The sequence below is a fragment of the Bos indicus genome, chromosome 17, assembly GCF_029378745.1.
Source record: "Bos indicus isolate NIAB-ARS_2022 breed Sahiwal x Tharparkar chromosome 17, NIAB-ARS_B.indTharparkar_mat_pri_1.0, whole genome shotgun sequence".
In the NCBI taxonomy this organism is placed as follows: domain Eukaryota; kingdom Metazoa; phylum Chordata; class Mammalia; order Artiodactyla; family Bovidae; genus Bos; species Bos indicus.
Genome location: NC_091776.1, coordinates 11611031 through 12187746, shown reverse-complemented (window position 1 = coordinate 12187746; position 576716 = coordinate 11611031). Strand labels below are relative to the sequence as shown.

Sequence of the window (576716 nt, the reverse complement as noted above, 5' to 3'; positions counted from 1 at the left end):
AATCCATGTGCTTGACACAAGGGGTTGTTGTTGTTGTTCAGTGGCTAAGTCATGTCCGACTCTTAAGTGACCCCATGGGCTGTACTCTGCCAGGCTCCTCTATCCATGGGCTTTCCCAGGCAAGAATACTGGAATGGGTAGCCATTTCTTTCTCCAAGAGCTCTTCCCGACTCAGGGATTGAACACGTGTCTCCTGCACTGGCAGGTGGATTCTTTACCACCTGAGCCACAAGGGAAGCTCTGACATAAGGGGTGTGAGAAGGAAATGGCAACCCACTCCAGTGTTCTTGCCTGGAAAATTCTAGGGATGGAGGAGCCTGGTGGGCTGCCGTCTATGGGGTCGCACAGAGTCGAACACGACTGAAGCGACTTAGCAGCAGCAGCAGCAGGCTTATTTTGAGTACCAGTGGCATTAAATCACTCATACTAAAATATGATAAAAGCTTTGGTGATTATTTGTTGAATTTAGAGTAGGAAATAATGTCAAGGAAAGCTAAAATTAGTATAAAAAACTCTGTGTTAAGGCCCACATGTCAATTCTGGCTCTAGCCAACTTGTTGCCAGAATTTAATTATCAAAAATCTCTACATTATAAATTTGGCCTTTAGAGATATTTAAAACAGCATCTTTGACTATTCTCTTCTGTTTTTACCAAAGTCTATTTTTTAAAATAATTTTATCTCTTTATGGCTGTGCTGGGTGTCTGTTGCTGCTCCGGTTTTTCTCTAATTGTGGCCAGTGTGGGCTGCTCTCCAGTGGCAGTGCATGGGCTTCTTATTGTGGTAACTTCTCTTGCTGCAGAGCTTGGGCTCCAGAGTACAAGCTCAGTAGTTGTGGCTCACAGGCTGAGCTGCTCCGCGGCATGTGGGATCTTCCTGGATCAGTGATCGAACTTCCTGCATTGGCAGGCAGACTCCTCACCCCTGAGCCATCAGGGAAGCCCTTCTAAAGTCCATTTGAAGATTCCAGTCTTCACTGGGCCAAGGAAGAAAGGGAAAGGGACTTGAATTGCTACTCACTGAGCGTGTTTTCCTTTGTGAAAGAAAAGAACAGCCATGTCTGGGGTCAGGTTCTTAATTCCACTCACCTCTAAAGAATTCTTCTTAGTCTTTCCTCTGCCTGTTTGGGAGGTGCTTTGTCCATGCCTACAGTAGGGGAAATGGGGGCCACATGCCCCAGGGGTGATGAGACAGAATGTAAGGACTCTAAAGAAAGGGGGAGATTCAGGAGACACAGTCAGAGTCTCCTCGTGCACTTTATCCCCCCCCAAGTCCCCCTGGAGTGGCTTGTCCCTAAAAGTTACCTGCTTGTTCCCTTGATGATTTTCTGCCCTGTCATGGCTCTCCGTGGAGCTCGATCTGCTCTATTGCTAAACACCCGACTGCTGCTGCCTGGCGAGATGATCTGGGCTGGGGAGGGTCAACTGAGAACAGTGTGAGCTCCTGACACACCATGTCCCAATAACTGATGCAGACCAGCCCCGGAAGCCGGCGAGCACTGCAGCCCTGAAGGGTGCTTGTCCCCAAGGAGGGCTGCCACATAGCGAACCACTTGAGCTAGAGCAGAGACCAGAGGGTTTGAGGGTGGGGAGAGGATGCCAGCCGCTGTGGCAAGCCAATATGGAAATAAGCAGTTATCCTTTGGAAACGATGCTCACAATTTATCTGTATCTATTATCTTTCTTTCCATCATATATCTATCTGTTGCTGCTGTGGGCATGGTCAGTCATGTCTGACTGTTTGCAACCTCATGGACTGTAGCCTGCCAGGCTCCTCTGTGCATGGGGATTCTCCAGGCAAGAATACTGGAGTGGGTTGCCATGCCCTTCTCCAGGGGATTTTCCCGACCCAGGTATCGCGTCTCTTGCGTCTCCTTCATTGGCAGGCGGATTATTTACCACTGTACCACCTATGGAGCCCTAATCTAGGGTCACTCATCTATCTACCTATGATCTATTTATTATCTATCAATCATCTACCTACCTACATATCTATATATGTGTGTATGTTTGGAGGTGGGATGGTGTAAGGTTAAGTTTGGAGACACTGCTACTTTTTAAATTGAAGTATAGTTGACTTAACAATGTTGTGTTAGTATTTGGTGTACAGCTAAGTGATTCCACTTCATATATATAATATATACATATATATAATATATACATATATATAATATATACATATATATAATTTATATATATTCTTTTTCAGATACTTTTTATAATAAATTATACTATAAATTATGGTTTATTATAAGCTATTGAATAGAGTTCCCTATGCTATACAGTAGGACCTTGATGTTTATCTATTTTATATATAGCAATGTGTATCTGCTAATCCAAAACTCCTAATTCCCAACCTCCCTCCCCCCCACCTTTCCCCTTTGGTAGCTATAAGTTTATTTTCTAGAAACACTGCTGTTTTAAAACCTACCTATAATTTGCACCCATTTGTTCTTGCCTGGAGAATCCCAGGGACGGGGGAGCCTGGTGGGTTGCCGTCTATGGGGTCGCACAGGGTTGGACAAGACTGAAGCGACTTAGCAGCAGCAGCAGCAGCAGTCTAGAGGTGGAGACAGACTTCATCTTCAGAGAAATCATCCTTATGATTGGGAAAACACTGTAAAATAGGCTTTTTGGTAAAACAAAGACAGGAGCATGCTTCTATTCTGGAAGAGACAGATTAAAACAGGGAAAAGCTAAACTGCTCTCCAGAGGGTTTTTTTTTTTTTCTCTAATAGATTTGGTGACTTCTTTAGAGGAAAGAGAGGTAGGGCAAAGCAGAGAGAGGGAAGGGAGCTCCCAGAGGGCAGGGAAGTAGAGTCTAACGCCACAGTGGCCGGCAGGGGTTCAGAATGGAGTTTAATTGTAAGGGATTCCTTTGAGAGGACTATGACCAATGGGCTTAATAAGCGATGGTATCGTTTTCTGTCTACTTTGTGGTGTGACTCTTCAGGCTGTCCTGGACTTTTGGTAAAGTTTTGTCACCCTCTATATCTGGTGTCCCCCTTCCCAGATCACTTGTCATGTCAAAGGAGCTTGCATAACTCGATGAAGCTGTGAACCATGCCATGTAGGGCCACCCAAGACAGACGGGTCATAGAAGAGAGTTCTGACAAAACATGATCCACTGGAGGAGGGAACAGCAAACACCCCAGTATACTTGCTGTGAGGACCTCATGAACTGTATAAAATGACAAAAAGACATGACATCAAAAGATGATTCCCCCAGGTTGGAAGGTGTCTAATATGCTGGTGGGGAAGAGCAGAGGAGAACCACTAATAGTCCCAGGAAAAATGAGGCAGCTGGGCCAAAGCAGAAATGTGACCACTTGTGAATGTGTCTGGTGATGAAAGTAAAATCTGATGCTGCAAAGAACAGTGTTGCATAGGAAACTGGAATGTTAGGTCCATGAATCAAGGTAAAATTGGATATGGTCAAACAGGAGGTGGTAAGGATAAACATCAACATCCTAGGAATCAGTGAACTAAAATGGATGGGAAGGGCTAATTTTATTCAGATGACCATTCTATCCACTACTGTGGGAAAGAACCCCAGAGAAGAAATGGAGTAGCCATCATGGTCAACAAAAGAATCCAAAATGCAGTACCTGGGTTGCAACCTCAAAAATGACAAAATGATCTTGGTTCGTTTCCAAGGCAAGTCATTCAACATCATGGTAATCCAAGTCTATGCCCCTTACCACCCATGCCAAAGAAGCTGAATTTGATCAGTTCTTTGAAGAAGTAGAAGACCTCCTAGAACTAACATGAAAAAAAAATGATGTTCTATTCAAAATTGGGGATTGGAATGCAAAACTAGGAAGTAAAGAGATACCTGGAGTAACAGGCAAGTTTGGCCTTGGATAACAAAATGAAGCAGGGCAAAGGCTTTAATTCTGCCAAGAGGATGCATTGGTCATAGCAAATACCCCTTTTCAATGACACAAGAGATGACTTTACCCATGGACATCAACAAATGGTCAATACTGAAATCAAATTGATTACATTCTTTGTAGCCGAAGATGGAGAGGCTGTATACAGTCAGCAAAAATCAGACCTGGAGCTGACTGTGGCTCAGATCATCAACAGCTCAGCAAAATTCAGGCTTTAACTAATGAAATCAGGGAAAACCACTAGGGCAGCCAGGTATGACTTCAATCAAATCCCGTAAGAATATGCAATGGAGGTAAAGAATAGATTCAAGGCATTAGAACTTATAAACACTGTGCCTGAAGAACTATGGATGGAGGTCCATAATATTGTACAGGAGGCAGCGAACAAAACCATCCCAGAGAAAAGAAAAGCAAGAAGGCAAGGTGGTTATCTGAGGAGGACTTACAAATAGCTAAAGAAAGAAGGAAAGCAAAAGTCAAGGGAGAAAGGGAAAGGCATATCATCTAAACGCAGATTTCCAAAGAAGAGCCTGGAGAGACAAGAAGGCCTTCTTCAATGAACAGTGTATAAAACTAGAAGAAGACAACAGAAGGGGAAAGACTAGAGATCTCTTCAGGAAAATTGGAAAATCGAGGGAACATTTTGCCCAAAGATGAGTACAATAAAGGATATACATGGTAGAGACCTCGTAGACTTTGAAGAGATCAAGAAGAGATGGAAAGAATACACAAAAGAACTGTACAGAAAAGATCCAAATGAACTGGATAACTACGATAGTGTGGTCAGCCACCCAGAGCCAGACATTCCGGAGAGCAAAGTCAAGTGGGCCTTAGGAAGCACTGCTGTTAATAGAGCTAGTAAATATGATGGAATTGCTGTAGAACTATTCAGATCCCTAAAGGACGATGCCCTCAAGGTGTTTCATTGAATATGTCAGCAAATCTAGAAGACCCAGCAGTGGCCACAGGACTGGAAAAGGTCAATCCTCATTCTAATTTCCAAGAAAGGTAGTACTAAAGAATGTGCTGACCATTGGACAATTGCACTCATCTCCCATGCTAGTAAAGTCATGCTTAAAATCTTGTATGCTAGACTTCAGCATTACGTGAACCAAGAACTCCCAGATGTACAAGCTGGGTTTAGAAAAGTACAAGGAACCAGAGATCAAATTGCCAACATTCGATGGATCATAGAGAAAGCTAGGGAATTCCAGATAAACATCTACCTCTGTTTCATCAACTACACCAAAGCCTTTGACTGTGTGGATCATAATAAACTGTGGAAACCTCTTGCTGCTGCTGCTGCTGCTGCTAAGTCGCTTCAGTCGTGTTCGACTCTGTGTGACCCCATAGACAGCAGCCCACCAGGCTCCCCCATCCCTGGGATTCTCCAGGCAAGAACACTGGAGTGGGTTGCCATTTCCTTCTCCAATGCATGAAAGTGAAAAGTGAAAGTGAGGTCGCTCAGTCATGTCCGACTCTTAGTGACCCCATGGACTGAAGCCTACTAGGCTCCTCCACCCATGGGATTTTCCAGGTAAGAGTACTAGAGTGGGTTGCCATTGCCTTCTGCAGTGGAAAGCTCTTAAAGAGATAGGAATATTAGACCACCTTACCTGTCTCCTGAGAAACCAGTATGTGGGTCAGGGAGCAACAGTTAAAACCCTGACGGAAAAACTGATTGGTTCCAAATTCAGAAAGGAGTACCACAGGCTGTCTGCAGTCACCCTGTTTGTTTAACCTATATGCTGAGCACATCATGAGAAATGTTGGGCTGGATGAGTTACAAGCTGGAATCAAGACAGATGGGAGAAACATCAACAACCTCAAATATATAGATGATACCACTCTAATGGCAGAAAAGAAGAGGAACTAACGAGCCTCTTGATGAGAGTGAAAGAGGAGAATGAAAGAGCCAGCTTAAAACTAAATATTAAAAAAACTAAGATCATGGCATCTGGTCCCACTACTCCGTGGCAAATAGAAGGGGAAAAGGTAGAAGTAGTGACAGATTTCCTCTTTTAGGCTCTAAAATCACTGCAAATGGTGACTGCAGCCATGAAATCAGAAGACGTTTGCTTCTTGGCAGGAAAGCTATGATAAACCTAGGCAGAGTGTTGAACAGCAGAGACGTTACTCTGCCGACAAAAGTCCAGATAGTCAAGGCTATGGTCTTCCTAGTGGTCACATATGGCTGTAAGAGCTGGACTGTAAAGAAGGCAGAATGTCAAAGAATTGATGCCTTCAAACTGTGGTGCTGGAGAAGACTCCTGAGAGTCCCTTGGACTGCAAGGAGATCCAACCAGTCCATCCTAAAGGAAATCAGTCCTGAATATTCATTGGAAAGACTGATGCTGAAGCTGAAACTCCAATATTTTGGCCATCTGATGCAAACAGCTGACTCATTGGAAAAGTCCCTGATGCTGGGAAAGATTGAGGGCAGAAAGAGAAGAGGGCATCAGAGGATGAGATGGCTGGATGGCATCACTGATGCAATGGACACGAACTTGGGCCAATTTGGGGAGATGGTGAAGGACAGAGAGGCCTGGCGTGCTGCAGCCTATGGGTTGCAAAGAGTCGGAAACAACTGGGTGACTGAACAACAACAACATGGCTGGTGCCAGTTGAGCTGGAAGAAAGGGAGGAGCCGCTGTCCGCACAGGACAGACAAGTGACAGGGAACTGCAGTCAGATGACAACAGTTGATAGGTAGAGATAACCAAGCAAAAGAAATCCTTGGGAAAGAAGACTGGGCATCTCTTGGTCACACCAAATGGGTTCAGATTATTTGAAGGAGGATATTGTCGTGGATATTTACTGTGTGATTCATGAGCACACTTTTAATGTTTACAGAAGCCCCCAGCCACACCCCCAATGAGCCTTGATGAGACTTAGAGCCCAGCTCTCCCGTGGCCCTCAGGCAGCTCAGAGACTGCATACTCAGCCCCCTAAGCCCAGATGGGCAAATGTGACCTAGGCTTGGCCAATCAGGCACCCACTCAGGACCCTGAGTTACAGGCTTATGAGCCAAAGAAGGACTTCCTAGGTGAATCAGTGGTAAAGAATCCACCTGCCAATTCAGGAGACACAGGTCTGATCCTGGGTTGGAAAGATCCCCTGGAGGAGGAAATGGCAACCCACTCCAGTATTTCTGCTGGGATAATCTTATCGACAGAGGAGCCTGGCAGGCTGCAGTCCTTGGGGTCATAATGAATCAGACATGACTGAGCAAACACGTGTAGCCAAAAAGGAGCAGTGAAAAATCTATTCTGGGAAGTGGGGTTGGGGATGAGGGACAGATAAAATCTCCAGTTTCCTGGGGCAGGAGAGAGAAGGGGCTGGTACCATTTATCAGTTCAGGTTCTTCAATAAGCAGATATTAAGATGAGATTAGAGGTGCAAGAGATTTATTAGAGAAAGCAGCTCTGTAAGATAAAGGAGTGAGTGGAAGGTGGTGGAGAGAGCCTTGGACTGAGATGCAGGTATGACCACTGTGAAAGGAGAAAGGGAAGAAAAGATTTGTGGGAAGAGTCACAGACAGCAGCACAATTCTGCAAAAATCTTAGCTTGGCCAGTGTAGAGTCCCAAGTAAAAGCTCTGTATGAGTTTCCTATTGCTATTTAAAACAACACAAATTCATTACCTAACAGTTCTGGAGGTCGTGAGTCTAGAATGCATCTTATAGGGCTAAACTCAAGCTGTTGATGGTGTGAGGTCTTCTGAGCACTCTAGGAGAGAAGATGCTCCTTGTCTCTTTCAAGAGACTGCCAACATTCCTTGGTTGTGGCTGCATCATTCCAACCTCTGCTTCTGTCATTATGTCTCTTCCTTGCTATGATCTCATCTTCTCTCTTATAAGGACCCTCGTGATTACATCAGGTCCATCCAGATAATCCATGATAATCTCATTTCTCAAGATCACATGTCTTTTGCCATATAAAGTAACATTCACAGATTCTGCAAATTAAGATGCAGACATTTGGGAGGAGACCATTTTTCAGCTGACCACAATGGCCCTGTAGAAGAGCCCTGCATTGGGCAGGAATGGGCCAGCACTGGTATCCCTGAGAGGCTCAGCCGCTGGCTGGGAGCAGCTCGGGGGGAAGTATGGTCTCAGTGATGACAGGTTAGCAGCTGGACGCTCGCAGTCAGCTCCCACCCCTTGTGCAGGTTCTATTGAAAGGGAATCTGAGCAGCATCACTCTATGGATGCCTCAAGCTGCTGCTAAGTCACTTCAGTCGTGTCCGACTCTGTGTGACCCCATGGACTGCAACCTACCAGGCTCCCCCGTCCCTGGGATTCTCCAGGCAAGAACACTGGAGTGGGTTGCCATTTCCTCCTCCAATGCATGAAAGTGGAAAGTGAAATTGAAGTCACTCAGTTGTGTCCGACTCTTAGCGACCCCATGGACAGCAGCCTACCAAGTTCCTCTGTCCATTGGATTTTCCAGGCAGCAGTACTGGAGTGGGGTGCCATTGCCTTCTCCATGGATGCCTCATAGTAGATCTGATTTCCTGAGTTGTGGCAAGAGTGAAAACTCTGGTGTCCCGTGTTCAGCGGCACTAGAAGCAGAGTCCTCTGCTTATAATCCTGGGGCATGATTTTCTCTCTGGTTCTAAATACCTCAACTCTCGTCTACTTGTTTTCTGAGCTTTCTTCTCAACCCTTCCTTGTGTTTCTGTGGGCTTCTTTATCACCTTTCTAAAAATAAATATTTTATTTAAAAATTTAATATTGGAATATAGTTGATTTACAAAGTTGTGTTAGTTTCAGGTGTACCGCAAAGTGATTTAGTTATACATACACACGTATCTATTTGCTTTCGAATTCTTTTCCCATCCAGGTCATTACAGAGTATTGAGGATAGTTCCCTGTACTATACAATAGGTCCCTGTTGGTTATCAATCTTCTATATAGTAGTGTGTGTATGTTCATCTCAAGCCCCTGATTTATCCCTCCCCATCTACCTTTTCCCTTTGGTAATCCTAAACTTTGTTTCTGATTTCTATTTCGGTTCACCTTTAAAAAAAAATAAATTTATTTATTTCCCTTTTGACTATGCTGGATCTTTGTTGTTGTGCAGGCTTTTTTTTAGTTGTTGTTTCCCAAAATTTATTTTCCCCTTTTTCTTTTAATAATTAGAACCTCTTCCCCAAAGCTCACCTGGGCAAATAGTCACAGGGCTAGCACCTAAATTTTCCTTTCTCCTTGTGACTAGGCATGACCAAGTGGCTAAATTGTCTTCAAGGGAATGTAAACAGAAGGCCTGCGTATAACTCCCAAATGACTTCCTCCAAAGGGACTTTTTTTGACTCCCCTTCCTCATTTTCCCTCTCCTTTGTGGGTTAGATGCATGGGTGGTACTGGTGAGTTGGCTTTGATTCAGTGAATTAAGAGCAACATTGGGGAGATGATTGCGCAGGTAGAGAGAAGGAACCAGGATCCCTGGGTGACTTCAGAGTTCAGCGACTTGCCCACCTCAGATTGCCTGTTTTCTGGACTGCTAGGGACAAAGAAATAAGCCTTGTATTGATCAAGCCACTGCATTTCAAGTTCTCTTCTGAAAGCCACCACGTCTATTACAGGTGGCGTGAAAAGAGTGAAAGTAATATATTAATGAAAACAGGCAACTCCTGTCTCATAACCCTGACTAGTTCAGAAACAGAAACCTAGAGTAATCCCAGTATCTCAGGGAAGGGGAGAGGAAAGAATTCTGGCATTAATTATCTGGAAAGTTGGGACTAAGGCATTAAAATTCCAGTCACAGTATATAAGAATGGGACTTTGTTAGGCTATGGCACACAGCAGTGAAACAACCAGGTGTTGGGGATCCACACAGCCAGTGCCATCAAATAGGACGGATGGGAACAGGCACACAGGACGGTGGGGCAGGGCTGTTGCTGTTCAGCCACTCAGTTGTGTCCAACTCTTTGAGACCCCATGGACTGCAGCACACCAGGCTTCCCTGTCCTTCACTATCTCCCGGAGCTTGTTCAAACTTATGCGCACTGAGTCGATGATGCCGTCTAACCATCTCCTCCTCTGTCACCCCCTTCTCCTTTTGCCTTCAATCTTTCCCAGCATCAAGATCTTTTTCAATGAGCTGGCTCTTCACATGAGATGGCCAGAGTTTTGGAACTTCAGCATCTGTCCTTCCAATGAATATTCAGGATTGATTTCTTTTAGGATTGACTGGTTTGATCTCCTTGCTGTCCAAGGGTGGGGTGATTGCTACTAACAATAAAAAGTAGCTTAAAAAAATAAGATAACAGATTTGAATCACTGAATTCTAATAATATAATCTCCTGCAATGGAGCCAATTGACTGCAGACCAAAGGCAATGGCTAATTCTGAAGTTTGCTTTGATCTGTTGAATCCTTGGCCTTATGAGTAGAACACTGCACATCAATGTGTAGGATCTTGAGAATTGAAACAGGGGGATGGATAGGACAATGGAGAGGCCTCAGACTATTCTGATCCCCCAGTGGCCACTGGGCCTCTGCAGGTCACCAAGGAACGTATACCCATAGGTAACAAACCATAAGACACTGCAGAAATCAGCTGTTGGAAGTTCTACTGAATTTTAACAAATCAACAGTCTACATCCTGATGAGCATCAACTCTCTGAAGAGGTTGTTCTTGCTTATTTGAAAACCCTGTAATAACCTTTATGAGGATTTACTCTACAAGGAAATGTCAATTGTTTATTTCCACACTCTCAACATCCTTCATTGTCTACAGACCTATAATTAAAATGCCAGCATGCCTTGTGGAGGGAGAGGAAAGCAATTACAAAGTCAAGTAGCAAGGGAAAAGACTTTCTAGAACAAAAGAGTATTTTTTTCCGATTTTGTAATATCAGAAATATTTTTGGAATATGATTGGGAAATGGATTCTGGGGTGCTAGGTCAAGGAGGGGGAAACATACATTTAAATTAAAGATTTTTATCTTTATCTTGGTAGGATTGGTTTTTCAGGGCTTCCTCTAGGTTCTAAAAAGAATTCATCAAGCCAACCTAACATTCATGAGGGAATTGCTGATTAATGATGAAATTAGGTATTAAAAGCATAAAATGTTTTAGTTATCCATTTAACTTTCTGGTTTGACTGGAGTGGAACATGGATGGATCTTAGACAGTACAGTGGATTGTTGTAAGCTCAATTAGGCGATGACTCTAATTGCAGCTTCTGCTCCAGATGTCATCTTTTTAATGGAGGCAGTTATTAGAGCCCACATGGGCAGGTACTACTTATTCTTTTTTCTCTGTCCCAGGGTTTGGAAGACTTTTTCCAGACAGTATATATTACAGGCTTTGCAGACCACATGCTTTCTGTTGCAACTATTCAGCTCTGCCAGGGCAGCATGAAAACAGCCATAAAGCATGCATAAATAACTGGGTGTGGCTGAGTTCCAACAAAGTTTTATTTACAAAAATAAGCCAGCTGTAAGTGCCCATAGCAACAACCTATGCCCAGATCTTGATTTCTCTTTAAAAAAAAAATTAGCTAATTAATTGACTAGTTTATTTTTGGCTGTGCTGGGTCTTCATTGCTGCACCCGGGCTTTCTCCAGTTAGTTGTGAAATCTTCCCCAACCAGGGATTGAATCTGTGTCCCCTGTGTTGGCAGGTGGATTTCTAACTACCGGACCACCAGGGAAGTCCCAGGTCTCTCCAGTAAAAGGAACTAGGGCTCCTCAGGGAGATGTCTGATTCTAGGACTGGGATAAGAAATATATAAGATGAACCACAAAGTAAGAAAGCACTCAAAAAAAATAAATCTCATTAATGGAGATATGTCAAAGAGCCAACAAAAAGAGCTTCCACTGGCCAAAGCTGGAACAAAGATAGCAAGAAGTTAAACTAGTACTGAATTATAGCCCAAAAGATACAGTAAATATCCATGAACTGATACTGATAAAAATAAATGATTGAATAAATTAGTAAATGGAGAGAAGAGACAAATTCCTCATGCGGGAGAATTCTAGATAAATTATGTAACACTCCATCCTGAGGAAGGAGGCGCGTAAGTGCCGGTTCTTCAAGTGTGGGCTGTGCACGGTGACTTCTTTCCAAAGAGTGCCATGGAAGGTGGGAAAGTGACTTCACAGTGGAGAAACCTGACGGACATGGCTTCATCAGGTGACTGAGGCCAACATCAGCAGTTATAAATCAGGGTGACCGTACGGACTCTTGATGTGATGAGTACGGGCACTTTGCATCTGTGGTACTCTTCTCCAAATCCATAACCTCAGTCTCTGAGAAAATCATCAGATTCCAATAGAGGGACGTTTTACAGTATTCCTGACCACAACTTCTTAAAACTGTCAAGGTCATCAAAACTGGGGAAAGTTTAAGAAACTGTCACAGCTATGAGCAGCCTAAGGAGACATGACAACCATATGGAATGTTGTATCCTGGATAAGATCCTGGCACAGAGAAAGAAAAACAGTAGGTAAAAAATGAGGGAAGTCTGAAAAAACTGTGAACTTTAGTAACAGTGTATCGATGTTGCGTCATTAACTGGGACGAATGAAACCTAAGATCTTATTAACAGGAGAAACCATGGAGAGGAAGGATTTATAAGGGAGCTCTCTGTACTATCTGCTCAATTTTTCTCTAAATCTAAAACTCTTTTTAAAAATTAAGTCTATTTCATAGAAAACAAACTCATGATTACCAAAAGGGAAAGGAGGAGGAGAGATAAATTAGGAGTATAAGATTAGCAGACATAAGCTACTATATATAAAATAGATGAACAGCAAGGACTTACTCTATAGCCCAGGGAACTATAGTCAAAAGAATTGGAAAAAAAAAGACCTCTATCTACATCACTTTGCTGCACATCAGAAATTAACATAACACTGTAAATCAACTCTACTTCAATAAAAAAGAATTTAAAAATTAAGTCTGTTAATAAACTTTAAAAAAGGTGACAAGCTGGATTTTACCTTCAGACTCTACTTCGCTGACTCCTGCTCTATGCCGTGAAGTGGAGAAAACAGTCAAGTTTGCGTTCACCTGGCAGGAATAGGGGAACATCTTCACTGTTTTGCCTCAGGGATATGCCAGTTTGGGGGCTCTACACAACAATACATACAACAGTACCTTGACCACCCCATTACTCCATAGGACAGCATTGTGGTCCAGTAGATGGGTGACATCCTGCTGTCAGAGTTGAAGAGCAGAAATTGAGAGGTAACCTGGATACTTTAATAAGTTACATGTCTGCAGATGGGAAGGAAATATACACCCCATAAAAACAGAAGAGACCTACCATTTCCATGAAGTTTCCAACACTTTTCGAGTCCAGGGCATAGTGGGATATCTTCTTTAAAGGGAATGATAGATTGAAACATATGGTAGCACCTGCTTATCACAACAGGTACAATCTGGGGGTCCTTGAATTTTATTGCATTTGATTGGGTTGCCCTGAGCCATTTAAAGACAACCTGAAGAATTTCGAGGATCTTGGAGAAGGAAATGGCAACCCACTCCAGTACTCTTACCTGGAAAATTCTATGGATGGAGGAGCCTGGTGGGCTACAGTCCATGGGATCACAAAGAGTCAGACGTGACTGAGTATTCACTATAGGATGCAAGGAATACACAGTGGCCTACTATCTCAGTTAACAGGGTTTATTGTTAGGTTACAAGGAAAGTAAGAAAGACCAGAAAAAGTCACAATAACCCAGGCTAAGACCCTAGAGAATTAAAACATTATTGCTATTTAAGATGCACTGAAAGCTCTCATCCTATGTCTACTGACTTAACAGTTATCCCTCGCCATCAGACACGCTCCTGACTCAGATCTTCTGCTTCACTTGGAAGAAAAGCTACGACCAGGCTAGATAGCATATTAAAAAGCAGAGACATTACTTTGCTAACAAAGGTCCATCTAGTCAAAGCCATGGTTTTTCCAGTAGTCATGTATGGATGTGAGAGCTGGGCTATAAAGAAAGTTGAGCACCAAAAAATTGATGCTTTTGAACAGTGGTGTCGGAGAAGATTCTTAAGAGTCCCTTGGACTGTAAGGAGATCCAATCAGTCCATCCCAAAGGAGATCAGTCCTGAATATTCATTGGAAGGACTGATGTTGAAGGTGCAACTCCAATATTTTGGCCACCTGATGTGAAGAACTGACTCATTGGAAAAGACCCTGATGCTGGGAAAGATTGAAGGTGGGAGGAGAAGGGGACGACAGAGGATGAGATGGTTGGATGGCATCACCGACTCGATAGACATGAGTTTGAGCAAGCTCTGGAAGTTGGTGATGGACAGGGAAACCTGGCTTGCTGCAGTCCATGGGGTCGCAAAGAGTTGGACACGACTGAGCGACTGAACTGACTTCACTTATTGCTTTTCCTAGAATTAATTCTCTACTCTCTCTTGGCTTCTGTTTCTGTTCCTGTAACTACTATAGTTTAATAGCAATTTTTAATCTCCTCTATTTATCTCAAGATTTCTGTTTACTCAGAGCTTTTGCTACCACCCAGCTCTCGCTTACTGCCTTCTTTTTGTGCCTGTGTCTCTTGGCCTCTCCTGACTACTGACTCTCTCTGAGTGCTTTGCACTTAATCTCTCAAAAAGGTTTCTGGTTGGACCCTTAACTCCCATCCAATGCCCTTTTATGGCAGAGCTCTTGTGCCAGATGCTTTCACAGGCCGCTAGCTAAGTTATAGATGGCTTACCAATACCAAGCCCTTGGTCCAATCGGCTTTGGCCATGGCTGTGATGTCACCCGATACACACAGGAACCCACTGACCTATGCAGAAGAGGCTGTCTCTGTGACGGGCACACTAAAGCTTCTCAAAATGAGGACATTGTATCCAGCAGGCACTTTCTCTGGCCTGGCCAGACAATTTACTTTGCCATTTTGATCCCAAATTTTAACACCTTAAAGAATTAGTCCTGTGGCTAAGACTTTGCACCCCTGAGTGCAGGGACCCTGGATTGGATCCCTGATCAGGGAACTAGTTCCCAACTAAGAGTTTGCACGCCACACCTAAATAGCCTGCATGTCTCAACTAAGATCTGGTGCAGCCAAATAAATAAAATATTTTTAGAAAAGAATTCAGGGAAAAAATTAAAACTCTTATTTCAAATTGGCAGGTGAGTTAGAAAGTTTTGATTGAGAGGAAGGTGCCCTGGGAGGTGGCCAGTCACCGGCACACTCTCTGTTTCCTTATGGAAGGGTTTCCTCCCAGTGGGTGCTCTTGGTTTATGGTGGGAATATGAGTAGGGCTGTGGAAGAAAGGAGCACAGTGGCTCCAAACTCAGAGGTCTAGTGGTCACCATACCATCACTCATACAGTTAGATCTCAGCGGGTACCTTGTTAGTCCCTGCCTGGGTTGGGTGCTGGGTACAATGATCAGCTTACTCACTTGTCTTCATTTTTCCTTTACAAAAATTAACCTGAACTTGGTGACTGTGTTTTTGCTCATGGAAACCTGTTCATCAAAACCCTCAGCACAGTCGGTTTGATATTTGAGTTGCAGCCCTCAGCCTCCCGCACTCCTCAGACCGTCTCTGGCACAGCCTCTAGGGCTCTGCAAGCTGTGGGTGATGAAGTGGATCACTGAGATTCTCTCTCTGGCTGCCTGTCACAGCCACTGTCACCAACCCCTGGATTCTTCTCTCTTTAATTCTCTGAAACTCTCTCCTTAGTCAGTCAACGTAAAAAGAAGAAAAATTCTTTTTCCTCATCTAGGTTCCCCCCCAACCCCTTAGAGGTGAGAGGTTTATTGATTATCTTTTTAACAACAAATGAATTTCACCAATATTTTTCATTATACCTGGAACCACTCATTACCTGTCATGCCCTTATTCCTGTCATTTTTCATATAAAAGTTAAGAGAACATTGAATGGAATCATCTTTCAATCACCACTCACATTAGCACTTATTTTGTTTGCAACTTTGAAACTAAAGATCTATAAAATTTTAGATATAAACTCCCTAGACATGAGGTTCTCAAACACTCATGAGTGACTGAATTAAGTGTTGAACTTATACTTGAGAGAGAGAAAGACTGTGTGAAGTACACCTCAGAGACTCAGAAATCATATCTTGGAAAAGCAATCATGTTGTATTTGTTTCAAATCAAAGTAGCATCATTACAGTATTAATTCAAGTTATTGTCTGAGAAGATATTAACCTATGTATGGTACATAGATTCAACACTCACTTTCATTTTGCTGCATGAATATTAGCATAGTCGCTTAGTGGAGTCTGACTCTTCGCGATCCCATGGACTGTAGCCTGCCACTCTCCTCTGTCCATGGAATATTCCAGGTAAGAATACTAGAGTGGGTTTCCATTTCCTACTCCAGGAGAAGTCTTCCCAAATCCAGGGATTGAATCCACATCTCCTGCATCTCCAGCATTGGCAGATGGATTCTTTACTGCTGTGCCACCTGGGAAGCAAAAAACTATAAATTGTACTGGACAAGCACACAAAAAGCCTGTCATATTATTCGTCACCCCTAGAAGCAGGTCATACAACAGCAAGGTAATGTCACTAACAAGAAGAGCAGTTTTCTGTAGTAGACAGCAATTTTTACACTGTCATGAATTTATCTTACTAGTGACAGCAGGTTTGGCTGGCACTGACCAGAACTGGTACTTTCACCAGTCCCATACCAGAGTTCGAATATGAGATAAGCTTAAACCATGTTCAATGGTGGTCACATATTTCCTCCACTCAAAGTCCCATCCCCCTTCTGATCTAAATGATTAAGGAGGATGTTTAGGAACTGACATTTCTATGGTTTGTTATAGAGTGGTTGGTAAGCACTATTTTGCAATGCCAACACTTGTAAGAGAAGACAGCAACTACTTTAATATGATTAAAGGTAGCAAATTCACTACAACAGATGAGACCTTTCATTGGCCACCATACGTTTCTTTGTAGCTGGCTAACTCTCTATTTACTTTGTTCAGGAAAATGCCAGGTCAATTAGTACAAGAATTTGCTGGGCTCACAAATAACCCTGTAAGGAGTTGGCATTCTATTTTTCTAGCTCTATTATTTCTGTTGTCTTCTTAAGACATGCTGTATGGTAAAGCTTAACGTGACTCTCATTTCTTTAAAGTCACTTGAGGGATGAGATAGCAATGAGAACCTGGGGAGGTATACAGAGGCAGGAACCAATAAAGCTTACTTAAGTAACTGGGTTCAGGGTATGCACATTAGTAGGGAGAGGGATGTGCCTCTCAGTCAGCAAGTGTCTTGGTGAAAGCTGCTGAGGTGGGGAACCTTCTAGGGGTCAGTGGAGGGACTGAGGAAGCAGAGATGGCCTCAGGAAAAGTGATACCTGCCTCTCAACAATACCCATTTCCCCTTTACAGAGCTAGTAGGAGGGTTAAAAGATAGAAATAGTGAAATCATTCATATCCACAATAAGTAGTTAAGAGATACACAAGACAAAAAGATGTAAAATATAATGTCAAAAGCATTAAATATTGTGAGCAGGGGAGTAAAAACACTGGATTGTTAGAATGTGTTTGAACTTAAGAGAACATCAACTTAAAATAATCATGAAAAGTGAAAGTGAAAGTCACTCAGTTGTGTCTGATTCTTTGTGACCCGAATTCTCTAGGCCAAAATACTGGAGTGGGTAGCCTTTTCCTTCTCCAGGGGATCTTCCCAACCCAGAGATCAAACCCAGGAGTTGAACCCAGGTCTCCCATATTGCAGGCGGATTCTTTACCAACTGAGCCGCAAGGGAAGCCCAAGAATATTGGAGTGGGTAGCCTATCCCTTCTCCAGCAGATCTTCCCAACCCAGGAAATGAACCAGGGTCTCCTGCATTGTAGGTGGATTCTTTACCAACTGAGCTATCAGGGAAGCCCAGTACAAGATACAAAAAGAAATTACAGGCTAATATCATTGATAAACATAGATACAAAAATCATCAACAAAATATTAGCTAACAGATATTATTAATATATTTCGAGGATCATATATCATGCCAAATGGGATTAATCCTAGGGATTCAAGGATGGTTTAATGTCCATGAATCAATCCATGTGATCTAGCAGAGTAGCAAATTAAAGAATGAAAATCATATGATCATTTCAATAGGTGTAGAAAAATTTTTTGACAAAATTCAACATTCATGTATGATAAATACTCTCAAGAGAGTGAGTATAGAGCAAACACCTCAACATAATAAAGTCAATATATGGCAAACCTATAGCTAACATCATAGACAATGGTAAAAAGTGGAAAACATTTCCTCTAAGATTAGGAACAACCCAAGGATAGTCACTCTTGCTAATTTTATCCAACATAATATTTGAACTCCTACCTAGCCACAGCAATCAGACAAGAAAAAGAAATAAAAGGAATCCAAATTAGAAAGGAAAAGGCAAACCTGTCACAGTTGCAGATGACACTATACTATATACAGAAAATCTTAAACGTGCCACCAAAAACTACGGGAACTAATAAATGAGTTTAGTAAAATTGCAAGATACAAAATTAATATAGAGAAATACCTTGCATTTCTATACATGAACAACAAACTATCAGAGAAATTTTAAAAATCATTCCATTTACAACTGCATCAAAAAGAATAAAATACCTAGGAATAAATCTAACCAGGGAGGTACTAGGAAAGCTCTCATAGGATGAAATTCAAGATGACACAAACAAATGGAAATGTACATCATGCTCATGGACTGAAAGAATTAATATTGTTAAAATGATGATGCTCTTCAAGGCAAGCTACAGATTCAATGTAATCCCTAAAAAAATACCAAAGGTATTTTTCACAGAACTGGAACAAATAATTCTAAAACTTTTATGGAAACACAGAAGGCCCTGAGTAGCCAAAGTAATCTTGAGAACAAAGAACAAAGCTGGAGGTATCATGCTCCCTAATTTCAAACTATATGACAAAGCTATAGGAATCACAATAGTATGGTACCGGCACAAAAATAGATCAATGGAACACTGAACATAGATCGATGGAACAAAATAGAGCCCAGAAATGAATGCAAATTTATAGGGGCAATTAATCTATGACAAAGGAAGTAAGAATATGCAGTGGGGGAAAAAAGAATATGCAATGGGGAAAAGATAGCTTCTTCAATAATGGTGCTGTGACAACTGAAAAGTTGTATGCAAAAGAATAAAACTGAACTACTTTCTCATGCCATATACAAAAGTAAACTCAAAATGGATTAATGACTTAAATGTAACACTTGAAAACATAAGACTTCTTCTAGAAGAAAGCATAAGCAGTTTTTAGAAAACAAAGACATGCTCTTTGACATCAGTCTTGGCAATATTTTTTGTATATGTCTCCTCAAGCAAGGGAAACAAATGCAAAAATAAACAAATGGGACTATGGCAAGCTAAAAAACCTTTTTCATGGCAAAGGAAACTCAAAAAAGAACCAAAGAGGTTGCCTACTGTATGGCATGTATACTGGTATTGTTCAGACAGTCACTTGTGTCTGACTGTTTGCGACCCCATGAACTGTAGCCCACCAGGCTCCTCTGTGCATGGTATTCTTCCAGCAAGAATACTGGAGTGAAGTGCCATTTCCTCCTCCAGGAGATCTTCCAGGGATCAAACCCACATCTCTTATGTTTCCTTGCATTGACAGGCAGATTCTTTACCACTAGCGCCACTTGAGAATATGCAATACCAATGCATAATATTTGCCAATATACAAAATACACAAAGGGCTCATACAACTCAACATCAAGAAACAAACAACCCAATTTATAAGTGAGCAAAGAATCTAAATAGACTTTTTTCCAAAGAAGACATAGAGATGACCAATAGACACACGAAAAAATATTCAATATCTCTAGTCATCAAGGAAATGCAAATCAAAACCAGTGAGATATTATCTCACACTTATCAGAGTGCCTATTATAAAAAGACAACAAATAACAAGTGTTGGAGAAAAGGGATCCCTCATGCACTGTTGATGGGAATTCAAATTGGTAGAGCCATTGTGTGGGTTTTCCTCAGAAGAATTAAAAGAAAAACTGCTATAAATTCTGCTCCTACATATTTTCCCACAGAAAACAAAAACAGAAAAATTGAAAAGATATATGCATCTCTATATTCATTAAAGCATTATTTACAATAGCCAAGATATGGAAGCAATCTAAGTATCCATTGATAGATGAACAGATAAAGATGTGACACACACACATATATATATATGTATGAACATTACTCAGCCATAAAAAAGAATGAAATCTTAACATTTGCAAGAACATAGATGGACCTAGAGGGTATTATGCTAAGTGCAATAAGTCACAAAGAGAAAAACAGATGTTGCATGATTTCTCTTATATGTGGAAAATAAAAAACAAAACAAATGGACAAATAATAGAACTGAAACTGACTCATGATACAGAGAACAAGCTGGTGATTGTCAGAGAAACACGTCGGTCTGTTGGTGGGGGGATGAGTGAAATAGGCGAGGGAGATTAAGAGGGACAACTTCCCATTATAAAATAAATGTCTCAGGGATGCGATGTATATAGCATAAGGAATAGAGTCAATGGTATTGTAATAACTCTGTATGGTGACAGATGGTAACTTATTGCATTGATCATTTTGTAATGTATACCAAAATGGAATCACTATGTTGTACACCTGAAACTAATATTGCAAGAAAGAAAAAATGTGTTTTGCACAGTTAAAGAAAATATCCACCCCTTATTTTATATAATACTATCTTGTTTTCTGGAGAGTTTTCCCATCCGCATGTCACTCTGTTGGCTACTCTCAGTTACCTGAGTGATGAAGGCTGGAACCAAATCCATTGAATCTGTCTCCTATAACACTTACAAGGCTACTATGAAGCTGTCACAATTAAGGTTACTATTAACAGGATTTCAAGCAGCAGGATGAGGGCAACCTGCAGTGCTGACTTTAGCCACGCTGCCCAGAGTTCTGGGCCAACCAGCTTAACGAATGTCATAAACCATCAGATTCTACCTTAGAAATCTGGGTGTCTTCCTCCTTAAGTTTCAGCATTGACCTTTCTACCTGGCCCTGGCATTACTCCAAGTACAGAAGACCATATTAGCGATTGCACAGATTTCTCCTTGACCCGTGAGGAGGAAGTTTACAGCAATTCTATCATCCATAACAGGTCTGACCTACATGTCTTCCAGACCCTGGGTGGTGTCATTGAAGATTTCAGCTAAAGTAAAGGGCAAATTTTATACTACCTTTTCTAATTGTACCACTCTTATCTCCTATCCTAGATATATTGCCTACAAAGTGTGCACAGATGTGAAGACATCTATCTACCTTAGAAGCAACCCCAAGTAACCAGGGGTCTCTGCAGCCATCTGAGGGTGGTATGATCTACTCATGGTGTTTTCTTAAACACTCGAAGATCTCTGTGATACGCTTCTGCCCCCAAAGTGCAAGTCGTCATATTTTGAGAAGGGAGGCAAATTAATGCTTGACTCCCACACAAAAAGTACAATCCTGAGGGAGTACGTGGTGTGCTGGAAAAAACAGTTTTGTTTACAATTGTTGGGGACCCCCAAGGAGACCTACATCATTTGGGGGCACAAGTTGATAATGCTTCTAATGTGGCCTGCTAGCCAAATGGTAAAGCTTAGAGGTCCCAGGTCAGTTCAAATAGCTGAATGTAGTCCTTGTTTTTGGAGGAAAGAAATCTGTATCTATTATCTATTCTACAGATGAACAGATAAGAGTTATCCATCTATGCTTTGTTAAGAATCTTGTTTTGCCCAGAATGTATTTGAACTTGACCAAATGTTTTGAGTAACTATAGAGATAACTATATGGTTCATCTCCTTATCTGTAATAGTATGGGAAAGTACATAAAAAGTTTCTAAATATTGGAGTATTCTTATGTTCTTGAAACAAACCTTATTTACTCATGCATCCTAATTTCAGTATGATGTTGTATTTTGTGTGTTAATATTTTATTTAGGATATTTTAATTGATACTGACAAGTCTATTTGGTCTGTAGTTTTATGTCCAGTCTTGGTTAGACTCTCTCTGTTATACTAACTTCATTTTAAAAATGTGGTCTGTATATAGTATTTGGAATTTATTAAGTTTTTCTTCATGGCCTGCTATGTAATAAAGTTTAAAAAATATTCACCAGGGATTTGGAAAGATTGTGTAATTTTGTATATTGGGTAGCTTGTTAATTGTGTGTCGTTTCAATTCTCTAAAATGTTCCCCTGCCTGCCTCTGACCTATATCCCCTTTCTCTTAAGATAGCCAATGTCAACAGTTTCTAGGGCATAATTTCAGAAAAATATTTATGTATTTAATATCATATATGTGAATATCTTTTAAATATAAAAATTAAATTGCTTTATATAATGTTTTATGACCTATATTATTTTAATTTCACTTAACTTGGATATGTATTTAAAGCCACACACATAGATGTAGCTCATTGTCAATAGTTCTTTCTATTTTCTTTTAAAGAATAACTAAAAGTCTTTTCCTCCCATGTATTTTGATTTATTTTAAATGCATTTTGTCCCTAACATCTAGTTTTCTTGCATAATGATCAGAGAATGTAGCTGTATATAATATTTGGGGTTTATTGAGAATTTACGATCTGATACATAATAAAATTTGTAAATATCCCATGAGGATTTGGAAAAAATGTGTAGTTTTTGTATCTTGCCTGGCTTATTAATGGTTTGTGATTCAAATTCTCTATGTTTTAGATTTTGATTACTCAATCTGCCAAATTTTGGAGGTCTGATTCTCCCATTATGATTGTGGTTTTGACAATTCTTATATTTCTAACTTTTTGATTTTTACATATATTTTGATTACCATTGCTTAGAATAAAATAGTTCTTGGCTCTTTTCTTTGTATATTGTATTTTTAAATTAATATAAAATATCTCCCATTGCATTGATTTCTGCACTAAAATCCATATTTGGGACAGACAGATATGCTTTTACATGCCATTTAGTTTACATTTGGCTGACATTGCCTGCTTTTTATGTCCAAGCAGTGACAGTCTGCTTTGAGTGTGTTTCATAGAAATAGCATATAGGTGAGTCTAACAGCTATAAGAAGACTACAGAGCATGTAATGAAATTTTTTGGCATCTCCCAGATCTAAACCTCGGCTCCATTTACTGACCACGTGACCTCATGTGAATTATTTAACTCCTCCGAGACTCAGTTTCCTCATCAGTAAAATGGGACAACACACTCATAGTAGTTCGTATTTTGGATTGTAATAAAAAGGCAGCTCAAATGAGATTATGTGCAAAGGAAAATTTATGTGGTTTCTCATAAGAAGCAATAAATACCAGACCATGAGGAAAGACTGATCTACCCCTGGCCTTCATTCACTCCATCTCTAAAGCAGCCTCTCCTCATGCCTTTGTTATTTCCAATCAGAAACCCTGTTTATTCATAGACTTTCCCTCACGTGGCAGTTTGTTTATGTCTGCCTTGGCCTTACGATGTAAGTCATATGAGGGCAATGGACACACTGATCTTCACTGCATTACTATGTGGCACACACTGCCTTACCACCATGTGGCACATAGTAGGTATGCAATTAAGCATGTTTGTAGAACAAAAACAGATGAACTGGACCAGCATGGTGGAGGGTCAAGGGGGAGACTTATAGGCTGAGTTGTGTTCCCAAAACAAGATATGTCCAAGTATTAATGCCCAATACCTCAGAATGTGATCTTGTGTTCTGACAGGATCTTTGCAGACAAAGTTAAGATGCGTGTGTGCTAAATCACTTCAGTCCTGTTTGACTCTTTGCGATCCTATGGACTGTGTAGCCCGCCAAGCTCTTCTGTCCATGGGATCCTCCAGCCAAGAATACTGGAGTGGGTTGCCATGGCCTCCTGCAGAGGATCTTCCTGATCCAGGGATCAAACCTGCTTCTCTTTATGTTTCCTGCATTGCAGACTGATTCTTTACCAGTAACACCACCTGGGAAGCCCAAGTTGGGAGGAGGTGACCCCTAACGCAATATGACTGGTGTCCTTCTAAAATGGGCAAAACCGGACACAAGCAGAAACATGCACAGAGGATTATGTGATGACACATAAGAACTCCAGGTGTAAATTACATGCTACGAGCCAAGGAACATCAGGGGTTACCAGAGCTGGAAGAGGCAAGCAAACACCCTTTCCCTGTATGTTTCAGAGAAGGCATGCCCTTGTCGATAACTTGATTTGGGGGTTTTAGCCTACAGAACTATGAGACAGTAAATTTACGTTGGTCTAAGGTACCTAGTTTGTGGCACTTTGTTACGGCAGCCCTAAGAAACTGACACAGGAAGGAGGCCGCCCACTCAGTGGGTCTCAGGTACCAGAGATCCACAGTTCACCCCGAGTATTGTGGTAAAGAATCTTCATGCCAGTGCAGAAGACACAGGTTCGATCCCTGGGTCAGGAAGATCCTCTGGAGAAGGAAGTGGCAACCCACTCCAGTATTCTTGCCTGGGAAATCCCAAGGACAGAGGAGCCTGGCAGGCTACAGTCCACGGGGCTGCGAAAGAGTTGAACACAATGACTAAACAACAACAGTATTCCAGATGGTGCATGTCTACAAGATAATCATGGACCCCACAGCGGGTGGCCTCGGCGGCTCCTGAGTCAAGACAGACTCAGGAACTGCAAGCATAAAACTGCAGGTAAGAGACACAGGGGAACCCAAGGTGCTCTGCCTGGAAAACACCCTGCCTGACCACTGACCACTGAGTTCAGCACCGCAGAGGATGGCGCCTTCAAGGGAAAAAGAAAGTTTTTTACTCTGCACAGACTGGCTGCTGAGTATCTGAGAAGTCAGGATTGTGAAGGAAAACACCCAGATCTGAATGTGTAATCAACCACACACTGCCCGTTTCAGATGTAGAAATGATCAAAGAAAAAGGCAACCAATGCATTCTTCTGAACAGCATCTGCCGTGTCAGAGATGATTGTGGAATTAGGATTTTCAAGGGTATTTCGGCAGAATAAATTAAATAGATTACTTGAGGAAAATGACCTGTTTCCCCTACCTCTGATCTTAATTAGCCATGAATAGACGCTTGAAAAAAATCCCATATTTTTCCCACCAAACTGGGACTTTTCAAAGCACCCCATGAATGGTGCTGTTTGTGTGGAGAGATTCTCAGTGATGGGTAGTTTATTTTTATTTATTTATTATTATTATTATTTTGGCTGTGCCTGGATCCCACTAAGATCCATGTGGGATCTTAGTTCCCCAACCAGGGATTGAACCCATACTTTCTGCAGTTGGAATCCTAACCACTGGATCACCAGGGAATTCCCTGACAGTCAGTTTAGAAAGTTGATTGGACTGATCAAAATTTATGTGATTTGAATCCCAGATAAGGAAATATCCATATACATAAGTCATTCTAATGAGCACCACTGGGAATTATGGACGCACAGTTTTATGCAAGAAGCTTAGAATACTTCCACCATTAGAAGACATTAGAAGTAGAATCATTCAATTCAAATGGTTTTGTTTACCTTTCAATAAATGCAGTCGAAGCCTGTTCTTCAGTACCGTCTCCAAGTATAATCTCCAGGTATAATCCAAAGAGCTTTCTTTTGGTTTTTGTTTCCAAATTCAATCCTTTCCATTGCTTACAAATGAATAATTGGGGAGAAAAAGTAAACTTAGTTTCAATAATTTTAATTTAGCTGAGGTTAAGAAGCTTTTGGTTTTATTCCCATCACCCTGTCCTGGTTTTGTTCTTTCTAGGTTGACGTTTAAAAAATATTATACAAAAAAAAGTAAGGGATGCTAAAAGTGAGTTAATAGAAATAAATTAGAAGCAAACTTCACGCTACTATATATTTAGGGGTTTCCCTAGTGGCTCAGATGGTAAAGAATCAGTGCTATCTATAAAATAAACAATAAGGATTTACTGTGTATTACAGGGAATCAGACTCAATATTTCAAAATAACCTATAATGGGACAGAATCTGAAAAAGAATATATATACATATAACTGAATCACTTTGCTGTATACATGAAAGCAAGAGGACATTGTAAATCAAAAACTACACTTCAGTAAAAAAAAATAAGTAAAAAAAAACTCTGCTACTCACTTTGCATGGAGAAAGCACACACTCAGGAGAAAAAAATGTGAGTTAAACATGATCACATTTTTTTTGACTACGACGAAATTTTTCATCTTAACTTCGTGAATTAAATACTAAAAAAGCATGGAGCATTTTTATAGTCGGAAAGAGAGAGATGATATAAAATCGGGCTCAGAGTGATGGCTTCCTCTTCTCTTGCTCTGTGCAGAAAACTCAGTTGTTACTAAAGTGGGGTCAGTTCAAAAACTGAGGGAGGCTCAACTGATGGGTCCATATTCTGGTTTGTTGTCAATGAATTCAAATAATGATGCGACAGTTCGAAGCGTGCATTTTTAAAGTCTTTAGACAGGCGCTTTCTTGGCTTTGAATCCGAGCTCTGTGTTTGACTTTGCTTGTTATCCTGGGACACACAGCTACGCTAAGGCACAAATCTTATCTTCACCAGTGTGCTGTGTGGCTGTCACCAAGGTCCTGCATCCGATGACCCACCAACTCTCTTACCACGTGTTGCGGCTCTTCACCTTAAGTTTCTCCTAGGCTATTTGTGTGCTGTGGCTAAGTCGCTTCAGCTGTGGCCGACTCTCTGTGACCCCATGGACTGTTACCCCGCCAGGCTCCTCTGTCCATTGGGATTCTCCAGGCAAGAATACCGGAGTGGGTTGCCTCCTTCAGGAGATCTTCTCGAGCCAGGGATTAAAACTTTGTCTCATAAGTCTTCTGCATGGGCAGGCATGTTCTTTATCATTAGTGCCAGCTGGGAAGCCCCCTATTTTGTTTGTCACCAAGTAATTTGAAGAAGGTCGTTGCCAGCTGTAGAGAGAAACAGGTAACCTTTAGAAACTTTCCCAAAGTCTTGGAAAGTTTCTCTTTTATATACTAAAATTGGGTTGTTACTGAGCTGCCTTTCCACTGGAGGGACCCTTCTGTATCAAACATGCAATTAACACGAGGACAGGATTCATGGCTATGCTCTGAGGGCTGGCCCGCTGGCTGGACCTACTTGCTGGGGAGACAGTGGATCCCACAGGACAGACAAGCAGGAAGAGTCACTCCCTAGGTGGTTATCTGCATCCATCTGCAGCGGTTCTCACTGCAATCAACCCAGAAACCCTCCATACAGTGGCTCTGATTCCTTAAAGCTGACCAAAGTACTCAGCTAGAAAGTTAGCTGCTATCGAGAACTCCTGCTTGCCTTTAAAAAAACCCTTCTTGCATCCCAGCTGGCAGATAATAGCTGTATCTTTTGAAAGTCAATAACCTTGCCCCTTCCTGCTGCCTCTCAGGCCCACACTTTCATTGTTTTGTCAGCTATTTGGGGGCATTTAGAAATAAATCTAACTCTGGACTGCTGCCGTCACATTGATACCATCTTTTCCCTTTCTCCAGCACAGGAACTCAGCACAACTGACTGTTTTGATGTTTCTGGCCTGAAATCCTCCTCCTATCCCGATCTGATGTTCATTCTGGTTCTCTGACATGTCTGCACTCATACCCATCAATTAGTATGGCGGGATGCCCACTTCAACAAGGTGTGGAGCCAATTTCAACAAGGCGATGTGCCAATCCCATCCTGGCTCAGACAGGGACTGAAGCAAATGACACAGCATGTCCATGGAGATCCTTCCTGCTGGACAGAGCTGCCAAAGTGGGACCTCATGTTTCTCTCCAGGGAACCATCGCCATGGAAATTTTTAATCACTGTACATCATTCTCAGATTATTCTCTGTCTTGTTAGGGAAGAAATCTGCATTCTTGGATACTGTGGATCCAGGATTCTTCCTTTAAAGTGAAAAATTCTCTTGTTGAAGCAGATGTCAGCTTCCCTAGTGGCTCAGATGGTAAAGAATCTGCCTGCCATTCAGGAGACCCAGGTTTGATCCCTAGGTCAGGAAGGCCTCCTGGAGAAGGGAATGGCTACCCCCTCCAGAATTCTTACCAGAATTCCATGGACAGAGCAGTCCGTGGGGGTGGCAAAGAGTCGGACACGACTGAGTGACTAACGCCTTCACTTTACAAGCAGAAGATAGACATGTGAGTGTTATCAAGCATGGAAGGCTGCAATAAGGAGCTTGGAGCTGTCTTTCTGCCCAAATCTGAGAACTGCCCCGACAGAAAGACATGATCGCAGAGAGCAAAATCCTCTGTGAGCTCGTGTTGTTACCTAGGAAAGGTGACTCTGGTGGTGTTAGAGAACAGAGAAACACCATTGTAAAAACGCTGTAGAATTGTCCTTTCCCAAGAAGTTCCCTCTGGCTCATGGAGAAAAGCCTTGAATGAATTAGGACGCTGGAAGAGTGGGAAACACAGGTAGAATCCAGCAGTAGAATGAGCAAGGTAAACTCTCATGAGTTTAAGTAATGTTTAAAGAAAAAAAACCTGTGAACAAAAATTTGCTCTGACTGCCCCCCACTTCTCCCCCAAAGACAAAAAAGGGCCCACCCACATGAGAACTGCCCTCAAGATGGAATGAACTTTTTTTTTAGTAGTGAGACTAGTTCAGATAAGTGACCAGAGACATCTGGATGCAGGAAAACAAGGGTAATAATATAACTAGTGCTTTCAATTTTAGTGAAGAGGTTTGCTTTATAAATTTTTCATTTAAGTCTATATTCCTGTTTTACCCTGAAATAAATGCACTATTTTTTTCACTATTTTTTTTTTAACAAGGAAAAAAGTACAAAAAATATCACATAGGAAAATTAAGACTGCAAGATATAAAAGTGAGACAAACTACAGTCAAAGGAATTTGGAAGGTAGGAGCAAAGGTCACAAGGCATTTTTGGTAAGAAAAGGAATTCAGATAAAAGGAAGATTGGCAAAGAGGAGGGATCACCAATGAGACTTTTCTAGAACTTGCTGCTTGCTGTCTGTCATAGAATAGAGATAACGGAGCTCTTGTTCACAGAGGTGAATGAGAATCAGGGACTTATGGCCACTGACCCAGCTCAGGAGTATTTCTGGCTATCCTTAGGAAATATTTGCCAATGCAAACCTTGTGCATCGGGAGCTCTCTGCGCCCCAATTCTGGATGCTCCTGATGCTGTGGCACCCTGATGCCCCAAGTGGGCTGTGCCCTGGGGCCCTGAGTTAGCGGTGTGCTGGAGCAGGGTAGCCTGACAATAGCTGGTGGTGACATATTCAGGAATTTGGCCTGTGGTCATCAAACACAGACATTACCAAAATCTGAGTTACATAAACTATAATTAAATAAATAATATTGAAAACAAAAGCAATTCATTCTCAAAAGTCATCAGTTCCTCATTATTTTACTATGATCATAACATTTACCTGCCTCTGTTGAATCTGTAAATGACAACCCACTCCAGTATTCTTGCTTGGAAAATCCCATGGACAAGGAGCCTGGTAGGTTACAGTCCATAGGGTTGCAAAGAGTTGGACATGACTGAGCATGATGGATGGATGGATGGATCAAATCTGTGACTGATATTATGTGTGGGGAGTGGGGAGGGGGTGTTTCTGCATCTTCTCCTGGCTCTGTGTTTAACGACATCACATTTGCAGCTTGAAACTGGCCACGATGGGAATGTTTACACCCTAAGAATTAGCAAGTTCTGCACATTGTGGCTTTTGTTTTTTTATTTTCCAGTGAGCTGGTTGTTCAAATATATTTATTAGCACATCATTGCTTGAAGTCCACACAAGCTGAGCTTCTGTGTGCTATAACCAAGTGGCCAGCCTTGATTCATACCACTTTCTACATTCTTTGACTGCATTTTCCCAAAGCTGAGGTTTGCTTTGGATTTCCAGAGCCTCAAAAGGGTGGTGGAAAAGACCTTTGCAGTCTTTTCTCTCTCCTGAGGACTCGGGCACCAGTGTGATGATGGGGGGGAAATGACACCAAAATGTCCTCGGAGCTCCCTCTGTCTGAAGCCGAGGCGCTGACCCTGAGCCCCTCTGCATTGCTGTCTCCTCCCTTAGAGCCATTTTCCCCAAGAGGTTCTTCAGGTCCCCGTGGGTACCCACGCTGTCCCCCAGCGCTCAAGTTCTGCTTAGCCTCAAAGCTTCGGAGGCGAGGGGTGAAGGTAAGGTCGAACCAGTCATGCCAATGGGAGCAAAAGCGAAAAAGACAAAGCAAGACAGATCTGAGCAAGAAGGAGGAAATGGTGACTCTATATCTCGCTAGTTACAGGTGGTGAAAGAGAAGATCGTGTCCAAGATAACTCTGTTTCACAATCTTTGACCTTACTAAGAACTATCAGGATTACAGAGAAGAATAACTCCTGTCAGGAACACATACCCGGGAGTACAGCATTTCCATTTGCCATCCTAAGAACAAGACGTGACAATGATCAAAGTGTGAAGGTGTTAATATTGGCTTGAAATACTTCTCCAAAAAAACCCTCTATTAATACTATAGGGAATATGAATACGTATAAGCTGTTCACTTTGCTGTACAGTAGAAACTAACACAATATTATAAAGCTATACTATACCCTAATGAAAAATTTTTTAAAAATAAATAATCTGATTTTCTTTATCCATGCTGCATGTGTGCTAAATTACTTCAGTTGTGTCTGACTCTTTGCAACTCCTATGAACTGTAGCCTGCCAGGCTCCTCTGTCCATGGAATTCTCCAGATAAGAATATTGGGGTGGGGTGCCATTTCCTACTCCAGGGGAAATCATCCCAAATCCAGGATTGAACCCTCGTCTCGTATGTCTCCTGCACTGGCACGCAGTATCCCACCTCCAAAAAAAAAAAAACACACACACACAGGAAAAATTTAAACGTCCGTTCAGTTGGATGACGTTTCTTTTGTTCCTTATCTTGACTTCATAAGGCATCAGACAGTTGGACAGTGCTGATCATAACCTCTTTGAAATATTCTCCTCACTCAGCTTCTGTATCAGTCAGGGAAGGAAGAAGGGAAGAATTTATTTTAAGGAGTCGGCTCGCAGGACTGTGGGGCTGGCAAGCCTGAAATTTGTAGGACAGGCAAACTGGAAACTCAGGCAGGACTTCTTATTTAAGAAATGTTAGTCTTTGCTTTTAAGGAAGGCCTTAAAAAAACTGATTGAGAACTATTTATGTTATCCAGGGTGATCGCCTTTGCTTAAGGATTGTAAAGATAAATCACATCTACAGAATGTCTTTTTGGCAACATTTAGACTAGCGTTTGACCAAATAATGGCATCACAGCCTTGCCAAGTTGACTTAAAATCAACCATCACAGCTTCCAAGCAAGACCTCCCTCCTGACTCTTGGGGTTCTTCCCCACAAGTCTCTTGCCAGTCTCTTCTTCTGCTGGATCCCTTTTAAATGTTGATGTTCTCCAGTATCCATCTGAATCTGGGGTACAGTTTTTAAGAGTTAAAAGAAATTTTATAAATGTATGAATGGGCACAGAACTGTGAAAAGCACATAATATACCTATGAAATGGTGAAACTTTAGACATAATGTCTTGTTCTGAGGCAGCGTAGCTTTCATTGGAATAGAAAACTAAAATAAGGAATCAAAATGCAGCACTGCTTGTCCTCCTTGCGCTCTTTGGACATGGCATGTCTTAGAGGCTCCCAAGTCTCATCTTCAGCCCTCTTTTCTTCCTGTGCAACACTGTCTCTTTGGCGATCTGATCGATGCCTAGCCTTCAGTGACACCAGTACACCCATGCCTCCAAAATAATGTTTCAATGAACACTAGATTCCATGTACAAATAAGGTAGAGAAATGTCAGCTATAGATCGCTTGTTCTTGGAGATTTGCAAGCTGTATTGTCAAACTAAAGACTCTGTGAAGTCCCGCAGAAACAGGGAAAACACAGCCCTAAATCTGCATTCTGAGCCCAAAGCCCAAGTTTCAGAATGGTGTTTCCAACTGTATATTACACTGAGATATGTCCCATGCAATTCAGAGGTAACATGATCAAAACTGACATTATTTCGCTTGATCCAAAGTGTTTCCTCTTATGTTATTTTTCTTATCTTCTTTCATGGCTGGTACCTGAGTTGTCAAAAAAAAAAAAAAAAAAAAAAGACCTACAAGGCCACGTGGACGCTCTCTCCCCCATGACTCTCCATTTACCAGTTTACTTACTTCTACCTTCTCAGAAGGTCCTGCGTGCTGCACCGCCCCCGGCCCCATCTTCACCCAAGTGGCTTCCGCCTCCCCCCTGCCCGCCACGTTCCCTTTGTCTGTAACAATAGCCTCCTCACGGCTTCCACTGCCTCCAGAAAGACGGCTTCCACTGCCTCCTCTTCAAACACAAAATGATGACATGACTCTTGGTCCACGCCGACCAGTGGCTCCTTGCTGACTCCTAGTAACATCACAACTCTCGTCTTGGACGATGTTACACATTTAAGATGAAGCGCTAAAGCTTTCTTAGTTGCTCCGGAGTAACTTAAAGAAAACTCCTCTACCTTCCTTGGATGTGTCCCTGTTGGATTCGAAAAGGCATTTGACAGTCTTCAAGAGAGGTTTGGGAAGCAGAAAAGTAGGGAGTATTATTGATGTAAAAAAAATATTTTTTTTTGGTCGTTTGTTTCTGATCATGGAAAACAGAGCTGACTGTTTAGCGAATCACTAAATCAAATCGTCTGAATCAGGCAGTTGACTGACCTGGGGAAATGGGATACTTAATACTACTAATTCACAGATCAGAAAAATTCCTGCTGCTCTCAAAAAAAAAAAAAAACCCAAAAACCAAAAAAAACGGTGTTTTAAAAATTTCCAATGATACAAGATGTTGTAATACGAAAAAGAACAGATTACAAATTAAAAGTTTCACCTTGACACCCTCAAGTGGTGAAACTAGTATATTTTTCCATACAAGGAATCACGAATTCTGGAAGGATGCATCCCAAACTATTAATAGAGTTTATCTCTAGGGAGAATAAATTGGTCATTGTCATATTCTTCTATCTGCTTAATTGTGTTTTCTAACATGTCTACAATGAGTATGAATTATCTTGGTAATAAGAAAAAAAAAGTGTGGCTTAAAAAAATTCTTTGCCAATCTTGGCAACTTTCTAAACTGACCGATCTGAGTCTACTTATGGCCAAGATGACCTAAATTTACCTTTTTTCCACGTCCCTCAGTTTTGTTTTTCTTCCAGCAGAACAGCATGCCAATTTAAAATAGTCAATAGCGTACTTTCAGTGCTCATCTATGTGGTCTGGCATTTAACATATTTTCCAGGAGAAGGTAGTACAACCCAACCATGATGACAACTCTTCTAAGAAAACCCTGGCTACTCTGAGAATTTGAAAGTAAAAATTGCAAGCTGGCTTTATCTCAAAATATATAAAGGATGAACACTGACATGCATAAAAAAATAATTTAAAGACCTTTTATCTAAGCTCTGCTTACTATTTATTTGGATTTATTTGTCTACCCAACCCATTCTAATATCCTAGATATTGTAGATCTTATTATGGCTGGAATGCTTCATAATTAATTTTGTCTTTTTTTTTTTTTCCAAATAGATTTCAAGAGTAAGTACCCAAAATGTTAATTTTTCTTTACCTTACTTGGAGGAAGTGGGTGTATGTCTTTTTAATTTCTTTTCACATTTTTATTTAATAAGTACTTTCGTTTTCAATATGTTAAAACCAAAAATAATTCTGAATCTTTTATACAAGGCTTGTAAGGTTTTTTATTTTAAAATCAATTAAGTTGCTGTAATGCTGATCCCAGTATCTGAGGAAAAGAAAGCACACATATTTTATTCAATTAGGATGAATATATTATTTCACTATTTTGTTTAATAAATTTAACAGAATTAAAATGCATCCTTTAAAAATTTCTGAAGTAACTCAAAGTCTTTTCTCCTCAAAAGGTTCACAACTCTTTTTACTTCTCCAAGTAATATAATACACACTTAATAAAGTTCTCAGGTTCTCAGGCATCTGATGACTGAGTGCCCCCTAGGTTGAATAAATATGGTAGTTAAAAAAAAAATGCAACAGAGAGAAGGTAGGCTTAGTTCTTAAGAGCATGCTATTCACACAGTGTGCTGAGATGGTGGAAAAGTTCTGTATCTGTGCTGTCAGTACTGTAGCCCTGGTCATCCAGGACTGCTGAGCACTTTCAGTGTGGCTAGGGTGACCGAGAAGCTGATTTTAAATTTTATTTAACCTTAGTGAATTCACATTCAAATGGCCATGCATGGCAAGTAGCCACTGATTGAGCTCGCAGCTCTAAAGTTATAATGGGTTGAATCATATTCAGACAAAAGTATTCATGGATATTTGCCACTTAGTAACATTCCTTTTGCCTAAATAAAATCAATGTTGGGCCTTGCCTAAATTCCCAAAAAGAGTAAATTAGCTGTTTTCATTAGCTCTCTACTTCCAATTCTTATCTGGCAGATGGTAGGAAATGAGAGCTTCATCTATTTCTCCCGAGAATGGGCTGGCATTTCACTCCATCCCAGTAATAGTCTGGTTGAGCCCTAGGGGCTCTCTTGATAAGCCTCAGACTGATTAAAAACTGAAGTCCTTTATTTGCTACTTACAGGAGCACAATGAACCAATAATAAAACTTTTATTTTTATATATAACTACAGAGTATTTACTAGCGATCTACTAACCATTAGTAGGGCTTACTTTGTGGATTGTGGATCTAGGCGTGATAATTAACTACACTCCTGTCCCCACCTGTATTAGTTAGGATACCCATAGGAAACAGAAGACACACTCAAGGCTTTAATTAAAGACAGTTTTAAAAAGGACACTTTGGGCTTCCCTGGTGGTCCAGTGATTGGGAGGGCACCTGCCAATGCAGGGCACATGGGTTGGATCCCTGGTCCCAGAGGATCCCACATGCTGTAGAGCGACTAAGCCCATGCACAAGTCCTGTGCCCATGCTCTAGAACTCATGCTCTGCCATAAGAGAAGCCACTGCAATGAAAAGCCCATGCACCACTGCTAGAGAGCAGTTCCCACTTGCTGCAACTAGAGAAAGCTCACAGCAACGAATACCAGTGCACCCCAAAATAAATTAAAGCAGACACTTTACAAATGTGTGAAGACGTGAAGTGAAAGTTGCTCGGTTGTGTCTGACTCTTTGCAACCCCCGTAGACCGTACCCAGCTAGGCTCCCTTGTCCATGGAATTCTCCAAGCAGGAATACTGGAGTGGCTTGCCATTCCCTTTTCCAGGGGATCGTCTGGACACAAGGATCAAACCCAGGTCTCCAAACGTGTGGGCTGTGTTAAAGGAAACCTACAAAGAGTGGTGGGTATCCCAGGATCAGCAGCAGAGGTGAGCTCCTGGACCAAACAGGACAAGGGAGGAGGTGGCTTTGGAGTCACATGAGAGTTGTAGGAGAAGATTGTTTGGTATGAGCTGCGCTCTTTGTTAAAGGGACACAGCCAGCAGTGCAACCTTACTCCAGTCTTATCCTCTCACCTGACCTTTGGTGCATCCTATTGGCTAAACCAACTGAAAGCCAGAAACTTCTATAGAGAGTCTATAAAGGCAGCCTCCCAGAGCTCAGACAGGTGGATGAATGTGGGTAGGAGATCTGGAGAGGCAACAGAAAATATCCAACTACCCCTCCCAAGTTTGGAACCAGTTGAGAGAGGCACAGGTGGTTCTAAATCAATCACGAGAGACCTTAGATGGATAGAAAAGCATCTCTTTTATTACTTGATTACTTGCGAAAGTTGCACTGAATGGCAATGTTTAAATGTGTGCACTGGACCAGATTTATGCATTTCCCCAGACTCACTCAGCCTCATTTGCTGTCTTTGGAGAGTCTTACTTACCATCACTGTCACCTAAGTTAACCAGCACCAATTTCTAAACACCGCTAGTTATCTTTCCACTTCCCCCCTCCCCGCCCCCCAACCCCGCACACACACACCGGTTAAGGTCTGGCTATAGAGTGACCCAGCCTACCTACCATTGCCAGGAGCTACAGCAGCTTTCCCACCGAGGATTGGAGGTGCTGAGTCAATCATGCCACTTACTTCCAGAGTCAGATGAAGGGCCACATAGTGGGTTATGGAACATGGCTTCCCCAGCAGCCACCTGGGAAGAAGAAGGGCAAGTGACACAACTCGGGAATGTAGGAGTTGCCGACGTATATGGCAAACGTTGACAGTGAAAGGCCACACACAGCACGGGCGTGAGGAACTAGCAGATGCGTCTTCTTTCTTCTCAATAGACCATTCTGAGGTGGTTTTTTCCTAACATCCTACTTGGGACTGAAATGTTCTGGCTGTGCTTTCTTGTATAATGCTGGCCCACTCAGTCACGTAGCATCTTATATTTGCTGGCCCTCTTTCCTGGCCTGTGGATTGTGGTAAATTAAAGATGGCGGCATATTCCTGTTACTCTTTCCATTGAGAGGTAGAGTTTAATTTCCTCTCCCCTTGAATTGACACTGCTCTTGGGGACTTGCTTAATTAATGGAATGTAGTGGAAGCAGCCATACTTGGACTTCGTAAGAAGTCTTACAACTCCTGCCTTGTTCCCCTGGAGTGCCTTTTCTTGAGATGGTCACTCTGAATACTGAGCCCAAACCACATGGAGAATCCATGTGCCAGTAGCCCCAAAGGAGCTCTCAGCCAAGAGCTCACATCAACTACCAGCTATCCCAGCCCTGAGTGGAGACGCCATCTTGACAATGGATTGTTTATCCCAACCACCAGAGCTGATGTCACATGGACTAGAGATGAACCACTCAGTCCCATTCTTCCCAGATGCCTCATAAAAGTGGGGGAAAACAAAACGATTAATTTAAGTCAGTAGGTTGTCTCACTAGCCTGTTACATAGCAATAGAAAACTGGAACATTCCCCTCAATGGACTGCTCTTAGAAGGTGTTTCCTAACGTGGATATTTCTCATAAGATCAAATAATTGGCTATGTTTTCCTACAAAGCTGTGGCCAGTTCACTTATGGACCACCTTCCATGTATCTGCTGTTCTTCCTTCTCTGCTTCACTTCACTTTTTTGACTCTCGCTGTCTTGGGATTACAGTACCAATAAATAAAGCATTCACACACAAGCTTTGCCTCAGGCTTTGTTTACAGAGAAAGTTAGCAGAAGTGTCCTTGAAAGACCCTCAGAGTGAGATTTTGGAATTGATTCTGTATTTGATTGTCTGAAATCAATCAGGTAAGTGAAATGGTAAGAGCCTTGTGAAGTGGCATTACAGTAACCAACTCATTCTCCCATGGTTAATTGGGATGAAGTACAGGCAAATGGCCAAACTTGGGAATACCATGGTGCTACCATATTTGATAAGGAAGCGGCAACAACCGTGGTGTAGGGGTGGCTGATTTCAAGGAATCTGAGGTTTTGATAAAATGATAGGCTCGGGGCACCTATTACCAACTTAAGTCATGCTCTTAAAGTCAAAGGATCTTGAGAGTTGCTTTAAATGAGGCTCGCATGTCCTGCCATTGAAAGATGTCTGTACTGAAAATCAGTTCCGGGTGGCAGCGCTGTAAAGAAAATTAAGAGTATAGGCTCAACATGCCTCTAGGTCAAGGTCAGGACCTTGATAAGGAAAGAGTGGGAAACTGAACCCTAGCATGGAGACATTGATGCACACAACCCTGACTCTCCCTGGCTGGCAGAAACAGCCTGTTTCTCCCAGTCAGAGGGGAAGAATCCCCCTCGCCTGGAGGGCATGCAATGCCTTCACCAGAAGCAGGTGCCTCCCCAAATGATGCTCATTCTCAAGTTTTCCCCAAGACCCACTCTGACCCACTTCCCTGCCCCCAAGCAATTAATTATACAAGAGGAAGTACAAACCCTGCTGGGGAAGAAATAGCCTGTTTGCTCAAGGAAAGGTCAAGCCTGATGATGCAACCTGGCAGGAACTGTGGGAACACCGTGGATGTGTGTCTTGAGATGCTTTGACCAGAGGAGGTAGACAGAGGCTGGATGGGTGAGAATGGACTGCGACAGGCACTTACCCTGATTCAGGATTCAGGGTTCTGGTGAGGACACCTAGAGCTGGTTCTTATTTGCTGCTGCAACAGCTCCTTCCAGCCTAGTCACCGCAATGGCCAGGAGAGGATGGGGCGATGCTGGAACTTCCTTGACATAGTTTAGATAAAGGAGTCAGAAACCTCAGGAAGGTGGGCATGTAACAGTGGATTCACTTTCTAAGACTTACCCCCTGACCATGTTCCCCAGGCCTGAAGGGAGATGGTAGGAATGATGGGGAATCTTTGAGAAGCTCAGTGGTGGCTGCCTTCTGTAGGCCAGGGATCACAGTGGAAGATGCTACTGTGGAATTGGGCTCCCTCTAATCCACGGTGGTAAAAGGTATCCGGACTTTCAAAACCCAAGTGGTGGTGCTTTACCATCAAAGGAAAGCGAGCCCCAAGTAACATTAAGAGCAGAAAGGCCTTTGTATGAGCGAAGGTGCCTACTTTCAGAGATACACGGCCTAGGGAAGCTGACTAGGGTGATATTTGATTTAAATAATTAAAAAAAATCAAGAATTGTTGAGGAAAATGCCATCATTGCCTCCCATGATGGAAAACTACTCTATCACTGAGTTTCTAGATCTAAGTCAGGTGACAAACCCAGAGCCCATTGCTTAAAGGATTGATGGATGGATCCCCTTGAGGAAGGACCCTCTAATGCCATGAAAATACAAACAATAATTTTTCCTCTGATCCTTCCCTGGAAGGGAACTGAGGCAATTTGCCTGGGTAACTGTACGCCAGGGTAGGAGTCAAACCCAGGCTTTTCAAGGGCTGTTAGTTACAGTGTATGAGATGTTACTGATAGCAGGAGGTCTGAATCACCAACACAGTCTTCTGGTTAGAAACAGAGGCTTACAGAGACCAAGTCCATCCAATTGTGGGTCAGTGGTTTTGGATACTTGCTTTGTGATTACTTCCTTGGTTCTTGAATATATAATCAAGACAGAGGTACTTAGCTTCTGGCAGTATCCTCAGATCCATTACCTGTCCTGTGGATTGGAGTCACTGTGGTAGGAAGGTCTAAACTCAGCCCTATTGCCATTTGGAACCAGACAGTTCCCTGCTTCGGGGCATTTCCTGGGCATTTAGGATGCTCAGCAGCATCTCTTTCCTCCCCCCACTAGATGCCGGTAACACCGTCTAGTTGTGACAACCTAAACCATTTCCTGCTGCTGCTGCTGCTGCTGCTAAGTCGCTTCAGTTGTGTCCAACTCTGTGCGACCCCATAGACAGCAGCCCACCAGGCCCCACCGCCCCTGGATTCTCCAGACAAGAACACTGGAGTGGGTTGCCATTTCCTACTCCAATGCATGAAAGTGAAAAGTGAAAGTGAAGTCGATCAGTCATGTCCAACTCTTAGCGACCCCATGGACTGCAAGCCTACCAGGCTCCTCCGTCCATGGGATTTTCCAGGCAAGAGTACTGGAGTGGGGTGCCATTGCCTTTCCAGATATTACCAAATATCCCCTTGTTGCTGTTGTTGTCTAGTTGCAAAGTTGTGTCTGACTCTTTGGGACCCCCATGGACTGTAGCCCGCCAGGCTCCTCTGTCCTTGAAATTTCCAGGGCAAGTATACTGGTGCAGGTTGCCGTTTTCTTCTCCAAGGGATCTTCCTTATTCACTAGGAGGGCAAAATCACCCCTAATTAACAACCACTGGCTATGTGTTAGCTCCTGAAACTCCCTGATCTCTTTCCATTTGCAGAAGTAATACCACCCTCCTTGAAGATGACCGAGATTAACACCATTGTTAAAGTTGAAGAGGTTCCCGTAATATTCTCTTTTGAGTCAACTCTCTGGCTTCTGTGAACATCAGAGAGATCACAGGGCAGGGTAGTGAGCCACTGCACATCTAACTATAGAGCACAGCTACTGTGCCAGATGTGGTGTCTTCCATAGCTGCATGCCTCTAAGGCTCTGACACTACTCCTTGAACATCACAGTGAAAGCCATAGCAGCTCTGGTCCCTGGGACTAAGGGATAGGACTCAGTGAATGAGCTGACTTTTCTCACCCAGTGGGTGTGGGATCTGATTTCCCCATCAGCTGCCTGGAAATTTGAGTGATACAACCCGGAAGTGTAAGGGAGCACACGCCATCTGGAGCAAACTTTGACCAATACGAAATAGTATACAGAATGGAAGGGGTTAACTGGTAAATCATTTTTATCCCTTCTCCCACCAAAGAGCTTTTCTGAGACAATGGGTCCATACAGCTTGTGACAAGTGACAAGGTAACTAATTATGCTTTAATTTTTGAAGTCGCTCAGTCATGTCCGAATCTAAGCAATCCCATGGACTGCAGCCTACCAGGCTCCTCCATGCATGGGATTTTCCAGGCGAGAGTACTGGAGTGGGGTGCCATCGCCTTCTCCGAGAGCCACGGCCAGTTTGGTAATACACCCACCACTTTACGTTGTTCTCCACTCTTCCCTTCCTCACATTTTCCCTCATTCCATTTGCTCTGGGGTTTTATCCCTTCCCAGTAGAAGTTAACATGTAGGTTTCATCTCAGGTTCTGTTTGTTAGGAAACTTATGCTAAAACAAAGTGCAACAAAAAATAAGTGTCTGGATAATTCTATCAGGATAAAATTTACCCACCTAGCAAAAGTGGGAAGATATGGTATTGCCAACTGAGACAGGCCATCTTTTTGCACGGTAGAAAAGTGTAGAACATGGAAAGAACTGGTGTACTTAACTCCTTCCCCCAAACTCACCATGTAATTAATTACTTCTATTCTTTTGGGAGACGTGAGCAAGGGGGCAATTACAGCCCAGGAGGGATGTTACCTTAAGGACACATGAGGTCATGGGAGTTTATTCTCCTTTCACCATGGTGACTAATGCTTGAGGTTCACACCTTTTGTAATCATCCCACAGCTTTTAGATATTCTGTTCTTTTCCACTATTTTCCCTTCTTGTATTTCCGTTTTAGAAGTTTCTACTAACATGTCTTCAAGCTCACTGATTCTTTCCTTGGCTGTGGCCAATGTATTGCTAAGCCTAAGGCATTCTTCATATCTGTTACTATGTTTTTGATTTGTAACATTTCCTTTTGCTTCTTTCTTAGAATGTCTATCTCTCTGCTTATATTTCTCACCTCATTTTGCATATTGTCCACTTTTCCATCAGAGCTCTTAGAATATTAATTATAGTTGTTCAGAAAAAATGGTCGATAATTCCAAAGTTTCTGCCATAGTAGAATGTAGATATGCTTGTTTTGTATCTTTATGGTGTGCTATCTTTTAGTATACCTTGTAATTTTTTTGTTTAAAGAAGAACATAATTTACTGGATAAAATGGACTGAAATAAATATGTCTTTAGTATAAAGCTTTATGTTTTTCTGGCTAAGAGTAAGGCTTTGCTTACTGTTTGCTATCCTGTAGGTGTTAGAAGCTAAAATTTCCTCTTATTTATTTTTTTTCTTTCTTTCCTTACTGATGTCATTGTGCTTCCCTAGAGACTTCTTCTTAAATAAAGTCTGAGGTGTGCAGTTATTTCTGATGTAATCCCCTGATATTACACCAGAGTCCTATTGATGTGTTGGTAAGATGTGGGGGAAGGAAAAGCATTTTATGGTCTTAGGATTAGATCTTGGTCTTTTTGAAAATAGGAGTATAATTGTGTACAATGTTGTGATGATTTCTGCCGTACAACAAAATAAATCAGCAATGTACATACATATATCCCCTCTCTCTGAGTCTCCCTCCCACACCACCCTCATCCCAGCCCTCTAGGTCATCACAGACCACTGAGGTGAGCAACCTGTGCTGTACAGCAGCCCCCCACATGGCAGTAGGTACCTGTCAGCGCTACTTTCCCAGCTCGTCCCACCCTCCCTTTCCCCTTCTGTGTCCACAGAGCCTCTGTTCCTGCTCTAAGGTCTTAGTCTTTTAACGAGTCCATACCCCTGGGCTGTGACCTTCTCAGTTTTGATTTGTTTTCTCCCTCTTAGACGAAACAGGAAGGCTAAGTGAGTGTTTCTTTACTCCAAGGTCATTCAGTTCAGTTCAGTTCAGTCGCTCAGTCGTGTCCGACTCTTTGCGACCCCATGAATCTCAGCACACCAGGCCTCCCTGTCCATAACCATCTCCTGGAGTTCACTCAGACTCATGTCCATCGAGTCGGTGATGCCATCCAGCCATCTCATCCTCTTCGTCCCCTTCTGCTCCTGCCCTCAATCCATCTCAGCATCAGAGTCCTTTCCAATGAGTCAACTCTTTGCATGAGGTGGCCAAAGTAGTGGAATTTCAGCTTTAGCATCATTCCTTCCAAAGAAATCCCAGGACTGATCTCCTTCAGAATGGACTGGTTGGATCTCCTCGCAGTCCAAGGGACTCTCAAGAGTCTTCTCCAACACCACAGTTCAAAAGCATCAATTCTTCAGCGCTCAGCTTTCTTCACAGTCCAACTCTCACATCCATACATGACCACTGGAAAAACCATAGCCTTGACTAGACGGACCTTTGTTGGCAAAGTAATGTCTCTGCTTTTCAATATGCTATCTAGGTTGGTCAAAACTTTCCTTCCAAGGAGCAAGCGTCTTTCAATTTCATGGCTGCAGTCACCATCTGCAGTGATTTTGGAGCCCAGAAAAATAAAGTCTGACACTGTTTCCACTGTTTCCCCATCTATTTCCCATGAAGTGATGGGACCGGATGCCATGATCTTCGTTTTCTGAATGTTGAGCTTTAAGCCAACTTTTTCACTCTCCTCTTTCACTTTCATCAAGAGGCTTTTGAGTTCCTCTTCACTTTCTGCCATAAGGGTGGTGTCATCTGCATATCTGAGGTTATTGATATTTCTCCCGGCTATCTTGATTCCTGCTTGTGTTTCTTCCAGTCCAGCGTTTCTCATGATGTACTCTGCATATAAGTTAAATAAACAGGGTGACAATATACAGCCTTGATGTACTTCTTTTCCTATTTGGAACCAGTCTGTTGTTCCATGTCCAGTTCTAACTGTTGCTTCCTGACCTGCATACAAATTTCTCAAGAGGTAGATCAGGTGGTCTGGTATTCCCATCTCTTTCAGAATTTTCCACAGTTTATTGTGATCCACACAGTCAAAGACTTTGGCATAGTCAATAAAGCAGAAATAGATGTTTTTCTGGAACTGTCTTGCTTTTTCCATGATCCAGCGGATGTTGGCAATTTGATCTCTGCTTTCTCTGCCTTTTCTAAAACCAGCTTGAACATCAGGAAGTTCATGGTTCACATATTGCTGAAGCCTGGCTTGGAGAATTTTGAGCATTACTTTCCTAGCATGTGAGATGAGTGCAATTGTGCGGTAGTCTGAGCATTCTTTGGCATTGCCTTTCTTTGGGATTGGAATGAAAACTGACCTTTTCCAGTCCTGTGGCCACTGCTGAGTTTTCCAAATTTTCTGGCATATTGAGTGCAGCACTTTCACAGCATCATCTTTCAAGATTTGAAATAGCTCAACTGGAATGCCATCACCTCCACTAGCTTTGTTCATAGTGATGCTTTCTAAGGCCCACTTGACTTCACATTCCAGGATGTCTGTGGCTCTAGGTCAGTGATCACACCATCGTGATTATCTGGGTCGTGAAGATCTTTTTTGTATAGTTCTTCTGTGTATTCTTGCCACCTCTTAATATCTTCTGCTTCTGTTAGGTCCATACCATTTCTGTCCTTTATCAAGCCCATCTTTGCATGAAATGTTCTCTTGTTATCTCTAATTTTCTTGAGAGATCTCTAGTCTTTCCCATTCTGTTGTTTTCCTCTATTTCTTTGCATTGATCACTGAAGAAGGCCTTCTTATCTCTTCTTGCTATTCTTTGGAACTCTGCATTCAGATGTTTATATCTTTCCTTTTCTCCTTTGCTTTTTGCTTCTCTTCTTTTCCCAGCTATTTGTAAGGCCTCCCCAGACAGCCGTTTTGCTTTTTTGCATTTCTTTTCCGTGGGGATGGTCTTGATCCCTGTCTCATGTACAATGTCACGAACCTCAGTCCATAGTTCATCAGGCACTCTATCTACCAGAAGTAGTCCCTTAAATCTATTTCTCACTTCCACTGTATAATCATAAGGGATTTGATTTAGGTCACACCTGAATGGTCTAGTGGTTTCCCTACTTGCTTCAATTTAAGTCTAAATTTGGTAATAAGGAGTTAATGATCTGAGCCACAGTCAGCTCCTGGTCTTGTTTTTGTTGACTGTGTGGAGCTTCTCCATCTTTGGCTGCAAAGAATATAATCAATCTGATTTCAGTGTTGACCGTCTGGTGATGTCCATGTGTAGAGTCTTCTCTTTTGTTATTGGAAGAGGGTGTTTGCTATGACCAGTGCATTTTCTTGGCAAAACTCTATTAGTCTTTGCCCTGCTTCATTCTGTATTCCAAGGCCAAATTTGCCTGTTACTCCAGGTGTTTCTTGACTTCCTACTTTTGCATTCGAGTCCCCTATAATGAAAAGGACATCTTTTTTGGGTGTTAGTTCTAAAAGGTCTTGTAGGTATTCATAGAACCGTTAGCTTTTTCAGCGTTACTGGTTGGGGCATAGACTTGGATTACTGTAATATTGTATGGTTTGCCTTGGAAACGAACAGAGATCATTCTGTCGTTTTTGAGATTGCATCCAAGTACTGCATTTCGGACTCTTTTGTTGACCAAGGTCATTAGGCTCTGGTAAAACCTATGTTGTTTAGGCTTTCCCTGAGGCCAGGTCTTATCAAGAACAAGGAGTTCTGGACAGTTTCAAAATGGCTACATTGCCCTCCCACTGGCAGAAGCAGAAAGGGATTTTTCTCTGCTCTTCAGTGTGAGAACTGGTAGGTCTCCCACAGGTGAAACTCACCAAAGAATAGAGACCACCTAAGAAGGGGCACCCCAGGCAATTTTTAACTCTCAAATTTGTCCACACTGAGACTCCAGCAATTATTTAATTACAGTTTAGGTTCTCTGACTCTGCCACTGGTTCCACAAATCCTTCTGCTCCAGTAAGCTGTGATTCTCTGTATCTACCTGTCTGTCTTTTCCAACTTTGGGGGCAGAGGTATACCATGTGACCTCAATTCTCTGATGGATCTAAGAACAGTTGTTGACTTTCTGTTTGGTCAGACTTTTTCTTGTTTTCTGGATAGGTATGATGACATCTCGGAGAAGGCAATGGCACCCCACTCCAGTACTCTTGCCTGGAAAATCCCTTGGATGGAGGAGCCTGGTGGGCTGCAGTCCATGGGGTCGCGAAGAGTCAGACACGACTGAGCGACTTCACTTTCACTTTTCACTTTCATGCATTGGAGAAGGAAATGGCAACCCACTCCAGTGTTCTTGCCTGGAGAATCCCAGGGACGGGGGAGCCTGGTGGGCTACCGTCTATGGGGTTGCGCAGAGTCGGACATGACTGAAACGACTTAGCAGCAGTAGCAGCATGATGACATCTGCTTTATTTATGTTAATAAAGTTTAATGAAAGTTTTGACTCGATATTTTACTAATAAAGGCTGCCAACCATGCCTGGCAATATTGCAAAATACTTCCGGTGTGTATATACACATATACGGCGGATAAAAAAAAGACAAATGGAACTGATAAGCATGAAAGGTAAGAACTGGTATGGTATGTGTGCCATGAGCTCTTGCGTTCTGCTAGAGTGAACCAGGTCCAAATTTGAGAGCTCCTGTAGTACAGTATGACCTTGCTGCCCCAGAGATATTGTTTGCTTCTCATGCCTTGACCAAATCTGAAATCTTACCCACTATCTCCCATCCTACTTAAAAACTAAGAGACAACAACAAAAGATGCTCCAGCCGTATGCACAGCCATGAATATTGTGCCAAGGTTCCAGCCACGTCCTCATTTCTTCTCCTACTTCAGTGAAACATCAAGAACTCATTTCTCTCTTTCCCGTAGATCACAGGCAAGAGGTGGCCTGAGAAATCATCTGCCTTGTCTCTTTTCTCTTGGCCTTCACCTGGCCCACTTCAATTCTCTAGAGTCGAAGTTACCTCCTAAGCAGAAGACAATATAAGTCTTACCAAGAAAGAGTGAGCAAACTACACATCCTTCCAAAAATCCATTCTCTCATTCGTGACAAGTGGGAGGCAGGGCATCATTCTCTGGCGAGCTATTAGGATCCCTGGGTACCATGCTTCAGAATCAGTAGGCTACCTGTTAAAATTGTGCATGCCTAGATCTTTGTCCAAGTTTACCAAACCAGAGATTAATAATACACTCCTTTGACTCTCTTCTGCACATCAGATTTTGAGAGCCACAGGGTTAGAGGAGCATGTGGGTAGGAGGTCAGGTATATGCTGTAGCAGCCACCATTAATATTTAAATGGGTGCACATGTTTACGTCAAATTTGTCATTCAAGGATCAGTAGTCCATGGACCTACAGTCATGCGCAGTTATTTAGAGGTCAAAGAAGAAGATGTGAAGAAGAAAATTTCCATTACAAACTATACAAATAAGTTAATTTTATATATTCTGAAGTATCACAAATCAGATTCTAGTTCAAGACACATGACTAATATGGATATTAATCTTATTTTAATTAAGATAAATATTATATTTATCTTATTTTAATTGTGATAAATAGTTAAGCAATTTAACGTATTTCATTATCTAACAATCAAATAAAATTGATTAGAACTAATATTTAATTTAATTATTTAATAATAGTAGTAGTGATGGAGGTTAGCATTTATTGAGTGTTTAACCATGCTTTAGACATAGTGGCAAGTGGTTTTCATTGACTATCTCAATTAATTCTTATAGAAACTGTGAGGTAGGTAAAACAATCATTCCCATTTCACATGTAATGAAACTGAGGCCAAAAGTAATTCGGTACATTTTCCAAATCATAGAACTTGCAAGTGGCAGAGACAGAACCCAGCCCAGGACTGCCTGCCCAGGCTCATAACCACTGCTTCACTGCAGTAAAATTAATTAGATAATAACATATTTTTAAAAATTATAGTCCTTTGTGATATTGGTCAATTCTGACCCTTGCCTTTACTATTTGGCTCTTTTACACGATAAATCTTTGGTACTTAATTTTGAGAGTGTAGATGGCTGAAGGTGCCTATGTTTAATTAAAAAGAGGTACGTTTTAATTGCACTGGCAAATTTTAAATGCTCAGCTACCCTCTGAGCTGGCAAAACCTTCCAAGTTCTTTAGTTAACCCTCAGACTTCCAGAAATTTTGCTTGACGGATGAAAGCTTATTTGAATAGTGAGAGCCTCCCCATTTGGGGATTATTAGGATTTTCCCAGATACAACACAGCAGCTTCTTCTCTGATGTGGTGGAGGGTGCTTTTGGAATTACACAGGAAGCAGCTTGCAGGAGGCCTCTTCCCCTCTTTCCCAGGCATGTTGGATGTAGCAATGTAGCAGTTCTCAGATGACTTGATAAAAATCCTTCTGGCTCAGTCGGGAGAGGGGAGCAGTGTTCATTAGAGCAGTGGTCCCCTACATTTTTGGTACCAGGGACCAATTTCATGGAAGGCAATTTTTCCACGGATGGTGGGAGTGGAGGGCTGGGAGGTGGTTTGGGGGTGATTCAGGAACATTACATTTATTGGGCACTTTATTCTATTACATCAGCTCCACCTCAGATCATCAGGCATTAGATCCTGGAGGTTGGGGACCCTGGCCTTCGAGGACTTAAGACAAGGACATCTGAATATCAGCCTCTGAGACCGCAAAGCTCTTCGCAAAACCATAACCAGTCTTTTCTACACCAAATGCTGCACCTTTAAGGCCTCATTTGCAAATAAAAGATTGAAAGTTTCTGGCATTTGCTTACTATCATTCCTCCAGGCACGATAAGCAGGCAGCCTCCTAAGGACAGAGGGGCTGTCAATATCACTTCCAAGCAATGAGACCTCTGCCGGGTAGGAGAGAGGGGGGAGAAGACGGTCAACAGGCAATTCAGCTTTCACGCTAACGCTCCCCGGAGGATTTTCATTACCCTTTCAGCATCAGGCCTTACCTTTTCCCTTCTCAAGGTCAGCTCTGTCTAGACAGTTCAACTTCTGGCAGCGAAAGCACACTCACAATAGGCTTGTGCCCAGGACCTCACAGGGCGCCCTTCCACCTAAATCGGGAGAGTCCCCTCCTTCTGTCTTCTTTGTGACCTTTCTCTAGGTGAGAAGGTCCCCTGCGAGGCAGCCAGGTCGGCCTTGTTATGGTGATGGTGCTGCAGAAAGCAGCTTCTCCCTTGTTAGAAGTGACATCACTGTACATTAAAGACATCATATCTCCTTTCATATTAAAATGCCTGTCAGCTCTCCTGCTCAAAGGTTGTAAATCTGCCAGAGTGGCCTGAGCTTGGGGAGTTTTCATTATGAAAATATGAAGATAAGCACTCTGTTTCCCTGTCAAAGGGAAAGACATAAGTCTTCTGGTAATGACATTACTTAAAAAAAATAAATATATATTTTCCTAGCTGAGTGTTATAGCAGCACATTACGACAAGATAGCTCCCCCAATTATTTTAAGTATTAAAAATTCAGGCTTGAAAAGCAGACTGGCACAACTCAGATAGGAAATACAGCTGGAGTAAGATTTATTAATGCATCCTTTTCACACTTGCTCTTAGAGTGAATCATTAGAAGTTTTCAATGATTTTAGCCCTTCGTTTTTTTTTGTTGTCCAGTCTAGAAAATGACAAAAAAAAAAATACTTAACCCGCCATTCACTTATAATTTACAAATAAACTAGCTGTTGTGTTGGATTTGTTTTTTCTTAACATTTTTAAAGACTCACCACATCATCTCTTGCTAACAGAACTTGTTTGATGACAACCTCTCACCAACACTGGGATAAAACAGGTGCCGACTTCAAGATGGCACTTGCCATCTACCTCTACCAGGATTAAATCATGCGGTACTGCAGCTGCTGACCTTCAACACTCCCTGAAAGGAGTTCAGGGCAGAGATCAGGAGCAAGGCACTCTGCTCTGGGAAGAACTGGCAAAAAACAGTTCTTTATGTAGTTAGACATTTACAGGAGAAGATTTTAAGAGCCCAGTTCCTGTATCTCTCTGTATCTAGAAAAGCACTTAAATCCTTCATGGTGAAGTCTGCTTTTTATGACAAGCACCAACCTTCTGCAAAAAATATGTGTTTGATTGCATGTTTGATTCCCCCTTCACCAGAACCACATGTATACCGAACCGCATGTCCCACCCCTACCTGCACCGTCCCCCTCTTTGGAGCAATTTCTCAGAGCTGTCTCCCAGACTATAGTCCTCATTTTGTCCCAAATAAAACTTAGCTCATTACTCTCATGTTGTGCTTTTTTTTTTTTTTAATTGTCAAAGGTGAGTCTAAGGAGTCTTATTCGTGGAAGATGGGATTTCCTTTCTACTTAACCACATAAAAATAGAGAAAGATGATTGAAGAAACCACAACATAGCTCATTGCCTCTGTGAGGCGTCAGGTTTTCAATTAACCCTTTCCCGACAGAGACATTGGGCTTTTCTAAAAAGTCTTGCAGTCAAAGATATAAATTAAACTCTCAAATACTGCTGCACTCAAGGAGTGGGGCTTGTGAAGCAAACTTGTCATCATAGTTTTTAAGTTGCTAAGTCATATAAAACTCTTTTTGAGATCCCATGGACTGTAGACAGCCTGGCTCCCCTGTCCATGGGATTCTCCAGGCAGGAGTACTAGAGCTGGTTGCCAATTCTTTCTCCAGGGGATCTTCCAACCCAGGGATCAAACCTGAATCTTCTGCATTGGCAAGCATGTTCTTCCCCACTGAGCTACCAGGGAAGCCCCAAGTTTTTACATTCATCTCAAGTTTATTCTTACTTGGTAATTGTGAAGAGGAACTAAGATTTCAGATACCATTATTTCTTTCTGCAGAAATGATCATGAAGATCAATGTGGGTTATTCAGGGCATCCCATTAAGTGAAAGAAAAAAAAAAAGTGGCTCAGCTGTCTTTGGTAGTCGGCTTACTCTGTGGATTTGTAAAGACTCAGATAACTCAGCTTACAAAGCTGACAAAACAAGAACTTTTCATAGGATGGAATTAACTCCTCTTTCATTCATAAGAGGCTAAAATATCGACATCTCTATATTCATCCCACTGACAAATGAATAGAAATACCACAGTGCTTCCTCTCTCTGGTTTTGACACATTGCTATGGACTGTACATTATCACTTTCCAAGGTAAGCTGTGAAATGATTTTTTTGGATGGTGTTTATCTGTAATTCAGTAAGTGTAGGCCCGAGACTGGTGACTTTCTATAGATTCACTCGAATGAGAATAACCACACTCAACAATCCCAGGAAAGGTCTGGATATGAGACAAACTATCCAATTACCATGAGCAAAAAAGAAAACCTCCAGGGAAGTGGCTGAAGCCTAGACATCCTGCTGTACTCCTGCTTGCTGTGCTCCGTGGAGGGTGGCTCAGCTCCAGCCTTGCTTGCTGGGGCCTGCTCTGTGGCTTTCTCAGTAGAGAAGGAAATCTAGGTGAGGTGAATCAGCGATCGTAAATACCTAGAATAAAGCTAAGCCAGGTTCTGGAGCTCCTTGTTTTTAGTCACTAAGTTGTGTAAAAACTTTTGCAACTCCATGAGCTGTAGCCAGCCAGGCTCCTTTGTCCCTGGGATTTCCCAGGCAAGAATTCTGGAGTGGGTGGCCATTTCCTCCTCCAGAGGATCTTCCTGACCCAGGGATCGAATTTGTGTCTCCTGTATTAGCAGGCAGATTCTTATCACTGAGCCACCAGGGAAGCCCCTGGAGTTCCTAGCATCAAAGAATTGACTTTGGCAATGTTATAAGCTAAGAAATTAGGGGTACTCAACTGTACAATTTTAACTTATCAACAAAATTCTCAAGGGCAGCCCTGTCCTTTCTCTACCCCTCAGCTCCCACTCTTAGAAAATTTAAACTTTGTTTCAGAAGTTAACAATTACAACTAATAGCTAATAGTGGGAGGAAGCTGATGGCAGGTGCCCTCAGGTTCAAAAGGTCAGTTCAGACTCCACTGCCTGGAAGATTACCTGATGGGGGCCTTGGGCCAGGGTAAGGTTGCAATTCAAAATGAAACCTAATCTTCACTCATCATCAGACCCAATGAGGTTTTAAGGGAGTATCTGACTTTATGATCCTTCTGTTGAAGGAGGACAGGAAAGATTTTGGTCTTTTGGGGATTTCTGGCATGCCTTTCTTCCTGGTTGTGCTAAGGGTACTCTGTACTCACAGACGTTGGTTGCTGGTTCCTTCTGAAGTCACAGTCACACACTCACACAGGATGGGCCAGGGCCTAAGCCACTGTGTGCCACCTAACATCGTCAGGCACTAGAGTGATTTTAGACATATCCAAGACACGGGGGACCACTTAGCCCAGACAGCCAGTCGTGACTTATCTGCCAGAGACACTAACCTACCCAGAAGTGCAGTGTCCTTGGACTCCATGAGTTTGAACTTAATGGCAGGCTTTATAAAACAAACAAACAGTAAGAATCCAACGTCCTCAAAGCCATGAAGAACTGACCTAATCACTCTGAGTTGGTATCCCTGTTGGAGACCTTTATCTTCTTTACCTACAACCAAAAAGTAAAAAGGACTGAAACCTCTAGCAGTCATTGCTTGGCCCTCCAAATGTCTTCCTAAATCAGCCTTGTTTGGTAAGTGAAATCGCAGCTGAAAGGGGTCAAGCCAATGCAGTGGGCATCACAGCATGGGGAGGAGGTCGAATTACTTTTGCGCTTCTGCTCCCAGCCCTTTACTGCTGGCCTGCTGCCAGAGTCCAGCCCTTGACCGAATACCAGTGACTCTATACAGAAAGCCCCGCACAGTAAATTCACCTACAGTGAATCTAATTTGGGTATGTAATAAAAATCAGTTTTGCAATAAGGATAATTTTTTTAGAAGCAGAAAAAGGGTATCTTTTTCATTTAGTTGCATTTCTTGCAGACTGCTTTGAAACCCTGAGCATGGAGGCCAAGGTCCCAGGCTCAATTTATATATAAAGGCTGGTCAGTTTACTTTGGTCCAGAGCCATAAACTGTACCTCCATTCTGTAAATATACTCTGTCCATGTGCCATTTTATAAGCACATTTTACAAATCAGAAGGGGCTTCCCAGGTGGCTCAGAATCCACCTGCAATCCAGGAGACATGGGTTTGATCCCTAGGTTGGGAAGATGCCCTGGAGAAGGGAGGGCATAGCAACCCACTTCAGTATTCTTGCCTGGAGAATCCAGTGGACAGAGGAGCCTGGCAGGCTACAGTCCACTGGGTTGCAAAGAGTTGGACACAACTGCAGTTACTGAGCAGGCATGCCCTCACGCATCAATCAGAAGAGTGAGTTGGCCTTCCCTGGTGGCACAGTGGTAAGAATTTGTCTGCTAATGCAGGAGACACGTGTTCGATTTCTGGTTCGGGAAGATTCCACATGCCGAGGAGCAACTAAGCCCGAGCGCCACAGTTAGAGCCCGTGCTTTAGAGTCTGCGAGATGCAGTTACTGAAGCCTGTGTACCTGCAGCCCGTGCTCTGTAACAAGAAAAGCCACCTCAATGAGAAGCTAATGCATTGCAACTAGAGAGTAGCTTCTGCTTACTGTGTCTAAGAAAGCTTGAATGCAACAACGAAGACCCAGTGCAGCCAAAAATAAATAAATACGTCAACTTAAAAAATAGTCACAGTCTAAAAATTGAGAGTTATGTTTTATTTGGTGGGAATTTTGAGGACTTCAAGCCCAAAAGACAGCAATATCAAGTAACCCTGAGAGAACTGCTCTGAGGATGCGGGCAGTGGGGTGGGCATGCAGAGGGAGGGATTCAGGTTACGGAGAAGTTTGCAACAAGGGGCAGGTAGGCTAAACATCAAAAGACTATTGTTAACTAAGGAGAATCAACAAGCTCAGACGTGCAGATGATACAACCCTTATGGCAGAAAGCGAAGAGGAACTAAAGAGCCTCTTGATGAGGGTGAGAGAGGAGAGTGAAAAAGCTGGCTTGAAACTCATTCACAAAACTAAAATCATGGCATTCAGTCCCATCACTTCATGGCAAATAGAAGGAGAAAAAGTGAAAACGGTGACAGATTTTCTTTTCTTGGGCTCCAAAATCACTGTGGGCAGTGACTGCATTCATGAAATTAAAAGATGCTTGCTTCTTGGAAGGAAAGATATGACAGTCCTAGACAGTGTTTTAAAAAGCAGAGACTTTGTCAGCACTTTGCTGACAAAGGTCCATATAGTTGAAGCCATGGTTTTTCTAGTAGTAGGGATGTGAGAGAGCTGGACCATAAAGAACTGATGCTTTCTAATTGTGGTGCTGGAAAAGACTCTTGAGAGTCCCTTGGACAGCAAGATCAAACCAGTCAATCCTAAAGGAAGACAGCCCTGAATATTCATTGGAAGGACTGATGCTGAAGCTGAAGCTCCAATACTTTAGCTAGCCACCTGTCCATGGGATTGAAGACCCAACTTATTGGAAAAGATCCTGATGCTGGAAAAGATTCAAGGCAGGAGGTGAAGGGGACGACAGAGGATGAGATGAGTGGATGGCATCACTGACATCATGGACATGAGTTTGAGCAAACTCCAGGAGATACTGAAGGACAGGGAAGCCTGGTGTGCTGCAGTCCATGAGGTCACAGAGAGTCGGACACAACTTAGAGACTGGACAACAGCAAGGAAAATCAGATATCTCAAGTTAAGGAATTTAGCGCTCTTCTATGAGTGGGAAGATGCAAGAGCCTGGGCTCACTGAAATCATTCCTTTCATATTCATCTCGGCTATCTGGGGCCAGTACCCTGCGTTTTTCACGTCCCCCCTCTGCCAGATCCTCGGTGATTGCTGTAGGGAGCAGCTGCAGCCTAATGGCTGCCGGATAGCAGGTATTGTTCTCCTTTGGGCCGGAATCGCTGATGGCTGTGATATCCTTGTTTATTGATATGGCAGGAAATACTCCATTTCTCAAATAGTTAGGTAAATAAAGAGTGGGTTGCTGACAAATAAGAATGCGTTGGCACACACATTATCAGCTCCATATGAAGTATGAGTTTTAAAGCACCTTTTATGGGTAAAGAAATGTTTTGGTATGTGACAGATTGTATTTTTGAAAGAGGGCAGCAACAAGATTTCCCATCCCATGTGTTCTTGCGGTGTAACTTTGACACATGTCGCACTGAGGGAAGGAGTCTGGGATCTTAGTTCCCTGACCAGGGATCAAACCTGAGTCTCCTGCACGGGAGGTGCAGAGTCTTAACCACTCGATCACCAGGGAATTCCCTACTCTGTGACTGTTTTGACCAATAGACTGTAGTAGAAGTGGCCCCGAGTTCTAAGGCTGGTTCATAAAAGTCTTCAGCCTTGCTTGCTGGGCTACTCACTCAAAAAGTCTTTAACCACCCTATAAGGAGTCTGCCACGCTGTGAGGAAGCACAGCTCACCCATGTAGAGTGGAGAGACCATTAGAGAGTGGTCCTGTGACTATCCAGAGAGAGAGAGACAGAGGAGGGATGCCTAGCTGATTGCTAGCTGCATAAGCCCACTGTGGTTTGTTCTAGCTCTAGTCACGATCAGACTCCAAACTTGAGGGAGACCCTGAATGAGAAACAACCAGGTCCATGCCAAATTCTCACCTACATAGACTGCAGAAGATAAAATGATTGTTATTTAAATAAACGAGGTTTTGGGGTGATTCGTTTAGGAATCAATAGATAATGAAAAAAAAGTTAGCGATTTGTCTCGTGACTACTGTAGTGCACAGATTGGGTATCTGTGCAACTGAAAAGAAATCAAGGTGGTTAAAAGACCTTGAACTCTAGGCTCAAATCCCAGACCTGCAACCATATGATGTTGAGCAAATTATTTTCCTGAGCCTCAGTCAACTCATTTACAGATTGGCGATCACAACGGTAGTAACTTCACACAAGGTCTGTGGAAGGATTAAATTAATTCATATTCATAAAATGCATAGAAGAGTACCTGGCAGAGAGTAAGTGTTAGGAGGAGGATTCCAGGTTAAATAGGGGCCTGAAGCATATATAATTTAGTTTCTCTTAAACCCCAATATGGGCTTCCCTGGTGACTCAGCAGTAAAAAATACTAGGGACATAATAGTAACCAGGCATTCTCCCTGTCTTCCAGGAGCTTGTACACCACAAAGGAAGGCAGGGAATAAACAGAAATTTACAAATGAGTCAGATTATTTTCAGAAACACCAGTCTTTAGGATACTCTCATTCATTGAGTAAGGAATATAAACTGGTATTCCTGGAGAGACATCTGGCAACGGCTATACCAAAATATCCTTTAAAATTTGCAAATTGTTGGAAATAGTGATTCTACATTGGGCGATTTATCTAAAGAAACACATAAGCATTCAGAAAACACACACATTTAGATATATGTTATTATTGTAGCAAATAATTTAAAATACAAAGTTGTTTAATAATGAGCTGCTGCTGCTAAGTCGCTTCAGTCATGTCTGACTCTGTGCAATCCCATAGACAGCAGCCCACCAGGATCCCCCATCCCTGGGATTCTCCAGGAAAGAACACTGGAGTGGGTTGCCATTAGCTAAATTGTGGCTAAGTATTATGCTGTTATTAAAATGATCTCATATTCACTACCATGTAAACGTCTTCTCCAAGTCTAGTTAAATGAGAAAAAGAGATCATACAAGAGTGAGTATCGAACTTCCCTGGTGGTACAGTGGATAAGAATCTGCCTGCATCAGGAGACATGGGTTCTATCCTTGGTCTGGGAAGATCCCACCTGCGGCAGAGCAGCTAAGCCGGTGCACCACAATACTGAAGTCCGTGCACTCCAGAGTCCATGCTCCCCAACAAGAGAAGCCACCCCAATGGGAAGCCCACACTCGAGGCAACTAGAGAGTAGCCCTGCTTGCTGTAACTAGAAAAAGCCCCCCCGAAAAAGAATGGGTAACTACGTGAGTGAGAGAGAGAGCACACCACGTCCTGGCACGTTGTTTTTCTGAGTGGTGAAACAACAGTCAAATTTTGAGGAGTTTTTCTTCCCCTGTCATCTGAATTTTTTACAGAAAATGTCATATTTGTGCTTTTTTAAAAGAACAACTACATTTCACTCAGGACTTGCCATTTTCTTGAAGAGTAATAAGCCCGTCTCATTAGATGTTTCTATTTGCCCTCACTTCTTGGTGCACCTTCAATAAAACACGTATTTGACAAAGCACCCGCTTTTGCCGACTTGGAATCGCCTTCTGGTTTGGATGGAGTTGTGTGGGAAGAGCAGGTGAAGTGCAAGTTTGTCCACCAGGACGGGACACGAGCTAAGGTGACACATGCTCTTCCTAGAAGACCCCTGACCTTCCACAACCAGATCCATGGATGGAGCATAACCACCACTGAAGTGGTATAAAATGCCAGATCGATAGAGAATAACACATCAGCTCTGTGGTTTGGGTGGCTGGATTTCCTTGGAAGTCACAGTGTCCACCCCAGTCATCTTTGCAGCTCTCACCCTTGTGACACATGCCACTATTCCAATTGATGGGGTGGCGGGTGGGATAGAAGCTTTTCGTTCTTCAGGGATGGAATAAGAAGCTTAACTTTTGGGGCTTATAAGTATTGAAAGTGTTCAAGTTAAGTAGATTATGTCACATGTCCTTCCTCTTTTCTTCCTCTACCTCTCTCTCATTTCAAACAGGTACTGTTTTCTTGACTTGGCTTTATTCCTTGGCTTGAATGAGATGGACAGAATCCAGTGTTGTCCACTCTTAGCCCTCTCCAACAGGAAGGCTAGGCGATCAGGCTGCTTTGCACCTCTGGGCAAGTGGGCGCATATCTGGCTTATCTGGAAAGGCCATTTGCACCTGTAAATACCTGCACTCTCTCTCCATACCTGGCACTGATGCCAGCATTTCATAAGAGATTAATGACTTTAAGCTATTCAAGAACTCCACCTTATTAAAAATGCACATGAGCAAAATCACACATTGGATCTGCTCTGATCACTTTATCAGAAAGGAGTTTATAAGGTCTTTGCCATGATCACCTTTAGCTGAAAAACTGGACAAGAGACCCAAAGTATCAGATTTACTGTGAGGAACCTTTAGCAGGTAGAAGTACAAATTCAGAGCCAAGGTCAGTTCCTGTGGACACCTGAGAGAAACAGTCTGTCTCAGGGAGAATTCCAGTGTTATCAAGGGATGACCTCGGAGAGCAGAATGAGGAGCATCTTGGCAAGGAAACTTTGGAAAGATGTCAAAGACAACTACGTTCTTCAGACTGCCCTCCCCTCGGCGCTCACTCTCCACATTGGAGGCTGAGGGTGCCATTTTAAAGAATTTTTTCTATGCGAACCATTTTTAAAGCTTTTATTGGATTTGTTACAATATTGCTTCTGTTTTATATTTTGGTTTCTTGACTGCAAGACATGTGGGATCTTAGCTTCCCACCCAGGGATTGAACACTCAGCCCCTGCGTTGGAAGGCAAATTCCCAAGGGCGCTGTTTTAGAGGCTTATTTCCATAGCTGAGAGGCAAGGCTCTCACCCCTTCCTCATACCCTTCTCTACAGAAACCTTGCTTCTAGGGTACCCTTCAGTGGATGTTCTTGTTCTGTGGAGCAGTATCTGACCGGCCGTGTCCCTCTCACATTAAGGGGTGGTGAGCTATGGCAGCCTACTTAACCATTGCCACCGTTTTAGCGATCCTTGCAAATCCATGTCAGATGTAAATATTCAGCTTTAGTTCTGGGATAAGTCTTGCAAATGGTCAAAGAAGGAAAATAATCTCTGCTTGAGTTTTGTCCAGCAGCTGCTTCTAGGCAAAAGGTTTCACTGTTTCTAATATGACACATGGTGCAAGTTTGTATGAAATCCATGATCTGGTACTGTGTCAATCATACCCCAAAGTTAGGCTAGGGCTCTTGGGCCAATGGCAAGTTGCCAGAGGTTTAGGAATGAAGGAACTTCAAAGATGGAAAAAGGCCATGCACAGAGCTTTGCCAAGCCTTCCTTCGCTCCAGCTAGTAGAGACTAAGAAAATATTATTTTTAAAAGCACATGCATACACCCTAAGAATACAAAAGTCATCTGCCTTTCTATTCTGAAAGAGCAATCAATTTTCCTCCAGAATCTCTTTCTGTCTTGACTTTTGAATTTTTATGAGTGTTCTGTTGAATTTTGCTCACACTGAGTTATTCTAGAAAATCATTTTTAAGTTATTTGGGGGTGGGTGAGTTGGCATCCATAAAACTCTAGTTTTCCTTCACTTGTGATTAGGGAATAATTTATGTGCTGAAGGAGGCACTGATGTGGATTTTGTCCAGGTAGAAAAGTGAAAAGTAAGCTTCACTGAAGGTTCCGAGAGCTTTGTTGCCCCTGAAGGGGCATGGATGCAAAAAGTCAGATTTGAAAGCAATTACCCTTTTCAGTACTTTGGCTATCTACTGAGAAGAACCATCTCATTAGAAAAGACCCTGATGCTAGGAAAGATTGCAGGCAGGAGGAGAAGAGGACGACAGAGGATGAGATGGTTGGATGGCATCACTGACTCAACGGACATGAGTTAGAGCAGGCTCTGGGAGATGGTGATGGATAGGGAAGCTTGGCGTGCTGCAGTCCATGCGGTTGCAAAGAGTCAGACGTGACTGAGCGACTGAACAACAACCCATTTCAGGCACTTAATAATGGATGAAGAAATGTTTATTAATTAACTGCAAGATTGGAGATGGAGAATAAGGCTCAAGAAGTGTAGAAATTCTAACTCCTATAGAGTTCACATCAAAGAACTTCGTTGTCTTTTATATTCTGCATGCATGCTAAGTTGCTTCAGTCCTGGCCAACTCTTTGTGACCCTGTGGACTGTAGCCTGCCAGGCTCCTCTGTCCACGGGATTCTCCAGGCAAGAATCCTGTAGTGGGTTGCCATTGCCCTCTTGCAGGGACTCTGACCCAGGTATCGAACTCGAATCTTTTACATCTCCTGTATTGGCAGGCGGGTTCTTTAACACTAGCACCACTGGAAAGCCCCTTTTATATTTTATTTAGGATTTATTTGAGCTGTGGTTCTCAGAGGATCTTATTCTGGGACTGACTTTGGATGCGTCCATGTACTCATTTATTCATCCATGTATATTTAAGAGTACCTTTCCTAGCCTGGCACTGAACAAATACATAAAACTTTAAAAGGGAACAAGTTGTCATTTGGATATAATGTTAGGTGGATCCTAAGCCAGCAAATGACTATATTTTTCTGTCCCTCCCCAACTCAGTGTGAGTACAGCAACTGTAGCATCTATCCTGGCTTTTGACTAAATTGGAAGCCGTGATTGTCCTCACCATGCTTCGTGCCCTCTGCAACATATTTGTTTCAATTCTTCAGCATAAATCAGAAGGCCTTGCTTCTCCTTCTAACAAGCAGAAAGGATTTGTCTCAATTGAGTCTGTATAACAGAATACCCTCAAGCCTGGCATGCTGCAGTCCATGGGTTCCCAAATAGTCGGACACGACTTAGTGATTGAGCAACAGCAACAAGGAAAGAGGGTATCATTCTTTGCTTTAGTTACAATTTATGAAGATGGCTGCCAGTTCCCCCAAATTTTTTTGGGGGGGACAGCTACAAAAAGGGGAAAGGGACTTCCCCGGTGGTCCAGTGGTTAAGAATGCTGGGGACATGGGTTCGATACCTTGTCGGGGAACTAAGATCCCACATGGTGTGGCACATCTAAGCCCTCGAGCCACAACTGCTGAGCCCGTGTGCCACAACTGGAGCATCTGTGCACTGCAACAAAAGATCCCATACGACACAGTGAAGATTCCACGTGCGGCAACTAAGATGCAACAAGACCAAATAAATAATTTTTTTTTTTTTAAAGAGAAGACAGTGTTGTGTTTTTGAGCATCTTATCACCTTCTATGTGTGGGTGACCATTTAGAAATGCGTCCAGACATTAGTGCTGGTTTTGTCACAAGAGAAAGAACTAGATAGTCTCTGCTCTTGAGAAATCTGTGTGCAGGTCAGGAAGCAACAGTTAGAACTGGACATGGAACAACAGACTGGTTCCAAATAGGAAAAGGAGTACATCAAGGCTATATATTGTCACCCTGCTTATTTAACTTATATGCAGAGTACATCATGAGAAACGCTGGACTGGAAGAAACACAAGCTGGAATCAAGATTGCCAGGAGAAATATCAATAACCTCAGATATGCAGATGACACCACCCTTATGGCAGAAAGTGAAGAGGAACTCAAAAGCCTCTTGATGAAAGTGAAAGTGGAGAGTGAAAAAGTTGGCTTAAAGCTCAACATTCAGAAAACGAAGATCATGGCATCCAATCCATCACTTCATGGGAAATAGATGGGGAAACAGTGGAAACAGTGTCAGACTTTATTTTTCTGGGCTCCAAAATCACTGCAGATGGTGACTGCAGCCATGAAATTAAAAGACGCTTACTCCTTGGAAGGAAAGTTATGACCAACCTAGATAGCATATTAAAAAGCAGAGACATTACTTTGCCGACAAAGGTCTGTCTAGTCAAGGCTATGGTTTTTCCTGTGGTCATGTATGGCTGTGATAGTTGGACTGTGAAGAAGGCTGAGTGCCGAAGAATTGATATTTTTGAACTGTGGTGTTGGAGAAGACTCTTGAGAGTCCCTTGGACTGCAAGGAGATCCAACCAGTCCATTCTGAAGGAGATCAGCCCTGGGATTTCTTTGGAAGGAACGATGCTAAAGCTGAAACTCCAGTACTTTGGCCACCTCATGCGAAGAGTTGACTCATTGGAAAAGACTCTGATGCTGGGAGGGATTGGGGGCAGGAGGAGAAGGGGACGACAGAGGATGAGATGGCTGGATGGCATCACTGACTCGATGGACGTGAGTCTGTGTGAACTCCGGGAGTTGGTGATGGACAGGGAGGCCTGGCGTGCTGCGCTTCATGGGGTCGCAAAGAGTCGGACACAACTGAGCGACTGAACTGAACTGAGAGTTTTAGGTAACAATTGATGTGCGTTTTTTAAATTAATTTATTTATTTTTGGCTGTACTGGATCTTCATTGCTGTGAGGCCTTTCTGGGGGCGGGACTACTCTCCAGGTGTGGTGTGTGGCCTTCTCACCACAGCGGCTTCTCTTGTTGCAAAGCACGGGCTCCAGGGCCCTTGGACTTCAGTAGCTGCAGCATGTGAGCTCAGTAGTTGCTGCTCCCAGGCTCCAGAGCACAGGCTCAATAGTTGTGGTGTGCGGGCTTAGTTGCTCTGTGGCATGGGATCTTCCTGAATTAGGGATCGAACCCATGTCTCCTGCATTGGCAGGCGGATTCTTTATCACTGAGCCACTAGGGAAGTCCCAGATGTGTTTCTTATTGTAATGACTTCAGTGAAAGAAAAAGACAACTGCTTAAGAAAAACAAAATTGAAAAGAAAGAGTTTGTGCTACCCTATTGGTAATTTCCAGCTATATTATGTTCACGAATCCAGAATTGGGAAAAATATCTTCTAAAAACTACAAGTTACTGAGAAGTAGCGTTGGTCTTAAACTTTTCCTTTCTTCCTGGATTGAAGGCTGGAGATTCTGAAGTTGTTCTCGAAATTTACCCTGCTAGTTTATAAAATGCTCTATTTTAACTACGCCACAGGGCTGGTGAAAGAAACCGTTCAACCAAAAAAGCATATGGATTTGATAACCCACCCTGGAAAATCAAGGACATCTGTTTTTTTGCTGTAAACATTTTCCTGAAAGTCTAAATATAAAGCATGGCCCAATTCATTAATATTTTGGAATGAATTGAGTTATGTCGCAATAGAAATGGGTGGTGGGTGGGGTTTTTTTTGTAGTTGAAAAGATAAAAATTTTCACATTATCAGTTAAAACCACATTAGTAAGAAACATTTTGAAACTTGAATTTATTTGAAATAAATATGGTGGCAAGAATTCAAGCAGAGAAAACTCCTCAAAGATGGAGATGTGCATTTTTAAGAATGAAAAGAACCACGTACGTTGGAGATCATTTGCTGATATCTAAAGTATTCCTAGATTTTTATAGACTGTACTTTATTTATTAGAAGTGACTGTACAGTTTTAATTAGTTTCACTATGGTAGAATTAGCTTCATTGACGTAGATTCACTCCACTGCAAGATGAACAGCAGCCTTATGGCCACAGATTTCCAACATAAACTGTAATTCATCAAAGGCCAATACAACTCTTTTCTTTGTAGCTGGGTAACCATTTATGTTTGAGGTGAAGATGTTAATATGGAAATTTTGTGAGCAAGGAAAGAGGACGAACACTATCATTCTAATTTATGACCTTTCATATAAGGCCAAATGTAAAGGCAACTTCAATTGTTTTATATCTCAGGGCCAGCACATAGCAGATGTATGAAATTTGGAGTGTTAGACATAAACTTTTATTACCAAATTATAAATAATTTCTCCCACTTATACGGTTCACCTTTCAAGTTCATCTTGATTAAAACACAAGGGCAGCATCACACCGATTTCACTGAATTTTACAGCTGAGAGAGGTTTTCTAGAGTTCACAGTGAAGCATAAAGCGTAACAGCATTTGGAAGACTTTCCTCATAGGAGTTCAGCTCCTGAGCCCATCTCCTCTGAAATTCAAGTTATATCAAAATGATGGCTGATGACGCAGGAACATTTATTTAAACATCTCAAATGTTATATCTGAAACCAAGTTCCCATGATGTAGCATACTTCCTATCATTGGGTAAAAATAAAAGGCACACTGCCTTTCCTGAGAAATTTTCCCATCAGTCAATATGCTTCTATTACTTCTCAGAAGATACTCAACAACTAGCATATTTTTCTTCTTGTTGATTTAACAATTTTCATATCCCATGACAAGAGGTAGATAACAGTGGTCCAAATACCCCACACTAGGATGTGACAGGTGTTTTCATTGTCCACCCTGAAGCTGCAGGTGGAAGCCAGCACCTGATAAAGTTAATGTATCTCTGGAACAAAGATGGTCAACATTACTAGAAGCAGAATGCTAACGTAGATATTAAAATCTGCTCTGGAGACTGTCAACCACCCCAGTTTCACGTTTGCATCTCTCGAAATCCCTCTCATCAACATAATATACAATCAACCACACGTCCACAGGGCTGTCGGGTGTTTCATAAAATAAGTTAGATATGATATTGTTACTCGACTGGGTTGGTTTGCCCAAGGCACAGCGAGCCAAATGCAGAGATGCTGAGGTTTCCAGCAGAGAAAAGGTCTATTCACAAGGCAGCCAAGAAGGGAGAACAAATGTTGAAACTGCCTTCCTCAAAGGTGAGGAACTCAGGGTATTTATGGGATAAAGTGGAGGCATGGGGACCCTGGGGAGAGGTGATCAGAGATAAGAACAAGGGGAGATGACCGTTATTCTCCACAGGTGCAGCTACTCTACAGACTTCATGAACCACTTGTTCAGAGAATGGCAGCGCCGCATGCTTGGAGGGTGGAGATTAGGGTCCTCTGATGTCCAAAGAGCACCTATCAGAAACTTTCGTTGTTGTTCTTCAGTTGCTACGTTGAGTTCCACTCACTTCGACCCCATGGAATGTAGCCCACCAGCCTCCTCCGTCCGTGGGATCTTCCAGGCGAGAATACTGGAGTGAGTTGCCATTTCCTTCTCCAGTTGGAAACTTGTGCATGCCTAATGGGAAGGTCAGTGGTCCTAACCAGTCTTAATTTACTTGAACTGAACACAGCTGACTCTGAGTTTCTGAAAAAACAACTGGGCTAAACATCTTATCATTTAGGCTACCTGACATCTGGAGGACACGCAAGTTTTAAAAACACAGCAAGCTTGACCGATGAAGGCAGGTGACATTTTATTATTTATTAATGGCTAACTGGTGACTGACTTTGATTTCCATACTTTCTTTGATGCACATAGAACACTGAAGAACATAATCTTTCAAAGGCATAGGTACAAAGAACTATAGAAGTCTGGAACAAAAAAGGTGGCCAAAGTTCATCTCAGTATTTTTATCCTAGCATTTGCCTATTTTAAGACTAATAACTTTAAGACTTCCCTGAAGTCCAGTGATTAAGACTTCACCTTCCAAAGGGCTGAAGGTTTGCTCCCTGGTTGGGGAACTAAGATCCCACAGAGCATGCAGTGTGGCAAAAAAAAAAAAAAAAAAGAATAATAACATCAGGAAAATGAGAAGACAAGCTATAGTTTGGGAGAAAATTCTTGCAAAAGACATATCTGATAAAGGACTGTTAGCTAAAATACACAAAGAACTCTAAAACAATCTTTAAAAATGAACAATCTGAATGAAAATTTGGCAAAAGATCTGAAAAGACACCTCCCCAAAGAAATTGTACAAATGACAAATAAGCATGTGATGATACGTCATTAGATGCAAATTAAAGGTCCGTCTAGTCAAGGCTATGGGTTTTCCAGTGGTCATGTATGGATGTGAGAGTTGGACTGTAAAGAAAGCTGAGCACTAAAGAAGGCTGAATGCTGAAGAATTGATGCTTTTGAACTGTGGTGTTGGAGAAGACTCTTGAGAGTCCCTTGGATTGCAAGGAGATCCAACCAGTCCATCCCAAAGGAGATCAGTCCTGGGTGTTCATTGGAAGGACTGATGCTGAAACTGAAACTCCAATACTTTGGCCACCTCTTGTGAAGAACTGACTCATTGGAAAAGACCTTGATGCTGGGAAAGATTGAAGGCAGGAGAAGGGGACAACAGAGGATGAGATGGTTGGATGGCCTCACTGACTCAATGGACATGAGTTTGAGTAAACTCTGGGAGTTGGTGATGGACAGGGAGGCCTGGCGTGCTACAGTCCATGGAGTCGCAAAGAGTCGGACACGACTGAGTGACTGAACTGAACTGAACTGGAAAACTGCAAAGAGATACTGCTGCTGCCGCTAAGTCACTTCAGTCGTGTCCAACTCTGTGCGACCCCATAGACGGCAGCCCACCAGCTTCCCCCATCCCTGGGATTCTCCAGGCAAGAACACTGGAGTGGGTGCCATTGCCTTCTCCTACTATATACCTATTAGAAGGGTCCAAATCCAAAATACTGGGTACAGCAAATACTGACAGAGGTGTGGAGCAACAGGAACTCTGAGTCATCCCTGGGGGGAATGTAAAGTACAGGCGCTTTGGAGGACAGTTTGGCTGCTTCTTACAGAAGCAGACAGACTCTTATCAGACAGTTCAGCGATCGCACCCCTTTGTATTTACTCAAGTGAATTGAAAACTTATGTCTATACAAAACCCCACACAGACGTTTAATAATAACTTTATTCATAACTGCCAAAACTTGGGAGCAACCAAGATGTCCTTCAATAAGTGAACGAATAAACTGTGATATATCTAGACAATGGAATGTGGTCCAGAGCTAAAAAGAAATGAGTCATCAAGCCATGAAAAGACATGGAGGAACCCTAAATACATACTACTAAGTCAAAGAAGCCAATCTGAAAAGGCTACATACTATTTGATTCCAACTTTATGATACTTTGGAAAAGACAAAACCATGAAGACAGTAAAAAAAATCAGTGGTTGCCAGGTGTCAGTAAGGAGAGAGGGATGAATACATAGACAAGGCATGGATGATAAGAGATGTGAAACTGCTCTGTATAATACCATAATGGTGGATGCCCGTTATTACATGTTTCTCAAAATCCACAAAATAGGGACTTCTCTGATGGAGGAGCTAAGATCCCATATGCCTCATGGCCAAAAAACCACAAGCAACATTGTGACAAATTCAATAAAGACTTTAAAAATGGTGCACATCCAAAAAAAAAAAAAGCCCACGGAGTGTACACCACCAAAGTGAACCCTAATATAAACTTGGGGTGAATATGATGTGTCAATGTAGGTTCATCAATTCTTGCAACTAAACTCTATGAGCTAAAATAAATCATATTATGTTTACGACTTTAAAGCTCCTTAATAAATTAATGTTTGTATTCAGGGTTTTGAAGACTTGTTCTACTGGATTCAGTCAGTTCAGTTGCTCAGTCATGTCCAACTCTTTGCGACCCCATGGACTGTAGCACGCCAGGCCTCCCTGTCCATCACCAACTCCCAGAGTTTACTCAAACTCATGTTCCTTGAGTCGGTGATGCCATCCAATCATCTCATCCTCTGTCGTCCCCTTCTCCTCCTGCCTCCAATCCCTCCCAGCATCAAGGTCTTTTCCAATGAGTCAGTTCTTCGCATCAGGTGGCCAAAGTATTGGAGTTTCAGCTTTAGCATCAGTCCTTCCAATGAATATTCAGGACTGATCTCCTTTGGGATGGACTAGTTGGATTTCCTTGTAGTCCAAGGAACTCTCAAGAGTCTTTTCCAATACCACAGTTCAAAAGCATCAATTCTTTGGTGCTCAGCTTTCTTTATAGTCCAACTCTCATAATCATACATGACTACTGGCAAAACCATAGCTTTGACTAGACGGACCTTTGTTGGCAAAGTAATGTCTCTGCTTTTTAATAAGCTGTTTAAAATAGCTTTGGACATAGCTTTTCTTCTAAGGAGTAAGTGTCTTTTAATTTCATGGCTGCAGTCACCATCTGCAGTGATTTTGGAGCCCAAAAAAATAAAGTCAGCCACTGTTCCCACTGTTTCCACATCTATTTGCTATGAAGTGATAGGACCGGATGCATGATCTTAGTTTTCTGAATGTTGAGTTTTAAGCCAACTTTTTCACTCTCCTCTTTCATTTTCATCAAGAGGTTCTTTAGTTGTTCTTTGCTTTCTGCCATAAGGGTGGTGTCATCTGCATATCTGAGTTTATTGGTATTTTTCCTGGCAATCTTGATTCCAGCTTGTACTTCATTCAGCCCAGCATTTCTCATGATGTTCTCTGCATATAAGTTAAATAAGCAGGGTGACAATAAACAGCCTTGATGTACTTACTCCTTTCCCTAATCTTACTGGATTAGTATTCCAAAAAAGTCTTAGACATGTTTTTTTTTGTTCAGTAAAAGATTCTAGCTGAGTGGGTGGGGGTACTTGTAAAATATGGAAAGTTACTCTGTGGGTTAAGGAAGCCAGTTCTAAGCTGCTGAGGGAGTTCTGGGTGCAGCCACATTTTGGTAAACCTTTTGGGCTTGTGAACTAATTCATGGTGTCCAGCCTGTTTGTCTCATGGAGCCCTTACAGATCTATGCCCCTTGGAGAAGGTTACAGTCTCTCTGCGGATGAAATATGTCCTTAAAATTCTTCCTTATCCCCTGCCCATCACCAGTCATGATGACTCTGTGAAGGCTCTTTGGTAAAGGGAAAGAGGCTATGAATAAAAATTCTTTTTTGAATAACTGAAATGATCAGTGGAAGATATAGTACAATTTGATGCCTTTTGTGAAGGCTTTTGGGGACAGGACTGGTTTTATATCCTACTATGTTGTGGATATTTCTGGCAGCTAATCAACATATTTAAATGATATTTTACTTACATTTTAAAATTATATTTTATATTGCAAATACAGTTCTTTTCAACAAATCTGCAATTACTTGGTCTTTACCCAAAGTGAGCACTTACAAAAGCATATAATAAAGTCCATCTATTCTACCAAATCACACGTTGTCATTCTCTGTCCCCAATGTCAATCAAAGGTTCATTTATTCTGCCTTTAGCTAACAGAAGCTTACAGGAGGGTGAACTCATTTTTGTCTAAGAAAAGATGTCTGTGTCTTAGATCCTGTAACACTTAAACAGAGTTAAAGATCTATTTAAACCTATCATCACTTTATTTGTAGCATCACAAATTTGGAATAGAATTGAAGTGTAAGTTTTAATTTGATGAGGGTATGTGTGTAGCGAAAAAAGGAATCAAGTCTTGGCATAACAATTTTCTTCTTTTTCCTTTCCCTCAAATAGCAAGACTATTGAGAATTCACGCGAAGTTCCAAACCGGTATCCCATAGCAGCACTTAAATAATGTCCGTACACCATTTTCAGTTAGAACCAGTCGGTAACACAATGCACTTTATATTATAAAATACGAGTTACTTTCGTGATTTTAATTTTTTGTGTCAATTAACGTCGCTATGGAGACAATCTCTTGCTTATAACGACTTCGTCTTCACACATTTAAGCAAAATCCAAAAGTGGATTTAAAGATTCGAGGTTGCTTGCTTTATTTATTTATTTGCATTTAGTTATCCAATTTCAGGACATCTCTAAGTGTGCATAGTCATTACTTTAGCAGTGAATTCCAGTTTCCTATAACGTCAAGTTTTTTTTTTTTTTTTTTAACATATCAGCCTATAAGAAATCCTGATTAAAAGATCACTTCCAGTGTTGCTTTTTTTTCTTCGAGGGAGTGGGGGAGGGAGGGGTAGTGGCATTTGCTTTCTGTTAAAAGAGAGAAACAGTGCTTTCCGCTTTGACTCCAAGCACCAACTTCATCTTCGGATTCTGGGATTTGCGCACTTCGGCGCGGTGCGGTTTTCGGTCCTCGCGGGCTGCCGTAGTCACGGAAAGCAATGATTGGCTGAGTCCGAAAAGTGCCGCCGCCTCGGCTATTTCAGTTTCGGTTTCGCCCGGTGGATCGGCGGAGGCTGGGCTTGTGGGGTGACCGGAGTAAGGGTTCGGATCCCGGCCGCGAGGTGAGCTGTGCGGCCGCGCGGGCCATCGGAGGCCTTAGTGTTCCCTCGCCCCGGGTGGAGTTCGGGAGCGGCAGGTGGCGGGTCCGCGCGAGGTGCGGCGCTCAGGCTCGGTCCTCGGCGCCTGCCGTTGCCGGGAGATCGGGGATCGCTGGCGCCGGGATTCCCGATCCCCACCCCGAGAAGCCCTCCCCGAGGGCCGCCTAGATCGCGCGGGGAGGAACGGCAGCGGCCGGGCTTCACCAAGTCGGCTCCCGAGACCGCTCCTGGTGGTTAAGATTCCGCAGGCAGTCCCGATCTGCGCCCGGGGATTCGGCGGGAAGGTGGTACGCGGGGCCAGGCTTCGCCCGGAATTGCCTGGCCTCCGCTGCATCGGCGTGGCTGCGCCTGACCCCCGGGAATTAAAGGCTGCGCTGGCCCAGCTTCCGGAGTTGTCAGATTGGGGATGCCCACGGCTGCATGGTGTTCAGTCCTATCGCGGCGGCATTCCTGTGCAGTGGTGTGCCTGCGTGGTCAGCATGTATTACCGTGTCTGGAATTGCGATGATGCAGATAATATTGAGAGCGATTTGTTCTGTTCTTTCCCCACCCCTTATTAGAGAAAAATGTAAATACAGAAGAGTTTACTGAAGAAAATAGTGTTCACGACACGACAGTCTCAGAATTTTATTCTTGCGTGGGATGGTTTGTACTTGAGCTAAGGCTGTACCCATTGTGTCACTTAATCGTATGTTTAGTTTTTCATTTTCACTTAGAAATCATTCCTAAATATAATTTCTATTTTTTGTTTCTTTTTATTTGCTGCCTAAACCATCGTTGTGTAGGTCCTGTAAATTACTTAACTATTACCGATAACGAGACGTTTAGAGTGTTTGTGGATTTTTGCTTCATTTTAATGTTCCAAACAATACTTTGATAAACCTTTCTTTAAAAAAATATTTAAGTTGATTGCATGGTGCTTAGTCGCTAGGTCGAGTCAGACCCTTTGCGAACCCCTCCCTGCTCCTCTGTCCTTGGGGTTTTCCAGACAAGAATACTGGAGTGGGTTGCCGTTTTCTTCTCTTGGACTAATTCTGAGAAGTGAAGTTATTAGAATAGATGCTGTGATCTTTTGGGGTCTTTTTAAGTCTTCATACACATGGCCAAATTGTTTTGCCAAAAAAGTTTTAGTAATTTCCATCATTTTGACTGTGCCTTTTTCACCAAAAGTAATTCTTTTTTACGATATCAACCGGCAAGGTTGAGCCTCTTTGGATTTGTGTGTGTGTGTGTGTGTGTGTGTGTGTGATAGTGATATGTGATGATTGCACTTGCTTGACTTTGAGCACGTCAGAGGATGTTAGAATGTGTGTATGTGTGTTGTTGGAGTTACTGCATCGGCCTTGACTGAATGTTAGAGCCGGATGATCCCTTAAGCGATAGTCTGTCTTAAGTGATCTTCTGGCATAACTCCCTTATTTTACAAATGAAGAACCCCAGGGCCTGGAGAGGTGGAATGGTGAATAATCCAAGCACACTGCTAATTAAGTACGGAGCTGGGATTAGAACTCAGGTTTCCCGCATCCCAAGTGTGTAGTCTTTACACATGTGGTCTCGCACTGCGCAGTGACATTCTCAGGATTAGAATTTAGAGATACTTATGCCCCTGGATTACTCGGTTGTTTTATTTACTTCTTTTTATTGTAGTTGATTTACAATATTGTGTTAGTTTCAGTTGTATAGCAAAGTAATTCGGCTGTATACATGTATGTATGTAATAGGTGTATATATATATATATAAGTGTAATATTTTACATGTATGTATATATTTCCATAGTCTACTGTTTTAGAATTGTGCCACATAACAGAGATTGTAATCCTGAGTGATCTGTAGCACTAAAAAGTGGGAAAAGTGATGTTTTCATGGCCAGGACTAGAAATTCATTATTTAGAGTCACCGTCCCTTCAAGGTTTTTTTGACGGTTGTTTTCAGATTCTTTATATGTTGGAATAAAATATCTAATAAGTTACAATTTATACTCTGACACATGGTTAATACTTCATTGTTGGTTTTCATCTGTTAACCCTTGAAGATGTTTTAAAACTTTTTGTTGCTTTAAGATCAGAGAACAATGGTGGGAATGGCAATCCATTCCAGTATTCTTGCCCGGGAAATCCCATGGACAGGGAAACCTGATGGACTACAATCCATGGGGTTGCAAAAGAGTTGGACACGAGTTAGAGACTGAACAGCAAGGACAGCTCTCCACAACAGAGGCAGGGGCTGGGTGTGCTAGACACCCCAGGATGGAGCTGAAAGTGGGGCCCTTTCCCTAGCCAATAAAATTCCAGGTGTTCACAGAGCCAGACAATCAGTATGTTGCAAATACACAACTTTTTTTCTTTTTTTTTTGGCGAGAGGCGCTCTGGATGTGCAGAGGGCCAAGTCAGCGTAGCACCCAGGAGAGCAGGGAGGAAGGTAGCCCCTTGTGGGTGGGAAGGAGGGGTTGGTTTGAAGCCTTCAGAGAGGGTCATGTATCCACTGTCTGGAAAGGGAAATCCATGGAGAGCTGTTTTTCACCGTGTCTCGTGCCCTCCCTGACACTCACGTATTAGCCTACAGCTGTGTTTACTTGGGTTGTAGTACTAGGTTTCACTGCAGTTTTTTCCTTTGCAATCTTTTTTCCACCCTAAACTGTAAATGGGGGAAAGTTTACAGTGAACATTGCCAAGAAACAAGGAGTTGGATGTCTTTGCTCAATGACATAACTCAGTCATATTAAATATATATATATATTTTTCCATTTGACCATTTTTATATATTTCCACAGGCTTAATTTATAATCCTTTGTCACTTTAGGTATCCACCCTCCCCCCAACCCAGTGCTGTGTGTGTGTTAGTTGCTCAGTCGTGTCCAACTCTTTGTGACCCCACGGACTGTAGCCTTCTAGGTTCCTCTGTCCATGAAATTCTCCAGGCAAGAATACTGGAGTGGGTTGCCATTCCCTTCTCCAGGGGATCATCCCAACCCAGGGATCAAACCCAGATTCTTTATCATCTGAGCCACCATGGAAGGCCCCACCCCTAAATAGACCTCTCACTGTGTCTCTGGCCATTCCCCAGGTTTAATGAGAGCATCTTGACTTATTCAGAAGGGCAGCTGTACCTCTGAAAGTGCCCCGGCTTTAGGATCAAGCCTTAGCTCTGCTCACCACCTCCCAGGGTTACTCTATGAATTGCTCAGGAATCTCACGTGGCCTGACACCTAGTGGGATGAATATAGTTTGGTTCTTCACCCCGCTCCCCTTTCTTCTACCTGAAAAAACCTCTGCCAGGGCAGTCAGCAGATGTTCTCATACCAGACCTCTCAGGAGCTTCTGTCGGGAAATATACTGCTTTTGATTTAATAGCCATTTATGAGAGTAGGTCGTTTAAAACAAGCCTGAGTAGGAGTCGGGAGGGAGAGGAGGCCTAGAGGGTGATTACGGCTTTAATTTTGAACAGAAATTTTATCAAGGTGACCCTGAAGCAAGGAAGCCTTTTTCCTCTTACGTGTTTATGGTTCAAGAGGCTTTTTCTTCCTTCAGAAACAGAACTGTTCCTTCTGCCTTATCCAATTTAAAAGATGAAAACTTAAAATTACGTGAGCCAAGTCATGGGAAAAATTGTGGTGTCGAGACCAATTTACTCACACAAAATGGATTTATGGGCGAGTCGTTAAGTAACCAAGAGTACCACGGAAGCCTAATGAAGACGAATGTAAAAGATACACTTTCCTAAAGTGATGGATAAAATGTGTTTGAAGCAACCATCCTCTTTACAAAGAACTTAAAAAAATATTTTTTTTTCTAAAAGATTTAGCACAATATTGATGTTCTGGGGAGTAGATGAGTACTAGTCTCTTCTTTTACATGACTTCCAGTCTTTTGAGGGAGAAAAGATTCATAAAAAAAAAAAAAATAAGGTATATGAAAGAGAACAAATAATGACAGGTAACCAAGTAGGGGGAGGAAATGGCAACCCACTCCAGTATTCTTGCCTGGGAAATCCCATGGGCAGAGGAGCCTGGTGGGCTACAGTCCACGGGGTCACAAAAGAGCTGGACACAATATAGCGACTAGATAACAACCGCCAGATGGTAAACTGTGATGCCAGGACTCAGTGAGAGGGCCTGTCTGCAATCTGTAGTCGATCAGATCTCTGCTTCAGAGCTTCCCAGGGTCCCCGTCACTGACACAAGTATTTCCCACGCTGCCCAGTTTAGAAGAGTCCCCTAGGCTTTGGCACAGATTCCTGGGTCCCGCCCCAGCACTACTGAGTCAGGATATCCAAGTGATGTAGGTGATCCACGTGTGGCCCTGACCTGCAGGCTCGGGGCCACGCGGTCAGCCTGACTTGCCCTGCTCCTGCATTGGTGGCCCTGCTCCCGTCTGCAGCTGCTGCTTGTCCTCCAGGCATAGGGAAGCATTTTCCCTTCAAACTCAAACACTGTCCAATGCCTTCGCTCAGATTTCTCTCCTTTTAGGCTGCTGCTGCTAAGTCGCTTCAGTCGTGTCCAACTCTGTGCAACCCCATAGACGGCAGCCCACCAGGCTCCACCGCCCCTGGGATTCTCCAGGCAAGAACACTGGAGTGGGTTGCCATTTCCTTCTCCAATGCATGAAAGTGAAAAGTGAAAGTGAAGTCGCTCAGTCGTGTCCGACTCTTAGCCACCCTATGGACTTCAGCCCACCAGGCTCCTCTGTCCATGGCATTTTCCAGGCAAGAGTACTGGAGTGGGGTGCCATTGCCTTCTCTGCCTTTTAGGCTGGTAGACTCCTTTTACTCCATACTCAGCTCAGGTTCACCCCCAGGAATCTTTCTTTGATCTGCCAGGCCTGGGCTAAATGAGTCTCCTCTATGTGCTATTCCCTGGATAATTTTATCCAAATGCGTACGACTTTGAAAAGCTTCTCCAGTACTTCCCAGGTGGTCCAGCAGTTAAGACTCTGGGCTCCCAGTGCAGGTGGCTAGGATTCCATCCCAGGTCAGGGAACTAAATTGCACATACTTCAACTAAAGGTCCCGCATGCCACAGCTAAGACCCAGATCAACCAAATAAATACATAAATAAAAAGAAATAAATATTAAAAAAAACCACCAGCAACCCTCCTTTTGCATGTTTCTGCCCCTTTTGGAGTGTCAACTCTTATTGGTATTATATCCCCAGTTGGTGCTGCATAAAGATCTCAAGTGTTGAATGCCTTCAGGAAGTGATCAGTGTTAATTGGGGTAAAGATGAGGCTTAATGGCAGAACTTAGAAGAATGTATCTGCTTTTTTAAAAGGCAAGGAAAGACAGTAACATTTTAAAAATAACTAATATCAGTTGGGCAAACTATCAGTCTAGGTTAAAATTTATCTTTAACTTTTTTTTTTAAGAAATGAAAAATTTTATTTGAGTCAAATTTGAGGGTCATAACCCAAGAAGAGGGTCTCAGAAAGCAATGAGAACTTTTCTCTATTGACTTTTAACTTCAGACAAGGTAGTTAATAGATTTTCATGTCAGAATGCATCTTAGTGAGGTTTTTAAGCAGAAAATGAACAGCTAGTTTTCTGTCAATATTGTAGATGAAGAAGCTGGCATAATGGGATTTAGCATCTGACAGGAAATGAGCTTAAGATTCAATGAGTGAGTCTCTATGGGGCCTTCAGCCCCTCAGCCACAGAACAATGCATGTTCTATAGAGAAATAAGGCACTTTATAGATAAATGGGAAGATTTATTTCTTTTTACTAAACTCACTAAAGGTACTGAATCTGCTACAGTATTTACTTTGTAATTTTTTTTTTCTTGGGCTCAAAACAGCATAAATAACTTTGTTATGTGGCCTGAGTCATGAATGAATAGTGATTGTCCTGAATAGTAATTGAAATGTCAGTTATCTGTTGAACCTGTGTAGCTAAAAAAATAAACTGGCAATTGAATGGAAAAGGTAAGATTTACAGAGCAAAATAATTAGTTGATCACATTAAAAAAAAAAATCCTTCACCCTTGAGGAGGTGGAATGGATGATGGATGGGCCAAGTACCAGCCCCAAATTCAAGAATAGTTTTTGAAATTTGTATTTTATTTAATTTTGATATGTTTTTTTTTTTTTTTTTTTCTTGGTTAAAGAAAATTATTTTACTTCGGTTACAGTAACTTTTTGCTCACACTCTTAAACAAGAGGGTTTCCCTGGTAGCTCAGCTGGTAAGGAATCTGCTTGCAATGCAGGAGATCTTGATTCCTGGGTCAGGAAGAACCCCTGGAGAAGGAATAGGCTACCCATTCCAGTATTCTTGGACTTCCCTGGTGGCTCAGATGGTAAAGGATCTGCCTGCAATGTGGGAAACTGGGTTCAATCCCTGGGTTGGGAAGATTCCCCTGGAGGAGGGCATGGCAACCCACTTCAGTATTCTTGCCTGGAGAACCCCCAGAGACAGAGGAGCCTGGCGGGCCACCATCCATGAGGTTGCAGAGTCAGACGCAACTGAGAACTAAGCAAAATCACTTTGTGCTTATGCTCTTAAACAAGAGTCTAAGTTCTTCTAGATTCTAAAATCTGTAAGGTGAGAGCCTGTGTGTACGGTTTTTGAATTCTTTTGCAGAGTGTGTCCATAAACATTGTTAAACAAGGAAGAGTCAATAAAATCTAGCATTCTAGCTTGCCCAGACTGCTGCTGAGTCTACATAGATTCATGCTGAAAAAACCTCCATACAGTGATCTTCAGCCTGAATTCAGATCATTTGAGTGGAGAAACTTGGAGTGAAATAAGTAGTGCTATTAATGGAAGAATGGTTAATGAAAAGTTTTGATTGAAAACACAAAACCCAACGCAAGTTCTGGAGGCAAGTCCTTCACGTCTTGTACCCATGCTTTTTTCAGGGTGATGCTGTATGGCTGCTGAATACAAGTGATATTGAATATGACTGAAACAGAAGAATCAGTTTCCCACGTTTTGCTTAAGTAACTGCAGCTTTGTTATATTTGTTTACTGAAGTATTTTGAAAGCACGAACTTATAAAACAGGATGAATTTTTATTAAAAAATATATTAAAGGCACGATGGGTAGCTATGTATGTCTGTGATTGATTTGGGTGTATAATGCTGTTTCCCTACTTCAGACCCCTATTATACTGGATTTTTTTTTTTGTCATAGAGTTTATTTGCCATAATAGGATAAATAAAAATCTGGCTACATTACCAGCTTTCAGGAGGCAACATAAAGATGTGATTAAGACATGGGCTGGCCATCTACTTACTGGCTATGTGACCTTGAACAGGCTGTTTAGCCCTTTCTGTCTCTAGTCATCTGTAAAATGAGGTTAAAACAACACCTACCTCTGAGCGCTAAGTGGATTAATACATGGGAAGTGCTTACATAAGTGCTGGCCTGTAGTACATTCAAATATTAGCTTTCAATTATGATTATAATTCTCTCTAGAGATACTGTTTTGACATCAGTTGTTGTAAATACTGCATAAACAGTGGCTTTAAAACATGACTGATTCAAACTTGGACGTTGATTTTGCCACATTTGGGGCACTTTTATTTCATCTTTCTGGGCCTTTATTTTCATCAGCAAAATGGGGATTTTAAAACCTTCCCAGGGTTCTTATAAAGATGACATTTGGTAGGTTCTGAAGGATCGTAGCAGAGCACTCAGCATAAAACAAGTGTTGGGTGAGTGGTGGGAATGGGTATATTGACTGTGCGGGGAACCGTGGTGACAAGTGATTAGGAACAGGGACTCCGGAAACCCGGGGCTGTTCTGTGATGAGGCTGTGGATGAGGTAATGTGTATAAACGCTTAGTTTAGGGTCTGGCTTCTGGAAGGTACTGGAATCTGGTTAGCGGTTAAGGCCGTGGTGGTGGAGTACTGTTGATTCTGTGCATGTGGCCCTCTGACACTTGATTTCCTATAAACACCCTAAGGGCTTCCTGGTTTTTTTGCTGACTACCTTTGGCATTGCCTTCATTGCCCTTTCCAGGTTTCTGATCAGGATTGCTACAATGAGTCTGCGGAAGCAAACGCCCAGTGACTTCCTGAAGCAGATCATTGGGCGACCAGTTGTGGTGAAGCTAAATTCGGGAGTGGATTATCGAGGTAAGACTTCCGGGCTTTATCCCTACTGCTGTTTGCTAAAGAAGTAACAAAGTACCCAGTAGACCAAAAAAGCCTTGGTTGTCAACAGATTTTACGCCCACTTCTTTTCCTACCCCGGAGACAGTTCATTTTAGAAAGGTAACTGACCACAGAGCGTGTGTCTGTGATTTCTGGCCGGATCTGGGGCTCCTGTCTCTGCTTTGGGATTCGTGTGCCTGCATGCCTGGTGATAGCCAGGCTTGAGTAACTGGATTCTGAAGAACTCCTTGGCCCAGTCACATTTGTTTTTGTGGAAGTAGTCAAGATTGGCGAGCAGCTATTTAGGCAGTATCATTTCACAGCGTGAACTTCCCACTCACGTAATGTGTGGGGTGTCCAAAGACATCTTGTTCTTGGAGAGAATGAAGTGCCCCTTTTAAGAGGCTCTGACACTGCTGAAACTAACTTTGTGGAAGAAAGGTATCCAGTTTCACTTTCCGAAATAACTAAATTCCTAACCTTCCAAAATTAAGATATGTTAAATTACTGGGAATATTTCACAATTGTAGATAGCTAATTCATTAGCAGAGTTGTAAAGCTTTTTCTTGCTCACTCTCCTGAATAATGATTCTAGTCTCTTGAGATTTTTCCACTTTCCACACATGCAAAACTTAATTTTATTGAGAGATTACTATGGGTCCAGTGTGCATGAATCACTTTAATTTTTATCTTGTCATCACGTAAATCCTTTTGAGATCTCTGTTGATTATCCCCACCTAGTAAGGGAGGACCTAGGACTCAGACTTAAGCTTGACTCAAAAGCCTTGTTAAGAAATACTTTGCTGTCTATGTATTAGTTTCTGAACATTAATAACATATCTCCAGTGTAATTTGATTTTTGTAATGGAATTAGAGACTTTATACTGAATGGTGGTGGTTTAGTCACTAAGTTGTATCTGACTCTTGGGACCCTATGGACTGTAGCCCTCCAGGCCCCTCTGTCCGTGGGACTCTCCAGGCAAGAATACTGGAGTGAGTTGCCATTTCCTTCTTCAGGAGATCTTCCTGACCCAGGGATCAAACCTGCGTCCCCTGCATTGGTAGGCAGGTTCTTTACCCTGATCCACCAGGGAAGTCTGTACATAGAAGAAAGCTGCTGCTGCTGAGTCGCTTCAATCATGTCCAACTCTGTGCGACCCCATAGACGGCAGTCCACCAGGCTCCCCCATCCCTGGGATTCTCCAGGCAAGAACACTGGAGTGGGTTGCCATTTCCTTCTCCATTGCATGAAAGTGAAAAGTGAAAGTGAAGTCTCTCAGTCACGTCCGACTCCTAGTGACCCCATGGACTGCAGCCTACCAGGCTCTTCCATCCATGGGATTTTCCAGGCAAGAGTACTGGAGTGGGTTGCCATTGCCTTCTCTGAGAAGAAAGCTAAATCTCCCCAAATTCCACCATCCAGAGATAATCAGCCTTACCCACTTGGATCTGTCTCCATAGAAGCATAGTTTTACATAAGTGGGATCAGTTGTATGTGCATTCTGGTTTTTTTTTTTTTTAACATTAGAAAAATGCCTTCAGTTCTCTCATGATACAGACAGTTGAATGGCTGCAGAGGAGTACCATGAGTGTATGGACCACGGTTTTATTTTTGTGGGCTAGGGCTAGGATCTCAGAGTCAGAGAGGGTACCAACTGGCCCCTATCAGGGCAGATGGTTTGTTCTTGTCTGTGTTTTTCTCAATTCTTGGGTTAGCCTTGCTTTCGACTTTTCCATTCTAGTTCCACAAGTAATAACTCCTTTCATTTGTATTTCTTTGATTAGTAAGTTACAGCAACCTTTCATATGGGTATTAACTGTAATTTTTCTCCTTTTATGAATGTCTGGCCATGGCTTCTATATATTAGAAGAATATGTACACTATTGAGGGCATCCTATAAAGAATGTGGTTAAATAAAAATACTGGGGGGGAAAAGCCAGCTCTCTGTATCAATTTCCCTTCAACCTTGTTAGATTAAAATACAGGAGAGGATCATATTTACAACCTCTAGGAACCTTTTTCTTAAAAAAAAAAACAACCCTTTGCTGTGAGAATATTTTTATTAGAAGGGAAGATTTTATTTTAAATGCTTTTAATTAATTTTCAAACATTTATGTAGCTTGTCTCAGAAGTTTCTTGCTCACTTATGGCTGTGGTTTAGATATAGCAGGAAAGAAACCATAAAGTTGTAGCTTCAGCTTTTCTTCTGATAGGAAATAATTATTAATTATTCCCAATCCATGCTGATGTTTTGAAAGTTCGCAGCCTGTAGGAGGGTTTGTTAGCTTACTGTCTTGGGCTCTTATCACAGACACACACAGTTTTGAAAAGAAACTTTTTGTTGAGAGGATAATGGGGGCAAAGGCAGAGAGTGAGGAGCATATTAACGAAATTGAGACTAAATGGAACTGTCGACTTGGTTAATCGAATCAAGTTTGTAGTATTTGTTTTTACTTAAATTGTCTTTCTGGAAAATGCCACTTGAAATTAGAAACTCAGAAGTCAGTGGTTTACATATCTTAGTCTTTTTAAATGAAGGATCATCAGATCAAATCTTGCAAAATTGATGCCATGTTAACACAATTGAAAAGATTCACTTGAACAATTTCCTAAAAAGCCTGGGATGTTTTGGCAGTTTTTCTGTATCTGTCCGGATTGGGAAAGATTCTGCGTGGAGCGACAGGGAGAGGGGTGTGCTGTGAAGCAGCCTGGGGCCTGCGCGCTCACGTCTCGCTTCACCGGGAGTCCCAGCGTGAAGATGTTCTTTCAGGACACCTGTTGTCTCCTCTTCTCCATTATTTTAACACGTTGTGGAGACTTCCTTTTAACCCTGGACCACATTCATCTGCTGCACGGGATGTTGTGACAGAACGAGATAAACCGGCCAGAGCCATATTTCCCTTAGTGGCCGAAGTCAGAAATGCCATGCCGGGGGCGTGAGGAGGCGTGGCTCGTGCTCATTTGTTCGCGCCTAACTGCCTGCTCCTGTCTTTAGCTGTCAAAGAATGGGATTTTACTTGGAATATTCTTTCTGTGTTGCTTTTGTGAAGGTTTTAAAAGTTTGCCATTGTTGCCACGCATCCATTGAGGAAGGCAGCAGCTCCTTGTTTTTGCTGCCATCAGTTGTGGGTATGCGATGGCCTTGGTGCTGTATGGGCCTTGACCTCCATTCAGACGGAGAGAAAGCAAAGACTTTTTGTGCTTCCCTCTATTGAGTTGCATTTACAGTGTGAATTTTTATATTAAGCATGTAAGAGCTAATGAATGAAGAGATTGTCAGCTCTCAGGTATACCCTGTAATTTTCAACTCTTTTGCTTTGTGTGTCTCCTCTTTGAATCCGTCTGCAGGGGTCCTGGCTTGCCTGGATGGCTACATGAATATAGCCTTGGAGCAGACAGAGGAGTATGTAAATGGACAGCTGAAGAATAAGTATGGGGATGCATTTATCCGAGGAAACAATGGTAACAGCCCTTCACTCTACAGTTATATAGCATCCACAATAGGCCTCTTTCTTTATAATCAGATCACCAGCAGGTTTACTGGATAATTCAGTTTTAGTTTTGCTTTGTTGGTTTTTAAATTCTAATTTCCTGTAAAATCTTTGCTGTGGCCAGTTTTTCTTTTAGGTGCTTCACGGCATTTTGGAACTAGAAATTCTCTTTTTCCCTCCCTGTGCTTGACGAGGGCCTTGGTACACTGGCGCTGAGCTCTGTTCTCGGATACAATGTGTTATATTCCCCCAACGCCGTCTTTCACCTGGCAGTTGGAACTCTGGCTCTGAGAATGGCCAGTATTTCCCTGCTACCTTTGGTTTGCATCATTTGACAGTTAACTTGTCCTGTTTCTCTGTCAAGCTTTGAAATGCTTTTCTTGTGGGAGATTTGAATCCCTTAGTTTGGCAAAGATGACCAAAGAGGAAATATGGCTCTGAAGGTACTCAAGGGAAGACCTCAAAACTGTGGGGATTTATCCTTTGACCCATCCCTGCTTTTTGGTCTCATCTCCCAAATGGAGTTCTGCGACTCTAGATTTCTGTTTTTTTATTATTGTGCATCCTCCAGTTCTGGATAAGTTCTTCCACCTCCTTACAATTAGATCTCTTTGCTGTGAACTAAACATCCTGACTTTTATGGTAGATATTCTATCTCCTGTCTATACAGTACCATATTGCTTCACATTATGTCTTCATTTTATTTTATTTAAAAATTTGTTATTAAAGTAGTTGACTTACAGTATTGTGTTTCTGGTGTATAGCAAAGTGATTCAGTTATATACACATACACACACATATACACACACACACACATATATAACTGAATGTATATATATTATTTTAAGATTTTTTTCCATTATAGTTTATAAAATTGAATATAATTCCCTGTCCTCTACAGTAGGACCTTGTGGTTTATCTGCATTTGTTGTTGTTGTTCAGTGGCTCAGTTGTGTCTTTTTTGCAACTTCATGGACTGCAACACACCAGGCTTCCCTGTCCTTCACCATCTCCTGGAGTTTGCTTAAACTCATGTCCATTGAGTTGGGGATGCTATCTAATCATCTTGTCCTCTGCATCCCCCCTCTCCTTTTGCCTTCAATCTTTCCCAGCATCAGGGTCTTTTCCAATGACTCGGCTCTTCCCATCAGGTGGCCAGAGTTTTGGAGCTTCAGCTTCAGCATCAGTCCCTCCAATGAGTATTCAGGGTTGATTTCCTTTAGAATTGATTGGTTTGATCTCCTTGCAGTCCAAGGGACTCTCAAGAGTCTCCTCCAACACCACAGTTCAAAAGCATCAGTTCTTTGGTGCTCAGCCTTATTAATGGTCCCACTCTTAAGTCTGTTCATGACTACTGGAAAAACATAGCTTTGACTATACGGACCTTTATATAAATAAAAACTATATAGAGAGATATCTACATAAAGATAAAACTATATGTCTCTCTTTATAGTTTTTATCTATGTATAGTAGTTTATATCTGCTATTCCTAAACTCCTAATTTATCTGTTCCCACTTCCTCTGTGGTAATCATGAGCTTGTTTTCGGTATCTGCTTCAGTTTTGTAAATAAGTTCATTTGTATCATTTTTTTAGATTCCACATATAAGTGATACCATATGATATTTCTTTTTCTCTATCTGACTTACTTCACTTAGTATGATAATTTCTGGGTCCATGCATGTTGCTGCAAGTGGCATTATTTTGTTCTTTTTTATGGCTGAGTAATACTCCATTGTATAATATTCCATGTACCCTTCTTTATCCATCTGTCTGTCATCTGTCAGTGGACACTTAATGTTGCTTTTATGTCTTGACTCTAGTAAATAGTGTTGCTATAAACATTTGGGTCACATCGTATCTTCCCTTTTTAGTTCTTCCAGTGTGAAGAAGAATAGGCCTCCTATCTTTAATATTGTTTTTATTTGACTCTTTCCACTCACGGAGAAATGTTAATGATCTTTCCTCATCTCAAGACAGCTGATAACAGCAGTCAGCTATGGGTTCTGTGAGAGGTGATAAGGTGGATCCTTTCACATAACACTCAACATCTCAAACTTGGCCAGTTTCCTTGGGGTGTTTCCACTGTCCTTCTGATGCTTTCCTTTATATAACCTTTTCCATGGGGTAATTAGTGGTGGTTAGTTATCTTTAGACTCCATAATTCACATCCTAGCCTCTTAAAGAGGATCCTGGCTTATCTGATTAATCTGTACCATATCCTTTGATCAAGATATCTGTCAGTGTTCACTTTGTACAAAGCTGTCAGAATCGGGGTAGGCGCCGGGGTGGAAGGGGTGGTAACCCCTGCTGGAAATTTGCCTCCCGTGAGCCGGTCGACCAGTGTGGTCTGGTTCAGATGTGCCACACATACCCTGAAGAGTTTGTGTGGGTGGTCATGAGAGGACTAGCTGAGTAAGACTTTGGATAACACCAAAGGTTGACCCTTTACAGGGAACTCAGAAGAAGGACTTTGGTGTCTTTAACAAAAATTTAAAACTCCTCAGCTGTTGTTTACCCTGATGTAACTTTAAAAAAGTAAACAAGAAGTTTAGTGATTATATTGAAGAGACGGATGCAACTAACTGTTTTTAGTCTGAAGTCTGGCCTGGTAGATTTACTAATATGCTTTGACTATAAGTGTAATTGTTATACCTGCAATTTATAAACCATTCTAAGATTCCAGAGACTTTCACATACATGTTATTTTATCCCCTTGTTCATGATTTGCAAGTCTAGCCAGATGTATGGCTAAGACCAGAACACAGTCCTCTGAGACATCAAACCCAGGTCTCAAATCATAAAATTAGCCTTACAGTAGTTCTAGAACTTATTGTGTGGTTTGAAGATTACTCTGAAATTTGCAGAGGTATCAGGCTGAAGTCTGTATGTCGTTAAAACTGGCTGTTATGATACTTAAGAGCAGTTTGTTTCAGTTTGTTCATTTTTTTCTTTTCAGTGTTGTATATAAGTACACAGAAGAGGAGGATGTGAAGACACCAAGACACAGTACTTTTCATACCGAGATATATTTTTTATCAAGTTTTTTGTTTCTTCTGTCATATAATTTTTCCTCTTTTGAAATAGTTGGTGATTTTTCACTGACACATGATTGAGATACATGTGTAAACTTGTGGATTTAATTGTAAAGAATTCTTTCATATTTAAGTTGCAGTCATTTTCTTTTACCTCTATGTCAGTGTGCAGAAAGCAAAAAGATTTTTTTTTTTTTTTTAAAGTGGCAAGAAAATTTTTTTCTCCCTACATGGAAGTTTTCAAGCAACGCCATTTGATCTGACTGCTTTGTCTGTGGGACTGACTGAAATGATGGGCGTGAGGCTAATAAAACTCTGTAGAGACGGCCTTCTCGTGTCCTCTCGTGTTTGCCATGCAGGTTGCTCTAAGGAAGACGTGCCACCAGGCGTCCAGTCTCAGGTCTGAGGCTGCGTAGCTTCCCCAAGACCAGACGCTCAGCCTCTGCTCCACCACCTTGATAGGAAATAGAATTGGGGGTCTCGTAGGTGGTGCTTCCACAAAAGGAGTGGGGCGGTTCTGAGGGCTGCAGCCTGCCAGGCAGGTGGAAACACTCCTGTGATGCCAAGCCTGTGCACAGTCATTTTGCATCTTTTGGATGCAGTTCACCGGGTGGGTTTTCTTGCTCCCTTTTCGGAAGCTGGACTCCCACGCCGTCCTCTCATTTTGGGAACGTGGCGGGGAGGAGCCAGTCCTGTGCAGTCTGACCCATCACTTGCATGAAAGGGAGGCCTGGAGTTTGTAAACTCATTTCAGGTTCCAGTTGCTCGTCTGTGACGGGCAGAATTTCTCGGAGCCCTTGCTTAGGGAGGGGCTCCTGGAAAGCCTTTCTCTCCAGCTCCAGCTGAGTACCTCGTCTGGGAGCAGAGCTCCAGCAACCACGTCACTTGGCACAGGGCGGCTCCTCTTCATGTGGCTCCCGCGAGGAGGGTTTCCCACTCTGTTTACGCACTTCCCTCAATCCTGCTGTATTCCCTGAACCGTTTACGCTGGCTCTCAGAGCAACAAATACATCTGGGCACTGCGGCTGAAGGAACCTGAGACAATGGTGTGGCCATCATGTTGGTCTTCCGCCTGCAGCCGTCTGCCTTCTGCACTGCAGGCCTGTGCCAGGAGCCCCCCTGTGAAGCTGCACCCGTTTCCTGGCCGAAGGATGTGGGGGCAGGATGAGGAAGGAGAGGAGAGAAGAGTCTGGAGAGGCATGTGTGATATTTTGTCTGGTTTTAGCTTAAAGATCACAGAGTGATTGGAAACAATTATTTTTTAATTAATAACCCCGGGAAAACGAACAGCAGTGTTTCACAAGGTCTTACTGTGTGCACACCAAAAATAAAACCATGCTTCAATAATTTATCACTCCCTGACGGGCTTGAAAAGGGTTCGGTCTCTTAAGTACAAACCACCAATTTGCTCTTTTATAAATGACGTCGTCTAAGGGGAAAATGAATGTCCTTCCAAGTGGAGCACACGTGTTCTCATTTGTTTTGTAGAAGATGGGGCTGCCAGGTTCCCGCACCCCTTCATTCGCTCACATCAGCTGCTTCTAAAAGCAATTCTGTTGTTATCGCCCACCAGTCTGTAGCATCCTGTTTTTACTAACTTCTCCCCTGACCTCCCTTTTGGTATTATGTCTTTATTTCCCCCTTGCCATCTCTCTCTGTTCTAATAGCTCTATGGTGGAGTAGTGTTTTCAACCATGGAACTACTTTTAATCAAGATCAACTTCAGGAAATGCTGCCGTTTTTATGGTAACAAAGGACTGTATTATTCACTTGTACCAATGCGAGTTGTCCCCTGTGGATACCTTCATATCGTAGAACCGTGAAACAAAGTGTAAATGCTGAAATGACTTTTTTCTTGACTGCAGTCTCCTAGAGGTCAGTGAATGATTTCCAGTTACATTGTAGCAAAGACATTTGTTCCGAGTTGAAGAATTTTTCACTTGAGCAAATACATTTTTCCCTGTCTCTCTGCCCCCAAATTCCAGCAACCAGCTCTTTATCTTGGGTTGTGACAAAAGTGTTTAGTGAGAAACAGAAAATTGTGCTTGACTTTTTTTTTTTTTTAAAGGCTTTCTGACTTCATGTTCTGTTTTGGTCTTGTGAGCTGTTCCTCGGCTAATCTTCCAACAAGTTGAATTGATTCTTACTTCAAAACTGTTTATCCCCAAACAGAGCTGTTGACAAGTACAAATACAGATGGCAGGCATGTGCTGCGATCTCCACGTTCACGTCTCAGCATTCAGGAAGGGAATGCTATTGAGATGCTTTGCGTCTTCAGCCTTTTTATGCAGGGCGATGTGGAGAGCTTCATTATGTGACAAACAGTCCATGTTGAAGGGACTCGCGTGAGGTCTGAGAATGCAGCAGTGATGACTTGCTGTGTGTGGTTTATCACCGTGGCGGTCGTAACAGTCTATAAGAATAGAAGCAGCCTCTGAGGGGAAACACCGTCCTTGATAATCACACTGACTCATGAGTGACCCCAGTACAGCATTCCAGGCCACAGGGCCAGTCTGTCCTCTTACTGTGGGCTGGCGCTGACCTTTGTCTTCAGGAAATGATCCTCAAAGTATGGGCCAGCTCTCCTATTCAGAGGCAAACCCCAGCTCGTTCTGTGGCCAGGACCGTTCTCTACTGCATTAACCCATCTTCTCTCTGCTAAAATAAATTTTTGGGAAAAGGAAGACAAACTACAGTCTTTGTCTCCCGTGACCTTGTTTCTGGAGCTCCTGCACTCCACAGCCTGTCTCTGACTGCCTTTACTAAGATGGCCCCATTCGTTGTTGAGCCAGACTCCATCTAAGAGCTAATAGCCTTGAGGGACCTCCCTGGTGGTCCAGTGGTGAAGAATTCGCCTTCCAGTGCAGGGGATGTGGGTTCAATCCCTGGTCACAGAACTAAGATCTCCCATGCCCCGGGGCAACAGAGCCTGCGAGCTGCAACTAAGTCCTGACACAGCTATAGCTAAATAAGTAAATATTTTTTAAAAGTTGGAGTTAGGCTTAACCTCCAGGGTCTGAATATCCGGCAGCTAGTTTTATCCAGTTTGTGCAAGGACAGGGCAGCGCACCCAGGCATGTCTCTCTAAACTGAGCAGCTTCAACTCCCCCGTTGCAGTCCCGTTAGCCACAGTGGGGGTGAGACCACAGAAGTGGTGCGCAAGAAGGCACAGGCCAAGTGCTGGGACACTGGCTGTGACCCCCCTCTCTCAGCCTGATTCCCTCATTTAGGAGATGGGAGAAGGGGCCAGGCAGTGGGTTAGGAGGAAGTGGTAGAAGTCACGTGTATTGAACGGTAAGTGTGGGCTGGCACTGTGCTAGGCCCTGTGGGGATAGTGAAGTATCAATAAACGTGACCCTGTTCATGCTCTCCATACTAAGTTTGTAGGTTTAGGTGTTTATGGGAGAAAAATGGCACTCTCCTTTCTTTTAATTGAACCAAGTGTTTGAGAATTCTTTTAAAATCTGAGCACTTTAGATGGATTTGATCATCTCAACTATATGTTCATATCTTGAATTCCAGATAACCTCAGGACTAGATAATTTTGAAATCTGATTATCTCCATCTGTTCATCCCGTTTCCTCACAGGCCCATATGGTTCAAATTCCTGTCTTCATACTCTTTTTTTTTTTTTTCATCTAGTGAAAGCCAGATTTTCAGTTTTGAGTCATCTGTCTCACTAAAAGATTGTCTCTTCTTAGTAGTAATTTGGGAGTTATAGCAGATAGAAGGTGGATATATTCTAGGATCTTCATAAAATCATAAAACATTGGTGCAGTTGGAATAGACTAGTTTTCGAGGTCTTGTTTACAAAATTGTCAAATCCATATGGACTCCATTTATTCCAAGTTTTATAATGGAGTGGATGCCCGTGGGTTTGGCAAAATATTCTACCAATAATTTGGATTAAAGAAGAGGCCAGTTGGTGAAAAGTTTACATAAAATAATTTTAGAGAGACGGCTTTACTACCATTATGTGCATACAACATTCCAAATCACTATTCAGTGTTTACTGAAGTCCTACTGAACTTGTAATAATGAAGAAAATAAAAAATTGTAATCAGCTGGTTGAGTGGATAATGCTAGGATACTGGACAACTTTTTTTTTTTTTTTTCCAGGCGGTGTGTCAATCATAAACAACCCTCAAATTCCAGTGGTTTGAAACAAATAAATGATTTCCACTCGTGCTGTGCAACCACAGGGGCTCGCAGGTGAGACTCCGCTCATGAGGTCACCTGGGGGCCCAGGCATAGGGTGCACATCTTATGTTTCCGCCACCTCAACATGACTCAAGGCTCTGTGCCCTGGGGGAAGAGTGGATAGCATGATGCCTGGCTCTTAAATGCTTCTGCTTGGGAGTCACAGGTCACTCCCACTCCCATCTCATTAGTCAAAGCAAGTTACGTGACCACGGTTTGCCTTACTTTTTCAGGAAAGTGTAATCATGGACCTTGAAGAAGAAGAAACCAGAAATACTGGTGAAGAGTGTTAATATTACCACTGCTGCTGCTGCCTGCTGCCAAGTCACTTCAGTCGTGTCCGACTCTGTGCGACCCCATGGACTGCAGCCTACCAGGCTTCTCCGTCCATGGGATTCTCCAGGCAAGAACACTGGAGTGGGTTGCCATTTCCTTCTCCAAATATTACCACAGTATGGGTATTAGGGTTCTCCAGAGAAACAGAGCCAAGAGGGTGTGTGTGTGTGTGCATGTCAGTCTGTCTGTCTATGGGAAAGTGGGGGGCTTTTATTTTAAAGAACTGGGTAACAGAATTGTGGAGGCTGCCAAGACCAAAATTTACAGGGTTGGCTGATGAAGACCTGGGGGAAGAATTGTAATTTGAATCCAAAGGCAGTCTCCAGCGGAATTTTTCCTCCTGGGCAGGTCAGTTTTCTCCTAATGAAGTTTTCAACTGATTGCATGAAATCCAGCCACATTATTGGAGAGTAATTTTGCCTTACTCGAAATCTGCTGGTTTAAATGTTAATCTCATCTTACAAATACCCTTGCAGAAGCATCTAGAATGTTTGACCAAAAACCTCAGTACTGTGGCCTAGCCAAGCTGCTTCACAGAATTAGCCTTCACAGTATGTTAAACTGTATTTTTTTGCATTATGAATTTGTCTTACAGAAAGGAAGAAGTAGACCAAATTCAAAACTGCAAAATCTCAGATTTTTATTGCATTGAAAAAAAGCATTTCTTCTTTAAGACACATTGAGGGACCTGTGTTCCTGATGCCTTCACCACTTCTTCGTGAGATTCCAAAGGAAAATGGTGATTGCTCTGTAGTTTCTAAAGCTGGGTCTGGATCAATTGCTTTGCAGGATACCTTAAAAATTCCCAATTACTATATTTCTAGATTTAAGAGAAAAAGCAGAAGATAAGAAAATCTTTTTCCATAGAGCAGGTCTGCATGATTCCAAACCAGACAAATAGGTATTCTGTCCATATATTGTGGAGAGGCGTGGATCTTTTAGTATATACGTCACAGCCATGCTCTGTGTCTGCTGTGTCTCAGAGGCACAGGGTATATTTCATCTAAAACTAGCCTCTTCACTTTTCAGACATTAGGTTTGTATGGCTCTCACTTTCAGTGGGGCTTCCCAGGTGGCGCTTACATGCCTGCCAATTTAGGAGAACTAAGAGACGTGGGTTTGATCCCTGGTCAGGAAGATCCCCTGGAGAGGGGCATGGCAACCCACTCCAGTATTCTTGCCTGGAGAATCCCATGGACAGAGGAGCCTGGCAGGCTACAGTTCATAGGGTCGTGAAGAGTCAGACACGACTGAAGCGACTGAGCACAGACACACTTTCAGTGTACTTGAGACCCCTTGAGGTATCTGTATTCTGAGAAAGGGAACATGCTGCCTACTTGTTAAAGACGTCTCGTTAGGAGGACCTAATCTTTGAACTGGGCCAAGCCTGCCTCACATCCTCTCCTGAGTCCCTCTGGGATGAGCACAGATGCAAAGATTTCTGGGATCATTTCCTCTCCCGTAGGATCACACTCGGAGAAGGTAATGGCAGCCCACTCCAGTACTCTTGCCTGGAAAATCCCATGGACAGAGAAGCCTGGTAGGCTGCAGTCCATGGGGTCGCTAAGAGTCGGACACGACTGAGCGAGTTCACTTTCACTTTTCACTTTCATGTAATGGAGAAGGGAATGGCAACCCTCTCCAGTATTCTTGCCTGGAAAATCCCAAGGACGGGGGAGCCTGGTGGGCTGCCGTCTATGGGGTTGCACAGAGTCGGACACTGAAGCAACTTAGCAGCAGCAGCAGCAGGATCACACTTCCGCCTTGATTTCCCTTTGTGGTCACTGAACAAGGCAGTGCCCTTTTGCAGATGCTGAAGCCTGAGACGAAGAAGTTCTGTGATTTGCCCGGGTGACTCGGGGAGTGGCTGCAACCAGAATAACCGTTCCCACTGCTATTTGATCAGGCTCTTAAGTGCTGAGCTCCATTGACTCCTCCGTTGATTATGCCTTTAATCAATAAATCAGTGTTCTCTTCCACTCATCCTCCCAGTAGTCGCAGGAAGAAGGTCCCAAGGTGCGAGCACAGACTGCTGTCCTCTGCGTTCAAAGATGCTGCTGCTGACAGTGATTTGTTGGCGCTGTGCTCGGGTGTGACAGGAGAGATCAATAGGCGGCTGGCAGCCCTTTACACCCCGGCCGAGGTACAAGCTGCCCTTTGGCTGTGTCTGCAGCCACTGCATCTTGAGTTTTTTGAGATGACTGTCGCTTAGAATTTGTTTTCCCCACCCAAGTCTCCTGAATCCTAATTACTACATGACAGGCGGTTTTCCCAGCAGACCTTCACTGCTTCTTCATGTTAGAAGCAGCAGCTTCAAACCCAGTTAAGTGCAGGAGAGAGATGGAGACGGGCTGTGTGTGAGTCAGGATCTCCAGTGCTTCCCTGGCCCAACTCTAGCTGCATCCACTGTCCTTGATCACAGGCCGGGGTGCTCAGATGTCTGATAAAGACTGACGCATCTGGTGCCGTGCCCCTTCTAGAGGAAGACTTACCATGCCACTCCTCTGCATGCCCCCACCCCCACAGCGTGTGCTCAGGGTTTCCCTACCCCCACTCACTGAAGCAGGACCCACCCCCGTGAAACCGCTACACCCAGCCCTGAGCACAGGTGGGGCTCAAAATCCAACCAGGCCACGTCCTGTTTCCTGTTAGATATATTGTATTCGACAAGTTTTACTTATGACTCCTCTTTGGCTCTTCTCCTTACCATCTCCTTTCATTATATAACATAAAAATTTTTAAAAACCTTTTCATCAAAACTGATCATTGTGAGAACTGTGAGAAAAAAATACAAGGTGTCAAGATATTAATATCTTAATATGTCTTAATATTATCCAACTCTTAATATTCCCTTTGTTATCGTCATTCATTTGTCTTTAACCCGCCAGCTTCCTCTGTCCATGGAAGTCTCCAGGCAAGAAGACTGGAGTGGGTAACCATTCCCTTCTCCAGGGGAATCTTCCTGACCCAGGGATCGAACCCAGGTCTCCTGCGTTGCAGGCAAGTTCTTTACCACCGGAGCTGCCAGGGAAGCCCTTAATGGACTAAAACCTTCCCCAAACTAAGGCCTTCTCTCCTTGCACCATCTCTTCTTTTGTGTGCTGTGGGAGAGACCAGCCTTTAGACGCTACAATTCCTGTTCCCAGCACAACCCCTCCCAACTTGTACAGACTTCACTTCTCTCAAAGTTGCCCTTCCTCTCTAGGGGGAGGGGATAGTTAGGGAGTTTGGGATGGACAAGTACATACCCCACGGTGCGTACGCGTGTTTGCAATGGATAACCAGTAGGGACCTACTGTGTAGCACATGGAACTCTGCCCCATGTTATGTGGCAGCCTGGACTGGGAGGGGAATTTGGGGGAGAACGGATACATGTCTATGTTTGGCTGAGTCTCTTCACTGTTCACCTGAAAGTATCACAACACTGTTAATCAGCTATACCCCAACACAAAATAAAAAGTTAAAAGCAATTTTTTTTTTTAAGTTGCCCTTCTTTTGAATGTCATGTCAGTTTCTGATGATTGGAACAAGCTAACCCTTCCTTGAGTTTTGTGTGTGGGGGTGGAGGAGATGTGCCGAAGTCACATGCGTGCTTTAGGAATTTAACAAAACATGGAGAAAGAAGTTCCTCTCTAGAGTGTCTGCGTGCATGAGAGACACGTCACTCCAGTTTAGATGGAAAACATGAGGAGACTAGATGGATTTTAGAGCCATTGTTGACTGGAGGCTCCTTGCAGGTAGGGTTGTGTTTGGCTTTGTATTTCCAGTGCCTGGTGTTTGGCATCCCACTCCAGTCCTCCTGCCTGGAAAATCCCATGGACGGAGGAGCCTGGAAGGCTGTAGTCCGTGGGGTCGCTGAGGGTCGGACACGACTGAGCAACTTCACTTTCACTTTTCACTTTCATGCATTGGAGAAGGAAATCGCAACCCACTCCAGCGTTCTTGCCTGGAGAATCCCAGGGACAGGGGAGCCTGGTGGGCTGCTGTCTATGGGGTCACACAGAGTCGGACACGACTGAAGTGACTTAGCACCAGCAGCAGCAGCAGACAGTAAAGAATCTGCCTGCAATGCTGGAGACCTGAGTTTGACCCCTGGGTAGGGAAGATCCCCTGGAGAAGGGAATGCCAACCCACTCCAGTAAACTTGCCTGGAGAATTCCAGGGACAGAGGAGCCTTGTGGGCTACAGTCCATGAAGTTGCAAAGAGCTGGATATGACTGAGCAACTAACACTTCTTTTTCTTTCCAGTGCTGAAAGGTGTCTGGCTCTTTGATGTTCATTTGCTGTCTTCCTGATTATGAGTAACCACACAGAAACACCATCTTGATGCTCTTAAATAACTCACCTGGGTCATTGGCAAGCATTTTTGCTTCCAGATAGACCTGCTCTTATTCTCAGCATCAGATGCATTATTATTATTAGAAAGTTTGAAAACATGGCAAGGAGGAAGGTTACAGTGCTGTGGGACCCTGACTTTCTAACATCTGCTGACAGTTTATCCCACTACAAGGAGGCCACCTGACACATTTTTGGCTTGCCTGGCTGACAGTTTCAAAGCTTAGAAATAGAAGATAGGCCATCGAGGCTTGATACTGGTCTCAGAGGAGGAAATGCTCACCTACAGAGAAGGGCTGGGAATTGCGGAAAGTGACTTTGTCTCCCTGGCACGAGTACCACTGACTAAAATAAACATGAATATGGTCAGGCACGTATCCCAGGCTTTAGGAAGGCAGATACTCAAAAGTTCAGAGAAAGCATCATCTTGTGCGAAGAGACTTCAGAAGATTAGAAGCACATGTAAAATTCCTTCCTGTGTAGAAACTCCAAAGAGGAGGTGAAGGGTTGGCCTTCAGAGTTCCACGTGATAAGGATGCCAATAGCAGCTGACGTTACATTGGTCACTGGTCTAAGCTCCTCAGGACAATCCCGTGAGATAGGTATTATTCTTCCTTTTGCAAACAAGGAAGTTGAATCACAAAGAGGGACTCACTTGGCATCACCCAGCTAGTAAGTGGCAGGGGTTGGATTTCCACCCAGGAGTTCGTTTTCAACAACCCTAAACCACCCCCTGAATATGTCAAGAAGCCCAAACCCCACATGAATTGAGGCTTTTCTGAATACGAACAACCAAGGAACGGGCCACTTGTTAATGGTTGGCTACCAGGGGGCAAGAAGACTGGGTTGCTCAGGTCTCATTTAATTTTCTTCATTTTTTAAGGAAAAAAAAGTCTGCAAGCTGAAAACATTCCCAGGAGAGAAACAGAATCCTCCAAAATTCTGTAGCTTGTCCAACGTAACTCACTGAATTACATCCCCTGCAGAAAACAACTTGCTGGAGCCCTTGAGGAAACAACGTTAAGAGCCCTTGAGATCCAGGAAAATGAGAGGCAGAAAAAAGGAAGAAAAGGTTAGGAAAGCAACAGATCCATGACTTGAGGTCAAAACCTTGAAATACTCAAAAGAACTTTAAAAAGAGTTGGGAAAAAAAGGGGTGATTTCTAGAAGGCAGGTTTGGTTCACTTGAAGACCTGTCAAGGTCATGTAGTGTTTTAGTGGGTGTGGTTTTGAGACCTTGCTCTAGAGGAAGGTCATTGTATCACCACTGCCTTGTCACCAATGTCATCCAGCCAGGTGCTGGCTTGAGCACTCGGCTTATAGAGCTGCGTTCCATCCTCAGAACCAACCATCCTATGGCATAACTATTGTCTCTCTCTCTTTCTGTAATAGATATTTTACTGATGTGTAGTTGTTTTGTTGTAGTTCAGTCACTCAGTTATATCTGACTCTTTGCAACCCCACGGACTGCAGCATTCCAGGCTTCGTAATATGTTAATGTCTACTATACAGCAAATCTACTCAGTTATATGTGTGTGTGTGTATATATATATATATCTATATACACATATTTGCATTTTCCCCTATTCTTTTCTATTATAGGTTATTATTCAGGTATGACCTAAATCAAATCCCTTATGATTATACCATATAGTGGAAGTGAGAAATAGATTTAAGGAACTAGATCTGATAGACAAAGTGCCTGATGAACTATGGACTGAGGTTCGTGACATTGTACAGAAGACAGGAATCAAGACCATCCCCATGGAAAAGAAATGCAAAAAAAGCAAAATGGCCTGACAAGTAGCTGTGAAAAGAAGAGAAGTGAAAAGCAAAGGAGAAAAGGAAAGATATAAGCATCTGAATGCAGAGTTGCAAAGAATAGCAAGGAGAGATGAGAAAGCCTTTCTCAGCAATCAGTGCAAAGAAATAGAGGAAACCAACAGAATGGGAAAGACTAGAGATCTCTTCAAGAAAATTAGAGATACCAAGGGAATATTTCATGCAAAGATGGGCTCGATAGAGGACAGAAATGGTGTGGACCTAACAGAAGCAGAAGATATTAAAAAGAGGTGGCAAGAATACACAGGAGAACTGTACAAAAAAGATCTTCACGACCCAGATAATCACAATGGTGTGATCACTCACCTAGAGCCAGAGATCCTGGAATGTGAAGTCAAGTGGGCCTTAGAAAGCATCACTACCAACAAAGCTAGTGGAGGTGATGGAATTCCAGTTGAGCTATTCCAAATCCTGAAAGATGATGCTGTGAAAGTGCTGCATTCAATATGCCAGCAAATTTGGAAAACTCAGCAGTGGCCACAGGACTGGAAAAGGTCAGTTTTCATTCCAATCCCAAAGAAAGGCAATGCCAAAGAATACTCAAACTACTGCACAATTGCACTCATCTCACACGCTAGTAAAGTAATGCTCAAAATTCTCTGAGCCAGGCTTCCAGCAATATGTGAACCGTGAACTTCCAGATATTCAAGCTGGTTTTAGAAAAGGCAGAGAAAGCAGAGATCAAATTGCCAACATCCGCTGGATCATTGAAAAGGCAAGAGAGTTCCAGAAAAACATCTATTTCTGCTTTATTGACTATGCCAAAGCCTTTGACTGTGTGGATCACAATAAACTGGAAAATTCTGAAAGAGATGGGAATACCAGACCACCTGACCTGCCTCTTGAGAAACCTATATGCAGGTCAGGAAGCAACAGTTAGAACTGGACATGGAACAACAGACTGGTTCCAAATAGGAAAAGGAGTACGTCAAGGCTATGTATTGTCACCCTGCTTATTTAACTTATATTCAGTGTACATCATGAGAAACGCTGGGCTGGAAGAAGTACAAGCTGGAATCAAGATTGCTGGGAGAAATATCAATAACCTCAGATATGCAGATGACACCACCCTTATGGCAGAAAGTGAAGAGGAACTCAAAAGCCTCTTGATGAAAGTGAAAGAGGAGAGTGAAAAAGTTGGCTTAAAGCTCAACATTTAGAAAATTAAGATCATGGCATCTGGTCCCATCACTTCATGGGAAATAGATGGGGAAACAGTGGAAACAGTGTCAGACTTTATTTTTTAGACTCCAGATTCACTGCAGATGGTGATTGCAGCCATGAAATTAAAAGACTCTTACTCCTTGGAAGGAAAGTTATGACCGACCTAGATAGCATATTGAAAAGCAGAGACATTACTTTGCCAACAAAGGTCCGTCTAGTCAAGACTATGGTTTTTCCATTGGTCGTGTATGGATGTGAGAGTTGGACTGTGAAGAAAACTGAGTGCCAAAGAATTGATGCTTTTGAACTGTGGTGTTGGAGAAGACTCTTGAGAGTCCCTTGAACTGCAAAGAGATCCAACCAGTCCATCCTAAAGGAGACCAGTTCTGGGTATTCACTGGAAGGACTGATGCTGAGACTGAAACTCCAATACTTTGGCCACCTCATGTGAAGAGTTGACTCATTGGAAAAGACCCTGATGCTGGGAGGGATTGGGGGCAGGAGGAGAAAGGGACAACAGAGGATGAGATGGCTGGATGGCATCACTGACTCGATGGACATGAGTTTGGGTGAACTCCAGGAGTTGGTGATGGACAGGGAGGCCTGGCGTGCTGCGATTCATGGGGTCGCAAAGAGTCAGACACGACTGAGCGACTGAACTGAACTGATAGTGTATTGAATATAGTTCCGTATGCTGTATAGTAGGACCTTGTTGCTTATGCATTCTATATATAACACTCGCATCTGCTAATCCCAAACTCCCAATCCTTCCATTACCAACCCACCCTCCTCCTTGGCAACCACAAGTCTGTCTGTGAATCTGTTTCTGTTTCCTAGATATACATTCACTTGTGCCCTATTTTAGAGTCCTCATGTAAGTGATATCGTATGGTATTTGTCTTTCCATGGTCTCTCAATCTTAACACACTGATCAAAACTTCTCAACTTTGTGGACAAAAATAAAACAGAGAAGTCGTTGGTATGATTGGAGGCTGTGTAGCTGATTCTTGGAAAAGAGACTGTACCTAAATAAACACAGCTGGGTGAGCAACTACACTTAAAAAGAGTTGCAACCTTCTGTTCTCATTACTATATACAGTTTCATATTTTCATCAGTTACTCAAAGGAATCAAAGATTTTTCAGATGTAGTATAATAGCAGGGACGATAATATTATAATCGAGTGAAAAAGCTCAATAATCTAGAGCGAGAGAAGGAAAGCAATAAACTAGAAACAAAAAGCACTTCAATTAGGGATTGGGTGTTTTTTTGAAGCTACATAACACAGTTTGCATTATCGAGTTACTGAAACTCATTGTAAGAAGGACTTTCTGGCTCTCTAGCTCATCTAAGCAGTCCCACTCAGTAGTTCTCTAGGCCAATGTTTTTCCATCCTCACGATATGGCACTGGAGATGAAATCAATTTAGTGGATAAAGTTCTTCATTTTAAAAAAGCAAAATTAAAAAAAAAAACCCAAGTGCACCATTTATAGCAGTTATTAACAGTAGTAGTTAGACTTTTATTTCCATTTTATTCTCAATCATGTTTACATCTGTATGGTGGTGATATAAAATATATTTTCTATTGGCTATACACACTATATGTAGTATATATTATATAATTATACTATATATGATTACACAGTGTAATATACATACTATATATGATACTATTGGCTTTTCCAATGACTAAGCAGTAAAGAATCCACCTGCAGTGCAGCAGAGGCAGGAGATGTGGGTTCAATCCCTGGGTCAGAAAGATCGCCTAGAGGAGGAATGGCTACTTTCTCCAGTATTCTTGCCTGAAAAATCCCATGGACAGAAGAGCCTGGCAGACCTCAGTCCATAGGGTCGCAAAGAATCAGACCCGACTGAGACACAGACATACATGCTACTATATAATCATTTAGTATAATGTACTATATATATTTATAGAGTATATGTAATTATTTATACTTGTATTAATATAATCACTTATATTAATAGAATTGTTTATAATATATAAGTATATATTTCTATAGTATATATAAATAGTATAATATGTTGTTGATTAGTTGCTAAGTTGTTATCTGACTCTTTGCAACCCCATGGACTGCAGCATACTAGGCTTCCCTGTCCTTCAGTATCTCCTGGAGCTTGCTCAAACTCATGTCTATTGAGTCGGTGGTGCCATCCAACCATCTCATCCTCTGTCACCTCCCTCTCCTCCTGGCCTCAATATTTCCCATCATCAAGGTCTTTTCCAATGAGTTGGCTCTTCACATCAGGTGGCCAAAGTATTAGAGCTTCAGCATCAGTCCTTCCAATGAATATTCAGGGTTGATTTCCTTTAGGATTGACTGGTTTGATCTCCTTGCTGTCCAAGGGACTCTCCAGCACCACAACTAAAAAGTACCAATTCTTCAGCTTTCAGCCTTCTTTATGGTCCAACTCTCACATCCATACATAACCACTGGAAAAACCATAGCCTTGACTAGATGGACCTTTGTTGGCCAAGTAATGTCTCTGCTTTTTAACAGGCTCATCATAGCTTTCCTTTCAAGGAGCAAGTGTCTTTGAATTTCATGGCTGCAGTCACCATCTGAAGTGATTTTGGAGCCCAAGAAAGTAAAGTCTGTTACTGTTTTCATTGTTTCCCCATCTATTTGCCATGAAGTGATGGGACTAGATGCCATGATCTTAGCTTCTTGAATGTTGAGTTTTAAACCAACTTTTCACTCTCCTCTTTTACTTTCATCAAGAGGCTTCTTAGTTCCTCTTCACTTTCTACCATAAGGGTGGTGTCATCTGCATATCTGAGGTTATTGATATTTCTCCCGGCAATCTTGATTCCAGCTTGTGCTTCATCCAGCCTGCCGTTTTGCATGATGTACACTGCTTATAAGTTAAATAAACAGGTTGACAATATACAGCCTTTCTGTACTCCTTTCCCAATTTTGAACCAGTCTGTTGTTCCATGTCCGGTTCTAACTGCTGTTTGTTGACCTGCATATAGGAGACAGGTAAGGTGGTCTGGTATTCCCATTACTTGAAGAATTTTCCAGTTTGTTGTGATCCACACAGTCCAAGGCTTTAGTATAGTCAATGAAGCAGTAGATGTTTTTTCTGGAATTCTCTTGCTTTTTCTATGATCCAACAGATGTTGACAATTTGATCTCTGGTTCCTCTGCTTTTTCTAAATCCAGCTTGAACATCTGGATTTCATGTACTATTGAAGCCTGGCTTAGAGGATTTGAGCATTACTTTGCTAACATGTGAAATGTGTGCACTTGTGTGATAGTTTGAACCTTCTTTGGCATTGCCCTTCTTTGGAATTGGAATGAAAACTGACCTTTTCCAATCCTGTGGCCACTACTGAGTTTTCCAAATTTGCTGGCATAATGAGTGCAGCACTTTTACAGTATCATCTTTTAAGATTTGAAATAGCTCGACTGAAATTCCATCATCTCCACTATCTTTGGTTGTAGTGATGCTTCCTCAGGCCCACTTGACTTCACACTCCAAGATGTCTGGCTCCAGGTGAGTGATCACCCAGATTTTGGTTATCTGGGTCATTAAGATCTTTTTTGTATAGTTCTTCAGTGTATTCTTGCCACCTCTTCTTAATATCTTCTGCTTCTATTAAGCCCATACCATTTCTGTCCTTTATTGTGCCCATCTTTGTATGAAATTTTCCTTGGTGTCTCTAATTTTCTTGAAGAGATCTCTAGTCTTTCACATTCTATTGTTTTCCTCTGTTTTTTTGCATTGTTCATTTAGAAAGGCTTTCTTGTCTCTCCTGGTTATTCTTTGGAACTCTGCATTCAGATGGGTGTATCTTTCTTTTTCTCCTTTGCCTTTCGCTTCTCTTCTTTTTTCCAGCTATTTGTAAGGCCTCCTCAGACAACCCTTTTGCCTTTTTGCATTTCTTATTCTTGGGAATGGTTTTATATATATATATATAAAATTTTCTATAGATTGTGGTTGAAAACTTTGAAAGCCACTACTATGGCCCATTCTTAAATAACTTTTTTTCATTGCTTCATTAATAAGACCTAATCTGCAAAAACACAAATAATCACTACTAATAAAGCAATAATGCTTTCCAGATGTAATGTGACAGTCAAATCTTTTTTAATTTTTTATTCTAGAGAAGGCACTTTTAAAACCGCAAGATTTCACAAATGTTATTCTTCTTCATAATTCTTAAATTCACTTTGGACAAACTTAATCTTTTCTTGTCAACACCTCAGCTATTCGGAGATAGCTCTCATGAACCCTCTCCCCAGGCTGTGCAACTACTCTTCAGAAACTCACGGTTCAGAGTCCACAAGCCTCTCCAGCCACTCTCTTCTAAATGCACTCCAGTCGTTATATGCTTGTTCTGCTTCCCTGGTGCCTCTGATGGTAAAGACTCTGCCTCCAATGCAGGAGACCTGGGTTCGATCCATGGGTCAGGAAGATCCTGTGGAGAAGGGAATGGCTACGCACTCCAGTATTCGTGCTTGGGAAATCCCACAGACAGAGGAGCCTTACAGGCTTCAGTCCACAGGGTTGCAGAGTCAGACACGACTGAGCGACTAATACTTGATTTTTTCATTATTCTGCTTTATTTGTTTTCTCCTGGATACGCTCATCGTACTCTCCTGGATTCTCATTTTAAAGTGAGTATGCAACATGAAAAATGACATGCAAGCAATATAAACAGCTGTGTAGGGTAAAGGAGCTTAATGGCAATTAATTTCTGTTTCAAAGTTGCTTTTAATGTTAGTGTAGACCCATCTTCCCTAGAAATAAAGCAGACTGCCCAGAATCCAATCCCAGATTTAAACTAGTAATCTCAGAATGTGATAGAACAATTGTATCCCTTGTTCAAAAGATAAAATGGCCCTAAAAATTTTGTTTTTAGTGATATGCTTGTAATGGAAAGCTCCCACGTTGTCTGTTTCACGTTTTTGTGCCTGCTGGTGAGCTGTATCTCTGCCATCCTGGGTTTTTGCCATTCGTTTTTTCTGACCTCAGAAAAAAAAAATGTTAGCACTTAACATTTGTCCTTGTTTAATTTCATCTTGTTAGATTCAGCTCATTGCTCCGGCCTGTCAAGATTGTTTTTCATCATTATTCTGCCATATAGTCGTCTGCCTGCTCCTCCCAGCGCTGGTCGCTCACAGGCCAGAGTCACGTGCCCTCCACACCTTCCTCCCATAGCCTCGGAGGGAAGGCAGCCCCTGGCCAGGCAACACGAAGGAGCTAATGATCAGCATCATTTTGGGGGCGATCCTTCCGCCAGTTTATCATCCTTCTAGTTATACTTGTGTTATTTTAGCCCATTTTCCTCCCTATGTTTCATAAAGATAATGAGATGTAAGATCTTATGGAAAAACCCAAATGAAGTTTTTGGCCAAACCAGTATCTACCTTTCTTACTTAGCTGTCAGGAAGCTCAGGGCCTAGGCCCATCATCCCTTTTTAATGGGTTTGTATACTAAGTCGCTTCAGTTGTGTCTAACTATGTGTGACTCTATGGACTGTAACCCACCAGTCTCCTCTGTTCATAGGATTCTCCAGGCAAGAATACTGGAGTGGGTTGCCATTTCCTACTCCAGGGGATCTTCCCAACCCAGGGATCAAACTAGCATCTCTCTCTTAAATCTCCTGCACTGGAAAGCAAGTTATGGTTAAAAAAAAAAAAAAAAAAAAAACTTAAAAAATGTATTTATTTATTTTTGGCTAAGCTGAGTCTTTGCTGCTGTGCCCAGGCTTCTCAGCAAGGTGGTTTCTCTTGTTGTGGGACATGGACTGTAGTGCCTGCAGGCTTCAGCAGCTGCAGCTCGCAGGCTCTAGGGCTCAGGCTTCCGTAGTCGTGGTGCATGGGCTCAGCTGCCCCGTGACATGTGGAGTCTTCCTAGAACAGGGAACGAACCCATGTCTCCTACATTGGCGGGTGGATTCTTAACCATTGGGCCACCAGGGAAGTCCATAAAAAACTTTAAGAATTACGTATTTCTATAACATATGTAATTTGAAATTTTGGCTATATAAATTTTACTTGGGACTGTTCTGTATCTTGCATATTTCACATTGGGTTATTGCTATATACATGGCCACAGAAAAGCAAAACACCAGGGAGCTGCCGTATTTGAATTTGTTTCAACTAAAATTATGTTCAAATCATTAATATATTCTGCTTAACTATCAGACGAGATCAGTTGCTCAGTCGTGTCCGACTCTTTGCAATCCCATGAATCGCAGCACGCCAGGCCTCCCTGTCCATCACCAACTCCTGGAGTTCACTCAGACTCATGTGCATCGAGTCAGTGATGCCATCCAGCCATCTCATCCTCTGTCGTCCCCTTCTCCTCTTGCCCCCAATCCCTCCCAGCATCAGAGTCTTTTCCAGTGAGTCAAATCTTCGCATGAGGTGGCCAAAGTACTGGAGTTTCAGCTTTAGCATCATTCCTTCCAAAGAAATCCCAGGGCTGATCTCCTTTAGAATGGACTGGTTGGATCTCCTTGCAGTCCAAGGGACTCTCAACAGTCTTCTCCAACACCACAGTTCAAAAGCATCAATTCTTCAGCTCTCAGCCTTCTTCACAGTCAAACTCTCACATCCATACATGACCACAGGAAAAACCATAGCCTTGACTAGACGGACCTTTGTTGGCAAAGTAATATCTCTGCTTTTGAATATGCTATCTAGGTTGGTCATAACTTTCCTTCTAAGGAGTAAGCATCTTTTAATTTCATGGCTGCAGTCACCATCTGCAGTGATTTTGGAGCCCAGAAAAATAAAGTCTGACACTGTTTCCACTGTTTCCCCATCTATTTCCCATGAAGTGATGGACCGGATGCCATGATCTTCGTTTTCTGAATGTTGAGCTTTAAGCCAACTTTTTCACTCTCCACTTTCACCTTCATCAAGAGGCTTTTGAGTTCCTCTTCACTTTCTGCCATAAGGGTGGTATCATCTGCATATCTGAGGTTATTGATATTTCTCCCAGCAATCTTGATTCCAGTTTGTGCTTCTTCCAGCCCAGCATTTCTCATGATGTACTCTGCATATAAGTTAAATAAACAGGGTGACAATATACAGCCTTGACGTACTTCTTTTCCTATTTGGAACCAGTCTGTTGTTCCATGTCCAGTTCTAACTGTTGCTTCCTGACCTGCATACAAATTTCTCAAGAGGCAGATCAGGTGGTCTGGTATTCCCATCTCTTGAAGAATTTTCCACAGTTTCTTGTGATCCACACAGTCAAAGGCTTTGGCATAGTCAATAAAGCAGAAATAGATGTTTTTCTGGAACTGTCTTGCTTTTTCCATGATCCAGCGGATGTTGGCAATTTGATCTCTGGTTCCTCTGCCTTTTCTAAAACCAGCTTGAACATCAGGAAGTTCACGGTTCACATATTGCTGAAACCTGGCTTGGAGAATTTTAAGCATTACCTTACTAGAGTGTGAGATGAGTGCAATTGTGCAGTAGTTTGAGCATTCTTTGGCATTGCCTTTCTTTGGGATTGGAATGAAAACTGACCTTTTCCAGTCCTGTGGCCACTGCTGAGTTTTCCAAATTTGCTGGCATATTGAGTGCAGCACTTTCATAGCATCATCTTTCAGGATTTGAAATAGCTTAACTGGAATTCCATCACCTGCACTAGCTTTGTTCGTAGTGATGCTTTCTAAGGCCCACTTGACTTCACATTCCAGGATGTCTGGCTCTAGGTGAGTGATCACACCATTGTGATTATCTGGGTTGTGAAGATCTTTTTTGTACAGTTCTTCTGTTTATTCTTGCCACCTCTTTTTAATATCTTCTGCTTCTGTTAGGTCCATACCATTTCTGTCCTTTATCGAGCCCATCTTTGCATGAAATGTTCCTTTGGTATCTCTGATTTTCTTGAAGAGATCTCTAGTCTTTCCCATTCTGTTGTTTTCCTCTATTTCTTTGCATTGATCGCTGAAGAAGGCTTTCTTATCTCTTCTTGCTATTCTTTGGAACTCTACATTCAGATGTTTATATCTTTCCTTTACTTCTTTGCTTTTCGCTTCTCTTCTTTTCACAGCTATTTGTAAGGCCTCCCCAGACAGCCATTTTGCTTTTTTGCATTTCTTTTCCATGGGGATGGTCTTGATCCCTGTCTCATGTACAATGTCACGAACCTCATTCCATAGCTCATCAGGCACTCTATCTATCAGATCTAGGCCCTTAAACCTATTTCTCACTTGCACTGTATAATCATAAGGGATTTGATTTAGGTCATACCTGAATGGTCTAGTGGTTTTCCCTACTTTCTTCAATTTAAGTCTGAATTTGGCAATAAGGAGTTCATGGTCTGAGCCACAGTCAGCTCCTGGTCTTGTTTTTGTTGACTGTATAGAGCTTCTCCATCTTTGGCTGCAAAGAATATAATCAATCTGATTTTGGTGTTGACCATCTGGTGATGTCCATGTGTAGAGTCTTCTCTTGTGTTGTTGGAAGAGGGTGTTTGTTTTGACCAGTGCATTTTCTTGGCAAAACTCTATTAGTCTTTGCCCTGCTTCATTCCATATTCCAAGGCCAAATTTGCCTGTTACTCCAGCTGTTTCTTGACTTCCTACTTTTGCATTCCAGTCCCCTATAATGAAAAGGACATCTTTTTTGGGCGTTAGTTCTAAAAGGTCTTGTAGGTCTTCATAGAACCGTTCAACTTCAGCTTCTTCAGCATTACTGGTTGGGGCATAGACTTGGATTACTGTGATAGTGAATGGTTTGCCTTGGAAACGAACAGAGATCATTCTGTCATTTTTGAGATTGCATCCAAGTACTGCATTTTGGACTCTTTTGTTGACCATGGTGGCTACTCCATTTCTTCTGAGGGATTCCTGCCCACAGTAGTAGATATAATGGTCATCTGAGTTAAATTCACCCATTCCAGTCCATTTCAGTTCGCTGATTCCTAGAATGTCGACATTCAGTCTTGCCATCTCTTGTTTGACCACTTCCAATTTGCCTTGATTCATGGACCTGACATTCCAGGTTCCTATGCAATATTGCTCTTTACAGCATCGGACCTTGCTTCTATCACCAGTCACATCCACAGCTGGGTATTGTTTTTGCTTTGGCTCCATCCCTTCATTCTTTCTGGAGTTATTTCTCCACTGATCTCCAGTAGCATATTGGGCACCTACTGACCTGGGGAGTTTCTCTTTCAGTATCCTATCATTTTGCCTTTTCATACTTTTCATGGGGTTCTCAAGGCAAGAATACTGAAGTGGTTTGCCATTCCCTTCTCCAGTGGACCACATTCTGTCAGATCTCTCCACCATGACCCGCCCGTCTTGGGTTGCCCCACGGGCATGGCTTAGTTTCATTGAGTTAGACAAGGCTGTGGTCCTAGTATGATCAGATTGACTAGTTTTCTGTGAGTATGGTTTCAGTGTGTCTGCCCTCTGATGCCCTCTTGCAACACCTACCGTCTTACTTGGGTTTCTCTTACCTTGGGCGTGGGGTATCTCTTCACGGCTGCTCCAGCAAAGCGCAGCCATTGCTCCTTAGCTTGGACAAGGGGTATCTCCTCACCCCTGCTTAACTATAGATCCTTCAATAACACAGGTGTACATTTGGCTTTGGGAGTAAGACAGAGGTGCTTTGGTGGAGAAATTGGTACTGGTGCTCCATCTTACCATGGAAGATAAACACAGACGCCAACAGAAGTTTTCGTGAATGATGGAGTTAAAGTGGTATTTTGGTTCAGCCCGTGGTAGACTTTTTAAAATATATTTATTTGTTTATTTGGCTGAATGGGGTCTTAGTTGCAGCACGCAGGATCTTTGTGGGGGATCTCACATGTGAAAGATCTCATGGGGGATCTTTCTTGAGGCCTGTGGGTGTTCTAGTTTTGGTGCATGGGCTTCGTTGTTCCGTGGTGTGTGGGATATTAGTTCCCTGACCAGGCATGGAAACCACATACCCTGTATTGATTGCAAGGTGGATCCTTAACCAATGGACCACCAGGGAAGTCCCACTTTGATAGACCTTTGATTAAACATTTAAAGGTGCTGTCACCACATGGATCTTGCCCCCTTCACTGTGATGTTGTTATGTGAAGGGAGAATTAAGCACTGGCCTTGGGGGTTCTCTTTCTAGCTTCCTGGCCGGAAGCAAATGAATATATTTCTCTGAGGTGCCGCAGACTCACACAGGCCTGGGCCCCCTCACATGTTACAGGTGTGTGCCAAGGGCTTTAATACTTTGGTAGGAAGGCTGGGCCCGCCTCCAGGGTGAGGGGCACTGCCCACGAGGTGGACTTCTCCTGTGATGTAACCAGAAGCAGTGGACGAGGCTTGTCAGTTTCAGGGGCCCGTTTACTGGGAGAAAGGGCAGTTTTAACAGATTGTGACAGAACTCTGTGGATCTGGGAGGAATGTGGGCCCAACTCTGGAGTTGAGGGTCATAAAGCAAAAGAAGGAATTTGTTCTACAAAAGTGGTCTATAAAAAGTGAGCCAGAGATCATCTTTGGCTTTGGTCTTTGTAGGTGCCATGAAACATATTTTTTAAAAAACTCTAATTTGTTTTCAATTTATTAGAAACATTTATTGCCATAATGACATTTTTTTTAAAATTTGAGGATAATTGCTTTACAATGATGTATTAGTTTCCGCTGTACAACAAAATGAATCAGCTGTATGTATACATATATTGCCTTCCTCTTGAGCTTTTCTCCGCCCGCATCCCATCCCTCTAGGTCATCACAGCTGAGCTCCCTGTGCTACACAGTACCTGCCCACTAGCTGTCTACTTTACCCGTGGTGCTGTATTTGTGTCAATGCGATTCTGTCAGTCTGTCCTGCCCTCTCCTCTCCACTCTGTGTCCACAGGTTTGTTCTCTACATCTCCATCTCTATTTCTTCCCTGCAAATAGGTTCATCAGTATAAAAAAAAGTCTAAATCTTGAGGAAGGGGCTTCACGTACAAGGGTTCTGGTATTCTCCATCATCAAGGGAGGGTGGGGTTGGGGTGCTAAGAAAACAATCCACTTGTTTTTGATGCAGATAGGATAAGAGGTTTGGATCGGTTCTATAAGGGAAAAAGTACAGAACTCTACTAATTGTGACTGCCTCCGTGATGGGACAGAAAAAGACAGTGTGAAGGGTAAAAATGTGAAGGATGCTATTTAGGTACGCAAATAAACATACTCTTCATTTTTAAATCTTTTGGCCGTGCAGAGGGGCATGTGGGATCTCAGTTCCCCGACCAGGAATCAAACCTGGGTCCCCTGCAGTGGAAGTGTGGTGTCTTAACTACTGGACTGCAAGGAAGTCCCACTTTCTTCATTTTCAAAAGGGAGAGAGAAAAGGGAAGAAGAAAATACAACCTTAGGATTTTAAAATGTTCTTTAATTTGGAAAATAGTCTACCATGGATGGAAGGGAGATGTTTGACAGGGTTCAGTAGTGAGGCACCCTTTCTTGATCTTCCTTAGCATCTGTCTGCTAAATTATTTAACAGATAGCCTAACAGAAAGCATGGTACTGTGCTATGCATCAGAGCTTAGCAAATATAAGATGAATCCTACCCTCCAGGGGTTTAGAGCTGGGTCGGTAGAGAAGACAGGATGCGCAAAGTTGATCAGTTGCAATGCTGGACAGTGGGGGGACCAAGTGGCCACATAAGGATAAGGAGTATACGTGGTGCAGAATCCTAAGCAAAGGCTACAAAACAGTCCTAAATGAATTATTTGAAGACTGATCTTTGAGACTAATTCTTGGCTTCCAATCACAAGATAGGAATGTTTGTGTTTTTTGAAAAGGAAGAAGGAGATTTTTAACCAACCCCCAGATACTCCTTCTCTGTACTTCTGTGACTCTGTCTCTGCTAATCATTTTCTCATAGTTTTGTAATTACCTGCTCACGCTTTAGTTTCCAGTTCCAGCTTTATGAAAGTAGACGCTATGTGTTACTCATCTTCATAGCCCAGCCCTGTGCATGGTGGCACTTGGCATATAGAAAAGATTGGCTAAGGAGCGGATGATGCTAAGAGGGCATTTCCAACATGTCTAAGACTGATCGCTAGCTTCCCTGTTTTTTTTTTTAAATTTTATTTTATTTTTAAACTTTACATAATTGTATTAGTTTTGCCAAATATCAAAATGAATCCACCACAGGTATACATGTGTTCCCCATCCTGAACCCTCCTCCCTCTTCCCTCCCCATACCATCCCTCTGGGTCGTCCCAGTGCACTAGCCCCAAGCATCCAGTATCGTGCATCGAACCTGGACTGGCATCTCGTTTCATACATGATATTTTACATGTTTCAATGCCATTCTCCTAAATCTTCCCACCCTCTCCCTCTCCCACAGAGTCCATAAGACTTTAGAAAGATGGTAACAGTAACCCTGTGTACGAGACAGCAAAAGAGACACTGATGTATAGCTTCCCTGTTTTAGATACAGGTTATATTTTTCATTGCTGCTGCTGCTGCTAAGTCGCTTTAGTCGTGTCCAACTCTGTGCGACCCCATAGATGGCAGCCCACCAGGCTCCCCCGTCCTTGGGATTCTCCAGGCAAGAACACTGGAGTGGGTTGCCATTTCCTTCTCCAATGCATGAAAGTGAAAAGTGAAAGTGAAGTTGCTTAGTTGTGTCCGACTCTTAGCGACCCCATGGACTGCAGCCCACCAGGCTCCTCTGTCCATGGGAGTTTCCAGGCAAGAGTACTGGAGTGGGGTGCAGTTGCTTTTATTAAGTCTTTCTAAATACCTTTAGAAAGTCTTTAAAAACTCCTCTTTTGCCTCCATACAAACAGCTTCCACATCTTATTGACTCTTCCTTTTACTTCTATTTCCTCCCATCAACATCACTGGTTCCATCACCCTCCTTCAGGCATACTTCATTTTATTTCTGGATTATTACAACATAGTTATTCGTACTTCCACACCGTTTTCAATCTGTCTCTCTAGTTTTAGATGTTCTGCTGTCCCTCTCTATCTGCCCAAAGTACACATAACCTCTAAAATCGACCAGTTTTTCTTTCTTCTAGTTGAAATACCTCTCTCTGCCCTAAATTCTAGTAGCCTAGCTTTAATCTCCCTTCTGAAAATAGCTGTGATTTATTGCTATGCATCATTATACATACATACATTATACATTATACATGGGCTTCCATGGTGGCTCAGATGGTAAAGAATCTGCCGGCAATGTAAGAGAGCCAGGTTTGATCCTTGGGTTGGGAAGAGTCCTTGAAGAAGGAAATGGTTATCCACTCTGGTATTGTTGCCTGGAGAATTCCATGGACAGAGGGGCCTGGTGGGCTATAGTCAATGGGATCACAGAGAGTCAGACATGACTGAGTAACATATACATACATGATTATACAAAGACACCAGTCCTTACAATATCCTTGTGAGAAATCCAGTCATCTCCCCATTTCATAGATGGGAAAACTGAGGCTCATCAACATTTAATTAACTTGCCAAGGCTGTACAACTTATTTGCTGACTTCTTTCTTCTACCACCTGCCACCTCACCCCAAGTATTAAATAAAATGTTAACTCCTAGAGAAGAGAGATCCTGCTGATATTTTCTTGCATCAGCCAACTCTCTATAAGCACTTTTTTTTTTTTGCTAATAGTAACTATTCAACTATTTGTTTTAAAGTCCTGTTTTTCTGTACTGTTCTTTAATGGGAGAATACAGGGAAGTGTAATTGGGAAGGAAAAAAAGCACCAGTGCATTCTATTTTTCTAATGGAAGAAAGTACATGGCAGCACAGAGAAGGAAGCAGGTCAGCAAGCCTGCTATGTGTACATAAATGTTTATCAATGTCCCATTTTAAAAGTTGATTTCAAACTTAATTTAATAAAATTAATAAAATATTTAATTAATTAAAATTAAAAATTAAAATTTAAAATATTTAATTAATTCAAAATTAAATTTTAAAGTTGAATTCAAAATTAAAGTTGAATTCAAAGAAAATTGTGCAAATGTTCTCTTCCCTTCTACTGATTGTCCCAGAACTCTGTAGATATTTTAATAAATTTTTTGTCTCTGCGGTATTACAATGCTCACTACAATAACCATTTTGGTATAGCCAATGCCTACCTACAAACACCAGTCAGTGTCAACTGAAATTTGTGACCAAGGCATAAAAAAGGGACAAAAGTTATTAATAAGGTACCAAGGACACATTCTCCACATCTCCCTTTCAGAGACCTCTAAAAATGAAGAAATGTCCCGGGACGGACTGGGCTGGTGAACCCGGCCGATGCTTCCTCTCTGAGGATTCCGTGGAGGTTGAGAAGCACTCTTCGAAGGTGGCTCTAGACCCTGGAGGGATGAGGCGGTGTGGCTGTGGTCACCACCTCGTGCTGGGCTTGGTCCACGTCGTCCCAAGACGGTTGTCATCCTAACTAGCCCATTCTATGCCTTCATGGCTAAAATAAAACTAAACGTATCTATAATTTTCTACTTGGAAGAAATCTGAGGGACCATTTAATTCAAGGCTTTTATTTTATACCAGCAGCAACCCAGAGAAATGAAGTGAATTGCCAAAGGACACAGAGCTGTTGATTTAAAACCATAAGACCCACATGAAAGAGACTCTTCCTGTGTGTAACATTAATGTAACTGTTCTAGTTGGAGAGTCAGGGGATGTCAACGTAACTATTTAGTCACTTAATGTATCAAGTCCAGCCAAATTGCTAGTGTGAAATGACTCCAGTAGATTTAAGCAAAAAGCAATGTTTTCTCGGTTTCCTTGCGCACCCAGATCAAAATGGGGATTAGAATGCCCATGGAGCCTGGGATGCTAGATACCCTCTTTCTCACCTCCACTTTGGTTCTTATTTCTTCGCAATCACGTCCTCTCGAGCCCCCGCCGCCCCAGGGCCACCTGGCAGCAAATCGCCCCTCTCTGTGAACCAGCTCCGTCCTCTCTGCAGCTCAGCCCACTTTTCTCCTTTCCCAAACAGGCTTTGAGCCCTTCCTTTGGGTTCGACCCCACTTACTCTCTATCACCTCGTTGAAATCTCGCAAGAGGACTTGCCTGAAAGTCTAGTGGATAAGACTCTGAGCTCCCAATGCAGTTCGATCCCTGATCAGGGAACTAGGATCCCTCACATTGCAACTAAGTCCCCGTGACACACCTGGTGAGCCCGGAGGCCAGAACTAAAGAAGCCTGCAATGAAGAGCCTCCGTGCCGCCAGGAAGACTCGGTGCAACCCCCACAAAAGAAACCTCACAAGAACATGGCGATACGGGTACAAGAATGATGTACATGCTAAGTTGCTTCAGTCGAGTCTGACTCTTAGTGACCCTATGGACTGTAGCCCACCAGGCTCCTCTCTCCAGGCAAGAATACTGGAGTGGGTTGCCATTGCCTTCTCCAGGGAATCTTCCCAACCCAGGGATTGAACCCGTGTCTCCTGCAGCTCCTGCACTGCAAGCGGATTCTTTACCGCTGGGCCACCCTGGTGTCACAAAAATAACAGCTGTCCTCATATTTAAATGAAGCTACACAGGCAGTCGGTGCAGAGCTGTGGGGAGAAACCACTTCCATCACTGCTGGGAAGCTTTGGGGCCTTTAGCAAGTTAGACACACGAGCTCAGTTTCCCAAGATAAAATGCGGTAACAGTGGTACTCCTGGTGGCTTCAGTACTGATTTGCCGACTGTCCAGAGTGGCACAGGGAATGTGGGTGTGGCAGGCAAGGAAGGTCATGCCTCCTGGTTTCCAACAACAGGATCAGCCTGGATGAAGAGCAGGATTATTTGTGGAGCCACCTGTGTGCTCTTCAGCTGTTTCCCTCCCCTTCTCTAACCGGGGTGGAGAAGGAAATGGCAACTCACTCCAGTGTTCTTGCTTGGAGAATCCCAGGGACGGGGGAGCCTGGTGGGCTTCCCTCTATGGGGTCGCACAGAATCGGACACAACTGAAGCGACTTAGCAGCAGCAGCAGCAGCTCTAACCAGGGGAGTGGTCTCTTGAGAATCACACATCATCAGCGTTTTCATTATGGGGCCGAAGCAGAAGTGTTGGCACATGACCCCTCTCTCTGTGGTGGGTAGATTATGCCAGGTGACCTGAGCGGGTGCAGGGGTGGGAGGCTATGGCGGGGAGAGGGGAGAGCCGGTTGTCCCCAAGACTAGGAAGGGAGCAGAGAGGGGTGGGGAAGAGAGTGGCCACCCTCTCTCTTTCCTAGCATCAGACACCTGTGACCCACTCATGTGGGACCTGGTGAAGCCGGGAGAACTTCAAAGGGCAAAAGCCACGCAATGTGTCGGGGGAGGTCCAGGCCCAGCCTGGCTGGAGACTTGTGACTTTCTCTGCACCAAAGCATCTGAGCCACAGCCCTCAGGTGACCTTGTGAGCTCGGAAAACCAGGATAATGAAGGCGATGGGAGACCCTCACCCTAGTTTTCTGGGCCCCCCAGCTTCTTTTCTCACTTAACGGAAGATTGAGTTAAGGAAGATTGATTCCTGGTCAGACGGAGGCTCGGAGGAGCCAGAGTCAACGAGTGTGGTTTCCCCAGCACGGGGAACATGGGAGTCCTGGCCAAGAAAGCCAGCCTCCCCTGCTGTCTGCAGAGCAGAGGGTCTGACTTAGACTTGCTGAGACCACTTGAGCAACTTGGACCCCAAACCGACATGATGGGGCTGGACCTGCAGTCTCTGAATTGATGCTTTGCCCACTGAGTCACTCATTTCATTTGGACTGGCTGGAGTGGAGATGAGGCCTCTAATGGTCCACCTGCTACTCTCTCCGGAGCCCCCGCCCCATGTTGCCCTGCACTGTCCATGCTTGGAGTCTCTCTAGGAGTCTCTCTAGGACATCCTGCATTTATTTTTTTAATTAAAATTTTTATTGAAATATAATTTATATATTGCAGTATAGTTGATTTTCTGCTGTACAACAAAGTGATTCAGTTGTATGTTCTCCAGGCAAGAATATACTGCAGTGGCTTCATATATATATTCATGGATGGGCCTCCCAGATAGCTCAGTGGTAAAGAATCTGCCTGCCAAAGCAGAGACTAAGGTTTAATCCCTGGGTGCGGAAGATCCTCTGGAGAAGGAAATGGCAACCCACTCCAGACTCTTGCCTGGAAAAATCCCGTGGACAGAGGAACCCGTAGGCTCCATAGGGTCCATATAGTCCATAGGGTCGCAAGGAGTTGGATACGACTGAGCACACAGGCACGCATATACATATATGTGTGTGTGTGTGTATATATATGTTCTTTTTCATATTCTTTTCTATTATGGTTTATTATAGGATATTGAGGGCTGCCCAGGTGGTGCTAGTGATAAAGAACCTGCCTGCCAATGCAGGAGACATGTAAACTCCAGAAAGATATTGAGTTCCCACAGAATGGAGCTCATAATTCCTTTATGGTATCCCACTTGTCATTTGCCTAATAGTTACTTACGTATATTGGGCTTCTCTGGTGGCTCCAATGTAAAGAATCTGCTGGCACTGCAGGAGACCCAAGTTTGATCCCTGGGTCATGAAGATCCCTGGAGAAGGGAATGGCTACCCACTCCAGTATTCTTGTCTGGAGAATTCCATGTACAGAGGAGCCTGGCAGGCTAGAGTCGGACATGATTAAGTGACTAACACTTCACTACTTGTGTATGTTAGTCATGTCATTTTTTGCTTATTCTCTCTTTTTTAGTGTATATACAGTAAAATGCACTTTTTGGTGCACAGTCTGTGGGTTTAAACCAGCTCCTATGGTTGTATAACTATGACCATGATCCATTCAGGTTCACATATTTTCATCCCCCAAAAGGTTCTCTGGTGCCTCCCTTTGGAGTCATTTCTCCCCACAACCCCAGCCTCTGGCAACAACTGACCCATTCCTCGTCTATAATTTTGCCTTTTTCAGGATGTTATATAAATAGAATCATACACTCTGCAGCCTTGTGAGTCGCCTCCATTTTGCTGTATCTATTGCTCTGGATTCGTGTCTGAGCCATCTTTGTTTTTGCCTGTAAATGTGTGGAGATGCAAGTTTGATCCCTGTGTTGGAAAGGTTCCCTGGAGGAGGGCATGGAAACCCACTCCAGTGTTCTTGCCTGGAGAATCCCACGGACAGAGGAGCCTGGCGGGGTACAGTCCATGGGGTCACAAAGAGTTGGACACGACTGAGTGTGCGCACACAGAGTGCCTAACACAAAGGGGGCATTCACATACCCATGTTCATGACACTCGTAGTGAGTCCAGAGTCCTTTCAGAAGCCTGATTCTATTAACAAACTTCCAGGTGGGCTGGGTCCTCTCAGAGGCTTGGTGGTGATTTTTCAACTCAGTGTTTCCCTAACTTGCCTGGTCACAAGAATCTCCTGTCTCTTGGGTGTGTAATAAAAATACAGGTTTCCAGAACTCCCTCTTGTACAGTTCTATTCACAGGTCTGGAAAGAAACCTGGGGAATCTGTATCAGTGTTTCTCAAACTATGCTCATGTCAGAACCACCTCAGCCATAGATCGCTCAATTCCACCCCAGAGCTGCTTTTTCAGTGGGTCTGGAGTGAGGTCCAGGAACCTACACTTCCAGCAGGCTCCCAGGTGATGCTCTGGGAACCCCACATTGAGAACCACTGATCCACGGCTCTGCGCTGTTATCAAGGGTCTTGGTTGATTCTTGTTTGCGTGCGCCGGGGTGAATCCCAGCTTCAGTGCAATTGATGGGAAGGGAGTATGCTATGTGGGATTTCTTGGTCCAAACATTGCACTCTGATCATGGCCTCAACCCCATTTCCCCGGGACACCTTCTTCAGCCTATGTTGACTCAGAAGCAGAGATCTCTGAGGTTTGTTTGATTGGATCATTGTCCCCTAGGCAAGGGGCTCCTGCTGAGGATTTCAAAGGAAGTTGTGTGCAAAACCAGTCCCAGCTCTTTCCAGATCTTCACACAGGCTTGAGCAATGTTGACGTGGAAACTGTACCTGAGGATGCGTATGTGACCTTAGGGGAAAACCAATGCGATTAAGGCTGGATTTGGACTCCAAGGGACAGTTCCTGGGGACGCTGAGGATTAGCAGTAACAGCTGTTGTCCTGCCCATTCGAGGAGAAACTGAAGGGAGAAGAATGAACTTGTTTAAAGGATGTGTCTGTGCAGCTCTGGGAGGGGAAACTGTTCCATCAAGCCTCAAGGAAAATGTGTTCCTAGGTAAGTGGATGCTTTTCTGGTTCAGATAGACAAGGTGCTGATGGGCAAGACATTTTAAGATCAAAGGAGGAGAAGGATGAAGTGTATGGTTTTGGCCTTGATCTGAGGGACCTGGTACTCACCCTGCCTCCTCCATAATCTGTGTTTGGTCTGCCTCTGTGGGGACGAGACCACCTTCCGCCAACAACAGTCTCCTAGGGAGTTGTCTATGTAAAGCCTTGCTGTCTTTCAGAAGGGCCCCGAGTCCCCTCAGCTGAGAAGATGCTTTTACAGCTCCTTGTTCATCATTTTCCAATGTATCTGGAAATCTGTAGGAATGGCCCTTGGTGGTGCAGGGATTTTGACTCTTATTTCTTGTGGAGAACAAACCTAGCATAGAAAGGCATTGTCTTAAGGACTCTTAGGAAAATTCTAAGAAAGTCACCTTCTATACAGACCATACTCTAGGCCCCCTGTGTCTGCTCAGTGTAAAGGATGGTGATGCTGATGGTTTAAAGAAAGGATGGTAGGAGATGACACTTGATGATTTGGTTGTTTGGGTTACCTCCTAGTCTCCTGATTTCATAGCTAAACATTCCATTAAATGTGTACATTTTATTTTTACCTTTTAGAGCCAGCCTATTCAAGAGCAGAACTGTTGTTGCTTTGCATTGCTCCTTAGATCACAGTATTAAAAGAACTTTTATGTGCATAGAACTATAAAAACAAGCAGCTGTATTTTAAAAAATGCCTGCTAGCCCTGAATCTTTATTCAGAGAGCTTTTCATCTGTCTTACTTGCTGTTCTTCACTTTAGTTTCATCTGTGAACTTCTTTGACAGTCAACTTTTAATTCTTTCTGTTGAAGGGCATTCATGGTATAAACAAAAATATTTACTCTATAAATGTTATTTTTGCCCCAATATTTCATTCTACTCCTGAGCTAATTTTGTGTGTGTGTGTGTGTGTGTGTTTCCTCACTATATTTAGCAAGGCATAAAATGGACGGGCTTGGGTATAACTTTTTTTGCTCATCTTCTCTGTGAAAAAGGAGTGAAATATCCAAAACTTGTCAATAGGAGAAAAGACAGGCGCTATCAAAGCATTGCAAATTTAACAATCTCCCTAAATAATTGATAGTTGGCAGAAGATTTGTAGCATTTAACTCTGTAATTTGCAATTAGAGAGAGAAGATGCTAAACCAAGCCACCATATGCCAGGCTGCCTGCCCATATTGGAACATCGGGAGTCTCACTTCAGCTATAATATATTACAGCTCACATTGTCCTTGGATATCAGGCAGTTTGTAAGGAGTTCACGTTAGGATTCAAACATTTTCTGGTCTTATTTCTTTGGTGTAATTAGCATAGCCTCTCTTTAAAAAGAGGCATTCTTACAAAAAAATTATAAGAAGAGAGTTTAAAAAAAAGGGTTTAAAAATGAAGCACTTCCTCTAGTCTGGCACATACTTTTTTTCTTTTTTCTTGCAGTTTCCTTTTTTCACATTTAAACTTTAATTTAGTTGATTTTTTTTTTTAGTTAACAAGTTGCTCTAACTATATTTATTGGTCGTTTCCACATTGATTTTTTAAATGCTATTTTAAAGAGATATTCTTTTTTTTAAAGAATGAAGTATAATTGATTTACAGTGTTGTGTTAGTTTCGGGTATACAGCAGAATGATTCAGATATATGTATGTATTCTTATTCAGATTATTTTCCCTTATAGGTTATTACAAAAAGTTGAGTACAATTCCCTGTGTTATTGTAGTAGGCCCTTGTTGGTCATCTCTTTTCTATGTAGTAATGTGGCACATCTTTTTTTGATCTTGAGCACTTGCAGTCTGGGAAGTGGGCACCAAAGGTGTCTCAGGGATAAAGGCAGTGTGGGATTCAGTGAGGTCAGGCACAGTCAGAGAGACATCACCTCCTTTTCCTAAATAGCATCTGGATTGAAGCTGCTGTTCCCCGGGACGCGGGAGAGGGCAGGATGGGGGTGCCCGCCGCCCTCACAGGCTGGGCCTGTGCCGCCCTCTGCCTGGTGCCCGGCTCCTCCGCCTTTTCCCACGGGGCTGGCGCGGTGGCCTGTGCGGACATGCGACCCAAGCACATTCCAGCCCGGACTCAGAGCCCCGGGACCCACCACATCACCATCCTCACCGGGAGCTCCTCCTACTCAGCGGGTGCCACGGTTTCAGGTAGGTGTGGAAGAGGCTTTGAGAGACCCCCGACTCCCACCGGGAGCCCCAAGGTCCTAGTGACAAATTCCAAGTTGTGTTTGTCCAAAGCAGGAGTTTCCTGGGCTATAGTTTGGTTTAATCCTAAGAAGAAATTATGTACCCAAGAAAACATGAAATATTTATGGTCTTTTTTTTAGTTTATTTTTTTACTGAAGTATGGTTGATTTACAATGTGATATTAATTTATGCTGTACAGTAAAGTGACTCAGTTCTATATGTATACACATTCTTTTTAATATTCTTTTCCATTATGGTTTATCTCAGGCTACTGAATACAGCTCCCTGTGCTACATGGCAGGACCTGGTCGTTTATCCATTCCGTGTGTACTAGCTTGCACCTGCTAACCCCAACTCCCAGCCCAGCCCTCCTCTACCCGCCCTCCCTTGGCAGCCACAAGTCTGATCTCTACGTCTGTGAGTCTGTTTGACAGTTTCTTTCGTTCCCTCTTTTAGATTCTGCATATAAGTGATATCATATGGTATTTGTCTTTCTCTTTCTGACTTACTGCTGGAGAAGGGGTAGGCTACCCACTCTGGTATTTTTGGGCTTCCCTGTAGCTCAGGTCGGAGAAGGCAATGGCACCCCACTCCAGTACTCTTGCCCGGAAAATCCCATGGATGGAGGAGCCTGGTGGGCCGCAGTCCATGGGGTCGCTAAGAGTCCCACAAGACTCAGCGACTTCACTTTCACTTTCCTGCATTGGAGAAGGAAATGGCAACCCACTCCAGTGTTCTTGCCTGGAGAATCCCAGGGACAGGGGAGCCTGGTGGGCTGCCGTCTATGGGGTCGCACAGAGTCAGACATGACTGAAGCGACTTAGCAGCAGCAGCAGCAGTAGCAGCAGCAGTAGCTCAGGTGGTAAAGAATCTGCCTGCAATGTGGGAGACGTAGGTTTGATCCCTGGGTTGGGAAGATCCCCTAGAGAAGGGAAAGGCTACCCACTCCAGTATTCTGGCCTGGAGAGTTCCACGGACTGTATAGATCATGGGGTCAGAAAAAAGTGACATGACTGATCAACTTTCACTTTCACTTATTCAGTATGATGGTCTCTAGTTGCAGCCATAAATCATGATATACTTGCATCATTAAAATCACATAATGAATCTTTTATTGATATTAATCTTTATAGTAGAAGAGGGTACAAATGGCCTTATAAAATTTTTTTGTCTTTATTGTAAGATATAAATATAGTTACCCTGAACAAACACCCCGTATCAAATATGTGTGAGAAACAGACTGTATACCTCCTTATTTAAAACTAAAGTTATTTGAGGGGTGAAAAGAGCATTTCCTGCTGTTTTAGTTCAGGTGCCTAGAAAAGCAGAGTGAGGACTTGTGTGCAGGTGGTTTATTTGGGAAATGACCCAAGAAGCACTGATGAAAAAGAGAGAATGGGTGAAAGGGGCGTGAAAGAGTGGGTTACTGCTGTGGGAAGTACACTGGGATCCAAGCCCATGATGGCCCTTTGAGAAACCACATGACACACGGTTCTGAATCGTCCCTCAGGAGGATGGAGGAAGGGTAGTCAGTGACTGAGGATCGTCCCCCAGGGGTCCCCTTCCCACCATCCCCCCCACCCCCCCCAACGCACACACACACACTTCAGAATCACTCCTGCTTACCTTGGGCCAAGCTCCCAAGGTGCCAGCTGGAAGAAAGCAGCAAAGAAAGTCACTGGTGTTGAAGATGGTAGCTCAGCGTAGCAGCACACCATCTATTTAGCCACAGGGAACTCAAGCACAGCAGAGCTGCTGGCTCCACTCTCTTTTGATGGATGCTGCCTCTTTAGATGGGAATTAGAGGTGATAAATGGAAATAAAATGGATTCTCTCTCTATGGTTTTGTCCAGTCACGTTGTTCTGTTGGTTAGTGTGGGGATTAAAAAAAACACATAAAATATTATCAAGGTACTCCCTCAAAGAGTTGCATGGTTTACAGTCCTAGCACTTCTGAATGAGTGTCCTAGTTTTTCTGTTGTGCTATCAATACTGGTTATACTTACATGTTTTGAAATTTCTTAATAAGATAGGTATAAAGTAGTGTCTCATTTATAGTTGTTTTAACCATTGTGATTGAGCCTGTTTTATTTTCTGTCTCTGTTGGTGATTTTCAGTTTGGTCATCTCTTTTGTTAATTCACTATAACTCTCTGTATAGTTGCCTGTTGTATCTTGCAGATATCTTTCTCCGTTTATCCCTTGTGTTCTGATTTCTTCTATGCTAAGAATTTTAAGAAATCATTTTTTTCCCATTATGGCTACTGAGGTTTGCTTAGAGAGACACTCCTAACTCCAATATTAAAAGCAAAAACCAAAAAAAAAAAAAACCAGTAAAAAGCCAAACCATTGTTTCTAGTTCTTTCGTGTTTCGTTTTTACATGTCTTTGTTCCAAACAGAATTTATTTGGGGTGTGAAATAGCCCTTCAACCTTTTTTCCCCCTAATGAATTGTTTACTTTCTGGGCACTGGACTGGTTCTAAGCTTTTTGTTTTGAAAAATACTCATATGAAGTTCCCTAGTGCTGCTCCTTCCAGGATGTTGGCCTTGATGGACGTTTTCTGTTGCAGTGGCCGTGAGGAGCAGTCGTGATTTCATGGGCTTCCTACTCCAGGCCCGAAGAGTGTCTGATCATCAGATAGCTGGCACTTTTGTCTCCATTCCTCCTCATTCCAAACTGATAACTTGCTTTGAAGAGGCTGACACAGTCACCCACGCGGACAAGTCCCGGAAGAGAAACCTGTCGTTCGAGTGGCGGGCCCCTGCCCAGCCCGTGGGGAACATCAGGTTCTTGTAAGAGAGTTAAGTTCTGGGTCTTGGTAACTGAACTTCCACTATGAAGGGAGGGGACTTCACACACTTCCTTGGTTCCTGCCTACCCCCCGACCCTGCCCTGCACCTTATAATAAGGACAGGGTCACTGGGACTGCCCTTACTAGAGAGTCTATATAGGTGATGAGTTTTTTAAAAAATTGCCCCCAACTCCATTCTGTGTGATTATTCACGGTCTAGGAGTGTGTGATGTCCCTTGTCCCCGGGCATAGATGCACCTTGGCCAGTCTCTCCAGAAAATTCTCACTAGGGGACAAAAGAGCTGTAGGTGGCAAAGTCCAGAGAGAGCCCAGAGACAGAGGCAGGCAGACAGTGGACACTTGCCGGGCCCGGGAGAACTGCTGACAGCTCTGTGCCGCAGCTTCTTGTCTATCACGTGGGTGTGATCATGACAACGCCCGCCTCATGGGCTTGTGTAAAGTCGAAGAGCCAGTGTGTGCCACGTGCGTGAACCAGTTCCTGGCAACCATCAGCTTTATACAAACAGCATCATTCCTCAATGGCATTGTCCTTACTGGCATTGTCCTTCTTTTCAAACATTCACAGGTACCAAGAAAGTGAATTTGTTTGGTTTGGTTTGGTTTTTAGGGAAGGGTTTGTGTCTCCGTGGTAAGGAATCGCTGCCAATGCAGAAGACACAGGTTCGATCCTTGGGTTGGGTGGATTCCTTGGAGGAGGAAATGGCGACCCACTCCAGTATTCTTGCCAAGAAAATCCCATGGACAGAGGAGCCTGACGGGCTGCAGTCCTTGGGGTCACAGTCCATGGTCAGACACGGCAGAGCACACACCGGCGGTGGTGGTTGTCCTCCTTAGGTTCTTTCCCCCACACCCTCATGTGCAGAAGAGGAGGACGTGCCCAAGGGTGGGGGCATCCAGACCCCAGGCTTCCCCTGCAGGCTGTCCCCTCGGCACTAGGGAATGTGAGCGATGAGGTGTGTGGCCCCCACACATCATGGTCCCTTTTCCATCTCTTCCTGGTGCCCTAACACAGCAAGCAGGACAAGCAAGGAGGAAAACACCCATGCCCTGATGACTCTGACCGCCTGGAAAGGCCAGAACCCACCTGATTGTTGGTGTAACTGGCCCCTGCCAGGACTTTGGTTCCAGTTCAAGGTGGTATATGAAACCCTTGGGTCTGTACAATTACTTGTATTTCTCAAAGCTCTTCCATTTCTAGTTTTTAAATTTTCTTTTTTTGCTTTTCATGTATTACTTTATTTTTTTAATTAATTTTTATTGGAGTATAGTTGCTTTACAATGTTGTGTTATTTTCTGCTCTATAGGAAACTGAATCAGCTACATGTATCAGTCAGTTCAGTTCGGTTCAGTCGCTCAGTCGTGTCCGACTCTTTGCGACCCCATGAATCACAGCACGCCAGGCCTCCCTGTCCATCACCAACTCCCGGAGTTCACTCAGACTCATGTCCATCGAGTCGGTGATGCTATCCAGCCATCACATCCTCTGTCGTCCCCTTCTCCTCCTGCCCCCAATCCCTCCCAGCATCAGAGTCTTTTCCAATAAGTCAACTCTTTGCATGAGGTGGCCAAAGTACTGGAGTTTCAGCTTTACATATATACATATGTATATTTTGGATTTTTGTCTCTTTTGCAGATTTTCTTCCCATTTAGGTGACCACAGAGCATGGAGTAGAGTTCCCTGTGCTGTACAGTAGGTTCTCATTAGTTCTCTATTTTATACACAGTACCAATAGTGTATACATGTCAATCCCAATCTTCCTCTGTTTTTAGACTTACCATAGTAGCTTCTCTGTGCAGCAGTGGAAGTAGATCAGAAGCCATGATCTCCACTGACAGGAAAAGGAGCTGCATCACTTATCAGATGCATCTCTGGGTCCTCACATGCCGTCACCCCAGGATCCTTCCCCACCGTAACATCAACATGTTGATGACCCTTTTACCTGCCCACTCTCTGGGTGACTTCAGCTAAATTCATCACATTTTTATGATTGTCTTCTGAATACTTACAGTGAGAAAAATGGTACTTGCCCCAAATCCCTGCTTTGGTGAAATTTGGGGAAGGATGAATAAGATCAAGTCGGTACAGATGGTTTTTACTGAAGAGAGGCATTATGTATTCAAAATATTGTTTAGACTATGAATGATTTATCTCTCATTTTCAATAGCATTTACAACCCCAATAGGATTATACCATTGTACAACAGAATTTTATAAAATTTTCAGTGAACAGTGTAATTCAATTCACGACACACCAGTAATGGTGAATGAGCACAGCTGAAGATGAAACCTTTGGAGTGGACAGTTCTCAGTCAGTTCAGTTCAGTCACTCAGTCATGTCCTACCTCTTTGTGACCCCATGGACTGCACCACGCCAGGCTTCCCTGTCTATCACCAACTCCCAGAATTTGCTCAAACTCATGGCCGTTGAGTCAGTGATGCCATCCAACCATCTCATCATCCTCTGATGTCCCCTTCTCCTCCTGCCTTCGATCTTTCCCAGCATCAGGGTCTTTTCCAATGAGTCAGTTCTTTGCATCAGGTGGCCACAGTATTGGAGTTTCAGCTTCAGCATCATTCCTTCCAATGAATATTCAGGACTGATTTCCTTTAGGATGGACTGCTTGGATCTCCTTGCAGTCCAAGGGACTCTCAAGAGTCTTCTCCAACACCACAGTTCACAAGCATCAATTCTTCAGTGCTCAGCTTTCTTTATAGTGTAACTCTCACACCCATACATGACTACTGGAAAAACCACAGCTTTGACTAGATGGACCTTTGTGGGCAAAATAATGTCTCAGCTTTTTAATATGCTGTCTAGGTTTGTTATAGGTTTTCTTCCAGGGAGCAAGCATCTTTTAATTTCAGTTCTAGACCGAAATTCTAGAAGTTCTAGAAGGGCAGTTCTAGAAGACACTTTTTAGTCAAAATGATTCTTAATGATTATATTTATTCAGGAGAGTAATTGATTTGTACCTGTTGTCTCCTATTTTAATTATTTGCTGCTGTTGAGCTTTTGTTTCTAAAAAGAATGAAGTTGCCCAAGGGAGTAACACGATCATGTACTTCTTTAACTTTATCATGTACTTCTTTAACTTTTCGTTCGTTCTCTCCTTTTTATTAGGATGGCGCGAGGTATGACTTAAGGAAGACCAAATCCTCCCATCACTCTGCTTTCTTTTTCTACAGTTTGTCTGTAGTTCAGTCATATTTCGTTTACTGGGTGAAGATCGAATCATCTGTCGTGTATCAACAGACACACAGCAGAGCCCATTCTGACAGCCATGTGGAGCCTGGCTCGCCAATGCCAGCCTCTGGGCAAAGGCTGGATAACATGGAAGGAGCCATCCCAGGTACCACTTCCCGCCACACTCACCAGCCTGGTTGGCAGTGTTATTTTCACTGTGCCTTACTTTCACTTAAAAGTGACTCCTGCCAGTTTCCAGTTCCAGGGGCACAAGCTATAGACCGCTGTCTTGGGAGTGTCAACAGTTCCTGGGGACGTGATCGCACAGCTGTGGGTGGGGGCTGGGGGGATTGCTTGCAAGTTCAGAATTCACGGCAATGAACACACTCTGTCCCGCTCAACCTCACAGATGAAGCTGGGCCCTGGAGCGCGGCACTTGAGCTGCAAAATCAAAAAATAGCCACACGCCTCCTCCCACCACCCCCCTCCACCTAATCAATTTCCACAGTATTTTACCCATTTTTCCTGGACCTCTGAGACTAAATGGGGAGCACCAGAAATAATCCTTTCTTTTTCTTTTTAAAATAAAAGCTCATCCAATTTTGATTGTTACTTTCTGAGGTAGGTAGATGGCTCTTTGCAGCTTGGGTTGGAGAACAGAATCAGGCTGTTGTAATGGCAATGGATTTTTTTCCAGGCTCACCACGTGACTTTAGATTCGATTGGTCCATGAACTTCTGAAAAAACAAATAAAAATAGACAATGAAAAAAAACAAACACCTAAGCAGCTAGAGAATGTCTGACCTATCTGAAGATTCGTGGTGAAGTGGAACTTATTTTCATTATTTATTTCTATTTAAGTGCTCTGAACAGGTGCCTTCATAAAGGCATCCAATCACTTGTACAGAAGAGCCAAACTTTAAACCATTTGATCCCATCTTCCTGTATTCTTTCTTTTATTCCAAGCTAACATGATAAGGCCAGCACATGATTTGAATCCCTGACTTTGCTAGTCCAGCAGATCCAGGATCAGAGCCAACCCAGGGCCACCCTCTGCCTATGACCAAAACCTTTGTCTTCTCCCCACTGCCCGGCACAGCTCCTCCAACCTCTCCGCCTAGATGCTCCTAAAAGCAGAGAAAAGCTCTCAGGATCTGAGAGGGTGGCCTTAAGAAGACCTGCAAACCAACATGGGTTTGAAGTCTCCTGTATCACGTTATCAATCATGCAAATGTTGCATTTGGATCCCAAGCATGGGTGGGGATCCCTGGTGGCTCAGATGGTCAAGAATCTGCCTGCAGTGCAGGAGACCCGGGTTCAATCCCTGGCGCAGGAAGACCCCCTGGAGAAGGGAATGGCTACCCACTCCAGTATTCTTACATGGAGAATTCCATGGACAGAGGAGCTTGACGGGTTACAGTCCTTGGGGTCGCAGAGAGTCAGACATGACGGAGTGTTTGAAGATGAACAGGAGTGAAAGTGAGGCTTCAGGAAGACGGGTCCTGTTGATTCTGCAAAGTCTCTCTGATGGGCGACCCTGCTGGGCACCTTGTCCCCCGGGGCTGGCAGACTCCAGTCTGAGCAGCTGCAGGGTCAACACTTGATCAAGTTGCTCATACTCCTTCCTCTGCTCCTGCCTGTCATCCAACCCATTCCTCTACACAAATCCCAGTGCTTCCCAGAGGAAAAACATGTGTGTGTACACGCACATGCATTGGGAGAGGTGTCATTTAACAAATTGGAGTGAATTGCTTTAACTGTAAGAGGACTTCAGTAGGTAAATGGGAATGATGAGTTTTCCCATGGGAAAATAGCATATTGTATTTCTCAAACTTATTTTCCAACAGAGCTCTGGGACTCTTTAGGGTCCTATCTGACCCCACTGGGCATGACATACTTTTATGTCTCCATGTTTGCCTCCTGACATTTCCTTAGACGGAACTGCTCCTTCTGATGAACTGTTTACCTTCCAAGCGGCAGTTCCGATGTCTCCTTTGATCCTTTGTGAACCTCTGCCCCTTGCTTCTTGGTAGGCAAATGTAATTGCTTTCTTTAGCTCTGGTATTAAAGCTCTGACCACACTGTGATTTATAAGGTTGGGCAGGCAGGAGTCTGTCCTCCTAGGTTTTGAGTTCAGAAGCAACCGTTCACAACCTGCATCATCACTTCTGCATCCCCAGCACCCGGGACAAGGCCCAGCACGCAGTGGGTCTGCAGGAAGCATCTGAATGCATTCAGAGTTCAGGCAGGAGTTAAAAGGGTCATGATTTTTGCTAAATTCTGTGTGTCTGTGTACGCTTTCTTTATTTTTCACTTCAGTCTCCCTATTTTTGAGTAATAAAGGCGTAAGAACAAAGTGTCACAGTTTTTTGTTATCATTGTTCAATGCAACCCAGTTAGAGCCCTGGCCACAGAAACTTCTGCCAGCACTGTCTTTGTGAACAGCGTGGTCGCCCTGCTGACCACCGTGGTGAGCACTTAGCGCACTTTGCATCTGAACCAGGCCCTGTGCTCCACGCACCTACATCAGTGATTGCACAGTCCTGCTCTCAGCAGTTCTACGCCCCACAGGCTATTATTGGTCTCATTTTGCAAAGAAGAAACTGACACTCTGGAGGCCTCCGCCTGGACAGGGTATTCAGGAATTGGCAGAGTAAAGAGCTGAAGCCAGACGATGACTCCAAACCTGTGGCTGGCTGTTTGCTGCCCTGTTTCCAATGCTCTGGGCCGTCATGTCTGCTCATCACAGATGGGAGAGGAGACAGGGGAGGGCAGTGATCCCGCCTCTGTCCATAGCAGGGATCAGAGTCCCTGTCATCACGGGGGAAACTTTTAGCATTAATCCCATGGCAAGAAAGACCTAGAGCTTCAAAAAGAAATCTGGTTTTTGTAGGATCCCACCCTTTTTCTTAGCAAGAAGCAGTTTGGGGCAGAAGTAAGAAAACAGAGTGGTCACAGTGGTTTCTATTTTCTCTGGTTGGTGACTGTTAAGAATGCACAAGCCCAGGGACTTCCCTGATGGTCTAGGGGCTGACTCCAGGCTCCCAGTCCTGGGGGTCTGGGTTTGACCCCTCGTCGGGGAACTAGATCCCACATACCGCAACTAAGTGTTTGAATGCTGCAACTAAGACCCGAAGCAGTTAAATAAATAAATCTTTTTTTTTTTTTTAAAAAGGATGCACAAGCCCAGAAGGGCTAGGAGCTTACTCTTTAAGAAAAAAAACAAACAAACAAGAAAAGCTGGGTGCTTAGTCAGGGATTTCTATTGCTGCTTAGTCAGGGGTTTCTATTACTGAGCAGATGATCATTTTGTGAGTGCTAAGTCGCTTCAGTTGTGTCCAACTCTTTGTTACCCTGGACTGTAGCCCGCCAGGCTCCTCTGTCCATGGGATTCTCCAGGCAAGAACACTGGAGTGGATCGCCATGTCTTTCTCCAGGAGACCTTCTTGACCTGGGGATCGAAGCCCCATCTCTTACGTCTCCTGCATTGGCAGGCAGGTTCTTTACCACTAAGGCTATCTGGGGATGCTCCAGACAATCTTTAATTGGTGCTTCTGAGTGGTTCACACTTGACGGTCTGTCCTCAGGCACCTCAAAGACTCGGGCATTCAGCCCATGGTCCTAGCTGTGTGCTAATCAACACAAGGATGATTTCTCCCTCTTTCTTTGCAGTGTCTCTGGGCCTCCACTTGGCTCCCAGTCTCCCCATCACCCTTCTTCAGCAGCGCACAGATGTCTCTGCTACAGCCGTAACTGGAGCTGGAGAAGAGGACAGTTTAGATCCTGTTCCCATCAGTGTTGGGGTGACAGAGTTCCTCGGGGCTGCAGAGACTCCATTCCAAGCATCTTCACACACAGCTGCTGTAGTCAGCGATGGCCATCACCCCAGCAGGGACAGCAGCCCAACCCTGGAACCATCCCTGGAACCATCCCTGGGTGTCCGGGGTCTGGAGAGGCTTGTGGCCCTCAGGGGCTTCTCCGCAGAGAGCTTCGCTTCCGGCTTCAGCACCTGCCACAGGTGATTGATCAGGGGGTAGGCCATTAGGGACAGGTGGTGGGGTGAAGCCAAACACAAGGGTGCCAAGGAAATGTAACCTTCCTGCTATCAGACGGAAAAAGATCTCAACCGTATTTGCTCTTAAGTGCATGAGAAGCACTCATTGCAGAAGGGCTGGGTAGGTAGATTATCTTGGGAAACTGCTGTTTTGGCTGAGGTCTCTGAGATGCTGCTATAAATAAAATATAAATGTAGGTTACATATTTAGATAAGTAAAATTATAAGTATATACTATATAAGGTATATAAATCAATACAAGGATTCAGTGGGTCTTTGCTGCCATCCTCACTCGCCTCCCTCTCCATTCCCTCTGCAGCCCCGGACTGCAAACTCCAGTATTTCCAAGAAATATAATGTTATCAGTATACACAACAGTGATAGGAAGCATAGCCTTTTGATTATCATACTAAGGGAATTAAGTCAGACAGAGGAAGACAAATATCATATGATATTGCTTATATGTGGAATCTAAAAAAACTGATATAAACAAACTTATTTACAAAACAGAAACAAATTCACAGACTTAGAAAATGAATTTATGGTTACCAGGGGTGAGGGGTGAGGAGAGGGACAGATTGGGATTTGGGGATTGACATGTACACACTGCTGTATTTAAAATAGATAACCAACAAGGACCTGTTGTATAGCACAGGGAATTCTACTCAATATTTTGTAATAATCTAAATGGGGAAAGAATTTGAAAAGGAATAGATAGGTGTATAACTGAATCACTTTGTTGCATACCTGAAGCTAACACAACATTGTTGATAGACTCTGTGTGCTGTGCTGTGGTTAATTGCTCAGTCATGTCTAACTCTTTGGGACCCCATGGACTGTAGCTTGCCAGGCTCCTGGGGATTCTCCAGGCAAGAATACTGGAGTGGATTGCCATGCCCTCTTCTGGGGGATCTTCCCAACCCAGAGATAGAACCCAGGTGTCCCACATTGCAGGTGGATTCTTTACGGTCTGAGTCAACAGGAATACTGGACCGAGTAGCCTATCCCTTCTCCAGGGGATCTTCCCGACCCAGGAATTGAACCGGAGTCTCCTGTATTGCAGGCGGATTCTTTACCAGCTGAGCTACCAGGGAAGCCTGTTAATGGACTCTACTCCAATACAAAATAAAAGTTAAAATAAACAAGTAAAGAAATTCCTAAAGGAAAAAACAAACAATAAAACATGGAGGCAAAGTAGGTAGGCAGGGAGAGAGATAAAATAAGATTAGTCATGAAGTGATAATTTTTGAACCTGGGTGGTACATATCTGGGGGTTCATTACATTATTCTACATTTTTATTCTGAAGATTTTTATAATAAAAGGTAAGGAAAAAACCCAAATACTCAGTGACTCCTTCTCGGCTTTTTTTCTCTTCCTTTTAGGACTCAGAATGATCCAAGCTTTGATTCACTGGAAACTTGTCTGCCCTCGGATAGGGATGAACAGGTAACAGCCACGCTGTACACAGGCAGTGGGTATGATATTTTTGATCCCAGAGTGGGAAGTTCCACACTAGGTGATCATAGCTATTAGACTAGTAACCAAAATCGGTGAGAAGGAGGCCAGGGTGTGATGTATACACAGCATTTTTTTCTCAATCAATACCAGCCTTTCCATTATCCACAGTGTCTCTGAAGTTATTGGCAATTACAGAAACTGGTGGTTTTCCCAATTACAGATCACTGGTGGTGATATGTTTTCCCACTTAGCTTTGGTTAATAATTCCTCTCTCCTCTTCCCCCACCATCTCCTTTATAACATTGGCCTCAAAATACCATGTATGGTCCCAGAGGTTAGATCAATGGGCAGTATAAAATATACATGGTCAATGATTTACTGTTTCTTTGAAGTCTTAAAAGGAACACAAAATAAAACATGGTATAATATCCTTACTCAAATTTATAGGAGCCTATAGCAAGCTTCAGTGGTCCTTTTTGCGGGGGTCTTAGCATCAAAAGACACACTCAGAGCTTTCAGCCGTTGGAGATGACGGTCACCTATATCGTCCTGGACCCTCTAATAGGACCTTGTGTTTATGGGACCTCCATGCTGTCTTGGGGGGGTTTCCATTAGTCTCCTTGTCCCCATCAATAACAAGTGCATATTTATCTGCTTGGATGTTTTCCTCTGAGCTCTTTTAAGAGCAGGCATGAGGCTGGGTTTTCAGCTGCTGCCTGGGGTTCTTTAAGGAAGTTGGGGTAGTTGCAAAGTTCAACAGCTGCTTGGAGGGAAGACTAGCTTCTTTGATTTTTCTTTTTCCCTTTGCTTTTCTAGGACAAGATGAAGGCCTCTAATAGGACAGTGATGAGGCCTCCTTCTTACACTGTCCATCTCCCCCATCCTCACCTCTGGTCCTCCAGGGCACTCACTGGACATGGGGCCGGGGCAGCCCAGCCAACTCCTGCCCTCCACACCTCTGCCACCTCCAGGCCCACCACTGCTGATGGCCAGTTAGAGGCATCAAGACCCTCTGCCAGCTTCCTGCCTCGGTCAAAGCACAAGGAGCTCGGAGTGGAGGAGGGCAATGGAGCGGCTGGGGTGGGGGACCCCAGGAAGACCAACCTAAGACCTGAGCTCGGGCAGGATGGAGCCAGGGCCCCATGGGGGATCCAGCTCAGGACTCCGCAGCTGGGTATCCTGCTCTGCCTCTTGGCCGTGCTGGGCATGGCCGTGGTTGTTGGCTTTCGTTACCTGCACGCCCAGTCTTGCCGCAGGCAGATGGAGGTGTCCTTTTGTGAGCCTGCCGGGGATGCGGTTGCCACGGTTGACGGTGGTGAGACCGTGCACGTCCGGAGAATTGGAGACAACAGTTTTGTTTTGGTCGAAGGGGAATGCAACTGGGTTGCTCCCTCTGTGGGCAGCAAGAAAACAGTCCTCTGAGAAAATCGTGGTCCCAGGCCTCTCTGGGTTCCCCCTGCATCCTGTAGAGAGTCTCAGCCAGAACAGACCTACTGAGAATAGTTGATGCGAACAGCGATTCACTGTGCACCCACCCCCCACCCCTGTCAGGGAGCAGTTAGTAGAGGAAGCAGCACAAGGACCGTTCTATCATCAGAGGGAATTCTTCCCCAGCTTTGTTGTCTTAACATCTGTAATTTAGCTGCCTTTTTTTTTCTTCTCGCAATTAGACGTTCTGTTTGAAGACTTAAACCCAACACAATGAATATTGTATAACCTGCTCATTAACTAGACTCCTGTGGCCGCCGAGCTTCCTCCGTTGCCTTAAGGAACCTGCAGAAATAGAACTTCTGTCCCTCCTCAGCGTTATCAGCCTCATCCCTCTAACTCTTTGAAAAAAACAGCAACGGCGGAGTTGTGTCTCCTTCAGCCCTCCCTTTGCCTCGCCAAGCCACCCCCCAGAGAAGTCTTGTTTTTCCAAACCAGAGTTCAAAGTTGGCTCTGATGTGGTCGACTGGGTGAGTGCAAAGGTATTTTGCCTTCCAGGAAACTCAGACATGTGGCAAATCTGCCATGGAAATTGGTCAAAGGCAAGGAAGATTTTAGAGAGTTTGATTGGCACATCTGTGGAGAAATGTACATGCAGCACGAGGCCTTAAACCCGAGAGAGGGGTAAGCAAACCTCCTTTTCAGGTGTAAATGGATCTGAGATCTCCCATCCATTTACACTTGATGAGAGACTAAGTAGCCCACCAACTAGCAGACTTCTTGCCTTTGCCAAAGGTCAGGCTGAAAAATAAATGATAATACCAGCACAGTTTTAAGAGCCTTTATCTGTTTAAGAAAGCATGATGGATGGAGACCATTGTGACTTTATGAAGATCACTTTGATTTAGCAAGAGTTCCATAGATACCAAATGGGTTCGAATAAAACTCTTGAATATGGTCACCTAATATAACACATGAGAATTAGCTGCCTTTTCAGAGGTAAACCTACTAGAGAGTCAAGGTCCATTTTAATGTGGAAACAAAAGCACTATAAATTTGGAAATGATATTTCCTGATTGAGTAGCTAAATTGTGTAGGTTGTGCCAAGAACTGTACATATATCCTCACATTGAGCTCCTAAAAGAACTTCATGAGGAATAAGTTCAGTAATTTGTCAAAGAGAAAGAGACATTCGTGACATTGCAACTCAATAACAACAACAAAAAAAATCAGGTGTGTAGGAAAGGGCTACTTCTGTTTCCAGCCTGTTAGCTCGCTGGGCATCAGCTCCAAGACTCCATCCTCCCAGATTCTAGCGTAGACACATCTGTCCCTTGGCTTCAGGCAAGTACCTCAACGGGCACACAGAGACCTCGGAGCATGTGCGTGTGCTAAGTTGCTCCATCCTGTCTGACTCTTTGCGACCCCATGGACTGTAGCTGGCCAGGCTCCTCTGTCCATGGGATTCTCCAGGCCAGAACAGTAGGGTGGGTAGCCATTCCCTTCTCCAGAAGATCTTCGCAACCCAGAAACTGAACCCTTGTCTCCTGCATTGCAGGCAGATTCTTTACTGTCAGAGCCACCAGGGAAGAGACCTAGATGATTGTGTTCATAAATGGAGGTATTCTAGAAATGCTGTGGAGAGAGACACCTGTACTGCACTCCTATGGGGACCACAGAAATCCATCCCACATACCCCACCCTCCCCAGAGATGCCCTCTCCCCAAGATTCAGACAAGACATCTCACTAGTGGGGAACTCCCATCTGGCCACGTCACATCAGACCTGGGTGCATCACATATACACTCCCTTCCAGATCTTTCCTGTCCAAGAGGATATCATCCTGTGGGAAAAGGCTGTTTTGCTTATCCCTTACTATGAAATGAACTATCCCTTAACTCAGTGCTTTGAAACTGCCTACTGCTGATGGTCTCATGTGGTGCTGGGGTTGCCTGGGCTCAGTTGGGCAGTTCTTCTGCTCGGCATGTGGTCCAATGGGCTGGAATATCCCAGGTGACTCACGCAGGGTGCTGGCAGTTCGTGCTGGCTGCCAGCTGGGCACTCACTGGGTCCATTGATGAATATGAGAAACAGTTTGCATCTCTGTTTTGTGGCTTCCTACTACCTGGTGGCTGGGTTCCCAGAGAGCGTGTCCCAGGCTGACAAAATCAGAAGCTGGGCTCTTGGAAGGCCTGGCCTGGGAAGTAACATGGTTGCACTCCTGTCATGTTCTGGTGGTCACACAGCAGGTCACAGTGATTCACAGACCTCATTCTTCCAAGGGAAGGGCAACAGATTCCCACTTTTCAAAGAAAGAAGTGAAAAAAGGAGTTGAAGATGTGTTTAACTCACTGCACCGCCGATTAGACTGCTGACCTGCCACAGGGCTGGCATAGGAGGACAGTCTGCTCATCTCCAGGATATGCCGTGGGTCACCCTCCCGTCAAAGCCTCAAAGGGGCTAAGGGAAGCGTCCAGGTTTTAGGATTCGTTTTTTGGCTGTGCCTTGAGGTTTGCAGGATCTTCGTTTCCTGAGCAGGTATTAAACCCAGGCCACCAGTGAAAGTGCAGAATCCTAACCGCTGGATTGCCAGGAATTCCCCAGGCTCTAGGGTTTAGGCACCTCTTCCCCTGGCTGGGAACCCCACGTCAGGCACGCTAGTGAATGTGCGCAAGAGCCAGCCAGGCCTCTGAGCCTCCGCTTCCTCGTCAGAGATCAATGGATCACAGAACGATTTACCTCTTCTGGCTGTTGTGAAGATTAAACACATGTTAAGTACTTAGCAGTCTCTAACTAATCGACTTGTTATTGTTATCAAGGTCATTCTGCAGCTGCAGCACTATCTTTAAATCTAGTCCATTTAAAGAAATCCTGTGGCCACCCAAACCAAGATCCAATCCACGACAACTCCTCCCGCTGCGGCCCCACTGCCCCAGCACAGCTGATGGTGGTACCACTTCTTTGGTTGTCATGGCAGCCACTGGCCACAGTTCCTGCGGGGGGTCAGACATTATTGCTGAGACATTCTGAGTAAACTCTTTTTTGGCAAAGGTGGCTGGAGTCTCCAGGCCTGAAGTCAGGACACATAAAACCCCTCTGTCACAGTGATCTTTAAGGTCCTCTAAGCCTGACTTCAGAGAAACCCTAGAGAGGAGCGAGTAGGAAGTGTTGACTTAACCTGAAGCTACTAACTAGAGCACAAAGCCCTGAGAAGTTAGGCAGAGGACTCCAATGCAGCATCTTAAAAAGAGCCGTTTTTGTTTTGTGGAAGCAGCTACAGAATTGTTCAGCCAACCACTTCTTGGAGGGGAAGGCGGTTTGGGGCTAAACACACATTTCAGGGATAATAACAGAAAAACAATTGCTGAAAACTCTATTTTAAACAAATGGTTTAACATCTATTGTGCTAATTTCATAATCACAGATCAGGAGTAGGGGTGGATCTTAACCTTTTTACATCCACAAACTATTTCTGATATCTCTAATTAATTTCTCCCCTTGGATACAATGATTTTGGAAAATCACAACTTAACGTTTAACCGTAGCCTGGCTGAGCTTGCTCACTGTCAAGGCTGTCTGGATTAATTTGCTGTTACAATGTTTGTTTTCTTTTTTAGAAAAATTCTAATTAACAACAACAAAAAAAATGGGTCAACAAGCCAGTAAATATTTAAACAAGTGTCACGTTTCATTTGAAAAGTTGTCTGAAAAGAGCTGGCAATTTATGAATAAATTATAGATAGCATACCCTCTTCCAGTCTTGGACTTCCGGTATTAAAAAGAGATCCCAGTCTTTCTGGAACGCAGGCTCTGTGATTTGACTTCACACCACTCCAAACTACCCCCCCCTTCTAAAAATGGTGCGTGGCAAGGAATTTCTCCTATCCAAGTGAAATGAACTTGCATCCATTTGCTTTATTAAGCTTGAGAATTTCTCCCTGCTTTCAGGGAGCTATTCAGAACTCAGCTCCATCTGGCCTTTGCTATGCTATGCTATGCTAAGTCACTTCAGTCGTGTCCAACTCTGTGTGACCCCATAGACGGCAGCCCACCAGGCTCCCCCGTCCCTGGGATTCTCCAGGCAAGAACACTGGAGTGGGTTGCCATTTCCTTCTCCAATGCATGAAAGTGAAAAGAGAAAGTGAAGTCGCTCAGTCGTGTCCGACTCTTAGCGACCCCATGGACTGCAGCCTACCAGGCTCCTCTGTCCGTGGGAGTTTCCAGGCAAGAGTACTGGAGTGGGGTGCCATTGCCTTCTCTGGTTTGCAAAACCAGCCATAATCATCTCTGACTTAGAATGTCAGGAAGGCCTTGATGAAAAAAAGTAGGCTGATGTTTTTTGAGTTTGTTCTGTTCTGTTTTGTGGGTCACACCATGTGGCATGCGGGATCTTAGTTCCCCCACCAGGGATGGAGCCTGCGCTCCCTGCGTTGGAAGTGTGGAGTCTTAACTAGTGGACCGCCAGGGAAGCCCCTTTGTTCCGTTCTTTAAATGCAAAAACAAAATGTGAACATTTTGAGACTCTGCTCCTTTGAGCAGATGGGTGGAGTGGCCAAGACAACTGAAATCTGGGAAATGCTTTTTGGTTTCTGCATTTCACTTTTAAAACATAAATCCTTTTTTGCTGTGCTGTCTCTGCGTTCCCTAATGGCTCTCCATCTTACTCAGAATAAAACCTCTACAGCCGAACTGGGTTGACCAGGTACTATGAGACCTGGGACCACCTTCTTGCACATTCCCAGAGTTTTCAAGAATGGTCCAGGGATGCAGCACAGCCCCATCCACCTCCCCTGGCCGGGCGTCTCTTGTGGTTTGAAGCCCCGTTCCCTCCAGACATCCGCGGCCTTCAGCATCGTGCTCCCACGTCCTCTCATGACCACTGTCCCCTTCCCCACTCTCTGCGCCCCTCCCTGCTTCCTAATATTGACATCACTTCTTACCTCCCAAGTGTATGCCTTCATTCACTTGTGTGTTTTCTGACTCTCCTCAACGAGGATGCTTCATAAAGGCAGAGAAAATTGCTCTGTTCCTTGTTATTTCCCCAGCACCTAGAATTGTTCGCAGTCTGCAGTAAGTCATCAATAACTAATGAGGGAGTGAAAATTTCAATGTCTGTATTACCGTCACCACTGGCTGGTCTAGACTGAACTTGAATGTGCTGCACCCTGGGCTCCTGCAGCCGCCTGAGTGTCAGGCAGTATGAATCTCCCTCCAAAGGTGCAGTACGAGTACCACTGTCCCCAGGTGAGGACCTTCTGTGTCTCAGAGCCACAGCTCGTGGAGTTCTTGGGAGGAGTTGAGAATGGACTTGACTTCTCCGTCTGGGCTGAACAGAAGGAAAGCTGAACAGTTTTCCAGATTCACCTGTGAGCACACTTAGTCTCTGTGGTCTGGCCCAGGGTTTCTCATCCTTCATGCCATCCACACTGGGGGTTGGATCATTCTTTTCTGTGGGGGACTGTCCCATGCATTGTACGGTATTGAGCAGCATCCTTGGTCTCTTACAGGGCTTCCCTGGTAGCTCAGCTGGGAAAGAATCTGCTTGCAATGCAGGAGACCCCAGTTCGGCTCCTGGGTTGGGAAGATCCCCTGGAGAAGGGAAAGGCTACCCACTCCAGTGTTCTGGCCTGGAGAATTCCATGGACTGTATAGTCCGTGGGGTTGCAAGGAGTTGGCCACGACCGAGTAAATTTCACTTTCACTTTTTGGTCTTGGTACTCTCTAGATGACAGTGGCACCCCCTGGTGTGACAACCAAAAACATTCCCAGACATTGCCAGATGTCACCTGTGCAGGGTGGAGTCGGGGTGGGTGGGTAGAGTCATTCGCAATGGAGAACCACTGGCCTAGCAACTAAGAGGTGTAAGGACAGGCCCTAAGATGAAGCTGCTGCTGCTGCTACTGCTGCTGCTGCTGCTGCTAAGTCGCTTCAGTCGTGTCCGACTCTGTGCGACCCCATAGACGGCAGCCCACGAGGCTCCCCCGTCCCTGGGATTCTCCAGGCAAGAACACTGGAGTGGGTTGCCATGTCCTTCTCCAATGCATGAAAGTGAAAAGTGAAAGTGAAGTTGCTCAGTCGTGTCCGACTCTTATCGACCCCATGGACTGCAGCCTACCAGGCTCCTCTGCCCATGGGATTTTCCAGGCAAGAGTACTGGAGTGGGGTGTCATTGCCTTCTCCGAGATGAAGCAGCCGCTCCTAAACCATTCCCACATTCAGCGACGGCATGGACAGCCTTGGGACAGAGAACTACAAGATGCAAAAATAGGAAATGGCTTTAAAGATCATCTGACTCACTGGGTTTAGATTTTTCCTTTTATTAGGTACAGCAATAAAAGCTGAATGCTGTAGTTGAAGTCTGTGTATATTTCCCTTTCCTCCTGTCCCGGCTCCTTCTCCCTCACCCTGGGGCACTGCCTCAGAAACTCAGGGCTCCAAGAAGCATGGACTGAAAGTATTAACAACACCCCCTCCATGCAGATGAGGACAGCCAGGCCTCTGAGCCATTAGAGACAAATAAGGGAGGGTCTAGGTGGTCCTTCGACTCCTGCCTTCCATCCTAATTTCCAACATACTTTTCTTTCCACCGCACTTGGCAGATCATTTATCTTCTTGGAGTATGTTGGGTGCTGTAAATATTTCAATAGATCCAGAGAGAGCCTGGAATCAAACAGAAAAACGGCCTAGAAAGATTAATCTACAGTTGCCGTTAGAACCAGAAGGATGACGGGACTTTGGAGACTGGCCACTGTGATGGGCCAGACCAAGCCATGACCTGTGACAGGGCCCGGCAGTGGGCCAGGGGACGAGACGTGCTGGAGGAGAAAGGACCAATGGACCCGGATGGGGGCATGCTGGCTGTCCCCGCCCACTACCCACCTAGGAGCCACCAGGTAAGACGTAGCTTTAATTTACAACCACCGTCTTGAACTCACTCCCTCCCTTCCTCTGGGTTCTGCATTTTCTGCCCTTCAAACAGCACCTGGAGACAATCTTCCCCCATCAGCCAGAGAGAGACGGTTTCTGCCAAGTGTTCTGTTAGTTACTTTGTGGAGGAAAGAAGCTGCCTGGAAATGCATTCCACTAGATATTAAAGAATGTATTTTCCTGATTTATAGTCAGGCTAGGCAGGGTTGTCTGAGAGGCAAGGAACCAATGGGGATATCCACTTGGACTTATGATTAATTATTATATATAAAGTGATGTTTTCCTATCAACCGACAGGCTAGAAAAAGAGACTACAGCTTGCCAGGTTAGCATCACGGGTCACAGATGTTGCCTCTGCATTTTCAGATTGTCTTATCCATTACAGACGGCATCTTCTCATTTAGAAACATAATTTGTTGTTATCGCAGATAAAAAAAAAAAGCTGACATTTCACTTGCAAGCCAAAGATTAGCATCAAGGCACAGGACTGCATGTGAGAGTACATTAAGATGGGGCTGTGCTGTCCCTGAATCAAGGACACCAGCCTTGAGCCGACAGAGCTGTAGATGGCGGCTGACTTCTGATCTTTATTATGCAAATGTGCAGCCCCGCAGCCCCGAGAGCCAGGCTGTTTAACCTCATCAGGGGAAATGTCACTGATCATTTCGGGTTCCAAATGTAGCACAAGCATTAGTACTATTATGTTATGATTATTATTATTTGTAGGGCATGATGTAAGCCTGAGCCCTCTGATTAAGCTGAGTTTCTACTTACTCAGGCCCTCTGGGGTCGAAAACCAAAGTCTTCTTGATATTAAACAAATAAACAAATGTATTTCGTTCTCTCTCTTTAATGCTAGCGGAGGGGGTGCTTCCCAGGGCTGGTGTCCTCCAGGCATGAGGAAGATGGTGAGAGTTTCACAGTGTCTAATTTCCACCCCCCAGCTGCCACCTCTTCTCCTGTCTCCTCCAGGACTTCTGCCTCGGGGACAGAAGTGTTTAGAGAAGCTGGGGCAGGAGAGGGGGGCAGATGTAAAGCTGGAAAATGGTGAGGAGGATGGAAAAGAGAGAGAGATACTTACTGCATGAGATTAGAGAAGAAAGGGCCTAAGGAGGGGAAAAGATCCTTCAGCCCTGGGCATGAGTCCCTGCTATCTAACTGAGCCATAAAGCAAACCGAGAAGGCTCCCGGATCTAAGAGGTGGAGACAAAAAGAGCTTGGAATCAAGCAACAAAGAAAAGGAAGTCAGCAAGAAGGGGAAAAGTCAGAGGCAGCTGATCTGCTGCCCAGGGTGACAGAAGGCGAAGGCTATGCCTCTCTGAATCCAGATTTCGGGACCTGAACCAGCAAGGTCCTACTTTCAGAAGAAAAGACTCTTGATGCGGGAAACTAGGAAAGAGAAGAACAACACACAGCTATAGTGAAATTCTGGAGCAGAAAATACAGCCCGAGTGTGTTCCCAGCCTGGCGCTAGGGAAAAGGTCCGGCTTTAACAAGGAGCCCAGGAGGGAGGCTGGTTCACTGCACAAATGGAGGCTCTAGATGCTTCTCTGAAGACCCCGAGAGACTCTCCACCTAGCCCCGAATCCTTCAGGTGTAAACGCTGACATCAGGGTCTCAGTCCAATTAAATCAGACTTCTTAGGAGTGGGGTCCATGCCCTTATTGTTTAAAGCACTCTGGGTGACTCCATTGGGCCGCCAGGGCCGAGAACTGCTGCCTTAGATTCGGATGGACATAAACTCCACAAACTCTTGCGTGTTTATTTTCTGCTGTATCCTCTGGCATTTAGGATAGCGCCTGACAGAGAGAAGAAGTTGAATATAGATTTACTACAAAAAAGTGGGTGAAAAGAGGCATTTCTGTGCTAGAAACAAGTATGGGTTTCGCTGGTAGCTCCATAGTATAAAGAATCCACCTGCAATGAGGGAGGCACAGGTTCAATCCCTGGGTTGGCAAGATCCCCTGGAGAAGGACCCACTCCAGTATTCTTGCCTGAGAAATTTCATGGATAGAGGAGTCTGGCGGGCTAAAGTCCATGGAGTCACAAAAGAGTCAGACACGACTGAGCAATTAAACAATAACAATAACCACAGCTGTATATAAGTAGGTCATTCAGGGCACCGTGCAGAGGTGGTACCTCCCAGCCCTCCAAGAGCCCTGCTGTCAGGGGTACGTTTGTCCCTTGTTGTCCCAGCACAAGCAGACACACAGATGTTGCACCCTAGATGTGGGTTCTTTAGTTGACATGAGATCAACAACCCTCCCACCCAAGGAGTTGGTCCAGTTGTCTTCCTCTGTTCTCCTGGGAGTGCTGGTGTGACCACACGGCTTTCAGAGAAGGGGCTCAAACTGCCACCCCACCATCGGCTTGCAGCCCACTATGGGCCATCATCTTTCTCCACCAGCAACTGAGAAAGAGTCAAGGATCACTTCTGGTGGCCTTTTCTTCCTTACTGTTCCTGATCAGGGTCTGGTCCTAAAGAGTTTGACAGAAGTGTTGGGTGACCTTTCCCTGGAGTCAGGAGACCTGTACCTTTGGCTGCTGGATGAGAGGATCCTCACGAAGCGAAGCGAAGGAGGAGCCCTGCATGTGGACTTGGATCTGAGTTATTTGGTGGAGGAGTGTCTCAGCAGCCTGTCTGCGGGATGGAAGCCAAGGGACTCTGACATCAGCTGCCAGACTTGTGTACCACTGACAAGAGCTGCAGAAGCGACATGTTGGAGCAGTGTGTGGTCCTTCCGCTAATTCCTGAGAGTCCTTCAGCAGATGCTTCGAGAGAGTGGCGTTACTGTGAGCCCACTTCAGACCGTGCATGACGCCCTGTGAAACGTTTGGGCTGGGGGAGAGGTTAGGATCGCATTGTTTATCTCCCTGTTTCCACCAAGAAACAAGGCGTAGGAAAAGAAAGACAATATTGGGGAGCAAGATGGGCCTCCATTTCAAACTTGACGTCACTACTGATGAACCCTAAAACTTCTGGCAAGTCTTTTGACTCAGTTGTCATGTTTAAAAAATGAAGATGATGCAATTTACTGGACCGATTTATCGTGAGCAATAGATCTTAGGGCAATTATGAAATCCTCTATTTTTTGAATCCTATGCAATTATTATTCCAATATTGGGCTCTGAGCTCTTTGAAGGCTTAGACAGCATTATTTTTTTTTTTCCTTTCCAGACTGAGTAGGTTTAATGGTGAACCCCAAAGGTACGTCCAAGTTGTAACCTCCAGAACCTGCAAAGGTGACTATGTGGAAAAATAATCTTTGCACATGTAATTGTGGATTTTGAGATGAGATCATCCTGGATTTAGGGTGGGCCCTGGCTTATTTGTTTGTGCTCAGTCACTCAGTCATGTCCAACTTTTCGTGACCCCATGGACTGTAGCCCGCCAGGCTCCTCTGTCCAAGGGATTTCCCAGGCACGAATGCTGGAATGGGTTGCCTACTCCAAGCATTGTCTTTTATCTTTGTGTCATTAACCTCTAACACAGTAAACAACTGGCACATAATAGATGCTTAAATGTAACCTTCTCAGAGCATTCTGCCCAAACACCTCCTCTCAGGACTTCCCAAGTTATTCATTACACTCTCTTGGTTTCCTTCAGAGCCTCAGAATGATATATCTGCTTGTGTACCATTTATCTCAGAATTAGATTGCAGTTTCCATGAGATGCGGACCTGGTCTGTCTGGATGGTCAGAATCTAGAGCAGTGCCGGGTGAAAAGTGGGTGCTCAAATACATTTGTCTAGTGGGGAAAGGGGGCTTTCCTCCTGGCTTAGATGGTAAAGAATCTACCTGAAATGACGGGGACCTGGGTTCGATTCTTGGGTTGGGAAGATCCTCTGGCAAAGGGAATGGTAACCCACTCCAGTATTCTTACCTTGGAGAATTGCATGGACAGAGGAGCCTGGTGGGTTACAGTCCATGCGGTCGCTCAGACACGACTGAGCGACTCACACACACACACACACACACACACAGGAGAAAGGAAGGAACGGCGTCTATTTTATTACTATTCGTGATAGGAGTGGTTGCAAGATGAACTGGAATCCATCCAAACTGAGAAAAGTTATTTGGCTCTGACCAGAAAGGTCAGAAGCAGGTTGAGTTTCCTCCTCAGAGTTCTGCGTGAGAACCTTTCTTCAGGGCCGGCGATTCCTAGGGCTTCCGCCAGGGGGCCCTTCCTGCTAAACTGAGCAGCGTGAGTGGTTTTCTGACGTGGACACAGGGCTGTCTCGGAGCCTGAACTGGGGCCTCTGGGGGGAGCCGGCGGGGGCCACACCCTCTCCTGGGCTCGGCACCAGGGGAAGGCTCCAGACGGCTCGGGCTGTGCGCCAGGCTGCTCGGTTCCAGTGGGAAAGCTGACCTTGGCCAGGAAGAACCAGGAAGAGGCACAAATGACTCATTGTCCCACATCCTCCAAGGTAAAAACCCAGCAGTGTGTGTGGCCTTTGGGGCTGGACGTTACTGCAGCCTTGGCTCACTTCGCAGCCAAAATAAAAGCCGTCGGCCAGCAACCCAGGCGCAGCCTAGGAATACAACCCATGGCTCGCTCCTCTTGTCCCCTTCCACACACTTCCCTGCCTTGAAAGTTCTTAAAACAACCTGTGTGATTTCCAGTTCTTAAAGTGGAGCACTATTTCCTTTTAAAGACTTAAGGCAGCCTGCATTTCCAGTCAGGGCCATGTGACACTTTTATGGCCTCGTGGAAGAAACTGGATCTGTTTTCAAGTCACGTGTGAAGAAGGTCTGGGTGAAAGGTGCTTTATTTTTATTCCGAAGTTTGGAGGCCAAGTCACTGCCATTTGTCAAACGTGCCGGTGCCTTCAGATTTCCACTAGAGGGCACTCTTGGAAAATATTTATATATTTTATTGCTCAGTCTAGGAAGTGCTGTTTTTTAAAAAGAAGGGGGCGGGGGACACCGGCAGCCCAGTGTAAATTTCAGAGCAAGCCCTTTGCCTTCTTCACCTGGAGCTATTCCTGATTCTTCCAGAAGCACAGCTAGAGAAGAAAGCTGGAGAACCCACAGGCAGCTGCTTCCCTCCTCGGTCGTTTTGTCCACAGGGGATGTAGCTGCCCGCTCCCCTCACCCCAAACCCCCTCCACGCCATAGGGGGGCAGCCCTGGCCTGCCTGGAGAATCCCCTTGGAAAGAGGCTTTAGAGATGCTAAATCTGGGGGCCTTTGGTTTGGTTGGGTGCCTTCCCTCACAAGCCAGCAGTGGCCGGAAATCCTCAGAAAAGTGCCAGGAAGGGTCAGAGGGGTGGCTGGGGCGTCAAACAATTAAAAATAGGGCTTCCGGGCAGGCAGCCATGGAGATCTGGCTCGATATGTAAATAAGTGTAAATAAGAGCAAGCCTCGGTGCTTGGGAGGACGCTGTGCACATTTTGTGCAGCTAGGGCCGTCTGGGGTGGTGGTAGGCTGTCTTTATTCAGTACAGAGCCCAATTTATTAAAAAAGTGTTTTTCCACCCAAAAAGAAAATAGTTCTATTGAGTTCCCTTGGTGGGGTGGGGGGTGGGGAAGCAGGAGATTCTTACAACATAGATTTCTCACTCGATGAATATGAGTGTCAGTGAATAAATTAGAGCTGATTTTCAGCCACTATAACCTTATTTCTGGAGCATGTTCGATATACAGTACTCAACTTTGCCATTCCTGAGATTTGTGCCACCTTTTAGGGTTGACCTTATTATTCCTGTGAGTGACCTCATTTCATTCTGGGATCAGCTCTGTGAGGTGGGTATTACCATCAACATCCCATTTTACAGAAGGAAACTAAACTCAGGGAGGAGCAGGGACACACAGGAACGGTCCACAGCCGGGGGTTGAGGTAGTTCAGTATCAGGTCCGTTTCAGCAGGAACGTTTTAATGAGCATGCGCCGTGTGCCAGGCTCAGCGCTAGGCGTGAACCGGATGCTGCTTCCTGCTGTTCCTCAGAAACAGGTTCTCCAAATGTCAGGGCAAACCTCTGACTTCACTTGGAACTGGTCCTCATTCTTCCAGAAACACAGCTAGAGAAGGAAGGGGGCAGTACAAAGGCAGCTGCTTTCTTTGTCCACGTGGGCATCTTCTTGGTTGTCGGAGCTCCTGTGGTTCCGGGTGGAGCCAGAAGGGGGCGCCCTTCCTTCGGGGTATGCCAGGTCAATCCGAGTAGACCAGGTGCCCGAGACCACAGCTTGCTCTAGGCTGTTCCAGGTAGGCAGGCATCTGTCCATTCCTCCTGGGACCCATCCCCCCTGCTGACCTTGGCCCCCTCTCTGCACACCCAAAGGTACAAACGACAAGGCAATCCGTAGAAGGCTCTGTCCAGGGTTTTGCCGTGCAGACTTCTTGTTCACTAATTCCTCTGTCTGGAGATTGGCTGAATTTGAAATAGCCCTGAGGCTCTCAAGAAGCAAGGTGACCATGGTGACTCCCAAAGAGTGCCCCTGTGGCCTAGGGCCTAGGGTTGTAGAGAAAACGGGAGAGCAAAGAGCCAAGAAGGGCTCTGGGTAGTGGTTCCCAAAGAGGTGCTTGGCAGATCAGCTTTTCCTTGAGCCCGTTCTGAACTTCTTTCTGGGAGCACGTATGAGTTTATAACTAAACACACAAGTGCACATGTGTGAACATACACACACACACACACACACATACATGAATGCATCTTTAAAACCCAGCTCCTTAGGTTCTCATTTGTTATTGTTTGCTAAGTCGTGCCCAACTCTTGCAACCTCACGGGCCGTAGCCTGCCAGGCTCCTCTGTCCAAGGGATTTTCCAGGCAAAAATAACCGGACTGGCTAACCATTCCCTTCTCCAGGGGATCTTCTCAACCCAGGGAGTGCACCTGTGTCTCTTGCATTGGCAGGCAGGTTATTTACCACTGTACTACCAGGGAAGTCCAAGTTCTCATTACTTATCTATTTTATACATAGTCGTGTATATGGTGTGGGGCTTCCCGGGTGGCCCAGTGATAATCAGCCTGTAATGCAGGAGACACCGGTTCTATCCCTGGGTCAGGAAGGTCTCTTGGAGGAGAGCATGGCAACCCACTCCAATATTCTTGCCTGGAGAATCCCCATGGACAGAGGAGCCTGATGGGCTACAGTCCATGGGGTCTCAAAGAGTCTGAAGCGACTGAGCACACACGCAGTGTATACAGTACAGACAAATACTGTTTGACTCCACATGTATGAGGTACCTGTGTCTGTGTGTGCCTAGTCGCTTCAGTCGTGTATGGCTCTTTGCGACCCTATGGGCTGTAGCCCACCAGGCTCCTCTGTCCATGGGGATTTTCCTGGCAAGAATACTGGAATGGGTTGCCATGCTCTCCTCCAGGGGATCTTCCTGACCCAAGGATCCAACCCATGTCTCCTGTGGCTCCTGCATTACAGGCAGATTCTTTACCGCTGACCCATGGGGAAAGGCCTAGGAGGTACCTAGAACAGTCAAACTCATGGAGTCAGAAAGTACTTTGATGGATGCCAGGGGTGGTGGCGGTGGGAGGGGGAATGGAGACTTAGTGTTTAACAGGGACCGAGTTTCTGTTTAGAAAGGTGGTGAAAAATCTGGGAGATGGATAATATGAGAGTTGCACAACAATATGAATGTACTTAGTGCCACTGAACTGTATAGTTAAATATGGTTAAAATAGTGTTTTATATTATGCAACTTTCACTGTGCACACACACAAAACCCCGGCTTGTCCGGGCAAACAACATAGGCTGAAACGGTGACTGCTCATACAGATATAGATTCTTCCCACTCCCCACACACACTTGGATGCAGCAGAGAATCTCTATCAAAACTGTTGATACCCGTGAACAGAAATGGATACAATAGAAAGTCTCCATTTGATCGTACCAAGGTGTCTAAAAGAGTGGCAACAGTGCGGATGCAAATTGGGGTACCTGGGGGGCTACTTTCTGCTTCAGAACCCTGTGAGGAGATGGCAGGAGAATGGGGGAGCGCAGAGTGAGAGAGGCAGGAGCAGCGGCTCCGGCCTGCTGCCAGTGGTCCGCAGCTTCGGTCTCTTCTCCCGGATTCATCCCAACAAGGGGTGGGGTCAAGCTCAGGTCTGGACACCACAGGCCCCTGTCCTAACAGGCAGGGCTGGGGAGTGGACCCAGAGAGGAGGAAGAAATGGCTTTCCCCAGACACATAAGTGCGGCAGTCGATTTCTTGATTCAGGGCTCTGATCGGTGGCTCAGAAAGGCCCTCCACACATCTTGGCCGGCTTTTCCCCAAAGCCAGCTGAGCCCCGGAGGCGCGGGATCCGGGATTCACGCTCGCAAGCCCGTCTCCGGCGCTGCAGCCGACGCGGGTCGTCAGAAGGGGCAGTGGGTACGGCCCGCCCCCTGCTGGCCGAGGGGATGCGGCCGCGGACCGGGAGGATGCTCTCCCACGGCCCCGGGGGCGCCTTCTGCCCAGAGTCGCCGAGTCTCGGGAGGGATGACCCAGGAGGCGTTGGAGGAAGTACACCCCGGACCAGGGCACTCTCCGCGGCTCAGACTCGGGACACTCGCCGCTGTAGCTTTCACCACCCGGCAAGGGGAGGGGTTTTGAAGTTCGCAGCTGAGGCCGACCACCCTGTGCGTTTGCCAGAACAATCCAGGGTGGTGGGAATTCCTCCCCCTTGGTGTGGTGAGGAGAGCCCAGTCTACTGCTGCTGCTGCTAAGTCGCGTCAGTCGTGTCCGACTCTGTGCGACCCCACAGACGGCAGCGCACCAGGCTCCTCTGTCCCTGGGATTCTCCAGGCAAGAATACTGGAGTGGGTTGCCATTTTCTTCTCCAATGCATGCACGCATGCTAAGTCGTTTCAGTTGTGTCCGACTCTGTGCGACCCCATGGACAGCAGCCCACCGGGCTCCCCTGTCCACAGGATTCTTCAGGCAAGAGTACTGGAGTGGGTTGCCATTTCCTTCTCCAGAGCCCAGTCTGGGGTGGGGCGGGGTGTTCAATAAGCACTCTAAGGAGGGTCTGTGCTCAGAAAGAGGAAGCGTCTTTCTTAGCTTCGGATGCCTTTCGGCTGATGCCTTAGATGGTTCTAAAAGGGAAGAAGGGAGGCGAAATGAAAATACCCTTAGAGGGGATTGTCCCCAGTGCCCCTTAGCTGGAGAGCTAGTGGTGGAGCCGCGCTACCTACACCTTCCCGGGAGGCGTTTGGCCCTCACCCCAAGCTCCACACCGCCCCCCCGCCCCCCCACCGCCCCCCCGCCCCCCCACCGCCCCCTGCAGCCTCCTCCTGCGCTGCCGCGGAGGATAAAATGGTCTAATGGCTTTTTATTCTGTTGTGATTTTTGGCCGCTCTTCTTTTGATGCTGCAGACTCAGGTTTTCTCAGTTGTTCCATGACTTCAGACTACTTGCTAAACAATGTCCTCAGAGGGAAAAACAAACCTCGATTAATAAAGTGCTCATGAAAGGGCAGCGATGAGGGAGCTGTCAGGCCTCCCAAGCGGAGAACGCTGAGATGCGGGCTGGCCTGGCCTCAGAGACCCTGGCGGCCGTCGCGTGACTTCTACTCCGTCTCCACGGAGTCCGGGGCCGCTGAGCGCCAAGTGTGAGGTGGACACTTGCCTGCTGCATGGAGACAGAAACTCATTTGCCGTCTGTCAGGCAGCCTGACACGGAGCTGCTAATGATTTTCTGTCAGCCCAGGCCTGGCTGGATTTGAACCAGTGACCCAGAGGTAAAAGGCCCCGATGTGCAGGGCTCCCTTTACAATAACTGGCCTGCCTCGGCCTCCTTTTGCCTGGCCACTGTGCTGTGGTTCCTCTTCCCCCGTGTTCTTCTCATCCAATTGAGTTTTGGTTGGACCCTAGCTTAGCATTGGGGGTTCCCTGGTGGCTTAGTTGGTACAGAATCTGCTTGTAACGCAGGAGACCCAGGTTTGATTCCTGGGTCAGGAAGATACCCTGGAGAAGGAAATGGCAACCCACTCCAGTATTTTTGCCTGGAGAATCCCATGGACAGAAGAGCCTGGCGGGTTGCAGTTCATGGGGTCACAAAGAGTCCTCCCCCACTCAGTGACCAACACTTCAGCTTAACATTTGGGGCTGAGTGGTTAATGTCCTAGGAGGGCAAGCTGGGGTGCGTTTTTGTCCTGAGGGGAGGGGAGATGGAACGCAGTTGAAGGGCAGAGGGGCAGGGCCTGCTTGATTGGCCTGGGACCAAAAACCACCTGCTCCTCCCAGGCTCTGCCTGGCCCTGACCTCAGGACTTTGCATGCATATAGAGATGGCCCCCACAGTAAAGATGACAGCAAGAAGTGTACCTCTGGAGGGGTTCCGAGGCCTAGGTGCTCTCGGTCTCAACTACTCTGAGGTTGACATTGTCAACAGTTTTTTTTTTGCTGGTAGTTTTCATGAAAAAAAAAAAAACAACAACAACCAAACAAACTCTCAAGAGCCATAAATGGAATCAAACAGCATTTGTCTGCACTTAATGCATCAGTGCTGGAGACATAAGGGATGTGGGTTCGATCCCTGGGTCAAGAAGATCCCCTGGAAGAGGAAATGGCAACCCACTCCAGGATTCTTGCCTGGAGAATCCCATGGACAGAGGAGCCTGGTGGGCTACAGTTCATAGAGTTGCAAAGGGTCAGACATGAATGAAGCGACGTAGCATAGCACACACAATAGATAAATAAACAATTGAAGAAATTCAGTAGACAAATGAAAACTAAGGGCGGTGTCTCACGGTGCTGGGAGAGGGGTGGGTGATGGTGGGAGCCTGCGGATCAGGAGTCAGCAGTGTAGAGGGGGAGGGAAGCGCAGGTGCTGGCCAGGTCAGTGCTCCAGGTGGAAATGCAGGCTTTGCCACTTACAAGCTATGATATGGGAGCCTCCACTTTCCTATCTATGAAATGGGAGTAATTGTGTGTGTGTGTGCACTCAGTTGTGTCCGACTCTTTTGAAGCTGCATGAACTGTAGCCTGCCAGGCTCCTCTGTCCATAGAATTCTCCAGGCAAGAATACTGGAATGGGTAGCCATTCCCTTCTCCAGGGGATCTTCCTGACGCAGGGATCCAACTCGTGTCTCCTGAATCTCCTGTATTGGCAGGTGAATTCTTTACCACTGCGCCACTTGGGGAGCCTGAGAATAATTATACCAGTATAAAAAATCTTCATAGGATTGCATGGGACCTTTCCTGTAAAGCGCTGAGCAGAGCACCCAGCACATGATAGATGATTGATAAATGTCAGCAAGGGGCTCCTGAAAGGGAGAAGGGGTTATGGGAGGAAAAAAGAACAGTGGATAACAGCGGCAGTGGGATGAAGAAGGTCGAGATTAAGGAGAGGTTTTTGCAGATAGAAGCAAAGGAATTTGATCATCAGCTGAATAGGAAAAGTGAAATGGAAAGGCCAAGGGGAGGACCCCTGGACCTGGTTGCTATGACAACTCAGGAAGCTGGTTGGGGAGGATGGTGTGTAGGGGAAAGAGGTTCCTGACTTCCTTCAGGATGTGTGCCTTAAGGATACCCATGGGTGGGGGATGTCCAAAGATGAGCTCAGGGTTACCGGGCTGGGAGCACTGGCTGACTCAGAGTCGTGGCTGGTGCTGCAGGAGTGGCTCCCAGTGGGAGTGCATGGGGGTGGGAAGAAAGATCGGAGACCGGGGTGCCTGGAAGGGTCCACGTGAAAGGGTGAGAGGGAAGGGGGCCTGTGAACAGGACAGCCAGATGCTCCAGGAGCATCCAGAGAGGTGAAGCTGAGCATCCCCCTGAGAGGTCACAAGAGGACAGCCCCAGAGCAGCCGTGCAGTCAGCTCTGGTCGGCCGGGCGTTAGCAAACTAGAATGCATACGGGGCAGCTCTGTGAGCTGCATTCTCAGGGGCTTGTCAGCCAGACTCAGCACTGCTGGAGGAGTTGGCCAAAATTTCTGTGTGGAGTTTTTTGGAGTAAGTAGAAACAAGCAAGATCCAGGCAGCAATGGTGGGCTGGAAAGGCCTTTCGGTTCCTGCTGGAGGCCAGGGAGGGCTGTAGCCAACTTACAATTGAGAATCAGGCGTCTTCATTAACTGACCGAGGGATTCGCGTCCAGGTCACGTCCTGACTGGACTGGGGACTCTTGATGGACTGCCTAATAGAACATTTGCATAGATTAGAAGTCACGTGGAATAGACCCTGACACTGGACCCCACATGTTCGATATAGTTTACCCAGGTCCCATCGTGTGGAACCATAATAATAGCTTGTCACTGAATGGTTCTTACCAAGTGCCAGGCACCATGACAAGCCCTGTGCATCTGCCATGCTGTCCTAGTAACACACCTATGACCTTACGCAGTTCTCTCTTTGGCTTCGTGAGCAGAGAAGTGATACACGTGGTATTTTGCTAGTGAAATAAACAGAGAGAGACAAACGCTGCATGGTATCAGTTATGCTAAGCTGCTTCAGTCGTGTCTGACTCTGTGTGACCCAGTGAACTGCAGCCCTCCAGGTTCCTCTGTCCATGGGTGAACTCGAAAAAGTAGAACTCATAGAAGCACACAGTAGAAAAGTGGTTGTCAGGGGCTGAGGGAGTAGGGTTGAGGAGGTTGGTAAAGCAGTTGCTGTTGTTGTTCAGTCGCTAAGTTGTATTTGACTCTTTTCTACCCCATAGACTGCAGCCCACCAGGCTCCCCTGTCTTTCTCTATCTCTGGAATTTGCTCAAATTCATGTCCACTGAATCATGGACAATGGTTCGCATCAATGGTTAGTGATGCTATCTAACCATTCCATCCTCTGACACCTCGTTCTCCTTTTGCCCTCAATCTTTCCCTGCATCAGGGTCTTTTCCAATGATCTTTTCACAGCAGGTGGCCAAAGTATTGCAAGGAGATCTGCAAAGAGATCCAACCAGTCCATCCTGAAGGAAGTCAACCCTGAATATTCATTTGAATATTCATTGAAAGGACTAATGCTGAAGCTGAAGCTCCAATACTTTGGTAGAAGGGTACAGACTTTCTATTATAGGATGAACACGGTCTGAGGATCTAATGGACAGCTTGTTGTAGTTGATAATACTGTGTTGTGTAACTGAATTTGCTAAGAGACTAGATATTAAGCAACCTATGTGAAGTGAAGGATATGTTAATGAACTTAATTGTGGGAATTCTTTCACAAACGCTTCAGATAGCTTACAGTTTTGTCAATTATACCTCAGTAAAGCTGGAAAAAACGTAAAAAGGGTGACAGTGATGTTAACAAGAATAACCACCACCACTATCACTATCCCTGGTGGCTCAGACAGTAAAGAATCCGTATGCAATTCAGGAGACCTGGGTTCAATCCCTGGGTTGGGAAGATCCCATGGAGGAGGGCATCCCACTGTGGTAGTCTTGCCTGGAGAATCCCCAAGGAAAGAGGAGCCTGGTGGGCTGCAGTCCTTAGGGTTGCAAAGAGACACGACTGGATGACTAAGCACAGCACAGCACATCACTATCACTTGGGCCATCAGATATCCCGCTGGGCTGTCTTTTCTCTTTGGCCTGTAGCCAGGTGCTGGGCCCTCTTCCTCTCGTTTGTTCCTCTTCTCCCAATTCTTGGACCTCTCAGTCCCCTTCCTCATACTGTCGACTCTGGCTCAAAATTCCTCTCATGTCAATGAGGGGCCAGTCAGATTCCCTGATCTCCCCCCTAGGATGTCCTTAGAGACGCTTCTCAGCCAGAAGCTGTTTTGCTTGTCAAGTGTACCAAGGTTCAGAAATGAATTATGCTGTCTGCTCAAGATGTGGAAGAGGTAGCCGTGGCTCGTGCCTCATGCATGTTAGAACTTCCAAGTGTGATTAAAATCAAATGGACAGGGCTTCCGTGGTGGTTCAGTGGTTAAGAATCCACCTTGCAATGCAAGGGACATCAGTTTGATTCCGAGTCCGGGAGGATCCCACATTTCTGGGAGCAGCTAAGCCTGGGTGCCACAACTCCTGAACTACCTTAGTGCCCAGGTGCCACAAGTACTGAAGCCTGTGCTCCTGCAGCCAGTGCCCTGCAGCAAGACAGACCACCGCAGTGAGAAGCCGGTGCTCGGAACGAGGAGGAGCCCACACTCGCTGCAGCTAGAGAAAGCCCCAGCGCAGAGACAAAGACCCACCACAACCAAAACATTAAAAAAAAAATCTTAAAAAAAAAAAAGTACAGTTAAAAGTATGAACAGCGCTGCATTCCTGGTCCCAGGAGTCACCACTGTTAAGTGGACTACAAATGGTTAAAATGTGCCCACTTAATTTTGTGACCTTACCAAGCCACTTAGTCTGGAACTGTTTCTCATCTATACAATGGGGATAATGCTACCTACCTAACCCTACCTGGAATAGTGCCCGGCCTAAAGAAAAAGCTCAATAATGTTACTTAATCACCCTTCTGAACACTTTGTGTAGTGTCCCTACACATCTGTAATATATATTTTAACTAATGAAAAAGAATAGAACCTATGAAACTAGGATGACAAAACTATTTTTTCCTGAAATTTATTCTTCCTCCTACTCAATAATATATCGTCATTACACAGTAATCTACCCTTATTTCTTTGAATGCCTAAATCATGTTCTATAGTAAGAACATACCATTGAGTATTTAAACATTTCCTTGAGTTGGGGAATTGGGGTGACCTATTAGCATTATCAATGCTCTGAAAACATCTTTGTCAACAGATCCTTGGGCTCTTACCTGTTTCTGGATTCACAGAAAGGAAGGAGCTGAACTGAAGAACATGTATATTTAAACTTCTGATCGTATGACTGAATAGCCCTCCATAAAATTCCATCCCCACTTATGCTCCCCCTAGGAGGGCATGAGGTCCCTCTCTCCAAACCCTTCTCAATATTTGAATATTATCAAGATTTAAACTTTTTGTCAATCCCATAGGTGAAAACTAGTATCTCATTTAAATGAATACTTCTAGTCTCTGGTAAGACTGAATATTTAAAAATGTCTGTTATGCAATTTGTATAAATTGCCCACTCACAAAGGTTGCCTGTTTTGTTAGCATAGAAAGAAGAGTCACGACTCCCTGATGTTTCGGCTACAGCTCGTTCAGGACACACCTGAACCCTCATATTGCCTGGCTCCAATGTCCCGTGTAGGAATGTGAGCTAGCTCAACAAGAGGAAAGTCACAGCCGTCAGCCCCAAGCAAGTTCAGGAAGTCAGAGAATGAGCAAACATCTGAACATCTGTGAACTTGAATGTAGAGGGGAGAAGGGAGGAGAAGGTGGCGGCGGGGCGGGGGGAAGAGGGAGAGATGGTAACAGGGCAGGTTGGTGGGGGGGGGGGGGGGCGGTTACCAGGAAGGGAGAGTGAGAAATTCCAGGTTGGAGGGTGACTGGGAGATGGGTGGGAACAGGATGTCTAATCTTCTTTTTGTTTCCCTAACATCCCATTTTAAGTTTGTGTACTGTGCCCTGCCCCCCCCAACCCCGCCCTGCAAACTCAGTGTATCCAAGGTTCCGTAGAAATCAAGGAACTGGAACAATTCCATGTGTGGGTGAGGAGTCTGAGATGCTGGAGGCCTCAGTGGGGTGGGGGGGTCTGGGATATTCTAGGGGACCCCCCCACCCCGTGACTCGGCTCAGCCCTACGACTTTAGGGCTCTTGCCTGCATCTGTGTTTATAGGCACATTGGCACTGACCCATGGTTAGAGTGACATTTAATGTTTAATACAGTTTCTCATTGTTTGCTCTACAGATAAGTTCTCCAGGGTCTATGAGAAACTGTTTTCCCTTTAAGTGATGTTAATATTTTACTCACATTTGAGAAACTGCTCTGTAGTATAAATAAGATTAGTTGCTTTGCTGAAGAGAATAAACTCTTATAAGACCTTTCGTATATATCTGCATAAACCAATACTATGACAGTTATAATTTGTATCTAGCCTTTATAGTAAGTATGTCAGAATTCTGATAAGGAAAACCCTTTATTTTTATGCATATTAAGTATTCACTAATTCAGATCAATCTGAGCTGATTTAGCCTGAATTGTTGAGGGTTTATTGTTCTGTCAAAATATAAAAGATGAAAGCTGTTTGTGTATCACACTGCAGTCTCAACTTGGAGAGCTGGTATTTACACAGCTCTGAAGCCATGCCTTTCTCTTAGCTGCACTCAGGAAAGCAGTGCTTCTTGGCCTCTCGGTGAAGATCAAGTGTAGTGTGGGGGGCTGCCCAGGTGGCACAGTGGTAAAGAATCCACCTGCCAATGCAAGAGATGCAAGAGACACAGGTTTGATCTCTGGGTGGGGAAGATCCCCTGGAGTAGGAAATGGCAACCCACTGCAGTATTGCATGAAAAATTCCATGGACAGAGGAGCCTGGTGGACTATACAGTCCATGGTGTTGCAGAGTCGGACACGACTGAGTGACTGAGCACAGAATAGGAACAGTAGCAAAAAAAGGACAGTTTTCCTTGTAACTTAGTAATGATCTATGTGTAGGTAAGAGCTCTCATAATTATGAAAGTTCTTGTCCTACCTCGTAAGGTCACAGTTTGGAAAATGATATTTTTGGGGGTTATAAATCTGAGTCAGGCACTGTGTTAGGCACAGGAGAAAAACAAACAAGGCCCGCGTTGGAGGAGACAGAAATGTAAAGTGATGATTAGACCAGCAAAGGTTTTAGAAGACTTGAGGGACTCCTTCTAAGGGCATGTCAACAGGGAGTAAGTCTAGCACTGGTTGGGCAAGAAGGAAAGCTTCCTGGAGGAGGTGGCATTTCCGCCAGCCTTATAGGGAAGCCAAGACAGCAAAACAAGAGCACAAAGATATGGAATTCTGCACAAGGTGCGTGCGTGCTAAGTCGCTTCAGTCGTGTCAGGTTCTGTGCGACCCTGTGGACTGTAGCCCCCCCTTGCTCTTCTGTTCATGGGATTCTCGAGGCAGGAATACTCTCGAGGGTTGCCATGCCCACCTCCAGCAGATCTTCCTGACCCAGAGATTGAACCCAGGTCTCTTATGTCTACTGCACTGGCAGGTGGATTCTTTACCACTAGTGCCAACTGGGAAGGCCTATCTATACCAGGTACTCACCCATACAGATACTCCAGGTTTGGAAAGGGCATTCTGCGTTCTAGGGGTCTACCTTTCTTACCCTTGAAAAAATTGACAAGGCTGGAAAAAACTCAGATCACCTATATTCTGTCCCTTCTGTTGAGTATGTTTCTCTTGGTTCTCAACCCCGATGCTGAGAAAATCTCTAACTAGCAAGGGCTAACTTCTGGATTTTAACAGTATGGCATGGTGGGGGGTTACTGAGATGGATACATGGGAAGACTATGGAACTTATATCCATTTTACTACAGATAATATAAGAGGATTGGAATGAATTAAAAAAAAATCAACAGATAACTTGAAAGGCATTATGAGTGTACTTGAAACCAGGTCAAAAATAAGCCACAGGTTCTCTTGTGATTTCTGAAACATCTTTGTTTAATCATAGAATTATTTTCATCTTCCATTCATCATAAATAATCCACTTCATTACTTCACCAATCCTTTTAAAAAAATTTGGTATTTAGCATAAACACTGAACATTAGCCAGAGGTGTGTTAGTTTTAACCAGAAGAGGGAAGAATAAAAAGAACCCACAAAATTTGAAAACTTAGAAAAGAGCACAGGAAAAGATGAATATTCTCACCCATTTAAAAAATAGAATTTCATAAGAGCCATTAAAAAAATCCAGGTGGAAAAATGAGCAAACATAAATATAATGTAGTTCTTTCATAAATACACTTAGACAAAACAAATGTGTAAACCAGTGCGTGGACATATTTCAAGATATGAATAATTAAATCCCAGTAAGCAGGAATTAAAAATAAAATCTGATTTTATTTTTTTGTCCTTTATGGAAAAATATGCACAGCATTTGTGTAAAAAAAGAAATAGGCATAAACATATCAATAAAGCCACCAAAACTCACTATGTAAAGATTATTTGAAAACAGAAGACACTTTTTTAAAGCAAAAGATAAAATGTTATAGCATTTTTAGTCGAATTTTATCCCATAGTCACACCTACTATAGGTGAAAGACAACAGAGGTAGATCAGTTGAGGGAAAAAAATCAGAATTCTAATACTAGGCTGAAGACTTTTATGATAGCTCAGACAGACAATTCCATTTACTCTGAAATTCAAAGAAGTTTGTAGGAAAAAAACATAAAAACCTTTCTGTGCTGCATATGTAAGCATCAAAAATACCAAGCAAAATTGCTGTAGTTTTAGACACAAGTGAATTTCTTGACAACAGGAATTCTTGACAAATAGCCTGTTTAGCATAGATTTTTGCAGGGTCTGGCACTAGCCTTAAAACTTACACCGAGGCTAACTCTTGTGAAATTTATGAGTTTCAATGACATTGAAATGACTCAGAAGTAACACAAGATAAGAGCTGGCAGTAACAGTAATGTACATTTATGATATTGGTAAACACGGTGAGCTTCTAAGGAATGACTCTCTGTTATTGATAAAATAACAACAAAACAGCTGCTAAAGATATGATGTGGCCTCAGTGCAACTCCGGATGCCAGTGTCATCTGTTAAATCATGAAAAGTAGAGAGGTGTGACAGAATGGTGTGCCGGAAGCAGAGAAAAAGTGTTCCCTCATTTCTACAAAGCAATGACTTTATTCTCTAACTGGGTCGTGAAAGCTCTTCCAGCCACAGCAGAAGCAACTACTGGCTAGTCCATGGCAAGCTGATGCCAATTTGGGAACTAATTGTACTTGCTGTTTTGCTTAATGAATGGTTTTGCATCTTCTGTGTCTGTTTTTCTTTCCACATAGCTAGACACAATGTGTATATGTAACATTTGTTTGCCTCTGTGACCTTTATATTTTCATTTATTCATAACAGCAATGTGATTTAATTTTTTTTAAAAATGTTGCAAACATTTGTCAAATCTGCCAAGGAAAATTCTCATTAATAACGTTTCAAATGCCTTAAGTGTACTTGATTCAAAGATGTAACAGGCTGCTTCTGGCTAAAAGGGGAAATTTGTGCTCAGCACATCAGTGTAACAGGAAGACAATTTTGGTCTCAGTTATGGAATGTGGAATAATCCATCATTAATTTTGCCAGTCAAGCTAATTGTAACATTTTGGTGTCTCACATTTGGCTTTTGGGAGTTGCCAAGTGTGCTGGAAAACAGGTAAGAAAGAAATGATGGAAGAAAAAGGGAAAACATTTGAAATATAATTTGAAAAAATCCTGAAACCCAAATCCTGTAGTTTAATCTCAAAACCTCATGTACTTTGACTCATAACTCAAACATCAGGCCCTTTCTTTGAAGCAGCTTATAATAAATTTAAGACACAGAACACCACAGTCTCTTATAATGGAACTGAGGAATTTCTGTGTGGAAACTATTTGAAGGAATGTCTTAAAAAATGATATCAAGAAATGCAGATGACTTATATGCTTTTCAGCAGCTATTCAATCTATGACCCCTGCTGAGTTGATAAGGAAGAGGCATGTCACAGTTGCAGAAAAAGAAAGAATCATGTGGTAAATCAAATAAGATTTTGGAAATATTCACTGTCACGGGAAGGGCATTTTCCTGATGATGTGACCTCATTTCAAACAGTACAGTAACTAGGAGAGAGCTGTAGTGCACGAAGATGGTACGAGGAAAACGTGTTTGTTTTTTTGTCACTTTCAACGGCCGTTTTCTGCGTTAGGAAAAAAGGAAATTAAACAACTCCAAAATACTGTACCACCCCTGGCAGTAACCAACTAAGTAGGTTTTGGAAATAATGCTCTCGTCAAATACATTTTAAGGCACTTTAAACAGTTATATCATATTTTTTGTGTGTAAAAAAATAAAATATGCATCGCAGCAACGTTCACAAATACAAGTCTTCAGAACTGTTAAGTACAATCCTGTACATATATACATGGCTGCGGAACGACCGCCTCCTCTGTTATACTGTTGGCCTCATCAATTTCACTCCCTGCAAGAAAGGAAAACATGACATTTAGAGCTGGACTGTATCCACGAACAATGTGAGATCATCAATTAACACCAGATAATTTATGCTACAAGGAAGAACAAGAGGCCCGCCTAGACAGCATTATACAACCCATGATCCAAACTCCTGGATCCAAACAAATTTACCCGCCCACCTCACTGGCCACAGCCTCTGGCATGTCCCCTTGCCTGGCATGGCTGCTCATCTCATCTGCTGTGTGCTAGATGGTCCCTGTGGGTCTTAGTATTATCAGCAAAGCGGAGGAGACACTCGTGGATACCCTTACGATGGACACTTTCTATTTATTTTTGTGGCCAGATGGGATGGCTAAATAATTTTCAAGACTTCTGGATGACTCCACATTAGCCGGTGACCTCCTGGTTTGGAGTGGTTTCTGTACAAATGGGAAAAATGAGTGGCGTTGTCCAGTTTAGTCTCCCTTTTGGACATGCTTCTGTTACTCTGTAGGGTAAATCCCAGAGCTTTTACACGTTTAGAAGAAAACTTCATCCTGATTAATTTGCAGTTTACTAGGGGTGCATATTATTGATGGAATACTGGGAATTTCAAAAAATTTTCTTCATTCTTTGTCAAAATTGATATCTATAAATTCTAGAGTATTGTGTACATACACATTGTTAGCCATGAGCATGAATACAAGTGGAAGTTTTCAAAGGGGAAAAAGTAAAAGAAAAAAAGGTTATTAAACCACTCCTCTAGCAACTCTGAGTGGGAAGCGCCCAGCCTGGCGTGGCCCCAGCACAGAATGCTGTTTGCTTACGTTTTGTTCAGTAACAAGACAAGTGAAGGTGCTGGACGCTACTCTCTCAGAATCCTGGGGACCTAGGGCTCACCTTCTAAAAGCAGTCTTGTAGTGGGGGAGAGCAGTTATGACAGCTTGGGATTTATATATACACACTGCTGCTGCTGCTAAGTCACCTCAGTCGTGTCCGACTCTGTGTGACCCCATAGACGGCAGCCCACCAGGCTTCCCCGTCCCTGGGAGTCTCCAGGCAAGAACACTGGAGTGGGTTGTCATTTCCTTCTCCAATGTATGAAAGTGAAAAGGGAAAGTGAAGTCGTTCAGTGATGTCCGACTCTTCGTGACCCCATGGACTGCAGCCCACCAGGCTCCTCCGTCCATGGGATTTTCCAGGCAAGAGTACTGGAGTGGGGTGCCATTGCCTTCTCATATACACACTACTATATATAAAATGGATAAACAACAAGAACCTAGCTGTATAGCACAGGGAGCCTATAGTGAATATCTTGTAATAACCACAGGGAGGCCTGGCGTGCTGCAATTCATGGGGTCGCAAAGAGTCGGACACGACTGAGTGAGTGAACTGAACTGAACTGAACCTATAATGGCAAAGAATCTGAAAAAGACTACATATTCTTATTCTTATATGTAATCGAATCGTGTTGCTGTACACTTGAAACTAACACAGCATTGTAAATGAACTGCAATAAATTAAATAAAACAATCTTGTGTTTTTGTTTGGAGCATCATCGTGGTGGACAAATAGACCAAGGTTCAAGTCCTAACTCTTGCTGACTACACTACCCATATAACTCTGGGCCAGTTGCTCAGCTCTCTGGGCCTAGTTCCCATGTGTTCCGTGGGGATGACGGAGCTTGCTACAAACAGTTGTAGAGAATCCCAGACTTCAGGGATGATGACAGTGACCGTATCAGCTGGCTTTTGTCAAACACCTGCCACGTAATCCTCCATAACGGTAAAGAGCAGGTGTTATCATGAGTCTTAGAGTGGCAGAGCCAGGTACAGAGAAGTGAAGAAGCACGGCCAGGGTCACGGGGGCAAGGGGGCAGAACGGGCAGCCGGGCTCGAGGGTCCACACTCTGAACCTGGTGAAGGCTGGACGTGCTTAGCATACGTGGAGCTTAACAGGTGGTGGCGGGGCTGTTCTGTTTTCAGGACACTTAGGACATGAAACTGAGAGACTTTATTTTCCTGGGCTTCAAAATCACTGCAGATGGTGACTGCAGCCATGAAATTAAAGGACGCTTGCTCCTTGAAAAAGAAAAGCTACGACCAAACTAGACAGTATATTAAAAAGCAGACTCATTGCTGACAAAGGTCTGTCTAGTCAAAGCTATGGTTTTTCCAGTAGTCATGTATGGATGTGAGAGTTGGACTATAAAGAAAGCTGAGCGCCGAAGAATTGATGCTTTTGAACTGTGGTGTTGGAGAAGACTCTTGAGAGTCCCTTGGCCAGCAAGGAGAGCCAACCAATCAATCCTAAAGGAAATCAGTCCTGAATATTCATTGGAAGAACTGATGCTGAAACTCCAGTACTTTGGCCACCTGATGAGAAGAACTGACTCATTGGAAAAGACTCTGATGCTGGGAAAGATTGAAGGCAGGAGGAGAAGGGGATGACAGAGGATAAGATGGTTGGATGGCATCACTGACTTGAAGGACACGAGTTTGAGCAAGCTCTGGGTGTTGGTGATGGACAGGGAAGTCTGGCGTGCTGCAGTGCATGGGGTCGCAAAGAGTTGGACGTGGCTGAGTGAGTGAACTGAACTGAACTGAAGGACATGACGCAGGGGCTCTGTCACTGGCTGTCTCCTTCTCCTAGTCATCTCCTGTGACAGCTGCCACCTTGTAAGTGGGCGGAAAGTAGTCTTGCAAAGTCTGAGCCGCTGGGAAGGAGTCAGCTCTATGGGTGCTTCTGCAGCAGGTGCTGCCTCTCCATTTTGTATGAGTCACTCACTTTGTTTTATTTTGGTTTTTAATTTGATATATAGTTTGGGGCTTCCTGGGTGGTGCTAGAGGTAAAGAACCCTGGCCTGCCAACACAGGAGATGTAAGAGATGTGGGTTCAATCCCTGGGTTGGGAAGATCCCCTGGAGGAGGAAATGACAACCCACTCCAGTATTATTGCCTGGAGAATCCCATGGACAGAGGAGCCTGGAGGGCTACAGTCTATAGGGTCATAAAGAATTGGGCATGACTGAAGTGACTTAGCACACATAATTTTATAAATCCACAAATATCAAATAAGTAAGAAGGCTTCTGAGCTGAGTGTGGTGAAACTGACATTGCTGTGTGGCCTCGTTTGCTACTGAACTCTTATTTAATTCCCAAACACATATTTTGGCAATACAAAGAAGTTGTGAAGAGTCTGGAAAATTAAAGAGAAAGCGACATTCTAGATAAATCCAAGTGCTGTTATGTTTAGAAAAACGTGAAATCAGGACACATGTGAATGAAGAGGCGAGGCAAAGACGGTGGGCATCTGAGTGGTGGGCATGTATATTTTGAGTATATTTACTGAACCTTTACTCCACTGTAATATGCCCTTCAACATGAGCAAATTAAAAACAGTTTTAAAGACTGCATTTTAAGTATCATTGTGCTTTTATATTGATGTAGAACAATTGGTCCTCAACTCTCTTGTTCAAATTGAAATGGACTAATGCATCATTATTACTGAATTTAGTTAAGAAAATGTGTACTTGAGAATAAGGTTATATGTGCAAATGCTAACACGTTTGAATGGCTAAGATTCAGAAATAGCACTTCAATGTGACTTGGATCCAAAGAAGATCCTTCTAGAGTCTCACCTTCTGCCTTGACACCATCCAGGACTTTATCGTCGGCACGAGCACGCTTCCCAGGAGGATTTGCACCGGGTGGTAGATGAGCAAGGGGACGGATATTAAAGAGAGGTACTCGTGGCCTGCAAACACGATCTTCAGCATTGGGATTCCTGATGAACAAAGAAGACAGAAAACCCAGAGGCAAATTCAGTTTGTCGTCAAACTAGACACGGGCCGTTAAAACTGGACATTGGCATGCACCATCTTTCTCCTGTGGATATTCACAGAACCAAACGGAATGTCTCAAATGAATCACCAAATCTTTCCATCTTCCTTTTACTATGTAAAGCTGTAAGCTCTAGAACAGATTAAAACTGAAAACGGGGTCAATTCAAGGGCACGGGTAACTCTCACTGCCTAACAGAGAGGAGAGAAGACAGTGTGGAAGACAGTTGCTTTGAGAAGACTGAGGCGTACCACTAGAGGTTAAAAATGGATCATTTGCTTAGTAGTAAAACACTCCACTGGTCTTTAGGGGGGCCTGCTAGACACCATTTCAAAGCACCTAAGTTCACTTCGGGGCTGAAAGGATTTGATAAGATAAAGAGGAGGGTACTTTAGCCAAAGAGACAGTCATAAAGGCTTTGCCCACTCTTTTGGCCAAGAAGCTCAAAGCGCTTTAAGCAGTATTGTGTATGGCAGATGAAAATTCTAAAATCTGTGCTGAGTGATTAAACCCCACAGTGAAGGTCTTACCGGAACTTAGGTAAATGCATACTACTTCTAAATGAGTCTGCGGCTCTATTGCACCATGGCAAAGCATGCAGAGTTTGTAAGTACCTACCTAGCAGGTGTACCTATTAAGCTTCTATAACAGAATTCAGACTCCGGTGATTTGACTGTTATCACCAATTGCTTTAATGTGGCCCAGTCATCAGAAGACTGTGTATGCACATCAGTTCTGTCATCTGAACAGCTTTAAGAGCTGAGCTTTCTGTTTCTTTGAGACCAGCCACTGAAAAGGAACCAAGCTCCTAAACACATGCAGTGATGGCCCATAAATAACGTTTTATCATAACCCGGTGAGGAAAGCTCTGCTTTTCCAATTATTTTTACCTTCTAATAAATTTCAAACCTTTATGCAAAAATGTATTTCATGGCTGCTTTCTTTTTCATAGCCTCACATATCATTGCCATAAACTGCAAACACTTAACTCTTCCCAAACAATGTCTCTCTCCACGCTCCAAATGTTTAGTCTTGCACAGTTTCTGTCTTCTCACTAATATAAAGAACAGAGGAGCTTTGTTTTTGAATGTAATATGCTTACTCCATTTATTGGATTTGAATTAGCAACATCCAATATTACGGTTCCAGAAAGTTATTACAATGAGAAACGAAGAAGATCTAAACATATATTCTTCCTATTTTCAGAAAAGACTATTACTTTTTTTTTTTTTGGCTGCTCTGGATCTTTGTTGTCGTGCTGAGGCATGTAGGATCTTAGTTTCCTAGCCAGGGATCAAACTTGCGTCCCTGGCATTAGAAGGTGGATTCTTAACCACTGGACCACCAGGGAAATTCTCAGGTTATTTGGCCCAAAAGGATGATGTGAATGAGTTGGAGGGTGGGGTGGAGTAACAGCAGGGCATAAAGGGAGCAAATGATATAAATACGGAAGTATTTGTTTCTAAAAGTGATCAGAGCAGGGAGTTCTTACTCAAAATTCAAGGCCCATGGCTGCTGGGCTAAATCACCTGAGTTCCATTTTCTTGGCTACACCCGGCAGGCTCTGTGTCGTTCTTCAGTAAGCCAAAGCAAGTTCACAGCTACAGTCGCAGAGCTACCTCTCCAATAAGCAAGATACACAAGGTATCGTAATGGAAAGGACCTCAGCAGCTCACTGTAGCGTGATGAAAAGATAACAGTAATGATGACAATAATGTTTCTGAGTGCAGTGGGCGCTTAACTAGATGCCAGGTGCTGTCAAGGGCTCTCCTGTATGAATGAAATGCCTAGAAGCTGTAACTTTCCCAAGAGGTGGGATCTTTACTGCAATCCAGGTCCCCTGCGTTTCCAGTTCTCTGTGTCAGGCTGGGGTCAAGGCCTCTGAGGTCTTCAAGACGTCCTGGGGATGGTGGCTCCATGAAGCAGAAGAGGACCTGGGCTGCAAAGAGCTCTCTGATCCAGAGTCTTTTTGGGACTCTCTCCCCTCGGGTTCCTCCCAGTAGTGCACCCGGGGCAGCAGACCTTGGACTCCCCTGCTTCTCACAGGGGTGTTCCTGTGATTTCACATCAGCCAGGAGCTCAGTAACCGTGAGGCCTATTCTCATAGCTGCAAGGGAACTCCAGACGGAAGCTGACTTCCAGAAGCTTCCAGCACACGACTGACCTTCTACCTCCTGTGGTCCCTAGTACCATGCATGTGAAGTTCTCTTCTGGCCCCGGGCTGGTTCTTCAGCTCTTTCATTTCATCTTCCAATATACTCCTCTGTACATATTTGCTGACGGGGTTGGGACTCTGCAAACATCCTCCTCCTCATCAGTTCATGGCTCCGTGCATGGTTCTGCCTGGAGAGGGCACCACAGGAAGTCTGGAGAAGGGGCAGGTGCCTGGGGGTTAGCCCCACTGGATACCCTTACGCCCCTCCTAGGAAGTCTGACCTTCATTTCCTCTCCAGACTTATACTGATAGGTTCTGAGATCTCCAACTTCTTCCTTTATTCCCCCAGCTCCGGCTATTCATTGTCCCCTCTCCACTTTCCAGTTTTCCAGCTGTTTAAGTGTCCCTGGGTTGATGGGCTGGTGCGTTTGCCTGACTCACCCTGGAGACACAGACCTTCTCTCACTCAGCCTGGCACCACAGTCATCCACCTCAAGAGACAGTTCTACCATGACTGGCAGCTGCTGTAGCCATTTGTCAAACAAAGCAGGGATTTCCCTTCACCACTTTGTGAGCCTGCAATACTTTCTGGTTCACTGTTTATTTATTTGGCTGTGCCCAGGTCTCACTTGTAACACATGGGATCTACAATCTTCATTGCAGCTTGCAGGATCTTTAGATGAGGTATGTGAGATCTAGTTCCCTAAAGGGATCAAACTCAGCCTCCCTGCATTGGAAGCATGGAGTCTTAGCCACTGGGCCACCAGTGAAGTCTCTTATTCTTGTTCATTGTTAATCAGATTTCCTATCGCCACTCTTCCTGGTGACTGTTAAAAATATGATTGAAAATAAAATCAGAGAGGAGAACTTGGCTTCCAAAGATGAGGGTCAGGTCCCTCTGCTGTGTCTTGTTACCCTCTCAGGGTGGATTCACGACACGCTAGTCCCTGCATGAGGGAACCGAGACTCCAGAGTCCAGCTCTTTGTTTTGGGAACCTTTCTGTCCCCTTGGTCTGGAATGCTCCCTTCCTTCTCAGTCATCCAATGAGTCACTTTCCTTTTCAATCATTAGTGTCTTTGCAGGCCCCTCTGGGTCTGTCTTTCTTTCCCATGCCTTCCTTCAGTTTCTCCCTGTCTGCCCTTCTGGCCCCAAATCAGTAGCTTCTGCTTAGCGCCTTTTCATTTTCTCAAGAGTCAGAGTAGAAAGAGAAGCTGGGAGAAGTGAGTGAGGGAGGAGAATTAACTTCTCCACACCTGAGTGGTCCAGGCAGTGGCCACGATCGCTTGGAAGCAGTGAGTTTATGACCTCTGTCCTAGGGCCTCCTGGCTGGGTTTCCAGCACCGTCAGGATGAACACTGGAAATGCAATAGAGAGATTCCCAGCACCTGCCACTGCATTTCCCACCCTGCGACTTCTGTCACCCGGCCATGAATTTGGCAAAACCTGATCTTCAAGTCAAATCAGAGAACATGGGCTAGATCTCGTTTTCCAGAAGCCCATGTAATGCACCGCCCTTTCATCCTCTTCACCCAGCCTTTTAATAGTTCACCCCATCACTCACTCATTCATTCAACGAGCACTCGCTGAACAGATTAACTACAGCATGTGACAAAGCCTCACCAAGGAGGCTCAGCAGCCCCGGGGTGACCACTCATACCTCCTACCCGTAACCTTCCTTCAGGGCACGGTGGGCCTCACCTGTGCCCCGGCACTCTCCCCAACCGCGCTCTCTGCCTTCAGGCTTGTCTTGTGCAGGGTATTTTCCAGTCAGGAGCCAGACTGAGTGCAAACCCCTCTACGGCTCACCACCCCGCCCCTCGACTCCCCCTGTGCTCCAGCCACCGAGAGCGCAGTACCCTCTCCTTCTAGCTCTGCCCCTCCTCCAGGCTCAAGAGGTCTCGCCCCTTGATCTTTGCCAATGAGCTCTCTTTTTGCCCAGAATTCTTGTCACACTTCTTGACCTGCTCAATCTTTAAGCCCTCAGTTCCCAAACTTGCCTCCTCAGGGAAGTCATCCTTATTGTCTCAAGCCTCCTTTCTGCTCTAGGCTTACCTAACTGAGGTGCATTCCAGCCTAGCATTTGCTGCACTTATTATTACTGCTTGCTTCGTGTGTGTGTGTGTGTGTGTGTGTGTGTGTGTGTGTGTGTGTCTGATCCTTACTAAGCTGTGGGCTTTTTAGGGTCAGCTACTGTTTCGCCTTCATCTCTGAGCATCTTAGTCCTCAGAAGGAGAATGCTGAAGCATTAGAATTGTGCTAATCCAGACCCTATCATCAAGTTACTGTGTAGACTATCACTCCATTTTCACTCCATTCATTAACTAGGGAGAAAAGAAGGGGCAATAATTTCAAAAAAACCAAACAAACTTACTCGAAAGAGTTTTCTTTTTCAAGTAAAATTTAAATATAGGACTCTTTTCATCTTGCGATCACTGCAGTAATATAAATGAAGCAAATTAATTTTAATGCTCCCAGGTACTGATTCTGTGTCACTGTGGTTGACAGGATCCGACTAGACTATATGAGATGGCGTTTGACTTTATGGAAGTGAACACCACGCGCGCATTTACAATTTTACAGGGACTTTAAGCTGTCATGCTGAAAAATGTTTATAAAACATTAATCAAAAAATGCCTCTTTAATACAATGCATTGTCTGAAAGATGTTAGAAGGCGCATATTGTAAATGGATTCTTTTTCTGACTAAAGTAATTTCCACCAAAAGCATTTCCCCACTGCTCTACAAGTACACTGTGTGGAGAGATAAAGAGCACTTTCTCAGCACATTACTACCTGCTCCAAACACTTGGGAAATCACTAATGTAGAGCATGCCATATTTCCATGTCACACATGACACATTCGTCTAAAATTATCCAACAGACTTTGACACTGCGGCATATTCCATAAGCAGAGCTTTCAACTGACATCTGCCAAGTAAGAACTTCAAGTGCGAGCTTTCTTCTTCTAACAAGCAAGTAAGGGGTTTCTTTTATCCTATACCCAGGATGGGAAGGATAATACATACCAGAACAAGTGGGGTTTTCTTTCCCCTATTTTGAACATGTTTATTTTATGTTCTCTGAATTAGAAAATTCCCTTTGTATCAGTTTTCTAAGTTTTAACAGTTACCTCTTTCTATTGGATGGATGGTTTTTAAATTTTTCCTGAGAAATACTTTTTTTTTTCCCCTCTAGGTTAAATATGGACCTTTATATAGAAGGCTGCTCTATACTCAAAATATAAAAACCATTTACGGGGACTTCCCTGGTGGCCCAGTGGCTAGGATCCCCTGCTCCACTGCAGGGGGCCTGGGTTCTATCCCTGGTGGGTGAGCTAGGTTCCATATGTTTCAATTAACAGTTCACATGCCACAGCTAAAAACTGGCATGGCCAAATAAGTAAAAAATAAAAACCATCTACTTTACATAATTGTTCAGATTTTTCTTGTAGATGCATGACGCTCTCACCATCTATTCATTCTTTCATTCCATCCATCCATCATTCATTCAAAAAATACTTTGTGGGCTTCTGCTATATGTGAGTTACTATTTCTAGTGCTGAGGACATAAAGAGAAATAACACAGACCAGATCCCTGCCTTCTTGGGACCTGCTTTCTGTAGCTTCTGCCCCGATCACCTTGGCTTCCCTTCTGAGTGCAGGGCTGGCACATGCTTACTTGGTTTCTACAGCTCAGAGTTTGGGGCTCATCTTTGACTAACTCCATCTGTCTGTTGACTTGTAGATCAAGTCACCAAGTTCTGGACAGTCTTTTTTCCATCTAGTGCTGTCCTTCTCCCTCAGTCTTCACGGCCACCTTCCTAATTCAGTTCCTTATAAAATCAAGCCAAATGACTCTGGGCCTCCTGACAGAACCCCCTGTCTTCAGACTCTTCCTTTCATCAATCCTACAAACCACAGCCAGATTAATCTTCCTAAGACCCACATTAATTAAAGCCAAGACCCTGCTCAAGAATTACAATGACTTTCCAGCGCCCATTCATCAAGTCCTCTATCCTTTAACGTCAATAGAGAAGGATTATGACACTGCCATTTTGTAAGGGCTTTGCTTGCATTATCTCATTTAATCCTTACAACAGCCCTAAGAAGCAAGTGGCGATTTCCCTGATGAAACGCAAGGCAACTGAGGGTTAGAATGACCTGCCTAACATCATACATTGGTTAGGCGGTAGAGGCAGAGTTAGACAATGGTTCACTTTTTATTTTTAACCTTATTTTTTTTTATTGGAGTATAATTGCTTTCCAATGTTGTGTTGGTTTCTGCTGTACAACAAAGTGAATCAACTCTATGAGTACATAGATCCCCTCCCTCTTGGGCCTCTCTCCTACCCCCTCACCCCACCACTCTGGGGCATCACTGGGCACTGAGCTGAGCTCCCTGTGCTGCATGGCAGCTTCCCACTAGCTAGCTATTTTACACACGGTAGCGCATATATGTCAACGCTCCTCTCTATTTCGTCCACCCTCCTTCCCCGCTGTGTCTGCATGTTTGCTCTCTACATCAACTCCCAGTTGCCAATTGCTGTCACTGGCTCAGGCCTAGCACGTGTCTTTGTGAATGCTGAGCCCCCGCCTAGATCTTGTCCTTTCTTTCTGGGTGACTAAATTCTACGGGTTCTTGCAGGCTCATCTTTACATTTTCCTCCACTGTGAAGGTGGGCTTCCTACTGATTTCTTCTTTTGAAGAATGAAGCCTCTCTTCTGAGTTGTGTTAGGGGACCCATTGACTGACACCACCCATCCTGGCCAGGCAAGATAGTAACCACTTACATGAGTTATTTTACAACAGGAGTTCCTGGAACTAACAAACCACCACCTACCAGAAGAATTCAGGAAAGGTCAAAAGGAGAGAAGAGACTCCAGTCCATATGTTCTAACAATCCTCCAGAATCCTCCTCACTGCAATCCATCTTGGCTAAGCCATACGTGGACCACCAGGAAGGACCCTGAGTCAGAATGATCGGCTACAGACAACCCAGAAACTAACCACATCACCATAAAACCCGAGACTCTGAGCCATGTGGCAGAGCAGTCACCCTGGGTTCCCTTACCCTCCTGCTCTCTGCCTGGGCACCCCTACCCAGTAAAGTCTTTGCTCTGTTGGCATGTGTGTCTCACTGGACAACTCACTTCTGAGTGTTAGACAAGAGCCCACTCTTGGGCCCTGGAAGGGGTCCCCTTTCTTGCAACAATTGCATCCCATAAATTTAGCATTTGCTTATGATCCCATGACTTTCTTTTGTACAAATTTTGTTTCCCTCTGAACATCGGCAAAGTCCTTTAATCTCCTGCAGTGTTTGAGCACAGGTGCGTGTGTGTGTGCTCAGTCATGTCCAGCTCTTTGCAACCCTATGGACGGTATACTGCAAGGCTCCTCTGTCCATGGGATTCTCTAGGCAAGAACCCTGGAGTGTGGTGCCATGTCCTTCTCCCGGGGATTTTCCCGACCCAGGGATTGAACCAGCATCTCCTGCCTCTCCTGTATTGCAGGCAGATTCTTTACTGCTGAGCCCCCACTCAATACACGAATGATCGATTATTTAAGAACAGAGGATGAAGCAATGTTTCCCATCAAAAAAGCCTGAACAAGAATAAATACTAGTTGCTTTACTGAACTATAAAGAGAATCATTTACACATTCCTCCAGGAGGAGGTTGTATTTCACAGGAGAAATATATATTCGATATGGTAGGAAGGAGAGAAACTGAACTGACCACAGAACCCAAACTTTGAAATGAGCATTGAGTTGTGGAGTAGGACAGGAAATATATTGAAAAATGTCCTTTGTGTCTTTTGAACTTATTTCACTTACTATCCCACTTCCCTAAGAGAGAGTATACTCCAATCACCTGGATCATTTCCTATCTCTCAGAGATTCATTCGTCTGAATTCACTTGACTTGTTTTCCATTTAAATGCTTTCTCAGACTTTCCAAGGAGTCTTGAAGACAGTTGCAGGCGAATCTGGAATCCAGTTGCTTTGCTCTCTAGTTGTCATGGAGATTTCCCACTTTTGTTCACTTTGTTCTTAGTTAGAAACATCCATAATTTTACTCTTCAAATGTCCTACACATTGTTATTTGAATTCTATCTCTTCCTTCTTTGTGAATCTCTCAGCTTAAAAGCCCATGTTTGCCTTTAAGAGTCACTGGGATACATGGTCTCCCCATCATAATGTAATCCAAGAAGGCCACTCTTTTTCCAGCATCACTAAATGCTAGTCTGGGTCCCCCTCTCCAACACACACACCACACACACACACACACACACACATTTTCTCTTCAGAGACAAATGCTCACAGAAAGTTAAACTTGTTGATGCTGATTTATTCCAACCACTAAAATGAAAGTGAAAGTGAAGTCACTCAGTTGTGTCCGACTCTTTGCAACCCCATGGACTATCTCCTCCATCCACGGAATCTTCCAGGCAAGAGTACTGGAATGGGTTGCCATTTCCTTCTCCAGGGCATCTTCCTGACCCAGGGATCGAACCTGGGTCTCCTGCATTAAAGCCAGATGCTTTACCATCTGAGCCACCAACAAAGGGGCAATTACGTGCCACTTATAGAACATGAAATGATGATTCCAAAACACAATAGTTTTAGAATTTGATTAGAAAAGACTTTCAGGATTATCCTAAAGCAAGCTAATTTTCAGTTAACATAGCTGTTGCTTCATACAGAGGTTTATAATTTATTATGTCCAGTAGCCTACAGGAGGCGGTACAGTGTAAGCTGTTAGGAAGGCCAATACAAGACACAAGAGAGCCCTGGGTGGAATCCCACGCCTACCACTTATCACCCTGTTACTCTCATCGGGCAAGTGACTGAACCTCTGTTTTCACGTCTGTAAAATATACCTACTTTGTAGGTTTTTTCCCCCTTAATAACCAGAAATGAAACAGTACACAATGTCTGGTAAACAGTAAGTCTTCGGACACTATTCCAGGTGCGGTAAATAATTCTTGCCTAGAAAATCCCATGGACAGAGAAGCCTTGAACCAGCCCCACCTGGAGCCCCTGCCTTCACGGAGCTCGTGTTCTTACTCACTGACCCAGGAGAGACGACAGAGCGCTGGGCCAGAGCAAACACCACGCAACCAGAGTCACGGCACAGGGCAGTGAGGAAGCACAGCACTGCCATCTAGGAAAAAAGCTGACGGGCAAAATGGATGCAGTAAGCATCTGGGTTATTCTAATTTTTGTCTCTCTTTTAGAGTGAGTAAAAAGAATGGCAACCCACTTCCAGGTTGGTGGGTATGGCTTGGCCTGCCGTCCGTCAGAGAGAGGCTCACCAGATTAGTCAAGAGTCGTCCTGAGCTGTGGCCTGTGGGAGCAGGTGGGGTTTAGTCTGCACAGCCCTCAGCATTACATTATGCTCCTACTTCTGGCTTGCCTAGGGTGTCCCCTGAAACTCATTCTGGAACATTCTAAAGGCTAGCAAGTCCACCTCCTGCAGATTCCCTTAGGAAGGCAGACAGGATGTCATGGATTATGTGACTTGCTCTCATTCACGCCCATCTAAATGACTGGTCTTTTGCTCAAATTCTCCAAAGTATTTTATTTTGGTATTTATTCATTTTTATTTATTTGGCTACACTGGGTTTTAGTTGTGGCACTTGGGATCTTCAATCTTCGTTGCAGGATCTTTGGTTGTGGCATGTGGGATCTAGTTCCTGACCAGGGATCAAACTCGGGCTCCCTGCATTAGGAGCATGGAATCTTAGCCACTGGACCACCAGGCAAGTCCCTTTTAGGTATTTCGACACTGGGTTGCCCTTCCCTTGCTGATGATTTACATTTTATGTGCTTCCCTGTTCTTTTCCTATCATTCCATCTGTAACTGAAAACTGCCATTTAACTGGTGTGACTTCACCATCAGGACTTCCTTAAGGTTTCTTTTTTTAATGTGGACCATAGCTAAAGTCTTTATTGAATTTGTTACAATCTTGCTTATATTGTTTATGTCATGGTGTTTTGGCTCTGAGGCATGTGGGATCTTAACTCCCTGGTCAGAGATGGAACCCATGTCCCTGCATTGGAGGGCGAGGTCTTCATCACTGGATGACCAGGGAAGTCCCATCACCATCAGGACTTCTGTTGTTGCTTTCTGAACCATAGAAGAAAAGATTTTTGTCCTTCAAGTAGAAGGAGACATCTAAAATGACGTACAACTAAATAATATATGCAAATAAGAGCTTTCTAGTTTTCTCAGCGTCCCAGAGATGGGTTCAGGGAATCCACGTAGATGAGGGCATTTCCAAATCACTGAACACAAATGCGACATCAGCAGCAGCCAGGGGATGGCTAACAACCCCCTTGGCTAGACCTTTGACCGAAAAACAGGACAATCTTATACCAGTTTCACAGGTAAGTACAAGTGGAATTTTAATTCCCAACCTCTGAGGCCTGAAAAGCATCTTATGGTTATCTCTGTAGATGGCATACAAGACCGAAAGGGACATGTGGAAATCCACACAGGGAGTTTTGGCCACGTGCTTCAACCGACTGGACCCAAACATCCCGTCTACAGTCTTTACAGGGCTCTCCTACCACCCTCCCCTTGACACTTAGGAAGACTCAGAGTTCTGTTTCTTTTCATCTAGTCAGCTGTTATTTAGCTATGCAAAGTGTAAGTTGATGTTTTTGTTAAACTTTCCTAGCTCCTTTACTGAACTATAAAGAGAATCATTTACATATTCCTCCAGGAGAAGGTTGTATTTCATAGGAGAAATATATATTTGGTATGTTCATTGGAAGGACTGATGTTGAAGCTGAAACTCCAATACTTTGGCCACCTGATGCGAAGAACTGACTCATTTGAAAAGACCCTGATGCTGGGAAAGAGTGAAGGCAGGAGGAGAAGGGGACAGACGACAGAGGATGAGACGGTTGGATGGCATCACCGACTCAATGGACATGAGTTTGACTAAACTCTGGGAGTTGGTGATGGGCAGGGAGGCCTGGCGTGCTGCAGTCCTTGGGTCTGCAAAAGAGTCAGACACGACTGAGTGACTGAACTGAACTGAACTGAAGTGTAAGTTGACGTGTAAGTGTAAGTTTTTGTTAAACTTTCCTAGTTGCTTTACTGAACTATAAAGAGAATCATTTACACATTCCTCCAGGTGAAGGTTGTAATTCATAGGAAAAATATATATTTGGTATGGTAGGAAGGAGAGAAACTGGACTAACCATGGAACTCAAACTTTGAAATGAGTATTGAGTTGTGGAGTAGGAGAGGAAATATATTGAAAAATGTCCTTTGTGTCTTTTGAACTTATTTCACTTAATTTCCTACTTCCCTGTAGATGGCGTACAAGAGATCTATCCTTCACATTTCAAAACCAGAATTCAAACATATAACATTTTATATATTATAAAACATACACTATGTAAGTGTTAGTTGCTCAGTCGTGTCTGACTCTTTGTGACCCAATGGACTGTAGCCCACCAGGCTCCTGTGTCCATGGGATTCTCCAGGCAAGAAGAATACTGTGTGGGTTGCCATTCCCCTCCCCAGGGGATCTTCCTGACCCAGGGATCGAACCTGATCTCCTGCATTGAGGATGGATTCTTTACTGTCTGAGCCACCAGGGAAGCCCTATAAAATATATACTATAATAATATATAAAAATACACCTCCCTTTATCCAGAAGGGAGACTTAGGCCTAGAAGAACAGGAAAATGACCAAATACAAGGGTACAAACGGAAAGTCCGAGGCCATTACTAAGAGAGAGGAACAATCTCTCCAGTAATTTTAGTCATCCCGTCTCTGGGAGGACTTCAGAAGCTGTATCTGGAGCTCACGGACTTTTTGGCCTTTATTTGTATGTTGGCAGGTGGAATACAGACTGCAGAAAAATCATTTTTGGGTTGGCCAAGAAAGTTTGTTCAGTTTTTTCCGTTACATTATATGGAAAAACCCAAATGACTATTTTGGCCAACCCAATACACAGGGCTTACTCTGGGTCAGGCAGACGATATTCTGCGTGTGCCAACATCAGCTTATTCACTCTTCATATCCATCACTTCATGGGAAATAGATGGGGAAACAGTGGAAACAGTGTCAGACTTTATTTTTGGGGGCTCCAAAGTCACTGCAGATGGTGATTGCAGCCATGAAATTAAAAGACGCTTACTCCTTGGAAGGAAAGTTATTACCAACCCAGATAGCATACTCAAAAGCAGAGACATGACTTTGCCAACAAAGGTCCGTCTAGTCAAGGCTATGGTTTTTCCAGTGGTCATGTATGGATGTGAGAGTTGGACTGTGAAGAAAGCTGAGTGCCGAAGAATTGATGCTTTTGAACTGTGGTGTTGGAGAAGACTCTTGAGAGTCTCTTGGATTGCAAGGAGATCCAACCAGTCCAATCTAAAGGAGATCGGTCCTGGGTGTTCTTTGGAAGGAATGATGCTAAAGCTGAAACTCCAGTACTTTGGCCACCTCATGTGAAGAGTTGACTCATTGGAAAAGACTGATGCTGGAAGGGATTGGAGGCAGGAGGAGAAGGGGACAACAGAGGATGAGATGGCTGGATGGCATCACCGACTCGACGGACATGAGTTTGAGTGAACTCTGGGAGTTGGTGATGGACAGGGAGGCCTGGTGTGCTGCAATTCATGGGGTCGCAAAGAGTTGGACACGACTGGGTGACTGAACTGAACTGAACTGAATATCTATAATGTGAGTAAGGCTACTGTTATTATCTCCACTTTTCAGATGAGAAAACAGAGGCCACAGATGAGTAAAAATCTTCCCAAGGCTATGCACAGCGAGCAACAGGGTATAGTTGGGATGTGAACACAGGCAGACTGGTCCCCAGCTCTGTGTCCTCCACCAAGCTACATGCCTAAAATGGTGATCTGGAAGAGCACCCAGGAACCGGGAAGAAAGAGATGTTTGATGATGTTAACACAGAATAATGGAAGGTGAAAAACCCAAGGAAAAGAGTATTTACAAAAGAAAGGTCTGCAAAGAAAAGAGAGATTCCTTTTGACAGAGGAGCTTAGAGAACCAGCCTTTACTCACTTTGAATAAAAGTTGGTCGATGACCATTTCCCAGCCCAATCAGAAAAGGAAAGACTGTATTTTAGCCTTCAATCACCTGGGCTGTAATCCTACCCCTTTGCTGAAAGTTTTATGTAAATAAAGATGCAAGAAAAGACCCAAATGAGCAGCTGGTGTTATTTCTGTTTTGAAACGGGTATGTTCTGATTGGAAAAGATGTTTAATGAATGGCCTGAGCCGGCTCACCAGATGCTGACAATGAAACATTTAACTCTACCAATAGAAGGTTTCAGCCTCGGAAGATTAGGTACACCCTCACCTGTCTGACAGCATTGTAGGAGTAATTAGCAGACAGGGAATTCAAGAATGTATTAAAGAGCTGAAGCCGTGGAGGCTTCATTCAGATGCCGGCGATAGCTTCCAGGAGGGGTCACCATATTCATGGAGACAGGTGGGAAGAAGTGGTGGGAGCTTACTTTTTTCCCTTTCTGGGCTGTGAAGGAAGAGCCATTTGTCTTCTAAAGAGAAAAATGTGCCTAATATTCACAATCACAGGATGTGAAACCTCAAAAATAGAATGAGAATTTCACAGGACAAAAATAACATAGGGTCCTCGGAAGAGATGTAACATGGTCACCAACATAGAACTGGCCCCATCTGATTGGCTCTGGGAAGCTATGCCTAGTTTTACAGATTTTTTAATATATGTTTTTATATAATGAAGAAAAACACTTGGAACATTTTAAGTGTGAGCCAATGAGAAGGCAATGGCACCCCACTCCAGTACTCTTGCCTGGCAAATCCCATGGACGGAGGAGCCTGGTGGGCTGCAGTCCATGGTCACTGAGGGTCGGCCATGACTGAGCGACTTCACTTTCACTTTTCACTTTCATGCATTGGAGAAGGAAAGGGCAACCCACTCCAGTGTTCTTGCCTGAAGAATCCCAGGGACGGGGGAGCCTGGTGGGCTGCCGTCTATGGGGTCGCACAGAGTCAGACACGACTGAAGCGACTTAGCAGCAGCAGCAATGAGAGGTTGATGTATATGACAGGCACCTTCCCATTCTGCCACAGCTTCCAACACCCTAAATTTAGTTTTCCCTAAGATCTCGCATTGATAATCTTTTTAATGGACAGAGGAACTTCCAGAAGGCATCCAAATCGTAGTTAAGCAGTAAATGTGAGCAAACAGCGACCCAAATGCACCCACACTTTTTGTTTTGTCAACATGGCTATTAATCACCCTCTGCTGGTAATTTCCTTTTTGACGGTACCATGTTTATGATAAACATAGGCCTCAGAAGAGACGTCTTCTGACACAAAAGAACAAGGCAGTTCTGATTGGGATGAGAAATCAGAGTTATTTACCTGCTGACTCACATTTCTGTAGTTAAACTTGGCTAGAAAATTTTTTGCTAACCTAAACCTTCTTCTGCCCTTCATCTGTTTCAATGATTGGGGAGCCAAGACGTCATTCACAAGACTTTTAGGCAGAGGAAGAAAACCCTGGAAACCATTTCTGGAAATAATGTTTTTTTTAATCCCCTCAGTTTTCTTTAAACTTTGAATGCTCAACTTAGATATCTAATCACAGCACAAAGAATTGTGGTTTTCACAGATCAGCATAAACACATGGTCAGTTTTATTAGCAAATGAACAGGTGAAATCCTTTCTGGAACACAGTGGAGCATACCTGTGCACAAATAGAGGAAGTGGTCAAAGGCAGTGGTTTTCAGTGCCAGCTGCTCATTAGAATCTCCCAGGTAGCTGTAAAACCTGTGATACCCGGGTCTATCCTGAGAGATTCGGAGGAAATAGGTCTGGGGAGGGTCCGGGCAGTTTTGCAATGATCCCAGGTGATTCCCTGGTGGCTCAGATGGTTCAGAATCTGCCTATAAGAGACCCAGGTTTGATCCTTGGGTCAGGAAAACCTCATGGAGGAGGGAATGGTAACCCACTCCGGTGTTCTCGCCTGGAGAATCCCACAGAGGAGCCTAGCGGGCTACAGTCCATGGAGTTGCAAAGAGTCGGACACGACTGAGCAACCAACAGGTGATTCTGATGTGAGTCAGGCTGAGAAGCCAGGTCTGGTAATAAGGGAGAGCCAGAGGATTCTAGGGGTGTCTGGAGACAGACTGGTGGTCGCTGTGTGCTGGCTTTGCCATTTTCTTCACTGTGTAAACTGAAGTGAGTTGCTTGACCTCTCTGAGGCTTGGTTTTCTACCTTGGGCAATGGGATCAACAATAACTACTGTGCAGGGCTTTTGTGAAGATCCAATGAGATAATAAGGCAATTCATGTGCCTGATTCAGTGCCTGGTCTGCAGGGGGTGTCATATGACTTCATGCCTACTTTCTGATTTAATGGTGACCTCAACCTTATGAAATGCAAGGAAGATAGAGGCTAGCCAGTTTGGACGTCTATATGTCTGGTTGATTTTGAATTACATATCATTTTACTCTCCAAGTAATTTCATAGCCTCCCTAACCTCTGGAGTACCTCAGGGGCCAGTGCTCAGAGCCCTTTTCTGCTCTATCTACCCTTTCTGTAGTGATCTCATTCAGCCTGCTGGCTTACTTTAAGCTGAACACTCCAGCCTGGACCAGAATTCTAGGCTCACAAAGACGGCTCTCCTTTGGATGTTGAAAAGACATCTCAAACTTAGCACGTTCAAGATGGAACTCTTGATCTGCCCCACATCCCTCTTCCATGGGTAAAATCTGTATCTCATCCAGTCTGCTGCTGCTAAGTCGCTTCAGTTGTGTCCGACTCTGTGTGACCCCATAGAAGGCAGCCCACCAGGCTCCCCCGTCCCTGGGATTCTCCAGGCAAGAGTACTGGAGTGGGGTGCCATTGCCTTCTCCACTTATCCAGTCTAGTAAATGGCAATTCCACCCTTCTAGTCCCCTCGAGGCCAAATCCCTCGGAATCATCTTTAATTTCCTTCTCTTACATACACATCCAATTCGTCAGCAGATTCCAGTCGTTTGGCATTCAAAATACCACCAGAGCTTTTCAACACTCCTCCACTATTACCTTTAATCACTCCACCCTGAGCCTTCATCTGGATGAAAGGCTCTTGACTGGCTTTCCTGTTTCTTGCTGGTGCACCCTGGCCCCCGGCCAAGCCCAGTCCTTATTTAACACAGCAGCCAAAGTGGGAGCTGCATCGTGTCACTCAAACCTCTCAAGGATCCCCTTTGCCTTCTGTGTAGAAGGCAGTTTTCACGACAGGTCGAGGAGGTCTCACACATATCACCCATCCTCCCTTTCAGCATCCTCCCCTTTCTTCTCACACTTTCCACCCCCCGAACTCCGGCCTCTTCATCCTCTGCCTCCCACTTGCTGAGCCCCTTGTGGCTTCAGGTCCTTGCCCTCACCATTCCCTCTGGTTGGAGCCTCCTTCCTCTACACATCGTGTGGCTTGCTCCCCCTTTCCTACAGGTCTTTGACCCAAAGCCCCCTGTAAGTCTAACATGTCCCCGCCTCCATCTCGCCCTTATTCTCCTTTCTGGTTTTATTTCTCCACACACCTCCCATCATGTGATGCACCATATGTCTGAGTGTTTGCTTGCTCAGCTCCGCTAGAAAGGAAGATGGATAAGGGGGAGTACGTCTTCGTATTTCGTTCACTGCTGTGGACAGAATAGGGCCCAGAATGGTGCCTGCTGCAAACCAGGTATGAAATAAACACTTGTTGAATGAATGCATGCATTGAGCAAGTGATATTTTAAAAGCTTCTTTTCACTGGCATTATTTATTCCTGCACACCCCTGCACTTGCTGTCAGCTGCAGAGGAGTTGGTTTTTATTATTATTGAAAAAGCTTCTTCTAGCAGTACTAGAGTACAGTAACGGTAGCATGAAGAGCAGGGTTCTAGTATGGAGATCAAACCTGGGAAACGTCACTGCTCCAAAACCATGGGTGTGCTCAGCTTCAGGACAGGTGACTTTCCAAATGAACTGGCTTCCTGGGGCCCAGGAATCTTTTATGTACGATTTTACATCTCTTCCTGCCTCCAGGGTAATCTGTCAAAAACCTACAGCATCCCCCACGGCTTTAACAAATGGGCAGCTGACTCTACTATCTGGCTGGCGTTTTTTGCATGGGCTGCAGATGGGGACAAGGAGTAAGTGGGTGTCACCTCGTTCTGTAGCCTTGGAGTCCTTTATTATTTACTGTAAAGAAGCAAGGAGCCGGCTGTCATCAAATCCACGCAAACTGGTTTATAGTGTCTGGTTCAATTAAGGGGGTTTCTGGGAAGAGACACGACCAAATAAATAATGGGAGAGAGGCAATTCTGAAACAATCATTGTTATTCATCAATCTCTGTTTGCAAGTGGAGATGGGGAGAGAGAAACTTCAAGTGAAGGTGCTCTCCTGGGTGTGATGCTCCACTTCAAACGCGCAAACAACTGTTGTTCTGTGATGCACATTTTAGTTCTGCTAGAGGCAACCTTTCTAAATATTAATAATAATAAACAATCCCCTCTGCAACTGACGGCGGGTGCAGAGATGAACAGGGAGCCCTGGAAGGGGGGCCGTGGTCGGTCCTCCTGGATGTGGCAAAGGCCCCCGCAGAAGGGACGGGCCCTGAATTCTCGTGGAGGTTTCCCGCTCGGAAGCACAGGGTGCATTGGCTTCAGGCATGGGAGTTGATTATCAATGTGTAAAACAAAACTCTAAAGAGCTCCTTCTAACTAGGACTCGGTGGTGTTTCTTTTGAAAGAAATGTGAAACTGTGGAATGAAAAGCTTCTACCAGGAACAACTGACATGAAGAGGCCCAGAGGAATAGAGATTCGGTACCCAGGTGGAGGTGCCGCTGTGCAATATGTGGGGAGTTCTGTCTCCTTGCTGTTGAGCTGTAGTAGCAACTGTGAGTTGGGCTTGGTTACAGTGAAGCTGCTGCAAGTAAGCGCTGACCTCTCTTGCTGCTCCATCCCTGAGACCGGAGAACCTGAGTGGGTGAGTTAGCTTCTCTAGAAGCTGGGATGTGATTATGGATGTACATGATATGGTGGCTCTCACACTTTTGTATAAACACTCTACTTTTTAGAATATGTTTGAAAAATCAGGCTCCGAGGTCTTATTCTTAAAAATTCTGAATCCCTCAAATAAGGCCCAGTAATCTACATTTTTTTTTTAAGGGACCAATTTGCTATATTTTTAAGTGCCACCTTTCAGGAAATGCTGATCTTATGGTGTTTCTCTGAATAACTCAATATTCTAAAGCTACACCTAAGTCTTTCAAAATCAGAGCGAATTATTGACTGTTAGAACCAGAAGGGTCCCAGAGATCATCCAGCCTAGACTTTTCACACCAGTGACCAAGGGATAAGCCTCGAGCTGAGCTTCACAGCACAGGACCTTCCTGGAGCCCTCACTGCAGCTTGGCACAGGGGCTGAGTCCAACCTGGCTTTATATCTGGCTCTGCCACTTGGGGTCACATGACCTGTGCAAGCTTTTTGTGCCCCTGGGAGCTCACTTCCCTTGTGGCGGTGACTGTGAGAGTGATGTGAGCTGGGGTGTGGAAAGGGATTTGGGGACATCCTGCGCCAAGCTGGTCAGGCGTAAGTTCCAGATTCTTCCGGCAGGTAGTAGACAGTGGCTACAGAAATTTGGAAGGTAGGTGAAAATTTTCTCCACCCCCAAAGTTTCGCCAGCAGTTCTGAATGAAAGTAAGCTCTACAGATACAGATATTTTTAACTTAGCACATATTAGCAGTAAATGTGTTCCGTGAAGTCCCAGCTCTGACCTCTCCGGGCTTCTCACCAGCACGTGGCATAAGAGGGCTCTCAACGCAGGGTTCAGTCACCCCAGTGGTCAGCCTCAGGGGCCTACACGGCCTCTGTGTGTGCTCAGGTTCTCAGTTGTGTCCGACTCTTGTGACCCCATGGACTGTACCCCACCAGACTGCCCTGTCCATGGGATTTCCCAGGCAAGAATATTGGAGTGGGTTGCCATTTCCTATTCCAGGGGATCTTCCTGACCTAGGGATCAAACCTGTATCTACTGTGGCTCCTGCATTGGATGGCAGATTCTTTACCACTGAGCCACCAGGGAAGTCCCTGGTGTACTTTCTTTCTGATAACATAGTAGCTGAATATTCCAGTGAGAATTTTCCATGAGAACAGTGGGCTCTCCTGGGCACTGAAGTCTACAGGAACCATTGGCATAAAATATTTTCAAGTAAATTACTTCTTGTAACAAGCATTTAGCCTATTAAGTACCCAATTAATCTTTGTTATTACTATTACTAATCAAAAACATGTTGAATAGAGAAATTATTTAAAAAACATACTAACAAAAGGCATAGAAACTCTGTTATGTAAACTGGATTAACAAAAACTAAATGGAGGTGATCTTACTGCAAATCAAGAAACATTCCAAGTCTTAATTCAGCTCTGGTTCCCATGTGGTATCAGAAATTTGGGTTAAGGTTCAGTGAAAAAGGCATAGCAATAGCCAAAGCTGACATGGTAAGTATTTGAGAAAGGGTGTAAAGTTTCACCAAGCAAGATGTAAAGTGGTAGTTTTCAGACCTTGCATTATGATCCATTAACGAGTTACAGAATCAATGCAATGGGTTTTAATCTAGCACTTGGCTGGAATATGGAATATATCACAGAAAGTGAGACTGAATGTTATTTGGTAAAACTTTTTAATGCAAATGTTTCCTGGATCACACTGTAAAATGTATTTCTAACTGCAGGTTGTGGTTTAAAATGTCTGGCAGTCCCTGGCACAGGAAACATGGAGAAGGAGCAGAAATGGGAGGGCATCGGGGCTTTGGTCCTGGCGAACATTGAACATAACGAACATCTGCTGTATCATTAAGAAGAATGGCACTTGAGCATCAGGTTAGGGAACCTCAGAGAGGTTTAAATGTCTTCAACTGGATATTTATGCAGAACCTGGGGACTTTCTAAAATTTTATTACAGTCTGGATACACCAGTGATTAAGTTCAGACACCATTTCAGAATCAAAAATTTAAAGTAAAGTAGGATCACAATAAACTGTGGAAAATTCTGAGAGATGGGAATGCCAGACCACCTGACCTACCTCCTGAGAAACCTATATGCAGGTCAGGAAGCAACAGTTAGAACTAGACATGGAACAACAGACTGGTTCCAAATAGGAAAAGGAGTACATCAAGGCTGTATATTGTCACCCTGCTTATTTAACTTATATGCAGAGTACATCATGAGAAACGTTGGGCTGGAAGAAGCACAAGCTGGAATCAAGATTGCTGGGAGAAATATCAATAACCTCAGATATGCAGATGATACCACCCTTATGGCAAAAAGTGAAGAGGAACTAAAAAGCCTCTTGAAGAAAGTGAAAGAGGAGAGTGAAAAAGTTGGCTTAAAGCTCAATATTCAGAAAACTAAGATCATGGCATCTGGTCCCATCACTTCATGGCAAACAGATGGGGAAACAGTGGAAACAGTGTCAGACTTTATTTTTGGGGGCTCCAAAATCACTGCAAATGATGATTGCAGCCATGAAATTAAAAGACGCTTACTCCTTGGAAGGAAAGTTATGACCAACCTAGATAGCATATTCAAAAGCAGAGACATAACTTTGCCAACAAAGATCTGTCTAGTCAAGGCTATGGTTTTTCCAGTGGTCATGTATGGATGTGAGAGTTGGACTGTGAAGAAAGCTGAGCGCCGAAGAATTGATGCATTTGAACTGTGGTGTTGGAGAAGACTCTTGAGAGTCCCTTGGACTGCAAGGAGATCCAACCAGTCCATTCTAGAGGAGATCAGCCCTGGGTGTTCTTTAGAAGGAATGATGCTAAAACTGAAACTCCAGTACTTTGGCCACCTCATGCGAAGAGTTGACTCATTGGAAAAGACTCTGATGCTGGGAGGGATTGGGGGCAGGAGGAGAAGGGGACGACAGAGGATGAGATGGCTGGATGGCATCCCCGACTCAATGGATGTGAGTTTGAGTGAACTCTGGAAGTTGGTGATGGACAGGGAGGCCTGGCGTGCTGCAATTCATGGGGTTGCAAAGAGTCAGACACAACTGAGCAACTGAACTGAATCTTCAAACCTCTGAACATAAGTGTATCACTTTGTTCAAGAATCTGCATTTTTCTCTTTGTTTATGTGGATCAGAAAACAATACAGAAGGACAGATACTCCCCCTAAATTGTCTTAAGCATGGTGGTAAAACCTGCTGGGCCTTTAATTTCAGTGGCATCTTTAAGAATCTGGCAGATGCTAGAAGAATGTATAAAGATGTGATATATATATCTATATACATACACACACACACACACACACACACACACACGCACAACAGAATATTACTCAGCCATAAGAGAGAATGAAATAATGCCATTTGTAATCTAGCAATGTAATCAGAAGTAGTTTTTAAACAATTAATTAAATGATTCAAACCCACACTGCCAGTATATACTTATAATACTCAGAACCAGTTTGGCACTTTTGGGTCTTTGAAAAACTTTTCTATCCTGTTGTCCAATGCAGTTCTGGAAGTTAGGAGACCTGGAATCTAGTCTCTGTTAATTATATGACCTGGGATACATTTCTAGATTTTTTCCTATGCTTTCACTTCTTATGAAAAATAATAATTATTGATTTGCCAACACTAAGGTTGTTTAGGTAACATGACTTAATGGTTAAAGGCTTTAAAAAAGTGCTTCCCAACTGTAGGGTAGCTTCATCAAGATAATAGTCTTTATATGCCAGATAGAATCGCAGAGAAGCCTTATGGGAAAAGAAAAACAAATGCAAACTTTCAGATTTCAGTTCCATTTCCCCTGGAGAAATGGAATGATGTTATTAAATGATGTTACTAAATGATCATTATTTAGTAAATGTTATTTATTTACTATTAAATAAATGTTATTTATTTAATAACTAAAGAGATGTTATTAAATGATCTTTTCAGCCCAAGTTGCGGGGTAATCCTTTAGCACTCTTGAAAAGCTTTCAAAGAAAATTGAAAGCAAGATCCTTCTCAGATTTTGTTTCTCCTATGAAACCCTGAGGTGGCTCAGTGGTAAAGAATTCGACTGCCAACGCAGGAGATGCAAGAGATGCAGATTCGATTCCTGGGTTGGGAAGATCCACTGGAAAAGGGAATGGCTATCCACTGCGGAATTCTTGTCTGTAGAATCCCATGGACAGAGGACGGCGGAGGGCTACAGTCCATGGGGTGCAGGGGCGGAAATGACTAAGCACCACGACCAGCGCTGTGAAGCTCTTTGCAGAGTATAAAGACATTTTTTAGCCTCTATAGGAAGATGTAACAGCCATATTTCCTTTCTTGCAATATTATAACATTATCTACATAAACGTTCCTTTAAAACACTCTCTTCCTTTTTACATATAGCAGGGAAACTGTTGTAGAATGGTGGTATTATCTGTCAAGTAGTCACTGAGCGCCTGACTCATAGGAACTTAAAACTAGAAGGAATCTCAAGGATCATCTTACCCATCTTCTCATTTTACAGATTTGGAAATTGAGGCTGACACCAGTTGAGTGATTTGTTCCAGCCTTGTGGCTCAGCTGGTAAAGAATCCACCTGCAATGCGGGAGACCTGGGTTTGATCCCTGGGTTGGGAAGATCCCCTGGAGAAGGGAAAGACTGCCAACTCCAGCATTCTGGCCTAGAGAATTCCAAGGACTGTATAGTCCATGGGGTCGCAAAGAGTCAGAACGACTGAGTGACTTTCACTCACTCACTCACACTTGATGAGAGAAATGGAATTCAGACCAGAATCAGGTTTGTATTCCTTCCACTCTCTCCGGAATCCCATGTCTCCCAAAAAGCTGTATTCCTTCTGCTTTAATGCATAGTTTCTTCTCACAGCCCAGCTGTGTGACTGACTCATAATGAAGTTCAATATGAGGAACAGCTGCCTTGATTGGTCTTTGTACACAAATGTCTAGAAATGGTAAGCCCCACAGTGGACTTTTAATACACATTGATCACGACACTGTATTTAAATTTTAAACAGCATTCCTTCAATTCAGAAAAGCTTTTGGAAATAGCAAACGACTTGGAGTCTCACAATTGAGTGCCATTTGTCAGTTGACACACTCTAGGAGTATATGCTTTCATTTTGCTATTTGAAAACATGAAAAACTAACCTAAACATACACTTAAGGATCTCAAACATCTTTAAACATCCTCTTTCTAGGAACAGTGAGAACTTTCTACATGCATTAGAACTCTAGATAAGCAAAGTGATTTGAACACTCAAGAGAAAAAGATCAATAAAGTAAAAGTTAAATACTAATTCCACAGGATCCCCCAGATTGAATTTCTGTACTGATGAGCTCTATTGACTGACTGGGCACTGAACCATTGGTAACTAGGGTGCGAGCTGTTCCCCCAACTCTGCTCTGTAAAATACCTTCTCATTATTATACAAATATCACCATCAGACTAGAAAATAATTTGGGAGAGTTCATGGCTTTTGGAGCAACCCACAGCAAGTGAGGCTCTCTTGACAAAATATAATTACCTCCAACCCTGAGCTGCAACTATAGGAGAGCAGTAAACAAGCCCCGTAGAATTGTCTTAGATGAAGCACACTGAAAGCTCTGCACTTCCTCCAGGCCTCCTCTTTCTTCCTGAACGAACTCCAGGGAATGGCATCATGTCAGGCTTTCCAGATGGATTATGTGGAGCCATAGCTCAATGTCATTTTCAATAGGAAGCCTCATAATTAAAGGTCAAATAGTCACTTCATCTGCAATCAATCAATAGAAAAAGTACTAATACGAAGAACTAATCAATCAATGGCAGAGGCACTAATAAAAGCAATGAATCAAATTCAGCATGTGTGTAGATGCAAGTACATCGAAGAGATGGAGACAGGGCAAAAGCAAGAAGAATAAAATAAACTGCAAGCATATGTACAAGAGAATACTCAGCAGGCTGCCAAAACCAGAGTTTCCATCTTTGGTTCATTAGTTACCTGGGTATTACTTGGCCTGCAATAATTTATTCTTAAATACAAATACTGGATATACTAATAATGTTATTTCATAGCACTTTCCTAATGTATTCTATTTGAGATATTATGTGTATGTGTGTGTATGCACATGTGTGTGTGTGTAAAATCACAAGAAGAAATATTTTGACAGTGATCACAAAAGGGACAAATATATTTCCTACACGCCAAATAGATATATTTTAATCTGCTATCTTTCATCTTGGTGAGAAATAAGAGAAAGTATCACTCTGAGTGATAGATCCTACCTGAAATGTGCCCCCTGCTTTCTGAAACATGAATTCTTCACACTTATTGTGATGCTTTATCATTGCCATGCAGATGAGAAGTCCATTAGGATAATTATCGGCTGTAGCTTGGGTGACTGCCATGCATCTCCTCTGTACCAGAGACATCAGGTCACCAGTAGAGGGAAATATGCTTTGGACCTTGTGAAACTGATTCACTAAATTTATAGGGCTCAACAAGGCCATTCAAGCAATAGAACCCAAACATCCCTTGCTGCGTGTAGAAATAAGGGCGCTCTGTGGCTTCTTACTGAGATAAGAAAGCAGCAAAGAGGTCTTCTTTATAAATGCGGCCTAGGAAACTGCAGGCAGAGAGCCAGGTGTGATCAAGGTGTAATAGAATATCCTAGCTGCAAGTAAAATTCCCTAATCCAGGAGCTATGGGAATGAAGGCCTGGGGATGTTTCAATGGAAGAGTCAGGATGAGTCTTTAGGACTTGCAATTCCAAGAGAGAGTAGGTCTACCATCTTATGGGAATAACTAAGGATTTACACAACCATGGTTACTTAGTTATCATACTAGAATATTATTGCAGGATCCAAGTATCTATTTCATGGGAGAATATTGCAAAACCAAAAGTCCAAGTTAACCCCAATGTTTTCAGTAAAATAGCTACTTTTGATTGGTGTTCATCTAATTTTTCAGATGACTGAAAATCAGGACACATCAAGAACAGAACGATATGGCTTTGAGGTTAAAAAATGAAAAAAAAAAAACAGCATGAATATTTTGCTTACAGAGAAGAATATTGATCAGGTTGCAGTATGCTTCTTGGGTAGAGCTTTGCTCATCATGGCCAGCTCCAGCACAGGAGACAAATATGGAGAAAAAAATAAACATGGGCTTTCCTGGTGGTCCAGGGTTAAGAATCTGCCTGCCAGTGTAGGGGACAGGGGTTCAATCCATGGTCTGGAAACTAAGATCCCACACGCTGTGGGGCAACTAAGCCTGTGCACCTAACTCTTGAGCCAATGTTCTAGAGCCTGCGAGCCACAACTACTGAAGCCCACAGGCCCTAGAACCCAAGCTCCACCACAAGAGAAGCCGCCTCAGTGAGAAACCCACACACAGCCACTACAGGAGCCCCCGCTAGCTGTGACTAGAGAAAACCCACGCGCAGCAACGAAGACCCAGCACAGCCAAAAATAAATACAAATCAATTTTAAAAACCCACGATCCATCTAGGTTTTCCTGACAGAAGCAAATCCTAAGGGCGGGGCAGGTTTCAGAGGCAGAGATGCGGAAGCATACTGGACGCAACCAGGGCTCAGCACCTGCTCTAACCACACAGGTTCCTTTGGTCCCTGACTCATGACTGCTGAGGGGTCTGGAGGCACCCAGTCTTTGGCCTCCCTATCTTTATAGAAGCCCCTTCCTTTTCAGGAGACCTGGAGCACTGGCGTCACATTATAACAGCGACATGGGGGGAAAAGTGCAGGTGGATTCTTTCTGAGGTCAACAATTAAACCATATCTGTTATATGAACATCAACAGGACCCAGGGCAGAGGACTGAAACCCTGGAAACAGTAACACATTCATGAGCAAGACAGTTAACAATAACTAATCATAGCTGCTGCGCTCAGGGTGTGTGTCACGTGCCAGGCAGCACACCAAGCTCTCTCGGTGTGGCTCCACCCACAGCAACTCTGGCTCCACCCACAGCAACCCACACACAGCACCATCACGGAACACGTTTTCTCACGGACTGACTTGTATTATGGACAAGTCCTGTGTTGGATACTCAACGAGTTTTACCTTCAGTCTTTACAACACCCTTACAATGTAGAAAAAAGCCTTACAAAGTGAGAAAGCTAAGGTTCAGGGAGCTTAAGTGTTTTGTCCAGGTTCACAAAATCTGGAACCAGAAAGTAGCTTCCAAAGCTCTCGCAGCTTCCTTTTGGCAACGATTCTAAGGAAAACCTAATAGACACATTGCACTGAAGGGACGGTACACATATAATTGATTCAAATAAGCTGAAGTCCTAGATAGCAATTGCTTAAGAGTATGTCCAATTTCTAAATCATTTCCCCAACTTTGCAAGACTGAAAATAATTCTATCAGACAGAAATGTCTGGGGCTAGTAAAACCATTATGAAATGTCTTTGTTTTCTAGTTTACAGACTGAACTTTAATATAAACAGACTTTGAGAAATGTTAAGTCAGTTATACACCAAAAGGTAAAGGAAGTTTTAATACGAGTTTAACCACAATGTGCCTACTACCCCAAGGAGTGTGTGAATGATGTTTCCATAAAGTTTCTCATTCCTTAATGCTCTTTAATGACTAAAAGCATGGATTCCAGATAACTAGATAGGTTATCGGGATAATGCCTTTAAACTGGGTAAAGGGAAGGAAGGAATAGCACTTTTCTTGATCTATTTTTATCCATTAAATATATACTTATTTCACTTTGACTTCCCTGGTGGCTCAGACGGTAAAGCGTCTGTCTATAATGTGGAAGACCTGGGTTGGATCCCTGGGTCAGGGAAGTTCCCTGGAGGAGGAAATGGCAACCCATTCCAGTACTCTTGCCAAGAAAATCCCATGGACAGAGGAGCCTGGTGTCCATGGGGTTGCAAAGAGTCGGACACGACTGAGCGACTTCACTCATTTATTTCACTTTAGGTACTAATGAGACAGAGTTCACGATAACTAAATATATTGTTGCTTCTTTATAGACATAACGTTCTGAAACAAACTTCAGACCAATGTCAGTTATTTTCACCCTGCTCCAAGCTTCCAGAAAATATGTTAACATCTTCCGGGGTCACTCTAGGGCCTTCCAAAGCTAAGTTTGTGCTCACTGCACCCTGACAACTACCCCACTCCCCAACTTTTAACATGAACATTCGACCCTGAAAACCTTCTATGAGAATGGAAAACATGATTACAAGTAAAGCTAAACTCTACACTATTACATTTAGGCTCACAAAAATGAGTTTAATTCATGACGGTATTTCATAGTCATGACTGATCCCCACTTTGCTACCGTTCTTTAGGTGACAAAGTAGACAATACCCGCATCCCATTTAATTTGAAAAGTTGTTTGAATTTCAAAATCATAAGATGCAATTATCTGAAGGTAACATTAAGCTGGTGTTTCAGTCTGTGGATTACTTACCCAACGTGAGGGATTTGTGTGTAGAACAGAACATGACAGCTACAGTGTCTGCTGGTGTGAAACCCGAATTATTCCTGAGGGCAAAAAAAAAAGCTTTACAAATACTGTTATAAAAAAGCCTATTCAACACATCCTCAATCAAATGTAGTACCTATCTTCATGCAAACATCCTTTTGATCAATCCTGGAGACAGCAGTAATTCTATACCCAAACGCGCAGAAATATCCAAATTTCTTTTTAGAGAGTAATTTCTAGTTTATGCATGAAAAAGAGACAGTCTTAAAAATGTGGTGGGTGGTGGGGGAGGTCTCCTAAGATCATATGCATCATCAATCTGTGGCACAGGACTTTATAAAAATCCTGCAGCAAGAAACTCCATTAGTGCACTCACTGGGCTGTCACTTGATTTTAATGCAGTGGCTTGAAAGAGTTAATGTGTCTCCAAAAAGGCTTCCCTCAAGGAGCAACGCATCCTTTAGGCAGCACACCTTGTCCAGGTTCGATGCACGATACTGGATGCTTGGGGCTAGTGCACTGGGACAACCCAGAGGGATGGTATGGGGAGGGAGGAGGGAGGAGGGTTCAGGAAGGGGAACACATGTATACCTGTGGCAGATTCATTTTGATATTTGGCAAAACTAATACAATTATGTAAAGTTTAAAAATAAAATAAAATTAAAAAAAATAAATAAAAAAAGAGAGAACTACATGGTGTGAACAAAGATTTAACATCATATGTTTCAGTAAAAATAACAAATTACCAATTTTTAGCAATCATCATGTACCAAGTATTCCTTTAAGACCTTTGCATGTAAAGACAAAAATCCTATCAGGTAGCCAGTATGATATTCCTATTGACAGATGAGAAAACTGAGGCACACAGAAATTATGTAAGCCACCCAGGACCTCAGAGCTAGGGAGTGGGTGACAGTCAGGATTTAAACCACGTCCAGCTCCTGTGTCTATTCTTAACTGCTAAATAATATGTTAGAAGGCTTCCCTGGTGGCTCAGACGGTAAAGGATCTGCCTGCAATGCAGGATACCTGGGTTTGATCCCTAGGTTGGGAGGATCCCCTGGAGAAGGGAATGGAACCTGCTCCAGTGTTCTTACCTGAAGAATCCCATGGACAGAGGAACCTGGCGAGCTACAGTCCATGGGGTCACAAAGAGTCGGACATGACTGACTGACTTTCCCGCAAGAATACTGGAGTGGGTTGCCATTTCCTTCTCCAGGGGATCTTCCTGACCCAGGGATCGAACCTGCATCTCCTACATTGGCCGGCGAATTCTTTACCACTGAGCCACCTGGGAAGCCCTTGACTTTCACTTCACTTCACTAATGCTAAAGATAAAAAAATCTTGCTTAGTCAAAATCCCATTAAATGTTAGAGCTAAAATTTTTGTCGTGTAATCTTTTTTTTTCTTTTGAACTTTTAATTTTGTGTAGGAGTACAGCCAGTTAACAACGTTGTGATAGTTTCAGTCAAACAGTGAAGGGACTCAGCCATACATATGCATGTATCCATTCTCCCTCTAACAGATCATCAAAACTGCACAATCATTTGTGCCTGTGTTGGGAGTGGGACATTCAAATACTAGAATTCAATAAAGAAATAATATGGAACTTTTAAAAATCCATTGAATGTTATGGGGATCGGTACTAGTGAATATCATATTGAAATTTCCTATTTTAGATCACAAAGATTTAGAGAACCAAAAAGGTTAGAAATGCAATTATTATTATTGCATCTTTGATATGTTAGAAACTATTCCTTCCTTCAGAATCAGTGTTTGAAGACATAGTGAGTCTATATGAGTCTATTCATTCCCCACCCTGAACTCAGACAAGAGAGTGAGCAAAAGGAACAATGTTTTAAAGCCTGACTTTGTACAGTTGCAGATACAACAATCTATCCAACTGTCAATGATCTCAAAAGAAAGTGACTCCACCATTTCCCCTAGTAACCTTATCCTTTAAAAAAATTTTATTTTTATTTGTTTTTGGCTGTGCTGGGTCTTTGTTGCTGTGCAGGCTTTCTCTAGTTATGGCAAGCTGGGGCTACCCTCTGGTCGAGGTGCATAGACTTCTCACTGTGGTGGCCTCCCTCGTTGCGGAGCATGGGTTCTGGGTGTTTGGGCTTCAGCAGTTGCAGCACGTGAGTTCAGCAGTTGCGGCTCTCTGGCTCTAGCGCACAGGCTCAACAGTTGTGGTGCATGAGCTTAATTGCTCTGAGGTATGTGGCAATCTTCCCACATGAGGTGTGTGGGATCTTCCTGCATGTCTCCTGCATTGGCAGGCAGAATCTTTACCACTGAGACCCTAGGGAAGCCCCAAAGTGAATCTTATAAATAATTTTCACTGGGAGAAAAGACTTCCCTCGAAAGATCCCTCATCCTGCTTCTTCGTTACATTCTCACTGGAGGGGAAAAGGACCCTCTCTTTTACCACCTCCTTCTCTCTGCATAATGGTTCCTATATACAGTGGAATATTAGTCATAAAAAGGAATGAAACTGGGTCATTTGTAGAGATGTGGATGGACCTAGAGATAGTCATACAAAGTGAAGTGAGTCAGAAAAACAAACATCGTACATGAATCCCTATGTGTGGAATCTAGAAAAACAGTACAGATGAACCTATTTCCAGGGCAGGAATACAGATGCAGACACAGAGAATGGATGTGTGGACACAGGGCTGCGGGGGGAGGGGGGGTGGTGGGACGAACGGGGAGAACAGGATTGACATATATACACTACCACGTATAAAGCAGATAGCTAGTGGGAAGCTGCTGTGTGGCACAAGGGGCTCAGGGCTTGGACGGGAGGGCATGGAGGGAAGCTCAAGACAGAGGGGATACATGTGTACTTCTGGCTGGTTCATGTTGCTGCTGCCGCTAAGTCGCTTCAGTCGTGTCCGACTCTGTGCGACCCCATAGACGGCAGCCCACCAGGTTCCCTTGTCCCTGGGATTCTCCAGGCAAGAACACTGGAGTGGGTTGCCATTTCCTTCTCCAATGCATGAAAGTGAAAAGTGAAAGTGAAGTCGATCTGCTCCATCCATGGGATTTTCCAGGCAAGAGTCCTGGAGTGGGTTGCCATTGCCTTCTCCTGATTCACGGTGAAGAATAGCAAAAACTAACACAATATCCTAAAGCAATTATAAGCCAGTGAAAAAAAAAAAGAATATTTAAATTGCCTTTTAGTCTCATCTCCTTTGAAAAGGAATGTAAGCTCATGCTTTCTAACTAGTCTTACTTGCAACTTTTTTGCCTTTTTAATAACATCTTTCTGAACGGAATTTTTGGTGTCTCTCAGGTGAGAGAAAAGGAGGGAAGGAGAAAGAGAAAGAGAGGGAAAGTGAGAGGCAGAGGGTTAGGGTTTAAGTTTACTGAATTCATAGTAGTGCGAGGGGCTGTGCTTTCAAGAAATCTGATGAAGAGAAGAAAAGGGACATGGAGACGAGTGTGATTATATAGAAATAATGGATGAAACCATGTCCTCAAAGGAGCCTGAGAGGAGGAGCCTGAGATTAGCCTGAGAGCGTCCTACGGTCTGAGAGTCTGTGAGCCGGAAGAACGAGGCAAGGTGAGTGAAAAACACAAGAAATTTTTCCGGTAGAGAATAAGAAAGTGGAGGTAATTCATGTCAGGGATTTTACTCTCTTTGTAAAGTGTAAGGTGCTTCATTCGTCCTCAGAGAGGTAACCCTATGACCTGGAAATAAGAGAAACTTGACATAAGCAGATGGAGGAACATGATCTAGTCAATTCCCAATGGACAAAAAACGTCTCCAGGGACGAATGCCCAGCTGTGCCGGTGGAACACGTGGGCGGGACGTGCCCAGCCGGCCTGCCCTGGGGCTGTCCCCAGCCACGCTCCGGTGAGGGTAACACTAAGACCTTTGAGGCATTTGGCTGACCTTGTTTGTTACCCATTCTCACTGTTTCTGGATTTATGTGATTTGGTTTTCTATCCAACCGGCAATACGGTTCTTTGGTGAACGCTATTCTGCTTGATATTTGTTCTTTTCCAGATTATAGTATATTTCTGATGTGTCTAAATCTCTCTGGCCAAGAAAGCTCTGATTTAATCTGGTGCTGGCTGTGCTGTCTGCCATGCTGGAGCAGAATTTCCAATGTGGCTAAGGAGAATGTCTCTAAGATATGCTTACTTGTCCTCTGCGTTTAGGTAGGGAGATCCAAGGTAAGCCCACACGAGGTGGTGTCTGGCCCTGATGTGGGCTGAACACTGCCCTAGGTTTCTACTGACACAAAGCCCTTCAGTGCGGAGGGAGAGTCAGGATATAAAAATGGAATGTTTGGGGTTAAAACAATATTCCACCTAAATAGGGCTGACATACTCTATCTCTGATTATAATCAACCCTGAATATTCATTGGAAGGACTGGGATGCTAAAGTTGAAGCTCCCAGACTTTAGCCCCCTGATGCGAAAAGACCCTGATGCTAGGAAAGACGGAAGGCAAAGAGAAGAGGGAGGCAGAGGATGAGATGGTTAGATAGCATCACCGACCCAATGGACAGGAACTTGAGCAAACTCCAGGAGATAGTGGAGGACTGGGAGGCCTGGTGTGCTGCAGTCTGTGGGGTCACAAAGAGCTGGACACGACTTAGTGACTGAACAACAACAACATACTCTCTCTCTACAGTAACAGATTGTTCTATATCGTGGATCTTGGGGAAGCCAGTGGAGCACGTACTCACTTAACGGTCCATCCGAGATGGGGGGTGGGGAGGGGGAGGATGGTGAGTAACCACAGCAGCAAATTTAAAAAAATTCTATCACACATATACGTATTTACTTGAACTACAGTCGATTTGCAGTAAATATTTATTGAGCACTTTAAGCACTTTGCATCCAGTGTTTCTTTCTTCACAGAACAGCCTTATGCAGTAACAGTATTCCTGTCTTTGCTTTTTCCAAAAAGGGATCTTAAAGCAGAGTTAGTTGCATCAAGTCACATAGATAAGGAGGCTGTCCCAGACTGTGAAGACAAGTTTACTTTCTGAGAAGAATATTATAAAAAACCAAAACCACCACACAATTTAGTGGATGAGAGCAGCTAAGTAGGCTTCCTTCACCCATGCTCTGGGGTTAAATAGCAGAAAGTCAAGATAACACAAAATAACAGTGTCCTGTACATTATACTAAGTAGTAACGACTGTAATTATTTTCAGTGATCATCATCTCTATTGTGCCTGCTCACATTCTTGAAAAGGAACGGCATTACTATTTATTTTCCGATTCTACCTTATCTCTTTTTAATATTGATTTCCTTTTTATCTCGTTCTTATAATTCTTTTGATTACTTTGGCTTCCCTCGAGATGTTTATTTCCTTTGCCTCCCAACTGGTCTTTTTATTCTCTCACAAAGCTTTCAATCAGTGTTTTCCCCGTAATATTTATTTTGCCTGCCTTTGCAGTACCCACAAAGGAAAACATGTCAGAAGGTTTTACTAGCAGAATTACAGAATGTGGAGCAGAAAGGGTCCTCTGAGATAGTCCCATCTGAGCCCACTGTTTTTACAGGGGGAAGGTTCCATGCGAAAACTTTCCTTTGTTAACCTCTGTACCAGTGTTTTGTCTTCACCGGTTTTAGGAGACCTCGTCTGTCCCCAGCTCTGTGGCACTAAACAAGTTAAGCAGAACTCTGGCTTAAGCGCCCCATCTCTGAATAGTAAGGAGACTTCCCATTAATGTGAAACAGATCGCCAGTCCAGGTTCGATGCATGAGGCAGGGCACTCAGGGCTGGTGCACTGGGATGACCCAGAGGGATGCGATGGGGAGGGAGGTGGGAGGGGGTTCAGGATGGGGAACACGTGTACACCCATGGCTGATTCATGTCAATGTATGGCAAAACCCACCACAATATTGTAAAGTAATTAGCCTCCAGTTAAAATAAATTAATTAAAAAAATAAATAAAACACAAAAACTGAAAAAAAAATAAGGTTCATCTTCCCTTCCTCCCTGCCTGCCTCTCCCCTTCTCCTACTCTTCAGGCGACCCCCCTTCCCTCCCTGGGTTGTGGCCTGAGGCTGAATGAGACATCTCATAGAAAATGTACTGATAAGGACCAAAGCACCCAGTACAAACATTTAAATGTTTGTTTTCTCCCTTTTCCTTTCTTTATGGTTTCTTCTGTCACTCTAGAGACATTCTTTGCTTCCATTACTCTAGTTGTCAACCTACCCAACTGTCTTATTTTGAAAAGGTTTCCCATTACTGCTTTCTTTTTCTAAGCTTTTTCAACATTTTTCTTCTAACTTTGAAGCTTCCAATAGTCACAGAAAGCTTAGGTCACTGTGGACAAAGGACTCTTGGTTTGATGAATGAACTCCCCATTCCTAGCAACTGTGACAGAGAAGTGTCAAAAAGAATGTATTACAAAACTAGAAACGGTGATTCTCTCTCTTCCATAATTAGCTTTAGAAATAATATAAACTACTGCGATATAACAAATATTTTACAGTAGCTAACCTTTCCAGAGCACTTACTGTATACTGGGTATTACACTGAGGGCTTTATGTACATATTATTTAATTCTCCAAATGACCCTATGAGATAGGTATTACTACTGTCTTCATTTTACAAATGAGGACACTGACAAAAGTTATAAAGTTATTAAACAGAATGAAAACTCAAGTCCATCTGACTCCAGAGTTGGAATTTTTAACCCTGATGCTATTCTGTGAACTGATAATTGAGGATACAGAATGTACTCTCAAATGTACTTTAAATACTCAGAGTATTAACAGAAGAGGCTCCCATGTCACACACTACAGAGGTAATAGGTCAAGTTTGTAAACCTAAGAAATATTAACCAGGTAAGCAGAATGTTGAAGGGAAGCTGAATTTTCTTGGCTGGGTCTCTCCTGGTTTATGCTAAACTTCCACCATCAGAGGTCAGTGGCATACTGTACAAAAAAAGGCTGATTTCTCTGCTGAGATTTCTGTCTCTGATTTACTTTTATTGGACTGTTAAGTCAAAGAAAAGAAAAAACCTGCTACAGGCCAATTTTATTAACTTTAAGAAGGAAGGAACAAAAAGTAGGAAAAGCAAAGAACTCAATGACGTATAAACCAATGGGTTCTTGTTCTAACTCTTGGTATTGTTCACTAATCTGTGTGTGTGTGTGTGTGAACTTGAAGAATCCAGTCACATACCCACTACAAATTCCCCAATCAAAACAAGTATTAGGAATTTTAAAAGTAACTGAAGTAGCTTAGTGTGGTGGCAGCAGCAAGGGTAAATACTTCTGGAAATGTCAAATGGAGATGACACGCAATTCCAAGTGTAGCATCTGCCATCTGATTTGGGGTAAGTCGCTAAACTACTAAAATCTGATTTCAGGCCAGTTCCTAAACTACTGTAAGCGTGGGTCATCATCTGCAAAATAGCAACCAAACACACAGTATCCTGGCCTTCTGGTGTCAGACTTACACAAAATAGCATATGCAGAAACCGTAGCATGGTGCCTGACACAGAGTAGGGTTCAATAAATGCTGGTATTTTTCATCTCTCCAATAAAATCCTCAGGTGCGGGGCGGAGGGCTGCCGTGGCGTCGGGCCCCGGGCCGAGCCGGGGGTGGGGGCTCGGGGAGGCCGTGCGCCCGCGGCCGTGGGCGAGCGTCCGTGCGGCCTGGTCCGGGCCATGTCCGCGTGAGGACGCTACCCATTTTATTAAAAAAAAAAAAAAAAAATCCTCAGGTGCTATGGGGTCTTCCAACGTGAAAACAGAACGTGAAGATCATGAATTTTGTCTAATTGAAACATGTCCAAATTTTAATGGCGTGTTTCGGGGCTATACAGCCAGTACCGAGGAGCAGAATTATAGCTACTCCACATTCTGTTGTTTACCGAAGAACATGCATGTCTGGCAGGGGGCCAAGCAAGTTCAAAACACAACAGAACTTCAGTGAAGGCAGAACAGAAGGGCCTCAAAACCACAAGGCTTTATGAAATCCGGCCTCCTTCATGAGGAATATCCTCACTTCTAATTTGACTGGTTGGGATATGCCCCATCACCTACCACCCCCACCCCCGACCTCAGCAATAATCCCAATAGTGGCTGTTCTGTGGTCCTTCAAGGCATTTTTCAGTCACTGATGGGGTATCTGTATTCCACCTACCCTCAGAGGATGGATGAGTGAGTCTGATGATTACTTTTGCCACAAAGACCAGCAAGCAAACAACCAGCAAAAGGCAAACATCTTTTTGAGGATGACGTAACGAGCCATTTACAAAAGGAACTTTAAAATAGCTTCTACTCTCAGACTTACCCAATTAAGTCACATTTTCTCTGTAACTTAATGGCTCTGGGCTTTATTCTTACTTCATAAATCACAAGCACAGGCTTGGAAAAATGTTTCCAATTACACCAATCAATACATTTTTATTGACTGTTTACAACTGGCCTCCAGCCGCACCAAGTGCTCTAAGAGCCAAGTGCTTATGCGAGGCCTGAACCATCCACGCTCTGACACCACTCCAGGCTTCGTAAACAAGCTGGGTTCCTCCCCTTGTGGCAACTCACCGCCAGGAACTGGCATTCCAGGGCCCAGCAATCTGGCCCAAGCTTACCTTCCCAGTTACTAGGATCACTTCCCATTTTCCTTTACTCCTGTTGTTCCACCAGGTCGTGTGAGTGTCTGTGTATGTCTACATGTGCATTACTATTTCTTCTCCCAAAATCCCCTCTTTGCGCCCGCATTTGCTAAATAGCTAGCTATTCTCTATGACTCATGTCAAATCCCATCTCTTCCATGGAGTCTTGTTCTCCCACTCTCTTTGAAAGTGCCTTCTTCTTTGAATTGTCTATGGGTTGTGTTATCGCAGCACTAACAGAACACTCAGCTATCAGTACATATGTATCTAGTCTGTAAAGTCCTACAGGATCAAAATCATTACGTGTAGTATTCACTATGGTAACTTTTCTCATATCCGTTGAACATATAATACTGGTGGAAGACGTTTCACTGGAGGTGAGCCTTTAAGAATAAGAAAGATGAAGTAGGACACAGGACCAAGTTTGACATGGAGCCAGCCTAAGCAAGGGACAGAAATGAGAATGTTCGAGATTCCTCTAGGGAGCAGCAAAGATGTTACCTCTACCTACAGCTTAGACAGTGTGAACTCTAGTAGCGGTTCACTCAGCCCCTCAAACCAACCCCATTCTGTAGGCACTGCATAACCACTGAAGATCTCTGAACAAGACAGCTATTATCAGAACTCCGAGCCACTGGAAACAGTATGAAATGCACAAGAAAAATCCAGTCTGCAAATGAAGAATACCAGAAAGTCACCCATGGCAATAGTCTAGGGAGAAAGGCAATGAGAGCCCGAATTGGGGAACCAGCTTTGGAAGCACAAGAAATATGACCAAGGCAGGATCAAGACATTTAAACAAGAATTATGTGAAGGATTCCAGTCTGAGCAACTCTGTGGATGACAGCTTCATTCATACAGAGTGCAGTAAGTCAGAAAGAGAAAAACAAATATCATATATCAATACATATATATGGAATCTAGAAAAATGGTAGAGAAGAGCCTAGTTTTGGGAATAGAGATGCAGACAGAGAATGGACACGTGGGCACAGGGTGGCAGTGGGAGGGTGGGACGAGCTGGGAGAGTTGGCACTGGCATATATACGCCACCATATGTAAAATTTACCCTGGTGGCTCAGCTGGTAAAGAATCCGCCTGCAATGTGGGAGACCTGGGTTCGATTCCTGGAGAAGGGAATGGCTACACACTCCAGTTATTCTTGCCTGGAGAATTCAATAGATAGAGGAGTCTGGCAGGCTACAGTCCATGGGGTTGCAGAGTTGGACACGACTTTCAGTTTCACTTTCACGCATAAAATAGCTAGCTAGTGGGAAGCTGCTGTATAGCACAGGGAGCTCAGCTCCGTGCTCTGTGATGACCTAGTAGGCTGGGATGGGTCGAGGGGGAAGTCCAAGAGGGAGGGGAGATATATATATATATATATATATATATATATATATATATATATATATATATATATATATATACTTAGAGCTGATTCACTTAGTTGTATTGTAAAGCAGTTATACTCCAAAAAAAGAGAAAAGAATACATGCTCCAGTAAATCAACTCCCTGGGTTCAAATCCCAGCTCTACCATGTAAGAGTTGTGTGATTTTTAGACAAGTAGGTTTACCCTCATCTGTAAAGTGGAAAGAATGATTTCATTTAGTTATATGGTTGTAAGACTGAAATATGCTAATACATTTAAAGAGCTTGGAAAAACTAGTACATATAAACTCAATATATACCAGTACCATTCTCATTAAAAAAAGAGAGAGAGACAAAGTATTAGGGCAAAAGGTTAATTCCATTTGAAGGTGTTGAGTCTGAGGTCTTGTTAAGACAGTCAGGTGAAGACATCCAAAAGTGAAGTGGGAAGCAGAGCAGGAGCTCCGGGAAAACACTGCAGTGGAAGGCCCACTGCTCATCAGCAGGAAGCTGAGAGCTGGAGCCAGGGAAGCAGAGAAGGCTGCCTGAGCACACAGTGGGAGTGGTGAAACGAGGGCCAAGAACAGGTCGTTTGGTAACGCCTACAACTTGCTGGTGGCGAGAGCAAGATGGAACAGCCAGGAGACAGAAAAGACTAGGAAAGGGTGTAGGGGCCAGGAAGTCAAGTACAGAGCATGATTCTTAGAAAGTGGCGCTAGTGGTAAAGAATCCACCTGTCAATGCAGGAGACGCAAGAGAATCGGGTTTGATCCTTGGGTGGGGAAGATCCACTAGAGGAGGAAATGGCAACCCACTCTAGTATTCTTGCCTGGGAATTTCCATGAACTGAGGACTCTGGCAGGCTATATCCATAGGGTGGCAAAGAGTCATACATGACTGAGTGCATGTGTGTGCACACACACACACACAAACAAATCTAATCACTTACCTTGTGGAATAGATGAAGGTTAAAAGCATAAAGCTCAGTTGAATAGAACATACTGAAAAAAAAAAAGATTATAAATCTAAATTAGCACTGCAAAAACAGTATTTGCAGCCTACTTATTGGTATGCTTAGTTTTATCTGAAAGTTATGGGAACTCAAGTACAAAAACAAATAAATAAGCCAAACAAACACACATTGCTAAACTGACAGAATCATTTAAACTAGTAGGACTTGATCTGTTCTTAATGAAAGATACTCCCAGAGATAAGCTATGATATTTGCTACTCAAGGTAGATCTAAGACCTTCTTTGATTTAAAATTTGGTTATTTAATTTGTTCAGTTTAGGAAAAACTGGTTTGTCCAATGAATATTAGCAAAGAGCACAAATGCAGTAGCATGTAACATATATTTTGGAATAACTCATGTTGATTTTAATAACAAAAGATTCTTTGATATTACAATTACCAAAAGTTGTCTTTGGTATTACAGGGTATGGAACAAAAGCTTAGTTTTTGAGCCTAGCAGTTATTTGCATTGTATAGTCTGCTGCTTCTTAAAATGAAATGATATTACTTTGGGTTTATTTTATTAATAATAGAAAAAAGTGACCTAAATAGTCACATTTTAACCAATGCAGCCAATTACTATACTCAGAAAACAACAGTACCATATATTATAAATCCCAGTTTTAATTCACAATAAAGGGTAAAATGAACTTCAAGTTAAAATTTTTTAAATGGGCAAGAAAGGGGTCACTTTAACATTTGAATTTGATAGCTGTCTCGGCTTCTTTCATCAACTATTATGAATCAGACATAAATAAACAAAGGAGATTAAGTCATAAGTGGATGCTGATGTCTTTTTAAAGAAGAGATACACACGGTCACTACATATAATATGAAACGAAATATTCTTTTCTAATCAAATGAACATTGGCGATGAATTTAGGGACCCCAAATAGTTATGCTTTGCTAGTGGGGAGGCTGAGGAGAGAGCCAGGACAGCCCGCCCTCCGACTTACTTATGAACAGTACAAGGAGGAGACTGAATTTATCCAGGTCGATACTTGGGTTCGAGAACGTGTCGCAGAAGGTTGTGTAGATGATCATGAGGAGCACGCTGCTGCTGACAGCACCAAAAGGAGGCTGCTTTCTCTCCAGCCAGTCCTTGATGTATCTTCGGACAATCTGAAACACAGAGACCAACAGGTCGCCTTTTTTCAGAGGGAGTCGGGTTGGGCATCGCAAAGTGATTCTGACAGCGAAAGATGGGAAGGAAAGAGAACAATTTGGATGAGGGCCACAGTGGATTTCAAAGCTTCCCTGCCACCCTGTTCTTCTTCTGGGGAATTTCACATTTGTAGTGCAGCTTCCACTAGTGTCCATAATGACAGTATATTTTCAACTGCATTCAAATCCATCCTTAATCATGCCAAATGCTCTTTGCTGGCTGTCAGTGAGACATGCCCAGTAAGCCTCCCCAAAGTTTATCTCCTCTGCTGATCCTAATGGATGTGTGTAATTATCACAGTCCCCTTTGCCTCAACAGACAACGCCAAGTGTAACTTTGGGAATCTTAAAAATCTGACATCTTCAAGAATTTCAAGACGGTAGATAATCGAAAGTGATCCATGGAACATATTAATATTTAAAATGCCAGCAATGCACCAGAAGTTTTTAATTAAATTATAACTCATGCTTGAAAAGCAAAAGTGCATGTGTTGTGGGAGTTTAAATAATTCAGATGCTGAATATCTAGAGTTTTTGTGAATCCAAAGACAAATGCCATTTGCATGCTTTTAGAATTCTAGAATTAACACTTAAAAATGAATAAACCTGTCCTAACTTTCCTACAAAAAGGTGAGTGAAACATGAAGTTATATGGCAATCCCCTCATATTTTAAAATCAAATCAGATATTTCAACTCAGGACAGCCTGAACACTGGTGATAACTTTAAGTTTGGATCTAAAAGTGAGCCACTCTATTTAAAACCTTTGGCTTTTGAAAGAAGCTGAACAAACCCGATAATGAGGACTAGAGTTGAGACACATTAAGTTCTGAGTCACTCATTATCCTGCATAATTGAACATGAGATTTCACAACAGGCTGAATTACCATGATCCATTAGCAATAATGAGGTCAGGGAACTTCTCCTGACAAGGCTGATGGGGTTCTGTCATCTTCCACTCTGTCACTAAAAAGGCTTAATTCACAATGAGGCATGCCTTCACAGATCCTCAAGAACAAATAAACGACTCTCCAGAGAACCTGCGGGCCTACGGACGGCTATTGGATCAATTTCCTCCCACCTCAAGGACTCAGTAGGTGAAAGAAGTGTTGAAGAAGGTGTTCTGGCAGAAAGCTGACCCGTTGGTAAGAGAAGCAGGGGCAGCACCTTGAAGGGTGGGTGGGACGGGAGGAGAAAGAGGGCTTTATATAGAAATGTCTGTGTTTGTGAAAGTCACTCAGTTGTGTCTGACTCTTTGCGAACCCATGGACTATACAGTCCATGGAATTCTCCAGGCCAGAATACTGGAGTAGGTAGCCTTTCCCTTCTCCAGGGGATCTTCCCAACCCAGGGATCGAACCCAGCTCTCCCACATTGCAGGTGGATTCTTTACCATCTGAGCCACAATAGTGTTAAATATTTTTAAAAAGTACAACTTGGAATTAAAGTTATAGCTGCATTTATTAAAAAATTGTGTTTTGTTTCGTAAAAGCAATTGCAAACCATAAATAACCATAGTAATTTATCTAGTGTTCATTTCTTTCTTTACAATGAAACTATAGTGAGGTATAGAGAAACAGTTCTATTATACAGCATTACAGACTGATGTATCAGAACACACATTTTGGTGCCTGAGGGACTCAGAAAAGCTATGATCAACTTCGATAGCACATTAAAAAGCAGAGACATTACTTTGCCAACAAAGGTCCATCTAGTCAAAGCTATGGTTTTTCCAGTAGTTATGTATGGATGTGAGAGTTGGACTATAAAGAAAGCTGAGCACTGAAGAATTGATGCTTTTGAACTGTGGTGTTGGAGAAGACTTGAGAGTCCCATGGACTCTAAGGAGATCAAACCAGTCCATCCTCAAGGAAATCAGTCCTGAATATTCACTTGAAGGACTGATGCTGAAGCTGAAATTCCAATACTGTGGTCACCTGATGCAAAGAACTGACTCACTGGAAAAGACCCTGATGCTGGGCAAGATTGAGGGCAGGAGGAGAAGGGGCTGACAGAGGATGAGATGGTTGGATGGCATCATTGACTCAATGGACATGAGTTTGAGAAAGCTCTGGGAGTTGGTGATGGACAGGGAGGCCTGGTGTGGTGCAGTCCACGGGGTCGCAAAGAGTCAGACACAACTGAGCAACTGAACTGAACTGAACTGAACTGTGGGACTCAGACGGCCCCATGTTCAGATATATCGCCATGGGGCATGTGTGCCCAGTTGTGTCTGACTCTTTGAGACCCCATGGACAATAATCCACCAGCCTCCCCTATCCATGGGATTTCTCAGGCAAGAATACTGGAGTGGATTGCCATTTCCTTCTCCAGGCACCATGGGGGTAGCTGCTTAATGGAAGGTCACAGACGTTTCACTTAAAAGGTCATTCTATAACTTATTGTTCCTACTAGCATTAATGCTGATAACTGCTCTAATCAATGCAACTCAACATCTTTAGGAAATAAAACATGGAAATTACACGGAGTTATTGAAATTAATAGTCTCCACTTTTGTTTTAATATATAATGGTTAAAAACACAGAAGTCCTCTCTCTGCAACAGATTATAGAATGTAGGATCCCAATTCCGAAAGTAAAAGCGTCTTCCCCCACCACCTCTGACAAAATAAACAAATAAATATGAATGAGATGTAACTCACCAATTTAAAAACCAAGACAAACCTGTAATCGTCAATCAACTTTTTAAGTTTTAATCTGACTTTAGTCAACCAAATTAGTACCTCTTTCTTCATTACAAAGTACTCAGAGTCTCATAGTATATTACGATTCTTCTAATATGGCAAGAAACGGGGACGCCAAATTCTGCATCCTCCTCGCTAACACGCCTTTCCTCTCAACTCTTCATGTTGGACCCTGAATCTCAAAATAGAAAACCACTAGAAGGTTGGAAACTGTACAGACTCACAAGTGAAACGATAACCCTAGTGGAAAATAGATTGTTCTTTACTGTTTTCAGTGTTACAGAGATATTTGTCTGTGTTTCTATTCCTTGCCAGCCTCCATAGGGCGTTTTCATCTTCTAAAATTAAAATCACAAAACACCTTCTTTTGCACTGTGTAGCTGGAAAAGTGTTAAAATATTTCACAAACTACTGGGTGAAGTCGTGTTGATATGCCTCAAATACGGGCTTCGGATATAAACTCCAGGAAACCCAACTTCTCTTACACTTTTGACACAAACATTCTCCACTTGTCAAGAATTCATGTCATTTTAAAATTCTCCAAACCTGTTTGCCTTACACCAGTGTTTAATAACCTTATAGGAAACAAGGCTTTGCTAGAGATAGATGAATGCAACCTGATATAAACCATTCAGAATTCTCTTTTGGGGGGAAAAAAGTCAAAATGAAGTGGAAAAACGCATTCTGGTGAGGTGGCTTGTGGTAACTTTCTTCGGAATCTATACTAATTCATTTTCCCTCATAGCTCACAGAGATGCATTCGCTCAAAATTAAATGATAAATCCTCACTGACTTGCTTGCTTTTCACTATGGAGATAGAAGGGGAAAAAAACTCTTCCATCAGAAGCCTTTTGCTTTTATTGTCTCACCCTCTGCATTTTGATTTTCTTTACTTTAAATTAAGCACCAGGAAAGGTTAAAACGAAACTTAAATTTTTGAATCCTTGTATTTCTAATAAGCTGAACTGCATGCCAATTACTGCATGATCTCCAAGGTGAACCCCTGGAAAAATAACAGTCTTGGGTGAAGAAGGTTGATATGCAGAGGTAAGTGAGAAGTATAATAGCCATCATTTTGTTTTCTTCATTTTTTTTCCAGGGCATTTTCTTGTGTTTTTCTTTCTATTCTGTCTTTACACTTATAAATTGATTTTTGAGTGGGGATGGATGATGGCTGATTTTTCAGGTTAAGTTTGATTTTAAAATTCATTTTTTTTCCAGGTAGTTTTAGATTGTTTCTTCAATTTTTTAGAAGTTTTTTTTGTGTGTCTTTTATTTAAAAATTTTTTTAAGAGTTCATACAATTAAAAAAAATAATTTATTTATTTTAAATGGAGGCTAATTACTTTACAATACTGTAGTGGTTGAGGTTGCTTTCCACTTAGTTACTACAAAATATTGACTCTATTTCCCATGTTGTACAGGACATCCTTGAGCCCGTCTTATACCCAATAGTTTGTGCGGTCCACTCCTCAATCTCTGTACTGCTCCGTCCCCCTCCCCACTGTAACCTCTTATTTGTTCTCTATATCCTGAGTCTGCCTTTTTTTTTTTTAATCTTCAATTTTTAATCCTCTATTCCACTGAATATATATATTTTCAGAAAGTGATTTGTTTCTTCATTAATGTTCTTTTGAAATGTACAGTCAGGGATGTGACATCAAATCCAATTATGTAACATTTATTAAATATTGAGTAGATTCAAACTAATATTACACTTTCTTTAAACAAAAGTGGAAACAGTAATAATAAATGGATTATTTATTTTAAATAGAAGCACCCATCTATTTAAAAGAAGCACCGATCATCGACTTTACTCTCTGAAATTCTTTCCCTCTGCTAACATTTACTTCCATTCTCAGGAACAAGGTTATGCAGATTCTATCCTGCTCGGGTTACAGCTGAAAACAAAGGCACCTGAGAGCCCAAACGGCTTGCATCAAATGCTAAAAAGCTAGTCACATGGATTATTAGAACTCTCACCTCTCTCTCTTGAGTGAACAATAGTGCAGGGTTTCAAGGTATAGACTTTGGAGCTTCTTACTTTGTGATCTTGGGCAAATTCCTTAACTTCCCTGTGCTGCATCTCTAAAATGAATAGGCTAGTAATTGTAGCGAGGACTAAGTGATTAAATAAATATAAAATGCTTTAGAACTAGGGACTGTACATGGTAAATAAGTTCGATGCACGACACTGGATGCTTGGGGCTAGAGCACTGGGACAACCCAGAGGGATGGTATGGGGAGGGAGGAGGGAGGAGGGTTCAGGATGGGGAACACATGTATACCGGTGGCGGATTCATTTTGATATTTGGCAAAACTAATACAATTATGTAAAGTTTAAAAATAAAATAAAATTAAAAAAAAAAACAACACACTTTTATAGACCAAGGTTAAAAAAAAAGAAAATAATATTAAAAAAAAAGAACTATTCTTATTCCCAAGTCCCAGTTTGCTGATGTTCCTATCACAACACTCTTCACCTATATATCCCATTGCATGATATATTAATAAAAGACACTCTTCTCCCAGAGCAATTCAAGTGAAGCAATGAAAACCTAGTATAATTTATAAGTGCAAAATTTTACTAGCGTTAATGACATTAACTGCAGCTTCAGCTGGAGATTATTTAATATGAAAAGTCAATCTCAAACTAAGAAACAAAGCATGAATGAGGGACTAGAAAATGCATAAGTGATAAATAATATGCTTTTTTACTATTAACTTATTGAAGTGGGGTTTAGTGTGCTGTTTTAAAATAATATTTTTCAAAGGTAGTGGAAATTCTATTTCATTAGCATTGATTCATAAATCTCTCAAATCTAATGCATAAAATAAGTATTTGTCACAGGCACTTAGATATATTGAAGGCTTTATCAGAAAAGAAGAAACATTACAATAACACACTTAATTTCTTTCTAGAACTGATGGAAGCAAGCAATCTCCCAACCATCTATGGAAAGACTAATCTTATCTCACACACTCATGGCATCTCTGAGCTGGAAGATATTAAACTCTTCGCTCTACAAATGAGGTAAGTGAGACCTAGAAAGCATGTGTATAGCCAGGCAATGGCAAAGACTGAATTAGACCACACGCGTCAGCGTGTCAGACTGTGCATTGGTGTGTCACACGTCAGACCGCCTGTGACTAATGTGTCAGTCATTCAATAATGATTTCAGTCCAAAAGAAGTATTGTCTGGAGCAAACACGTACACTCAAAAAGCAAACAAAGTCCACTCTAAGAAATGTAAATAAAAAACAGAATGATAAAAGTTTTATCATCATTAAAAGATTAAGGAAAATATTTTCAACTCACCCTTCCTAGTCTTTTGCTTCTCTCTCTAGTTCCCAACATTTATTTAACAGGTAATAATAAAATCTCATTTAAAATGCATATAGAAATCTATGGAAATGTTTACTTTAATATATGGCAACTCTGGTTATAATTGAGAAATGAGGCTGCATTGCCAGGAACCAGTTCCTCTGAAGTAGGATGCTGAGCACTTCTGACGAGGCCCTCAAAGACCATATCTCGAAGGTTAGGTTGGTCAGTGAGCAAATGAACAGAGATTAAACAGCAAGCAAGATCCCTGGTCTCATGGAGCTCATGTTTGAGGAAATAAATAAAGCAAAAATGACAAATAAACAAGAAGCAGATAATGATCCATACCAAGCAGAGGTTCAAACTGGATAACACGCTAGGGACTGAATGGGTTAGCCTGTGGAGGAAGGGCCTTTCTGAGGAGGTGACAGGTAGGAAGGTGTCCCAAACAGAGGGACAGGCAGGACAGAGGCTGACAGGTTTCAGAAACGGAAGTAAAGTCAGTGAGACCCAAGGGTAATGGCAAGTGGGAGAGTGTCAGGGGAAGTAAAAGGGATTTGAAAGTAGAGGACAGGCTAAAATGATCTCATAAGGAAGCCGAGTAGGATGTCTGGAAAGTGCTGAATGACATTTTAAACGTGGGGTCATGAATTTAAAACAAGATGGGAACCAATGATATATTTCTCTCTAGCAAAGCTGGCTGTTGTTCAGTTGCTCAGTCATGTCCGACTCTTTGTGACCCCATGGACTGCAGCACGCCAGGCTTCCCTGTCCTTCATTATCTCCTGGATTTGCTCAAACGCATGTCCACTGAGTCGGTGATGCCTGGGAAATCCCAGAGGAGCCTAGTGGGCTACAGCCCATGGAATGCAAAAGAGTCCCAAAGAGTTGGACAGGACTGAGTGAAGCCAGAGATCTTGGGAAAATGGCTGGCGGGGCTACTGAGAGGATAAATTCAAAGTTTTCTTCAGCCAAAGTTTTAATACAGTGTACATCCGATTCCTGAAAGGAAGTCAAAGTGAAAGTCACTCAGTTGTGTCCAACTCTTTGCAAGCCCACAGTCCACAGAATTCTCCAGGCCAGAATACTGGAGTGGGTAGCCTTTCCTTTCTCCAGCAGATCTTCCCAACCCAGGGATTGAACCCAGCCCTTCTGCACTGCAGGCGGATTCTTCACCAGCTGAGTGTGCTACTAAATACACTTATGCTAGAGCCTCTGCTTCTGGGAAGCTCACGGGTGCTACCTTATTGTCGCTCCTAATACATATGATGAGTCAAGTACGATGGGAGAACCGGAATTTAATCTAGGGCCGGGGTGTCAGAGTGCTTCAGAGGACACCTCTGTCCTGAGTCTTTAGGGGTGAGCAGGAGTTTTCTGCCAGAAAGGAAGGAAACAAGGAGGTAAAGGCATGGAGCAGAGAAGGGGCACACCGCGGGGCAGAAGAGAAGCTGTGAGGCAGATGGTGAAGGCAGATGTGAAGGACACTGACAAGAAGGCTGGGGTCAGACGGGAGGGCTTCGTGGGCCACGCGAGGAGCAGGTGACAGGGAGCTGCACGGGCAGTTTCTGGGGAGAGGAATAACAGAACATGGCTTGTTTTTAGGACTACCCTGGAGACAGTGAAGACACTGGCTGGAGATTGGAAGAGAGTCCCAGCACAGAGAGCAGTCTGACTGACAGAACCAGCTCAGCTGAGGTCCTCTTCGGGAACTGCTGCTAAGACAGCAGACTCAGGCCAGGGTAGACCTCTCCCGGGCGAGGCGGTGGGTGGGAGTGGGAGGCAGCATGTGACGACTGCTCTTTGCGAGAGGAGAAAAACCGGGCACTCATGTCTCGGGGAGGACCTCTCTGAGGGGTGGGTCTGGCCTGAGATCCCCCTGGGGCAGCACCACAGACAACCCCTCCCTCATCCCACTTGTCTCAGGCTCCCTGCTGTTGATCCCAAGGTTCCCTCCCATTCAACTTCCTGCATGGAAACCTCGGTCTCAGACTTGATTTCCCGGAGAACCTAAGACAGCAGGTCAAGACTACATGTCTATACATGCACCGTTTTTAAATAGCTAGTGCCTCAAAGAATTACTTCCTGTTTCGTATCTACAGGGAATTTGAAAATGATGATGAAACTACAGAACACTTACCTGTATCAGGCTGCATGAGGGAAAGAACTTAAGATGCATCATATTTCATGTGACCCTCACAATAACCCTTTAAGATAGGTACCATTATTACACAATTTGATAAATTATGAACCTGGAGCTAAGGAGATTAAATGACTTGCCCAAGGTCACACAGCAAAGAAAAGGCAGGGCTAAGAACCAGAGTCTAGTTGCTCTTAACCCAAGGTCTGGGCTCTTCACCATTCTAATGTATTATTTTGCTAAGACTCACTAGCTTTAGCAGTACATTAAATTCTGTATGCTGTTACCGTGGCTACCTAGGATTAAAACAACAACCTTGTTTTTAAATTTGTATGCTCATAATTGAATTATATACTCATTATCAACCTGTTATAAGAAGTTAGGAATTTCTTCTATGAGTCTAATTCAGTAAGAATAATAAAGGAAACTACATTTTCTAAGATCGAATTTAAAGAGCTAATAGAATTAAATGTGTGTTTTATCAATTACAGCATCACAAGCATGATTACTGCTATCAGAGAAGGCTAAGAAGGTGGTCAAATGCAGGTGCCTGTTCCTCAAATGGTCCTAAATGCTGACACCTTATTGGAAATCAAGGTAATGATTTACTAGATGTTTTCAAGCTAGCAACATAGCTACAATAAGGGATGATAAATTAAAAAATCAAGACTGTATGCAGGTGTCCCTATATATATCTATCTGCAAAGCAGACTGATGTTCATTAAAAAAATAAAAAGATAGGACTATCGTGATTGAGGAAACTTGTGTTTCACAGTCTTAGATTTTTATTTAACCATCTCTTCCCCTGACTAGCTTTTCTCTCAACTGTCCTGACACTACATAAGAATTCACAATTTGATCTATAAAGAAAAAGCTGAGAGAACTGGAGACCTTACCTGTCCAATAACGAGGGGAACCACAACAGTCATAAAAAGCTGAGAAAAAATAGACGTAAAAGGCACAGAAGACGATGAGCCAAGCTGCAAAACAAGAATATAAGAGGAGCTAGAATTACTTTCAATCAGTTATCAAGAATGCTGTTTATTAGTGTAATAAATGAATTCTCTCACATGTACCAAAAACTTGGTAGCTATAGACAAAAAGCAAGTGAAGTTACTTTTATTTTCGAAATTTAGCACAAGATAAACTGAGTAGCTTAATATATAATTTTGTATTGTGAGACTAAGATTGAAGAAAAATAACTACTGTTTTGCAATTAATGTATATGGTTTATTACATGTCCGACTCTTTGCGACCCTATGGACTGTAACCTGCCAGTCTCCTCTGTTCATGGGATTCCCCAGGCAAGAATACTGGAGTGGGTTGCCATGCCCTCCTCCAGGGCATCTTTCCCACCCAAGGATCGACCCTTATATCTCCTGCTTTGGCAGGTAGGTTCTTTACCACCAGTGCCACCTGGGAAGCCCTGTTATTAAATACATTTCTGATTGTAAAGTCATTCTGTGTCCACACTGTCTATATTCACATGGCATGATATTTCATCTGTAATCATAGTTTACGTGATTTCTATTTTACCCATCTGCAGATACCTAAGCCAAATAAGTATGTCTCATTATTATCAAGATAACATTTTTATTTATGTAAATGAAATAGTTTGTAACTCCCCTGATCCTCCAAAACAAAGGCAATGAATCTCATATCCTTAAAAATTTATTCTTACACAAAACATTGGAAATGGGAAATCCTGAGACAACTTATTTTTCAACTTAAAATTTCAATGTACCGCTCCTAAACTGGTATGCCTGAACATTGTTAATAATTCTTGTTTTGACTCCATCCTCGTTTTCTGGTTCCTGCTTTGCTAATGATTGCAGTCTCAGCTTCATAAACATGTTACTGCCGGACCATAAGGCAGCGTTTCTCTGTGAACACAGTCACACGCTCGCATTAACCTCTACTGCCAAGAATTGCTGCCTTCCTATTAACTTTCTTTTTTTAAAAAAAGTCTTTATTGAAGCTTTTCCAATACTGCTTCTGTTTTACATCTTGGTTTTTTGGCCCCAAGGCATTTGGGAGCTTAGCTCCCCGATCAGGGATTGAACCTGCACCCTGCATTAGAAGAGCAGGGTCTTAACCACTGGACTGACAGGGAAGTCCGCCTGCTAACTTTCTCATAACTTTCAAACCTGCTTTCTGACAAATAGTAGCTGTTTCATAGACGTTCATCTCTTTCATGAGTCCCTTCTGCAACATCTCCCTGGCCCTTGGAACTTTCTTTCACCTTCCTCTGCAGACCAAACCTCAATTTTCATATTTATCTCAGTTTAGTTAACCTCAGAAATATCTTTTGGAAAACAATTTTTGTGACAGATGTGGAGGCAGTGATGACGGAGGAAAGAGAATGTTAAATAACATAACAAATATTTAGCTAACTGAAGTCAATAGCTCAGAATGAAGTTACCTGGGAACAGTGTTTGCACTGATTTCTGCATGAACCAGCCCACCAAGATCCTTTCTACACCCTGGTTGGTGCATTTTATGCCTCTGCCCCCCTATCCTTGGCCCCAGTCTATATGCACTCTAGAGACCAAGAATATATGCCTTGTCCCCCGGCGGCCTGCATTCACTTAATACTGCCTCCAACACTCACCACTGGCTGTCAGCTTAACTTACAAAAAGTGTAGCCTCCAGCCTTTTCCTCCAGAACCAATATAAACTAAAAAAAAAGCAACCAGAGAAAGTGAAACTGGTGAAGATCACAAAGGATTTGTGGTGTGTTAAATGTTATTGAACTCATGTCTCCTTTGGCTCCTGCGTTGCAGGTGGATTCCTTAACACTAGGGCCACCTGGGAAGCCCCAAATGTTACACAGCTATTAGATGTTTCTTTTTGGGCAAAGCCAAAGTATTAAAAGCTAATGACTCTACCCTATTTTAAAGCAACTATGTCCTTGAAGTGCAAGGTACATAGCAAATAAATATATATTCTCTCCACAAATATTAACCCTAAGGATGCTCCGAGGGCAAGGATTAAAATAAGGAAAAATATATTTTACAAAGAAGTTGAGGCACTGGATAAATAGGAAAATAAATTTTAAAGAACAAAGTTTTCAAGTTCAAAGACATTCTGCTCAATCAATGCTTTATCCAGAGGGTTCACAATCTTTGAAGATAGGCAGTGGGGTAGAGGGTGATAACCTGCAAGTAAAAAGTCTCCATTCTTGCCTGGAATCTCATGGGTGATCTCTCTGTTCCTCTTTCTAGAGCAACTTTATTAAGTTATGTAATGTATTTTTAAAATGTTTTCATGAATAATCATACGAAGTTATATTCCCTCTGTCAGCCCAGTGCTTATCCCAGGAACTGGCACAGTGAATATGTTTACAGAAGCAAAAACCCATGCAGAACGAACAGATGAAGTAGTCTGTAAACACGGGGTACTAAAAAGGGACAAACCCTTATTCAAAATCACATCCCACACACACACAAAACTAAAGGACATCTAAAAACTCATTATCCTGCAGCATTACAAAATCAGTTGGTATTATTTTTTTTTCACTTCTTATCATTAGTAATACAACGAATCCTAATGTGCATCAAGTAACTAAGGGCATCTATTCATGACAAGAACCAAGGGAAGAGAGGATCAGCTCACGCAGGCGTGCACATACACAGCAATGATCATGGTGGGCTGTCTTCAATTCTCCTCCACCTTGTCCTTAGCTCCTCAATGCTGCTGTGGAGAGAAGACCTAAAATTGACAGGATCCCTGCAAGCGACTTGTAGTCCTGTTCACTCTTTTTAAAGATTGAAAACTGAGGTCCAGAGAGAAAGTGAAGTCGCTCAGTCATGTTTGACTCTTTGCGACCCCATGGACTGTAGCCCCCAGGCTCCTCCGTCCATGGGATTCTCCAGGCAAGAATACTGAGAAGTCACTTGTAATTAACACTTCTAATACCTGCATTATGATGTGAAATTGGCAGTGCTTCTCAAACACATGCAGGCGACTCCAGCCAAATCTGCTCTGTGACAGCAGCCAGATCCACAGTGGGAGGGCTTGTTAGTTTAACCATAAAGCATTACTGCAGAGCAGCAAAAGATCAAATGAAGAGAAAAGTTAAAAGCTGATTTCATGTACTGAGTCCATTTGGGGGGCGGTTCTTTTTAATCCCAATTCAATCTAAAAGGGAAGTAGAGGAAAACCCATTTCACCTTGGGTGTTGAAGAATATTGTGTGTGTTATTCTCTAGCTCCATCACGTGATAGACCACCTGCATGTTCAGTGTTTGGAAGCCTCTTGTTTCCGGAAGACAGTGGGAAAGGCTTTGGGGTGAGGGGGAGGGTGGGAGGTTGTCCACGATCCCCAAGGTCCCTTTGTCCTCAAAAACACCCTTGATCTCTGATCCACTTGGTTAGGAACATAGGTTAGAGCAGCCCTCCTCTGGGGCCTTGTCAGATCAGAGGCTAGAGCAAGCTAGCCAGGGATGTAATTAACAGGGTATACGAAACCAGACGAAGTACGGTGGGGATGCTGGGGAGGAAATCCCGCAGGGTGGCTCCCTTTAGAAGTGGCTCTGACAGGAAGGAAACCTCAGTCCTGGGGTCTACCTTGGCATAAGTCCTTTCTTTTGAATCGGCCACCAGACCTGTCGCTGTGGTCAGTGTGAAGGTGCAGTGGTCCCCGTGGGGAAGCTCTGGGTCTATGAAGTACACCCTGGCAGCCAGAAGAAAGAGTGGGCACCTGCATTTGAGAGCAACACCAGGAAACTACAAGACCCAATCATTTTACATGCAGAGTCGATTTTAACTAAAGCAGAAGGAAATACGTTGTCGGGGCTAGCTGGTTCTTCACATTTTAATGAGGAAACCTCATGTGGTTTCTATTTCAGAGACCAATGTGTTTATAAGAAGCATCAATAATTTTCACGTTTGGATAAGGGCTCGGGATAAGCTTGGGCCAAGCAAGTCTTCTTGGCTTTGCTAAGCCACCTGGCAGGCTTAAAGTTCCTATGTCTCACATTGCCAACGTGTGCTTTGAAATACCGCATGTGAAATAAACAACCCAGACATTGGCTAATTTCTTTCAGGACTATAGTTTTTTTAAAACAGGGAACTCACAATTAGCTTTATTTGTTTTAACTTCATGCTGCAAAGAAACATTTCAGTGAAAATGAAATATGTAGGAATTTAAGACCTTCGTGTTCAATCCTGCAAATAGTTACTGCTGCTTCCTGTGAACCAGAGGCATGTTCTAGGTCCAGGGGCTCCAACAGTGAACAAAAGACCAAACCCGTCCTCTCTCCAGGAGCTGCTTTTTCAAAGCTGAGGTCTGTATGTGGATCCACACACACTCCTTTCTATAGGATATCTTCCCCTCACTTACAACTGGAAAAGTTCTAGTCTTTTTTCTAAAAATTATTTCAACCATGACGTCTTTGGAAGTTATTTGCAAACCCTCCTCCCCAAATGCAGACGTGGCTCCTCGTTCTTCGGGGGCTCTGTGTTGCCAATGTATTGCTCAGAATCCTTGGTTGGTCTTGTTTACACATCTGCCTCTCCCAGTAGACCATGTGTTCCTGAAGGTCAGAGACATGGTCTTTTTCATGTTTATATTCTAGGTGCCCAGCAGTGTGACTACTTCTTACATCTAGGGTGGTGGTTTTCAAATGTTAACACACGAGATTCCTTAGCCTCACCTACCAGTTCAGAGTTTCTAATTCAGCAGACCTGGGGGAAGGATGAAAGGAGGATGGTGAGAACTTTTCTAACCAGCCCCCCGGTGCTGCTGTGGAGCTGGGGTTCACATGTGAGAACCACCACAAGTTAGTACAGCACGTCGTGCGTGCGATGTGCTCAGTCGTGTCAGACTCTCTGAGACCCCACAGTTGTAGCTTGCCAGCCTCTTCTGTCCATGGGATTCTCCAGGCAAGGATACTGGAGTGGGTATAGACCACAGCCTGCCAGGGCTCCTCTGTCTGTGGGATTCTCCCAGCAAGAACACTGGAGTCGGTTGCCATGCCCTCCTCCATGGGATCTCCCGACCCAGGGATGGAACTTGCATCTCCTGCATTGGCAGGCAGATTTTTTTTTTTTTAACCACTGAGCCACCTGGGAAGCCACATCGACTGTGCATGGCGCTGAAGCTTAGGGCTGAATGACTTAATACAGCGACCCCTTGAGGTGGGTTTTGTTAGTACCCCCATTTTCACAAGAGGAAACAGTGGGGCAGGACAGTCCAACAGCTTGGTCACCATATCTCCAAAGTGGCAGAGCAGTGATCTCAACCGAGACCACAGCCTCACACTTAATCCTTAGCTTCTACAGCACAATACTTTGGCCACCTGATGCGAAGAGCTGTCTCGTTTGAAAAGACCCTGATGCTAAAAGATTGAGGCGGGAGGAGAAGGGGACGACAGAGGATGAGATGGTTGGATGGCATCACTGACTTGATGGACATGAGTTTGAGTGAACTCCGGGAGTTGGTGACGCACAGGGAGGCCTGGTGTGCTGCAGTCCACGGGGTCACAAAGAGTCAGACACGACTGAGCCACTGAACTGAACTGAATGACCGAAGAACAGAGCACTGAGGTGGGAGGGGACAAGAATGGAGACCAAAGTTGGGCTCCCCTTGTCCATGTGAGAGAGAGAAGGGTGTGAGAGTGTGTGTGTGTGTGTGTGTGTGTGTGTGTGTGTGTGTTGGGGGGCTTCATGGAGAGGGACATAGGCAGAAGCAAGAAGAGGGAGGGAAAAAAGATAAAGGGGGGTGGCAGGAATCTGATAAGCAGTGGATGGTGGTGCAGCCTTTCTCAACTAGGTTTCTGGATTTGAACCAGAGGACTCAGAAAATTATTTGAGTGACTTTTTATTAACTCTCTCAAGGATGGTACATGATTAGTACTGAGGTATATGTATCAGTCCCTTGGACTGCAAGGAGATCCAACCAGTCCATTCTGAAGGAGATCAGCCCTGGGATTTCTTTGGAAGGAATGATGCTAAAGCTGAAACTCCAGTACTTTGGCCACCTCATGCGAAGAGTTGACTCATTGGAAAAGACTCTGATGCTGGGAGGGATTGGGGGAAAGAGGAGAAGGGGACGACAGAGGATGACATGGCTGGATGGCATCACTGACTCAATGGATGTGAGTCTGAGTGAACTCCGGGAGTTGGTGATGGACAGGGAGGCCTGGCGTGCTGCGATTCATGGGGTCGCAAAGAGTCGGACATGACTGAGTGACTGATCGGATCGATCTGATATGTATCAGAAAGAAGTTAATCCGGCCCAGGTTCAATCCCTGCTCAGGAAGCTAGATCCCACAGGCCACAGCTAAGAGCCCATGTGCCACAATGAAGATCAAATATCCTGTGTGCTTAAACAAAGACCCAGTGCAGCCAAATAAATAAATAAGTATTTTTTTTAAAAAAAGAGAGAGAAGGAAGAAGCTAATCAGGTACATACAAGGGCTGCTTTAGGGCATTAGCATTTAATTTTCTAACCTGGCAGAGGAAGGCTGAGTCGAATGAAGCAAGATTGGCTGCTGTCAATCCATTCAACTTAGAAACTGTTTGATTTGGAAGGAATCTGGATGGACCAGTCAGTGAAATTTTATGGGGCCCGACTAACCAGACTCAGAAAGACAAATAAGTTCTTGGTGAAGAGACGCCGGCTGTCTGTAAAATCATAGTTATCAACCTACAGTTAGAAAACAGATGGTGCGTTTAAATCACTCCTGTAAGTGAGCTGACCTGTAAATTGTCATTAACGCACCAGGCCCTCACTTGCTCTGCTGTGTAATCAGCCTTTTATCTCCTACCAGGGAAATCCATTAGCCACAGGCACTGCGACTATTTGTGTCTCCTCTCAGCTATTAAAACATTATTGTATTAAATAATTCACCCCTGATGACTGGTCTTTGCTCTCATGAGTGCCACATTCAGAGAAAAAGAAGAATAGATACTTACAGTTCAGACTGTAGGGGAAGGAATGCTCAACCTCTTCCATGAGAAATCAGGAAGAAGGCACTGCAGACCGACACAGAGGGCAGGATGGGTTCCCTCCCTGCCCAGTTCTGGTCCCTCCCCGGCCCCCCACCACCCAAGCCCAGCCCCAAGGGACAGAAAGAGGAGGAGGCCTGCTTACCAGTGGATCCCCATCTTTTGTTACTTTTTTTGATATGGACCATTTTTAAAGTTTTCATTGAATTTGCTACAATATTGCTTCTGATTTATGTTTTGTTTTTTTGACCACCAGGCATGTAGGATCTCAGCTCCCCAACCAAGGATTGAACCAGCACCCACTTCACTGGAAGCACTGATTCTTAACCACTGGACCACCAGAGAAGTCCCCGGATCTAACTCTTGTACCCACACACAGATATGCTCATAAACACTGTCCCCTTCCCGTCACAAAGACAAGGCATGCACACAGGAGATGAGAGAGAGTCCCTGGCTTCCGTCCCCCAAGCTTTCTAGATTCCCATCTTTCCCTAAAACTACAGTCCAGCCTTCTTTCATTCCTGCTGCCCCTAATCACACAGGGATACATGCAAACTGCACTGATAACTTACTCAAAATCAGTGGCTGAAATGTATAACAGCTGACAGGCTCAATGGAAAATGACTATCATTTTTATCAAAGTTAAGAATACAGTTGTTAAAAAGCTGTACTGATTCAGCTGCATTTATCAAACTAAAGATGGTTTATGGGCATGGAAGATGTATAGTTTGTGGAGAAAATGATCCTTTTTATATCTAGATGCATGGTCTTTTTCCTTTCCTGAGCAACAAAGAAAAAAACAGGCTTTAAATGATTTTTTTAAAGATGAAAAATAGGTAAAACATTTCTTTGGGTTATATGCTAATTTAAAACATTAGATCAAAAGATTATCTTCCAATAATTGATAGAAACTACATACAACTGTAGGTTCTGGTTATTCAAACCACACAGAGATCATAGTGAAATGTGCCCCCCAGTAAACTGTAAATCAGCTTTTCATTGTCCACAGAGGAAAGCTGTGGGGAGATGGGCTTCCAGGACTGTGTAGATCACAACCAACTGTGGAAAATTATTCAAGAGATGGGAATACAAGACCACCTGACCTGCTTCCTGAGAAATCTGCATGCAGGTCAAGAAGCAACAGTTAGAACTAGACATCGAACAACAGACTGGTTCCAAATCAGGAAAGGAGTACGTCAAGGCTGTATATTGTCACTCTGCTTATTTAACTTATATGCAGAGTACATCATGTGAAATGCCAGGCTGGATGAAGCACAAGCTGGAATCAAGAATGCCAGGAGAAATATCAATAACCTCAGATACACAGATGACACCACCCTTATGGTAGAAAGTGAAGAGGAACTAAAGAGCCTCTTGATGAAAGTGAAAGAGGAGAGTAAAAAGCTGGCTTAACACTCAACATTCAAAAAACTAAGATCATGGCATTCGGTCCCATCACTTCATGGCAAATAGATGGGGAAACAATGGAAACAGTGACAGACTTTCTTTTCTTGGATTCCAAAATCACTGCAGATGGTGAGAGCAGCCATGAAATTAAAAGATGCTTGCTCCTTGGAAGAAAAACTATGACAAACCTAGACAGCATATTAAAAAGCAGAGACATTACTTTGCTGACAAAGGTCCGTCTAATCAAAGCTATGGTTTTTCCAGTAGTCATGTATAGATGTGAAAGTTGGACTATAAAGAAAGCTGACCACTCAAGAATTGATGCTTTTGAACTGTGGTGTTGGAGAAGACTCTTGAGAGTCCCTTGGACAGCAAGGAGATCCAACCAGTCCATCCTAAAGGAAATCAGTCCTGGGTGTTCACTGGAAGGACTGATGTTGAAGCTGAAACTCCAATACTTTGGCCATCTGATGTGGAGAGCTGACTCGTTTGAAAAGACCCTGATGCTGGGCAAGATTGAGGGCAGGAGGAGAAGGGGATGACAGAGGATGAGATGGTTGGATGGCATCACTGACTCAATGGATATGAGTTTGAGCAAGCTCCGGGAATTGGTGATGGACAAGGAAGCCTGGCGTGCTGCAGTCCATAGGGGTCAAAAAGAGTTGGATACAATTGAGCGAATGAACTGAACTGAACTGGTCGTTCAAACCACACAGAAATTGTAGTGAAATGTGCCCCCCAGTGGACTGTAAATCGACTTTTCATTGCTCAGGGAGGAAAGCTGTGGGGAGATGGGCTTCCAGGACATGGTGGGCTTCTTGAGCCCAAGCTGCTTCTTGAGCAAGGGTCCCCAAACTCCAGGATCTAATGCCTGATAATCTGAGGTGATGCTGATATAATAATAATAGAAATAAAATGCACAATAACCATAATGTGTTTGAATCATCCCAAAACCATCCTCCTTGTCCGTGGTCCATGGAAAAACTGTCTTCCATGAAACTGGTCCCTGGTGCCAAAAAGGTTGGGGGCCACCATTCAAGAGCATTGGAAAATGACTTCTGAGGTGCTCTCCCTTCCCCATTATCTCAACAAGGTCTGGGGGAGCCCTGGGGTGAGCACCTTTTGCTTCATAAGATTCTCCCTGTGTGAAAACATCTCTTTGTGGTTTACACCCACAGTCGGAAGGTAAGGGGCTCTCAAGCTCAATGGGAGGGGATCCATCTCACTTGGTTCAGGAACAAATTAGGCAGGAACAAATTAGGATAAGTGTGGAGCTACTGGGTTTATCAGAGGGTAATTTCTCTTCAAGTGCTTTATGCTTTTTTATCATTTTCTCCAGGCTTCCCTGGTGGTTCAGGCTGGTGGTAAAGAATCTGCCTGCAAGGCAGGAGACCCAGGTTTGATTCCTGTGTCAGGAAGATCCTCTGGAGAAGCAGGTACCCACTCCAGTACTCTTGCCTGGAGAATCCCATGGACAGAGGAGCCTGGCAGGCTAAAGTCCATAGGGTTTCAGAGTCAGACACGACTGAGCGACTAACACCCAAACACACACACACATTTTCTTCATCACACACAAGTGACCCCTCGGAGATGCCCCCATCGTTGAGCATACACTACAAAAAAATAAAAGTACTGTGCGTGACATTAATGACTGGATTTTTTGTTTACATTGATGGGATCAAAAGTTGGGGGATTTTCTATCACAGGTGCCAATTACTAGAGAAGCTAATGATGACCGTGGCCTCTGATGTCTCTTGCCCACGCTAACACTGCTCCTCTGTGAACTCCCATGAAATTCAGTCTGAATCACAGAACCGTAGTTTATTTTTCCTGTCAATTGCTCCATAATCTTTATTCTTATTTACTCACATAAGGTTTAAGCTTTTTCAAGGCAATAATTATACCTTACTCTGTTTATCCTCCCTATGCTACTTAGAATATACATGTCTAGGAAGTAGTAACTGAATGCTGATAACATGTCTTAAAACCACCTGTCTGAGACTTTCTTGGTGGTCCAGTGGTTAAGATTTCGCCTTCCAATGCAGGGGGTGTGGGTTTAATCCCTCTTCATGGAGATAAGATCCCACATCCCTTGAGGCCAAAAAACCAAAACATAATACAGAAGGAACAGCATAACAAATTTAATAAAGACTTTAAAAATGGCCCACATCAAAAAAATCTTAAAAACAATAAAATAAATAAAACCACCTATCTCCAAGGAGGCATGTTTTGTAAGCACAACCTGGAAAGAATGCTGTCTGAAAGCGCCTTGTGTTCTCAACCAGTCGTGCGATCTCAAGAACCACAAAACCTCTTTGAACTTTTCTCATATGAGTGAGGATAATACCTGCTTCTAAAGGTGCTCATGCTACTCATATGTAATTATGTAGAAAGTACTATGTGCTGTTCTATGCTCAGTTGCTCAGTCTGACTCTTTGCGACCCCACGGACTGTAGCCAGCCAGGCTCCTCTGTCCAGGGGGATTCTCCAGGCAAGAATACTGGAGTCGGTTGCCATGCTCTCCTCCAGGGGATCTTCCTGACCCAGGAATTGAACCGGGGTCTCCTTCATTGCATGTAGATTCTTCACCAGCTGAGCTACCCAGGAAGCCCCACAAAGTACCATATAGCAACTAACACACAACACAACAGCTACTCAATAAAGATTTTTCTACCTCTCCCTCCGCCAGTTCAGTTCAGTTCAGTCGCTCAGTCATGTCTGACTCTTTGCGACCCCATGAATCGCAGCACGCCAGGCCTCCCTGTCCATCACCAACTCCCGGAGTTCATGCAAACTCATGTCCATCAAGTCAGTGATGCCATCCAGCCATTCATCCTCTGTCATCCCCTTCTCCTCCTGCCTCCAATCCCTCCCAGCATCAGAGTCTTTTCCAATGAGTCAACTCTTCGCATGAGGTGGCCAAAGTACTTCTCTGGAAAAATAAGGTTTCCTATATAGTGTAGTGAGAATTCAAGCCTATTGGGTTTAAAAACTGCTGAGACAGAAAGTGACAGAAGAGACAGTCAGACTAATGGGACATACAGTCAGCCTAGAAACAGGGCGTGGTGTGCATCGTGGGGTCGTGCGTACATGTTTGTGTGTGTGCACACGTGTGTATATATGTCCAGTTATCACAAGGGCATTGAAATATCTGCTTGATGAAGGGCCAGATTTCTAAGAAATCAAGTCATAAGTCAAGTCATAGAAAATCAATTGATATAATAACAGAGCTGGTGGTGTTTCCATTTACTCAAGGGGAACCTCCATGCTAATGAATGGGTAAGCATGTGGGTAAATGTTTATTAAATATCCTCAGGTATTGACCTGGTGGCTCAGATGGTAAAGAACATGCCTGCAAAGCAGGAGACCCAGGTTCGATCCCTGGATCAGGAAAATCCTCTGGAGGAGGGAATGGCAACCCAATCCAGTATTGTTGCCTTGGAGAATTCCATGGACAAAGGCGTCTAGGGGGCTACAGTCCATAGTATTGCAAAGTGTCAGACACAACTGAGCAACTAACACACACACACACACACACACACACACACACCCCAAGGTATTGATGTGACCACCCCCCATGTGGGAATAGTCTGATCTATCTCTGAGGATGTGACTTTCAGCAGAGTTTCCACTCTACACGTTTCTAGAGCTCTTGATGGTCAGTTCGCTTCTGCAGCTAGGGTGGAAATGAGGTCTTGATCTGCAATTCTAATGGCACAAATTCAGAGTGCTACTGACCTTTCCCTGACAAGCATGAACTTACTTAATAAACTGATGGTCTACAAAATCATGGGGCTTGAGATATGGCAACACCATCCCATATCTGGTCTCCTTATATCGCAACTGTGTAGAATTAGACTGACGGGTTCTATAGTATGAACACAGTTATTTCTGACCTTCTTTGTTTTTACTTTAGAGGCAGGAAGACAGAAGTTTGGACATGCTTCCCTTCATTTCTCAGTCACCTAGATGAGGCTGGGAAGAAGGTGTGAGGGAGCTGCTAAGGAGACTCAGGGGAACAGGAGTCCAGGGAGGCAGGAGCTTCATGCTGCCTGCTGGCTGGTCCTGACCCCACAGCCTAAGCCTTCGACTCAGCACCAGGGCCTCGTCATCTTCATCACCCACAACACTGTGTTTCAAGCTTTCAAAGCTCTCTCCTCTGTTCTTCTCTGTTATTTGCTGTTGAAAAAAAAACTATAATCATGGCTGGTAAACATAGTGTTAGTGAAAAACCACATCAAAAGAAAGGAAAAATTTGCAAGTTTCAAGTGATGTTAGGCATACCCGAGAATCAGAACCATGCACATGAAAAGACCCTGAAGTAGGACATCCCTGGAGAAATATTAGAAGTTTCCATCTACCTCTTTCTCTCCTCAAATCAGGAGTTTTCTTTCAAAAAGGGAACTGATGCAGCCACTATGGAAAACAATATGGAGTTTCTTCAAAAAACTAAAAATAGAGCTACCATATGACTCCAGCAATTCCACTCCTGGGTATATATCCAGACAAAATATTAATTCAAAAAGATACAAGCACCCATATGTTCACAGCAGCACTATTTACAATAGTCAGCACATAGAAACAACCTAAATGCCCACTGACAAATGAATGGATAAAGATGTGGTGTGTATATATATATATATATATATATATATAGAATGGAATATTACTCAGCCATGAAAAGAACGAAATAATGCCATCTGCAGCAAAATGGACTGAACTACAAATTATCACGGGTGAAGTAAGTCAAAAAGAGAAATACAGATGCCATAGGATATCATTTCTATGTGGAATTTAAAATATGATACAAATGAACTTATTTACAAAACAGAAACAGATTCCCAGACACAGAGCACAGATTTGCGGTTGCCAAGCGGGTGGAGAGGTGGGGGAGATACGGACTGGGAGCTTGGGATTAGCAGATGCGAGCTATTATATACAGGACAGACAAACAACAAGGTCCTACTGTGTAGCACAGGGAGCTACATTCAATGTCTTGTGATAAATCATCATGAAAAAAAAGAAAAATAATATATATATAACTGAATCACTTTGCTGTACAGTAGATATTAACACAACATTGTACATCAACTATACTTCAATAAAATCAAGTTAAAAAGTTAAAGTTGTTGCTCAGTAAAAAATTCATTGTAAAAAGGACACTTCTATTGAATAACATGTTTTCTTTCTTAGTAATCTCCCTTGAAATATTATACTTGTGATATAATTTTTACTTTGGATTTTAATCATCTGTGAATACATTCTATTTTCTTTATTAAATCATAAATTCTTTGAGGGAAGGATCAATGTCAGGTTGGTGTTTGCAATATTCACAGTGCACAGTAGGCATTCAAACACTGAATAAAAGAATGGGTGTTTTGTTGAACATTATTTAAAAAACTGTACATTATTTTTCACGGCAAATACAAAGTAAGGTTTCATGAATCAGCCTGAGATCCTCACCTTTGAACCACTTATTTATCATTTGAATCACTCTAATCACTACTCCCTGGCGTGCTGCAGTCCATGGGGTCGCAAAGAGTCCGACACAACTGAGCAACTGAACTGAACTGAACTGAATCACTACTCACCTATCTTTCTATTTCCCTCCTTTCAACAAATATTGAATATTCAGCATCAGAGATAAGTTAATGAATAAAATAGTCATAGTTCCTGGCCCAGGAGAACAAAATCTAGTGGATGCTTACCATGTGAAATACTGTTTCAGAAGGACAATTCATGTAGAACTGCAAGTAACGAACTCCTGTAAGTGTAGTTTTAAGCTAGTTTGTGCACTCGGTTTCTCAGTGGTGTCTGACCTTTGTGACCCCATGGACTGTAGCCTGCCAGGCTCCTCTGTCCATGGAATTTTCCAGGCAAGAGTGCTGAAGCGGGTTGCTATTTCCTTCTCTAGGGCATCTTCCCCACCCAGGGATCAAACCTGTGTCTCCTGCATTGGCAGGTGGATTCTTCATCACTGAGCCACCTGGGAAACCGATAAAGCCTTTATTTATCCCCACAAATTTGAAATCCACGGTTTGATACACATCCACTGACAAAATAAAGACAACAATTTCTGCCTCTGCCAACATCAGAGGTGTGTCATCAAGAAAACTGAGGTGATATATGTAAAAAAAAAAAAACAAACAAAACTAACTTTGAATCTTAGGAGTGAACAGTGCCATTTCAGGAAGTTTCACTGTGCTCACTGCCAGCCACGGTAAACACTGGATTCATTTACACACAAGTTTATAAGATTATAGGCTACAGATAGTTAAAGAATCTTAAAGTTTTAAGTTTTAAGACACAGCCCATCACCGAGGTCTGGACTAAGCGGACCACTGGGGCATTTCATCAGATACATGCTTTTGCAGAAGCTTAACATCCTTCTTGGCATTATTTTCTATTTTCTTTTATAAAGTGTCAAATTTAAATAACTAGCATTGGACTTTCCTGGTGGTTCAGTGGTTAAGAATCTGCCTGCCGGTGCAGGGGACATGGGTTTGATCCCTGGTCTGGGAAGATCCCACATGCTGAGGAGCAGCTGAGCCCATGTGCCACAGCTCCTGAAGCCTGAGCACCCTCCAGCCTGTGCCCAGCAACAAGAGAAGCCGCTGCAGTGAGAATCCTGAGCACCACAGCCAGAGAGTAGCACCCACTTGCTGCAACCAGAGAAAGCCCACACGAGCAGCAAAAGACCCAGCACAGCCAAAATAATAATAATAATAATAATAATAATAATAATAAAATAAATGACTAGCATCTGATGATTCTTTACAGTTTACAACATGCTTTCCCATAAACACTCATTTCATCTTATCGAAATTCTTACTTTACAGAGGTGAAAGCTGAGGCTGACAAGAGTTACAGAAAATTCACTGTTCTCAACAGAAGCTGACTGTGGATTGAACCAAAATAAGATGCCTTCTCCCCATACCACGCTGCCTCCCCACAACAGACAGTGAGGGAAGTGAAATTAGTTCCTTCAAAATGGCTTTACTGCAAGAAATGTGGCCCTGAAGGTAGAGCATGTAACCAGGAAATAGTCGCCCTAAAAGTCACCCTAGCCTGATTCTTTGAATAGAGACACCCATCAACCTGTACAACCGTGATGTAGTGATATGGTAAGAAAAATATATTTGCTTTTTGTCCCCTAGCACAGAAGTTCTGAAACCCTCATAATTTCCTGAGTGATGGGGTGATAAGAGCATGTTTTGTTACATTATTTGGGTTTTGTTCTCAGTACCTGGCACAGAAGCGTTCCGAGAACTCCCAGCTTGGGGAATGCATCCATTTGCAGGGAGTAGATGACTCAGCCCAAACTCCACGGGACACAAGATTCTGCACCTGGGGCCCTTCTGGTACTGCTCTATGTACCTGTTCATCGGGCTATTAGTTTGTTTCCTTTATAAATAACCAGTGATAGTAAATACAGTGTTTCTCTGGCTTCTGTGAACAGTGGGAGCAAATTACTGAACCCGAGGATGGGGTTGTGGGACCCCCTGACTTGTAGCTAAGTTGCACCAAAGTGTGGGTGACCCGGGAACCACTACTTCAGATTGGCAGCTGAAGTGACAGGCAGTCTCGTGGGGCTGGGCCCTTCACTTGTGAGGGATATGTATGAAATCTGTGTAGTCAGTGTCAAAATGAATTACACTGTAGAATACCCAGGTGGTGTTCCAAGAGGACTGGAAGATTGGTTGTTGTGGAAAACCTGTACCTTTGGCATTAGAAGTACTCTGAACACAGTGTACTCAGTTTTCCTTTACCAAGCAGCCATTCAAAAGTGCTTGTGGGGATTTCCCTGGTGGTCCAGTGGATAAGACTGCACTTCCAATGCAAGGGGTGAGGTTCAGATTCTTCGTCAAGGTGCTAAGAATCTACATGCTGCATAGCTCGGCCAAGAAAATACATTGAAAAAAAAGAAAAGCTTGTGAGTGACTTCCACAGCCAGGCATTATTTTGAGCACAGGGTCACAGCAGTGACCAAAACATCAAGCCTCTCCTATCTTGAGATGCTTTGCTCTCCTTAGGGAAGAGAGGTAATAAACACATTACCTGGGGATTAAGATGTTACAGGATAGTAAGTACTAAGAGCAACAGTAAAGCATGGTGGGTGGGGAGGGAGTGAGGGATGTAATAATATGATATATTCTTTCACATGAAGTAGTGAGGAAAGACCTCTCTTCTAAAATGACATTTGACCAGAGACGTGATGAAAGTGAGGGAGGGAGCCTTGGGGGTGGATTTCTGGGAGTGGGGAAGTGGGGAGATTTAGGCTGAGCCAATGCCAAGTGTAGAGATTGTGAGGATGGTCCCTGGGGCTGCTGGGCCATCGCATTGCATCTGTGCATCCCATTCTCTCTCCCACATGACTATTTCATGTCCTCTTCTTTGTCATCAAATCTCCACCCCCTCCTTGCCTTTTCTTATCTCCTACCCCTAACCTAATTTGCCACTCCACTGAGAAAATAGAGCCAGAGGAGAACTTAACAAGCTTTTACACTTGCATCCACCAATTTGGAGAAGGCAATGGCACCCCACTCCAGCACTCTTGCCTGGAAAATCCCATGGATGGAGGAGCCTGGTAGGCTGCCATCTATGGGGTCACTAACAGTCGGGCAAGACTGAGAGACTTCACTTTCACTTTCAAGCATTGGAGAAAGAAATGGCAACCCACTCCAGTGTTCTTGCCTGGAGAATCCCAGGGACGGGGGAGCCTGGTGGACTGCCGTCTATGGGGTTGCAAAGAGTCGGACACGACTGAAGCGACTTAGCAGCAGCAGCTGCTGCTCATATCTCCTGGTTTCCCTCTCATTACGCTGATGAACTAATTGTGCTTAAGAGGCCATACTCCCTCTACACACTAGAACTCATTCCCCTTCTCCTACTTGTGGACAGGGATCCATGAATTATCCCCTCTTTTTTTTCTGTATCAATTTTTCCTTCTTTAACTGGATTAATCTATCAATACAAATGAACCTCTCAACACATATATGCTAATAATTTTCCCAATTTCAAAAAGAATCCTCTCTGGATCCTTCACTAACTTTGTTGCTGTCCTATTTTCTGCACACTTTAGAGCAAAATGAATTCTGTCTTTAACTTTTTTTTTCTTCATCCATTCTTGAACCTATGTCAATCAGGCTTTCACCTCCACAACTCTGCTGAAATAGGTCTTATTAAGGTTGCCAGGGGCCTCCATCTTATTAAAAATCAATCGCCAGTTGAATTTTATTTTATCTGAAGTATTACTAGCATTTGAAGTAGTTGGCCCCTTTCTCCCTTCTGAAACACATTCGCTGCTAGATTTTTAGGACCCTGGCATCTTTTGGTGTTCTTCCTAAGCAAACTGGATATCCTTGGTCTTCTTTGCAGACCTCCTAACATTAGAATGCTCCAAATGCAGTCTGCTGATACTTTCTCTCTCTAGTCTTTTTTAGTGATCTCATCCAATCTAACGCAAAATCCATTTCTGTGCTGACATTTCCCACATGTGTATCTCTAGTCTAGACTTTCCTCCTGAATTCCAGACACATAGCCAACTGCTTACTTGACTTCCCTCCTTAGATGTCTGAAAGGCATCTCAATCCAGACATGTCCAAGGCTGAATTTGTTCAACCCTATAATCTTCCCTATCTTCAGTTCAGTTCAGTTCAGTTGCTCAGTCGTGTCCGACTCTTTGCGACCCCATGAATTGCAGCATGCCAGGCCTCCCTGTCCATCACCAACTCCCAGAGTTCACTCAGACTCACGTCCATCGAGTCAGTGATGCCATCCAGCCATCTCATCCTCTGTCATCCCCTTCTCCTCCTGCCCCCAATCCCTCCCAGCATCAGAGTCTTTTCCAAAGAGTCAACTCTTCACATGAGGTGGCCAAACTATTGGACTTTCAGCTTTAGCATCATTCCTTCCAAAGAAATCCCAGGGCTGATCTCCTTCAGAATGGACTGGTTGGATCTCCTTGCAGTCCAAGGGACTCTCAAGAGTCTTCTCCAACACCACAGTTCAAAAGCATCAATTCTTCGGTGCTCAGCCTTCCTCACAGTCCAACTCTCACATCCATACATGACCACAGGAAAAACCATAGCCTTGACTAGACGGACCTTTGTTGGCAAAGTTATGTTTCTGCTTTTGAATATGCTATCTAGGTTGGTCATAACTTTCCTTCCAAGGAGTAAGCGTCTTTTAATTTCATGGCTGCAGTCACCATCTTCAGTGATTTTGGAGCCCCCCAAAATAAAGTCTGACACTGTTTCCACTGTTTCCCCATCTATTTTCCTATCTTAATCAATGGCAATTCCATAGTTCCAGTTGCACAGGGGTGTAGTTACCCTTGATTCATATCTTTCCCTCATGATTTTTATTCAATCTCTCAGTTCTTTCTAGAAATTAAAAAACTACTTTCTACCAGATTTTTTCAACTACCCCAAGTTAACATCCTCTCTTGTACTAGCTTTCTAACTGGGTCTTCCTGTCTCCACCATGATCCCCTTAACAATCTACTCAACCCAGCATCCAGAATCACCATTTTAAAGAGAATGTCAAAACATGCCATTCCCTTGATCAAAACTCTTTCCATGGTCTCCGGCCTCTCTTGAATAACAATTCAAAGGCCTTATGGGGATTTTAAGGTCCTCTCTCATTTGGCCTCTACTACACCTCTGACCTCACCTCCATGTACTTACCACCTTGCTCACTCCATTCCAGCCACACTGGCCTCCCTACTGTTTCCTAGACACCAGGCACACTCTCAGGACCTCTGCACTTGCTGTTCCTTCCACCTGAAACATTCTACCACCAGAAAACCCACTCTGTTATCTCCTGTAGGTCTTTGCTCAGTGAGTCTAACCATGACCAGCCAGTTTAAAATAGCAAACACCAACCCACTCCCCTTACTTACTTTATTTTTTCTTTAGCACCCACCTTATACAATATATTATTACTTATTTGTTGGTTCTTTCTTTCCACTAGTATATACTCTAGTAGTAAGAAGTAGTAGTAGGGCTTGGTCATGTCTGACTCTGTGCGACCCCAAGGACTGTAGCCCCCCAGGCTTCTCTGTCTGTGGGATTCTCCAGGCAAGAATACTGGAATGGGTTGCTATTTCGTGCTCCAGGGAATCTGGATGACCCAAGGATAAAACCTGTGTCTCTTAGGTTTCCAGTATTGGAAGGAGGGTTCTTTACCACTAGCACCACCTGGCAAACCCAGTATGTATCCTCTATTAGAGCAAAGATATATCTGTTTTGCTCATTGCTATATCCTTGGCACCCAGGAAAGTGTCTGGTATATTGGAAGAACTCAATACATGCTACTGAATGAGTGATGAATAAGTTTAAGTAGCTTTTTGGAGGAACTGGGTTATAAAAGAGGGCACAGAAGTGGAGTGCACACAGGAGACAGTGAAATTTAATTTTTGAGATGTGTAGTCCTTTAGAATGCTTACATGCGCATAGAAATGATCCAGTGGAGACAGGAACCTTAACGACACTGGAGAATGAGGAAATCTGTGCAGCTCCTGTTGTCAAGCAGGAAAAGGGATGCCACAAGTGGAGGGAGTAGCCTTAGATGGGAGCCAAGATCATGTATCCACAGAAAGAGGAGAGAAGGTGAAGAATATAGACACAAATAGATGGGATCTTATAAACTTATCTGATTGCTTTTGACTTCTTCATCAGTTAATTTCCTTTCTGCATCAGTTGAGATGAAAAAAGAAAAAAAGAGGCAATGGAGATTTGAGAAGGTGTGAAATGATTCTCTAGAGAGTGGGAACATCTGTTGATCAGGGGAAGGGAGTAGGACTACCAGGCTCATTTACAATTAGGTGTCATGAATTTCCAATGAGACCGTCAGCATGAGAGTGGGTGCTGCAGTGTGTTCAGGTATAAGTACAAAAACGGTGTAGAGATGGGTTTAAGCAGACTTGGCACTGGCCAGGCGAACAGGAAGCTCTAAGAGATGAGCAAGGCTGTTGATGGATGTACCAAAGTACTTACAGTGATGAACCATGAGATCCAAGCTTGGTCAGACGGGATGTGAGGATAAGAGGGTGAGGTAGGGTGGATTTGCTAGAAGCATTGTGGAGGTGATAAGGTAAATAAACTGGCCCTTCTGGCAAGTCTGAAGAATTCTTAACTTGTGGAATAAGTTACAAAGATAGGAGATGTCAGTAGGAGAAGATGTTTGAAAATGGGATTATGGAAGGACGCTGTTATTGGAATAAGCCAAGGGTCTGACTGCAGAGATGACTGGCTGAGATTAAATGGAAGGCAATCTAATTGGAGAAGGGGTCAAGAATTTCGAGGCCAAGGTATTGGAAAGGTCAACCACGTGAATACTGAAAACACCAAGAGTCAATCCAAGTGTATTGTTAAAAGGACAATGGAAAGGTGCAAATGTTTTTCTGGACTCTTAGAGCATGACCTAGCATTCCACTGACAATTACAAGCAGCAGCAGCAGGTAATATAGGTGTATGGCATTACCTTTTAAGGTAACAGGGGATTTTATGGAGAAGGCATGAGAAGTGATCTGGAATTGGTAATGAGGTGCAAGAAAGACACCTTGTCCCCTTTAAGGCTCAGTAATATGAAATGTGCCAGCAGCAGAAACATGAATCAGAAGACAGCATTCAATTGGAGCAAGGTAGTAACAGGAACACTCTGAGAAGATGTTGAGAATACAGACAACTGAGATTCAATCAGCGAAAATGGCTTTTACTAGCTACTGTGCCTGACTATCTGGAAATTCCCATTTTTAAGATATTATAACAAAAAGACAATTCAATTTTCACGGGCTGTACTTTGACTTTTGTTAACAAAATACCACAAACTGGGGGACTTAAAAAAACAGAAATGTATTGCTTCACAGTTGTGGAAACTGTAGGTCTGAAATCAAGCAAGACTGTGATCCCTCTTAAATCCCTAGAGAATTTTTCCTTGTCCCTTCTAGCTTCTGATGTTTGCTGGCAACCCCTGGTGCTCCTTGGCTTGCAGATGCATCACTCTACTCTCTGCCTCCATCATGACACGACATTCCCCCTGTGGGTCTCTGACTCGTCTCCTTTAAGGACACCAGTCATGTTGGCTTCCCTGGTGGCTCAGATGGTAAAGCGTCTGCCTGCAATGTGGCAGACCTGGGTTCAATCCCTGGGTCAGGAAGATCCCCTGGAAAAGGAAATGGCAACCCACTCCAGTACTCTTGCCTGGAAAATTCCACAGATGGAGGAGACTGGTAGGCTACAGTCCATGGGATCACAAACAGTCAGACACGACTGAGCAACTTCACTGGTTCACTGGTCATGTTGGATTAAGGACCCACCCTATGCCAGTTTGACATCATCTTAACTAATTACAACTGCAACACCCCTATTTCAAATGAGGTCACATTCTGATGCACCAGAGATTAGAGGGGTTTCCCAGGCGGTGCTGGTGGTAAAGAAACCACCTGTCAATGCAAGAGACATAAGGATGCTGGTTTGATCCCTGGGTCAGGAAGGGCCCCTGGAGGTAGGCATGGCAACTCACTCCAGTATTCTTTCCTGGGAAATCCCATGGACAGAGGAGCCTGGTGAGCTACAGTCCATAGGGACCCAAAGAGTCAGACACAACTTAGCAACTTAACACACACACACACACACACACATACATACACACACACAAGGATTAGAACTTCAACCTATCTTTCAGGGAAACACAACATATCATTTGGGTTAACCACAGCAGAACTGTTGATAAAAAACACTACATTTTTAATGAAATGTAAGTCACTCAGATTTTTGTCCTATGCAGTAAGTGAAGCCTGGTCACTCAAGTGTTCAAGCAATTCCCATTGTTTGTAAAAATGCACACCAACCTAAACAGATAAAAAGTGTTATATACTGTGTATGCGATTTTAAGTGATATAATGTAGAAGTAGCCATTGAGGCCGTATGATGGTGCCATTGAACCCAGTGGAACAGCCCAGTTAGCTCAAAAGGGAGGCATTAGACTTTTGAGTTGAGGGTCTTGGGGTCTCTTTCACTATTCTTGTAGCTCGATGATTTAAAAATGTTGAACCAACTAAAGCTCACAAGTCTATGGGTCTAAGAGTGGGGCAAACTTGCAATAGCGTGACACCATTAATACTAACCAGCTGGGCAGGTCTTGCTCTAGCATGGCAATAAGTAGAAAAGGGAGAACGGTACTCGCTTGGTTCTTTGGTCACAAGTTGAAACAGTGTCTAAAAAGACTCCAGGCTCTGAGATACTCAAAAGTGCTACCTAGGTCTCAGCCCCACAGCTGTGACTGTGATCGTTCTCAAAGGGTTGTGGAGTAAGAGATGCTACTCTTCAGCAATGGAGAAAACCTAGGCTACATACCCATACTACTGAGAAAACCTAGGCTACATACCACTGGACATTCTGTATATGCCCAGCTCTACACTACTTCTCTGGCTCACTGCCACTGGGGACCCCAGGCTGGCCTGCATCCTGTGGCCACTGAGGGCTGTTCCTGGTAAATTATTGTCCCAGGTCCTGGAAAAAACACTGAGGGATGATCCTAGCTCTCACATTTAGTGAGCAGGTAGATACATACCAAGTCTTTTCTTCCCAATGAATGCAAATAACATTCACTTCAGTTTCAGTGTAACTCATGGCAGATTCTGAACTGGTGATTCTAAATAAATGAGGTCTGTTATGCTGTGGGAAGTGATCTGATTATTGACACTCCTTACCTTCTAAGGATAGAGGTAGCATTTCAAATGGCATGGTAAAGCTGAGGATTATTACTAGCAGGTAATGTCTTTCATGAAAGATGCAAAATCCAACTGTTTAGTAAGGCATCTTTTCCTCTCCACTTCCCACACAGCTTGTAAGAAATGAAGTCCCTCACTCTATTACTTTAATTGAATTCCAACTTGGGTAATTACACTATAATTAAATAAATTTTCCCCACAGTTTTAATTCACTGACAAATAGTGCTAGTCAAACAGCTACATTTCACTTCTAGAAACGCATCCCCACTCTACTTCAGTGATGAGTGGAGTGATTTATATTTGGGAGATGTTGTGTATGAAAAATGCACAGTTCATAAAATATTTTAGGTATCATTCATGATTACATATGCTTTTCTCAGCATGAGATAACATTAATTTCATTATAATCTCTCATCTAATTTCTCATATGCTTAGTGCCAAAAAAGAAATAAGCTAGGTAATTAGCATTTCTTATTTTCAGAACAAGTTTTGCTACTGGTGTACCAGTAGCTTATATTAGTTTTTCTTTTCCTAAAGCACATCCCTGCGAGCAGACTGGGGTAGGTGTTACTGTTTCCCATTCTACAGATGAAAAAATCGAGGCAGTGTTCCCCAGAGTGAGGAAGCCTTTTCCTATTCATACCAGCACTCGGAACTATAATTAAGCTTTGACTCTTCCCTGGACCAAGGCTCTTTCTATCAACCTAGATCATTAGTAATCACTTTAGTCTTACTAATGTGAAAATAAAGTGCAGCACATTTTTGACCTATGTCACAGGGTGCTAATTTGTAATAATTAATGATTTAGCCAGGAGTCAGAGGCCTTATAAATGGGTCCTGCTGCTGTCCGTGGTCATGAGACTACAGAGATTCTGACTTTGTACAGCTCACCCAGAACAGCAGTTCAAAATACGATGCCAAGTGGTGTAAAAAGATTTCAATTTCAGTTTTTTTCCCTAAATATCTTTCTTAAAGGATTGTAGATGGCTTTTAATGAAAGATATTAAAAACAATATCAAAATACTCACAAAAAGCAGCAGTAGCAGGGGTGTGACCACGATGCCCTGAAAGAAATAAAAGAGAATGATGATCATCTATCAGCCTGGAGAGCAGGATATTTTCTTTGCCATTTTAAACCTTGATGCACAGAAATGCTTATCCTTCTCATTTCTGTTTAATAAAATCTAGGAGATAAAGAAGAGGGAGCCCCACTCTTGGCTCTCCTGACCACAAGGCCTTAGCATCTCATATCTCATATCATTTAAAATACAACTACCAATCTTCCTTCAACTTGTCTTCCCTTTTTCAAGCCTAAGTTCCCTTCCATGTTGCATATGCATCACTTGGGTGAAAGCTGGCAAGCTTTCTCACTCCAAGGCTTTCAACTCTAACTTGGATAAAGTGCCCCCTTTCAAGAGGAGACAGGTGGTTTAGTCCCAGTTGGGGTCCTCTCCTGAGCAAAGACCACGTCAGCTGTGATGAACGAGATGTCGTGATTTTGTAATGTGAACTGATCTCCCCGAGGAAACGAGCTGAGATCTCAAAACTCATTTCACTTGATTAGACTCCATGTCTCCATGGTGGAAGGCAAGTCTTTCATCTAATTCAGCCACCGAGGACCACCTCGGTCCCTCTGTCTCCCCGAGGCAGGAAGGAGCAAAAGATTTGTTTTCTTCGATGACAGGGAACAGTTTGAGGCTGTTGTTGATGAGGCAGGATACAAGCTTTTAGGTTTCTTAAAGGTAAATCTTTAAAACTAGGTGTTTGAGTTGGGAGTTAACATGACAGGTCTCGGTTTTCGAGCAGCAACCGATGATTTGCAACCTTAGTTGTTCCTTTATCTCTCAACATTTTATTATGATTTATAGAAGAAAAAGCATTTCATCCTTTTATTAATGAAGTCTACTTGGACCTTTAAAATTCCAAACAGTTTGTGAGTCTGTGTGTGTGAGTGTGTGAGAGAGAGACAGAGACAGGGACGATACTGTGACCAGGATCCAGTTTGGGGACCTCTTCATTACTTTTGGGAAAAAGGCCTTTTGGTATTACTATATGGAAGCCCTTTTGTCATTACAGTAACTAAACTCTTTTGACTGTGGCCCAAAGGAACGGCTTACCTTATATGAACATTGCTATCATAACTTTCTTAGGCATATACACATGTGAATATCCACACACCGACTTGCTTTATTGTTAAATAATAGAATAAATGCTTCTTTATTGTGCAAACTCTTGCAATTGGCGATAGGGAATACTGCATTTTAAGTGCTATATTTTAAAATCTATTTATTAAAACATGTATTGTGACTTCTCAGCTCCATCGGTGTCTAGGAAGCAAGTTCTCATCAGCACCATTTAGAAGAGTGTCATGTACAAAATACTGGAGAAGGAAATGGTAACCCACTCCAGTGTTCTTGCCTGGAGAATCCCAGGGATGGGGGAGCCTGGTGGGCTGCCGTCTATAGGGTCGCACAGAGTCGGACACGACTGAAGCGACTTAGCAGCAGCAGCAGCAGCAGCAGTATGTACACAATGCCAAAACAATTTTTAAGAGCTACTGTCCTTCAATGACATGGAATCTATTCAGGCTCTAGGAATAATTCTGAACTTTGCAAGGCCATGTGGAAATGGAAATATCTGGTTATTTTAGTCTATGTGGGAGCCATCTGATTTCAAGTCAATTTGTTTAAATGTTTATTGAACGTCCACTTATACATGCCAGGCATGGTTCCAATTAATTAGAAGAATTAACGAAAACTGATTCGGCAGAAAGGGGGTTAGGGTATTCCAGGAAGAGTGAAGGACCCTTGCAAAACTCTAAAAACTTGAGCAGGGAGGGAAGAAAAGTATCAAGTGGAGGAATTCAGAGACCAGATCATCAAAGGTCTTGGGGGCCAGGAGAGGGAGCTTCAAGTTGATCCTTTTAACACTGGCAAACTATTAAAGAACTTAAGGGAGGGAGGTGGTATAATGAGGTAGTAAATAATTTGGTATATGGAGAATGGATTTGACTTTACTTATTAACTGAGCCAGTTTTACCCTTGTTATCTATCAGTTCACCTAAATTTAGGTAAAAGAAAATAGAAACATGTTAATGTTAATTATGGAATTTCAATAGTACTAATGATGTTTTTGAGAAACAGTATGATATCTATGATAGGATAAAAACGCCCAAGAAGAAGGCTGAGCCTTGTCACCACCCTGGAGACATCTGTCTTGTGTTAGAGGAGTAGAAGTTACACTGGTGTTGTCTAACACGGGGGCACCGAGGTTCTTCCTGGTGCCCTTTCATTTTCTTTGCAATAATGGACTAGTAATAGTATTTGTAATACTATCAGTACTATTAATGGTATTTTGCTTCAGTACTTTTATGCATATTTTAAAATTTGACCTTCCTCTATTGATGGGGTTGGGTTCATAACAGCCCCACTTTATGGATGAGGAGAAGACCCTTCAGTGTCCCTTGGACTGCAAGGAGATCAAACCAGTCAATCCTACAGGAAATCACCTCTGAATATTCACTGGAAGGACTGATGCTGAAGCTGAAGCTCCAATACTCTGGCCACCTGCTGCAAAGAACTGACTCATTGGAAAAGACCCTGATGCTGGGAAAGATTGAAGGCAGGAAGAGAAGGGGATGACAGAGGAAGAGATGGTTGGATGGCATCACCGACTCAATGGACATGAGTTTGAGCGAGCTCTGGGAGTTGGTGATGGGCAGGGAAGCCTGGCGTGCTGCAGTCCATGGGGTCGCAAAGAGTTGGACACAACTTAGCAACTGAACAACAACAACGACAAGGGATGAAGAAACTGAGATTCAGAATAGCCAAGCAACTGACCCCAAGCCACACAGCAAATTAAATGGCAAAGACTGGACTAGAGCCTGTTGTCCAGCTCCAAACCCTGAACTGACTCTACTATAGCACTGTTCTCTGAGTTGCAGATTAACAAACAATACAGTTTCCTACAGGTTTCTGCTGCGACATATATGTAGTAATTAGTTGAGGTATGATCTTGGCCTCCATTGATTACCAAGTCTTAGAAATGGCCTCATTCTGGAAGGCAGAGCACTATTATCTGCAGATTTTCCTGCTTGAATATTTCAAGTATATGGTCACTAATACACAATAGCTCTTACAAGGACTTCAGATATATGTTCCTAAGATGTGAAAAAATTTTTCTAGCGAATAGAATGAATCTTATAATTCTGCATTCAGAATTCCTCATTATTTTCTCAAGAATGGCTGTTCACGTTCATTAGCTGTTACACCATGCTGAAATTTGTTTTTCAGTTGTATTAGGCAATGAGTCAGCCATGGTGCCATTAATTCTGACAACAACAGTAATTTTACATTTTGGTGAAGTTGTTCTAATTCTTTTCTTTTTTTTTTTAGCCTCGCTGTGCTAGCATGTGGGATCTTACACTCCCCAAGCAGGGATCAAAGCCGCACCCTCCGAAGTGGAAGCACAGAGACTTTAACCACTGGATCACCAGGGAAGTCCCACCGTTCCAATTAGTATAAAACAAAATCGCTGATATTTATGGAATAGTTGTACCAGATGAAGCACTAAGAAGTTTATGTATGTTATCTTATGGAACCCTCACAACAATCCTATGAAGCAGGTACTAAGCTTCTCTGGTGGTTCAGTGGTAAAGAATCGCTCGCTAATGCAGGAGATGCAGGTTTGATCTCTGGATCTGGAACATCTCCTGGAGAAGGAAATGGCAACCCACTCTAGTATTCTTGCCTGGGAAATCCCACAGACAGAGGAGCCTGGGAGGCTACAGTCCATGGGGTCGCAAAGAGTCAGACATAACTTAGTGACTGAACAACAGCTAGGGAAGAAAACTGAGCCTCAGAGACACTGAGTGAAATAGGAAAAGGCAATGTCAGGCACTGAATCTCTGACTCCAAATTGGCCTGACTCCAAAGCCTGTGATCCTGAATGCTATAAATAAAACCTTTGCAGTCTTACACTATTTCCCTGGGTTTATATTTTAAGAATAAATTTGAAAGGAGCTTCAAACTCAGTATGTCTTTTTAATGACATGAAACAAATCGAGATATAAGCCTTTGTGTGACATGGCTGATATATATATTTTTAAGTTTGGATTTTGCAAATATCAATGGTGAAAAGGGTAAACTAAAAAGTTTAAACTGTGAATGTAACCATCATTAGAAGCTGGAAAATCAAATAAACATGCTCTTTTCTCTCGAATATATCTGATTCCTTCTCTTTTCTCTTTCCCAAGTAAATCCTATACAGATGGATAAAGCAAAGAGGTGGTGAATGGGCCACTTCTAGCAAAAGATTGTGCCCATCTCTTTGCAGAGTCAAGGTCAAACATAGTTTTAGCATCCTTGCAATTGAGATGGTGTGCTTAGTGGTGTGCTAAGCTTTCTTTTTGCAACACCTGAAGAAGTCAAGTCACAAAGCGACTGACTTTGTCTCTGAAAAACCTTTAGAAAATCCATTTACACCTCTGATGTGAATGAAAGGGTGAATATATTTCAATGACTTCAGTGGAAAGGAGAGAAAAAACAAAAAACCAAAACACTGTCAAACCTGAGACACTGAGATTGAGCCACATTAAAATACAAGCCAACCCCCCTACCTCTGCAAATAACAACAAAAACAACACCACTGTGACTACACTTCTCTCAGGAGTAAGACTTGCACAAAAGGCAAAACTGAAGTAAATTCTCATTTTTTAAAAGTATGAAAAATTATCAAAAGGCTTTGTGGCAACAACTATCATGATCACACAGCTGCTAAAACTAACATAAGGCTTCTGTCTCCAGGATATGAAATGTTAAGCCTTGGAAGAGGTGCTTTTTATTTTTTAATAAAAGGGCAATAACTCAATTTTCACAAAAACACAGATTCAAGGTTTTGTAAGGGATCTTAGATGAGACTGGTCCAGTCCTCATCTGAAACGTGACCCTCCTCTGCTGCTTACTTGCTTCTGATATAACGCTGTGATAGCCAAGCTCTTGCCCGAGAATGTGCAGACAGACAGCTATTCCTGCTCTCAAGGCACACAGGCCCCAGCTGACGCTTTCATGATGAGGAAGTCTTAGTCTGAGCCCAAACCACCTGCACTGCTGCGCTGTCATCCCCTTGGAGGAACTTAGGGCACGTCGACCCCCTTCTTTCTTGTGACGGCCTTGTGGCTGCTGCTTTTGAATGCTGTACATAAAATCTCTGCACTCTTAAACTATTTCCTCGGGGCTGTATGTTAAGAATGCTGCACTGAGCATTTGGGTCTTCATACTAGGTCTTGTCCAGGCTAAAAGTCCCCAGGTCCTCCTGGCCATTCCTCCTGGTGGGGAGGGGTGGGGAGAGTCCTCTTTTAGACATCATCTCATCCAGGTGAACTTAAGAGTCCACAGCACTCGCTTCCTAAAAATTGACCACAACTTGGAGACAAGGTGAAAAGAGGACCGGGCGTCCTTTCACTGTCACCCTGGAGCACTGTCTAACAGATCAATCCAAGGATTACTTAATTACCTAGAAGGATATACCTTTGACCGATTTTTGTAAGTAAGTAAGTGAAAGTCGCTCAGTCATGTATGAGTCTTTGCAACCCCATGGGCTGTAGCCTGCCAGGCTCCTCTGTCCATGGAATTCTCCAGGCCAGAATACTGGGAGTGGGTTGCCCTTCCCTTTTCCAAGGGATCTTCTCAACCCAGGGATCGAACCCAGGTCTCCCGTATTGCAAGTGGATTCTTTACTGTCTGAACCACCAGGGAAGCCACTTTTGATTTACTTCTACCTACTATTGATTAGGGCCCAGACTGTAAGATTACACGTTAACTTACAAAGGTTTGTCTACTAGAGATCGAAATAATTTCTATCTTGTAGAAAAACAACTACAACAGGTAATCACTATTACTCTGTAATAGGAATTAGCTGGGCTTCCTAGGTGGCGCTAGTGGTAAAGAATCTTCCTGCCAATGCAGGAAATGTAAGAGACTTGGGTTCGATCCCTGGGTCAGGAAGATTCCCTGGAGGAGATCATGGCAACCCACTCCAGTGTTCATGCCTGGAGAATCCCATGGACAGAGGAGCCTGGTGGGCTACAGTCCACAGGGCCGCAAACAGCTGGACACGACTGAAGTGACTTAGCACAGCACACAGCATAGGAATTAGCTGGTTTTGTCTGTAACTCAGCAAACTTATTTCAGTCTGCTTTTCTCATGGACTACATAGCCCCTATGTCTATCACTTCCTCAAAGCCAACTTTACCAGCCTGCTGGCTCCCTCATTATTCAGATAAATAAATGTTTGGCACGTATCCATTACACATCTCTAAGAAAGCTGTGGTTTCAACTTTTGAAAATTGTCCTCTAACAACTCCTTTACTCTGAACCTTTATATTAATGCACTTTTTAAAAAACAAGATTGCCTGGAGACAAGGATTGAGAAGATGCAAGAAAGGTTTAATAAGGACCTAGAAGAAATAAAAAAGAGTCAATATATAATGAATAATGCAATAAATGAAATTAAAAACACTCTGGAGGCAACAAATAGTAGAATAACAGAGGCAGAAGATAGGATTAGTGAATTAGAAGATAGAATGGTAGAAATAAATGAATCAGAGAGGATAAAAGAAAAACGAATTAAAAGAAATGAGGACAATCTCAGAGACCTCCAGGACAATATTAAACGCTACAACATTCGAATCATAGGGGTTCCAGAAGAAGAAGACAAAAAGAAAGACCATGAGAAAATACTTGAGGAGATAATAGTTGAAAACTTCCCTAAAATGGGGAAGGAAATAATCACCCAAGTCCAAGAAACCCAGAGAGTCCCAAACAGGATAAACCCAAGGCAAAACACCCCAAGACACATATTAATCAAATTAACAAAGATCAAACACAAAGAACAAATATTAAAAGCAGCAAGGGAAAAACAACAAATAACACACAAGGGAATTCCCATAAGGATAACAGCTGATCTTTCAATAGAAACTCTTCAAGCCAGGAGGGAATGGCAAGACATACTTAAAATGATGAAAGAAAATAACCTACAGCCCAGATTATTGTACCCAGCAAGGATTTCATTCAAGTATGAAGGAGAAATCAAAAGCTTTTCAGACAAGCAAAAGCTGAGAGAATTCTGCACCACCAAACCAGCTCCCCAACAAATACTAAAGGATATTCTCTAGACAGGAAACACAAAAACAGTGTATAAACTCGAACCCAAAACAATAAAGTAAATGGCAATGGGATCATACTTATCAGTAATTACCTTAAACGTAAATGGGTTGAATGCCCCAACCAAAAGACAAAGACTGGCTGAATGGATACAAAAACAAGACCCCTACATATGTTGTCTACAGGAGACCCACCTCAAAACAGGGGACACATACAGACTGAAAGTGAAGGGCTGGAAAAAGATTTTCCATGCAAATAGGGACCAAAAGAAAGCAGGAGTAGCAATACTCATATCAGATAAAATAGACTTTAAAACAAAGGCTGTGAAAAGAGACAAAGAAGGTCACTACATAATGATCAAAGGATCAATCCAAGAAGAAGATATAACAATTATAAATATATATGCACCCAACACAGGAGCACTGCAGTATGTAAGACAAATGCTAACAAGTGTGAAAGGAGAAATTAACAATAACACAATAATAGTGGGAGACTTGAATACCCCACTCACACCTATGGATAGATCAACTAAACAGAAAATTAACAAGGAAACACAAACTTTAAATGATACAATAGACCAGTTAGACCTAATTGATATCTATAGGACATTTCATCCCAAAACAATGAATTTCACCTTTTTCTCAAGCACACATGGAACCTTCTCCAGGATAGATCACATCCTGGGCCATAAAGCTAGCCTTGGTAAACTCAAAACAATAGAAATCATTCCAAGCATCTCTTCTGACCACAATGCAGTAAGATTAGATCTCAATTACAGGAGAAAAACTATTAAAAATTCCAACATATGGAGGCTGAACAACACGCTGCTGAATAACCAACAAATCACAGAAGAAATCAAAAAAGAAATCAAAATTTGCATAGAAATGAATGAAAATGAAAACACAACAACCCAAAACCTGTGGGACATTGTAAAAGCAGTCCTAAGGGGAAAGTTCATAGCAATACAGGCACACCTCAAGAAACAAGAAAAAAGTCAAATAAATAACCTAACTCTACACCGAAAGCAACTAGAAAAGGAAGAAATGAAGAACCCCAGGGTTAGTAGAAGGAAAGAAATCTTAAAAATTAGTGCAGAAATAAATGCAAAAGAAACAAAAGAGACCATAGCAAAAATCAACAAAACCAAAAGCTGGTTCTTTGAAAGGATAAATAAAATTGACAAACCATTAGCCAGACTCATCAAGAAACAAAGGGAGAAAAATCAAATCAATAAAATTAGAAACGAAAATGGAGAGATCACAACAGACAACACAGAAATACAAAGGATCATAAGAGACTACTATCAACAATTATATTGCAATAAAATGGACAACGAGGAAGAAATGGACAAATTCTTAGAAAAGTACAAGTTTCCAAAACTTGACCAGGAAGAAATAGAAAACCTTAACAGACCCATCACAAGCACGGAAATTGAAACTGTAATCAAAAATCTTCCAGCAAACAAAAGCCCAGGTCCAGACGGCTTCACAGCTGAATTCTACCAAAAATTTAGAGAAGAGCTAACACCTATCCTGCTCAAACTCTTCCAGAAAATTGCAGAGGAAGGTAAACTTCCAAACTCATTCTATGAGGCCACCATCACCCTAATAGCAAAACCTGACAAAGATCCCACAAAAAAAAGAAAACTACAGGCCAATATCACTGATGAACATAGATGCAAAAATCCTTAACAAAATTCTAGCAATCAGAATCCAACAACACATTAAAAAGATCATACACCATGACCAAGTGGGCTTTATCCCAGGGATGCAAGGATTCTTCAATATTCGCAAATCAATCAATGTAATACACCACATTAACAAATTGAAAAATAAAAACCATATGATTATCTCAATAGATGCAGAGAAAGCCTTTGACAAAATTCAACACCCATTTATGATAAAAACTCTCCAGAAAGCAGGAATAGAAGGAACATAGCTCAACATAATAAAAGCTATATATGCAAACCCACAGCAAACATTATTCTCAATGGTGAAAAATTGAAAGCATTTCCTCTAAAGTCAGGAACAAGACAAGGGTGCCCACTTTCACCATTACTATTCAACACAGTTTTGGAAGTTTTGGCCACAGCAATCAGAGCAGAAAAAGAAATAAAAGGAATCCAAATTGGAAAAGAAGAAGTAAAACTCTCACTATTTGCAGATGACATGATCCTCTACATAGAAAACCCTAAAGACTCCACCAGAAAACTACTAGAGCTAATCAATGACTATAGTAAAGTTGCAGGATATAAAATCAACACACAGAAATCCCTTGCATTCCTATACACTAATAATGAGAAAACAGAAAGAGAAATTAAGGAAACAATTCCATTCACCATTGCAATGGAAAGAATAAAATACTTAGGAATATATCTACCTAAAGAAACTAAAGACCTATATATAGAAAACTATAAAACACTGGTGAAAGAAATCAAAGAGGACACTAATAGATGGAGAAATATACCATGTTCATGGATTGGAAGAATCAATATAGTGAAAATGAGTATACTACCCAAAGCAATTTATAGATTCAATGCAATCCCTATCAAGCTACCAACAGTATTCTTCACAGAGCTAGAACAAATAATTTCACAATTTGTATGGAAATACAAAAAACCTCGAATAGCCAAAGCGATCTTGATAAAGAAGAATGGAACTGGAGGAATCAACCTACCTGACTTCAGGCTCTATTACAAAGCCACAGTTATCAAGACAGTATGGTACTGGCACAAAGACAGAAATATAGATCAATGGAACAAAATAGAAAGCCCAGAGATAAATCCACGCACATATGGACACCTTATCTTTGACAAAGGAGGCAAGAATATATAATGGATTAAAGACAATCTCTTTAAAAAGTGGTGCTGGGAAATCTGGTCAACCACTTGTAAAAGAATGAAACTAGAAAACTTTCTAACACCATACACAAAAACAAACTCAAAATGGATTAAAGATCTCAATGTAAGACCAGAAACTATAAAACTCCTAGAGGAGAACACAGGCAAAACACTCTCTGACATACATCACAGCAGGATCCTCTATGACCCACCTCCCAGAATATTGGAAATAAAAGCAAAAATAAACAAATGGGACCTAATTAACCTTAAAAGCTTCTGCACATCAAAGGAAACTATTAGTAAGGTGAAAAGACAGCCTTCAGAATGGGAGAAAATAATAGCAAATGAAGCAACCGACAAACAACTAATCTCAAAAATATACAAGCAACTCCTACAGCTCAACTCCAGAAAAATAAATGACCCAATCAAAAAATGGGCCAAAGATCTAAACAGACATTTCTCCAAAGACATACAGATGGCTAACAAACACATGAAAAGATGCTCAACATCACTCATTATCAGAGAAATGCAAATCAAAACCACTATGAGGTACCATTTCACACCAGTCAGAATGGCTGCGATCCAAAAGTCTACAAATAATAAATGCTGGAGAGGGTGTGGAGAAAAGGGAACCCTCTTACACTGTTGGTGGGAATGCAAACTAGTACAGCCACTATGGAGAACAGTGTGGAGATTCCTTAAAAAACTGGAAATAGAACTGCCTTATGATCCAGCAATCCCACTGCTGGGCATACACACTGTGGAAACCAGAAGGGAAAGAGACACGTGTACCCCAATGTTCATCGCAGCCCTGTTTATAATAGCCAGGACATGGAAGCAACCTAGATGTCCATCAGCAGATGAATGGATAAGAAAGCTATGGTACATATACACAATGGAGTATTAGCCATTAAAAAGAATATATTTGAATCAATTCTAATGAGGTGGATGAAACTGGAGCCTATTATACAGAGTGAAGTATGCCAGAAGGAAAGACACTAATACAGTATACTAACGCATATATATGGAATTTAGAAAGATGGTAACAATAACCCTGTGTACGAGACAGCAAAAGAGACACTGATGTATAGAACAGTCTTATGGACTCTATGGGAGAGGGAGAGGGTGGGAAGATTTGGGAGAATGGCATTGAAACATGTAAAATATCATGTATGAAATGAGATGCCAGTCCAGGTTCGATGCATGATACTGGATGCTTGGGGCTAGTGCACTGGGACAACCCAGAGGGATGGTATGGGGAGGGAGGAGGGAGGAGGGTTCAGGATGGGGAACACATGTATACCTGTGGCAGATTCATTTTGATATTTGGCAAAACTAATACAATTATGTAAAGTTTAAAAATAAAATAAAATTAGATTTAGTAAAAAACAAACAAAAAAAACCACATAGATCCAAGGTTCTTAAGGTTTGAAGTCCAACTTCTCTATGCCCAGCCATTCTTCCAAATCCTTCTGTATTGCACATAGAAAGTCAATTAAAATATTAAAGCATAAAAAAAATAAAAAATAAAAAACAAGATTAATGCCAACTAAAACTTGCAGTTTGTATCTTGTTCTGTGGGCAGTATCGTAGTGATAGCTTAAAAAATAGGAGGGAAGTTTAATCTTCAAGAATGAAATGTAATGAAATCAAATCGATATGTAATGACTGACATTGGCCAACATATTCTAAGCAGTAAATTATAAAGCAGTAGGATGGGGAATTTTGGAGACACCAGAAATTTTTTAAAATTTTGGCAATGGCTTTATTTATATTTTTGGCCACGCCATGTGGGGTCTTAGTTCCCAGATTAGGGATCGGCTCTGTGCTGCTGCAGTGGAATCTCAGAGTCTTAACCATTTACCACAAGGGAAGTCCCCAGAGACAATGAAATTTAAATGAAATGGTCTGGGTATATGGTCTCCAGAGAATATGACCATTATATACATGGATGTCAAAATACATAGTTGAATAAACTTTATAGAGGAAAGAAAGAGGCATTAAGAGCCTAGGGAAGGGCAACTGGAAAGAAAGTAGTGGTTGGTTGGTAGGTGAGGGCCTATTTCCTCTCCTCTGTCTGTACTTTCCTCTTTAAAACTGGGCTTTCACAGGGTCAGTGCCTTAAAATGCCCAACTAAGCATTTCTGAGTTTGTTCACAGCTCTGTCCGGGGACAGGGGTGCCTTAGGAGCTGATATGAGCCTTCTGCTGTGTTCACTAGGTACAGTGCACTACAGCAAAGGCAGCTGCATCAGACTATCTGAGCTGGATAACACCAGCCACAGAAAACATCCAGCTAATTCTCTCTAGTCGGAGTCCATGCTTTCCAAGAAAATGCTGAATAGTAATTTTATTTTCCATGTAGTATTAATATTTCTGATAGGAAGAGAAGACACTCATTAGTTGACATCAGTCCTCTAGAACACAACCACACTGGGATGTGTTGATTACAGTTGAGCTTCTGGGCCCACAAAGCTAAGGGTCTATTCCTTGATTGTGGGGATCACATAAAGCAATGCCACCCCGTGAGGCCTCCCAGGAATAGCTGCTGACTTGTCTCAATGTGCTGTGTGCTCGGTCGCTTCAGTCGTGTCTGACTCTTAGAACCCTATAGCTGTAGCCCACCAGGTTGCTCTGTCCTGGGATTCTCCAGGCAAGAATACTGGAGTGGGTTGCCATTTCCTCCTCCAGGGGATCTTCCAGACCCAGGGGTTGAACCTGCATCTCCTGCATTACAGGCAGATTCTTTACTGCTGAGCCACCAGAGAAGATGCCATTGAGAAGGCTTGTCTCAATGACATTCATTTAATTAAACAGACATTTATTGAGTGCCAACTACGTACAGGGGGAAAAGATTCCAAGCATCCTAGGTACATAGAACTTTAGCCATTTTGAAGTGAACTTTTACATAAAGCTCTAAAAAGTGGTTTCTTTCAAGTCCCGGGAGTAATCTTTGAGGACTGTCTTCACAGATCTTTGTTCTTTCTTTCCTGTTTTTCTTGTCCTACAACTACTGTTGATTCTCACTAATGCACTTAGAGTGATTTTTAGTTTTTCAAGCCAAGTCTCTGACAGGATATGTATTTATTTGATTTTTCATTTCTGTTATGCTCCATGCCCATAAAGAAAGCTCCATTATAGAAAGCACTTCTACCTTGTCTTTCTGTAACTGCAATGCTTCTGTTGAGAAACCTCTATCTTCTTTGGAGAAATGTCTGTTTAGGTCTTCTGCCCATTTTTTGACTGGGTTGTTTGCTTTTCTGGTATTGAGCTACACAAGCTCAATGAGCTTGTGAGCTACACATGAGCTACACCAGGCTCTGCCGTCCCTGGGATTCTCCAGGCAAGAACACTGGAGTGGGTTGCCATTTCCTTCTCCAATGCATGAAAGTGAAAAGTGAAAGTGAAGTCACTCAGTCGTGTCCAACTCTTCGCAACACCATGGACTGCAGCCCTACCAGCCTCCTCCATCCATGAGATTTTCCAGGCAAGAGTACTGGAGTGGGGTGCCATTGCCTTCTCTGAGCTCATTATTAGAGAAACGCAAATCTAAATTACAGTGAGGCATCACCTTACACTGGTCAGAATGGCCATTATTAAAATATCTACAAACTAAAATATCTATAAATGCTGGAGAGGATGTGGAGAAAAGGGAACATTCTTGTACCGTTGGTGGGAATGTAAATTGATATAGCCACTATGGAAGACAGTATGGAGACTCCTTGGAAAACTAGAAGTAGAACTACCATATGACCCAATAGTCCCACTACTGGGCATATACCCTGAGAAAACCATAATTGAAAGAGACACACGTACCCTAATATTCATGGCAGCACTTTTTACAATAGCTAGGACATGGAAACAACGTAGATGTCCACTGACAGAAGAATGGATACAGAAATTGTGGTGCATATACACAATGGAATATTACTCAGCCATAAAAAGAACACATTTGAGTCAGTCCTAATGAGGTGGATGAACCTAGGACTACTATAAAGACGAATTCAGAAAGAGAAAGACAAATATTGTGTATTTATATTGTACATACACGTGCTAAATCACTTCAGTTGTGTCCGACTCTTTGCGATGCCATGGACTGTAGCCCAACAGGCTCCTCTGTCCATGGGATTCTCCCGGCAAGAATACTGGAGTGGGCTGCCATTTCCTTCTCTGGTACATACACATGCGTATGTAACTTAGACAGACGGTACTGATGAACATATTTGCAGTGAAGCAATGAAGCTGAGCGCCGAAGAATTGATGCTTTTGAACTGTGGTGTTGGAGAAGACTCTTGAGAGTCCCTTGGACTGCAAGGAGATCCAACCCGTCCATCCTAAAAGAGATCAGCCCTGGGTGTTCATTGGAAGGACTGATGCTAACGCTGAAACTCCAATACTTTGGCCACCTCATGCGAGGAGTTGACTCATTGGAAAAGACTCTGATGCTGGGAGGGATTGGGGGCAGGAGGAAAAGGGGACGACAGAGGATGAGATGGCTGGATGGCATCACTGACTTGATGGACGTGAGTTCGAGTGAACTCCAGGAGTTGGTGATGGACAGGGAGGCCTGGTGTGCTTCGATTCATGGGGTCGCAAAGAGTCGGACACGACTGAGCGACTGAACTGAACTGAATGAAGATGCAGATGTGGAGGACAGACTCGCGGACACGGTGGGGGAAAGGGAGGGTGGGATGATTGAGAGAATGGTATGGGAACATATACATTACCATGTGAAGGACAAATGGCAAGTGGGAATTTGCTGGGTGACATGGGGAGCTCTGCCCAGTGCTCTGTGACAACCTGGAGGGGTGGGATGGGGCTGGGAGATGGGAGGTGGTTCAGGAGAGAGGGGAAATATATATACCTGTGGCTGATCTATGCTGATGTGTGGCAGAGGCCAGCACAATATTATAATGCAATTATCCTCTAATTAAAAAAAAAAAGAAATGCCTCTATCATCTTATTCTCAAAAAATGTATCTACATATATCTATCTATATCTATATCTCACTCTGGGTATAGTTTAGAGAAGAGATTAAAGTGATGAAAAGTTAAAGGGAGGGAGGCTAACTAGGAGATTGTTCAGTAATCCAGGCAGGAGTTGATTTGTGCTAAGGAGAGAGAAACTTAGAGAACTCTGCTAAGGAAAATGATCAAAATTAAGAGATTCAACACATTCAAGATGCATTTGAAATGCAGACTGGTAGATTAAATATTAGACGAATCCTGATAAAAAGAAAGGGAGGATAGTTTCTTAGTCTTCTGAATAAAGGGATTTTTGACCATATAGGTAGACTGCAGATCCAATTACAGGGCTAGGAAAAAATTGGGATGTATAGATTAACTTTTTCTTAGGGAAGGTGAGTTTGAGGTGTTTACAAGAAGGCCTCTACTGTTAGAGATTTTGGATGTAGTTGGATACATGGGACTCAGGCTCTGGGTAGTGTGGACAGTGGCTACAGGTAAGTGAGTCCTTAGCATCTGGTAGGTGGTTTACTCTTACAGAGAAGATAAACAGTTAAGGAATATAGTATATAGGGATATATATACTATAACTATACGGAAAAGGTCAGTTTTCATTCCTATCCCAAAGAAGCACAATACCAAAGAATATTCAAATTACTGGACAACTGCACTCATTTCACATGCTAGCAAGGTAATGCTCAAAATCCTTCAAGTTAAGCTTCAGCAGTATGTGAACAAAGAATTTCCAGATGTACAAGATGGATTTAGAAAAGGCAGAGGAACCAGAGATCAAATTGCCAAAACCTGCTGGATCATAGAAAAAGCAAGGGATTTCCAGAAAAACATCTACTTCTGCTTCATTGACTATGCTAAAGCATTTGACTGTGTGAATCACAACAAATTGTGAAAAATTCTTAAACACATGGGAATACCAGACTACCTTACCTGCCTCCTGAGAAACCTGTATGGAGGGAAAACTGGCTGCAAATTGGGAAAGGAGTATGTCAGAGCTATATATCGTCACCCTGCTTATTTGACTTCCATGCAGAGTACATCATGCAAAATGCCGGGCTGGATGAAGCTCAAGGTGGAATCAAGACTGCAGGGAAAAACATCAGTAATCTCAGATATGCAGCTGACACCACTCTTATGGCAGAAAGTGAAGAAGAACTAAAGAACTTCTTGATAAGGGTGAAAGAGGAGAGTGAAAAAGCTGGCTTAAAACTCAACATTCAAAAAACTAAGATCATGGAATCCTGTCCCATCACTTCACAGCAAATAGTTGGGGAAACAATGGAAACAGTGACAGGCTTTCTTTTCATGGGCTCTAAAATCACTGCAGACAGCAACTGCAGTCATGAAATTAAAAGATGCTTGCTCCTTGGAAGAAAAGCTATGATAAACCTAGACAGTGTATTACAGAGCAGAGACATTATTTTGCCAACAAAGGTCCATCTAGTCAAAGCTATGTTTTTTCCAGTGGTCATGTATGGATGTGAGAATTGGACCATAAAGAAGTCTGGGGACCAAAGAATTGATGCTTTTGAACTGTGGTATTGGAGAAGACTCTTGAGAGTCCCTTGGACTGCAAGGAGATCCAATCAGTCCTCCTAAAGGAAATCAACTCTGAATATTCATTGGAAGGACTGATGCTGAAGCTCCAATACTTTGGCCACCTGATGAGAAGAACTGGCTCCTTGGAAAAGACCCTGATGCTAGAAAAGATTGAGATCAGGAGGAGAAGAGGACGACAGAGGATGAGATGGTTGGATGGCATCAGTGACTCAATGGACATGAGTTGGAGCAAGCTCCGGGAGTTGGTGATGGACAGGGCAGCCTGGCAAGCTGCAGTCCATGGGGTCACAACTGTGAGCAACTGAACTGACTGACTGACTGACCGACCAGTATTCTTGTCTGAAAAATCCCATGGACAGAGGACCCTGGTGAGCTACAGTCCTCGGGGTTGCAAAGAGTTGGACATGGCTGAGCCACTGAGCATAGCACATTTCCTATATTAAGTAGAAGGTGAAAAGTTTTACTGAAATGAGGTGAAGACAGGTAAGTTACCGATTGAAAACCTGGGCTGTTACTTGTGGGAGAGGGTGCCTAAAACTGAAGGGGGTGAGATTTTTACCATACTTGAAGATAACAAGTTATCCTGCCATAGCTTCATGGATGCTGGAAGCAGACACAAGACTGCTGAGTCAGAGCCAAAGACTGAATCACTTACACATAGCACAGCAAGCAGCCTAGCGTGATGTTAGCATCGGTTCCCCTGGCCCTCAAGTCAAGGGGCGAGTGCACATGGGCTCGGGTGGATGCCTGCACCCACGGTGGGTTACATTACAAGAAATGAATACTGAGTTTCAGTTCAGTTCAGTTGCTCAGTCGTGTCCAACTCTTTGCGACCCCATGAACTGCAGCACGCCAGGCCTCCCTGTCCATCACCAACTCCCGGAGTCCACCCAAACTCATGTCCATTGAGTCGGTGATGCAATCCAACTATCTCATCCTCTGTCGCCCCCTTCTCCTCCTGCCCTCAATCTTTCCCAGCATCAGGGTCTTTTCAAATACTGAATTTAGGGAACCCAGGTCTTTTTAAATTGGCGGTTAGCAAACTTGCTATTTGCTCCAAAGGGAGATACTATTTGTGTCTTTCAAGGTAATTCACTATACAAACATCCTTGGAAGGAGAATGGGTAACAAAGAGCAGTCAGGGGCACAAGATGGTCAGAAACATAGGCAAAACATGGAGAGCTGTCTTCCAGCAGAGGAAATGTCCAGCAGACCAATCCAGTTGATACTGGCCACCTAAACATTTGAGCTATCAAGCTCATTATTGCTCCCTTCAAATGTCATCACTGAGCCAAAGTCCTTATACAGGGAAATTGACCTTCTCTCCAAGATAAACACTGATCCTTTAATACTTCTTGGGCACTATCATTCAAATAAGAGTTGAAGCAACTGAATTGACTTCCAGCTCACAATTCATTCTCTTGATTTTTCTTTAAATGGAGGAATTTTAAATCTCTTTGAAATCTAGATCCCAGCTAGACTATACTATGATCTATAGAGCCGCAGCACTAGCCTCACCAGGAAGCTTGCCAGGAATTGCTGAAAGGCAGATCCCACCGGATCTACTGTATCATTTTCTGCATTTTAAAGAAGATTTCCAGGTAATCTGCAGACACATAAAATTCAAAAAGAACTGATTTAGGTTCCAGAGCAGAGGTAGATAGACCTTTTCTGTATAAGATCAGATAATAATTGTTTCAAGCACTGCTGTCCATACAGACTTTCTTAAAAATTACTCAACTCTGGAGCTTCCCTGGTAGTCCAGTGGCTAAGACTTCAAGCTCCCAATGCAGGGGACCTGGGTTCGATCCCTGGTTGGGGAACTAAATCTCACATGTTGCAACTAAAGATCCCACATGTTGCAACTAATACCTGGTACAGCCAAATAAGTACAGTTTAAAAAAATTACTCAACTCCACAATCATAGCTGGGAAGCAGTGCAAAGGATGAGTAAACAGATAGACATGGTCAAATTTGGCCCAAGGGCTGTAACTTGGACCAATGCTGTAAGTATTGTTTTGGATTGGCAATCACATTTAAAAAAGAAATAAATTAGTGTAACATGCTTTTATTTTTAATGCCTTTGTTTTTAGTGAACCCAAGCTGGCTTCTAAACATCACAGCAGTTCTTTTGTAAAAGCTTATAACATGCTATTTAATTATTTAGTCTTCCAACTTTTCTTCAGACTGAAAACAAAATTATCAGTTAATAGTGTGTAAAATCTACCTTTTCCCTCTTTTTGATATTTGCAGTGACATTTGCTCAAGCCCAGCTGCTGCTTCTACTCCTTTTCTTTTTGATCTGTCAAAAATACAGATTCAGTGGTCTCAAATGTTAGTTTTCTCAGAACCTTACAAAGTAATTTGTCTGAGCCGGCAGATAGAGTTCACTTATCTTGAGCCACTTTCCTTTTACCAGTATTTACCTTACCATTTCTACTCTGGAGATGGTTCTTTGCCAGAGATGATGGAAGCAAAGGGAAAAGCCAGCAGGGAGGGAGACATTAAGGATGCTGAATGGCAGGCAGAATGTGTGGCATTTAGGGTCTAAGATCCAGAGCTGTAGAAGAGAAAAACACCACACACAAGAACACAAAAGAGGAATAACACGTACATTGCCTGTTAAAACTGTATAGAGATATACGTTACAGCTGGAAAGCAGTGTTCAAATTCATGATTTTTCATCTTACTTTTTAACTGAAAAAGCCAGTCTTCTTCTCAGACTATATAAACTCATGGGCCTGTATTAGACCTGTTAAATATTAAGCTGGATTTTTCTATCCAGATTAAGAGTGATAAGAACAATCTGAAATTCAGCTAAACCTCACAGCAAGATGGATGTGGGAACTTACTGTACTGTCCAAGAATTTTCATATGAATGACTTCTAAGTGTATAGACTTAATATGCAATAAGTAATTCTCCAAAAGAGTTTCTTAAAAATGCATATCTGAAGAGTACCTATTAGACCAAAAATGCAGCAAGACAAAAGTAAGTCAAGTTTTGTGTTCGATGACATCAGCTTTTGTAGCTAAAAAAGGACTTGCCTGGGCTCACTTTGGCATGCAAGCCTCCACTGTGGGCACGCAGCCTTAAGCCAACATGGCTGCAGTTTTATTTCCTCTGGGAATGCACATGGCAGCCTATTAAGGATCATTAATGGCAAAACAAACATTTTATGCAACAAGCACAACTCTCACAAAAGGTTAGAAGGATGGTCCCATTTTCCTAACATCGCCAGAGCTCCTATGGTCTGAATCTTATACACAGGAGCTTGTAGTATCTCTTACTTTGGAATCACTGCTTTAATGACATCAAATACCACCATCTTAACAAGGGCCAACATTTATTAAGGTGCATTATATAATGGGAACTCTGCTAAGAGCTTTACAAGCATTATCTAGTAAGTAAATTGATTATCCTGGTTTAATAGGTAAACAAACAAACAACAAAAAAACCGGAGGTGTATAGAGACTAGGGAATACCAAGAGGCACAGCCCTACCCAAAGGAATAAAAACAAAAGTTGAGAGTCAAGAGATTGGCCAAGTGGAAGAACAATAGTTAACAAAGAAAAACGAAAGAGGAAAGGAAGAAGGAGTTAACTTTAAAGAAAAACATATATAGGAAATGGATGGGCAGAAACCAATACAAAATACGTAATATAGATTTAAAATAGGATTGATGATCACACCAGTGGCATATGCATATATGAAAAGAACGCACCAAGTAACTCTCTCAGGTCACTAGGGGGACAGTGAATACTTACTACTCATTGGCTTAAAAGATTTAATGTATGTCTACCATTACGTTTGTTGATGTCTATAGAGAATAGCACTTGACGTATACTAGGTGCTCAATACATTATTTTTTGCTGAACAAATGAACGAATGCATGCATGTCCGCAAGTGTTTCTTTCAGGCAGCAGCATAAACATTTGAAGAGGACTTCCCTGGTGGTTCAGAGGTTGGGAATCTGCCTGCTAATACAGGGGACAAGGGGTCAAGCCCCGTTCCAGGAAGATTTCAGGGCTGATGAGTAACTGAGCCTATGTGCATCTGAGCCCACAAACTCTAGAGCTTGTGCTCTGCAACAAGAGACGCCACCACAATGAGAAGCTCATGTGCCACAACTAGAGAGAAGCCCCTGCTCCCCAAAACGAGAGAAAGCCTGCACGCAGCAACAAAACCAGTGCAGTCCAAAATAAGTGAATAAATCAATAAAATACTTCTTAAAAACTAAACATTTGATGAGAAGGATTTTATGAAATGCTTTAATATCACATTTGTAAATAATGAGATTAGTTGACATTTATTGAATGCCTACTTTGTATGTGTCAGGAACTGTTCTATGGCTCATCGGGTATACTAACTCATTCAGGCCTCACAGCAAACCAATGATTCCCATATTACAGAGGAGAAAGCTGAAGTGTACAGACAGAAGAATATGAAATTCCCAAACAATAAGTGGAAGAATGAGGAAGTAAGCCATCCATCTGGCCCCAGAATCCAGTCTCGACCATTGCATGCTTGCACAGCAGTTTAGAGTTCACTGAAAATTTAGAGAGCAGAGAATTCTAGCTGAAAGGAATAGTAGAGATAATTTGCTATTTCACTTAACAAACTGCAAATCTGAGGCCCAAAGAGTCAGGGTTTCTTACTCATAGGTTCAGGGTTAGTGGAAACACCAGGACTGGAACAGGAAGTGTTTCAAATTCCGTGTCCAGTTCTTTATTTCTGACACCAGACTGTCTCCTACAAACTAGCTGAATAGAGTAAAACTCAAAAATGGAAGACTTGAAGGCTATTGCATGCATGCTCAGTTGCTTCAGTCATGTCTGACTCATTGCAACCCTATGGACTGTAGCCTGCCAGGCTCCTGTCCATGCAATTCTCCAGGCAAGAACACTGGTGTAGGTTGCCATTTCCTCCTCCAGGGGAATCACGAATCAAAATTGCGTCTCTTGTGTCTCTTGCATTGGCAGGTGGTTTCTTTACTACTAGTACCACTTAGGAAGCCCTAAGAAAGCTATTACTTATGTTATGAAATATGACTAATTATTTATGATTTTATTTATCATATGCATTATCAAAAAAGACACAATAAAACGAGAACTGACTATCGAGGGGTTTTTTGAAGGAAATTAAACCTTGAACAGATGTTCAAGCTGATTTTAGAGAAGGCAGAGGAACCTGAGATCAAATTGCCAACATCCGCTGGATCATTGAAAAAGCAAGAGACTTCCAGAAAAACACCTATTTCTGCTTTATTGACTATGCCAAAGACTTTGACTGTGTGGATCACAATAAACTGTGGAAAATTCTGAAAGAGATGGGAATACCAGACCACCTGACCTGCCTCTTGAGAAACCTATATGCAGGTCAGGAAGCAACAGTTAGAACTGGACATGGAACAGACTGGTTCCAAATAGGAAAAGGAGTACTTCAAGGCTGCATATTGTCACCCTGCTTATTTAACTTAGAGAGTACATCATGAGAAATGCTGGGCTGGAAGAAGCACAAGCTGAAATCAAGATTGCCGGGAGAAATATCAACAACCTCAGATATGCAGATGACACCACCCTTATGGCAGAAAGTGAAGAGGAACTAAAAAGCCTCTTGATGAAAATGAAAGAGGAGAGTGAAAAAGTTGGCTTAAAACTCAACATTCAGAAAATGAGTCTGGGTGAACTCCGGGAGTTGGTCATGGACAGGGAGGCCTGGCGTGCTGCAATTCATGGGTTGCAAAGACTTGGACACGACTGAGCGACTGAACTGAAGTGAACTGAAACCTTGAAAAAGGTGCTGTCCCTGCCTTCCCAAAAGGAGAGCTCCTCCTTTGTCAGCAAGGCTATGGGAGAACATTTTTGAAAAATGTTGCAAAAGCAAGGTAGCATCATGGAAGATGGATGGGAGGGAGAGTATGAGGATGGAGAAGGAAGGCAATGAAAGAGGATTTATAGGAGATTTGGGAAAAGGGTTTTTAGTGCAGACCTCTGGATGTTAAAATAAACTTTCAGATCAATGGTAAATTGACTTTCTTCTAGATAAAATATTCAAAATAACTATGTAGTCAAAATCAGTGTTCACACTTATAACAGACCTTCATAACAAACAAACAAGTCTACAAACAATAAATACTGGAGAGGGTGTAGAGAAAATAGAATCCTGCTACACTGTTAGTAGGAATGTAAATTGGTGCAGCCACTAAAGGAAAACAGTACCCAGGTTCCTTATAAAAGTAAACAGAACTCCCCTATGACCAAGCAATCCTACTCCAGAACAAAATTCTTAATTCAAAAAGAATCCATGGACCCTAATGTTCGTAGCAGTACTATTTACAATAGCCAGGATATGGAAGCAACTTAATGTCCATCAACAGATGACTAGATAAAGAAGATGTGGTACATATATACAACAGAATGCTACTCAGTCATAAAAAAGAATGAAATAATGCCATTTGCAGCAACATGGATGAGCCTAGAGATTATCATACTAAGTAAGTCAGACAGAAAGACAAATATATGATGTTGCTTATATGTGGAATAAAAAACAATGATACAAAGAACTTATTCACAAAAGAGAAATAGAGTCACAGATATAGAAAACAAACCTATAGTTCAGTTCAGTTCAGTTCAGTTGCTCAGTCGTGTCCGACTCTTTGCGACCCCATGAATCGCAGCACGCCAGGCCTCCCTGTCCATTACCAACTCCCGGAGTTCACTCAGACTCACGTCCATCGAGTCAGTGATGCCATCCAGCCATCTCATCCTCTGTCGTCCCCTTCTCCTTCTGCCCCCAATCCCTCCCAGCATCAGAGTCTTTTCCAATGAGTCAGCTCTTCCCATGAGGTGGCCAAAGTATTGGAGTTTCAGCTTTAGCATCATTCCTTCCAAAGAAATCCCAGGGTTGATCTCCTCTAGAATGGACTGGTTGGATCTCCTTGCAGTCCAAGGGACTCTCAAGAGTCTTCTCCAACACCACAGTTCAAAAGCATCAATTCTTTGGCACTCAGCTTTCTTCACAGTCCAACTCTCACATCCATACATGACCACTGGAAAAACCATAGCCTTGACTAGACGGACCTTTGTTGGCAAAGTAATGTCTCTGCTTTTCAATATGCTATCTAGGCTGGTCACAACTTTCCTTCCAAGGAGTAAGTGTCTTTTAATTTCATGGCTGCAATCACCATCTGCAGTGATTTTGGAGCCCCCAAAAATAAAGTCTGACACTGTTTCCACTGTTTCCCCATCTATTTGCCATGAAGTGATGGGACCAGATGCGATGATCTTCGTTTTCTGAATGTTGAGTTTTAAGCCAGCTTTTTCACTCTCCTCTTTCAACTTCAACAATAGGCTTGTTTTGGGGGAAAAGGATGTGGGGATAAATTGGGAGATTGGAATATACATATACTCATTACTATATGTATCAACCACACTTTTCATTGTGCTTTGAAGTTGCAGTCCATCTGGAACAATACATAAAATCATTTACCACTTTAGCTGGGTTCCTGTTCTTGTGATGAAACATAACATTTTGGGCCTAGATTAATTTTTTTCATTTTTGTATTCTATTTTTTAAGCTGGAATTTATCGGTTAATACATGCAAAAATATTTTAGAGACAAATGGTTCTAAAATGCTTAAAATAAAAATTTGCAGTTTCTTATATCCTGCAAAATAGCCTCTTTCTCAAGGTAAGTGTTTTCAACTGTTTAAGATGAGTACTTGGTATAAAAAAAACACCCCCTACCATGACATAGCATCATACAATTTTATTTAAAACTCAATATTAAAACAACAACAAAAAAACCAAGATAATGGCATCTAGTCCTATCACTGCATGGCAAACAGAAGGGGAAAAAGTAGAAACAATGACAGATTTTATTTTCTTGGTTTCCAAAATCACTGTGGATGGTGACCGCAGCCACGAAATTAAAAGACACTTGTTCCTTGGAAGGAAAGCTATGACAAGCCTAGACAGTATATTAAAAAGCACAGACATCACTTTGCAGACAAAGGTCCATTAGTCAAAGTTATGGTTTTTCCAGTAGTTATGTACCAATGTGAGAGCTGGACCATAAGGAAGACTAAGTGCTGAAGAACGATGCTTTTGAACTGTGGTCTTGGAGAAGAGTCTTGAGAGTCCCTTGGACAGCAAGGAGATCAAACCAGTCAATCCTAAAGGAGATCAGTCCTGAATATTCACTGGAAGGACTGATGCTGAAGCTAAAGCTCTAATACGTTGGCCACCTGATGTGAAGAGCCAACTCGTTGGAAAAGACCATGATGCTGCAAAAAATTGAAGGCAAAAGGAGAAGGGGGCAGCAAAGGATGAGATGGTTGGATGCTATAATCGACTCAACATGTACATCAATTTGAGCAAACTTCAGGAGATAGTGAGGGCTTCCCTGATAGCTCAGTTGGTAAAGAATCCGCCTGTATTGTAGGAGACTGGTTCAATTCCTGGGTTGGGAAATCTGCTGGAGAAGGGATAAGCTACCCATTCCAGTATTCTTGGGCTTCCCTTGTGGCTCAGCTGGCAAAGAATCCCCCTGCAATGCAGGAGACCTAGGTTTGATCCCTGGGCTGGGAAAAACCCCTGGAGAAGGGAAAGGCTACCCAGTCCAGTATTTTGGCCTAGAGAATTCCATAGACTGTATAGTTCACAGGGTGGCAAAGAGTCAGACACGACTGAGAAACTTTCACTTCACTTCACTTCAGGAGATAGTAAAGGACAAGGAAGCTTGGCATGCTACAGTCCCTGGGTTCTCAGAGTGGGACACGACTTAGCGACAAAACAACAACAATTTATTTTTTAAAGATTTTTTAAAAATGTGAGCCATTTTTAAAGTCTTTATTGAATTTGTTATAATATCGCTTCTGTTTTATGTTTTGGTTTTTGGCTATGAGGCATGTAGGATCTTAGCTCCCTGACCAGGGACTGAACCTGAGTCCCTTGCATTGGAAGGAGCAGTTGTAACCACTGGACCACTAGGAAGTCCCAGCCTCATACAATTTTAGAACACTCAAGTCAGAAAGATTCTACAAGTGTCTAGAAAGAAAAAAAAAAACATATTATATACAGACCGTTGACTAAAATATTTTGATTCAATTACTTTGCACAAAGATAAAAAGGGAGGTTGTAGAGATGTGTATGTTCTTTGATGTATATGGTCAAACATTAGAATTAGGCCAGCAGCTCTTGCCATTTTATACTTTCATCTTGAATTAAGTACCAATGATTTGTGAGTGAAGATCAGAGTTCAGGAGTCAGAGCCTTATTTTTGCCTTCAATATAGTAGGAATTTAGTGCTTTTATTATATTTTAAATGATGGAAATCTGCATTTTTTCCTTCCCGTGGTGTATTAGGTTTAAATGAAGTAGGCTTGCATTGAACTGTCATGGTGAACGTGGCTTTGTGCCACTGCTCAGCTGTGGAGTTTCCATTCTTTGCATTTTCAAACTCCTCATCAAATGAGCACTAATCTGTAGTGGACATAATGGGAGCATCTTAGCTCTGATCCTGGAGTGAGGCAGGAGTCGGTAAGCCCTGTGGATCAATATCCACATCCCAGAATGAATGAATTCACTTCCCCTTGGCCAGTGGTAAAGAACCTGCCTGCCAATGCAGGGAGATGTGGGTTAATCCCTGGGTGGGGAGGATCTCCTCGAGAAGGAAATGGCAACCCACTTGAGTATTCTTGCCTGGGAAATCCCATGGACAGAGGAGCCTAGTAGGCTATTATTCATGGGGTCGCAGAGTTGGATATGACTTAGCAACGAAACAACGACATATATAAAAGAGATAACTAATATGGACATACTGTATATAGCACAAGGAACTCTAATCAATATTCTGTAATGAACTATACAGGAAAAGAATCTATAAAAGAGTGGAGATATATATATATATATATATATATATGAATAGCTGAATCACTTGTTGTATAGCAGAGACTAACACAACATTGTAAACCAATTATACTCCAATAAAAGCAAACGAACAACAAACAAAAACTCAGGCCATGTGTACACATGTGAAATGAATGGGTTTGGCACAGCTCATCCATTTCTTTTGGATGTGTCTAAATGACAGCACACGCTGCCACTAGATTTAGCTGTGACGATCAATACCAAGTGTGAAGATGGACAAAATGAATGGAGACAGCTGCACTCCACTTGCCTTGTCTCATATATCAATGGTCTGATTTACTCTAGTTTTTATAATACCCCTAAGCCAGGGCCAAGTGTTCCTGAACTTTATGACTCAGAGAGGCTTCAGCCAGGGGAAGAGGCAGAGGAACCAGTGACCCCTAATAAAGGCTATTCCTCCTGTGAGTGTACTTAGTCCACAAACCCTCCTGCCATCACCAAGGCAGAGGCTGTAGGATCCTATAGCCAGGCTGAATTTGGGCAGTCTTTTTTTCCTAACCCAAGCCCCACCATTGATGTCTATTTTAAACAGGCTTCTCCTCAATAACACATTTGGATTTATTAAATACAAGCAGGTGGGAGAATAAAAACATAGAATGTGATTCTGGGGTCAGAAGAAGACAGAATCTATATATTGAACCTCTCTAGGGCAGTGCTACCCAAAGTCTGACAGGATTAGTAGAAGCAGAGGGAAAAGTACAGATGAGGTGAGGAGGAACACTGTCTTTACCAGGTTTTAAGAACTGGTAAACAGACTATGCCAAAGCCTTTGACTGTGTGGATCACAATAAACTGTGGAAAATGCTTAAAGAGCTAGAAATACCAGACCATCTGACCTGCCTTTTGAGAAATCTGTATGCAGGTCAGGAAGCAACAGTTAGAACTGGACATGGAACAACAGACTGGTTCCAAATAGGGAAAGGAGTACGTCAAGGCTGTATATTGTCATCCTGCTCATTTAACTTATATGCAGAGTCCATCATGAGAAATTCTGGGCTGGAAGAAGCACAAGCTGGAATCAAGATTGCTGGGAGAAATATCAATAACCTCAGATATACAGATGACACCGCCCTTATGGCAGAAAGTGAAGAAGAACTAAAGAACCTCTTGATGAAAGTAAAAGAGGAGAGTGGAAAAAGTTGGCTTAAAGCTCAACATTCAGAAAACTAAGATCATGGCGTCTGGTCCCATCACTTCATGGCAAATAGATGCGGAAACAGTGAAAGACCTTAATTTTTTAGGCTCCAAAATCACTGTAGATGGTGACTGCAGTCATGAAATTAAAAGACGCTTGGTTGTTGGAAGGAAAGTTATGACCAACCTAGACAGCATATTAAAAAGCAGAGACATTACTTTGCCAACAAAGGTCCACCTAGTCAAAGCTATGGTTTTTCAAGTGGTCATGTATGGATGTGAGAGCTGGACTACAAAGAAAGCTGAGCACCGAAGAATTGATGCTTTTGAACTGTGGTGTTGGAGAAGACTCTTGAGAGTCCCTTGGACTGCAAGGAGATCCAACCAGTCCATCCTAAAGGAAATCAGACCTGAATATTCATTGGAAGGACGGATGCTGAAGCTGAAACTCCAATACTTCGGCCACCTGATGTGAAGAACTGACTGATTAGGAAAGACCCTGATGCTGGGAACGAGTGAAGGTTCGAGGAGAAGGGGACAACAGAGGATGAGATGGTTGGATGGTATCACTGACTCAATGGACAGGAGTTTGAGTAAACTCTGGTAGTTTATGGACAGGAAACTCTGATGATGGACAGAAAAGCCTGGTGTGCTGCAGTCCATGGGGTTGCAAAGAGTTGGACACTACTGAGCAACTGAACTGAACTAAACTGAAACAGACTATGCCATTTTATGGTCATGTGATTTTACTTTTGGTATAAAAAGGTAGATAATTAATACAACAAGTAAATCACTACTGCATAATTAAATTTCACTTTATGACCTAGGAAAATACAAATGAGCTAGCTACATTTTTTTTAGAGTGCTTAGACTTTTATCCTCAAAATTCCTATGGTGAGTTGCTAAAACAGTCCTAACTCAGTTTTGATTATGTAACTGCTGCTGCTGCTGCTGCTGCTGCTGCTAAGTTGCTTCAGTCGTGTCCGACTCTGTGCGACCCCAGAGACGACAGCCCACCAGGCTCCCCCGTCCCTGGGATTCTCCAGGCAAGAACACTGGAGTGGGTTGCCATTTCCTTCTCCAATGTGTGAAAGTGAAAAGTCAAAGTGAAGTTGCTCAGTTGTGTCCAACTCTTAGCAACCCCGTGGACTGCAGCCTACCAGGCTCCTCCGTCCATGGGATTTTCCAGGCAAGAGTACTGGAGTGGGGTGCCATTGCCTTCTCCAGATTATGTAACTAACTACAGCTGATTCCCCTTAATGTTTCAGAAAAGACTCATCCCTAAACAGTGATTTCTGGAGCTATGGTATCAGGTGCCGTCACTAAGAAGGAATAGGCAATGTTTTCATTAAAAGATGTCCGTAGGTACCCTTTTTGTTGTTTAGTCGCTGAGTCGTGTCTGACTCTTTGTGACCCCATGGACTGTAGCCCACCAGGTTCCTCTGTTCATGGAATTCTCCAGGTAAAAATACTGGAGTGGGTTGCCAGTTCCTTCTCCAGGGGATCTTCCTGTCCCAGGGATCGAACCTGTGTCTCCTGCATTGGCAGGTGGATTATTTACCACATCAGATATTTATTTTGATATGTACTCTGATAATCATTTCAATATCTTTGAAACTTAAAGTGCCAGAGAGCAAGAAGTGATCATTAAGTAAATCATGTCAATAAATTTAACTAAGAGTCTTTAAGAAAACTGGAAATCTATGTCAATATAATTTTTCTAGTTCCCCAGTAGAGGGCAACTTTTATACATTTTAACGGTCAAAAAAAAAAAATCTATGCACACTGCATCAGTAAGAACCACTGTACATTTAAATAATACGATTTATGTCTATGAATGGATTTTCACTAACAGGTAGCTATAAAATGTCATGAAATTTTAAGTATGTAATTAGAAATTGAATATACTTAATAATGAGTAATTAGCATTTTATGATTAATATAAGTACTATTGCAGGAAGTAGTAACCATTTGGGTAACTTTGAAGTAGCAACCATTTAGGTCACTATGATAGTATGAAATATAAACTGTAAGTGATGAGAGTTCTGTTCTTTAGTAAACATTTTGATTGAATTTCATTATGACTGAGTTCCAAATATAGCTAACATGAATACATAAAATCTAATTAAGAACAGCAAAAAAAGCCATAAGCATCTCAAAATATAATTAACTACCTTTGTGATTATAAACTTTGAAGCAATAATTATCAATGTTCATGTTTTAAATGGTGTCAGATATAACTATGCAACTAAACATGTGTATGTATATATTTGTAAACAGAGTAAAATTCTACTATAACAGCTCATTACTATTAGACATTTGGACATAATGTGTTATGTTCACATTCATTCACTCTTTCAGCATTTATTTACTGAGCACTTACTATGTCCCATAGACCATTCTAGAAGTCAAAGATACAGTGTGATTAATCTGACAGAATTTCTTGCCTTCTTGGAGCTTATATCCCTGCTCATAAAAAAATATATCATGAAGCCTTCTGAAAAGATAAGTTTATAAGATAGATACTTACAATGTCTCATAACACTAGTTTCTTTTTCTAATTAAAAAATTATACTTTGTTTTTAATTTAGAAAAATATTACAAGGAAAAATTAAATGCTTCATGATCTTAATATTCAAAGAACCCTTATTGACCTTAAAGTAATATATAAATTTGATTAGAAAAATATTAATTGTATGGAAAAGTGAAATTTTCTAGCACTCTACTCTTCCCAGAGATGTTAACAGTTTCTTGTGACTCTTTCCAGAAAAATATACCAGTATTTATCCATCCTCTTCCCATTCATCCAGTCTTCTTAAATTATTCAAACGTACACATTTGAGACAGTCATATTTTACACAGTATTCTGTACATAGCTTTGTTTTTTCCTGTTTCACTATGTTTCTTGAGGTGCTTTCCATAAAGTAATATATATGTGTATCTCCTTTTATTTGACTCATTTTATTTTTTAATATAGAAGTATTTTATAACATTCTATCTCCAAAATCCTCAAAATTCTAGTTTTAAAACTGGTTACATAATTTTGCCTGGAATTGATAAGAGCTGTGGAATATGTCATTAATTGGTGTGTTTTAATTTAGGAAGACCAGGAATTTACAGATTTCAAAAAGAAACCTGGAAAAATTACCTTTCCTCTAGAGCAGTACATTTAAAAAAAGGAATCACCATCTGCTTTGGATAAAAAACTTATCAATAACTTCATTAGATCGCATACAATGTAAGTGTGTCTTTGGTTGTGAATTAGAAATGATTTTTTTTTCTAGTCAATTTTTATAATGGTTTTGTGTTATATAATAATTTTTCATGTTCTACTCAAAATTCTTCAAGTAAACATGTAAGAATTACTTTATCTCATCTTATTTATAATACTGCTTTAAACCATGTATTTATTTCAGTGTCAGATTTGATATTAAAATGTGATCATAAGAATTTTTTACTTTATCAAGATATTATGCAAAATAAAATACAGGGCGCTAGGTGGCGCTGTGGGACCTTCCAGATAAACCCACACTGCAACGTTCCGCACTTCGTAAGTTAGTTGTGTGGCTGATCCTACATATTTAAATGTATATTACATATTTTTCTAGATAAATTAGTGACATACAAATAATAAAAATGACATAAAAGTAAAGGTTTGACAGATGACCTCCTTCAGAAAGACATGACTCCCTTTCACAGAACATATTTTCATAGTAACATACTCTAGCTTCTATGTTAAGCTATTTAAAATATCTCTGTATTATAAATGTCATTTTGAGGCATGCTTCTTAATCGGTTATTAGTTTTCACTTATCTCTAATGTTACGTTTTCATATGAATCCAAGAATTTAAAAACCAGCAATCACATATTCTTAAATCATTTTCTATTAGGCGACTTCTTATTTCACAGTACCTATTGTGTTCTTGGGTTCTACAGTATTTTCCTCTCCCCCTAGACGTGACTGCTTGTAGAGCTGTTAATTCCAATACTGACAGTGGCGTGGACCCACAAGGTGAACGTCTGAGTCAGGCCACTTTTTTTTTTTTTTTTTTTTAAACTTTACAATATTGTATTGGCCACTTTTAAGATAATAAGGAGTGAGGGCAACCTAGGGAAAAACAGAGTATATGTATTCAAATCCAGATGAAAAACAAAACCAACACGTACACACAGCCAGACATCCTGCTATGCAGGCCAAAGAAAGCGCATCTGGGGTCTGTGTGAAGCCTGTGGGCCACTTATCCAGGATCTCCAACCAAGCCCAACACATCCCTAACCATCAATCTAGGAACGACACAATTTACAAGAAAAGCCAGGAACTTCAGTTCAAATGAAGGTGTGCACATGGTTTTTGAGCTGTCCTCCTAGACTGTTTACATCATTTATAATATATATTTAATATAAAATGACGTCATTTCTGAACTAGAAGAGATCACAGAGATGAAAAATCCTCTTGTTACTTTAGCTACCCATCACAAATCAGTTCTTCCTGAAAGATAAAACTGGTGAAGCTGTGGTCTCCAGGTGAGGCTGTGCTGTAGAAAGCTAAGTGACCTGATGCTCAGAGGAAGTCGAGAGGGAGTCACAATTTGCTCTGTATGGGGAATAAGCCTTACACCCGAAACCGAGGCAAAATCAGCATGTTTCAGGTACTTCAAGTACTGTCTAAATATCCACAAGAGTCTCTAATAACACTAAAAATCATTTGGAATTTTTAGAGAATTTAATATAGTCAAACACAGATGTATGGAAGAATAGAAGTTACTAACAATTCAGCAGATAAACTCTAGTGGTCAAGAGACTTAAATTCTCCATAATGAGTTACTGGCTCAAGAAAAACGTAAGATTTAGCGGTCTTCCTCCATTGGCAGGGGCTTCTCTCCCTGCAGCCACTTGTATGCCTGGGGGCTGGGCGGTGGGGTGGTATGAAACATTTAATATTGAATGGGTAGAAATATATGATAAACCTACATTTTGAAAGGGCATTTGGTAATGGTGGAACTTATGGTACAAGGTGTGATTAAAGGAAATGAGAATAAATTTTTGACAAACGCAACAAAATTCATCTAAAGGAATGCAGTCCTTTTGAGTTTGTCATGGACAGAAGCCAAACTCATTTGAAATGATATATCATTCCAAATATTTTTAGCTGTCTTCAGAAAGAATGTATGTGCCTCCAAAGAAAATAATATAAAACCACACCATTTCTGAACTAGAAGAGATCACAGAGATGAAAAATCCTCTTGTTACTTTAGCTACCCATCACAAATCAGTTCTTCCTGAAAGATAAAACTGGTGAAGCTGTGGTCTCCAGGTGAGGCTGTGCTGTAGAAAGCTAAGTGACCTGATGCTCAGAGGAAGTCGAGAGGGAATCACAATTTGCTCTGTATGGGGAATAAGCCTTACACCCGAAACCGAGGCAAAATCAGCATGTTTCAGGTACTTCAAGTACTGTCTAAACATCCACAAGAGTCCCTAACAACACTAAAAACCATTTGGAATTTTTAGAGAATTTAATACAGTCAGAGATGTATGGAAGAGGTGATGAAAGGCAGAAGCAGATTAGAGCCGCACTGCTGAATTCTTTTAATTCACTTTTTAGATTGCCTGAAATGCCATCTCAGATGAGCATATTTTTTTTTTGAGCATCCTTTGATTTAATAAGCATCTTGGGTTTTTTAATTACATATCTTCTTCTAGAGCAGCAGTTCCTACAGTGTGGTCTAGGGACCCAGGGGTCCCTAAGACCATTTTGGGGGGACAGTGAGACAAGAAACTACTTTCTACTAAGTAAGACACTATCTGCCTTTTCACCTTCCTTCTTTCACAGTTGCACACTAAAGTCTTCCAGAGGCTACCCAACATGTGAGATTGGAAGGTTTTATACAGAAACAGATATGAGACGATGGCTGTCTTGTGCTAAGCCAGACATTGAAGAGATTTGCAAAATGGTTAAACAGTGGTATTCTTCTCATTAACTTTTCTTTTTGTTTTGGAAAATAAAGTCACTTTTCATAAAAATATGTATGCTTACATACCACAGGCATTTATTGCTATTTTTAAATCAATTGATTTCCCAGCTTTAATTTCAAACATGATAAATACAGATAGAACTAAATGAAAGCGCCTTGAGGTTTTCAACAAATTTTAAGAATATAAAAGGGGTTGGGGAGGATAAATTGGAAGATTGGGATTGACACACACACACTACTAGATATAAAGAGATAACTATTGAGGATCTACTTACAGCACGAGGAACTCTACTTAATACTCTGTGATGACCTATATGGGAAAAGAGTCTGAAAAAGAGTGGATATATGTATTTGTATAACAGATTTGCTTTGCTGTACACCTGAAACTAAGACAACATTGTAAATCAACTATACTTCAATTTAAAATTTTTGTGGAGGCTTCTTCATGTAGACATCCTCCATCAACTCAGTCTCCGGCCCCTCTCTCCTTCCCAGAGGGCACAGGTAGAGCTGAAAGTTCCAAGCTTCTAACCATGGTTTGCTCTTTCTGGTGACCAGCCCTCATCCAGGAGCCCACAAGAGTCGCCTCATTAGAACAAAAGACACTCCTGTCACCTGGGAAATCCAAAGAGCTCTAGGAACTCTGTTGGGAACTGGGATCAAAGACCAAACATTTTAAGATGCTTCTAGCACACCTATCACTTGGGAAATTCCAAGGGTTTTTAGGAACTGGTGTCAGGAACGGAGGACCGGTGTATATTTTTTTTTCTGTTATTTCACTACAGTATAAAAGGTCTCCCTGGTGTCCCTGATGGGTTAAGTATCCTGGGAGCTGCTCCTAGCCTTGGAGGGAAAGGATGTTGCAATGGTTTGGGGAAGTCTTGGTAGTTTGAAGAGGTTTATTCTGAATTACTTACATGGAGAACACTTAGCAGTTCAGAGAATTTTACCACCCACATTCTGGTTTAAATCTTGCCATAGCCCAAAAGAGCACCCATTGAGCATTATGACCCTCTTTTTACAAGAAACTAAGCCTCTGAGAGAATAGTTGGACTCAAAATACTGAAGAGGCGGCCTGGAACAGTGGTCCCCAGCCTTTTTGGCCTAGTGACCGGTTTCGTGGAAGACGATTTTTTCACAGACTGGGAAGTGGTGGGGGTGGTTTCAGGGTGATTCACGCATGTTATATTTATAGTGCACTTTAAGCTAATGCTGTTACTGATCCGACAGGAGGTACTGGGGACCAGAGGCTGGGGACCCCTGGCCTAGACACTGAGGTCTGGCATCTGAAAACAAAGATTCCCTGAGGAGGTACTCTCTAAGCCACTCCAGATAAGCAGAGGTGAGCCTGGACAAGCTGATGGTACATGGCGTTTAGAGCTAGAGGTGTTAGACTTTGAATCTTTGCTCTGCTACACACTAGCTGTGTGACCTTGGCCAAGTCACTAAATTTCCCTGAGTCCCATTTTCTAAATTTAGAAAATGGGAACAAGAACCCCTGCTTTATAGAACTATTATATGTATTAAGTAATAAATGTGAAACACTTAACACAGTGCCTGAAATATGACAGAAATTCAATAAAGAGTTATCATGAATAATTAAAAAAAAAAAAAGAATGTAAAAAGGTCCCCAAAGTTTGAGAATGCTATAATTGAGGTAAGCTATTCCCATCTTGAAAGTGTTAGTCACTCAGTCAGCATCTGATTCTCTGCGGCCTCATGGACTATAGCCCGCCAGGCTCCTCTATCCATGGAATTCTCCAGGCAAGAATACCCAGAGTAGGTAGCCATTTCCTTCTCCAGGGGATATTCCCCACCCAGGAATCGCACCCACGTTACCTGCACTGCATGCAGATTCTTTACCATCTAAGCCACCAGGGAAGCCCCTACTCACAGCTTAGTCTAAATCAATTCTATCCGGGGGCTTTCCTACGAATACTACTGCGAATATAAAACATCTACCACAATGAACTTTGCTGTAAATCAGGAACGGTAGAGCATTAGGGGGCACGTATCTCTCACCTGGGCAAGGCAGGTCTGTCAAGCTTGATACAGGGGGTCAATAGTGGTAGGAGAGCTAGGGGGCCAGGTGAAATGACTCAGATAGGAGAGGGAGCAGAGAGGGAGTCAGGAGGGTACAATGGCAAATATTTGGATTTCAAAATGTGGCCTGTGACCAGCGCTACATCTAGAGAGTGGTTGCTGTTCTCGACCTTTGCTTAACTCTTAGACTTCGGGAGATTCCAATCCAGCCTCCGCAATGAAATGCCAGCCTTCATGGGTTCCAACTTGTCTTTCAAGACCAGTAGTGGCCTACAACATCCCGTATGATCTATTTCATCCTACATCTCCATCTCTCCTCATTCTCCACCAGGCTCTCCATGCTCCAGTCCTGGGTCCAGTCCTTGGTCATTTCCTTGACTGAGCTTTGTTCCCTTTCACCTGCAGACTTTGAATTCCTTGAGTCATCAAGGACATCTTCCTGCCAACATCAATTTCCCCTGAACATGTACTCTCATAGTACCATGGATCTCCTTTGTAGAACTTAGTACAGTAAAAAATTTACTGTTATTTGTATGATTTTTAAATTATTTTCTGCGTGTCTTCCTCTAGGCTATAAGCTTTGTGAGGAACAGGATCGGTCTTATTTTTACTACATCTTGTATTTCCTATACTTTGTAAAATGCTCAGGGCATAGTTCAGTTCAGTCACTCAGTCAGGTCAAACTCTGTGACCCCATGGACTTCAGCATGCCAGGCCTCCCTGTCCATCACCAACTCCTGGAGCTTGCTCAAATTCATGTCCATTGAGTCGGTGATGCCATCCAACCATCTCATCCTCTGTTGTCCCCTTCTCCTCCTGCCTTCAGTCTTTCCCAGCATCAGGGTGTTTCCCAATGAGTCAGTTCTTCATATCAGGTGGCCAAAGTATTGGAGCTTCAGCTTCAGCATCAGTGCTTCTGATGAAAATTCAGGACTGATTTCCTTTTGGATGAACTGGTTGGATCTCCTTGCAGTTCAAGGGACTCTCGAGTTTTCTCCAACACCACAGTTCAAATGCATCAATTCTTTGGCACTGAGCTTTCCTTATAGTCCAACTCTCACATCTATACATGACTACTGGAAAAACCATAGCTTTGACTAGATGGACCTTTGTTGGCAAAGTAATGTCTCTGCTTTTTAATATGCTGACTAGGTTGGTCATAGCTTTTCTTCCAGGGAGCAAGTGTCTTTTAATTTCATGGCTGCAGTCACCATCTGCAGTGATTTTGGAGGCAAGAAAATAAAGTCTTCATTGTTTCCATTGTTTCCCAGTCTATTTCCCATGAAGTGATGGGACTGGATGCCATGATCTTAGTTTTCCGAATGTTGAGTTTTAAGCCAGCTTTTTCACTCTCCTCTTTTACTTTCAGGGAGAGGTTCTTTAGTTCTTCTTCACTTTCTGCCATAAGGGTGGTGTCATATACATATCTGAGGTTATTGACATTTCTCCCAGCAATCTTGATTCCAGCTTGTGCTTCATCCAGCCTGGCATTTCGCATGATGTACTCTGCATATAAGTTAAATAAACAGGGTGACAATATACAGCCTTGACATACTCTCCTGATTTGGAACCAGTCTGTTGTTCCATGTCCAGTTCTAACTGTTGCTTCTTGACTTGCATACAGAATTTTCAGAAGGCAGATCAGGTGGTCTGGTATTCCCATCTCTTGAAGAATTTTCCACAGTTTGTCGTGATCTACACAGTCAAAGCCTTTAGCATAGCCAATGAAGCAAAAATAGATGTTTTTCTTGAATTCTCTTGTTTCTTTGACGATCCAAAAGATGTTGGCAATTCACACCTGGAAGTTTGCAGTTCATGTATTGTTGAAGCCTCACTTGGAGAATTTTGAGAATTATTTTGCTAGTGTGTGAGATGAGAGCAATTGTGCGGTAGTTTGAACATTCTTTGGCATTACCTTTCTTTGAGATTGGAATGAAAACTGACCTTTACCAGTCCTGTGGCCACTGCTGAGTTTTCCAAATTTGCTGGCGTATTGAGTGCAGCACTTTCACAGTATCATCTTTTAGGATTTGAAATAGCTCAACTGGAATTCCATCACCTCTACTAACTTTGTTCATAGGTATGTTTCCTAAGGCCCACTTGACTTCGCACTCCAGGATGTCTGGCTTTAGGTGAGTGATCACACCATCATGATTATCTGGGTCATGGAGATCTTTTTTGTGTAGTGCTGTGTATTCTTGCCACCTCTTTTTAATATCTTCTGCTTCTGTTATGTCCATACCATTTCAGTCCTTTATTGTGCCCATGTTTGTTTGAAATGTCCCTTGGTATCTCTAATTTTCTTGAAGAGATCCCTAGTCTTTCCCATTCTATTGTTTTCCTTTATTTCTTATTGATCACTGGGGAAGATTTTCTTGCTATTCCTTGCTATTCTTTGGAACTCTGCATTCAAATGGGTATAATTTTTCTTTTCTCCTTTGCCTTTTGCTCCTCTTCTTTTCTCAGCTATTTGTAAGGCTTCCTCAGACAACCATTTTGCCTTTTTGCATTTCTTTTTCTTGGGGATGGTCTTGATCACCGCCTCCTGTAATGTCACCAACCTCCATCCATAGTTTTTCAGGTACTCTGTCTATCAGATCTAATCCCTTGAATCTGTTTGTTGCTTCCACTGTAAGGGATTTGATTTAGGTCATACCTGAATGGTCTAGTGGTTTTCCCTACTTCCTTCAACTTAAGTCTGAATTTTGCAATAAAGAGTTCATGATCTGAGCCACAGTCAGCTCCTGGTCTTGTTTTTGCTGACTGTATAGAGCTTCTCCATCTGCTGCAAAGAATATAATCAATCTGATTTCAGTGTTGGCCATCTGGTGATGTCCACGTGTAGTGTCTTTTCTTGTGGTGTTGGAAGAGGGGGTTTGCTATGACCAGTGCATTCTCTTGGCAAAACTCTGTTAACTTTTGCCCTGCTTCATTTTGTACTCCAAGGCCAAACTTGCCTGTTACTCCAGGCATCTCTTGAGTTCCTACTTTTGCATTCCAGTCCTCTATAATGAAAAGGACATCTTTTGGGGTGTTAGTTTTAGAAGGTCTTGTAGGTCATCATAGAACCATTCAACTTCAGCTTCTTCAGCATTACTGGTTGGAGCATAGACTTAGATTACTGTGATATTGAATGGTTTGCCTTGGAAACAGAGATCATTCTGTCGTTTTTGAGACTGCATCCAAGTACTGCATTTGGGACTCTTTTGTTTACTATGAGGCCTACTTCATTTCTTCTAAGGGATTCTTGCCCACAGTAGTAGACATAATGGTCATAAATTCACCCATTTCAGTCCATTTTAGTTCACTGATTCCTAAAACATCTATGTTCACTCTTACCATCTCCTGTTTGACCACTTCCAGTTTACCGTGATTCATGGACCTAACATTCCAGCTGCCTATGCAATACTGCTCTTTACAGCATCAGACTTTACTACTATCACCAGTCACATCCACGAGTGGGCGTTGTTTTTGCTTTGGCTCCATCTCTTCATTCTTTCTGGAGTTATTTCTCCACTGATCTCCAGTAGCATACTGGGCACCTACAACCTGGGGAGTTCATCTTTCAGTGCCCTATCTTTTTGCCTTTTCATACTGTTCATGGGGTTCTCAAGGCAAGAATACTGAATTGGTTTGCCATTCCCTTCTCCAGTGCACCATATTTTGTCATGACATAGTAGGAGTGCAATTGATATTTTTGAATGGAGGAATAAATAATTTCTTGCTTCTAGGACTGATGAATTATAGTAACAATAATAGTATTCTTTGAGCACAGACACTGTTCTATGTACTTTGCCAGGGTCATATAATTCTGAAAACAAACCAAATGATTATCCCCACTTATTGAAGAAGAAATCAAGGGACACAGAAGGTAAAACAGTAATTTTTGAGGTCAAGATATGAACTCAAACAGTTTAATTCTAGAGCCTATAATACAAAAACAGTAATTTGTGAGCTTAATCTTCACTTATAAGCTTGGAACTCAAAACTATTTCTCAGAGAATCAACAAAAGATTGACAAAGTTTAGGAAGCTAGCTAGCAGTTGATGAGTGACCCTGATGGAGAACTGTGGAATATGTTCTGGAATAAAAGGTGTTTAAAAAAACAAGAGAAAGTCATTTTTGTATTGTAGCTTTAGTAGCTTTCTATTTTTCACTGATTAAAAGAGAAATAGACATCTGTACATTCTGTGTTCCAAAAGCATAAGGGCAGTCCAAGATATGATGACAAAAATGATATTCTGTTTTAGACATCTAGAACTAGATAGTATACAAGTTAAGATTTAGAAAAAAATAAAAAACTTTGCTCTTTAAGAAATTATGTATACCTGTGGCGGATTCATTTTGATATTTGGCAAAACTAGTACAATTTGTAAAGTTTAAAAATAAAATAAAATTTAAAAAAAAAAATAAAAAGGAAATGAACCCAGATAAAGCAATAAGCCTAAACTCTCCAAATTAAATAGATACATGGCCTCTTCCCCAATTTGGTTTTATACAAAATTTTCAGTGTGTTTATTTCATAACAAACACAGGTTTTATTTATATTAACCTAGCCATTTGAAATTACAAGCTAGTCTTATGAGTCTTTAAAGACAAAACATGGTTGTAGTTTGAATCTATTTTTTTTCGGTTATCACAGCATTCTTAAGAATAAATATTACATAAGTAAAGCTAAGTGTAAATCTAGGAATACTACAGATTCGGACAATTTATCATCTAAAACCTAATACTCTGTATCATCCCTTTTATGTTTAAGTTCAATTTTATATTGTCAGTATCTCTGTAGTTCCGTTCAACAAATTCAACTATCAGACACAATTCTATGGCAGGCATATCCTAGAAGCTGGGGAAACAATGTTAGAGGTGGCCTGGTCTCTACCAAATAAGATATGATATCCAGTTGTGGCAAAGTAAACAGGTAGAGGCCAAGTAACGGGAGAGAAAGGACTGCTCACCTTATCTAACTGAATGTGGAATTCCGAAAGACGTGACATCTAAACTGAGGTCAGAATGATGAGCAGGAAGAGTCAAGAGAAGGGTGGAGGTGGAAGGTTCTGGAAATGGTCTGGGCAGTGGAGGGACAGCATATGCACCAAGGACTAAACACCAGGAAGTGCGCTCATGGTGTTTCGAGGGAACAGAGGACAGATAGGATGAACAGAATGTAACCAACACCTCCGTGGAGGCAAGAACCTCACAGGTTGCTCATGAAAAGATGACCAGCAGTGGGGACTTCCATGGTGGTCCAGGGATTAAGAATCCACCTTCCAGTGCAGGGAATGCAGATTCAGTCTCTGGTCAGGGAACTAAGATCCCCCCAGCCACAACTAGAGAAGCCCCCACGCTGCAACCAAAATCCCGCATGCCGTAACTAAGACCCGATGCAACCAAAAATAAATAAATACTTTTTTCAAAAAGGCGACCAGTATCTACTAGCCTTCTCACCTTCTAGTAAAGAACCAGAAAGGGCAACTAGGTTAAGGGATGACCTCAAAAAGTGCCATCTGGAGCTTTAACTTTCCTTGAAGGCAATGGCATTCCACTCCAGTACTATTGCCTGGAAAATCGCATGGATGGAGGAGCCAGGTAGGCTGCAGTCCATGGGGTCACTGAGGGTCGGGCACGACTGAGTGACTTCACTTTCACTTTTCACTTTCATGCATTGGAGGAGGAAATGGCAGCCCACTCCAGTGTTCTTGCCTGGAGAATCCCAGGGGCGGGGGAGCCTGGTGGGCTGTCGTCTCTGGGGTCGCACAGAGTCGGACACGACTGAAGCGACTTAGCAGCTTAGCAGCAGCACTAAACTTAAAAATATATATACAATACCAAAATGGCAGCCAAACCAAACATTTCCAGAGCTGCTAGGTTGAGAGATGGTTGGAGTGGAGAGGAGGGTAATAAAGTTAGGATATTAAGACTGTCAGAGTCTTCTGATGCTGGCAAAGGCTTTGTTCTCTGAAGAATATTTATTATTATGGTAAACTTACTCCTTCTGGAATTTTTGTTACTTGGCAAGGAGTTATTTCTATTCAAAAATGGAAAATTCAAAGACCTAAGACCCCTCACAGTATGGTAATCTATATGGCTTGTGCACCGGTGCTGTCTGCGGGCCCCACACCATCAATTATGTATAGACATGTACAGCTACAGCAGTAGCCAGTGTCGTGGGCCTGTCAGGGTTTTCTTAAGAGGAACAAAAACATCTGACTGTGTCTTCTGTTAGAAAACACACGCTAGGTGAAAAGAGGAAGATCTTTGAGAGCAAATATGAGTAATCCTCAATATATAAATTAACTTCTTGTAATAACTGGAAAATGAATTTTTAAAAAGTACTTGAAACCAGAAATATGACTAGAGGGAAAAAAAAGACCTCAAAAATAGATATATGATAGGGTGAGATTAGTTCATCAAAGCCAAATACTTTAGAATACGCAGCATTCATTCTTTATTTATTTGAGGAAAATAACTAAATGGGGGTCACCCAGCTCTGGCCTTACTGAACCAAATTCAAAGGATTCAATGTTTACAACAAGGAGTAGTCACGGTATTTGAAATAAAATGTCTTGTAATCCCCAAACCTGGCTAACTTCTGACGTATGAGTTTTCATTCTAAATGAATGAAGCATTTTCAGACACTGACCAGAGAGTACAAGGACTATGATTGAAAATGCAATCCAAGATATCATATGGAATTTTCCCCATTACCCAAAACACAAAAGCTTTCCCTGGGATTTCAGTAAATGTAGTTCTACACATGGCTGCAGAAATTTAGTTATTCTCCCTTTCTCTAGTGGGTAGCTGAGGTAGCAGCTGGTATGTTTTGAATTTAAAACGTGAAAAAGAATTCTCTTGATCTCTCTCAGTACCTACATAAATGTGCTCAAGAAAATTTGGAGAAATTATTTACTTGGAGTAAAATGACTTTATTTCCTTCCCTGTAAGGTATCTGACAAGCTTTTAAACATCTAAAAGTGAGTTGTACTTTCAAAAAGCATACAGATTTCTTCTGCTGGAAACTCTAATGCATAAAAACATATCATTTACATTTAAGTAGATTTAAAAGCACCCACTTGAATGTATATCTTTGTTCTTCAACACTTTTTGGTAGAATTTTTAATGCCTGATTTTATAAAAATAATTTAGGTGACAATATGGTGAAGTAGCCAGACAAAGATATCATAATTTTCTATTACTTTAAAGAGTCTGTAACAGTCTCATTTTGTCATTCCTGTAGAGGTTAGATCAAATGTCATATTATTCAGCCATTCTATAAAATTGAAAGCATGTTTAAAAATCAATGCTAAGTCATTAGGGAATGCCTGAAACAGATAGGAACCAAATCAATTTCCTTATTTCTTAGATTTAAAATGGAAATAATTTGCTGATCATTCATAGAAGCTGTAATTTAGCAAGACAGATTCCTATAAATGCTGAAATATCTGATTTTCTTAGCTCTTATTCTCTTAACAAGTGATCTCTTCCAGTTTGAAAGTGAAAAATTCCGACATATTTAAACACATGACAGTTCACACACGTGATACGAAACACATGACTTGACACGTCGAGTTAACCGCTTGTTACTAACATAGTCTGTTAAAAGAGACAAAGCTACAGTCCCACTATGATTATGCTTTAACTTCCTGACTTCCGTATTTTGGCTTATGTGCAATTAATTGAAGATACTGCAAATTCAGTGAGAAATGGAATGGAGACCATTTAAAAAATATCTTTCACTGTGAATTTTTAAGTTTGTGTTTTATTACACACATGAAATGTGAAAAAAAAATCTTCAGTTACTGGTCTACTAAGTGACAGGTGATTTACAGAATTATCTCAATGCTCAGAAATGGCAATCCAGTCCAGCACTCTTGCCTGGAAAATCCCACGGACGGAGGAGCCTAATAGGCTACAGTCCATGGGGTCGAAAAGAGTCGGACACGACTGAGCGACTTCACTTCACTCACTTCACTTCAGAAAGTTATCACGGACTATTATTGCTTCAATAAGGTACATAACTAGTCTAGGGGTCACATGGCTACTGACAGCCCTCCCAGCATCTGACTTCCTCCTCCTTTTTTTATTCTTGACTTCCTCCTTCTTGAAACACTTTGGTCTTTGGTTTGTGGAATATTGCTCCTCTTCTACCTTCTTCTTCCTCCTTTCCTTAATTCATGTCTCTTAGAAGATGTTCCCTGACCACCCACTAAGTACATTGTGTTAACACCGCTTGATTGATATTTAGTTATTTGCCCATTATTTGTTACTCTTACTATTCACTCACCCTCCACCCGCCGGTGAAGGTCCCCAAGGTGGAGATCTTGCCTATTCTGCCTATATTTGCAGTGCCTACAAAGGTCCCTGGCACACAGGAAGCCCTAAATAAATATGCTGACTGAATGCATGCCTAGAACTGTGAAGCTGGGATGCAGATCCAGGCCTTTCTAAACTCTAGGGCTATGAGTATTTTACCATACCTGGTTTAATTTGTCCAACTCTGTGCGACCCCATGGACTGCAGCCCACCAGGCTCCTCTGTCCATGGGATTTTCCAGGCAAGAGTACTGGAGTGGGGTGTCATTGCCTTCTCCGAATTTCAAATATAGCGCACCTTTATTAAAAGTTGCTAAAAAGTAAACTCCAAGGAGTTTACTCTTCAGCATCTCAACAATGGATCCTAAACCCTGTCCTCTCTGCTCTCCCCAAAGCCTGTAACTAAAGAAAGATGCTTTACTGAAAGAAAGGCAGTAAAGGGTCACTTAGTCCAGGAAGAAAGAAGCTAACACTTGGCACACTTACTTTTGTACTGAATAATATGTGTATAACACGTGTGTATGTGTATGTGTATATTTATATGCATCTACTTCTGTATGTGTATAATTATTTCCATTTTATCCTCATGGCAAAAATATACAGCAAGAGAGTGGGCCCTGGTTCACTCCTTGGGAAGCTTAAAGCTGAGAGGCTGAGGGGAAGAGAGGCTACAGAGGGAGTGAGTGAAAGTTCTCCACTGGCCAGGCAAAGACATGTTGGTTTTCCTCTGGGTCAGTGATCTAAGGAAGAGATGGACTTGAGTCCTTTTGACTAGGACTCCACCCAGAGGAGTAGATCCATAAAGGCCAAGGGCTGCAGCTGGAGTAGGAAAATGATCATTGCTCGTGTCAGTTAATGTTGTATTGGGAGGTTCCTAGAGAAGAAGCAGGATCATTGAAAAACCCACAGAAGCATCTTGACAAGAGAAAGAGTTGACCTTTGAAGATGCGCTACACTCAGCATCTGAACCTGATTACAAGCCAAGACACATCACTGTATCCATTCATCTCTGACCCCTCCTTCCTCCATCTACCTAATTCTAGAGGGGATAAAAACAATGGCTCAGGAATGAGAAAGGAGGTGGGCCAAGGATGAGAGAGGAAACCTATTAGAACTCTCCCTTCTCACTGTAGATTATTGACCATGAGTTAATGGGGAGGGGAAAGGGGAAAAGCTTCCAACTGGATAGGAGATTGAAGTTTTGACAGTACACTGGATGAGGTTTTTTCTCTATTTATTGAAGTAGAGCAAAGATAGTCTAAGTTTTTCTATATATATCTCATACACATATATACATACCTGGGTAATCACCACATAGACCTAAACATGAACCATTTCTAGTAATCGAGAAAGATTCCTCATGCTTCCTCCTGGCCAAGGCCCACCCAGCTAATGTCACCACTATTCCCACTTTTACCACCATAGGTTAATTTTTCTCACCTTAAACTTCATATACATTAAATCATACATATTCACTCTCTTGTGTCTGGATTCATCAGCTCAGTCTTATGTCTGTAAGAGTTAACTATGTATTTGGGAGGAGTAGTAGCTCATCTCTTCCATTCACATTTTGTGTTCTATTGTACGAATACATCACAACTTATTTATCTATTCCCTGATGATCAACATTTGAAGTTTTTCCATTTTTGTTTATTTAAAAAAAATGTTGCTACAGAACATGTCTTCCAGTGGATGTGTGCACTCATCTGCTGGGCGTGTATGTGATGGCACAATTGCTAAGTCAGAGGGTAGCATGCATATACCAGTCACAGGTATCGCCAAACAATTTCCCAAAAGATTAATATTTGAACCATTTTCCACTACTATCAGTATTACATGAGAATTTCAGTCCCTAGGCATCTGCATTAATATCTATTATTGACCATCTTTTTAAATTTTAGCCATTCTGCATTTTCCTGATGACAATGTTGAATTCTTTTTTATATGCTTCTTAAAGATTTGGATATCATCTTTAACAAAATGTCTATTCAAGTATTTGCCCATGTCTTACTATGTCACCTATATTTTTTACTGATTTGTATCCAGATGTTCAAGCTGGTTTTAGAAAAGGCAGAGGAACCACAGATCAAATTGCCAACATCCGCTGGATCATGGAAAAAGCAAGAGAGTTCCAGAAAAACATCTATTTCTGCTTTATTGACTATGCCAAAGCCTTTGACTGTGTGGATCACAATAAACTGTGGAAAATTCTTCAAGAGATGGGAATACCAGACCTCCTGACCTGCCTCTTGAGAAATCTGTATGCAGGTCAGGAAGCAACAGTTAGAACTGGACATGGAACAACAGACTGGTTCCAAATAGGAAAAGGAGTACGTCAAGGCTGTATATTGTCTCCCTGCTTATTTAACTTATATGCAGAGTACATCATGAGAAATGCTGGACTGGAAGAAGCACAAGCTGGAATCAAGATTGCCGGGAGAAATATCAATAACCTCAGATATGCAGATGACACCACCCTTATGGCAGAAAGTGAAGAGGAACTCAAAAGCCTCTTGATGAACATGAAAGTGGAGAGTGAAAAAGTTGGCTTAAAGCTCAACATTCAGAAAACAAAGATCATGGCATCCAGTCCCATCACTTCATGGGAAATAGATGGGGAAACAGTGGAAACAGTGTCAGACTTTATTTTTCTGGGCTCCAAAATCACTGCAGATGGTGACTGCAGCCATGAAATTAAAAGACGCTTACTCCTTGGAAGGAAAGTTATGACCAACCTAAACAGCATATTGAAAAGCAGAGACATTACTTTGCCAACACAGTTCTGTCTAGTCAAGGCTATGGTTTTTCCTGTGGTCATGTATGGATGTGAGAGTTGGACTGTGAAGAAAGCTGAGCGCTGAAGAATTGATGCATTTGAACTGTGGTGTTGGAGAAGACTCTTGAGAGTCCCTTGGACTGCAAGGAGATCCAACCAGTCCATTCTGAAGATCAGCCCTGGGTGTTCATTGGAAGGACTGATGCTAAAGCTGAAACTCCAATACTTTGGTCATCTCATGAGAAGAGTTGACTCATTGGAAAAGACTCTGATGCTGGGAGGGATTGGAGGCAGGAGGAGAAGGGGACGACAGAGGATGAGATGGCTGGATGGCATCACCGACTCGATGGACGTGAGTTTGGGTGAACTCTGGGAGTTGGTGATGGACAGGGAGGCCTGGTGTGCTGCGATTCATGGGGTCGAAAAGAGTCGGACACGACTGAGTGACTGAACTGAACTGATGAGCTATTTACATAGTCTTGATATAAATCTCTTGCTGGATACCTGACAAATGATGTGTGTATTCTAAATACCTTCTCTGACTTGTGGCTTGCCTTTTATTCTCTAAATGGTGGCTTTTGTTGAACAAATGTTAATTTTAACAAAGTCTGTTTGATCAATCTTTTCATATATAGTTATGATTTTGTGACTTAAGATATTCTCATATGTTTTCTCCTAGTAGACAGGGCGTTTAATACCTGAAAATGACTGGAAAAACTATGGGTTTATTCTGAAATTTTAATCAAAAGGGGGGAAAAATAACGTTTAAAATTACTGAGTGACAGTAATTTTGCTCTGTGTTTGTACCCAGTCGAGTCTAGATCTTCAATAAGACGGTTATACCTGACTTGATTATGAAGATTCATTTGAGAAGGAAGCATAGCATCTCCTTTTGGCAAATGAACACCCTCCTAGTGAGCATAAGAGACACTTATTTTTTAGTTAAGTATATTTTAGATACGACCTAACTAAACAGAATCAAGACTTTTCATTGTTGAATATGTATCAACTGCCCTAGGGCACTCCATGCAAAGATATGCTTCTTCTCTTATAATTTGGTTTTCACAGAAATGGTATTTGCTATGAGTTACTGTGTGTCATGCTGAAAAGATGCTGGGAAGGAAGTCAGAAGTGTTTTCTATCTATTCTGTCACTGACTACGTAAGAATAGCTCATCTACAGCCATAGAGTTAATTCTCCAAAATTGTACATTACAAGGTTGGATTTGGGTTTCTAACCTGTCTGTCCCTAGCTGGTAACCCAAAACTAGAAATCTAGGAGTCAACCTTAACGCCTTTCTCTCTCACCTGCTGTATCTACAGTCACCAAGGACTCTGTTCTGCCTCTAAAATAGCACTGCCTTTCGTCATTCCCCGTGCTGCTCTCCTCTACGCCAAGGTTCTTTTACTCCTGAATTACTGTACCAGCCTCCTAATTGGTCTCCACACCTCTGGTCTAGCCCTGCTGCTGCTGCTGCTAAGTCGCTTCAGTCATGTGTGACTGTGCGACCCCAGAGACGGCAGCCCACCAGGCTCCCCCGTCCCTGGGATTCTCCAGGCAAGAACACCAGAGTGGGTTGCCATTTCCTTCCCCAATGCATGAAAGTGAAAAGTGAAAGTGAAGTCGCTCAGACGTGTCCGACTCATAGCGACTCCATGGACTGCAGCCCACCAGGCTCTAACCCAATTTCCACATGCAGTCAAGGTGGCCCCTCCAAGTTAATAATGATGAAGTCTCCTATAGCATCTGCTCTGGGCTTGGTCCTTTGTAAGCACGATCTCATTTGATGTTTCTAAAACCTGAAGAGGGAGGTACTGTATTTCTCTTTCTTTAAATGGAGTCACTGAAGCTTAAAGAGTAAAAGCAACTTCCCCAAGATGATTCAGAGAAGGAAGGCATCTGCAAGATGAGGTTGCTCACCCTACTTGCCCTTAAGTTCATCGGATGAACCAGGTTCTTCCTCTGTACTGGGCCCCTGAGCGTGCTGTTCCCTGTGCCTGGAATATGTGTTTTCTACTGTCTGCTCCTGAAACCCCTTTTTCCTCAGATGAGATGACACCTCATCTTTCAGGCATCAGCACTCCTGAGGTCCTTGACAGTTAAGGTCTCTATTTAACCCTCTCATATCTTCACCTCTCAGAGCATTTTTCACACTTTATTTGATACTTGTTTAATCATCTTCACTAACTGCATATTCTGTGAGGGAAGGGATGATCTATCTCACTTATTATTGTTTCTGAGGCCCCCATACACTGCCAAAGTTTTACTTGGCACTTGATAAAAGTTAAAAGAAAAAAAAAAGTGTCAGCAAAATATTTAGTGATTGGTGGATTGTTCAGTGAGAAATACAATGGATCACAAAAAGGCAAAATAAACCATCAGATAGAAATTATACTCTTTTCTCAAACAGCCCCCAAATAGATCATTAGCAAGGATGTAAACTTGCTATAAATTCCTTGAGTGCAGTGTCTATATCTTATTCACATCTAGAGTGCTTTCCACACAATGGGCATTTATTAAGTGACTACTGAGCAGAATTGCTTGTCGTGCCTCTCTTTGAATGATCTTCCCTATCTATTACTAAAGACACACTCAAGAATCCCCTCATTTGAAAATACAGACTAGTATGAATTCTGGAGCCAAACCAGTAGTGGTAGTGGTTTAGTTGCTAACTCGTGTCTGAGTCTTGTGACCCCATGGACTGTAGCCCGCCAGGCTCCTCTGTCCATGGGATTTCCCAAGCAAGAACACTAGAGTGGGTAGCCATTTCTTCTCCAGGGGAGCTTCCTGACTCAGGGATTGGACCCGAGTCTCCTGAACTGCAGGCAGATTCTTTACGCTGAGCCACCAGGGAAGCCCTTTGAAGTATATTGTTTAATAATCATCAGGATCAGGTGGGTTCTGTGCTTTGATAGGTCTCAAACAATGATTAAAGCAATGATTAAAACACTGACAAATGCCCAGTGCCCACAAGTTTAGTTACGTATTCGTGAGTCTTAGGAATGCACATCCTATTTCCCGACACCTACTCCACGCCCTAGGTTAACTATTAGTATGATTGTCTCCACGGCCCTTTGGCAGTGTGGAGTACAGATGTGAATGCTTCCGGATCATTGTCCACCAGATCCCAGCCTGTAAGTTACTTTATAATAAACCGAACAACTGATCACATGGAGTTGACTGTCTCATTTTTTGGTCTAAAGATGCCTTCTCAGTTCAGTGGGCACTTTTTGTTCCCTCCACTCTCCAAAATACCTACTTCCTAGGGTTGATACAAGGATTATATGAGTTAGTATAAAATATTAGAATGGTGCCAAACACAGACAAAATGCCATGATACTGCTGCTACTATTTCTACGACTACTACTGCTATCTATCTGCTAGCTGCTTCAGTCATGTCTGACTCTTTGCGACCGCCAGGCTCCTCTGTCCATGGGATTCTTCCGACAAGAATACTGGTATGGATTGCCATTTCCTTCTCCAAGGGATCTTCCTAATGTGGGGATCGAACCCACATCTCTCTCCAGCATTGACAGGCAGATTCTTTACCACTGAGCCACCAGGGAAGCCTACCTGGCATTATGGATGGAGGGGAAAAGATAACTAACACATTTGCCTTCAAGAAGTTCACAGAAGAGAAGAATTTGTTTCAGTGGCAGTTGTAGTAGTAGACTTCCCAGGTGGTGCTAGCAGTAAAGAATCCACCTGCCAATGCAGGAGACATAAGAGATAAGGATTTGCTTACTGGAGAAAGAAATGTCTACCCACTCCAGTATTCTTGCCTGGGAATCCCAAGGACAGAGGAGCCTGGTGGCCCAAGAGTTGGACATGACTTAGCGCGTAAACAACAACAAATAATACCAGGTATAAAGCCTTACACGTTGTTGGTCCATAATAAGTGTCAGTTGGGTGGATTGAGAGATTATTGCATTTCTAAAAAGAGCCAATGCCACAGTCAGATCCAAGTTTTTCTTTAGGTGGATCAAATGCTCACTATTTATTTGAAGGCAAGTTAAAACTGTGCTTTGTAGGTGAATGGGAAGAATGGACTTGGAAAGATTTAGAAGAGTTATTTTGATGGAGCCAATTAATATGAGGCTGCCAGAGCAAAATCACAAAGAGGATTTAGGTCACTGATTCTTACTTGCTTATCCAAGATTCTAACAAATACATGGTTTAAGAAAAACAACAGCAACAACAATACACACAGTAGAAGCCTCTTCCATTTCCTTTTAATACTGCTTTCATTGGAGCGTTCAACGAGGTAAATCGCTAACTTTGCTTATTAGATTAAGATCATATTATTATAGCTTAAGATCAGCAAATAGGGCTTTCCTTGTGGCTCCGTGGTAAAGAATCTACCTACCAATGCAGGAGACACGGGTTTGATCCCTGATCCGGAAAGATCCCATATGCCGAGAAGCAGCTATGGCCTGTACCACAACTATTGAGCCTGTGCTCTAGAGCCTGGGAACCGCAACTACTGAAGCCTGTGCCCCAGAGCCCATGCTCCACGACAAGAGAAACCACTGCAGTGAGAAGTCTGTGTACAGCAACTAGAGAAAAGCACGTGCAGCAACAAAGACACAGCACAGCCAAAAAGCAATCAGTAAATCAATAAAATTATTTTTAAAATCCAGTAAATATAGAAAATAAAAAACTTTGCCTGCAAATTATGGTTCATTAATATCTTTTGTACTCCTAGAAATCACAAGAAAAATACTATATTTAGACAAACATTGAATTTAATCAATAGCAAGTCAGAAATTTGCTTCCTTTTCTCAAATATTTCCATATGTATTCTAACAGACATTTTAAATTAAATCATTAAACTGAAACATTAAACCTCAGAAGTTTAACAAAATTTTTTTTTCTTCTTGTTGACGAATAATGCTTCAAAATTATAGGGATGGTTACCAAGTTATCAATATCTGAAAGTTCTGCTGGGTCTCCAAAAGGTGGGTAGGTGTTTGTTTACTGTTTCTCAATACACAGTAATTTTGCTAAAATTAAACAATGTTTTAGGCACTCAAATTCTGGAGTCAGAGGGAGCTCTGTTTCCCACTAACCAGGAGGACTGCAGGAGTTTTTTTTTTTTTTCTTTCTTTTTTTAAAGTTACAGTTTTAAGGATCATAATGCAGAGAATCTGTGTAACCTTCATTCAGTTTTCCTCAGTGCTAACATCCTGCACAACTTTAGTACAATATCACAACCAGGCAACTGGCAGTGATACAGTTCACCCGTCTTATCCAGAGTTCACCAGGGTTTTTGTGTGGGTGTGTGTGTTTGTTTATATTTTCTACATTTCCCTTTTATTTATTTATTTTCAATTCTTTTTTTTTTTTTTTTAATTGGAGTACCTGTCTGACAATGCAGGAAACATGAGATGTGGGTTCAATCTCTGGGTCAAGAAGATCCCCTAGAGGAGGGTATGGCAACTCACTCTATTAGGGGAAGCATACTGACTGAAACCACCTACCCTGGCCAGGCACCATCGTAACCATTTGCATGAGGACAGGAGGTCCTGGTAAGGAACACGGAACTAATAAGCCACCACCAACCGGAAGAGTTCGGAAAAGGTCAAAAGGAGATACCACGTTTCCGACCACCTCCCAGAATCCTTCTTGCTGGCATCCATCTTGGCTGAACAAGGCGTGCACCACCAGGAAGGACTCTGAGTCAGAATGATTGGCTAAGGACAACCCAGGAATTAATCCCATTGCCATAAAACCCAAGAGTGTGAGCCACATGGCAGAGCTGTTCTCCTGGGTTCCCTTACCCTACTGCTCTCCACCCTGGTGCCCCTTCCCAATAAAATCTTTTGCTTTGTCAGCACATGTGTCTCCTTGGACAATTCATTTCTGAGTGTTAGACAAGAGCCCAGTTTTGGGCCCTGGAAGGGGTCCCCCTTCCTGTAACAACTCCAGTATTCTTGCCTGGAGAATCCCATGGACAGAGGAGCCTGGCCGGTTGTAGTCCATACGGTTGCAATTCAGCATACATATAGTGTATATATATTTTAAGTAAACATTCCAGTAAGCTCTAGGGAAGAATTCTATAATTAAGTACACTACCTATTTCTCCAGCAAAATATATTAGTATTCATATTTAATGAGATAAATAAAGTGGGAAAACAATCTCGTATCATTTCAGGTCAGACTGCCCTGACCCAGACTCTTTCTGTTTTGTTCTTGGTTTTCAGAGCTTTTCTGGTACTGGATGTGGTCAAGGAGTGAAAGCTCTGTGATTCTCCCTTTGTGGGGCTGCAGTGAGTTTTAAATAATAACACATAGAGAGCACAACCCACACTTAACCATACTCAGTTGTCAATGACCCCTCTGTCATCAATATTATTATAATTTTGCCAGACCAGAAAATATATTAAGTCATTACAAGAGTTGATTGCTGTTTGATAGAATTCCAAGTGAATTTTACCTTGTTAAGTATCCTTTTCTCTACTGTATAAATTCTTTATAATGGACCTTTACTATTATGAAATAGTTTTATACAGCTTAAGAAAATACTTTTTTCCTTTCATTTAAAAGGATTTACTTTCTTAAGTATTTCCTTCTTAATCTTGCCTTTTATTACACAGACAAAAATTCTTCTGAGTTCCCTGTGTTGAAATGTTCTTGGGTTATAAATTCGTTAGAGGCAAAGAAACCATATTCTTTGGCTCTGTAATCAGATGATTTTTTTTCCTCTTCTGAGCAACCTATAAGCAAAGCTATTTTTTTTTTTTTTTTTTGCTATGAATACTAAAAAAAACATGGGTTGGCCAATCTACAAGGTATTTCTTTAGTTCCTGAGATACTGGAATGTATTTATAGATCTGTGAGCTGTTTAATACCATAACATACCAACATGAGATACCAAGATGAACCCCAACATTCTCACACTAAACAGTTACAGTCTTTGCCTCCATAAAAAAATATTTAAAAACTGTAACTAAAAACCCAAACCAGAAATAATACAAGACAAAAGAAATAAGCAAAAACGTATTTGGCTTTCCCTAGCATTGCGCAGTGCACTGCTGTCTGCTAGAACTTTCTACAATGATGGAAAAGTTCCAATCTGCTCTGTTCAACACAATAGCCAGTAGCCACATGTAGTTATTTACACACTTGAAATGTGGCTTTTGCAACCAGGGGCCTGATTTCCAATTAATTTAAACTTAAATTTAATTAGCCACATGCGTTTAGTTACTCGTGTATTAAGCAATGCAGGTCAACAAAACACCAATTGTTTACGAATTCTTCTTCAATGGAGACACGGAATGCCACTTCTATTTTTAAAGGATTTGGAATGTTTTCCACGGGATGAAACTTGGGAGCTCTTTTCTACAATTTCACTTGAAAAGAATCACTGAAACTCAAATTGTCAGGACCTGCATGAATAAAGTTTCTGTTTTGTTGTGCTATATTGGTGGGAGATGGCTAAAGAAATCATTGCTTTATCCAACATTTGTGTTTGTCTCTTATCTATTATTCTCTGGTTCTAGAGGCTGTTCTATCCATCCTGCACTCCCAAGTATTTCTAATAAATAAATATCCCCAAAGTGGCTCCAGGCAGATCAACATTAAATACAAAACAACAACACACATAGTGAATAACAAATGAGCCTGCAGTCAGAGAACAAGTGTGGCAAATGGCAAAAGCCAAGTCTCTACTCAATATTCGGTAATAACCTATATGGGAAAAGAATCTAAAAAAGAATGTGTGTGTGTGTATATGTATATATACATATTTAAGGATAACTGAATCACTTTGCTCTACACCTGAAACGAGGACAACACTCTAAATAAACCATACTCTTAAAAAAAAAGCCTATTACTGTAAGAAAAATGACTTTAAATTCCACCTCAGTACATTGACTCTACTGCTCAGTATTTAAAACTTTCCCCAAGTTTTGAAAACCTCCAGAAAGCTTTGGTTTCACACCCAGCTCACAATTAACACCGCCAGTCTACTTGCTGATCAATTATTCACTCAGACGTCCAGCATTTCTTTGGAGCCCCTTCCTTCCACATCACCATAGTTAAGGAGATGACACATGCCCGTGTACTTTTCAGAATGAAGGGTAGACTTTAAGTGGGTTTTAACACTAAATGAGAACAAGGGTTAGAGAAGAGAAATCAGCCCTTTTAGTCAAAGTACAGCTTTGGGCGAGCTGCAGGCAGTGCACAGCATGAGAGAATCTGGTTCCAGAAAGTGCCCATGTGTTGACAGCTGAGTAAGAGTTTGAAGGCTTAATGGTACAAATGTTCTGTCACTGGGATTTGCTTTACCAGAACTGCCCAAAACTCCAAACTTGTTGACAAACAAAGAAGGAAAATTAATTCACTCTAGACTTTGACATTAAATTAGCGAGTTATTTTTACCTAAGTAGTCACCCTGCACTGACTTAACTGAAGAAAACGAAGGATCATTTTGCCCAGCCAGAAACTTTAAAGGAGTAAGACCAGAGACCATGAAAGAACACAATCAGAACTACTTCCTTCTTTCTTGAACAAACCCGCTAGACAATAAGGTGGCGTTGTAGAACATATTTATCAAGTGTAGATTCACTTTATTTCACAGGTAAGAGATTTGCAAGTGCAAAGCTCCCCCCAAAGGAAGAATATTCAAAATAATCTGGGAGTACATTAAAATCACAGAGACGCTCCTACCAGTATCTAGAATCACAAGTAGAAAATAAAGATACTGTAGTCTAGCAATCACTTTGACCATCAACACTCAGTGTTTGAGAATTTTGAAGTTTTACTGACCATTTCGGTTTTAAGTACATGATGACAAGCTGTTTTGAATGCCACCCAGCCTATGCTAGTCCTTGTCTCTTCTTTAATTCTTGCAGCAACAGGAGTTGCTGATCTTTTATTCTGGTATACTATCATGATTATCATCACCAAAATGGGAAAGAAAGCCACTGAGGACAGGGGCATCTCTCACACATCCCTCCGGCAGGGCTGCTCTGTTGGTTAGGAACATGCGCCCTGGGGCCAGGCAGCCTAGGTTCAAATCCAACTCTGCCATTGACTATCTGTGTGATGCTAGGCAAGTTATCTAACCTCTCTGGGCCTAGGTTTCTTTAGTTAACTGGGAATAAACACAGTGTCTACATGTCTTTGTGTTACTGTAAGGATTTTTTATTATGTAATTATAAGGACCATTTGTGTTATCATAAAGATCAAATAAATTTATCCATGCTAAATTCATGGTACCATTCTTAGTACTTGGTTCGTATTCAAAAGATGTTGGTTTACACTATTATGAGTAGGGTTTTTTTTAGACAAGTATGGTTAAAAAATAACAAAACAGGTTTTCTTTTTGCTGGATTGGGGGATGAATAATGGAAGCCCTGATGTGAAGCATAAGACAGCTTCATTTTTAAACATCCAGTATTGGGTAAATAGAAAGAAAGGCTGATAAAGGAAATGAAGTTATCCTTTGGAATACAGCTTTGCCAGTAATATTGACAGGTAAATTCTACCATCCTCAGTGATGTTTCTATGAATAGTCACCTTGTGATTTGTATGAGGGCTCTCCAGCAGACAAATGAGGCTTATTCCTAAGGCCTGATTACTGCTAGAACATAAAATGAGTAATGTTAGAGGCATTATCTTTGTTATTACAGGGAATGATTTATTCTACACCAGAGCTCAGGAATCCTAATATTAACATATCTTGCAGCAATCAATCATATTCAATTTTGACTTTCAAATCTTTGCAAAACATCAAATGATACTGCTAAGCATACAGCTTAATTGTGGAGACTGCTGATGTGGACGGCAATGCCATTAGTGAGCCCAAAAAGCGAAATCAGCAGTATTGAGCCTGAAAATCAAAGAGCTTGGAATTCTGAAGAAAGAGAGTTAACCCACAGAGTTAAACAAGGTAAACACACTAAAAATAATTTGCAAAGCAATTTTCTTCCTGCATTTAATAAACATGTGTCAGAAGAAACAAAAATCACAGAAGCCAAAAGTAAAAAAAAAAAAAAAAATCAATTAAAATAAAGTCACAGGCCATGGTAGAGAATTGTTCCTGGCAGTTATTTGATATAATGTGGTTAATATTTCTAGTCAGTCAAATTAACGCAATTTTGTCACTGTAGATTTACAGTCACAAAATGCACACACCCAGGAGGCTTATTTTATTCCAAGAATCAGAGAAACAAATTCCTTTCAGGCATAAAACAACTTGACCATTTTCTCCTGAATGTAAGGAATGAAAGAAAAGTCATCCTTCAGAAAACAATGAATTTGCTATACATTCACATCTGGCCATCATCTCATCCCTCTGTGATTTCCCCTTCAAAGTCCTTGGACAAAAACTAGTCCATTTATAGCTCCATTTGTATCAACAGATATGCTTTTATTTCTTATCGGTCTGCCTATTCGTATCATGTGTACCCTGCCATGTTATTGATTGAAAGAAGCTCAGGCAAGGTGGTGTCAGCTCATATTCCTAAAGGGAGTCCCCTGAGTAGATCGGTGAGGCACTTAAGGTCAAGTCAGAATTGCCTCTTTCTACATTAAAACTGCAGGGCACAGTGACAAGAAGGATGTCGACTTCTCAAGCATGCCAAGTAAATACCAACAGTCAACCTTTATGGGTTTATCTTCCCCCCACGGAGCTCAGAGGTACTTTTCATGGAAGGAAGTTTGGCTTTGTAAAAACAAAAATTACTTCAAGCCCTTCTTTCCACTTTCCAGGCTTTCTTCTTTATCTTTTTTATCTCTCAAATGGTACTCCTTACAGACAGAAATCAGAAGGCAAATAAAGTCACTAAATCATACCATGCCCGGAGAGAAAGAAACTAGTAACCCTCCTAACAGATTAATTTGGCATTTTCCTGATGATTCGTGAGATAATCTGTACACTTTGAATGAGGAGAAAGTAAAGTTAACCACGTTTGCCAACTGTATGCTTAGCACCATAAACATTTCCGAGATATGAATTATTGGAAGAACCTCTAAATTCATTCATCAAATACTATCCAGAGCTCATATTATATGCACAGCACTTTTTCTGGAGTGTGGGTTTCAAAGGTGGATATAATGTGCCTGCCCTCAGGGACTTCACAATTCATTATTTTACAGCTTGAAATGTGCTGCGATGGGACATGAACAAAGTGTCAAAAGATAGAACCACGCACATATCATGGCATAAAGAGCTAGAGTGAGACAGACAGGGGTTCAGATCTGTCTTTTTCCACACACAGAGCGGGGCTCCTGGAAAACGCATCTACCTTCTTGAACTTCATTTTGCCGAACGTAACACAGATGTAGTATTATTAGTACTCTTGGTAGATGGTTAAACATTAGTTGGCTTTCCTCCTTGGATACAAAGTCAAGGACAATTGATTTGCTCTAAGGGCAGAGAAGATAATGGGACAAGGGGTCAAAGAAAGAGCAGTTAAGGTTGGCTTTATAGAAAAAGCAGGATGTCAATAGACAAGAATGAGAAGTAAGGGATTTTTGGCAAAAAAGGATCATGAGGGAGAAAAGTGGAACTGTAAAAAGAACACTGAAAAAAAAAAGCACAAGGTGTGTTTAGGGGGAGCAGAGGACAGTGGTTACAAATGGGGGTGTAGGGATTAATCTGCCTGAGCTGGGATCATGTTGTCTACTTGGGATCCCCTGGGGTAACTTGCTTATCCATTTTCCTCATTTATTACCCACATATAACAATATCTATATCATAGGGTATACTGAAGATTAAGTGGAGAATATATGTATATATCCTCCATATACCTGTGGACTGTTGTCATTCAGTCACTCGGTCACGTCCAACTCTTTGTAGTCCCAAGGACTGTAGCCCGCCAGGTTCCTCTGTCTATGGGATTATCCAGGCAAGAATACTGGAGTGGGTTGCCATGCCTTCCTTTAGGGGATCTTCCAAACCCAGGAATTGAACCAGCATCTTAGGTCTCCTGCATTGGCAGGCAGGTTCTTTGCCACTAGCGCCACCAGAGAAGCTTATATATATATATGTAAATCAGTTCAGTTTAGTCACTCAGTCGTGTCTGACTCTGTGATGCCATGGACTGCAGCACGCCAGGCCTCCCTGTCCATCACCAACTCCCGGAGTTTACTCAAACCCACATCCACTGAGTCCATGATGCCATCCAACCAGCTCATCCTCTGTCGTCCCCTTCTCCTCCCACCTTCAATCTTTCCCAGCATCAGTCTTTTCAAATGAGTCAGCTCTTCACATCAGGTGGCCAAAGTATTGGAGTTTCAGCTTCAGCATCAGTCTTTCTGATGAATATTCAGGACTGATTTCCTTTAGGAAGGACTGGTTGGATCTGCTTGCAGTCCAAGGGACTCTCAAGAGTCTTCTTCAACACCACAGTTCAAAAGCATATATATACGTGGAGAAGGCAATGGCAACCCACTCCAGTACTCTCGCCTGGAAAATCCCATGGACGGAGGAGCCTGATGGGCTGCCGTCTGTGGGGTTGCACAGAGTCGGACATGACTGAGGTGACTTAGCAGCAGCAGCATATATATACTAGACCTATTATTATTAGAAAGTGAAAAGTGAAAGTTGATCCGTGTGTCTGACTCATTGCGACCCCATGGACTATACATTCCATGGACTTCTCCAGGCTAGAATACTGGAGTGGGTAGCCCTTCCCTTCTCCAGGGGATCTTCCCAACCCAGGGATCAAACCCAGGTCTCCCACATTGCAGGTGGGTTCTTTACCAGCTGAGTCACCAGGGAAGCCCATCATTATGAGTAAAGTCTCACTCAATAGGTTGGGGATGACTCAAGTGTAAGGGAAACAGAAGTATGGGTGATCATTCTGCTTTTTGACTCCCAGGCATCTAATTACTTAGTACTCTAAAAGCGATATTTTATCACAAATGGGTGAACAGGTTACTTTTATCAGGCAACTCTATGTCTCCTCCCATTACTAAATATGTTTTGGTCCAGTGGTTTGTAAACCTGGCTGTGCATCAGACTCTCTTGGGAATCTGATTTTTAAGAAAACAAAAAGCAAAACGAACAAACAAAAAACAGACACTCTTAGGTCTAAACCTAGAAATTCTTATTGAATAAATTTAAGGCGGAACTGAGGAAACTGTATTTTTAACAAAGTCTCCCTGGTGACTCTGATAAATAGCTAAATGTGGAGACCTTCACTGCAGTGTACTCGTAAGCCAGGTCAATAGGTTTTACTCTTATTGCCCATTGAATCAAATAACATTTAGCTTATCTAACGATAAGAGATTCATAAAAGTGCTGGCCTCCAATTTAATCTTACAGAAAACACTCTCATTAATTGATAGAAGGCATTAATGAGAATATAACTTCTTTGTTAATTAGTTACTGAAGCATTCCGAAAGGATGATGGCATGAAAGAGCTTGAAGTGACAGGCAAGTTAACTTTTCATCAATCATTAAAAAAGAAAATAAACTTTTCTCAGATTAAATATCACAATGCTGCCAAATTAAGTTGTTTCACCGATATTTACTCTATTCTCAGATACATTTAAGAGTATAAATTATGAAACGAGAAGTCCAAGGAATTCATGTTGGTTTCAACACTACTATAAGGAAGATTCAAATTCTGATCGTCTGTGTGTTCTTTGAATGGATTTGTCAGAAAGAATATCAATCAGCTATATCAGAGAGCCCTATTAGCTTCACAAAATAATTATTTATTTTAAAAGATCACTTATAGCTTCTTAGTGCCCCTAAGGGTTTGCTGATTGTCACTGGACAGGAAGTCCTAGAAGAAGAACATTTTAAACAAAATGTTGATTCAAAATACAAAAACACATTCCTGGTATTATAATTTTAATGTAATTTTATGTGATCTACAAATAAACCTCAAGGGCAAGGCAAGATACAAAGGCTGGCAGGGTAAGCCCAGGGACCAGGTCAAGAATGGCCATATTAAGCCCAGATTTTATCCTGAGAGGAAAAAGGAGCTACTCAGGGATTTTAGTGGTAAAATATACATTGTAAAAGAGTCTAATATAGTAGTTATCAACACGAAAACATTTAGAATCAAACAGGAGCTTTAAAAAAATATCCGTGTCTAAACTCCCTACATTTCTAATTTAATTGGTCTGGAGTGGGGCCCACACAGCAGCAATTAAAACAACACCACCACCCAAGTTATTTTACTGTATGGCCAGGGTTGAGAACTACTGCTCAGACTGGAAGCCTGGAGACCAGCAGGGCCTTGGAGGGAACATGTCTGAAAAAGGGCCTTGGTGATGGAGATGGAGAAATGTGAATAAACTTGACAGATAACTCAGGTGCTAGAATGAACAGGATGTATTGATTGGTTACCTGTGAAAAATGAGGGGAAAATGTGAATCAAAAATTACCTCCAGGTTCCAATCATGGGGTTGCAAAGAGTCGGACATGACTGAGCGACTGATCTGACCTGATCCCCCAGGAAAGGGCTTCCCTGGAGCTTCAGATGGCAAAGAATCCACCTGCAATGCAGGAGACCTGGGTTCAACCCCTGGGTCTTCAATCCACCAGAAGATCCCCTGGAGAAGGGAATGGCTTCCCACTCCAGTAGTCTTGTCTGGAGAATCCCATGGACAGAGAAGCCTGGCGGGCTATGGACCATAGCATCCCAAAGAGTCGAACATGACTGAGTGGCTAACATTTCCCTGGGAAAATGAGCCAACAGTGGTGCTATTCATTGGCCTTAAATTCTACTGGATCCGGGTTTTGATCTGGCTTGTCCAGTTTCTATTTTGAGCCTTTGGCCCAATTATTTAAAAGGTCCTTTAATCCTATACAAAATGGAGTCAATAGCACTTACTTCACAATAGTAAAGATTATGCAAGATAACGCAGGTCCTTTTAGGACCTAACAGTGTCTATCACATAAGAGGCGCTTAATAAATGGTTTTCTCTTCCGTATTATAACACAGCTACTCCAAGTGTACTCATTTAAATTCCTAAAGGAACTAAATTTCTTTCAATATGTGAAATTATTTTGGGCTTCCCAGGTGGTGCTGGTGGTAAAGAACCTGCCTCCCAATGCAGGAGTTGCAGGTTCGATCCCCTGGGTCAGGAAGATTCCCTGGAGAAGGAAATGGCTACCCATTCCAGTATTCATGCCTGGAGAATCCCATGGACAGAGGAGCCTGGCAGGCTATGGTCGCAAAGAGTCGGACATGACTGAAGCAACCGAGCATACACGCACACACATGACTTCTCCTTCTCAGAAGATGCAAGACACTTAAAAAGGATGTCTTGGATGTTGGGAGAGAGTTTACTATCATTTCGAGAAACAAAGATACATTGAGGGAAACCACCTGCTTCTAATTTTGTTAAATTACTTCAAAACAAACAATAAGGATAGACATGGAACAGTGGACTGGTTCCAAATTGGGAAAGGAGTACATCAAGGCTGTATATTGTCACCCTGCTTATTTAACTTATATGCAGAGTACATCATGTGAAATGCCAGGCTGGATGAAGCACAAGCTGGAATCAATTCCTTGGGAGGAATATCAATAATCTCGGATATGCAGATGACACCACCATTATGGCAGAAACCAAAGAGGAACTAAAGGGCCTCTTGATGAAGGTGAAATAGGAGAATGAGAAAGCTGGCTTAAAACTCAACATTCAAAAAACGAAGATCATGGCATCCAGTCCCATCACTTCATGGCAAATAGATGGGGAAACAATGGAAACGGTGGCTGACTTTATTTTCTTAGGCTCCAAAATCAATACAGACGGTGACTGCAGCCATGAAATTAAAAGATGCTTGCTCCTTGGAAGAAAAGCTATGGTGAACCTAGACAGTCTATTAAAAAGCAAGAAGATTACTTTGTCAACAAAGGTCCGTATAGTCAAAGCTCTGGTTTTTCCAGTAGTCATGTATGGATGTGAGAGTTGGACCATAAAGAAGGCTGAGCACCAAAGAACTGATGCTTTCGAACTTTTGGAGAAGCCTCTTGAGAGTCCCTTGGACTGCAAGGAGAGCAAACTAGTCAGTTCTAAAGGAAATTAGCCCTGAAGATTCATTGGAAGAACTGATGCTGAAGCTGAACCTCTGATATTTTGGCCACCTGATGCAAAGAGTCGACTCATTGGAAAACACCCCGATGCTGGGAAAGGTTGAAGGCAGGAGGAGAAGGGGGTGACAGAGTATGAGATGGTTGGATGGCATCACCAAATCAACGGACATGAGTTTGAGCAAACTCCAGGAGATGGTGAAGGACAGGGAAGCCTGGTGTGCTGCAGTCCATGGGGTGGCAATGAGGTGGACGTGACTGAGCAACTGAACAACAACAACAAAAGCATAGACAAGAGTACTTGATAACGAAAGGCTGATTTGAGAAAAAGCATTCTAGTTTCAGTTTATCAAAACAGGGTGTCTGAACACCTGGAGGAATGCTCTCACCTCCTGGCCTTCGCACTGGCTGTTCCCTTTGCTTGGACTTTTCTTGACTACAAACGTTCATAACTCACTCCCATGACAGCCCTCAGGTTTTTGCTGTTTCTCAATGAGGTCAACTTGATCACCCCACTTCAATCACAACCTCCCCATCTCTGCCTCAACATATCTCACTTCTTTAACCTATTAAACTCTTCTTTTTGTTTTTCTGTAGCTCTTATCTCTTTTCAACAAACTGCATGATTTACTTATTTATTTTTTTATTGCTGGTCTATTCTCTATAGGCTGTGAACTCCACGAGGGCAGAAATAAGTTGTTTTGTTGTGAAATTATTATTATTATACCAAAGACCTAGAATAGTGCCTGGCACAAAGTAGGTATAGAATGAACATCTGTTGACTAATAAGAGTTATAAATTGCCCACAAAATTCACAAGTCATTGATGTACGTGCCAGTATCATAAGTGAGCATGCCAAGTCATCAAAACTGGTTATAAAAAGAAAAGGATATGCGAAAGCTTCGCTGAAACTAGAAATTTTTATTAACTAATACCAATCAGTGCTCTGTTATTTGAGTATTTGTACCAGGACTAGTAGAAAACAGGAAAGACTATGCGTTTTAGGGGGAAAACTAGTTTTGGAAGCACTGCTTTGGGAGTGATGCACGATCAAGTGGTGAAAACAGAGATTAGGATTGAAGAGTTTTTTCTTTTTTTTTTTTTTTGGCTGCACCACAGCATGCAGGATCTTAGTTTCCAGACCAGGGATCAAACCCATGCCCCCTGCAGTGGAAGTATGAAGTATAAACCACTATACTACTAGGGACGTCCCAAGAGTTTGCCATTTTGCTTGTAAGCATGTGGGGATGCTTTCTTGTGCCAAAGGAGGGCATAAAATACACTTTCTTAACAAAAACTTATCAAGAATACTACCTGTCTAGCCATGCTGTGCTCAGACTGTGCTCAGACGCAGTCATGTCTGACTCTTTGTGACCCCACAGACCGTATTCCACCAGGCTTCTTTGTCCATGGGATTTTCCAAGCAAGATTACTACAGTGGGTTGCCATTTCCTCTTCCAGGGGATCTTCAGACCTAGGGATCAAACCTGCGTCTCTTACATCTCCTGCATTAGCAAGCAGATTCTCTACCATTAGTGCCAGAACCATAAAAAATACTATAACTTATATCAGACTCTCTCCCTCCCTCTGTCTTTTTCTCTCTTTGTTTCTAAAAATAGGAGAATGATGATAATATTCTGGTCTTTGATAAAAACATAATTCACAATCCAGCCCTGATTTCCTAATCCACAGAAAACTTTGACTTACAGAAAGGACTACTCTTTCTTTTAAGTGAACCATAACTGCCTTGAAGGGCACAATCAAGCAAGATTACCAGGGCACCAAGGACTGCCTAGGTGGGAACAACTTAATGAATTTCCACAGAAGAAATTAAATTACTTTGTAATGCTCTGCCTACATTATAGAGAACATGAAAAAAGGAAAGGTGTTGGAGTCATTCCATTTGGCAAGGATTTCATGATATGTCTGTTTTCTAAAGATTTCTAGGAGGTAAGAGTAAAATAAATGGGGCTTAGGCAACTCTAGAGAATATAGATTAAGACAGAGAAAATGCCAAACCAAATAAGCCTGAAGTCATTTAACAAAGCAGTGCCTGTTGATTGATTTATATTTGGTTTTGTAATGGGATTGCACACAGACTCCACTCTGCCCAACTTCCTGTACTTCACATTTGAGCCCCATCCTTGGCAACTGAAAGCCCAATGGGGAGCCTGATGATAGAAGATCAGATAATCTGCAAAGCAGATAATCTGTTTCTCACAATTGAGTATTAGAACAGCCTAGTGGGCCACCTGAGCCCCTACAATATACCCTTTCCAGTCCCACAAACAGAGCCTCTCAGGTTATTGACCTGAGCCCAGAGGCATCGTGGAGGTTCACAATTAAAAGGCTTTGACCCAACTTCTGACCTCAATGTCTGCTTCCTGTGGAGAGAGTCTGAACTGGCCTAACAAAATTGCAGACTTAGGAATGCTACCGAAATTACTTTCATTCTGTCTTCCAGTTCACAGAACCATTAGGAACATATTTGTTCAGATAAATGCTGGCCCACCAGCTCAAAACAGTTCGTATTAGTCTTTGTTATAGAGGGCTGTAGTGTTCTCAACATTACTTACCCTTATTCCTATCAAAAGTGACAATCTTTGCTTTACCACGTGTAATATGTTGTTTGCAGCTTCAGCTCTATGCTTGAACATTTGATAGATGAATACGACATCATTTATTGATGCAGATTTATCAGAAACCTCAGCAAGATCATCAGTTCAAACAGGTCTTGGAAGAACAAGACCTCCAAAACCAAAGTTATTTGTTATCTTACTATTGTAATTGCTGTTGCTGGTAGGAAAAAAACGTATATTCAAATCTAGGACAGCTGGTCTAAAATGAAACAAATATTTAATCTCATTTAATTTTCCTGAAATTGCCTGATAACTAAGAGGATCAGAAAACTGAGAAATGAGCATTTTCAGAGATGAAACCCCAATGTTGACAACCTCTCAGGCAGAAGAAAAATTTTAAACGGACTATGTTGACACTAGCAAGCATTTTGTTCTAAATCATTATACTCTTTCTATATTGTTAATTCTCTTCAAAGAACATGGACATCAGAGACTATAATCTTTCACTGTGTGTTTCTAGACCATCTCACTGTTTGCATATTGAACCAGATATATCACTCCAGGCATCTCTTGTGGCTCAGATGGTAAAGAATCTGCCTGCAATTCAGGAGAGCTAGGTTCAATCCCTGGGTCAGGAAGATCTCCTGGAGAAGGGAATGGCAACCCATTCCAGTATTCTTGCCTGGCAATTCTACAGACACAGGAGTTTGGTGGGCTACAGTCGATGGAATCGCAGAGTTGGACATGACTGAGTGACTATCATCACTTCACTTCATATCACTCCAAGCTGAAAGACAGAAAATTCCTGATAAATTGAAGAATGGCCCCAGATCTTGTCAAATTACATAGTTCAGAGATCATTCAGTGATTCAAACTACACAAATATCAGCTTGTCAAAAAATTATTGATGTGTGTGTATTGCTTGTGTGTGTGTATACAAGAATATGAGTGAGTCATCAAAAGAGACCAAAGCTCCTCTGTTTTAGAAAGGGGTTGGAGCAAAATTTGATATCCACAGAAGAAAACTACCCAAAGTATATGTTTCAGATATCTGGTGGCTCAGGAATAAAGAATCTGCCTGCCAAGCCAGGAGATGAAAGTTTGATCCTTGGGTCAGGAAGACCCCCTAGGCAAGGAAATGGCAACCCACTCCAGGATTCTTGCCTGGGAAATCCCATGGACAGAGGAGCCCAGCAGGCTACAGTCCATGGGGTAGCAAAAAGCTGGACACAACTTAGCGACTAAATAACAGCAACAAAAATATATAACAAGTCAAATAAAACTCTGTCTAAACCTAAATGTACTCCATTAGTGATAATTTCTCCAGGTCAATTTACAACCCTATCAAAAGCAAGAAAAAATCAATAACAATAACAAAAAATAAGAAGAAGAAAAAAAGATCCCCAGATCACATACCTTGGGGCATATGTGAATTTTCAGAGGAGTCCCATAGGACGTCTGAGTGTTAACCATGGACTTCAGTTCAGTTCAGTTGCTCAGTCGTGTCTGACTCTTTGCGACCCCATGAACTGCAGCACGCCAGGCCTCCCTGTCCATCACCAACTCCCGGAGTTCACTCAGACTCACGTCTATCAAGTCGGTGATGCCATCCAGCCATCCCATCCTCTGTCGTCCCCTTCTCCTCCTGCCCCCAATCCCTCCCAGCATCAGGGTCTTTTCCAATGAGTCAACTCTTCACATGAGGTGGCCAAAGTATTGGAGTTTCAGCTTTAGCATCAGTCCTTCCAATGAACACCCAGGACTGGTCTCCTTTAGGATGGACATGGACTTACTTATCAAATAAAAATGTAGTAGCAAGTCTGTGATATCATGTGAATTATACTTGCCAAAGGATGATTATGTAATTTTTGGTAAGTAGAGAGGTTGTTTTTTTTTTTTTTTTCTTTAATTGGAGGATAATTACTTTACAGCATTGGGTTGTAATAATGATGATGGGTTTTAACATATATCAACATGAATTGGCCACAGGTATACATGTGTCCCTTCCCTCCTGAATCCCCTTCCAACCTCCCTCCTCACCTCACCTTTCCAGGTATTTGAGAGAATAGCATTGAAACATATATGTTACCATATGTAAAACAGATAGCCAGTCAAAGCTTGATGTGTGATGCAGGGAACCCAAAGCCAGTGCTCTGTGAAGTAGAGTTTTGCTCTATAAAAGTTACTTGCCATCAATGTGCATGCTGCTGCTCAGTCACTTCAGTCGTGTCCGACTCTGTGCGACCCCATAGATGGCAGCCCACCAGGCTTTGCTATCCTTGGGGTTCTCCAGGCAAGAACACTGCAGTGGGTTGCCATTTCCTTCTCCAATGCATGAAAGTGAAAAGTGAAAGTGAAGTCGCTCAGTCATGTCCAACTCTTAGCGACCCCCTGGACTGCAGCCTGCCAGGATCCTCCGTCCATGGGATTTTCCAGGCAAGAGTACTGGAGTGGGGGTGCCATTGCCTTCTCCGGTGCATACCACTACACTTAGGTTAAGTGTTTTATGTTTTCAAATCAGCCAGATTCTGCCAACACTTCTTTTTCACAACGTACACCTAGTTTCAATTCAACAAATGCTCTTTGACCACCTACTGTATACAGGGCATTAGATTAGATACTGCTAAAAGTAGAAGGATAAACTGCCTCACAATTCAGAATACAGGAAATCTGAGGATCTTTTAAAAATTAACCTATTTGATCTGTATTTAGAATTACTAAATATATTAACAATCGTATATATAAACACATCATATGATTTTTTTCCCCCTACTTTTCCTTTTTTAACATTACTAACACTCTATTTAGGGAATAAAGTAATCAGTATACTCACAGAAACATCTAATTAATTAGGATGTCATTCATGGACATTCCCATAATTTCAAAAACTCGATAATTTAGAGTAAATATATTTAGGTCTTTTTATGAAATGTAAACAGCTCCAGAATCCCTAAGGAGTGAAGAAATGCTGGCCTTCATTTTGGCAAACTTTTCAATTCATGCCAGATCACTCATTCAACTGGAATTTTATCAGCAAGAACAGATCCAGTTTTTGTGGGATCCAAAGCTGATACAATCTGGGGGCTTTTCTTTAAGAAAGGAATACAAAATTAGTTCCAGGGAGAGGGGCTAAAAAGTTTAAGCTTCATTAGCTTCTGAGCAAATCTGTCTCTGGTTTTCAGCTATCAGTAATGAGCTTTTGCTAATGACATGATGTAAAACAGAGCAACAAGTATCTGAAACTTAAGTTGGGGCGGAAACATATTTCTCTGAAATTGAATTATAGGAGCTATGTAGACTTTTGTGAAAATGAGCTCCTGAGATACTCGCCTCTCCCACAAACCTCTAATGTTACCATGCACAGCATCAGGAGAAGGCTCAATGTTAATCACTCATTTCCCCTTTCAATCTGTCTCAATTACTGTTACGGGATGCTTCAATTAGTCATTCTCCTCTCCAGGGATAGGGAGAGATCACAGATAACTCATCCCAAATAGACTTCACAATTTGAATGCCTCCATCCTGCTAAAGAAAAATCTTCACTGGAGACAAGCGAGATTTGCTGTCATCCACTCTGTACTCTGTCAATGCCACTCTTTCATCAGACAAAGAGAAGCCATATGTCTTCTGGGATGGTGAACCTTCTTTTCCCTTCCCCCAGAGGAGTGAGTTCTGTTTCTCTCACACATTCAGCCCAAGACAGCCACAGGCAATTGTTTTTAAAACTTAAAACTGCCCTTGGATGGCCCTTTCCAGAAGGTAGCCCCTGAGACAGACAACCATGTTATCAGTCATCTAGACAGCATTTATCCCTTTTTTTTATGCCTGTTCTCCACCTGTTACAAGAAGACTATTTAGCCCTAGAGTCTAAAATCTGTGAAACAAGGTATTCAATATCTCTTTAAGAAGTATATATGGTATTAGTGACAGAATAATCTCTCTTTATTTCCAAGGCAAATCATTCATATGATAGTTATCCAAGTCTATGCCCCAAGCACTAATGCTGAAGAAGCTGAAGTTGAATGGTTCTGTGAGGAACTACAAGACCTTCTAGAACTAACACCAAAAAAAAGAAGTCCTTTTCATCATAGGGAACTGGAATGCAAAAGTAGGAACTCAAAAGATACCTAAGTAACAGGCAAGTTTGGCCTTGGTGTACAAAATTAAGTAGGGAAAAGGCTATCAGAGTTTTGCCAAGAGAATGCACTGGTCATAGCAAACACCCTCTTCCAACACCACAAGAGATGACTCTATACATGGACATCACCATACGGTCAATACCAAAATCAGATTGATTAAATTCTTTGCAGCCAATGATGGAGAAGCTCTATACAGTCAGCAAAAACAGGACTGGGAGCTGACTGTGGCTCAGATCATGAACTCCTTATTGCAAAATTCAGACTGAAGTTGAAGAAAGTAGGGAAACCACTAGACCATTCAGGTATGACTTAAATCAAATCTCTTAGGATTATACAGTGGAAGTGACAAATGAAGAACTATGGATGGAGGTTCGGGACATTCTATAGGAGGCAGTGATCAAGATCACCCCCAAGGAAAAGAAATGCAAAAAAGCAAAATGGTTGTCTTAGGAGGGCTTACAAATAGCTGAGAAAAGAAGAGACACAAAAGGCAAAGGAGAAAAGGAAAGATATACCCATTGAATGCAGAGTTCCAAAGAACAGCAAGGAGAGATAAGAAAGCCTTCCTTAGTGATCAATGCAAAGAAATAGAGGAAAACAATAGAATGGGAAAGACTAGAGATCCCTTCAAGAAAATTAGAGATACCAAGGGAACATTCCATGCAAAAACGAGCACAATAAAGGACAGAAACAGTATGGACCTAACAGAAGCAGAAGTTATTAAGAAGAGGTGGCAAGAACACACAGAAGAACTATTAAAAAAAAATCATAATGACCCAGATAACCACGAAGGTGTGATCACTCACCTAGAGCCAGACATCCTGGAGTCCAAAAACAAGTGAGCCTTAGGAAGCATCTCTATGAACAAAGCTAGTAGCTACTTCAAATCCTAAAAGATGATGCTGTGAAAGTGCTGCACTCAATATGCCAGCAAATTTGGAAAACTCAGCAGTGGCCACAGAACTGGAAAAGGTCAGTTTTCATTCCAATCTCAAAGAAAGGCAATGCCAAAGAATGTTCAAACTACTGCACAATTGCACTTATCTCACATGCTAGCAAAGTAAGGCTCAAAATTCTGCAAGCCAGGCTTCAGCAGTTTGTGAACCAAGAACTTTCAGATGTTCAAGCTGGATTTAGAAAAGGCAGAGGAACCAGAGATCAAATGACCAACATCATTTGGATCGTAGAAAAAGCGAGAGAGTTCTAGAGAAACATCTACTTCTACTTTATCAACTATGCTAAAGCCTTTGACTGTGTATATCCCCATAAACTGGAAAATTCTAAAAGAGATGGGAATACCACATCACCTTACCTGCCTCATGAGAAATCTGTATACAGGTCAAGAAGCAACAGTTAGAACTGGACATACAATGGACTGGTTCAAAATTGGAAAAGGAGTACGTCAAGGCTGTATAGTGTCACCCTGCTTATTTAACTTATATGTAGAGTACATCATGCGAAATGTCAGGCTGGATGAAGCACAAGTTGGAATCAAGATTGCCGGGAGAAACATTAATAACCTCAGATATACAGATGCTGCTGCTGCTGCTAAGTTGCTTCAGTCGTGTCCGACTCTGTGTGACCCCATAGACAGCAGCCCACCAGGCTCTCCCATCCCTGGGATTCTCCAGGTAAGAACACTGGAGTGGGTTGCTATTTCCTTCTCCAATGCATGAGAGTGAAAAGTGAAAGTGAAGTCTCTCCGTGGTGTCCTACTCTTAGCGACCCCATGGACCACAGCCTATGGGATTTTCCAGGCAAGAGTACTGGAGTGGGTTGTCATTGCCTTCTCCGGATATACAGATGACACCACCCTTATGGCAGAAAGCGAAGAGAAACTAAAAAGCCTACTGATGAAAGTTAAAGAGGAGAGTGAAGAAATTGGTTTAAAATTAAACATTCAAAAAACTAGGATCATGGCATTTGGTCCCATCACTTCTTGGCAAATACATGGGGAAACAATGGAAACAGTGAAAGAATTTATTCTTTGGGCTCCAAAATCACTCTAGATAGTGACTGCAGCCATGAAATTAAAAGATGTTTGCTTCTTGAAAAAAAAAAGCTATGACCAACCTAGAGAGCATATTAAAAAGCAGAGAAACAACTTTGCCAACAGAGGTCTGTTTAGTCAAAGCTATGGTTTTTCCTGTAGTCGTGTATAGATGTGAGAGTTGGATCATAAAAAGCTGAGTGCTGAAGAATTGATGCTTTTGAACTGTGGTGTTGGGGAAGACTCTGGAGACTCCCTTGGACTGCAAGGAGATCAAACCAGGAAATCGTTAAGGAAATCTGTCCTGAATATTCATTGCAAGGAGTGATGCTGAAGCTGAAGCTCCAATACTTTGGCCACCTGATGTGAAGAACTGACTTATTGGGAAAGACCCTGATGTTGGGAAAGATTGAAGGCAGGAGGAGAAGGAGATGATAGAGGATAAGATGGTTGGATGGTATCACCGACTCGATGGACATGAGTTTGAGCAAGCTCTGAGAGGTGGTGATGGACAGGGAAGCCTGGTGTGCTACAGTCCATGGGGTCGCAGAGAGTCAGGCACAACTGAGCGACTGGACTGACTGACGGTAGCAGTAGTCTACAGATGATTACATAGAAAATAATGATTTCTAAATCCAGAAAGAGGAATGACTCCTGTCATTAGACAAAGCATTAGTGAAGTTGCTCAGTTGTGTCTGACTCTTTGCAACCCCATGGATTGTAGCCTACCAGGCTCCTCCATCCATGAGATTTTTGAGGCAAGAGTACTGGAGCAGGTTGTTATTTCCTTCACCAGGACAAAGCATTGGATCTATCTAAAAATAAATGATTACCAAAATGTCTACATAACTAGAAGTCTTTTATCCATTCATAAGTGTCATTTTGTCTGATTGCTGTAGTTATACAATGTGTGTAATCTCCATATCATAATCATAAGAAAAAAGAAAAAAATCAACTTTTTGTAAAAAAAAACAATAAGACACAACTAAGTTGTTTGGGTTCTATGATTATGATATGGAGATTACAAACTGTATAACTATAGCAATCAGATAAAATGACATTTATGAATGGATAAAAGACTTCTAGTTATGTAGACATTTTGGTAATCATTTATTTTCCTGGAGAAGGACTAAATGAGCTCAAGGACTGTGTGTGAAATGGTCTATTTCTGATAATCATTTCTTCTTTTGTGCTATCACTGGATTTACACTATTACAGTACTCGTGTCATGTGTAATTATTGGGATGGTCAAAAAGTTTGATCGGGTTTTCCTATGCTGCTAAGTCACTTCAGTCGTGTCCGACTCTGTGCGACCCCATAGATGGCAGCCCACTAGGCTCCCCCGTCCCTGGGATTCTCCAGGCAAATCCACTGGAGTGGGTTTCCATTTCCTACCCCAAACAAGTTTTCGACCAATCCAATACTTTTTCTCATGACTGTTACACCCACAGACTATAAACTCCCAAAGCTGGGGTGCAGGGGGGGCACTGGGACTGTTTTCATTATGTCTCCTTAGTGATGAGTACAGTGCTGACACATGGCAAGCACTCAATGAGCAGGAATGGATCATAGTAGATGGGGAGATTTCAATATTTTAAAATTGGAATTGGAATTTTGCTCTTCAATTAAACATGAATGGCAGGGAGCCCAATATTTTAGGAATCAATGTGGCATTTTGAAAATCAAATAATGAGGCTACTATATAAAAAGCAACCACAAAAGATGTTCTCTACAGAACTGAGCAATGCTAAGTATGGAATGATTCTTTTTCAATACATAGTAAAGTTTCTTTCTAGAAAAACTTTTCAAAACCTAGAGAGTAAACATATTCCAGCTGTTTTTAAAAAATTATATCATTTATTTCAAATTTCTTATAAGAATGATACCTTGAGTCCTGACCTGCCTTTTCATAACATTTATATTTTCACACACAAGAAAAATAGAAAACTAGGGCTTATGAAACTCTTCCCTATTATGAGCCAAGATACCTCAGGACAGAATTATATCAATATTGAGAGGATGGAAAGAGCAGGATTAAATCTAATCAATATCAATGACACTTTCCCTGATGTCTTCTCACTTCTTCTTGGCATCATCTCCTCTTTGCATGGCTCTAATTTCTTTTTGCAAACAGGCCTCGAAAACAATTCAATGTTCAGTTTGTCTCCTTATCTAGTTTGTGCTCCACTCTCTCATCATGCAACTTAAGTATTTTTACTGTATTAGTGACCATTGTAGCACATGCTTACCATCATGACTTTAGAAGGTAGAGGGAAGCAATTAGACAAGATTGGCAAGTTGGTTCAAGCTGACTCTAGGAGACTATATGATTCTATAATATTATTATTTTATATAATATTTACATACTTATCATTTTGATCCAGGTACTGCTTCAAGTGCTCTGCATGTTAAAAAATAAAAAACTACATGAGGCTCAGAAGGACTAACAACTGACAGCTAACTTCACTAAGATTCAATCTCAATCTGCTTTCAGAATCTGTTCTCTATGAATAATGATGATCATACTGAAGACAACAGCAAAGTCACAATAATAGTGAATACTTAGGCAGTGTTCTTGCCTGGAGAATCCCAGGGACGGGGGAGCCTGGTGGGCTGCCGTCTATGGGGTCGCACAGAGTCGGACACGACTGAAGCGACTTAGCAGCAGCAGCAGCAGGGAGTAATTATTAGGTGCCAGGCATGTTCTAAGTACTCATATGTATTTATTCACTATTGAAGAGTCAACATTAGACTGAAAGTCAGAGAGACCAGAATCCCAGTCTAAGTCCTGGTGCTGATTGACTCTGAAACTTGGGGGAAGTCACCTCAGTCTCTCTGGGTCTCATTTTCCACAGATACACATTGAAGCTATTGTACAGATGATCTCTGAGGACTAGCATCAAATTTATAGTTGGCCCACTCAGAATAGGACAGAAGAGGCCTTTGAGATGAGTGTTGGGGGTACTAGAATGAAATTATATTCTTGCTCTCAAAAAAGTTGTATACTAAGTTAAACAATATCAATGACTTAAGACCCCAAAGATCTCACAAGGTTCTCAAAACTGCCATTTGGTGGATGAACACAGAATGCAGTACTCCATTCGGCAGTTGCTATGACTGAACTGTGTTCTCCCCCACCCCAAGTTGATATGTTGGGTCCCTAATTCCCACTGTGACAGCATTTGGTGATAGGGACTTTAGGATGTAATAAAGGTTGAATGAGGTCATATACAGTCTTAATAGTGCTGGTGCCTTGCAACAGAGGAAGAGACAGCAGAGATCGCTACACCTCTCTCTCCACCTTGTGTGGACACAGTGAGAACGTGGCCATACACACAAGCAAGAAGCAGATTCTTCTCAAGGAGCTGAATCAGTCAACACCCTGATTTTTAACTTCCTATCCACTGTGAGGAACAAATTTATGTTGTTTAAGCCACCTAGTCTGCTTTTGTTAAAAGCAGCCTGAGCACACTGAGTAATAAAATAAAATTCCCAGAAGCTATAAAGGAAGAGATGGCTAAATCTAACTGCATATTATACAACAAATTTATATGAAAAAATACAGTCAAAAGATAAATGAATAAAAAAATTTGCCACACATTCTTATTATATAAATAGCTTATGAAATCAATACAAATGATTAATGGTTAAATTGGTTAAAAAAAAAAGATACGAACATTTTTGTCTTTTGATGCCTAGCACGATTCCTTGAGAGAAACTCATGATAAAGAAGCTAATGATTGAAACAAATAACAAACTAATAATAAACTCTTAGGTTTTTTAAAGCACATAATATACAGATAGATATACATATATGGATGTATATAGTGATTTAAAGTTAATTTTACATACAGAATTTTAAGGAATATAAAATCAGAATACTGCGTTAAAAAAAAAAAAGGTTAGGCAAAAGTTAATGAACAGTTTATAAATGGCTCAACATCACTTATAATTAATAACAAATAAGCAATGCCATAATAAAGAATGGATAAATACCCGTGTAAACAAGATACTTTCTCTTAACAAACTTACAAGTTGGTAACACCCACTATTGGTGAGCATGTGGTGAACTCCCTCTCAGACTGTTGAAAGGAAGGTAAATGATAGAACCTTTTAAGAGGAAAATTTTCAAAATTAAAAATATAAACACTTTTTGGCCTAGCAATTCTACTTCTAGGAATTGTTGATAATAATATGCTCCAAAACCAACCAACCAACCAACAAGATAAATGCATACTAATGTTCATGATCAGTTATTCATAACGGTAAATAACTAAAAACAACTTTACATATTCATTCAGGGAGAATTATTTAAAGCCATTATGATATACCTTGTCAATGGACTCTTAGGCAGATGTTTAACAGAACATAGGAAGACTGGATTAAGTTAAGGGGAAAAAAAGCAAGGCTCCTTCCTATTTTTATATATTACCATTTGTGTGAACTTTTGAAAGTCTACATGTACACACATGTGAGTACACACAGATATTATTCTGGTATTGTCATAAATATCTTTCTGGTAGGCAACATGAAGAACTTAACAATGGCTACCCCGGAGGAAGACAATATGGCGGAGAAGCAGGTGGAGGGGGAGAACTCCTCTCTCCACGGATGCATCAGGAACACCTCTTCAGGTGCAGAGGATCTCACAGAGCACCAGCTGAGAAGGGGCAGGAGCCCCTGACCACCCAAAAGGAATATACAGATCCACACAAAACTCAGTCTTCCCTGCTGATGTGGAAGCATGAGATGACATGGGACTTGCTCAGTAACACATGTGTACCACCTGGAAGTTTAGGGGAATTTTCCCTGTGTTGGGTAATCCTTTGCCCCTTGAGAGAAGCGGCAGATAAATGCTCTTTCCTTCTGTCTGGAAGGCCAATCCTGAGATATAAATGTGTCTGTAACCTCTTGGTGAGTCAAGTGTACAAAAAAAGTCAAGCAATCAGTGACGCTTGATACCAAGCAAAAGTCAGCTCGATAATTGACGCTTCCTCCATTGCTGCTTCACTCTCATTTTCCCTCACTCCTGCTTCTCCTCGGTTATGTTTTCTAATATAATGGTAGCACATAGCCTTTGCTTTCTGGGGGTTAAGATAAGAGGGTTTGCAGATATGAAACCTTGACCTACTGTATTCATCTTCCCAACACCAGAGGAATTTGTTAAAGGATAAAGCCAACATAGGTGGGCGAGGATATACTAATCACAAAGAAAAGGAGCTGGGCTCACTGGATTATGTCAATGCTTGGCAATTCCAGACTCCAGTTTCATGAAACAATACAATTTCTTACTGTCTAAGTCAAGTAAGTAATTGTATATGCTGTCAATTTCAACAGAAAGTATACTACCTATGTCTTGTTTAATGTTTCAATCATTATTTGTGATTTCTTCCATTACTTTTAATTCCATTTAATTCCACAATGGGAAATAAATGTGGGATTAAACAAATATCTACCTTTTTTTCTTGGTTTCAGAAAAAAAAGAAAAGAAAAAGCAATGTCTTTCTATAAGAAGAGGCTGGGGAAGGATACTTTTAATAATGGTTTTATTTTGTGTGTGCCAGTAATATATATTTAAGAATATAATTCTTACAAACAGAGCATTTAGTTAAGAAGCCTTTAAACTATGGGTGTATCTTTAATAATTTCTAGGGATCAACCACCCTTCCTGAAAAGACTCCCTTGACGTGTTTAACAATCTGTGTGGCAAACAACTCAATTAAGCTAGCATTTTCTCCTTTCCGCAGCAATTTTTCTTCTACAGACAAACAACATCTGGATCTTTTCTTGCACGCTGTCCTTCTCCTTGTTCCCTCAAATGCCATCAGTTGCACGGCCTGTGGATTCTCTCCCACACTGCTGCTGATCCTCTAGTTCAAGTGTTCATGACCTCTCACTGGATCACGGCAGTGGCAGGAGGAGATGCTGTTCATTTACTTTCCTGGATTCCTTGTTATTGTGTTTACTTAGTTGTGGCACTTCTCACATGTCTTTATTTCAAGCAGCCTGTGCACTCGGTTATCTTCTAGTTAAGACAGGTTAGAAGAAGGTTTAAGTGATATGTGTGCGTATGTATATACGCATGTTGTGAAGAAATGAATAGGACCAAAGACATTTAAAGGCATAACCTTTATATGAGAAATTATTATCTGCTGGCTCTTGAAGGCAAAAGAACAAATTCTGTGAATATCTGTAATTGAATCTTGCTACCGTTTTCTTCCTTTTTCAGAGTGTTTACTTACTGATTCTTCAAATGATTTTTTTTTATATAGTTTCAAAACTAAAAGGTTATAAGTCTTAAAAACTATAAATGTTTAGAGCTTTGCTGAACTTTTAAATGTTATAATCTCTAAAGCATTTAATAAATTCTCTCATTAGTGTACATGAAATACATTTGTTTGACCCGTCAATTGACTTAAGTGTATTATATGTATTGTATGAACAAGGCAGATAAAGGAGACAAAACACTCCAAAAAAAAAAAAAGAGAGAGAGAGAGAGAGATGTTGTTCCTGAGTTCTTTTAGTGCCAGATACCTCATATACTCTGCTCTTAGACTCCTATAGAGATCACAGGTCAGTATTCACATCTCTTTTTTTCAGATTCATACAATGTGACTACACTCTAAAAATGGGGTGAGCAGGTGGGTGAAAAGTAACCTCGTTTTGCTTTGAATTAAATTTCTCTTCTAAGAGATTGAACATATTTTTACTATTTACTGGCCATTCCTATAATCTCCTGGGGCATTTCCTGTCGCGTTGTCCACATTTGTTTAACTAGGTAGTGTGTTCTTTGTTTACTGATTATAGGCGTTTCCTATGTATTTTTTCCCCCTCAACTTTAAAAAAAATTCAAATCTCCAGAAAGGTTCCCGAGAATAGTATAATGAACACTCATATACTCTTCACTTCTATTCACCAACGAGTGATTATTAACACTTTGTCAGCTCTCTGTCTCTCAAACCTCCATCCCCTAAGTTCTTTCTCTTTTACTTGGGGACTTTGAGACACTGCGACACTTCTCATGGAAACACTACAGCATCTAGTCTGTGCCTATTAATACCTTCCACTATCCTGCTCCCTCAAAGAACTTCATTCAAGCACCACGAACTTTCACCACTTCCTGCATCAGGCATTTCCCGTTTTCTTTCCTTGGAATGTCCAAATCTATCCATCCCTGAAGGCCCAACCCAAATGTCCTGTAGTCCACCTAGCTTTCCCTTCCCAAATTTCCTTGCCTGGGCCTCTTTTGTATCACTTTCTGCTTTCTTCTTGGCTCCACAATTGTTTACGTATGTGTCGTATATGCCTCGCATCCTCGAATAGCTCAGAAGCACTTGAGGCCAAAAAGCGTGTCCAAGAGTAACTGGTGTTTTCACAGAGCTTAGCACAGCTCCTTGCTGATAGGAGGCACTCAACAAATACCTGCAAAATCAACCAGCAAACCCACTGAACAGATGTTTGTGTATAAGAGAATCAGAGGGGGATCCTAATCCTGTCAGCAACTCGTGCTGATTTTCTACAAGTCACTTAACTTTAGTAGGGAGAATACTGATGATAAAATAATAACTTTCTTTTTCAAGAGGAGGCACTTTACATACACTATATCATTTAGTACTTACAACAGCTTTATGAAGTAGACATTATTACCATATTACAAGTGGGAAGAGAAGTGTATAGAGTATGTCCAAGGATGCATAGATGACATGTGGGCTCAATGATTCTTTTGTCTTATTGATCTTTGTACAACCCCGTCATCTTACCTATTATATATGTTCAAAACATGTTTGCAAAATAACTTGCTTAAAATTGGGGTAATTCTTCAAGGAGAAAACATCTTTCTTTCTTTTCTCTTTATTGCATCTATATGAGAGGATGGATGTTAGCTGGATCTACATCACTTATAACTTGTGCACATCAAACCATCAGCCGGCATGCCTTAAATGTATACAGTGATATCTGTCAATTATTTTTCAATAAAACTAGGGTGAAAAAAAAACTAAAATAAATAAATAAATTAGGTGTTTCTTTGTGCCTGCTTGGACTTTTAGAAATTCAATTATTAATGCTATTTAGCCACAAAAAAACAAAACAAAACAAAAAAACCCAAACAGATAATTAAAGAAAAGCTGAAACTTTCTGTTACACACAGGAAGTGACACATTAATCTTTGGGACTCTATAATTGGTTTGGCTTTAACTTCCTGATTTATCATGAACAGCAGCAACACATAAAGAGGTGCATGCTTGAAACATATGCAACATTAAGGGGCTTTTTCTTTGGGGTCTGTGATGAGCTAGGCAATTTTAGCTCTGCTTTTATACTTGGCAGTTCCACCAAAATGCCTCACCTGGGCATCTGTGATTTCTCTATTAAACTGTCTTAGAAGCTGGTCCCCTGACCTTGGACAACGCTCAGGCCAAGAGTCCAGTGTCAGATCCTTCTGTCATCAAACAGGGGATATGGTGCTATTTTTCATAGGACTGAGAGTCAGTGGCCAGGTACAACCTTTCTGGGTGATTAGGGATGTGGAACCTCAAATAACTGGACTATAGTTCTCTTAAATTCTGATGCTAAAAACTGATAGGCTTTGCTCTTCAAATGAAAAAAGAAAAGAAGTTAGTGCATAGAACAATTTGTGTCAAATTTTATTTCCCTGAATTATACAGACAGTCTTTGAAACTACATTTATGTTTTAGTTTTGAATATATTTACAGACTTAATAAACTCTATTAACTCTTTTAAGAGCAGTAAGTAGCCAAGACAAACAGCAGACCAACACCTTCAGAGAAAACTTCAGTGTCCTTTTCCTGCCTCACAGTCTTTATGGCCAAGGTCAGAGGATCAGCTTCTAACACAGTGGAGGGCAGGAAAGGCCAGGCAGGAAAGGCAGGAAAAGCCAATGGCTGATGTATAGATACCAACTCCAGATTTGGAATTAGGAAGCCTGCTGTGATGGCCTCCTGGCTCTGAGAGCCCGGGCACGTCACTTACTTGGTCTCTCTAACACTTGGAATCCTTAGCAAAAAATTCAGATTACCATTCCTTCCTGGGCCGGCTGATAGGATTTCTGACTGTGGGTGTAGAAGCACGTAGCACCATTGCCTAGCTTAATAAACGCTTGATAAATGTTAGTTTTAATCTTTTATACAATTTGTTATAGGTATCTTAGATTCTCTGTTTGAAGGATGACTTGTACTTTGTACCTTGTCTAGAGCAACCAATCAATGAAAGTGTGTCCACTGAATGAATAAATGAATGCATGTGTGTGTGCTAAACACCTTCAGTTGCATCTGACTCTGCGATCCTCTGGACAGTAGCCCACCATGCTCCTCTGTGCATGGGATTCTCCAGACAAGAATAATGGAGTGGGTTTCCATGCCCTCCTCCAAAGGATCTTCCCGACCCAGGGATTAAACCCACATCTCTTATGTTTCCTGTATTAACATGCGGGTTCTTTACCAGTAGCACCACCCGGGAAGCTCATGATTGAAAAATACAATCTTTGGTTATAAACATACCCATTCACAAGAAATTGTATTAAAACTGATGAAAGGCAATTGGAATGTTTCATGGTTTCAAAATCTGACAATATTGCTAAAGCTAGCACTTATTAAGGGCTTAAAGTATGTTAGCTTTGGGGAGTTGTAGGGTAAGGATTTAGCATATGTGAAAGACAGTCATTTAAATCAGAATCCTACAGCTGGGAATGTTCTGAGTAGAAAGCGCCAAGAAAACATGAGTCATTTTCCCTTTCAACTTTATCAGTTATATTACTTGTAAGTTATTTAAATTTACTGGGTTTAAACTTGTGTGCATTGCAAATACTTTTTGCTTTTAATTCTAGCTTCAGATTTAGCAGACATCAAGATAGAAAATTCAAAATGCAAAAAACTGGAAACAATGGAAATGGTATACAATATAGAATATAAAAGCAAGAAGAGTTGTGGGAGAAACTAATGCTCAGAACAACTTGAAAGGGTAAAAGAAATAGACAAAACCTGATGTATCGTCATTAAGGAGAGAGACAGAAACTGAAGCTAGAAAGGCAGTATCATTCTACTAGCTAAATGTTGATGTGTTATGTAATTTAAATTTCTAATTGTTTGCAAAAGATGACATACATAAAATATGTCATCCTGCCTTGTAAAGAAAAATTCTGCCTTGCTCAAAAATGGGCAAGTAGACCATATAAACTCATGTCCTTAGTACAATTAGTAATTATCTCAATTTTTATCTTTATTATAATTGTCATATCCATAGTAATATAAAGGATACCGGAGCTTTTAAATACTAGTCCCTCCAATTTGAACACTGCAAATGTGTAAAGAGGAAAACAATGTCAGGTATCCATTTGTGACTGTGCAAATCAATGTGTCTAAAAAGAGCAGTCTGGACTATGGGTTATTCTTGTTACCAAAAAGGAAACAGCCAGTGTGACCATCACCAAGGAAAAAAGCGCAAAGTAAAAACACTGCTAAAAGCAAACAGAATCTTGAACTCTTTGACCTAATTTCAGTTGAGAAAGAAAAGTGTCCCTCGGTTTAGAGCCCACTTACATCTTTGGGGCCACGGAGTTGAGTTTCATTGAGTAACTGGTCAGTGGTTGGGGCTGAGCTACACAAAAGGCAGATGAAGTCTTTCCTTCTGAAAGTCAATACATCTTCCCTTAAGGTCCCCAAACATCCCTAACTCTAACCAGTAATTGTCATTAAAAGCTCTCATTATGCGAAGTGAGTGTAATTAGAGCGTCTTGCCCTCACAAGGTGTACCGCACAGAGGTTGGAAAGGTTCATAAATTAGTGCCAATTCACTCTGCCTGTGTCTACTGTGCATTCTGCTGTGAGAGAGAGAAAAAAATCGTACTTACACACATTAAGGCAAAAGCCCACCGGCCCTTACAAAATTAGTCTCAACTAATGGTTTTTTGAGGGACTCCCTATTTCATTATGTGTCTCAGAAATAAAAGAGATAAAGTTTGCTGCCATCAATAATGCTGAACATAACTGCTGAATCCTGCAAATTCCAGGAAATTAATTATTCAGAATCTTGTGGGAATTTTGTCATGGTGGAGAAACGACTTGTCTGCAAATGGAGCTCAGGGAATGCTCAGTATGATCGAGTCCTATATATGTGCACAACTGCAGTGTTCATCATGATGCGGAAAACACAGCATTCTTCTGTATGTCTACGATTTCTGAAAACTTGGAATCTACGTTATAAAATTGTTATGCACAACATAACACACTCGCAGTCTCTTATGGAGAATAATCGTAACACGTCATTATATCTTATAGATTAAAGGCATTGGTAATTATATTTTCTCTTCCCCATCCCTTAAACATGTATGTCACAACTGAAAAACATTAAAATTGAATGGTTAGAGGCAGAAGATAGAGAAAAAATACACTGGGATCTCTTTATTTTGGGAGACAGAATGTATGTGTGCATACACAGATGTGTGTGTGTCTGAATATGTGTCTGTATGTATATATATATACACACACACACACACACAGGCACACACAGTGGCACTGAGGAAGACTCTCGAGAGTCCCTTGGATGGCAAGGAGAGCCAACCAGTCCATCCTAAAGGAAATCAACCTTGAATATTCACTGGCAGGACTGATGCTGAAACTGAAGCTCCAATACTTTGGCCACCTGATGCAAAGAGCTGACTCATTGGAAAAGACCCTGATGCTGGGAAAGAGTGAAGGCAAAAGGAGAAGGGGGTGGCAGAGAATTGAGATGGTTAGACAGCATCATCGATGCAATGGACATGAATTTTAGAAAGCTCCAGGAGATCGTGGAGGACAGAGGACTCTAATGTGCTACAGTCCACGGGGTTGCAAAGAGTTGGACACAACTTAGCGACTGAACAACAACATACATATACACACATACATAATATGCTCATATGTATATAGTCATACATGTACACACTCAAATAACCATGAACCCCAGATTTACTGGAAACCTAGAAATTGACAATGCCAATTTTATCACTGACTTTTATCCCAGGGACCAATACCCAAGAAAGGAAGTGAAGTGAAGTGAAGTTGCTCAGTCGTGTCCGACTCTGCGATGCCATGGACTGTAGCCCACCAGGCTCCTCCATCCATGGGATTCTCCAGGCAAGAATACTAGAGTGGGTTGCCATTTCCTTCTCCAGGGGATCTTCCTGACCCAGGCATCGAACCCTGGTCTCCTGCATTGCAGGAAGACTCTTTAACCTCTGAGCCACCAGGGAAGCCCAAGGAATACTAGCGTAAATATTCAGTGTTTCCCCCAAAAAGGTCCCTTTAGAGATGAGCCAAACTCCCAATCCTTGATGAAAGATTTCAAAGCATTCTCAATACTTGAGCCAGAACAATCTTTCTAAAACTCAAATCTAATTATGTCATTCCCCTGTGGAAATTCTTCCTATTGCCCTTAGAAGAAAGCCCTAAATCCTCTTTAACAAGGCCCATGAGACCCTGTGTGATCCAGCGACCCCAGCCTACCTCAGCCTCATCACAAACCATTCTTCACTTCACTTTCTGAGTTCCGGCACAATGACTTTCTTTTGGCTCTTTGGAACTACTGCACAATTTGGGGGAAATACAGCTAATATTTTACAATAACTATAAATGGAGTATAACCTTTAGAAATTATAAATCACTATACTGTATACCTATAACTTACATAATATTGTACAGCAACTACAGGTCAATAAAAACAGGTAAATACATAAATCACATTAAAAAGTTGTGTACGATTACAGTAAAATTGTCTCAAAGACCCACAGAAGATCTACCTCGATGAACATAACTAATCCTAGCATCTAAACATGCGCTTCCCAGGTGGCTCAGTGTGCCAACGCAGGAGACTAAACAGTCAGTATTACTCATGCTATGCCTGAAAATCTATTCAGAATAACTGCAAATTTTCTTGAACTTAATATAAAAGGCCAGTATCAATGACTATGGGTCTGTGTCAAGGTCAGTCCCAGATTCCAAATTCTCATAATCCATGGTTATGACATGAACGAAAACCTGACTTAAATATTAATCTCAATATCTTTCCTCATTAAGCCTTTCATCTACCAGCATTGCAGCTGAAAAGCAAAATAAATAGGTCTTCTTTCATAGTCTTCCTTTCTACCTTTCTGTAACAAAGTGTTAATGATTATTGACATGGCCAAAGCTGTGAGACAGTTTGCCATAAGAAAAAAATTCAAGGAGTACAAACATCATACCTTAAATCACACATTATAAAGGCTAATTATACTAGGCCAGCATTTATATGGGGACATCAAGACAGAAAACTGTCACTATGCCTTTAACAATATGCCCACTTAGAGAGCCTGCATCGGCTCACAGAGTAAACACAAACCACATGAGCAAATGAAAATACGGAGGATCTGGGAAAGATGCAAAGACATCTCCCTTCTGCATCCTTTTTTGCATCCGTGTTTCTGTGGGATCACATGCCTTCATATTCTCCTTCCTATGAGTATAAAATGAACAATCTATATTTTTAAAAAACATATGTCTTTTTAGGCATACATGAACTTCGTTCAGCTATCAGAATTGTTTAAAGCGAATACCCTTTTCTTAGGAAGACTTCCCTGACTATTTCTATCCCACCCACAAAATCTCTGAGCTCTCACCCCTCGTTACCATGTCACATGTTCCTCAGTTACATGCTTCCCTGTTAAGCTGTACAGTTTCTACTCTCTCGATCTTCATATATTTATGTGTACATGTATTCTCCTTTACAGTGGAAGCTCATTCCGGGTAGGTTTTTCACATGATTAAAATCGGCCCGGCTTTCCCCAGGCACTAGTCATAATGAATGCACAAAAATGATAGAACAATTCACTTCACAAGTAAATGCACGTGGCTGCTGTGTGCCCTGGATTCAGGTGCTAATATGCATCTGCTCCAACATACACTAACATCAGATATGATGTTACAACCTACTAAAATGTTGTGACTAAACATGAAACACAAAACAATGTGTATATGGATAGCTGCTGCTGCTAAGTCACTTCAGTCATGCCCGACTCTGTGCGACCCCATAGACGGCAGCCCACCAGGCTCCCCCGTCCCTGGGATTCTCCAGGCAAGAACACTGGAGTGGGCTGCCATTTCCTTCTCCAATGCATGAAAGTGAAAAGTGAAAGTGAAGTCGCTCAGTCGTGCCCGACTCTTAGCGAACCCATGGACTGCAGCCCACCAGGCTTCTCCGTCCATGGGATTTTCCAGGCAAGAGTACGGGAGTGGGGTGCCATTGCCTTCTCCGATATGGATAGCTAGGGAGCTAGTTAGAGGACTACCCTGCTAAAGGAGCATTTCTACTTTGGTTATTCAATATTTCAACGTATTTTCTGTCCCCAAAGGTTGCCCCACATTGTATGTGTAGATAACCATATATGCCATTTGTTTTTCTTTGCTCAATTTGGACTTTATAGAACTTAATATTCACAAAAATATATAAGATATCCTCATAAAAGTAAGCCAAGTTGGCCCTGAATTCCAGATACAGATCATACTCTTTGCCTCATGTCATGGATTCTTCTTATCATAGCTCAATTTGCAGGCTTTTTTCCCCTCTCTACATCCTTTCAATATTCATTATTCTTTCTTCTCTCTAGTCCAGATCTACTAGCCAACAGGTTGGTTAATCATGTCTATCTGAAGAGAACTGATAAGGCAAGTAGACTTTGGCATCATTTGATATTTTATTCCCCAGTTTATTCACCCTGTTTAATCCAATTCTTTGAAGGCAAAAGGGGGACCATTATATTGTTTTAAATAAAGAGATAACTAATTAATCCAAAGTAATTCAAAGGGCTGAGAATATTGAAAGACACACAGACAGTGGTAGAAAAGCCTGTTTCAATGGAGGGGGTGAATGAAGTATAAAATTTCTCTCCAGTGATGGATATTCTACCCAAAGCTTTAAATAAAATGCAATATTTCATGCATTATGGTATGAAAGTCAAAAGCTCATGAAAGTAGAAAAGGTTGATAGTTTTAGATTACATTACTCTAAATAAAGAAGGAATTGGTGCTGACACCACCTTAAATATACTGCATATTGACATGTTTTTGAAGGAATTATAGTTGTGTGGCACAAGTCAAAATCAAATTATGTTCAATCAGCTGCAGCATATTTTTTAAAAATAAAAACATATTAGGAGACGAATATATGAAAAGGTCTTTGTCAACTGTGCTTTTTATGTACCGAAGTTTTAAATCCTTTCTTATTTGCAAGCAAAAAATATGTACATTGGTGAAATTGTGGGATTATGCATATATTCATAGAAAAAGTACTTTCACACACACACACATTTCAGTCCACCGCCTTTTCAAAAGTTCACCAAAAGTAAAAAAGCAGGGAGGGATCTGCTCCTTTAGAATTCAATACTAAATGTTTAAACCCATAAAAGGAAAAGTCCCTGAGATTTACACATAAAGAACAATGGGAAAAGTGAGAAAAATAAGAGAATTAAGTCAAACATTCTGTAAAATGAATTCAGACTTTAGGGTTTTACAGGGCATTAATCTAATATATGCCAAATTAGATTTTCAAATTCCATAATATTTTATTTCTTTTCTAAAACTGGTTTACCCTTAATCCCAGAAGTTTTTCTTTCAAAGATAAACTACAACTCTGAGCTTTCTATTCAACTAGGAGCTCTACTGTTGATTTTTTAAGTATTTATGAATCATATTTATGATTTTACCTTCTCTAAACATTATTTTTGACTTTAATAAAGTTAAGACAGATGTAAGAACTAAAAGACGGCTTAATGTGGATCAAATAACATTCATTTGAAAACCAGGCGACCTGTACACTATTTGTCAATTGAAATAATGTCACAAAAGTTTTCAGACATCTGGGAATTTCTTCCAACTTAACACTACCAGCAACAACAAAGAAATCCAAGAATTTCAGGATAAGATAGAGCTGCTTTCAGAACACAATTCCCCAAATATATACAAATCGACCACAGGTAACTTTTCTGCTTTTGCTGTGGGACTATAACCTTTAGCTTGAAAAATCCATGACTATGTTCTTTTCTGCACCAGGAAGAATTTGCACAGCAGGCAGAGATTTTTAGCAACTGGGCATCTTGAGCTTTCCTTCACATTCCGCTTAACAGGGTTTTCCACTAATATCACTCCTCAACAGCAAGTCTCAAAGTGAGATTGTCCAATAGAAGTTCTTCAATTTGGCCTGGCCTCTCATGCTGATGTGGTATTGAGATGTAAATCTGTGGGTTGTTCAAGGGCAAATGAGGACTTCCCTGGTGGTCCAGTGGCTAAGACTCCGGGCTCCCAAATTAGGGATCTCGGGTTCGATTCCTGGTTCTGGTCCGGGAACTAAATCCCGCATGCCACAACTAAAGAACCTGCACACTGCAACAAAGATCCCATCTGCGGCAACTCAGAGCCATTACAGCCAAAGAGATAAAATTTTTTTTTTTTTTTTTAAGAGCAAATAAAAGATTGCAGCAGGATACTCAAGGATGTTATCACTGTACAGTTGAATAATCTGGTGTAAACAGAAGAGTGAAGAAACACCTTTACGGATTCTCTGGAGTATGATTTAAGGATACAAACCAGAGTGGAATCTAAAGCTGAAAGAAAAAACTGGATAAAGCAATAACAAAAGAAGTTGTTCACTTGGGATAGGGGCTCTGGGGACCGAGTTTAAGAGGCAGAGCTGTACAGCACAGTGAGCTCTTCAGGCAGTCCACATGTGTATAATGGCACAGCTGTTCAAAGCATTATTGACAGAACATTGGCATTTTCTACAATATCATGTAATCAGAACACTTTGAGATTTCTGAAGATATGTGGAAATGTGTGGGCATAAGCAAACATCTGCGAACAACTCTCTTGGAGTCTTCTGCTAGACCCCTTCGATCAAAAAAAGAAAAAGATTCTGAACTGAAAAAAGAAAAAAGTTAAATCTCTTTAACGTAAGTCAGTGTCCTTACAATTTCATGTTTATTTCAGTGATGAAATATCAAGATATAAGAACGAGCTATATGAAAACTGGTCATAGTTTAATTATACTTATACACATACACAATGAGCACACAGAATGAATGTGTGACATCTACCACAGCTTGCCTATTTGGTTGTCTTTCTAGTTCAAGTACAGTAAGAGAAGGACTATCAAAAAGATTCTTCATCACAAAAGAAGTCAAAGAAGACAAATGAAGATCAAGAAAATCAGAAACTCCAAAGGAGAATCTACATGAGATTACATTGTGGAACAGTGGAACATTCCTTTTAAGAAAAGTAGACAAGTCTTAGACCAGAGATCAGGAAGCCCTTTAATGTGATGTAATAAGAAGACATACAGATGGCTAACAAACACATGAAAAGATGCTCAACATCACTCATTATCAGAGAAATGCAAATCCAAACCACTGTGAGGTACCATTTCACACCAGTCAGAATGGCTGCAATCCAAAAGTCTACAAATAATAAATGCTGGAGAGGGTGTGGAGAAAAGGGAACCCTCTTACACTGTTGGTGGGAATGCAAACTAGTACAGCCACTATGGAGAACAGTGTGGAGATTCCTTAAAAAACTGGAAATAGAACTGCCTTATGATCCAGCAATCCCACTGCTGGGCATACACACTGAGGAAACCAGAAGGGAAAGAGACACGTGTACCCCAATGTTCATCGCAGCACTGTTTATAATAGCCAGGACATGGAAGCAACCTAGATGTCCATCAGCAGATGAATGGATAAGAAAGCTGTGGTACATATACACAATGGAGTATTACTCAGCCATTAAAAAGAATACAGTTGAATCAGTTCTAATGAGGTGGATGAAACTGGAGCCTATTATACAGAGTGAAGTAAGCCAGAAGGAAAAACATCAATATAGTATACTAACACATGTATATGGAATTTAGAAAGATGGTAACAATAACCCGGTGTACGAGACAGCAAAAGAGACACTGATGTATAGAACAGTCTTATGGACTCTGTGGGAGAGGGAGAGGGTGGGAAGATTTGGGAGAATGACATTGAAACATGTAAAATATCATGTAAGACACAAGTTGCCAGTCCAGGTTCGATGCACGATACTGGATGCTTGGGGCTAGTGCACTGGGACGACCCAGAGGGATGGTATGGGGAGGGAGGAGGGAGGAGGGTTCAGGATGGGGAACGCATGTATACCTGTGGCGGATTCATTTTGATGTTTGGCAGAACTAATGCAATTATGTAAAGTTTAAAAATAAAATAAAATTTAAAAGAAAAAGAAAAAAAAGAATCAGCTTTTATGGACCACTGCATGCTGGACTTACTCTCCTTCAGAAACAAATCTCTGGGTGATGTCAAAAAACAAGAAGGATGAATTCTGGCCTTAGAAAGCGTTTTTTATGGACAGAAACAGGACAAGTCCATCCTGAAGGAGAAAAGAAGGGAGAGAAAAAATAGCCAAGGTGGGAAAAGGGAAAACTTGCCTGTGAATATGTATCACAGATTACCAACTAGTAAAACTTGCAAATCCCCAGACTTTTTGTTCTACCCTGAGTCCAGGAAAATGGTTCATTTATTCTACAGCTATTTAACACAGTCTAGGTGCCAGGTACTATATGCTAACTGCTGCTAAGTGGCTTCAGTCATGTCCGACTCTGTGCAACCCCACAGACGGCAGCCCACCAGGCTCCCCCGTCCCTGGGATTCTCCAGGCAAGAACACTGGAGTGGGTTGCCATTTTAGACAGTAGCAATATTAGAATGAAAAAGGCAGACAAGGGCACTCCTCTCTCAGAGCTTATACTTTAATGGGGATTGTCACACAACAGATAAATGAACAAAATCACTTTGATAATGATAACAGCTTTGAAGAAAACAGCACAGGTTGGTGTGATAGAAAGTACTGGGGAGGCACTCAGGGGAGGTCACAGAGGAGGTGCCATGTGAAGTGACATCCGAGTGACAAGAAGGATACAATCCAGTGAACACTGGAGGAAAGGATGATCCAGAGAGAGGACATGGCTAACATTAATAATACTAAGTATCACTAATATTAATAATACAAAGGCCCTAAGGAGAAACAGGTTTGATATGCTGTGTTGCTGAAGTGTGGTGAGCATGGGGTATGGTATAAGATGGGGCTGAGGAAGAAGGCAGGGCTAGGTATATAGGACTTTATGGCTGCAATAAGGTGTCTAGCTTTTATCCTACGGGCAACAGAAGACACCAGAGACGTCTTAAAAACAGGGAAGAGCTAGGAAAGAGCATGGTGACACAATGTGAATTTCATATTCTGAAAAGATTACTTTAGCTGATACGTGAAATAAAAACTTTAAGGAGATTAGAGAAGAAGCAGGGGGATCAATTAGGGCATAACTGCAGCATTAACAGGCAAAAGTTGATGGCATCTTGCATTTGGGTAGTGACAGTGAAGACAAAGAGAAGATAATGAATTCAAGATATATTTAGAAGGTAGATCCAATAGGATATGCTGATGACTTAGATAGAGAGAGAAGGAAGTGGTGACAAGAGAGAACTCTAGAAAAACTTTTAAATTCAAATAATGGTTAGAGCAGCTTCACAGGTGGCTCAGTGGTAAAGAATCCACCTGCCAATGCAGGAGACGCAGGTTCCCTACAGTCCATGGGATTGTAGTCGGACATGACTGAGCGACTGAACATGCAATGCTGCTGCTGAGTTGCTTCAGTCGTGTCCAACTCTGTGTGACCCCAAGGGCTGCAGCCTGCCAGGCTCCTCTCTCCATGGGATTCTCTAGGCAAGAGTACTGGAGTGGGTTGCCAAGCCCTCCTCCAGGGCATCTTCCCAATCTAGGGATTGAACCCAGGTCTCCCGCACTGCAGGCAGATTATTTACCATCTGAGCCACCAGGTAAGCAGCATACAATGGTTAGAGCCATTTACTGAAATGAGAAAGATTAGGGGAGAAGCACTTTAAGGATGGGGGGAGATCAAGAATTTTATTTTGCATATGGTCACTTGAGATATTTATTAGACATCCAAGATATGACACCAAATAGACATTTTGATATATGAGTCTGGCATTTGAGGAAGAAGTTGGTGCTGAAGATATCAATTTGGTAGCAGATGCATTTTGATGTCCCATAAAACCATGGGATTGGATAACTTTCCAAGGGAGACAAAGCAAAAAGCAGAACCTGCTACAAAGCCCTGAGACACTCTAATATTCAGAAGTTAAGCAGAGCAGAGAACCCACATAAAAGGAGCACAAAATATCTGGGATGGGAAGCAGGATCTTGAGTCATTTTTTGAGTGACTGATACAAAAAATACTTGTTGAAACATTTATTAAACATCTACTAGATGCAGAATGCCTACTGTGGCAGGAATCAAAAGAGAACGAAGGACATGGGCTTGAAATCAAAACTATTCATACAATGAGGTAACACCTCACAACTGTCAGGATGGCCATCAACAAAAAGTCTACAAATGATAAATGCTGGAAAGGGTGTGGGGAAAAGGGAACCTTGCTCCACCGTTGGTGGGAATATAAATTGGTACTGCCACTATGGAGAACAGTATGGAGGTTCCTTAAGAAACTAAAAATAGAGCTACCACATGATCCAACACTCCCACTCCTGGGCATATATCCAGAGAAGATTCTAATTTAAAAAGATACATGCACCCCCGTGTTCACAGCAGCACTATTTACAATAACCAAGACATGGAAGCAACCTAAATATCCAACAGATGAATGGATAAAGATGTGGCACATATATATAATGAGTATTAGCCATTTAAAAAAAGAATGAAATAAGGCCATTTGCAGAAACATGGATGGACCTAGAGATTATCATACTAAATAAAGCATATCAAAGACAAATGCCATATGATATCACTTATGTGTGGAATCTAAGAAAATGATATAAATGAACTTATTTACAAAACAGAAACACTCACAGACATAGAAAATAAACTTATGATTTGCTTTCAAACAAACAAAGGGGAAAGGTAAATAGGAAAGAAACATTAGGAGTTTGGGATTAACAGATACAATCTACTATAAAATAAAATAGATCAACAACAAGGATTTACTGTACAGCACAGGCAACTATATTCAATATTTTGTAATATAATAGAAAAGAATCTAAAAAATTATATATATATACACAATACACACATATCTGAATCACTTTGCTGTATAACTGAAACTAACACAATATTGTAAAGAAATTATGCCTCATTTTTTTTAAAGATATGGGCTTGGAATTTCAGCACTTGAGCTCTTTGATAGGGAGCAGAACCCTAACCCTTGACTTGTGGAAATTGGTTAAAAAAAAAAAACAAACAGGCTAAGCTTAAGGTCCCACTAGACTTACTGTCCTTTATGTCTGATGACAGACAGATGAACAGACAGGCTGTCAAGAAGAGTTCCTATTCTCCACGCACATTACAACAGTTATCAGTCTGACCTTGCAGATATTTAGATTTTTTTTCTTAAGATTTTTCAAGTGGATGTTTGTACTTTTTGACCATCTTTACCCAGTTCATTTCCCACCCCCAAAAATATTAAAAACAGAAGTGAAAGAATACCAAGGAAACAGAAATGAACTAACATGTAATAAAGACTGTGTAAAATGTATGTTGACACTTAGGGAATATATATTTACATATAGGCCATGTAAAGAGGGTGAGAAATAAGAAAAATACCCTAAGGAAAACAAAGGAAAAATGAAAGTCCCATTGAAAGGAAAGAAATTATAAACACTGAAGGTCCCCAAGACTAGAAACAGCTAAAATTGGCTTGCTGAGTAAGAAGCCAGAGAGGAAAATCAGACAGTCATTTGGTCACGATCAATCAGTATTTTTCTTGGGGATCGTAAGCTGCTGTAACAGCAGAGCTAACAGTCCCCGTACTGGAAAGACTGCACTCCGTCTGATCGCCCTCACAAGACTGGCTGCTGGCCCCCAGTAACCCGAGGTGCTCGGCAATCCCCTCACCCTCTCTGTGCTGTTCCCATCCTCCCCCCAACCTGTGGTCACCGTCTGGCTTGATTCATCTTCCGGATGATGATGGATGACTTAATTACGGAAATAAAGGCAAGAATCAGCTACAGGAGAGAAGCCAAATATGAACAAAAGGGCAAGGACGGAGCCCTTTCCTATGGTCTCTTAATAAGCTTTGTATTTCCCTATGCCCGAGAGGCTTGTGTGGATGCTTTTGGTGAGAGAAAAGAATGAATTAAGGGAAGACAATGCTTAGTTTGCACTCCTCTTACATGCCAGCAGCTCTGCTTAGACTTTTCATGTTTCCATATCTGTTCCTGACAACAATCCTGAGCTGCCTACCGATGAGGAAACTGTGACCCCCAAAAAGATGAGAATTTTGCCCACATTCAAGCAGCTAGATAGAAGCACAATTGCTACATGAAGCCAAATTTTTCTGACTCTAAATATCATTATTTTCTCATTATAAAACACCATGGAGTGGATTACACATGCTTAAAATATATTAATTAGAAACTAGGGACTTATACATCAACTATATTTCAATTAAAAGTTAGAAACAAAATTACAAAGTGAATAAATCAAAAGAAATTACATGAAAATAATCAGTAAAAACTGTATAATGAAGTTGTGATTTGGGGTGCTGTGAATCACCATTTTTTGTTGAGATTGCAAAAGTCAAGTAGCTAAAACTAGATCAATGGACTTTTCTGGTGGTCCAGTGGTTAAAAATCTGCCTTCCAGTGCAAGGGACACAAATTCAATCCCTGGTTGGGGAACTAAGATCTCACATGGCAAGCCACGACTAGAGGGCGGGCACACTGCAGCTTGAGAAGTCTTCCAGCCACAACTGCAGAGCTCGTGTGCTCTGGAGCCCACGCTCCACAACTAGAGAAGCTTGCACTGCGACAAAGACCCAATGTAGTCCAGAAAATGCAACAACCACCAACAAAAAACTAGGTCAAGAGAAATTTTGTGAACCATTGTTAGAAACCAGGTTAAAGGGTAATAATTACACAGCATGTTGGCCTGTTTGTGTGTGTGTGTTACGCACTCAGTCATGTCCGACTCTTTTGTGACCCCCCCATGGACTGTAGACCGCCAGGCTCCTCTGTACATGGAATTTCTGAGGCAAAAATACTGGGGCAGGGGTTGCCATTTCCTTGTCTAGGAGATCTATCTTCCTGACCCTGGGATCAAACCTGGATTTCCTGCATTACACACAGTTTCTTTACCAGATGAGCCACCAGGGAAGCCTGTAGGCCTGTTTAGAATGAAATAAAAATTTACATCTACAAAACTACACAAAAGAAGAATGAACACACACACACGTGGGTGCGCAAGCACAGCCCACAATCATTATACTGAGAGTAAGTTGAAGGTGTGATACACCATTAATACTTTAGCGTGTGAGTTGAGTGAAAGTTGCTCAGTCCTGTCCGACTCTCTGTGACCCCATAGACTATACAGTCCATGGAATTCTCTAGGCCAGAATACTGGAGTGATCTTCCCAACCCAGGGATGGAATCCAGGTCTCCCGCATTGCAGGCAGACTCTTTACCAGCTGAGCCACAAGGGAAGCCCACTTCAGTGTGCACCTCCTAAAAAACAAGGACTCTCCCCTATATAACTACAGTGCGTGTGTGTGCGTGCTTAGCCGCTTCATTTGTGTCCGACTCTCTGTGACCCTATGGACCATGGCCCGCCAGGCTCCTCTGTCCATGGGATTCTCCAGGCAAGAATACTGCAGTGGGTTGCCATTTCCTTCTCCAGGGATATAACTACAGTAAAACATGCTAAATCAGGAAATTATCTTGATAATAATATTACCATCTACCATCAAATCCAGTCCCATCAAATCTCACCAACTATCCCAGTCTAGAATTCTATATTTGTACTTGGCTGCTTATCTGGAACTATTCCTTAATCTTCCCATGCTTTTTCATAACCTTGGTATTTTTTGAAGCATACAGCCCAGTTATTTCCGTTTGCCTCCGTTTGGGTTTGTCTGTGTCATTCTCGTGATTAAACACAGGTGAGGCATTTTCACAGGGATGTGTCCCAAGTGAGCTACACTCTTCCCAGTATACCACGCCCAGCAGCAATGATGTCTATTTGCCCCATGACTGGGGATGTTCACTTTGCTCATTTGGTTTAAAGGTGGTGTCTTCTAGGCTTCTCATCAGTGAAGTTACCATTCCCTTGTTAATTAAAATACTTTGAGAGTACTGCCATGCTCTTCCTTTATTAACTTTCATGAGCTACTTTTAACCTCCATGGATGATTCATGCCTAAATCAATTATTAGTATTGCTTCTATAATAGTTGCCAAGTGGCAATTTTCTAATGCCATCATTTTTTTAATTTATAAAAGTTCATAGCCTGGGATTCTTCTCATCGATTAGCTGATTCACTTATTTATATCAGTATGGACCCTTGGGTTCCTATTTTATTCAGTGTGGTATACTCTTTTCCTATCATTTATTTTGATGCTAAAATAATTATAGATTTATTAGAATTAATCTAGAATTATTATGTCCTTTCAGGTCGGCTCCTGTGTAACTTCTGCCATGGTCTCATGACTTTTTTTTTTTTTTTTCACTTGTTTAAATTGAAGTATAGTTGATGTATAGTTTACATGTTATAGGTGTACAGAATAGTGATTCACAATTTTTAAAGGTTAAATATTCCATTAATACAAAATACTGGCTCTACTCCATGTGCTGTACAATATATCTTTGTAGCTTATTTGATACATAACAGCTTATATCTCTTAACCCCTTACCCCTACCTTGCCCCTTCCTCCTTCCCTTTCCCCAATGGTCACCACTAATTGGTTCTCTATACCTGAGTCTATTCTTTTTTGCTGTTATATTCATTAGTTTTTTTTCCCCCAAATTCCACATATAAGTGATATCATACATTTCTGAGCACCAGTTATCCTCAGTTTATTCATGTCCTCATACCCACTGCATGCAATCAATATCCTGGCCCTGCCAGCCTTGATGACCCCCTCAGTCTTACCTCCCACCCAAAATCTCCTCAGCTCGACCACTGACTGACCCTCTTGGTTCTGACCACCTCCTGAGTCCTGGATCCACAGGTTACCGCAACCCCGGCTGCCTCAATGGGAGGGAAGGGAACCCAAATTATGTTTTAAAGAAAAATACGAGGAAGAAAGAAAAAGACAAGGAAAGGAAGAGGAATAGGAGGACAGGAAGAAGAACCCAGCCTCACTCTTGAATGATTATTTGTGAATAATCTCGGGCAGGGGCAGGGGGGCACAGGGCATATCACTTTCTCACAGCACGTGAAGATATTCCATTATATTTTGTCTTCTCTCACTGCTTTAGAGAAGTCTGCTGTGACTAGCTGTGGTTGTTGCTTCAGAAAGCTGTCTTTTCTCTCTGACTGTTTTGAAGATTTTTCTCCTTGAACACTACCTACAGAGGTTAAGAGCACAAACTTGGGAGCTAGATTATCTGGGTTCAGATCTCGGCCTGGCCACATAGTAGCTGAGTGACCTTAAGAAAATTTAGTAACTTCTTTGTACCTTATTTTCCTCTTCAATAAAATAATTGTGAGTTACTATCCATAAACAAGTGAGTTAATATGTATACAAACTTCTTCGGCGATAATCTGGCACAAAATGGCACTGAATAAGTGTTTGCTAGTACTACTAGTAATGGTTGCGATTGCAGTGGTCTGGATTGTACTGAAGTTTAATTTTGACGTATTTATATTTATTCTACTTGGGACTCGGTGAACTTCTATCTAGGGATTATATCTCACTAATTCAAAAGAATTCTCTCCTTCCAGAGCTCCAATCTGAAACAAGCTTTTACATTAATTTCTGGGCCCGTAAAAATAGTATAAATTCATATCTCAGAACCATCTACAGAACAGGCTTGGAATTTCCATGGTTCACAAGACATTCTTTTTCTTCCATTCGAACTCCCAGCCTATGACAACACTATCACTTATCCTGGCCAAGAAGTACGGGTTTTTCTAGTATGTCTTTCACTGAGGGGGCACTTCTTAGGTTCCCAAATTTATATAATGGTCTCAGTTCTAGCTAACTGCCTTGAATATGCCAAAACTGGCATCCGGTCCTATCACTTCATGGGAAATAGATGGGGAAACAGTAGAAACAGTGTCAGACTTTATTTTTTGGGGCTCTAAAATCACTGCAGATGGTGACTGCAGCCATGAAATTAAAAGACGCTTACTCCTTGGAAGGAAAGTTATGACCAACCTAGATAGCATGTTCAAAAGCAGAGATATTACTTTGCCAACAAAGGTTCGTCTAGTCAAGGCTATGGTTTTTCCTGTGGTCATGTATGGATGTGAGAGTTGGACTGTGAAGAAGGCTGAGCGCCGAAGAATTGATGCTTTAGAACCGTGGTGTTGGAGAAGACTCTTGAGAGTCCCCTGGACTGCAAGGAGATCCAACCAGTCCATTCTGAAGGAGATCAGCCCTGGGATTTCTTTGGAAGGAATGATGCTAAAGCTGAAACTCCAATACTTTGGCCACCTCATGCAAAGAGTTGACTCATTGGAAAAGATTCTGATGCTGGGAGGGATTGGAGGTGGGAGGAGAAAGGGACGACAGAGGATGAGATGGCTGGATGGCATCACTGACTTGATGGATGTGAGTCTGGGTGAACTCCGGGAGTTGGTGACGGACAGGGAGGCTTGGTGTGCTGCGATTCATGGAGTCGCAAAGAGTCGGACATGACTGAGTGACTGAACTGAACTGAACTGAACTGACATTTCATGTAGGTGCATGGATTTGTTGTTGTTTGGTCGCTAAGTTGTGTCCGACTCTTTTGCCACTCCATGGACTGTATAGCTTGCCAAGCTCTTCTGTCCAGGGGATTTCCCAGGCAAGAATACTGGAGTGGGTTGCTAACGCCTTCTCCAGGGGATCTTCCTGGGTCAGGGACTGAACCCGCATCTCCTGCATTGGCAGGCGGATTCTTTACCACTGAGCCACCAGGAAATACTTAGTACCTAAATATGAAGGTCTGTAACATTCTTACATGTACAACTTTGGCATTGACGATTGTCCTTTTGACAGAAATTCTGAGAACTCGAACTGACCAGTTCTACCAAGAGTAGGCTGAACAACAAAATGGTTTATCGTTGTGGAATCTGAAGTTAGAAAGATGTAAGTTGAAATCTTGACTTCATCACTTAATAACTGTATCAATGTGGGGGAGAGAAGAACACTAACACTTTAAGTTTTACTGTTAGGACAAATATAATACAAACATAATACCTACTAAATGTTTAGCAATAGCTCCAAGTCCAGGGAGCTGTGATAGCTGGTATTACTGCATGCAACAATAATAAAGAAGTAAAGGCTGATTTATTTCCTTGGCTGCGTCAGGTCTTTGACGCGGCTCATGGAATCTGTCTTGCGTCATGTGGGATCTCTATGGCTGTGCCTGGACTCTCCAGTTGTGGTGTGAGCTCAGTAGTTGAGACACATTAGCTTAGTTGCTCTGCAGTACGTGGGATCTTAGTTCCCTGAACAGATATTGAACCTGGATCGCTTGCAATGCAAGGTGGATTCCTTCCACTGGACCACCAGGGAATGCTCTGCTGTTATTATTTTTAAGTGTTTCTGTTATTATTTTTAAGTGTTTTCAATTTTGCTTCACACTGCAAAATTACCATCTAAAAAGACTGTATCTACATACACACCTACCAAGAGTGTGTATTGCTAAGTCTTTCCAGTCTTGCCAATAATAGGTCTTGTCAATCTTGTTCAACCTTCCTAATTTTATAGACGGAAAACACTTTCATTTGCACTGATTGGCACTGTGGTTGTACATCTCCTAGGTTTATTGCTCAGCCATGGTGGTTCCTCTGTGAGTGAGAATTAAAGATCTTTGCTCATTTTCCTCCTGGTATATGTATTTGTTTCTTCTTTATCTGCAAGAATTCTTTATACATAAAATAAAAACATCCTTGAGTATATTTTGCCTGGTAGTTACAATGAACAAACTGATACTGTAAGCATTTTTTTTTTTTTTACAGAGGATGAATTCACTGACATCACTGTGAGAATAAACCGAGGAAGAAGTCTTCAGTGAAGTACTTGCAGTGGTATTGGTTATTACCAATCTTGCTTGCCAGACTCATATGAAGATAGCATATGACCTCATCTTCCTTTGTAAGTCAGACTTGACTTCATCTTGCCTAATCAGCACAAAATTCTGTTTCTATAGGATGTCCCAGAGAACATAATCATAATAAAAAAAAGGAGGCTTGTTTAGCATACTAACATTTACAGTTACTTAGGATACGTTCAGAGTGTACAGGAAGATCTGCTACATCTTTTCTTTTCCTTGAAAATAAATTCGCCCCAAGCTTTTAAAAATTACTTTTCTGTCCCTGTTAGGTAGCTCCACTTCTTATATTTCAAGAGAGTTTTAAGAATTTCCTTCCAGCTTCCCATTTCCAGATCTAGCATCTTGGTCCAATTTCTCCTTACCCGTGCCACTCATGATTTGATAGATTTCTACTTCGCAGGCCAAAGAGTCCTAATCTTTCACTTTGTCCTCATATGTCAATTCCTCTTCCCTTCCTCCTACTCCTCTGATCATTTTATAATGAATTGGTAACCACAATAATGAAATTTACAGAGAAAACTAAATTTTGAGATGCTGCCATAACTAATGGAGTCAGAGAAATGATGAAAAGAGCTTTAATGAGGTTTGAGGTATGGTTGGAATATTACAGATTGAAAATCAATTTGGAAAATGCTGTCAGCTTCATCCACAGGGGGGAAATTACTTAAACACACATATCGAAAAGGGTAGGAGTAACTTTGAAGGCGATAAAGAACTGAGAATTATTTTATAATACAGAAAAAGAGGGTTTTTTTTTTTCTTCTATCTATTTATCGTCTATTGCTATTTTGCCATGATTAAAGGTGGGCTTCCCTTGTGGCTCAGCTGGTAAAGAAACTGCCTGCAATGTGGGAGACCTGGGTTCAATCCCTGGGTTGGAAAGATCCCCTGGGGAAGGGAAAGGCTACCCATTCCAGTATTCTGGCCTGGAGAATTTCATGGACTGTATAGTCCATGGGGTCGCAAAGAGTCAGACATGACTGAGTACTTTCACCTCACCTCAAAAGTCTAAGTAGGTAAATATCAAAATACCTTGGGTATTCAAATTCTGGAAGGACTAATAAATAATTAAGCATTTGACTATTATAACTAGTTTACTCTTAACACTACATAATGTTGAAGGTAAAAGAGTTTTATGGCTTCTTTGTAAGATCGCATACAAAAACACTGCCTAATTTTGGTCATCTCATACAACACATTTTATCTTCCTCAAGAGAAAAAACTGAATTTTGTGAACTCTGAATTGATGGATATTTTACAGAAAAACATACCTTTACCATAAAACCATTTATGCCATCTACTGCACGTACTGTAAAGCACCATACACATCAAAGAGAAATTACTGCTTAAACAGATTATCAGGTCGTAGAACAATTAGAAGTTGCAGTTCTCTCAAAATAACTCTAGTGAGACCTGGAAAACTGCTTCAAGCCTGGGCTATTTAAGCATTCAACAGATTCTCTGTATTTAATCTTTGAAAATTAGATGAAAGCTATGGCCTTTCTCTCTAGAAAAACCCATATACAATTACAGAATACATTTTGAGTATAAATTTTCAGAATGTACTAGGACTCCAAGTCTCCAGGCTAAAAAGTTCTTTCTCTAGAGGAAATTTGGTTTTTAGGACTATCACTAAATACCTAATATGCAAACCAATCCGTTTCTACCTTAGGCACTCCATCTATTTCTTTTGCAGCATAGAAGAATTAGAGCTTCACTGTAGGTTTCACCTTATCCACAAACTCTTTATTAGTGCTTTGCAGAATACAGCCTTGTCAGCCTCTAAAACTCACTACTGGTGCAGCTTCTACCTGATCTCCACTCTCAGCTACAGATAACTTCTAAGGAGATCCCGAGTGACCACACTGGAGACCTAATAATTTGACAGAGCAGCCTTGGCAGTTTGACACATAAGCAGCCAACGGCCGCTGATCTGCTTAGTGCCTGGTTCCTAGGGCCCTTCCTAAAATGCAGTTCTGGTCTCTCATGTATAAACTTGGTTCATTTTCATGATTCTTTACAAACTGCCAAGATAACTCAATGTATGCAAAGTCATATTATCACAAGTGAGGCTGAAAGTATGCCTGAAAAATAGAAGTCAAGTTTCTAGTTCCAAGACTCTTTCACAGCATATATACAAGTTTCACTATTAAAGGGGCGGTTGGGGGGGCGGGGGGGGTAACTTCCAAGAGTAACAGATACACATTTATTCATATCCAAACACAGTATATTCCAAGATCAAATAAATACAACTTATTTAAGCAAACAGCTATTGTGCCAGACTGTATCATTGCTACCTAAAGGCCACTCTGTCCTCTTATATGCTAACAGAGCTCTGTTTTCTTAAGAACAACATGTCTAACCCTGAATGTGTCTCATGAATAGTTCAAACTAGTCATTTCCAACCAATATGAGTCTTTCAAAAATATATGTGTGTGTGTGTGTGTGTGTGTGTGTGTGAAGTCCCTCAGTCATGTCCGACTCTTTGCAACCCTGTGGACTGTAGCCCACCAGGCTCCTCTGTCCATGGGATTCTCCAGGCAAGAATACTGGAGTGGGTTGCCATTTCCTTCTCCAGGGGATCTTCCCGACCCAGGGATTGAACCCGGGTCTCCTGCTTTGCAGGCAGACGCTTTATTCTTATAAATATATACATTTATTTACTTATTTATTTGGATGTGCTGGGTCTTTGCAGCACATGGGATCTTGGGTCTTCATTGCAGCATACAGGATCTTTAGTTGTACCATGAGAACTCTTAGTTACAGCATGTCAGATCCAGTTCTCCGGCCAGGGATTGAACCCAGACTCCCTGTGCTGACAGCACAGAATCTTAGCCACTGGACTACCAGGGAAGTTCCACCAATATGAGTCTTAAATGTACCATAGATAGAGAAGATATTCATCCCCTGACCCAACTCTCAGGGCAGAAGGGGCAGGACCTAGAGCAGCAGGAACACTCTTTTTGCCCCTAGGATGTTGCATTCCTTATGTGTGTCATGAAGGGAAGGGGTCAAGAGGCATAGGTCTAAGCCAAACTCTGTTCTTTTGATACCCAATTTGTCTCCTTTCCTTACAGCAAGCAGTAACCCTGTGACTGAGATCACAATGAAATATTAGAGCAAGTCTGCTGAGAACCTCTTGGGAATGTTTGTTCTTACAAAGGGCAGAAATGAGAAGAAAGCTTCCCAGCAGTGTCTTTCCCTTCCAGTCTACCTTGAACAAAGGCATGGTGCCTGAAGCTGCAGCAGCCAACTTGCTACCAAGGGGTCACAAAGCAGGTATGCTGAAGCCTTTTGTGTTTGGAGCCAAAAAAAAGATATCTTAAACCTCTACATTTGCACAGACAGAGTCAAAATTTCAGCAGTTCTGAAACGTTGAGTCTCAACAGAGGAAGGAAGGAAGGGAAGAAGGAAAGAAGAAAGATAGAAGGACATCTCTTGTTCTTAGCTTCTTCACCTTTCAAATGAGGCGTTTATGTTTTCCTGCCTATGTCGAGGAATAAAACATAAACGTGATAACACAAACATAATAAAGCCTCTTTGGGTGTCCTGAAGTGCTCTGAGTTCACAAAAAGCAGGTGTTTTGACACCAGTATCAGTCTAGTATCAGTGCAGTACTCTGTAGCAAGGTCAACCAACCCCTGAGACCAAAAAACAAAATGAACCAAAATGAAGGTAGAAATAATTCCATGAATTGTGGTATTTCCCCTAAAATGTAAGTCTGCTTAAAATTACGTAGTAAATGCTTAAAAATATCGCAGCTCTACCTTTTAAAAATCAAGACCCTTAATTATAAGATTAGAGAATAAATGGTTTATTTTTCTTAAGTCTTCTTATCCAGTAAGGAATAAGGGACACATGCAGGCACTTAAGAAATATTTCATGGTGAGGTTGATGGTAATGACAGTTCGAAAGCCACTTTCACATTTATTTGTCTTTAGTGGCTTTGATTATAACAAACATGAAAAAGAAAAACAATTGCCAGTTTCTGTTGTTTCATAGTGTCCCTTAAACCTGTGAGTTATCTGTTCTAAGATTTTTTTTTTTTTCCATACAGAAATGTAAGTCATTCACTTGCAGGAATAAAACTTACAAAATGAAGTTCATTTTGCTTGTCAAGTGCAGATAAAAGGAAGAAGGGGAAGAAACAGTTTAAATGTAAAAGGCACCTTTTCCCTAACTCCTGAACTAGTTCACACAATACAATGAATAATTGAACTGCCTGAAACTTCATATGTGCAGAACGCTGCATGCAGACCAGCGGTATTTTCACTTCAAATTTGTATAGTCTTTAGTCAACATGCTTCATCTGCATTTCTAACACCTGCTTCAGTCAGCTGTGAAGTAGGCTGTTATCTCTATGGCTGTCTTTTATCTTCACTCTGTCGCTCTACCAAAAAAAAAAAAAAAAGCATGATAGAATATAATTACTTGGCCTAAAAGAGATGGGAGGAACTCACAGGATCTTCTGAAAGGTATTTTCCTTTATCTTTTCCAAAAATAATTTAAAAACAAGTTACTAATCATCATTACTTATTGTACACATCTTTGAACATTAATTTTATACAGCAAAAATAACAGCATCGCTATTTATCTGCAATGAGTATCTGTTTTAGGAGCAAAGGAAAGTAAAAAAAAAACAAATCAAATGCAATGACTGATAAAATCATTTGTAACATATTTCTTCTAAACTTATTATTGTGCTGTTATTAAAATGATACTCGTGTAAAATAGCTAGATAGTGGGAAGCTGCTGTCTAGCACAGCTAGGTGCTCTGTGATGCCCTAGCAGGGTGGGATGAGCAAGTGGGAATCTGCTACATAATAGCAGATTCACTTTGTTGTACAGCTGAAACTAACACAACATTGCAAAGCAATTATACTTCAATTTTCCTTCAGAAAATTATACTCTAGTTTAGCATGCATAAGGTGACCTAGGTTAGTTTTGTATATATCAACATCAGTCAAATTTGACTATCTTTTGTCAGCTACTCACATTATTCGTCCTGTATTAAACAACTTCATCTGGATGATTTAAGTAAAAAAGCTTAAAAGAACGAGGTTCTCTCATAAAGAAATTATCTTAGGAGAGGAGGAAAAATGGGGAGTAGTTGAGGAAAGAACTGGACTAAAAGGGAACATTTTCTGCTTTATCATCATTCTGCTATTTTCCTTCATAACTAAAATTAGAATGTGATTATTTCATCTATTGTTCTTTTCCTGACTTGAATGTAAACTTCATCTACAAGGACTATGCCTAACTAATTTACCACTATATTCCTAATATCTGTCTTAGTCCTAGGCATACAGTTAATACTATATAAAAATTTCTTAAAGAAATGAATTTAAAAATTTTCTACCAGACTGAATGGAAAGGGATCCTGAAGGACCATTTGAACTTTTCTACAGGGGGAGAAGGTATCTCCTTAAAGTCTTCATTTAGTAGTCCTAAAATCAGTATTTTCATTCCCAGTGAAAACAGTAAATAGTGAATAGTTGAGAAAACAATAGAAAGAAATTAAGCAACTTCCAGAGAAAGAATCATTTAATAATTCAAAGGATATTCAAACTTTAGGACTACTTCAAGGAAACAAAGCTAAACTTTATGAAAAAACAGATAGATGAGGAAGTCCCATTAAAAGGAAGGAATGTGCGTCAGGATGCAATACTACAAAGTTCAAATTATAAAGTATTTTAAAAGAAAGAAACTTTTACTGCCTTCTATAACTTGAACTATCCTCTGGTTTAAAATGAAACTCCTTCAGCTTCATGATATAATGGAAAGTAGACTGCATGCGAAATAATAGGGACAGATTCTAGCTGAGTTTCTTCTCATTGCCGGCTAGCTAAGTCTGGACAAACCAATGGACTTTTCTGATGAAAGTAATAACAGCTAGTTTTTGTTACTTACCAATGTGCCAGACACTCTATTAAACCTTTTACGAAGAATATTTCATGTAACCTGCACAATACTACCCAAGGTAGATACACTTGCATCCATGGCATTTTGTTATGGTAGCTCAAATTAACTAATACACCATCTCATTTAGATTTAAACTCAAAAACCTTTCAATGGCCCATAAAGGCCCTAACCATATAATTTGGCCCCTTTTACATATCTGAACTTATCTCTATTGCCCTCCCTATTCTGGCTCTTTTCCTGTCTGGCCCTTTGCACTTTGCGTGCATTCTCTTTATGCATGAGTGCATGCTAAGTCACTTCAGTCATGTCTGACACTTTGCAACTCTACAGATTATAGCCCACCAGGCTCCTCTGTCCATGGGATTCTCTAGGCAAGAATACTAGAGTGGGTTGCCAGGCCCTCCCCCAGGGGACATTCTCTTTATATAGACACTATTTCCCAAAATATTCTCATAGCTTCCTCCCTCACCTGCTTCAAGTTTCTGTTTAAACATTCTAAATGAGACTGTCACTTATCACCTTTTAAAAAACTGCAATCTCTTTAGTTTCTTGTCTTTCTCCCTTCCTGCTTTACTTTTCTCCATTTCCTCTATATAACATATAAGTAAAATACATAGATTTACAACTCAAATATATAATACAAACTAATACATAATAATTATATGAAATATATATGTTTAGTCATAAATCTATACATTTTAGTTGTCATATGCCCTCACTAGAAAGGTAAGCTCTATGAGTGTTTGTCTGTTTTATACATTTGCGTAGCCCTAGTATAGAGTATGTGCTCAATAAAGTATTCGCTGAGTGAATGAACTAGAGACACTCAAGTATGTTTATATGGAAGCTGCCTTGAGCGTGAAGAAGGTGGCATGGGATGAAGTAGGAGGCAAGGTACAGATCATACAGGGCCTTGTAAGTCATATAAGGAATTTTGGTATTTATCCCAAGAGATATTGAAGGATTTTAAGTAGGAAAATGACATAACCAGTTTAGATCGTTCAAGATCATTCTCACTGCTTTATGTGCTGTGCTAAGTTGCCTCAGTTGCGTGAGACTCTTTGCAATCCCAAGGACTGTAGCCCACCAGGTTCCTCTGTCTATGGGGATTCTCCAGGTAAGAATACTGGAGTGGGTTGCCATCAGAGAATGGAATTTGTGTTATTCAGTCGCTAAGTCATATCTGACTCTTTGCAACCCCAAGGACTGCAGCACGCCAGGATTCCCTATCCTTCCCCGAGTTTACTCAAACTCATGTTCATGGATTTGGTGATACCATCCAACCACTTCATTCTCTGTTGCCCCCTTCTCCTCCTGCCCTCAATCTTTCCCAGCATCAGGGTCTCTTGCCTAGTGGCTCAAACGGTAAAATCCTGCAATGCAAGAGACCGCAGATTCAATTCCTGGGTTATGAAGATCCCCTGGAGGAGGGAAGGGCTATCCACTCCAGTATTCTTGCCTGGAGAATTCCATGGACAGAGGAGCCTGGTAGGCTACAATCCATGGGGTTGCAAAGAGTCAGACACGACTGAGAGAGAATGGAATGGAATGGGCCAAAAAAGAATTGGAAAAATCCAAAGCAACTTCCATTTCCAGGGTTAATGCATGATTTCATGTTTCTTTGTGCGAGGATATATACACCTTTAATGCATGCTGATTGTGAAAAGAATGCATTGCTCGCCTTATCACAATTATATTTACAAAGCTCCCGACACTATCTCTCAAAATTTTCATGTTTCTTAAAGATTTTTATTGGAGTATTGTACAGGAGACAGGGATCAAGACCATTCCCATAGAAAAGAAATGCAAAAAAGCAAAATGGCTGACTGGGGAGGCCTTACAAATAGCTGTGAAAAGAAGAGAAGCCAAAAGCAAAGGAGTAAAGGAAAGATATAAACATCTGAATGCAGAGTTCCAAAGAATAGCAAGAAGACATAAGAAAGCCTTCTTCAGCGATCAATGCAAAGAAATAGAGGAAAACAACAGAATGGGAAAGACTAGGGATCTCTTCAAGAAAATCAGAGATACCAAAGGAACATTTCATGCAAAGATGAGCTCGATAAAGGACAGAAATGGTATGGACCTAACAGAAGCAGAAGATATTAACAAGAGATGGCAAGAATAGACAGAAGAACTGCACAAAAAAGATCTTCACGACCCACATAATCATGATGGTGTGATCACTGACCTAGAGCCAGACATCCTGGAATGTGAAGTCAAGTGGGCCTTAGAAAGCATCACTACGAACAAAGCTAGTGGAGGTGATGGAATTCCAGTTGAGCTATTCCAAATCCTGAAAGATGATGCTGTGAAAGTGCTGCACTCAATATGCCAGCAATTTTGGAAAACTCAGCAGTGCCTACAGGACTGGAAAAGGTCACTTTTCATTCCAATCCCAAAGAAAGGCAATGCCAAAGAATGCTCAAAACACCGCACAATTGCACTCATCTCACATGCTAGTAAAGTAATGCTCAAAATTCTCCAAGCCAGGCTTCAGCAATATGTGAACCATGAACTTCCTGATGTTCAAGCTGGTTTTAGAAAAGGCAGAGGAACCAGAGATCAAATTGCCAACATCCGCTGGATCATAGAAAAAGCAAGAGAGTTCCAGAAAAACATCTATTTCTGCTTTATTGACTATGCCAAAGACTTTGACTGTGTGGATCACAACAAACTGTGGAAAATTCTGAAAGAGATGGGAATACCAGACCACCTGATCTGCCTCTTGAGAAATTTGTATGCAGGTCAGGAAGCAACAGTTAGAACTGGACATGGAACAACAGACTGGTTCCAAATAGGAAAAGGAGTTCGTCAAGGCTGTATATTGTCACCCTGTTTATTTAACTTATACGCAGAGTACATCATGAGAAACGCTGGACTGGAAGAAACACAAGCTGGAATCAAGATTGCCGGGAGAAATATCAATAACCTCAGATATGCAGATGACACCACCCTTACGGCAGAAAGTGAGGAGGAACTCAAAAGCCTCTTGATGAAAGTGAAAGTGGAGAGTGAAAAAGTTGGCTTAAAGCTCAACATTCAGAAAATGAAGATCATGGCATCTGGTCCCATCACTTCATGGGAAATAGATGGGGAAACAGTGTCAGACTTTATTTTGGGGGGCTCCAAAATCACTGCAGATGGTGATTGCAGCCATGAAATTAAAAGACGCTTACTCCTTGGAAGGAAAGTTATGACCAACCTAGATAGCATGTTCAAAAGCAGAGACATTACTTTGCCAACAAAGGTCCGTCTAGTCAAGGCTATGGTTTTTCCTGTGGTCATGTATGGATGTGAGAGTTGGACTGTGAAGAAGGCTGAGCGCTGAAGAATTGATGCTTTTGAACTGTGGTGTTGGAGAAGACTCTTGAGAGTCCCTTGGACTGCAAGGAGATCCAACCAGTCCATTCTGAAGGAGATCAGCCCTGGGATTTCTTTGGAAGGAATGATGCTAAAGCTGAAACTCCAATACTTTGGCCACCTCATGGGAAGAGTTGACTCATTGGAAAAGACTCTGATGCTGGGAGGGATTGGAGGCAGGAGGAGAAGGGGACGACAGAGGATGAGATGGCTGGATGCCATCACTGACTCGAAGGGTGTGAGTCTCAGGGAACTCCAGGAGTTGGTGATGGACAGGGAGGCCTGGTGTGCTGCAATTCATGGGGTTGCAAAGAACAGGACACGACTGAGCGACTGATCTGATCTGATAGTTGCTTTACAATGTTGTGCTAGTTTCTACTGTACAGCAAAGTGAATCAGTTATCAGTTGAGTTGCTCAGTGGTGTCCAACTCTTTGCAACCCCATGAACTACACCACACCAGGCTTCCCTGTCCATCACCAACTCCCAGAGCTTGCTCAAACTCATGTCTATGGAGTCAGTGATGCTATTCAACCATCTCATCCTCTGTTGTCCCCTTCTCCTTCTGCATTCAATCTTTCTCAGCATCAGGGTCTTTTCCAATGAGTCAGTTCTTCACATCAGGTGGCCACAGTATTGGGGTTTCAGCTTCAGCACCAGTCCAGTGAATATTCAGGACTTATTTCCTTTAGGACTGACTGGTTTGCATGAGCTATACGTATACACATATTCCCTCCTTGTTGGATTTCCTTCCCATTTAGGATACCACAGAACATTAAGCAGAGTTTCCTGTGCTAGACAGTAAGCTCTCATTAGTTATCTATTTTATACATGGTATCAATAGGGTACATATATCAATCCCATCTCCCAGTTCATTCTATCTCCCCTTTCCCTCCTTGGTGTCCATATGTTTGTTCTCCATGTCTGTGTCTCTATTTCCTCCTGAATAAACCCTGAAATGAAAATGTACTTATACAACAACTTATATGAAACTCTAATTACTCAGCCCCCAGTGCCTAATGTAGTCAGTACTTTGAGCCTACACAAAACGTATCTCTGAACAAGGTGCATAAAGGTTATGAGGAGCCTAATTTTCTGAGATTCTTTCAGCTATAAATTTGGCTAAGAGCCTGGGTAGTACAGGAAAGAAGATAAGTGAGAGAAACACTGGTGATTTAACCTCCAGTGTTCCCTTAAGGACAAACATTTGTCACCTTGACAGCAAGGTGAAAGGTTTGCAGCCAGTGTGCTTATAACAGGGCTCACCCCACTCTCTCCTCCCCAGGGACTGGTGATTTCCGACTGGCCATGATCTGAACAGATGACGATGCTGACGACGAGCCACAGGAAAGGCCAGCGGAGGAAAAGAGGTTGAGACCCACATAACTCAGAGTCTCAAACTGAAATGCTACTCCAGGGACCACCACAAAGATTTACCATTTGCTGCTCTTCTTCCTAAGGTTCCACTTGAGGCTAGAGTAATCAACCCTATAAATTATCATGGAACATTCTAACAGTGTCCAGTGTTAACAGCCTGGATCCCATTGCTAATAATTATGAGCCTGTTATAAATCTGAAGTAGGTCCTAGACATATATACACTTTCTATACACATCTCTCAATTCCTAATTTGAATATGAAAGTCTGCTGCAGGCTTAAATCAGGTGCTAAAATGAGCCTGATTTTTACTCTCAATGAATACACATAACCCAAATTAGCATTAATGTCATGACACCTATGCATCAAAAAGAATAATAGGATCTCTGTTTTGGTCTATGAGCTAAATTGTTTACACTATTCTCAAAGTGAAATAGGAAGAGATACTTGAAAGCTGAGTACTTCTTAAAAAAAGAATTAAAGACACTAATTTATATATTAAATTTATTAATTTTGTATTATTTAATTTCAGGAATCAGTGGCATCTCTTTACGTCTCCCTTTGATGAATGGAACTTTGGCTGTGATACTGCTTTACACTTTACACTTTGAAATCACTATAAAATCAAAATTGAAGCTATTATCCATCCCATTTGAATATTTATTCACTACCTAATCATCACTGACTCAAAGTACTGTCAGATGGGCCAAATCATGTTTAAGAAAAAAATAAACTATAACCCAATGAACTCAAACAAACACAATTAATAGAAAAGTAAGATTTTAAAAATGTACCAAAAACGTATGGGAGTGGCAGAAGAGAGGTGGAGACTGGGATACAGAAATGATGAGATCAGAAGTCTTAAAAAAAAAAAAAAGAGGGAAGGGAATTAACAGTCAACCCCAAAGAATCTTTATGAGTTTAAGATCCATGTATTGTGCATGCACAAAGGGAAAGGAGATTCCACCCACGTCTATCCCTGAACACTAGCCTTTGGCTGTCCCAATACTACCATGTAACTAACAGGTACCAGTCCAAACTTAATCATCTCACTCAAAATTACTCCCTTGCTTAAATTCCCTGTTTTTCTTCACAACACCACAGCTTTAATCCTAAAATCTTTGAGTCCCCTGCCTATGTTCCTTGTGCTTCCTGGTCTTTCTGTCATAAAGATATTCCAAACTCTTTCATGAAAAACTGGACCAGGAAAACAGTGAGCTGAGTTAACAACCGCTGAAGCTGAGAGAGAGGTCCTCACCATTCATTAACATTATCTGATCTGCCTTGCACAAGTTTCAGAGTCTCTAATTTAAAAATGTTGTTAATATACTGTATTGGTGTTTTTCTTTCTGGCTTACTTCACTCTGTATAATAGACTCCAGTTTCATCCACCTCATTAGCACTGATTCAAATGTATTCTTTTTAATGGCTGAGTAAAACATGTATAATATCATATAAGAAACGAATCGCCAGTCCAGGTTTGATGCAGGATACAGGAAGCTTGGGGCTGGTGCACTGGGATGACCCAGAGGGATGGTATGGGGAGGGAGGTGGGAGGGGGGTTCAGGATGAGGAACACGTGTACACCCGTGGTGGATGCATGTTGATGTATGGCAAAACCAATATATTATTGGACTGCAGCCTACCAGGCTCCTCTGTCCAAGAGATTTTCCAGGCAAGAGTACTGGAGTTGGCTGCCATTGCCTTCTCCGGTAGCTAGATAATACAATAATCTTAATAATACAAGCCACCTATAATTCTTTGCTAATGTGCCAGACACCCTGCTAAGCGTCTCAGAGACTTGGTCTTACCAAATCCTTTTAACAGTGCTTGGAAGTAAGGGCACTGGGTTCAAAGCTTGGTGATGCGGCGCCTGCGTCAGGGCCTTCATATAGTAGGCACTGCATTAATATCAGTTGTCTAAGTAATTTAATAAATGGCTGAGAAGAATTTCCCTTTTTCTTTTGTGTTTGTGGTTCTTTCTCTGTCAGAAAATTCAAAGGCTCTAGCCAGGACAGTCATCACTCTTGGTTTATACTCAGAGTGCTACGTATCAGTCTTTCATGTATAAGCTCGCCGACAAGCACGCTGCTGCCAGGCCTCTGCTCCTAAGACACCATTTCCAGCGGGGTACACTCCTAGAAGATGCCTCAGTCATGTCTCACCAGGTATCAAGTTCAAGTTTTGCTTCCCATTCAAGGCTCTTCGTGAACCTGTCTCACATAATTTCCGCCAATCACCAACAAGAACTGGCTTAGTCCAGTAAACATCTCTTTTTACTTTATCTTGCTTACAACTGCCCATTCATTTATTTACTCATTACATATTTTTTAAGATTTTTTTTGATGTGGACCATTTTTAAAGTCTTTATTGAATTTGTTACAGTATTTTGTCTGTTTTTTATGTTTTGATGTTTTGATATTGTGGCATGTGGAATCTTAGCTTCCTGCCCAGGGACTGAACTCCCACCCCCTGCACTGCAAGAAGTCTTAACCACTGGACCACCAGGGAAGTCCCTGTTCATCACATATTGATCATCTACTGTGTACAAGGCACTGTATTTGCCATTGCTATGCTTAGTTGCTCCGTCATGTCTGACTCTTGGTGACCCCATGGACTACACAGGCTCCCCTGTCCATGGGGATTTTCCAGGCAAGAACACTGGAGTGGGTTGCCATTCCCTTCTCCAGGGGATCTTCCCAACCCAGAGAATGAACTTAGGTCTCCTACATTGCAGGTGAATTCTTTACCGTCTGAGCCAACAGGGAAGCCCAAGAATACTAGAGTGGGTAGCCTATCCCTTCTCCAGGGGATCTTCCTGGCCCAGGAATGGAACTGGGATTTCCTGCATTGCAGGCAGATTTTTTACCAGTGGAGCTACCAGGGAAGCCCGAATTTATCATTACATCTATGTAAAGAAAGAAAACAGCGAGCATACCAGGCCTGGCTCCTGCCGTTGCAGGCCACAGCCACTCTCAGGCTGACCTTCTGTTTGGGCTGTTCTTGATTTTCAAGATCTTACATGGAACATCGTCCAGGAACCCTTTCCTGATCGCTTTCCTCTTGTCTTGCTCTCCCTTTCTGAATTAATGGTACCACACATTTAAGCACCTGACCAGATTTTTTCTTGTTTTTCTCCTAGTATTTTACTTCTTTTGTCTCATTTCCTCCATCACACTAAGTCTCTTAAATTAAAGAAACTGTGTCTTATACTTTTCTTCATCACCCAACTGAATGTAATTCAGCTGAATTCACGGATATGGATATGTCCTTAAACAGCTTTTGGAAAGAGCTTAGAATATTAAGTCAAGCTAACCATAGACCAAGATCTAATTTATCCTTGCAAATAGAGATATAAGAAAATCTCTAGGGAAGGAACAGGTATATAAGGTATAGTTCTGTAAATGAAAAAAGAGGCACAAAAAATTTCTCCTATATGGCATAACTGTTTCCCAATCATGTGTGATACTTTATAAGTTCTATGAAATGTCAGGTTTTTTTTTTTTTGTTTAATTCATGTGTTTTGTAGAACATAATTTGGAGACCATACCATAGGGCAAATTTAATAGGGCTCTGCTAAGACGTCAATAATATTGATAAAAGTAAATGAGGTCTTTACTTATTTAACTTTTTTAAAAGAACTATTTTCAATGGAAGCAAAGATTAATATTCTATATGTAGAGACCATTTTCATTTTTTATATATAGAGACTATTGTGTGTATATATGTATCTTTTACATTTATTTTAAAAAATATTACTATAGTTAATCATGTGTAAAATTGTAACTAAAAAATCTAATAAATGAATTTGTAGATTTCTCACATCAAACACACCTTTCTTTCAGAAATTCATCTTCAACTATGACAAATATTAGACCAGGCCTTACACCAGGTTTTGTCTACAAGATGCTAACATCATAACTCATCATTAAGCCTACAAGAAAGACTTTTGCATACAGAGTTAGTAATAGTTAAGACCTCCTTAACCTTAGTCTGGAATGAACATCACTATATTCTCAAATTCTGTTTATTCTGAAAGACTTCCTCTCATTCTATCCCTTCCGGGAAATAGTCCCAATTGTCCATAATGTAGCTATTCTTTTACATGGACTTTTGTATATATTTGATTACTACAGCGTAAGCCCTCTGAGAGCAGGGTCTGTGCCTGGAGACCTCTTGGTACTTCTCCCAGCAGTTACACTGAAACCACTACCTTGAAAGTACTCAATAAAAAATGACCTTTTCTAAAGATAAGAACAGTTGTATATAAGAATATGAATGAGTAGATTTATTTGAGCGTAGATACATACGCTCCAGGAAGTTATTTCACAAGTCAACCAAGCACATAAAAATTCCACAGGTAGAAACTATATATGGGGTTGCAAAGAGTCAGACACAACCTAGTGACTGAACAGCAACAAATATATATATATATACATATATATATATATATATTTTACTGATCAAGAAATCCAAAATTTGATTTCACCAACCACATTTAACTACTATGTACAAAAGAACAGTCTTATTGAACATAGTCTTTCAAATGTGCAGGGGGTGAAAGCAGATTTTTAAAAATTCTACGATTTTCATGAGAATAGGCACTGTTAAATACAGAGGAAGGCACACAAGTTAAAAATAAAATCATATCCAGGCCTTGAAAATGCATTGACTTTCAGGCACCTAGCTACAATATTATGCTGTTTTCCAAAGGACAGCTCTTTATTTTCCTGGCATTGTCAGCATTACTGACTGAGCTTTCTTAATTTATCAAAATAGCACACTGTTGAAAAAGAAAGAAATCTACCATTTCAAACAGTCAAAATTATAATACAACATTTAAAAATGTTTTGGCTGTACATGAGTTTTTTTCTAAGATTTCAAAGTAAATAGTCCTCTCATTAACTGAAGGAGAATAGCCAATGAAATTCATAAGCACTCTTTAATAAAAACAGTACTTAAGTGCTGGATACTTAACCAACTATTAACAACAAAATCCCTGTCCAGCTGAACATGTGTATATGATTGACTTCAAATTCACTAGAGAAGATTGGAATAGTAAGTTTGGCTATACTGAAATAAATAAACAAAAATGAAGATGCATAAAGATATCAGATAGCAAATTATATTAAAATAGATAATTGCAAACTATTTTGTCAATGAAACGTCTCTTTAGCATTGTCCAGTAGAACTTTCTGCAATGATAAAAACGTTCAACATCCTGCCTGCACTGTTCATAACAGCAACTAGCAGTCACCTGTGGTTACTGAATCTCTGAAATGTATGATGAGGAACTGAATGCTTTTTAAATTTTAACTAATTAAATTTTAAACAGCTGCATGTAGCTTATGACTATCGTCTCAGTCAGTCTAACTATATCAGATCAGATCAGATCAGATCAGTCGCTCAGTCGTGTCTGACTCTTTGCGACCCCATGAATCGCAGCACGCCAGGCCTCCCTGTCCATCACCAACTCCCGGAGTTCACCCAGACTCACGTCCATCGAGTCAGTGATGCCATCCAGCCATCTCATCCTCTTTCGTCCCCTTCTCCTCCTGCCCCCAATTCCTCCCAGTATCAGAGTCTTTTCCAACGAGTCAACTCTGCGCATGAGGTGGCCAAAGGACTGGAGTTTCAGCTTTAGCATCATTCATTCCAAAGAAATCCCAGGGCTGATCTCCTTCAGAATGGACTGGTTGGATCTCCTTGCAGTCCAAGGGACTCTCAAGAGTCTTCTCCAACACCACAGTTCAAAAGCATCAATTCTTTGGTGCTCAGCCTTCTTCACAGTTCAACTCTCACATCCATACATGACCACAGGAAAAACCATAGCCTTGACTAGACGAACTCTATAGATGATACAAAATGGGATTTTATATTTGTATTCCTTCCCTCTCTGAACTTGGAAATAAAGGAAATGCCTTTCCAGAATAGACAGGCAAAATCACTTTAAAATATCAGGCTGGTTTCAATGTCAACAAGATTTCACTTTAAGGTATGGTAAATCTATAAAAGGGGAAACCAGTCGGCAATGGAAGCAGTGAGAAAGTGCAAAACTAATACAATATTGTAAAGTTTAAAAATAAAAAATAAAATTAAAAAAAAGAACACCTAGCTAAGAACCATCTAGGAAAGATTCCTGGATCCAAATGATAGACCTGTCTGTTTCCAAGGGCAACATAATCCTGGCTGTGGAGCTAGACACGTTCACTTAAAACAGCCTGACAGAAAAAAAAAAAAAAAAAAAACAGCCTGACAGAATCAAATTGGGCGTTCTCTACCTATGTCCCTTCCTCTAATTCCATCCCCACCAAGTAAACTTATTAAAACATCTGTGTGAATTTAACCATGAGGCAAGAAGGCATCAACCCAAGTGTCTAAGCACTTCTCATAATTATTTTTCTCACTCTCAATTAATAAGTTGGCAATTTGCTTGATATCTAAGTGTGACTAATGTGAGTTCATTCCTGCAAGCTGGAGCCTCAAAATCAGTTTCTGAAAAAGGACCCTACTAATTTTACAAAGTATATGTCACCTAGATCTCTGGCAATGAGGAACTCAGTATCTTAAAAATGGGTAATTCAAATAGACAGTGAAAAAAAAAATGGTACTACTACTGGGTATGACTCTGCTTAGGGGTAACATTATGCTAAGAAAACGCTTAACCTAAGAAAAGAGATCTCAGATCTTTGAAGCATCAGGTATGATTGAGACAGCAGAGACAGAAAAACTTCTTTTAAAACTATATGACAACCCCCTCCCTCCCCGCCATACACACAAGCTATATGGCCCCCAACTTCTTTAAGGAGAAAAACTTGCCCTTCTTTAATAGCTTGTTTGTATTTTTATAACACTATCAAAGTATGTGTTAGGTGACTCACTAGATACAGTTCCCATGTAGAAATGAAAAATTAACAATATCTAGGAAAACTAAGCCAGATGTGCACAATGCTACTTGGGATTTTCATTAGTTTATAAAATTTTTGTCACTAATAAACGCTTAGTGATTGTGGCATCATGTTGATAGAATTTGGGGGGAAAAGGCAAACATGATGAAGATTCATCTTAAGACTGATGATTGTTGACCTTGCTCCTTAGAGAGATCTTGATGCTACTTTTCAAATATACCTTGAAACTTCACAGACACACAAAAACCAGCATTCTGTTACAAGAGGGAAGTATTCTCCTAATATAAATACTTTCTGTTACACACTTAAGTCTTTTCTTAAAACCACTTGTCTGCACTGGTGGGAGTTTTTATTCCATTTTTTTTAAGAGCTGGAAATTTAACCTTTTGACTTCAACAATTGTTTGACTTGAAACTATATGAAATATGGATTCAAAATTCTATAGAGACATATAATGATATAGAATCAGGATGCAACCATCTTTGAAGGAAAACACCTATGAATTAAAGGAAAAAAAGCAGGAAGCCTTTACATACATTTCTCTAACGCTTTTCATTATTTCTACTCATTTATTCCTCTTTAGTTTAAAGAAGTATTTAGACGTTAATTAAGAGCAGAAAAAGTAACATATAAGTCTACATGTTGGTGGGGGTGGGAGGCATGTAGGGGAACGTAAAGAACAAATAATCTTTCCTACTGCTGCTTTTATTTATTGAAAAACACTGAAAATCTCTCTGTCCTGCTCCAAATTCGTATACCTCAGCAGACATTGATTAGGAATTCTAAGTGGCTTATTAGGATACTAAAACAAACATAAATGGAACAAAGGTAGTTTTTAGGTTATCATAAGAAAATGGAATCAGCTCTTTCATGAAAAAATCATGTCTGATTAACTATATATCTTCCTTTAGTATCTTAAAATTCTCTCCTTTTCTCCATTTTATAGAGGTATAACTCACTCTCTAAAGCTCCTCTAGCCAGGCACACCTTCATGATTTTCTATATCTCACTTAGCAAGTTTTAACCTCTGACAAGATAATAAAACCAATGTTAAAGCGATATTCCGAATCATGAACCTACCAAGATCAAGTGCAGATGGCTGTAACACGATGCTTCTGAAGAAGGAACTGCACGAGCTTTCACTTGCTATAATATCATATTACAAGTTCAAGCTATCTGCTTCCTCACCATCACCTTGGCTTCCTTTCTTTCTTTTTCCTTTTTTGGCTATTTCTATTTCCTAAGCACTTCTATTGCCTCTCAGATACAGACTTGATCTCATTTTTATATACCATTGAATTGGTTCCTCCATTTTTCATACTTCCTTGTATTTTTACTTCTTCTCTAGGATATTACACAATTTTTTTTCAGCACTGTCTAGAAATTTAATTCTCATTTGTCAATTTAATTATATATTTCACAAGTTGTTAAAGGATAAACTTTAATGATAAAATCATTTTCCTTAATGCCAACAGTACAATTCTTTTAAAACCTATATGATGGCAATCACTTATTATATTCTCTTATATATAAATCTCCAGCTCTTTTAAAAATATATATAGTAATCAAACAGCAATTTTTCATGGAAGAGTTTCTGATATTTAAAATAAATTATCTGAATGATAATAGCATATGGGTTGGTAATCTATTACATAGAGACAATCTCCCCTAATCTACTCACAGGGAGTTATTAGTAGAAAATCTTACAAATTATCCAATATCAAATTTAGATATGGGAATGAGTTTGCTTCTGCATTCTGAACCAATACTGTGAATGTAAAACCACACAGATTTCTATGGCTATAGCATATGTTTTATCAAGACTAAAAGCTAACAATTTAAAACCGTGTTAACATAAGTAAGAACAATTTGGTGGATAAGCAATTAAAGTGATAATGGAATTTTTGTCAAACTAATTTAACATGTAAGTGTAATAATGAGCATGCATTTAAGTGTATAATATATATATTTTACAATTTTAGATACATGAAGAAGAAAGGTAAAATAACATTCATTGAATGATTTCTATTTATTCATTTGACAAATACTTTTTAAGTGCTTACCATGTTCCAGGTGCAAGTGCTATGGACAGAGAAGTGAACCAAAGCACCCCCAAAAGTACCTGCCTTCATGGAGCTTTTATTTGAATAAGGGGAGACAGAAAATAAAAATAATAAACAAATGTATCCGTTAGAAGTATTTTAGAAAAAAGAAGAACAGGACCACAGGAAAAACCAAAGGTGGGGAAAAGGTCAGAATTTTAACTGTATCAACCAGTTACAATATAGATGGAAAGTCCCAAGAGCTAAATTCCAGAAAAGCTAAATCCCAAGAGCTAAATAACCATAAAAGAAAAGTTAGAGAACTTGCTGGAAGGGTCAGATAGCTTTTGAGAGATGGATAAGATACGGAAAGGATGAGAACAGTATAAGCAAAGAGGTGGGAGGCCCAGATGTTAGAAGAGACGGAGGAGGAGAGTGAGTCCACAGTTAATATGGGAATGAAGGAGGGTGCCAGGGAGAGCGCGAGCGTGGGGCTGCACCGAGCGAACTCCAGAACGGCCAGCTTGGTGGTGGGCAGTGAAGAGCCACCGAAGGCACTGAGGCATAGGGATGGCATATGAAAGCAGTGTGCAAAGACAGCTCATCTTACGGTGACACAGCGGATGGTGTGAAAGAGGACAAGCTGCATCGCCTTGGCTCCCGAGAATAACCAGAAGCACAGTAATGTTAAACATTTTCCCTCCTAAGTGAATGGATAAAAAGAACACAAGCTTTCCAGTGAAAACCTAGAAACACTTTAGAAAATAATTACTTGTAAGATTATTGCCTGAGTAGTAAAAAACACTAAACCACAAATAGTGACCACTAGACCAAGCTCTGTTAGAGTAAAACTATAAACACAGTGGGCATCTTTAATTTAACTACCCTATTTACTAGAAACATCACAGAAAAAACTACCCAGGAAAAGTAAACAAGTATGTGATTCTTGAAAATGAAGATGTATAAACTGTAAACTCAGAGTATGACCATCAGTGGACATGTAAAATATGAATCAAGATTCATCTCATGAGTCTGGAGATCTGTGACATTTTGCCTTTAATTTCCAAGACTCATGTTCTTATCATGAAGAGATCTCTTTCCCTGATGACTACAGCCTGTTCAATTGAAAAGTTAAAATCAAATTGATCAAAGTTTTTTTAAAATCATACATTTTATTTCTTTAAAGTCTTCTATTATTTAAAACTCTAAGAGAGCTATTCACCTTACTCAACAATCCTCCAAGTAGAAACATTTTGCTGTCAATGTGTCTGAATATTTGCAAATTAAATTGATAGAGATCAAAAGGAGGTTTCTATAATTTTCAATTACTCTGCTATGTACATCTCCAATTTATACTTCAAAAAAATAATTTTATCTTACGTAATTATATTAATGTCATGGGTAATATCCTAAGACAGAGAAATAATTTTTAACAGTCATGAATACTGATTTAATTATTTTCAGAGACAAGCATATATGTCACTATGTAGATATGAGAGTATCAGTACAAAGATGGACCTACATGGGGAAAAAACAATGGGAGGGACAGTAACACCAGAAACTGACCTCTTTAACCGATGATATCTTAATCAGGTAAAATACTTTCAAACTGTTATTTGTATTTATTGAACCCTGAAACAACAAGCTTTACTTTTAAACATATATATGCATTTTGACTATAAAGCCAAAAATAAATATGAAAAATGTGAAATTTTATCTGACATTGTGACTAGGAAAGGGCTTTATAAGTATAAAGACTATGGAACAATCCATAAGGAGAAAGGTGGACACATCTGACAGATATAAACTTAGAACTTTAAACTTTTATAATCATATACAAAATAATGAATCTCAAATCACACATAGCATCATATACGAACATTAACTCAAAATGAATCATAGACCTCAAATGTAAAAAGCAAAAGTTACAAACATCTAGAAGAAAACATAGACAAAGAATTTTGTGATTTTGAGCTAAACAAGAATTTCTTAGAGAACACAAAAACCATGAGCCATAAAAGAAAAATAAATGGATTTAATTAAAATTTAAAACTTCTGCTCTTTGAAAGACACTGTTAAGAAAATGAAATGACAAGCCATAGACTGAAAACACTTGCAAAATATATATCTGATAAATGACTAATGTTAAAAACATATTTAAAAATTCACAATCCAATTATAAGAAAACAACCCCATAAAAAAATGGACGAGAGATTTGAACAGACACTCCCAAGAAGATACACAGATGTATCTTCACAGATGTATCCCACAGACATATCTGTGATATATCTTCACAGATACCAGATGTATCTGGTAATGGGTGCATGCTAAGTCTCTTCAGTCATGTCCGACTCTTTGTGACCCTATGGACTGTAGCCCAACAGGCTTCTCTGTCCATGGGATTCTCCAGACAAGAATACTGGAGTGGGTTGCCATGCCCTCCTCCAGGGGATCTTCCTGACCCAAGGATCGAACCGGCCTCTCTTATGTTTCCTGCACTGGCACACAGGTTCTTTATCATTAGTGCCACCTGGGAAGCCCCACAGGTGGCAAACAAGCACATAAAAATTATCCAACATCATTTGCCATTAGGGAAATACAAATTAAAGCTAAAATGATATATCACTAAACACGTATAAAAACTTAAAGTGTTAGTCAGTCAGTCATGTCCAATTCTTTGTGACCGCATGGACTGTAGCCCACCAGGCTCTGTCCATGGAATTTTCTAGGCAAGAATACTAGAGAGGGTAGCCATTCCCTTTTCCAGGGGTTCTGGCCAGCAAATAAAGCAACTAGATTCCTCAAGCATTCCTAGTAGAAATGTAAAACGGTATAATCACTTGGAAAATGATTCGGCGACTTCATATATTAAACATATGCAGTCATCCCTCAGTATCCGCAGGGAGTTGGTTCCAGAAACCCCATGGATGCTAAAATCCACAGACACTTGAATCTCTTCTATAAAATGATGTAGAATTTGCATGTAACCTATGTATATCCTCCCATACACTTTAATTCACCTCTCTCTCTCTCTCTCTCTCTAGTTGCTAAGGCATGTCCGACGCTTGTGACCCCATGGACTATAGCCTGCCAGGCTCCTCTGTCCATGGGATTCTCCAGGCAAGAATACTGGAGTGGTTTGCCATTTCCTTCTCCAGGGGATTTTCCTGACCCAAGAATCCAACCTGGGTCTCCTGCATTGCAGGCAGATTATTTACCAACTGAGCTATGAGGGAAGCCCAATGCATACCTAGATTACATAAAATCCTTGTTACAATGTAGAAAGTGAAAGTGAAGTCACTCAGTCGTATCTGACTCTTTGTGACCCCATGGACTGTGGCCTACCAGGCTCCTCCCTCCATGGGATTCTCCAGGCAAGAGTACTGGAGTGGGTTGCCATTTCCTTCTCCAAGGGATCTTCCTGACCCAGGGATCAAACCCAGGTCTCCTGCATTCCAGGCAGACGCTTTAACCTCTGAGCCACCAAGTTGTAAATAGTTGTTGACACAGCAAATTTGTTTTCCTTTTTGGAGGAACTTCCTGGAATCATTATTTTTTCCCCTGAATTTTTTTTTTATCTCATTTGGTTGAATTTTTGGATGTGGAAGGTGAGGATACTGAGGGCTAACTATACTACAATTATATTAATTGTTAAGAAGTTAGTTTTTAACACAATGTTCCCACATAATAAGTTATATATTATAAGGTACTTTTCCAAGTCAGCTTCTGATACACTTCCAAACTGAATCTAGAATCTGATATGCTATTTTTTAAAAACACCTACATTGGCAGATAACCAAACAAAATGCAGTGTTCTTTGGAGCTGCAATTAAAAAAAAAAAAAAAAAAAAAAGAGCTTTTTTTTAGTATTTGGAAGTGCTAATCTTCTATTTGAAGTTTTATAGTTAAAATAAGTGGTCTTTAAACTCCGTGGGGCCAAATTATCATTTAGGGGTGATTAAAAATCAAGTTGCCTTGAGAAACACACTACAATGCCATTTAAATCCAAGAATTTTACACTTCTTGATGCCAAGACAGTGCATTTAGTTAGATCAATTTAGTTAGTTCTAAAACCTAGTCCAGAGCCTAGCACACAGTAGGAAGTCCACTACTTATTAATTTGCATTAATAAAACTGATATAAGGTCACACAATGACATGTAGTGAATTGAGCTTTAAAAATAGTTTGATTTCTTAATTCCAAATGACATTCTACCATTCCTAACAACACACTGATTTCTAAAAGTGCTAAATGCTTACTCGGAAACCTGAGTCCACAATGGAGCTTAGATATGTAACTTTGCTGTCATCCTAAAGACCAGTAGTTAAAGAGAAGGTTCTTTTTTTTTTCTTTTTTTTTAAGTGTTTTAGCTATTTCAGCTTTATTTGGATTGTGATAAGAACATGAGCTCTGGAGTGAGATAAATTTGAGTTCTGACACTTATTAGCTGTTTGAATTTATGTAAGTCATTCAGTTCAGTTCAGTCACTCAGTCATATCTGACTCTTTGCGACCCCATGAATCGCAGCACGCCAGGCCTCCCTGTCCATCACCAACTCCTGGAGTTCACTCAAACTCACATCCATTGAGTCGGTGATGCCATCCAGCCATCCCATCCTCTGTCATCCCCTTTTCCTCCTGCCCCCAATCCCTCCCAGCATCAGAGTCTTTTCCAATGAGTCAACTCTTCTCATGAGGTGGCCAAAGTGAAGGTTCTTTTTGGTTGGTAGAATCCACAGGTTTAAACAGTTTATGCATCCTCAGATGTCCTCTGCTTCTTTCTTTCTCTGCCCATGCGCAGATTTGTTGTGGCAAGGCAGTGAGAGCTGAGTCAAAGGGGTATATGAAGAGTGGAAAATTATTACCTCATTCCCTTGCCCTGTCTTGGGACTTGATATTCTCACCTTAAGAATCGGTAATGCTGATGAAGACAGGAAACGTTAATTGTTTAACTCATCGCACTATCATCCACAGATCCCCCAAATATTAGCTTAATAACTAATAACCAAGTTAATCATGGTAAATTTTTAGCTTGGAGAAACAAAAGCAAAGAAATGAGAACCATCTACCAGATTAGCATCATTTAGTATTAATAGCTAGTGGGTATCTCCTACTAATAGCTATGGACTAAACAGTTCTGTTGGAGAAGACTCTTGAGAGTCCCTTGGACTGCAAGGAGATCCAACCAGTCCATTTTGAAGAAGATCAGCCCTGGGATTTCTTTGGAAGGAATGATGCTAAAGCTGAAACTCCAGTACTTTGGCCACCTCATGCGAAGAGTTGACTCATTGGAAAAGACTCTGATGCTGGGAGGGATTGGGGGCAGGAGGAGAAGGGGATGACAGAGGATGAGATGGCTGGATGGCATCACTGACTCAATGGACATGAGTCTCAGTGAACTCCGGGAGGTGGTGATGGACAGGGAGGCCTGGCGTGCTGCGATTCATGGGGTTGCAAAGAGTCGGACATGACTGAGCGACTGAACTGAACTGAACTGAACTGAAACAGTTCTGTAGTTAGGCTGAATCAAATCCAGGAGATAGTCCTGCTTTTAACCAACTACTAAGATCCTGTTTCTCAAGGGCCTTTTACTAATATCCTGTCTATCCCCCACCCAATTTATATTTATTTACGTTTACCTAAATCTATATAGCAGCAAATACTTTTCCAGTTTGAAAATGGTGACATTTTAATAATTAATAAAAATAAAAATGAAAGTACATGGCTTTTGTTAAAGGGTAATAAAATAACTTCAGTAAATTGGCTAGTTCTACACCAGTAGATTTCTTTAAATAGTAATGAAATCATTGCTTTAAAAAAAATCCATCATTATTTAAAAAAAAAAAAAAGTTGCCTCAGCCTCCACCAAAATTAGATTTGTAAGTTGCTGGTCATTCCTATAATTAAATCTATGTCACAAATTTGCAAGAAAAATGGTCACTGTGACTAATGCATTTACTTGCTACACAAGTCCTGTCAGACGGCACAGAGCATTATACTGCTGTAATGGAGTAGGTAAGGATTCTATACATTTTTATGAAGTAACAAAGACCATTTTTTATTTACAATGACTGTACTTCAGATAAAAGTTTGTTTGAGAAACGAATGAAAATACAGCTATCACAGGGTTTTCCTTACTCAAGCAATATAGCACACGTTTACCTCTACAGACATGCTTGGCACACAGGCATACTGCTTTTCTAGACAAGTGTCAGGTAGAAAATACTATAATGAGAGAAACACGAACATGGTCATGTTGCCAGAGCCCCTGATTCTGCTCATTTCCTCATCTGACCTCCCCAAATGGTTTTAAGTCACGTCTTTGCTGAAATGATTGAGAAATGACTCTAGAGAGCAGTGCTTCCATGGTCTTAGAAAAGTGTTGCTCAAAGTGGAAGTCAAAGCGAGATGACTTAAACAATGCACAGAGAATTAGTGATAAAACTTTCTTTATAAAAAATCTTTTTCAGTCATTCAGATTGCAGGAAGAGACAGTTCTTGGTTAGGTACTGATGCTAATTTTACTTCTTATCAAAAGCAGAACAGGCCATTGGACTCATAGTCTTGTGTAGGCAGTGGAGTACAAATTTCTAATAGCTGTTTTCTGTCCACAACAAGATTAGTTTTTATTTGCCAAGCTGATGTAGATTTTTGCTTTAAAATAAATTTAAATTTTAAAAGTCAGTTTTATTTAATTGATAATACACATAATATGCTGACATGTCAAGTCATAAAGGTGCCTGAAACTTGGAAAACATTGTCTTGAAAGCAATTCATGTCTTCCTTCTTGTCTTAATTTATTGTTACTTATTTTGCACATATTTATGTTTTATTTATTTGCTTCAGTATCTAGAAAAGTTCCTTGAGTCTAATTGACTCTGAGTATATATGCGTTAATTTTATACGTTATTTTCCTATTCTGTGCCATACTGCTAATTGAACCAATGGTACTTTTTAAAGAGAAAGTGGTCCAGTCTCAGCAGTCCAGCTTCATTGTGTCCATTTACTCAAGGAGGCAAACAAATGAAACATACAGCATCATGATGGAGTTTGTTTTATAAAGGTAGAAACCAGCTTTCTATTGTCTAAATACAGTTCATAAGTTATTTTAAAGCCCAGGATGGGTTATTTAAAGTTATTTAAAGCCCAGGATGGGTTTTATCAAGTCCTTAGGGATAAAATGATAAACTTGAAATAGCATCCTGTAAGGTGGTACTTACATCCAGTGGCCACGTATGGATGTGAGAGTTGGACCATAAAGAAAGCTGAGCACTGAAGTATTGATGCTTTTTGAACTGGGCGTTGGAGAAGACTCTCGAGAGTCCCTTGGACTGCAAGGAGACCAAACCAGTCAATCCTAAAGGAAATCAGTCCTGAACACATATTGGAAGGTCTGATGCTGAGGCTGAAACTAATACTTTGGCCACCTGATGAGAAGAACTGATTCATTGGAAAAGACCCTGATGCTGGGAAAGATTGAAAGCAGGAAGAGAAGGGGACGACAGAGGATGAGACGGTTGGATGGCATCACCGACTCAATGGACATGAGTTTGAGCAAGCTCTGGGAGTTGGTGATGGACAAGGAAGCCTGGCGCGCTGTAGTCCATGGAGTCACAGAGTTGGACACGACTGAGTGACTGAGCTGAACTGAAGGTAGTACTGAATATTGCTCAAAAATTCAGTTGCTTGCATTATTCAGTATCGTGCATTATAAACAAGTCATGAATTTTTGTGGAGAAACTAAGATCTCAACTGAATGACTTGGGTTGCTTAAGATTTTATTAAAAAATTAAGGAAAAAAATCAGCCATAGTTCTCAATATTGCCAAAATGAGTATTCCATAAACATAAACTAAAGTTAAAAATTGACATCCTAGATTTAGGTGAAAGGAAAACCAAGTTAACAATTAAGTCTTGTATGGTACCACTCTTAACCTTCTCCATTAATACTTGAGGTTCTTGATCTGATTTTTAAAAAGCAGTGTTGCACAACACTCAATGAGTAACAAAGTTAATATGCTTCCTCTCCAATCATTTGCTGTGTGGCTGAGCATATTTTTGTACAAGAAAGGAAAAATAAAGGTGATAAACATGTATTCCATGTTATTAAAACACAGTGTTTATGTTTGAGACTTTTTTTCTTTAGGCAACTATAATAACAGTATCAGTTAATTCTTAAATTTTTCTACAAGGATGGGCAATCATAGCCAATTAACCAAAGCAAAGAGGGAAGACAGAATAGTTGGGTAAGGGAAGAAGAATATGTGCTGGTTAGTTCTTTAGCTCAAGGTAAGCAGTTTCTTTTAACCCGTGGTCTAGCATAAAAAGAGATACAATTATTCGTCTTAAAATAGCTTCTGCTGGTTACAGCAACGGCTATTTCAAAGAAGAATTATGTAAAAGAAACTTATTTCCTGATATTTTAAATGAGATTTAGAAAGTACATAATGATTCTTAAAGATCTTTATTAGACTGGGTGTTATCAATTTACAAAAGTGACTTAATTTTGCTTAGGACTCTTTGCTGCTATTTCAGAACTCTTTACATTCATGTTGCCATGAATTGCTATAATGTTGTATAACATACTTGTTAGAAACTCAGTTTGGCATATTGACTTTGTTACTCACTAGGGTTTCCCTTTGGAGAAGGAAATGGCAACCCACTCCAGTATTCTTGCCTAGAGAATCCTGTGGACAGAGGAGCCTGGTGGGCTGCTGTCCATGGGGTCGCACAGAGTCAGACATGACCGAAGCAACTTAGCATGCATGCATGCACTGGAGAAGGAAATGGCAACCCACTCCTATGTTCTTGCCTGGAGATTCCCAGGGACGGAAGAGCCTGGTGGGTTGCCGTTCATGGGGTCACACAGAGTCAGACACGACTGAAGTGACGTAGCAGCAGCAGCAGCAGCAGCAGCAGCAGCAGGGTTTCCCTTTAAGATTAGGAGCTACCAAAAATAAAATAGACTGAGGGATCTAAAAAGAAAGACTTCAAAAAAAATAATAATAATAAAAAAATAAAAAGAAAGACTTCTACTTTTTCCTTTTAATCTTTAACTTCTAATTCTTGAAGACATAGAAACACTGAAAGTAGCCTCCAAACCAAAAATGCTAACGGTTTAACAAATCATGTGATCTTTTTTTTTTTTTCAACACAGCTGACTCTTTTAAAGAAATGATTCTTTAACTGGAATTTTTCAAAAAGTTGCCAATATCTAAATCTATTTTTCTTTTAATCTTTCTTTTGAAGAGGAGGTAGTATATGAAATTGTTGGACTTGAAATACATGGCTTGACAAAGAAATATATTTACATATATACATATAAAATTTCATAACATTTTCATTATTCAGGGTGGTTAACTATCAAATTTTATTAAAGTCTCATCAAGAGGGAAATCTCAGTACACTTATTATGCTCCACAATTATTGTAAACCAAACAATTTAAATGAGGGGAGTAGATAATAACATTAACTTCTCAACTTAAAGCAATCCTCTGTGGCACAATTTTTAAATATTCTCTTGGTCTGAAATTTATGTAAATTGAATTCATCTATCATTAGTTATTAGCAGCCTAGCTACATTTTAAAAACAAAGTTTTCTGTAACAATTAGTCCTTTAAAAACAGTGTTTTAATTAGACCTGGGACATTATTAGACTAGCTATAATAACATGTATAGTAGTTTATTTGATATATCTAGATGTCTGAAGGGCTTCCCTCATGGCTCAGTAGGTAAAGAATCTGCCTGCAATGCAGGAGACACAGGAGATGCCAGTTCAATTCCTGGGTCAGGAAAATCCCCTAGAGAAGGGAATGGCTGCCCTCTCCAGTATTGTTGCCTGGAAAAGCCCATGGACAGGGAAGCCTCATGGGCTAAAGTCTAAAGGGTAGCAAAGAGTTTGACACGACAAGCTTCTAAGCATGTACTCACAATATCTGATAATCAACAAGGATGCCCAAAGAGTTCTTTCTTCAATAATTCATCTTATAAAAGCCTTTCATTCAAAGTTTTAATGTAATCTGAAGGAAACAGCCTTCTCAGACTCTATGTTGCAAATACAAAAGAAATAGTCACTCAAAACCAGAGAACAATCACTGAATCAGTATTTCAGAATTATAGGGCTTGGTCGCAGATAACCTGTTTCTTCATTTTATGAATGTCCATGGTCATGCAGCAACAATCCATGGTAGAACTTGGACGAAACCTAGGCCAGTTATTTCTACTATATCATTCAAGCATTTTATGTAGATTATCCCATTTAATCCTTACTTCAACTGTACAGTTTATCATTACCTCATTTTATATATAGGGAAGGTTTTGTGGTTAGAATAGTATTCAGTCAAGTAAGGATTTAAAATCCAGACTGTCTAATTCAAGAATCCATGCTACTATCCATAATCCTAAATTTTAAGGATAGATGGATGCTTTTCATATGTAAGAAAATATTCTAAAAACCACTCTAACAAATACCACCCTTTAGGAGTAACAAAATAAAACATGCAGGTTATAGTTTGGAATTTTCTTCCTCTGAAATAAGCCCAACTCAAGCACCAACTTCTCCCTGAAGCCATCTCATATTATTCAATGGAGCTTAATCTCTTAATTGAAACACTTGACAGTTGTTGTACACTGCTCTTTTGCAGAAAGGACTAGCTGTCTCTTATACATTCTTTTTTCTTAGTTAAAGAAATCCAATTTATAGCCCTTAGCAAATTGCCACATGCCCCAACCTCTCCAGTGGCTAGGTAGGACCATAAGGCTAAGTTCTACAATAAGATATTACTACAAGTACGGTGTTGGAATTCCAGGAATGCTGTTTAAAGAAAGCAGACTTAGGTTTCAGGAGAGCTCTTTCACGCTTTCCCAAGGTAAAGCCCTTGCTATTCAGGCTGGAGCTCCAGCAGCTATCTTGGACCATGAGGCTATGGATCCTGGAGGAGAAAGCTCTTTCTGACCATACCACACTTGGACAGCCTCCTTCCAAATTTTACATAATAGAGAAACAAACTTTTATCTTGTCCAAGTCACTATTATCTTTTTTTCAGGTAAATAAGCTGAATCTAACTAACTGATTTAAGTTCTAACTGATTTAGTTCAAACTTGCATATAGTTCATAAGGTTTGTTTGTAGCTATGCTGGTGCTGCTGCTAAGTCGCTTCAGTCGTGTCCAACTCTGTGCGACCCCATAGACAGCAGCCCACCAGGCTCCCTTGTCCCTGGGATTCTCCAGGCAAGAACACTGGAGTGGGTTGCCATTTCCTTCTCCAATGCATGAAGGTGAAAAGTGAAAGTGAAGTCGCTCAGTAAGTGTCCAACTCTTCGTGACCCCATGGACTGCAGCCTACCAGGCTCCTCCGTCCGTGGGATTTTCCAGGCAAGAGTACTGGAGTGGGGTGCCATTGCCTTCTCCAGCTTATAGCTATAGAGAAGAACAAAAAAGTGAAAATATAATTATTTCTCTTATAACACTGGAACAAAACATCTCCAGTCCTAACTTTTATTCTCAACCCTTCTGGTAATTTTCAGCTTTGGGAAAGAAAAAGGAAGGAAAGTAAAAAAATGGATCGATTCTGCCTCTCTGCCACTGCTCACACCTTTTCCTCTCCTTTCTTCTTTACTACCTAAGTCCTATCACACTTCAAGGTCCAACAGCAAAATTGTTTCTGTCCAACCTTTCAACTCAGAGTTCATATCTGACAATCATATATCATCTACTAACATCTTTTGTTTGATTTCTTAGCTTTTTGTATTTCTTCTTCTGTGTTACCTTCATAGAAGAGTGGGATGATGTCATATTTTTTTGCAACTCTACAGCTTCAGAAAACTACCTCTGTGTGTAAGAGATCAATAAACACTTCTGATTGACTCATTAATACAAAGGTAAAGAGATGAAAAAGAGCAAAAGACTAAGGAGTGAGAATGCATGACTTTTTAAAAATGAAAGAGCATAACAGAAACCCAAAAGAATCCCTAGACCAAGTTCGACTTCATTGAATTTTATGAAAGAATTCGGCCTGGTAGAACACACATCATGATATATTTATTGTTCATACAGTCAATGCACAGCTCAAACTGTACTTAGTGAGCTTGTCCTCCAACTGAGGGACTGTATTTTGCTTTAGTTATTCAGACAATTGCCTCAAAGTTATTTTGAGGCATTTTAAAGAGTAAGGGATCCAGCTTAAGAAACCATGTTTTATTAGTGGATATATATGAACCCAACCATATTAAAAAAAACTGGCTTCCAACAAGGACATATCTTACAGACAGTATGTTATCAATTGTGACAACATTCAGAAAATAATACTTGGATACGTGAAATAATGACCACAAAATATTACTGAGTCTAAAATAAGTGGCTCCAGAGATCATTTTCATTAAATAGACTATTATCTCTCTTCTAAAACCCAATAATAAGAATACACCATGGAGAATAACATTACTACTTCTTTAAAAATAAGGTAGAATCTAAGCATGTATTTCGCAGAAGGTCACCACTAGAAGCTCTGTAACATGGGGACATTACAAGTTACACAGCACCGTGCAGAATTAACACCACGGAACATGTTTTAAAGCTTCAACTACATTTAAAAACGTAAAATAACCAGTGACATAAAGAACATTTTAAACAGAGGTAACTGATATTTTGCCTAGACTCATGAACCAGTTTATCTACCTCACTGATTCCATTCTCAATTTTTTGTAAATCACTGCACCCCATCCCTATTAGTGAGCTATATATCTAAATATATAGCATTCTAATTTGTTTTCATGAATTTTGAGCCAAGTTTTAGGGAGGGTATAAATAAAACCCTCAACTGACAGAAAACTCAGCTTCTTTCTCAGTCTTCCATAACACAAACCAAGTCTTTGTCATATCATCTATTTCAGAGATAATGATTAAAAAACACTAAATTAGGATTGTCCTTATAATTACAATAGTTCTACTTATGAAAAATGAACTATTTTAATCTTTTTATATACAACTTATAGTTCACATGTCAAAAACACTGTATTTTCTTGCAAATGACTCGTTAGTTATTTCCTCATTTCAAATGTTCACATAGATTTCTCAGAAGTATCTAAGACAGTAGCTTCTTTGACAGGGAAATGTACAAAATAAATGACATGTCCACAGTTAATTAGCATTCCCTTTCTGACCAGCTGGGTCATGCTTCCTTTTCAAAATCCTCAGTCCCACTGATACAAAATAATAATAATCTAAAAGACCTCATTAAATGATCAATATATTAACATAACCTCTATAAGGAGACACATAGTGTTTTAATTGATTCCTTGAATCCATTAAATGGAAGATTAAACCCAAGCCTCCAAATTATATTATAAGAGAACATTTATTTATTAACTAATTGTCTTTACAGTGTGGAGAATGATACATAACAGGATTCAAGATTTTATATTTAACCAAATTTTTAAAAAATGTCTGATTTTCACTAAATCTTTCATACAAACATTACAACAAAAGTTATAAAAGACAAATTAAATCATGTTTACTTACCAAAAAACTTCCAAAGGCTGAATTAAATATTGCAGCTGCCTATAGAGAAAATAAATGGGGGGAAAAAACTCACTGAAAGTAAATAGGAAAAGGAAAAGCAAAAACTATCATTCTCCCATCCCCTCAATATTCAAAACCTTAAAACACTGACTCTGTAAAGCAAAGTTAGTCACTGCTTACAATAATTGCCAATGGCCTGTCGTTTACTAAGATAGATGAACTGCAGCTTAGGAATTCATAAATAATGGGTCTCAAAAGCAAGCCAAAAAGGCTTGCCATGAGATGCTTTGAACCTATATGATAGTACTAAAGAACGATCACCAACAGCAAATCAAAGCCTTGTTGTTATTGATTTTGCTACTTGAGACTTAAAACAATCACAGGTTGATTTATTCACCCAAAAAAAGAAAGAAAGAAAAAAAAAAAGAAGAAGCAGCAAAAGGAAAGAAAGGAAGGAAGAAAAGAAAGAAAGAAAATTCAAATTATTGGAAAAGGAATACCAGAATTGTAACGCAAACAAACATGAACTACTCTTCATCAGAAAGCGTAAGTCCCATGAGCTACACTCATACAGTGAGATCTGCAGTTATCATACAACACACGTTAGAAATGTGAACAGTTGTTAAGCCCATGGAAGTTATTGCTACACCATTAATTCTAAAGTAGAAACAGGCAAGAAAAACTCCATTTGGTATTCAAAATTTGAAGAAGAAATATTTGACTTTGTGCTTACCTAAATATCCCGGGAATATATAGTAAGTTCTTAGCTTTAAATCAATCACTATATTCCATGAAGCTATACCTGAATTTCTGAGAGCTTCTCACGTGACTCCAAAAAGATAAAAACTTGTATAATATCCAATTTGATGGGGGAGAAAAGGAGAGAAAGAAAAAAATAATAAAAGGCAGAAGGAGGGGTAGAGAAAACCCATTGACATCTCCTGTAGATCCAGAGCAGAATTAAATTAAATTAATCATCACAGACACTAGCAGCCACATTGTAGTAAGAAGAGGATGTCAGTTTAGCCAAGTTTGAATAAGGTCCAAAGCCAAGCTAAGAGATGTAGCTGAAAATGCCTTCTGCTCCAGAAGAGGATGCAATGGGAGTGCATGGGTAATGAGATCCTTGGCTCCAGAGAGCTTAGCTCTCCTATTCAAGTTCATAATTAATTCAAAGCTTTGATAATTTCATTAGATTTCTCCTTTGCTGGCCTTATCAATAAAAGATGGCACTGGACCACTGCTCCTCTGTGGCATCAACACAGACTCAGCTACAGACCAGGGAAACCTCTGCTCCCTGGCAGGGACAATGGCATATGGTCTTCTGTGTTGTACAGGGAGCAGAGGGAAGAAAAAAAAGATTTGGCTAAATAAAACATCACAGATGACAAAGGTAAACTATAGTAACATATTTAATGCAGCTTCCTGGAATCCCACTTTGGAATGATTCAAGAAAAAGTTTTATGTGTGGAGAAAAATAAGTAAAAGTGAATAAACAAATGAGTTGTGGAGAGATCAACAGGGAACTCTGCCTTCCTTTCTATAAAAATGCACCTTTCCCACAATGTTTATTTCTAGACTCTATCTTATGCTTAGAACCAGTTTCTATTTTTAGTAAATGGATGAGATATTCCCATTTGGATTCCTCTTCTTTCAATTTTTTTCTTTTCAGGGCCTTTTGCCAATCTTATACTAGGATCACTAATGGTTTTTCTCCAGCATTACAAAAAACACGTGGAACATCAGAAGGAAAAAGACTGGGAAGTCAAAGTAAACTAAGTATCAACTATGACTCATCAGATCAAACTGCCATTCTACCACTCCATCCTGTTCTTTTAACCCAAACCCAAGCAATATATTTTATGCGGATTGACTATATTCCCACATTTTATAAAATGGTGGTGATGACAGTGATGAGATATCTGAGGTATCCAAAGATGCTGCAGGCCATCGTCTTAGCTGTTTTCCTGACAGCAATGATGGATTTGAAATCATTCACCATGCAGTGGGCTCCGATAACCATTGGTGATACAGCTGACTGAGGTTCCGGGTAAATAGAGAGCTTTTAATTGATATATAAAGACATGCCTATCCCTTGACTTGAAGAGGAATTTCCAGCATGAAGTGCAAAGCTGTCCATGCACATGTCTCCGTCCATCTCATTTATGCTTCAAAATTGATCTTCTGACAGCGCCAAACCACTTGTGATTCCCTGCACTCATGCTGTTCCTTACCTCTTTGCTCTTTGGCCTGGCATGCCTTTCTGCCTTCCTCGACCCAGGGAACGCCCATGTATTTTAGCGACTCAGCTTAGGCACTGTCATTCCAAGAAGCTTCCAGTCACCTCCTCCAACACACATACATCCACACTTCTGGGTGGCCTGAGTGTCCCCATGCTCGCTGCCACAGCATCCTACAATTCAACTCAGTTCTGACACAATCTACCTGGAAACAGCATCAGATTCCCTGGGTTAAGGACTTAGGACCATAAGACGGTCCCCGTCTCAGACACCAATCAAGTCAGATTCCCCGGGTTAAGGATTTAGGACCATAAGACGGTCCCCGTCTCAGACACCAATCAAGTCAAGGTTGTCACCTGTGCTTCTGACCAACTGGTTCTAAATCAGAGCTTCCCATGACCAGTCCAGTCTAGCTTGATTAATTTGCTAGAGCAGCTCACAGAACTCAGGAAACCAACTTACTCACTACATTACTGCTTTATATTATATTACATAATTATTTTATATTTTAAAAGACCATAACTCAGGAACAGCCAGAGGGCAAGGTACGGGGAAAGGGCTTGGCGCTGCCATGCCCTCTGATCACACTCCTCTCTCATCGCGTCCAGTGCTCACCAACTCAGAAGCTCTCAGAACCCATCCTTTAGTTTTCTATGGAGGCTCCATTACAAAGCATGATTGATTTAAACACTGGCCTTGGGGACTGAACCAAATAGTTCAATGAACCAATTCATTGGTGGCTGGATTGACTGGCGAGTTTAATGACTGAACTCCAGCCCCACTGCCCACCCCAAGAGATCCAACCTTCTCATCTCTGATCCTCTGGCAAGCAGCCCCAGTCCCAGGTTAGCTAGGGCCTTTCCAGAAGTCTCCTGATTAGCATAACCAAGGACATGTTGCCAACTCTCTTCACTTCAGAAATCCAAGTGTTTTAGGAGCTCTGTGCCAGGAATATGTATTACGTATTTCTTATTGTAATCATGAGGTGAAGTAGCTCAGCTGGGTCCAGGCTCTTTGTGACCCACCAGGCTCCTCCGTTCATGGAATTTTCTGGGCAAGAATATTGGAGTGGGTTGCCATTTCCTTCTCCAGGGAATCTTCCTAACCCAGGGATCGAACTCTGGTCTCCCCCATTGCAGGCAGACTCTACCATCTGAGCCATGAGGGAATCCCTGATTGTAATCATACCACACTCCTATTGTGTAAATGTATAGGTACACACACACACACACACATATACACAGATAAGAATGAAAAACACTGTTTTCTAAAGGGATCACAAAAAACCCCCTTCTTAACTACGGTTAAATTGGAAGGGAACTGAGTGGAGGTCATTTTTTGCATTTTGTTCTGTCCCCCTCCCCTTTTTTTTCTTTTTAACATTTTAAATTTCTATTTCTGAGCAAGAAGATGCTGAACCATTTATTGCTTGCATTTTAAATCTCTTTGTGTTAAAAAAAATGTATACATGTTTTATTTTTAAATAAGATTTCGATTTCTAGTTTGCACAATTGTGATAACTCTGCTGCCTGACAAGCTGGAGGCTGAGAACTCTCTAGAACACACACCTGTACTGGGTGTATGAGAAGCCCCAGGATGAACAGAGGGCATCTTCTACATGTGTCTGTAGCGTGTAAATACTTGGTTTTGAAAATAAACCAAAAATGCGTTTTTATTTTTATATCCAAACAAACATGGCTATGTACAAGTTTCATGTCCTAAGATCAAACATGAGCCACCAAAGACAATTTGTTCTGAAAGGAGGACCCTCCAGGATATATGACCAGACTCTCTTAGGATATGAGTTTTCTGGAAGCCATACTGGAGAGGATCCGCTTATTTTTAAACAGAGGATTTCATTTATTATCTCATTTGCTAGAATCAACTTAATTACTCATTCCCCCTCTAGAATGTTTCATCACAAGAAGAATTTTGCCTAATATGTACAAGATTGTCTCATCACTGGCTAGAACAGCATCTGACTTGTAGTAAATCCAATAAATATTACTGAATCAAAGAATGAATGAACCAGCTTTTGGCTTTGTTGATTTTTGCTATGGTCTCTTTTGTTTCTTTTGCATTTATTTCTGCTCTAATTTTTAAGATTTCTTTCCTTCTACTAACCCTGGGGTTCTTCATTTCTTCCTTTTCTAGTTGCTTTAGGTGTAGAGTTAGGTTATTTATTTGACTTTTTTCTTGTTTCTTGAGGTGTGCCTGTATTGCTATGAACTTTCCCCTTAGGACTGCTTTTACTGTGTCCCACAGGTTTTGGGTTGTTGTGTTTTCATTTTCATTCGTTTCTATGCAAATTTTGATTTCTTTTTTGATTTCTTCTGTGATTTGTTGGTTATTCAGCAGGGTGTTGTTCATCCTCCATATGTTGGAATTTTTAATAGTTTTTCTCCTGTAATTGAGATCTAATCTTACTGCATTGTGGTCAGAAAAGATGCTTGGAATGATTTCTATTTTTTTGAATTTACCAAGGCTAGCTTTATGGCCCAGGATGTGATCTATCCTGGAGAAGGTTCCATGTGCGCTTGAGAAAAAGGTGAAGTTCATTGTTTTGGGATGAAATGTCCTATTAGCCAGACTCATCAAGAAACAAAGGGAGAAAAATCAAATCAATAAAATTAGAAACGAAAATGGAGAGATCACAACAGACAACACAGAAATACAAAGGATCATAAGAGACTATTATCAACAATTATATGCCAATAAAATGGACAACGAGGAAGAAATGGACAAATTCTTAGAAAAGTACAACTTTCCAAAACTCGACCAGGAAGAAATAGAAAACCTTAACAGACCCATCACAGCACGGAAATTGAAACTGTAATCAAAAATCTTCCAGCAAAAAAAAGCCCAGGTCCAGACGGCTTCACAGCTGAATTCTACCAAAAATTTAGAGAAGAGCTAACACCTATCCTGCTCAAACTCTTCCAGAAAATTGCAGAGGAAGGTAAACTTCCAAACTCATTCTATGAGGCCACCATCACCCTAATACCAAAACCTGACAAAGAACCCACAAAAAAAGAAAACGACAGGCCAATATCACTGATGAACATAGATGCAAAAATCCTAAACAAAATTCTAGCAATCAGAATCCAACAACACATTAAAAAGATCATACACCATGACCAAGTGGGCTTTATCCCAGGGATGCAAGGATTCTTCAATATCCACAAATCAATCAATGTAATACACCACATTAACAAATTGAAAAACAAAAACCATATGATTATCTCAATAGATGCAGAGAAAGCCTTTGACAAAATTCAACACCCATTTATGATAAAAACTCTCCAGAAAGCAGGAATAGAAGGAACATACCTCAACATAATAAAAGCTATATATGACAAACCCACAGCAAACATTATCCTCAATGGTGAAAAATTGAAAGCATTTCCTCTAAAGTCAGGAACAAGACAAGGGTGCCCACTTTCACCATTACTATTCAACATAGTTTTGGAAGTTTGGGCCACAGCAATCAGAGCAGAAAAAGAAATAAAAGGAATCCAAATTGGAAAAGAAGAAGTAAAACTCTCACTATTTGCAGATGACATGATCCTCTACATAGAAAACCCTAAAGACTCCACCAGAAAATTACTAGAACTAATCAATGATTATAGTAAAGTTGCAGGATATAAAATCAACACACAGAAATCCCTTGCATTCCTATACACTAATAATGAGAAAACAGAAAGAAAAATTAAGGAAACAATTCCATTCACCATTGCAACGAAAAGAATAAAATACTTAGGAATATATCTACCTAAAGAAACTAAAGACCTATATATAGAAAACTATAAAACACTGGTGAAAGAAATCAAAGAGGACACTAATAGATGGAGAAATATACCATGTTCATGGATTGGAAGAATCAATATAGTGAAAATGAGTATACTACCCAAAGCAATTTATAGATTCAATGCAATCCCTATCAAGCTACCAACAGTATTCTTCACAGAGCTAGAACAAATAATTTCACAATTTGTATGGAAATACAAAAAACCTCGAATAGCCAAAGCGATCTTGAGAAAGAAAAATGGAACTGGAGGAATCAACCTACCTGACTTCAGGCTCTACTACAAAGCCACAGTTATCAAGACAGTATGGTACTGGCACAAAGACAGAAATATAGATCAATGGAACAAAATAGAAAGCCCAGAGATAAATCCACGCACATATGGACACCTTATCTTTGACAAAGGAGGCAAGAATATACAATGGATTAAAGACAATCTCTTTAACAAGTGGTGCTGGGAAATCTGGTCAACCACTTGTAAAAGAATGAAACTAGAACACTTTCTAACACCATATACAAAAATAAACTCAAAATGGATTAAAGATCTCAACGTAAGACCAGAAACTATAAAACTCCTAGAGGAGAACATAGGCAAAACACTCTCTGACATACATCACAGCAGGATCCTCTATGACCCACCTCCCAGAATATTGGAAATAAAAGCAAAAATAAACAAATGGGACCTAATTAAACTTAGAAGCTTCTGCACATCAAAGGAAACTATTAGCAAGGTGAAAAGACAGCCTTCAGAATGGGAGAAAATAATAGCAAATGAAGCAACTGACAAACAACTAATCTCAAAAATATACAAGCAACTCCTACAGCTCAACTCTAGAAAAATAAATGACCCAATCAAAAAATGGGCCAAAGATCTAAATAGACATTTCTCCAAAGAAGACATACAGATGGCTAACAAACACATGAAAAGATGCTCAACATCACTCATTATCAGAGAAATGCAAATCAAAACCACTATGAGATACCATTTCACACCAGTCAGAATGGCTGCGATCCAAAAGTCTACAAATAATAAATGCTGGAGAGGGTGTGGAGAAAAGGGAACCCTCTTACACTGTTGGTGGGAATGCAAACTAGTACAGCCACTATGGAGAACAGTGTGGAGATTCCTTAAAAAACTGGAAATAGAACTGCCTTATGATCCAGCAATCCCACTGCTGGGCATACACACTGAGGAAACCAGAAGGGAAAGAGACACGTGTACCCCAATGTTCATCGCAGCACTGTTTATAATAGCCAGGACATGGAAACAACCTAGATGTCCATCAGCAGATGAATGGATAAGAAAGCTATGGTACATATACACAATGGAGTATTACTCAGCCATTAAAAAGAATACATTTGAATCAGTTCTAATGAGGTGGATGAAACTGGAGCCTATTATACAGAGTGAAGTAAGCCAGAAGGACAAACACCAATACAGTATACTAACGCATATATATGGAATTTAGAAAGATGGTAACGATAACCCTGTATACGAGACAGCAAAAGAGACACTGATGTATAGAACAGGCTTATGGACTCTGTGGGAGAGGCAGAGGGTGGGAAGATTTGGGAGAATGGCATTGAAACATGTGAAATGTCATGTATGAAACGAGATGCCAGTCCAGGTTCAATGCACGATGCTGGATGCTTGGGGCTGGTGTACTGGGATGACCCAGAGGGATGGTATGGGGAGGGAGGAGGGAGGAGGGTTCAGGATGGGGAAAATTAAAAGAAAAAAGAAAAAAAAAAATAAACACAGACGTGACTAAATATACTGGAGGCACTAAATATTCAGGATGCCCTAACTATATTCAAGGATTTTATTCATCATCCATTGGTGGTACTCATTCTGCCCTCCCATCTTCTCTGTCCAAAAGGTACAAACCAACCCATGGCTTCCCTTCAGGTTACTCAGCAAGCTCCAGCTACAGCTAGTTGTCCTGGTCCCTGTGTGTCTGCAGTACAGCAAGTGTCATTGATCCAGAGCATCACCCATCTGTGGGCTTATCTGCTCAAACCTAACTTTTGGTCCTCATAACCACACCTCTGGAGCAGAGACTGATGTGGCATAGAGAGATGGAGACTACAAACGCTGCATATCCTGAGATTTCAGTTGTATGGCCTTTTCATTCTGTGTGTACTAGATAGCTTATACCTAACTTACTCCAGCTCTTTCCTCTCGTTTCTCAGTGTGCCTTAATTTGATTTAGTAAATCATGTTATTTGAACGTCTTAAAAAAAAAAAAAAAGAATGAATGAATAATTCTTATGTCAACTAAATGCCCTGAACAGTAACATTTTCAATATTAACTCAGCAACCCCATGTGCCAAGTATATACCTTAATGTAATCATGTTTGATGGATAATTTGACCAATGCTAAATAAAAAAGCTAGAACTGAGGTGGGGTTTTTTTTTTGGTGGTTTTTTAATACTGAGTAGATTGACTCCCTTTATATTACACATTTTTAGATAATATATTGCTTTTAGTATCATATTTACTTGCTATATGGTATTTTACTAATGTTTAATATATATTACTGCATGTCTTTATTAAATTATTTTGGAAAATTGAGCAAGTTCAATAACAAATTAATTTCTTCACAACATACTTGGAATTATTTAAAATAAAAAGGTAAATTAAAAAAGGAGGGGGGGACTTCTCTGGTGGCTCAGTGGATAGGATTGTGCCTGCCAATGCAGGGGACGTGGGTTCGATTCCTGGCCCAGGAAGATTCCACATGCCTTAGAGCAACTAAGCCCATGCTCCACAATTACTGAAGCCCAAGGGCTCTAGGGCCCAGGAGCTGCAACTGTCGAAGCCCACACACCCCAGAGCCGCACACGGAAAATACCAAATCTGAGTGGAGCAACTCCTAAAGCCCATGCATCTAGAGCCTGAGCTTTCCAACCAGAAAAGCCAAAGCAAGGAGAAGCCCACACTGCAATGAAGAGTAGCCTCCGCTCACTGCAACTGGAGAAAGCCTGGGCGCCCAAACTAAGTGTAACCAAAAATAAACAAAACTTCTTTAAAAGAAACAAGGACTTTCCTAGTGGCCCAGTGGTTAAGACTCTCTGCTTCCAATGCTGGGGGTGCGGGTTCAATCCCTAGTCAGGGCGCTAAGATCCTGCATGTCACACGGCATGGCCAAAAATACAAAAGAAAAGAAAATAGTAGCTTAAAAAAAAATAACAACAGGAAAAAAATTGAACAGCATGGGAACAGAGAGTTTTCTAATTCAGGAAAACAAGCATTTGCATTGTTGAATGCCTTTAAATATTATGAAGTCCTACCTGACAGTAAGCCCAAAACTTCACCTTCTGAAACTGCTGTGCATGACCGTATTCCATGCTCTGGAGTTACATAAACATGTGGTCCGTTTATAAAATGACTGCATTCCAAATGTATGACACTGTTGCGTCTTACCCAACTCTTCTCCTCATAAAACTGTATCTACAATTTTCATAATTCTGGAACAATCCCTCTCTTCTTCTTTCCCTTATCAGTCTACTAAATTTAAAAAAAAAATGAGACCCAGCATTTATAGTCAGTATGAATGATCTGTTGCAAATTAATTTATGAAACTTCTGGTGTTTGCTGTTGCATAACCTGCTTCCTTCCTCAGTCAACATACACAGCAATGCTTCCCAAAATGCTAAAATGGGACATTGATGGTTGTCTCTGAATTTCTAATAATGTTCTAAGTTAAAGAGCATGCTGTGGTAAGTATCCCACTAGTACAAAGTAATATTCTAGACACACACATGCAGAGCTTATAGAAAGACATGAAAACTAAGTTGGGGTTAGGGACCATTTCATAGGCAGGCTATATAAGAAAAGGCTAGAAGTTCTGGAGGAGATAAAAAGAAATTTCTAGAAGTAGCAGGTCTTATAACTTTTTCCTCTTTCTCTAGGGTAGAAAGCTGACATGCCCATCACACCTCCCAGGCTGGAGATGGATATTTACTGAGGGACAAAGCACTCGCTAGGCTGCCATAGGGGCAGAGAGCGGTGTGAGCCTTGCAGAGTTATCACAGTCTATTCCCTAGAACTGTAGTGGGGCCACAGGTAGGATGTATAATGAACCAGAGACAGGTGCTTGTTTCCCAACCAGAAACAGCAAAGCTGGGGAGGCTGCCAGGGACAGACCACAAGGGGAGGGCAAGGAAGAAAGTAGGCAACTGGGCAGAGCACACTTCAATTCAGTGATGTGGCAAGATTCAATTGCAAGGGCCAAACAGGTGCCTCAGAGGACTGCCATCAAACTTGATTCATTGTGAGAGACCCTAAAGAGCTGTCTTCCAAGGCAAAGAGACTCCAGCAATGAGAGATGAAGGGCTGTGTGGAGGGGTGGGGGCTGAAGGTATGCTCTGAAGAACTCCTTCCCCCAACCTGTCCTGGAAAAAGAAATAGAAGGTGGATGCCTCTATGACACAGACCCTGAGGGCCAGATTAGAACAGCGCCAATACCATCAGACTCTGTCCATCTCTCTTTAATGAAAAAGTCCTACTCCTACCCTGGACTCTGAAGAGTAGGGAGGGTGAGAAAGTAAAAAAAGAGTGAAACAGACCACACCCTCCTCCCTATCTGTTTATCACCAAAAAAAGTTTATATTTGTATCATATATGGAAGTATTAAGAAACAAGTCCAATTTTCTGTACTTTAAAAACACAGATCAGGGCCTCTCGCCTTCTGAGATGGCCCACACCCTGTGCAGCTTGTCCCAGCACTGCTCTTGCCTTCTGACATGGACTGCACTCTGTGTTGGTGGTGGTGTTGCTTAGTACCGAAGTCATGTCCAACTCTGAGACCTCATGGATTGTAGCCCACCAGGCTCCACTGTCCATGGGATTTTCCAGGCAAGAATACTGGAGTGGGTTGCTATTTTCTTCTCCAAGGGATCTTTCCGACCCAGATATCGAACCCACGTCTCCTGCATCTCCTGCATTGGCGGGCAAACTCTACCAGTGAGCCATCAGGGAAGCTCACAATATATATGTATCTCTCTCTAAATAAATCCACTTCTTTCCTATCACTTTGTCTCTTCCTGAATTCCTTCTGCACTGAGACATTAAGAACCTGAGCTTGAGTAAAGCCCTATCACTAGGAACAAAGACTCCCACCCAGGTGGAAGGTGGAGGCTTCCCAGGTGGCTCAAATGGTAAAGAATCTGCCTGCAATGCTGGAGACCTGGGTTTGATCCCTGGATCAGGGAGATCCCCTGGAGAAGGAAATGGCAACCCACTTCAGTATTCTTGCCTGGAGAATCCCATGGACAGAGGAGCCTGGTGGGCTACAGTCCATTCGGTCACAGAGTTGGACACAACTGAGAGACTCAAACACACACACACACACACCCCACGTGGAAGATGGAATGATGATGTTGATCCTTTTGACTTCAATCAACAAAAGCTTGAATTTTGTAGACCCCGGTTTTCTGCTGAATTCTCTTCTGCTCAAGCATTTTCGTAAGCATGCATGTACCCCTAGCTTAAAATTTCCCAATTTTGCAATTCGGGGAGACACTGCTTTGGGAAAAGGTCTCTGATGTTCTCCTTACTTGCTGCAAGTAATAAATCCTTCTTTCTCCCCAACCCCCCGCCAAGAAAAGCAAACAAACATAACCAAAGATTAGGCCTAGGGTGGCAAAGAAGGGAACTTGGTTAAGCTAGACTTCCTTGAATCATTTAATACTAGAAAGTTGAACTTAACTACTAAACATGACTGCTTTTGTAACAAAAAGTGATCGAAGAAACTTTGAGATCTGCCAGAGATGTCGTCAAGGGAGAGAGTAGGGGTGGGGGAAAGGTGTACATGAGACAGCACTTCACGTATGTAATCTTCGGACTCACACCACTCACTAGATGATAATAACACCACACTTTAAACATACAGTTGCGCTAAAACAAAACAAGAAGTTAGTCAAGGCCAGAGGGGTCAAGCACAGGCTTTGAGGCTGAGCTCGCCCGGGTGATACTGACGCACATGCATGAAGCAGTGGGGTGCACTGGCCTTGCTGCAAAGGGTGAGGGGCAGAAAGCTGAGGCACCTGTGGCCAGCAGGACAGGAGGCTGGAGGGGCCGCCACCAGGCTTGGGCAAGTACAAAGCTCTTCTCCGACAGTCAAGAAGGTAACACAGAGCCTGCATCAAGGAGGGGTTGGGGGGGCGCGGGCACAGGGTGAAATTTACTTGGTTTACCATTGATTCAAGCATCTCAAAGAAATGAAGCATCTTCATTCAAAGAAAAGGCGGTTCAAAGACGAGTGGAACTCTTGAGGCCCAGAAATAAGCAGATGCAAAACTTTTCTCTGGAGTTACTTCCATAATCCAGACCAAAGTAGATTCCAATTAAACATCCCCCACTGAACAGGAGTTTATAGAAAAAAATACAGACAATGTGAGAAAACTACATGTGACAGAAGCTCCATCCTAACACACTTAGGAAAAGGAGGGGAAATGGAGTTTTTCACAATATGCTAAAAAAAGAAAATATTTCGTAAATTAGAAACCTGGAATTGGAAGGCACAACAAAAACAGAAGAAAATAGGAGACTAACTCTACATCTTCAGAACTGGAAACAATTTTTTAAAATAAGACACAAAAAGTACACATGAAAAAGGAAAAGCTAAGGGTTGCCATGCAACAAAGTTCTGGCCAACGAGATAAAAACTGGTTTCCGCTTGATGGTGGGGGGTTAGGGAGGACAGTTTCTGGCACTGCCCTTCTTCCATCTTCCTGCCTAGAGTGGTAAAAGCTGCTTTGCATCCAGAAGAGAAAGGCCAAGAGCAATGCAGAGATAACCGCTCTAATATCATTGGGCCACAGAACAATGCCAGCCACTCCCACCGCAAGGCATCTTGGGATGTTCAAGCTACTTTGAGCCAGATTTTCCATTACTTGAAGCCTCACTGATCCAACCACGTTCATAAACAAAGGAGTAACTAATAAAGGACTAATCAGTCAGATTAGATAAATTAAGACATAAACTTGAGCAGACTATTAAGTTTTATTTAGCATAATTTCTTGTTACTATTGCATATGCCATACCACATCATGAAAAGCCAAGAGGAAAAAAAAAATTGAATACTGGTGACAGTTGTTGGAGATCAAAATTGCATTATCCTACACTGGAAAAGTTCCTCAGCTATGTGAATTTGTATCACTCCTGCTTCTGACTCACAAGAAAGGGAACCAGCCTTAATATTTCTTTCCTTTCTAAACATAGGTTCAGTTGGAAAAAGTACAAAGACATCAAAGATTGAATTCCTTCTCCTTGGTCTCCAATTAAACAAGGAAATACAAAATATTTCCTTTTTATTTGTAAGGTATTTTGCAAAATGCTATAGAAAGGCCCCCCCCCCTCAAAAAAAAAAAAGCTTATAGTGTCTTTTAAAACTTATAATTGGCTGATAAGCACCTTAGGTGGACGTTTTAGTACTGACTACTTTGTTACCACTATTTTCCCTGTATCAATTTTGTAACAAGTAAAATTTGAGTTATACATTTCCACATTAACAGTTAAGTATTATTGAACCATGGAGAAGGCAATGGCACCCCACTCCAGTACTCTTGCCTGGAAAATCCCTTGGACAGAGGAGCCTGGTAGGCTGCAGTCCACAGGGTCGATAAGAGTCGGGCATGATTGAGCGACTTCACTTTGACTTTTCACTTTCATGCATTGGAGAAGGAAATGGCAACCCTCTCCAGTGTTCTTGCCTGGAGAATCCCAGGGACAGGGGAGCCTGGTGGGCTGCCGTCTATAGGGTCACACAGAGTCAGACACGACTGAAACGACTTAGCAGCAGCAGCAGCATTATTGAACCATACCACACAAAAGTAAATACACAGGACAGCAATTAAAATGCAAGTTGATATACCATGCTCAACATGAAAGAGGCATTCTTCATTTGATTCCATTATTTACATTGTATTTTTTAAACACCAATGACTAAAAAGTAGAATACTGCTTTAAAATCATTGCTGAATATTTCTTCTCAACAAATATATCTAAATAAAGACTATAGAATTGCTACAAGGCATTTGCCAATTAAACAAAAGATTATTTAATATACCATTAAAATTCACTACCTTAAGGACCACTTTCATTCTATGTTTTAAAAACATTATAGGAATGAAGAGAAGTCCATCTATAGGCAAGTTTCGAGTGCTTTTCTGAGACTAAACAACATTTCCTGTCTGTTTCTATGGGTCAATTTCTTGGTATCTGGAAAAAAATTATTTAGCATCCTTAATCTGGAGGTGAATGGGGGGAGTTGCTATTCTTATTTGTAACTATTCATCTCAATTCAAGCAAGGAAAAAATATATTCAAGTTACTGTTTCTGGGTGCTAAATTGAATCAGGTGTCCTCTCCTCTTAAGAAAATTAAGTTGCTTTTGTGCAAGAGTGTTTTAATGAGAACCGAGCCCGCCGACAGTGATAAATGGCAATGACACCAGAGAGAGCATGTAGGCAGGACAATATGTGCACGTTACAGTCTTACAACCTATTTTTCACTGACTATTCTGAATGACTTCACTGTTTCTTAAGGGGCCTATTAATCTCAAATTTAGTTATTACACAACGTTTATTTGAACATATATTCTGCGAATGATGACAGTTAATAAAGGAAATCTTTCACGAGCTGTATTTTTACATATTGTTCCAACTCCAGCTCCCAGTCATTTGACGGTATTGATAGAATAACCAGCATTGTGCTGAGGTTTTAAAGAGAGAAAAAGGCACATATATTCAGATTCCTTGCTAAGCATACGGGGACTCTTAAATAACTGTTAAAATGCATACTGAACTAAGGAATGGTAAAAGTAAGGACATCTTAACTGTTCCACAGAAATTGTTCAGTGTGAAACCTCAGCCTTCTAAGATAAACCAGACACACCTCTGAACACTTTTAGAGCTTTGGCACATCATACAAAATAGTTTTTGCACAAACAGTATGCATGGAAGAGGGGGAGAGAAGACAAAACCAATTTTCTGGAGGTGCAAAAAGAATCAAGTAAAATAGCTGCTTTGATATTTTGCCTTGGTAGGCTGTTTTGATAAATTACCATGTACCTAAAATAGTGGCAATACCGTATTTATTTCTGATCACCTAAAGGCTTATGGACGTGAATTTGAGCAAACTCCAGGAGATAGTGCAGGACAGAGGAGCCTGGTGTGCTACAGTCCATGGGGTCGCAAAGAGTTGGACATGCCTTACAGACTGAACAACAACAACAAAAGCTTATGAGAACTGTTATATAACATTTTTCTGAAAACATATTTATCAGCTCAAATACCTTCATCTGGAATTCAGATTGTGGTTCTTGTTTCAAGAGAAATTTGCTACTTTAAGTATAACTGCTTCATAATAATAGAACCTAATAACATTAGCAAAAAAATATGTATACCAGTTCAAGATTTTTAAATCTGCCATATAATTAAGATGAACAGACTTAACATATTTTCAGTATCATTCTTCTGAAATCTGTCTTCAAAGGTGTTCAATTTCAATGAAATCAGAATTTTTAAGTGAGAAAAGGCCCTTAGATACTATGACAATCCCTTTATAAACGAAGGAACAGAACTCCAGAGAGATAAAAGATCTTTTCCAAGGTCATACTGGCTAATGGCAGAGCCAGAAGAGAACTCATCGCCAGCTGTTCACTGTACCCCTTCTACAACACCCACACTGCCCCTCTTACCTATTATTTTAAACAGCTATTTGTAGCTTTATAATATGAAAAGGGCACACACCAAAATGGGGTAATAGGATTATGGATATTTTTTTCATTTGTGCTTTTCCCAGATTTTCAAGGTTTTTGTCCTGATTATGTATTTATTAGAAGAAAAGCATACAATAAATGTTATATGTTGGGTACAATTAACATTTTAGAGGTTCTCCTTTAATCTTGAGGCAAACCTTGAAAAGTGCTGTGCTGGGGACTAAAAATTGAATGTCTGACCAAAAATTGAATGGAATTGAGGATAATGTCGAGAAGAAACTACCTACATAGTCTTACTTGTTATATTAATGCTGAATACATAGAGAAACAAAGTATGATTGTAACTCAGAGTATCAACTATTAAATTGAAAATATGTATTACTTATTTATTCATAGCTTATTAAACACTTGTAAATATCTAAGGTGAAGCTGAACAAAACAGACTTGAAATGTAATACACAATTTGACATTACATCTTTTTTTAAATGCGAATTTTCTCAGTATTCCTGAAGTTTAATTGAGCTTAATCTTTTGGGTTCCCTATGTCCTGCCAAAAAGGAATAAAGGTTCCTTTAATTATTCATTCATTCAACACAAATTTATTAAGCAGTGTATCACGCTAAGCCCTGAGAATACAAAAATAAATACCATAGAGTATCTGCTCAGAGTTTCAGGCTAGAAGACAGACATCATAATGGCTATAAGAAGATCAATGGGATCAAAGTTATGGCAGCATAGAAATTAACTACTAAAATTTCCTTTAAAGTGGGCTTTTTCAATACTTCCTAGTGATATACAAGCACTTTTCTGATCAATTAATGGAAGCTCTATTTAATGCCAAACACATGAACTAAGCTCTCAGCACACCAACAGAGAAATTGGCCAAGAATTCCCCTAACGCTTTGCTTAGAAGGGCATCCACAAAACATAAGTGACAACCTATGTCAAGCCATCGAATGTTTCTTTCAAATTTTAAACTCTAGCTACCTAACTCTGTTATTTATGCTCTTTTCCATCCATTAGGTCTGAGAATCTCAGAGCTTCTGAAAAGGGCAATGGATCAATCCTGCAGCAATAACTCTCTCATCAGCTTTTCATTAGCAATAAAATAGCTTTCCTTACCACCTTCAGGGAAATAACTTACCTTAGATTTTACAGAACTGCAACAGACTTCTTCAGATCATCTAATCACAGCACTTTTTCTCAAAAAGGGCTACAGTGACATCACTAACAAGTAGAACTACTACTTTACTTTACTATCCTGTTCTTCATGACTTCAGGATCAGACTTCATAACCTCGTTTAGAATTCTAGCTTTAAAATGTGTATTTTAAAACACATTTTTTTCACTAACAAGTTTCTTCCTCTTCTGAATTAACTTCTGAGATCATCTTTCTATGTTAGGTCCCCTGAGAGGACTGAAAAACTGCTGTGTTGATGGTAAACAGACACAGGAAATGATGCTCAACATAACTAATTGTTAGAGAAATGTGGCTTTGCTGGTGGCTCAGACAGTCAAGAATCCACCTGCAATGAAGGAGACCCAGGTTGAGTCTCTGGGTTGGGAAGATCCCCCGGAGAAGGGAATGGCAACCCACTCCAGTATTCTCGCCTGGAGAATTTCATGAACTAAGGAGCCTAGTGGGCTACAGCTCAGGGAGTCTCAAAGAGTCAGACACAACTGAATGACTAACACTTTCATTTTTAATTGGAGAAATGCAAATCACAGCTACAATGAGATATCACCTCACACCAGTCAGAACAGACATCATCAAAAAGTCTACAAATAGGAAATGCTGGAGATGGAGTGGAGAAAGAGCAACGCTCCTACACTCTTGGTGGGAATGTAAATTGGTGCAGCTACTATGAAGTAGAGTATGGAGGTTTCTTAAAAAACTAAAAACAGATCTGCTATATGATCCTGTAATCCCACTCCTGGGCATATATCCAGAGTAAACCATAATTCAAAAAGATGCATGCACACTTAGGTTCACTGCAGCACTACTGACAATAGCCAAGACTTGAAGCAGCCTAAGTGTCCATCTACAAATGAATAAAGAAGATGTGATCAGTTCAGTTCAGTTCAGTTGCTCAGTAGCGTCTGACTCTTTGTGACCCCATGGACTGCAGCAGGCCAGGCTTTCCTGTCCACCAACTCCCAGCGTTTACTCAAACTCATGTCCATTGAGTCAGTGATGCCATCCAACCATCTTATTCTCTGTCATCCCCTTCTCCTCCCACCTTCAATCTTTCCCAGCATCAGGGTCTTTCCAAATGAGTCAGCTCTTCACATCAGGCCAAAGTATTGGAGTTTTAGCTTCAGCATCACTCCTTCCAATGAAGATGTGATATATATATACAGACACACATACACGATGAATAGATAAAGAAGATGTATTAGTGTTAGTCACTCAGTCGTGCCCGACTCTTTGTAATCCCTATGGACTGTAGCCTGCAAGGCTCCTCTGTCCATGGGATTCTCGAGGCAAGAATACTGGAGTGAGTTGCCATTTCCTTCTCCAGGGGATCTTCCTGACCCAGGGATTGAACCTGGATCTCCTGCACTGCAGGCAGACTCTTTACTGACTGAGCTGATATATGTATATATATGTATATATATATATACACACACACACACATACATACACACACAATGGAGTATATTATTTACTCAACCATAAAAAAGAATGAAATAATGCCATTTGGAGCAACATGAATAGACCTAGAGATTATCATACAAAGTGAAGTAAGTCAGAGAAAGACAAACACAATAAGACATTACTTACATGTGGAATCTAAGAAAATGATACAAATGAACTTATTTACAAAACAGAAATAGGCTCACAGACAGAAAATAAATTTCTGGTTACCAAAGATGAAAGGGGGAAAGGGATAAATTGGAAGTTTGAAATTAACAGATACACACTACTATATACAAAATAGAAAAACAAGGACCACTAAATTCAGTATCTTGTACTAACCTATAACAGAAAAGAATCTTTTACATATATATGGCTGAATCTTTGCTGTACAAAATCAGCATAGGAAGAAAATGATATAAAGATGTGAACCCTAAAGACTGTGGAAATCAATGAAATCAAAAGCCGGTTTTCTGCAGGGGGGTGGGGGCAGGGAATCAAGAAAAACTTGGAACATGGAAAGATTGCTATACTTTTTCTGTAAAGAGTCACTCTTCTATTTCGTCCCATCTGGTCTAACACATCTGAATATACAGCAATACAATTCGGACATAACCACGTGAAGTTACTGCAGACCCCACAAGCTTAAGGCTCAGTCTTCCACAAGACTGCCCTCACTTAAGATGGCAGCTGAACTTTCATAGTCCCTAAGCCAGTGGTTCCCCTGGCCCTCTCTGGTTCAATAATTCAATAGAATAACTCATGGATCTCAATGAAGGTGCTATATTTATGAATATAGTTTTATATTAAGGATACATATGGAATGAGGTCTGGGAGCTTCCAGTCTGGGCCCCCATGGAATCAGAGCACATCACTCTCTCAATAGATCAATGTTTTCACTAACCAGGAAGCATCACTGAGCTTCAGTGTCCAGAGTTTTAAATTTGGGTTTCATTACATAGGCATTATGTAGACTTCCCTGGTGGCTCAGATGGTAAAGCATCTGCCTACAATGCGGGAGACCTGGGTTCGATCCCTGGGTTGAGAAGATCCTCTGGAGAAGGAAATGGCAACCCAGTCCAGTATTCTTGTCTGGAAAATCCCATGGACAGAGGAACCTGGTGGGCTGCAGTCCATGGTTGCAAAGAGTCGGGCACGACTGAGTGACTTCAACTTATGTAGGCATAAATGATTAAATCCCAGATCATACGATTGAATTCAATCTCCAGCCCCCTCTCCTCCTTTCCAGGAAGTCAAGTGGCTAAAAGTTCAACACTCTAATCATGTATTTGAGTCTTTCTCCTGACCAGCCTCCATCCTGAATTTATCTAGAGGCCCATCAGAGTGACCTAACTAGCATAAAAAGACACTCTAATCTCTCAATAAATTCCAAGTGTTTTTGAAGCTCTGTACCAATTACCTGGGACAGAAATTAGCTAAGATATTTATTGTGTTGCTGTGGTATAATAAAAAATATATCTAATCTCTGTCCCAGGTAATTGGTGTATGTGCCTGAAGAGTCAGACACAACTGAATCAACTTAGCGCACATGCACACTGATTACCTGGGACAGAGATTAGACATATTTTTTTTATTATACCACAGCAACACAATCGGAGAAGGCAATGGCACCCCACTCCAGTACTCTTGCCTGGAAAATCCCATGGATGGAGGAACCTGGTGGGCTGCGGTCCATGGGGTCGCAAAGAGTCGGACACGACTGAGCGACTTCACTTTCACGTTCACGTTCGTACATTGGAGAAGGAAATGGCAACCCACTCCAGTGTTCTTGCCTGGAGAATCCCAGGGACGGGGGAGCCTGGTGGGCTGCCGTCTCTGGGGTCACACAGAGTCGGACACAACTGAAGCAACTCAGCAGCAATACAATAAGTATTTTAGGCTTTGTAGCCGATATGGTCACAAATTTTCTTTTTTTTACTTTTTATTTTGTATTGGGGTATAGCTGATTATGAAGGATGAGGAAGCCCGGTATGTTGCAGTCCATGGGGTTGCAAAGAGTTTGACAAGATTTAATGACTAAACAATAGTCAATTAACAAACAGTATCCTGATAGTTTCAGTTGAACAGCAAAGGGACTCAGCCATATATATATATACAGGTATCCATTCTTCCAGGTGGTGCTAGTGGTAAAGAACCTGCCTGCCAATGCAGGAGACATGAGAGATGTGGGTTCAATCCCTGGATCAGGAAGATCCCCTGGAGAAGGGCATGGTAACCCACTCCAGTATTCTTTCATGGAGAATCCCATGGACAGAGGAGCCTGATGGGCTACAGTCCATGGGGTCATACAGACTAGGACTCGACCGAAGCGACTGAGCACACATGCACATTCTCCCCCACACTTCCCTCCCATCCAGGCTGCCACATAACATTGACCAGAGTTCCACGCGTTATACAGTAGGTCCCTATTGGCCATCCATTCGAAATGGTCACAAATTCTTAACCCTGTTATTATAGCACAAAAGCAGCTATAGATAATGAGTGTGGTTGTGTTCAAATAAAACTTTATCTATGCATAGTAAAACTGATGCTCATTTAATTTCATGTGTCATGAAATTTTATTTTCTTTTTTTTTTCTAACCATTGAAAATGTACAAACCATTATTAACTCATTTACTATACAAAACATGCTGCGAGCCTGATTTAGCCTGCAAGTCATAATTGCCCATTTTTGCTCCAGGAGAAAAAGAGAAGAAAGAAATGATCAATAACAGGGATGAAAGAAGTGACATCTTGAAATCCTTCAGATATTTAAAGAATAAGAATACTGTGAACAACATTATGCCCCCAAATTTGAAAACTAGATGAAATGGATAAGTTCCTTAAAAGACACAAATTACCAAAGCTCTCTAAAGAAGAATACATAACCTAAATAACCCATCATATATTAAAACCATTGAATCTGTGGTTTAAAATTTTCCTACAAAGCAATCTCCAAGATCAACTGGCTTCACAGGTGAATTATACCAAACACTTAAAGAAGAAATAATATTAATTTTGTAAAAACTCACTCAGAAAATATGAAGAAGGAAAATGATTTTACAAAATGAACATTAGCCTGATAATGAAACCAAATCAAAACATCATAAAAGTAAAAGTGTTAGTTGCTCAGTCTTTGTGACCCCATAGACTATAGCCCATCAAGCTAATTATCCTTCAATTAAAAATGAATAAATTTATTTTTAAAAAATCATAAAAGAACTGCAGACAATATTTTCATGCACACAGACACAAAACTTACAAAATTTTAGCTAACTGATCCAATAATATACAAAAAGGACAATACATCACAACCAAGTGGAAATATTCCAAGAATGCAAAGTCAGTTTAAGATCTGAAATCAGTCATGGCAATTCGCTTCATCACCAAATTTTTAAAAAAGTATCAAATCAACAGATGGGGAAAAAGTACTTAACGAAAGTCCATATACATTCATGATAAAAACTGAGAAAATTAGAATTGATGAGCATTTCCTCCAACTGATTAAGGGCATCTTTATGAAAAACCAAACAGACAACATCATACTTAATGAGAGAAGACTGAATGCTTTCCCCATAAAATCAGGAACACTGCTCTTTATCACCACCTCTATGCAACACAGGTCCAAAAAATCCTCAACATGCAATAATGTAAGAGAAAGATATAAAAAGTGAAGAGGTTAGAAAGGAAGAAATAAACCCATTTATTCACAAATTATATGATCCTAGAAAATCTCAATCAAAAAACCACCAAAACTCTAACAAATAAGTGAATTTAGCAATATTGAAGAACACAAGGTATAAAAATCAATGAATTTCTATATACTGGCAAGGACTAACTTAAAAATGAAATTCATAAAAAAATACCATTTACAACAGCACATCAAAATCATGAAATATCTGAGAAATATTTAAAATCCTAAATAGAGAGGTATGTGTTAAATCCTCAGTTATTAAGATGTCAATTTTCTTCAGATTGATCTATAGATTTAATGTAATTCCAAGCAAAACCCTTGCAGGATTTTTAGAAGAAAATGACAAGATGATTAAAATTTATTTGGAAATCTTCTTGAAAAAAAAATAAAGTTGGAAAACTCACACTACTTGGTTTCAAACCAATATAAAGTGATAGTAATTAAGATAGTGTGGTTCTGGCTTAACAACAAGGATGTAGATCAATGGAACAAAATAGAAATTATAGAAATAGATCAATATAGATATGGTAAATTATTTTTTGACAAAGGTGCTATAGTAATTCAGTGGGGAAAGAATTTCAGTAAGTGGTAACTGACATCTCTATGCAAAAAAACTTCTAGAAGGTAACAGAAAAAAATCTCTGTGACTTTGGGGGAGGACAACACTTCTCAGATATGACACAAGACTCAACTTTAAAATTAAAAAATGATAAATTAGACTTAATCACAATTAAAATAATTTTTCCTTCAAAGACACTATTAATAAAAATGCAAAAGCAAGCTACATATTGAAGAATGTATTTACAAAACACATATCTGATAAAGGACTTGTAGGGAAAATATATTTTAAAAATTCTTACAAATAATAAGATGACAATCCAACAAAAGTAAGCTAATGATTTGAACAGAAACTTATGGATGACAAATGAGCACATGAAAAGATGCTCAACATCATTAGTTATTGGAGGTATGTAAAGTAAAATCATGAGATATCACTGCTGCTGCTGCTGCTGCTGCTGCTGCTAAGTCACTTCAGTCATGTCCGACTCTGTGAAACCCCACAGACGGCAGCCCACCAGGCTCCCCTGTCCCTGGGATTCCCCAGGCAAGAACACTGGAGTAGGTTGCCATTTCCTTCTCCAATGCATGAAAGTGAAAAGTGAAAGTGAAGTCACTCAGTCGTGTCCAACCCTCAGCGACCCCATGGACTTCAGCCTTCTAGGCTCCTCTGTCCATGGGATTTTTCAGGCAAGAGTACTGGAGTGGGGTGCCACTGCCTTCCCCGTGAGATATCACTACACACCTACTAAAAAGGCTAAAACTTAAAAATTGATAGCTCAAGGCTGGTCACGATGTGGATCAAGTAGAACTCTCATTTATCACTGGAATCCAAAATGATAGAGCCAATATGGAAAAGTTTAGCAGTTTCTTTAAAAGTTACACATATACTAACTACATGGCCCAGCTATCCCACCACTGGGTATTTATTTATCTAAGAGACAGATATTAATATATTAAGCATAAAAACTTGTACTTAAATGTTTAGACCACTTGACTATGAAAACTAACTCAGTTTCTTCACTTTATTGAATGGAAGGAATTCATAAAATTTTTGTGAGGATTAAATGAGATGACAAATATAAACTCCCTTATCAAGTCTCATATATAGAAAGACCCAGGAAGCCTTCATCATACAAGTGTTCATTCTCCAGGTTCCTGAAGAATTAAGGTTTAGGTCTGTACATGGAAAGCCATCATAGCAAGGGAAGGTTTACCAATGAAATGACCATTTCTAAAATGATTCTCAAGAAAATATTTTCCCCTCCCACACTAACACTCAACTGCTTCACAGTAATATCCATCTATGTACTCCAACTTCGATTCATTTATTCTCATCAGTTGTACAGTACTTTAAATACCTGACAATATAACATAAATAAAACAAATAGGCTGCCAAATATAACTGCAGTTTCTATAGAAGATGCAAGATTTCATCAGTCAGTGAAGTCAAAAGAAAGTCAATGACAAGTAAGACAAAAGTAAATGACAAAATAGGTATTTAAAAAGAGAGTAATGAAAAATATTTTAATGAGATCAACTGTGAAAATTAATGAAGCCTCAATTTCTCTTTGCAAATTTGTACCTTTATGATTGTGTTGAAAAATAAACAGGAGGAAAAGATGTGACATCATGTCATCATACAATTTCCCTGGGAAAATTACATAGGTCCCTGCTCTCCAAAACAACACTTGACTCTAAGAATTAGCAGGCAGTTATAACCTGAACTCTGTTCAATAAATTTTTAAAAACAAGCTTATTTCCATAATTTACTGCTTGATTTTTTCAAAATAAAAACTAAATATATTTTTCAGTAATTATTACTTAATGCTAATTTCTTTTTAAAGTTAGTTGACTTTAAGTAAGCTTTCCACTGTATCATTTACCATTGAATAATGTGGGTCTTTTTTAAAATTTTAATTATTCAAATTTTATGGGGGGTCAAATAGAGCAACTTCTTTTTATTTCCTATAAAAGTATTACTAAGTTGAAAAAGGTTTCCATGTGCCACATTCAGCAGAATGTAATTTCATTTTCTACAAATAATAAAATACTGCAGGAAGAAATATCAGCCGATATCTTCCCAGTTTCCCTAAATTTTACATATAATGTTTGGACAAAAGCACAATGTGAGAAGTGACTTGTTCAAGATCACACAGTTTCTGGCAGTGGCCGAGTCAGGATTGAGAGAGCTGTTGAATGCTCTTCCTTATTTAGGCCATTAATCTTTATTAGACGGTAATATATTCTGTAGATAAGATATATGTGAATATCAAAAATACACAGAATGGAAATTAAATAGATGCAATAAAACATAAAACACTAGTCAGCAAGCAGTGAAGCATTAAACGACTTCAAATTTTTATTAAGGTTATCCTTCTGGTAGTGATTGAAGGTATATTAGCTTAGTGGGCCACGCAATAGCTGTAGCACCACAACTAATGGACTGCCAAGAGATGATTTAATAAAGACGCCCAGCTGAACAATGGTGTGTAAGTAACTCTGACAACCTGAGGCTTTCTTCTGGTCAAACGTTTTATATCTGTAAGTGACTTTCTCTAAAAAAATTACCTGAGAAGATACTCTCAGAAGGATTCCCTGTAATAACAGCAGCCCAAACATTCTTATATAAGTTCAGATTCTCCAAGATCTAAAGACGTGATTAAAAAAAAAAAAACGTAAAGGCCTTGTCCCCAGATCCTTCTACAGACACCATTCATAATACGTTTAGAGACCTAGTTAAACAACACATTCCTCAACTACACTGTGTCTTTCTTTTGGTTGAAATAAAAGAAACAGGGCAACTTTTCAAATGTTGCCCTCAAGATTTTACTCTAAAATATGAGCAGTAGAAATTAGGAGGGGTCTAGGGAGGATGAAATAAAAATACTAAATACACAGTTCTATAAAATGTTACACGGACTCCTCATCTTTACAACATAGACCAGCTTGCACTGAGAAGAGTAAACAAAAGTTGGGTGGGGAGAAAATATCAAGTGAGCCACGAATCAAAAAATTAATAATGCTGAAGACTGATCACAGTTCAGGGAAAAGATGCCTTTGCATCCTTTATAAACTTGCTGGAAACGTTGCAATAAGTAGCAAAATTTTAAAAGCATCCATGCTGCTGCTGCTGCTAAGTCACTTCAGTCATGTCCGACTCTGTGCAACACCATAAACGGCAGCCCACCAGGCTCCCCCGTCCCTGGGATTCTCCAGGCAAGAACACTGGAGTGGGTTGCCATTTCCTTCTCCAATGCATGAAAGTGAAAAGTGAAAGTGAAGTCACTCAGTCGTGTCCAACTCTTAGCGACCTCATGGACTGCAGCCTACCAGGCTCCTCCGTCCATGGGATTTTCCAGGCAAGAGTACTGGAGTGGGCTGCCATTGCCTTCTCCATACATACCCCTTAATCAGAGAATTCCACTTTTAAAGATTGATCTAAGAAAATAGTACAGATCCAAGAAAAAATTACTAAAAGGATCTTCATTTTAACCTGTTTTTTAATAGCAAAAGTTACCTAGGGCTGAAATAAATCACTCAACATCCATATATTAGAGTGGTCAGCTGTCTTTACAAAGACTGCAGTAGAACCCTATGGTGACACATTCACAATGTATTAAGTGGACCAATTAGGATTACAAAACAGTGTATATTATATGATCTTATTTTATTAAACCTTGTTGTTTTCAGCCATGAATTCATGTCCAACTCTTTTGCAGCCCCATGGACTGTAGCCTGACAGGCTCCTCTGTCCATGGGATTTCCCAGGCAAAAATACTGGAGTGGGTGCCATTTTCTTCTCCAAGGGATCTTCCTGGTCCAGAGGTTGAACCTGCATCTCCTATTGCAGGCGGATTCTTTACCATTGAGCCACAGGGCAAGTTCTTATTAAACATATATACAGATAAAAAGGCCTGGAAGATATACTTAAAATTTCCCTATTATGATATTTCCTTGTTTTGTTTATCTATATTTTCTAGATTATCCACTAGGAATACAGGTTGCTTTTGTGGTAAGAAAAAAGGAAGTTACTAAAAAATTTTTAAAACAGAATAAGAATATAAAATTTTACACATAGAGTCGTTTTGGAATATTGTATGTGACTTCAAGATGACACAATACGATGTACATTAAGACAGTGAATGAATGGTATAAGACGTTCCTTTGAAATGTCATTGGTCAAAAATTATGTTTATGTGATAATAAGACCTCTGTCCATGGAATTCTCCAAGCAAAAACATTGGAGTGGTAGCCATTCCCTTCTCCAGGGGATCTTCCCGACCCAGGGATCAAACCAGGTCTCCTGCATTGCTGGCAGATTCTTTACCATCTGAGCCACCAGGGAAGCCCCAATAATGAGAATCTGGTAGGCTGCAGTCCATGGGGTTTCGAAGAGTCGGACGCAACTGAGCGACTTCACTTGCACTTTTCCCTTTCATGCATTGGAGAAGGAAATGTCAACCCACTCCAGTGTTCTTGCCTGGAGAATCCCAGGGACGGGGGAGCCTGGGGGGCTGCCATCTACGGGGTCCCACAGAGTCGGACACGACTGAAGTGACTTAGCAGCAGCAGCAGCAGCAACTCAAAAGAAAAAAGTCATTTCATTGAGAATAACAGTATTTCGTGTTATTAGAAAAAGAACTCATGACAGTCATTATCAAAGTAGCCATTCTGGAGAAATTAAATTGCAAATAAACGAAGACATTTATCTGGAATAGTTTTAGGTTGCAAGCAAAATGGGTAAGAGTCTAAATACTTCAAGTCACAAATAATACCTTAGGTAAAACAGAGTTTTTATTTACTTTGAGAGGGTGTATTACTTACTCATTTTGAAAAGTTTATTCCCTTAAACATGCCTTTGCATTAGCACAGATAAAGTCAAAGAATTCTGTTTAAAGAACAGAATTCTTTAAAATTCTGTTTAAAATCAAAGATATAAAGTCAGATTCACAGTTCTTTCTTAGTGTTAAAGAGTCTACCTGACAATGCAGCCGATGTCAGAGATGTGGATTTGATCCTGGGTTGGGAAGATTCCCTGGAAAGGAAGTGGCAACCTGCTCCAATATTGGAGCATGGACACAGGAGCCTGGCGGACTGTAGTCCGTGGGGTTGCAAAGAGTCAGACACAACCAAAGCGACTGATTACACACACACACATACACTTCTAACAAAACAGAGACAGAGCTTCCCACTTGCATTTTCACATGAAATATTTCTGCTAAGAGACAATTTAAAAATCTTTGAGACGTTTCCTCTTCTAAACACATGTGAAAATAGTAAAATGTCTTAAATATAGGAATAATACCTTTACATTTAAAACTGTGTTTGCAAGAATTCTAAATCCCTTCAGTCACGTCCGACTCTTTGAGACCCTGTGGACTATAGCCCACCAGGCTCCTCTGTCCATGGGATCCTCCAGGAAAGAACACTGGAGTGGGTTGCCATTTCCTCCTTCAGGGGATCTTCTTGACGCAAGGATGGAACCTGTAGTCTCTTAGGTCTCCTGCATTCTTTATGACTAGCATCACCTGGGAAGCTCAACCTGTGTTTAGATCATCTTACAATGAATTCTTGATTTAAAACATTTCCCTGGGGAAATTTAAGAATAAAATGAGGGGTCCCAAGATAGCACAGGAATAGGACAGGGAGACCACTTTCTCCCCCACAAATTCATCAAAAGATCATTTGAATGTTGAGCAACTCCCACAAAACAACTTCTGAATGCTGGCAGAGGACAACAGGCACCCAAATAGGCAGCCCAATCTCTTCCAAAGGAGGTAGGACAAAATATCGGAGAAGGCAATGGCACCCCACTCCAGTACTCTTGCCTGGAAAATCCCCTGGACGGAGGGCCTGCTGGGCTGCAGTCCATGGGGTCCCTAAGAGTCGGACACGACTGAGTGACTTCACTTTCACTTTTTACTTTCATGCACTGGAGAAGGAAATGGCAACCCACTCCAGTATTCTTGCCTGGAGAATCCCAGGGATGGGGGAGCCTCGTGGGCTGCCGTCTATGGGGTCGCACAGAGTCGGACACGACTGAAGCGACTTAGCAGCAGCAGCAGCAGGACAAAATATAAAAGACAACAACAGAGACAAAAGATTTAGGGATGGAGACCCATCCTGGGGAGGGAGGCATGAAGGAGAAGTTTCCACACAGTAGGAAACCCTCCCACAGGCATGAGTGTGGGGAGTTTTGGAATCTTAGAGGGCAACATAACTGGGAGAAAAAAAAAATACCCCACAGAATATGCACCTAACCACAACTACAAGCACAGACGCTTGTGTCTGCCACCAGCGAGTGCGGGCTGGGCAGGGAGGCCTGGGCTGCACATCGGGCCTAAGGGTAAGCACCGGGCCTGAATGCCCTAAGGATAATCTGAGGGAGCTAATGTGAGACTGAAACCCAAACCACGGGATCGCCAAAGAGAGAAAAAAAAAGACCTTTCCCGCTAAAGGCTGTAACACCGCACGGTGACCCCTGGCGTTCTCAAAGGATTGAGAGAATACCAAAAGAGAGGAAGCTGGCTGCCCTATAGGGCCCTCCCTCCCCAGAGGCAGAGAGGCAGGCATGCGACAGCCAAAGCTGGAAGGCAAGGGGCTGCTGCAGTCTCAGCCCCAGAGACCACATCTTCCACCAAACTGCGAGCAGGCAACCAGTTGCTAACCACATCTTCCTGGGATCCTGGATGGTTGACATCTGGCAGGAGGGTCACAGCACACCTGGGACTGTGCTCTCATGGTGCGCCTGGGAAGCCGAGTGGCTGGGACCAGGTAGGTGAATAAGATGCACAGCCCCCTGGGACAGTGCACTCACCAAGCACTCGGTCACTCAGCTGCTTGGACCTGAGACGGGCACAAAATGCACAGCCAATCTAGGTCTGTGCCTCTGCGGAGCACCCAAGAACCTGTGCAGTTTAGACTTGGGAAGTGCACAAAATGCAGGACCCATGTAGGACAGTGCCCTTGCAGAGCACCCTGGAGCCTGAGCAGTGTGGGCCCGGCAAGTACATGCTACAGTGACATGTGGCAAATGTAGTGTGGGCCATCTACTGCGAGCATTCCCCACACACGCCAGTGGTATTTGTTTGCAGTGTCCCTCCCTCCCCACAACACGACTGAACAAGTGAGCCTAAATAAGTGGCCACCTTTACCACCTTGTTCCAGGGTGGAAATTAGACACTGAAGAGACTTGCAAATAGAGGAAGCCAAAATAAACAAAGAAGGGTGAACCACTCTGGAAGTGACAGACGCAACAGATTAAAGCCCTGAAGTTAACACTGAGACTATGCATTTGAAGGGCACCTATAAACCCTGTACAAGCCAGAACAAGGGACTATCTGACACTGAACTGATGCCACACTGCCCACAATAGGTCCAGAGAAATTCCTAGATATATTTTAACTATTATCACTTTTTAATTTAAAAAAAAATTTAGTTCTTTATTACTCCTTTAACTTTCATTTTTATAGCCTACTATGCCAAAGCCTTTGACTGTGTGGATCACAATAAACTATGGAAAATTCTTCAAGAGATGGGAATACCAGACCACCTGATCTGCCTCTTGAGAAATCTGTATGCAAGTCAGGAAGCAACAGTTAGAACTGGACATGGAACAACAGACTGGTTCCAAATAGGAAAAGGAGTTCGTCAAGGCTGTATATAGTCACCCTGTTTATTTAACTTATACGCAGAGTACATCATGAGAAACGCTGGACTGGAAGAAACACAAGCTGGAATCAAGATTGCCGGAAGAAATATCAATAACCTCAGATATGCAGATGACACCACCCTTATGGCAGAAAGTGAAGAGGAACTAAAAAGCCTCTTGATGAAAGTGAAAGTGGAGAGTGAAAAAGTTGGCTTAAAGCTCAATATTCAGAAAACGAAGATCATGGCTTCCGGTCCCACCACTTCATGGGAAATAGATGGGGAAACAGTGGAAACAGAGTCAGACTTTATTTTTCTGGGCTCCAAAATCACTACAGATGGTGACTGCAGCCATGAAATTAAAAGACGCTTACTCCTTGGAAGGAAAGTTATGACCAACCTAGATAGCACATTCAAAAGCCGAGACATTACTTTGCCAACAAAGTTCCATCTAGTCAAGGCTATGGTTTTTCCTGTGGTCATGTATGGATGTGAGAGTTGGACTGTGAAGAAGGCTGAGCATGGAAGAATTGATGCTTTTGAACTGTGGTGTTGGAGAAGACTCTTGAGAGTCCCTTGGACTGCAAGGAGATACAACCAGTCCATGCTGAAGGAGATCAGCCCTGGGATTTCTTTAGAAGGAATGATGCTAAAGCTGAAACTCCAATACTTTGGCCACCTCATGGGAAGAGTTGACTCATTGGAAAAGACTCTGATGCTGGGAGGGATTGTGGGCAGGAGGAGAAGGGGACGACAGAGGATGAGATTGCTGGATGGCATCACTGACTCAATGGATGTGAGTCTGAGTGAACTCGGGGAGTTGGTGATGGACAGGGAGGCCTGGCGTGCTGCGATTCATGGGGTCGCAAAGAGTTGGACACGACTGAGTGACTGATCTGATCTGATCTGATTACCTTTCCCAAAAAAACCCTATTTCTTTTAAAAACAAATTCTCTCTATATATATTTTTAATTTTTGTGACTGATTTTGTTTTGTATTTTTCTTTTATTTTTTTATTTTTATTTATTTTTATTTTGTTTTGTATTTTTCATATTGTATTTTTCAGAGTCTAACCTCTATTCTAGGTTTTAAAAGTTTGCTCTTTGATATTTGTTATCAATTTTGCACTTTTAAGAATCTGATCTTCAGTATCCTTTTTCACTTAGGGATTTGATTATTGGTTTGATTGCTTCCTCCCATTTTGACTCTCTCTTTTTTCCTCCAGGTTACCTCTATCTCCTTCCTTCCTTTTCTCTTCTTTACATAACTCTGTGAATCTCTTTGGGTGTTCCAGGCTGTGGAGAGCACTTAGATATTTGACTACCAGCTAGATTGCTCTCTCCCCTTTTGACTCCCCCTTTTCTCCTCCTGGTCACCTCTATCTCCCTCCTCCCTCTTCTCTTCCCTATATAACTCTATGAATCTCACTGGGTGTTCCAGGCTGTGGAAAGAATTGTTTCACCATTAACCTAGGGGTTTTATCTTCTGTGCTGTACGGATGGAGAAGTCTTAAGGCTACTGTAAGAGTAAGACTGAAAGCCAGAGGCAGGAGGTTTAACTCCAAAACTTGAGAACATCAGAGAACTCCTGACTCCAGGGAACATTAATAGACAAGAGCTCACCCAAAAGTCTCCATGCTGCCGCTGCTACTGCTAAGTCACTTCAGTTGTGTCCGACTTTGTGTGTGCGACCCCATAGATGGCAGTCCATCAGCCTGCCCCGTCCCTGAGATTCTCCAGGCAAGAACACTGGAGTGGGCTGCCATTTCTTTCTCCAATGCATGAAAGTGAGAAGAGAAAGTGAAGTCTCTCAGTTGTGTCTGACTCTTCGCGACCCCATGGACTGCAGCCTACCAGGCTCCTCCGTCCATGGGATTTTCCAGGCAAGAGTACTGGAGTGGGTCTCCATAACTACACTGAAACCAAGCTCCACCCAAGAGCCAACAAGTTTCAGTGCAAGACACACCATCTTAATTTTCCAGCAAAATAGGAACACAACCCTGAACATTAAAAGACGGGCTGCCCAAAGCCATGCCAAACCCATAGATATCCCAAAACTCACTACTGGATACTTCATTGCACTCTAGAGAGGAGAGATCCAGCTCCACCCATCAGAACACAGACACAAGTTCCCCCAACCAGGAAACCTTGACAAGCCACTAGTCTAACCTCACCCACAGGGAGCAGACTCCACAATTAAGAAGAACCACAAACTTCCAGCCTGCAGAAAGGGCATTCCAAACACAGCAATCTAAACAAAATGGAAAGGCAGAGAAATATTCAGCAGGTCAAAGAACATGACAAAAACCCACCAAACCCAACAAAAGAGGGGCGGATAGGGAGTCTACCTGGAAAAGATTTCAGAATAATGATAGTAAAGACGGTCAAAAATCTCAAAAACAAAACGGGGTTACAGAATAATAGACTAGAGACAAGGATTGAGAAGATGCAAGAAATGTTCAACAAGGACCTAGAAGAAATAAAAAAGAGTCAATCAATAATGAACAATGCAATAACTGAGATTAAAAGCATTCTGGAGGGAATCATCAGGAGAATAACTGAGGTATAAGAGAGGACAAGTGAGGTGGAAGATAGAATAGTTGAAATAAATGAAGCAGAGAGGAAAAAGGAAAAAAGAATGAAAAGAAATGAGGACAACCTCAGACACCTCTGGGACACCGTTAAATGCCCCAACATTCAAATTACCACCAAACCAGCTCTAAACGCTAAAGGATCTTCTCTAGACAGGAAACACAGAAAAGGTTTATAAAAAAGAACCCAAAACAACAAAGTAAATGATAATGGGATCATACTTATCAATAACTACCTTAAATGTAAATGGGTTAAATGCTCCAACTAAAAAGACAAGACTGGCTGAATGGATACAAAAACAAGACCCCTATACATACTGTCTACAAGAGACCCACCTCAAACCTAGGGACACACACAGACTGAAAGTGAAGGGCTGCAAAAGATATTTCAGGCAGATGGAGACCAAAAGAAAGCAGGAGGGAGTAGCAATACTCATATCAGATAAAACAGAATTTGAAATAAAGACTCTGAAAAGAGACAAAGAAGGGCACTACATAATGATCAAAGGATCAATCCAAGAAGAAGCTATAACAATTATAAATATATATGCACACAACATAGGAGCACCTCAATATGTAAGGCAAATGCTAACAAGCATGAAAGGGGAAATTAACAGTAATACAATAATAGTGGGGGACTTTAATACCCCACTCACACTTATAGATCGATCAACCAAACAAAAAATTAGCAAAGAAACAGAAACTTTAAAAGATACAATGGACCGGTTAGACCTAATTGATATCTACAGGGCATTTCACCCCAAAACAATGGATTTCACCTCTTTCTCAAGTGCACACGGAACATTCTCCAGTATAGACCACATCCTGGGCCATAAATCTAGTCTTGGTATATTTTTAAAAACTGAAATCATTTAAAGCATCTTTTCTGATCATAATGCAGTAAGATTATATGTCAACTACAGGGAAAAAAAACTATAAAAAATACAAAGATATGGAGGCTAAACAACACCCTTCTGAATAACCAACAGATCATGGAAGAAATCAAAAAGGAAATGAAAATATGTACAGAAACAAATGAAAATGAAAACATGACAACCCAAAACCTATGGGATTCAGTAAAAGCAGTGCTAAGAGGAAGATTCATAGCAATACAAGCTTACCTCAAGAAACAAGAGAAACATCAAATAAACAACCTAACTTTACATCTAAAGCAATGAGAAAAAGAAGAACCCCAAAGTTAGTAGAAGAAAAAAAATCATAAAAATCAGAGTAGAAATAATTGAAAAAGAAACAAAGGAGACTACAGCAAAAAATCAACAAAACTAAAAGCTGGTTCTTTGAGAAGATAAATAAAATAGACAAACTGTTAGCCAGACTCATCAAGAAAAAAAAGGGAGAAGAATCAAATCAATAAAATTAGAAATGAAAATGGAGAAATCACAACAAACATTTTGATATTTGGCAAAACCAATACAATTTGTAAAGTTTAAAAATAAAATAAAATTAAAACAAACAAAAAAAAAACACAGAAATACAGAAGATCATAAGAGACTGCTACGAGCAATTACATGCCAATATAATGGACAAGTTGGAAGAAATGGACAAATTCTTAGAAAAATATAACCTTCCAAAACTGAACCAGGAAGAAATAGAAAATCTTAACAGACCCATCACAAGCACGGAAATTGAAATTGTAATAAAAAAATTTTCCAACAAACAAAAGCCCAGAACCAGATGGCTTCAAAGGTGAATTCTACCAAACATTTAAAGAAGAACTAACACCTATCCTACTCAAACTCTTCCACAAAATTATAGAGGAAGGTAAACTCTCAAACTCATTGTATGAGGCCATCATCATCCTAATACCAAAACCAGACAAAGATACCACAAAAAAAGAAAACTACAGGCCAATATCACTGACGAACATAGATGCAAAAATCCTCCACAAAATTCTAGCAATCAGAATCCAACAACATATTAAAAAGATCATTCATCATGACTAAGTAGGCTTTATTCCAGGAATGCAAGGTTTCCTCAATATTCGCAAATCAATCAATGTGATACACCACATCAACAAATTGAAAAATAAAAACCATATGATTATCTCAATAGATGCAGAGAAAGCCTTTGGCAAAATTCAACATCCATTTATGATAAAAACTCTCCAGAAAGCAGGCATAGAAAGAACTACCTCAACATAATAAAAGCCATATATGACAAACCCACAACAAACATTGTCCTCAACGGCAAAAATTTGAAAGCATTTCCTCTAAAGTCAGGGAAAAGACGAGGGTGCCTGCTCTCACCACTACTATTCAACATAGTTTTGGAAGTCCTAGCCACAGCAATCAGAGAAGAAAAAGAAATAAAAGGAATCCAAATTGGAAAAGAAGAAGTAAAACTCTCACTGTTTGCAGATGACGTGATCCTCTACATCAGATAAGATCAGATCAGATCAGTCGCTCAGTCGTGTCCGACTCCTTGAGACCCCATGAATTGCAGCACGCCAGGCCTCCCTGTCCATCACCAACTCCCGGAGTTCACTCAGACTCACGTCCATTGAGTCAGTGATGCCATCCAGCCATCTCATCCTCTGTCGTCCCCTTCACCTCTCACCCCCAATCCCTCCCAGCATCAGAGTCTTTTCCAATGAGTCAACTCTTCCCATGAGGTGGCCAAAGTATTGGAGTTTCAGCTTTAGCATCATTCCTTCCAAAGAAATCCCAGGGCTGATCTCCTTCAGAATGGACTGGTTGGATCTCCTTGCAGTCCAAGGGACTCTCAAGAGTCTTCTCCAACACCACAGTTCAAAAGCATCAATTCTTCCATGCTCAGCCTTCTTCACAGTCCAACTCTCACATCCATACATGACCATAGGAAGAACCATAGCCTTGACTAGACGAACCTTTGTTGGCAAAGTAATGTCTCTGCTTTTCAATATGCTATCTAGGTTGGTCATAACTTTCCTTCCAAGGAGTAAGCGTCTTTTAATTTCATGGCTGCAGTCACCATCTGCAGAGATTTTGGAGCCCAGAAAAATAAAGTCTTGACACTGTTTCCACTGTTTCCCCATCTATTTCCCATGAAGTGATGGGACCAGTTGCCATGATCTTCGTTGAAAATTACTAGAGCTAATCAGTGAATATAGCAAAGTTGCAGCATATAAAATTAACACAGAGAAATCCCCTGCATTCTTATACACTAACAACGAGAAAACAGAGAAATTAAGGAAACAATCCCACTCACCATTGCAACGAAAAGAATAAAATAGGAATAAATTTACCTAAAGAAACAAAAGACCTATTTATAGAAAACTATAAAACACTGATGAAAGAAATCAAAGATGACACAAATAGATGGAGAAATATACCGTGTTCATGGATTGGAAGAGTCAATATAGTGAAAATCAGTATACTACCCAAAGCAATTTATAGATTCAGTGCAATTCCTATCAAGCTACCAACAATATTTTTCACAGAACTAGAACAAATAATTTCACAATTTGTATGAAAACACAAAAAAACTTCGAACAGCCAAAGCAATCTTGAGGAAAAAATGAATGGAATTTAGAGGAACCAACCTGCCAGACTTCAGACTATACTACAAAGCTATAGTCATCAAAACAGTATGGTATTGACACAAAGACAGAAATATAGATCAATGGAACAAAATAGAAAGCCCAGAGATAAATCCACACACCTATGGATACCTTATCTTTGACAAAGGAGGCAAAAATATACAGTGGAGAAAACACAATCTCTTTAACAAGTGGTGCTGGGAAAACTGGTCAACCACTTGTAAAAGAATGAAACTAAAACACTTTCTAACACCAAACACAAAAATAAACTTAAAATGGATTAAAGATCTAAATTTAAGACCAGAAACTATAAACCCCTTAGGGGAAAACATAGGCAGAACACTCTCTGACGTACATCACAGCAAGATCCTCTATGACCCACCTCACAAAGTAATGGAAGTAAAAACAAAAATATACAGATGGGACCTAATTAAACTTACACGTTTTTGCACAGTGAAGGAAACTATGAGCAAGATGAAAAGGTAACCTTCAGAATGGAAGAAAATAATAGCAAATGAAGCAACTGACAAAGAATTAATGTCAAAAATATACAAGCAGCTTATGCAGCTTAATACCAGAAAAATAAACGACCTAATCAAAAAGTGGGCCAAAGAACTAAACAGACATTTCTCCAAAGAAGACATACAGATGACTAATAAACACATGGAAAGATGCTCAACATCACTCATTATCAGAAAGATGCAAATAAAAACCACAACAAGGTACCATCTCATACTGGTCAGAATGGCTGCCATCAAAAGGTCTACAAACAATAAACTCTGGAGAGGGTATAGAGAAAAGGGAACCTTCTTACACTGTTGATGAGAATGCAAACTGGTACAGCCACTACAAGAACAGTATGGAGATTCCCTAAAAAAACTGGAAATAGAACTGCCATATGACCCAGGAATCCCACTGCTGGGCATATATACCGAGGAAACCAGAAATGAAAGAGACACATGCACCCCAATGTTCACTGCAGCACTGTTTACAACAGCTAGGCAATGGAAGCAATCTAGAGGTCCATCAGCAGATGAATGGATAAGTAAGTTATGGTACATACACACAATGAAATATTACTCAACTATAAAAAAGAACGCATTTGAGTCAGTTCTAATGAGGTGGATGAAACAGGAGCCTACTATACACAGTGAAGTCAGTCAGAAAGAAAAACACCAATACAGTTTATTAATACATATATATGAAATTTAGAAAGATGATGATGACAACCCTATATGCAAGACAGCAAAAGAGACACAGATATAAAGAACAGACTTTTGGACTATGTGGGGAAGTGCAAGGGTGGGATGATCTGAGAGAATAGCATTGAAACATGTATATTCAATTCAGTTCAGTTCAGTCGCTCAGTCGTGTCCAACTCTTTGCAACCCCATGAACTGCAGCACGCCAGGCCTCCCTGTCCATCACCAACTCCTGGAGTCCACCCAAACCCATGTCTATACAGTCAGTGATGCCATCCAGCCATTTCATCCTCTGTTGTCCCCTTCTCCTCCTGCCCCCAATCTTTCCCAGCATCAGAGTCTTTTCAAATGAGTCAGTTCTTCACATCAGGTGGCCAAAGTATTGGAGTTTCAGCTTCAACAGCCGTGCTTCCAATGAACATCCAGGACTGATCTCCTTTAGGATGGACTGGTTGGATCTCCTTGCAATCCAAGGGACTCTCAAGAGTCTTCTCCAACACCACAGTTCAAAAGCATCAATTCTTCGGTGCTCAGCTTTCTTCACAGTCCAACTCTCACATCCATACATGACTACTGGAAAAACCATAGCCTTGACTAGACGGACCTTTGGCAAAGTAATGTCTCTGCTTTTTAATATGCTGTCTAGGTTGGTCATAACTTTCCTTCCAAGGAGTAAGCGTATATGTTACAAGGAGTAACATGTATATTACCATATGTAAAATAGATGACCAGTGCAAGTTCAATTCATGAAGCAGGGCACTCAAAGTTGGTGCTCTGGGATAACCCAGAGGGATGGAGTGGGGAGGAAGGTGGGTGGGGGGTTTCAGGATGGGGGAACACATGTACACACATGGATGATTCATGTCGATGTATGGCAGAAACCACCACAATATTGTAAAGTAATTAGCCTCCAACTGAAATAAATAATTTAAAAATAAAATAAAATGAGCCACAATGTTATTTCTTTTGAAAAGTGTTTTTTAGATTCAATACCAAATAATTAATTTCAATACTTCATTCTCCCAATCATTTAGAAAGATGACTGCTCAACACTTATTTTTAAGACCTTAAATCTCAAATCTTAATATCCTATAGAAACTAGGGGGAAAAATAATGCATTTGTTTTTCTTTCAGTACTACTTGTTATATCTATTAATACAATGAAGTTATTGTAGAAAAGCACTGCTTAAATATGAACTGTCTGTGCACAAAGTGTCTATTACACCTAATTATTCATAAAACACCCTGTTGACCAGAATACTGTAAGGAATATTGAAGCATCAATTAATGATTAGATTGAAAGGCCTCTATCTATTCAATACCTCCTTCCCTTTCTCTGGAGTTCTTAAAGATCTCAGTTTAACGGAAGTCTTTATCAGACACCAAGTGAGTTAACAAGCACTGAAAGACTCTTAAGGAATATAAATGAGAAGATTACTCAAACCAGCTCTCCTTCTTTAACCACAATTCATTTAAATACAAGATCTAAATTGTGAACACAGTTTTAAGATTTTTCTAGCATGTTCTTTAACCTGTTTCCTCCCCTCTCTTCCATATTTCCTTCAGCTTTCTAATCTTCAACTTGAAAAAGGTTTATATTTTTCAGAAAAAAATATGGATGCTTTTTCAAAATGTATTCCCTTAACTACTCCTTACATCTACTTTCTAATCCCCAACTCACTTAATTAAATTCAGTGTGAATTTAAATTGCAATTAACATCTTTTGAGGGATTACATGTTCTAATCACAATTATGCAGTGAATACTTGAAACACATACATTTCGTTATATTATCTGAAATGCAAATTTGAGTCCAAAAAAAGATGTTTAATAAAAATGTATAGTACTGAAGACTTTATTATGGACCCTAAGGGATTAGAAATGAGATTAGAAAGAGTAAAAGCACTGATACAAGTACAAAAACAAATTGCCTCACCTCCAAGACCCCTGGAAATGGCCCCACTTGGCTACCTTCAACTGAGCTTCACCACAGTCTAAAAACTACCTTTGAAGAGTTTTTAACCAAACTTAACTTTATTTTTTCCCCTATATTGGAAGCTCACAGGGGCTTAAAGGAGAGTTGATGCATAATATTCTACAAGATCAGGAGATAAAACCTGTTTCCTGACCCAGCGATTTATAATGAAATGACAACTTCTATTACTTTACTTTTCCTTCAAAATAGCATTTCATAAGTTGGCAGGGTGCAGGGGAAACTGACATTTTTTGAGCATCTTCTATATGCCAAACAAGTGATATTTCTCACAATTCCCCAAATAACCCTATGAGGTATTATTCCATTTTACAGCTTGTGAAAAATAAGGCTCAGAGAAGTGAAGTGATTGAGGGAAGTGCGTGCAGTGGATTAGCGGTGACACTGGAACTCCTAAACCCACTGTATCAATGTGAGATGCAGTCTTAGGCCCAGGAAGAAAGCCTTAGGACAGAGCACCTATTTTCAATTGTCCATTTTACCTAGAATTCTCTCAAACCACCAGAATTTCAACAGACAACTTCCTATCTGGCCGAGAGCCTGAATACATGATTTCAGAAGTTTCATTGTTAGGACTCTCAGGAGTCTTCCTACAAAACCCCAAATCTTGCTGAAAGCCAAGCTTACTTCATGGCCTTCTCAATCACTTTCCAGCACTCAGGACAGGCTTTATCATGAAGATAAAATCTGACTTATTAACTTATGCCCAGTTTCTTCTTAGTAACTTTTCTCTTCAAGGTCTGTCAGTGCACTTAGGAGATGGTTACCTCCAAGGTGAGGTTTATCTTTAAGAAAACTAATACAGATTCCACTCCCTTCAACAGTCAGCTTCCTGTTAACTATTAACTACCCACACAACCTTTGCTGCCAAGCTTTACTAGCAAAAGAGGGACTATTAGGCTAGCTCTTATTTTTTCCTTTGAGATCATTATTATGAGATAATACCAAGTTACCGAAGGGCTTCCCAAGTGGTACTAGTGGTAAAAAAACAAAAACAAAAAACAAAACAAAACAAAAAAAACCTACCTGCCAATTCAGGAGACGTAAGAAACGTGGGTTTGATCCCTGGGTCAGGGAGATCCCCTGGAGGAGGGCATGGCAACCCACTCTAGTATTCCTGTCTAGAGAACCCAATGGACAGAGAAGCCTGGCAGTCTATGGTCCATTGGGTCACAAAGAGTCGGACACAACTGAAGTGACTTAGCAGGAACACACACCACATTACTAAGTTGCCTACCTAGTCAACCCTGAAAAGTAGAGTTTAAAACAACAACTTACTAGCATGGTTTTCCTTTTATTTATCCATGATCCATCTTCCTAGACCTAAGTGATATGATTATGCCTGATGGGAACACAACCTCCTGCGCAAAAATGGATACAGACTGAACCCGAAGACTGGAGAGAGACAGGTAGGAAAAGGGCCATGTTTTCAGTACGAAAACAGCCATGATATACAGGCACACACTAGAGGGCGCTAGACTTAGCTAAACTAGGTCTGAATCCAGCGCCAGCACTAAAGGGACCTCCAAGATCAACTTAACCATCGAGCCTGCTTCCTCAACTCAACAGTAGGTGTAATATTAATATCTATTTGTAAGTAGTAAGTGAGAATTAAATGAGACAATTCATATAAAGTATTAGCACAGTAAATGCTCAATGCTGCTAAGTCGCTTCAGTCGTGTCCGACTCTGTGCGACCCCACAAACGGCAGCCCACCAGGCTCCGCCGTCCCTGGGATTCTCCAGGCAAGAATACTGGAGTGGGCTGCCATTTCCTTCTCCAATGCATGAAAGTGAAAAGGGAAAGTGATGGCGCTCAGTCGTGTCTGACTCTTCGCGACCCCATGGACTGCAGCCTACCAGGCTCCTCCGTCCATGGGATTTTCCAGGCAAGAGTACTGGAGTGGGTTGCTCAATAAATATCAGTATTAACTATACCATCAATATTATATTATTAAGTAGTAAGAACTATTAACCCATGACTTGCCAAATTAGAAATCCAGAAATAGAGGCAAAATTTCTGGTAAATTTGAAAAAGTAAGAGACAAACATCTTAAGGTGGGAGAAAAAAAAGGAAGGATGTATATTTTGGTGTGACACAAGCAAGTCTTTTAAAAAATGCAGTGTTGTTTTTTACAACATAACTCACTGTGTTTTGAATCATAACTTATTACATAGAATTCTTTGTTAGTATTTAGAGGCTTAATGGCACCCCACTCCAGTACTCTTGCCTGGAAAATCCCATGGGCAGAGGAGCCTGGTAGGCTGCAGTCCATGGGGTCGCTAAGAGTCGGACACGACTGAACGACTTCATTTTCACCCACTCCAGTATTCTTGCCTGGAGAATCCCAGGGATGGGGGAGCTTGGTGGGCTGCCGTCTATGGGGTCGCACAGAGTCGGACACGACTGAAGTGACAGCAGCAGCAGCAGCAGAGACTTGTCAGACCTCAGAAAATATTCAACAATTTTTTTTTTAACCCTCTTTCTGAGTTAAAACCTGAAACAAGTCCTGAATGGGGTTGGGAGAAAAGGTAGAAATGAACCTCTATAGCAGAATGGGTCCCTTACAGTTCTAACTAGGATTGGGGTTGGGAATAAAACAACCATTTAGGGTGCTCACAGAGTCTTCTGAAAGGCAAAGGCTGAATGGGGAACACAACCAGAGGGACAACAGGGTCATTATAGAAGCTAATGGCTCCCAGGAGAACAGAAACCAATCCCTCTGGCAAAATCTTTGCATCCTTCTGTGAAGTGCATCTCAATCCAGTCATCATTTCTCCAACTCTGGCTTTTCTCACACCCCTGATAAAAGAACAATGTGGGGAAGGTGTAACAAGGCACAAATGGTGGGTAGAGGGAGGAAGATGGTCTCTAGAAGTTACCATTGGCATCAGAGAGGTTGAAAACTGAACCCACCTTCAAAAAATTCCCAAAGGGTATGTGGACAAAGCTTTCTTGAGAGCAGTACTGAGGAAAGGAAAGAGAAAAGAAGGAACACTAGGATCCATGAACCTAAAATCTGAGTATCATCATTGAAACCAACCCAGTTATCCAGTCAGGAAGCATTTGATGCGTTCCTTCTGTGTATAAGGAACTGGGCTTCTGGTTTGTTTCGTTTAATATAAGATGTGACCCTTGTCCTCAAGAATATTTCACTCTACAATGGACTATGTATTTCAATATACAATGGAGTATTCAATCTACAGTGTGTGTGCTAAGTCACTTCAGTCGTGAGCGACTCTTTGAGATCCCATGGACTGTAGTCTGCCGCACTCCTCTGTCCATGGGATTCTTCAGGCAAGAATACTGGAGTGGGTTGCCATGCCCTCCTCCAGGGGATCTTCCCAACCCAGGGATTGAATCTGCATCTCTTATGCCTCCTGCATTGGCAGACAGGTTCTTTACCACTAGCGCCACCTAGGATATATGAAATCCAAAGCTACTTTAAAGTAAGCCAGAAGGAAAAACACCAATACAGTATACTAACGCATATATATGGAATTTAGAAAGATGATAACAATAACCCTGTGTACGAGACAGCAAAAGTGACGCTGATGTATGGAACAGTCTTATGGAATCTGTGGGAGAGGGAGAGGGTGGGAAGATTTGGGAGAATGGCATTGAAACATGTAAAATATCATGTATGAAACGAGATGCCAGTCCAGGTTCAATGCAGGATACTGGATGCTTGGGGCTCGTGCACTGGGACGACCCAGAGGGATGGTATGGGGAGGGAGGAGGGAGGAGGGTTCAGGATGGGGAACACATGCATACCTGTGGTGGATTCATTTTGATATTTGGCAAAACTAATACAATTATGTAAAGTTTAAAAATAAAATAAAATTTAAAAAAAATGCTTACTTTGTAATAAAATTGGCACTTTAATCTGAAAAAAAAAAAAAAAAAGAAAACCAGACCTTGGACAAATGTTTATTTAAATCAAATAGACTGCTTAGATTTTCTTCAAAGTAGACTACCTTTAAAACAGTTTATTATTTGCCCTGGGATGGGCTTCTTTCTGTGCATAATGGCTATGTGTGGGGCAGATACATAACAGGTAGAGTACACAGCATGCACTGTTGGCTGGTGGAAAACAAGGATGTAAAGAAGGGCATAATCCTTTGACTGTTTCTCTACTTATTTCATGGTCTTACTGTTTCCACACACACCCCAAACACATAACTGAGCAATGTGGAGACATGTACAAAATCTTGCTATAACCACAAAGAAGGACTGCTTAAAACTGGTCCTCCTCCCTCTTATTCTGTATATGTAAATGCACAATTACCTTTTTAGAACATAGTCTTTTTGCTAATGTAACACAAGGTAGCTATCTTAAACTTTAGCAAAGCTTTCAATGGAATAGTAAAATGATTTGAAAAAATTATAAAGAATCATGTAGATTCTTTCTTGCCAGATGTATGGTAACCATCCTACTAGCCTTAGGGAGCCTATACTAGACCCAGACTTTCTGCACTTGCTGAGGTTGAGAATCTCCCTGAAGTTCCTCCTTTTTAATCTGTAAAGTTACCAACACAGGCTGGTCTGCTGGGATGAGATGGCAATAATATCAGTGACCATCATCCCCGATTCTTCCTTGTGTGTCAGGCACTGTGTGCACACCATCTTTACACAATCATCTCATGCATCAGCACCTGGTAGGGTGCTAAGTAATAAACACAAGAGATATATTTAAAATATACTGCCATTTAAAGTTGGAGAAGGCAATGGCACCCCAATCCAGTACTATTGCCTGGAAAATCCCATGGACGGAGGAGCCTGGTGGGCTGCAGTCCATGGGGTTGCAAAGAGTCGGACACAACTGAAGAGACTTAGCACAGACACTCTGCATTTAGGCAAACTCTAAAAGTACCTCCAGAACTGTCTGGAACACCAACTAGATTTACTTTTCCATTCAATATTCTTTTAGCATTTGAAGGATGTCATATTCTAAAACTAATTTAAGCTAATTAACTAATTTAAATTTAATAATTTAAGAATATATTCTAGGATTCTAGCATGGAGGGCTGCAGTTCATGGGGTCACAAAGAGTTGGACATGACTGAGCGACTAAGCACACAGCATACACACATATATTCAGATTAAGCCTTTCAGTTAAATAATGCCTATTTGAACAATTTTCTGTCTTTTCTGTCTTGAATTTTGGTTTAACCTACAGTTACTTCCACTTAGTGAGGCTTCAAGATAAAAAGGTAGATCATCTAGGAAAAAGAAAAAAATCTTCAGTTGATTGAAATCTATTCGATGAATAGAGCCACACATATTAAAGTAATCATCTAATAACTGAAAATTAATACTGCTATCATGGCAATTAAGTATCCTTATGGCATGCATTTATGAGTACTTACTCTAGGGCAGACTAAATGATTTACATTCATTATCCTTTCATTTAAAATTCATATTATGCCCATTTTACAGGTAAAGTAGATGAGAGGTAAAGTAATTTATCTAAAACTAGAGAGCTAGTCATTAATAAAGCCAGGATTCGTACAGGTCTGTAGACACCAAAACTCATACTCTTTTCAACTGTATTACAATATCAATATTAAAAACCTCAACTGAAAATAAAATGCTACTGCAATTTGAACTCTTACTAATATCAAACTCATAACCCCCTCTCAAATATCCTTCCACCTCATTCAACCATTTCCTCATACCCACTCCTACCTACACCCAAAAGATAGGTTTAGGCAGTTTTGTAAAGCCTCATCAAAAATAAAGAAAAATGAAAGTGGTGTCAATACAAACCGTAAATTCTTCAGCAACCTAAAAATTTTTTTTTCTAAAGAATATAGTGGAATAACTATGGGACAGGAATTAAAGAATAATGAAGGTGTGGGAAAAATGCACTATTGTCAGCGCTCCACCCGGGGAACCAACGTGTAAGAGCATCTTAGTTGAAAACAAATCAACGTAAGTGCCTGTTTTGGAAAACACTGCCCTGTGCTACATATACCAGTGTTAGGATGGAAAGCAAGCCCAGAAATTAATTAAGAAACGAGCAAAACCACTCATTGTGTTATGAGAAAAAGAACTTTGTAATAGACTTTCTCTCTCAACTTAGGAGTGAAGTCTTCCTACAGATTTCCTTCCCTCATTTACATATCTGTGCAGGCCTATTTTTATTTTTTTTTCCCCTTCCAAGCCCCTTTGCCCTTTCAATCATGAAGCATATTACTCCACTGTCAGTGCAAAGCAGTTCCTAACAACAGGGAACCCAGCTGGGATAGGAAGAGGGCAGCAGGCTCATGCATTAACATAATAATCCAACTGTGTTCCCATAGGCCCTTAGGGCAGACAGCATATTAGGTAGGCCTCCTGTGCAGACCCCGGTGGAAGCTGCCTGATCACCTGCCTATCAACCTGTGGCAGCTACAGCGGGCTCAATAGCACCAGCTCCTGCCAAGCAGTGGTGCCCAATTACCTTACTACAAAAGACAGAAATCCATTTTTCTATGTCTATTTAATGTACTCAATGCATTTCCTTATTTATGATTTGAATCTGCGTTTCTGCAACATTTCCAGAGGATTGACTTACTGCCTTTTAACTTTTGAAAGTCTGTTTGTCCAAAGGCCGTATCACTGCAGTTGGCAGGAATGGGACTGAAAACCAAAGTTTCAAATACGAGAGCCCAGTTGGTAAAGCTTGGTGACCCACTGCTTGGTCACCAGTTGTCTAAAGACTCTTTCATCATCACTGATAGAGAGGACCAGAGGTGTGGGAAGACCCGAAAGGCTGCCACTGCTACTTCCTCAAGAGGACAGAGGTGGGGCGGAAATCCTACCTCCCTGTCTTCTTGAAATGCAGTTCTTCTTATTTCTAACCCAAGTCAATTATAAGGTTCCCACGAAGTGTAAGCCTTTGTGCATGCCAAGCCCCTCACATGGGAAGTGTGTGGATCACTACAACGGGCTGAAGTAGAGAATCATAAAAGATATGATGAAAAAAATTTTTAATCTCAAATTATTATTAAAGATTATTTAAAACAAACAAACAAAAAAAGCCAGCCCATCTGTATGCTTTTTACGTTTTATGTGTGTGAAATCTACATGTTGTTTTAATGCTGTTGGGTTCCTGGAGTCTTTGATTTACTCTATGCACGGTTTTCTTTCCAAGCCACTGTGCGGCTGTGCTTAGTCGCTCAGACGTGTCCAACTCTTGTGCAGCCCGCCAGGCTCCTCTGTCCACGGGATTCTCCAGGCAAGAAAACTGGAGTGGGTTGCCCTTTCCTTCTCCAGGGGATCTTTCTGATTCAGGGATTGAACCCAGGTCTCCCACATTGCAGGCAGACTTTTTACCGACTGAGCCACCAGGGAAGCCTTACATGCCACAATATCAGTCAAATAAGGAAAACCCAAGGGGTATATTCTACTAAAAAGATATTATTTATATGTGACTCAAGATCACCTTCAAAATGTTATAAACATATGCTTGAAATTATAAGTCACTTCTGTGAATGAAACACAGTCTCATTCTTTGATGAAATTTCTCCATTAAAAAAAGTTGTAAGGAAGGTGTATAACTTGACATTTAATTTAATATGGGAAAAAGTACTTTTAGAAGCATTTCAAGTAATGCTATTTAAAAGAGCACAAGGCTACCAATTTGGCTAGAGAAACATTTTCTACCAATCAAGTATTTCTTTTAAAAAAAGAATGAGTTTCTAGAAATATTATATTTTGGGTTTTTTTAATGGCTATTTTAATAAAAAATGAATCCTCCAGTCAAACAAAAGTGCATTTATCTAACATTTCTATGAATTTTAAATGATAGGGAACTAATAGTATTGTTTAAGTCAACCAACCTGGCATGCTTTATATCACATTCTAATAATTAGGTAAGAATTAAGTATTAAGGGCCATATCTGCATATGCCATGGATTTTCATTGTCAAGGTTACCTCTGTTACCTTGGCATTAAAAATTTGGACATTATGTTAACAGATTATGGTGACCATGCAGCAATCTGTCAGTTCTTTGATGACCTCCACACATACCAGGCAGGATTTTATATAATGTAAATTCCCTCATCAGAAACAAATCTGTTTGTTCTTCACCAAGCAACCAAGGGAAAATTCAAATAAAAGAGGGAAAAAAAAACCTAACTTTTTCCCCTTCTTCTGTGAATAAATCGTGAGCTGTTTAATGGCCTCTAAACAATACACTGCGATATATTGTATGTTGACAGGAGTGTAAATAAAAAATACTAAACTCAGTAATAAATATTAATGCTTATACATGTGTTAAACAGCAAAATTACACACATCCCCTCCTTGATCTTGTGGGGATTCCAGAGGCTCTTTATTCTTCATAAATTCTTATATTTTGACAAAATGTAATGTATCTTCCAAGTCATTAAGTACAGAAACTTGATATTTGATTAAAAAACAATAAACAACAGCCATGTGGTGACAGAATAAATGGCAGCCTGGACTTTACCATTTTAATTCCTTCAAGGGGTATGTTTCTATTTCAGCATAAACAAAAGAAAAGCACTGATAGAAAATAGAAATTAGCTAGTCCATCAGTAGGAACTTGATTTTAACTTAAACAGCAAATTACACAGCTAGAATAATTCAGCCTCTAAAGAATGGTAGAGAAGGAACAGAATTGTGGTATCATTTCTAACATCAGGAATTCAATTTTGGATGAGGTTAAGAGCAACAAAAAAAAAATCTAAACATAAACAAAGAAAAGTGCTATTTCAAATCATTAAGTAGGAGCAAACAGAAACAGAAAACAATGCAAAAGAAACCACATTTATTTTGAAGTATGATACACCAAAGCTTAAAACCTGCTCCCTCCGCTCCCTGCAGCCCTTCCTTTAGACGGTGTATTCCTCTATTTGAAATACACCACATCTTCATTTTTATTCTACTAGAGTAGTCCCTTCCCACCAGGGAATTATGGAGAAAGGACCCTCTTCTCCCTGTGTAAAACTACCTGCTTTTAAGGACTTTACCCAGTTCAATTCGGTAGTGTAGATGTGGCTTTGGAGATGGTTTGTAGCTAGTATATTCTGACATTTCTGCCAAGGATAAGATTAAGTATGAAATATCAAAATTACATGTTAAAATAGATGCCATTTTACTTTGTTTCTTCCTGAATAGCCCTTCAGCTGTTGAGGCACATACATTTTTCCCCAGGCAAAATCCCCAGGCTAAAATAACTAAGCCTCATATCTTCAGGAAACCCAGCTTCCCAAACATTATTCTGAGGTATCTGATTATCCATGGGCTGTAGTTTCATTTCGTAGTGAATCATGTAAATCTTACTTGAAAGAGGAAAAATACTCCACATGAAACATTCCTTTTCAGTCAACTGCTCATAATAGTTACAATCAATGACAATACTTAATTTTCTACAATTTCTAAAAAAATGTTTTTCATTTTAGTAATAGGGTTAGGCATTACAAGGATCCAAGAACTGATCATTTTGTATTCAAAACATAACTTTCCTTCCAAGATTGCCATCTCCAGCAGCATGCTACCCTACACTTGCCACTGGGGAAAGGACTTTATCATTTGTTAAGATCTAATCCTATCACTTTGCAACCTCTGAGCTGCAGGCAATTTTAAGTCAAAGACCACCATTTTAAACAGTAAATAGAGCCTACTTCCTAGGAGGCACAGTGGTAAAGAATCTACCTGCCAACGCAGGAGATGCAAGAGACTTGGGTTCAATCCCTGGGTTGGGAAGATCCCCTGGAGTAGGAAGTGGTAACCCACTTCTGTGTTCTTCCCTGGAAATTTCCAAGGACAGAGGAGCCCGGCAGGCTACAGTCCATGGAATGGCAGAGTCAGACACCACTCTTTGAGCACACATACGCATGCGCTGTCTAGCACAGGGAACTCTATACTCAGTGCTCGGTGGTGACCTGAATGGCAAAGAAGTCCAAAACAGAGGGGATACCTGTACAGGTACAGCTGCCTCACTGTGGTCTACAGTAGAAACTAACAACATTGTAAAGCAACTATACTCCAATAAAAATTGTAAAATGAATAAGTAAAAAATAAACAGTAAACAGATGTTCTAAGGCTATTACCCCAAACCTCATGTGAGGATAAATATAACTTTAAAACTAAAGAAATTTAGCATCAGACCATCCTAGATTAAAAAGAAAAGCTTAAGATTCTACCCTTAACCTCAAAACTTTTAAAATTAAGAGAAATTAAAATGCAATTGGGTCATCGCATTCTAAAAAAGGCAACTTGATTATACCACAAGTAATTTTATTTAGCACATGATCCCATCACAAAAAGTTTATGGATTACTCCCTCCATGGCCACTCAAGTACTAAATCATTATGCATTGTTATTCAAAGAATTTTTAAAAGAGGTCTTTATTACCTGCTCTTACAACTTAGTTCTTATTTCAAATCAGAACCTGGCCTAGAAAACTACAGCCAGATGTTGAAATAGAGTTAAGAACTCAAAGATGAAGAACAAGAGAAATAAAATATGACAGAGCTTGTTGTTCAGTTGCTCAGTCTGACTCTTTGCGACCCCATGGACTGCAGCACGCCAGGCTTCCCTGTCCTTCACCATCTCCCAGAGCTTGCTCAAATTGAATTGGTGATGCCATCCAACCATCTCATCCTCTGTTGTCCTCTTCTCCTCCTGCCTTCAATTTTGTCCAGCATCAGGGTCTTTTCAAATGAGTCAGCTCTTCGCATCAGGTGGCCAAAGTATTGGAGCTTCAGTTTCAGCATCAATCCTTCCAATGAATATTCAGGATTAATTTCCTTTAGGATGGACTGGTTGGATCTCCTTGCAGTCCAAGGGACTCTCAAGAGTCTTCTCCAACACCACAGTTCAAAAGCGTCAGTTCTTCAGCACTCAGCTTTCTTTATAGTCCCACCCTCACATCCATACAAGACTACTAGAAAAACCAAAGCTTTGATGAGATGGATCTTTGTTGGCAAAGTAATGTCTCTGCTTTTTAATATGCTATCTAGGTTTGTCATAGCTGTTCTTTCAAGGAGCAAGCGTCTTTTAATTTCACGGCTGCACTTACCATCTGCAGTGATTTGGGAGCCCAAGGAAATAAAGCTAGAGGAGGGTAGAGGAGTAGGTAATATAAAAAGAAATCTATGAATAAGGAAGATAGAGTGAATAGATAAAATGCAGAAACTAGAAAGCCCACACTCTTCACCTCCTTAAATTTGATAATATCTAACTTTTTAAAAACATAATTAAACACATCTCTGTATACAGGATTGTGGGAGAAATGCCTCAAAAAGAGCTGACATGCATAGTAATGATTCATAAGGTATGGGTGATGTGGGGGGAAGGAACAGGGCTGGGCAGGGGCAGAGATGAGCCCTAGTAGTCAGTGGAGTAAGCCAAGGTGAAGACATTCACAGGTTCATAGCCAGTAGCACTGGGAACTTCTGAAAGCTAAAAAGAGGCGTTACTTTTTAGTCTTCTTAGCAAATCCCTATTTTACGTGTGTGTGTGTGTGTGTGTGTGTGTGTGTGTGTGTACATGAGTGTGTGTCTTGGGAGTGAGGGGAAAAAGGGAAACAAGAACAGCTCCCTGAACAACAAAGGGGAGAATGCTACTTCTACCACTGGACTTCAGTCCTGGAAATATGCCTTTCAGATCAAATCTTTCAGATTGACTATTATTGTGGTTCTAAGCGGAGAAGGCAATGGCACCCCACTCCAGTACTTTTGCCTAGAAAACCCCATGGACGGAGGGGCCTGGTAGGCTGCAGTCCATGGGGTCACGAAGAGTCGGGCACGACTGAGTGACTTCACTTTCACTTTTCACTTTCATGCATTGGAGAAGGAAATGGCAACCCACTCCAGTGTTCTTGCCTGGAGAATCCCAGGGACGGGGGAGCCTGGTGGGCTGCCGTCTATGGGGTCAGACACGACTGAAGCGACTTAGTAGTAGTAGTAGTGGTACTAAGAGGTGCCTTGTTGCTCTGAATACTACTTGCTTAACATTAGCCATTAACCGGGGCTGAAAAATATTTATGAAACAGTGGTTGTAACAGACAGACTGCTGATTATATGTGTGCTCAGTGGTGTCCAACTCTGAGACCTCATGGACTGTAGCCCACCAGGCTCCACTGTTCATGGAAGTTTCCAGGCAAGAATACTGGAGTGGGTTGCCATTTCCTTCTGCAGGGGATCTTCCCAACCCAGGGATCTAACCCAGTCAGTGTCTCTTGCCTCTCCCGGCATATCCAAAAAGCCACCAAGTACGGGAAGGATGGTACTTTACAGAAGCGGTGTAAACCACGCAGTGGCTACAATGGTGGAGCTGGGAGGTGTGCCTGGCCAAACAGTGGGGCTGGATGTGGGGCTGATGGCCCACAAAAGAGTGCTGAATTTTTTTCTGCCCCTGCTTCAAAAAGCAGAGAGGGATGCTGAACTGAAGGGACTAGAAGTACATTCTCTGATCCCTGAGCACACCAGGTGAACACAGTCCCCAGGGTGCATTGCAGGACTTAACAGACAACGCATGCACGAGCGCTGTCTGCCACACTGAGCTGACCCCTCACTGAAACACAGGAGACTGCTGCTAACCCAGAAGAGGAGGTTGCAGAGGAGGGGAAAGATATCCCAGAAGAAACAACTCACGGGCTGGGAATAAATTCAGCATGACGTAAATGTGGATAAATAAAAGGAAAAAAAAGAAATATAACCAGACCCTGTTCTGTGCTTAACTGCTCAGTTGTGTCTGCGACCCAGGGAGCTGCTAGGCTCCTCTGTCCATGGGGATTCTCCAGGCAAGAATACTGGAGTGGTTTGCCATGCCCTCCTCCAGGGGGATCTTCCCAATCCAGGGATTGAACTCAGGTCTCCTGCATTGCAGGCAGATTCTTTACCGTCTAAGCCACCAGGGTAGCCCAAGAAGACGCTGGTGATAGAAATGGTGCTCACAGTGGTAGCTAGTAAGAAAAACACAGGTGGAAGGAGAAAAAATGCAGATGGCCCTTTGTCACAGAAGAAACAACAAATTCTCCTCTGTGGGGGAATATTACAGTTACCTCTGTAGTTCTTTGTGCAAGAAGCCAATTTTATTCTTGCTTCCATACTTAAATCTACAAACAAAGAGGTCAATCAATTAATCCTGATAAACTGCTCCTAGGGGCTTCCTTTTCCTCAAGGAGTTACAAGAAGGCTTGACCACAGCACACAGGAGAGGCAATCTCTGCACTATGTTGCAAACACATATTTCCAATTAAGTTTCAGGACATTTTTACAGCTTTTATGCCAAATTTATATTACCCGATGTTAAGAATGTGTGGTAGCACTTAAAGCTGGGCTAATCATGCTCTGGATAACAATGGTTTATGATGATCTCTCAAGGAAAGCAGGAATTAGGCATTTACATGATTTTGTTGTTACACAATGATATTGAACAGAAACAAACACGCAGGGTGCGGGGCCAACCTAAATCTTTCGTTCTCTCTTTCGATACTCGCATCTTGGGGTTAAAGACATCAGAAGTTATCATTAGTTTTTTCCTCACGCCTTAGAATAAATTCAGCTATATGCTTTGAGAGGCATGGGGATTAAGATTAACTCAAAAGAGCGAATGTACTCATATTGCCCAAATGTACTCATATTGCCCAAATGTACTCATATTGCCCAAATGTATGTCTAGAGAATACAAAAGTGTACCTATAAAGCAAACAGGTAAAGGATAGCAAGCATTTTTAATTAACATTTCATTATAATACCAGTGTGAAAACGAAGAGGTCAACAATTAATAAGGGACAGGCTTCCCACCACTGGGATTTACTCTGAATTCATTTTAAGACCAGGAAGCTGTGATCTAAAAATTTCCACTCCAAAAGGGTTAAAAAAGTTGAAATAACAGTACTTTAAAAGTAAGGAACAACTATTTGTACATAGGATATCATGCAGTTCCAGAATCTTAATTTGTAATTTTAATTTAGAACCCTAATGTCCACTTATTTCATGATAAATGATTACACACTGGATAGCGTTATCTATTTTGGAGATTTCAATCAGGCATGTGACTTCCTTTTCACTTCTCTTTTTTGATACATGCAGTTTTCAAAAAATCCACAAAGAAAACATATCAAAAAAGAAATATACTCACTAAAATTTAAGGTTGCTCCAACAAAAGGGTTAATTAGAGAAACAAATTTTCTCAGACTGTTAATAATGGGAACGACACAGTCTATGTGCCCATAAGTAATTCTCAGGTATCTTTGATCTTCAGCCCCACGCGGTTGCTGGTGCCTACTGTAGCCTGGCCTCTGGGACTCTCTCAGAACCAGACATCTGGCTACTTTGTTGTTTTAGACTAATCTCCTCCCAGGAGAGCTCAAGAAATGACACCAGGCAAGGAGGGTCCTGGCAAGGGAAAAAACATGACAGTATTTACAGCGGATTTCTTTTCGAGTGGACGAGAGTATCAAAATCGTCTTCAAATTTCTACAGGGGTCTTGGGAGCACTTCTGTTCTGTGGTTTTCCTCTAGCATCATTTAAATTGGATGTACACATTCTATCTTTAAGGCCCATCAATCATCTTTAAGAACCCACTGAATGTTAATCACAGAATATTACAATGTGTAGGAGAAAGTTGTGAGGAAAAACACAAATCAGATTAATTCTTCACCCATCTGTTAGGGTTGGGTGGTGACTGATAAAACAAAGATTTTAATTGTTAGCTGAAGGGTTACACCAAAACTGTGGGATAATGTCTAAGATTTGCAAACACAGTTGCATGCCTCCCATTACACCAACTCCCTATCATGTTTCTTCTTTCGACTGGGACTTTTTTTTTTTAAGATTCTTAGCTATAATACCAGTCTACCAGAAAGGTTTGATTAAAGTGCACTTCTGTAACATGCCTCTGGAAGAAAACAAGAGGGCACAAGAAGTGATACAGCTTAAAAAAAAAAATAGAAGCCAAAAAATTCAGTCAAGGACAAAATGTTATTTTTGAAATAACAAAGATTATCAATATTTTCCTCCCAAGGCAACAAATCATCTTTAACTTCTTAATTCCTTTTACAGATTATTGTTCAAACCCCTGAATCTATACATTCTGAGAAAGAAACAATAATTTACCATTTGTTACACAAACAGAATATAAGCCGATTGGGATAACTGCTCAATCTGTGAACTTGAATATTTTATCCTAAAATCACATTTTATTTATTTGTCATACATCCAAATACTCTATGAAATCAAGTATTACACTATAACATTATATTTATGTTTTTATGTTCTTATATAGAGACATGGGCTTCGCTGGTGGCTCAGATGGTAAAGAATCCGCCTGCTATGTGAGAGACCTGGGTTCAATCCCTGGGTTGGGAAGATCCCCTGGAGGAGGGCATGGCAACCCACTCTAATATTGTTGCCTGGAGAATCCCCATGGACAGAGGAGCCTGGCAGGCAACATGAGGTCGCAAAGAATCGGACACAACTGAGCAACTAAGCACACACATAGAGAGTCACAAAAAACTCACCAGATTGGCTAAAATACCAATGGATTTATCTCACATCTGTTAAAAAAAAAAGTCCTTGTTTTATGTTTCAATTATTTTTATAATATTCAAAACATATAACTGTATAGTGACTTCTAACTTGTACGGTACTTGATAAGTTCACAATTCTAATTTGTTTTTGTTCTGTTCAGTTACTAAGTCATGTCCAAATCTTTGGGATACCATGGACTGCAGCATGCCAGACTTCCCTAACCTCCACTATCTCCCAGAGTTTGCTCAAATTCATGTCCATTGAGTCAGTGATGCTATCTAATGTTAACAATTCTAATACTCTATTTTAATCTAACATTATCTACTCGGTAAACATTCATTATAAGTACCACTAGAGACAAAAATTCTCAGAAGATGAATGTGAGAAATATAATTTAAGCAATAACAATTCATTGATTATCAAGTAAAGCAAAATAATCACGTTAGTGTGGAATAGGTCACTCCCAAAAAGACAAATATTGAATGATTCCACTTCATTAGGTTTCTTGGGGCTTCCCTGGTGGCTCAGCTGCTAAAGAATCTGCCTACCAATGCAGGAGATGCAAGAGACACAAGTTTGATCTCCGGGTCGGAAAAATCTCCTAAAGAAGGAAATGGCAACCCACTAATGGGTTAAACCCACTAATGGCAACCCGGGTCTAATGTAAAGAGACAAAATAAGAAAGTCAGTTGCCAGGGGCTTAGGAGAGGCAGAAATGGGAAATTATTGTCTAACAGATATAGAGGAAGATGAAAAAGGGGAAGATGAAAAAGTTCTAGAGACAGACAGTGGTAATGATTATACAACAATGTGATTAACATCAATGAACTGTAGACTTAAAAATAATTAAAATGGTAAATTTTATGTTTTATATATATATATGTATATCTTACCATGATTTTTTTTTTTTTTTTTTTTTTGTGGTGTTGGAGAAGTCTCTTGAGAGTCCCTTGTACTGCAAGGGGATCAAACTAGTCAATTTTAAATGAAATCATTCCTGAACTTACCATGATTTTTAAAATAATTATGTTAGATATATAATAATATGAAAACTCAAAGATAATGAAAATTTGGAGATCTTTTATTTCAAATGTCTTTCCTTGACCAAAGATACATAAGGTTCATAAGAAGCATCTGCAATCACATTTGAATGTATATCACTGCTGCTGCTGCTGCTAAATCGCTTCAATCTTGTCTGACTCTGTGCGATCCCATAGACGGCAGCCCACCAGGCTCCGCCGTCCCTGGGATTCTCCAGGCAAGAACACTGGAGTGGGTTGCCATTTCCTTCTCCAATGCATGAAAGTGGAAAGTGAAAGTGAAGTCACTCAGTCCTGCCCGACTCTTAGCGACCCCATGGACTGCAGCCCACCAGGCTCTTCCATCCATGGGATTTTCCAGGCAAGAGTACTGGAGTGGGGTGCCATTGCCTTCTCCAAGAGAGGGGCTAGAAGAGATGAAAACCAAGGAAAGGTGGGGCAACTATAGAGATTAACAACTGTATGCTTGTGTGTGCTCAGTTGTATCCTGATTCTTTGTGATCCCATGGACTGCAGCCCGCCAGGCTCCTCTGTCCATAGAATTTCTCAGGCAAGAAAACTGGAGTGGGTTGCCATATCACTACCACTCAAGAAATGAAAAAAAAGAAAATCAAATCAGTTCCAGAACACATTAGAAAAATGGATTTAAAAAAAATTTTCCAAAATTCCCCCTAGATGTCTAGTTTTGTACCTTGCATTAGGAAAACTGCTGCTAAGTAACAAAACTGTTTCTCAATATTAAATCCACATTTCCAGAATAAAAGAGGTAGAAGATTCAAGGCAATCAGTGAGATGTTTTTTACAATACTGCACACTATTAAGATATAATGGACCCAGGAAGTAATTCAGCTTTCCAAGTGTCTTCTAAATATCATATTATTTTTCATTCTATTCAATATAATTCCAGTGTTAAGCTTACTTTATTCTATTCCATTATTTGAAAAATTATACACATATATTTCATACTAATTGTGATTAAGTTTAACTGCATACACATACAGAAAAAGAAACTCCAAATGACCAGTAGCTTATCCAAGAAAGGTATTCCTTTTTTCATGTGAAGGACATCCCAAGGGAGGCAATCCAGGGCTGGCATGGCAGCTCCATGGTCAAAAGGACCCAAGTCCTATTCTTGCTACTCAGCTATCATGAGGTCTAATCATTAGCATGGCATAAGATTTCTTCTCAAGCTCTAGTCATCAAATTAACATGCCAGTAAGCAGAGAGGAAGGAAAAATGAACTTTTAAAGAGATGTCTTGGGGACTTCCCTGGTAGCCCAATGGTTAAGAATCCACCTTCCAATGCAAGGGATGTGGGTTCAATTCCCAGTCAGGGAATTAAGATCCCACATGTCATGGGGCAACTAAGCCCGTGTTCCACAACTAAGCCCCAACACAGACAAATAAATAAATAAAATTTTAATAACATAACAAATAATGAGATGTCTTGAATGTGATACACAGTGCTTCCATTTACATTTCACTGGACAGAATTTAATTACATGGCCACTAGAACACCAGAAAGTTTGGTAAATACAGTATTTAGGTGGCAATGAATAACTAGGATATTCAGTTAAATACACCTATCATTGTAGGTAAATAAGTCCAAAACAAAGAAGGGAAAATTCATTAACTATTACCTGTATCTGATTAGTATAATTCATATAAAAGAATAAGAATTATCAACAAATCACCATGATGAAATCAGAAATTAGGTTTCAATTTGAGAAAAATAATATCCAGTTAAAGATACAGGGAATCAATTCATTTCCTTGCAACACAGTGAATTTCATTTATTTGCTGAAGTATGAATTGAGTCTTTACTAAATTAATCAAGCAGATTCTCCCAATGAGTTAATATTGCGTATGGGCTAAGATTGAGTCAGTGTAGAGACTAAGGCATAATTTTAGGTCTGAAAAGGAGTACGTCAAGGCTATATATTGTTACCCTGTTTATTTAACTTACATGGAGAGTACATCATGAGAAACGCTGGGCTGGATGAAGCACAAGCTGGAATCAAGATAGCTGGGAAAAATACCAATAACCTCAGATATGCAGATGACATCACACTTACGGCAGAAATCATAGAAGAACTAAAGAGCCTCTTGATGAAAGTGAAAGAGGAGAGTGAAAAAGTTGGCTTTAAACTCAACATTCAGAAAACTAAGATCATGGCATGTGGTCCCATGACTTCATGGCAAATAGATGGGGAAACAGTAGAAACAGTGACAGACTTTATTTTTGGGGGCACCAAAATCACCACAGGTGGTGATTGCAGCCATGAAATTTAAAGATGCTTGCTTCTTGGAAGGAAAGTTATGACCAACCTAGACAGCATATTAAAAAACAGAGACATTGACAACAGAGACATTACTTTGCCAACAAAGGTCTGTCTAGTCAAAGCTATGGTTTTTCCAGTGGTCAAGCACGGATGTGAGAGCTGGACTATAAAGGAAGCTGAGTGCTGAAGAACAGATGCTTTTGAACTGTGGTGTTGGAGAAGACTCTTGAGAGTCCCTTGGACTGCAAGGAGATCCAACCAGTCCATCCTAAAGGAAATCAGTCCTGAATATTCATTGGAAGGACTGATGCTGAAGCTGCAACTCCAACACTTTGGCCACCTGATGCGAAGAGCTGACTCATTTGAAAAGACACGGGAAAGATCTTTCTTTCTGATGCTGGGAAAGATCAAGGGCAGGAAGAGAAGGGGCTGACAGAGGATGAGATAGTTGGATGGCATCACCGACTCAATGGACATGGGTTTGGGTGAACTCCAGGAGTTGGTGATGGACAGGGAGGCCTGGAGTGCTGCAGTCCATGGGGTCGCAAAGAGTCGGACATGACTGAGTGACTGAACTGAACTAAAAGACAGTGATTTTCCATCACCCCACCTGCATCCCTTACCAGCACAGAGAGGAAAAAATGTCAGAAAAGGAGCAAAAGAGTGAAAATCACAATAATCAAACCAGTTCCCTTCCAGGCCTATCTCCCAGATAAAATGGAGAATTACTTGTACAGAATCATGAAGGAGGGGGTTTAAGAAGATTATATGATTTGACTCTGACTGGAGATTTCTGAGAGTTCCAGTTAAACCCTAAAAACCTCTCATGTGGCCACTGATCTCCATGACTTCTGCAACATCCATATAAAGCTGCAATGAATCATCGTGAGAAAAATTAGGATGCAGCAGTTACTTTAAAAAGTAACAGTGTGGAGATTCCTTAAAAAACTGGAAATAGAACTGCCATATGACCCAGCAGTCCCACTGCTGGGCATACACACCGAGGAAACCAGAACTGAAAGAGACACGTGTACCCCGATGTTCATCGCAGCACTGTTTATAATAGCCAGGACGTGGAAGCAACCTAGATGTCCATCAGCAGACGAATGGATAAGAAAGCTGTGGTACATATACACAATGGAGTATTACTCAGCCATTTAAAAGAATGCATTTGAATCAGTTCTAATGAGGTGGATGAAACGGGAGCCTATTATACAGAGTGAAGTAAGCCAGAAAGAAAAACACCATTACATTATACTAACTCATATATATGGAATTTAGAAAGATGGTAACGATAACCCTGTATGTGAGACAGCAAAAGAGACATAGATGTATAGAACAGTCTTTTGGACTCTGTGGGAGAGGGCGAGGGTGGGATGATTTGGGAGAATGGCATTGAAACATGTATAATATCATACGTGAAATGAATCGCCAGTTCAGGTTCAATGCATGAGACAGGGTGCTCGGGGCTGGTGCACTGGGATGACCCAGAGGGATGGTATGGGGAGGGAGGTGGGAGGGGGGTTCAGGATGGGGAACACGTGTACACCCGTGGCGGATTCACGTCAATGTATGGCAAAACCAACACAATATTGTAAAGTAATTAGCCTCCAAAAATAAAAAAAGTAAGTGGCTGCCAAGAAAAAAGGCCTGAGGGTACATGACTGGAACAGCAAGCACAACAGGATCAAACATTCTAAAGGCAGCTTCCTAATATCTGGGTCCTGAGGGCAGAAAGGGCTTCCCAGGTGCTCCTAGTGGTAATGAATCTGCCTGCCAATGCAGGAGACACAAGAGAGGCAGTTTCGATCCTTGGGTCGGGAAGATGCCCTGGAGGAGGAAATGGCAACCCACTCCAGTATTCTTGCCTGGAGAATCCCATGGACAGAGGAGCCTGGCGGGCTGCAGTCCAGGGGGTCACAAAGAGATACGACTGGGCGACTGAGCACAGTACAAAGCTCGACTGGACCGTATTGGAGGACAGAATGATTCATAGAGCAGCATGGACCCTGCAAACACCTGCTACACATGTAGCAATCCCATCCTAGGAGATCTTCAGAGGTCACCGCTGTCGGCGCAGACTGACTGACCCTAACAACCTTGGAAGAATATGCAGTGCCAGGAAAATACATGGTGCTGTTGTTTGTGGTTTAGTCCCTAAGGCATGTCCGCCTTTTGTGACCCACGGACTGTAGCCCCCCAGGCTCCTCTGTCCATGGGATTTCCCAGGCAAGAATACTGGAGTGGGTTGCCATTTCCTCCTCAAGGGGATCTTCCCAACCCAGGGATGAAACCTGCATCTCCTGCATTGGCAGGCGGATTCTTCCCACTGAGCCACCAGGGCAGCATGCCAAGAAAGTAAATACTTTCCTCATTATAAGGCCCGGTTCGGGATTTGGAAACATGAGTGGATGTCCCACTTGGGGCTGAAAAACTGTTATGCCCAGAGCTTCCAGGAGTCCACACACGGCAAGATGACCATGAGGGCCGTGACAACAACATAGGCACCAGGGGACCAAGCAGGAACCTACTGAAGAGTCAAGCTTGGTGAGGACCTGGTTAGTGGAAGAACGAAAATCCACCAGCAAAGAGAAGGTGAAACGGTGATAAAAGGAAAAGAGGAAAAGGACAGGAAAGAGAAAGGGAGAAGCTCAGATGATAATGCATAGATTTTTAAAATATAAATATAAAAAAAAGAATAAGCTGTAAAAAATCAATAGACCATCATACTATGCTCTCTTCCCAGCTTTTTATTATTATTGTTATTTTGGTTGTGCTGGGTTGCTTTCTATTACTGCAGAGCCCAGGCTCAGCAGCTGTGGCACGACGGCTTAGCTGCCTGGTAGCATGTGGAACCTTAGTTCTCTGACCAAGGATCGAACCCAGGTCACCTGGAAGAATCTGACTGGAAGGCAGATTCTTAACTACTGGATCACCAGGGAATTCCCTCTTCATAGTCCACATGAGGCAAAAAAAAAAAATATGTGAAGCAACTGAGGCCATAAGATAGATAATAAACAAATACTAAATGTTTCTTCAGGTATCATGATAAAACTAGTTTTCTCAACCAAGGTAGAAAAATTACACATTTAACTTCTAACCCCTAAAGTAATAACACAGCATTCAATAAGACAATTCAATACTCAACTAGGAACTATGGGCCTTTCAAATAAACTGTCGAGAGAGCAATGACTAATTTATCAACAATTAACTATATCCAATAGACTTTCCAATCAACAACATTTTTAAAAGCCAGTCATCTATAGCAGTAACATAATTATATAATGTCTTGTAACCTGCAAAGCATGTGCACATTAATTTAATCACTTATCTAGCTAACACTAAACAACATGTATCTATTGCCAGGAGATATTTTATGTAACTTAATCTATGGTGTGGACTTAAGGGGGAAAAGTGGATATGTACTTACAGGATTTCTGACATTGAAATTAATTTTTTCTATTTAAATAAACAGCATTTAAAGAAAAAGCATATACATGGTCTGTTACAGTTTCAGATACTGGAATAACATTTGCTAGAAAGGGATGGATTTGCTGCTGTGTTTCCAGGTGGGATTGGCTTCCTGGTGGTACAGTTTGGGTCTGTGATACCAAAACAACTTCAAAACAAAAGGTCTCTTGTATTGGAGCTGTAGAGGGCAAGTTCAGCTTTGCTTTTCACATTTTCATCCTGCAGGGAATGGAAGCCGCTGAGATGGACGTGAAGGAGCTCTAGGACTAGGGCAGTGGTGAGCTTTTCTTGTAACTCTACAGCTGCCATGATGCAGGGCAGCACATGGGCTTGGCCTCCTTGTGCCACTGATCCACCCACACCACCCAAGCATTTGGTTATTCCATTCAGATTTGGTATCTGTGTGGCACAGCAAAGCAGTAATTCTGCCACCAACTCACTACATACAAAGGAAGCAATATTTGCAGTCATTGTCAGCTACAATGCGATTGCTTCCTTGGTCAGTCTACCCTCTGGCTCCAATGTTCAGGTAAGTATGTTGCATTGATCAGGCCACTGCTCAGCAGATAAAGAATCAGCCTGCAATGCAAGAGATAGGAGACGCTGGTTCGATCCCTGGGTCAGGCAGATCCCCTGCAGGAGGAAAATGGAAACCCACTCCAGTATCCTTGCCTGAAAAATCCCATTGACAGAGAAGCCTGGTGAGCTACAGTCCAAAGGGTGGCAAAGAGTCAGACACAACTGAGTGACTAAGCGCACACACACACATGCACTTACCACTCCCATCAGACCCATCCATTCTCTTGGACCCTCCAACCCATGTGTTACCTTAACCCCACTAAGAAGGGAGGCCTTTTAAAAGATAGCCTGACTCCTAGGAGAGAATCTGAAAGTCTATCACTTCCAAGAACCAACTTACCAACCAGGACCCATGGGACTAGCTCAAGCTCTAGGGCCCTCCTCTGCTCCCTCATGACTTACCCCACTTGCTCACTTGCCACACTTATGATTTAATACACCCAGTTTTCTCCATTTCACTACCAACTTCTCTGAAAGCAGACAACATTGCATCCTCTTTGTACTCTGCCTCCCCATTCCACAAAATACTAGCTCAGTGTTCTATAAATTACAAGTGCTCAATAATTTATTTTAGTTCAATGGTACACTAACATTCATCTCTCAGAAAAATTTCAAGCCATCCACCCTTAATGAGGAGCCAACACAAGATTCAAGAGTACCTTCTTATGTGACTGATTTCTGGAGTTAAATTGGTTTTGCTTAAGATATTGTATAAAAGAATGAAAGGGTCCTGGAAAAGGAGTCTCTGCTTCCCAGCTGTCTGACAAGTCAACTCACCTCCAAATCCTAATTTGATCAACTACAAAAATCAAGATAACATAATACCAGTCCTACCTACTTCATATAATTGTTGGGAGGTTAAAAAAAGAAAATACAGGTAAAAGTATTTCATAAGATATGCAAAATAAATGTATTTATCACAATAGGAGATGATTTAAAGAAGTAGTCTCATATACTTTAATTCTATATACAGTTGACCCTTGAACCATGGTTTGAACTCCCCGTGTCCACTTATATGCAGGCTTTTTCCAGTAGTAAATACTTCAGTATTTATTGTGCTACTATACTAGATGATTGGGCTTCCCTGGTGGCTCAGTGGTAAAGAATCCACTTACAATGCAGGAGATCAGGTTTGATCCCTGGGTCGGGAAGATCCCCTAGAGAAGGAAATGGCAACTCACTTCAGTACTCTTGCCTAGAAAACCCAATGGACAGAGGAGCCTGGTGGGCTACAGTCCATGCGGCCGCAAAGAGTCAGACACAACTTAGCAACCACCATTGCCATACTAGATGATCAGTGATTGGTTGAACTCCTGGATGTGTGTACAGAGTTGAGTCCATGGATAGAGGAACCAAGGATACAGGTTTGACTACAAATTATACATGGATCTCAACTTCAAGGAGGGTTGGCACCCCCAACTCCTATGCTGTTAATGGTGAACTATATACTGAAAATTCTATACAGAAATCACTATTTATTCTAAAAAAGAAAAAAAAAATTTACCTCATCACTCTTGCAAAAAAATATATTTAAGTATCTACCCATGTCTCTAATGTCAAAATCATTTTCCCACATGAGATATTTACTAAACAGCATCCGAAATTTAAAAGGGAAGAAAACAGACTAAAAGGTCCCACTCAGCTACTAAAATGTTTGTGTATGTTTTTCATCACCTAATAGGTTTGAAAATGCAAGATCAACCCCACAGAAGTCTTTCATTCCCCTCCCAGGCCAAATCAACCGTACGGAAGTCTTTTATTCCCTTCCAAGCACTAGAAATCTTTTATTTCCTTCTAGGCATTATGCCAGACATCTAGGAGGCTGCCACCGTGGAAGTGGTTGTGGCTGCTGATGCTTAGACAAAGCAGAACAGGTGTGATAACTGAGAAAAGTCAAAATATTACAAGAGACAGCCAATTAAGTATCTTGGTTTTTCTACAAAAATTTATGATTTTTCTATAAAAGTGTGCTTAACATTGGACCAAATAAAACTAGATGTGAATTATTGCTTTAATAAGGCATTTAAATCACGACACTCATAGGGCTATATTTAAACAAAGTCCTTCAAAATATTAATCTATGCAAATATATTTACTGTGACCCCAATACATGCCAAATGGTGCACCAGACACAGGATACAACTGTGGATAAGAAATACACATTTCCTGTCATCTAACGATGACTGTGAGAAACACAAGCATTTACATTACACTGTGCTACATGTGCCCTGATGGGGTAAGTACCGCAGAACCTGGTAGAGAGATAGGAACGCTTCCTGAAGGGAGACTCGCAGTCAAGTAGGAACACCAGTATCTACACAATTTCTTAGTGTTTTACGTAACTCAATTGTTTTCAGCTACCCTATGCTTGGTCTACTCCTAAATCAACCCTTTATTTTCTTACCTGAGAAAATGGGTTTGGGCACTAAGCCATGTGTAGATGGAGAGCTTTTGCTGCCATGCATCCTACCTCTAGTGTTAACTGAGAGTTTAGTACTAGGAGCACATGCGCTGAAAGCAGAGTGCCTGGGTTTCCATCCTTGCTCTTCCTCTTTTGCGCTACATAATCCTGGGCAAGTTTCTGAATCTCTTTTTGAATCAGCTTCCTCATCTATAAAATGGAGATAATAATAGTACCTAGCTCAAATGTTGTTAAAAGGCTTAAAGGAGTAAGTAAATATATAAAGCACTGAAAACAAGGATTGTCACATATCATGAGCTATAAACACACTGGGATGTTATTATTTGGATGGCAAGACCTTACAGTGATTGCAGTCATCTCCTGCTGTGTGGATCAGCAGCTAAATAAATGCACTCAGGGCAGAGGAATTGTCCACAAAAGTTAAGAGTGTTTCCCGGAACTGTGCTTTGTTGAGGTCCTGCATCATTCCATTGTCCTGCTGTGCCCTTTTTTTCTCTTCCAGGTCAGAAATTGGAAAAGTATGGGGAAAATGCTAGCAGTTCTTCACATCCCTAAGAGGCTTTGTAAAACCTGAGGTCAGGCTTCTTCCAGGCAGTAAAAGGCTCCTTTAATTAAGCAAACAATCTTCTAACTCAATTAACTCCTTTCCTCTTTCTCTATTGACAATCAATTTATAATGAATTGGGCCTAAAGTTGTGAAACTCCATCAACCACAGGCAAACTGTTTCCTGAAGCAGGTTTTTTTATTACCCTCAGAAGTAAACACAACTTGAAAATAAAAAAATTTCAAAGAGAACTACATAATTCCTCCAATGAAAATTCCATTTGGGGGGACTTTTCTGGTGGTCCAGTGGTTAAGAATCCATCTTCCAACCCATTGCATGTGAGTTCAATCCCTGGTTGGGGAACTAAGATCCCACATGCTGCAACTACAGAAGCCCACACACTCTAGAGTTCATGCTCTGCAACAAGAGAAGCCCCCTCATGCCACAACTACAGAAACCATGAAGACCCAGTGCAGCCAAAAGTAAAAAATGTAAAAAGCAAACAAAATTCCATTTTGGGTTATCTACAAAAAGATAATGATATCAAACCAATAGAACTTATGTCTCTCTCTTTATAAACTACTTGAGCATGGTAGAACTGTTTTAATTTTAATGCCAGCTCTCATTTTTCATCTGAAAATGTGACTATGCATCCCACCTTTAAGAGCAAGTATGCAAACACACGGGAGAGCAGTTGGTAATTAATATTATTGGGGAACTGGAAACATCAAATGCTGGAGGAATAAAAAGAATAAATGCACGCCAGCAACTCCATTGCACAAATGTAATGAATGAGTGTTTACAACGGCTTATTTTGACAAGGACTTGGTGTGAACTCAAACAAGACTTAAGGCACATTGGTCCCAGCTGTTCTTGATAATGTTTCAGTCGCTAAGTTGTGTCTGACTCTTTGCGACCCCATGCACTGCAGCACACCAGGCTCCCCTGTCCTTTACTATCTCCCAGAGTTTCCTCAAACTCATGTCCTTGATAAGGAGGGCCCACAAAAGTTGAAAAGCATTTTTCATAGCTAACTCATCATGCCCTTGAAAAAAGATTAATATAAATATACTTTGCCTTATACAGCTAGTTTCTCAGACTGTCATGATTTGCCTATTTGAGAAAGTATATCATTCTCAAACAATATGAACTTAATGTAATGATAATTGGACAGGAACTTGGAAACGATACCATCTCAGAGTCCAGATCTAAAGGACCATTTAATAAGAAACTCTATGGTGCATAAACTTCAAAGACTTCCCACGATAAGCACTCTGAATGGGATCTAAAATGTACTTGCATTCATGAGAACATGTGTCTAATGTAGATAGAACATTGTTCAGTGCTAGCCCACTTTATTCTGGCACAGAAAATACAGGAAAAGATCCTTGAAGGAGAGATAAAAAACATATACTTGTGGAAACTACTGCAATGTATGTGACCTCATCACTGTTCCGAACAACTCTGCTGGGACCAGTGTGTGACTAGGAGGAATTCGGAATCCTTCTCTAGCTTCCCCCATCCTTTGCCATTTTTATTATCGATACTCTTGTATTGTATTAAAGGGATATAATAAAAAGCAGCTCCTGCCAAGAAAATTCAAAAATTGATTAAGGAGCCAAATACACTAAAAAGTATCTGATTAAGGGTACAAAAACAGTCTCTACTGTGGAAAGAAGAAAAGAGGAAGAATTCTGCCTGGACATCTGCCAGCCTTCTTGTGAGCTGTTTGTTTTAGTTGTTTAGTCGCTAAGTTGTACCCGATTCTTTACAACCGTATGGGCTGTAGCCCGCCCGGCTCCTCTGTCCATGGAATTTCCCAGACAAGAACACTGGAGTGGGTTGCCATTTCCTTCTCCAGGGATCTTCCCATCCCAGGGATTGAACCTGCATCTCTTACGTCTCCTGCATTGGCAGGTGGATTTTTTTTTTTACCACTGAGCCACCTAGGAAGCCCTCCTTCTTGAGAGGGAAATGGTAATTTGAGCTGGGCCTTGACTGATGGGCAGGACTTGCCCTGCCAGATATTGGAAGATGAGGAGGAGGTCCCTATTATAGAAACAGACTGGTCAAGTGAGCTGACCACGAGCAGCAGGAGATTTTCTCAGGAACATAAAGTTCTCAAACGGGTCTGAGGGCCAGCACCAAAGGAACTGTCTGCAGGTAACAGGAAGCCAGGAATCTCCCGGAGAATACACCAAAGGCTGGAAAGTCTGTCCAGAGGATCAGAGTCGCTCAGGAGGAAATGGGGATGGCACATTTCCACTACCGTTTAGGGTAGTGTTCTTCAAACTGTAGTTCACAAGATCAATTTGGTGAAATGGCATTTCTTTTCCAAAATTAAAGAAAGCGAAGGAAAAGGAAGGGAAAGAGGTAGAGGCGGAGGAAGAGAAGGAAGGCGAAGGGGAGAAGGCAGGAGAGGGAGCAGAGAAAGTGCATTACACAAGAAACTTTTCCATTTCTAGCTGTGGATTGTGTGTGTGTGCACTTTAATGAAAATCACTCATTTAAAGGGCCCTGCAGGTCTAATACCTTGGCACTTGATTAGAATGCAACTCAGTTCACTCAATATATTCAGACCATTAGTTTGGGTCCAAGTGTTCTTGGTCATGAATAATTGCTTGAAAAATCTTAACTGCACTAAGCAAGATGTTCTCATTAGATGCTTAGAAGACACAGTTTGATATCTTCATAAGGCAAGTAAAGTTTAAAAGAGTCACTTCCAGAGTCTGTAGCATTGCAATAGAGATTATACTTCATTCCTATAGATGGATAGATCCTAAACACTTTCACATGAAAGATAAATGGGTAATGTAATTCTCTGTTATTAGGTGGATAATCTCATAGGGGGAGTAAATTGAGAAAGCATAAAGATCCACAAGTGATGCAATAAAGTAGATCATATTTCAGTAAGAAGCAACAGCTTAAAATGACAGATTACTTCCTCTTACTTATATAAGGCTTCATAAATATTTTTTCCCAAAGTATGTTCATGTAAAACAACCTTGCCGACATACAACTGATGAAAAAGCTGAAAAAGAACACCCAAAATCAAAGAGCTAATGAGCAATGAGGCTGAGAGAAGAGACAAAGTCTTCTCAGACGTAATTTATGAATATTCCCATAACTCCATGGTTGAAAAAATTACTGGGACTAAATCTCTTTTCAATAGTAACAACTTTATAAATATATACAAATATATATGTAACTGGCAGGTAGTCAATGCACATATAAGCCAAAGAACCTAAAAACGGTACCTGCCCAGAATTTGGAAATGAAGGTATAAATAATCAAATTTTCTATACTATGATATAACAAATAGGAACATTAAATAAGATTAACTAAGAAAAAAGCTATGAATGTGTAGTTGATTAGACTAGTGTTTCCTCAAAATCATTAATGGACCCAGGGTACCTCCCTAAAAAGGAAAGTTTGATTATTAAAATGTAACAATAGAAATAAATCAAATTATTAAAAAATTTTGTTATTCAGAACATATGCAAACAATCTGATATTGAAAAATAACTAGATAGCAAATGTCCAATGTTTACGAAGAACTGTTCCAAGGACACGTGGTACCCGATTGTTTCTGTGGTCCGTTTGTCAGTTGGAATGGAACTGGGATGGTTTTCCAGGCTTTACACTTTAGAGGAAACATCCTACAACAAGCCTGTTCAATCTCCTTTATCTGGTTCTAAATTCCCAAAGCAATCTTTCCATAACTAATTTGACTTCCTATGCCCTTCAATTCCCAGAGGGAGTAATCTTGGATATCTAAAATGAATATTCCATATTATGGTAAGAAATATTTATACAAAAGTGTTGAGGACCTATGATACAAACTAACAAACTGCAATTACCATTTGTTAAATTTATTTAAAAATCTGCCATCTTGTAAATTTATTTAAATCCCATCCTCATATTGCAATTTATGGTTTATGTTTTATATTACTTACTCAACTGAAAATTATATGAAGGTACCATAATGTAGGAAGCTATAACAAGCATTCAACATATATTTTGAGTGATTAATGAATAGAATAAATGAATGCATACAGATGGCCAACAGACACATGAAAAGATGTCCAACATCACTAATGATTAGAGAAATGTAAATCAAAACCACAATGAGGTATCACCTTACACCAGCCAGAATAGATATCATCAAAATATCTACAAACAATAAATGCTGGAAAGGATATGGAGAGAAGGGAACCCTCCTACACTGTTGGCAGGAATGCAAGCTGTTACAACCACTATGGAGAACAGTATGGAGGTTCCTTAAGAAAATAAAAATAGAGTGACCAGATGACCCTGCAATCCCACTCTTGGGCATGTATCCAGAAGAGAAAAAAAAACATGATCTGAAAGGATACAGTCACCCCAATGTTCACTGCAGCACTGTTTACAATAGCCAAGACATGGAAGCAACCTAAATGTCCACTGATAGAGGAATGGATAAAGAAGATGTGGTGCATATATACAGTGGAATATTACTCAGCCATTAAAAGGAAAGAAAGAATGCCACTGGCAGCAACATAGGTGGATCTAGAGAGTGTCACACCGAGTGAAACATCAGATAGAGGAGAAATACCATATGACACCCCTTACACGTGGAATCCAAAAAGAAATGACACAAATGCACTTGCTTACAAAACAAAAAAATATACAGACTTAGAAAACAAACTGAAGGTTGCCCGGAGGGAAGGAGTAGTTAGGGAGTTTGGGATGGTCACATACACACAGCTATACTTAGAGTGGATAGCCAACAAAGACCTATTGTACAGCACATGAAACTCCACTCAATGTTATGTGGCAGCCTGGATGGGAGGTGGGTTTGGGACAGAATGGATACAGGTATATGTATGGCTAAGTCCCTTCACTGTTCAGCTGAACTATCACAACACTGTTAAGTGGCTATACCCCAATACAAAATAAAAAGTTCAAAAGAAAAAAAAAAAAAAGAGTAAATGAAGGAACTTAGAGCAAACTTTGAGGAAGCAATGATAATGACTCTCTAAACTAGGTGATTTCATCAGTGACAAACCTCTACAATGAGGATAATGCTGATGCCTGCTTGATATATTCCCTCACAACTTGTAAGTACTTCTGCATACGATTTCATGAGATCCTTGTAAGCAATCCTATGAAATAATGATCAAATACTATTGCTCCTCAAATGGGAAAACCTAGGCTCAGAGAGATCCAGGGCTTACCTGGTGAGCACTACTAGGTGAGCAGAGGGAAAAGGAGGAATCAAACACCTGCTCTGATTGCCTAGCAAGTGTATCCTTGGCTACAAGGTTAGCACAGTGGTGATGCTGAGCCTCAGCATGTTCAGCTGGTGTTAAGTACTTCTTACCCAAGATCAGGACTGGTCCTTGGATCTGAGGCAGAGCTGGACCCAAAGATGGAGGTCAAATGACTTCATCTATAGAAAGAGTCAGAAAGAGGACTCTGGCGATGTGGAACAGGGTGTTTCAAGATCAGGTCCCTGGAAGACTCTCCCATTCATATGGGAGAGCAGCTAGATAAGAAAAGGAGAGATGAGAGATGTAGGAACAGAATGAGGAGAGAAGAGGGTCAGGGAAGGAAAAGGGAGTTGGAGGCAAGTAGCCATGGGATCACAGGCTGCCATCAGGTCACGGAGGATGAGAATGGAGAACCGGCCCCTGCATTGGCTGAACAGATTCCATGGCCAACCATTGACAGGACTCATTTGGTTAGAGTGGTAGAAAAGGAAGACAATACAAGAGGCATTAAGGTATGAGGAATTCTAATTTGAGGCATAAAGGAATGAAACAATTCTAAGTTACACAAAGAATCTTGGGAAATCTAGATATGTTTCAAGCCAGTTGTATAGCAGCTTCAAACAAACACAGTCAGTTCTTTCAAGGGCTCCTAAGAATGCTAACCCAATACCGAAAATGAGACTAAAGTTAAACGGTAGAAATGGAAGATGCATATGGACATGGAATTCCTTGCTGCTATGACTTCTGTTCTTTCATCTGTCAAAGAGGAATCACTGTTACCATTTCCCAGAGAGCACAGGAGGCTGGAGTGTTCAGTTTAGTTCAGTTCAGCCACTCAGTCATGTCTGACTCTTTGTAACCCCGTGGACTGCAGCACGCCAGGCTTCCCTGTCCATCACCAACTCCCAGAGTCCACCCAAACCCATGTCCATTGTGTCAGTGATGCCATCCAACCATCTCATCCTCTGTCATCCCCTTCTGCTCCAGCCCTCAATCTTTCCCAGCATCAGGGTCTTTCCAAATGAGTCAGCTCTCTGCATCAGGTGGCCAAAGTATTGGAGTTTCAGCTTCAACATTAGTCCTTCCAATGAATATTCAGGACTGATTTCCTTTAGGATGGACTGGTTGGATCTCCTTGCAGTCCAAGGGACTCTCAAGAGTCTTCTCCAACACCACAGTTCAAAAGCATCACTTCGTCAGCACTCAGCTTTCCTTATAGTCCAACTCTCACATCCATACAAGAGTACTGGAAAAACCACAGCCTTAACTAGATGGACCTTTGCCAACATTACTTTGTTGGCAAAGTAATGTCTCTGCTTTTTAATATGCTGTCTAGGTTGGTCATAACTTTTCTTCCAATGAGTAAGGGTCTTTTAGTTTCATGGCTGCAGTCACCATCTGCAGTGATTTTGGAGCCCCCCAAAATGGCTGGAGCGTAGAAAGTACAAACAGGCCAGCTTGCTAGAGTGCTCAACATTGACAGCTATTTTCAGGCTGTACAAGATTGCTCCAGAAAACCATTAAACTCTCACTCCAAGCAAAGGCAGTGTGTGTGTACTAAGCTGCTTCAGTTGTGTCCCACTCTGCAATCTCTCATCTTCCAGGCTCCTCTGTTCATGGGATTCTCTAGGCAAGAATACCGGAGTGGGTTGCCATGTCTTCCTCCAGGGGATTTTCTCGACCCAGGGATTGAACCTGTGTCTCCTCTGTCTCCTGCAGTAGCAGGCAAGTTCTTTACCACTAGTGCTATGGGAAGCCCAACAAAGGCAGTGATCAAGTCCATTTCACAGAAGAGAAAGGCAAGGCACACAGAAGCCCAGTGACACCTGAAGCTGAGACAGTGACTGACAGATCAGATTTCCTCCTCACTTCAAGTCTTCTCTCCGCTGATCAGATCTACTCTAAATGCCTTTATAAATGTTTCAGTGAATCTTATCTTCATGCATTGGATTAGCAAGATCAACTCCCCACTGATAATGCAAAATAACCCTGAAATGTTTCATGCCTTGCTGATCAGCCAGAAATTGAACTTTCCGGCTCCGTCTGGGCTGTGATGATCTTGATCTTTCACCTCTAGCAAAAATCTTCTCATAGCTATAATTTTTAAGTTCATAATGAGTGCTTCATTTGCTTTCCAAGCAGATAGAAAACCTTTTTTAAATACACTCAGACTGCCATGACCTTCGTCAATGACTTAAAGAGTTCACCACATGTAATAATTTTCTTTGCTCAGGAGACACACTTAAGTTTTCTTTGAAGAAATTTGGGCAATAACCCTATTGCTGAAATTAAGCGCACATGCATGCATGCACACACACACACGCACACACACACACACACACACACACACACACTTTCAACCTGTCACCTTTGTACCATACCTAAAATCAAAACTTTTCTTTAAAATGTACTTAGAATTCTGCATGACTATCAAAGGGTTCTAAAATCCTTCAGCCTGCTAACTAAAATACAATAAAAATGTCAGCTAAATCTATTTATAGTAAAAGAAGCACACCATCTTAACTAAACAAGCAGACAGGAACAAACGCAGTCCAGATCCCACATGGAACTGCAGGCTGCCCCACACAGCTGAAAGAGGCTGAACTCATTTGGGGTACCTCTTGGAATTTTTTTAAACTAAAGAAGAAAAACTGATTTTAATGATATGGGACAATGTAAAGCCATGCTAGCCTATTTTGCCTATTTCTGTGAGGTTTATAGCATGAAATAGAGGTTTTGAATAGTATAACATCATACTCCATGAAAGCTTTCTGGAAGGCAGGCCCCAGATCTTAGTCTCCTTTTTGACTCCCTATGGAAGAAGGCACTGCCTACAGGAAGAGGCTGCTGAACTACTGCTGACTATCATATTCTATTTCTTTCTTTTTTTTTTTGAAGGGCAATACAGAATTATCTTTATTTTTAAATACATTAAAAACAACAACACAGGTATTAGCACCTGGCATTTAGGTACTATGACTATCATATTCTATTTCTAAAGTTGAATGGTGGGCACAGTGGGGTTTATTATTAGGCCTTAAACTGTATATATGTTTTATGTACCTTCTGTAGGTATGCTATCTCGTAATTTTAATAAAGGAAAGAAAGAAGAAAGAGGAAAATCCTGAGGCCTATCAACTATACATTTTAATTCAATAGGTCTCAAGTGGAGATTAGGGATTTTCTTTTTTTTTTTTTTCTAATCACCCCAGGTAATGCAGATGTGGGCGATCTACAGAATTCACTTTGCGAGACAAACAAAAAAGTAAACCAACATAAATAACATGCCTATAATTAATATACGGCTTTCGTGGTGAAGGTGTCTTATTTTCATGGTTCAAATTATCAGGTTTAGCCTTAACACAGAGAACAAAGTATTTAACATAAAATATTACTCTTAGATATGCCTAGATATTTCTTCCTAACTTGCTCTGATTTGTCTCTAATTTATAATGCTTTTCATTTCTTTTTTTCCTTCAAATATTTGAGGGAAGAAATCCATGATTATATTTCTCTCCTACTTGGTTCATCGCCCAGACTCACACAATTTTACAAAGTTATACAGCTTTGGAAATTTACTCAGGAACTAAGACCTCATATTTACTTCACATTTTGAGGAATGGCTTTTAGCTGAATCATTCCCAACTTCAGCTTGCAAAAAAATGAAATATCAAGGTAAAAAAAAAAAAACAGTGTATCTTTTCCCAAACACTTACCCCTCTTGCTTTTTCATTAAACAACAGTATAAGTGTCAAATGAAATAAAAATACCTCTGTAACAACAACATGAAAACCACATAATACTTTCTCTCCAAACTCAGGAAATTATTTTCCAGTTTTATTTTTTTTAAAGAAACTTCTTTAAGAAATACCTGTGGTAGTTACTAAAAGGTAGAAGTTACTCGAATTTGAGTGCAATGATTCTCTTAGCAAATCCTATAAGGCTTAAAACCTATGTAAGGCTTTTGGAGGAAAAAAAAAAACATGTCTTTTACCACCAAACTTTGGAAGAGAAATGTATACAGTTTTAAACCAAAAAAAAAAAAGAAAAAAAAAAGTGTTTATCCTACGTCTCACAAGTTAGAATAGAAAACATTTTGATCTATCTTCTTTTTTACACTTGACAATGAAAATAGGGTTCACCAAGTCATCACTTTCTCTATTATTCGAAAAAGGAACTAAAACTTCATGCACACACATACATACACACACATAATCACCATCACCACCAATCAGACCATGTGAACAGCACACACTACAACCCTGGAGTTTGAAAAATCACATTTAAAACACCGGAATGAATAAATAACAATCACAAAATAGAAGCTAACCAAGTTTCTAATATTTAAATGAAAGTAATTTAAAATTTAAAAGCCACAAAATAAGACTGTCAGTCAGCTATACCCTCAAACAGTCTCAATCTAATACCTCAAGGGTGTGCTGGCATTCTAGCATACATGCACTGCTCTGCACGCACACCGAGTTCCCACGGCCACTGCAATGCTTATAGTTGGCTCACTGAAACAACAGTGATGTAGGTTATCAAAGCAGAAATTGTTCCTTAATTTTAACAAAAAGTAATAAGGCTATTCTCACCAAAGGACAAGACGTGAGTTTAAGGGAGGCAATAACTTTCAACTCATGACAAAACCTTTTCTGTAACCACCAATCTTATGGAAAAGGCATTTACAATGAGAGGTATATAAGTAACAGAAAAAAATTCCTACTAAATTATATAATAACTTTACAAAATGAATGAACAGAATCATTTCAAATGACACTACTCTATCTGCATACATCCCCCAAATCATTAAATACAAATAGGCTACACAGTTACACATTTTAACCCATGAGTTCAGTTCAGTTCAGTCACTCAGTCGTGTCCGACTCTTTGCGACCCCATGAATCGCAGCACGCCAGGCCTCCCTGTGCATCACCAACTCCCGGAGTTCACTCAAACTCACGTCCATCGAGTCAGTGATGCCATCCAGCCATCTCATCCTCTGTCGTCCCCTTCTCCACCTGCCCACAATCCCTCCTAGCAGAGTCTTTTCCAAGGAGTCAACACTTCACATGAGGTGGCCAAAGTACTGGAGTTTCAGCTTTAGCATCATTCCTTCCAAAGAAATCCCAGGGCTGATCTCCTTCAGAATGGACTGGTTGGATCTCCTTGCAGTCCAAGGGACTCTCAAGAGTCTTCTTCAACACCACAGTTCAAAAGCATCAATTCTTCGGCACTCAGTTTTCTTCATAGTCCAACTCTCACCTCCATACGTGGCCACTGGAAAAACCATAGCCTTGACTAGACAGACCTTTGTTGGCAAAGTAATGTCTCTGCTTTTGAATATGCTATCTAGGTTGGTCATAACTTTCCTTCCAAGGAGTAAGCGTCTTTTAATTTCATGGCTGCAATCACCATCTGCAGTGAATTTTGGAGCCCCAAAAAATAAAGTCTGACACTGTTTCTACTGTTTCCCTATCTATTTGCCATGAAGTGATGGGACCAGATGCCATGATCTTCATCTTCTGAATGTTGAGCTTTAAGCCAACTTTTTCACTCTCCACTTTCACTTTCATCAAGAGGTTTTTTAGTTCCTTTTCACTTTCACTTTCTGCTATAAGGATGGTGTCATCTACATATCTGAGGTTATTGATATTTCTCCCAGCAATCTTGATTCCAGCTTGTGCTTTTTCCAGCCCAGTGTTTCTCATGATGTACTCTGCATAGAAGTTAAATAAGCAGGGTGACAATATACAGCCTTGACCTACTCCTTTTCCTATTTGGAACCAGTCTGTTGTTCCATGTCCAGTTCTAACTGTTGCTTCCTGACCTGCATATAGGTTTCTCAAGAGGCAGGTCCAGTGGTCTTGTATTCCCATCTCTTTCAGAATTTCCCACAGTTTATTGTGATCCACACAGTCAAAGGCTTTGACATAGTCAATAAAGCAGAAATAGATGAGACCCATGAGAGCATATGCTAAATACAAGTATTAAAGATGTATATATAAGTATGTGAGATCATAAAGTCAATGTCAAGAAATAACAGAATCTAGAAGGAAAAATGTTTTCTTAAATGTACAAACACGGCAAAGGATGGTCAGTTGGAAAGAACAGGGCAATGTGGAAATGTACCCCAGTACACGTACTTGTGTGGGTACAGAGCCACTGTGTACAAGGCAGAGCAGACAATCACAGTGAATAGAATCGAAATCTTCACCTAGCGGCACGTGACACTGGACTCAACTCTTCAACCTTTTCATGTACAGGCACCAAAAATTTCTCCTTCTATCCTTAGATAAGATTTTACTAATATACAGTACAAAAGATTAAGTTTCCCTTACATTTATTTCAACAATAGCCTACCCTCAGTTACCTTATAACAGTACTTTCAGTTCAGTTCAGTTCGGTCGCTCAGTCACGTGTGACTCTTTGCGACTCCAGGAATGCAGCACGCCAGGCCTCCCTGTCCATCACCAACTCCCAGAGTTCACTCAGACTCACGTCCATCGAGTCAGTGATACCATCCAACCATCTCATTTTCTGTTGTCCCCTTCTCCTCCTGCCTTCAATCTTTCCCAGCATCCAGGTCTTTTCCATTGAGTCAGCTCGTCCCATCAGGTGGCCACAGTATTGGAGCTTCAGCTTCAACATCAGTCCTTCCAATGAATATTCAGGACTGATTTCCTCTAGGATGGACTGGTTGGATTTCCTTGCAGTCCAAGGGACTCTCAAGAGTCTTCTCCAACACCACAGTTCAAAAGCATCAATTCTTTGGCAATCAGCATTCTTTATAGTCCAACTCTCACATCCATACATGACTACTGGAAAAACCAGAGCTTTGACTAGATGGACCTTTATTGGCAAAGTAATGTCTCTGATTTTTAATATGCTGTCTAGGTTAGTCATAGCTTTTCTTCCAAGTTGCTAGGCCTTTTAATTTCATGGCTGCAGTCACCATCTGCAGTGATTTTGCAGCCCAAAACCATAACGTCTGTCACTGTTTCCATTGGTTCCCCATCTATTTGCCATGAAGTGATGGGACCAGATGCCATGACCTTAGTTTTCTGAACATTGAGTTTTAAGCCAGCTTTTTCACTCTCCTCTGTCACTTTCATCAAGAGGCTCTTTAGTTCCTCTTTGCTTTCTGCCATAAGGGTGGTGTCATCTGCATATCTGAGGTGATTGATATTTCTCCTGGCAATCTTGATTCCAACTTGTTCTTTATCCAGCCCAGCATTTCTCATGATGTACTCTGCATATAAGTTAAACGAGCAAGGTGACAATATACAGCCTTGATGTACTCCTTTCCCAATTTGGAACCAGTCTGTTGTTCCAGGTCTAATTCTAACTGTTGTTTCTTGACCTGCATACAGATTTCTTAGGAGACAGATCAGGTGGTCTGGTATTCCCATCTCTTTCAGAATTTTCCACAGTTTATTGTGATCCACACAGTCAAAGGCTTTGGCATAGTCAATAAAGCAGAAATAGATGTTTTTCTGGAACTCTCTTGCTTTTTCCATGATCCAGCAGATGTTGGCAATTTGATCTCTGGTTCCTCTGCATTTTCTAAAACCAGCTTGAACATCTGGAAGCTTACGGTTCAGGTACTGCTGAAGCCTGGCTTGGAGAATTTTGAGTATTACTTTACTAGCGTGTGAGATGAGTGCAACTGTGCGGTAGTTTGAGCATTCCTTGGCATTGGCTTTCTTTGGGATCGGAATGAAAAGTGACCTTTTCCAGTCCTGTAGCCACTGCTGAGTTTTCCAAATTTGTTAGCACTTTAACAGCACCATCTTTTAGGATTTGAAATAGCTCAACTGGAATTCCATCACCCCCATTAGCTTTGTTCATAGTGATGCTTCCTAAGGCCCACTTGACTTCACATTCCAGGATGTCTGGCTCTCGGTGAGTGATCACACAATTGTGGTTATCTGGGTCATGAAGACCTTTTTTGTACAGTGCTTCTATGTAATCTTGCCACCTCTTCTTAATATCTTCTGCTTCTATTAAGTCCATACAGTTTCTGTCCTTTATCGAGACCATCTTTGCATGAAATGTTCCCTTGGTAACTCTAATTTTCTTGAAGAGATTTCTAGTCTTTCCCATTCTATTGTTTTCCTGTATTTCTTTGCACTGATCACTGAGGAAGGCTTTCTTATCTCTTCTTGCTGTTCTTTGGAACTCTCCATTCAAAGGGTATATCTTTCCTTCTCTCCTTTGCTTTTCACTTTTCTTCTTTTCACAGCTATTTGTAAGGCCTTGTCAGACAATCATTTTGCCTTTTTGCATTTCTTTTTCTTGGGGATGTTCTTGAGCACTGTCTCCTATACAATGCCAGGAACCTCTGTCGATAGTTCTTCAGGCACTCTGTCTATCAGATCTAATTCCTGGAATCTGTCTGTCACTTCCATTGTATAATCGTAAGGGATTTGATTTATATCATACCTGAATGGTCTAGTGGATTTCCTTACTTTCTTCAATTAATTTTAGAAAGGCTTAAAACTTAAAATTATCTAATATCTTTGTGCACATCGTTTTCTCCCATAATTTCATATAAAAATAAAAGAGTCTATTCACTTCATATCAGAAGATATGACCAAACTGGACTTTGCAAGCTTCTTTTCTGAAGCTCAGCGTTCAATATTTGTGAACAATTATGTCTCACTCTCCAGGACTTCAAAAATTCTTGATAATCATGAAACTGCATAATAAACATTAAAGAACTAGAACAATGATGCTAGAAGACAAAGAAGATGTTCATAAATTCTATATTACTAAAATGCAACATTAATGTAAATATCCACTGGGGGATGAACATGTAGATATACATTCAAATGCTACATGTTAATGTCAAGAAAATGAGTGATCTTTGAACTTCTGCCAAAAGTCATTTGAGAAAGAAAAGGTTTTTAAGGGAATCACATTAGAAAGAGATAAATGACACTGTTAAACAAATTAACCCTTTCCTCAAATTCTTTCAAGGCAATAGATAGATAATCATAGCAGGCGCTAATCCAAGACTTTCGTAACTTCCCTACCTCGCTAATTATGTGGCAACTGAAAGAATCTCTTGGCATAATGAGATGTTGGTTAAATCCAGTTATCTGCCAATTCCATTCCTACACTTAGAGAAAACACAGATCCGTGACTCCTGACTTCACTTTAAAGGCAGGGCTTGATCTCAGCCGGTCCTTGGTGCTACCTGGCAACACTACTGTCCTCTCCGGGTGACTCACTCTCATCGACAGGGCAAGTCCACATTTTCTCCTCTCATCTGAAACATGAATAGCATTTACCCCACCCTCATTCTCATGTGTTATGAAAAAATAAAAGCCATCAGAATAAAACTTCCAAGCGTGCCCCTCAACCCATTTATACAGATCTATAGCCATGCACTCTGTCTTCCCTCCTATTATTATGAATAAATGGTCTAAGTTCCTACTGAAGCTCATATAACCCAACATCACTGTCTCTCACTTGATCAAATAAATTGCTCCAGCACTCTCTCTTAAATCCACAGCTCCCTCTCCACTGTACAGTTCCCATCATAATAGAAAATCCTGTCCTTTCTGAAAGAGTAAATCTTGACCACACATCCCTCTCTAAAAATAGCCCCATTTCTCTATTCCTTTTTATCACAAAGGACATCATAACCACGGTCTATACTTCTTGTCTCTAATTCTTCTCTTCCTGTTTTCCTTAAGCCTACTCCAAACAAGCTTTTGCCCCTGCCCTCTACCAAAACCAGTCTGTTAAAGGTTAACAGTAACCTCTGCATAGCTTAATTTAATGGTAAATTCTCAGAATTCATTTACACAACTCCCATCAGTAGAATCTGACATGCATGCATGCTAAGTTACTTCAGTCATGTCCAATTCTTTGGGACCCTTATAGACTGTACCACACCAGGTTCCTCAGCCTATGGGTACTCCAGGCAAGCATACTACAGTGGATTGCCATGCCCTCCACCAGGGGATCTTCCCTACTCAGGGATCGAACCCAAGTCTCTTAAGTCTCCTGCATTGGCAGACAGGTTCTTTACCACCGGCGCCATCTGGGAAGCACTGGTGTCAAAATCTGACACCACTCATCATATCCTCCTCCTTCACACCCCTTCTTCACCTGGCTTCCTGGATACCATGCTCTCTTGTTTTTCCTTCAGTCTCATTAATTATACTCTCTCTGTTGCCTTTGCTGGTTATTCCTCATTGCCTTAACCTCTTAATATTGGAGGGTCGCCAGGCTCAATCCTTGAACCTTTGCTCTTTTCTGTCTATGGAATCTCATACACAATCTTGGCTTTAAATATCATTTATTCATTGATGATGCCCTAATTTACATCTCCAGGTTTAGGCCACTCCCTCAACTCTCAACCCTTGTATCTATAATTTCTCACTGACATCTTCAACTGGATATGTAATAGGCATCTCGACATACAAAAAAAAAAAAAAAACAAACCAGTACTCCATGTTTACCATATGGCTGACATTACAAGTGTTCATCAGTCCAGTTCCCCTCTCCTTGAGGGCACAGGAATATGGTAAGGCCACACGACTTGTTCTGGCCAGTGTAATGTGAGCAGAAGCACCACATATCACATCCAACAGAAAAACAAAAAGTCCATTTGTGGTTCTCTAACTGTTGCCTGGAAAATCCCATGGATGGAGGAGCCTGGTGGGCTGCAGTCCATGGGGTCGCTAAGAGTCAGACGTGACTGAGCGACTTCACTTTCACTTTCCACTTTCATGCATTGGAGAAGGAAATGGCAACCCACTCCAGTGTTCTTGCCTGGAGAAGCCTGGTAAGCTGCAGTCCATGGGGTCGCACGGAGTCGGACACAACTGAAACAACTTAGCAGTAGCAGCAGCAAGCTCATTGGAAAAGACCCTGATGCTGGGAGGGATTGAGGGCAGGAGGATTAGGGGACAACAGAGGATGAGATGGCTGGATGGCATCACCGACTCGATGCACATGAGTTTGGGTGAACTCCGGGAGTTGGTGATGGACCGGGAGGCCTGGCGTGCTGCGATTCATGGGGTCACAAAGAGTCAGACACGACTGAGTGACTGAACTGAACTGAATCTCTCTATCTCTCTTATGGCACACCTAAAATGCTTTGTGCTCCATCCAGATGATGTACTTTCAAAACATAAGCCTTCACTAACCAGGTTTCCTTAGTAATGGCAAAGATCTTCCCACTGACTCACATGGGACAGGTACCATTAGCAAGAAATAACCCTTTATGATTAACTGAGATTTTGCCGTTCTTAGTTATCACAGTACACTGTGGCTACCCAGACTAAACAACCCCACATATTTGCTGTCACACAGCACTCTTCTCCACTTCAGCAAACTCCATCCTTCCAGCTGCTCAATCAAAAACCTTGAAGTCACTCTCGACCCTTTCTTCTCTCACACCCCACATCCAATCCATCAGCATATCCTGTGCCTTCAAAATACATTACGGAAAAACCCAAATGAACTTTTTGGCCAACTCAATAAATACAGAATCTTACCACCTATTGGTTTCTCTACCACCATTCTGCTCTTCAAAAGACACTGGTTAGAAAATCAAAGACAAACCAGACTGGGAAAAATATTTACAAAGCATATATATATATATATATATATATATAATAAAGGTCTTGTATCCAGAATATAGAAAATTGTCAAAGCTCATCAATAAGAAAGCAAAACACTCAATTTTGTAAAAAGCAAAATTTTAGTAGACATCTCCCAAAAGAAGACATAGATAACAAATAAGCACATGGAAAGATAAAAATGCTCACCATTATTAGTTACTGGGTAATGCAAATTAAGTAAAAATCACAGTAAGTGTGAGAGGTAAGAGAGATTCAAGAGGGAGGGGATATATGTATACCTATGGCTGATTCATGCCTATATATGGCAGAAACCAACACAATTGTAAAGCAATTATCCCCCATTTAAAAATACATATATCCTGCCTCACTCAAAGGTATGCTTTTCTTGGACTACCCTGATGGTCGAGCGGTTAAGAATCCACCTGCCACCGCAGGGGACACAGGTTCAATCCCTGGTCTGGGAAGATCCTGCGTGCTGCAGGGCAACTAAGTCTGCGTGCCACGACTCCTGACCACGAGCTCTAGAGCCTAAAAGCCATAACTACTGAGCCGTGCCCTGCAACTACTGAAGCCAGGCGCCTAGAGCCTGTGCTCTGCATCAAGAGAAGCCACCGCGACCAGAAGCCCGAGCACCATAACTAGAGAACTGCCCCTGCTCGCCGCAACTAGAGAAAGTCCACGCAGCAACAGAGACCCAGTGCGGCCAAAAATAAGTACATTAATTAAAAAATGTTTAAATTTGTATTCTTTTCTGAGTGATAAGATATCAGGAGAAATAAGTGACTACAAAGCAGAGTCCCTTGGTACAAAGTCATAGGGACTCTCAGCCAAGAAGAACCACCTGTAAGTAGGTCCCACAGTTGACTACTGCCATCCCGATACATAAGCACTCCTCTTTGGCTACAGTTCCCTAGCAGTTGGATAATTTCTTTGAACTCATCTTAGAAACCTGGCCTCATTTCTCCTTTTTTAATACCGTCTTCACCTGCCATTAAACTTATACTGACCCTTTTTCCATGACCGTAGTTTGCCCTAAATTTTTTTAAGAACTGAGGAATGGCCATAGCGGGTGTCCTCAGTTCATGAGTCTTGGATGTAAAAGCCCCTTGGCTTGGATTCCTTGTCCTCTGTCTCCTCATTTCTCACTGAAGTAGAAAAATCACGATCTATCTCTGTTTCATTCACCTCCCTTGCTTTTCTCCTTGAAATCCTAAATTCCACTCATTATTGTCAATTTTAGCCTCTTTCTAATACATGAATCTACCCGCTTCTTTCATAAGCTGCTATAGTTATGCATTTTCTGTGATATGATTCCTTTGTCATAAATAAAATATAAAATAAAAGGATAGCACCCACTTATGTTTAAAAAAGCTAGCCCCATGACTCACCTCATTTCCACCAACTGCTTTGGTTAATATCACCGCAGAAGACACAGGCGGAGGCATGCAACCTACTGTCTGCAACCTGAAATAGAAAACAAAGAGCAATTATAAATAGGTTTCTTTTTTTTTTTCCAATTATAAAATTTTCACTACATTCATTCTAAAACAGCAGAGCTGGGAGAACATTTATTGGTGCACATGTTCTGTCAAGTTCAGACAATTCTGTATGAGCCAACACAGCTTAGTAGAAACTCTCACTCCATGCCACAGATTTGAGTGATCTCATTTTTTAAGTTATAAGCTCTTATACAATTCAGAAAACAGTCAGATTATGGTGAGTATAGTCATCGAAAATAACCCAAACGGTTTATCATTTGGTAAGTGTATATAAGCTTAGTTATTTTCAGGCATCTTTTCCTTATATGTTTTATAGGAAGACTTTTGGCAAAAATAACACTTTAAAACCTCTTGCAGGGCTTCCATGGTGGCTCAGTGGTAAAGAATTCGAATGCCAATGGAAGAGACAGAGGTTCGACCCCTGATCTGGAGAGATCCCACATGCTGTGGAGCAACTAAGCTTGTGTGCCACAGTCTTGCCTGGCAGCCAAAACTACTGAGCCCACATGCTGCAATTACTGGACCTTGAACACTCCAGAGCTTGAAACAAGAGCCAGTACTGCAATGAGACATCCATGTACCTCAACTACTCAGTATTGTCCATCACCAAAACTAGAGAAAAACCTCAGCAGCAACAAAGACTCAGTATAATCAAAAATAAATAAAGTTATATATATATTTTAAAAAACCTCTTGCAAAGTTCAAATGTATTTAACAAACACACAAGCTTACATTTGTTAATTCTTTTCCACAAAACAGCAATTCTGAAACTCATCTCATAAAAGACATTTTCATGTTGCTATAATATCATTGTAAAATAGGCATCATACAATCATATACTGCAAGGAGATCCAACCAGTCCATACTAAAGGCAATCAGTCCTGAATGTTCATTGGAAGGACTGATGTTGACGCTGAAACTCCAATACTTTGGCCACCTGATGCAAAGAACTGACTCATTGGAAGAGGCCCTGATGCTGGGAAAGATTGAAGGCAGGAGGAGAAGGGGATGACAGAGGATGAGATCATTGGATGGACATGAGTTGAGTAAGCTCCAAGAGTTGGTGATGGACAGAAAAGCCTGGTGTGCTGCAGTCCATGGGGTCACAAAGAGTCAGACATGACTGAGTGACTGAACTAAATTGAATCATATACTTAGATTCAGACCCTGCAGTAAATTCTAGTGTCTATTCTAAATTTGGTTCTTATTAATTATGTACATACTCCCTAGTTGTAATTAGAAGTCTATTCTCTTAGTTTAGAATAGAAAAATATATTGCATCACAAGCAAATGAAATTATGAGTAGTAAATCCAAGTATTAAAGATAAAAAAAAATTATTCAGCATTCATACAGAATATACATTCTGGGGACAAGGAGAAACTGGCCCAACTAAAGTGGAAAGTTTATACAAGGAATCAAGGACATAGAATACCTGACTAATATTTGAATGTAGGATCACAGGTAATTTTTTATTCTCTTTTGTAATAATGTATTATCTGCTGCTGCTACTGCTGCTAAGTCGCTTCAGTCGTGTCTGACTCTGTGTGACCCCATAGACGGCAGCCCACCAGGCTCCCCCATCCCTGGGATTCTCCAGGCAAGAACACTGGAGTGGGCTGCCATCTCCTTCTCCAATGCATGAAAGTGAAAAGCGAAACTGACGTCGCTTAGTCATGTCCTACTCTTAGCGACCTCGTGGAATGCAGCCTACCAGGCTCCTCTGCCCATGGGATTTTCCAGACAAGAGTACTGGAGTGGGTTGCCATTGCCTTCTCCAAATGTATTATCTAATATTTACAAATGAATTTATATTAGCTCTGAAATAAGAAAAAATAAAGGTTTTCATTAATTTTGACTGAAGACTTAAGAAAAAATCCTTATATGGAATTTCAGTTCAATTCACACGAATATAGGAATTTTTTTTTTTTTGGCCATGCCTCATGGCTTATGGGATCATAGTTCCCATACCACGGATTGAACCTGGGCCCTTAGCAGCAAGAGCATAGAATCCTATCCACTAGACCACCAGGGAATCCCCAAATATGGTCTTCTTTTAAGGTCTATTTTCCCAAGTGATGTTCAAGTAGTGTCTGATCATGAATTTCCAATCTCTCACCGTTTCTTGTGATCATCACCGTGAACATCATTAACACTTACTAGGCTTTACTAGACAATAGACACTTTACTCATTTATCCCTCATGAGTATTTAAGATAAATACTACCATTCTCTTTCTGAAAACTGAAGTTAAGAAAAGAGTTAAGTGATACAACCAAGCTCACAAAACCACTTATCCAGGACTAAGTTATTCCTGAATCCAGGGACAACGACTTTAGCAAAGCCTGTTCCTCCAGCCTCTGCCTTCTATATTCCTTGCCACCAATACTAGTGATAAGCCCTCTCAGGTATTTTCAATCTTTCTAGCTTTTTCAATCTTTCCCTCTCTTCTGGTCTCTTCCTTTCTATGTACAAAGGAGGAGAGTTCTCAACATCTTAACAAAAAAAAAACCTAATCTATACATTTAATATATATGCTTTCTATAGGTAGGATATTACACAAGGGTATTAAAAAGAAGTATAAGGCATCATTTCTGCCTTCAAGAAGGCAAAACATTCAACACACAAATGTAGATAACTAACCTCAAAATTAGTATTGTTTCCTCAAGATATAGTCCTACCTTTATCACTGTGGCTCACTGCTGTGCTCCACTTACTTGACCCCAAAGCTCATTCTCTCTCTACTCCCCTGGAATCTGACTTATGACCCTCCTAGTAAAAGTGTATGTGCACACACATGCTCAGTCTTGTCTAACTCTTTGCAACCCCATGGACTGCAGCCCACCAGGCTCCTCAGTTCACGGGATTCTCCAAGCAAGAGTACTGGAGTAGGTTGCCATTTCCTCCTCCAGGGGATCTTCCCCTCCCAGACTTCCCACCCCAAGTCTCCCATGGATCCTGACTTGGTGGGCGGATTCTTTACCACTTGAGCCACCTGGGAAGCCCCTCTAGTAAAAGCAGTAACCTTATAAATCACCAGAAATCTCCCACTCACTAAATTCAACATCCTTTTCCCTACATTCATTCTCCTTACCTCTTTGCTTCTCAAAGCACTCTATTCTCTTGGTTGTCATAGTACAGCATCATTCTAATTTACCTTGTGTTTTAAACAAACCCATTCAAGTTTTTTGCTGGCTACTACTTTCTTCTTCTCAATCTTATTTTCAAACCTGAATGGATAAGAATACTTAAAAATTTCTATTGCTAAACCCAGCCTCCATTCCCAAATCTGTACATTGCTGCCTAAGACTACCACCTTGAACTAAACTTGTCTAATACGGAATTTATGTATTTTCTAAGAAATCAACTTTGCCTCTCAATTGACTTTTATCTCTGTCAATGGATCAGTTTACTCCTAATGAACTAGTTTGAAACTTTGGAGTTAAGCGGAGCTCCACTTAGTCTTAATAAACCAATCAATCACCACAACCAATTTTCCACTGTTTTCCATGACTATTGTCATCATCCCCCTTCAGATGCTTTTTTGCCCAAGTCTAGACATATCTAAATGCCTACTCAGTGTTCTCTCTATCTCTACTCTTTCCTTTTAACACAAAAAGCTAAGGGAGTATGTACTCAGAATACATTTATTTCAGTGATTTAAACAGGATCCTGATACAAAAGTCAGCAACTCCCTCTAGTTAACATACTGAGTGTGTACTCTCAAATTGGGAGCGGACGGGAGAAAAAAATGAGTGACGAAAAGCTTTCTCTAAGTGAGGCAGACTAAGTCTGTACTCCTTTCAGTTCAATATCCTGAGCTGTGGAATTGTATGCCTTTTTTTTTTTTTTTATTTAGCATATGAAGATTACAAACTCTACTCTGCCTACACACCCAGGACAATACTATCAGATAATCTTCCTTAATGACCACTCTTGAGCATGCGTTCTCCTGTTTAGCACATTTAAGAATTCTCCATCATCCACAAATTTAAACCCAAACTCTTCAGATCAGTAGGTCCCACCTTTTGCAGCTTGGCCTTAAGGAAACTTTCTATCTTTGTCGCCCACTAATGCTTCATGTTTGAATTCTCTACTTTAGAGGTACACCATCCATGCTGAACTTCTTCCCCTCAGTTCAGTTCAGTCACTCGGTCAAGTCCGACTCTGCAACCTCATTACTGCAGCACGGTCCTTCACCAACTCCCAGAGCTTGCTCAAACTCACATCCATCAAGCTGGTGATGCCATCCAACCACCTCATCCTCTGTTGTCCCCTTTTCCTCCTGCCTTCAGTCTGTCCCAGCATCAGGGTCTTTTCAAATGAGTCAGTTCTTTACAACAGGTGGCCAAAGATTTGGAGTTTCAGCTTTAGCATCAGTCCTTCCAATGAACACCCAGGACTAATCTTCTTTAAGATGGACTGGTTGGATCTCCTTGCAGTCCAAGGGATTCTCAAGAGTCTTCTCCAACACCACGGTTCAAAAGCATCAATTCTTCAGTGCTCAGCTTTCTTTACGGTCCAACTCTCACATCCATACATGATTACTGAAAAAACCATAGCTTTGACTAGATAGACCATTGTTGGCAAAGTAATGTCTCTGCTTTTTAATATGCTGTCTAGGTTAGTCATAGCTTTTCTTCCAAGGAGCAAGCATCTTTTAATTTCATGGCTGCAGTGACCATCTGCAGTGATTTTTGGAGCCCAAGAAAATAAAGTCTGTCACTGCTTCCATTGTTGCCCCATCTATTTGCCATGAAGTGATGGGACGAGATGCCATGATCTTAGTTTTCTGAACATTGAGTTTTAAGCCAGCTTTTTCACTCTCCTCTTTCACTTTCATCAAGAGGCTCTTTAGTTCCTCTTTGCTTTCTGCCATAAGGGTGGTGTCATCTGCATATCTGAGGTTATTCATATTTCTCCTGGAAATCTTGATTCTAGCTTGTGCTTCATCCTGCCCAGCATTTCTCATGATGTACTCTGCAAATAAGTTAAATAAGCAGGGTGACAATATACAACCTTGATGTACTTCTTTCCCAGTTTGGAACCAGTCCGTTGTTCCATGCCTGGTTCTAACTGTTGCTTCTTGACCTGCATACAGATTTCTCAGGAGGTAGGCAGGGTGGTTTGGTATTCCCATCTTTTAAGAATTTTCCACAGTTTGTTGTGATCCACACAGTCAAAGGCTTTGGTGTAGTCAATAAAGCAGAAGTAGATGTTTTTCTGGAATTCTCTTGCTTTTTCTATGATCCAACAATGTTGGCAATCTGATCTCTGGTTCCTGTGCCTTTTCTAAATCCAGCTTAAACATCTGGAGCTCTTGGTTCACATACTGTTGAAGCCTAACTTAGAGAATTTTGAGCATTACTTTACTAGCATGTGAGATGAGAATGGATATAAGAGTTGGACTATAAAGAAAGCTGAGCACCGAAGAATTGATGCTTTTGAACTGTGGTGTTGGAGAAGACTCTTGAGAGACCCTTGGACTGCAAGAAGATCCAACCAGTCCATCCCAAAGGAAATCAGTCCTGAATATTCATTGGAAGGACTGATGCTGAAGCTGAAGCTCCAATACTTTGGCCACCTGATGCAATGAATTGACTCAATGGAAAAGACCCTGATGGCTGGGAAAGATTGAAGGCGGGAGGAGAAGGCAACAGTGGAGGTTGAAATGGTTGGATGGCATCACTGACTCAATGGACATGAATCTGAGTAAACTCCAGGAGTTGGTAATGGACAGGGAGGCCTGGTGTACTGCAGTCCATGGGGTCACCAAAAGTCAGACACAACTGAGTGACTGAACTGAACTGAGATGAGTGCAATTGTGCAGTAGTTTGAGCATTCTTTGGCATTGCCCTTCTTTAGGATTGGAATGAAAACTGACTTTTTCCAGTCCTGTGGTCACTGCAGAGTTTTCCAAATTTGCTGGCATATTGAGTGCAGCACTTTCACAGCATCATCTTTTAGGATTTGAAATAGCTCAGCTGCAATCCCATCACCTCCACTAGCTTTGTTCATAGTGATGCTTCCTAAGGCCCACTTGACTTCGTATTCCAGGATGTCTGGCCTTCTTCCCCTATAACTGGTTATACTTATCTAACAAATCACAAGCTAGACCATTTTGATTGGCCATTCTATATACATATATATATATATATATATATATATATATATATATCCTACGTGCATACATGTTAAGTCTCTTCAGTTGTATCCAAATCTTTGTGACTCCATCGACAGTAAGCCCACCAGGCTCCTCTGTCCATGGGATTCTCCAGGCAAGAATACTCGAGTGGGTTGCCATGCCCTGCTCCAGGGGATCTTCCCCACCCAGGGACTGAATCCACATTTTTTAAATCTCTTGCATTGGCAGGTGGGTTCTTTATCACCGGGATCACCTGGGAAGCCCCATATGTCCTTCTGCTGCTACATATGTCCTACATATCCAACTAAACTAGAAAGTTCCCTGAATACAAGGAAAATGTTAGTCTTTTCCAATTTCTTAAGTGTTCTATGAAGGGCAGATACTCAGTAAATACTGGGCTCATTTGGGGTTTTTTTGGCCATACTGTGCAGCACATGGGATATCTTAGTTCCCCATCTGGGGATCAAACTCACGCCCCCTGCACTGAAAGTGCAGAATCTTAACCACCAGACCACCAACGAAGTCCCAAATACTGGTTCTTAATACACATCATACATTGTTGCTCTAAAATGATGTCATCATATTATGTAGCATTTTATAATTTCTGGTGAAATTTTACATGCTTCTCTCAAATTCAATTAAAACAGCACCCTTGATTCCCCCTCTTGTCCTAACCTTTCTCCCCCAGCTAAGTAAATGATGCTACCCATCACCCAGTAGCGCATACCCCAAATCTAGATGTCATCTTTGACATCTTTCCTTCTCTCTCTACACCCTATCCACCCATGGGTTCTGAGAACTCTAATTTTAAAACATAATCTCCATACATCCATTTCTTTCTACTGCACTGCTACCTCACCACACTAACCTCTGAGCTGGTCCCCAAGCTTTCTCTCAGGTCCTTCTACTATATGTTCTCCGTACCGGAACTAGAAGAATCATTTGCAATACAAATCAGAACCACATCACTCTCTTATTTAAATCCCTCCAGTAGCTTCACAAAATTAAAACTGAATGTTTTTCCATAGCCTGCAAAGCTCTACGGGAAGGGTCCTGTCCACCTTTCCAACCCTAAGTCATATTACTCATCCTCTACATCATTAGGCTTTGGTCATCATTGTCACTTTGCTGACTCTAGAACATACCAGGCTTGTTCCAGCCCTTACATATTCTAATTTCTTTGCCTAGAACGTTCTACCCCTAGAACTCTGCAGTGTAAATTAATCACCAGTCTATCCTCTCAACCATTTTCAACCATATCACACAGTTTTACTTCACATCATTTGTCTCTATCTTGATCACGGATTTACTTGTTTACTGACAATCACACCCAGAGTGTCCTTGACATGCAAAACTAACTGGCACTTGCCAATTTTGTTCACTGTTGTTTGTCCAAAACCTATAATTCCTAGCATATAATAGGAGCTAAATAAATAGCAAATAAATGAATGAATAACTGATCTCAATTGATGTCCCCAAAATCATTAATAAGCAGGCAATAAAAATATGATTATCTTCATTTTATAATTATAAAACATCTTCCCTGGTAGCTCAGTTGGTAAAGAATTTCCCTGCAGTGCAGGAGACCTGGGTTCAGTTCCCTGGGTTGGGAAGACTCCCTGGAGAAGTAAGTGGCAAACCACTCTAATACTCTTGCCTGGAAAATCCCATGGACAGAGGAGCTTGGTGGGCTACAGTCCATCGCAAGAGTTGGACACGACTTAGAGACTAAACCACCACCATAACTACAAAACAGGGAAATTGAGTTTTCAGACTAGTTTAAACCTAGTCTAGGTTTCAGACTAGATTAAAATGCAACTCTTAGGCCTGGAGTTCAGTATTTAAGCTGTTACACCATGATGCTAAAATGTGGCTAGTTTTAAACCACTTCAAATAATTTTTAAGTCATTTAATCCTTTTCACAAACATGGCAACATTTTTAATGGGAAAAAAGATCTTAACAAAAATGTATTGGTAATTCAATTATCCTATCAAACATAAAACAGAGCAAGTGAAAAAGTAAATGTTTGTCCTCTCTCTATATTTATTTCCTATATATTTTTAAAAACACATAGTATTTAGTAAGATATAGAATGCAAAAGTTAAAGCACCCAACTTACAGCCTACATTACACACACAAACACAGATCTTACATCCTCTAGTGTCTTCCATTTTTCTCCCAACAGAAAACTGTCTCTCCTGGAACCATAAGGTTAAGTAAGAGTGCATCTTTTAAGCTTCTGTTATAAAATAACTGAAATAATGAACTTCCTTGATGAAACACTATCATTTTTAGGAATAATAATAATGTTAAAAGTGTTTTTATTTCCTTATATCACACATAAGCCCTCTCATATACAGTTGCCACAGAAATGATAACGTCACTAAAGATGCCCCATTAAAAGTGGACCCTTCAAAATATTTAAACATACCCTTTTAAAAGCCATTCATTGATGGGTGTGATTGATAAAAGCTGAAGAAAAAGCCATACTGCTGCTGGGAAGAATGCAAGTGTAAAGATCTGAATAAAAAGATGTAGTTTTATATGCACCAAAGCACTTGTCAGCTCCTGTGAAAATGAAGGACACAAAATAACATAGGTAAGAAAACTATTTCTGAAGAGAGATTGCTGCCAAAACAACATCACATGAATTAGGTTTCATTTAATTGAGATATAGTTAACATATAATGTTGTACTAGTTTTAGGCATACAACATGATGATTCATTGTGTATACTGCAAAACGATCACCACAGTAAGTCTAGTTAATATCTATCAGTTTGGAGTTATTTCAGAGCTAAAATTTTTTACCTGTAAGCATACGCATAAGAGATAGACTTTAAGAAAAAGAAACTCTTCACGGTAATTATATTTTTATATAAAACTTATGAAATATTCTCATTTCTTTCAAATACAATACACCATAACAATTTAGATTCATAAAATTCTGGAATACAGCTAAGCTAACTACCTTAACACTAGCATAGATTTCAGAATTGCTGACACTATAAACACACACACGGGATGCTACAGAAAAATCCACACAAATTTTTTGGCTAACTCAAAAGAATAAAGTCTTGTTTAAAAATTTTGGCAGGACCTAGCATTTTAATTAAATTTGAGACCCTTTATTCATTACACCAGACCTGGCAAGGCCTCAACTTGGCAAGATGTTACTAAATCTACACACAAATCATAATTTAAAAAAATTTTTTTCCCAATAATATTCTATAATTCCAAAGGGCTCTTTCCCCAAAATCTACTCACTAGATTTTTTTTAAATGGGTCTAGTATTACCTTTTTATTATGTGAATACATGTAATACAAAATAAGAAAACTATAAACCGGTATTTTTTTAATCACTAGATTTCTCTGTTAACATTTACTGAATAGCAGAGCTCTGTGCCATGCTCTGGGCTTGCCATTTTTATGAATGTTACCTCATTTAATCCTGACAACAACTCTTATTAGGAAGATATTATCTGATGAGAACATTGAGACTGAGAGTGAATCAGAATCAAACCCATTTCTAGCAAGCTATCAAACCCATGCACGCCTGTTTCTACCAGCAAGTCACAGCACTGCCTCAAGAGGGAGAAGGTTTGCATGGAGACATGACATACCAGGAATACGCTGTGAGTCTCTCAGCTGGAAAAGGATGTAACAGTAAACTGGGATTTCAATATGTCCAAACTAACAAGCATTTACATTTGAATTTCTTTGAGTTATGTGGTTATTCAGAGGAAATGAAACAAATTCAGAAAGTAACAGAAAACATATAAAACACGCAGTCTTTAAAACGCATTCAAAGATTCCACAGAGTCACTGATTATAAACTTAGCACTACAATGTCCCTCACCTTCCCTAGGTCAAGTTAAGTCATGAAGTGGCCTCAGAGACATTAGTCACCTCATGCGAGGAGCTGACTCATTGGAAAAGACTCTGATGCTGGAAGGGATTGGGGGCAGGAGGAGAAGGGGACAACAGAGGATGAGATGGCTGGATGGCATCACCGACTCGATGGACGCGAGTCTGGGTGAACTCCGGGAGTTGGTGATGGACAGGGAGGCCTGGCGTGCTGCGATTCATGGGGTCGCAAAGAGTCGGACACGACTGAGCGACTGAACTGAACTGAACTGAACTGAAATAGTAGGTTAATGCACGCTCATTCACTGATCACCACTTTCTGCCATCTGTCTCAGCGGCTCCCACCCTTCATCTCTCTATGTGAAGACACACTGGGAGACATGCAGATCCAATCTCAATGCATCTCTAAAGGCACAGGCATCTGTGGAACTTCAGGCAACCCGGATCTAACAGAGAACACTCTGGGCTGCCTGAAGCCATGCTGGGTGCCCACATCAGAGCTCACGTAAAAGGGGCCGTCTTACACCGAACCAGATGTTTCACCCCAGAAAAAACTTGAGCACCAGCAGCTGGAAGAATTCTCAGGAGTCTTGAAACCAAATCGCACTCAAACACACTCAGAGGGATTCTACAAATACCAAATAACTATCAGTGGGTTTTTATTTTTAAAAAAATTAAAATGACTAGCCAGAATGCAGTAAACAAAGGTATTGGTATACAGTTCTTATAGGAATATAAAACGCTTTAACTTTTCTGAAAAGTAATTTGGGAGAGTATCTCAAGGACTAAAATATAACTCATATTCCTTAATTTCAAAATGTTTTGGCTAGGCTTTTCACCTAAGGATATAAGAAGTGGTTACAAGCATTTATATATAGAAAGAACTGATAGTCATAGCATTATCTATTACAGTAAAATTGGGAATCAGCATATATGTCCAAAAGTGGGAGAATAACTAATAACTTAGGGTAGCAACAGAGTGTTAAGAGCTATTAGAAAATATGTTAAAACTGTGTAGACTACCCCAATGTTCATCGCAGCACTGTTTACAATAGCCAGGACATGAAAGCAACCTAGATGTCTATCAGCAGATGAATGGACAAGAAAGCTGTGGTACATATACACAATGGAGTATTACTCACCATTAAAAAGAATGCATTTGAATCAGTTCTAATGAGGTGGATGAAACTGGAGCCTATTATACAGAGTGAAGTAAGCCAAAAAGAAAAACACCAATACAGTATATTAACACATATATATGGAATTTGGACCGTGAACTTCCAGATGTTCAAGATGGTTTTAGAAAAGGCAGAGGAACCAGAGATCAAATTGCCAACATCCGCTGGATCATCAAAAAAGCAAGAGAGTTCCAGAAAAAAAGCTATTTCTGCTTTATTGACTATGCCAAAGCCTTTGACTGTGTGGATCACAATAAACTGTGGGAAATTCTGAAAGAGATGGGAATACCAGAGCACCTGACCTGCCTCTTGAGAAACCTATATGCAGGTCAGGAAGCAACAGTTAGAACTGGACATGGAAAAACAGACTGGTTCCAAATAGGAAAAGAAGTACGTCAAGGCTGTATACTGTCACCCTGCTTATTTAGCTTATATGTAGAGTACATCATGAGAAATGCTGGGCTGGAAGAAGCACAAGCTGGAATCAAGACTGCCAGGAGAAATATGAATAACCTCAGATATGCAGATGACACCACCCTTACGGCACAAAGTGAAGAGGAACTAAAAAGCCTCTTGATGAAAGTGAAAGAGGAGAGTGAAAAAGTTGGCTTAAAGCTCAACATTCAGAAAACGAAGATCATGGCATCTGGTCCCATCATTTCATGGGAAATAGATGGGGAAACAATGTCAGACTCAATTTTTCTGGGCTCCAAAATCACTGCAGATGGTGACTGCAGCCATGAAATTAAAAGACGCTTACTCCTTGGAAGGAAAGTTATGACCAACCTAGACAGCATATTCAAAAGCAGAGATATTACCTTGCCAACAAAGGTCTGTCTAGTCAAGGCTATGGTTTTTCCAGTGGTCATGTATGGATGTGAGAGTTGGACTGTGAAGAAAGCTGAGTGCCGAAGAATTGATGCTTTTGAACTGTGGTGTTGGAGAAGACTCTTAAGAGTCCTTTGGACTGCAAGGAGATCCAACCAGTCCATCCTAAAGGAGATCAGTCCTGGGTATTCATTGGAAGGACTGATGCTGAAGCTGAAACTCCAATATTTTGGCCACCTCATGGGAAGAGTTAACTCATTGGAAAGACCATAACGCTGGGAGGGGTTGGGGGCAGGAGGAGAAGGGGATGACAGAGGATGAGATGACTGGATGGCATCACCAACTCGATGGACATGAGTTTGAATGAACTCCGGGAGTTTGTGATGGACAGGGAGGCCTGGCGTGCTGCGATTCATGGGGTCGCAAAGAGTTGGACACGACTGAGCGACTGAACTGAACTGAACTGATGGAATTTGGAAAGATGGTAACGATGACCCTATATGTGAGACATCAAAAGAGACACAGATGTATGGAACAGAGTTTTGGAGTCTGTGGGAGAGGGTGAGGGTGGGATGATATGGGAGAATGGCATTGAAACATGTATATTATCATATGTGAAATAGATCGCCAGTCCAGGTTCAATGCATGATACAGGGCGCTCAGGGCTGGTGCGCTGGGATGACCCTGAGGGATGGGATGGGGAGGGAGGTGGGAGGGGGGTTCAGGATGGGGAACACATGTACACTCATGGCTGATTGATTGATGTCAACATATGGCAAAAACCACTACAATATTGTAAAGTAGCCTTCAATTAAAATAAATAAATTAATTAAAAAAATAAAGTCTAAAACATTTTAGAAAAAACAAACAAACAAAAAAAAATGTGTAGACCAGGATGTAGGAGTTTGCGAATCTCTTCCTACTTAACCAACAGGCATGTCATTGGCTCAACTTATGGAGACCAAACCTGGCAATTCATTACTTCAGTCAGCACCTGCCTCCTTTCTAGGTACCTGGACTATCTCTCACAATTCAAACTTTCACAAGTTGTCTGACCCAGAAATTCTACTTCAAGGAATTAATCCTTCACATGTATTATCAAATGTAGAAAATAACATATTTTTAAGTTAGCCTTTTCAGAATGTTTATGATAGCAAAATGTCATAAGTTATACAAATGTCTATCAACAGAAAATGAGGAAATATATCAAGACACATTCTTAAAATACAGTATTTTTCAACATTCAAAAAGAAACAAGGAGTTTTTTATGTGCTGATATGAAACAATCCCCAAGATATGTGTTTTGAGTAAAATAAAGTAAGGTAGCAAACAGTACAAAATACCACAGTTTGACGGCGGGGGTGGGGAGGTACATATATGTTCATTTTTCATAGAGTATCTCTGGAAAGAGATACAGAAACTGTTCATATTGGTTTCCTCCAGAGAAGAGAACTGAGTATTTAGTAGAGGGGTGAAAAGAATACTTCTCATCATAAATACACTTATATCTTTTGATTTATGTTCATAAAAGTGAATAAAATACAAATTATCTTATTTTCAAATATAAAGAAAAAGTAAATAAAATATTAAATTACATGAAAAATTACCATTATACAATATAACATAGAAAAATAAAATTGTATATTGTGTATGTATGTGCATATTTATGCAAAAATATGTATACATATATATAATATATATACAATTTTTAAAAATTCTTTATTTTTAAAAGTCTCTACATACAAAACAAAGTTCCAAAGAATAGCACGGAGAAATAAGAAAGCCTTCCTCAGTGATCAATGCAAAGAAAGAGAGAAAAACAATAGGATGGGAAAGACTAGAGATCTCTTCAAGAAAATTAGAGATACCAAGGGGACATTTCATGCAAAGATGGGCACAATAAAGGACAGAAATGGTATGGACCTAACAGAAGCAGAAGATTTTAAGACGAGGTGGCAAGAATACACAGAAGAACTGTACAAAAAAGACCTTCATGACCCAGATAACCACTATGGTGTGATCACTCACCTAGAGCCAGACATCCTGGAATGTGAAGTCAAGTGGGCCTTAGGAAGCATCACTATGAACAAAGCTAGTGGAGGTGATGGAATTCCTGTTGAGCTATTTCAAATCCTAAAAGATGATGCTCTGAAAATGCTACACTCAATATGCCAGCAAATTTGGAAAACTCAGCAGTGGCTACAGGACTGGAAAAGGTCTGTTTTCATTCCAATCCCAAAGAAAGGCAATGCCAAAGAATGTGCAAATTACCACAAAATTGTACTCATCTCACACACTAGCAAAGTTATGCTCAAAATTCTCCAAGCCAGACTTCAACAGTACTTGGACCGTGAAATTCCAGATGTTCAAGCTGTATTAAAAAAGACAGAGGAACCAGAGATCAAATTGCCAACATCCACTGGATCAAAAAAAAAGCAAGAGAGTTCCAGAAAAACATCTACTTCTGCTTCATTGCCTACGCCAAAGCCTTTGACTGTGTGGATCACAACAAACTGTGGAACATTCTTAAAGAGATGGGCATACCAGACCACCTTACCTACCTCCTGAGAAGTCTGTATGCAGGTCAAGAAGAAACACTTAGAACTGGACATGGAACAACAGAGTGGTTCCAAATCAGGAAAGGAGTATGTCAAGGCTATATATTGTCTCCCTGCTTATATAACTTATTTGCAGAGTACATCATGAAAAACGCTGGGCTGGATGAAGTGCAAGCTGGAATCAAGATTGCCGGGAGAGATATCAATAACCTCAGATATGTAGATGACACCATCCTTATGGCAGAAAGTGAAGAAGAACTAAAGAGCCTCTTAATGAAAGTGAAAGAGGAGAGTGAAAGAAAAAGTTGGCTTAAAGCTCAACATTCAGTGCACTGGGATGACCCTGAGGGATGGGATGGGGAGGGAGGTGGGAGGGGGGGTCAGGATGGGGATGGCTGATTCATGTGAATGTATTGCAAAAACCACCACAATATTGTAAAGTAATAAAAAATGCTCAACATTCAGAAAACTAAGATCATGGCATCTGGTCCCATCATTTCATGGCAAATAGATGGGGAACCAATGGAACCAGTGATAGACTTCATGTTTTGGGGTTCTGAAATCACTGCAGATGGTGACTGCACCCTTGAAATTAAAAGATGCTTGCTCCTTGGAAGAAAAGCTATGACCAACCTAGACAGCATATTAAAAAACAGAGACATTACTTTGCCAACAAAAGTCCATCTAGTCAAAGCTTTGGTTTTTCCAGTAGACATGTATGGATATGAGAGTTGGACTATAAAGAAAGCTGAGCACTGAAGAATCGATGCTTTTGAACTGTGGTGTTGGAGAAGACTCTTGAGAGTCCCTTGGACTTCAAGGAGATCCACCCAGTCCATCCTAAAGGAAATCAGTCCTGAATATTCATTGGAAGGACTGATGCTGAAGCTGAAGCTCCAATACTTTGGCCACCTGATGTGAAGAACTGACTCATTTGAAAAGACCCTGATGCTGGGAAAGATTGAAGGCGGGAGGAGAAGGGGACGATAGAGGATGAGATGGTTGGATGGCATCACCGACTCAATGGACATGGGTTTGAGCAAACTCCAGGAGTTGGTGATGAACAGGGAAGGCTGGCGTGCTGCAGTGTATGAGGTCGCAAAGAGTCGGACATGACTGAGCAGCTGAAATGAACTGATATAAAAAATATGTCTAGGAAAAAAGGACTAAAATTCACACAACGTTAAGAGCAGTTATTTTTATTCTTTCTAATCTTTCTGCATGGGGAAATACTACTTTTGGAATCATGAAAAAAGTTATAAAAAATGTAGTTAAAAAAATACAAGCTGACCTGATAAATAACGATTAGAAACAAGTGACACTGTATCAGACTAATGGAACAGTAAAGAACCCAGCAAAATGAATCACAAGGGGCTGCTATGTTGGGTCATCAAGGTCTTCTTAACAACATGGAGTTAACAGACGTGAAATGTTTCCAAGAAAGATTCCAAGACTGTCACAAAAACCCAATGTTCTATATTTTTTGTATCTTCTTCATACAATTTTAAAGCTAAAATAAGGTAGCAGTGGAAAAGAAAAAGCAAGTAAACACTATAAAATTCAAAAGAGTATTACTCCAAACATATCCGTGTAGAATTTAGGGCCACATACTTAAATAAACACCATCATGAATAATTGAAAAGTTGATTTCGCATGACATTTTGTTTACTCACATGTAATACAGGTCAAATTCCATTAAAATAAACTTAAAGGGATACTCCACATACCGGGGCCTCACTGACAGCATCAAGAATTGCTTAAAATCAGAGGCTCAGACTGGGATTTGGAAATATTTTCATTACATACCAATTTCCCTGCTAACCCTTATTTGACCTTTACTGGATTTGCTTTGAGAAGCAGCCTCATAGCTCTGGGCTGGATACAAGCAGCAGTAGCCTCAAGTTTAGAATTTGCTATAGTTACTTCTAAGCTAATAGGATTTTTGAAAAAATGATCTGTTTAGGAAAATAAGGAAAACTAAACATTTTAGTCTACTGGGGACCCTTCTCAGGCTCTGAGCTTCCTGTTCATCTTTGCTCCTCTCCCAGGCCAAGCACAAGTTTACAAGGCTGCAGGACCTGTGGTCATAAGCACGTCTGGGTACCTGTTTAAGTGAGATTGGTCCCGTTACAATCTCTTCAGTGACTAATCCTCTGAAACTGCAGGTCTGAAGCTAACTAAATATAAAATATATTTCAAATGTGACCATATTTCATAACACTACAAAAGAAAGTTCAGAAACCATTTCAACAGGTATTTCACAAACTAGAAACCAAGAGTTATAAAACAAGATTTAGCATTAAATCTTTTTAGCATAAAGTATTAATACACAGTCCTTTATAATTGTAATAAATGACCAAAACAAATTTTAGAATACACATCATTACCTCAACATATAAGTAATACTACATGAAATGTTCAAGATAAATCAAACTTGAGTGGGACCAATGTAAATGCTTGCAAATAGACTCAAGTTAATAATAATTTGCTGTCTCCTATGTGCAAAAATGCACTATTCCAGGACCTAGTAGGATAAAAAAAATAGTAGCCCCGGCTGATATTAATTTGATTATTAACTAAAACACAAGTAACATGAAGATCAGATTGCTACCTCCTAACTTACAACTGTTCACTTGCTTGGGAAATTAGCAAGGCCTAGTGATGGTTTAACACTACATAATGATGCAATCTAGGGCATCTTAAGTTAAATGGATCTTGAAAATGACTTAATGTTGTATTAGTTTGAAAAGGGCCCTTAACGGAGGAAGTGGCTTTGATGGCTGCTTAGATACCATGATAAAACACAGGATCCCGGCATTTCATCATCAGAGCCAAATTGGCTGGATGAAGGTTTCCTAGGTGCTTACAGAAGAATTTGGTCCTTAGAAAATGCTGGTAAGTATGACATTCTTCCTTCTTCAACTCCTGCATCCCACAGAGTTGGCTGCTTGACAGTATAGCGTTAAGCAAGAAACTAAAGGAGTGAGAGAATCAAATCTTGCCAGATTTCCCAAGGCATAAAGAAAAACTGTTGGAGAAGGAAATGGCAACCCACTCCAGTATTCTTGCCTGGGAAATCCCATAGACAGAGGAGCCTGGAGGGATGCAGTCCACAGGGTTACAAAGAGTTGGAATCGACTTGGCAACTTCACAACAGAGAACAGCTGCAGACATTAAGCAGCCAGCAGGGGATGTAGTTAGAGCAATGTCTCAAGCACAGGGCTTGGGTGAGGCACCTGTTCCACAAAGAGAATCAGCCAAGGCCAGCAGGAAGACCTCCAGGGAAGACCCATCCAGTACCACAGGAGTGGCAAGTATCTTTCTGTATCACTGGATCCCACATTTGAGAACCAAATGTAGAACTCAGGTGTTGACAGAGAAAGCCTATGCCCGCCCCCCCAAGCACCAACCATAGTCCTCTCACGTCAACATAACTTACAAAAACCAGAATGTAACCTATTTAGGAAATCTCATTCTAAGTCAGTTTCAAAAGAGCAAGTAATTAGTGACAATATTTCAAATTCTTGAGACAAAATTTCTCAGACATTACACAGGGGTCCCTTCTATATCAAAAATGCCCCATTGGTAAGATTTATACCAACTTGACAACTACAGAATACATAAATTTAGTCAGAGCATGCTTTTTCCAAGTTGCTACTAGGATGGTCAAAAGTGAAGGTAACTAAATACAGTTTTTATTCAAAGCACACTTAAAATTAAAATAAATACAAGCAAGATGTAATGTGGAAACAGAATTTTAAACCTATTTCCAAAAATGCCCCAAATCCTGACATAGTAAGAGTCCCTACCTACATATTACATATGAATAAGCATATCTTAGAATGACAACTTTACAAGCTCAACATAATTTCTTGAAAGGTAAATGGGTATTTTCTTCTTTTCTTCTTTTATTACAATTCAAAGGAGAATCATAAATTCTACTCATTCCTCTCTCGGATGTTAAAATATCTTGATTTGCTTAATTCTAAAAGAATCTCATATTCAGGGATAGCTAGATCAGTAAATAAAATTACCTGTGTGTGTTCATGATAGATGGTGGTTTAATGTGAAAAATTCCTGCATTTCAGTTAAAACATTCATTAATACGTTTATATATTAATATGTAATAGATATGCCATATTAATAGGTAATAGATATGCCAACAAAGAATATACTTAAAAAAAAACCACAAAAATTAGTTAAAAACTATAAGCAGCAGCACTTGAGCAACACAAGTCCTAGAAGCTAAAGAAGATCCACAAGTTATGGAAACCTAACTAAACATCAGTGGCTCCAGAGTGCCCCAGCAGGGGCCACTACAGTGACCAACACAATCTGAGAAAGACCGGAAGTAGATGTTTCAGTTCACTGTATTAAAAACATAACCACTCTAACCACACCTTCCTTTGGTCTCCATGCTGCTGTCCAACTATAGTATAGTATCTATGATACGCAGTTACTAGGTACAAAACTCAAGTCCTTTGCAGAGGTGCAAGTCACTCTCTGTGACAGGGAAGCCTTCAGACTGTAAATATACATGGCTTTACAAAAGGAAACTGAAATTTCAAAGCAGTAAGCGCAAATTAAATTTTTCTCCCTGCTTTTCATGTGCCCCCATAGGTAACAGTACCTCTGTATTTAATGATAGTCCGCTGTTAAAGAATATTGTTGCGACAGCAATGTAGGAGACAGTTATTTCTGGCTTCAGTGGTCCTAAAGAGAGAGAAATGAGTCACTGTTAGATAAGCATTTCCGACAGGCATTTACTTGACACGAAAGAAGAATCCATTGGAGGAGAACAAACGGGACTTTAAATCTTGGTGTTGCCTCTACTGTACTAATGAGCTGACAGAGCTGAGTGTTCACTGTGAGGCAGCCTAACTCTGGACAGGATTTTCCGGAGGGCAAGGACCACGGCCGTCCAGTTCAGCACAGAATCCTCAGACCAGAAGAATGAAAATAAACACTGCTCTCACACAGGAGAGCAGACAGGCAGCATCCTTCTACATTAATTCTGATTTTATCTGCCACAGTATCTGTGCTTATATAACAATCAAAATTCTCCCCCACCAGCACCACCAAAAGAAGAAAATCAGTGGAAGAAGTCCCCTTCTTTTTAGCAAATATTATCTTATTTCTCCTAGGATATCAGAGATCAAACCTTATATTCATGCACGTTCAGTTCTGCCCGCGTGCACTCAGAGCACAAGTATTTATTGAGCACTTACTATATGAATAAGATAATGCATATAGAGTAGCAGAGTGTGTGTGTGTGCACTTAGATGCTCAGTTATGTCTGACTCTTTACAACCTCATGGACTCTAGCCCCGCCAGGCTCCTCTGTCCATGGGATTCTCCAGGCAAGAATACTGGAGTGAGTTGCCATGCCCTCCTTCAGGGGATCTTCCCAACCCAGGGATCGAACCCAGGTCTCCTGCACTGCAGGCGGATTCTTTACTGTCTCAGCCACCTGGGAAGCCCGAGTAGCAGAGTACTTAACAATATATTGTTAAGATTGCTAAGATTAAATTTTGCCAGGCCCCAGGAATACTGTGGTGAACCAGATAGGGCTGATCTTTCACCTCTGGAAAATCTTCTCTAGAGACAAAGTGGCACCACCCTAGAGGTGCTAATACTATGGGTATAACAGGGACGACCCTAATATTTATTGATTGATTGATGTAGCTTATACACAATCGGGGGCTTCCCTGGTGGCTCAGTGGTAAAGAATCCAGCTGCCAAAGCAGGAAACACAAGCTCGATCCTTAGGTCAAGAAGATACCCTGGAAAAGGAAATGGCAACTGACTCCAGTATTCCTACCTGGAAATCCCATGGATAGAGGAGCCCGGCAGGCTACAGTCCACGGGGTTGCAAAAGAGCTGGTCGTGACATAGCGACTACACAACAAACAACAGCAGACACAATTGACTTGAAGACCTAATTCACTAACCAAAGGACAACGCTGCAATTCTGAGAAAGTGCCATTTTATCCCCATATAACAGTGGTTCTCCAGCTGTGGAAATTTTGTCACCCATGGACGTTTGGCAATGTTCTGAAACATTTTTTGGGGTTGTTATAACTCAGGGGGTAGGGTGCATTACTGACATCTAGTAGAGACCAGGAATTCTCCTAAACATCCCGGAGAATATTTTTTAGAATGATCATATCCAATGATATGAATTATCATATCCAAAATCAAACGTATCAGAATTATCATATCCAAAAATGTCAATAACAGTAGAAACTAACACAACATTCCAAAGCAAGTATACTCCAATAAAAAAAAGGGGAGTTCAAATGTATCTGTACTTCATTATTTCTTATACTGAAAACTAAATAAATCCAAATAAATATTAGCAAAAAATTTTTTAAACATCAATAGTGCCAGGGTTGAGAAACCCTAGCACGGACCAACATTTTAAAATCTGAGATCACCTCATATTTGACATTTTATACAGCCCTCTTGCAGGAGGTTGAATAGTATCCCTCCAAAATGCATGTCTACTAGAACCTATGAAGCTAATTTGGAAATTGGGTCTTTGCAGATGTAATCGGGTTATTAATAAGTGGTCTAATTGGATTGGGGGGAGCTGTAATCCAGTGACTGGTATTCTGGTAAGTGGAGGCAACTCTGGATATGGTCACAAACAGAGGGAAGATGGCCTTGTGAAGACTGAGGCAAGGAACCAAGGACATCTGGTAACCACAAGCCAGGAGAAGCAAGGAAGAGCTCCTCCCTAGAGCATTCGGTGGGCAGACAGCCATGATCACATTTTGATGTCTGAATTCTGGGAAAAAAAAAAATTTCTGTTGTTTTTGCCACCCAGTCTGAGGAAATTGGTCGTGGCAGCGCTAGGGAATGAATACACTCCTGCAGAGCCGAACAACAGGACCAAAATCGTGCTTCCTCCGCTGCCTGCCACTCTCCACCATTCCTATAGGTACTGCTCAATGAAAAAGCCCAAGCTCAGGAAGAATTACCACTCAGTCAGTCAACAACATTTTACAAAAATATTTATTTATTTGTTTGGCTGCCCCAGGTCTTAGTTGCAGCACGTGGGTCTCAGTTCCCTGATCAGAAATGGAATCCAGGCTCCCTGCACTGGGAGCTCGGAGTCTTAGCCACCGGACCACCAAGGAAGTTCAGTCCACAAACCTTTTTTATGCTACTACAATGCTACATTTTCAGAGAAGGCCATGGCACCCCACTCCAGTACTCTTGCCTGGAAAATCCCATGGACAGAGGAGCCTGGTAGGCTGCAGTCCATGGGGATGCGAAGAGTCGGACACGACTGAGCGACTTCACTTTCACGTTTCACTTTCATGCATTGGAGAAGGAGATGGCAACACACTCCAGTGTTCTTGCCTGGAGAATCCCAGGGACGGGGGGAGCCTGGTGGGCTGCCGTCTATGGGGTCGCACAAAGTTGGACACGACTGAAGCGACTTAGCAGCAGCAGCAGCAGCAGCAGTACATTAGTGAAAAAAAGAAACAAAGATCTCCTTCAACACTGTGATACATTATTTTAGATACCTGGCATTCACACAGATCATTTTGCTATGATCTGAGAAAAAAGGAGCAAAGGGAGAAGGCTGGTATAGAGGTGTTACACTTCAATGCAGTGAAAGAGTTTCAAAAAAGAAGTACATTTTTTTTTCCAACATACTTGTGAGTGAATCTGTCTCAGCCACTCACACTTTGGAATAATATTTCATCAAAGCTGAGGAAAGGTGATTCAGGAGCAGATTTGAAAGTCCAGGAATCGGGTTCACTTTGGAAGTAAATGCCTTCCAGGAATTTTTAATATCCTGTTTGTTTGCTTTTTAAAAAAACTCATAGCATTTTTCTTTTCCTTCAATCCCAAGTGTTTTTTGAGATCTATTCTTCTCAACTGTGCTTCTATCCACAGTGGTGACCCTGATTTTCTGTATATGATGGGTTACAGTTACCAGTATGGGCTTCTCTGGTAGCTCAGACAGTAAAGAATCTGCCTGCAATGTGGGAGATCCAGGTTTGATCCCTAGGTCAGAAAGATCCCTGGAGAAGGGAATGGCAACCCACTCCAGTATTCTTGCCTGGAGAATTCCATAGACAGAGGAGCCTGGTGGGCTACAGTCCATGGAGTCGCAAAGAGTCACACGACTGAGTAACTAAAACACATACACAGAGTTAACAGTATATTTGCAAGCGATAGCTAGGCAACATATCCAAAGATGCATCTCCATAGCAAGTACATGAAATGACTTGGACTGCATGTTTCTTTTGGGCAGCTAAAGCTTACTTTAGTTAGCCAACAACTGAATCTTTTAAAAAGCTAACTCTTCCCACACTCCAGACACATACACATATATAGACAAACATCATAACTATTAACCAATGGGCACAATTCAGTGGAATGATCCTTCACTTTGAATGTTTTAAATCCTAAAAACAATGTGTACTGGTTTTTTTATTAGATGCAGATCTAAATAACTCTAATCCATGGAAGAACCTGGTGAGACTATTCCAGGTCCACTGACAATGTACCATTTAAAGGGGAAGGAGGAATCAATTCTAATTTGGAGAAACCTAAAGCCCCTTTGAGACAGCTGCTAATGGATCGTCCACTGTGTGAATGAGGAACTAGAAGCTGGCAGGGCTGAAATTAAAAGCTGATAAATATTTGCACAGAGTGAGAGTTGAAACTATGCTGTGGAATGATATTTGGCCTCTCTCCAAGGTCATGATTATATCTTCCAAGTCATGAATATAACCAGGTTCAGATCTTGCGATGGCTATAAAGAGCAAAGGAGAAATGTAAATTAGAACTTTTCCTTAAACGAAAGCAAAAAAAAGAGGTTTATCAGTGAAAATGGGATGGGATGGCAACATCAAAAGAAAAACTAACCATAAAAACAAAGCAACTTTGGGACTTCAAACTCATATTTTATAAATATGAGAATGGGGGTGGGGAGATAGAAAATTATTTGGAATGCTTAAGAATGCAACGAACTATTATTTCATAAAACCTACTATCATCAAGTAAATTTCATTCCTAAACTTCATCTAAGGTGTTCATGCTAATGTTCTTAAGTTTATGCAGGAGCATGTTTCTGGTTATGTTTTCTTAAAGGAAAAATGAAGCAATTTCCTTTTTAGAAGGTATGTCTTATTAATAGCAATAATTTCAGTTATAGATGCAAGTAGAAATAAGAAGCTTACTCTATACTTCCAAAGAAGCCTTTCTTTCCTAGAATGAATAGTACAGTGTTGAACTCTGGTAAACTCCAAGACGGGTAGAGCTCAGGGTGCCCCTGGGTTGAAATGCAACGGAATATCTACACCTGAAAATCGCACATTCACATCTCTCCTGGCTCTTCACATTTAACTTTTTAATATATTTAAACATGAAATGTAACTGAGTAAAAAGAACAGAAAAGTAAGAATTAAATGATCTACACTGGTATCTGTTCCACTTTTTCCATTGTGGAAAGTCATTCAACTTCTCTCACTTTAGCGTTCCCACCTCTGTAAATTTCCAGCCATATATAACTCACCCATTGGTTATATAGATTGCTTTTAAAGGGAGGTCACAGCAAAGATGTGATACTTTAAGTGTAGAAGTCCTACACTTCAAAACAGAGTGAGGTCATTAAGGTAGTGATCCAGGCAAAGATGAGGAGACCCTCTTAACAAGTTGAAAACAATCACAACTTCCTGCTGAAGAGAACAGAAAACTGTTCAACTGAAAATTTCTCAGTCAATGTGAGTGCATTCAAAATGTATATGAATTCCAGTGTACAGACCCAAAAATGAAACTTCTGACTACGAGGGACAAGCAAAAAGAGATGCTTTAGATCATTCTGTAGAGCACAAGAGGCCAGAACACTTTCAGCCACCATTCCTCTCCTGGGTCCTAGATTTTTGTTGTTTAAACTAATGGAGTCAAAGTGTTGTTTGGTACTATTCGGAAGTTTGTTTTTATTGAAGAAGATTTACAGGTGGGAAGGTCAATTGAAGATACTTGATACAAGAACTTATCCTGAGGGTCTGTATAACAAATCCCAAACATTTAACTTTTTTTTTTTAGAAACAGTAACTTTTACACTTGGATATCTCTCTCAAAAAAAAAAAAAAATCACATGAGTACACAGTTGTCTAATATTAGCTGAATCTGCTCAGCTTCTTTTGGGCTATAAAAATCAGAGTATGGAAAATGTCTTTATTACAGAGAGCCTTTCTTTATAATGGTTATTCATTTTTAATGATTTATTGCCAAGAATGGATTTATTGCCAAGAATGTATGGATGTTGCAACTGGTATGATATAACGGAAGTCCCGGTTCCCAGTCCTTCCTCTCCCCTGAGCTAGCTAACTTGACCTAGGGTGAGTCACCTGACCTCAGGTCTCAATACCTTCAGCTGTAAAAGAAACATGTTGGCTTAAAAGGATTTAAAGTTCCCTCTCAGCTCTTAATAGTCTCCTCTTTTATAATTAAACAAACTCTAGATTAATGGCATAGGGACTAGTGAAAATGGGAAACAATATTTCTAACATACAATAACCCCCAAAACTTCACTAAGTAGAATCTGAGGGAACAAGCAAGAATGCATCTCACACCTGTCACTGGGGGGAAGCCCTGGGAAAATGATTCAGCAGTCCACAACCCTCCATCCCACTGAGCAGCCCAGGAACGTAAGAGAAAAAGGAATTTGACCAAACCTAGTCTCTGCAGATCTCAACATGGAGGATCATACATTACCTGTAACATCACCTTAACACTCAGCAAATCAGAGACCTAACACTGTAAGCTACAGACTCTGCAAGTGAAAGGTACACCCGAGATCACCACAAAGATACTCTCTAACACTCTTCATACCCAGCAAGCTTCAGGGACAAGGGAACTGATTGGACAGAACCTGAATACTAGCCTTCACAAATTTCCCGAAAGCTCACAGAGAAACTATGTCAAAGGAGAAACTGGTATCTTCAGCAGGATAACCAGCCCAACAGCTTTACTCTCACAGCTATACATCCTCCACATTGTGGACTACGTTGAACAGAAAAGGAAAGAACATAAAAGAAAAAGTTTTAATCTCTACTGTCTTTGTTCAAAAAATTATTTTTAAATGTTTTCTGAAGCTACCTCTAAATGGAGGTATTGAGGGCAGAGGGTAGAAGGAACCGCTGTTCCCCTGAGAGAGCATTTCATTCACTTTCATCATGTTTGAACAAAAAGGTACAAATAACTTCAAATAGCCTCCTGACTGTTCACTCTGGCATGAACATTGTGTGCTCACTTCCGTCCTTATCTGTTCCTGTGTGGCTGGTGTGTAAATAAGCATGAAATAAGCAATGAAATAAGCATGCTGTCAATAAGCATGAAAACTGCCAAACGAAGTCAAGCAGACAATGAACTAAAGAAATTCAATGAACATTTATGAAAAGTGAGACATGCTTGTCTAAGGGTGGGAGGAGGTGTGGTGGGACAGGAAAGGCTAATGCTATTTCCAGTCATTTCCACCAATGCCCATCCACACAGGACAAGGATTCCACTATTCAGAGATCTGGGTGTGATTTTTAAGCCCGCCTACATTTCCTTGCCAAAATACACAGCACACAGGGTCTAACACAGCCCGTATCTGTGAAACTGCTAAGTGTAGCAACTGTGCCGGCCGTACACGGAAGCAGTGAGTGCAACGTGTCAGTCGGCTTGGGAGTTTGTGGAGCGGCAGAACGGCAGGAAAACACCACTCTCCAACATGTGGGCCACCAAATCTGAGTTGGAAGAGGAAAGAGTATCCCTTTTTCTCCCCCCGCCGCCGGCCCGCCTTTCCTTTTTTAACGTGGGGGAGGGGAGTGTCGAAAATGGACAAGGTAATGGTGTTCACTCCGATAGATAAGGAACTCCAGGCAACCTAGCGTCCCTTGGGATAGGATGCTACTTTGAAGGCAGGAGGGATAAGTTTCATTCTCGGTAACCTCACTGCTTGACACTAAGGATTCTCAATCCTTAGTCCGCGGCAAAGGCAACCTGCGTTCAAATTCCCTTGCCTCCTTCCTAGTTATAAATCCTCTCTGGGGCTGACAAATTGAAAAATCAGCTAAAAGGCCAAAAGACACCAAGGGCTGGTCAGTGCCCCTAAGAGAGGCAGACACTCCCCAATTCCTGTCTCCCTCTCCTGTCCAAGACTCGAAAATTAGTTCTGAAGTGGGAACCGCGGCGGAGCATGCAGAGGTGGAGCACTTACCCCCATTCATCCCTATGGACGGCTCCAGCTTTGCTCCCGCGATCGCCAGTACTATTCCAATCATGAACCATTCTTTCCTCATTCTCTCCAGCAGCCTCATGTTTGTTAGGGTGGGTGGGTTTTGTTTATTTGCTTGGCTTTTTTTCTTTTTAAGCTACGGTCGCTTAATCCCCGGGGCTTCTCCACACTTTCCAAGCTCCCACCTGACATGCAGCAGAGCAAGTCAAATTGCTACTTGTAAATTAAAGACCAGGGGGTTGCTCCGGCGGCTTTGAGGAGGGCTGGGAGTAGTAGTATCCAGTGACAGGAAAGTCTCACTGAGCGCCGCCATCTCTACCGTACGGCCCCTAATAGAAGCACACACGAAACCGCGGCTCTAGCCGCGCCTCCCAAGCGCAAACGCTCAAAAGCGAACGTTTGGGCGAAAACGGCCGGCGCTGGCGATTAGGGAAGGAAAGCTGGCTGCCTGGTAGGGCTGACAAACTCGCCGCAGTCGAGACCTGAGGAACCTTAAAAATGACAGGGACAGGGAGTGACGTGAGGAGCCACAGCCTACTTGTTCTATCAAGGGTTCCAACAAACCCGCCCTGTAGGCACAGCAACCCGCCCTCTCGGAGTACATCTGCGGAAAGATTCTCTTTTGATTCGCCTTGAGCCTGCGGGAAGGGTCAGGGTGCTCTTGAGTCAGGGATTTCTCCGTCGGCAGCTGGAGCGGCGGGCTGCAGGGTTATTGGTGGCGAGCCTCTTCGAGACATTACGACGCTTCCTGGACGCCGGCGTTGACGTGTACGCTGGGGGAAGGGGAGGCCGCGCTCTGTCTCCGAGCTTTCGGCGCTTCAGGAGTTAGCCGAGCTCGTCAGCCGCCTGGGGAAAGCTGCGTCCCCGCAGCTGGGAAGCTTTAGCCTCGAGAAATGGGTTGAGGATTGGGCACCGAGCAGATGCCCACAGACAGAGGACCGACGCGTCCGGGAGGGCTTGCCAGAGCCCCAGGTCGGTCGCCCCCGGAAGGGCCCTCAGCCCCAACCCCCTTCGCCACTACCGGCCCGGGAGTGGGGACTTTGGAGGTTCAGCCCCGCTACCGGAGACCGGATCTCGAGCTCTCTCCCTGCCTCTCAACCAAGCTGACGAGGGTCAGAGTGGGCGTCTGAGCTGGCTTCTCTGAAGAGTGCACGCTTTTGCTAGACCCCAGACCGTGCCCAACCATCATCAGGGCAACTGTGGGAAGAGGGTCAGGTTCGGCAAGGAAAAAGTGGTGAGCGACCGAGTTGGGGCGGGGGAGGGCGGGTCCTGCCTTCCATTGCCCCACGTGCAAGATTCTTTCCCTCCCCATTTCTCCCTTTAAGTGTTTTCTGATAAACAGGGACATTGCTAGTTTCATGAATGGACTTCCTACCCATAGACCCTGCAGGAATGTCAACTCCTTCGCTTATGCACCCCAATAAATAAATCAGGAAAATGCTGTGTTCTCACCAAGAACTCTGATCACTGGAAATGATTTTTAGTTGTAGTGGTTACCTAAAGGGAAAGAACACAAAGCACTGTGAATTCTGCATCAGGTTCCTATGGATACTGTAACATATACCTCAAAATGGAAGCCAGAAGTCCCAAATCAGGGTGTTGCCAAGGCCACACTTCCTTTGGAGCTTGTGAGGAGAAAATCCTTCCGTGTCTCTTATAGCCACTATTGGTTGTTGGCATTACTTGGCTTCCTTGGCTTATGGCCACAGCACTCCAGTCTCTGCATCTATTTTCACATTGGTGGCTGCTGTTGTGTATATCTCCTATAAAGACATTTGTCATCCCCTGGAGAAGGAAAAGGCAACCCACTCAAGTATTCTTGCAGAGAATTCCATGGACAGAAGAGCCTGGCAGGCTACAGTCTAGGGGGTTGCAAAGAGTTGGACACCACTGAGCAACTAACATACCAATAGGAGTCCACCTTACATTGTTCTCATGGACTTTATGTCTAATAAAATGGTAATAAAAACCTGTCCCATCAGGCTGTTAAAAAGATTCAGTGGTATAGTGTATATGTCCATTGCTTTGCATGGAAAAAATACTCATTCATTTATTCAAAAAAAATGTTTTTTGAGCTTCTACTTTGTGCTAGGCATTATTCTAGATACGGGTTGTTACAAGGAAAAGTAAGAGACAAGGTTTCAGCTTTCCTTGTGTGTTCGAATGACATAGAAGAGTAATATAAGTGCCATGATGATAATATAACAGGTCCAACCAGTGAGAGAGAATAACAAGGAAGCTACTTTGAGTGGTCGGGGGAGGCCTTTATGAATGGGTGCAGTTTAAACAGACCCAAATGACAGGTGAATGTTCAGAATGCCTGTATTTGGGAGATGAGCACTTCAGGCAGGAGGAGCAACTGGTGAACAACCTTTGTAAAGGCCCTGAGGTGGGAATGATCTCGACATGTGTATTAGTCTCCTATTGCTGCTGTGACAAGTTAACTCAGTGGCTTAAAACAACATAAATTTAGTACCTCATAGTTTAGGGGTTCAGAAGTCCAAAATGGTTCTCACTGGGCTAAAATCAATATGTCCACAGGTCTGCATTCCTTTCTGGGTTTCTAGAGAATGTATTTCCTCTTCCTGTTTCTAAGGGTTACCTGCATTCCTTGGCTTTAGGTTCCCTTCATCTTCAGAGTCCACAGTGGTCCTTCCAGTCTTCCTCATGATCAATCATTCCGCCACTGCCTCCTTCTTTTACTTACAGAGACCCTTCTGATTCCACTGGGCACACCCAGCTAATCCAGGGTAATGTTCCTATCTTGATTTAATTCTTAATCACAGTAACATAGTCACAGGTTCTGGGGATTAGAGTGTGGTCATCTTCAGGGGCCATTATTCTGCCTACGACAGCATGTTAAAGGAAGGAAGGCCAAAGGACTGTCATTCACTCTGCTGGGGAGCCAGAGGAGGCAGGGGCCCCAGCATCCAGATCATGGAAGTATTTGTAGACCAGGTAATAAAGTTTAGATTTTATTTAAGTGTGGAGGGAGGCTATAGGAAATGTTTTGTTTTTGTTGTTTAGTCGCTAAGTCATGTCTGACTCTTTGCAACACCAGAGTAGCCCAGTAGCCCGCCAGGCTCTTCTGTCCAAGGGATTCTCCAGGCAAGAATACTCAAGTGGGTCGCCATGCCTTCCTCCAGGGGATCTTCCCCACCCAGAGATCAAACCCACATTTCTTGCATCTCATGCGACTAACACACACACACACACACACTATTTGGGTGAATGTTGGTATCAATTTACGAAGATGAAAAAGATAGGGAAGAGCAGATTTAGTGAAGAAAATCAAAATTTATTTTGAGATAGCTTGAAGAGGGCTTGTTAGAGATTCAGATGGAGGGACTCCTGGCAGTCTAGTGGTTAGGACTTGGCACTTTCTCTGCCAGGGCCTGGGATTGAATCCCTGGTAGGGGAACTAAAATTTCACAAGCTGTACAGCACACCCCCCCAAAATAAAAAAGAAATAGGAAAGAAATTTAGGTGGAGATCAGGCAGGTGACTAAGTAGTTCACAGAGAGTGATCAAGGCTAGAGAGAGACAAAAATGTAGGAGTCCTAGGAGTCTTTAAAGCCATACGATTGGATAAGATTTCCCAGAGAGACAGCGTGAACAGAAAAAAAGCCTTTAAATAAGGGACTGTGAGGCAAGTGTGTGTTTGTATGTGTTTGTCGCCCAGTCATGTCCAACTCTTTGTGACCCCATGGACTGTAGCCCACCAGGCTCCTCTGTCCATGGGATTCTCCAGGCAAGAATACTGGAGTGGATTGCCATGCCCTTCTCCAGGGGATCTTCCTGGCCCAGGGATTGAACCTGGGTCTCCAGCGTTGCAGGCAAATTCTTTAGCATTTGAGCTACCATCCAGAAATCTCACCCTCTTTCCAGAAATAAGGCCTCACTCAACTCTGGCTTTATGTATGCTATACAATAAAAATGTAATAAAAAGGTACCTGGCAATGCACAGTAACAATTTAGTTGGTAGTGCTTAGTTCAGTAATCAATCCATGTAATTTATCACTGATGAATAATTGGTGAAAAGTATATAGGGTGTGGTAATATTATTTTATATTTTTCTTTTGAGAAGTTAAGTCATTTGTATTCTTTTAAACATTGGAAGTAATTACAAATTAAATGGAAACAAATCCATAATAACATAATCTTCAACATATCATGTAATCTTCCAACAAACGTATATACGAGAGCAATTGGTTTGATCAGAAAATACTTTTACACTAGTGAATATTGTTTAGCTCCAAAATGTTACCATGAAAGGAAATGCTGTCTTATATTCCTGTACAGTATTCTAAATATAGAAAAGATAAAGATATATAGTAGCCTTGCCAATTACAGCAGAAAACTACCAATACATGCATAGTTTGAAAATATATCATAGCTAACTAGCTAATTTCCAAATAAATATCTAGCTAATTTCCAAATAAATATCTGGTAGTCTACTTCTCTGACCCTTGCTAAAATGCTTTATGGAGATAGTATTATTTTCTTCTTTGCTTTTGGCTTTCCTTAGAACAACTCACAGACTAAAATTAAAGTTATGAAAATTGCAACTTAAATATAGGAGGTCGTGTTTTACATCAGACTTGGAAGTATAACCAGGGACGGCGGAGCCTGGTGGGCTGCTGTCTATGGGGTCGCACGGAGTCGGACACGACTGGAGTGACATAGCAGTAGCAGCAGCAGAAGTATAACCACTTCCATTTTCAGGGCACGGGAAATTTAGGCTCTTAGCTCCTATTGTCTTTGTGTTAATGAGACTGTGCTTGTAGAGTCCCTCAATTCAAATGCATTTCTAATCTCTTCACATTGATAGGCTCTGGGTTCGTCAGGTGAGGACAAAATGCCTCTGTCTTTCTTGAATCCGTAGTGGGCAGATATGTCTCTTTGCAGAAGACCTGCTCTGGTGGTTAGTGAAAACTCTCCATCTAATAGTTTCTCAGTCTCTTAAGTGGAAATCCATCTCAGGAAATTAAGGACAGAGAGGAGAGTCAACAGCAGTGGATGATAAGAAGTTGGGAGGAACAGTAAATAATGGAAGGAAATGCAGCCGAAAGAGAGGGATCATTTCATGCTGTTAGATGACAAATCTACATCAGTGCAATTCTTACACCTATAAATATAGAAAAATGCTCATGTTGACAACTCTTCATCACCCAATCTGTGTCATTAGTAAATGATGAAGGATAGATTAAAAGAAACAATAACCCAGCACTCTGAATAGCAATATTATAGAAGCACTTGGAAAAACTAGCTCTGCTGAAAACAAAGACAAAACTTGGCACCTTTACCAAAGGACTGAGATAAAAAGGGAAAATTCAGAAGCACGTGTGTGTGGAACGTAGTATGAATAACAGTATGGATTTTGTTGCTTAAAATAAATATATAACTTTACCATATTATCAGAAAAAAATATATAATTACCATGCAACTTTTTAAAGCTATTGGTTTCCAGGGAAAAGATAGCTGCCTGCATTCCTGGAGGGCAGGTGAATAGATCATTTATAGAGTGAGGTCCACTTCATATTCCTGAGAGAAATGCCTAACATATTAAAATTCTCCAGAGGGCAGTTTTTTCTCCTCCTAGAAAATTACACATAGCTTTATCTCTGAACATCTAAGATGGGACATCAACTGGAAGTATAAGTCCAATTAAAAAAGAGCAAAGATCTAAAAGAAATTCAAGGACTTCTCTGGTGGTGCAATGGTTGAGCCCGCCTGCCAGTGTAGAGGACAAGGGTTTGATACCTGGTCCAAGAAGACCCCACATGCCTCAGGGCAACTAAGCCCAGGTGCGACAGCTAAAAAGCCCTTGTGCCCTGGAGCCCGCGCTCCAGAACAAGAGAAGCCAGCGTGATGAGAAGCCCCACTCACCACAGAGAGAAAGCCCATGTGCAACAACAGAGACCCAGCCCATCCAAAATACATAAATACTAACGTAAAAAAAAGAAATTCCGAGATCTAAGGCTCTGTGATGTGGAGACCTGTGTGCTCTTCACTGGGTTCATGGAGCTCTCCAAAGCTGCAGTTTTCACAGACTTCATTATTTAATACAAAGTCTGTGGAATTATTATGGAATGGGTGGTTGGACCCATTCTTAGTGGCAAAACTCCCGATTCTCGTAGGCACAGGACCACCAAATAAAAGATTACAGCCTCCTTTGCAGCTAGTAAATGGGTATGTGACTAAGTTCCAGGAATAGAAGGCAGTTGGAAGCACCTGATTTCTAGGATGATTCTTACAGGAAGAGAATATTCACTTCTTTATACTCTTCTTGATGGTGGCAGTGCAGATGTAAAGGCTTAAAGACTGGCTGAGCAGCAAGACTGGGGCTTCCTGCAGCTGCCATAGTTTTTTTTAGACCACCTACTTCCAGATTGTATGCCTATACTGGAAAAACAAATTTCTATCTTGGTCATTACTGTTATAGTGAGTTTTCTATTGCTTACAGCTGAGAAAGGGAATATTTCCTGCCATACTAGTAAACAAAGTTATCATAGTCATCAGCAATTGCAGCCCTCCAATGGGAGCCAGTGAGCCCTGAGGGAACTCAGGGACAAGGAGTATACCTGCTATCTAGCAGCCATCAGACTGTGGCCACTACCTCCGATAAGCCCTGAGGAAGTCAGAAAGGAAAAACAGGATACTGGCCCCAGATAGCTGAGATGTATATCAAAGGAATGATTTCCATGAGTCTGGACTTTTGCAACTTCCCTACACAGAAAAGCGCTAAATTCTTTAACTTGGGATATCTGGTTTTCTTTAACTCACAAAAAATACTTTTGAGGTTCAGACCACCTGCCCTTTTTTGCAAAGCTTCTTTATAACCTGGCTCCTCCCTACAACCCACCTCCTCGAGCACTACTCCCACTACCCTCAGGGTTACTTTAGATGCTGCCTCCTGAGCTTAAGTCCTAAAAATTTCTGCCGGATAAAATGTTGCTGCTGCTGCTAAGTCGCTTCAGTCGTGTCCAACTCTGTGTGACCCCATAGACGGCAGCCCACCAGGCTCCCCCGTCCCTGGGATTCTCCAGGCAAGAACACTGGTGTGGGTTGCCATTTCCTTCTCCAGTGCATGAAAGTGAAAAGTGAAAGTGAAGTCGCTCAGTCGTGTCCGACTCTTAGCGACCCCATGGACTGCAGCCTGCCAGGCTCCTCCGTCCATGGGATTTTCCAGGCAAGAGTACTGGTGTGGGGTGCCATTGCCTTCTCCGGGATAAAGCGTAGCTTTCAACTTTTAGATTGTGTGTATTTTTTCGCTCAACATAAGCAAGCCTAATCTTAATTAATATGCCATGCATTTTTGAAAACTTGAAAGCCGTCATCTCTTGATCTAATGAGTGATTAAAAGATTAATTCCTGGGAATTCCATGGCAGTCCAGTGGTTAGGACTCCATGCTCTCACTGCGGAGGGCACCAGTTCAATCCCTGGTGGGGAAACTAAAGTCCCACAGCCCGCACGGCCAAAAGAAAAAAAAAAAAAGCTAGCCTTCATTAATGCTTAATTGATTGTTTTCCATTCATACAGTCTCTCTTGAGCTTACATCTGGTAGAAACTGAATCATTGGTGACGGATTTTCTTGTTTTGGTTTTATTTTTCTACATGATGTTTGCGAGGTTATCAGTGCCAAATAAAATACTGCTTTCATCACTTGCTTCTGTTCATCTGTTCTGATCTAGTTCCTCGTTAGTCCTTCTAAAACATTGCATGCCACATTTGAGATAATGAAGGATTTCTGAACATTCATCGGCAGCTACCTGTATGCTCCTTAAATGCAGCTGTGGTCCTGGTGGTGTTTTCACAGCTGTCCTCACGACAAGTCCTTGGAAAACATTTATCCCAGTGACCTTCGTGTATCTTCAGAACCCATGTGCCTTGTTGTACCTTGAAGGCTCTCCTGCTACCTGGCCAGCGTGGCTGACAGTGCCTCATATAACCTTTCTTCCTCGGCAGATTTGCAGAAAAGCCATAGATTGTTAAGTAGAAAACTAAGACTGGAGTTTGCCACTGTGATTGGCCTACCTGTCTTGGTAAATCCAATGTGTTGGATTTGGAGGGAAAAAAAGGGTGACCTCAGTGGCAAAAAGCTGTATCTAAAGACCTTAAAGCCACACAGGTCAAACATCTATAAATATTATTTTTGAATGTACCACATCTCCTAGTGTCATTCATGAGGCTGACTCATGAACTCTTAGGTGACCCTGGGTACTGGTATTGAAATTCTTAAACACTGAGGAAGAAAACAAATGCCACTACCATTCTCCAAGTGTCACTTTATTCTCCTACTGGGAGGGCTGCGGCAACTGCGCTTCCCCAGAAACAAAGGGGAGAAGGCAATGGCACCCCACTCCAGTACTCTTGCCTGGAAAATCCCATGGACGGAGGAGCCTGGCAGGCTGCAGTCCAAGGAGTCACTGAGAGTCGGACACGACCAAGTGACTTCCTACTTTCACTTTCCACTTTCATGCCTTGGAGAAGGAAATGGCAATCCACTCCAGTGTTCTTGCCTGGAGAATCCCAGGGACGGGGGAGCCTGGTGGGCTGCCGTCTATGGGGTCGCACAGAGTCGGACAAGACTGAAGCGACTTAGCAGCAGCAGCAGCAGCAGAAACAAAGGATTGAATAGACCAAGTGAAAGTGTTACTCACTCAAATATATCCGATTCTTTGCAAGACCATGGACTATAGCCAGCCATGATCATCTGTCCCTGGAATTCTCCAGGCAAGAATACTGGAGTGAGTTGCCATTCCCATCTCCAGGGGATCTTTCTGACTCAGGGATCAAACCCAGGTCTCCTGGGTTTCCTGCATGGCAAGAAAATTCTTTACCATCTGAGCCACCAGGGAAGTCTGATGACATTTCCTAATCTGTTCAGTTTATCAAAGCAGAGCTCTTGAATTCACATCTCCAAATTTCTAACCTAGTATTTCTCTTATACCAGGAGTGGGCAACCCAAAGCACCCTTTTTTTTGGGTAAATAAAACAAATACTGGGCTTATAAATAAAACCTATTGAAATTTAGCCACAGCTCTGCCTGTTTGTTGGTATTACCTGGCTGTTTTTACTACAAAGTTCAGTAGTATGATCTTACTCAGCAAAGCCAAAAATATTTATTATCTGGCCTGTTCCAGAGGTTTGTCCCTGTAAAAAAAAAAAAATATTTGCTTCCCTCTCCTTCCCCAAGGCTTCCCTGGTGGCTTAGATGGTAAACAGACTCCTTGCAGTGCAGGAGACCGGGGTTCGATTCCTGGGTCAGGATGATCCTCTAGAGAAGGAAATGGTAAACCACTCCAGTATTCTTGCCTGGAAAATTCCATGGATGGAGGAGCCTGGCAGGCTTAGTCCATGGGGTCACAAAGAGTCGGACACAACTGAGCGACTTCACTTCCTTCCTTCCCTCCCCGTACTGTATAACCTTAGATAAGAAAAAGTTACAGTTTTTAATCTTCCTGTTGGACTTTTAAGTCCCTACTATCCTAAGGTAGGGCTTCCCAGGTGGCTTAGTGGTAAGGAATCTTCATGCCTATGCAGGAGATGCAAGAGACATGCATTCAATCCCTGGGTCGGGAAAATGCCCTGGAGTAGGAAATGGCAAGCCACTCCAACATTGTTGCCTGGAAAATTCTATGGACAGAGGAGCCTGGAGGGCTATACTCCATGGGGTCGCAAAGAGTGAGACATGACTTAGCAACGAGGCATGCATGCACACACCCTAAGATAACTCTCCAGATCTACTTTTGGATGCAGCATACAAGCTTTACTAGGGCATGTTAGTTGCTCAGTCGTGTATGATTCTTTGTGACCCCAGGAACTGTAGCCTGCCAGGCTCCTCTGTCCATGGGATTCTCCAGGCAAGGATACTGGCTGGACTCGGTTGCCATTCCCATCAGGGGATCTTCCTAACTCAGGGACAAAACCCAGGTATCCCAAATTGCAGGTAGATTCTTTGCTAGGGTATGAGTGGAAAACTATTATCAGGGCTCACTGGCAAATTTGCCTGCAACAGTTTCCTGACAATATAAAGACCAGAAGCCAAAGATGGTATCAATTCAACCTAGTACTTGCATCTAGAATCTTATGTCCTTGGGAAGTCAGAAGATATCATGACATAACTTTTGTTCCTTTCTGGAATGTGGAAAAAATACAAAGGAAAGGAAATCAACAAAACATCAAGGAAACGAAAGAAAAAGGATTCAGCAGACCATCAATGGCTGAGGGAAAGAAGTAGAGATAGGACAATTCAAAATAGCATAGAGGAAAACCAGTGTGAGGAGCTATATTGAGGATGGCAGACACAACTCGCATAAGGTGAATAGTTAGACTTGCCTGGTCCAACCATTCTTTTCTGGTTGAAAAATTCACATGTTTCTTCCATGAGTGCTTACCTAAAAAAGTTTGTTTGACATTGACCGTATTTGGGTGTGTCACCATCTTCCTGGGATTTCAGATATTTAAAACTGAAGGTGAAACTGACACTGAGCAGTGCCCTACAGGGCTCCTGGGCACATAAGCCTTTCTGTATACCCCATTTCTTTTCCTTTTTTTTTTTTCGGTTGCAACCAGTGGAGGCAATTCTCTAGTTGTGATGCCTGGGCTTCTCACTGCATGGCCTCTCGTTTGTTTGGGCTTCACTAGCTGTGGCACACGGGCTTAGCTGCCTCACAGCCCATGGGATCTTCCCAGTCCTGAACCGTGTCGCCTGCATTGGCAGGCAGATTCCCAACCACTGGGGCACCACGGAAACCCTGTCCCCCATTTATTGATTACGGGAAATCAGCTTCATTCAGCCTCCACTTCCCTGAGTTCCCAGGGCAGTTTCAAACAGTTGCTAATGAGGGAAGGGAGGAGACAAGTGAGGAACAAATCGGGAGGGAGGTTTAAGAGGGTAGGGACGTGTGTGTACCTATGACTGATTTGTGTTGATACATGGCAGAAACCAACCTAATATTGTAAAGCAATTATCCTTCATAAAAATAAATTTAAAAAAAAAGAAAGAAAGAAACAGTACTGCTGCACTGGGGCAAGGTCCTTGTTCTCCCTCAAGAGATACACATAACAATACCTTTGAGCTGTTCTATGGATATTAAACCCCTCACCAGGTGGGACAAGTTAATTGTATGCTTCCCATAAGCATCCAGACCCCAGACCAGAAACCAGAAAGGTGATGATGCGGACTCTTACCTCATCACAAACCTATCAGAAGGAGGCTTACAAGTATAGCCAGGCTCCTCCGTCCATGGGATTCTCCAGGCAAGAACACTGGAGTGAATGGCCATGCCCTCCTCCAGAGGATCTTCCCAACCCAGGGACGAACCAGCATCTTTTACATCTCCTGGATTGGCAGATGGGTTCTTTACCACTAGTGCCACCTGGGAAGTCCATATAGCACAGGGAACTCTACTCAATACTCTATAATGGCCTATATGGGAAAGAATCTTTAAAAAAGAATGGATGTATATACATGGCTTCCCTGATGGCTCAGTGGTAAAGAATCCACCTGCCACGTAGCAGGTGGGGGTTTGATCCCTAGGTTGGAAAGATCCCTTGGGGGAGGAAATGACAACCCACTCCAGTATTCTTGCTTGAAAAATCCCATAGACCGAGGAGCCTGGTGAGCTACAGTCCATGGGGTCACAAAGAATGGGACAGGGCTGACTATGCATATGTACATGTATAACTGATTCACTCTGCTGTACACCTGGAAGTAACACTTTTGGAAATCAACCATACTCCACTAATTTTTTTTAAAAAAAAGAAAAGCAGTAAATATTCATACTATTATGTATAGGTAACTTAATTATAGTAGAAAGTGAAAGTGAAAGTCAGTTGTGTCCGACTCTTTGTTGGGACTCAGTCCACGGAATTCTCTAGGCCAGAATACTGGAGTGGGTAGCCATTCCTGTCTCCAGGGGATCTTCCCAACCCAGGGATCAAACCCAGGTCTCCCACATTGCAGGCAGATTCTTTACCAGCTGAGCCACCAGGGAAGCCCAATTATAGTGGAAAGATAAGATTAAATGCTTTAACTTCATCAAAAAAAGAAGAATGTCCAGGAGCTGATCATGCCCTCTTTGAACCATTACTATAAAACTTCTCACTACCCCTTCCAGATGGGGACACACAGTTTTGAGGGCGTCAACTTGCTGTGGCCCCCTTTGCCTGGCACAGCAATAAGGCTGTTTTTTTTCTATCTCATCCCAAAACTCTGTCTCCAAGGTTTAATTTGGTGTTGGGGTACAGAGGCCAGATTCATCTTCAAAACTAAAATGAAAATTTAAAACTAAAAATCATTCTAGTACAATATTCTAATTATACCAACAAGAACCAATTGTACTCCTCTTGAAATTCACAGCATGGAGACAGAGCTGGGACAAATAGTTGCAGCTCTTAAATCAAGCTGTACTTTCTCCCAGGTACACTGTGCTAGGACATACAATCCCAGAAAGCTATTTGAATGGTGAAGACGTTTGTTGTTTACTTGCTAAGTTGTGTCAAATTCTTTGGGATCCTATGGACTGTAGCCTGCCAGCCTCCTCTGTCCGTGGGATTTCCCAGGCAAGAATAGTGGAGAGGGTTGCCATTTCCTTCTCCAGGGGATCTTCCCGACCCAGAGACTGAATCTGCATCTCTTGCATTGACAAGAGAATTCTTTACAAGTGAGCCACCAGGGAAACCCGATGGTGAGTATTTTTATGACACAGAATTCAATTTGGGGAAAGAAAGTATAAAGCCTTCAGAGATTTACAGTTGCCTAAACAATTGGAAGATAAGTCTTTAGGAGTTCCTTTAAAAGATAAAAGTCAATTCTTAAGTGTCATGGCTACACAAAGAATGTAATGTAACAGTACTTTGATAACCCAAATATATCTTCAGATTAGGATTAGAGAGGGGGAAAACTCCACTAACATTTTTCCTCTTTCCTTATGTTGTAAGCAAATTAATAAAATGATTTTAAGTGTTTTAATTACTGTAACTTTTTGATGTATTTTTCTCTAAGCTACATGCCATCTTGGGCTCCCCTGTAGCTCAGAAGGTAAAGGATTCACCTGCGATGTGGGAGACCTGGGTTCGACCCCTGGTTGGGAAGACTCCTCTGGAGGAGGGCATGGCAACCCACTCCAGTATTCTTGGCTAGAGAATCCCCATGGACAGAGGAGCCTGTCAGGCTCCATGGGGTGACAAAGTGTCGGACACGACTGAGCGACTAAGCACAGCACACACGTGCCATCTTCCTTTTATCATGTACTTCCAATAATTAAATTTTCTTATCCTTTCATTTCAACATTCTTAAGTGCCTGAGCTTTTATTTTCCTTAAAGTGATCTCAATCACTGTATTCCCATAGTCCTTTATGGAGCTATGATGGAGAATATGGAGTCTTTTAGAGACAGAAATGAGAATAAAATGATAAGACAAGCTACTAGAAATTTAGGAATATTAATTAGGTCATAATAATACTTAATTTAAGTGTTTCTTTGTGGCGGCAATAGCACATCTTCCTTACAAGTTCTCTTCTTTGTCTTACCTTGAGTGGCAGATATTTTTTGCGTCTCTTCTTCAGCTGGGTGCCAGCTGCATTGTCCCAGTGGCTTTTGAAAGGAGACTAATGGACCTAATCCATAAATACTGACTGGAAGCCAAAGTAAGGCAAGGGGCTCTGTTATTGGCCATTAGTCATCAATAAATGATAGCAGTGTTAAACAACAAACACAGAGCTCTGAGAATATCATTAACATCACTTACAAAATAAATGTTTCTGCAATATATCAGTGTTTGGCAGCCAAATCCCCAGAGGGCTCTAGGACTAAATTTGTCATCTGCTGCGTTTTAAACTGAAGTATCTTTTTAAAAAGCTCTTCCTGGTTCTCTGCTTTGATGGACTTGTAAGAAGACTGGGTTTTCTTAAAGAGAAATTCTTCATTCCCCCTGGTTACGTGTCATGTCTTTACTGGGTTAGCTTCATGAAAAGCTGGAAATATCTTATTGCATAAATTTTATTGATAAAATAGCATCCAGGTTAGAGAGGATTGACTCCAATTTTAAAGGAAGTTCCACTGTGGATAAAATTTTATCAAACAGCATTGCATACTACAGAGAAATTGTTCATGAAAGAAAGTCAATTGATGCAGCAAGCTTCATTATTGTCTGGTTTTTAAGAAATTGTCAGTCACCTCAACCTATAGTAACCACCATCGGAGCACTCAGCTGCCATCAATATCAAGGCATACCCTCCACCAGCAAAAAAAATGACAACTCACTGAAGTTCAGATGATGGTTAATATTTTTTAGCAATGAGGTTTTTTGTTGCTCTTGTTTTTGAAAAATAAATTTTAAAAAATGTTTTGAAAGAGCTAGGAATATCTGACAAATACTCTGATCTCTTCCCAGCTTGTGTCCCTATACTTGAGATATATGTTATAGGAAGTTTGCCAAAACCCACTGACTATCTAGCCCAAGAAAGCAAAGTATAAACCTTCGTGCTTTAAACAATAATGAACCACAAATGGAGAAGGAAATGGCAACCCATTCCAATATTCTTGTTTGGAAAATCCCATGGACAGAGAAACCTGTCCGGGCTACAGTCCAAGGGTCACAAAGAGTCAGACGTGCATGAACCGCAAACGACATATTGTAAATCTGCTTCTGCTTTCTAGAAGAACATGAGGAAAGCTAATAAGAAAGATCTTTGTAAACAGTCTATTTTCCCCTCACCCCATTCTTCTTGAAATCATATGCCTTCTCTCTTGATACCACATTGCAAACAACTGGAGTCTATTCACCTGACATGGTGATTTCCCACTTGTTGAATGTCCTAAAACCAAACACTCTAAAAACGATAACGAAGAAAAGAGTAAACAAGCTTTAAATGATTCCATTTTCACGCTTTATGACTTTCTCATGATCATTTTAGTCGTCTACCTGAAGATTTATTTTGAAGGCTAAGTGGTGATTACAGATGAATCACCCATTTGAAATGCCTTACTTTAAAACACAAGAATGCAAGAGAGTGAAAACCTGGAGCCTTCAAACTCTACATCCACTGTTTGAGTAATTTACCTAACCACAGTTACAGGTCTGTTTCTTCATTGACAGAACACAGTAGTCAAGGAGCCAGGCTACTGTCTGGCATATGTGAGTTCTCAAAAATCACAGGGAAGGTATGATTTTGTTGTGATTTTTAAGAATTGTATAAAAATCTCATGCTATCTCAATTGAGAAGCAAGTGACCTTTTTACTCCCTAGTGAAACATGTTATGGTTAATAATAATTCACAAGGTTGTCATGACAGTCCAGTATAGATAAAGCATGTGGCAGGAGAGTTAATGGTCAAGAAATGTTCATTCTTTTCCCCTTGTGTTTTGTCTGTATTCCTGTTCTTAAAAAGGAGAAAAGTCTGCAGTGATTCTAAACATGAATATTTGTGGAATGGATTTGCAAACCAAATAAGAGGAAAGTCTCAGACTTTTTGATGATAAACGTAAAATGAGGCAAAACAAAGAATGACTTTCTGCTGCCTTTTGCACAGGGAAAATATCACACAATTTCCCTCATTCTGCAAACATAGACATAGAAGCATCAAAATGTTAACACCTTCTCCGAAGTTACTTAAGATCAGATACAAAAAAAGTCAAAATCTCCAAATTCGAAGCTCAAAATTCTAAAAACAAGCAGATTATTTTTGAGGCATTACTTGGTGTATTAATATGTGTGTCAGCAAGCAGTAGTGAAATCACCAATTATTTTTAGATTGTATGTTTCTTCTGTGCATTTTTGTTTTTTGCCCTACCATGCAGCCTGTGGGATCCTAGTTCCCCCACCAGGGGTGGCATGCAGGCCCTGGCAGTGAGGTCACCAAGTCCCAACCACTGGGCCACCACGAATTCCCTTTTCCATGCATTTCTAAATAGATATCTCATTACAGATTTAAATCAGGGGCCTGAGGACATCCACAACGGAGAGCAGAGAGTGCCCCTATAAGCAAGCAAGTGCACATGCAGCTTGCAAAGCTGTTGTTGTGAAGAAGCCATTGGTGGCTCAGATGTTAAGGAGTCCACCTGCTGTGCAGGAGACCCGGGTTCAGTCCCTGGGTCAGGAAGATCCCCTGGAGAAGGGCAGGGCAACCCACTCTAGTATTCTTGCCTGGAGAATTCCATGGACAGAGGAGCCCGGTGGGCTATAGTCCATGGGGTCGAGAAGAGTCGGGCAAGACTGAGCTACCGACACTTTGACTTTCACTTCCTCTTTCTTTTACTTAAAATCCTGTGTTTCCATTGCTGAGTCCGTGAAACTTACTCTATGTTACTTGAGAGCCAGGTCCCACTTGCATAGTGACCTGAGATCTCTCCCAGGGATGTGATCTTCAAGACTGACTCTCTTCCCAGTTCTCCCTGTTGCACTTGCTAGCTTGGCCCTCTGACATGTCAGCGAAGCTTCACGTCAACTCACGTGCGCTTCACTGCTGCCAGGTTATTGCCCTCTGTACCTGGGATGCTAACTAGCTGCGTGATGTCTGGTGGTCCTCGGCCACCCTTGGCTTAATAGAGGATAAAACACATCAGTGCCCTGGGACAGTGTTAGAACATCCTCTGGTACTCTCTACCTGGGTGACATTTAGTGTTTTCATACAAAGATCTCCAAATGTGTTCCAGGACATGGCCTCATTCTCAGACCAGGGCCACCTGAAGGATGAGAGTTTTTGCTCCTGTCTCCAAACTGAAGATTTTCCAGAGTTTTATCTGGGTTCAGAGTAACCTCAGTAGGATGGTTTTGTTGTTTTGTTCAGTCGCTCAGTCGTGTCCGACTCTTTGCAACACCATGAACTGCAGCACGCCAGGCTTCTCAGTCCTTCCCTGTCTCCCAGAGCTGGCTCAAACTCATGTCCATTGAGTCAGTGATGCCATGGAACCATCTCATCCTCTGTTGCCCCCTTCTCCTTTGCCTTCAATCTTTCCCAACATCAGGGTCTTTCCCAGTGAGTCAGCTCTTCATATCAGGTGACCAAAATATTGGAGCTTCAGCTTCAGCATGAGTCCTTCTAATGAATATTCAGGATTGATTTCCTTTAAGACTGACTGGTTTGCTCTTAATGTGCTCCCATAGCTTGGACCCTGCTACAGTTCAGTATTCTCAAGATGTCTCTAATCATAGTTTTCTTGAGATAGACAGCAATGCCCTTGGAGGTTCTAAGACCAAGACATACTTCCAGATGTTCCTGGATCACAAAGAATGCAGGACCAGGCCACTAGCTTCTGATACTTCCAAATAGCAGAGCAGGATGAATTGTACACAACGATCTATGTGAACATTTAACTTTATTTGCGGTAAGGACCCAGATAGGTGATCAGCTTGCTGCTACTTGGCAAAGTGCACTTCAATTTCAAGCTGATGTGTTTACTTTCCAGGGTTGAAATTGTTGTCAGCAATTTCTATTTAAAACAGAAATTGCAGTCACTGGTCTTTTAGAATATGTCATGTTTACAAAGGTGCAGTTTGTAAGAACATCCTAAAGTGCTGTATGAATATCATTTCATTTATCCTTATGACACCTCTGTGAAGGAAAATAACCCATATCGTCCTCCCCGTCATCACCAGATTCAGTGTTCAAGTGAAAGCATATAAAGGCTTTCTGGAGAGGAGAATAAAACTCACACTGGACCCAAGAGCAGCCTGTTAGGATTGTATATGAATATTTAGGCTCTGGAAAAGGGTTGGGGGCATAATTCTGTCAATCCAGGAAAATAACACTTTCTTAAGGGCAGAAGAAAGGAATATGGAAAGAGAAGACTACAAAATGGTCCCATTGTATTGAAGACCCTTCCTTTTTTAATTTCTTCTTTCTCTGGTTCTCCAGTTACCAGCTATTATTATCACTATAGAAAAAAAGAGTGGCGGGGAGGCATGCAGCCAAGTGGACCATGAGTCTGTGAAATTGTGGCAGGAAAAAGAGTGGAGTGAGAGGATGGTCACATTTCAGGTCTCAGGCGAGTCCCTGGGATGGCTGCAGAGTATGGGTTCCTGGCTTCATGAAAGCAGGAAAAGAATTCAAGAGCAAGCCATAGTAAAATGGGAAAAGGTTTGTTCAGGGAGCTACACACTTCATAGACAGAGTGTGGACCATCTCAGAAGGCAAGAGGCCCCACTGAATGGGTTTGTCAGTTTTTATAGGGGTGGATAGTTTCATAGGCTATTGAGTGGGAGGATTATTCCAAAAACTGGTGGGAAGGGCAGGGACTTACAGGAATTGGGCCACCACCCACTTTCTGACCTTCGATGGTCAGCCTTGGAACTGTCATAGAGCCTGTGGGTGTGTCATTTAGCACGTGCTGATGTGTTACAATAAGAGTGTACTGAGGCTTAAGGTCTATTGGAATTTGACTCATCCAGCATCTTAGACTTGCTGGGTTCTAACCACTTTATGTTGTGTCCTCAAAGCTGAGTCCTTTTTTTAAAGGTTGTGCCCTACCAGCCTTCCAGTCTTGTTATTTGAAATACTCATGTATCTCTAGATCATGGACCAACATTTTTATTCTATGGCACTTACAAGTGATTCAGATAAGATCACATCAGATCAGTTGCTCAGTTGTGTACGACTCTTTGTGACCCCATGAATCGCAGCACGCCAGGCCTCCCTGTCCATCACCAACTCCCGGAGTTCACTCAGACTCATGTCCGTCGAGTCAGTGATGCCATCCAGCCATCTCATCCTCTATCGTCCCCTTCTCCTCTTGCCCCCAATCCCTCCCAGCATCAGAGTCTTTTCCAATGAGTCAACTCTTCGCATGAAGTGGCCAAAGTACTGGAGTTTCAGCTTTGGCATCATTCCTTCCAAAGAAATCCCAGGGCTGATCTCCTTAAGAATGGACTGGTTGGATCTCCTTGCAGTCCAAGGGACTCTCAAGAGTCTTCTCCAACACCACAGTTCAAAAGCATCAATTCTTCAGCGCTCAGCTTTCTTCACAGTCCAACTCTCACATCCATACATGACCACAGGAAGAACCATAGCCTTGACTAGACGAACCTTTGTTGGCAAAGTAATGTCTCTGCTTTTGAATATGCTATCTAGGTTGGTCATAACTTTCCTTCCAAGGAGTAAGCGTCTTTTAATTTCATGGCTGCAGTCACCATCTGCAGTAATTTTGAAGCCCAGAAAAATAAAGTCTGACAATGTTTCCACTGTTTTCCCATCTATTTGCCATGAAGTGATGGGACCAGATGCCATGATCTTCATTTTCTGAATGTAGAGCTTTAACCCAACTTTTTCACTCTCCACTTTCACCTTCATCAAGAGGCTTTTTAGTTCCTCTTCACTATCTGCCATAAGGGTGGTGTCATCTGCATATCTGAGGCTATTGGTATTTCTCCCGGCAATCTTGATTCCAGCTTGTGTTTCTTCCAGTCCAGCGTTTCTCATGATGTACTCTGCATATAAGTTAAATAAGCAGGGTGACAATATACAGCCTTGATGTACTCCTTTTCCTATTTGGAACCAGTCTGTTGTTCCATGTCCAGTTCTAACTGTTGCTTCCTGATCTGCATATAGGTTTCTCAAGAGGAAGGTCAGGTGGTCTGGTATTCCCATCTCTTGAAGAATTTTCCACAGTTTATTGTAATCCACACAGTCAAAGGCTTTGGCATAGTCAATAAAGCAGAAATAGATGTTTTTCTGGAACTCTCTTGCTTTTTCCATGATCCAGCAGATGTTGGCAATTTGATCTCTGGTTCCTCTGCCTTTTCTAAAACCAGCTTGAACATCAGGAAGTTCACAGTTCACGTATTGCTGAAGCCTGGCTTGGAGAATTTTGAGCATTATTTTACTGGCATGTGAGATGAGTGCAATTGTGCGGTAGTTTGAGCATTCTTTGGCATTGCCTTTCTTTGGGATTGGAATGAAAACTGACCTTTTCCAGTCCTGTGGCCACTGCTGAGTTTTCCAAATTTGCTGGCATCTTGAGTGCAGCACTTTCACAGCATCATCTTTCAGGATTTGGAATAGCTCAACTGGAATTCCATCACCTCCACTAGCTTTGTTCATTAGTGATGTTTTCTAAAGCCCACTTGACTTCACATTCCAGGATGTCTGGCTCTAGACCAGTGATCACACCATCATGATTATGTGGGTCATGAAGATCTTTTTTGTACAGTTCTTCTGTGTATTCTTGCCATCTCTTCTTAATATCTTCTGCTTCTGTTAGGTCCATACCTTTTCTGTCCTTTATTGAGCCCATCTTTGCATGAAATGTTCCTTTGGTATCTCTGATTTTCTTAAAGAGATCTCTAGTCTTTCCCATTCTGTTGTTTTCCTCTATTTCTTTGCATTGATCGCTGAAGAAGGCTTTCTTATCTCTTCTTGCTATTCTTTGGAACTCTGCATTCAGATATTTATATCTTTCCTTTTCTCCTTTGTTTTCACTTCTCTTCTTTTCATAGCTATTTGTAAGGCCTCCCCAGACAGCCATTTTGCTTTTTTGCATTTCTTTTCCATGGGGATGGTCTTGATCCCTGTCTCCTGTACAATGTCACGAACCTCATTCCATAGCTCATCAGGCACTCTACCTATCAAATCTAGGCCCTTAAATCTATTTCTCACTTCCACTGTATAATCATAAGGGATTTGATTTAGGTCATACCTGAATGCTGTAGTGGTTTTCCCTACTTTCTTCAATTTAAGTCTGAATTTGGCAATAAGGAGATCATGGTCTGAGCCACAGTCAGCTCCTGGTCTTGTTTTTGCTGACTGTATAGAGCTTCTCCATCTTTGGCTGCAAAGAATATAATCAATCTGATTTTGGTGTTGACCATCTGGTGATGTCCATGTATAGAGTCTTCTCTTGTGTTGTTGGAAGAGGGTGTTATGACCAGTGCATTTTCTTGGCAAAACTCTATTTGTCTTTGCCCTGCTTCATTCCGTATTCCAAGGCCAAATTTGCCTGTTACTTCAGGTGTTTCTTGACTTCCTACTTTTGCGTTCCAGTCCCTTATAATGAAAAGGACATCTTTTTTGGGTGTTAGTTCTAAAAGGTCTTGTAGGTGTTCATAGAACTGTTCAACTTCAGCTTCTTCAGCGTTACTGGTTGGGGCATAGACTTGGATTACTGTGATATTGAATGGTTTGCCTTGGAAATGAAGAGAGATCATTCTGTCGTTTTTTGAGACTGCATCCAAGTACTGCATCTCGGACTCTTTTGTTGACCATAATGGCTACTCCATTTCTTCTGAGGGATTCCTGCCTGTAGTAATAGATATAATGGTCATCTGAGTTAAATTCACCCATTCCAGTCCATTTCAGTTCACTGATTCCTAGAATGTCAACATTCACTCTTGCCATCTCTTGTTTGACCACTTCCAATTTGCCTTGATTCATGGACCTGACATTCCTAGGATAGTCCATTAAGTGTATCCTAAGACTGTTCAAACCCACTCCAGTGTTCTTGCCTGGAGAATCCCAGGGATGGCGGAGCCTTGTGGGCTGCCGTCTATGGGGTCGCACAGAGGTAGACACGACTGACACGACTTAGCAGCAGCAGCAGCAGCAGCAAGACTGTTCAAATCCTGGAAGATGATGCTGTGAAAGTGCTGCACTCAATATGCCAGCAAATTTGGAAAACTCAGCAGTGGCCACAGGACTGGAAAAGGTCAGTTTTCATTCCAATCCCAAAGAAAGGCAATGCCAAAGAATGCTCAAACTACCCCACAATTGCACTCATCTCACATGCTAGTAAAATAATACTCAAAATTCTCCAAGCCTGGCTTCAGCAATACATGAACCATGAATTTCCAGATGTTCAAGATGGTTTTAGAAAAGGCAGAGGAACCAGAGATCAAATTGCCAACATCTGCTGGATCATGGAAAAAGCAAGAGAGTTCCAGAAAAACATCTATTTCTGCTTTATTGACTATGCCAAAGCCTTTGACTGTGTGGATTACAATAAACTGTGGAAAATTCTTCAAGAGATGGGAATACCAGACCACCTGACCTTCCTCTTGAGAAACCTATATGCAGATCAGGAAGCAACAGTTAGAACTGGACATGGAACAACAGACTGGTTCCAAATAGGAAAAGGAGTACGTCAAGGCTGTATATTGTCACCCTGCTTATTTAACTTATATGGAGAGTACATCATGAGAAACACTGGGCTGGAAGAAGTACAAGCTAGAATCAAGGTTGCCAGGAAAAATATCAATAGCCTCAGATATGCAGATGACACCACCCTTATGGCAGATAGTGAAGAGGAACTAAAAAGCCTCTTGATGAACGTGAAAGAGGAGAGTGGAAAAGTTGGCTTAAAGCTCAACATTCAGAAAATGAAGATCATGGTATTTGGTCCCATCACTTCATGGCAAATAGATGGGGAAACAGTGGAAACACTGTCAGACTTTATTTTGGGGGGGTCCAAAATCACTGCAGTTGGTGATTGCAGCCATGAAATTACAAGATGCTTACTCCTTGGAAGGAAAGTTATGACCAGCCTAGATAGCATATTCAAAAGCAGAGCCATTACTTTGCCAACAAAGGTCCATCTAGTCAAGGCTATGGTTTTTCCTATGGTCATGTATGGATGGGAGAGTAGGACTGTGAAAAAAGCTGAGCGCTGAAGAATTGATGCTTTTGAACTGTGGTGTTGGAGAAGACTCTTGAGAGTCCCTTGGACTGCAAGGAGATCAAACCAGTCCATTCTAAAGGAGATCAGCCCTGGGTATTCATTGGAAAGACTGATGCTAAAGCTAAAATTCCAATACTTTGGCCACCTCATGGGAAGAGTTGACTCATTGGAAAAGACTCTGATGCTGGGAGGGATTGGGGGCAGGAGGAGAAGGGGACAACAGAGGATGAGATGGCTGAATGGCATCACCAACTCGATGGACATGAGTTTGTGTGAACTCTGGGAGTTGCTGATGGACAGGGAGGCCTGGTGTGCTGTGATTCATGGGGTCACAAAGAGCTGGACACAACTGAGCAATTGAACTGAACTGAAAACTGTTTTAGGGCTTCCCTTGAGGCTCAACTGGTAAAGGATCCACCTGCAGTGCAGGAGACCTGGGTTTGATCCCTGTGTTGGGAAGATCTCCTGGAGAGGGACAGGCTACCCAATCCAGTATTCTGGGCCTCGAGAATTCCAAGGACTGCATAGTTCATGGGGTCACAAAAAGTTGGACTAGACTCAACAACTTTCACTTTCAGGAACCTTTTATTTCCAAGGATTAAATCAGTTTGATTTGACTTGTTTATTTAGTAAAACTCTTGCTAACTATACAAAGTATTGACCAAAAAAGCTTGGAAAGGTGATGGTAATAGACATTTATCTCTTTCTTTTATAAAGAAATAAGGAAAGCAGTGTTTATTGAGTATCTACACTGTACCAGGAGCAATTTTTGATGAGCTCAACTCTGCACTGACTTTTCAGAGTTACGATTACCATGCTACCTGCCAAGAAACCATGGCTCAGAAAAAAACAGATCACCTACTCAAGATCACACAGCTAGTGAAAGTAAACTATAGAGTCTGGATTCAACCCAGGCCTTTCTAATTCTTAACCTCTAGTTCAGAGCTGCTTGGGGACTGTCCTGTGTGCTAATGTGAAGTTACTCAAGAATATAACAGAAATCCTCTTACCAAGAATCAATTGTATTTGTTCCCAAACCAGTGTCAACTTCAAATTGGCACTTGCCAAAAGCATTTGCCAGCGACTAAACAACAGCAAGAAGGGCATTTGCCATCTGTCTGTGCTGCTGCAGCTGCTGACCTTTAACCCCCAGAGGGGAATTCAGAGTGAAGAGTGAGGCAATCTGTGCTCCAGGGAAACCAAAGCATCGGGTCTTTAGATAGTGAGATAGTTTTGGAAATTGATTTCATGATCCCGATCCTTGGATCTTCTCATATCTAGAAAAATGCCAAATCCCTTCATGTTGACATCAGTGCCTAGTGGAAAGCCTTTTGTAAAATAAGCACTTGATTGCATTGAACTCCCCCTTCACCAAAATCCTATATATATTGACCTTCCCCCATGTTCTTGGGCTTCCCTGGTAGCTCAGATGGTAAAGAATCCATTGCATTTCCCTGCAATGAGGGAAATCTGGGTTCAATCCCTGGGTTGGGAAGATCCCCTGGAGAAGGGAATGGCTGTCCACTCCAGTATTCTGACCTGGAGAATTCCACAGATAGAGGAGGCTTGCAGGCTACAACCCACAGGATGGCAAAGAGTCGGACACGACTGAGCGACTTTCCCTCGTTGCCTCTTTGGAGCAGTCTCTCAGAGCTATCTGAGGTGCTGTCTCCCAGGACGCAGTCCTCATTTTGCCCCAAGTAAAACTTAACCTGCAACTCTGACGTTGTGCATCATTTTAGTTGACACCAGTTTGTCTTTCATACTTGTTATTTGAATTATTTTATTTAATTTAATATCACCTGGACTAAAAAAATATGAATACAAAAGAAAGTGGTTTATGTTTCTATGAAGATTAACTAGAATGCTTTGGAAACACTGAAACTGAGCAGACCCCGTGGGGTCCTTTTGGGTACAAAAGCCTTTCCATGTCCCTCGTTTCTTGTTGGTAGGAAAATGGCTTTCAGTCTCCTGGACTTTCTGAGTCCCAGAGGGCAGCATTGCTGCTGCTGCTGCTAAGCCGCTTCAGTCGTGTCTGACTCTGTGTGACCCCATAGACGGCAGCCCACCAGGCTCCCCCGCCCCTGGGATTCTCCAGGCAAGAACACTGGAGTGGGCTGCCATTTCCTTCTCCAATGCATGAAAGTGAAAAGGGAAAGTGAAGTCGCTCAGTCGTGTCCGACTCTTCGCGACCCCGTGGACTGCAGCCTACCAGGCTCCTCCGTCCCTGGGATTTTCCAGGCAAGAGTACTGGAGTGGGGTGCCATTGCCTTCTCCAAGGGCAGCATTACCAGTTACTAATTAGAGGAGAGAAGGGATGCAAAGGAAAGGCAGTCAAGAAACAGCAGTGCAGTGATGGGGCAGGGCCCTGGTTCCTCCTCAGTGAATATACAGAACAATCTGATATGTATCTCTGAGTTCTTCTACAGAAACTAAGGCCCCCCACTCAGGTGGAGGATGGCGACTTTTTTTTTTTTAATATTTATTTCTTATTTATTTATTTGGCTGCACCGGGTCTTAGTTGCAGCATGTGGGATCTCGTTCCCCAGCCAGGGGTCGAACCAGTGCCCACTGCATTGGGAGTGTGGAGTCTTAGCCACTGGACCCCCAGGGAAGTCCTATTCTTGTGCTTTTTATCAAAATCTTCTCTTTATTGACCTTGAATATCACATTATTTTTTTTTGTATTCAGAGTAATTTGCCCAGCTAAATTATCAAGGGGAAATACCAAAAGATTTATGATTTTTCAGCAGCTTGACCTTGCCTTTTGACCTTCTACAAGAATTATAAATTCAATTTGGCAGCAAAGTGAATTCTTGAGTTTTTCTTATTCTTATACTGTCTCTAAGACCAATGTAGACTTGAAATTGGTTATTCTTAGTCTCTGGAATTTATTTCATGAAGGTGGAGCCCATTTGGAAATTATCACTAAATTTAATTTTTCTCATTCTAAAATTATTTACATACATATAGGTGTTGTTAAGAGGGTCCATTTTTATATTCTTAAAATTATTTCAAGTAAAAATTATATTTTAGATATAATTGTATGTTGTACTCTACAGTTATGGAAACCACACAAATTCATTTGCTCCTCATAATGGCACAGAGCAGCCATTATTATCCCCACTTTTTAAAAAAAATTATTTATTTGTCGGTGATGGGTCTTAGTTGTGGCACACAAGATCTTCAACTTTTAAGATCAAAACCAGACCCCCTGCATTGAAAGTACAGAGTTCTAACCATAGGACCACCAGGGTAGTCCTTATCCCTGTTTTACTGCTAAGGAAACTCAGGATAGTTTGAGGACTCTGCCTAGGGTTAGCATTGGTTCAAAAACAAAGAAATTATCTGATTAAGACTGTTTCATAGGCAGTTGCAAGAATTCTTTTTTTCTAAGAAAGGACTGTTTCGAATATAGCATTTTACACTTGATAAAAGGATTTTTTTAAGTGTTAAATCTATTGATACTAATAAGGAATAGAAAATATGGGATGAAAATTATCTCTTCCTTAACTTCTTTTCATGATCTTACATACAAGGACAATAGTTTTATTTATTTTTTAATTTTTATTGGAGTATAGTTGATTTATAATGTTGTGTTACTTTCAGGTATACAGCAAAGTGAATCAGTTATACATACACACTCTTTTTAAGAATTTTTTCCCATTTGGCCATTACAGAATATTGAGTGGAGTTCCCTGTGCTATACAGTAGGTCCTTATTAGTAATCTATTTTATATGTAGAAGTACAAAGTTTAGGGCTTCCCAGGTGGCTCAGTGGTAAAGAATCTGCCTGCCAAGGCAGGAGACACAGGGTCGATTCCTGGGTTGGGAAAATCCCCTGGAGGAGGAGATGGCAACCCACTCCAGTATCCTTGCCTGAAAAATCCTATGGGCAGAGGAGCCTGGCGGGCTACAGTCCATAGGGTCACAAAGAGTCAGTTACACAAGCATGCACAATGGTTTATTAACTAGACATTTCTATCACTAGCTTATAAGAAGTTAATTTTATCTCTTCAGCCAACTAAGACAAGTACAGAATTAAATATTTACAAAAAAAGAAATGTATGGGTTTTGTCTGATTTCTATAAAAGGAACACATCTACATTTTTAAGTACCACAAAAGGAAATTAAGATAGTGTTTACATTTATTATTATTTTTAGGGCAATCAGTGAAACTGGCGGGAAAAAAAGAACCTAAGATTTTAGTGACTGAAAAGTAAGCTCCACGGAAGCAGGAACTTCGCCTCTTTTTTCATTCTGTCACAGTTGCTCAGTTGTGTCCGACTCTTTGTGACCCCATGGACTGTAGCCTGCCAGGCTCCCCTGAGAATCCCCAGAATCCTTGGGGATTCTCCAGGCAAGAATACTGGAGTGAGTTGCCATGCCCACCTCCAAGGGATCTTCCCAACCCAGGGGTCAAAACCAGGTCTCCCGCATTGCCCGAGGATTCTTTACCATCTGAGTCACCAGGGAATCTTTGTTCATGGGCACATTCCAAAGGCTTTAAATTGGCCTGGTATATAGTTAGGTGTTAACAAATATTTGTTGAGTGAATAAATGAGCCAACAAAGGAAACAGACAAAGTTGAGGCTCACTCCCTTATGTTATTGGAGAAATGAATTCATTTATTCATCAAATATTGACTGAATGCCTAAGAAGTTCTAGACAGATTCAGAGGTTCTGGACTAGAACTACCATGGCCCCTCCTGCTGTGCAGGGGGAGATGAAGCTGAATCCAACCTCTGTACCCCAACACAGAAGTAATTCTGGAAGACAGAGTTCTAGGTGAAAAAGGAAAGAATGGCCACAGCGGGGTACTGCTCTCAAGACTGCGTGTGTCCTGACCTGGAAGGGGTGGTGAGGAGTTTTATTGTAATGGTTCCAGGAGGGCATGATCAGCTTGTGGATATCCTTCTGATTGGTTTGTGGTGAGGTAAATAGGAGTCAGCATCGTCAACCTTCAGGCTCCAACCTGTCTGGGATCTACTTGCTTGTGGGCAGCATACTGCTAACTTCTACCACCTGGTGGGAGTTTCAGTATCTACAAAACAGCTCACAGACTATGTTATGTGTATCCCTTGAGGCTGCTTCCCCCTTGTCTGGGCATCTCCTCCTTTCACTGATTAGCAACTCTTTGAACCTACCCTTGGAACTCGGAGAAGGTCATGGAGGCTGAATGAAGCCTATTTCCTGTAATCAAGAAATGGGGGACACAGAAAGGCTTTTGTGCGCGCCCAGGAGCCCCACAGGGTCCTGCTGAGTATCAGAGGTATTCTAATTTAGGTAACCAGGGAAGGCATCTCAGGGAGCTGCCCTTTGAGATCTGAATGAAATAAGAGACCAAGCCATGCAAAGACAGTGTGACCCAGCTGTTGCTACAGCAGTAAATTAAATGATGCATAGAAAGCATTTATCTCAGTCATCAGCCAATGGTAGTGATGAGTACCCTAAAGTGTGGTACCTTGACTTATTACATACTTCAAGCTGAAGGAATCTGAGAAATGGCAGGTGAAGGAAGGACTTTCTGACCGTCACCTGAGGTAGGTCACAAAACCCTCATATGTCTGGTGCCTCCCTTAGAAAGGGACTCCTTAATTTCCAAAGACAGAGGGGCACCAAGAGATGTCACCACAACCCCTTTTTTGTCTTATCACATTTGCCCACCACTGTCCTCTCTTCATTAAACCTGGCATAAAAACACTCAGGTTTAGCTACTTCATCAGGTCTTATTTCCTTATGAAGTCTGCAGGTTTTCAGTAAAACTTATATTAAATACATTTGTTTGCTTTTCTCTTTTGAGTCTTTTATGACAGGGACCCCAGTCAAGAACATTTTTCCTCCCTTACAGTAGATAAAGAAAAAAGACATTTTTATTCTCCTACAGTAGGCTATGGTTTTTCCAGTAGTCATGTATGGATGTGAGAGTTGGACTGTGAAGAAAGCTGAGCACCAAAGAATTGATGCTTTTGAACTGTGGTGTTGGAGAAGACTCTTGAGAGTCCCTTGGAATACAAGGAGATCCAACCAGTCCATTCTAAAGGAGATCAGTCCTGGGTGTTCTTTGGAAGGAATGATGCTAAAGCTGAAACTCCAGTACTTTGGCCACCTCATGCCAAGAGTTGACTCATTGGAAAAGACTCTGATGCTGGAAGGGATTGGGTGCAGGAGGAGAAGGGGACGACAGAGGATGAGATGGCTGGATGGCATCACTGACTCAATGGACATGAGTTTGGGTGAACTCCAGGAGTTGGTGATAAACAGGGAGGCCTGGCGTGCTGCAATTCATGGGGTCACAAAGAGTCAGACACAACTGAGTGACTGAACTGAACAGTAGATATTATGCTAGTTCAATAGGTGGCAAACAAGATGTTCATTTCACAATATTCAAAACTTAGACAAGTCCACAGTGACATGATGTATACATATCTCTAGATGGCTTTTGGGGGTTTCTGCAAACCTTGGGCTTGTATGCTCCAAGTCCTTGGAAGGAACAAGGACTTAACTCCTCCTACCTAGGAGGATTAGATTCTGCTATATATTCTGAATTTTTGTATCAAACCCAGCACCTCAAATCCTGCAGATCCCATTTTGACAGATATCCTAGAGGTTTTAAGAACTCTTGATCAGGATGAGACCTTGTAAATGGTCTGCTTCTTATACTTGAACTATAACATATTAGCCTAATATAAATCCTTGATGCAATTTTTAAAAATCTGCCAAATCAAATAATTTATTTTACTGGTTGTCTGGAGCTTATATTAAACCTTATATATGAAAACAAAATATTACATTTTGGCTTTTCAAAAGCCTATTTATATAGTCTTTATCCTACAGATTGAAAAAGTTGTTCTTAAACATTGACATTTCTGATAACCTTTTTAAAAAACTCATTATACCATTAAAATATGCTATAGTGTACTCAACCAGAATAAAAACAAATTTAAAGTAGAAACTAAAAATCTCTGAGATAATCACTATTAAAACTTTAGTAACATCCTTTCATATATCTCTTCAGGCTAATATACACACACATATATAAAATTTTGAATAAATAGTATCATATTCTATATATATTTCAGAATGCTCTTTAAAAACATTTTGTTAAATTCTTTATATCTGTCCTCTTCCTCTCTTATCCATCTCTCCTCATCACTACTGTAAAAAAATGTTAGAAAACTATTTTTCTCACTTGAATGCACAGTGTAAAAGTCCCTTCAAATCAACTAACACCTGAGCTGTGCTTAGTCATTCAGTCATGTCCAACTCTTTGAGACCTCATGGAGGACTGTAGCCCGCCAGGCTCCTCTGTCCATGGAGAATCTCCAGGCAAAAATACTGCCGTGGGTTGCCATGCCCTTCTCCAGGAGATCTTCCCAATCCAGGGATCCAACCCAGATCTCCAGTATTATAGGCAGATTCTTTACCGTCTGAGCCACCAGGGAAGCCCAAGAATACTGGAGTGGGTAGCCTATCCCTTCTCCAGGGGATCTTTGTGACCCAGGAATCGAACCAGGGTCTCCTGCACTGCAGGGGGGTTCTTCGCCAGCTTAGCCACCAGGGAAGCCCCAAATAATACATATCTAACACTTTTTAAAAAACTTTTTTCTAAATTAAAATTTTTTTTCTATATTTTATTAAAGTATATTTGATTAAAAATATTGTCTAACACGTTTTCTTTTGTGAATGCATATTTCATGGTATGAATGAACTCCAGTTTGCTTATCTCTTTCCCTGGTGATGAGCACTCCCTTTGTAGTCCTATTTTTTTACTCCTCTGAGCATCCTTTCCTATGCATCCTTATGGGCTGGTAAAAGTTTTTATGGTATTGCTGGGAGAGGGAGTGTGTGTGTGTGTGTGTGTGTGTGTGTGTGTGTAATCTTAGTAGAGATATCCAGAATTGCATTCTCAAAAGATATTAACAGTTTACATTTCCTTTGCATTTTATCTAATGTTTATATTTATTATTTATATGCATAAGTGCACACATAATTGGGAGTAACTACTATAGACTTATTACTTCTTTAGTGATGCTGGGAAAATTCAAGTCTTACCTGGCTCATCGATCTTATCACTTGTATTTTAAAAGTGAGGGACTTCCCTGGTGATCCAGTGGTTAAGACTCCTCACTTCCACTGCAGGGTCACTGGTTCAATTCCCGGTTGGGGAACTAGGATCCTGCATGCCGCCCAGTCAAAAAAAAAGAAAGTGAAAGAGGCCTTCAATAACCATCTTTCCCAAGCTCTGCCAGGTAACCAAATAGAGCTCCAGTCGACAGTTCTGAGAGCCACAGTGGGAAGGTATACACTCATTCCACCAGTTATGGAAGTTCAGAATGCTACTTAACAGAGGAAAACAGCCCCATTTTGCCAGCTTTCTGATTTTCATTCTACTGCTATGCTGTTTGCTTCTGGCCACCTGAAAGCAGTATCAAAATTGTTTGAAGTCATTGACTAGAATTTCTATCCTCTAATTTGCATTATAAACTTAAAAAACAAAGACAATTTAAAGCTATGAAATCACAGCATCTTGGTAGCATTCTTATTCCTTAAGTGCAAGGAAGAAAATCAAGATTACTCATCAAAGAAATATGATGCCATTTAACTCATTGTACTGATACACGATGAATTATTTATAGTCTCATTATTATAATTAGAGTTAATGTACCAAGCACATTCAGGCTCGGGTTTCACCGAAATGTTCTGATTGATTTTCTGAAATACACAGGCATCGGCATGTATTCGCACAGGTGAAACCCAGTGTCGCCTTGATGGTCCTCCCAGATATAACAGTCTCTTAGCCTGACTTAAGCTAAGCTCCACACTGTAAACTGGAAAGGGCATGACTATACGGCATCACCTGCTCTATTTTCCATCACATCTTCAAGCAAGAAAAAATTGTTACCTTCTACTGTAACCACAGAAAAACTGTTTAAAGTCACCTTATTTTAAAAAATATTTTAATTTTATTGTAGTATAGTCGATTTGACAATGTTGTGTAAATTTCACGTGTATAGCAAAATGATTCAGTTACACATATACATATAATCATTCTTCTTAAGATTCTTTTCTCATATAGGTTATCACAGAATATTGGGTAGAGTTCCCTGTGCTCTATAGTAGGTCCTTATTGGTTAAAAAAAAAAAGCCTTATTTTTTTAAGTCTGCTATTGTGATTATTTGATCCACATCATAAATAGCTATTCATCTCCAAGTAGATAGAAAAGCAATCTTGGGATATAAATGAAGCTCAGACTTAAAAAAAAAACCAAAACTTCTGTCCAGTAGCTGTTTTTAAACAGCAGAGCAAACGCCCAGCAATAATCACGGCGTATACGCCAGTCCCCTGTGAGCTGTGTATTAATGTCTGGCTGGTAATTTAATGGCACCTCTAGGCATAAACAAAGGTTTATTAAAATAGTAAGGAAAATATCCCTGAACACTGGATTGCTTTTTAAATTTTCCTATTCTGGTTTTGAAAATTAAGAAAGCCCATATTGTGATGCTGAAAGACACTGATTAAATCCACACTTGGCATCTTTTTATTCTTTTTATTTAGGCTCTCTTTAACATAGCCCAAAGCAAATAATCTACTTAAATTTATATTAATTTTTTTTTTAATTTCTGGGAGAAAAACTATAATGGGAAAGAACGGAGTCCCTTTCTTCAGGTTTGCTTCTTCAATCTACCTCTTAGCTTTACCTCCACTCTCTCCTTGCAGGGGTCTCTCCACCGCCTTCAAAATGGCAAACGCCCTGAAAGCTTTTATTTTTTGAAAAACAAATAATGAAAGCAAATTAATCTTACAGAGACTACCTCATGAATTCGTCTTGGGTCAGCAGCTTTGAAGTTCTTGTGCTCTCCTTACAACAGTTGTATCTACTTGGCATCTGGTGGTTCATAGATCAGAATTATTTTTAGTTTTTCAAAGGAAAATAGTCTGAGGCTATCACCAACATCATTGGGCATTTCTTTGTAGACTCCCAGCAGGTAGAATACACTGATATCTGGAGAATATTGACTTCAAAGAATGTGGTTATAATTTCTTTTGTGGATATATTACACCACTATACTCATAGCTTAGGGTCTTTTAACTGAAAGAAACATCAAAAATGTACCTAACGGTGTGATCTCCTAAAAAATGACAATACAACTCTTTTAGAAGAAGCTAAAGCTCCTAAAATCTAAATATCTGCCTATTTATCCATCTGTCTGTCTATCTAAAACGTTAACCCAATACAATAAAGCAAGTGATCTTTTCATGGAGATTTTACCTTACATGATGAAATTCTATCGCTACTGGAACTTTACCAATGAATAGCGCTCAGTATATACCTGGTTGACTTTTCAATAACCAAAAGGATATTTAATGATGAAATGATGTACACTTTTAAGAAATTATTAATTTTTTTAAGGTTTTTTTTTTTTTTGGATGTGGACCATTTTTAAAAAGTCCTTATTGAATTTGTTACAACACTGCTTCTGTTTCATGTTCTGGTTCCCTGGTCATGAGGCATATGGGATCCCAGTTCCCTGACCGGGTATCAAACCCACATCCCCTGCATTGCAAGGTGAAGTCCTGACCACTAGACTACCACGGAGGTCCCTACATTTTTTAAAAAATAGAAGCTGATAGTGATTTGTTTCAGAAGTTTGTTTTGCCTGCAGATACAGTTACAGGCAGGCTTCCCTGGTAGTTCAGCTGGTAAAGAATCTGTCTGATACTCAGGAGACCCCGGTTCAATTCCTGGGTCACAAAGATCCCCTGGAGAAGGGATAGGCTACCCACTCCAGTATTCTTGGGCTTCCCTGGTGGCTCAGATAGTAAAGAATCGCCTGCAATTCAGGAGACCTGGGTTCAAACCCTGGGTTGGGAAGATGCCCTGGAGGAGAGCATGGAACCCAGTACAGTATTCTTGCCTGGAGAATCCCATGGACAGAGCAGCCTGGAGGGCTTACAGTCCATAGGATCGCAAAAAGTCAGACACAACTGAGCTGCTCAGCACAGCATAGCATACTTACAGGCAGTTATTTTAGCTAGGCAACTTACCAAATCATTTTGAGTAACTGTCATGAAACAGTTTTAGCAGTAGTGACTGCTTTATGTTCAGTTTTCTGATCAATGAAAACTGATCATCTTCTAGACATCTTCTTTAGGTGACTATGAATTAGAATTTTAATCTAAAATCTGTTTTATACAATGTCTCCAAAAGCAAACATTGTTTTCCTACATTAAAAAGGATACTTTTACAATCTTTATTCGGAAAATCTAGTTGAAAATTACAGTCATGGGGGGTATGGGAGGAGGGATAGATTAAGAATTTGGGATTAGCAAATACCAACTATAATATATATACATACATATATATATGTGTGTGTATAAGTGAATCACTTTCCTGCACATCAGAAACTAACACAACATTGTAAATCATCTATATTTCAATAAAATAAATTAAAAAAATTACAATATGGGCACAATCTACTATGTTGAGTAATTCTTACTTGGTGATCTATTTCCCCTCCAAAAATGTATACTTATTCTTTATACCTTTCAACAATGCAGACTATGGGCAAAACAGGGTCACTTTATGAGCTCTGTCCACAGGTTTTAGTAAAAATAATTGCTTTACCAATAGAAAGGATGACAGGAAGTTAAGAAATAAAGGATAGGCTGGTCTCAAAAAGAAGAAAATTGCTCTAACGTGAGGATAAAGTTTAATTAGGGAAGCTCTGCTGTGCCCCATCTCATAAAACTCATTTTATTAAATTTATGTCCCCTATTTTTGCCAGACTATATTGCTTTCTGCACTTAAAATCCAGGCATGAGGATATGAAATTATTTTCCCACTCAGTCACTGGCTTCAGGGGACAGAGTCCTGATTTCACCAGGGTCTTTGGTCCTCTTGCCCTTTTGTGCCTTATTCAAAAGTTTCAGCAAATTTGACCTCTGAGAAGATACAATTTCCTGTTAGCCTTATGGTTTGACTTTTCTGTTTGCGTATGAGAACTCTGCTCAGAAGTAGAAATTCCTACAGCTGAGCTCTGGAGTCAGCGCCAGTACCAAGTGAAGTTTTGTTGTCAACATATTTCACAACTCGCCCAGTTTCCTTACAACTGAATCCTATTTTGCTGATTTTCCTAGTGGCCCAGAGGTTAAGACTCTGAGCTTCCACTCTAGGGGGGCTTAAGTTCAATACTTGGTCGGGGAACTAAGATCCCAGAAGCTACGTGTGGACACCCTGCATGCTTTGCAGCATGGCCAAAAAGCAGAACAGAACCTGAAGTATGTGTCCTATTCTTTTTAGGGTCTGTTTTGGAGTGACATGTTTGTATAGTTCTCCTGATAATCCACTTTTGAGTATCATCTGATTAGTTCTGCAAAATGTCTTTGTCTCCAGAATGAGCCATGAATTTGAAGGAAAAAAACCCTTGCGTTTCAGAAGTCTTGGTTACTGGGGAATGGGAGATAGATGCTGTCTACAGGGCTAACATCCAAAGTGCTCAACTCCCCTCGCCTTCATTTGTAGCCACTCTGAGCCAATTGTTTTGTCGAATTTTGTCCTATACAAGAAGAAGCAACATTTTCAATTTATGTGGAAGACTCACTTGTTAGCTACCTGCTTGGAATGTATTGTCCAATGACAACAATGTTAAAAAATCAGAGGCCGAAATGCAAACACAGGCTTCTGGGATCCTGTAAGAGTGAGGCAGACAGGGTGGAATGTGCATGGTTTTTAAAGATTTCAGTGAAACAGAAAATACTGGACGAAAGCCCTTACCTTTATTCCTTCTCACGTGCTGATGGATGAGTACGCAGCTGAGCCCATCTTGGCCTGATGAGGACTGTAGTCTTTCACAGAACAGAAGGTGACTCGTTACTGGTTTGCAGAACTGGGTGATGATTTGGAGAGAGGAGGTGAAAAGGTAGCTTCAGGGGTTGAGTCCTGACTCATTTCAGTCGTAAATGATGGTTGCGTGTGAACTTCCGACACAACCCTCTTACCCTGTTTGGGAACACTGCTTGGGAGTGGCTCCCTATTCCTTTCACAGAAACACGGAAAAAAATGAGCAAAGTTTTAAAAACAGGAGTTTTAAGCAGAGAATTTTCAGACACAGCACATTTTCTTTCCTTGTCATCTATCTTCTGTAAAGAACCACACAGATTTTGATCTGTCTTGCTTACGGTGATCACAGTTCATTTATCCCACTTGTTTCCCCTAAAAAGAGTCACCACAGGGTAATGTTACAGGGGTCTGAGGCCTTATAAAGGGTCTAGAAAATGCTCTGTACTAAATACTAACATTCAGATGGAAATTAGTAGGAAAATACTTTTATAATAGAGTCAAAATCCACCAAAAGTAATGAAAACTTAGACACCTCACATGCTAGAACTTGAGGAAGAGTAAGTTTAATTTAATGTGGGTGAAATATTGGAGACAAATATGAGGAAATTCTCAGAGTGACTGTGATGTACTTTTATATTTTGCCAAATTTAATTTCAGAAGTTATGGAATTGTGCTTAATACAAGAGTTGTCTAGCACTACCAGGGCAAGGATGGCAAACACATGACTTCAGGTCAAAGCTTGCACGGCTGCATGCTCAGTCACCCAGGTGAGGTGAGGGACAAATGCTAAGGTCAATATACGTTTTTCTCCTGGGCTAAAAAAAATGATCAGAGTGGGAGTGCATGATGTCTGAAATTAACATTGTGCGGGTGGAGTGACGATATTGTCTAGGGCATGACCGTGGAGCCAGGGGCTAGAATGATGTGGAGAATAAGACCAGGAGAGAAGAGGACATCAAAAGCCCGATTTTGAAATCACCAAGAATTATGAGAAGAGTGCTGTTGCAGAGAGTGACAGTGGGTCGTGTGTGAGACTATTCGAGGAATGAGCAGTGACTATAAGGTCTGTCGATGGTTGACACATGGAGAAGTGGATGACCAATGGCTGAGCTTCAAAGGAAGCAAGAATGTCTGGGGAGAAGAAAAGGGGAATCCTCTAGAATTAGCAGTGAGTACTTCCAACTGTGGGCCTTCCCAGGTGGTCCTAGTGGTCAAGAACCTGCTTGCCAATGCAGGGGATGTAAGAGATGCAGGTTCAATCCCTGGGTCGGGAAGATCCTCTAGAGGAGGGCATGGCAACCCACTCCAGTGTTCTTGCCTGGAGAATCCCATGGACAGAGGCGCCTGGAGGGCTATCGTCCATGCAGTTGCAAAGAGCTGAACATGACTGAAGCGACTAGTCACCAACACACTTGCAACTGTAGGAAATACAGGTTTCATTTAGAATCAAGAGGAGGAAGTAATATGGAGAAGACCTTGAGGATATAGAAAATGTTGCTGATGACAGACAATGAGTTCCAGAGGGCATAGTGAACAGTCTCTGTCCTTGGGTAGAATATGAGACTGGGTCATATAAAGGGAAGGTCAGAGCTGTGTGTGAGGATGTGATTTAAAATGACAAGTGTTGTCGCAGCTTTTCCTGATGGCTGAGATAGTGTGTGTGTATGTGATGTGCAATTAAGAAAAATTCCCAGAATTATTTACTCAGTTTTAAATGTAGGGAACATGGGAGAATATGGCTTGTGCATATGCTAAAGCCATTTCTTTTCTTTTTTTTAAAAAAATTAAGGTATGTACATTGGGTTTTTTGGTTTGTTTTTTCAGGTTTTATCTGGGGAGCTGCTGTGCTGAGTCAAGTTACAGCTTGCAGCACCTATAGTTGTGGCATGAGGGATCTTCAGTCTTCACTGTGGAATGTGAACTCTTAGTTGCAGCACGTGGGATCTAGTTCCCTGACCAGGGATCTAACCCAGGTCCCCTGCATTCTGAATGTGGAATCTTATCCACTTGACTACAAGGGAAGTCCTGTTAGTCATTTCTTTAAACAATTTGCTATCATCACCAATAGGTGGTGCTGTTGGCCCAAGATAGCTTGGTTGCTGTTCCGGATAGCTGGGAGAAATATCAATAACCTCAAATATACAGATGACACCACTCTTATGGCAGAAAGCGAAGAGGAACTAAAGAGCCTCTTGATGAAAGTGAAAAAGTTGACTTAAAACTCAACATTCAAAAACCTAAGTTCATGGCATCCAGTCCTATCCCTTCATGGCAAATAGGTGGGAAACAATGGAAACAGTGAGAGACTTTATTTTTTGAGCTCCAAAATCACTGCAGATGGTGACTGAAGCCATGAAATTAAAAGATGCTTGCTCCTTGTAATAAAAGCTATGATCAGCCCAGACAGCATATTAAAAAGCAGAGACATTATTTTGTCAACAAAGGTCTGTCCAGTCAAAGCTATGCTTTTTTTCAGAAGTCCTGTATGAATGTGAGAGTTGGACTATAAAGAAAGCTGAGTGCCAAAGAATTGATGTTCTTGAACTGTGGTGTTGGAGAAGACTCTTGAGAGTCCCTTGGACTGCAAGGAGATCAAACCAGTCAATCCTAAAGGAAATTAGTCCTGAATATTCATTGGAAGGACTGATGCTGAAGCTGAAACTCCAATACTTTGGCCACCTGATTCGAAGAACTGACTCATTGGAAAAGACCCTGTTGCTGGGACAGATTGAAGGCAGGAGGAGAAGGGGGTGACAGAGGATGAGATGGTTGGATGGCATCACCAAATCAACAGACATGAGTTTGAGCAAGCTCCGGGAGATGGTGATGGACAGGGAAGCCTAGTGTGCTGCAGTCCATGGGGTTGTAAAGAGTCAGACATGACTGAGTGACTGAACTAAACTGATAGCCAAGGGAGGGAAAGGAGGTCAGAGACTGGGTGTGATGGGAAGAAGGCAACATATTTGCCACAAGGTAAAATGAGAGGATGCTGGTAGACTTAAGAGCTCTGCTTTTCTGGATTAACCATTCTTATATAAAATTATTTTTTCTATGATAGACAAACAAGCACTAATTCTCACAAAGAACTGGGACTTTAAAAAAAAATCTCGAGTACAAAGACAATTATGGAAATACATGAAATGAACATGATGGTGCATTTGCTTTTGATCTTTTGGATTAAAAAAAAAAGAGAAAGAGATGGAGTTACAGAACTTGCGGATCACTGAGGGCAATTCAGGGTGCGAAGGCATTGGGATTTTTCTTACTTCACCTCTGGACAGCCAGGAACAATGAATCCTGGTAGACAGCTCTATGAGAAATCACTGGCTAAATCCTGTTATTTGTCTGAAAATACACGCTTGTAAAAGGCAAATTCAATTTTTGCTATAAAAACAAGTAAACACATCCCCCTCCCCCTCTCTTCTGCTTGCTTTGGAGATTCAGAACACAGCACTTAGAAAGCCAGGGGGCACAAGGATTTCCTTTTCAGAAAGAGGACCAGCTGAAAGAGGCATATGCTGATCAGAGTCTATGAGCTTTGCATACTCATATTTCTCAGTTTCTCAGCAGCAGAAAACTCCAGTAAGGAGTCTGTGGATACTCCAGCCATCTTTGTATAGCTTGGGGGTTTGCCATTCTCGTGTTCTCTATGTAGAATTGCCTCTTATCACACCAGGAGGTTCTCACCCCTCAAACTGAATCATCACTTGTACGTTGAAGTTTTCAACATCACCCAAAAGATTTTTAAGGGCTTGTCAAAATCCTCTTCATAGTCTCTAACCATGAATAAAAATGATTTCAGATAACATCTCTATTGCACATTTTATTTCATGAGACTAATTTAATTGATTGAGCTGAGTAGTTAAAGGGTGTTAAGTGGTTGCTAGTAATAAGGAGAAAATTTTAGGAGAATATTTCAGGTAGACACTGACATGCTGGTTTTATTTAAATTGTTGAAACTCTTCTTTGAATTAATACACTTACATCTTGATTAAACAACTTTCTAAGGCAAAAAAAAAGCCAACAAACTCCTTTATAATGAAATCAGCCTTACTAAGAAAAAAATCTGCTTTGCTTGGGATTTATCTGCACATTAAAATATACTATTACCTCTGCCCACACTTGGCCCATACTTAGCCAAATATGGTCAAAAGTTAACACTAGCCCCGAGAAAAATAACTATTTTCTCAATTCTCTTGGATACATCATCCTGGGTAAGCATTTGACAGCCAAGTTATTAATATTATTTTAAAATTTGTAAAAGATTCAATGTCTAGCATTTGTGAGCTAAACTCCAGGAAGTTTGGAGAGAATTGCTGTTTTTTCTCTTTATTAAAAATTAGAACAGAAGGCCAGAATCTCCACTTTCCCCCCATAGTTAGGTAAACAGTGGGGCCTGACCTATTCTTTCTTAAGTGTGATTCATTCTAGAATAATGGAGGACATTATAGAATAATGGAGACCTTCAGCTTGTGTCATGATAACACCTTTCCTCTTTGCATCTTCTACTGGCTTCTAGGCAGCACTGGCTCCTAGCACCAATCAAGGGCACCTCACACCATCAGCAGCTGTTCCTATTGACAATTCCAGTCTGCAAGCAACTCAGAGCAGTGCTTATCACAGTGTTCCAAATTATTCCTGGTTTTTGTTAAAAATTCCTTAACCTTACCACACAGTGGATCAGGATCACTGAGGTGGGCTGAAAAATCTGCATTTTTATAAAATCAGAGTTGAATCTTTGCTTATATCTCCTACTGACAACTAGTGTGCAGCTCTGCTCCTGAAAGAGCTTTTAAATAGAAGTGCTATTTAAAAGGAGAAGGCAATGGCAGCCGACTCCAGTACTCTTGCCTGGAGAATCCCAGGGGCGGGGGAGCCTGGTGGGCTGCCGTCTATGGGGTCACACAGAGTCGGACACGACTGAAGCGACTTAGCAGCAGCAGCCATTTAAAATTTTTTCTTATTTGGCTGTGTGGGGTCTTAATTGTAAAGCTTGGGCTTAGCTGCTCTCCAGCATGTGGGATCTTAGTTCTCCAACCAAGGATCAAACCCGCATCCCCTGCATTGCAGGCCAGATTCTTAAGCCCTGGACCACTGAGGAATTCCCTACATAGAACTACTTTAAATGTCTGCAGAGAAAACGAACAGCATAAAATCTCATCATGTCTCGAATTTAACTCTTCATCTGACATATCATGAGCTGGCTTGGCGGGATCTTTTTGCTGCCTTGTTCACTTTTACTTACTGCTCGAAACGCCCTACTCAACCCTCTTATTCTCAACACTGTACCCTGTGTCCTACTTCCTCTCTAAACTAGAGCTAATCATCAGTAGATCTCCACTCTTCTTGCTTTCAATAATGATATAAACTTCTAACTCCCTGGGATAATTCAATCCCGCTCAAAATCCCTAGATTATCATGACTAATACAGGCTATTTCCAACATACTCCTTTCACTTACAATCATTCAAAAAAAACCTACTGATCCAGACTTAATATTCAAAACTCTTATCCAGAATCACATCACAAAAAACTGGAAAATTCTTAGAGAGATGGGAATATCAGACCACCTTACCTGCTTCCTGTGAAACCTGTATGCAGGTCAGGAAGCAACAGTTAGAACCAGGCATAGAACAACAGAATGGCTCCAAATTGGGAAAGGAGTATGTCAAGGCTGCATTTTTTCAACCTGCTTATTTAATTTCTATGCAGAGTATATCATGTGAAATGCCGGGCTGGATGAAGTTCAAGCTGGAATCAAGATTGCCAGGAGAAATATTAATAACCTCAGATATGCAGATGACACCACCTTTATGGCAGAAAGTGAAGAAGAACTAAAGAACCTCTTGATGAGGGTTAAAGAGGAGAGTGAAAAAGCTGGCTTAAAACTCAGCGTTCAAAAAACTAAGATATTGCATTCGGTACCATCACTTCATGGGAAATAGATGAGGAAACAATGGCAACAGTGAGAGATTTTATTTTCCTGGGCTCCAAAATCACTGTGGACAGTGACTGCAGTCATGAAATTAAAAAATGTTTGCTCCTTGGAAGAAAAGCTATGACAAACCTAGACAGTTTATTAAAAAGCAGAGACCTTACTTTGCCGACCAAGGTCCATCTGGTGAAAGTTATGGCTTTTCCAGTAGTTGTGTATGGATGAGTTGGTCCATGAGGAAGGCTGAGTGCCAAAGAATTGATGCTTTTGAACTGTGGTGTTGGAGAAGACTCTTTAGAGTGCCTTGGACTGCAAGGAGATCAAACCAGTCAATCCTAAAGAAAATTAGTCCCGAATATTCGTTGGAAAGACTGTTGGTGAAGCTGAAACTCCAATACTTTGGCCACCTGATGCAAAGAGGCAACTCATTGGAAAAGACCCTGATGCTGGGCAATATTGAGGGTGGGAGGAGAAGGGGACGACAGAAGATGAGATGGTTGGATGGCATCACTGACTCAATAGACATAATTTGAGCAAGCTCCAGGAGTTGGTGATAGACAGGGAAGCCTGGTGTGCTACAGTCCATGGGATTGCAAAGAATCAGGCATGACTGAGCAACTGAACAACAAACTTGACATTTTAATTGGTACATGCTTAATAGGCAGTTCAGGGTAAACACGTTGAAAATTGAGTTCCTGTCACCTCTTGCAGCCTTCAGCACCTCAGTTTATGGCAATTCTGTTCCACAGTTGCTCAAGCCAATTGCTTGGGTGTCAACCTTGACTCCTTTATTTTCCTAACAATCCGCTCCAGTCCATCTGCAAAAATTGACAGCTCTACCTTTAAAGTACATCTAGCATAAGACCACTTTTCAGTACCTGCTTTACCATCTTTCTGGCCCAAACCACTCATCTCTCATCTGGATTATGAAAAGCCTTGTTCTCTCTTCTCTTAACTTCTGCAGGCTATTCTCAGCACAGTGGTTAGAGTTAACTTGAAAAACTGAAGGCAATGATGTCATTTGTCTGTTCAGAATTTTGTAGTGGGCTTCCCGTTTCATGAAGCTACTCTTGTCAAGGTCACTAAAGGTCTCCATGTTTCTCAGTCCTCTGACCCATCAGACAGAGATAATTGCTCCTTCCTTCTTGAAACACTTTCTGTACTTAGCCTAAGGACTCCATCCTTTCCAGATTCTCTTTCTAATTTCCAGGCTCTTTTGCTGATTCCTTCCCATCTTTGAGACCTCTTCAGATCCTCTCTGTTATACTCACTGTCTGGAATGTAAAGCCATCCAACCCCAGGACTTTAAATATTATCTATTGAGGCTTCTCAAATTTGTGTCTTCAGCCTCTATTTATTCCCTGGACTTCCAATCCATGTAACCAACTACATACTGAAACTCTTGGCTTGAGAATTGAGAATCTCAAACTTAGCATGGAAAAAATTTTTTGATTTAAGCTATCACCCCACCCCTCAAAATCTGTGTCTTCTTATGATGTGGCAACTCCAGTCTCCTAAAATATTGAAATTGTCTTAAATCTTTTCTATCACCACATCTAATCTCAAATGCTGTTGGCTGTACATTCAATTCATTCCAAACCTTGCCACTCTTTAGTATTTCTATTAATACCATAAACTCCTGCTTGATGATGGTCCTTGGTTTCCTTATTGTTGCCCTTAACTCCCTACATCCTACTCTCCACCCCACAGCCTGAGTGAGTCTTCTATAACATGCAAGTCAGATCATGACTCTCTTCTACTCAAAACTCTCCAATGACTTCCCAGCTCATTCCAAGCAATAGTCCAAAAGCTTTACCCCAGCCTTTGCTGTTGTTGTTCAGTCAGTAAGTCATGACCCCTGGACTGCAGCACGCCAGGCTTCCCTGTCCTTCACCATCTCCCAGAGCTTGGCTCAAATTCGTGTCCATTGAGTTGGTGATGGCATCCAACCATCTTGTCCTCTGTTGCCCTCTTCTCCTCTTGCCCTCAATCTTTCCCAGCATCAGGGTCTTTTCCAATGAGGTGGCTCTTTGCATCAGGTGGACAAAGTGTTGGGGTTTCAGCTTTAGCATCAGTCCCCCCAGTGAATATTTAGGACTGATTTCCTTTAGGATTGACTGGTTTGATCTCCTTGCAGTCAAAGGGACTCTCAAGAGTCTTCTCCAGTACCACAACTCCAAAGCATCAATTCTTTGGTGCTCAGCCTTCTTTATGGTCCAACTCTCACATCCGTACATGACTACTGGAAAAACCATAGCTTTGACTAAACAGACCTTTGTTGGCAAAGTGATGTCTTTGCTTTTTCATACCCCAGCCTACAAGAACTCAAATGAGCCAGGCCCAGAGTGCCCCTCGCCTTTCCATATCAAGACCCCTCTCTCTGTATCAGGCTCACCCTGCCCCATCCTCCTTAGACTCACTATGGTCACTGCAGCCCTCCCCGTCGAGTATACATTTGCTTCAGGGCGTTTGTACTTGTGGTCTCTTCCGTGTGGAACGTTCATTGAAACATCCGCTTGGCTTCCTTCCCCACTTCCTTTAGGTCTCTGTTCAAACATCAACTCCTCTAAGAGGCTTTCCATGGTCACCACTCTAAAATAACACATCCATAATGTTCAGCATGGTGACTAGAGCTGCCAAGAGGGTAAATCTTAGAGGATCTCAGCACCAGGAAAAAACAATGGTTAACTTTGTATGTGCCTGATGGTAACCAGACTTACTGCGTAGATCACTTTGCCATGTATACAAATAGTGAATCATTACATTGTATACCGGGAAGTAACAGGATGTTACATGGCAATTATACCCCGATAAAATAATAAATAAATAAAATACACCCACACCATACTCTCATTCCCTCTATCTACCATTTTCTTTTTTTTTGTTTTTGGCCAAGTCACCCAGCTTGTGGGATCTTAGTTCCTTGACCAGGGATCAAACTTGGGCCCTCAGCACTGAGAGTGCAGAGTCCTAAACCACTGGACTGCCAGAGAATTCCATCTACCATTTTCTTTTTCACAGCATTTATCATTTGATGCACTATGCACTCTCCTTTATTTATTTGTTTGTTTATTACCATCTCCCCCCACAAAGACAAAGGTTATAATTCATCCTAACATTGAATTCCATGAAAGCAGTCTTTCTCTCACCATCACTTTATATCATATTCTCATCGCTTTTATTATCATCATTTGATATTCTGTGGCAGGAATGATCCATATCAACATCTCAAAGCATTATTTAGTCAAAATTCAGTGAATACCTACTATGTGCCAGACATTGTCCTAGGTGCTAGGGATAATAGTAAACACAACTAAAAAAATACCCTCACGAAGAAGGTACTGAATAAACAGGACAAATAAGTAAAATATTTGGCATACATGTTAACATTCAGTGTGAAAAAAGAAAAAATAAATGAAGGACAAGAGGTACAAAATATCAAGGATTGAGGAAATTGAAATTTTAAATAGGGTGACCAGGGAATGCCTTAAAGAGAAGTTTATTTTTTGAAAGATGTGAGAGAGCTAGCAAAGTGATAAAGCATGTGGAGAAAAACCTTGAGAGCATAAATGGCATCTTCTGGGACCCACAGGGAGGCCTGTGGAGCTGCTGCAGAGAGGACAAGGGCGAGGGTAGGCGATGAAGAGGCAAAGGGGCCACCTTGCGGGGAACAGTGAGCAAGCTGTCTTTGACTTTAAGTAATGGGAAAGTTTGGAGCAGATAAACAGCATCACTCGCCTTCAGCATTTTCAAGCTAACTCTGGTCTGAGTTTCAAGCTACCTCTGTGCTGAGAATGGCCTCCAGTCTGATAAAAGTGGGCTCAGAAAAAGAACCCATTCTTTGAGGAAACGGAGCTGTGAGAATAAGACTAATTAGCCCAAGAATTTTGCTGCAGAAAGAAGAAAAGAATGAGTCTACAGCTGAATGGAGATGTGGGATCAAGAGATTTCTTTCTTAAATTTAAGTTGGGCAATATTATTGCTTGTTTATAGGCCAATGGGAAGAGTGCAGTAAGGAGGAAGTCAGTGATGCAAGAGAAGAGATCTCTAGACGAGTGAGATCCTTGGATGTAAGAAGGAACTGGGGGTTGCCCAACAAAAGAGGTGGGAACCAATACAGTTGGTTTTGTAAATTTGGTTTTAGGAGCCGATAATAAATGTTTTCTGATTGTTTCTATTTCCTCAATGAAATAAGAATCAAGGTCAGCAGTTGCAAGCTGAGAAAGAGCAGGAGAAAGGAAGAGGATTGAGTGAGAAGTGATAATCTGGGGGCACTTAGGGTGACTGGACTGGGGAGGTGAAGCAGGAGCAGTACCACCTGGACACTGAGAGGGCAGTGATGAGTTGGCAGTGAGACCAGCAAGGGAGGGAGGGGTTGGATTTAGCCAAGTGGGCACCTTCCCACATAACCACTGCTTGAAGAAAGAAAAGAAGAGATTTGAACACATGCCTAAGGAATAATTTTAATGAAGAATAACTGAGCCAAAACTATGTCAGAAGGGAAGTACCCTGGTGGTCTACCTGGGTACTACCTCCATGCTTTCACTGCTGAGGGCTCGTGTTCAATCCTTGGTCAAAGAACTAATATCCCACGAGCCATTTGGTGTGGCCAAAAAAAAAAAAAAAAAAAGAAGAAGAAGAAGGTATGAGGAGAGTGAGACTGAGTGAAAAGCTGGCTGCAACGATGGATGTGGAGGTTCTGGGGGGCTTGAAAAACCACCTGTATCTGGATATTAGAGAAAATGAATTGGAGTTGAAGTGAAAAGTGCTTGAAAATGAGTCACAGGAAAGGCAGTGATGAAGTCTAGATATCTTTGGAGGTAGATGGCTGAACAGTGTGAGGGACAAGATCCTTGGAGGGAAGCAGTCAAGGACCCAAGAACTCACAATGATGGAAGGATCATCTCAGTGATAATGAGATGACTGAAGAGGTGGGCAGTGAGGCAAGAGCTAAAATCTTTAAGAACTCATGGGGAGTGACCTGGAGAGCTGTAGGTGATGACAACGTGGAGGCATTGTGGAGGAAGTGGCAAAAATATGAGGTTCCAGGGCTTCTCCCGTGACTCAGTGGTAAAGAATCTGCCTGCAGTGCAGGAGCCATGGGAGATATGGGTTTGATCCCTGGGTTGGGAAGATTCCCTGGAGGAAGACATGGCAACCCACTCCAGTATTCTTGCCTGGAGAATCCCATGGACAGAGGAGTCTGGAAGGCTACAGTCCTCCAGGAATTGAACTGGACCCCTGGCAGTGAGAGCAGAGAGTCATAACCACTGGACTGCAAGGGACGTCTCTAGGAGACGTTGATACAGATTTGAATTCTGATGTGCTCAATAACTCTTTGCAATCCATGGACTGTAGCCTGCCAGGATCCTCTGCCCATGGAATTTTCCAGGCAAGAGTTCTGGGGTGGGGTGCCATTTCCTACTCTATGGGATCTTCCCAACTCAACGATCAAACCTGCATCTCTTGCATCTCCTGCATTGGCAGGTGGATTCTTTACCACTGAGCCGGTTCTGGAGGTTACAGCAAAAGAGACTATGATTGCAGATGAAAGAAAGATTGGGTCAGGTTATTATGGGATTCACAGAGGGAGTCAAGTGTTAGAGTAAAGTAGGAATCTGGGAGTCTTGGCTTTCTCAAGGTTGCTGAAATGAATAGGGATGGAGAATATGAGATTTTTCCTAGGAGATTCCAGGGCAGATAAAGGTGCAGAGGCTGAGAGTTTATTGAAAGTGAAGTCAGGGCTCCTGCCCACAGCAGGTAGAGCTCTGAGGGCTCAGAGTTCAGTTATTCTGATCGTGACTTTGAGGCTGATGCAAATGTAGTGGCCCCAGGGATCCTGGGGACTTTGACACAGCCAGTTGATGCAGTGGGACCTTCGTAGCAGACAGAGGGAAGTTCTTGATGGTCTTCCATCAGCATGGGGAAAATCGTTTTCTCCATTTAAAAGACGAACAAATGTGACCTGTGTTTCCCCTGGAGTTCACTCCTGGGAGCACATACATCACTCTACACAACCAGGAGGGAGGGTTTGCTGGATTTCTCTTCCATAAGAAGGCGAGTGTTGCACACACCACATAATCAAGGCAAACTAGTTAATTTAAAAAGTTACTGGGGACTTCCCTGGTGCTCCAGTGATTTAAGACTCCGAGCTTCCGCTGCAACGGGCACGGCTTCCATCCCTGGGGGGGAACTAGGATCCCACATGCCACACTGTGTGGCTCAAAACAAACAAAACCAAAAAACCCACTTAAGATTCTTGGTTTTGTTGGCATAGAATTTGGGAGATGAATAATTCTCAGATGGCTTAATATGAGTTTCATTGAGTAGGAGATGACTTTTTCATGGAAGACGTGCACCAGCTTATTAAGTTGGAGCCCATTTTAGGGGGCTAGAAGGGTTTCCCAGCACAGGAAGATTAATTGTGTTGCTGAATGTCCTCCCCATAGGGCACCGATACCAGTCGGATCATCTGGTGGTTTTCTTTCCATTACTTCTGCAAAGAAAATGTTAGTAATAAATTGAGGAATTTAAGACTGAATATTTTCTTTTCTGGGGAGAAAGACATTTGGCATGGGAAAAAAAAGAAAACGCTAGAGGGTGAGGGAAAATAGGTAGGACGTCCTTTCCTTCTTTCCAAATCAGAAACAGCTTCAGTCTGCCTTTTCTCTCATGAGTCAGAAAAATAAAGTGATACAAAATCCAGTCTATGCCTATGCCTTGAGGCATGAGTGTAACTAAACCATTAGGGGATGCAAATTGAATCCTCTCTGACTAAAATTCAGTGTATAACATACTCTTTGGCCACATGTAGACCCCACCCACTCACAAACAGGCTTTTTCTCTGCACATTCACAGGCAGGCTCTGCTCAAGCAAGAAAACTTTGACTCTCAGAATTATTAAAAATGAAGACATACTTTAATTTTTTCCTTGAGTTAGCTGATAATACATTGAGGATGATTTCAGCTTTATTCACTGAAGTTTGAAAAATGAGACAGCTGATTAGCTTGATAGTTTGTGAAAAACAGTGCAAGTGATGAGGATTAGATTGCTTCTTACTCATTGTTTGGGGACCTGGAATCACACTGTCATCAGGCAGGTTGGTCCTGCCTTCACAAAAATGATGGATAGAATGGAAGCATTCATTTGCTGTAAGCGCCTGTGACTTCTTACAAATAATAATGGGAAAAGTGCTGCTGTTCTTTGAAAAAACTAAAAACAGATGACCATCAGTTCAGTTCAGTTCAGTTCAGTTGCTCAGTCGTGTCCAATTCTTTGCGACCCCATGAATCGCAGCACGCCAGGCCTCCCTGTCCATCACCAACTCCCAGAGTTCACTCAGACTCACGTCCATCGAGTCAGTGATGCCATCCAGCCATCTCATCCTCTGTCGTCCCTTTCTCCTCCTGCCCCCAATCTCCCCCAGCATCAGAGTCTTTTCCAATGAGTCAACCCTTCGCATGAGGTGGCCAAAGTACTGGAATTTCAGCCTTAGCATCATTCCTTCCAAAGAAATCCCAGGGCTGATCTCCTTCAGAATGGACTGGTTGGATCTCCTTGCAGTCCAAGGGACTCTCAAGAGTCTTCTCCAACACCACAGTTCAAAAGCATCAATTCTTCAGCGCTCAGCTTTCTTCACAGTCCAACTCTCACATCCATACATGACCACTGGAAAAACCATAGCCTTGACTAGACAGACCTTTGTTGGCAAAGGAATGTCTCTGCTTTTCAATATGCTATCTAGGTTGGTCATAATTTTTCTTCCAAGGAATAAGTGTCTTTTAATTTCATGGCTGCAGTCACCATCTACAGTGATTTTGGCACCCCCAAAAATAAAGTCTGACACTATTTCCACTGTTTCCCCATCTATTTGCCATGAAGTGATGGGACCAGATGCCATGATCTTAGTTTTCTGAATGTTGAGCTTTAAGCCAACTTTTTCCCTCTCCACTTTCACTTTCATCAAGAGGCTTTTTAGTTCCTCTTCACTTTCTGCCATAAGGGCTTTTTAAACATCTGAGTTGATGTTTTAATATTAGCACTAATTAGAATGCAGGGGGTACGTGTGTAGGGATAGGAGAGAGTTACCTTCTGTACAAAGAGCTGCTGGATAGAAGAGAATTGGATTTATTCTAAATTGTTTAAAGAGCAGAAATGGAAGCATGAATATAATTTAGAAAGAAGGTAGGTGCTGAGTTGGTAATATAAAGACCTTTCCAAAGGAAGATGCTGACTGAGTACCCCTCACTGTCAGTATTAAAAGCTGGATTCACGCTTCTCATGGGCTGCTTCTTTCCAAGCTTGAAACATATCTTGGTTTTTCCTAATTGTGAGATTTTGTCCTCTATTTTCCCCAAATGTTAACTCCAATGTTTTTCCAAAAGTGTGTATCTTCTCCATGACAATCGAGTCTTTTTTTTTTTTAAGTATTTTTTTTAAAGTTCATTTATTTATCTGGTTGCACCAGCTCTCAGTTGTGGCATGTGGGATTTTCAGTTGCAACGTGTGAAATCTAGTTCCCCATCCAGGGATTAAACCCAGGGCCGCCTGCACTGGGAGTGTGGAGTCTTAGCCACTGGACCACCAGGGAAGTTCCTTGATGGTCAAATCTTTACAAATGCAGCCTTTCTTTACGGCCCTGCCCCCTTGTCTTTTCCCAGACCTCTCTGTTCTTTTTACCTTCATTCTTCATTCTTTCTAACTTCCACCGGGAATGGAGCAACAATCCTAGGGTTCTAGGCAATGGTTCTCAGCACTTAACTATACATCGTAACCTCCCTGGGAGATTTACAGACTATTAATGCTTGGATCGCACTCTTAGAGATTCTTAGAGGTCTGGGGTGTAGATGGGACGTTAGAATTTTTAAAGCTTCCAGGTGATTCTAATGTGCAGCCAAAATTGAGGACACTCTGTAGAAAGAATGATTGTGTGATCCCCGTATAAATCAGCCTGGGGCTCAGAGGGTGGCGACATAGAAAGGGTTAGTTTTCCTAGCTCCTTCTCTCACACATCCTGTGCTTTGTCCCGTCACCAGCTGCCTCTAAGTAGGTAAGCAACAGCTGCAGGTGAGTTTGGAACAGATGTCAAGCTGAAAATTCATTCCAGCAATTACTATCCCTGCAAAGTCTTTTCTTTCTATTGAAAATAAACTTTCCTTTATATTGATATAACTGAAAGTCAAGCAGGCCTGAGCTGTGCTTCAGTCACCCTGGGGCCACAAATATCCAAGCCAGCACTGGAGAGAAAGAAAGGGCAGGATTTCTGTACATGGCAAGTGTAAAATCGCATACATGAGAGGGGCTATAAAGAAAGCTGAGTGCAGAAGAATTGATGCTTTTGAACTGTGGTTTTGGAGAAGACTCTTGAGACTTGGACTGCAAGGAGATCCAACCAGTCCATTCTAAAAGAAATCAGTCCTGGGTGTTCATTGGAAAGACTGATGTTGATGCTGAAACTCCAATATTTTGGCCACCTGATGTGAAGAGCTAACTCATTTGAAAAGATCCTGATGTTGGGAAAGATTGAAGGCAGAAGGAGAAGGGGGCAACAGAGGATGAGATGGTTGGATGGCATCACCGGCACAATGGACATGGGTTTGGGTGGACTCTGGGAGTTGGTGATGGACAGGGAGGCCTGGCGTGCTGCGGTTCATGGGGTCGCAAAGAGTCGGACACGACTGAGCGACTGAATTGTTTCCCAGGTGGCGCTAGAGGTAAACAATCTGCCTGCCAGGGCAGGAGATGCAGAGTTAGGTTCAATCCCTGGGACAGGAAGATCCCCTGGAGAAGGAAATGGCAACCCACGCCAGTATTCTTGCTTGGAGAATCCCATGGACAGAGGAGCCCGGCGGGCTACAGTCTATGGGAGTCACAAAGAGTCAGACACGACTGAGCGATTGACCACACACATACACACATGCTTGTATTGACTTTTGTGGAAATTTTCTCTCTTTCCTCTTTGCTCTAAAATATCTCATTAAAGGACTCATTCTCCTTGACTTTTAAATTTTTTGCAGTTTTATTTCTTATGTCATATCAGGTTAGGAGGAATGGTTTGATCTTTGATCTTTTTTTCTGGCCATCTCTTTCTAATCATTCTCTTGATCCCTATAGACCCAGAAAAGAGACTTAGTCTTTAAGATACAGTCAACACACACTACTATATATAAGACAGATAACCAAGGAAGACCTACTGTACAGCACAGGGAACTCGACTCAATATTTTGTAATAATCTAAGTGGAAAAAAGAATCTGAAAAAGAATGAATATATGTATATATATAACTCAATCACTTTGTTGTACATCTGAAACTAATACAACATTGTAAATCAACTATACTCCAATAACATAAAAAAAAAAAAAAAAAAACAAACCCAGCCATGGTCTTGCCCCATTTTGAAGCTGCTCTCCAAAGACAGGGGAAAAGTGCCACCCAACTAATTCTCTAATTTCATCACCAACATTTCATATTCTATTGTGAGCTATTATTAGGGAATCTCCCAGTGGCTCAGTGGTAAAGAATCTGCCTGCAATTCAGGAGACAGAGGTTCAGTCCCTGGGTTGGGGAGATCCCCTGGAGAAGGGAATGGCTTCCCACTCCAGTATTCTTGCTTGGAGAACTCCATGGACAGAGGAGCCTGGCAGGCTACAGTCCATGGGGTCTCAAAGAGTCAGACATGACTGAGCATGCACAACCTCCAGATAAGACTGAGTTCCACATCCATTCCACTGGACCAGCAATTCCTTAAATAATTAGGTTGTACACTGAAGATGGTAGCATAATTATTCCTGTACTTGAACCTACTGAATTGATGAGAAATTTAGTTTCTAGGACAGTGGGAGGTAGAAGAATAAAAGAATCGGAGTGTTCAGTAAGAAACTTAATTCTTTAGATTTGAAGAATTTACTAACAGCAAAAACAAGACACTTTAGGGAGGAAATCTCAGTTTAAGGCCTTCTAATGTGAGAAACTTCAAGTACGTTGGATTGCTGACACCTCAAACTTCCTGCATGCAGATGCTCAAAATATTTCTCTCTTTATGAAAACTCCTTTAAATATCCTCTCGAAAAATTCTGTCCACTCAGGTATATTTGCAGAGGTGAATAATACTTCAATATGTTTGTAAAAGCCAACTGCTTGGCCTATGGCCTCACTGAGGGTGAATATTATCATGCTCCCACCAAAGAAAAGTATCTATCTTATTTAAAAAAGAAATCTTTCATTTTGTGCTCTATGGGAAAGTTTAAAATAGAGAAATATTATTTTCCTTAGAAGGCCTGATAAATAATTCAGACTAGCTATAAATCTTAATGAAAAAAAAAACTTTTTTCTTTTTCAGTGAATCTCAGTCCTCTGTCTGTAATGGAACTTAGTTGTTCTTTGACTGTTCCACATCTAATCACAATATTTTCTGGAAATGGCCTCTGATTTCTTTCTCTTTCTCATCCTCAATCTTTTGTGATTCTGGTGAAATTTATTCTAAGGGTATACATGTGACCCAAGTCTGATCAACCAGACCAGGGATGGTGATTAGTTCAGAAACATCACATGATACAAGTTAGACCAATTAGAGACAGCAATGCTAATTTCAGCATCATCAATATCAGCTGGTACATTTTCATACAAGTTATCATTATAGGTCACTGCAGCTTAATCTTGCTTTGAAATCCTGGAAGTAAATGTAGGACACACCTCAGAGTTATCTTACCCAAGGGGAAAGGAATTGGGGATTTTTACTCCACCCGCCGTCAGTCATTCGTTGAGAGCCACGGGTGGTAGTAGGGGTTCTCAGCTGGCACTAGTGGTAAATAAGCTGCCTGCCAATGCAGGAGACGTAAGAGACAGGGTACAAGCCCTGGGTCAGGCAGATCCCCTGGAGAAGGAAATGGCAACCCACGCCAGTATGCTTGCTTGGAGAATCCCATGGACAGAGGAGCCTTCTGGGCTACCGTCCATAGGGTCACAAAGGGTTGGAGATGACTAAAGCAACTTAGCACCCATGCACTGGTGGTAGTGGGAGGGGATCATTAATCCCTTACATCTTGGGCTTGAATGACCAGAGACAGCCCTCAGGCAAAAATACACATTTGAAAGTTGGCCCTGTATATACCCAAATGGCAAAGGCAGGGGGAATATGGGTGAGGTGTATCTGTCTTCTGCCATAAATAATGATCTTAGTACAATATCTTATTCCAATTTATCCTACCCACTTAGTAAATGTCAATTACTGATAATATATACTCATTCAACAAATATTTATTGCACCATGTACCAAGGTATATTTATTGTGCTAGGTGCTGGGAATAAAACAAGGTAAAGAATATCCCATCCATTAAGAAGCTGATAATCTATAAATAGAGACAAACAAGTGAGCAAGAATGAACTGCTGGGAGAACATGTATGAGAAGAACATGTATTCCTAACTTGGAATGTGTGTTCTAAGCAATTCCTCAGCTTTTGGCAGCAGGAAGACAACTGGAATAAGATGAAAAATAAACTAATAAATAGGTGACAAAGGAGGAAATGAAGTGGAGGTTTCACTGTGCATCCTTTTGTTTTGCTGCATTTCATACGATGTGCATGCATTATGTATATTAAAAAGTTAACTTTTAAAAAGAATAATTGCTTTATTTTAAAGGAATAAATCTAGTAAGCATCAACCAATGAATAAAATGACCACTGTGCTAGTAATCTAAGTGACTGTGGAGTGTGGCAAAAAGGAACTGGGGAACAGGTTCTGTTTGGGTGATGTGAACACGCGTTACATGGAAAGCAATAGCATCAGGAAAGTTTTGAACTAACACCCTGCGCTCTGGCTGGTCCAAGGAAAGGACCACCGGAGGTGTGGCGCCAGGAAGGTTGGAGAGTGGAGAGGCAGAGATGAAGTATCTGTCATCAAATCTCCAGGGCTGTCAGGGAAGAGGCTGCACAAACAGCCCATCACGATCGCCAGGTCTTCCTCATGGGATTTTGGAGGGTACTCAGCAGACAATCACTGAATTTAGTTAATTCTATTTGAAATGGATAAATTAACCTAACACAATGCAATAACACTAACTATTAAGAATATCCCTGGCTCAAGAATTCCCCGGTGTTCCAGTGGTTAGAACTCTGTGCTTCTACTTCAGAGGGCCATGGCTTTCATTCCTGGTCGACGGAACTAAAACCCTACAAGTCCTGCTGCCTGGCCAAAGAACAAAAATTTCACAGTCACTAAATAAGCCTTTGATTATAATCTGGTTTCCCAGGGGTGTAATCTATGAAAGGAGAGCTGGCTATCTGAGTGAAAAGGTTGTATGTTTCTTTAATGAATGCATTCCTTTACTCGGCTGGGTTGGTGTGACTCAGGAGCTTTAAGTCTGATCCTCACCTTAGGGTGCATGTGTCCTAAGTTGCTTCATTTGTGTCGGACTCTCTGTGACCCCATGGACTGTACAGCCCACCAGGCTACTCTGTCCATGGAATTCTCCAGGCAAGAATACTGGAGTGGGTTGCTGTGCCCTCCTCCAGGGGATCTTTCTGACCCAGGGATTGAACCAGGTCTCTAGCATCCCCTGCATTGGCAGCAGGTTTCTTTACCACTAGCACCACTTGGGAAGCTCTGATCTCGGGGTAAACTGAGGAAAATCACATTTCTTGATGTACAGAGTCAAGATTAGGACTTGAAGTACACTAGCCCCACCAAGATAAGCACCTGGTGGGGCCCTCAATCACACTTCTGTCTCATTTCACTACACACCCAGAAGTTTGAAGGTTCCATGCCTGTGATGACATTCATTCAGCTCAGGGCCTCCCCATTGCTCAAATTTGTGGAGGCCACAAATCACAAGGGCTAAATCACATACCCACCTCAGGATTTAACCACTGTTAGCATTTTACTGTATTTGCTTTACATATGTATTTTTACTGTAGGAAATAAAATGTGCTGTAGAGAACTTCGTACCCTTCCATGATCCCAGGCTCCTTTCTGTTCCCTTTATTTTCAGAAGTTACATTATCTGAGGTTGGTATGCATTATTTTTATGCATGTTTTCATATTTTTACTAGAAATTTTTGAACTTCTAAGGAATAGGGTATGGTTTTATATGGTTTTATAAATTTTTAAGCTTTAATTGAATGGTATTATTTTCTATATTAATTCTGTCCTTTGTTTACTTAAAATTATGTTTCCTAGACTTATGTAGCTATATATGGTGGTACTTACATTTAAAGTTTTAATATGCTGACTCAACAATAAGTTTCTGAAGAAGGAAACGGTAACCCATTCCAGTGTTCTCACCTGGGAAATCCCATGGACAGGGGAGCCCTGGAAGGCTACAGTACGTGGGGTTACAGAAGAGTTGGATTCGACTTAGCAACTAAACAACAATAATACAAAATACCATACTGTGGAACTGATAAATTTTTTCAGTACATACCAGGCTTTGTCGTATCTAATTAAAACTTAATACACCACTATTCCATCTAAAATTTTTAAAAAACAGCAGTAAGCTTCTCCAGTCATCTCAAGCTTCCCACTGCCTCCGTACTCCTCAGGATAAAGACATTGGCCAGCTCTAACCACACACTGAAAATCCTTCTCTCATCTTTCCTGTTACTGTTGTTTGGAATTTCATTTTTACTTACGAAAACAAATTTATCATTAAAAATTTTCAATTTGTATGTTCCCTATGTATCTCTCTGGATCCAATTTCCTCCTCCCTGAATTATCCATTTCTCCCTCGTTTCAGATCATTCTGAAGTTTCAGTTGTTCTCTTGACTGGAAAACCACACCACATTCTTTACAAAATGGGATTACCTTATAAATGTAGTTTTACTGCCATATATAAGATGAGTAACCGACAAGGACCTAGTGTACAGCACAGGGCACTCTGCTCAATGTCATGTGGCCTCTGGCTGGGAGGGGAGCATGGGGGAGAATGGATACATGTAAGTGTAGGGCTGAGTCTCTAGGCTGTGGACCTGAGACTATCGCAACATTGTTAATCAGCTATGGGGAAGCTGAAGGTGTTAGTCGCTCAGTCGTGTCCAATGGACTGTAGCCTGCCATTCCCTGTCTATGGAATTCCCCAGACAGCAGTACTTGAGTGGGTAGCCATGCCCTTCTCTAAGGGATCTTCCTGACCCAGGGATTGAACCCAGGTCTTCTGCATTGCAGGCAGATTTGGTACCATCTTAGCCACCAGGGAATCCCTAATCAGCTATACTCCAAAATAAAATAAAGTTTAAAAAAATGTGGTGTTAAAATTTTTTCTTTTTGCTCAATGATAAATATAGTTCTACAGATTCATTTCTAAAGCCCGTTTAGTTTTGTAATTTAATCCATTGATCCCCTACTGATGAATATTTAAATAGTTTCCAAATATTTGCTAATAAAAATAACATTATAGTGAGTGGCTTTGAGTATCTCGGTCTTTGTGTGTTTGAGTGGTTCCTGTCTTTCGTTAAAATCTGAACCAGGGCATTTCATAGTCAAAACTACACACTTTTCAAAAATTGATACATGCTGCCAACCTGCAGTACTCTTGCCTGGAAAATCCCATGGATGGAGGAGCCTGGTAGGCTGAAGTCCATGGTCACTAAGAGTCGGACACGACTGAGCGACTTCACTATCACGTTTCACTTTCATGCATTGGAGAAGGAAATGGCAACCCACTCCAGTGTTATTGCCTGGAGAATCCCAGGGACGGGGGAGCCTGGTGGACTGCTGTCTATGGGGTCGCACAGAGTCGGACACGACTGAAGTGACTTAGTAGCAGCAGCCAACCTGCCTTCAGAAAAATTATTGCAGTCCTGCCAACATTGTATGTTTTCCCACTTTCCAAATATTCCATCCAAAATGGTTTATCAATCTTTTAAAATTTCTGACTCACTTTTCTTTGATTATTAGTAATGTTGAGGGGCCACACTGACCTCCTCTGTTCACAGAACAGATCCTTCTCACCTTGGGAGTCTTCAGACATGCTCTTCCTTCTGCCCAGAACCTTGGTGAGCCAAGTAAGGTATGATTAACAGTTTGGGCTTTATTTATTGATTTATTTTTGGCCACATCACTCAGCTTGTGGGACCCTCGTTCTGTGACCAGGGATTGAACCTGGGCCCTTGGCAGGGAGAGTGTGTAGTCCTAACCACTGGACAGCCAGAGGATTCCCTGGACTTTGGGCAATGGCATCCTATGTTTCAGCAGAAAGATATAAGATTGTTGGTAATTTTAAGAAGTAGCTGGAAATACTTTACTTAGTGTAAAACTGGCAGATTCAGCCTTGCAAATGTACGGCAATGCTGTCTACCTTTGTAATCCTGTCTTCCTTAAACATTTTCAGTGCAGTCTGTTAGGAAAATGTATTTCTGATCTCATCATGTTGGTCATCAGGATTTCAGTTCCCTTCATTATATGTTTATTGAACCCTGATTATGTCTAAGTCAGTATAGAAAGCATAAAAATAAATTAGACCTGGTCTTCTATGCCAAAGCCTTTGACTGTGTGGATCACAATAAACTGCGGAAAATTCTGAAAGAGATGGGCATACCAGACCACCTGGCCTGCCTCTTGGGGAACCTGTATGCATGTCAGGAAGCAACAGTTAGAACTGGACATGGAACAACAGACTGGTTCCAAATAGGAAAAGGAGTACGTCAAGGCTGCATATTGTCACCCTGCTTATTTAACTTCTATGCAGAGTACATCATGAGAAACGCTGGGCTGGAAGAAGCACAAGCTGGAATCAAGATTGCCAGGAGAAATATCAATAACCTCAAATATACAGATGACACCACCCTTATGGCAGAAAGTGAAGAAGAACTAAAGAGCCTCTTGAAAGTGAAAGAGGAGAGTGAAAAAGTTGGCAATGAAACATGTAAAATATCACGTAGGAAACGAGTTGCCAGTCCAGGTTCGATGCACGATGCTGGATGCTTGGGGCTGGTGCACTGGGACGGCCCAGAGGGATGGTATGGGGAGGGAGGAGGGAGGAGGGTTCGGGATGGGGAACACATGTATACCTGTGGCGGATTCATTTTGATATTTGGCAAAACTAATACAATTATGTAAAGTTTAAAAATAAAATAAAATTAGAAAAAAAACCAAAAAACAAAAAAAACAAAAACTAAAGCTCAATCTGATACTTCAAATATTGTTCCAGAAAAAAAAAAAAAAAAAGCTCAACATTCAGAAAACGAAGATCATGGCATCTGGTCCCATCACTTCATGGCAGATAGATGGGGAAACAGGGGAAACAGTGGCTGACTTTATTTTTTGGGCTCCAAAATCACTGCAGATGGCGATTGCAGCAATGAAATGAAGTTTACTCCTTGAAAGGAAAGTTATGACCAATATGCTAGACAGCATATTAAAAAGCAGAGACATTACTTTGCAAACAAAGGTCTGTCTAGTCAAGGCTATGGTTTTCCCAGTGGTCATGTATGGATGTGAGAGTTGGACTATAAAGAAAGCTGAGCACCAAAGAATTGATGCTTTTAAACTATGGTGTTGGAGAGGACTCTTAAGAGTCCCTTGGACTGCAAGGAGATCCAACCAATCCATCCCAAAAGAGACCAGTCCTGGGTGTTCATTGGAAGGACTGATGCTGAAACTGCAATACTTTGGCCACCTGATGTGAAGAGCTGACTCATTTGAAAAGATCCTGATGCTGGAAAAGATTGAGGGAAGGAGGAGAAGGGGACGACAGAGGATGAGATGGTTGGATGGCATCATCGACTCGATGTACATGGGTTTGGGTGGACTCCGGGAGTTGATGATGGACAGGGAAGCCTGGCATGCTGTGGTTCATAGGGTCGCAAAGAGTCGGACACAAGTGAGCGACTGAACTGAACTGAACTGTGTAGAAATAATCCTATGGTCACACAGGACGGAGAGATCTAGTTCTGAGTTATTTTGCCAAAATTCATTTACCTTCCTCTTTTCTGAGATACATTTAATTCCCAATAAGGTATCTTTGGAGGGAGTATGGAAGGAAAATATACAGACAAATCTCATACATTAAGCCTGGTTTCATTTATGACTTCAATAGCCTTTTTGCACTTTTTGGTGTGAAGAAGGCAAGACTTGGAGTTGACCTGGGTTAAAATCCCAACTCTGCTATTTGTAAGCTGCATGACCATAGCAAGTTATTTGACCTCTTTCAGTTTCAGTTTCCTTATCTGTAAAATGGGAGTAACTAACATACTTTATAATATTTTCTGGGAGACTAGAAAATCATATTTTCTAGTAAACCGCCCAATACATAGCAGACACTTTATATATGTTGACTATAATTATTGTTTTACATGGATGTGCAAATGAAATTTCAAACTAATTTTGGGAACACTGGCTATTTATAAATTGGGACTATCCATAATCAATACTGGAGAAGGCAATGGCACCCCACTCCAGTACTCTTGCCTGGAAAATCCCATGGAAGGAGGAACCTGGTAGGCTGCAGTCCATGGGGTCTGGAAGAGTTGGACACGACTGAAATGACTTAGCAGCAGTATAATCAATGCCTCACTAACATTTTTCATCATTCTTAATATTTACTGACAAAAAAAAAAACTGTTTAATGTGGGACATCCTTTCAAATCTTCCACCCTTTTAATACAAAGAAGAGTCTTCAATAGCTATTAACTTAGAGTTGTAATAATGAAATGCAAAATAGATACTGCATATGTTTATAAAACAATGGAGTATATTCACAGAAAAATCGAATATTTATATTTCTACCCTAACATAGCCAAAAAAGAAAAATCTCTATTTTTACCATTATTCCAATTCTATAACATGCTTTGTAGTTTCAAGAATGGAAAGACAAGGATATTTAACCTTACTTTGAAATATAACACAAACAAGCAGGGACTTGCCTGGTGGTCCAGTGGTTAGGGCTCCCTGCTCTCACTGCTGAGGACCAGGGTTCAATCCTTGGTCAGAGAACTAAGATCCTGGTGCAGCTAAAAAAATCAAAATCAAACAACAACCCACTACCGAAACATAAACAAACAAAAGCAAGGTGATATTAGATCTCTGGTTCTCAAGGAGATGATTTTATTCCTGTTATGAATCATAGACCCTTGGCTCAGCTGTCCACACCGTGGTCTGACTTCTTGCCTTCCTAATGTGGCCGAGCACTTAGTCTGCAATCTTGGGTCTCTGGGTAAAGCAAAAAAATAAATCTATCTTACAGGATTCTTGTGAGAATTAAAGGAGAAATGCATTTTCAGTCCTATTCCATGGCCCATAGAGACCTTCAATTAATAATATTAATAGCCATTATTTATGGTAACACTGAAGTCAGCTACATAGCATGAAACAGTACTCTGGTTCTATCTTACGCTGGGAAGCAATTGCAGCTAATTGTCTTACTGCACCCAATCCATCAATCTAAGCTGCCATCATCATTTGCCTGGACTAGTGCCAATGCCTCCTGACTGGTCTCATCATATTCACGTTTGCTCTTCCTGCCTCCATTCTCCACACAGAAGCCAAAGTTATCCTGTTAAAAACAAATCAATACAATCTGGGGAGCGGACAATTGAAACAAAATTGTTCTAAGGTACTTCTATTTTGGGAGAAGAGGGGTTAATATATTGATTAGCTTGAAGCTTTCTCAAGTTAAGTAACCATGGTAAAATTTCAAAGATTACTAAAGATTAAAATTTCAAAGATTACTAAAAAAATAAACAGTAAATAATAAAATGAGAAAACAAAGAAAGAGGGACAAATTTTAAAAGTCAGAAATATAACAAAAGATAGCTGGAGTTTCTATATAATATCATACCAAATGGACTTTATCTTAAAAATTAATTTTAAGGATAAGATATGTCATTATATCATGATAAAACATTCATTTCTTGATAACAAAAGATATAACAATTCTTAAGAACTATGTCTCTGATAATAAATTGACTTCAAAATGCATAAAGAAAAATGTATAAAGCTGGAGGAGAAGCTAATAAATGCACTTTCCTAAAGATTGATTGATAGATAAAACAATAAAGAATTAGTAAACAAACAAGATTTGAAGACGTCAATTAACAAGATTTATTTCATAAACACATACAGAAGTCTGGACCCCCAAATCAGTCAAAGCTTCTGTCATGCAAGACCTAATGCATCATTGGCTGCTCACAAAGTTAAAAATGACCAAAGAAGACAGCTGCCAGGCCAACATCAGATGGGTACAGAGCAGGTAAACACCAGAGACTTAGCGGGTGCTCCAGGCCTGCAGTCAGTGCCCCCAGATGGACTAGATAGAACAGGAGACCTTTCCACCCTGATCATCTGAGAAATGTCTTAGATGATTTATGGGCTCTTCCAACACTTTTTGAAGGTGCTGCTGACATTGTGTGTGATGCAGTACCTTTTGATTGATAGGTTTCCTCTTTTTTCTAGGCATTGCCAGAAATGGTGATGGATAGCCTTAAAAACAATTTTTGTATAGTCAACACTTTTTACTGCACTAGTAACATGTGTCATGAGACTTTTGGTGAACAGACATATTTTAAGTTATTAATAATTCTATTGTGTGAAATGCTAAATACGTGGGTTTTGTAATTTTAAAGAAAACATGCAATTATTTCAAAAAGTTGACTACTTTCCCTTTTGGAACAAAATATAATAATCTTAGATTTTAACTACATTTGTAAGAATATATAGTCTCCTGACCCCACCCTGTTCCCAATTGCCAGAGCCATTTATATGGAAGGAATATATGATCGTATGGTATTAGATATTCGGGACTTTTTGCTTCATACATGTGAACTATATATCCATACTATAAAGACCATTATGAAATATGAGGCATTAAAAAAGAAAGGAGAACAGAGCAGGGGGAGAGAAGAGATAGCCAACTATAATGAGTGAAGGGTTTGTTGGGTTTGGAAGCAAATGTCTCTTATTTAAGACACAGCCAATTGTAAGTCCTAATTACTTTTTTGGAATAATCTTTATGGTATTATTAGATGACCAAGACAAATTCTAACAAAAGTAATAGATATTAATGGTTCTCCTTTAAAATTCTGAATGTATGGCCACCACTCAGACTATTCTATCAATTGTAGAAATAAAGATTAAGAAGAGGGTTGTATAATCTAGTTAACGGTTCTAATTTTATTGGTTCAAAGAGGTATTGTTGTATATTTAGCCCAGAAGAGATTCAAACACTTTTAGCCCTACCCACCAAGCAGCACAACCATAATACTGAAAACACTATTATCGTATCATATACAGTTTTCCACAGTGGTAAAGGGGTACAAAGGGTTATTCTGCCTGTGTTACTATAATCAGAAACACTGTATTCCTTCTCAAAGCATCCTTAACTGTAAGGATCAGAACAAGTTTTGACCAGAAACACCAATTAACTACCACATCTCACAACTGAACATTCTAATTAATTTAAATTTGCTAATTAGATTAATCTAATCTAATATTCTAATTTTGCTTCACCTCATCACAGACTCAAAAGAATTGTCCAAATTCATCTAATCCTAACCTCTGGTCTGAAGAAAAATTGTTCCAAAGTTATCTCAGAGACTGTAATTGCTTATTAAATTTGCAACCATCACCAAGTAGTCATTTTCAACTCTGGCTACATATTAAGCCATCATGGAAGATTTTAAAACATCGGGGACCCAACTAGTATGTGTACAGGTATTTGTTTTATTACTATTTGTTAAACTGTACATCTGTGTTTTATGTTCTTCTCTGGGTGAAGATTTTATTTCATAGTAAAATAAGTCTTTAAAAAAATATGAGATACACCACAACATATGGAGCTCAGCTTCTGATTTTTTTTCTAATTGATTTCATTCTTTAAACTTCTTCCTTTCTCAGAGTTCTCCCTTTCAGTAAATGGGATGTCCGTACATCCCAATGTTCAGGCCAAATACTAGGAGTCATTCTTGAATCTCTTTTTCTGTCTCATATTTAGTGTATTAGCCAATTCTATGGTTTCTACTTTGTAAATATATGCCCAGCGTTGATTTGTAGTTAATCTCCAAACCCCCGTCTTGAGGGTGTGGTAATCTGTGAATCAGTATCTGACACAATCTTCATGGGTCATTGTCTTAGATGTGTGTCTCTGACTCACCATTTACTCCTCATTTTATTTTGACCTGCATTTGTCTGGCCACTTTCAAATACTAATATCATGAAACGGAAACTGACCATTTCTCACCACTTCATTGCTAATATCCTAATCCGAGCTGCACTCATCTCTCATCTAGATACAGATATAGGCTTTCAATTTGATTCCCTGCTCCCAGCTTGATTTTCTATAGGCTCATCTTAACACAGAAACTAGAATGATCTTTTAAAGCCAAAACTTAGTTTGAATCACATTCCCTTCTCTGACTTCAGCCCTCCCGTGATTTCTTCTTACACTGGGAATGAACCCGCTTTTACTTTGGTTTACAGGGCTCTACAAGATCTGTTTAAGTGCTGCACTCAATATGCCAGCAAATTTGGAAAACTCAGCAGTGGCCACAGGACTGGAAAAGGCCAGTTTTCATTCCAATCTCAAAGAAGGGCAATGCCAAAGAATGTTCAAGTTCAGTTCAGTTCAGTTGCTCACTCTTGCCAACCCCATGGACTGAAGCATGCAAGGCTTCCCTGTCCATCACTAACTTCAGGAGCCTACTCAAACTCATGTCCATCAAATTGATGATGCGATCCAACCATCTTATCCTCTGTCATCCTCTTCTCCTTCTGCCTCCAATCTTGGCCAGCAACAGGGTCTTTTCCAATGAGTCAGTTCTTCACATCAGGTGGCCAAAGTATTGGACTTTCAGCTTCAGCATCAGTCCTTCCAATGAATATTCAGGACTGATTTCCTTTAGGATTGACTGTTTTGATCTCCTTGCAGTTCAAGGGACTCTCAAAAAGAGTCTTCTCCAACACCACAATTCAAAAGCATCAGTTCTTTGGCACTCAGCTTTGTTTATAGTCCGACTCTCACATCTATACAGGACTGAAAAAAACCATGGCTTTGACTAGATGGATCTTGTTGGCAAAGTAATGTATCTGCTTTTTAATATTCTGTCTAGGTTGGTCATAACTTTTCTTCCAAGGAGCAAGTATCTTTTAATTGCATGGCTACAGTCACCATCTGCAGTGATTTTGGAGCCCCCCAAAATAAAGTTGGTCACTGTTTCCATAGTTTCCCCATCTATTTACCATGAAGTGATGGGACCAGATGCCATGATCTTAGTTTTCTGAATGTTGAGTTTTAAGCCAGCTTTTTCACTCTCTTCTTTCACGTTTGACAACAGGCTCTTTAGTTCTTCTTTGCTTTCTGCCATAAGGGTGGTGTTATTTGTATATCTGAGGTTATTGATATTTTTCCTGGCAATCTTGATTCCAGCTTGTGCTTTATCCAGCCCGGCATTTCTCATGATGTACTCTGCATATAAGTTAAATAAGCAGGGTGACAATATACAGTCTTGATGTACTCTTTTCCTGATTTGGAACCAGTCTGTTGTTCCATGTCCAGTTCTAACTGTTGCTTCCTGAAATGCATACAGATTTCTCAAGAGGCAGGTAAAGTGGTCTGGTATTCCCATCTCTTTCAGAATTTTCCACAGTTTATTGTGATCCACACAGTCAAAGGCTTTGGCATAGTTAATAAAGCATAAGTAGATGTTTTTCTGGAACTCTGTTGCTTTTTTGATGATCCAGCGGATGTTGACCATTTGATCTCTGGTTCCTCTGCCTTTTCTAAAACCAGCTTGAACATCTGGAAGTTCACCATGCACATACTGTTGATGCTTGGCTTGGAGAATTTTGAGCATTACTTTGCTAGTGTGTGAGATGAGTACAACTGCGTGGTAGTTTCAGCATTCTTTGGCATTGCCTTTCTTTGGGATTGGAATGAAAAGTGACCTTTTCCAGTCTTGTGGCCACTGCTGAGTTTTCCAAATTTGCTGGCACATTGAGTGCAGCACTTTCTTTTCTTTCTTTTTTTTTTTTACTATAAATTTATTTATTTTAATTGGAGGTTAATTACTTTACAATATTGTATTGGTTTTTGCCATACATCAACATGAATGCACCATGGGTGTACACGTGTTCCCCATCCTGAACCCCCCTACCAACTCCCTCCCTGTACCATCCCTCTGGGTTGTCCCAGTGCACCAGCCCCAAGCAACCAGTATCCTGCATCAAACTTGGACTGGCGATTCGTTTCATATATGATATTATACATGTTTTAATGCCATTCTCCCAAATCATCCCACCCTCGCCCTCTCCCACAGAGTCCAAAAGACTGTTCTATACATCTGTGTCTCTTTTGCTGTCTCGCATACACAGTTATTGTTACCATCTTTCTAAATTCCATATATATGCGTTAGTATACTGTATTGGTGTTCTTCTTTCTGGATTACTTCACTCTGTATAATAGACTCCCGTTTCATCCACCTCATTAGAACTGATTCAAATGTATTCTTTTTAATGGCTGAGTAATACTCCATTGTGTATATGTACCACAGCTTTCTTATCCATTCATCTGCCGATGAACATCTAGGTTGCTTCCATGTCCTGGCTATTATAAACAATGAGTGCAGCACTTTCACAGCATCATCTTTTAGGATTTGAAATAGCTCAACTGGAATTCTATCACCTCCACTAGCTTTGTTCATAGTTATGCTTCCTAAGGCCCACTTGATTTCACATTCCAGGATGCCTGGCTCTAGTCCAGTGATCACACCATTGTGGTTATCTGGGTCATGAAGATCTTTTTGAAGAACTGGTTATATGGGTCATGAAGAACTAACACCCAAAAAGATGTCCTTTTCATCATAGGGGAAAAGTAGGAAAAAAGTAGTAAGTCAAGAGATACCTGGAGTAACAGGCAAATTTGGCCTTGGAGTACAAAATGAAGCAGGGCAAAGGCTAACAGAGTTTTGCCAAGAATGTTGGCAATTGATCTCATTTCACATGCTAGCAAGGTAATGCTCAAAATCCTTCAAGCTAGGCTTCAACAGTATGCGAATAGAGAACTTTCAGATGTTCAAGCTGGATTTAGAAAAGGCGGAGCAACCAAAAATCAAACTGGAAATCTGAAAGAAGACTGCATCCATTGGATCATAGAAAAAAGCAAAGGAATTCCAGAAAAACATCTACTTCTGCTTTATTGACTACATAAAGCATTTGACTGTGTGTATCACAACAAACTGTGGAAAATTATTCAAAGGATGGGAATACCAGAGCACCTGACCTGCCTCCTGAGAAACCTGTATACATGTCAAGAAAACAACAGTTATAATTGGATATGGAACAAGGGACTGGTTTTAAATTGGGAAAGAAGAACATCAAGACTGTATACTGTTACCTTGCTTATTTAACTTATATGTAGAGTACATCATGCAAAATGCTGAGCTGGATATAGCTCAAGCTGGAATCAAGATTGCTGGGAGAAATATCAATAACCTCAGATACACAGATGACACCACCCTTATGGCAGAAAGTGAAGAGGAACTAAAGAGCCTAAAGAGCCTAAAAAGCTCCTCCTAAAGAGGAGCTAAAGAGCCTCTTGGTGAAGGTGAAAGAAGAGAGTGAAAAAGCTAGCTTAAAAGTCAAAATTAAAAAAACTAAGATCAAGGCATCTGGTCCCACCACTTCATGGAAGATAGATGGGGAACCAATGGAAACAGTGACAGGCTTTATTTTCTTGGGCTCCAAAATCACTATGGACAGTGACTGCAGCCATGAAATTAAAAGACGCTTGCTCCATGGAAGAAAAGCTATGATGAACCTACACATTGTATTAAAAGGAGAGACATCACTTTGCCAACAAATGTCCATGTAGTCAAAGCTATGGTTTTTCCAGTAGTCATGTCTGGATGTGAGAGTTGGCCCATAAAGGAGGCTGAGCACCAAAGAACTGATGCTTTTGAACTGTGGTATTGGAGAAGACTGTTGAGAGTCCCTTGGACAGCAAGGAGATCAAGCCAGTGAATCCTAAAGGAAATCAGTCCTAAATACTCACTGCTGTCCTTCAAGAATCATGCCCTTTCCTGCCTCCAGCCTTTGTGCATCTCTTCCATCTTCCTGGATGCTCTCCTTCCATAGATAAGCCTTCCCAAACCCACTTTATCTAGCACACCCTGATCTTCTCTATCTCCTTACTGTCTTTTATTTTTCTTTCTTGTTTTAAAGTATCTGGTTTTTTATTTATTAAGCTATTTGTTAATTATCTGGCCATTTCCCAGGAAGTAAGCTCTGGAACTTATCTTCTTCGCTGATTCCATCACATATAAAATGATATATAACACTTAGTGTGCATTTGATAAAATTTTTTCAAGTGAATGAAAGCTGTTTTTTTTTTTTTAATCTTATAAAGCATGTACGGCTGAATGACTGGTATGAAGAATATATAACACGTCAAATCTCCATTTTCATTTTCCCTCCAATCCAGGTCAAGGTGAGAATTTTTAAAACATTTATCTGTTCTTTAGGTCTTCCCTGGTGGTCCAGTGGTTGAGAGTCTGCCTGCCAATGCATGGGTTCAATCCCTGGTCTGGGAAGATCCCACATGCCATGGGGCAACTGGGTCTATCGGACCCACAACTACTAAAACTTGCACACCTGTGCTCCATACTCTCCTGTGCTCCACAAAAAGAGAACCCACCACAGTGAGAAGCCCATGCCCCACAGCTAGAGAGAGCCAGTGCAAAGCAGCAAAGACCCAGTGTGGTCAAAAATAAATAAATAAAATTTTTAAAAATCTGTTCTTTGTATTTTAAAATATACCCACACCTCAAAACCTCTATATCATACATCTAAAGTTGACCTTTCTAATGATGTGTTCTATTCCTGATACAAAAGATTGCAGACAAAATTATTCTTTTGGTAAGAGACATGGATCATGGATCATGTTATTAATGATCATACCTATACACATACTCATGAAATTCTCTCCACCATGGAAAACACTTTCTTGGCAGCAGGGACCTTTAACATGAATGAGAATAAATGAAAAATTTGAAAAGATTTCCACACAGGTCTGGGTTTAAAGATTTCTTTCTCTCTCTACCTGTATCCATGGTAGATTGTAAAGTCCCTTTCCAAATTTTAGGAAACAGACAAGAAGAGGGGAAAATCATAGAGACAGAGCATAATTCAGGAGTCTTCTTCCTACAGGTCTTGAGTTATACACTTTTGAATAATGTAAATCAGGGACAAGATTAAAACAGAGAAGGAAAAAAAAAAAAACAAAACCAAAGAACTCTGCCAAGAAACAGAAAACCTATTCTCTAAGGAAAGAACATAAATAGTTACCCACAAAGTGACTCAAGTTCTCTACAATTACTAAGTAAGTGTTAGTATTTGAAAATGGCCAGATAAATGCAGCTCAAAGTAAAATGAAGAACAAAGGTTGGGTCAGTGGCATACAGCTAAGACAATGACCCATGAAACTCCCTCTGGGCACTAGTTCATGAATAACCACACCCTCAGGATGGGGGCTTGGAGTGAACCACAGAACAATACGGGGCGTCACTGCTGGTCCCTTGTTTAGAGTACCTGAAAACAAACTGCTCATAATAGCGCTGCAGTTAATTTACCCATTTGTTGTCTCAGTGAAGTACTCAGCAAACACAATTCCTCTCGATGTTAAGGACGTGAGCTGGGAGATTTGTTCTGACAATTGCATCCCCAGATGCAGAAGCGTTCAGTGCATTATGGCTCTTTAACCCTTGTTTCTGTTAGGAAATTTATCCCTTCAATTGACACACACAATATATTGTGGACTAACTAGTATTTAGACTAATTCTTCCATGAAAGGAAACAGGCTAAGAGTATATATTGATTTTTTTTCTGAAGAATTGTCACCCCCTTGATCGCCAGGGTTGATTCGGCTGATCTGGCTGGCTAGGCGGGTGTCCCCTTCCTCCCTCATCGCTCCGTGTGCATCCCTCCAGAAGCTGCACGCTCGGTTGAAGAAGAGGACCATCCCTGATAGAGGAGGACCCGTCTTCGGTCAAGGGTACACGAGTAGCTGCCCTCCCCTGCTAGAACCTCCACACAAGCTCTCAAGGTCCATATTAGTCTGTATGTCTGTATATTCAGGCAGAGTTTCTTCAAGTTTAAATGGAATACATTTTTCTAAAGTCCAAAAGGTCAGTCCATCAAATTTCAATGTTTTGACTCTCAGGAAAAATGCTTAGCCAAAATATACCTTTTTCTTTTACTAAGCACCTGAGGACTTCCCTGGAGGTCCAGTGATTAAGAATCCACCTACCAATGCAGGGGACATGGGTTCCATCCCTGGTCCAGGAAGATTCCACATGCAGGGGCGCAACTGAGCTCGTGTGCCAGTAGGCGCATGCTCCAGGGCCCACAAGATGCACCTTCTGAAGTTCACACGCCCTAGAGCCCATCCTCCACAACAGGAGCAGCCCAGGCGCTGCAACCACAGAGCAGCCCTGGAGCCGCAACCACAGAGCAGCCCCTTGCTCTCTGAAACTAGAGAAAGCCTGTGTGCAGCAACGAAGACCCAGCACAGCCAAAAATAAATGAATATGTAAACGAAACTGAGATAACAGTGCTTTATATCACTGGAAAGGAATAGAATTACTTAAAATTGATTCCATAATAAAAAGTTTGAAAGAAAAAAAGGATGGCATAATCTCAATGGTAATTTTGGCATGAAAACCCTATTAGCTAAAACTGAATATGTCCATATTTAGTTTTTGAACATACAGGGACTTGTCATTTTAGAAAAACAGGAATCAGAAATAAGAGATCTTACGATATGTATAGCCTGATACCATTTAAATATGCCTTGGACATATAAACACATAAGTACTTACACATAACAGCATTTCTCATTATTGGATTCCTTACAGCTGGACATTAAGGATATTTCTTTTTATTTTTTCCTATCATAAGCGAGCTAAAGAACAGAGACTTGATTTCCTAAAGAAAAGCTTTAGCATACTATGGAGATTAGACATTACATCTTCAACATACAATCAGTATCTCAGTGTAATGGGATTATGGTTGATTTAAAAAAATAATCCACATTATGTACCTTTTAAAATATATATATATATATATATATATATATATAATTTACTTAATAAAACAATTAGTAAAAGTGGACAAAAACAAGCAAAAAAAAAAAAAGAAACAAGGTGTCTTAGAATCTCCCATATGTTACTATATTCTGTCCACAGCTGACATCTCTGGTTTTCTTACCCCTCTAACAAGAGGAATCTGCATTTAATAAGGTATCCAGAATTCCCTGTTATCAGAGATAATCAAGGATCAGGGCCCCGCCCTTGCTTGTCTGCCACCCCACAGGTAAAGTGCATAAAATACCCTGCAGACACAGAGCAAGAGAGAGAAACAAAGGCGAAACACTATGTGGTGTAAGTTAATAATTATTGGTATTCTCAATCAAAGGCTCAGCATTTTACATTCATGGTTCACTACTCTGGCCCACCCAGGCTCTGAAGCTATTTTTCTTTCTTCAAATTAGGAATTTGCTGGTCAAATCAAAGGCTGATTCTGCATCTAAAATGATATGTTTTCTTTATGTGCAAGTGATTAGTCCCACTAAGAAACTAATTGCTGCCATTTTAAATTGCACAAGTCACAAAATCGCTTTCCTTAAGAAGGAGTTCCAGCTATACTTCTGATATTTTTTTCACCATTTTAGTTATTTCATTTTATTTTTTGGCTGTTCCGCATGCAGAGTCTTAACCATTGGATCACCAGGGAATTCCCTTTACCATCTTAAGGTTACGTTTTCCTTCAACTCTGTTGTTCAATCTGTAAAAATGGCAGAGTAATTGAATAAAGTAATAAGGCCAACAGGGTAACATTTAAATGTATATTTACTTTGATAAGTGTATCTCTCATCACTCTTATATGCATGTGGATACTTAACATGCATGTTGAATTATTGAAGATAACATCTCAGTATTGTCTTCAGTTTTATTAACATATGCTGCCTATTCACAGGTTTAAATTCCAATAGATCAACTTTCTGCTCACTTTAAAAAGAGATTTCAAGTAGTCTAGCCTCTTTTTGTCATGTCCATTCTGACAAGTAGGTAGACTAAACAGCAATTTGCATATTACCATGTCAGGGTTACTTTGGTAAAGAATCTGCCTGCAATGCAGGAGACTCAGGTTCAATCCCTGGGCTGGGAAGATATCATGGAGGAAAAAATGGCAACCCATTCCAATATTCTTGTTTGGAGAAATCCATAGACAGAGGAGCCTAGTGGCTACAGTCCATGGGGTAGCAAAGAGTCGGACACGACATAGTAACTAAACCGCTACAAAAAAGTGATTCATGATACTTGCACAATAGAGTAATAAGTCAGTTACACGTTAATGTGAACAAATGTGTCAGAGCCTTTTCTGAGCCTTTTGGAGAATGGTGGGAGCAAAGGACCCTCCAAAAGGCAAAGAGAATGAAGCAATTTGGATAAAGAAAGAGATAGAGGAGCCAGGCAATTCTTTTCAAGAGGTGTGCAGGCTGAGTAGTGTGTGTGTGTGTGTGTGTGTGTTTATCCACTTTTCTTTGATAAGATTTTTGAGAAATAAAAAGAAAATTAAAATATTTTGAAAATGGTTATTTGCATGTTGATCTTGGATAAACATTTAAACATTACACACTAATAAAGATATTAACCTGTAACTTGAACAAGAAACAACTTAATTTTATAGTTGTTATTTTTTTAAAAACACAGAGAAAATGTTGTTAGTTGAAACACAGACTGAAACTTTATAAGCTTCTAAGCCATTTTCAGGTTAACCTAGACCAACAGCTACAAGAAATTTATAGGCTGACTTGGTACCATTGACCCATGCCTATCTGTAAGATTGGAGAAACAAAATAGGCAGTTGACTAGAGTGTCTTAAAATCCAACACAGATCAGCATCATGTTGGGACAACAGATATCATAGAAACGTCCTTTCATGAAGACTGAAAAAATTTAAATTTGACAAAGGAAAATAGATTCTGAGCTACTATAAGAAGTAGCATAAAAGTAGCATAAATCAGCAGCCTTGATTACAGAAAGAACTGATGATTCTTGCTGAAGTCTGGAGTTTGTTTAGAATATTTCAAGTTGCCAGCAATTCCTATTCTCTAACCTTAGGATACAAGATCCTTCTAATCCTATGCTACTGTTTTCCTGTGAACCACATATTAGCTACTAATCAACTTGATAAGAAGGTTAGTTCATTTCCAAGGCAAACCATTCAATATCACAGTAATTCAAGTCTATGCCCCCACCAGTAATGCTGAAGAAGCTGAAGTTGAATGGTTCTATGAAGACCTACAAGACATTCTAGAACTAACACCTAAAAAAGATGTCCTTTTCATTATAGGGAACTGAAATGAAAAAGTAGGAAGTCAAGAGATACCTGGAGTAACAGGCAAATTTGACCTTGGAGTACAAACAAAGCAGGGCAAAGGCTAATAGAATTTTGCCAAGAGAACGTACTGATCATAGCAAACACCCTCTTCCAACAACACAAGAGAAGACTCTACAGATGGACATCACCAGATGGTCAATACCGAAATCAGATTGATTATATTCTTTGCAGTCAGTGATGGAGAAGGTCTATACAGTCAGCAAAAACAAGACCAGGAGCTGACTGTGGCTCAGATCATGAACTCCTTATTGCAAAATTCAGACTTAAATTGAAGAAAGTAGGGAAACCACTAGACCATTCATGTATGACCTAAATCAAAACTCTTAAGATTATACAGTGGAAGTGACAAATAGATTCAAGGGATTAGATCTGATAAGACAGAGTGCCTGAAGAACTATGGATGGAGGTTTGTGACATTGTACAGGAGGCAGTGATCAAGACCACCCCCAAGAAAAAGAAATTCAAAATGGTTGTCTGAGGAGGCCTTACAAATAGCTGAGAAAAGAAGAGATACAAAAGGCAAAAGAGAAAAGGAAAGATATACCCATTTGAATGCAGAGTTCCAAAGAATAGCAAGGGGAGATAAGAAAGCCTTCCTCAGTGATCAATGCAAAGAAATAGAGGAAAACAACAGAATGGGAAAGACTAGAGATTGTTTCAATACAATTAGAGATACCAAGGGAAGATTTCATGCAAAGATGGGCACAATAAAGGACAGAAATGGTATGGACCTACTGGAAGCAGAATATATTAAGAAAAGGTGGTAAGAATACACAGAAGAACTATACAAAAAAGATCTTCATGACCCAGATAACCACAGTGGCGTGATCACTCACCTAGAGCTAGACATCCTGAAGTGCAAAGTCAAATGGGCCTTAGGAAGTATTACTACGAACAAAGCTAGAGGAGGTGATGGAATTCCAGTTAAGCTATTTCAAATCCTAAAAGATGATACTGTGAAAGTGCTGCACTCAACATGCCAGCAAATTTGGAAAACTCAGCAATGGCCACAGGACTGGAAAAGGTCAGTTTTCATTCCAATCCCAAAGAAAGGCAATGTCAAAGAATGCTCAAACTACCGCACAATTGCACTCATCTCACACGCTAGTAAAGTAAAGCTCAAAATTCTCCAAGCCAGGCTTCAGTAATACATGAACCGTGAACTTCCAGATGTTCAAGCTGGTTTTAGAAAATGCAGAGGAACCAGAGATCAAATTGCCAACATCCGCTAGATCATCGAAAAAGCAAGAGTTTCAGAAAAACATCTGCTTATTGACTATGCCAAAGCCTTTGACTGTGTGAATTACAACAAACTGTGGAAAATTCTTCAAGAGATGGGAATACCAGACCACCTGACCTGCCTCCTGAGAAATCTGTGTGCAGGTCAAGAAGCAACAGTTAGAACTGGACATGGAAAAACAGACTGGTTCCAAATAGGAAAAGGAGTATGTCAAGGCTGTATATTGTCACCTTGCTTATTTAACTTATATGCAGAGTACATCATGAGAAACGCTGGACTGGAAGATACACAAGCTGGAATCAAGATTGCCAGGAAAAATATCAATAACCTCAGATATGCAGATGACACCACCCTTATGGCAGAAAGTGAAGAAGAACTAAAGAGCCCCTTGTTGAAAGTGAAAGAAGAGTGTGAAAAAATTGGCTCAAAACTCAACATTCAGAAAACTAAGATCATGGTATCTGGTCCCATAAGTTCTTTCCAAATAGATGGAAAAACAGTGGAAACAGTGACAGACTTTATGTTTTGGGGCTCCAAAATCACTGCAGATGGTCACTGCAGCCATGAAATTAAAAGATGCTTGCTTCTTGGAAGAAAAGTTATGACTAACCTAGACAGCATATTAAAAAGCAGAGACATTACTTTGCCAACAAAGTCCATCTAATCAAAGCTTTGGTTTTTCCTACAGTCATGTATGAATGTGAGAGTTGGACTATAAAGAAAGCTGAGTGCTGAAGAATTGATGCTTTTGACCTGTGGTGTTGGAGAAGACTCTTGTGAGTCCCTTGGACAGCGAGGAAATCCAATCGGTCCATTTTAAAGGAAACCAGTCCTGAATATTCATTGGAAGGACTGATGCTGAAGCTGAAACTCCAATATTTTGGCCACCTGATGTGAAGAACTGCTCATTTGAAAAGACCCTGATGCTGGGAAAGATTGAAGGCAGGAGGAGAAGGGGACGACAGAGAATGAGATGTTTGGATGGCATCACTGACTCAATGGACATGAGTTTGAGTAAACTCCAGGAGTTGGTGATGGACAGAGAGGCCTGGCGTGCTGCAGTCCATGGGGTCGCAAAGAGTGAGACATGACTGAGTGACTGACATGCACACACATTAGGACACTATAGAGCAAGAAAATCAATTGTTTCATGAAAATAATCAGATTCTGAAAAGCTATGTTTTTCCTATCATGGGAGATATGACATCAGCCAGAAAGAGCACATTTAAGAATAAAGAACATGAAAAGGTGGTTTCTGGTCATATACAGGAAGGGATGGTGCCTGCATAGTATAAATAAAGAGTATTCACATTTACTGCTTGGCAATAAACATGTATGTAAGTACCTTTTCTCTATCCATCATTCTAAAGCTCCATCAATAATTCCCTCTATCTTATGTGTCCTTATGAATATCAATATATCCTTAACCAAATTATTTATATAGACAAAGCCCTGTGAGGTTTTCTTTTCTTATCTACCATTGCCATGGGTTTGCAACTAATGGGGTAGTCAAAGACTGAAGTTACTGCACCATCTTGAGCATGAATTCAATCATCGTGTGTTAGTTTTTCAATTAAACACAATAGCAACTAGTTTACAAAAGCTCTCTAAGTGTACATCAGCTAGGGAACCAAGGTAGAGAATATAATGGATCCTGACTCTGAGAACTGAGATGCTATTTTAACTCTTTCTTAGTAAAGTTTATTTTTTTCCCTGAAACTAACCAAGTATGCATTTTTTCCCTGATAAAATACTGGAAAGGATGAAAATAAAGAACCCGATAATATACTCCTTCTTGTTCCTGTCTTTTAGATACCTAGGGAGCATCTTGATCCCACTCTAAGCAAAGAGAGGTGAGCTGGATTGCAGTTGAAATAATATAGGCCTTATTTAGAGGGTTATTTTGTGGAGTCCCCAGCTAAGCATGTGATAGTCAAGACTGGCTTTTATGTGTAACCCTGTGATTTTTTCCACATTCAGAGATGTGGAAAAGATAAAACTTAGATAGCAAAATACATCCCTTTCAAGATAATTAAATACCATTTTCCAATCAATAAATATTCAGTAGAGCTGCTGCTGCTGCTGCTGCTAAGTCGCTTCAGTCGTGTCCAACTCTGTGTGACCGCACAGATAGCAGCTCACCAGGCTCCCCCATCCCTGGGATTCTCCAGGCAAGAACACTGGAGTGGGTTGCCATTTCCTTCTCCAATGCATGAAAGTGAAAAGGGAAAGTGAAGTCGCTCAGTCGTGTCCGACTCTTAGCGACCCCATGGACTGCAGCCTACCAGGCTCCTCTGCCCATGAGATTCTCCAGGCAAGAGTACTGGAGTGGGGTGCCATTGATACTAGCTGAATGACTTCAGCTGATGGTTCATCTGATAGATTGCTTAGTTATAGCACTTTAAATAAGAGTTACAGTGAAGTCTGTTCAGTTCAGTTCAGTTCAGTTCAGTTCAGCCATGTCTGACTCTTTGAGACCCCATGGACTGCAGAACGCCAGGCTTCCCTGTCCATCACTAACTCCCAGAGTTCACTCAAACTCACGTCCATTGAGTCAGTGATACCATCCAACCATCTCATCATCTGTTGTCCCCTTCTCCTCCCACCTTCAATCTTTCCCAGCACCTGGGTCTTTTCAAATGAGTCAGTTCTTCACATCAGGTGGCCAAAGTATTGGAGTTTCAGCTTCAGCATCAGTCCCAATGAATATTCAGGACTGATTTCTTTTAGGATAGACTGGTTGGATCTCCTTGCTGTCCAAGGGACTCTCAAGAATCTTCTCCAACACCACAGTTCAGAAGCATCAAGTCTTCGGCACTCAGCTTTCTTTATAGTCCAACTCTCATATCCATACATGACTATAGGCAAAACCAAAGCTTTGACTAGACGGATCTTTGTTGGCAAAGTAATGTCTCTGCTTTTTAATATGCTGTCTAGGTTGGTCATAACTTTTCTTCCAAGAAGCAAGCATCTTTTAATTTCATGGCTGCAGTGACCATCTGCAGTGATTTTGGAGCCCAAAAACATAAAGTCTGTCACTGTTTCCATTGTTTCCCCATCTATTTGCCATGAAGTGATGGGACCAGGTGACATGATCTAAATCTGTATACACATGTAATTCTGGTAAGAAAAACACAATTCATCGCAAACAATTTGGGAAATTAAAATCTCTCACAATGTAACCTTTTAAATGAAATATCTTTTCCTTATTTTCTGCTCATCTATATACTTCTTTTAAACAGAAAGGATCTCTGTTTTATATCATGCTTGCTTTTTTTAAAGGAATATATTTTCCCAAGTCATTAAGTATTCTCTGAAAACATGATTGTAGTATGTATTTAACAATATGGATGTGCTACAGTTTTTAAACAATTTTTCTGTTACTGAACACTCCAATTTTTGCCTTAAAGAAAAACTGCCTTTCATCTTCATGGGCATAATGTTGTTTTCCATTTTTTATTTATTTATTTTTTTAGGAGAAATTCCTAGAAGTAGGATTCATAAGAAAAAATGATCCTTTAAGGCTTTTGATGTATCTTCATGAATTTTTTTCCCGGTTACATTCCTGATAGCCAATGGCACTTATGCTAATGAGCTGACTCTTATCTTTGTGTAAAGTGAAAAAGTGAGCTTAAAGCTCAACATTCAGAAAACGAAGATCATGGCATCCGGTCCCATCACTTCATGGGAAATAGATGGGGAAACAGTGGAAACAGTGACAGACTTTATTTTTCTGGGCTCCAAAATCACTGCAGCTGGTGATTGCAGCCATGAAATTAAAAGACGCTTACTCCTTGGAAAGAAAGTTATGACCAACCTAGATAGCATATTCAAAAGTAGAGACATTACTTTGTCAACAAAGGTTTGTCTAGTCAAGGCTATGGTTTTTCCTGTGGTCATGTATGGATGTGAGAGTTGGACTGTGAAGAAGGCTGAGCGCTGAAGAATTGATGCTTTTGAACTGTGGTATTGGAGAAGACTCTTGAAAGTCCCCTGGACTTCGAGGAGATCCAACCAGTCCATTCTGAAGGAGATCAGCCCTGGGATTTCTTTGGAAGGACTGATGCTAAAGCTGAAACTCCAGTACTTTGGCCACCTCATGTGAAGAGTTGACTCATTGGAAAAGACTCTGATGCTGGGAGGGATTGGGGGCAAGAGGAGAAGGGAATGACAGAGGATGAGATGGCTGGATGGCATCAGTGACTTGATGGACGTGAGTCTGAGTGAATTCCGGGAGTTGGTGATGGACAGGGAAGCCTGGCGTGCTGCGATTCATGGGGTCGCAAAGAGTCGGACATGACTGAGTGACTGATCTGATCTGATCTATTTTTTTGTTTGAAAAATACACAGAAATAGCATTATATTACATACATTGTTCAATTTTCACTCAACTTTTTAAGGCTTCTTTATACTGCCATAGAGTCATTACTTTTACTGCTGCCTCTACTTCTCTGATATTATAAACAACACTGAGAGGAACATCTTCAAATATCACCTTCTGGATCTGTAGAAGAGTTTCTTTGGATTAAAACCCAGCAATGGAATTGGTAGGTCAGAATGTATTTGCATAGTCATGTTTACTAGAAATTATCAGTTTGCATTCCACAATGACCATCCAATAATTATACTTCTATCAGTATTGTGTTATGGTTTCTAACCCACACTGTTAATGACTTTAAATATTATCCAACTTTTCGATTTTATGATGATGATACCTATAAATTGGTACCTCCCTGTTTTAATTAAGATTTGTGTGGTTACTTAAGTGAGATTTGGCATTTCTCAAATTTTAATAAACATTTAGCTTTGCCAGTCTATAAATGGCTTATTTGCATCTTTCTATATTATTGATATATTTCTTTTCATGTTAGTCTGCAAGGGTACCTTGTGTAATCTAGTTTTTCTTTGTCTTTTTTAGTCAATGAAAAAGAAAGTTTTTTTTCAGTCCCTCATTTACCTGTTAATTTGGGGTCAAGTTCTAAAAAGATTCAGAAAAGAACAAGTATTAGTGAGATTTTTGTGTACAACATTCACATCATTTGCTATCATAACTTTCAGTTATTTAGCCCATCATTGAATAGATATCAAGCACTTACTCTATACAGGATGTGATGATAAGCTTGTTAAGGGCATAGGAGGAACTGAATATAGACTCTGACTTCAGGGATCTCACAGTCTCATCTGGGAGATCAAATAAGAATAAAAGATTATACAAACAGAAAGTAGTAAATTTCATTAGTGAAATATCAGTGAAGTGGTATGGGTCTGTAGGGATTGGGTTTGAAGGTAAAGCAGATATCCAGGCGGAGAAATTGAGTAAACTGTTGAAATGTGAAACTGCCTTTCAGAAGAGATCATTGGGGTACACGTGTCTCTTTCAATTCGATATTTGGCAAAACCAATACAATATTGTAAAGTTTAAAAATAAAATAAAATTTAAAAAAACAAGAAAAGAAAAAAGAAAAAAAAAACAGGGTAAATCCATGCGAAGAAAAAGTAGAACAACAAAAAAAAGAGAGATCAGGGTAATGAAGTATGTGGAGGCATTTGGGTGAGAGCAGGAACTATGAAGCCTTCTCAGGTGGCGCTAGTGGTAAAGAACCCACCTGACAATGCAGGAGACATAAGAGATGTGGGTTCGATACATGGATTGGAAAGATCCCCTGGAGGAGGGCACAGCAACCCTCTCCAGTATTCTTGCCTGGAGAATCCCAGGGACAGAGGAGCCTGGCAGTCCATAGGATCGCAAAGAGTCGGGCATGACTGAAGTGACTTAGCATGCACACACGCAGGAACTATGAAAATGATGGAATTAGCAAGGGAGAGGCAGAAATAGAGTTGATAGATCCTTAGGTAATCAAGATCTTCCAGCAAATAGGAGAACAGCCAAGGAAAAGAAGAAAGGAAACATGCTTCAGAAAGTATATGTGCAGAATACTTTTGACTTGAGGAAAAGACCTATATGCTCAGCTGTAGATACTGGGTGTTCTTTCAAAACTTTACTTTTTTAGCAAATAAGTTAGAAATTATGGTAAAATGGTAGGGGAAGTCTGGTGACAAAATTTTGGGTCTTTCTGAGCATTTAATCAATAATAATTAACCACTGGTTTCTCTGAATGTGCCTTTGAGTTAACAAATAAATGATACACAAGCCCACATTTTTGATATAATGGCCTTGGGGAGACGGGTCACTGGGGTCTGGCCTTGTTTGATGGACGGATGACAGTGGAAAAGAATACCAAGAAAAGCCAAAATCTGGTTTAAAGTTTGGGTCTCCTGAGGCTGCTAATCCTGCCTTTATAGATCATATGATGGGATCCAAGCCAATCTATTTAGGAAAGAGAGAACTGCCAACACTCACATTCCGCAAGGACTATTATTGGTATTGTATCATTAGCTAGTGTTTATCAAGTACTTATCACATCCAGGGAAATATGCTAAAAAAGCCCTTGACATGCCATCCACTAAGTACTCTGGGGGAAGAACATGCTATTATTATCCACAATTTTTGGAGGGGTAAAATGGGAATTGGAATCAATAACTGGTAGAACCAGCACAAAATTCCTCACTGAAACCTGTACTTTTGGGAAAAATACCCGAGTGTGCAAACTAAAAGGCCATTGGTATTCTCTGTGGCAGCATCATCAGTAGTAAGTTAAGAAGTGACAGGATGGTGAGGAGATGAAAGCAGTAAGTGCAACCAACATTTGCAAAATTTGATGGTGAAAAGAAGAGCGAAATTTGAGGAAAGAAATGTAAAGAGTTTTTGTTTTATTTAAATTATATGACCAGGGATTTCCCTGGCGGCCCAGTGGCTGAGATTCCAAGCTCCCAATGCAGGGGGCCTGGGTTTGATCCCTGGTCAGGGAGCTAAATACCACATGCCACAACGAATAAAATAAGTGTTACGGCCAAAGCATCTTGAATATATTAGTCGGGTAGGGAGAGAGAGACGGGAGACGAAAAATTAAAGATGCAGGAAAAAGAGTAAATTGACAGACCAAGGTTTTGAAGGCGGTGAGAGGATGGGAAGTCGTGAGTTAAATAAAGGGTCAACTTGACGGAGGAGGTGAACTTATGAGAGAATCCAGGGAGAGGCTGGGTGAAAACGCAGGAAACATACCTCAGCGGCAGTGGGAAACTTAAGGGAATGCGTGGCGGTGCACTATCTTCTTAGTAAACTGTGAGGTGAGGTTATGTGCTCAAAGTCATGATGGCAGAAGTGGGGAATGTGTGCAGTAGATTCTCTAGGGAGTAAGATGGGGAGTCAGTTAAAGGTGAGTAAAAAAGATACTGAGCAGGAGAGAAAACAAGGTGAAGGATGGAGTGGATGGAGTAGTGCTCAGTCACTTCAGTCGTGTCCGACTCTTTGCCACCCTATAGACTGTAGCCCTCCAGGCTCCTCTGTCCATGAAATTCTCCAGGCGAGAATACTGGAGTGGGTTGCCGTGCCCTCCTCCAGGGGATCTTCCTGATCCAAAGATCAAATCCACGTCTCTCACATCTGCATTGGCAGGCGGGTTCTTTACCACTAGTGCCTCCTGGGAAGCCCTGAGATCAGGGGGTCTAGCTGCAATTCACAGAAACTACTTTATCTGTTTTAAACAAACACAGATTTCAGACAGGCATGTGCTTACACAGCTTTTAAAAGAATGAAGCATTAGACTCTACACTGAACTTCTGGGAACAAGTCCCAGAATTAGTGCAGAACAACTTTGCTAGAAAAGTCATGAGCTCTAGGAGAATAAGGAAGACACTGGTGAAACTACAGACTTCAGGAAGATACCATTCTTAGCAACAACTGTTGGCTGTAAGAAAGTTCCACTCCTTTTGGGTTCACACCAATAGAGAATAACTGAGCCACACCTCTGCCTCACAGCCAGTACCTGAACTGTAGGAGAACCTGAGAAATGTAGTTTTCAGCATCACAGGTTGTGTAGTAGAGGAAGGATCATCAGAAGGAAACTAAGTTTCAAGATATTGCAGATATACATATCTATATATATTTGATACATAATAAATTATAATCATATCTGACTCTTTGTGATGACACAGACCGTACTTCGCCAGTTTCCTCTGTCCATGGGATTCTCCAGGCAAGAATACTGGAGGGGGCTGCCGTGTCCTTCACCAGGGGATCTTCCCAACCCCAGGATGGAAGATCTCCTTCATCTCCTACATTGGCAGGCAAATTCTTTACCACTAGAGCCACCTGAGAAGTCCCTAAATTACAATTTAAAGAGAAAGTAGCCTCTTCTCTTATTGCCAGTCCTATCAGCAGCCTACTGGCAAAAGTGGAGAAAACAGGACGGGTTAATAAGGGAAGGCAAGGGAGTAAAGAGATCACCATGGCTAGCATGGTTACTATAGAAGTGACTGATCATGTGGTCCAGACTAGACAGTGCAGTCCAGGAGAAACCAATGGGCTAGGAATATAGGAATATGTCAGATAAGCACAATACTGACAACACCTTCTTTGGCCTTACCCTTGACAAGCAAAAGGGTGCAATAAGCACATGGCATCACAAAGTGTCATCATAATTTGGCTACCTGGTGCAAAGAGCTAACTCATTGGAAAAGAGCCTGAGGCTGGGAAAGATTGAAGGCAAAAGGAGAAGGCAGAGACAGAGGATGAGATGATTAGACAGCATCACTGACTTAATGGACATAAATCTGAGCCAACTCCAAGAGATAGTGAAGGACCGGGAAGCCTAGAGTGCTCCAGTCCATGGGGTCGCACGACTTAGCGACTGAACAACAACAACAGAGCATATAGAATTCGTATTTTGAAGAGGAGAGATCTTAAGGCTTTCAAATAAAGCTTGACTATCATAATACTAGAGCAATTTCATGTCTTAAGTGCATATCAGGAAAATCTAGTCAAAGCGCCAAATTATAACATCATCCAGAGCACATGTTAGCTGAACTCTTGATGATCTACACAGGCATCTAAAGGAGAGAACGGTAGACAGACAATGACACATACTTAGGTACAAATATTAAAATTCTGATTGATTAGCTCATTTCTAGATATACAAGATTTACTGGCAAGTCATGGGCAATATGTAAAATTTCAAGAAAGGATAAAGTGTTTAAATGTGTTTACTATCTTTACTGTTACAATGTCCTTCTACTGCATTAAACAGAAACTGAGAGTGAACGCCTACATGGACTCTATCATGCTTTATGCACTCAGGTCATATTTATACAGCTAAGCAGTATTTATAATCTTTTCGGGCAGTCCATTAGCATTTCTCCTTAGGTTTTTTTTTTTGTTTGTTTGTTTCCTACAAAAGGCATGCTGTTTTGTTTCTAATTCATCTGGGGATGGGGAAGGAAGGAAGCTTCAAATTCTTTAGATTGGAAAGATTTGACACGGGCTGTAGGTCTCCACTTCCTGGTAGCTTCTCAGCAGATGCCTCAGCCATGACTTCATTGAATTCCAGTTGTATGTCTGCAAATCTCTCCTTTTGTAAGAATTCCCTTTATCTCTGCAAAGAGGCAGTGAAGTTTGCTTTCCGCAAGGCTCCTTTGATTTCCTCCCAGTGTCTCCAAACATCAGCCAAGCACTCTAGGGCAGTCCCATGTGACTCAAACAAAATAAAGAAGAATATGCAGTGTAAATCAGAATGGAGTCACTGTATCTTTCCTCCCAACATCTTTTTAAAGGTCTACTGCATGATTAAAAGTTTACTGCATGATTATACGTGGAAAACTGCTCTAAAGCCTTGGAACATTGGAAAATTCATACTGGAAAGAAAATCTAATTTAGGTAACACAAAAATTAATACGCACATTTAAAAAAATACTGGAACGCAACTCCTCTGGTGAGGAGTACAATGAATGTATAAGGTACAAAGAAAAAGGATGACAATGAGTCCTTAAAGAATGACATATTTAAAAAAAAAGTGATCACAAGCAAGGAACAGAAACAAATGCTGTCTTTAGAGGGTCATTGGTTTGTGAAATCCTTGTGGGATGGAATTGTCCAACCAAAATCTATTACAGAAGCACGAATCTCTTAGGCACCTATAAATATTTGTCAGTGAGGATGGTTAATAGACAAACCATCTGGTGCCCCTGATCGTCACAATTTGATAAGGTCCCTATTGTTATTGCTCAAGAGATTTCTGCTGCATAAACCGACACTCAGTGTATATGCTGATGGAAAAGGAAGGTCCAAGCCAACTCTGAGAGCGTTAAAGTGTGTGTGTGTGTGTGTGTGTGAGGGGAACAAGGAACTCGTCTCCTTTGGCAAATTCACAGTCCTTGGTTAACTTCTCATTAGCAGTCTGCTCACATCTCATTCCCATTAAGAGTATTCCGTTTTCTTTGTCTAAAGTGTTGAGTGGTTATGAATGGTAAGGATAGACTATCTGTAATTATTTTTTAATTATTAATGGTTTTGTTAGATCCTTTCACTTTTACATTACATTTCTGTTAATGTAAGTTAAATCAAAATGTACTTCAGTTTCCAAGCTGTTCCCCAATGTATTTTTCATTCTTTCATAACACTACTTCAGATTTCTATAAGATGTCTGTGAGAAAGCTTGTCTTTCTGGAAACACCCTTCCACGCTAATAGATTCAGGGACCGTTCTGTTCTGCAAATCCAAGAGCCATAGCTTTAGTAATCATGAAATTTCTAAATTCCCAATAGGACTCAATGTCAGAATCACAATACGTACAAAATTCACTTGATATTAGCCCGTATCTTGAAACTGAACACAGGAACATCAACTCCGTTCATAACCCCCTCCCATGAAGATCTTTTGGCACTTTATGAATACGAAGATTCTCAATTAACTAGAAACCAAAGGAGAAAATGAGTGAGTCTGAAAGGAACAGATATCAGAGGCAGAAACTAATGTAGTGGGTTTGTGGTCTGGCTATATACCTTGAAGAGTAGTGTGGTAGGAACAAATATTCAAGTAGTGTGCCTTAGGAAGATAATGAGAGAGACAGAGGGAGGGAGGGAGGAAGAGGGGGAATTTCCCTGGAGAGATGGGAAAAAAGTCTACCTTTTAATCAATTTTTCCATCACCAGCAGATTGGCACTTTCTGATGGGGCACTGTTCCTTCAGAGAAATGTTCCTGCCTTGTATTTACTAAGGGTCCTGATTTCAGATCTAGTGTTAGGCAACTTACACGAATTAGACTATAGCCCCAGTGAGCAAAAAGAAGAGAAAATGGGTGAGATTTTTTTTTTTTCCATCTTTTAACTTCACAGAACACTCAGCCCCAGGGATTCTTGTACCATTACAGTTGGTGACCTCGGAATTAAAAAAAAAAAAGTTCCTAGATCAGCTCTGGGGATAAAGAAGAAGGGGGATCTAGTGCAAGGCAAAATTCCTGGCTGAGGTTGGGTGGAGTCACCCCCAAGGAATCGGCGAAGGAAACCAGATCTTAGCCCGAAGTATAAAGTTAACATACACTGCACCGAAAACGAACGCTACGAAAAATGACTGGATAAATTATGCAGAGGGATTTCTGGATTTCTTTCAAGTAATTAAGTTTCGATTTCTTGCATTTATTTTAGTTCCAGGAAGCGCAAGGCGCCATGGACTGCAAAAAGTCTTCATTGATTGTTCCAATGCCTTAAGTTTGATTTCGTGACTGGACTTAACTTTGGGAAGAGGTAAACACACGGATCAGGGAAATTCACTACGACGAAAAATAACAGTTTCAACGGGGAAAGTAAACAGAGGGGCGCTTGCCTGGGCACAGAACGCGGAGACCTGCCCCCTCCCCTTTGCACGGAGAGTGGGGAGGGGAGAAACAGGTGTGAATCTGAGTGAGTGTGCGTGTCAGCACTTGTGTGTTTGCATGCGTGGGTGTAAGCGCGTCTGTATGTGTGTCCGTGGCTCAGAGTGTGATTCGCGCCCTGGAGCTCTGGGGAGTAAGGAGTTGGAAACGGAGGACTCACTCTTTCCCTCGGGCGGCTGTTAATTTCTTGGCGCCTGTTGTGCTTGCTCCGAAGCTTAGTCGACGCCAGTGCTCGCCCCACTTCGACCTCAGTCAACCCACCCGCCGGAAACGTGAATGTGTCTAGGAGCTTTGCTAGCATCCAGCGGGCCTGGGACTGGCGAGTCCCGCGTTCCCTCTTCCCAGTCAGCCTGCTTTATTTGAAATTCAGCTCCGCGCCTTTCCCTCCACCGGGGAAAGGGGAAGCGTTTGCCTTCCTTTTCCACCTTGCCTTTTCTCATCCTCTGGTCCCCTGCCCGGCCGCTGTCCTCAGACCAGAATTATCTAGAGAGTCCCACTTGGCTTGTCCGGCCACTACAGGGCCCTGGCCCGGGATCCAGTCTCTCCCTACCCGCAAAGTACGCGCTCCAGAGCGCCAGTGACCCCACTTCATTCGCCCTGCCAGGCGTTGTTGGGAGAGCAGGAGTTTTCGAGCCCGAATTTCGATCCAGGAGAGCCTGGGAACTGCCGGATGTAGAGGTTTCCGGAGACACTTGCTGAGGTCTTGCAGCCGGAGGCGTGGAGAGTGAGTTAGCTAGGAAGACACTGAGGCCAGAGTGCGCTCTCGCGCACGGGTGCTGCCTGGGAGCTTTGGGGGAAAGAGGTACTCCTTCCGACCTTTAAGCGAATGGGGCTTGGGACTCAGGGGGGAGCCAGTGGAGAGAGAAAGTTAGAGACAAACACAAGAACAGTGGTGGACTTGCTGGGAAGAGGAAAGGTGTTTGAGTAAAACGCACCCCTACTCCTCGAAATAGCCCCAGGGCTTAAGAAGTCCAGGCGAGCCCTCCTCCCCACCCCTTCCGCGCTGTAGCTGGGCTCTCTGGGCGCTCCCAGAGGGCTCAATTTCAGGGCTAATTTCCGCCTCTTTTCTTCCTTGGAACAGCGGAGGCCATGGAGGAGTTTGTGCCCTAAGCTACAGAGTGCAGAGAGAGCTCAGGGGGTCGGAGTCTATTCAGATCCAGAGCAGATTGACCTTGAGAAGAATGGGACGCGGGAGAATCCATCCTCTCTCCCTTTCCTCCCTGAAGCCCTAACAACCCGAGGTCTGGATGGTGCATGAAAGGAGTCAGATCTCTCTTTTTAAAAAATCTTCCTTGTAATCCAACTCAATTCTGTTTGAAATACAGAGAAATCACACTGCCCTTAATGGATTAAAATTTAATAAAACACATTAGGTCCAGTAAAATATGAATGCATTGCTTAAAATTTTAATAGTAAATTAGGTCCCAGATACAGGAGAGGAGACAGTGATTTCTCCTCTCGGGATGGCTGCGGGCTGATTTCGGGGTTGGGAGGGGGTGCCTACCGCAGGGACCCCGCTGCCAGGGAGCTTGAGTGGAACCTCAAGCGATTCTTTGCCCGCGGGAGGGAAGTTGGTCACATCCATCGCATCTGGCAGCGATGGGACAGAAGCTATTGTCAAACAAAGAGGCTTGGCGAAAAGAAAGGCGCCCCTCTGGTAGTCACACACATGTGACACACATGTAGTTGATTCATTTTCTATTTCTCTTGTTTCAAAAAAAAAAAGAAAATCACTCCTCTGCTTTCAGTTTATTAGGTAGGTCTGAAGGTGTGCATAAGCGCCAGGGCAGAAAAATGCTTGGACATAGAAGTGTATGTGGAGGTCATATGAAGCAGATTTCCAAGGCTGGGCCATTTGCTGCTGTCCCTTGGGTTTATTCTCAACTTTCCTGTTGTTTAGATGGTTTCCACTACCTGGGGGACTGGAGTCTCACTTCCTCAGAAAGCAACTTCCACACCTGCTGGTGCACTTTGCAACACTGCCTGTGGGCAAAACCAAAATGGTTTTATTGATAACATTGCAAAGAGCTTGGTACTCTGGACACTTCTGGTAGGAGAGATTTTAAGATTGCAAGTCGCGGTGACGAAGGAAGAATTGCATTTTCCCTCTGACACAACATTATTACTGCTGTTCATTTTCTTATTGAGTGAGAAAAGGAGAAATCTAACTCTCACCTGTTTTTGGAAAAAAGAAAAAAGTGTGTGTTTTCTAAGAGGATGTGAATGCAGGTAAATAAACTCTTGAATTGCTTTACACCTACATAGTAATTTGTTTCACCTTGATAATTAGAATAAAGGGCTCCCCCCTTTTTTGATCTGGAATTAGAGATACCATTGAGAAATATCAGAAAGATTTTTAAAAGCTGTATTAAGTTAATTCAGTGACATATAGATTTTAGACACCAGGAAAATATTCTCTTGGGGGCTGTCCTGCTTAAAATAGTTTTAATCACTAAACTTCATATCAAACAAAGTTTGTCCAGTCATTGCAACAGTGCCCTCTTTATTTCATGAATTTATTATACTATCTTATTTACCATATGAAATGGTGACAAGTGTTTAGCATTTTGGAGATCAGTTGTCAGTTGCTATTAAAATCAAGATTAATTCATATTAACGATATGCATTTCTCAATACTCCCAGGTGACAACATACATTAAAACAACTATGGCAAGTAATTAAGCTCAATGAGGGGGGAGGGGACAGGGAGAGGTTCAAAACACCCCCAAATATTTGATTTTGCAATCCAAGTTCAGCTGACAAATGCCACAATAATGCTTGGGAAACTCCTCAGGGTTGCTTTTCACTTTACATCTAATTAGGCACCTAATGAAAGAGAAGAATTTTTCCCCTTGTGGTTTTTTCTCCTTGATATTCTTATGCCTTTATTTAAATACATAAACACATTGTTTATGAGGTGCAATACCCAAAAGTTTCTCCTGCAATTCCCTTAGTATTGTAATCTGGAAGAACTAGGGAGATGCCCACCTTTGCCTTCCAGTTATTCTCTTCCTCCACTCTTACTTTTAATCCTTTGGTTCTTAAACAGTACTGATAGAGTATACACCAAAAATGTTTTAATGGATTTCTTTTAGGTTTTAGAGATGCTCAACAGTTTATACTAATTAGATCATCCAAAGCCTTTTGAAGATTAAGCAAATTGGACAACCCTTGTTAATTAGAACATAATTTGAAGTTTGAAATTATATCATTGATGAAGTAGTCTAATTAATATGATGATATGTTAATAGACCAGTGAGATCCAGCAACACTGGAGTTTGGCTTGAACCTCTGCAATGTTTGCACAAAAATCCTCCCTCCTATACCGACATTAATAAAAGATTTCTATAAACTTCAGTCTTTCCACGATGACATACAATTTATAGTATACACAATGCATTAGCCCATAGTACTGCTCAATTTTTTCACTATTATGAAAACTAATAAATTCGTCAAGCTGAATTAAGCATACAAATCAGATGAGGCATAGCAGATTACACAGTGAAGCGCAGTGTCTCCCGAGCCTAAATGAAATTTCAATCTAATAATTCCTTCCTGGCCCAGTCATAATTTGTTTAGAGATGTTGTTCTACTTCTTTCAAAGCGCTATTCGCACTATAATTAAATGATACTCAAGCCTTTAACTTTGATTTATTTCATTTCTCGAAGCTTGAGACAGTGAGAGCTGTACAATGTCACTTTTTTTTTTAATTTCCTTGAAATTACCCTGGCTGTTGTTGAGGTAGAAATTAAACACCTAAGCATTTACTTGAACCGACCGGTGCAAGCCACATTCATTCATGTCAACACCTCTCTGCAGTCCCGTGTCCAGCCTTCCCTGGGCTTCTTCTCGGGAACACTGCTAGCAGGAATTCCCTTCGGCTACTATTTATTCTTTTCCTCCATGTACTGGAGGAGGAAGGCAAGCCTCGGAGTTGCAAGGGGGTTAAGCACCATGGACAGAGCCCGTCGCGCGCCGTTTGCTTCAGCTTTCCTAGTTTTGGCGACTCCCGAGGACTGAGCTCCCGACTTGAACCTGCTATCCTGCCCCGCAGAGGTCATGGGTGAACGAGAGACCCCCTACTTGCCACTGCCGCAGGGCTTCCAGGCGCCAGCCACTCGAGGGCCCCCCTTCGCCACGCTCCTTGCCACTCTGTTTTGTCCCAGCGCGCGCCAGAGCCTCTCAGGCCTACCGCCTGCTCTCGCACCTGCTCGCCTTCCCCAGGCACCGTGTGCCTGCACCTGCTCCCAGCCACCCCCGTCCGGTTCGGGCCACCCGCGGGCTCTAGCGTGCGGGTCTCAGGGTCTTCTCACCCTCGCTGGTACCCCGCTCCCTCCGCACTCTGCCGGGGGTGTGTGTGACAGCAGTCCCCAACACCGAGAGAAGTAGAAAGAAGGTGGGGTGTGTGTGCGCGCGCGTGTGTTTTGTTGTAGGAGAGTGCCTGCTTCTTTTACAACTGGAACTAAGAGTGTGTGTCCACTTCTAATAAAAGTGGTCCGCTCTGGGACAAAAGTGCGAGCAAAGTGTTGGCTAAAAATAGGCTCTCTGTGCACGGAGCGGCTGTGGAAATGAAGATAAGTGGGGCTCGTGCCAGCCCCTGAGGGCGTGTGTGTGTGTGTGTATGTGTGTATTCGGGTGGGGAGGACTTTTTGCAGCACATGCGCTCTGTGATCTCTGGCCCTGCCTCTCGTCAGTTGCCCCTTCCTTCTTTGATTGTGGCTAATGAAGAATAATAAATCCAGTAGCAAGGTTTGCCAGTGGATCCGCCCAAGACCTAACTCACACTGAACTGGAGACAGGGAGGAGAAGGAAGATCCGGAGGAAGAGAAAAGAGGGTGGAGAGGAGTGTCTTTCGGTGGTAGTATTGGGGGGAGTACCCGGGGGCCTGGCGGGCACTGGGTGGGGGGAAGTCGCATGCGCATAGGCGACGGGAGCCGGCTCCTCCGCCGTCCAATCCGCTGAGAGCAGTGAAAAACCGAGTGTCAGAGAAAGCCCTGCAGCCCTGTCGACCCCAGGTCTCTTTGGCACCAGGCACCCGCCAGGCCGAGGGGGCGCAGAGCCAAGCGCCAACCACTGCGCGTACCAGCCGGAAGCGCAGAGCAGCACGGAGCATCCAGGTCCGCGGCAGGGTCCGCGTTCTCGACACTGTGGTCGCGAGCCAAGGATTGGGGTCACCCGAGCGGCAGGGAGGGGCGGACCGAGTTGGGGGCGGAGGCCTGCAACTTAGCAGTAAGCGGGAGGCGGGGGAGGCAGCAGGTAAGAGGCTTTCGTTATAGTCTAGGGGAAAACTCAGCCGAGGCCGCTTTGACCCGCAACTTTATTTAGTAGTTTCTTTTCCCGGCGAGGCGCATATTTGGCTCAGGAAGCCGGAGGGGCTGGAGGTCGGCTGTTAGGTAGGAACCGCCCAACGGCTGGAGCGCAGACCTGGCCAACCCGGTAGAGTTGAGCAAGGGACTGCTGTAAGTGAGTGCTGTGGGGCGCGGGGAAGGGACGGCGGCGTCAGCGCGCGGGCGGGGGCAGGAAGGGGAGGCGGAGGGCGCGGGGAGGGGAGCGGCGGGGGGAGCGGGAGAGGGGTGTCAGGAGAGCAGAAAGGACCAAAGCCTGGAGGAAGCCAAGAGGGAGCAGGGGCGACGCTAGAATCCGAGCAGGAGAAACCGGCGCTTCCAGGCAGGGGAGGGCGGAGGCGCGCGGGAGGGAGGGAGGGCGGGGTGTGCGGGGGCAGGCGCGGGGAGAGGGGAGTATAACTCTGCGGCCGCGAAGAGCGGGGGCAGTTTCGGGCGCCCAGGTTCTGCAGCCAGCGCCAAGCCGAGCCCAGCATCCGCTGACTGACCTCAGTAACCAGCGGTGGAGCGCGTAGCCGGGGCCAGGCGCGCAGAGCTCGGGGCGGCGGCGAGTGAGCACAACTTTGCATCGCCCTTCCCCGCTTCGGCTCTCGCCCAGCACTTCTTGGGAGGGTCCCAGCAGCCGGGGCCAGTGCGTGCGCCTCGGACCGGCACCCGAGCGGGCGGGGAAGATGATGATGATGTCCTTGAACAGCAAGCAGGCGTTCAGCATGCCGCACGGCGGCAGCCTGCACGTGGAGCCCAAGTACTCGGCCTTGCACAGCGCCTCGCCCGGGTCCTCTGCACCCGCGGCGCCCTCCGCCAGCTCTCCGAGCAGCTCCAGCAATGCTGGCGGCGGCGGCGGGAGTGGCGGGGGCGGTGGAGGCCGGAGCAGCAGCTCCAGTAGCAGTGGCAGCAGCGGCGGCAGCGGCGGGGGCTCCGAGGCGATGCGGAGAGCGTGTCTTCCAACCCCACCGGTGCGTATTTCTGCATAATCACCGCTTAAAGGCACATTTTGACAGCCCCCTTTATCTGCTTGATGTTTTTTTCATGTCTGCACAGCAAATCACCCCACACCTCCAACCAATTTTCCCCCCTCTCTCTCGCTTATGTATTCAGCGGGTCTTTCCTTTCATATTAATTTTTATGACCTGGAATGTTGCCTGTGCGCGTGTTGTGTTGTGTTGTGTTTGCAGGCTCACTTTCCTCCTCCTCGTGCACTCTTGGTTTCTCTCCGTGGCTTCCCTCCTCTCCTCCTCACCCGCTAGTTTCCGGATTATTATTATCATTATTACTATTATTATTTTAACGTTCTGGGAATGTTGTAGGCGCGGCGGCGGTGCGGAGCGCTGGGCCGGAGCTTCCGGAGAGAGTGCGCACAATTCCCTGCTGAGAGTAATGTGTGCCTTTTACTTGCAATTGCAGAGCAATATATTCGGCGGGCTGGATGAGAGTCTGCTGGCCCGCGCCGAGGCTCTGGCGGCGGTGGACATCGTCTCCCAGAGCAAGAGCCACCACCATCACCCGCCCCACCACAGCCCCTTCAAGCCGGACGCCACCTACCACACCATGAATACCATCCCGTGCACGTCGGCTGCCTCCTCTTCGTCGGTGCCCATCTCGCACCCGTCCGCGTTGGCGGGCACGCACCACCACCACCATCATCACCACCATCACCACCATCAGCCGCACCAGGCGCTGGAGGGCGAGCTGCTGGAGCACCTGAGTCCCGGCCTGGCGCTGGGTGCCATGGCAGGCCCCGACGGCGCCGTGGTGTCCACTCCAGCTCACGCGCCGCACATGGCTACCATGAACCCCATGCACCAAGCTGCTCTCAGCATGGCCCACGCGCACGGGCTGCCCTCACACATGGGCTGCATGAGCGACGTGGACGCCGACCCCCGGGACCTGGAGGCATTCGCCGAGCGCTTCAAGCAGCGACGCATCAAGTTGGGGGTGACCCAGGCCGATGTGGGCTCCGCGCTGGCCAACCTCAAGATCCCCGGCGTGGGCTCGCTCAGCCAGAGCACCATCTGCAGGTTCGAGTCCCTCACTTTGTCTCACAACAATATGATCGCGCTCAAACCCATCCTGCAAGCGTGGCTAGAGGAGGCAGAGAAGTCTCACCGTGAGAAGCTCACCAAGCCGGAGCTCTTCAACGGCGCGGAGAAGAAGCGCAAGCGCACGTCCATCGCGGCGCCAGAGAAGCGTTCGCTGGAAGCCTACTTCGCCATCCAGCCGCGGCCCTCCTCCGAAAAGATCGCCGCGATCGCCGAGAAGCTGGACCTTAAGAAAAACGTGGTGCGCGTCTGGTTCTGCAACCAGAGGCAGAAACAGAAAAGAATGAAATATTCCGCGGGCATTTAGGAGACACACTTTAGGCCTCTCCAGGGACAGGCCCCCTCCTCATCTCTCCCCCCACCCCCATCCCTCTTGCCTCTTTTCTTTCCATTTTTCGCAACCAGAAAACAATTCTAGTAAATGTGAATCCAGAGAAAGCGAGGATTGGAGTGCGAGCAAACGCGTGAGCTACTGAGCCCAAGCCCGGTGAGAATGTGAAACGATTTCTCAAAGGAAAGAAAAACAAAAGAAGGGATTTGTCAAGTTGTAGCAAAGTTGTCCCTTTCGACCCCACCCACTCGGAAAAGGCACCTCGGCCTCTTCAGAGGAAGTCTGGAGCTGGCTGTTTGCAGGAAGGCAGACGAGACAGCCTTTTAAAAGGCCCCCAGAATGATCAAGTAAGATTTGTTTTTATTCCTAAAGACGTCACCCTTGTTCAAGTTTAAAAGTACACTTTGCAGCTATTTTTCAGAAGTAGAAATTGATTCAGAACTGAAACTTTAAACTAGAGTTGATGCTTAATGTGATAGAGACATCTCTAAAGTATTTTGAATTAAAAAAAAGATGGCAGATTTTCTGCATTTACACTGTATATTATATATATATTTTTATTGTGGTTCTTACCCCCTTCTTCCTTCTCTGAAGTGTTAATGCTTAAGAAAGGAGTTGCGCCTGCTGTGTTCACTGATCTTGAAAGCTATTATTAGATTATTGCTGAACAACCCTCTGTAAATTATTAATTCATCTCTCTAGCAACTTAATTTGTGCACATTCTAATTAATTAAACTTCTTTAGTCTTAACAAACGGGGGGACGTATAGCTAGTGACGTTAAAATTTTTTTATGTTTAATGAGTTTACTGAATTTATACAGTTTTCCTCTTATACTGTGTTCCTTTTGGCCCATTTGTATATTCTCACTTTGAATGAAGATTGTTTTTTTCTTTGTTTTCACTGGTAGTGTTCTGATTTGTGAGTCAATACTCAGTAATGGATGTCTTAACCCTATAGACCTGATTCACAGTCCAAAGTATTGTTTACTTTGTTACATATTTAATGGGGATTCCCACACTGTCCCTGCTACACATGCACTCTCTCACTCACTCTTACACACACACACACACACACACCTCTAATGAAAGAGAAGTCAAGCAGTTGGAAGCATGAGTATGATGCATCATTTTCTAGCTTTAGGTGCATTTGTCACTTGGGGTTTGCCCTTCCAGATTTTAAGACTTCACCAAGGTTATTTCAGTCTTCTAGTTTTCAGTTGCTTTGTGGACTACATTTTAACATTTACAAGAATCCTTCCTCCTTCTGTTTTTCCTTTTGGAGGTTTGTTTGTACAAAAACTAATTTGAACTATAAGAAAGACAGTGCACTGCTTGTAAATTCACATTGTTTGGTAGAATTCTTTTGGAACAACAAAAAAATTAGGTACATGATGACTGGTACCTTATGTATTGTAAATATTTCATTCAAAATGATGCACATATAGATATATTCTTACAAATTTTGCTGTATTGCTGTTCCATTTAAGGCTCTCTGAAGTCTTGAATTCTGTATATGACCTGGTTTCTTGTTTTTGTTAATAGATGGTTTATTTACTATGGTAATGTACTAAGTTATTTTTGGTGTTGTTTGATTGTCTTTCATTGAAGAGATGATTTTAATGTTTTATTGGCAAAGTATGCTGCTTTTTTTTCATTAAAATATGCTATTAAAATTAAATGGCTTTTAAAACGTGATGTTGTTTTAAATCATTTACATTGGAGTTATTTTGATGAGGGATTTTTTAAAACACATTTTGATAGTTTATTATGCAGTGATTGTTGCCAAAGTTTGACTTGGATTTAGTGGAGGGGGTTTCTCTAGGAAAGTAGAAAACACCAGGGTTTATAATAGCCAAGCTCATCTCAAAGGGTGCTTTGCTTTTCTGGGCAGATAAGGTCACAACATTTGGCTCCAAATACCTCACTTGGAGTTCTTTTTCCAGATCAGCAAAATTCTGTGAAGAGAATCTTTATGAGCAGAGATATTGCATAGGTAAAAGGTAGAAGGGAGCTCAGTTCAGCTTTTAGCAGCACTGGGAGACTGGGTGTGGCAAATGTTAAGGCCTGTTTGGGGGAGTGGGACACCCTGGTTGAGGCCTAGGGGATAGCCCACTATACTTCTCAGTTCAGTCACCACTCCTAAGGAGCAGTGCTCCACAGTCAGAGCAGCAAGCACCTAGGTTTCTGGGTTATGAAGTAGAGCATCTCTCTCTCTTTCTCTCTTTTTCCATGGCCTTTAAGGAAACTCACATTCTGCAAGAGGCAGAGTGGGGCTGAGGAAGAAATCTTAGGTGATTAGGGAAGCAAAATTTTGCCCCCTTTCTATGACTCATCCAGACACCAAAGTTGGTGAAAGCTGTCTGCTAGGGTTTGGCACAAAGAAATTCTGCCCATTTGATACATCACCTTTTCTTTTTCTGATCCTAGTTTCAAGAAACCTCCTCACCAATTTTAATAATTTTCAGACTTCTTACAACAGTTGGGCAACATATTAAGTTTTTAAAGTCTTTTTTCCCAGGAAAGTTCTGGTTTAGATATTTATATTATTTCTATGATTAAAATATCATATTAGTTATACATCCAACAAGAGGGAGGAAACAGGCCATCCTTCATGAGTAATTCTGCTAACTTGAGATGTTACCCCTCAAATATGGAACTGTCTTGGAACATTTCTTATTTTGAGGATGAGGTTACAAAATATCCCATGTGCCAATGAAAACTGTTATAGTGGCTCAAGTTGGAACTAAGTATGGTTGGAAAATTGATTATGACTTTCAGAAGTAACAGAAAGAGTTATGAAAGTTGGAGGGATAATGGGTGAAAGGGCTTCTTTATAACTGAAATAAAAAGGATAACCAAAAGAACAAAATTCATATGTCCATTTAGAAATAACCAGATACACTGCAAAGATATCTAAGGAAATATAGAAAGTTGTGGGATTTAAAAGAAAAAATTGTAATCCCATATATAGTGATATTGATGGTTTGATTTTATTCCTGTGTTTTGAAGGCTGAATGCCCCATTCCTCCACTTTACTGCCTATTATTAGATTCAGTTTTCCTGAAAGTCTTTTCAGCTTACCTTCAATCTCACTGTAATGGGTACTGATTTCAGCACCACGGATAGCAACCACATGACTCATTCTTGCTCCAACACGTTTGACTGTACAGTTCTAGCCAGTAGGAGAACTTTCTGTTTGCTTACTTTTTCTTGAGTGGAGAAAATGAATTAAGTGGCTTGAATATATAACAAACCAGACTTCTGATCTAGGTTAAAATTATCTTCAATAAATAACACCTCCTTCCTCCTGGGTGTAGCTGTTATCTAGTGTGTGTTAGGAGAAAGGGGAGTCAGTTAGGGGAAAGACAGGTGTGCTTGTATTTTCTCTCAACAAATATAACATTTTTAAATGAAGAGATTTTTCTTCATTTTCTTCATTCATGGTAAAATATTAGAAACTGATAAATATAATGGATAGAAATAACAGAGGTGTTCTTTTTAGTGCATTTTGAAATATATGATAGCTTCCATATTGCATGCTTGTCCTAAGTTTTTGTAAGTGAAGTGACAGAAAAGCAGCTATCCATTTACTTCAACAGTTGATTGAAGGCCTAGATATACTCTTTCATTCATCAAGTGTTCTTTGTCTCCTGTGTTCCTGGACTTTTACAACTATCACATTTTAAGCTCATCTTCTTTATGTTATTACAAGGGTAAAAAAAACTTTCTTGCCTACAAAATGGAAATTTTATCTATTATTTAAGTCTGCTTAAACATGCTTATTTTATGAAAAAGTGGAAATTTTAAAAGAAATGTATTCTGAAAGTTTTCTATTAATGATAGTTACAGAGAAATACCAAAACAAAGGGATTTGAAAAGAAGAGACTTGGTCTTAAAGACAAAATTAAGGGTAAGGCAAGAAAGAACTGTGTACAAATTGTTGAGAAATATCCATTTGATATTGGCTTTCAAAATACTCAGATGGATACATAGCAGATTGTGCCTGATGATCCTTGTCATATTAATCAAATCTATTGGCATTCATGACTCATTTCCTAATTTTTTCTCCTAAGGTACACAATGACTATTTTATTGGAAAAAGATATTTTATGAATTGACTTAGCCACACCTAGCCTTCCTCAATCTGATGTTTCAGAACTATGTAGTTTATTTTCTTTTAACTTCTTTAATGGCAAATGATCGCATTTTTTGGGTGTAATCATTTAAGTCTAAAATGGAAAGGAGTAAGTGACTCCTTAAAGTGGAAAGGAGAATAGCAAAGATCGTTAAGGCCTGGTTGATAGCTAAGTACAATCTATACCAATTGGATAATACTGTTATCCAGAAAGAATGCAACTTTCTTTTGATATTTGACATTAAATCAGTTGGTCAATCCTTTATAGATTGAGTTTCATTGACACACAACTTGGAGAAATATAATGGAAATATGAAAAGCAAATGAAGTAATTGGGCTTTACATTCAAAGGAACCCTATCCTAACTTCTAGAAAATGTATTTTAAAAATAAACAACAATATATAACTAAGTCTTTTACTATCAAGGAGAGATTCTAGATCTTTATTTTTGCCAAGAGAACTGGAATTTGGGGGGTGGTGGTAAAAATACTTTATTTTAAACTTTAAATGAATCAATTCATAATTTCATCTGTTGGGGCAGCTCTTTAAGAGTTGGTGGAAAAGGCATTAAAAAACCTGCTTGATCTTAAAAGGCATATTATTCAGAGAATGAAGCTCAAATTTTTCTAAGCAAGCTATGACAGTAAGTTTAGAAATTCATCCTTTCAATTGTTTGGCAACAACAATTTATATTGCTAGGTAAATGGTCTACATTAGAACTTAAAACTGCACTTTACTTTTCATTTGATCTTAAGGGGAGGGCCTGCAACAGAAGGAAAAAAAAGAAGAAGTTGGATTGGTATCCTGGTAGGACAAAAAGGAAGACAAAGGTTCCTGGATAGTTATGGTGATAGAAATGTTTCTGAAGTCTACATTTGTCAGGAGACAGATTTATGACAATGAGAAAAAAATCACTAAATTTCCCCCTGCTTTGCTCCTTTAAAGGAGCCATTCCCAGTCCTGAAAGGCTATTATGAGCGAATTAATAAATTACACAGCGAATTATTAAATCCAGATAATTACAAGGAATAAGTAAGTAATCATTAGTTATCTCAGCTAATTACTGTGGGTCACAGCCAGCCGGAATGTGAAATCCTCCTCGGGAATTGAAATTAACTTTGCACAGTGAGTCTCTCTGCTTGACATCCCCAGTCTGTAGGCACATGGCAGCTCCCTTGTGAGCCAGTCTTTCTATTTAACTTGGAGAGAATAGAAATAAAATTAAGTGGCGATGTGATAATAGGAAGCTGCTCAGAAAGCAAACTGTGGGTTTTATTCTGCCTGGAGATGAAAAGCTTTATTTATACCAGTTTCAATTTTTTTTTTGAAGTACCCTTGTTGAGACAGGCTTCTTGAACACACACACACACACACACACACATACACCTTAGTCCTCTGGTGTGACAGATAAGTAGCACAGGAAGAAGGCTCAAGAAGAACAAACGGTTTGAGGGGTGTGTGTGTGTGTGTGTTTGGGGGCAGCAATGAGAAAGAAATAAAATGAAAATATTATGCCTTGCTTTCATCCCACACAGTGGAAAGGCTGTCAAAAAGTGCAGCCTGGTCTAATAATCTGTTTGTTTTGTTTGGGTAACAATATGCTTTCATCGTGCCACTGGAAGAACCAGCTTTGTGCAAATGTTGTCTCTCGTTGATCTTTCACCAGATGCTTCAAGAACTGATGTCACCTCCACCCCCCGCCCCAGCATATAGCATCACTTTCTGAAGCCAGTCACCACTACCCTTTCTCCTTCCACTCCCATCATCAACCCCCCCCACCCCCAGGCTTTCTCAAAGGGCAGAGAAGACAGCCAAGCTCCATGCCTGTTGGAAAGTGGGAAATGTATCTGTGTGATAAAGTGTGTACATCACAGGGCTAGGAAAGACTGGACATACGAAGAAAACTGCTGTTAATATATTAAAATGAGGGGGGAAATCTAAGAGCTTTTTTTTTTTTTATCAATTGCAATTAGATGGACAGTCTTTCCGCTCATTCCCTGCTCTAGTCTGGGATGATAATAAAAATTTAATGAAGCCTGGGACGAGCAGAGAGCTCTGTCTAGGGACCGTGGAATAGAATATTTTAACTGTACATTTATACCAACTGTCTGGCTTCAAAGACGTGACTGCTTTTAATCTCGAATTAGAAAACCACAGACTTGAAATTAAATATTAGATACCCTCGGATTCCCTTCCTTTCTGAAATATTGTCACGACTCTGTTTTCCTCCACTGGCCCGTAACACACATATCTTAGGTCTCCAATTACATTTCCGTGAATAATAGATGGCTTTGATAGGGTGCAGTATTCTGGTGCTTTTGTTTTTTTTTTTTTTAATAGAGTTAATGCAATATTAATTGGCTGTAGATGTTATAAGAATGCACAGCCCCCTTTTCAGGAACAAATCGATGAGATAGGGATGTGAGAGGGAGCGAAGGCGAAGGCTTTCCCCAGCCTAGGTCACTTCTTTGTGGAGGGGACCTTCTTAGAGCTTTGGGTAAGTGAAGGGGCGCCTTGAGTTAAGACCGGGGTTTGCGGTCTCAGCAGCCAGGAGCAAGGGCTACCGGTGAGGGCGGAAGTAGAGGTGGGGAGCGGTGAGAGTGAGAAGCAGGACGCCGGGACCGTGATCACAGAGAGGCCTTCCTCTCTGCTCAAGGCTAGGGCTTCGTGCTCGCCTGGCCCGCTCCGGTGGTGCGGAGGAACCGACCCGCCGGTCTCGAGTTCCCTGCCAGCCCCAACTCCCCTCTCCTCCAGTTCGGGGTGCAAGCTGCTGAGAAACTGGCTGGGAGGGGCCGAGTGTTAGAGCCACAGTGTTAGGGAGTGGGGAGCAGAGCCGCTCTCCCAGCTGGACGCGCTTGCCCTGGCCCCGCGTGGCCCCTAGAG

The 576716-nt window shown here is 41.6% G+C and overlaps 4 protein-coding genes and 1 long non-coding RNA gene across 13 annotated transcripts; 4 read left to right on the top strand and 1 right to left on the bottom strand.

The window, feature by feature from the left end:
• Window positions 1–68260: 68260 nt before the first annotated feature.
• Window positions 68261–83389, top strand: LSM6 (LSM6 homolog, U6 small nuclear RNA and mRNA degradation associated). Its single transcript, XM_019977958.2, has 4 exons — window positions 68261–68410; window positions 76402–76517; window positions 79885–79998; window positions 82986–83389. The coding sequence occupies exons 2-4, from the start codon at window positions 76424–76426 to the stop codon at window positions 83018–83020; spliced, it is 243 nt and encodes an 80-aa protein (XP_019833517.1). The 5' UTR covers window positions 68261–68410; window positions 76402–76423; the 3' UTR covers window positions 83021–83389.
• A 32348-nt stretch (window positions 83390–115737) lies between these two features.
• On the top strand, window positions 115738–132697 carry REELD1 (reeler domain containing 1). The gene is made up of 6 exons (XM_019977003.2): window positions 115738–116240; window positions 118850–119072; window positions 122279–122442; window positions 125949–126294; window positions 127714–127777; window positions 128606–132697. The coding sequence occupies exons 1-6, from the start codon at window positions 116033–116035 to the stop codon at window positions 129209–129211; spliced, it is 1611 nt and encodes a 536-aa protein (XP_019832562.2). The 5' UTR covers window positions 115738–116032; the 3' UTR covers window positions 129212–132697.
• Window positions 132698–140387: 7690 nt separating this feature from the next.
• Window positions 140388–209471, top strand: LOC139176686 (uncharacterized). Its single transcript, XR_011561089.1, has 5 exons — window positions 140388–140571; window positions 205257–205368; window positions 207262–207398; window positions 208288–208393; window positions 209075–209471. It is a non-coding gene; the product is annotated as an uncharacterized lncRNA (long non-coding RNA).
• SLC10A7 (solute carrier family 10 member 7) lies at window positions 153912–477279 on the bottom strand. 9 transcript variants are annotated; one of them, XM_070769028.1, is made up of 12 exons: window positions 476185–476892; window positions 468583–468665; window positions 457955–458091; window positions 449270–449345; window positions 365554–365592; window positions 232921–232956; window positions 208693–208776; window positions 199424–199589; window positions 198405–198456; window positions 187463–187536; window positions 159664–159809; window positions 153912–156051 (listed from the first exon to the last, which is right to left on the bottom strand). In XM_070769028.1, exons 1-12 carry the CDS (start codon window positions 476282–476284, stop codon window positions 156022–156024), a joined length of 1023 nt encoding a protein of 340 aa, XP_070625129.1. In that variant the 5' UTR covers window positions 476285–476892; the 3' UTR covers window positions 153912–156021. The 9 variants fall into 9 exon arrangements, 7 of the variants coding, with proteins under 7 accessions (XP_070625129.1, XP_070625131.1, XP_070625130.1 ...); XM_070769030.1 differs by lacking the exon at window positions 208693–208776 and having other exon boundaries at window positions 476185–476897; XM_070769029.1 differs by lacking the exon at window positions 365554–365592 and having other exon boundaries at window positions 476185–476897.
• A 90720-nt stretch (window positions 477280–567999) lies between these two features.
• On the top strand, window positions 568000–569674 carry POU4F2 (POU class 4 homeobox 2). The gene is made up of 2 exons (XM_019977157.2): window positions 568000–568284; window positions 568733–569674. The coding sequence occupies exons 1-2, from the start codon at window positions 568000–568002 to the stop codon at window positions 569672–569674; spliced, it is 1227 nt and encodes a 408-aa protein (XP_019832716.2).
• The last annotated feature ends 7042 nt before the right edge of the window (window positions 569675–576716 follow it).

Excerpts from the sequence above, each read along its gene's own strand:
- LSM6 (XM_019977958.2), top strand. The coding sequence starts at position 76,424 with ATGAGTCTGCGGAAGCAAACGCCCAGTGACTTCCTGAAGCAGATCATT. Across the intron at positions 76,518-79,884 it reads TTCGGGAGTGGATTATCGAG|GGGTCCTGGCTTGCCTGGAT; the intron begins GTAAGACTTCCG and ends ATCCGTCTGCAG. Across the intron at positions 79,999-82,985 it reads ATTTATCCGAGGAAACAATG|TGTTGTATATAAGTACACAG; the intron begins GTAACAGCCCTT and ends TTTTCTTTTCAG.
- REELD1 (XM_019977003.2), top strand. The coding sequence starts at position 116,033 with ATGGGGGTGCCCGCCGCCCTCACAGGCTGGGCCTGTGCCGCCCTCTGC. Across the intron at positions 122,443-125,948 it reads CATGGAAGGAGCCATCCCAG|TGTCTCTGGGCCTCCACTTG; the intron begins GTACCACTTCCC and ends CTTTCTTTGCAG. Across the intron at positions 126,295-127,713 it reads GGCTTCAGCACCTGCCACAG|GACTCAGAATGATCCAAGCT; the intron begins GTGATTGATCAG and ends TCTTCCTTTTAG.
- SLC10A7 (XM_070769028.1), bottom strand. The coding sequence starts at position 476,284 with ATGAGGCTGCTGGAGAGAATGAGGAAAGAATGGTTCATGATTGGAATA. Across the intron at positions 159,810-187,462 it reads ACACAAATCCCTCACGTTGG|GAATCCCAATGCTGAAGATC; the intron begins GTAAGTAATCCA and ends TTTGTTCATCAG. Across the intron at positions 156,052-159,663 it reads GGATGGTGTCAAGGCAGAAG|GGAGTGAAATTGATGAGGCC; the intron begins GTGAGACTCTAG and ends CCTTTCTTGCAG.
- POU4F2 (XM_019977157.2), top strand. The coding sequence starts at position 568,000 with ATGATGATGATGTCCTTGAACAGCAAGCAGGCGTTCAGCATGCCGCAC. Across the intron at positions 568,285-568,732 it reads CGTGTCTTCCAACCCCACCG|AGCAATATATTCGGCGGGCT; the intron begins GTGCGTATTTCT and ends TTGCAATTGCAG.